We start from the raw sequence: 489,376 nt of genomic DNA on the forward strand, positions 1-489,376 counted from the left end.
TTTTCATGAATTATCTGGCAAATTCTTGTAGGTGATGTCCCAGTTTAGATTAGAGCTTGGTGTTTGAGATTAAGGGGGAGGGGGAAAAAAAAAAAAGGAAGAAGTTTCAGGTTTAATGAATGGACACATCACCTTTCTAGAGGAGTTTGGTCTAATTCCTTTGAGAAAATTCACAGGTGTTTCTCTGTTGCTTCCTAAAGCCTTAGCAGCTCCTGACTCTTTTCTAGCACTTAGAACTCTGTCTCCTTCCCCTGCTAAATCTAGTTTAAATCTGTTTTTAAATTCAGACACCTTGTTGCCCAGGATGTTCTTGCTCCACTTGGTCAGTTGGGCCCTGTCTCATAAAAGCTAAGACCTCGAGCATGGCACTAGCTTAGTCCATGTGAAGGGTCGGCATCTCTTTTCTGAAAATTGCCGAGTGGGGTATAATGACTTGATTCCAATGACGGGAGTAGAGGAAAATCTGTTGGATTAGTTATAGAGTATTACAAATGAAATTGAGTAAATGATTGTTATGGATGATTTAAAAAATCAGCAGAGCCTTTCTCGATGTTCATGATTAGTCTCCTCATGAGACTCTGAGCAGAGCCAGGTTTTTTTGTTTCTAAATTAGACAAGTTGACATGCTGAGAAAATGAGTTTCAATGTCTGCATCCTGCACTTCACAGAGTAAACAAAATCTCTTTAATTTCCTCTAGCTAATATGAAACTGAGTAAGTGTTTACTAAATTTAGTAAGCTCATCAGATTACTAAACTCCTCAGCAGCAAAAGAGTTAATGCAATCTGTTAGTCTTGGCTTTAAAGTCAGAAGTGAGTTAAAATGGACTGAGGAAGTTTAGAGCAGTTATTCTTTCATCCTATTTGCTTCCACACTTAGGAAAATCTCATTACAAAGGGCACATTCAATTCTGTTTTGAAAGTTTAACTTCACATGGATGGGAGTGAGCAGTGCTGTTTTGAACTTTTGTAAATTCAAGTTAGTGGATCCAGAAAAGGCAAATTGAGTTTGTAAACCAGCTTGTTACCTGCTTCTGTGCTTTATGAGCAAAATAGTGGTAAATGTTGGTTTCACAATACACAGGTTATTTGTTTGTCATTAATAGGTTTTAAAGATGTTTAAAATACTAACTGAAATTTAAACTGCTGCAATAAGTAGATGGAAAATTGAAAGTTGTTTGCTACCACTTATATGCAAAAGATTTTCATTTAATTATCCAAAATAATTTGGAAAATTTACTAAACTAATTTGGAGAGATTTATTCTCTGAAGGACGATAACGTATACTGTAATTCAATTTGGAATAGTTGCTAATAATTTTAGGATAGATGAAAATTAATATTCTAGAATGAATTGGTTTTCTCTGTTGTTGTTATTCAGAAATATTGAATTTATATTTTCCTTTCGAATTTGATAGTTGCTAAGGAAACTACTTGTACTATATCTGCGGATATGGAGTAGAACTTAGCTATAGAAAGAAAATAGGCAAATGTGTTCACAACTACCTTCTATTCAGAAAGAATCGTATATTTTAATCAGCAAGTGATCTTAATCCATCTTAATTTCTGTATTTTAACAAAACAGAAATTTACACTGCATACACCTTTCCAGGAGGATTTATGCATGGTTTGTGTTTTCAGGTAAGTAAACGTAACCTTGCAGTAAGAGTTCAATGCACAGTTAAATAAATGGAGAGTGTTTTGAGGTGTGGATAAGAAACCACATTGGGACATCCAGCTGATCCTGGATTTAAATATCGTCAAATGCTGTCATTTTTTCCTTTTTAATCTGCCCTGCCCAAGCAAAAGTGCAGAACACTGCTCAGTTGAATGTACTACCCTTTAGAAAGGAATTAAAACTAACGTTCTGAACACTCACAGCCATCAAAGACTATGGCACTTCACATGAAATTATCTCTGAGGGCATGCCCATGTGATGGCTTGGATTAGCGGCTTGCCTGATGGAAGAAGCCCATCTTTGGGAATCTATCCATGAAATGAAATGAGCTTTGGATTGCACACTTGAACAAGTGATGCAATTTACCCTAAAGATCGCTGAATTTAGATAGGCTGTATAGGTTATGTTTATATAGGCTTAGAGAGGTTATAGAAGAGAGAAAGAAAGAGTAGATGACTTAATCAGTCTGCAAATGACTTCCAAGGATCCACTGAATAAAGAAAGATAAAAAACTTATGATCACAGTCAGGAATTAGGAAATATTGTAATGAGGATATGGGTGATATTTATGAGCTCCCTGCTGTCTGATAGTAGATACCAGAGTGAATACAACAAATCTTTTATCTTTATTTGGTGCCAGCCTATTCTACCATGGCCCAGGATCCCATTTGAGCCCCTCTCTTGGGTCAGTCAGCCCCTGCCCCAGTGACACTTGTAGCAGGACTGGTTTCCAGCTCCCAAAGCCAGGGCCTGGCCATGAGCCCTGCTAAGCCAGGCCCACCCCACCAAAGCCTGGTCTTGGCCTGTTCCCATCCCCAGGGAGGTGCCCAGTGCCCAGGGCTATATCTGACCCCAGTTTCCCTCACCAGTCCTGATCCTGACCACCACCCACCTCCTGGCAGCCCAGCCTGGTCCCTTTGTCACCACAGGACTTGCCTGATAATCTGGGCTCCTGGATGGATCCAGGCCTACCACGTGTGGGTGCTCCCTGCCAGGAGGTGCTCCTGTTCCCAGGCATGGTTTGTATGCCTGAGCTGCTTCAGTCAATTTGCACTCTCCCAGCTGAAAACCCCTGAGATGAGAGCAAAAGGAAGATTTCCCTTAATTACAGTGCGAGCCTGAGTCTGACTGCTGACACAGGTGCAGACAGGGCAGCTCTGGGATGAAGCCTTGAGGGAGTGAGCAGCCAAGCTGACAATTAGCAGGTGGGTACATGCTGTGCCCATCAGGAGTCTTACCCTGCTTCTCCATAAAGTCATACAAGTTGTTTATCTAATGTTATGCCTACAAAGGAGTGTACAAAAAGTACAGAAGAGAAGGCTTGCTGTTATGAGGCATGCAGCTGGAGTTGTGTGGGCTCTAACAGACCAGTCTGAGGAGAGGGCCAAGTCAGATCGAGCGCACAGCCATGGGATGGTGGCCAGTTTCCTAACCTGACTTGAACACAGGTGCTTGAGCCTCTGGTGGAAAAGGGATCACAGATTTGTGTGTGAATTCAGGCCCTGAAACTGAGAATTGTGACAGGATCAATGAGAGGAACTGGTAGCAACCTGCAACATTTCAGAGCAGCCAGCACCCTGTGCTTAAGTAAAGGACAGGATTTTGATCCTGTCCCATTTTGATCCCTTCTGATCCCATTTAATTATCAATCCATCACCCATAGCTGCTCTCACTCTCTGGGTTGAATTTTCCTAAGTTTTTCACCCATTCTTGGTGTGCTGGTTTGACTGAAAATGAGGTAATTTTCTTCATGCAGTCAGAAACCTTTCGTTTTCATAGCTAGCATGCTCATTATTTTGACTTAGTTTGAGAACAAGCAGATAACACCCCAGCACAGAGCTAATGTTTTTAATTGCTCTGGTCTGAGAGCCAAGGACATTCTGAGGTCTCTGCCTTCTGCATCAAGAAAGGAGTATAGAGATGGGGCAGAGATTGACTGACATCCAGACTGATCAGTGAGAGTATTCCATTAACATAATGCTAATTATTTAAGGAGAAGTTGGGAGTTGGGATCTTCTGGTTTTGCTTCTTCCATTTTCTTGCTTGCTTGCTCTGGGGCACAGCCAGGGGAGTTCAGTTGGGACATTTAGCCTGGCCTTTTGTCATTTGGCAGAGGCTTCTGGGCTTTTCTGCCTTTTTTTCTCTCTTCTCTATCTTTGGGGTCAGCTGTTGGGACCGGGCTGTTTCCTAAGACTGACTGCTCAGCATGTTCATGAGGAATTCCCTTGAGTATCTTTTATTTCTATTTTATATATATATTTACTAGTAGTGTATTAGTATTTTGTTATTTTATTAAACTGTGTTTATCTCTGTCTAAGTTTCTCCCTTTTCTTTGAGTCTCTCCCTTGTTGGAGAGAGTGGGGAAGGGGGTGAAGGAGCAGTTATCGTGGTTATATTGCTAGCTCAGGTTAAACCACGACACTTGGTTAACATGTTTTTCTGAAAGGCTAGTTTTATAGAAGAGAGTCACCTCTGTTGTTAAACAACCATAACACTAGAGGTAAACGGTAGGTTACACAAGACTGCTTTACCAACCTCTGTGACACGTTGGGTATCTTGCTAAAGTATGATCAAGAGTTTCAGAAAGGGTATGCAAAGCCACATGTGGGCACAGAGTTTAAAGAAGGGTTGTTACTAGTTACTGCGAACAGCTTATTCTGAAATTTCAAGGAGTTGAAGGCAGCTTTTTCCTTTTGAAGAATAAAGTTGTGGCTGGAAAATGGTTATAGAGAATTGCTTCTGCAGAGCTAATGTAGCTGCTAAAGTGAATTTAATTAATTCAGATGGGCTGAAAGATATAATCTGGGAGATACTACCTGCAGCTGTGACTCACTTCCCATTAATTTTCTAGTAGTCCTGGCTTTCCTACCCATCTGGAAGCTATTATTTGGGATTATAGTTGGGGTTAAAGTCCTGGAGACTAGGAGCTGTGATTTTGATAGGAGTTTAAGTAGGCCAGGCATCTGAATAAGGAGTCATTAGAGGGTAATAAAACCACATTAGTCTCTCTTTCCAAGTTGTTCAAAGAACTTCTCCTATGGATGAGTCCAGTAACAGCTTAAATGTTTTGTTTACAGAGAATGCAGTCCATGTAGAAATTCTGTTCTAAAACCGTGAAGCTCAAAGAGGTAAATGGTATATCAAAGCTGATTCATATGAGCCATTTCTCAATACACAGAAGTCTGGAGAACTTTGCCTGTCTAGAAAGCTGGAGTTCAGATTGTGGCTGGTGTCAAAGATTTTCTTCCACAGAAAGTTAGGCTAATGGAATCTGTTTAGATAAGTTCAGTGATGACTGAAAAATGGTTTCCAGGAGAAGTTTCTTCTCAGTTTTCAGTGTCCTTGTTCACCTGAAATAGTAGGTATAGAGTTAGGGATGGATTGCAGAGCTATGTATTGAATTAAGATCATTAAGAAAAAAAAAAAAAAAAAGGCTAAAAGTATAAGAATGTTATCTTCACTTTTTAGATAACCATTAGTGTCTTGCTTACATGGAAAGCTATGAAAGCCCATCTGGAAGAATGAAGACTTTGGTGCAAAGAATCTAGAGTCTGTCTATCAACTGCTGAATTTCAGTTCATTGTCTGTAAGCAAATCAGAAACTGTTATCAGTGGTTTTTCCTCCATTGTTGGTACTGTGTTTCTAGCCTGAGTGAAATGCTGTTGCTAAGGTTAGGGTTTGGATTACAGGGATTACAGCTGCAGGAAGACAGCCTTGCTGGACTTCTCACTCATGCCTCAGTGGGCCCTCTGGGGTGCGTAAATGAGCACACACAGAAGCAGTTACTGTGTAGTAACTAACACCAATGCAGGAATACCTCTACATCAGTTAAACTCACAGTGTCTCCTATAGTTTCCTGTTAATGATAGTAGCCAACACAATGCTGTCTAAGAAAGAGAATAAAAACAGGGCAAGTTTTCCAGAACACCCTTTCAGCTCCAGAAATTCGTGATTCAGAGGTTTCCTGGGCCAGGAGCACTGCTTTTCATTTCAAATGTGCCGTGCAGTATACATGTTCTCAACTTGCCCTAACTAGCAGCCAAGATTCAACTGCTACTCTGGGGAATACTTGTGGTTTCTTCAGTGATAGTAATATTGGATACTGGGCCAAGTCAGTCTGAAAGAAAATGGGAAGTTAAAGGTGCTTTCCAAAGCTGAAATATAATGCTTCAAATGAATTGAATGTTATGATCCAGTGCTGTTGATAATTAGCTTATGAAACAAGAATTAAATACGCTGATACAACTATTCCTGGAAAAACACATAACCTTGCAGCAGAAAGATTGTTTGGCAGGTATCTCCATGGTACGTACTGAAGCAATAGAAGTCACCTTGAGAGCAGATGGAATACAATCAAAGAGTGATGGCAAATTTATGATCCTTATAAGAATGGGAGCCAAATAAAGTCAAATTGAATCATAAATATAGAGACTGTATTGGATCAGAACATGTAAAAGTAGACATTATCAGTAAAATCAATTCAGCTACATGACTAAGAGCAGAGAGCACTCTGAAATGCTGCAGGATGGGTTCTGGGCCAGTTTTGCTAATCTCCTTAAGCAATTAAGAGAGGAGGAGGGGAACTGAAACAGAACACAACAAAAGCTGTAGGCTTTCTGAGTTTGAAAAAGAGACTTTTCTATCTTTGGGAATTCCAGATAGGATATAGAATAGCAGTTAAACCTTCTGTCATAGCAGAATAACTTTGCATTCCCTGTGTAGCACTAAGTGCATATTTAACAGATTATGTGAGAGGCACTGTAGAGGTCTAGGCTCTTCCAATCATGCAGCTCTTAAAACATAATAACTATTTAGTTTTTTTTCTCAAGTGCTGTTGAAAGAAAACTGTAAAATAAATTTATTTATAAAATATTTATGTCTGAGATACGACATTGTAAAATGTTTAGTATAGATTGCACTAACAGTAAAACTATGTTACCTTCAGGTATGCTAGTCAAAATGCCGCCAATTTCTTTGTGCTATCTAGTTCCTTTAACTTTTACCTAAAACTAGAAACTTCAGACACAAGTGGCTTTTAATGGTAGCTTATTTTAGGCAGCGGGAAGTCTGCAAATAGTAGCAACTGGGAAGAAGAAAGTGAATCAGGAAGTAAGGCATTAGTACAGTGTTTCATCAATTTTACTTTACCTTTCAGCTTGAGAAATACGAAACGAAATTAATCCAGAAAATAAATTAAAGTACAGTAACTGCAGCAAGTAGGCTGAATTAAACTAATACATTTATCTTTTTTTTTTTTTTTTTCCCCTGCAAGTAAATCTCATGGTAGTGAAATTAAGAAAGGCGTTTAAATCAAATTCTATACTAGTATTTGTGCAGGTAAATGATCTCCAGAGGCGAGTTTGCTGATTTTTATCACCTGAGACTTAGGTGACAGGTACTTCTGTTAATTTCTAGAATCCATCTCTTATTGGTAGTGATGGGGTGCATGACATACAGTGTAAAACAGAAACAACTGGTGTGCGGTTTCAAAATTTTCTTTAAGGTTGTAGATAAAATGAAATAAAATAATTCTTCATCCAAATACAAAGGGTGATAAAATATACATCAGAAGCCTTTAAAACCTTCTCTTAAAATTAATGTTGGTACCACATGTGATATGATAGGTGTCTCACATGGAACTAAGAAGCAAAAAACTATATTTTGCATGATGAAGGGTGCATATGTATCTGAACATGTAGCTATTACTTATCCCAATAGATATTAGCTATACCGTAGTAAAAGCATTGAAGATTTTTCCAGGTATGTTTTCTTTAGACAAGGAGAAAAATTCTTTTCCCCCAAATATATTTCACATGGCTCTTCTGTTTTGGTCTGAAGTGTAGCACAGAAGAGCTACAGAACAAGGCAGAGATGCCTGGATTAACAACAGAGCTCTCAGATCTCAGACGCTGATCTTGAGTGCTGCATGACTGACTTCCTCACGCACAGGGCTTTATCTCATGGGTTCGCAGCTTGGTCTTGGACCTTGTCTTCTGTTCTGTTGTGGAAAGTGTCCAGGCATTGATAGGCTGCAGTTCACAGTGGCTTGATGGAACAGGAAACATGCAAAGGCAAATCTTGCCGTAGTCAGTACTACCGTGATGTGACAGGACACAGCATTATTTCATGTGCCGAAAAGATATCTCTAAATTTAACCCGTATCAGCAAAAGCTAGTATTGCTGGCATTGTTTCCATCCATTTTTAATGTGATTTTGGTTGTGCAATACAGATATTACTTTCTTGTTTAGTAGTAATGCAATCCTTTCAATAAATAATTAAACAGAAAAGTAATTTAACTTGATTATGTTATGAGTAGCAACCTAACCTGGCATTTGTCTCTGAGAAAAGTATAGGAAACAAGGCAGTTATTCCAAAACTCAAATAAGGAATGAATAATGTCAAAAAACGTCACAGGAGGAAATAATACATTTTCATCTAATATTTGAACTGCCATGTCAGTTGAGCTTTGTTTTGTGTTTTTCCTAAGCTGATCTGTAATTAATGGAGTTGTTTATATTTACTGCAATATTGTCAAGAAATTGCAGGTGAAAACAAGACACCATCCTTTTACTGAATTTAGTTATTGCATAGTAGGAGAGAAGACTGTACAAACAAGAGTCCTAATTCTGCAAGTGAATGTTTTGCTCTAAATGAGAAATCTGGAAAACTGACAGAACTTAACAGAGAAATGCTATCTTTGCAGAAACAGCATCAGGATCAGAGCTGAAGGGACAGCAAGCTGGAAACAAGCTGTAATGAGCTGGAAAGAAGGAACATGAAGGTAAAAGTTACAAGAAAACACACTACATTAGATTAATTATATATATACTGAGATACATTTAAGTCATTGCTCTCTTTATTTGAAAACTGTGAGCTCACAAAAGAAGACCCACAATGATTTCAGGGAAAGCAATGCACCAGCACGTAGCTGTGGCTCTGTTTTGCTACTGATTCAACGGGTTGAACCTCTCTGAAATCATGCATCTTCTTGAATCTTACAAATATATCAATATAAGTGATTGCTATAGTCATGGAAAGCCTCCAGCTATTAAATGGTCCAGGATTCTGTAAGTTAAGCTACAGGAACTGCATATAAATGAGCCCAAGGTGAAATTTGAGCCTTGGATTTCTACATTGCTTGTAAAGGTAGATCCAGCAAAGCAAAGAAAGTATCTGCAATCTTTTCATGAGGAAATGTATCTATGACTATTCTTGTAATGTCTAAGCAGTGTTAACTCTTCATTTTAAAATGGTTGGAGGAGAAGGCAACCTTTTAAACAATTGCATAGCAGGTAGAGCAGGACTGAATTCACTTTCCCCCTTGACTGAGAGAATTTAAAATAATATTTTTCCTGTGAGTGCTCTGATCATCATCAACTCAGCTCACCAACAGCTTAGGGGAATTCACAAGAAATCATAATGTATGGTCAAGCTATAAAACAACTAATGTAATGGAAAGCTCTCCACTCCTATCACTGAAGTCAAGGCATAGTACAGCAAGAAGCCAAGAAGCTATTACATGTTTGTCTACAAAAGGAGAGGCCAAGATTTCACTCCATGCTCTCAGAATTGCATACACATTTATATTAGCAGTCACGAGATTAGAGACTGGAAATGTTTGTAATTTATGATTGCCATTATTATTATGCAAGTGTAGAGCCAAGAACCATCTTCTGGGAAACAGGGGTATCATATACTTGAATTTCAGTCCAAGCATTTAAAACTAGGCATTTTTACCTTGTCACTCACCTAATAATCTTCAGTTGCATTTATTAGTTCATTTTGAAACAAGCAATAGTAATAAATAGAACACTAGTTTATTGGATAATAGCAGAATAAACAGAGGAAAAAGTAGATGTTTTTAATGTGGGTAATAGAATCCTGCCAAAGACTGAAGCTACCAATTTATCAAAAAAAAAAATCTGTTCACAGCACTTTCTAACATAATTTCAATTTAATAGTTCTTGTAATCTGCTTCAAATTTTGTCTGTTAATTGGTGCTCAAGTGCATGATTTTCTAGACACCGATAAGAACTTCAGCTTTCAGAATGGAACTCATTATTAGAGATAACAGACAATTTTTTTTATTTTTATTTTTTTTTTTTGCGGTAAAGAAATACATTAAAGGAGCACCAAAGCACTATTTTATCTAAAAAAAAAAAAAAAAAACCACACCAAAAACCCAAAAATTCCAAATTACACAAATTATATAAGAGGAGAATGAAAAATGGGAACTAAAATTACTGTGATCCTAACTTTAATTAGATTTTGCGAGATACTATTTCAACAGATTACATGCAGTTATTACTCAAGAAAAGTGACCAGAAATGTCATTTATGACTTCTACAGTATTAATTCAAATTCCCTAGAAAAAGAAAGTGGATAATTTTACTTTAATCCGTGTCTTCTGCTGCTTTAACAAAGCTGGTAATTGGCAGAAGGATCTTACACTTACAACATTAGTACTGTAATCTCCTCTAATAAAATTTAACAGCTGCTGTTATTCTTCTAGATTTTTGTTTTGTTTTTAACAGTTGAGGAAAAAAACATGATTTGTGTGAATGTTAATAATATCTGTAAGTGAAAATGTTTGTGTAGTTCGAAAGCACACAATACTCAGTTTGAATTTTCTCATATGAGCAGATCTGTTGCTTTAGTACAAACAAGTTTATTTTGACAGGAAGGAACTGTAACCTTTTCATACCATTTTTTTGTAGCAAAGGCTTACAACTGTAACCTGTAATCTGCAGCAAAGCTGGTAGCCGTGATAGGTGTAGTCATTCCCAGCTACAATGCAGTGTCACGGCAGTGGCCATGTCGTGTGTGATGTTTTTCCAAGCAACTGGGTTAAAAGTTTGCCATAAGTGCCTGTTTATTTTTTTTTTTTAATTTATTTTTTCCAGAAAAAAAGTTGTGATAAGTAAAGACTTATTCACATCTTCTTTCACTAAAAAATGAGGGTGAAAAGTTAAACTTGCACTGATTTAATATGGCTGAAAAAAAGCCATTATATGTACATTTTGTCACTCTTTAAGAAGGATTATAACTTCAAGAGCTAGTGCTTATGAGTTCTTTATATGAAAAAGAACAAGGAAATTACTTTGTACCCATATCCTATGTGTTGGTGTTTTTTTGTTCCAGTGTTAAGGATGGCTGGAGTCTTTGTCCATTTGCATAAAATAATTCTTCAGGAACAATATTACACGGACCTGATGATTTCTGAAAGTACTTAATTTTGAATTTTCTTTAGGAAGTTAGTACAGTTTCTTACCTTGGTGGACAAGATGTAATTAGTAGAGACCTTCTACTGATGCATTTTCTTTTTCTCCACAATACTCTTTCCACTTGTGCACAACTGGTAAACTATTACAAAATGATGAATATTCCAGAGTTTTAAGTTCAATATTTGCATTAAATGTAGGAAAACCTATAAGAGCATAAATGGTGTGAATCACTTCAAAAGTTATTGTTTATCACACATGCTGCTAAGAATTTTTCAAGTAAGTGTTTCTATATGTATAAAACATTGCTGGCTCAATTACTAAAGTTGCAGTTCCAAAGCAGACTTCGTGCCATAGTCACCAAAAGAGTTATTTAAAGCATCTACAAAATATGGTTAGGAAGGTAGCTGGAGCTGGGTAAAAGTGGGTTATATTTGCAGTTAAGTTCTTTGCTAACACTCCTAAGTTATTCATGGAGAAAATAATAACTTTTGACACTTTGGTAACTATGCATTATTTCATTACTGGTATCCAAAATCAGAAAAGTATTGCCTTTTCAGAGATTCAGACTGTTCTCCTAGTTATATATCAACTTGAATATTTACAAGTTGAGAAAAATATTACGTATTTTCCATCAACATTATGTGTCATAATGGACTTGTGTGAAGAAAGGCTAGAAAGTTGGCAGGTAATACCAATTCACCAACATTTGCATAAGCAGAGTACTGCATCTGCCAAAACCTCAAAATTGTTTTGTCTCTTGCATGGATGAAAACTGAGCCCCGCTGGTTTAGGAGGTGCTCATCTTTGCAGGGTGATTGAAAAACTTTGGTAGCAGCTGCTGCAAGCTGTGCTTTTATGTTGATAAACCCAGGGATTGTTTGTTTTATCATGAAGATTTCTTTCTGTACCTTAGGGCTCTGAAGCTTTTATTCTTTTCCGCATAACATTTGTAAATTAATGGATTTATTTTTTCAGCATGATTTAGTTTCTACTGAATTGATGAACTTGAATGTCCTCATCTTTTTTCATTTAGTCAAGTGAATTTTTTACATATCAAATGAACTATTTTGACTGCCCTACACTTGCATTTCCTGGCAGTGATGCTTTGTCAGCTACTTTAATTTAGTTGTTGCTTCCATTGTTTTCTGGGTTCTTCCTATGGTATACTTTTGCTTTTCATCATCTTTGATTCTCGATCTGTAGGTCATCCTCCCATCTCATCCACTAACCTGAATTTAGACAGAGCTGAAACTTATAAGTTACCCAACTGTATAACACTTAGTTGACTGGTTGTCCACAAATAAAAATTAATTAAAATTAATTTGAATAATTTAGGGATCAATTCACACAACAGTATAGACTAACTTTGCTATCATGTTAATTACAGAGAATCAAGGCTTTAAATTCTGTCTAACTGGAGAGGCACGTCTTAATTTTCTGTAGTTTCATCCTGATCAGGATGTAGGCTTGGATCTGTGACTTCAAGGCAATCGGAGCATTTGAAAGCAATATTAAAAATAAGTAACAATTGTTTATTCTCTCTTCTGGCACAGAAAAGGTCATAAGTGCCTATTCAAATGTGTATTACTTGTTGGCTGATGATTCCCTCCATATCTAGACTGAAATTAAAAAAAATACATTTGAGTTGAAGAATAGACACCTCTTTGGTCAGTATTAAATTGTAGGTGGGGGGTGAAGCCCTTGATTAGTCAGATACCAGAGTGTAATAGACAGGGAATGCTCCCAGCATGATTTTCAGGTTCTGCTCAGTGTTTCAGAGCACTTTGGGATCAGTTTGAAGTGGATGTGCCTGGCAGACATTGCTGTAGGTTGTCTTAAAAGCTAAACCAAAAGAAATGGTCTTTTTGCTCTTACTTTCTGTAGCTCTTCTACTAACTATTCAAACCAGTCAATTAGTCCATTGATTAACAGAGGATAGTATCAAAACTGTGCTTCTGCAATACACTGATGATTGTTTGTTAGCTCATTAACTAACTTTATTTTATGATCAGTTTTTGTCTGTGAGTAGAAAACCCATTATGCAAAACTACCTAATGGCACAACGACTTCAAGCATTTAAATGTGCATGCATTTATTTGGATTTATTTCATTATTTTCCTTTTTTACCATATTAGATCTCTTGTCATTATAATTAACTTGATTGTTGTATTTATCAATATCAAGTGATCAAATCCTTTCAACTCAGTTACACTGACAATATTGCTATATGGTTTCTAAATATCTACTGATTGCCTTCATGATAATTCACTATTTCATTCCATTTCAGGATATTTTTTGTGTCTACATGGGAGTTAGAGATATGCAGCCATATTAAGAATTCTTATTGTCAGTGACGTACGGCATCCATGTAAAAAAGTTCCCTTTGTCCTAGATGATGTGCCAGTCAGTCTGGTCTTTTAGATTCCATATTTCTCTGTAGATTATTTTATCAAAACTGTTGATATATGATAACATAGCATTAGTATATAACTAGTTTATACATACTTGCCATGTGTATATATATTATATCTATCAGTAATTTCTCTTTCCATATTGTGCTGTTTGTTTAGTGTAATATACAAAGACTGGCATAATACAATGAAAACGCTTAAATAATTTCATTCAGTTACTTGATCTTTTCCTCTTGTCTTTTTCTAATATCCAATTTCTTCCACTTCTGTTTGCTTAAAATGCTTGTCCAGGATGTCTCATTTTTTTCCCTATAATAATTGTCAAGACTTCCAGTATCATATGTATGCATATATGTATAGTGCATAGACGTATATTTGTATGTATATATAAAATATATTTACATATATAGATATATACAAAATACCACAGTCTTCCAAGAAGAACAAACCTGCACATGTCATGTGACATGCTGTAATCATGATATTACTTTTCTGTGGCAAAACAATACAAATATGTATTTCAAATTAAAGGAATTATTAAATTAAGTGTACATAGTTGTCTTCAGAGTTTCTTAACTCATTGCTCTTTGAATGCCTGCAAAAAGGACTACAACTAAACAGAAGACTAGACACTTGACCACTCTCCTGTCGGCTCCTTTCTCTATTATGAAATAACAAAATTGTTTTACTCTTTTTCTGTACACGACTGACTCAATTCAGCCACTTTGAAATATATATAAAGGCTCAGCAAGAGCTGGTGGATGCCTTTGAGTGATGATTTACTGAGTTGCTATGCTCTCTGGAATTTAAGTTGGGTCTTGTGAAAGGTGTCTACCTGAGTCTACTAACTTACATTCTAATTAGGAAGACTCTAGACCCTTACATTAATCATAAGTCAGAGTTATACAGCTTTCCAAAACCAAATTAAGGGGCAGTGTTTGAAATTTAAAAAAAAGAAAAGGAGAAAAGAAGAAAGACAAATTTTAGGGAAGCCCTACCTTCATGGGGAAACAACAAGCTAAAAAATTCTGTATGTAAAGCACATTCATTAAGAAAAAATATCCAGACTCTAAGCTACATGTGAAAAGGGAAAAAGACAGTTTAAGTTTATGGTATTAGAAGGTACTTATGATAAATAAAGTTTTAATGACAGTTTTTAGAGAGACTCTTGGTACTACAGTTGTAATACTAACAATCATTAGGAATGATGCAGTGTCTCATAATTCTTCATCTAGGTTTCAGTAAAAACACCACAGCAACTGGACTTTGACAGCTGGTCTAAAACACTACTAAAATAGAGTTTTGGTTAAATTATATTATACTATGTGCCTTCATCTTTTGCGTTTATGCTTTACAACATCACATTGTCTCTTAGCTTGACTTCATGATATGAAAGAAACTTGTTAGTATTGGCCAAGTCTTTCCCCCATTTCCAACCTATTGAAAAATCAACAAATAACTACTTGGTTGTAAGTTGCTACAGCTGTGACAACTAGAGCAATACCGAACTGAAAAGGGGGTTGTAAAAAGCTTGGTTGCTAATTTATTTTCTTAAGTTCATAACATTTTAAGGAAATAAATCCTCATGATGTAATAGAAGTGGTATAAAATAACCTAATCCAATCCCCTGTTTTTCTGTTTTGAGCTTCTTAGAGATGATAAAGATTGACGCTGTCAGTGACACCATTAAAATGTAAATTAACTGAAAATTAAAACACTGAGGCTGCAAAAATATTTATTGTCTGCAATCAGGGAACCCTTTGATTGCGTTCTAGTATCACAATCTTCATTCTTAAAAAATCCTGTAATACTTTTGATATTTATAGTAGAGGACAATTTGCTTTAACACTAAGGCCTTTGGTCATGAAATAAAATAAAACGAGTACTTTAAAACTGCCTACAGTATGGGTATAACATGATTTCTCTAGGGTGAAGATCACCAAACTTACAAGCAAAGTAGAATGTAAGTGTAGCTATGAAATAATATCTTAATTTTTCGCTGTGTTAGTGGATTTACTTTACCTGTTGGCATAGCCACAGAGCTGCAATGCAGAACAACACTATAATCCCATGAAGATGATGGAGTGGAACATCTCCTGTATGAGGAAAGGCTGAGGGAGCTGGGTCTCTTTAGCTTGGAGGATACTGAGCGGTGACCCCATTAATGTTTATAAATATGTAAAGGGTGAGTGTCATGAGGATGGAGCCAGGCTCTTCTTGGTGACAACCAATGATAAGATGAGGGGCAATGGGTGCAAACTGGAACATAGGAGCTTCCACTTAAATATGGGAAGAAACTTCTTCTTGGTGAGGGTGACAAAACACTGGAACAGGATGCCCAGGGAGGTTGTGGAGTCTCCTTCTCCCAGAGACATTCAAATCCCACCTGGATGTGTTCCTGTGTAGCCTCACCTAGGGGTTCCTGCTCCAGTGGGGGACTGGACTAGATGATCTTTTGAGGTCCCTTCCAATCCTTAACATTCTGTGATTCTGTGAACCCTTTTTCTATAGTGGTTTCCCTTTCCCCTTTGGATAAGAACTCTACTATTGTTTTAGAAACTGCTCCCCCTCAATGTTCCATCAAAAACTGAGATTTTAAACGTTTCTTTTCCTTGTGAAGCATGCTGTGGGCTCATCCTTCCAGCTGCCTGACACAGTCATCCAAATATGCATCCCGTCTTTCCCAGCCTGCCAGCAAAGGCACCATATGTGTTCTGGGCTTTTCACCCAAGTAGCAGAGCAGCCTAATCCTTTTGTGACTCAGCCAAAGGTGAAGTACATGGACTTCATCTCAGGTTTGCTTTTCTTTCAAAAACACACAGCACAGAAATGTTTCTTTTCTGTGTTCTTGCTTAAAGCCATGCAAAAAAAAATTGGCTGGTACAAGACTGACAAGAAGATTATAACCTTGAGCTGTCAAACAGTACCACCATTACACCTCCATGTGTTTTTTGTTAATCTGCCACATTAACTATTAGACTTCGACCCTTTACTGCACTGACAACAGTGAGATAAGTGAGACAGAATGGGAATAAATATCAGGGAGGGACTGAAGAGTTGGAACAATTTTTTTCTTAGGAGGTTCCAGACATAAAACTTGTTTTTCAGATGTGATTGACTGAAGTATATAACCAAAAAATAGTTGACATATAAAAATAAAAAAGAAGCACTTTCATAACAAGTACATCAGTCCACAACCAAGAAAGTTTGCAGTACAGTGAAGCACTACAATGTCTTGCTGAAAACAAGAGACAACACAATCTCTTTTTTCTGTTGTATTTTGTCCTTCTGATTAATAAACAATTCTTTCTTAGTAAACAAAAATAACAGGCTTCTTGAGTCCTGTAAACACAGTGTAGTTGATGCAAAGCTTCTGACAAACCACATTATTTTCTAAAATATGTCTAACTTTACATTAAGTAACTATTTCTCACAAACAGAATATGGTAGCATGGATTGTTTCCCACCAGTGGAGAAAATGAACTGGTGTTTTTTTTGTGTTTTGTTTTGGTTTTGGTTTGGTTTGGTTTTTTGGTGGTTTTTGGTTTTGGTTTGGTTTTTTGTTTTGTTTTGTTTTGTTTTGTTTTTTCTATTGGAGCAAAGAGTTAGAAACAGATGAAATCTGTTTTGCAGCAGAAAGTACAAAGTTCAGTTTATTATGTTGTTTTTTAAGTGTTGGATAGCTCTGAAGTTAGGTTTCTGAGTATGGAGTAGGTTTGGAGTATTTGAGGGATTCTGATGGAAGCATCCTTAAGTCATTGTAATACTTACATAAAAAGCTCACTACCATTTTCAGAAGTGAGAGGAAGCTGATTTAGGAATGTACACTGAAATAATATTAATAAGACCCTAAGATAAATTTTTGAAAATATATTTAGGTACTGCATTGTAGTTTCAAAAGCAGGCTGACATACAACACCTGTGTGTAGGAAGATCTCACTAGATATTCACTATATCAAAATAATTTCTTACACTTGGTGCAAATCTTTCTCTATCTTCTGATTCCTGTGAATGTGTACATCAGTGCACTTTTTGGAAACTTAAGTCACTGCAGAGGTCAGTCTACAGACTACAGTTCAGGCTAACCCAAATCTAGAATTTCCAGAAGCAAAGTCCAAACATGGATTAGAAAAGGTGAAAAGCAATTTAACTGTTCCTGTTAAAAGAGGTTTTGAAATAAGTTTTCCATGCAAATGCAAAGCACTGAACAAATTCATGATTTTATTATATTTGCTACAATTAAAATGATTTTCTTATTTTTAAGGCTTCAGCAAATTAAAGGCTGTAATAAGTTTGCCTTTAGTGCTACACCATGAGACTTGCTTTCCTTTCAGTTAATTCATTTTGCATTTTTTATTTTATAAAATCTAGTGATGAGTGCTCTTGCCTGAATATATATATAGGCATTTATACAGGTCCATTTACACATTAACAACATTTGCCTCTATGAACTCCACCACTTGCACACATAAAAATGAAATACACTGAAATATTATGTGCCCCTGCCTGCCTGTGGTATGAAAACTTAATTTCATATAATGATTAAACCAGACTTTGCTTTTATGTCTTAATCATAAATATAAAATAAATTAATGCAGTACTTTTCTCCTCTCTGTTCTCAACCTTGCTTTGTGACAGTGATAGGGAATCTTAAAAGTTTGGTAATATTTGCAGTGAAAGTGACAATATCTCTGCACCTGAAACACTAAATTGGACACTTTTCCAATGAACTATATTAGAGGAAACCTGAGAAGACAGATGAGCAGCCACAGAAAAGAGTGAGACTTGCTGAATGAACAGGGTTTCTACCAGCCAGGAAGGCTTTCTGAGTAGCATTCCCTTCCAAATACCAGTCCAGCTTTTTTCACATTTGATTTATGGATTCAATGAAAAAATAGTCAACATGGCCATTAACTAAATGGTCAAGCTCTATATGCCTATCACATACTTGATAATATATTAAAATACTCACTTGAAACTGTGTCCAGAGTTTCATTCTTCAGTATTTACTGTGCAAGGTCATCATCTTGCCCCTTTTCATTGAAACAAACAAACAAAAAACCCTCCCACTCCCCCCAAATAAGATGAGAAAAATTCTGTGTGAAAATGTTCATTTCTGCTTTTCTCAAGTAGTTTCAGTGCTTTTAATAAAGGGAAAATGATTCCTAATTTACAGAAAGACAAATCATGTAACGGCATTTGCATGAGCTCCTGTATTGTGAAATTACCCGAAAGAATTCAAAACAGGACACCTTGTCAAGGCATTCTTGTAATGTGTCAAAGAGACTAACTCTCATTTGAGGGAGATGCAGAAACAATGGAGCAATATCTCTCCAATGATCTCGTTCTAGACATAGATTTGTAGCAATCCTATTATACAGTTTTGATTAAAATGTTTCTTCTGAAGCAATACTGCTAAGGTAAACATAGTTTCCACATATTCTTTTCAATTGCTAGAACTGAACAACTTCAAGTGCTGAGTGGTACATACGTTAGTTATGTTAAAGCCTGGCTGGTCAACAGCTGTGCTCTGCCATAGCTGTGTGAAACCAGCCTTACTTTCAATTTACCCTGAGATTCCTTTCTAATGGAGAAGAGTAATTTGAATTCTGAGGTCATACAAAAGCTGTCAATTACCTACAGAAATCTCACTGCTGTCAGAGAAGAAAGGAGATTGAAATTCTTGAGAAATTATATTCTGTATAGTTAGATATTATGTTATAGAGGTTACTCTTTAATTTTTACCATATGCCTTACCTAAATAAATTCATCACTCCATTTGCAATGTTTCCCAGTAATTTGTGACAAACTTCTAGACAACTATTGCACAAGCCCAGCAGTTGAAAATTACTGAATTCTCACATATTTCATTAAAGGTAATCTATTTTCCCATGTTACATAAAGAATGCTTTCTGTTTTGGATAAGTATGCTCAGATCATAAAAAGCGTAGCCTGTGGAACACAAGAATTACTTTTAAATAGTCTACTACTACTGATCAAGGCACTTTTACAAAACCATAATAGGAGAAAAAAATAGGCAGTTGTGCTGTCTGTTCTCAAGCAAAACTTCTAGTCAGATGTGTAACTTGACTTGATTTAGGACTATAGATTTAGTAGCATCTTCTTTATAAATATGACAAAAATACACTGACTAATGTATAATACCCTATACTAATATGTTAGCAGAATAGAATATTTGGTTGGACATCTTAATTTCACTCCATTCTAAATACTACTGTGCAACTTTAAAGCATGTAATTGATGCGTTAAAGAAAATAGCTGATGTTCTTAAAGCAGTGGCATAATAGTAAATTATCTATTTAATGCAGAGCTGCAAATGAAGCTGGTGTATCTGCACTTGCACTTGAAATTTGCGTACATCTTGGCAGACAGAAGTTAGGTGGAAAGTTTCAGCTCATTCATGGAGAAGGAACTTCATTATTGCTGCCTTGTGTGTAAAGAAGTCTCTGCATTTATTCTGATTTTCCTTTATTGAACAGTATTTCATGCCATTACAGAGTCATCAGTCTGTGCTGTTTATCTCTGCTCTCCTGTGTATTGATATGGAGGAACACAGTCGATCTTATTGCAACAATTCAGAATTTTCACTCCTCCTCACCACTGGTACAATGTACCTTGCAGTGGAAATTTTCATTTATACCTTATGATCAATCTGGAAAATTATTTTTCTTCTCCTTTCTTCAAACATAGAATAAATGAATACCTAGTTATTATGCTTTTTTTTTTTTTTTTTTTACATTATCTTCTGGCTACTTCAAGTTAATAAGAAATGCCTTGAAATTTTCTGTATAGTGATAAGCAGCTGGATCCTATTTTCTATCAAAGATGTGTTTTCAGCATGACAAGTTGCTTTCATTCATTTTGTTCTTGCTTGGATTGGGCCAGAGTACTAAAAGCAAAAATGATGACTTCATTTTGGTTTATTTTTTTGCTCAATATTGAGTCAAAACTTACAGTCTTTAGGCAAGTCCATTCATCTACTTGAATCAGATGGACTTCTGCTTTCATATGAAGCAAATAATTGGTTCTTATTGGATGATTTGAATAACAAAACAGTGTTAAAAGGAATTTATTTTGAAGCAGCATAGCTGGCTTTGTCTTGGTGTCATTTTGGTACAGTACCCTCTGTATTGTACTTCAGAAGCCTAACAATCCTTTTTGTCTTATGTAGCTCTCTGGATATTAAAGAAATATCTAACAGGAACACTCCAGTAAGAATTTAGAGGTGTTTTTCTGCTTACACTCAAACTAGATTCATGTTATAGATCAGGAAACAGAGGAGGTAAGATTTGTCAGAGTTCATTAGGGAATTGGTAAATGAGCCCAGATTCAAACTATAGCACTATTAGATGATCCTTTACTAATTTAGGTGACTTAATTAGTAAGGTATGCAAATAATTAGTAAAGTATCTGTTTATTTCTGATACATTAACAAAAATGTTTTGATAGTGAGTAATCCAGATGAAAAGTAATATTCAGAGGGGAATAAACAAACAAACAATAATTTTGGCAATTTAGGTATTAGTGTTCTGGAGATGTAATTTTCTAATCCATTTAGGCCTGAAAATTACTTGTCATTCCAATACCTATTACTGATACATCTGACACAAATGAAGATTTTACTGCATCCTCTGTTATGCGTGGCTGTATATGGATTGTTAAACTTTTACACCTCTTCTAGAATTCAATTTCTTCAAAAATACCTGATAATGCACAATTATAATGATGTTCTCCATTTGAATCAGCATGTTGCAAGCAGTTACAGCAACACATTGCCTGTCACTGAAGCTGAGTTAAGATTATTGTCTATGCTTCTTTTTCTTATTGCTATGTAGAATGTTGAAAAGAGTATCTGAGCACTGAAATCAAAGTGTTGTTTTAGCTCCCTTTTCAGACAGTTCTACTCAAGCTAAAGTTAAAAAAAAAGCTGCATGCACAGTTTTATTTAAAAAACCCACAGATGTAGTTAGTCTTGGGACCTACAAGATTAGGAAGTATGATGATAACAAGTTTCACTGAATGTCTTTCATGCTATGAAAACAATAATATATCTATTTTAATTAGCTGTATTAACTGTTCGTGAATTTATTCTCACAGCAAGAAGCTGTTTAAAAGGAAGTTTCTCCTTTTGTATTGCATTTATGACTTATTTTGCAAATTCTTCTTATTTTTTTTACCTCAAAAGGTAATCAAAAGGTAATCATACCAAAAGGTTATGAGTATTTTTCTTTCTGGATAGTGGATTTATGTCCAAGGATTTAGCTCATGCTGTATGTTTCTGTGGCACAGAGGCATATCTCAAAGAAGCAAATGGTGAATCTGTTCTTAGTATCAAATAAGTTTTCAAAGAGTTCAGATTACTTTCTCTGAACTGACTAGAAAGTGTAGTATGGATCTCTGTCTCAGTAACTGATGGACACTATGAGGTCTTCCCTTCAGGAGACTACATCAAAACTTTCCTCTCAAGCAGTATTCTGACACTTGTGCTTTTATGTTTGATGATCTTGTTAAACAACAAATAACAAAATTCATGCTGTATCTTAAGATCTGTTGTCTGTCTCATACATTTTTGAAATGCTGGCAGCCTTTTGGAGATTGAATTATTTTGAGCTGGAGTTCCTTCTTATTTTTTTAAACTGTTTCTTAAGGTCATGAATCCAGCCAAGTGATGTTGGACAAGTTGCTCCAGAAGGTTATTTGTTGTCAATTCTGTTCAAGAGATATGTTATCACTGTATTTCTTAGTGATTAGTGAAATACAGCCACTATCTGCCACCTAAGGTACAGCTGAATTATGAAATGTTTGGCTAAAGCTGGACATTGGAAGAAGGCTAATTAGTAGATGAACATCATCAACTGTTTGGAAGCAGCTGAAGGACTAGGAGATGTTTCCTGAGAAAGAAAATACACACAACATTTGCTACTCAGGTAAAAAACTTGGATTTTATACTACATACTTTGCCACTGTTTGATATTCAGGGAATGGCATTAGCAGATACACTTTTCAACCATTGAATTTTTGGCATTGTCTAGTTTAGACTATTTTCTTCGTGATTTTCAGGTTTGGTGATTTTACTCTAATGAGAGTACTATGGCAGATGATGCTCCATGTTTCCTCTGTTTTAATAATGATATGAAAGTCTACTGAGTACAAGTGTCCCTGAATGTGAATAAAAAGACCCCCAGCCAAACAAGAAACAAACTTCCAGCATATTCATTCTGTTGTTCTTTACCATCAGTGGCAAAGTTATATAGCTATCAGCCAGCTAGCATAAAAAGCCCATTAATATCAAGGGTGTTACTTCTATGTGAAGACTGTGCATAGTTAATCATAAGAACTTTAGAATATTGTAGTACACAACAAAAGTTATAGAATAAAACATCAAGGACTCATGATAATGACTGGTTCCATCATATCACATTTTAAAAGTCCATATAGTCTTCTAATTATTTATGATAGAACATGGCTGTTTTGAATCATAAATCCTAACATAGGAATTAGCTACTTAAATTGTTGTCTAAGTTAAGTAGACATTTCTTCATATCCATGAATTCTTAGTTTTCCTCTGAGCATTATAATACCTGTTTTGTAATGGTTTTAGTAACTGGAATGCAAGACATGGTAGCCTGAGCTTTGTATGATACAGGATGGTGCCGTGTGATAGCCATAGTGCTAGCTGAGGTGGGCACCATAACAGAGTTTAACAGTTGTGCTTTGAAGTAGTCTTTTAATTTAAAAGGTGTGGTGCTACCTAGACAACATGAGCTTGCAGTCTTCTTCTGGTTAGCTGATCATCTTTATCAATATATCAGGATCCATGCAGCCAGGCAGCTTTTTTACCTTTGCCAGTCAGCCAGTGCCACTGAGAATGAAGGCTCAATAAATCCTGGCAGATGAAGCTGGGCTTGTGTGACTTAGTTTACCATAAACTTGCCAGATTTTCAAGGCTATTACACAGGTTGTTTTTGTTTAGTAAACTTGTTTCCTAGCTAAATTTATGCCCTACTTGCTCAGTTCTGTTGCCCGGTGTTTGTCCTGATCTTCCCATCTAATCTTTGACTTTGTGGAATCAATTTCTTTCCCATTTCCTGACCTTGCTTGCCCCGGCCATGGTAGCAACTTCCCATTTCCATTTCTGATGCCATTTTTTCTGACAGTTTGTACCCTAATAGCATTAAATATGTATGTATGCCATTTAAAAAGTAATTTATTCTGTAAACTGTCTTTCTGTTCCTCCTGTTAAAGCAGGATTTAGAAGATGAAGTGATCTAACAGATTTTGAAGAGTACAAACTTGGAATTTCATTTCTGATTCAACAGTTCAGTGACAACCTCTCTCCATAAAAAAAAAAATACAGTCAGTCATATACAGTAGGTAGCTTAGGTCAGGTCATCCCTAATGAGTGAATGGCAGTATTTTCTTTATATAGTTGTCACTCCTAAAACAGGCTTTGTCGAGTTGTATCCAGAATAAGCCCCGAAGTCTACTTTATGGAGAAATAATTGCTTTTGATAGAGATTGGTTGTTACTTTTGTGACAAAACTGAGGTACCTGATTCGACAAGGCAATGTGGTGACTAATCATGTGCCTTCAGGCTCATGTGAAAAGGAATAACATGTTAAGTTAACAATGTTAACTTTTATGCTAATAAACCAGTGAGTCATAGAATTGTAGAACATCAGATTGAGAGACCTCACTGATCATCTGGTCCAGCCTTCCTTCACAAAAGCACAGTCTAGACAATATGGCCCAGCACTCTGTCCAGCCTAATCTTAAGTGTCCAGTGATGGGGAATCTACCACTTCTCTTGCAAGATTATTCCAATGGCTGATTATTCTCATTGTGAAAAATTTCTCTCTTGTGTCCAGTCAGAATCTCTCCAGGAGTAATTTGTACTCATTACCCCTAGTCTTGTTCACATAACTCCTTGTAAAAAGGGAGTCCATCTTCTTTGTAGCCAAATGTTTTCACTGTACCCTGCAGTAGGATATACCTGCATGGCTCGAGTCTTGCTAAGGACCACTTGGTACAGAGTGAGAGAAGGTTATACATACTCCTTCTTGACCCTCACTTTCTGATTTATTTGCTGGTTCCTCTGATCATAAAGAATGTGAAAGCTGTGAAATGGTCTCCAAAGTGTTTTAACCTTAGTGGGAGGGAAGAGCAACAGAAGTGAGCTATCTTTGTGATCTGCCTCTATTGCTGACATACCTCAAAGCCAGACTAAGCTGAAAGTAAGGAATCCTTCCATGTTATGTTCCCTTTAAAGATGGGAAGAGTATGGTGTAGAAATGTTGGAAAGTTGTCAGTGGCTAAGGCTGTCCACTTTTATGCTACCTGTTCAAAGCAGTGAAGAATTAATTGTTATTGAATAATCCTTATTGGTCAATTATATTGTTCATATAACCTTTTTGATCCTTTAAATGTGCCTTCAGGAGTAGGAAAATTTCTGTAGTCCCTTCCTAGCTCTGGTTTCCTAAGTTTTCCTGTGGTTTCCTGACTTCCTGCCCCTTGCTCCCTTGTCTGTGTCATCTCTGGGGATTATTGTCACAGATTCTTTGCATTTCTTAAGATTATATGTGCCCTTATCTTAGTGGAACTAGCCTAGACTTACTCAATTAATGATTTACTGTACAACTCTGTCTCTGTAATAACTAAATAGGAATTGTATTGAAGAAAGGGGAGGAAAATAGAAGGGGTAAATGAATGAGCAAATAAGATCCACAAAAGCAAACTTATTGCTGTGCAGTTTCGCCCCGCAACACCAATATTCTTATGTAGAAAAATGGAGATGTACATATTCAGTGTGACTGCTGTAAAGACAGACCTCATATGAGGTGGTAATAATCTAAGATAATCAAGCCTTGGTATTTCCAAGAGCAAAGGATGCCCAAGAGTCAACAGTGGTAATTTGAGTATCAAGTTTGATTCTTATGACAAAAGAGCAGTGAAGCCAGAGTTGTGGGAGTTGATCTAAATCATATAACTGATAGAAAAAGGTGCCTATGAAGCTTCTTTCTAGTGACCATCAGAAATGAGAAGCAGTGAGGGAAGTCTAGCTTTACAGGATCTTCCAAGCTCACTTTTAGCAATAAATCCATTTTCTTCTGCTCCATCTATATCTGTGCCTTGTACATGCCGTTCAGTGAGCTCAACACTGTGTGATAAGTAAACTACAATGCCTTGCATATTAATTTGGACTGTGATCTAGTTCTCTTTTCTCTCTCTTTTGGAAATATAAACATTCATGGGTGCTAACAAATCGCATATCTCGAATTTCAAAAGCAGCAAGCAGTGTCACATTTAGTATTCTCATAAACTGTATCATACAGATAATTATATTCTTTCTTCTTACAGGCACATCTTTGAAACTCAGATCAATTTTATCTTTAATTTATTTAAAAATGAAGGTTTCTATCTTCTACAATCATTGAGAAGAGCATGAAGGTGTGAAAATGTGATTTCTGTGCACACTAATAATGTGCAACAGGAAACAAAAATGAGTTTCAGGTTTACAGTGTTTCAGACAATGCCATACTTTGTTGATGGGAAGGAGGAATTAACCTCATGGTTTTGGATCTTTAGAATGGTAATATAATGTTTAGTACTAAGCTCTTAATACACTGTATTAATTATTTGACATTCAGCATTAGTTTATTAATGAGCACATTGGAACAGGAACAGCATATTTGAAAAATTATTTTTTTATTCTTAAGATCCTAATACTCTTATGAGAGATGTAAAAATAGAATTCCTATAGAATCTTTGAAAGCCAGAAAGGGTAATTTGAATAAGAATTTGATGCAACAGGGTTATTAAACTGACGATAACCTGTAATATATAGATATAATGGAGGAATAAAGTGTTTAAAACTGGAAGACTAAGAAGTACAGCTTCGTAAGTACAATAATTTATACTTATTCACTACAGTGTCCTGTCATGATAACAACTTAAAGTCTGGAACAGGCAGAGCCACAATCTTAAGCCAAATTTCACTGTGCTGATACTTTTTTTTTTTTTTTTTTTTAAATTATGGAAACAAAATACATTTCTACTACCATCAGAGTGACTTGATCTGTAACAGTTAGAATTCTACAGTAAAGGAACTAAGTAATTAAGAGAGAGAATTCTGGCTTTTAGCCTAGTCTAGTGGATCAGATTGGGTGGATGGGAAAGCTTATGACAGCATTTAAGAGACCAAAGCCTACCTTGTGCATTTAATAATAAATAAAAATAAGTGACACTATTTTATACTCTACTTCAGTCATTAATTAATCAAGTTATATGCACATATGGGAGGCTGTTGAAAAAAATAAGCAAGCATGTTCTGCTTCAGCATGCAGATAACACAAAGCTTTATATCTGCAATTCCAGCTCCTGATGAAAGAAGATGACATTGTTCTCTTTCTGTGGGAGCTGTGGCACAAATAAATGCAATTTGGCTGAAAATCAAGATGACATTGGGTCAGCTAACTGCTGAAACAACTGGACAGTAGGGTAGATATCTTCCTGCATCTTTCATTGAGGATGTATATTTGCCCTTAGCTGACTTAGGTCATTGGCTGTAGGGCTGACCTTAGCAGCTTCTTGAACATTAAGCCACAAGTGCACCTTTTGTCTGGTGCTCAGAGACTAAGATTATTTCTTTTTGATGTAGAACTTCCATTTACCATATGATGAACTCAGTGTGAAGCAATTTCTTACATCTCTGCAGAAACTAAAGCTTGGTGGCCTGCTTCTTCACACCATCACCTTTTTCCTATAGGCATATTAAACAGATGTTTCTTCTGTGAAATACAATATTTCCAAGCTTCCAGTAATATCCAGTGGAATAATATAATTAGTAACAATGAAACTCCTAACCTGACCTTCCTGAATCTCTTCAATACTTTTATCTGTGATGACTGAAGACCCTAAACTTTGGCTGCAACTGGTGAACAGTAAAAGACTTGTAGGTTAGTTTTGATGTGGAAGGAAAGATGAGGTTATTTATTTTTGTCCTTAATCAAGTATTTTGGCTTTCAGAACAGACTGTGAAACTCCCTCCCACCGATGTAAAAAGACAGGCAACGAGAAGACATTTATACTGTGTTTATTCAAAAAAATTCTATTTGAATTTCATGATAGCTATATCCTTTTTTATAATTTCTTGCTTGTTTGCTGAGCTGTGAAACATCTATCAACAAGGATGTTCATTCAGTGAAAGAGTTAAAAATCTGGATTCATTTTAGTCCACAAATGGCATTGTACTAGACCTATTGCTCTTGTTGGAAGTGAAGCTTGTGTTTTTACCAATGGACATGGTAAGGTTTTGGCCCAAGAGACGACATCTCTGTCACTTAGATGTGGCAAGACAATATATGGAAACCTTGGAGTAAGAATTAAAAGTAGTTGATGCAGAAAATGTGAAACAGAATTGAAGCAAGAGAGCTGGTCTTCAAGGGCTTCAGAGAAGAGATTTCCATGACAACAGAATACTTAGGTATGCAAATTAAGAAACAAAGCATCTTAAAAAATAATCAGGAAATACACCTCTGTTTCACAGCGTAAAACCTGAACAATTTAGGAGCAATAGTTCTGTAGGAGAAATGAGGATGGGGAGCTGAGAACACAGGGCTATTGCTGGCCAGATTCCCTTTTCACTTAAATCAGTACTAATCTTTTAATCATGCAACCGTAAGGATATATATGGACAGAAGACACCTCAAGATTTATAGTAATGTTGTGCTGTGACTGGATCAAAAGCTCTAGACTGTCTTCAGCAGGTCATCTACATAGCAGCTAAAACAAACTCTTTACCAATGGAGATTCCATTAACGCCTTTATAAAACTGTTGTAATATCTAACTACCTTAGAAATTATTAATTTTCCCCCAAATTTTATCTACTTCTTTGCAACAACCTAGGTCCCTTTCTTCTGTGACACTCTCGTTGTTTGCCACAGAGAGCAGTTGATTACTGTCTTCCTTGTAGCAACCATTTAAATAGGAAAGACTGTTATCATGTCCTGTAAGTTTTCAGGATATTATATAAAGGGATTTATGTTTATTGTAGAGGCTTTTGTTATTATACATACTATGTTATGTAATCTCTGCAGTAAGTGTTGTAGCCCTTTTCCCGTGACCCATGCTGTATAATGAATTTGGTATTATGTTCAGGAGCTTTACTTGTTAAGGAAAAGAAAACTTATATATGATTTATGATCATAAAGTGCTCTGTTATCATAGACATCACATCACATAATTCTTAGACTTATCAAGCTCTGCCTTACAACATTTATTTTGCCTTTCCTCCCATTCATTTTGGAAGGGCATTCCAGTACTTGAATTCTTTAATGCTTAGCAACTTCTGTTTGATTTACAACCTATATTTATAGATTATAGATTATACCATTTGTTCTGGTGCCAGCATTGACCTTTAGCTGAAACAGATCTTTTTTCTCTCACTGTTTTTCACCTGTCTGATGTGTTTATATAGCAACCATATCCCCTCCTAGACTGTTTTCTATGAGGGTGAACAAGCTCTTTTAGTCTCCCCACACAGATGTATTTAAATACACTAACAAAAGAGGTCATTACTGTCTTTCCATATTTCCATAAATGAATCATTAGTGCCATAAATCTACTAATCTTATTCCCTGGGGGAAATATTGTAGGAACCAAAATGCTTTAAAGCATTCTGAAATTTGTTAGCTTTGTATTCTTAATGATTGCTTGATATTCTATGAACTGGCTTTTGAGTTACTAGGACTCCCTAGACTTCCGTTCTTAAAACCTCATCATCTGTCAACTCTGTGGATGTGGATTTAAAAATTGAAAACGCAAAGCACTACATTCAGTTACATCCTGTCGCTGGATGTACAGAGCACTACTGCTCTCTGATCTCCACTAGCTGAACATAAAAGACATTATCCTTTCTGCTGTTATTCAGGTTTTTTGTGAGAAATGATGTGTGAGGTAAATAGGAAAGAGAAAACGAAGTGGAGGGAAAGGACAGGAAGAAGTAGAGTGGGACAAGGGTTTATTGGAGCAGAGAGCAGAATTACCTGATGAGAATGGAGGACAAAAAGCAATGGGAAGCCAACATAAAGCTGAATGTAAAACTGTCAGAGAAAGTGTTGGGAAATCATGCTGCTATAAACTGGCTTAGTCTGGGCACTGTCCTACACCAGGGTCAGCTCATGGGGTTTTGTTGCTGGTTTTTGTTTATGTTCTTCTTTTTTCTGTCTCTTCTGAGCATAGTGCAGATCACTACAAGCAGGTATTTCAGATATCTTGAAGCTTATGATCTATTTGATATAAAAAACTATAGATTTTTCCCCCCAAGAACACAGGTTAGATATTTTATAATTAGCCAGTATTTTTCTTCATTCTAAGCCTGTCTACTGCACTATTTTTCAGCCATATGTCCTCTGAAGTTGGCTACATTTCAGCAGCAGGTAAATTTGCTCCCAATATACTTTTATTTTTAAAATGTTTTGTGCACTGTCAGGTTAAGGATGAGGTGCTTAACAACTTCAGTGCTGTTATTTTATATGAAGTTCATGCAAAAATGAAACCATATACTGATGCAGGTTTAACAATAAAGCAACCTCAGTGACAGTCTAATAATGACAACAAACAATTCAAGAGCAATTTAGATTAAGTAATACAGATTATGACAAGGAAGTCTCTAATCAGCAAATCAAAGTCGTGTTGAACATTATATGTGGGTTTTTTTAAATATAACCTTGCATTAGTTTGTAATGACTTTCTTCTAAAATATCTGCAGTGTGGCTATTAAAAACCATGAATCACAGTTAGAACAAGATATAAAACCAGAAAGGCCTCACAAATCAAAACTCACATGTCTAAATACTGCCACTCAACAACCAAGCCACTCCAGTCACTTGCAGCATCCTGAAGTGAAGGAAATGCTGGATTTTAGGATCTGAAGGAACTGCGCACTTACTTCCATTGACACTGAGTGAAGGGTGGGCCTCTGCTTTCTTGAGGTTTACTGTAAAAGCCCCAACTAAGAAGCTAATCCCTATCGTGGCTGATTTACATCTGGAGACAATATTTAAATTGGAAGGTTATTAAATAATTGTTTTCTCTTCTCTTTTTGGTTACCACAAATAAATTCTGACTTGTTTACTAGTTTATGGTAAATCAAATTGCTTCTGACCCCTAGAGAACTTATTACAAAACGTTAATTTAGAAAACAAATCGAGTTTCAAGGACAGTAGGCTCTTGCCCTTTCCTCTCACCTTTTTTGTAACAAGGTATAGCAATACTAATGGTCAATTTTTGCCAAGTTCCAGGGCTGGCCTTCATTGTTTCTCACTATTTCTGTGCAAGGATAAGGATACACAGTGCACAATATTCTTTTGAAAAAATGTCCAGGTTAAGGTTTAATAGGCATAAAAATCAGAGTTTCAAGATTACTCTTTCTGAAAGCACCAATACTCTCTAAAACTTCATGTGCTAACAGGAAATGCTGAATATTGAAGCTCCACTGTTTCAGGGACATGTAGCTTGTTAATAGTTTGAGACATCTTTGCCACAGCTACAATTGCATTTTGTACTTTGAATTCTCCCATAGCCAGCTTTTGGTAGGTTGGCCCCATCTGTCAGTCAAGCACCCACACACCTGGTTCCCACCATCCCCAGTGGGACAGGGGCAAAAATCAGAAGTACAAAAGAGTGGAAACTTGGGGGTCAAAATAAAGACAGGGAAATAACTCACATTACTGTTATGGGCAAAACAGACTTGGAGAGTTTAACTTAATTTGTTGACAATCAACATAAATACCTAATTACTGACTTGGGTACTGGGAAATAAAGAAGAAACATTTAAACGCCTAAGGAAAGCACATTTCCCTCCCCCTTTCCAGGCTCAAATTCCCTCCAGACACTTCCTTCCCCTCCTTTCTCACACTGCAGGTTACACTCAGTGAGGCGATGGGCAGTGTAGGAGGTTGGGGACAGTGTGTGGTGCTTTCTCTCTACTGCTCCTTGTTTCTCACTCTTTTTCTAGAGCTGCTTCTTCACTCTTGATTCCTCTGTGCTGGTATGGACTGATCCATGGATCACAGCCCTTTTATGGTGTACCTCCTCCAGCACAGGTCCTTCATGGGCCACAGTCCCTTTGGGAGCATACATGCTCTTCCATAGAGCACCCGCTCCCTTCCCCTTCCCTCCCCCCTGCAAAAATAAATGGCTTCTCTGAAGGCCTAGAAAGCAACATGGACATGCTGAATCATTTGGGCTTATATTTGTTCTATTCAGCTGCTTAACTATAAATTATTCAATTCTTTAGTGCAAATACAATTTGGGTGTCTGTTAGCCCTTTGCAGATATCCCAAGACCAGTGAGGAACAGAAAAGACTGAAAGGACTGAATTCTTCTGAGTCTGAGCCTTTTCTCATCCATAGAGACATGAAAAAAACAGGTTTTCTCTGACAGGAATATGCTACAACTAGAAATTATGATGAATATTTTTTATTCACCAAAGATGATTTGATTTTCTCTTTTGGAGGAAAATGCCTCCTTGATCATTAGTCTGTCTCCACAATTTAACACTTACTCTTGTATATTATATATTTTAAACAGCTGTGGAAATCTGAATTTGATTTGGACACAATGAATTATAATTATGTTAAATCTTTCCAATTAGTTTACATTTGAGGCTAATAGAAATATGCTGATTCAGATTCGAATTAAAGAAATCACATGGAAACTACATCAACTATTTCAAGAAGAAGAATTTAAAATTTTATCACAGAAGAAATCTTCAGCCAGACATGTAGCTTTTAAATATATGCTTAAGGTGTTATTAGCATTTCGCTCCAGAAAAATATTTGAAATAAATGAGGAAGAAAGGAAGGAGTTATATATTTTGAAAAATAGAAACTAGAATGAAACTCTATATTAACAGAGATATAATTATATGTTGAAATGTAATTATATAGAAGGGATGAAATCACAGTTGATGTCATTTTTTACTGAGTGTTATATAGAGCAGACACATGGGTTTGACATGCTAATTGGAGGAAACTGAATCAAGTTTGGTAAACAATAAAGAATTTGCCCTTTAAAGCAAATTTGGAAAAGCATCATATTATGATGTGTATTTTGTTTTACATAGAGTATCAAAATTACACATATTCAATCTTTATGTTTGTCAATTACCACCAATAATTGTCATAATCTATAGTCAGATAAAATTAAACCAGATGCTCAGTGGCTGAAAATCTGCGACAATTCTATTATTGCTATAGTTTTGATGAAGACTGTATTAACTGAGGATTTTTCCAGTGTTTTTTAAATAGGCTTTCATTTTATGTATTGCACCCCTAATTTCTAAGTAAATGGTAAATACTATGCTAACACTTAGGTCTCACTGGCAGTGGTGGTGAAAAGAAAAAGAGGTATCTACAAGGCAAGAGAAAACTAATAGTTTGAAACAGACAAGAAATTGAATAGTTCAAAGGGAAGTTTGGGAAAGACTATGACTTTTACCAAGACAAGTATTTAAATCCTGAGAGAACAAAAAAGAAAGTATATACAGAAAGAATTGATAAAATTATTTCAAGCAATGCCCATCAAAAGAACAGGAGATGGAGAACAGGTGGGTGGAAGCAGGAAAATAAAGAAGGTGAGCTTAAGAGAAACATGCAGATTTATGGAGACAGTTCCATTTATTTAGGTCAGTTTCTTTTTTCTTTTCCTCAGAAACAATTGATCATAGAGGTGACACATGCTACCTTATCTGTACAAACCTGGTAGATACTTCTGGAGCTTATGTTCTGCACTGCAAACCTGTAATTCTTTCTAAGACACAAGATGAATGTCTAGTTTAACTGGCAACTGCGAAGATATTTTTGATGTATTACTACCATTCTTGCCTTAGTTCACTCTGTTATGACCAGCTGCTCACATATATTTAGAATGTTTTTGTAACTCATGGAGTTCTGATACAACATTGGGGTAGAGCAAAGTGAGCAAGAGGAAGTGACAGCCATAAATCAGAACTGCCTCACTCTGAAAACTATATATATATGACAACAAGGACTCCTGTAAAATTGTGATAAATTGCAGTTATCTGTAGGGTTAGCTTCTTGGTAATAAATAAGCTCAAATCCTGATAATGAACCAAATCCTCTTCTGAATACTTCGAACTTCCCTGATGAGGAAGAGCCACATCCTTGCTAACTGAGGATTTACCTCACAGGAGAAAAATCTTTTGAGGGCATATAGCAAATATAGCACTCTGAATCCTCTCTTCACAGTCTTTCCAAGAATGCTTGGCAGCAGCTGCTCAACATTGAGTTGGTCTTGGCCAGTGCTATACTACACTGTAGTATCTCTGCCCATTCAAGTCTTCAATCATTCCATAATTTTGGAATGAAAACAGATGTAAGTTTGTGCCATGAGCTAGAATATGATAGAAGTCTTTTCCTAAAGCATTTCTTGGCAGTGTGGTGTAGGAATTACTCCTTTATCTTTCAGCTGAAAAGAATCTTTACAATAGCTGGTTCAAGAAATAATATGAAATTAAACATCAAACGTGATATATAAGAGTTTAGGTAGCTAAGACTGTAATCCTTATATGCCTTGAAAAAATACTATATTTTGTTGGGAATGTACACAAAGAAGAGAATAACTGGGATTTCTAAAACAAGTCATTATTCATATAAGAATAAAAGAAATAGTAAAGAAGCCTAAGAAGTTATCTGTGTAAAATCGAACTGGGAGAACTGTCATAATAGAAAAATTTTCTAATGATGTGTCACGGTAGGGCTTTATAAATTAGAGGAGTTATGAAAGTGTCTTCAGATGGCCTTTCCTTTTTTTCTTGAAATACAATAGCCAAATCACTCTTTATATCACAGGGTAGAATCTCGTTGGTTTCAGTGAAATGATATCAGTTTGCTACAGAGCTGTTTGAAGTGTCTGACTAAATAATTTGTTAGGTATTATTCCTGTGCTCTACACGTGGCTTCCTAGACTTTCGCATCCCATAGTACAATTTACCCTAATTTGAACAAATATAGTGTTTTGTAAAAAAAGAATGGGTTTGATAAACTGCGGGCTTATACTATGAGACCTAAACTGATGGCCTTGCTGGTGTTTGCAGTGCTGGTGAGCAACTCCAAAAAGTACCCGTGGGCTCTGGGCGTGCTTCCAGCCTGTCCTAACCTGCCAGAGCTGCTCCTGGAGAGCAGCTGACACGGGCGCTCCTCCACACAGGGGCTCAGAAGCACTTGGTGTCCCGAGCAGCCTGCTAACAGGTGATGCAGGAACCACCTGTGTGCACCCGCCGAGCAGAGTGAGCGGTACGGCCTGGCCGTTGCCAGGCTCTTGCTCTGGGCTTTCCCCACGGCAGCCCCCGCTCTCACCAACGGCTCCGCTCCCAAGTCGGCCCGGGGCGCGGGTGCCGGCTCAGCCCCGCGGAGCAGGCAGCCACGGGGGGAGCGGCCCGCAGCCGTACCGCTGCGAGGGCAGTCCGGCAGCGCAGGGAGCGGGGCTGACACCCCTCACCCCGTGCAGAAGGAGTCAAGGTGTCGCCCCCGCCAGCAGGCGCCCAGAGCTCCGCGCCGCGGCCCGCCCCGCGCCGCCGCGGGTGGCGGGGGAGGTGCCGCCACCGCCGAGGCGGGGCCCCGCTCCGCTCCGCCGCGCCGCGCCCGGCCCCGCGCCGCTCCGCTCGCTGCGGCCCCGCTCCGGCTCCCCTGGCCCCGGCGCGGTGGTGCTGCCGAGCTCCCCCGCCGCGGCTCCGGGCGCCTCCCGCCTCCCAGCATGAATGTGAGGAGGGTGGAGAGCATCTCGGCGCAGCTGGAGGAGGCCAGCTCCACAGGCGGTAGGACGCGAGCAACACGGGGGCGCGGGGTTTTGCTTCTGAGTTATTTTGGGGTCTTGCCCCTCACCTTTAAGCAGCAAGTCTTGTAACTTGGCGTGGGGCAGGGAGGGGGAGCTGCCTGCTTGCATGGGGTAAATGCATCTGTACTGTCTTGGAAAAATGTGTGTGTGTCTGTGGGGATAGTGAGCAAATGCTTAATGGGATGTCGGGCTAAGAAATGATGAGGGCTTTGCGCGGCCCGCCCTAGGATGCCTGCGGTGACCCAACTGGTACTTTTGCCTTCGCTGAAATGACCTGGGGCTAGGTATGAACCTCCCGGGTAAACCATGCATTTCCCCTCTAGTTATCTACTCTCAGGAGGTAATTTTGATCAGTCCCACTTACACCTCCTTTCTTTGGTCCTCTTTGTACCTTCCTGATGTCGAAGTACCAAATATTTCATGGAGACCAGCTTGTTCTGGTAAGGTAAAGGTTACCTGGTGCCTTTCTCTTTTCTGTGTTGCAAATTGCAGTCGCCCATGCGACTGACAGAGGTTACAAAATAACACACATTTTAGGGAGGAGAAAAAGCATTCTTTGCTGTCTTCCACTGTGACTGTGACTCCCGGAGTTTTCTCCTAGCATGGGTAGGGAACAGCATTATTCAGAATTGAAACTCCTTGAGTGGAATGCGTGTAACATGATGTTGCTGAGGAAGGTGCCCAGTTCAAGGTATATGGTTAAGCAGAGGATGATTGGACATTTGATGAAAAACTTTGTAAAACAGCCAATCAAGAGCAGGGAAAAATTGTTTTCTAAGAAAAGATGGAAAGCAATTTCATGTTTCCTGCTGTGTTGCTAGAATTTTTTATAAGCTATGTCACGCCAGTGTAGACTAGCAGCTTTGCCATCAAGTTGCTTGAAAGACACAGTGGAGTCTCACTCTTTGCTTGATTACTGATGCTTTAGAGTAGTCTTTTGTTTGCTAGAGGCTCTCAGCCATGTGTTGATTGTACTTGTTTTTTCTCTTTCCTTAATGCCCTAGGTTTTCTCATGTGTTAGGGCTTTGTAGTCCTTCAGATAGGATACTAGATTATTTGCTTTGGGGGTAGGGAACTTCTGTAATTTGGTATGTAATTAGTTTTGGGCTGTCCACCAAAGTGATGTTGTGATATTTCTCACTGCTTTTCAGATCCAACCCCCACAAGTTATGATTAAGATTTTTCCCTCCACATACCACTGTCAGCCTTACAGCTCTAGTCTGTTAGAGATCTGAAAGCCTGTTTTTCCATAACATGTACATTGTCAGTGACAAACCCTGGTAAGGCTCTTAGCTACACCTGTGCAGCTACCATGCAGGACTGTCCAGGCTAAACAAAACTAGGGTCATAATTTAGACACAGTGGATTTTCACAGCTGCTATTGAGGAATAATTCGGTTTATGGATCATTACTATAGGTGTTGAAGCATAAAGAGAGTTTGCAGCTTAATATTTTATCTTGTAGGTATAATTAGCAGTAACAGGAAAGTGTCTATATGAAAACTGGGGAAATATGATCTGAATCCATGTCATACAGATAATATGAAATATCAATATGATAGTTTTACAGAAAATGTTTTCAACTAAACCGTATAGTATATCTGTTTTCCATTTTGTTTTTCTTGACATGCATGCCTTGTAGCTTCTAGAAATTAATGTCAACTTTAATTCATTTCAAGCTTGTAATGGTGAGACATAGTAAAATACACTTTTGCACTATTTTAGAATAAAAAGCAAAATCTAACTGAAACGTGAGTTACTTTAGGAAAAAAAATTCCCAAAAATAAGTTCTTATGCCAGAAACATAAAATGGAAAGATAGAAATGACAGAGGTAAAAGAAAATACCTCATTTCCTTTGGAGAATGACATATGTTAGATCACCACTCAACTTATATCTTGACTGGTTTGATGTGATGCGAAGCTAACAAGTGTCCAGCTTCAATGCTCTGGGCTTCCTTGTTATATGAGACAGTACATATATATTCATCTTCTCAAAATTTTGGCCCTTTTTCATGTAAACATCCCTTTCCACTCCTCTCTAGCTGTATCTCATCAGGCTCTTAAGCTTTGAACTCATTTCCAGTGCCATCAGCATTTCTGAACATATCTGTCTGTTGGTTACTTAATGGGAAAGCATTCAGTAGATTTTTTCTTATTATTTCTCTTCAAATACAAACAATGCTTCAAACATTATTGTTTTTAACTGGTAATGCCTACAGTAGAGTTGTTATAGGGATTTGATAGTAGTGCTCAAGAGTCAGAAGATGAAACCAACAGAATTGTGACTGTTCATCCATTTCATTTTTCCAAGTGCAATAAAACCCAAGTAACACACAAGCATCCTAAATTATGAAGATTAGTATGGACAAAGGAAACATTTTTTATCTTTTAACAAGTAATGACTCCCTTCAGCTTCTCTTCCCCTTACCTTTACTCTATTGCAACTTGCAGGGCACCTTTTACATTCAAGTTAATGTCAGTTGGTGTGCCACTGAGAGTTGTTGAAGTAAGACAATGCTTGTTCCCCTAAATATTGAACCATTGTAAGAATGAACTGTTTCATCCCTCCACCTCAGGAAGCAGCCTTTATCAATGTCATATCCATGAGGAAGTTGTGTTAGTGTTAGCGAAAATTCATCTGCTACTGAGTAAAGGCAAGAGGGTCTTGGCAAAACCAAAAGAGCAGAGGGAAATTATCAGAGAAAGTTTGTGCAGGTAAGAATAAGTTTAACCACCAGGTGTGCTGTGGGTTCAGTATCTTGGACAAATTTAAGCTGTTGACTAACCCAATCTCCTTCTCTGACAAGGTGACCCACTTAGTGGATGAGGGAAGGGCTGTAGATGCTGTCTACCTAAATTTTAGTAAAGCTTTTGACACTGTTTCCCACAGCATTCTCCTGGAGAAACCGGCTGCTCATGGCTTGGATGGGGGTACTACTTGCTGGGTAAAAATTGGCTGGATGGCCAGTACAAGAGAGTTGTGGTGAATAGCGTGAAACCAGGTTGACAGCTGGTCACAGGTGGTGTTCCCCGGGGCTCAGTATTGGGGCCAGTTCTGTTTAATATCAATAACCTGGATGAGGGGATCAAGTGCACCTCAGTAAGTTTACAGATGACACCAAGTTGGGTGGGACTGTTGATGTGCTGGAAGGTAGGAAGGCTCTGCAGAGGGATCTGGACCAGCCGGATCACTGGGCTGAGGCCAGTGGTATGAGATTTAACAAGGCCAAGTGCCAGGTCCTGCACTTGGGTCACAACAACACCAGGCTCGGGGAAGTATGACTGGAAACCTGCGTGGAGGAAAAGGACCTGGGGGTGTTGACTGACAGCTGGCTGAATATGAGACCGCAGTGTGCCCAGGTGGCCAAAAAGGCCAACAGCACCCTGGCTTGTATCAGAAATAGTGTGGCCAGCAGGACCAGGGAGGTGATTGTCCCATTGTACTTGGCATTAGTGAGGTCCCACATCAAATCCTGTGTTTGGTTTTGGGCCCCTCACTGCAGAAGAGACATTAAGATACTGGAGAAAGTGCAGAGAAGGGCAATGAGCAAGTGAGAGATCTAGAGAACAAGTCTTAGGAGGAGTTGCTGAGGGAGCTGGGGCTGTTTAGCCTGGAGAAAAGGAGACTGAGGGGAGATGTTATTGCTGTCTGCAACTACCTGAAAGGAGGTTGTAGCATGTTGGTCTCTTCTCCCAAGTAAAAAGTGATGGGACAAGAGGAAATGGCCTCAAGTTGTGCCAAGGGAGGTTTAGATTGGATATCAGGAAAAATTCCTTCATGGAAAAGCTTGTCAGACATTGGAACAGGCTGCCCAGGGAAGTGGTTGAGTCACCATCACTGGAGGTGTTTAAAATATGCATAGATTAGGTTCTTAGGGACATGGTTTAGTGGTAGACTTGGCAGAGCTAGGTTAGACTTAATGATCTAAAGGTCTTTTCCAGTCTAAATAATTCTATGATTCTCTGAATACTCATGTGAATAAGAAACTATCACAGCAACTGGTTGCTTTGCTTTAGGGTATCCTGAATTCAGAATGGGGATTGTGCTGACTGGTACACCACCTTTCCTTATTCAAACAATAGAAATATTTACAAAAGCCATGGAGTCATTTATGACAAGTTTTGAAGAATTTTTTCTGACTAGAGAGGACAGTTGCAAATTCTGCATGTCAGGAAAGAGGCTGTCATTTCTACATCATGTGGAGAAGATGGACCAAATAGTACTAATAAGTATTTTTCCAGCTTTAAGTTCACTTAGAGTTTGATATCCTCTGCCATACTTCTGAGAGATCCTTGTGCAATAGTGTTCACTTTTGCTTTTAATGAATGGCTTGTTTGTGTTACTTGAGGCATTCTTAGAAGACAAAGGAAGCAGTCCTGGAAGGACAAGAAACTACATCTAGGAAAAGCTGAAAACAGGGATTTAGAAAGAGGTATGCTAAGAAAAAGTTATGTAAGTGAGTAAAAATGCTCTGGAAAACAATTTCAGGAAAAAAGAAGAGATGAGAGGAGAGAAATGAGGAAGCAGCTTCTTGCACACCTTGAGATACAACTGAAATTAAGCAGAAGTGTGTCCTATTGAAGGATGCTGGACTCTATTATGTATTTGTGGTATGTATTGGACCAATTACTTTATATCCCAGTTGGGACTCATCTGACATGATGAAAACCAGGCAGTGACCATCCAAGTAATTTCCACCGATACTCATATCAGTGTAAAAGCTTTAGTTTGTCTAAGAGCTCCATCCATAGGACTTGCTGTCATTAAAGAGTCGTCACTTTTCCTACTAATGATCTGTTGTCCCTAAATGCCCTTCATGTTGTCTTTGATATGAGACTTCTTCTGGCCATTTTATCTTGTGCACCTGTATCCCAGTGAATCCTCAGTTTCTGCCCTGGGCGTTCTGTAACACAGTCAGCTTGAAATGCTGCTTCCAAACACAACATATTTCTGTGAAAGTTGCAAATATACAAAGGAAAGAATAAATTAAATGGACTTGTGATCTAATAAAGGAGATATCTTTATAATGCTCATGCAAATAGATGCAAATATTTTAAGTGTAAATAAACATTTATTTAGGAGCAGAATGAAGGAAATAAGTGAAGTTTTGAGGGAACCTACTGACATGTAAACCTGTGTGTAAAATTTGGTCTCTGCCTCCATCTCCAATTCGTAAATTCAGTGGGCACGTGAAGCAGTAATTATATGCAAAATTCTAGTATAGAGAGTCACATTTTATATGAATGCTGAAAATACCTTGGCTTTCCATCAATATCAATTTTATATAAACATACATTTGCACAAAATACAGCTGCTTCATTATTCTGCATCAAAGTTACTACCCATGCTCAGAGTTGATACATAAATACAAGTTTCAAGTATATTTGGCTTAGACAAGTGACTCTTTCCAGGTGTTCTAGATGTTATGAAGTATATAGAGGCAGATACAGTATTTGTCAGTTAATGTAGCCATAAGAGAAGTAGCTAGTGTGTGTCCTGGGAAGCTTTTACCATGTATCAGATAAGCACTTAGGACTCATGCTTTAGGTTGGAGCTGAATATTTGATCCCTGCAGCATTCAGCTGTAATCTATCCCATCTCAGCCACTCAGTTTGCCATTGTGATTTATTCAGAATCTTTGGCATTTGAAAAAGAAAGTATCTAAAAATACAACTCCTGATTGCTTCACTATTTCATAGATATGTGCATTCTTGGCAGACTGTCCTACTGTCCTTCCCCCCTACAATTCTGCTTGTCCTCTCTTTCAAGTACCAAAATAGATGGTATTCAAAATCTTGCTTGCAAAACGAACACTGGCCATTTATTGTCTCTCATTAGCAGAGGCCATTACCCCTATTTGAGATAAGAGAGAAAACATTAGCACAAAGTTGTGGACTGGGCCACAAGCCAAACTGTTTTCTTTTCAGTACTTGTAGTCAATATGATCTGAACCAAGTAGGATTCTCTTATTTATTAGCACACCCTCTAATTAATAGGCTTGGGCCTATTCTGGGACGTGCAGGAGTGCAGATATGAACACCTCCTTTCTTTGGAGCACAGTGTGGCAGCACAGCTGGAGGTAGTTAACTGTGAGGTTAATGGGCTAGTTTGGACAATATGTCTCCATAATGTTTGTCCTGAACAGTGATGTGTGGTTGTGTCGAAAGTAAATGGACAAAAGGTTGACATAGGGCTTATTTTTTTTATAATAGTTGTCCCTTCAGAATCCTGTTTTCTCTGTCAAAATCTTTGCTTGCTATTGCTTTGATGGCTAACCAATATTTGGCCTAGATTTCCCACTGAGTATACCAGGTGGAATGTGGAAGAGAAGCGAAAACAAATGAAATGTATATTTTTGGAGTCTATAGAACTATGGAAAACATACAATCCTTTTTTTTTTTTTTTTTTTAAATTTCATTATATTCTTGTTATTTTGTGATTGTATTACAGGAGTCTTGGGGGAAAAAAAAATATCTTTTTTTTTGTTCCCCTTAAATTTTCCGTTCTCACACTGTACAGGAGAGATAATTTCTGTGTTATTGCCTTCATGCATGGAGCAGCAGAGGAGGTTGGGCTCTAGACATGCTGCTATGAATTTAGGAGGTCTGTAGGCAACTATAAACTAGCAGCAGTTTAAAATGTGTGGTTGGGTTGAAAGTATATTGAAGCCATTCACCTGTAAGAATAAAACCAAACACAGAATAAATGCTGTAGATCTGAACACATACTGTGATTTATTTCTGGCAGCCTAGAAGAGACTTAATTTGGTATTAAAAGGAACTTTCTGTCAGAGGTCTGAAAATAAATATAGTGTTGCTTTTTTATATTGTTTTTCATCTATAAAACAAATATCTCTAGAAGTAGAGTTTATAGTTTTGATCCTCTTTTGTATGTTTACAACTTATGCTGTAGCGACACAAACAGTTTTATGAAAAACGTAGATGCTTATGTGTTCACTGGTGAAACAAACTATAGGTAGAAGGCATGATAACAGGAATTTTAAACTAGAATGATCTTGCCCTGTTAAGAACGATGATTCACATTTAAATGTTTGGATTTTATTTTAGGAGAAAATATCTTTATTTCTAGGCCAGATATTTTCACTGTATAAAGCATAAACCCAGAAGCTTCCCTGAGCACAGTGAAATGTCTAGCACTACACAGCATGTTATATCAGTATGTCACAAAATGACCGAATGGTGACAGTATAGACATGGTTATACAAAATTAAAGGCTTTGAATGTCCTAAGACATAGACTGTAAGGTGGATGCTTTGTTTCATGCAGTCAGTAAGAAAGTGTGTGCTATTTTAATGATAGGAAAAAGACCAAATTTACTGATACATTGTCTTGTTCTCACAACTTTCAGTTACCTTTCCAGCAGAGAGAACTTTTGTGAATATTGCTGTAGTCATTAGGTTTCAGTATAATGAATCTTTTTCTTATTTTTGAACCAAAGTTTACTTCTGTTTGTAGTCCAGAAGAAACATTTAGGATTTATGAGAAAGATAAACAGTAGCCATAAAACATGACGATGGGTCTGATTCTTCACAGTGCAGGCCTTTTTTAACCCTTGCCCAAAGTGCAAACAACCAGAACAGCACTTTATCACAGTAACTAATTTGACTGTCATCACTCTTCCTATACACACCTTGATATCTATGGGAATAATTGGAATGAATAAGGATTTTGGCCCCAATATTTGTGAAAATCAGGAGAATGATAAATCTGGAACTGAAACATAGATCAACTTTACGCGATTCCATGTAAAGGAAAGAAACTGCTGTGCTGGAAATATTTAGCAGTAGTTAAAAGTTGTATAGCTCTAGTATATCTTGAAAAAAAGGTCAAATGACCAAAACCTTTTATTGGATCACTCATCTAGATGCTTTACAGTAAAATGAAAAGAACATCTAGACACCTCTTCTCCAGTCTCTTAACACCTGCATGACACAATAACTGGGGCGCTTCTCTAGTTTGTGCCACCTGGCTGGTGTTGTCGAAGTGCCGTCTCTGTCAGGGCGTTACAGCACTGTGCTGGCTGCTGCTGGTTTTCCCTGCTGTGTAAGGACTGCAGTGGGAAATGCTGAAGCTGCTCATGCTGGTAATTTGCTAGTTGAGGACTTCTTGGGTCAAATCCCGAACTTTTTTTTTTTTTTTTAGTAAGAAATTCTGCTTTCTGTACACTCACATGGATATTTCTGGTAAGCTGTACCAATTCATTTCCAAATCCTTGAACAGTTTTATTAAATAGAGGAGAAACAATATGATTCAGATGAAATCATTGAGTCACTGCAATCATGGAGTCTGCAATATTGACAAATATCTCTGTTTGTGTATACAAACCAATAAAATTAATAATAATAATAATAATAATAATAATAAATATTTATTTTCTTGGTTGTGTTCTAAACCAGTCTTTAAAAGGTAATGGTATATGTTCAGTTCTTTGCTTCTGTTACCACCATAGTTTTTTGTTTCGTGTTTTAATTTAAGATAACACTTTCTAAACAAAGACATTACATTGTATTCTACATCACAAGCATTTATCAATATTGTGTGGTTTAATAAATGGGAACATTTATGTAATTCTTACTTTAAAAAATAAACATAGTTATTTGACTTAGAAATAATACAGCTTATGTTATAACAAAAAGATCTTGAAAGACAACATTGTGCTGAACAAAAGTTAAACATAATATGATAGAAAGAATTAGCTTAATTGGAGAATGTCCTGAATGCATGCAGTTAGCTGGAACGTAGGAAAAATACAGGTGTGGTTGTGGTGTGTTGGGGTTTTTTTGTGTGTGTGTGTCATTTGTTTTCTGTCATTTTTTTTTTTTGTTTGTGTGTTTGGGTTTTTTTGGTGTTGTTTTTGGTTTTTTTTTTGTTTTTTTTTTTTATTTTTTTAATTTTAACATGTCTGATGCAATTTGAACTTATGATCTTCTGTCAGATATAAGCATTGTTGCAACTGACCAGGGAGATTTGAAATTTTATAGGATGGAGAGATGCCTGTGTACATGTTAACAGTCTATGATCACATTTTCAAATTAACTGAACTGATACTACTATATATTTTTTTTAATTATTATTATTATTTTTAATGAATGTTACTACTGGAAAGGATTGACCTTTTTTTGAGACACTCTGTTTCAAAGTGAGCCAAAACATGCTGTACCAGCCACTCAGGGGTGTTTTGCAGCAGCAAGTGGCCCATCCCATCTGGGTGCAGAGGGGGCCCAGGCAGAGCCCCTGCACACTCACAGGTGGCACTGGGGCTGGGAGGGATGCGCTGGGTACAGCAATGTGGTTTCCCAGTGGGAGTGGGCGTTGGGGATGAGAAGCAGGCTGTGGGACTGCAGTCCCTGCCTGGGCACTTGAAGGAAAGGAGGCAAAAAAGATCAAGAAGTGCTTTCTTGTGTGTGTGGTTTCAGTGGTATCTGAGCAAGCAGACTCTGGGATCTGCTCTTGTATTACATGTAGCTTGAGATAAATGAATTCTATTTACTTTAAAATAAGCAGGGGACAAATCTTTGAAGAATACTCTTTTGAAGCAATATAAAAGATGTATATCAAACAGATCCAGCCATAGAATCATGTTTTGCTTCATTGCGTGCTGGTAACAATGTGATAGGTGTTTTCTCCGATCGACATAGGTCTTAAGCTTTAGCAATGTAGCTGGTTTTAACCAGATGAAACCCAGATGTCCTTAATCATTCTGACTATTGACTGATATTCCAGTGCTCAGTAGGTGAATGGTACCCTATATATCTAATGATTCAGTCTTTCTATTAAATGTGTCTTTTTCCATGTTGATTTATGGACATCTGAGGTTATTTTGTTTTATTCTGAGATGCAACATTATAGAAAGTATCATATGTTGTAGAGCTCTCTGTAGAGAAAGATAAATCTAGACTGTTTCTCTGGAGCATTTTGTGCTGGCAGCATCCACCTGCTGGTGACTGAAACAAGTACACAATAAAGTTCATTGTTATTTTTAAGATGATGCTGTAACTGAATACATAAACACGCTGACTTGTGGGTGCTTCCCTGATTCCTGCACAACCAGGGTCTGCAGCCTACTAAATCTAAGATGCCTAAGAAAAAAATATAATAGAACAAAGTAGATATACCTGCAATTTGTGAGAGTGTGTATTATGATTAAGGTAGAAAAGATTGTCATGCTACTGTTTCAGTAACTAGGTCTACTTTAAATACCGTGTCTTTCTTCAGTCTTCCTGCTGGTGATGAGGTGGAGTTTTCCCATTTTGCTTTTTGGAATATGCCATATTGTGCAATCATTTTCCCAGCCCACTGTCCAGAATTGAGAAAACGAGAGAACTACCTCTGTGGCTAGGACCTGGGAACCCATTTCATGATTCGTTTCAAAATGTTTGCTTTCAGTCTGTCTCTGTAAGATTACGTTGTGGTTTGTTTGTTTGTTTTTTTTTTTTTGTTACCTGGAAAACAGGGGAAAGAGGAAGTCAAATAACAGAAGGGCTTGGGTAAATAGATGATAGGTTTTGCCCTTTCTGCCTTCCATTATATGGTGGTAAAGATCCTCTTTTCAGGAGATTGAAACCTCCAACTCTTCCAAGCAATGCCTCTCCACTTATCCCTCTACTTGCCACTTGGAAGGTGCATGTGCACTGCTAAGCAAAACAAGCACTTTCTCACCTTCTTGTGTAATCTTTTACCTTAGAATGATGTTGGTTTTTGGTTAAGCACTTCTTTCTAGGTTGGTTGATTGTCAGTCAGAGGAAAGTAGAATGCGTGATGTTTTCAGTGGAACTTGGAGGTCCCTAATGCATGTTTATGAAACTGAATTCCAATAGCCTGGCGGAAAAATAATGCATTGGCATTAAGGTGAGGAGGAAACAGACATGAGTGAGTGTATACAGTGACATAGCTCTTTACATGGCACATCTGCTGTCAAGTTTCCTCCTAGTACATTAAATCTTTATTAAACATGTGAGCTAGCAGGACTTAAAATTATTCAGATGCATACTTGAGTACCTTGCTTCATTACTTAGCTTGCTGGGCTGTACAGTATTTAGACGTTATCTTGACTTGCAAAAATCTTTGTTTCATTTGCGCTTTTTGTTTGCATGCAGCTAATTTTCTGATATTAAAGTAAAATAAAGCAATTCTATATTTTAATATAGATTTATAAAGATAATTTCTTGTTTCTAAAGTCTTTGAGTCATCCCAGACTTCTTGAAAATTAGTAACTTTTTTCCTTCCTGAAGATATGGGTGTTATTCAGCTAAACTCCCATGTTGTATTAAAACAAACAAACAAACAAAAAATCCCCAAATAACCCAAAACAGCTCTATGTGTCATATATTTTACTTTACCAGAGTATATTTCAAAATGCAAAAGCAAGAACATTTTGAACTGTCCAGAATGGAATGTAAAGCTATCCAAAATGTGCCAGTGAATTTCTGACATCCTCTTAAACAGTATATTACCAACAGTCAGTTTAATCAACAACACTTTAAATTACTACTACACTGACAGTCTGTTAGGACACTTTCAATTATTCAGAAGAAAGTAGGGTTTTTTTCTGGTGCATGTTTTTCCTTTCAAGAACCCAAAAGATTAATGATGTATTTTCACATGTGCTGCATCACAAAGAATACATACAGGAACACTGTCAATTAAAACACTAATTCCTCACTGAAAGCAAACAAGAACAAGTTGATGGCATTATCAAACTGCTATTTGGTGAGTGGCAACTTACAGCACTGACTTTGTAGATGGTCTGTTGTCCGTTTTGCAGGTGTAGTGTTAGGAGAAATGTATATTCAATAGTAAGCATACAGGTAATTAAATAAACTGATACCAGTTTCTTGCTGCAGTTAACACTAAAATGACCGTTTCTGTTCCAAGAAGAGTATTGATTAAAATCACCTTGCACTAAAGCAATTAATATAGATCTTGATCCATCAGTGCCTGTTTCATTATGATTAGAAACCCTGATCTTACAACAGTTGCAACACAGTGTAGTGTTTAAAACTGAGAATCATCCTGTTATGCTTAATAGATGTACTTGGTCATAAATGTCTGAACAGTTGACTTTAGTCATTTAGATTCTGAAACCTCTTACAGAGAAGGGAAGAAATAAAGCTTTTCTCTCTTCCTGTGGAGTTCATAATTTCAGAAACCAAAAAATATAGGCTGTGACTTTAGAGGACATCTGCCTACATTGACAATACATATTGTAAGGCTAACGTAATCTTGTAATGCTAATATAATGTGAAAGAATAGGAGAAGCAGGAAGAGATATCAATGTAGAGTCTCTTCCCCTGCTCAGAATACTAGAGAGTATTTCCAGTTCAAACCACCAAAACTGCAACTTTTTAAGAATCAGTTAATTATTTGCTTTCTGGGAAGCAAAAGTTCTTCAAGAAACACTGAGATTTTTGTGTAATATCATGATTTGAGAAACTTGTGCTTTAAGAACAAAACCCAACACCACTGAGAGAGTTGTGGATTTTCTGGCTGAGGGTAAAATAAATAGGCATATATTCAGTCAAGTTTCAAGGTTTATATTTGTTTCTGAATGTGAAGCAGACAGTGACTAACCAGACAGATCACATAGAGCTGTATGTTATCCATACAGCCTACTCAGGGCAGAAGGCTGACGCAAAATCCAGTTCAAAATCTCTATTACATCAGATTTCATTTGTTCTTTTCAGATAAAAGCAATAAAAACCATTGAATGACAGAGAAATAGTTTGGAAGAGAGGTTGAGGAGTCTTATTTATCCTGATGGCCCAAGGCAGGATCAAATATTTATATGGTAGTGCAGACAGCTTTTTGTCTAATGTACTTAAAATCCACGAGTACTGGGTGCTTCAGAACATCACTAGGTAATCTACTTCAGAATTTATCTTTTCTGGTACAAATATTTTCCTAGTTCTAAAGTAAATCTTCCTTTATTTAAAGCCTGGTACACAAAATGGATGAAATATATACCCAAGATTTCACAGTACTGACTAAGACCAAAATGTTATTTGGTATGTCTTAGAGACTTTAGTCTTGTTTATACTTTCAAGTGTGAATTGCTGCCCCTTTCACTGCAGCCTTCCACCTGTCTTCAGCCCGTGATTTAACATGTTCCACAGTGTCAAACTTCCCAGATACACAGGTGTTACCTAAATAGTTTTTCTCCATTCTATTTCTACAAGATAGATTATTTCTCTGGAACTCTACTTGATGTCTTCTCCTTCATGAATGATGACTAGTCTTTGAGCGTTGCTTTTTATCTTCTGACTTCCAAACCTGTTGGAAGCTTACTGACTACAGTGCTTGAAATTGGAAAATAAAAGTAGAATACAGATTTCATCTTAGCTTCAGGAATTTCTGCCTTGCACAAAGAAGAGATTCCAGCTTTCTCCTGTTGATGGTAATTCTTCCCATCCTACAAGAGTTCTGGAGAGTTATTGCTTCCACAGAGATGAGATCAGCAGCTCCCAGTTCCTGTTGGGTCTGAGGAGTAATCACTGAAGAGTAAGTGACGTCCTTGCAGTGCAGCACATCTTTCAACTTTGTGTGAAGCAGGTCTCAAGAATTTGGATTGGGTAGGAGTCATTGTCTTACAAGAAATAACAACCAACAACTTTACCTCATTTCTATGAGAAGCTTGATGAAAGACTGCAGAGATCCTCAAGGGCCCTCAGAACTTGTCTCTTTTGTGATCTGAACAGATGTTCCAAATAAATAAAATAAATAAGTACAGCTTCAACTTGCACAGCTTTCCAGCTATTGGATTTGGATCTTCAGAAAGGAAACTTTATCAGTGACCTTTTTATGAACTGTATCTTTTCTAAGGTTATTTTAGCTTTTGAACATTTGATATGTAGCATGAACATCTTAGTTCTCTCTTCCATAAATAAAAACTGAAGACAGTTACTTTAAACAATTTTTTAACATGAAAAGTCAATGTCACAAGCAATAGCGAAGCTTTTGAAGTTTCAGACACTTCTTATTCAGATTATTTTTATCAGTGCTGTACCATCTCACACTTGAAAAGATGTGCCTCTGCTTTATGAGTGTCTTTACCAAATGTTATTATAATGATAAAATAGGGTGTGCTCATTCCTCTCTCATTTTTCAAGGCTGATGTATCTAGGAGGCTTTAATCAAGAAAAATGTCATATATTTTTACTTTTGTACCAGCTTAAGCCTTTCTAATTGTGATCTTTGGTGTACATACTTCAAAAGTATTTAATTTGTGTCCACTGCCTGATTAAAACCATCATGAGAATGGCACTTAGATACAGTTGACCACAGAGGATTTATTATCTATCTTTTCCAAATTCATTTTTCTAATTTGGTATTTTGGGGATATGGTTCTTTAAGCTTATAGTTCCAGGGCAGATCTGTGATAGCTCATCTGTGGATGTTAATAAATTAAACTGTGTATTTAAATTCAGTTGTTAGATGTGATAAAGGTATTTTAACAAGGCCAGGCAGAGGCTTTTACCAGGCAGCACTCCAGAGGCACAGGGCTGGCACTCTGACTTTATACCATTCAACGTTCTTTGTGCTGGCCTTGCTGGGAAAATGTTACACTTTATTTTTATGTGTATATATAACGTCATTTTTTCTGTATACTTTGGTAACTTCACAGTGTTTTGATTGACAATTACTTTGCTAACATTCTTCATTACCTATGTATTTTATATATCATGTGTCTTTGCCTTCACAGCATTTTTTTCTCACTTTGAATTTTATTTTAAATGTTCTACAAGTGTATCAGCCTACCATTACCTTTTTCTTCTGAACAACTTTGTCAGACACTTGACCTTAGCTTGAAATACAGTGTGCAATGAATTCTATTTGTTGTGCCTGTTCCTGTATGACTTCTTATTAGTCTACTCATTAGTGTTTTATTAAGCTATTAAGCCAGTAATCATGTACCTTTGGCATTACTGTGAGGAGGAGAACTACATTTGTTCTTGGATGATAGGTTCACAACACTTTCTAATCAGAATTCTCACCATCTTAAAATAAAATTACTGGACACTTTTTGAAGTCCTAAAGAATAATTTGTAGGTGACATGGAAATTAAACTGAGAAGTTTTAGTATGAAGATCATAACTTTCTCAGTCTAGGCATTTGGGCTATGCCTAAATGACTTGCAGTGTGAAATGGGGTTATTGAGTAATAATGAATAAGAATTTTTACAGGGTTTTAATTCAGACTAGCTCAAGTCTAGTTTTTTTGACTGAATGCCTGCTAATAGTTGGAGTGCATGAAGTGAGCTTCTGGAGTGCCTCTTCTCACTTAGTTTCATTTAAAAGAATTTATTTTTTTTTGCATTCCAAGTGTATTCTGTGATGTGAACCAAAACATGGTAACTAGGGACTATTAGGTGACATCTTCTGAAAGCACATTCCCAAAGTGAACAGAAATACTAATATCACCACATGTCAGCACTGTGGGAGCTTTCCCATTCTGCAGGGGCCCAGAAATTTGGTGAGTTTGTTGAATTACAGTTTCATCTCTTTTGCAGAACTGAAATCTGAACCTTCCTAGCTCAGGGAATTTATAAAGGCATGCTTAGAGACCGCCCTGATATTTTAGGGATGTATGTTAAATATTAGACCTATATATTTAGGATTTACTATATTAATATCACCAAAATAGTGTCTTGTTAGAGCCAAATTATCTGTCAGAAATTTTCCTAACATCTCATCACCAACAGCATAATTGAGCAGAAGCTGTTCTTCACTATTTGATAGCTGCTATCACTTGCCTGATTGACAATTTGCAATTAATTCTCATTGTGTGTATTCAGGCTGCTTGTTTAGTTGTGACTGTGGAATGGCACATGTGCAGAGCATAGTACAGAACTCCCATCAGCTAAATGTCTTCTTGAATAGGAAAACATGTAACTATGTTCAAAAATAAACATCACAGGTTTAAAAAATAGAATACATTTGTGCTAGAATTTCAGTGCTAGACTTAGTAAATACATCATCTTAGATTGACTGTATTGCAGATTGCGTTCTGCAGCATGATGCAGACACACCCTGGTAACTTTTTGTAATTTTCATTTTTCAAGATGCAATTACTTATACAGAGAGAATATTCAAAGTCAGTAAAAACCCAGAGAGAAAATTAAGTCAATAGCACTGCCAAGAGAACAAATCTGTGTGAAGGTTGGCTAATTTTATAAATTACATTAGTTTGTTATGGCATTAGAATTGGAACTTTTAAAACAGTGTGCCAAAGCACAGCTTGCTGAATATTTCAAGAATGTTTTTAAATATGCCTAGAGTTTGATTATAGCAATTGGGTAGGGTTTTCCTTGCACATCATGGCTATGAAGTCTAATATTACCCCTACTTGGTATAGAAATGGCCGAAAGGCCAAATTAACTTAATTTTGTCGTGTTTTCAAGCTCAAAAACTACACCTTGCAATGTCTTCCTATCTTAAGGAACCAAATTTGTGTTCAGAGTGATCATACTTCTTTTAAATATTGCTAAATTTCTTCTAAATCCAATTATTTCAGAGACGACACAGCTACCAGATTTATTCTTAGCTCATGTAAGTGCCATCTCAGCCTACTATGAAAAATGTTTTAAAATCTTGAATACATGAAGACTTAATTCCTTGTCTCCGATATTCAGCTAACTTAAGGAAAAATACATAGGTTTGTTTTTCCCAGAAATGTATAAGCAGGAAGCTCTTCCATGATGGAAGCTAAAAATGGAAATTATTAATGGTAATTTCTTGAAGCATGAAAGCGACTGGAAGTTTCTACTCTGCACTGATGAGGCCACACCTGGTGGGAATACTGTGTCCAGTTCTGGGCTGCCCAGTACAAAGGAGACATGGACATAGTAGGAAGAGTCCAGCAAAGCTCCACAAAGATGATGGATGGACTGGAGCATCTCTTCTATGAGAGACATGGGACTGTTTGACCTGGAGATGAGAAGGCTCAGGGGGAATCTTATCAGTGTAGATCAATACCTGAATGGAAAGTGCTTGGATGGTGGAGCCAGGCTCTTTTCAGTGGTGCCCAGTTACAGGACCAGAGGCAACGGGCACAAACTGAAACACAGCAGTTTCCTTCTGAACATCAGGAAAAAGAAGCACTGGCACAGGTTGCCCAGGGAGGTTGTGTGATCTCCTTCCTTGAAGATATTCAAAAGCTACCTTAACATGGCCCTGCAACCTGCTGTAGTTGTCCCTGCTTGAACAGGGCATTTTGGACCAGATGACCTCTGGAGGTCCCTCCCACCTCAGCCTTTCTGTATTTCAAAGTTATTCTAGGTATGGTCCTCACTGAGGAAAAAACTGGATGAATATTTTTAAGCAAATGGCAAGGAAGCCTGTAGTTATGTATTAAATTGGAAGAGCGGTTCTGCAGTGTAAGATACACTATGTAACTGAGAGTTCATAGATTGGAAATGAATGGTTTTAAGCGTTCAGTGTTAAGTAATTCAGTTTGCAATTAAAGTAGCACACAGACATATCAAAAATGAGAGTTTTCTTTAATATGTACTCAAGATGTAGGCATTCAAGCATTACGTTTTATTGCCATGATCTATCTGGAACTAATTTTGAGAATAAATTCCTGTGTCAGCATAATTTCCTCATGTTACAGCTCTTGATAGTTTTGTACATAGAACCATTGTAGAATGGGATCTGTCCTTTTTACCATTTCTCTAGAACTCTTTATCTGTCCCACCTTGTTGGTCTCCTGTTTTTGTGAAGAGCACCAAGAGCCTTCAGTGACTTCAGTTCTAGGTGAGCATCAACAGCTGGAGATTTGAGCCACAGTGTGGAAATTGTAGGCATATACATGTATAGCATGCAAGAAAATTAAATTATTTTTCTTTCTTTTTTCACTGTGTCTGTATGTATGGTACTTACTTGTGGTGTCCATCTATAGTGTCTCTAAATGAGCTGAGTAGGTCAGGTGGGGTAAAATAAATGTATTTGTTCAAATTAGGTTTTACAGAAGTTTTCAAAACCTAAGACTGGGATGCATACTGAGCTGTCATCTTTTCCCAGGGAAAGCATAAACCAGATTAGGGGTTCTGGAGCTCTCTCAAATTTTTCACTTTAAGTGATTTTGAAAGTTTCTTAATGTTTTTTAGCCTGCAGCAGCATCTAGATATTACATAATGACCCACTTAAGAAATGCAGTCAGAGCAGATGATATAAGTTTGTGTATTAACTTGCATAGAGAAGATGTCTCTAGTCAAGTAAAAAAAATTTGTGGTTACTAGTTGAACAGAGGGAGCTGCACGGCTGAGATCAGGTCAATATTAGCCTATTTTTTAAAGAAATGTATTTGATGATTGTATCATAGTATAAGCCAGAACTATACTTTAGATGGATAGTAGTACATTTTTCCTCTTCATTTGAAAATATATGTAATTTTCACCTAACGTGAAGTTCAGTCTTTCTTAGGACCTTATTTAATGCCAGGTGAGAGTCTGATGTCAAGATTATGGTTTTGTTCCTTTTTTTTTGTTTGTTTGTACTTTTCAGAACTCTCTTTTCTTGTAAACAGAAATGGTATTGGATAGAGTCTTGTTCATTCTAAAACACAGTATCAACTTAACCTTGTTTGCAAGCATTTAATGCGTGACTAAAAACTAAGAATAAAAACCCCAACCCACAAAAAACCCAACCTCTTAAATATTTCCAAAGAGTTTAAATTTCAAATTTTTATCAGAAAATATTTTGTTTTGAAAGCACACGTAAGAAAATTATCCATCAGATTTCATAAACTCATGGGGTTTTAAAAAGAATTTAGTACTCTGAGATGGTCCTGATGGGCACATTGTCTCTCTAACAGGCAAGACAGACTTTAATGAATGTCTTCAGACCTGCCCGCCCTATGCTATAGACTTCAGTGTGATACTTGGTCAAAGTATCATTCTGTGCTGAAAAAAAACATTCTATTAGAATTAGTTACTTTAGTAGGGAGGAGATATACATTCAGTCACTTCAATTAGCAGTTTGCTTATTAAAAAAATCTCATTTTTCAAAGTGCAAATAAGAACAAGATCCTTAATTTTCAAAAATGAAAGTTAGGATTCCTGTATTATAAAACATGGCTACAGCTGTGCCTCAAATAAGCCATGGAATATTATAACAATTAAAACCACAAAAAAAGGGGATTCAGGAAATATTGCAACTACTATACTAAGCTTTTCAGTACATGCCACCTATCTATACGAGATCTGCTAATTGTATAGTACTTTTTTTGGCTAAAAATGATAAAGTAAATTGACCACCATAAGTTTCTGTTCATTTTTTGTATATACGAACTACACTCAGAATGCTTCAACCTTTTCACCAATTTCTTCCTTTGATCATGAGAACTGTATAACTATATTATGAATGTTCAGACTCCTTCACAATAGTAAAGGAAATTGGCATTTACTGGCCGAATCTCCCACAGACAACAGGCTCAGAAAAACAGCTTCTCTCCAGTCTAACAAGTCACATCTCATTGGAACACGCTGTATTTTCAACAGATACTTGAAGTCCCAAGAAGTGTATGGCCAATGATGGGGGAAATGCTGTTAGGATTTGCAGGGAGTAATACAGTTGCCTGGGACAGGTTCAATATTCAAATTCATGAAGTTGTAACTGCACAGAACAGTGTACCTGGAATCAGGGAGACCCAAGTTGAGTATAGTTATTTGTTTCTGGAAAACCCTACTGACTGACACATCTTAAAGTGGAGATGTGGAGTTGGAACTCCTTTGCCATTAACGCCTTTATTTGAAGATGTAGAGTCATCTGCAGAAGAGATAAGTTGTAAAATCTGACTGAATTTATGCTTCAAGATGATCAAGAATTAAAGATATTTGTGATCAGGAGAGAGTCTACACCCTTGTTTGGCTCCTTCAAGCTCCAAGATATGATCATCACTACTGAAGATGGAAATCCTTTCTCTAGACTACAAGAAAAAGAACATTCAGAAAAGTCTGGTTATATTAGTTTGCTGTCTTTTACCAAATTAATGTAGAGCCTGTTCAAGACCATGGTTACTGCATTCATTAAAGAAGATGACTTAATACTAGCTTGGGGCAGTCTAGGGATACATGAAACCTTAATTAAAGCTAGCTAAGTGTTGTATGTGGGCATCACCTTTAGCAACTGAAACCACTTAAAAGCAGTTATAAAGCTCTGGAAGTAGCGAGTCTGACAGTGATTTTGAACAGAGAAGTATTGAAGTAATTTATTCTTTTTATATTCTCTCTCCTGTCTTGCAACCAAGTTTAGGTTTGGAGGCTGGGGCATAATTTGCACTGAAAGTTGATAGCATGCTTTTTTATGTGTTGTGGGTTTGTTTTTTTTTTTTCCTAATGCCTTATTTATTAAAATTGAAGTTTTTTGGTAATGAGCCAGTAATTACTTTAATGTGGATGATAACAGGCTTGGATACTATCCTGTGATTAATTTGCAGTTCAGCTAGGAAGGGGTTCTGATAACTAGTAATACTGGAAGCACTTACATTTAAAATTGTTTTGACTGAAGAGCCACTTCTTGTGCTTTTATGTGATTATTTTATAATAGCTCTTCCATCTTTTGAGTTCTATAAACACTTGCTTAAAGGACATTTTCTATTTTAAACTTTTGAAGCAATGGAGAATTTTCATGTCCTTCCTTTTCTGTATACTTAAATATGCCTGATATGAAGATGCATTGCACCAGGCCTTACTAGATCTGTATTTAAAAGGCAAAATAGAAGAAGAAAAAATAAATGGTGGAGAAGAAAAAGAGTTTAGAGAGCCTGTCTAGCTTCCCATCTTTACTGCTGCTTTTTGACCATATGCACTTTCTTATGAGGTTACAATGACCAGATATCTATGTGACTTAGCCTTTAAAATGTTGATCCAGAAGTTTATTTGTGCAGTATATGTAAGTCCCTTTAAAAAGAAAGAAGAAACCAAGCAGAAGGAGTCTGATGCTGCTGTGTAATGCGGTATTTAAACCAAGTTGCTAGTTACCTGGCTGCCTCGACCATCCTTCTGCTCAGTTAGTACAAGATCTTTCTTTCTGTAGGCTAACAAAGTTTAGGATACCGTATAAGTGATAAACGCAGCTGTGCAGCATGTTAGATGGAATAATCCAGATGCATTGCTGTTCTATCCAAATCATAATTCAACCTTCAACAATACCAAACAAATATATTGATGCTAGGTCCTTGCCTTAAAATCCTCTTTTCATAGAGCTCTTATGAATTCCTATGAGTTCTGCACCACTGAGGACTTGCAAGCTTAGACTTAATAAAGCTGGATGCAATTCAGCAACCTCTAATGGGATAACTTAGCTAAGGTTGACTCACTTTCAGTGGCATTATGGCACTTTCTTTGATGATTAATTCCATTTTTAGATAAGTTTTTCTTCCTATTCTTAATGTCTAGTTTACTTAAACAGCAAAAAGAAAAGAAAGAAAAATCTGTAGGCATTGGTAGAGAGAGTAGTATTCTGAATCCTTTGCTTCCCTCTGGGGAAATCTTCAAGTATAATGACTCTTTTTTTGCTGACATCAAATTTCAAGGGTTCTGCAGAGAGTAGCACTTGTTCTAAAATAAAATTGTACTGTTCAAAGCACACTACAGGGTCCTAAATTCTCCTGTGAGTTTTGCCTCTATAAAAAGAAGATTGAGACTAAATTCAAAGATTATTAACTATTTTGTAAGATGAATTTCAAATGAAATAAAGATCATTCTGGCAAGAGCAACAGAAGAGTTTGTATGTTTTACTTTATGATAAAGATGTTCAGCAGTACCTCATACAAGTATAGAGGGTTTTGTCAAATGTGGGAAACAGAGAAATGTCCATTATTTGCCACAAATATTAAAGTTTTTTAGACTGGGTAAAGACCTAATACAAGGAAGAAATCAATTACCATTTTTAACTGATCAAATCACAGCTTTGTGACTAGTTTTGTTAACTCTAGTTGCATCTGGTTATTTTGAATGGAATGGCATAATCTTTCACTTGCTTTCTCATTTTGCCTTTTAGAAAACTCCTATGGTCATTTGAAAACCATTCATTCACAACATGTTTTTTTATCTGTATTGGTCCCAGTATTATGTTTATAGTCATGGCAAGTTCAGCCTTCTGTGTAAAGGAACTGAGGTTTGCTTAAATTTTTTTTGGAGATGATAGAAAATTACCAGAAATGTCAACCGCTGTTTCTACAACTACTGTAATTGCTTGGCCTGATTCTTTTGAAGACTCAGGAGAATATTAAATATGTATTTTACAGCAAGAAAAGACTATGCTGAAATTTCACAGAAGTAAGAAAATATCATAATTGACATAATTTTGTAATTAAACTGCAATATACTAGCTTGGCTCAAATACAAAAATCTGATATTTTCCCTCTGCTTTGGGTGCTTTTTGGACACAAAAAAGAAAAATTATTCTGCCCGTTCATACAGTTCACAGCTTAAGAGATCTGTAAACGTGTTAACCAAGCCTTGACAGTGTAGAGATTTTTTGAAGTGATCCTAAAATACTAATAAGAAATTCACTGTTCACAGAATTCATCTGAACTTTTTTCAGACAGGAGGACAGTTTCAAGTTTACACAAAATTTAGGGCTGAGAGCCTGTGAGGAGAAGCTAAAAGCTGCAGCCCAGGGGACCAAAAGCTTTAGCAGCTGTTCAGTCATACCTGCAGCCTTGTGTTATAATTCCAGGTGCTGTGGGCCCCTCAAGGCCCTGATGATTTGCAGGACAATGCCCTTTCCTGCCATCGTGCTGCTGCGTGCTGTCACCTGCTGCTTGCACTGCTCACCCATTCCCCAGCCTCACACCAAGGCTGGAGAGGAGACTATTGCAAAGCATCTGTACCGCAGCTTGGACCCTCCTCAGACATGCAAGAAAATTTTACTGTGCTCAGTTTCATATCACTGAGAGCATGGGTAATGATCCTAATCTTCTGATTTTTTAAAAAAGTTGATGACATCGTTATCATTAGTGCCTGCCTGTTCTGACTTCCATCAAGTGGATTCCTTGAAGAAGCAAAAATGCTGAATTCATGAGAAATTTCTTTTACAATATTTTTCCAGTAAAGTGATAGCTAGGTAATACTAGATGCCTTGCAAAGGCTGACATAACCCCTTTGTTTGATTTTTTTAAACTAATTTCTTTGTATTAAGTGGCTTTGGCAAGGATTCGAGCACTTCTGGGACATGTCCATCATTTAGAAAGGTGTGATAAACTTGATGCTGTCTTTTAGTAATGATTTTTGAAGAGCACCAGCATTTACTGCCTCGCCTTGCTTTCAGTAGAGGAAAACACCTTCTTGAGCACCTTATTGGAAATCTGTTAATGGAGACTTTAATGGATTTTTTGGCCTTGGAAATGTATTTAATACTTTTGCATATTTTTATCCTGCTTATTATTTAAAGTATCAGGGGAGTTTATGAATGAAATTCAGGATTTGTTAAAGATGGTAATATGTAGTTTTCACCTATAAAAAATCTGGTGTTTCATATTTTGTGGCTGTTAAATTTAGCAGAATGACTGACATCAGAAGACGCAATGGTACATTAATGCATTTGTTTCCAACTATATCTGTCTCTAGTTAACCCAGAAATTAAAACGGACCTACAAAATTGCTAGTAATTTTACTATCAAAATATTAAAAGACGTCAAAGCCTTTCTAACAATGCGGGGAATTTGCAAGCTATAAATGAGTATATAGTTACTGCAGAAATGTTTTGTTGTTTTGTTGTTTTTTTTTTCATTCTAAGAAATGTTGATGAAAAATGGGCAGCAAATTAGATTTGAAACCCTAGATATAATATCTTTAAATGGAGCAAGTATTCAAAACTGCTTGCCATTCATTTTTATAAATAGTTAAAATACTATAATAAAAATAGGCATTTCAAATATACAATTATTGGATATTTTTCCGATATTATTGGAAAAATATTGTTGAATACATAGATATTTGAAACCATACCTAGGATAAAGAAACGTGGGTTTACTTCCTGTGCAAGTAAAATCAAAACTCTGTGGAATTTACTACCATGGAAATGGCTGATTCATTCTGCAATGTATGTGGAATAAAATATACCTGTTCTTTCATATGCAAATATGGAAAAAAAAAAGATAAAAATATGGTTTAGATGAAGAACAAAAGCTACTTTTTTTCTTAGAAAAGATGGAAGAGAGTTCTAGTGATATGCCATACAAACAAAAGGAAAAAACTTCTAAACACTGAAAGGAAAGACATTAAGTTTCCAGAACTCCCTTAGAGACAAAGATCTCATTCTCAAAATGGTTTAAAGAAAGTGGGAGAAGTGCCGCAAGTGGCTTCTGAGGAACCAGAAAAGTCACTTCAGATCACAAATGAAGAGACTTCAGAGTCTCAGTTTGCTGCTTGATTCTTAGATTTGCCATTACCACCTGGCCATATCCATGTACTGGATTGTTTTAAAGCAATAAATTGCTATCTGTCTTCTACCTTCTTATTTTGAGGCTCTCTGCTGTGGTAATTTGAGTGCAAATGAAGCAAGAGAATTCAGTAGCCATCCAGCGCACAGTGTATGAATAGCTTTTAATAATGTGCACTGCTGGAGCTTACATAAATGATTTCTCTTTGAACTTTACTTTCTTCTTTTTATAAGTATTCTAATGCTCTGCAGCATTAAACCCACCTCTCTCCCTTTATCAGTTACTTAAAAGGAGAGTTTTTTATGTGCCAACATCAGGCGACTGGCACAAAGTTAACTGAGTGCTAATTACGGTTCGGAAATTTCCTGTGCTCATAACTGATTATACACACAGCCAAAAAAGTGTCTTCCTGCTTGGTTCTCATCTTTGTAGGTTTTCTAGGTACCTTAAGACGGCAGTTGCTCAAGCATTCAAGTATATAAAATCAATCAATTTTTCAATTAACCCATTTTATTGACATATGTTGAAGAGTAATGAAGAGAATGTTCACTCTACATTTCATTTTACCTAGGGTCACAATTAGAAAAGTACTTCTGCTAGACTGTTTTCTGTGGGGATTAAGTGTTTCCTAAATGCTAGAATCAAGGGGGCTTTCTGCATACAAATATTTTATTGAATCAAAGCTGTTACAACCTCTGAACAGTGAAGGTGTAGAAGGATTTCCAATGAAGACTCAGAAGAGAGGAACAGCTTTAAGATCCAGAGAATAGAGAAGATTCATTGGGATCTGATTCTGGGATGGTCTTACACTTGCCAGAAGGTCTTACACTGAAATGTTCTTTACATACTGTTATGAAATGTGCAAAACATATGATGTCTCAAAAGTTGTTGACATCATAAAGGTTTAAGCAGTTGCTTAAAACTGATTGTTTCCCTCCACACCCTGAACTGAGGAACACTTCAACTTCAGTAATAGTCAGCATATATTTTTAAATGGCTCAGATATTAAAAATACCTTGTGATATAATGAACTCAGTCCCATATAATTATTATCTAAAACTTTGCTATTAAATTCTCTATTTTCAAGTTCCAGCAATCAACTATTTCTGCTGCTGCAACGGATGAACTATCATGCTTATCTGCAGATGTTTCATTTCTACTTATAACTTTAAAATCCTGATTATGTTAGGATGAAACTTTATAGATCTTTGTGAAGAGGAGAAAACTTCAGCCTTCCTCATGATGCATGGAGAGGGAGAGACTTTTTCTTAATAGTTACAAGGAAGCTTTGCAATGCAATTAAGATGGAGAGTTGAGACTTGTCTAGAAAAATAATCTCCTTACTATTAAGGATACTTGAGTTTCCCAGTGAAAACAGGTCTAGCTTGGGTTGAATTACACTTTTTACAAGTGCAGAATTTTGCATGGTCTTTTTGATGTCCATGTATGTTCTCAGCTGCTTTAAGCACATATGAGACCCAGCTATTTAGCAGGGATCCAGCTACTCCTCTGCTTAAAAGTCTTCAACTATAACGCCCACTCGTACGAGGAAAGAACCAAGAGTTTACATTTATGACAGGCTGGAAAAGTCAATTAGTTTTGCCCAGACTACTCTTGTAGACTCTTCTCCAACTGCATAGGCAGCCTAGAACTGAAACTGGTTCATTTTCTTAACTTTGAGTACTTGAATAGACCAGGAAACAAAATCATCTTAGCGAGCAAGGCAAAAGTATGACAGCAATGAGAGTTATATATATGTAGATTTCCTCCCACACCAGTGACTTATAGTTCCTTACCTTTTCCCTGGAAGGTTGCACAGCTCTTAATGCATTCATTGTTGGAAGAAAAAAAGCCCAAACAAACCAGTGAATATTATTCTGATGGCAATTATTTTCATGTTTTTGAGCTGCCTAGGTGAGAGGTACTATTATTAATGAATAATTATTCTCTGCAAATTGCCCAAAACTTTTGATAAATATTACTTGCAACCAATTATTGTACCAGCATTTCTCGTCATTCAGTCTCTCACTCAAGTCCTCTAGTCTGTTGCATGAACTAGCCTCAAAATTATTTTTTTGTATTTATAAGGACTGTCAGAGTGACAAAGCTACAGCTTTGGATTTGACATTTTTTTGCCACAAGGCCTCTTTTGGCTGTGATAAAATTAGAAGGTAGAAGATTATTACTTTTTCCTTGTATTTTGGGGATTTTATTATAAAGTTGCTCTCTCTCACAATTTTTTATTTGCTCATCATTTTTACTATATGTGCAGAACCTGCATTTATTATATTCTTTTCAAAGGGTCTTGATTCCTTTTGCAAAGATAATGATTTGTCTTTCATACACTGAGCAGTGTGGATAATTAACTTGCAGTAAATAGGATCAAATTTTGAGGACTTGCTTATGAAAATCAATAGGAATCTAGGTGATTGTGTAACCTCTCTATTTTTGCAGCCTTATTTGCCCTGCTTCTTCCATCATTACTTTTTTCAGATGAGCATATAATTTTGCAGTTATCCCAGAAGCAGGATTTCAGAGTGTACTGTGCATTTCCCAAGATTCAGAGAAACAATATTATTCTTGAAACAAATACTAGCTAAGTCCAATTGTTAGTACATCTCATAACCTTAATTTCTTGTGGATTTTTACATAATGTTATGAACTAGTCTAGTGTTTATTTAGGGAGTTTTGTTTCCCTACTCCCCCAATTCTACTGATTACTGTCAACTGAATATTTGGCACGTTGATTTTTTTTAAATTTATTTTTCACTCTGTTTCTATCAAACAAAGCTCACAGGTATCTAATTCATCACTCTGTATATGCTTAGAACTTAGGAAGGTAATGACTCTGAACTCTGAAATTTGGCCATTACTGTTTATATATGTGATTTTTGCCTTGCAACAAATGGTAAAGGAATATCTTGTAAAAATACTGTCTACAGCTATCTTCTCTATAACTGTACTTTTGTTTTATCCATATTTACAGTTGTTTTTATTTCTCACACTTGAGAAGATGGGTATATGATACATGAAACCTAATCACTCAGTATTGTGACACTAAAGTGAATCTATTGTCTATTTGCAGAACTGCACAGATATGCATCTTTTGAACTGACATCAGAAGCATTTCTCATAGTTCAAGTTTATTTTCTCTTCAAGTATTTAATATTTGATTGACGAAAAATCACATTAGTGGTTTGACTGAAATACTGTTTTATGTGCTCTCAAAGGACTTCCTTCCAAAGCTTGAATCAAATTACTGGGGATGGTTTAAAGAACATATGAGCTGAGGGAAGAAACTAAAATCAATACAGCCTAAAATTTACTGTCTGATTTTTGAAGTTGCTGACTCCTGTGTATCATTTTAAGATTGTGATCCTATTAAACCTGGGACAAAGCAGTGCTCCTTTACTTGCTAGATTATGGCAAAAAATGTGTAAAGAAGCAGATATTAATGAGAGAAGGCACTGGTCTGGAACTTAAACTGTCTAGGTCACATTCCTGGCTCTGCTGCATGCTGCCTCAGGCAAATCACTTGGTTTTGCTGGGTTTCCGTTCCCCATCTGTCAAATGGAGACAATGGATGCATCCTTCTGCCTGGCCTTCATCTTGCCTGTTTCTATTGTTGTTTGGAGGAAAAATAAATGTTTTCAAAAATGTGTTTGTAAAGTACTTAATATAGTGAAGCTGTTAGATACTTCCATAACACAGTAAGGGATGACAGCCTCTAGGCAGGAGCATTTTTAATATGCTTTCTGAGAAATGGATTTGCAGTTCACTTCAGACCAGTCCTGAAATAGTGTAGAACTTTTTCCTAGACTTTTTGGCAGATTATAAATTTTATTGTTTGGTTTCCATATTGTGGTTGCCATAAAGAATTAGTACTGTCAATACATACCACCCTGAGGTATTATTGTTTGAGTTACCCCATCCTGCCTACTCTCTCCACTCACAAAGACCCTTATAATAGAGCATTATAAGTAGGTAGCATACATCAACTATTGATAGGTAATGGCTTTTTAATGGTTTCCATTGCCTTGCTAGTAATATAACTTCCACTTTTATGGCTCTTTTGCATTTCGTGATCCCACAGTGCCTATGAGTGCTAGGACTTGATAGAAATTGAATGGACATAGCAAAACACATTCACACTGCCTAACTGTAGGCACTTAATCAGGTTGAAAATGTAGCCAGAAGAGAGCAGTTCAGGACAGAGCATGCAGGAATTCTGCATCACCCTCTGATGAGGCATCTCTCTGCAGGACTGCAGATTGAATTGGAATTTACCCACTCAATTTAACGAGAGAAGTTGGGTGCCAAAAGTCAGATGGCTTCTGTGCTCTTTACTTCCCTCTAAAAGAGCATTTTTTGAATTTTTTATCTTATCCAGATGAGCAATTCTTTCCAGCATAAAATCTTCATTTGCTAGCACTATGAAGAACTGTGCAATTTATAAATTCCTACAGATGAGTTAGGTATGTAGTGATGTTTTTAGCTTCACAGTTTTTACATGGAAACACTTTGAAAATCTGACACAATTCTTTAATATGGAGTTGTTAACACAATAAGTACATTTTTTGTCTGTAATTACTATCTGTAAAAAAGTAATTTGTCATGGTGTAAAAACCTGTGTATACTCATATTTTAATATGTCACTTAAAATGGAAATGAGAACATGTAGTATTTTGACAGGCATTTAGCAAGGTTGGAGATTATTCAGTAGCACAAGTGTTCCCTCTTTTTAGATTAATTTGGCCATTTTGAATCAGGAGAAAATAGTATGAATTAGTATGGTAGGTGAAAATTAATGTGCTGTGTCCTTAAGATGAACTGAGTTACCATTTTTTTTCATCTTTGTACTAGAAGTTCCTACATCATAAAATCTTGCTTTCTTGGATGTATAATGGTTTTATTAAACGAACCTCCTGCAGTGCTACAGTATATTTTCTGTGACTTGTCAAATCAATATAAGAAGACAAAATTCAGTTGTCTAAATTAGAATTTGTTTGTGATAATGACCCAGCTGTTATAGGAAATGCTGTGGTATTTTACTACCCTAAGTTATCAGAGCATCAGAGAATACTTAGCTACACTAACATGGTACAGAATTAGGTCTGGGAGAAGTATCTGGATGTTAAATCACCTTCTCATCTTTCTGCAAAGTGTTACTTTCTCAAAATATGGGCTGAACTCATAGTATTTATCTTCTTAGAGGAATAGCAAGAACAGAAGAGTTTGAAGAGCTGTGGGACAACTGCTGTATTAATTACATGGGCTGATAGCATTTCCTCTTATGAATATTTTAATATGGGGAAATTAAAACAGGAATTTGATAATGCCACGTGTCCTGAATCTTTAGCTTTCATTCTCAGTATTTATGTTGCATCACAAATTGAATTTTCAAGTCAAAAAGTAAGGTGTGGTTGGGAGAATCCTAATTGCAGCAACATTTCTTCTCCTTTCCCTTTCCCTGTCAGTCTCCTCCCCGCTGTCCCTGTTTCAATTTCCCTCTCCTGTTATAGAATCACAGTTGAGGTTTTCTTTAAGTCTGATGAAATAATTTTTGTGTTATTGTTTAATACATACAGTTCTTGACATATCACTTCATTGTACTGCAGGATGTAGTACCATCAACATAGTCGGCGGGTTTCAGTGTGTGGTATCATTCTGCTGGTAATATCTGTCACAAACACACTTAGCAAGTACTGCTGTGGTGCACACCTCACAGTACCTATGTATTGTCCTGAATGTTTGTGTCTTTTTTCCATTAACAATGCACATACTTACTATTTTTTGTTGCTTGCTGATGTCACTCCAATGTGTCAATATTTCCAAGCTAGTCACTTAATTTAGTCTCTTAGTTTTTCCATCCCATGTAGAATAATAAAGGTTCTTAACCAACTGCTAGCTGTGTTTAGCTCACTGAAGTCTGCAGTTAAAATTTGCTCGATTATCATTGCAAAAGATAAAATAGAATTATTTTGCTTGACCATTATACAGTATATGATAGAAAGCTATACTAAAGTGTGAGAATCACAGTATTTCAGGTAGTAGACCCAAGTTACAGAGAACAAGGAACTGTCATAAATGAATGAAAATGAGCAGAAATCAGAATGAAAAAGAAAAAAAAAATCAGCATATCAAAAGCAAAGCATAGGGAAAAAAAAGTCAAATAAGTGGTATGAATGCCTGTTTCTCATTAATTGGACCTGCTTTTACAATATTAAATGCTAGGTATTGGAGACAGCTTTATTATAGACCATATATATTAATTGCCAGCATGTGGATACAACCTCATTTGATACAACATATTTAACTGAGAAATCACAGTCATTTTTCTTTTATTATACAAGAACTAGAAATATGTATATTTTTAAAAAATATTCATTTCCTTCTAACTCTATTCCCTGGTTTTACTCTTCTGGTTTAGTCTCCTTTAAAGCTAACACATCCAATTACAAGATGGGGACAATGACAAAGCTGAAAGCTTTTGAGTTTAGCAGCAAAGTCTGCCTATGTCAGGCACACATCAATTTACATGACACTGGAAGGTCAAAAATCTCATTATTATTCGCAGTGTTTATGACTGCCTTCCTAACCAATAACTTCAAGTGCTGAACTGTAGGTGCTGGAAAGCCATCTGATCTATGAGATGGTTTATTAATTTGAACCACTTTGTATTGCCTAAAGCTGTGAAAATAGGGATATACTAAAGAATATTAGTGTAATTATTTCATTAGGTATCCCTTCAGTTATTCAGGTGTTTTAATCACTTGGGCATTGAACATAGTGCTAAATGATGATCATCTGATAAAATACAGTTTTGTATGGAGCTTTGACACTCTGCTGAAGGACAACATGGGCAAATGCAGACAAATGGCTTAATCCTGAAAAACTGATTAATTTTGAATTAATTTGCTAGAACTTAGGTTGTGTTAGAAGCTTTGTTAGAACCTCTGAAAATTGCCAGAAAATCTGACAGAATTGCTACATAACTGTGTTCCATATTCATGTTTTTACGGTTAACTTTCCAATGTTTAATGACAATGAAGGTAACCTTAAAAATAACCTGTGAAATGAAGGGAGAACAACATAGTGCCCTTTCCTTCCATCTGCAAAATATAGTGGGTTGTTTTTAAATACAGAGGTGATCACAGTAATTTTCTAAACTGACCTTCTTCAGGGAGAGTTCTTTTTTTTCCAAGAGATTGGATTCTAATTTATGTTTCAAATATGATTATTGCTTTTACCAAAAACAAAGAGATCACCAGTAATTTTTAACTACTCTAAAATTTCAGCTTATTTTCCAGATTTGTCTAGTTTCAGTTTTCACCTTTTGCATCATATTTGGTCCATAATTTTCCATAATCAAATCTCTTTTCTGTTCACGAGTATCTTCACAGAGAGATGTAGTCTTCTTTTTACTTTGTAGTCATACTTTGAAACTACTCCATTTTTTCATTGCTTTGGAAGTGTGGACTCTAAATCAGAATGTTGTTCTGGTATAGTCTTAGTGTTTTTTTGTTTGAACAGGGTCTCTATTCTTTTTTCCTAGAAGTGTTGTTTTGCATTCTGCTGAACTGAAAAAAGTTACTGTGTTTATTTCATAATAATCAAATGTCCTCCTGATTACTTATTCCATCAGTCTCTGCATTTTTCTGTATAAGGAATTTGTAGTGTCCTTTAAATTGCTCATAAAATCATTGACAAGTCGGATCATTTGTAGATATGTTCTCTTTAATGAGTGACCCCTACCATTCATGTTTAGTAGGATCTTAAATATGAAAACATTTAACGAACAAAGACATGGCTGAAAGACAGACATGAAAGCTGATGGAGATGATCACACTAGTGACAACAGAAGCTGTAGCTAAGGTGGGATGTCAGACCTCTTTATGTAGCTTGATGTGGAAGAGGCATAAAAAGTAAGAATTTGCTGATATCTTTTCAGGCTCCTTGGGTTCGTAACAAAGTAATAGTTTGTTGTTCAGCTGTCAAAATGTGCAGTTACTAAATCTAAAGATCATCGAAGATGAACAGTCTCCAGATATGCTGCTTTTCATAAGCACTATAAAAATACATACAAGTTTACATTATTTTCCATGCATTGCTAGCACAATCTAGCTCCAGCCTCACTTTTTGAAAGAAAATGATTCTTTATGTGTGTATATGCCCAAACAGGAAACCGAGAAATGATTATTCTTATTCATTAACAGCGAGAAATAATGGATCTCATTTAATAAATATGGACAAAGATGAAACTTTTGTCTCTCAATTTCATCTTCCAAATGATGTAACCGGATTGCAAAAGTGTGAGAGCTACTAAATTACGGCTTTATGTTTCTTCCCTGAAGTGCTATTGTGCAGTAGCAGCAGAATATGGAGATTCCTGAGAGCTTACTATTATAGTTCACTAGGAAGTGACATCTTTGATTTTCTGGAAGGTAGCAGTGGAATAGTGATAACATCGCAGAGCGTTTACTGTTGATGTGAAGTGTTAGAATAAGGCACTCTGCTGATGGAATTTGTGTGGTTTCTGAGTACCTTATATCACTGGTTGCTTTGAGAATTTCACAGTAATGCTATAAATACCCTGTCACCGCTCTAGCTGGACACGCTTTTAGCATATGTTGACAGTACATAATCAAACATAGAACCACACCTTGAATATCTGCAAATTGCAAACTTTCATTCTTAAGTAGTGCTGGCCTAGTAAACCCCTTTAAAAAGCTGTTTTCCCCCACAAGTAATACTATAATCAGCTTTTCTCTTACATGATCTTATGTAAATCTATCACTAGATTAAGGCCCATGCTGATAAAGTTCTTTCTGTAATGAAAAGTTCTGGTTTAATATTTTAGGATAATTTTGCAGAAGAAAAGACTCCCAGGTGTTCTAGTTGTGTGAATTCTGGAAAATGTTGGCAACTGTAGATAGTCTATGCTGTATATATGGGTTACACTATACTCTAGAGGGAATTTTAGGTGGACAGAAGTATGAAAAAACAGTCTTATGCAAGTGTATAAGTGCAATTATATAAGTGCATAAGTATACACTTACATAAGTGTATAAGACAGTGTTTTTGTACTTTCAAGATAATTATTCTTATGTGTATTTTAATCTGAGATAGGAATTAATAAATTGATGAGAAGCTCCTAACTCCTATGGGACTCTTTTATCCACACTTTTAGTACTACACAAGGATGATTAGGCTATTACAGAAAATCAATAGCTAGACAATAGTATTAAATAGTTTCTGATATTCTTCATGATAATTACTGAGGAAAGCTGTGTCTTCTAATGATGAACCTTTAGCTGTTAATTGTTTGGTCACTCATTTTCTGTTATTTCAGTTCATTTTCGCTGAGAAACTGCAGCCACAAAAGACACTACAACTATCAATTTTACTAACTACCTATCCTATTAGTCTCTTCAATTAGGCCAAGAATTTAGAAGGATGAAAAAACATTCTCATTAGATGTAGCTGTTCCAGTGGAAGACTAAGGGTATTGCTCTCGTACAGTGCTTGTGCTTTCCCTGTTCTGTGACGAAACAGGAGATTTCTGTTCCCGTTCCTGTCAGGCATATTCACAACAAACACAAAACCTTTGTAAAGTAAGCATTTTAAATTGTATGGGTGGCCAAAGTGATTAGTGGTGGGGTCATTCAGCCTACTAGGCCCGAGTGATTAGTGGTGGGGTCATTCAGCCTACAGCTGATTCAGCTTGGACCTAAATTTCAAGTATCAATCAGCTCGCCCTCTGGCTATTTATGAACAACTTGAACTCTTAATATCCATGGCACATGCAACTATTTTTGACTACTGTGCACGTTGTCTAATTTAGTAAAGACTAAATACTGCTGAACAGCCCTAGAAACATAGAAGGCTATTCATCTCTGAAGAGACAATTTTAACTTTTTACCTGTTAACTAGTCCAATAGTTCTGGTAAAGTTAGTTGCATGAGGCAGCAAAACTCATGTCATTTATTAATTGAACTTACTAAAGAGTAATGTGATTAAATACCATATGTAAAATGCAGTAACTCCAAAGCTATGCAAAAAGGCTCCTCCTACTACCTTTTTAAATATAAACGACTTCTTTTGCTTGCCAGCCTTGTTTCTGCCTCCTGAATTCCTCCTAGCTGACAATGATATGAATTTCCACTTGCTATAGTTTTTAATCTCACTTCGGGACCATTAAGAAAGAAATCATAGATGCAAAAAGCTTAAATAGATGCAAATGATAATTTGTCAGTGTATGATAATCACCTGAGCCTGATCTTGCAAAATGCTGAGCATTGCATCCTTCTGTTTTCCACAGTATGAGATGGAATTACTCAGCATATCACAGAATCAAGCCTTGATGCATATATGTCTGTAATATAGTGCAGTTGATTATATTCTGAATTTATATTCTCTCAATCTCTGTTCAGTCTTTGAGGCTGTTTATATCTAGGAAAATGTAACTTATTTGAGAGCAGTTTCATAAGAGTAAAATTTTATAACAACATATGAAAGCCTGTATTAAAATTCAGAACTATCTACTACTTTTATTTCATTTCCTTCATAACTTTGTTCATTTTGCATGTGTATCCAAATAAGCACACAACTTTAAAGTCTGGCTGAAAATCTCTTCATTGTTTTTATCTCCTATTCCATTGTCCTTTAGATGTTTATCATTATTTTGCTGAGCATAAGACAATGAGCATGAAGTTTAATGAGACGATAATTTTCAATATGATTTTATTTAGTGCAGCATTATATGGCAGCCTAAAAATGCAAGTTTGTATCCAATCTGTATTGTTTTTTCCAAAATTTGGAAGATCATTTAAGAGTTTAGCTGATACTTCATCAGGGATCCAAGTGACAAATGTGTTCATGCTGATTGATGTGCACTGTTTCCAGGCAATATGGACATCCCTGGTAAATTGCATATATCTGTACTTTTGGGGGAAATGTATGAGTTATGTTCTATTGAAATATGAAATCATAAAACTGGTTCATAATCAATTCTATTTGAAACTAAAATGAAATGCGAGACCTGTTTTACTTCCTTTCCCAAAAGTGTTGTGCTGTAGCATTCCTCTATCTCCTCAAGCTCCTTCTTCAGTGACTGTATTATGGACAAAACACTTCTCATGGTCAAATCAGTTTTTAGAAGCTTCTGGTTTCAGCTATTCAATTAATTGCTAAGCTGCACCAAATTCCCTCCCCCCCGCTTTTTTTTGTACTTCTCTTTTTTTAACAATTTAAGGGACTGTATTTATCAACATGACATTATAGCATCTGAAATAATTCAGATTTTGTTCCTGTTCTTGAGTAAAAGACAGCAATGATGATTGCTTTGTAGCAGTTAGGAACCCATTTTGTAGATGGTTTAGGATAGCATTTTCTTGTTCTAAGCTGTTTTTTCCTGAAAATACCTTGGGTAACAAAGGCCATGCCTTAGAAATAATAATAGCAATATTAAATTGTTTATAAAAACAAGAAGGGATCATGGGAATGTTTTGTCATTTTGTTCAATTAGCTTCATTTGTTAGTGCTGCCACATCTGCAGCAGCCCCTTTGGTAAGCAGTGGTTTTGGGTAGGAGCTGGAGGTTTCTGTCCTGTCTTGTTACCAGTGCTGTGCTACCACTCAATGTTATTTACTGGTGGCTGAAGGATGTAACATCCATCGGATAGGAAAGGAACCTTCAGCTGTGCTAAAAAGGTGGTTCATTTCTCTTATATTTAATTTGTCTGTGAAAGCTTGGTGAGCTAGTTTAAAATGTGTTTGATTACTTAGATGTTCATAAATAAGTCACTGTCCCTGTGAGGTTTACTGGATATGTTCTTAGGTTCTATGGCATTATAAAAAATGAATTAAATAGATATGTGGGAACTGAACACCTTTTCTCTGTTCTGTACTGAGTGATATTTAAGTATGGAGAAAAAATGGATTACATCTCCTCGCCAAATTTATTCATGTTTCATTGTGGAATCTTCATGCCACAAAATGAGGATGGACAAATTTGTTCCATGGTTCTTTAGTTATAAATTATGTGTAAATGATAAAGATCAACAAATAAAATAAATTCCAGATAGCTTGTAGGGATATTTTGACAAGTATTGGGCTAATTAGGAGCCTGAGAAAAAGGAAAATGTAGCACTTTTGAAAGTGGCAGTCATCGTCTCAAATGGAGCTCTGATATTATGGATCCAATCCATATAAAAACTCAAGATCAGTTTAAAAATTAATACCTGTGCTGGTTTGACTGAAATGGAGTTAATGTTCTTCGTGACATTAGAAACTTTTCACCCTGGGGTAAATTTACTGTTTTCTCCAAGTATCTTTCCAGTGTTTGGGATTTGATATGAAAAGAACGTAAGAATACCTTTGTGTCTTGGCTGTTGCCAAGGACTTTCCAGCTGCTCAGCTGCAGTTGCAAGATGGTACCAGGGAGGAGCTGATCCAGGAGAGCTGACCCAAGCTGGCCAACAGGAGTATTCCATATCTTGAACATTATGCTCTATATGTCATCAGGGAAATGCTGGGGACTGCCCTCTTTCCTCGTCAGCTGCTATCCAGGAGGGTTCCCACTCCTATTCCTGCTTCTAATGCCCATTCTGATCTCTGTGTTTTCCTGGACTTGCTGTGCACACGGTGTCCACTCCCTGGCCTTCATTGCTGGGAGTCTGTATTCTAGTGGCTGAGTGTTGCTCTGCACTGCTCTTCTTTTATTATTGTTCTGTTAAATCTGTTTCTATTTCAACCCATGAGCCTTTTCTCCTTTTCCATTCCTTCCCCCAGGGAAGGAAGGGCAAGAGAGAGTGGCTCTTTAATGTTTTTGCTGCTGCCCAGAGCTAAATGCTAACAATACCTCTCACTGTTTTGAAGCCAAACACATGCACTTTTATTATACAGAACATTGTTTACAACTTTCTGATACCTATAGGTACAGAAGGTAATTAATACTGTTGCTGATAAATAAGATTACTTGTAAAAATAAATATTTAAACCAAGAGCACATACTTTGCAACAGTGAATTCTAGCTGGACTTTCTCTTCAGAATTTGTTGGCATGTCCATATGTTTACAGAACTGAATCAAATAATCTACATATTTTATTTTCCTCTAATTTATATTCATCTTCCTCAAAGTCACACACTTATGATACTACTTTTGATACAGATAACATGATTTTACACACTGTTTAGGACTGGCCTCACATTCTGTTAATTCTGAAGTACCAACTTGACCTATTAATATTTCTAACAAATTATACACAAAGCCATACCATAATTTGTATACAAAGCTACCATAATAATTCTCATCAGTCTTCATTCTAATATGTTTAAATTTGCAGACTTTTTAAATGTTTTTTTCTTATAAAAGCTTGATGATATGCAAATGTACAAACCCACATTGATTTCTTTGGAGACATGTAAGACTTCAGTATATTCATCCTGTGACTACGAGATAAAAAGTCTTTGTTTAGGAAGTCAAACCATCCAATAGACTCATTCATTATTCATGAGCTGCAGCCTTGACAACAATTCCAGGTATGCTGCCACCCTTTTTTAGTATCAGAACATGCCATCCTCACAGATAAAATGGATTGGCTTACTACAGGCCTGGCATGTTTGCCTTACACAAGCCATCTCTCTGACCTCCCTCTGCCAGTGTCCATCTCAGTGGCAGAGGACAGACCTCTTCAGTTTTGGAATACCCAGCCGAGGTAGTCTTCTCGGCTATCTGATACTACTGAAGAGTTTTAAAAAATATATTTTCTAAGGATCGTTGATGTAGTGCCTTTCACAGCAATGGCATGTGTTTCTTCAAATTTGCTAATGTAAAGCTACCTATGAAAAGAAACCTTTTGGAAACAGCTAAAAAATTCTTAGGACTTGTGTATTCTCCCCCCACCTCTTGTTAGTCCAATTTTCTCCTGTGATTTTTGGAAAAGCAAAGGTTACTCTGTACCTCTGAGAATAAAGTCTTTGACATACTGACAAGAAAGTTTCTTGGCAGCCATAAACCACTACTGTTTCTCTTTACTGAGAAATATTTATTACCACTAACATCTAACCACCTCTGTCGCTTTAACCAATTGGGGTAGAATATATATGCACCCCAGACAATTGCTATAGAGTAAGCAGGCTTGTTTTAATTACCATTAACATTAAAATCCTTTCTGCCCATATCAGAATCACTGTCATCCCTCTTATCACTATAATCTGACAGGAGGTGAACCCTTTCTCTCCCTTTGGTTCAGCTGCTTAATCATCCAGTGAGGCCTCATCCCAATATATCTGTAACCCCAAGAGTGCTCATTACAATGTGAAATTCCTCTGGCACGGTGAAGGAGCTCTCTGAAATTCCCACCCACAAATACTTGCTCTCGCTTGTGTTGCTCATTGTTCTTGCTGCAGTTAAATAATTGTTGAAGGTGTCAAACTCCGTTCCTGTCACCTGCCCTGCCCACAAGCACTGTGACATAATGTGTATGAACACAGATGTTCTCCTTCTAATCCAGGCAGCCTGAATACGACCTGGAATCAGTTATTAACCTGCACTGTCCCACCAAAGAGTCCAGAGCCAAATAAACCAAAAGAATTCCAGGGCAGTGTTGTCCCACTATTCCTATTTCTTTTTTTTTTTTTTTTTAATCCTCATTTACAATATAAAGATTCACTATGCATGAACAGGAAAGACTATAGATGTTTTATATATCAAGTAGGATGACCTTTTTGAGGTGATAAAAAGCAATGAGAGCAATTCTCCCTATACTTGTGGGGTATTTTCAAATTATTCCCACAGACTTTCTAGAGTGGCTGGCACTGCTTGAATCTTCACTATGTTTAAGTTAAATTAAGATTCACCAGTTAGTTTTCTCTTGGCAAAAGCAGAACCCAAAATTTTAATTTATATTAAAGTATACAGGAAGATTTTGATGCCTGGTATTATCCAATTGCCATTTTTTTGCCTATAAATACTCAAAAAAATGTTGAAAAGGTCTTAATAAAAAGATGTTAATGGAGCTCAAGTTAATGCAACAGCAAAACCTTAGAGAGCATTGTATAATTGAAGTAAATAAATAGTTGATATATTTTTGCTTCCAATCTTTTTCTGTTCCAGCTTTCAATTTACAGAAAGAAAATGAAATTTTCCTTTCCCCTCACAAATCCTTTCTTTCATCTGCCAAAACCGGTTATCATAAAATACTGTTAAAAACTGCTTCTGCTGAGAAAAACCAAACCAAACCAAACCAAACCAAACCAAACCAAACCAAACCAAACCAAACCAAACCAAACCCTGCTTTTTCTCTGGAGCATCTCATTGTAATATTCCTTAATAAGTCAGTAGTCACACACACATTCATCCAGGACCGGATTCTTGCCCTATTTTTCAGTATTAGTTACTTATAGCTGCAATTTCTAGCAGCCTTAAGTTTTCAGCAGACATCACTAGTTTATCCTGGCTTCATGTTTGACATTAGAAAATTTCTTTCTTCAAGAACCATGCAAAACTGTGTAGTTATCAGTGAAGGTTCTTGAAATAGCTGTGCTAATCAACTAATGCAACAAAATAGTTCTGGAAAGATTCTTAAAAAAAACCCATAGAAATGTCATGTCAGTTTTGATTGCTTCATCTGGAATATTCCTGAGCCATTTCTCACTCTATAGTGATACCTCTAGACTTTCCAACTGCTATTTCATTATCAAGTGAAAAATTATACTGTTTTCAATAAATTCACACAAAGTTCAGTTCCATCCCAAAATTCAAATTTGATCAAGCGATATTAAGAGACAGCTTGCATACATGCTGTTATTGCAGCCATGTTCATGTACACCTAGTTAAAAGATGTTCTCTTGTAGCTCCTATAAATATTCCTCAAAATGTCTAGAGCTGTGTGGCATCACACAGCACTTACATGATTCATCAGCTTGTGACTCTCCAGAGTTTTTAACTGACATGATTTAGATCACTCATAAAAGCAATTATTTAACCATCAATAGGAAATTAACAACTTTTTATACAGAAACCCAGCTTTATTTTTGGATGTAACTGATTACAGATGAAATCTGAGAATATGACATAATGGAAGCCTGCTTTCCTTAGGCAGTCCCCATCTGCATGCACTGTTACTGTTGCAGAAGAAAGTTGCCTTTCTTATCTTGAGCCACATTTTCAGGAGGAGTGTATGTCCCCAGTTACTTCTGTAGTAACATGTAAGGGCTCAGACCAGAGGCATTCCATGGTTTTTACAGATAATTTCTCCACATTTGTCTTGTTGTTGATACTCCCACTAGTAGAAAGGTCTGTTTTATTTTATTTATTGCCTGTTTCACTACTTGCTTCCAGTTGGAAGATCTCTCCATCCCCTGTGAGGGCGAATTATCATGGACTCCACACAATCCAATGTGAATTCAAGCAAAGCCAATTTGTTACAGAAACAAGCCTCCTTATATATGCAGTTATTTCCTGATCACACATCCACACTCCAACCATGCATTAATTGATTGGATATTGTCTATGTTCATGAACTGTCCATGCACCTGAGTCTCACTGCTGATACGTCTGTTTTCAGGTGGCCTTGACATTTCTTTGGGCCTGGCTAGTTCAACAACAAATCTTCATCTAATAGAAACCCATCCACACTTTAATTTCAAGAAAATCCCTCAAATCTCCCACATCCCCAGGTCCTGAGGTTGCTCAGTTTCCATAACTTCTTGATACCAGTCCCACATAGGAGCTCACTAAAAAACATGCATTAATGTCAGAAACTGGCTGTTGATTTGAACACATTGAAGGGTTCCGCCTTTCACTCATCACCCACAGTTAATGTACTCCCAGAGTGCTCTTTGGCTCCCTTTTTACATTTTGACTAAATTATTCAGTGATTTGATGTATTTTGGGAAAGGAAGGATGCTGTGCTGCCTGGATTGGAATCCTTTCCACACATGATACTTTTCTCATGTTACAATATTGCCAGTTTTCATCCAGTATTGCATGTAATTAATTTTCTACAGTCCTGGGGTTTGTAGGTATGGAATTCACTACTATCTGTTTCCTTTTCTCAAAGTCAGATCAAATGACTCATAGAAGAGAAAGCAGTAAATCAAGTGTATTGCTTCAGAATAGTGATGTCAATTACTTTTATAAATCACGTATTATGTATATATGAGGTATAGTATAATTTGCTTGGAAAAATTCAACGGTGCCTTGAACTTTACTAGTCTACAGCTTAAGTTTATTTTAAACTTACTATAAAATTCTAGTATAATTATTAGTACCATAAAGAACATCTGGTCCATGTATATTTCTGTTACAGAAGAGAACTGCTATGGAGTTGATTAAGGTTTGAAGTAAGGAAATAAATACAGTGTGATCTGAACTCCATAACATCTTCTGAACCATTTTTAGAAATAATAATTCCTTCGAGAGTTAAACCTCAAGTGAGCTGCTTCACATCATGGCAAATAAGATACAGTTTTCAGCTGCACATACACAAATCCTTAAGATTTCAGCAAGGGTTCTACCTCTCCATATGCTCTTGAGTAGTGTCATCAAATTTGTGCTTTCATATGTATCCCATCTCTTCAAAGCTCCTCCATATTCTTGTCACTCCTAAAGACCTTATTCAAATGGTAATGATAATATGGGGGCATATCCAGCGACTCTCTCCCATTGCATGTGTACATTTGCTCCATGTCTAGGCAGTATGCACTCCTATTTACTATCACATCATGGCATAATTTTCCCAGATCCTTGTCTCAGCTGCTGTGTCTGCTTCCCCATTCACACTGCCTTTGGATTGATGAATTTCTGAGATGAGGCAGCTCTGAACTGGCTCTCTAAGCAGTGTGATAGAGAATGTCGTGAGAGCTAGCATTTAAGCTGGAGGATCGAGGATTTTGTAGCTGAACTTTACATGGGCTGTCAGTTCCTCTGAAGGTTTATATCAAGAAAACCTGAACTTAAATTGCTTCAACAACACTCTCAAGTTTTGGCTGTTTGGAGTTATACTACATGATGCTATATTCTAGTGCTGCTGGGCATAGTCTTGATTTTCTCTTTGCGCTGAAAAGGAGTGATATAGATGTGTTCCATCAGAGAAGATGGATGGTTTTCTGTGGATACACTGCACAGACTCCAATCAGAAGCAAACCTCCAGTTTTCAGAGGGATGGACTCAAATTTCTAGAGTACATTAGTTTCTTTCGGAGACAGAATGTAGAAATAGTAGAGTGTGTTATCTTTTAAAAATAGCTATTATTTCTATTCAACAACTAACATTCATCCTTTGCTTGTAAAACTCAAAATTGTCTTCTAGGAGTCACCTGGAATTCCAGACTGAATCTTTAGGGGTGAAAATTTATTTCTTAGCACAGTAATGTAATTTTTTACACCAATGTAAAATTAATATTTATTCTCAGAATGGTACATTTGAAAGATATAAGAGAGCTTGAAGTATGCTTAAATGGGAAGAAGTTTCTCTGCTGAAGTTTCAGAATTTTCAGAAACTCTCTTACTAGATTGAAATTTAGCTCACTTTGGTAGCAGATTGTGATGGGAATACAGCCCTGACCAGAATGCTGTGTCACACCATGGGAGTCAGAGGACCTGATACCAGCAAGTACTCTTCCAACAGTGCTAGCCTGGTTCAGTTCTAAGTAATGATGAGCCAGAATTGTATCATTAGATATGAAACTGAATGGAAGTGCTCCCCTTTGGCTGCCTCAAAATCATTTGTTAAGGCCCAGGCTTCTCTGCCACTATGACCAGAATTCACTTCTGATTGATATTCTGTTTCCAGAGGTGGAATTAATGTGCTTAAAAAACTCCATCCTAGCCTGTGCTGATAGATCTCCGATGTCTCCAGTTGTTATAGGTAAGTATGTGGGTTTGTGTGTAAAAGTTTGCAGAAAGCAAGCTAAACCATAGTTTAAATGTACAAAGGAAATTTCATGTACATGAAAGTTGCAAATTTATGTAACTGGCATTGCGATTGATTCAGTTAGAAGGGAAGCTTACTGATTACAAAAAACCAAACCAAATCAAACCAAAACAAAAACAAACAAACAAACAAACAAACAAACAAAAAACCCAAAAAAAGGACAACAAAACATGGAGTTCTACCATCCTTTAAAAAATAAATTTCAGAAAAAGGAAACTTGTTCCTTGATCGTTTTGCATAATCAATGGAAAGTCCTGATGTGAATGCACACAGTGAGATCGTGTGTTACATCATGCTTTTTTTTCTTTGGGAAGCAATAAGTTTGCAATTGAAAAGCCAGTTTCATTTCTCAAACTCTGATGTGTACTGTGACTGATGCCAATTTTTTCTTTTTTTTTTTTCTCTTTGACTCTTTCGTACTTTCTGTCTTTGGAACTTAAATTGTGTAATGGAAAAGGAGGGGAGTGAAACAGGGGCCACTTTGGTGTCCTGCTCCTGGCTGGGTGCAGTTATTGTGTGTAATTAGAGTCGCTCCCCTGGTGCAGTCGATGGCTGGTTGTCAAAGGGCTGCCGCGGCTTGCAGTTTGGTTCTGTCCTCAGCAGCAGTCATCTCCGCGGCATCTCACACTGGAGCTTGCTGAAGAGCAGCTGGGGATGCTGTTTAGGACTCCTGCGTGACCTTGGCGTAGCATAAAAGTCGTGGAGTGCTGGGTAGGTGGCTTTTCTTGGGTGTGTGGCCCCAGAGTATGGCTTTGGTTAGGTCCTAGTCAGTGCTGGTTGCTGCTAGTGGCCCCCGGCTCCTTCAGAGTGGCAGTCTATCAAGAAAAATAACATTGTATAGAAATTTATTGGTCTGCCTGCGTGAATCTGAAGATAGCATAGGGAAATGGTCCCCAAGTGTACAACTGGCTTTAAGTGGCTCAGCTGCTTTTCTGCATTTGAGTGACAGTGGCATTAAGGCAGCACAGAAACCCAACTATTCATCTTTTCTGGGTAGAGCAGCTGTCTTTCAATAGCAGCTAGAGGAATGCAGCTCTCCTCTATGACACTGATGTAAGGCAGGCTAAGATAGGAAGGATAATAGGTTGATGCATAGAGGATTACATTATTTCCTTTACCTAAACAACTGACTAAGGTAAGAGGTAAATATTTATTTGCCATCTAAAGATGTTATATAATTTATATAATTTAAGTAAAATCAAAGTTTTTTTAGTAGTAGATAAAATCTGATTCCCATTTCTAATTTTTACAACTACATTAGTGTTCCAGATAAATAATTAAAACAAACAAAAAAAATAATATAATAATTCAATTTAACTTAATACTAAGAATCCAAGAGCTATGAATAATGGTTAATGAGATCCTAAAGCTTTTCCCTTTATCCTGAGTCCATCTCTTCCCTTCCCTCCCCATCTTCCTTACCCCCAGTCTACAAATTTAAGTTGTGTATATATCCTTTGGGAAAACTAAAGGTTAAGTTTTTGTTTAGGATGGAAGTATTAGCCCCTGAGAAGAAAACACATGAAGAGAATGAAGATTTGCAACAGTATCATCAGAAGCCTGCAAACTGCAAGAAATTGCTTAGGAATTGCTGCTTGATAAAGCGAATTTTTGCCTGGAAAAGTTTGAGCTCTAAAGGTACTTTTCCTATTGAAATTTTTAGTGTGGGAGAAATTGTTGTCTTTCAAAGAATTCTGAATTTTTTTATACAGTGGTATCACTGAATTTAGCATCAGCCAAGTTACAGGTACAAAAAGTCTCTGTTGTCTTTGGTCTATTGTGCAAAGAGATTAAAAATGGTACAGCTTTGATTGAAGGTGCTTTATCATAATGTGATATAAATAATTGTACTGCATGAGCATTAATTTAGCAGCACATCAAAATACATGGTCTGCATAAAAGGTCTGCAGAAAAAAATAATCCTTCGATCAGAAGATAAATTAATAAATATAAAATCCCAGTAATTCATTTTTTTAGTTTATCGAGGCCCAACCCAAAAATCTGTTTTGATGAGTAAAACCTCCTTTGATCACTGCCAAAGTATATTTACATAGAAATTACACGATCAATCCCTTTGTATTTGAGGAAATGGAGAAAGGTAACATCCTGTCACTTTTATATATAATGATGCTATGTACTGTATTTATTAATAAATACTGAAAAAAGTGCTTCTTTTTAAATTGGCAGTTGGCTGTGAAATATCTCACTCATTGAAAGTCTAACTCTTTTATGAATAATAAATTAAATGGCAACCATCCTGAAGTGATGGTTAATCTGCTTCACATTATTTTCCTCAGGAACACAGTTAAGGATTTTATTCAGCACTGATTCCTATTTTAACCATCATCTTTGTACTTTGCAACATCATGTGAAAAAACCAAACAAACCAAAAAGCACTGCCCCAAACAACCCTTTTGTGTTTTGGCAGCATTTTTCATCCCCTTGAATACATTTTATGACAGGAAAAAAGCAGGTCCTCAGTATATGGAATTCATGTTGAACAGAATGAAAAAAATGCATGACATTGTTTTGTCATGAAAAGCTAAGTCACTATATCCTGACTTATATTTTATTTACATGTTTACTTTAAGGGATATGCTGCAGTAGCTTAGTTTCAGCATTTACAAAGAATGGGCTGGTTAAAGACAACATACTTCTGGTTTTAAGCTGCTGTTATCCCTGTATTATGCAACTAAATATGTGTTTGATATGTCTTTTAATCTAAACATAATCATTTAGTTATTTGTGGTCACTCATTTTTAAAGCTTTAGGCTAATATTTCCAACAAATGTCTGACTTAATCACTACACATATTATGGCTTGCTAAATACATGTTTGATTTCTGATTACTGTATCTGTTTGTACCTATAATTCTCTACATTTTCTTTTTTTTTTTTTTTGCTATTGTTACTGGAGCTAATGAAGGGAAAATGAATTTGCTGTAACCTTTTCAATACACTCGTCCTTTGTTCATGGGAATTTTGGATTTTTTTTTTTTAAATTGGGTTATTTATCAGCAATCTCAGTAGGCCTTAGGAATTAGCTCTCTAGAAATGAGATGTGAATCTAATGCAACTTGCACTGAAGCTAATAAGTCTGATTCTTCAGTACACTTAAACTGGCCAATCATTTGCACCTCTGGAAAGGGTCTTAAAACAGTTGATGAGTAATGTCTTGGTAAAGTGAATTAGCAGATATATGAATCACTGTAAAACAAGGCTCAGTTAAGTTACTGTGGGTTACTCCAACCGAGAAAAAATCAGAATCTGACACATAGGTAACTCAACATGAAGCTATTAATTTTGCTTTATCCAGTACCAAACGATAGAAAGCATATTCCCATAGGAATGCCTTTACAAGAACCCCCAAATATTTATCAGAATCAAGAAGACTGATGTCCTGAGGTACTTTCTTCAGCACTGTTCTGTTATCTGAGGTGACCTCACTGGCTGAACAGGTTTCCTTGGACTTCTGTACTAGAGCCTACTGACATCTGTAACACTAGAGCCTACTGACATCTGTAACACATGTTGTATATGGCATATCCCGCTGAGCTCTAGATCTGCCGCTAGGTAAAGTTTCATACATGTAAACAAGTGGAGCGTTGGCCATGGAGATGCTCGTCCATTCTCTGGAGTCAGTCAGAGGTCTCCTGTAATTTAACCTTCCTCCTAGTACCCATGACAGTGCCGTGGGAGCTACAGAACACCTGACTACTGAGATACTTGGTCAATATCTACTGTTTTCCATTGTCAGGATGAAGGTGGGCTTGCAAATGATATTGTGGTGGCTCATTCCCCCTTAGGTATCTCTTTAGGCAAATCAGATTCCGCATTGGTTGTCTTAAACTACCTTACACTAGTAAAGTGATATAAAAATAGTCATTAGGCAGTTGAGGCTTGAAGTACAATGCTTAAAAAAAAAAACCAACCGAAACATTTTTTTTTCCATATTTTAGTTTGTTTGTATTGTCTTGAAACTGAATTTGTCAACATGTTTTAAATTTATAGAATTAATTATACTTTCAGAGGCAATTTACATTTATGAATTTAGAGCAGGCAAATAAATATTTGATTTACTGCAATGTTCAGATGATTTAACTCTATTTCAGAATGAATAATCTTCACTCGCATGATAAAATCTTAGGACGTCCTGACAGGGGGATATCTTCCTGCTCTTCCTACTTCAACATCTCTCATAGGAATGAGAATACTAAAACATAAATACTGGAAAGATAATTTCACTCAACACTTTATGCAGTATTTAAACAGCATGACTTTAATGCAGTAGTCCAAAGGAAGAATAATAAAATAATAAAGAATAATAATAAAATAAAATAAAATAAAAATTAAAAAAAGCTTATTGTCTTTTAAAGAAAAATAAGTAGCTGTCAACAGGAAACAATTCCACACTAAAGACACTATTTTAGTCAATGCTTAAGGCTCAGTAATTTGACTAATTCCCTCCCACAGTAGTTTTAGAGATAAGATCTCTAGTAACCAGAACTTGAGGAGCAGGTTCTGACTACTGCCCAGTTTACATCAGTGAGAGCTCCATACTGCAGGGAGCTCTGGGCCCACGGTTAAGGCATATGTTGAAATACTAGAGCATTTCACTTTCAAAAATGAGCAGCACTGAAGTATCTTCTCAATCGGCAACCTACTCTGTTAACCTAGGGCAGTTATGAGTCTTTCCCAATTACTCCATGCCACAAATATACATTCTGCTGCAGATTTTATAAAATGCAAGAGGACAACAAGTTGTCTGTCACAAACATAAGTTTTGGAGGAATTGTACTGTTGGCTTTGCATTACATACTGTTAAAAATAGCATAAATGATCAACTGTTTATTTATAAACTTTTAAATATTGTTTACATTTCCTCAAACCATGTATTTATGAGTTGATTTATAAATAATTCAGGAATAACTCCAAGCTGTCAATCAATAAGTGTACTTTTTCTCTTCAAATAATACATTTGACAAAATATTTAAGGAAAAATAATCCAAGTTATTTGAGAATCAGTTAAATGTTGTGCTCTCCCTAGAGTACTTTATATGCTCTTGAGCCTTGGATGACTTAGAAAATTCCTGCTGGAGATTGTCAGTACTGTTCTGTTTTTTTATAATCTGGACTTTTTGTGAATAAAAATTTGTCCCTGGTGGTCCAATTGCCTTTTCTTCTCCTATGCAAATATGTTGTGCAGTGCTTTGAAAGCCAGTCACATCTCAGATCGTAAAAAGAAATTTTCCTCCCAGTTGTTCAAAATTAACAAGAATCTTTATTAATATTGAACAGGAGTTGTTTGGACTGAAACATTCTTCCAGTGTGTCTGTCAGTGTTAATTCTCGTGTGCCTGCTTGTGCCCCTTTTTGATTGAGCAGTGAAATGATGGGGCAAAGACAATCTGAAGCCGAGACACTGATGACAGCTGGGTTACATACAGGGATTAAATTATATGTCTTTTCCAATATCAAAGCTCTCAACTGCCTTAATTAGAAACTTTCATGGCTACTAATTAGGAGACAAGAGTTGCTTCCTAACTTTATAGCTGAGGCAAAAGCATCCTCTTTTTGTTTGCTTATGTGTGGAGTGATTGTTACTGAAATCTACCTGGTCCTAGTCACCCTTCCATATAGGAAGAATATTAAATAAATGGCATAGATAAAAATGAGAGAAAAAAACCAATAAATAACAGATATCCAGTGTCAAGGATAGCATATACTCCCGAGGTAATTCCCTTGTTCCAAGAGCTGCTCTTCACAAACAGACATCTCTTAAAGGATTGTTGATGTGCTGTTCAGATCTTAACTTGTCCAGTAATTGAATTTGTATGGCCTGTCAGATATGTCATTTTTTATTTTGTGTTATGTTGAACTGCTGCAAGTGGTTTTCCTAGGATTTTTTTCCCCCCAGATGCTTTGAACGATATTGGTTTTCTGTTGAATTTACAAATTTACACCGTAAGAGAACTTCATAGACTTTCATATGAGCCCTAGGAAAAATTTGTCCTATGTGCCTATAGAGCTGAAGTTCATATGATTTTGCTATTTTGAGTCCAAAAGCCTCTGAGAGAAGAAAAAGGAGACACAGAGAGAGATGGAGGAAGAGAAGGAGAGGTGGGAGAAAGAAAAAGACCAAGGACCATGTCCCTTGTCAGATTATCTTTGCTCTGCTCTAAATGGTGAATATATAAATAATTAGACCATATGAAGTATTTCCTGAGTGCTCAATAAGCAAGTTTTGTGGTCTATTACTACATGTATTCATCACTGAAGAGATTAACATATCTGAGATTTTCTGCCATGAAAGCAAACATAGAAATCCATTTTCAAATGGAACATTTCATGGCTTTAAGCAATACAAAAATCCTTATTTTGTAAAAACTACAGGAAACATTTACTTGGGAATTCAAAATGTGCAATGTTTAGACCATTTTATTTTTTTGAAATATTTATCAAAATGTTTTACAGTTTGGTGACGTTGCTCTTGGTGCACATGTTAATCTTAAGATAGCTACCAAACATAGGAAAAGTTACAAGATTTGAACTTTATTCACTGTTTGTCTTTAAATAACTTTTTTTTAAAAAATAAGCATTTCTCAGTATTGCTTTATGTATTTATTTAACTACAATGAGCTATTAATTAGCACCGTTTTCTTATTCAGCTCTAAGAAGTTGAGGAGTTGAGAACTTATATTTAATATTTTTTCATTTGTTTTCCATAATAGCCTATTCCCCCATTATAAGGTCAGATCAAGGAGTTTGTATTAAGAGGCCTGGCAAAAGGGGAGCCTTCTACTTTATTCCTTTCTTGCCAAATGCTGACTCTGAAAGACAAGTCATGCCAATAGAATTAGAGGCTCTTGCTGGTGAATGTAATTTTCTTTTGAATTTGTAGCATGGAGTGATCTAATCTCTCTAAGACTCGCAATACTGTCTTCAGAGTAGCAGTAATAGTTAATGCCACAAATTAACAGGAAGGTGTATTATGCAGGAACGTTTGTTATATTTCAAGTCATTAACAGGGGAATTAGAAAAACATTGATTCTCACAACTTAGAATAATTCCAGAATGATTATTCCAGCATGATTTGTGTTTTGAAAAGGTCTTTTACTGCGTATTCGTGTACAGGCTTCCTAAATTGGGCAACGTGTGTAGCTAATGAAAATGTGAGGCTCTGACAAGTATGAATAAAATTTACGTAGAATAATTTTTGACTTGAGAAAGCTTAATAATCAGTCTCCTAAATTCTCTTAGGAAAAAAGCCCCAAACATACACCTTCTGAAGTTTTTAATACCTCTTCAAGTTTTAAAATTAATACTTAAAGGCCACAGACATGAAGAAAGCCTTTGCTACTTTGTATGTACATAGATGAAGGTTTTTACATTCCAAATGTAAAAATAAAATTGCACAGTTCTTGCAATAACTTCTGGTTTACAGTGTGGGGGGAATTCTTGCGTGTCTCTTCAGAGCCCTTGAAACAGTTAGTAGTGCCTGTAAAAGTATTATCCATACTGAGTTTTTAAAGATGCTTAATACAAACATAGCAAGTTGCAAAGTGCGGATTATGAAAGTCAATTCTCCTTAGACGGAATGTTATTGTGAGAAGAAGGATATTTCATGGGAATTAGATTTCCTCAGGGTTTGACACTCAAAGGATTAAATATGCTCTACAGTTAACCCCTGAGAAACATGGCCCAGAAAAAATGTGAATGCACCACTTTATGGAGTTTCTGCTTTATGCTTCCCTGGCTATATAGACTTAACAAAACAAAGTGTGTTTCTCTTTTTCTCTTGGAAGTTTGTTTCCTTTCTGTCACAATGGGTTTTCATGGCCTCCTGCAATTGCCATCTTTGTAATCTCGGCATTGCAGTTACCAGAAGGGACTTGATGCTGGAAGATGAAGCATTGACTCATGGCAGATTGCTGCCTAAAAACTCTGCATTTGCAGAAGAGCGTGTTCAACTCCCAAGTTTTCCTTGCCCTTTGCTTCTCTTTCTTTTCCTACTGACTGGTGTTAGCACCAAGCAGTTTGCATAAGCTTCCTAAGAGATAGTGCACCGTTTTAAACTAGCTCTAATTAAGAGCTTTGGACAGGCTCTTTTTTTAACCATTTAGTTTTTGATTAATCAGAGTGAATATGTGTTTTCTTTTCATATAAAAAGCATGAGGAACCTTTGCGCTGAATGGAACCTTTCCAGGGATGTCAGTCTGTATGCTGCATAATTAAATTTTATTTTTCCATAGAGATCATTAATCCTACTTACCAATGATCACCTTATTCTTCAATCAGTTTAAAGTGTTAGAAAAAAGCAATCCTAGCATCTTCTTGAATTTGGGTGAAGAATAAAAGGAATAGCTGATTAACTGCTCTTTAATCTGCTGGTTATATCAGAAATATAGTTATTTCTCCTTGTTTCTCTAGTAGAATTGGACTTGCTGCCTCAATATCATGCAGATATTCAAAAATCTTCTATTGCAATACAATATAGAAACTGCACACCCTGAACATGAAAGCAAACTATGAATTTTTGTCCTCTCCATTTGAAAACCTGATGTATAATTTTGTTTCCCCAAATTTTCCTTCATTGTTATACAAAGGTCAGTGTCCCATTTAAAGAGAAAGAAAAAAAAAAAAAAAGTTTGAGTTTGCTAATTTTTTTAAAATCTGTTGCTTAAAAATCAAGTTTGGAATATAATAAATGTAGAGCATGACTACTTCTGGGAAACTAGAATATATCCTTAATGAAATCAATATATACTTCTATGTCTCTGTATTCTCGGTAGCTTTGATTTCTACAGTGTCTGCCAACTGCTGCTTTTTTATTTCAAGACATTCTATCAATCAAAAACTGATAGGCTGAAGAAGTGTATTAGATTAAGTGGAAGGACTTTTATATTCATGGCATACTTAGAAAATGGAATCAATCTTTAAATATCTTGCCACTTTCCATCTGGGCATTATTCCAGCAATTTAAATGACTAAATATATTGAGAGTATTCTAGATTAAATGGTATCTGTGAATGTCTTTTTATAAATGGTATGGCCCATAAAGAAGTGAATTTGTTGTGTTTAATGATATCTGCATTTTGTTTACTGAAGTGTACTGCATATTAGGGCTGTATAACTATGTTTGTGAGCACCTGTCTCTGGATTTTTTTCTTTTTGGCATGATGAAGTATTACGACTGAATAAGTTTTCACAAAAGATCAAATTAAAAGGAAAACCAACATATCTTAAAAGTGGCAAGTTAGGGCAGAAGAAGGCAAGGAAAACCAGTAAGAAGCAAATAAACCAAAATCGTTAGAACAACAAAATTACATGTTGCTTTATTTGCCATTTTTTTCCATTTAATTTATTGGTGCTGTCACCTTTCTTGAATGCTTGTTTCCATTGGAGTCTGTAGTGTGGTCCTGGCAGTTCTGGCAGGCGGCAGTTCTGACAGGATAGATTTACCTTCCGTTCAGCCCAAAAGGGGTAAGTGGGAGGACCTGGTGTTCTTCATTGCTGCAATAATGCCATCCTGCTGGGACTGCCCTGCTGTTACTTCGAGTAACATTAACTTCTTGGCAAGGAGATGTGTTCTCAATTGTTCTTTAATTTTCTTATCCATCCTTTTTGTGTACAAGAGACTAAGAAAATTTTGTAAGGAGCTGGAGTTCTTCACCGAGCCATCTAAATGTTTAGTGGGCATAATGACTGTATTAGTCATATGTGGCAACACTGCAACTGAATTTTGCGAATCACTTAAACCAAATGCCAACAAACCTGTACTGTGCAGCAAAGCAGAAGGCATAATTGGTTTCACATATGTCACAGAAAATGGTGCTGGAAATATTGAACTACTTAAGCACTCTTTGTACTGTTCTCCATAACCATCCATCTTTGAAGCCAACCTGATTTCTCTGTTATAACAGGCTGGGAAAAGGAAAATTATAATAGATGGACAAATTGTTAAAGTTTAATACTTATAATACTAAAAATAATTTTCTAATATGTAATTTCATTTGTGATATCTTTGGCCCTGTGATTGCAAAAACAAGACACCTGGCTGAGTTGGGGTCATCATTCCCAACAGCAGAGAAAATATGTTTCTGACAATACAAAACTCAAAGTCTAGGGCAACAGAAATGTGAAGCTGGTTTCATTTCCTCGTTCTGGCCTGCGGAGATGCATACGTTAAGATTGTCTTGAATGTAACAGCCTGAGTGACTAACAGCAAGAATACACTGTATTTAAACCTCTGTCAATCCACATCATCAGATTCCTCTGAATATGACTAGCACCACTTCATCTGACTTCCTTGTTATAACTCACGTGTATATGTATTTAAAGCCATAAAAATAGTAGAGGTTTTGAGTGTAGCATCTGTCAGCTGAGCTGTTACAAATGTCTCCTTGTTTATCTTTGCACATATCCGTGTTTATCTTTGCATGTTTGTTTATCTTAGTTGGCTGAGAGGTAAATTTTTTTAACTTAAGACCCTTCAGTTGACAAGAGCTACCTTCCCAAGCTGTGATAGTTTGACTGCTTTAACTAAATGCCTTAGTTCAGATCACTTCTGATGCAACTGAGATGAAAAATGACCAATGAGCTAAAAACTTACATGGAGAAGGGGAAAAATCACAGTATGTCCTTACGATATCTTAAAATTGATCCTTGTATTTCTGAATTTCAGTATTCACTGCTGTGAGAAAAATGTCTGTAAACAGACATTATTCCATCTCCCTCTAGTTTTGAATTATACAGGGGTACAATAACACACTGCAGCTATCAGTTTCTTAGCTGTTGATTTTGCCCGAAACCAAAAAGCCTCTGCTTTTTAGTAAACAAAGTGGAAATTCTCAGGCGTTTAAAAGATTACAGAAATGCTGGTAAGGAAGACTACAGTGCAATTCCTTAGTTGTTAATGGAAAGATTCAGAAAGTAGTGAACATAACAGGAACAGAAAAGAGGTCCATATGGTTAAATTATACTGGAGAACTGGATTATTTTCTGCCACAGAGTTCCTATGCGATTTTAGAGAAGTCAGTTAATACAAACTAGGGATTTACACTGTGTATTTATTTTTTTCTGAGTGAATCCTTGGGGTTTGATTTGCAGAATATTGAGCACTTGAAGCATTACTAACTTGGCTTTGAAAATATATGAAAGGCTGTGTGTTAAGCATTGTGAAAAGGAGCTTCCATGAGATTCCTACCAAGTGCCCAAATTAGTCACTACCTTTGATCTCAGTCTCACTGTGCCTCTGTTCTGCAAACAGTAGGTAAAGTAATACCCTCTCATCTCACAGCGGTGTTGTGAATATAAATATAGTAATGTTTGTGAAGCATGTCAGTAGTGATGAATGTTACAGAAAATTATATTTTCAGCTCAGATTTTCAATAAGGTTTGGTAAGTAAATTATGGGCGCATAAAATGTGGAAAGAGTGAAGTTTTGAATTTGGTAAGTAAGTAATACTCGTGAAGTAAACTAATCAAAAGAAACTCCTGTTCAAACTATAGCACATATCTTTAAAATGTTACACTACAATGTATATGTAGAAAGGGGCTGAACTAATGCTATTAGTATTCGTGATCACAGTACATTTCTTTTGATCTACACTTTCTACGTAAATAACATATATAGCAAACTTTCTGAGTGTGAAGGATTTATAACATAAAACTCACGTCTTGGCTTGTAGTTTTGCTTAAAAGTCGGGGTGATGTGATTGATCAAAGGATCAATCTAACATGCAAAGTGTGAAAGGTGTGAGGGGTAGAGAAGGATGCAGACCTTCGGTTGTGTAATGTTAAACCTTGGCTTACTGAAATGAATGAGAATCTTGCCGTAGTTTCATCATAGCAGAAATTTCATCCAATTTTCTTTATAAAAATAAATTTATGGTGAATAAGATAAATCTTTTTTGCGGGAAAATAAAATATCACTCTTCTCTTGGCTTTGTAAAGTTACATTTTAATGTATGCCATATTTGTTTGAAGGGGAATTTCGAGGAAAAAGAGCTCCTTATTTTATTTTCACTAAAAATCGTAAGTGTCTCATTTTTAGTGAGGTTCTAATATCTAACTTGTTTAACTGATATCTCCTTTTAAACACTTTATTTACTTCATTTTATGTGAAACAAATTATGAAATCTCCAAATCTTAGGAAAAGAACAGGAAGCTTTTGAATTTTCATTACCAAAATCACAGAAATGATAATAATAAAAAAATATAATTCAGTTAAGCTACAATTGATTCTATACTAAAAACTAATCAGTATTCTATAATTGAAGAGATATTTTTAGACCAATGTACCAGCTGGTATCACAGATGGTACAGATGGCATAAGGCTTTTTAATGGGATAAAGATAATGTGTTAGCACAAAGAGAGTTGAGTATATGAACATGTGATGGTTCTTTCCCATTATAAACTGTCTAATTGTTGCAATTTTAATTGATACACAATTGATACATTTGTATTCCACAAATCTGCATAAATACTAAGATCAGTACTTTGCAGTTGGTGACATTAGTATAACCTTACTTTGTCCTGGAAAATCTCATTTGCTGTGGTAAGTGACATCTCATTAAACCTTGTAGTTTAAAATAAATAATTGTAAGGCAAGCTCGATATTATTTAAATGGTCTACCTGACATTTTTAAAGGGAATTAATAGATAAATGTATGGAATAAACTGAATCTGTCAGAAAGGTTTTATTCTTATTAACTGTCATCTTAGTGTAAATATAGAAAAAAAGTACGATAGTTTTGGTGATGAACCATCTTGATCGTAAGTGATCAGGAAATTGTTCTAATTATTTTATCTGAAGATCCAGTGTCATTGGATATTTCTTGACTGTAGTAGAGGGGCCCCACTGGATAACATCGGTTTACTGGACTTAATTTCTTTTCTTACATCTGATATCCTATAAAATAGTGTTTAATTCAAGAGATTCTTACGTGTACCCCGTTCAGAATTTTATTTTGTCACTTGTCTATTTTGCGCACATTGCACAAGACATAAGAACTAACTATGGTGTATTCTATAGGCCAGATAACTACAGTGGTGCTTTCAGCCAGGAAGCTGGCAAGACATTGCTGGATTAGGTTTTTTCCTGGTGTCTGAAATAAGCCTGTCTGCCACTGACAAAAGTTGCCAGTGGGCACTTTGCTGAATATCTAGCCAATTGCATCCGGATTCCATATTCTTCAGTATCCAAAAGTGCTATATTAATTAGAAATGGATTGTTGTATCTTTTCAGGTTAGACAAATCCTCCAAAAGTATCTAAGCTTTTGTTCGACACATCTATATTGCTGAGCATATTTAATAGAATTTTATACCCAAAGACTCATAACTCCATTATTTACAGCCATTTCCAGATCATACAGAAATGTGGCTAAAGATGTTGAGATTTGCTTAGTGATGGAAACCTTGTTCTAGATTTAATTTCACACAGATCCTGAGCCTGTTGATTGTTAGGGCACGTTAAAACAAAGTTAGCAAAAACTATTCTGTTGGGATAACAAGTTGCTGCATTCAGTCACCAATCCAAAAGGAAAACTGTATAGCTTAATGCCCCAAAGGAAAACTTGTGAAGGAAGACAACACCTCAGGACAGCGAAAACTCTGATGATTTCCTGATCCTGAGCTGCAACATTCCTCTGAATGGCCATGACTGAAGGCATATCAAAAATATTCATTTCTTACAAGTTCTTAAAAGTTGCAATGGAAAAGCAGGATTTTCTTGCTTTTTTTCCTCTGGAGTGATGTATTTTATTTTCATAGGATCATGGAATGGTTTGGGCTGGAAGGGACCTCAAAGATCATTTAGTTCCAACCCCTCAGCCATGGACAGGGACATCTTCCACTAGACCAGGTTACCCAAATCTCCATACAACCTGGTCTTGAACACTTCCAGGGATGGTACATCCACAACTTCTCTGGGCAGCCTTTTTCAGTCCCTCACTTCCTTGATGGTTAAGAATTTCTTCCTTATATGTAATCTAAATGTACCTTCTTTCAGTTGCAACCATTACCCCATGTCCTAATCACTACAAGCCCTTGTAAAACATCTCTCTCCAGCTTTCTTGTAGGACCCCTTTATGTACTGGAAGTTCTCCCTGGAGCCTCTTCCAGGCTGAACAACCCCAACTCTCTCAGTCTGTCCTCCTAGGAGAGGTGTTCCAGCCCTCTGATCATCATCCTGGCCTTCCTCTGGACCCTGTCCAACAGGTCCATTTCTTTCCTATACTGAGGGCTCCAGAGCTGCCTGCAGAACTCCAGGTGGGGTCTCATGACAGGGGAGCAGAGGGAAAAAATGACCTCTCTTGATCTGCTGGCTATGCTTTTTTTGATACAGCCCAGGTTACGGTTGTCTTTCTGGGCTGCAATTGTGCATTGCTGGCTCATGTTGAGCTTCTCATCAACCAAGACCCCCAAGTCCTTCTTCTCAGGGTTGCTCTCAATCTGTTCTTCACTCAGCTTATATTTGTGCTTGGGATTGTCCCAACTCATGTGCAGGACTTTGCACTTGGCCTTGTTGAACTTAATGAGGTTCATATGGGCTCACCTCTCAAGCCTGTCAAGGTCCCTTTGGCTTGCATCCCTCCAGCGACCACGCCACATAGCTTCGTGTTGTCTGCAAACTTGTTGAGGGTCCACTTAGTCACAAGTCCATGTAAATGACATAGGCGTTAAACAGCATAGGTCCAAATACCAACCCCTGATGTGTCCTGGACTGGACATAGAACTGATGGTTACCCTTGTTAATGCCATTGTTCTTTTATCATTGGATGTAAATGTACATAAAAACAGTATCTAAACTCTGTCCTGGATCCTGGCTCAGAGATATTTTAGTTTATGCACTGAAGTAAACCCTTGTACATTAGACAGAGGAGATTATGCCTACTTGGGAATGCCAAACCATCAGTTCTCTATCTAGAGGTTGACAGAATCCAATAAATGAGCTGATAAATCACCAGAAGCAAGAAGTATGTCCTATGGAAGGCAGTCGAGCATGTGAATTGTACAACAGGCATCCAGATTTCTTGTACACTTAGGCAATGTAAATGATGTTTACAAAAATTTTAGGATACCAACTCTTTATTGAAAACAACGTTCCAGTCAAATGCAGCTTGTGAGTCTATTCTGTTTCCTCTCATTTTTGAGAAATACTTTATTCATATTTGGACATATTCTGAAATGAAATACGATCAAAAACACTAAGTTCCAAGGATTGCTATTATTGTTCTGTGTATAGGGTGAGGGATAAAACTTACTTTCTTTTGTATTTCAGAAACGTGTTTATACCTCTTGGAAATAGCCTGTTAGGAAGTTACCTTTAAGAATGTATTGTGAAACAAAGTCTGGTTTTGCTACCTTGTCTTTTTTCACAATTAGTTTTTAATGACCTTGGCAAATACAGGTTTTAACAGGAATTACCCATTAAAACACCATTCTCTAATGGATTCCAGTGGGTTCACCCACACAGGATATATTTCTATAATAGCAGTGCTTCTGATTTTTTTTTTAGGAGCCAGATCCTGCTGACTCTGCTTTTTCTATAGTGACTGAAGTGCTTTGACATAGACCAAAACTGTACTGACACTTGTTTCAGTAAGAAACTTAAGCTGGAGTCTGAAGTTCTTGCTTTTTTTTTTTGGTGAATTAAAATCTGGTTCCCATGGTTTTTGTATTATTAAAAATGGGGTTATGTTTAATGTATTAGGAAATAAATCAACACTACCATTTGCAAATCAGGCAAGGAGGAATTTGGCATAAGAGTAAAGATAACATACAATTATTTTGTCCCTTTCTACTTTTTTTAGTCTGTTTTATTTCTCTGCTCAGGAGCTACAAGTTATGATCTCGTCTTTGAAGAGTTCAGAAGAGCCTTCAGTATCATAAAGCCCATTAATCCATTTTTGATCAGACCTTTGAAATGCCAGCTGCTTTATATTCCAGTCTTGTAAGTTTTTAATAGTAATGATAATAATGATCTTTAGCTTATTAAATTATTCAGAATAAGTTATAATAAACTTTCTGATTTTCTAAAACTGCTCTTATATAAATTATTTCAACTTGTGTGAATCTCCTTCACAATTATGAGAGGTATTACAATGCAGTGAGAGGTTGATTTTTAAACAGCAGTTAAATTCTTGTGGTTTTTTTTTCATATAAACATATATCTTGCTTCTTCTCCACACAACATCCATACTGACTGTTAAAAATGCTCTACAGTTGTACTTTCTCTAGCTGTCTGATTTTGATTGCATTATATACAGTTTACACCAGGACTGGAGATTCTGAAGATTTGGGAACTGCAGATAAAATTGATTCAAGTCTTTGTCCTCCGAGCCACTGGTCTACACAACATGCTTGCATACAGTTGCTGAAGGAGTCATCTTCTGCATGAGATCTCAAACTGAGTTGTTAACTTTTTGTTTACAGTAACAAACAGGGTACCATAGTCCTATTTCTAAGTGGAAGACATATATGAGATTTTTTTGGAGCAATTTCCAGGCTGAATTTCAAACTTCATTTTTGCTTCCTGCTTCCTCATAGCTTTTCGGTTTGATCATCTTCAACTTGAATTTAGCTAGAAATAAATTTGAAAACTTCCTGAATTTCAATGTAACAGGGACATATATGTGTGTTTCAGCTGCCCATACAACAACTTGAAGGTAACTGTAGAGTGTAGCATCTGTTGTTAGAGCAGAAGGTCTGATTGTTAGCTGCCTTCCACTGCATTATGCTCTCCTGGAGAGGTGCACGTGAAATGGTTTGTTCTTTTTGGTTAATGTCATTTATAGAAATTTCCTTAACATTTCTTGGAGAAATGCAGATACCTTTGTTCTTGCCTTGAAATTGCTGTGCATCAGATCTTGAGCTCAGGTTTTGTTGCCTTTCACTTTTTGTAGTAAGCTTCTGCAAATTGAGTAAAAAAACTGCCAAATGAGAAATAACACTTAAAACCCTATTTATGCCAGAAATAGATTAATTCACTAAGGAAAAGGCTGTGTGGAAATGGACCTTCTGCATTTCATAGAGATTGAATCCATCAGCTTTCTAAACACCCAACAATGCCATAAGGGATCTTCTAGGTGAGGGGGTTTTAAATTTTTTTTAGTTGTCTTAATTTCATCCTCACTGTTCTCAGGTTTCTGGTAACAAGCTGGCTATTTTTATTTTTCTTTAATTTAATAAATGCTGTCATTTTGGGCAGCTTCTAGTCTTTTTTTTTTTTTTTTTTTCCTCCCAAGTAAAAAAATTGTAATCAAAATACTATACTTATTTATAATTATTCTATATAAACCAGTCATTACTAGAGGAGAAAAATGACCACTTACATGGGTAAGGTAATGAGAAATTTCCTCAAATCATATTTTAGTATCATTATCATGTATTGTTCTAGTTAATGAAACGTCAAAAGCATGTAATAAAGCAGTCGTATTTGAATTAATTGCCTAAGTTAACAATATCAGATCAATATATTTTGGAAATGTTCAATGATTCCACCTCATTATTTTTCTATTGTATAATGCAAATATTCTTTCAAATATGCTATAACTTTTGCTCTGAGGACTGGTTTACAAAGCAGTAGTTGGTTTTAAACTACAAAAATATGTTGAAAAGTGACAACTTAGATTTCTGAAGCTGTAATAAGTAATTGTGTGTGGGTTTTGTTGGTTGGTTGTGTTTGTTTCTTTGTTTGGTTTTTATTTCTTTTTCTACAAGTATATGTTCTGATGTATGTAAGGTAAAATATTCACTGAATATTAGTTACCCTGAGATGTAATCTAAGGACAGAATTACTTTTTCACTCAATCAGCTTAGAAGCAACATCATTTTAGATGAATGTGGGTCAAACCACAAAGATATATGTATATATATTAATTATTTATCTGTGTGATTGTTATCATACAGACATTGCAGGAATCCAGGTGTTTTTCTGGACAGTGAAGTACCGTGTATGCAGAGATACCACAGCTGAGCTAACTCTGCAGTGGGAAATATTATGTAAGTGCTAGTGCAGGACCATCACTGGGTTAATTAGCCAACGAAGCAATGCTAACTATAGCAGGCATTCTGCCACATAGGCAGAGCCGTGCTGCTTCTGGGACACAGTTACTGCCTATACACAACGCTATTTTGGGGAGTTGTGAACTCTTCACCACTGATTCAGAGCTAGCTGCATGCATCTAGCTTCCCTCTGGAGCACAGAGGGAAGAAGGCTGCTTCGAACAACAGAAAAACTTAAAAGAGAGATAAATGTCATGGAGTTTCTTTCACTTATGGGCTCGGTCTCCTGGAGGGATACACAGAGTCAGGTTCATCAATGCCGAGATCTGCCTCAGTGGCAGGTCTGCCAGGCTGCCGCTTGCTCAGTGAGTGTGAGCAAGCCATTTTCTTTCCTGTTGTCTCTAAAAGAGGATAGCTCCCTACAGCTTTGGAAGGAAGACGCCACAACTGTCCAAGGAAATCTTCGTATTTTCTTGTAATTATCATTACTGAGACATTAGTAGCAATTTTGCTAGTGCCTATGAGTAAAGATCTGCAAACAGCAAGCTATTAGTTGTGATAGTTATTCCAAAACTACTGGAAAGGCACAGTTTGAGATTGAGAGAACTGCTTAATGCACCCCAAAGGGCAATGGTTTTGTTCAGATTTGAACTGCTTGGTACAAAAGATAGAGTTTAAAAAAGAGCTTTAAATAGAGTAACTTGGCTTTGTTACTTTACAGTGAGAAAAGTTGACTGAGGTCAACATAGAGCCACAAAATCTTTCAGCTGAACCAAATAATAATTTTTCGGTGAAAAAGTTCTGCATAACGTTTTGTTTCCAGCTATGTGAGTCAGTTTCTCTACTAGAGAAAAATGTTCTTAGAAGTTGTTTTGTGGCAGTTGTAATGAGTAGGTGGTAAGAGTAGCAAAACTATGGTTGTTAGGGTAAGTCACACTCAGAAGATATCATAAAAAAATATTTCTCTCTTGTAGTGAAGTCTATCATGATATTAATGCCTTCCTCAATCAATTAAATATATATTGCTTTTTTTCCCATACGTTTATTTACTGAGTTGTTGTTAATTTATCATCTTCTGAAAAGCCCTGACATGACTTCCAGCTGGTCAAAGACTTTAAGAAGAAATTAATGGATGCAAATTGTGATTAATAACTTATTTACTCTGCTTTTCTTTCTACAGCAGCACTGCCACAGCGCATATATTCAAAGTGCCATGAAATCAGCAAGTAGTAGTATACACAGTATATAGAGGTTATTCACTTGGAAAAAAAATCACTCTGCAAACTAAAAATGCAATAAGAAACATTCTAGTTGTGCCTTTTGGCCAACAACAGTTCCCCAGTAATGACAAAAGGTCCTGCCATCTCAAATTATACATGTTATTTGCATCAGGCTCCCTATCTGTCTTGAGTGATGTCAGTAAGTGGTGTCCTCTGTGTCCCCAATGTCATAATCTCCCACAGAAAATAACCTGTTTTTCTCTTACCAACAGCTCTAGGATGATAAATGGAGGTATTTATGGAAAACTTCTGCATGCCAGTTCTGAGCAAAGATGGACTGGTCACCTGTTTGGTAAAGGAGGGTCTTTTCAACTGTGAAATGCAATAAGAATTGGCCCCTCTGAAATATTCCACTTCAGGAATATCAACTTTTTCTCACTGTTTGAAGCTGAGTCACTGTGAGTTTACTGGACAAGGAAAGAATACACTGATGTTTAAGGAGGCAGTCTTATTTAACCGTTCTTTGTTATTCATAATAAGTTCCAGCTTGCATTGCTTATGAAGTGACTAATTAAAGAATCAATCAGATGTTCCACCAGGTTGTGCGCTTTCAGACCATTTCGTAGACTAATGTAATCTTACTCTGAGACATCAGATTCTTTATTATAAACATATTGTATACCTCGGCATTGTATTAGGGAGAATCTTCGGCTGTCTGGTTTCAGTAAAGGATAAAGACAAAAGTAGGCATGGATAATAAATGAAAGATGCGCTGTATTCTTTAAAGTAAAAGGAGACACCATTCCTGCTATCAAAAGGAAAAGTAGTCTAAATATCCCATATAATTCCAGTTTTATCATATGAAGGAGAAGAAAAAGAGGTTTTTTTCTTGTTTCTGGAAGCATCAGCAAGTATTCAGGTTAAGCCACGCTGGGTGGCGGGAGTGCTCAGACTGTGCTTAATTAATACAGCCATACAGCCTTTTTTTTTTTTCAATTGAGGGAAATGGGAAGAAACCACAATGGACAGGGGTGACTGCACTTCATTGGTTTCTTCTTCTATGCCATTTTGCAATCTCATTGGCATGAAAAGGATTTGGCTTCTGTGATTGATTTTAGTGATAATAAAATGAAAATAACTTTATTTTCTTAGAATCATTTTTAGTTGGGAGTCTTAAGACTTGAGTGGTTTGAACTTGGCTTGTTTAGCAGCTGAAATGGAAAGTAAATAATAAAATATTTGTCTTTTATTTCATAGCCTTGGATTTTTTATATGAATTACTGTGGAAAAATGACACAAGGAAAATGTCTACTAGAGAACTTCTCTACTTTAGAACTAAAGTTATATAATGCCTACAAAAATTCTGTCTTTAAATTGATACAATGAGACAGGTCAAGCAATGTTCAACGGCTTAGTATTCTTCAGTTTATCAATAATGATACCAAACATTCTGTTCTTCAGAATCAGAAGCTTTATTTTAATTCCTTTTATCTAGCTGGAGAAAGGTTAAAGGAACAGATTAAGGTATTAAGATTTGCAAGAATTACGAGATTCTCTAAAGCAATTCCAAAGATGAGCTTTATTTTTGGCTCAGCTGCATGATAGCACAAACCAACTTTTGTTCTGCTTTCAGCTGAGCTATTTATACTTTGTAGTTCACTGAGGACAGTGCCTGAGGTTATTATTATTTTCCCTCATGGTGTGGTTTTCTTTCTTCCCTTTTGGTTGTTTTTTTTTTTTTTTTGAAACAGCATTCAAGAATAGTGTACAAACATTTAAACATTTATTTTATTTTGTGCTTAGAATGTTTAAAATGCCCTCATTGCCTCCTCATTGCCACTAAGAAAATCTGTATCACACCAACTCAGAAAAGCAGGTGATATTTCTTGTAGCCTGAAGGAATGAGACTTGGTCCACATTTTTCTTTCGGAAACGAAGTGAAGGATGATGGCAGGTGGTAACAAAAAAGACAGCAACACAAACTTCCTCACTGAAACAGAATCCTGTAAAATGCAGCACAAATGAGTCCAGTGCAAATGGTTATCTGTGTGGAAAGCTTGCCTGGGAGTCCTGACATGATCAAGGAGCAATTCTACAGCTGAGGATTACTAAGAGGTACTAGAGATAGGAGCAGGTGCTGAATGGTGCAAACAGACATTGAACTCTCCTTCAGAGAGTTTAACTTTGCCACCAGTGAGATTTGTTTCATTAACTTCAGTGTTTTTTAGATCAATACAAGGCCAAGAGGAAAATCCATGAATTGAAAGGAAACAGATTAAGCACTGGAAAAAGACAGATTTGACTATTTGACTTGGTGCGTTGTTTTTTTTTTTTTAATACAAGCCTGACTTGTGAGTTGGATTTTCTTATTGTTGTTGTCTTTCGTTTTTATACAAGCCATAATTAATCCATGGAATTTCTTGCTTCAGGACAGAATTGGGGCCAAGGTGTTGGACTGCTGCTAGTTTAGAGTCCATGTCTATTCCACTTTTGAAGCCAGATGGAAAGTCTAAGAGGGTGTACCTGTTGTGGCACATCAGTACTGTACGATTCATGACCTGTATCATATCATAGAGGAGACACCAGCTCAGACCCTGGAGCTAGGTGGAGCAGACAGCAAAGTGTTAAGAACTATCAGATGATTTTATGGGTTACTTGAGAAAGAGCAGACTTTTAGGAGATGAAGTTGTTTAATAAAGGATTTGGGTTTTTTTTTTAATCTTTTTTTTCATGAGTTCATCATTCTCTTATGAGTTCTTTGGTGTTATGGTCTGATGCAGACTTGAGAACAGCATTGGATATTTTACAGTCAAGTGAGAAAGCCTGTCCCTTTTGGGGAATGGTCTATGCATTTTACTGCTTTGTAACTCTGATTTCCTGTTGATTTTTCATGTTGGCTTGCTTGTGGTATAAGTTTCTGTGTTTCAATTTGAAACATATTTAAGCCACGATGTTAGCTAATATACCTGTTATATCCTTCTTCCCCAGTTCCTTAACACAAATTATACTCAGCCAGTTCATTGCAGACTGTGTATGTGCTTTCAGCTACAAACTACAGGGTAGCAATGGGGTGTGAGTTAAAGAGAGATAAATTTTCTGGAAAAGATGTTATGTTAACAAATAACTTGCAGGCAGACACTGAGGCAAAAGTTGATGTAATACAAAGGAAATACTCACTGATTTTGTCCATTTTCTTTGTTTTCCCTATCATGTATCTTCTGTATTTTGTTTTGTCTTTACCCTTGCCATGCAAGTCCCCCACAACAATAAATTTGCTTATGAAGTTTTACCCAATAGTCTTAGCACTGCTCTTTCACCATCATAAAGCTCTGAGTGTCCTCACTAATGCAGCAAAGTATGATGATGCTGGAGGCAGAAATATTGATTTGTATTTTTTCATGGTTATGTTGTATTGCTTGTTTTCTTTAGTATATATACTATTATATTTGGAAATCTAATTAAAACCAACTCGTTTCAACTATTCAGATATAAACGTGGTAGAAAACAAAAGAACTTAACTTGGTTCTACCCATACAAAAAGCATAGTCATATTTCAGAGGTGTCATCTATCATGGATACAGTTGTAAATAATATCAAAATAGGAAAGCCATCCATTCTTTTTTATATTTTCAGTTTTTTACTGTCTCAGTAGCTGGACTGCATCCAGATGCAGCTCCTAATGAAGTTTATAAAATACCTGGAACTGAGCAAGTATGGTATACACTCATATAGGTGTAAATACTTAAAGAAATTATCTATTTTAGGGGCTACAAGGAGCACGTTGGAAGATGAGGCTGCAGCCTCACATCACAGAGGGTGTTGTAGGAAATGGGTACAAAATAACTGGCAGTGTATCAGGTGGAACATTTAACAGCAAAGGCAGCTTTACGCAAATGCAAAATGTTTATTGTAACCAACAGGTAGGAGGTGGTTTTTAAAACTGAATAGAAAAGTTCCGCAGGTAGCTGTCTTTGCAGTAAGAGTTAGATAATGCCTCCCATCTGCCCACAAACCAAGCAATGTGTGGCAGCTGCACGCAGCGAACAGAATGGGCACAGGTGTGCCCAATGTACCTGCTGGAGCACAAGTCTTGACACATAAGTGACTTCACCTGAACTTTGCTTAACTACCTGTGGGTACTGGGCCTCAGGATTAGGTTTTGTGGCTGAATGTCCATAGGGGAAAGTTGTGACTTGAAGGTTTATTCTGATAAAAGGTGCAATTATATGGGTATTTTTTAAAAGCAATGCATTTCAACTGCCTTAAGAATCTAGAGAAGAGTTTGAGGGGGAAAAAAAAACCCAAAACAACACCAAAGTGACAGGCTCACCTTTGAGGGCTTTAATAGACTTGTGGAAGCAGCCTTAGAAATAGTGCTGTGGAAAGAGGATTTGAAGATACAGCTGTCATGATTTTTTAGAAACATCTGCTACTGTAAGGCTACAGAGTGTACAACAGCTGTGTGACTCAGGTAGGAACAAGGTGCATGGCTGATTTCTGTAAAGGATCCAGGAGGAGGTTTTCAAAGCATCTGTGAGTGTTTTAATGGAGAAGAACAGAGTGAAAGGATGCAGCTAAAGCAGGTAAGTCTTTGCTACAGAAATTCATGCAGTTCAAGAGGTTAATTTTATTTTTTATTTATTTTTTTTTTTCGTGTACAGAGAGAGCACGTTTAAAGTTTATCTTGAACTGTGCCAGTTTACGCTTTTGTTAACGAACCAGAAGCTGATCCGTGTTGAGCTATCACCACCTAGTGGTAAAATAGAAATAATAAAAATAATAAGAGCATGGAGACTGAAGTTTTTGTTTGTTTTTTTTTTTTGTTAGCTATTGTGCTTTTGTAGACTGTTGTGCAAAAAGTAGGAGCAGTAGGACTGATTAACGTTATTAGAAATGAAAATTAATAAATGTGGTAGTCGTCCACTACTAGTTTCATTTTTTAATGGCTCTTTCTGTAATGTATGATACCTTGTGAAGAAGTAGTTGCTTTTAAAAATAATTTGTCTCTTAAAAATATTGCTTACTAATTTAATCAGCTAGGGCACCGGTTTTCTGTTCATGTCTGTGTGTTGATTGATTGTAAATGGAGCTTTGATGTTTAAAACAAGGTGAGATTTCTTGTATTATGTAATTAAAAGTTTTAAATTAAGCTAATTGCATTTTATACCTACTCTGTACTGACTTGTAGCTATTGGGTAGGTCTCACAAGTTACTGCACTAAGCCAAACCAACATATCTGAAAAATAAGCAAGGTAAAAACCCTTCCACTTCACAGCCCAGAAGTGGCCTTCTCCAGCACTGTCTTAGTGAACTGATCAAACCGAAAGTGTGGCACTGATTGACAATTTCTTTATGGTTATGTCCACCCTGTTTGTTCTCACTGTCCCTCAAATGGTGTGTGTGATGTCTTTTTGGAAAGGTTTCTGTTTCGTTGTGGTGCCTGCCCAAACATAAACAGCTTATCTTCCCTTTCTGTACACTGTGAATGTTTATGAAAAAAGTTAAGCTTTCTTTTGCTGTCTTAATTACTTGGACAACTGCTATGAAAGAACATGATCTCTGATCTATTTTTATAGGTTCTTTTGGAAAAATAGTAACAGTGCTAAAAGTCATGAGTTGCTTTAAACTTGCTTATGTTTTTAGAATATAACTGCTTTACAAACAAATTGTATCTGTTGTCTTGGTTTCAGTTTTGTTGGTATTTATTATGAAAATATGAAATTGCCTAGTAAGCAATGTTAGGAAGAACAGATTTTTGTCCAATTGCAGAGGCTGAGCACACAAAAATTATGTGCTGTACCCCAGATCAAATGACGACTTTATATCTTGAAGCAGAAATAGTTATCATCTTTCTGACAAAGGTGAACATAAAATAAAATTATGTTCCACTCATAAAAGCTGTTTTCTTTGACCACAAGTGGTTCTGTGTATTAGAAAGGTGTTTTGCTGCTTAGTTAGGCTGAACACTTTTTGGCTATGTTTTAAGGGAAGGTTTTCTCTCATAGCTCTCCTCTTCTAACTCTTTGTTCTGAATTTTAGACTTATCACTAGTGTGAATAAAATTCTGACTGCTTGGCTGGACACCTCTTAAAGTTTTCAATGTAAACCACCTGAGATTCCTTTTCTAAATAAAGATCTTGTTTGTTTTAATAAGGAATACAAATATCAAAGTGTTTCTTGAACTTTAAAATCACCGTTATTCTTCAGGTGATGTTTTTATCAAATCTAGTAGTGCTTTGGAACAGTAAAAAAAAAAAAAAAGAGGATAAAATAAAAGCTGTACCATGTTTGACATTATTTCTGCTGTACATCTGATAAGATTTTTCAACCAAAATCAAGTTGTACGCTGTTAGTTTAGACAAAATGTTGTAATGTGATTTAGCTTTATTTCTCCCCTTCATTTTTTTTCATTTTTTTTTCTAGTACCAATTACTAGTTCTGTGTCTGAAGAGACTGTAATGTTTTAAATGGTACATTGTTCTTTAATTTCTTAGTATTGAATTAATTATGATGTTCTCCATCTTTTAAGAGTTCTAGCTGCTGTCATGTTACAAAGTGGGAATGTGAAGAATTGGTAAAATGTGTTTCAGCATTTTACTATGCATATGGACTTTATGTGTCTCACCCTGGTAGGTGCTTTTTGTGATACCAGTTATGTATATCACGCTGCCTTCCACCTCTGAACTAGACTATTGTTTATGTACAAAGTCAGCAGGTAACAGGTGAAGGCAAGGCAAATTGGTGTCTGGCCTGGCATCATACAAAAAGCAGGAACAAGGGACTTATATTTTTCTTACTTCTGGAAAAGTTTTGACTATCGTTTGCATCCAGATAGTGGTAACGTTCCATTATAGTTTGAGCTTCTTCATACTACAGGTTAGTTTAACTTGCTCAACATTGCCATGTACTGACTGCACATTTGAATTCCTTTGTTCTCTTTTGTAATAGAAGAAATTATTACTGACAGCTGTAGTCCACCGTGTTTGCCACAACTTCATAGTCTCTTAATCTGTTTCCTCCTCCACTTTGTGATGCCCCTCAAGGCTTTGTGGAAGATACTGTAGTGTGTTTGTAAATCTGCCCTGGTAACTTTCAACAGAGAACAAAGTGAAGTAGCTTTACTGATATCTCCTGGGCTCAGTTTCCTTGCTGGCACTGACAGTGAAGAGGTACCTGATGGAATGGTAGAAGGATCTGTGAAGTACAAGTGCCTCTCTCCATCACACTGGAGTGCATTAATTTGCCCTTCACAAATGGCAAACTGTAAGAATTTAAGCAGGCTGTAATACAGCTGTAAACTGTACTGGCAGTACCCCAAGTTCTTGGTCAAAGTTGCACCCACCTCCATGCCATGCAACAGAAAACAGTCAGGGAGGTTTGGCCATTGAACAATATGGGTCCTAAAGGGAGAAAGAGCTTAACAGTCCTGTTTCTACTAGACTGCACATGTTGAATGAAAGGACTATGGTTTAACAGATGAGAATGAGTGACTAAAACAGGATCCCAGGATTAAATGATAATTATCAGAGTTTTTTTTTTTTTTAGTTAATAGATTTGTTTAGAGGAGCATACTTTCTTAAAATATTTGTGACCAAGTAAATGTTTGCTATGAAACAGAGCACAAATTTAGGTCAGCATACAATAAATGAAAGCCCTCTAGGTGGCACCCCCTGGCACTGTGTACCATCTGGTAAACTCAACTATTTGAAGTTGCTATAATTTAATCTGATGTCTTCAGTGAAAAATTGTCTGTAAGAGTAATTGTCTAGCCTACTGCTCTCATTTTTTGACACTCTGAGTGACTGTGTGAGTTTTTGCAGCGAATGTTGGCTATGTGGCCTGTCTACTCAAAGCTGTGTGAGAGGTGAGATGCAAGCTGCAGGAATTTTTGAGACTGCTAGAATGAATCCAACCTTTGCCCATAAAGCATAGTGTTCTCTCCCATGCTGTTTAATTCTAGTGTTGCTGAGCTGTTATGAGGGAGAGAAAAACCTACTCAACTCTACTAGCTTGCTTTCTAAAGAGAGAGAAGGTGGGTTTGTTTTTTAACATTGTGAGTGAAAAGCAGAGGGATTTTTAAGCCTTTTATATCATGAAAGAACTTCAGGCTTATTGACAGAACAGGGCTTGCTGGTGTCAATTTGAGATGTTTTGTCGTATCTGTTAAGCCCAAATTTAGTCTGATTTTTGTCCAGACAATGCCTTATTATTGAAAGATGCTCGGCACTTATGAGACAATACCCATGAAAAATGATTCCTGCAGTTTTGACTTTACTGATGATGCTGCCTCCGCTTTCCTCCACTGACCCCCAACTTTGGACAAGGTTTTTCTGAGGCCAGCAGGGTCTGAGAATGGTACTTGTATAACTGGTAGAAGGGTAGAATATCGTCTGAAAAAGTTAAACATTAAGAGCAAGAAAAAAGCATTTTCAGAGTCTTTCAGGAGAAAAAAAAAAAAAAAGGAAAAAAAGAAGTGAGTGGTGTTCTACACAGCTGACAATGTTCTGCATTGTTGACCATGCGTAAGGCTTATATTGGAGCTCTTGATGCTTTCAACACTCTGGAGTTTTGCCCCTCAAGAAGCTAATTATTTTAATACACCTCTGTTTGTCAGGTGTCACATTTTCCTGAAAAGAAAGCTGAGATTTCCTGCAGCTTAGATAGTGTTCTTAATGAAGCCATTGTTTGGTTGTCTTAGGCCAATGAATGTTTAAAGTGACACATTTATTTGAAAGACAAAATATTGTTGGGAAGAGGTCTGAGCCAGGAATGTGCATAGTCATCCCTTTTTAGGCTGTGTTTACCAGCTTCCTTCCAGAGTTGGAATAACTAACTAAATAACTTGAGAACATTTGGGAACTAACAGCGTGTGCCCTTACAGGTACATGGTTTTGATATACAACCCTCACATATCCAAAGCAAACAAAACTCCATTAAATATTGCAAAATATGTGTCTGCAGGAACAGGCTGTGTATGTGTGTGCAGAAGTGTTTAATACAAGTGTATTGATTAGAAGTCAACTGTTCATTTTCTGATAAGCAAAATGCAATAGTATAATGGGACTTTTGGCAATGTATGATACTGTACCTGCCTGTTGAGGATTGTGGAGAATAATTTATACTGAAATGTAAAACTCCAGCATAATCTGTCAGCCTGCATGGAATTCTTGATAGATTTACAGTTTTCACCTTGGATAGTAATGGAAAAAGAAAATATTAGTCAAAGGTTAAATACAGTAGCATAAGCTTTCAATTAAAAACAATGTTTAGTTGATAGTAAAGCATGTCTTTTTCTGTCGGATTTTTGGTATTGTTTAATGAAGGGAGGTGGGCAGTTCATAGTTATTGTTCCAGAAGGTATGAATATAGAATGGGACACTAGGGCTATCCCCCGCTGTTTCAGAATGATAGATTTCAATCCTTTTAGGAATCATAAATTTAAAAAAAAGTGGCAACAGCTGATCTAACCCAACAAATCTCTTTGCATCACTTTATATTATGATCAGTTGGAGATCTTAGGGCTTTTATTATTATTTTGCCCAGGTAAGAGTATTTAAGATGTCTCTGAAAGATTTCTACTAAAGAAATCTATATAGATTTCCTTGGCTATCCAAGGAACCAATGGTTATTTTTTCTAGAGTATCTTAAAACTATGAAAACTATATCTGACTAAGAGATAACTTTGAAATAGGATTTAATGTTGTAAAATTGCATTTAAATATTAACTTTGAAACAATTTTATGTCAGTCACATACCCCTGCAAGTGAAAATGTGCCTGAACTTCACAATGAAGAAGGCTACTGTGGATACAATCACACTGTTAACTTGCATGCTTGGAACTGGAGGAGGTCTGTATCACTACAGTTTTGTAGCTATTTGTAGCTCTTGAATGTTATTATCTGGCAGTAAATTAAAACTGCAAACTTAGGGATGCAATTTACATACCACTTCATTTGCTTGTAAATAACCATGTATTGCCTTAATCATTGTCACAGCAAGAAAAATGAAAATGCTCTTTGTATGCACCAGGATAGTCTTCTCAGGCAGCTTATGTTGCATTTCCTTGAATAAACAACAATACATATCTAGTAACTCTGAGATAATAGCAAAAAATGAAAGCTGCTGCATAGTGTTTCAGTTATTTTCATTTTGTTGCATTTCAGTGGTCATTGACATCTACATTCTTATGTTCTCTAGATTTGTATGGAGACTTTAATATTATTCTCTATGCCACACATACCATGCAAATGCTGCATTTTTATATTATCCTTCCTGTCTTTGTGAATGACTTAAAGAAAAATTTTTAAAAATAAAAATCTTTATTCAGACCACAGCTTAATCTTATAAGGATAATGATGACTTAATTCATGAAGCCGTCTTATACTATTCACTGTTAAGCAGTGATGAAGGATTGCATGGGATTGCAGTAGCTCCTTAAGCCCCAAATCACACTGAGTTATTTCTATATTAACTTTTTTGATCTGATTTTTTCCAATAAAGTTGACTTTGGTATCCAATACTGATTTTTCTTCTTATTTTACCTGTATTTTTGGAATAGTGATTTGTCTGGTGGTGTTTTTTGTTGATGTGTGTGTGTGTGCCTCTGTGTGTGCATGTTTTTTTCCCTAAACTTTCAGATGTCTTTTCATTACTGGCCTCTTGAAATTCAGCAGCATGAAGAATGGATCAGAGTCAAATCCAGGTGCTGCACATAAAGTGCTTTATTATTTTTGTGGTATTTCTTCCTGTCTTGCTGAAGACAATGAGGTACTAACCAAATAAGCCTGCCTTTTGCTTAAACTATTGTGCACTTAACTACACACAACAGCAGATATTTCTGAATAATAGCCTCAGACAAGAGATTATATCCCTCCTCATCTGCTCGGCTTTAAGTTATTTGTATTTGGCAGTTATGGCAGTTAGCTGTTATTCTGTTTTGTGGGGTTTGCTTCCCCCCCCCCCCCCCCCCCGCTTTTCTTTCTTGCTGCTGCCAAGGTTCCCCACCTTCTAGTAACTCTAGTAACTTCTGTTATTCTCCTACCATTCCAAAACAAAGGCTCATTTGTAGCAACTTCTAAGGCACTAAAATTATTTGTTTGGCATACGGCTGTTTTATGGTACAGCACAATCCAAACAGAGGCAAGTGATGGCTTCCAAGAAGGCATAAAAATATTAACCTAGCATTCTGTGCTCCTCTGAGTACCTGGTGCTGAGTTGTTTTCATGTGTTTGATAAAGCAGCCATCATTCTTCTAGAATGGAGAAATCCATCAACTGGAAGTGAGGAAGAAAAACTTCCTTCTGCATATTTTTATTACAATTTTCCTAAGTGTGTAACCAAATGAAGGATTCAGCCTTGCATCCCTTTCTGCAGACTGAATGTATTCACTGATTAGCAATTTAGAATATGTAGTGCAAATGAAACTATCCTACTATTGATTTATTGCATGTACACTTTGATAAACAATTCTGTAGCCTTGTCTTTTGCAGTCAATCTAAGTAGGGCTCAAAAAGCCTTGGAGGTAGGGTACAGCACATTTCAATTGAAGGAATTTGTCTTTTCACTTCTCCTCAATTTATCCTGAAGCTGTTTATCCTCCCAGCTATGTCCTACTTCAGAATCTCATTCACAAGAACCAAAGCAAGTTCCCAAAACTTCCTCCTCTTTCTCCTTGGCTCCCCTCCTGTCATGCTGACTGACCCTGGGCCCTCACTTTCTCCAAAACTGTCATCATGTCCTGCTTCTGGAGAATATTTTGGAAGATCTGGGGTGAGCTGCATATTTCACATGCTGACAGGACTCGATTAGGGAGTTGGATGCAAGGGAGGAATAGCTACATGGCAGGGGTGGTCCCAGGCAATCACAGCTTTGGTCCTCACTACTTACTCCACCAATAAGGCCAGTAACATTGAGCCCCACCCTCTTTGATCTCTGTATCATTATCTTTCATTTGGCCTAAATGACAATATCTTTGAGAAGGTCTTGAGCATTAATAAGTCCTGTGAACATCTGCAGATTTAAGATTTACTCACCGCTACATTTATCTTACAGTGGAGTCATAGTTCACTGCAGAACTATTACTTTGGAGGTTTTTAAAAATTATCTACTTGTGTAGTCAAGAGTCTGAGTAATGGTACCTCTATAGTTGTAACTATTTGGGTAATCTTGTTAATGTACATGATGGGCTTTTGCAGTAGAAACTGGCATGTCAAGTAGGAATGGTTTCAAAGGAGTCATTAATGCCTGAATGTGTTAATGAACCGTGAATAATGGAGTCCCTCCGTAGTCACTGACAGGTGTCATAATGGTCTTAGACTTAGGGAAAAATTGATGTAGCTCTTCTTTTGTTATATCCCAAAGTCATACCTCTTCCTTATGTAAAATTGCACAGCAAGACTAAAAAATGATGTGAAACCTGAAGTCATAGGTAAGATGCAATAAATGCACAAGAAGTTCATAGGTGTGTTGGAGCAAAACAAAAGCTTTCAAAAGACTGCAACCTAATACTGACTAAAACGTGGAAAGCTTGTGCAGTTGAGTTACATTAATTTTATTCTTTTCTTTTGTCATAGGGTTTATAAAGCAACAGTGCACACAAATAAAAGTAATTTGTTACTTTATTCTTTATGAGAATTTGGAGCAAAAATGTTAAGTAGAGAAAATGGAGTTGATAGCATCAAGCTTCTCATCTTGCCTTGAAAACATTAAAATATATAAAATACTAAAAATTTAGGGAATTCTTAATCAATATTTGAAAAGTAACAGCACATTTCCCTTTTCTGTGCACAGTATACCAAACATTATATTAGAGACCAATAATCCATCCACTCTGAGATCAGTACTGATCTCTCTTGTGCTCAGACAGAGTTTTGTGTTTAACAGTGAAAAGTGGAATAATGTGAATGGAAGAGAATGAATGACTCTCCTGAACAGCCTGGTAACTTCACAAGTAGAGCTTTTGTTTACATGAAAGAAATGTACAATGAAATTCACAGTATCACAGTATGTTTGGGATTGGAAGGGACCTCAAAAGATCATCTAGTCCAATCCCCCTACTGGAGCAGGAACACCTAGGTGAGGTTGCACAGGAACATGTCCAGGTGGGTCTTGAATGTCTCCAGAGAAGGAGACTCCACAACCCCCCTGGGCAGCCTGATCCAGTGCTCTGTCACCCTTACTGAGAAGAAGTTTTTTCTCAAATTATTTGTCAAAAGGAGGCAGAGAAATGATGTTTTAAGTCTACTTTCCATAGAACCATTGGTATGATTACCTGTTATAGAAGAGCTTCTTCATGTTCCCACAAACCTTTAATTCTTCTTATACATTCATTTATCAAAATTAAACATCACTAAAAGATGTAGGACAAGCTGGTAAAATGAATAGCAACAAATTACCAGAATCATAGGGTCACTTTTCATTTTCAGGTGCAAAGTTACCAAATTGCTTGGTACGGTGCATAACTTCTTATTTAAACTGACTCCAGTACCAGAGGGATGAGAGAAATTAAAAATGGTTTTTAACAACATTTTGGAAATTACAGGCTAATAAATATGATGTATAGAACAAGAAAAGTGGAAGTGATTAGACTAGTAGAAATGTATTGCAAAGAGGAAGAATAAATGTTACTTTTATAGAGAAATTACACACTAGGGTATCAATTAGGGTAAAATTTAGGATAGGCTTTCAGGTAAAATTGATATAATTGATTAAAATATGAGAAGGATTTGAAAAAATTTTGGATAACTTTTCTCACTAAATACTTGTAATGGGATAACAGGGAAGGTGCTTTTCTAGACTAGGAAGAGAATAAAGATAAGAACCAAAGGGACAAGAATTAATGGAAAGGGGTTTATACTTATTCCACATTCATAAATTATCTGGAGAGAAGGTGAAGGGTAAAATGACAAATTCATGTAAGTTCTCCAGTTTAATCAGCAGGTTTAAATCTGAAATTTGGTTGAGGTACTGGCAGATGATTGCATATCTTAATGACCAGCCAGTTTAAAAAAATAAAAGAAAAAATCAAATAAATATTAATAAATATAGACTATGCAAAGGGAGAATGTATCTATTCAGAATTAGACACTCAGTTCTGGAAGCATCCATGGCCTTCTGAACCTTGATGGAAAAGAAGCATGTAACAAATAATCCCTAATGATCTTCATAAATTCAGTGTCCACTCGTTTCAGAAAGGATGTGGTAAATTTGAAAGGATAAGAGGAAGGGCGAAGGGCATATTGATGATTCTTTTTTCTTTCTTTTATTTATATATATAAAAATATATATAAATATAAATTTTTTGTGGGTTTTTGTTGGTGTTTTTTGTTTGTTTGTTTTCTCACAATTGCTTCCATGTGAAGAGAATTTAAAAATATTTAGAATGCTGCTTGCAAAACAAGTGTCAGGATAATGGACACTTGCATCTAAATGGAGTAAGGAAAGCAAATAGAGAAGATTGTCCAGTCTTCCTCACAACAGATAAGTCAGGGAATGCCTGATGAAATTATTAAGTGCCAGACAGAAATAGATTTCCACATAATGCATAATTAAATAGGGGAGTTCATTTCTACTAACCACTTTATTAATAGCTTGAAAAGCCATTAGATAAGTTCAAGTAAGAAAAATGCATTAAATTATATTCAAAACAGTGTTTTGATAAAGCCTCTGTTTACCCTTAAGCCACAGATAGCTGGTGATGGAAGGGTACACAAGGAGAATAATTGCTGTTTATTTGCCCTGATCTTCTCTTTTGAAACCTTACATGGAAATCTTTGATCAAGTACATCAGTTCTATCATTAGTATTTTCATCATAGATGTGCTTGCTCTCTTTGGTGCATGAGCTTTTGTTTGCGCTCTCTCTGTTTACTTATTGATTCATCCAGGTTCAGGAAAGGGGTCCCAGTTGAAGGTCTCAAGCAATACACTTGAATAACCTGGAGTTCATTGGTCTCCTCCATGTTGCATACCTAGGTATGTTTGGAGATCTGCTCTCAGCTGGAGATTACAGCCCCAAAATATCATCATAGCGTGTAGCCTTCTGTAGATTTAGCTGCAGAGTTTAATGTTATGATCTTACAAGCACCTCCACAGATGGATGTCCATATTCATGAAGTCCCTGAAAGCCTGTCATATCAAGTGGCTGGCAACTATGGGGCTTCAAATTGCATACTTTAAATTTCTGCTGACATTGGCCTAAATTAGCACTTTCTGCTCTATTGCCAGCGATACACAGGAGTTGCCACATACTCCATAAACTCTTTACACTCCCTGCCCTGAGGTGTTTCTCAAGTTTGAGTTTTGTATCCTCCAGCTTTAACACTAGAGGGAATAAATAGGTTGAGTGACTTACTGGCTACTATCAGAAAGTTTAAAAATTCTTATTATTTTATGGAGCAATGAAATAAAGATGGGGGAGACTATAACTTGCTATAAAAGACTGGAATTCAAATATCTGACTTTAAACTCTTATAACACAGCCAAAAAACTCTCCAGTGGCTGCAGGTGCCAGGACAGCCTTGAGCTGAGCCCGGATCACTCAGCCCCTTCCACTCCCAGCTTTCTCTTTTTTGTATAACTTTCTTTTTCTATTAAAAAATTGCAAGTATTAATGTAGTTTTATCATAAGACTTCAGCAGTGTCAGATATAAGATCTGCAGATGGCCCTTATGTTCTCAAATGATAATAATCACAACATGACATATTGTGATTTTATTTATTTTTTTTTTATTAATGCGATGCCTGACTTGACTTTTCAGGCTCTACTGCAATCAAACAATGGAATATGAAATGCAATATGAAAAATGAAGTCTTTATTGCCACTCTTAAAACCAGTAGACTAGCTTATAACTGTTATTCATAATGACATTTTATTGCATGAAACTTGAAATTAATTTTAATTCCTTGATTTAGAAAGTAATTTAGGAAGACTGTTAAAAGAACATGTGTTTTATTATAGATGCATAAATACTAGCTAGCTTTTGACTGCCCTTGAGCAAATGCTTAGCTGACACCTGATTTTAGTTCCCTTGAAATCCATTAGAAAAGTTAGATTATTCCCCATCCCCAACTTCAGCCTGTCCATAAAATCAGCAATTAATACTTGTGGATAGTACTAAATGAGTCCAGTGCATCTCATCTTTTTCCTTTTTCTATTGTCTTTTTCTCTCTCTCTCTCTCTCTCTCTCTCTCTATCTCTCTCTCTCTCTCTCTCTCTCTCTCTCTCCAGAGTTCTTAAAATTTTTATGAGAATGTATGAAGCAAAGAGGCATTAGCTGTCTGTTTTTTCTTTTTTATTATTTTTTAAAGCTACTGTAAAGTGTAAATGCAGGGCTAGTAATTTCTCATAGTACAGTCCTCTGCTTGTTATGTTTTGCTGTGCTGCTCAGTAACTCCAGGATGGCACACCTAACCTCATGCTATTTCCAGAAAGGAACACTAATACTGACACACTAGATACCCAGGTGATTTAGTTACGGACAGCAGTTCTGCAGCAATGCTAGGAGAAAATAGAAGTAAATTATTCTCATGTTACTTATCTAACAGAAAAAAGGTTACATTAGAAGTGTTTCACAGGTACGTTGTGTGAAAACCTCCAGATTTCTATGATACAGGCTCATCTCAATATATAATGTAAATACATATAAATATATGATGTGAAAGTGTTCAAGTTTTATGAAAACAGACTAGTAAACATAATGTTCATTAATCCCATTTAAAAACTGTAATTAACATTAAATTATACATTTGCAGACTTCAGGATTTTACTCTTTGGAAAAACTGGATCTAACGGCGTCCAGCATAAGTTTGGCTGCTCAGAACTTTAGAATTTCTGGAGTCCCATTAGTTGGCCCTGGGAGAGCCTTTAATGGTTTTAATTACTTTTGTTCAGTGTTTGATCAAGATGACAAAACTTGTTGGTTTGGATGATAATTATTTTATTTTAGCAGCTTTTGGAAACCTGGATTTTTCAAGAACAGGTACTAGGAAAAGGAATTTTTAAAAAACAGCTATTAATGAATTAACTTTCTTGAGCCCAATAAATAGTATGTTTTGAGTAACTGCACATTGAAATGCTGTGCTTATTGGAAAAACACAGGAGCAGCTGATAGATACTGAGCAGCTTTGCTGGTTTCTAAAGGTTGTCATTTAAGCACAACTGAAAAAGTTCTCTTATGTCTTTTTGGTAACTGTAAGACCAGTGCATCGCCCTGCAGAAGCCATAAGATCCTCCTTCCTACCCCTGCATCCACCTTTGTTGTTGTGGTTTTGTTTGTTTGTTTGTGGTGTGGGTGTTTGTTTGTTTGTTTCATCTGTGTTTCCGAAGTGTAGTCAGATTAACACCCAAATAATTCCTGGCAACAGCAAGCAGAATGAGTGGGATTCTGACAGTGACCATTTGTGTTGTCCTCTGGTGTCTGCTAGCTTTAATCCCTTCCTTCCAGTAGGAATATAATTGAAGGCTGTTCTCCATAATCTTCTTCATGGGTATATCCATGAGGGATAAAATTCTTTGTGCTTTTTACAACAAAGCACGTGAAAGTTTTCCATCTTGTCACACTTCAATCTAGAATAGGTCAATAACCCAATTCCCATTAGGATTAAGAAGCTGAGGCAGGAAACAAATCTATGGAAGTAATACTCATTGCTTATGAAGTACTTTGTGATTTTTAAGGTACAGAAAAATAGAAAAGTTCATCTCCACTTTAATTGGTTATCTGTCGTTACCATAATTGGAGTATGGGAAGTGGCATTAGATGTACTGAACACGTTCATGCCAAAACAGCTGTATGAAAACTATGCAGTTTTATGAACCAGAAAAATATAAGTAAATGCTACTTGAAGGTGACATGATGAAATTAGACTACGCAGGTTGCTCATTTTATGTTAAATTGAATGATGCTGGGAAAGGTATTCCAAAATAAAATTGATATAAATCCCTCTCTATACCCCTTCCTTGCGAAATGCAGCACAGGAGAGAAGCTGTCAGATTTTATCGATTTCTGTGAGCTTTTGTATGGTTTAGTATTCAAACCACTCAGAAGTCTCATTATCTGTTAAATGTTCTCTAACCGCTGCCTGTCATAATACTGGAAATAGGAAGCAAGTGCTTGAAGGAGAACGGGAGGGACAGAAAAAAGCTGCTCAGCATCACTTAAACTTATTCTCAGCTCCTTTTGACCTCTGTGTAGAATTTTAATTTAGATCTTTATAAACTAGAAGTTTGTGTGGTAGATTGAGTTTAGTCTCAACTTTTGTTAGCTGAGTTGAATTAGGTAAAACAGAAGAAGATCCTACTAAGGTAAGACTATAGCTTTAAAGTGAACCCCTGAATTATGGTAAATTTAGGATTGTGCATATTTTTTATTGTTTTAAATTTCTAAAACCTCTCTAAATTAAAAACAAACTATGAATTCTTAATGATTAAAGTATACAGAAGCATATAGAAACGTCTTTTAATCTTTCTTTTAAGGTCCAATTTGTAACATTTTAGTTCACAGTATTGGCAATTCTGGAATTTAGCCAGTAAGCAGATACTGAAAACAGAGTGGTTACCTAGGGAGGTTGCTCTGCTCATCCTCTCCTGTTCCGTCTTTAACTTAGTTTTTGAATCTTTGCTTTTTCTCTCTTGCTTTTCCTTCACTGTTTTAGAAAGGACGGTAGAAGCAGAAAGGTGCAGAGGACAGAATTCTACCTGAGAACAAAAGAACTGAGAGGAAGAGTCAGACTAGAGCTTTGTGTACTTGCAAGTTTTTGCAAAAAATTTTTTTTATCATCTATACCTTACATAATTTAACCAAAACAGCAGATTCTTATATTAGCTAATGTATTGACACATATTTAACTTAAATGCAGGCTGTGCTTCCATACTCCGTATTTCTTATCTGGACTCTGTGCTAGCATAGCAGTTTACAGAGCTGTACTAGAATGAATATAATGGGAACTATTTTGCAATATACTGCGCTCCATTCTTCCCTGCTTATGTGTTCAGGGGCAAACTTTAGTTTTTTAGATGTCACATTGCAGTGCAAATGTGCTCAACTGCATATAAATGATGCACTGTAAGTTCTTGAATCAGAAAATTTCTCTCCTATAGATCATGCAGTACAGTTTCTCATGCTATAACGACATCATGACTTTGTTGCTGTGCATTGTGCCTCAATGTCAAATGCTAGATTTGAGAAAAAATACAATTATTATTCAGGTGCCAGCGTAACACTGTTCTTCCCAGTCTGCCAGCTTCTGCAGCATAAACACCAGCTGTTCCTCAGTGCTGTGGGTAACTGTCTGGGATACAAACAGGTTTGGTGTTTTGTTGTTTTATTTTTTTACCCAGGTGTACGTGGTCAAGGCAGCAGAGGCGTTGAGCAGAGTGCCACTGGTGAAAGCTTCCTGAAGTCTAGTTGCTGCAGTGGGGTGTAAGATAAGTGCGGGCACAGAGACATCTGTATCTCTTTTTGAGTCTGTGCACATCGCTGGCACAGCTCCCCAAGCCAATAACCTGCCCAGGCGGTGGGACCTCTTAAATGTCTCTGCACAGAGTTTTTCCTAAAGAGAAAAGAGCCCAAGCACTGAGCTGAATTTCAGAAGCATTTCTGTTTGCATTATAGGCTGTCCTCTAAGAAAAAGTGGTATGGCACATCAACTGTTTTCAGCTAAATAAATGCCATTCAATTAAGTGGTGTTTGCTGTTTGAAGTATTTTGCCAGCTTTTGCTGACCAGATCCAGAAGTTGAGCCCGTCTTCTAAAGGCCTTGGCTGTTCTCCCAGAGATCATTCAGAAATAATAATGCAGTTTAGTGAATTTTTTAGTGGTCATGGTGGCAAACTGGCACAGTATAGTTGAAATTGCTTCATTCATAACCAGTAATTAGAATCCTCTGAAACTGTGCCCTAATAAATGTAAAAGAATGTAGTGATGTCATTCCGTAACAGTATTTTAAAGCTTTCCATCAACCAGTGTTAAATATTTCCTTAAAGTAATCGTTCATGTATCTAAAAGGTATTTTTGAAACTTAGCTAACATCTTTGTTAAAATCTTTCCTTTATGTTTGTAAAGAGAAATGTAATGTCTTAAAACATAGTCCAGGTTGATAAATTATGCTTCATTTATTTTGGAAATAATTAACACTTACTAATACATTGCCCAAAGCTTATAATAATAAATTGTGGAAATAATCATAAAATATGACTGTCATCTGAGACTGGGTTCCATTGTCTCAACACAGAATGCATATTTCTCAGATAGTATCTTATTTAGTTTTGGTTTTGAAGTTATTAAAGATTTCCTTGCAGTTTCAAGAAAGAGTCTCAAACTCTGGCAAACTCCTAATCTAGTTTAATAATCCAACCATGAAATAACAAAAAAGGCTCATTACTGCTATTTAATAAAAAAGGGAAACTGATGTTATTTTCTGAAATTCTGATTGTAGAGTATCAAATTCTACTAAAACTTAAAAAAAAAAATAAGAACCAATTACACCTTGTCTGTGTTCAGGGTACCACTGAAAGAAAGTTGCATTATATTAGCAACGGGGAAATGTAATTGTATTGATATTACGTATCTATGTAAGTATTCTGTAAGATATACTGAGATGGAGGCGAGTCACAGCAGTTTCTCCAGCTTTGTCCTGTAGGGGACATTGTATATAGTATTATAAATATGTTTAATGTCCATCTGTTGTTTGTGAATTTCAGTGTCTATTCCTAATGGCATAGCTTGTAAATCTACAGCACCACGATTCCTAAATCTGTGCCAAACAACATTAAATTCGTTTATGGTGGTGCAGTTGCGTGACCTGTTTTATGGCTCCTTGCACAGAGGAAGAGTTATCCTTTCTTTAAACTCTGTAGAAGCCTTTTTACTACGTCTCTGAGCAGTGGAATGTAGCAGAGAGAAACTCAGTTCATTTGGATGCCACAGCTCCCTTGGATGTTTGCCCATCCCCAAATATGTAGTAGTACAAGTCTCTTCAGTATATGAAGTGCCCTTTTCTGCATACAAAACTTGTAACGAGCCAACTTTTTTGGGATGCTGAGGTACCCTTGGGATTAAACTGCCCGATAAACCTTGTCTGGAAGCAGATCTAGAGAAGCTATAGTAGTTGCAATTCAGATCTTGATGGTGGAGGTGTGCAGAAGGGTTGCATGTGATTTTGGGGGTGTGGAGTGTTGTGGGGTGAGCAAACGGGTAAAATCTAAGCTGCTTTGAGACGTGAGGAAACTGCGTATCTGCTATAAGGAAATTATTCAGTAAAGTCCTTGGGTTTCATCTTCTGAGCTGACTCCTGGGGTGTGATGTTAGTGAACTACCCTCATGCTGGGTGGCTGTCAGTGAAATATAATAGGCTGTTGACTCATTTCCCAAAGGAAGTGGTAACAACCAGGTTATTTGCAAGGCTTAAAATTAGACTTGACAAAACCCTTGGCAAGGTACTAAGAAATTATATTGCATTTGCAGGGAGATGAAAGTGTGCCAGCTTGTGCTGCCCAGTGTTTCTCTCACTGCAGAAGCGCTCAGTAAACACGGATTTACAGGTGTCCAAAGCAGCCATGTGGCAACAGTGAATCCTATCTCACTGCAGCTGTTAACTGAGCTGTGGGTTCTGTGGAGGAATTCACGCTAACTGTGCTATGGGTCTGCTTTGCTCAGCAGTGCAGAGTGCCCGCGGAAGCCGGAGCCCTGCACCCTGGCAGCTCTGGGTTGCTGGAGGATGATGGGTCCAATGGGAACCGCAGTGAATCCTGGTGTCCCCTGAGTGCTGGGGCGTGCTGGGCTGCTCATGAGAAACCTGTAGATGGCTTGGAAACACAGCCCTGGGAATGCACAGGAGTTTGCAGGGTGAGCTTCTAGCTGGTGAAACAAGCTGGTAGTTATAAAAATTTCCATCTAAAGATGAATAGTTTTGCACAAGATGGCTGAGTTTGAATGAACTGGCATTTTCTGACTGGAAAAAAGTTTCACAGTTAAAAAAAAAAAAAAGTGTTACTTATCTGCTAGAATCATACTTTAATTGAATCCTTTGGGACTTGAGCAAGCATGGAAGATAAATTTAAGTTGCAAGCAAAAAAGTTTCATTTTAATGAATATCCTAAATAATCAGAAGGATTTCACCTTGAATTCTGTCTTTAAAAGTCTTCCATATTAAGGGAGGTAGGGGTAGGAGGGGGAGGGGCTTATTGTGGTTGCATTTTGTTGCGTTTGTGGGTTTTTAAAATTTTTTAAAAAATTTTATTTTTTAAAAAGAATTTATTAGAGGATAATGAATGAGCATCAGCTGGAATATTACACCTATTCAGAACTATTCAGTGTTGCCAAAGAAGTAATGCAGCAAATTCTGGACAGGCAAGTGTGGTGGGTGGGTTTTCAGAATCTGGTTTGAAAGTGTGTTCTTTTTTGTTTGTTTGTTTTGTTTTGTTTTTTGCTTTTTTTTTTTTTTTAATTTGAAAGAGATTATGGCTCAGATAACACCTAGTTGAATGGAATTTGTGATATCTGTCACCATTGATTATCAGCTATCTTTTTAGCTTTCCCTATTTGCTTTCTGAAATGTACTGGTCTATTTGTATAGGAGTTGAGTATAGAACAGTTCTATACACAGGTAACTTCAGAGGTTTTCTTAATAAGTGACAACTTCCTCTGAAGTTCTACAGGAAATAATCTGATCAGTTACCTTACCAAAATGTCTTGCTTTTTAAAATATATTTAATCTTCTCATTTGTGTGTGTGTTCTTTTCTTTTGATTTGAGTTGGATTTTGTTTGTTTGTTTGTTTTCTTTTGGTTAGGATTAATCAAAACTAGCAGTCTTTTATGTTATTACACTAACATTAGATGAAACCAGCACAATATCATTGCAAAAGTAGTGAATCACCATTACCTTTAAAGCAAAAATTAGAACTCATGCACTACCTGAAATAAGGCTGATGTTTTAAAATGCAACTTCGTTTTTCTGTTCTGTTTCCCTTCCTATTACTTTAATAGCTAAAACCATCAACTGAGTTCCAAGAATATATTTAGCTAACTGATATAATCTAATTTTCTCATTGAGCATGCACTGGAATAAAAAAGCAAATCAATAGCACTCTTGGATATCTCCAAGATCATTTCAGTTCCTGCTCCCCTGTGCCAGCCTCCTTCTCCTTTTATAAGGCAATGAGCAAAGACAGTGAAGGTGGGCATGTAAAGGTCAGTATTCCACGCCATTTAAATATATGAGGAAATTATTGTTCTTAGGATGTTATTATCTCTGTGGTCTGGTTTGCTTGTGCAATATACTGCTAACAGATCCTTGGTCTAATGGGAAAATGCATCCCACTATTACAGCACTGATGTCTTGGCAGACTCTTTGCTCAGGTGCATCTCAGATTTGTGCAGCTTAGTCCTCAGATCAGACTGTAGGTTTTGTTTACTTCTCTGGCAGCTTCATGAGAAGCTGTTGTTTAAAGCTGACAGGCCACATGCACTTGCCTGTCTTCTGTTCCTGATTTGATTATTTTTGTATATATTCTACTATGATCTATGGGTTTATCCATGAATCTCTCATCTGGATCTCAGCTTCTTGAAAATTCTGCAGGTTTGTTCAGGTTTTCTGAAAGTGCGTTTCTAGGGTGTGACAGTATCGCTTTCTTCCAGCATAACTTTTGTTGGGATGTTTATAAAACAGACATGGTCCCCATTTTCTGCATGCAAGCAGAGTCGTGCTCCTGTCTCATTCTCTCCAGAGGCATAACCCTGATGACAACTGTTTCTGTCATTGATTGTCACTTTGCAAGATCTTCCCCAGGAGTGGTTTGTGTGCTGGTGTCATGTGAACTATTAAACCGTTAAGGTTTAACTGTAAGGTTAAACTTAAACTCTAAGGTGATGAGAAAAGCTGTGTTTTCAAGTAGGAGCTGAGGTTTGCAGAATGCTGGCACTGTCACCACTGCTCATACCTTGGACCAACAGACTTCTGACTTACTCAGACATCTGCCATGGATTTTATGGTCCAGAAGAGGTGCTTATGATAGGATCAGATCCAGGACATGATGCTGATATATGCTGAACTTGTCTGGAACCACAGTAACATGATGATAAGGCATGATTATGTGTAATCTTCCATGGAGTTTGGGTTTAATTTAAAGCATATTGTAACAAAGAAGAGGAAAAGCAGGAGAAGGAACAACGAGATCACCATATTGAACAGAATGAATCAGCATGTAAAGCAATGTTATGTTGCCTTTAGAAAATAGGGATAAATGTCTAGGGATGTATTCTTTTCAAAAAGGCACCAAAAAAAGAAGAAAAAAACCTGATGTTCTTCTGCCATCGTTATCCGCAGAATACTACACAGTAATTTTAACTACTAAAGATATAAGGTATTTACTACCAGAACAAATTTCATATGCATTATGTTATCAAAAGCAGAGATTGCTGAGCATGTAGGTGTATCAATTTACACAAAAGTGATGCTCAGTGATCTTTGTTTTCAATTTAAAATTATAAATGAAGTTATTAAGGTCAGAGTTTGTTATAATGAAAGAATAAATTCTTGTCTTGTATTAAAATGGAGAAAGATCTTATTTTCTTCTGAAAAGACTTATTTCCATTTTATAACGGAAGTAATTTAAATAGGTTTTGACTATCAATTGCCCTTCATGTTACTGATGTATGACATGAATAATTGCCTGTAAAAATCAAAACTAGTGGTCCTTCTGGAAGGTCCTAAGACATGTTACATGATGATTAATACTTAGAACATCCCTGAAAGACAAGATAGAATTTATACCTGTGTCACAGACAGATAAATTTTGGTAGGATATATGCTTGGGCTCACATAGTAAGGAAGTGGCCATGGAGATGCTAAGCTTTTTCTCCATCAACATGTTTGCTGTGTCCATCCTGGGTGAAATGGCAAAGCTACATTGTCAGTTCACTGACAACACACAAAACAACTAGCACCAGTATGACACAGCCGTCATTTTACAAATGTCACACTAACACACAACTCTTCAGTCCCTCATCCCCTGTGTTTTCCTCTGGCTGAACCAGTTCACCCTTTTAACCCAAACATGCAGACAGCTCCTGTCAAACTGAAACCTCCGTGTCCTTCAGTTTAGCAAAGGCATTGCAAGCACTGTGCTGTCAATATCTAAGCAATTCTTCACACATATATGCATTTTTTGATAAAATTGAAATTAACTTTTGAACAAGAAGTCTCCCCTAGGTTTTCTCTGCTAGCAGTAACATGAAAACAAATACAGATTCTTTATACCTCACTAAATTTACTCTTCAGAAGTTACTATTAAGTATAGTTCTTTTTAGGACTGATTTATCCATTTGTTACAGTTTCTCTTGACTCCTGAGGACCACTCAGAATTTCCTATTTGTGTTCTAATACTGAGAAATGCTGGGGCAGGGTTGGGGGGGAATATATATATGAATTAATGTCCTATTTCTGAGACAAGAACAAGCTTTGTTAAAATTATTTGGATTTTAGTTAATGCTTTTTCTCTGACATTTGCTTCTGTAAAGAAATAGCCTACCTCAGGTACCTTGAGTTTACATAACTACATAACTATTTATGCTTTAACCTTCTTTATTTATGATGCTTTTATAATATAAGCTTTTGCAGAAGAAAAACTGTACTTTAGACTTATTTTCTTTAGACTTATTTTACTGTGGAAGTGGTTTCAAGTCTTCCTGAAAACTAAATTTGACTTTCTTTAGATATTCAACTTATTTTCACCAATAAACTGTCAGAGTACATTACATCCTCATTGTCTCCTTATGAATATGGTCAGTTCCTCAGATTTAGGATTTTTTTTTTTTTCCTGTTCACTTAAGAATGTACTTGAATGTGAGTATATGAGGAACCCTCAATGGAAATAAAGGTCACAGGAGACTGATCTCTGAATTATTGTTTGCACTAATAATAAAACAGAAATTAGTAGGAAAATAGACAAGAGATGACATTCTGTGCAGCACTGAGTTTTCCATGTGCTGCCTGGGCAATTAGCTGATGTTGTTCCCTGTTATCACCTCATCAGCATCCAAAAGCCAACACATAATTTAGACTGGAGAGGATGTTTGATGCTCACCTCCTCCAACCACCTCCTCAACAGCCTCTCTCTGCTGCCTTCCTGGTGAGGGACAATTGCTGAGCTCAGCCTGCCCTGGTGATCCCTCTGGTGGCATAAAACTGCTGAGGTGATTTTGTAGTCTCAGCTTCTCTTTTGACAAGAATTGGCAGCAAAGAGGACAGGGATGGAGGGGGGAAAGAGGAAGTCCTGTGATGCCTTTGATTTATGGTCAACTTCTAGTCTTAGGCTCTTAGTCCAATAGAGGCATCTGCGTATAGAATATGTTGAACACTTGTAGCTTTTTTTTCAATCTGTCAGCAAGAAATTAAGTGAAGAATGGGATCTTGAAGATGAATTTAAACTGCTTGTGTACATATGCAGTGCATATCTTTGCTGTGGGAAGATATGCAATGCCTCAATAACCAGGCATAGTTATTAAAAATTATTTGTTATGAGTGTATATGTATGTGTGTATATGTAGAGAGCTATTTATAAAAATAAACATACAGTGGAGAACATCCATCATATAGTATTAGTGCAAGGTATAATATTCACCTTTCAAAAAAAAAATTACAGTATTTACTCTGGGAAACATTCTGGCAGATACTATAAGATGTATAGAAATGTATCTGTCTGTTTTTCATCAGCTACTGTAGTCGTCAGTGTGTACTTAATGGAATTATTTTTTTCAAGGGCAATAAAGGCTCACCTTTAAAAGTAGAATTGAAGTGACAAATTGCAGACAATTTGGGGTACTAGATCGCTAGGATTCCTTATCTAAATTGTTTGCATGTCAGATTTCCTTTGTAGCACTGAATAATTTGGATAAATGACCCTTCAATTGTTAATTTAATTTCCTTAACAACAGTTGGGTTATGGTATATAAAAAGTAATAAAAGCCTTTAGCAATGCCCTTTCCTGGAGCTTGTCACAGTCTGTACCTCTGATAGTGGGTGACACTTATTACTCAAGTCATACTTCCTTAAGAGCTGTGGGTTTGCTGAAGTTGTGTCTAAAATGATACTTTCTTCTTTAAGTGAATTGTACAGTGGTAAAATCAAACTGAATTTTTTTTTTTTTTTTAATAGTAGAAAATTTTACAGTCAACTCATTTTCCTGTTAGAAATTTAGTTTTCTATTTTTTTTAATGCTGAGAAATCAGTTAATATAACTGCCAGTAATTTAACTTTACTGACACAAGGCAAGTTGATGCTGGATTATTTGTGTGAGAACTACACAACTTCTTTAGCTATGCATATGTTGTCTGAAGCTCGTCATGGACCAAAATCACCTCTGGCAATACCAAGATTGTTGCTGATGGAAGAATTTATGGTTTGGCCTTTAAAATGCAAGTATTGTTTAATATGGAGACAAGTAAATGCAGATTAAATAGTAACTTATACCTAATTCATTTCTTTAATGAAATTACTTTCCCTGATACTTTCTGACTGGTGCAGCTAGAGGAATTCAAAATCTACCTTTTAAAATAGTCTGATTGTACCTGTATCTTGCAGAAAAAAAAAAAGCAAAACATTTGAAGAACAGATATCACCTAAAGAAGCCAAATCTTCCAATAAGTCATGCGTATTATTTTAACTCAGTGCTGTTGTTTACTAAAAGATTACTATTATTCAAGTAAAACCTTTTAAAACATCATACACACAAATTTTTAGAGGCATAAAACTTCATTTTGCTAAAACATTTTCATAAATACTTTTAACGTTAACTCTTTTCTCTTTGTAATTTGAGAAAATAGCAATACCCTGAGATTTAATTGTTTCTTTTTATTCTGCATCAATCTTCTGTATGTATCTTTTTTTTTTTTTTAGATTGGATTCTATCTGTAGTTCCCTCTTTCTCAAATACAGGAATGTTTCCGTGGTTTTACTAAGTGTTTTCTACCTTGGCTTTATTTGACTTTCTATAAAATGTCTCATGATGCAGCAGAGAGCATAATGCTTTTTAAAAATGATTAATAGGTCAAATACCTGTAATTATTGGTACAGATAATGGCATTATAGTGATTTGGAAATACTGATTTTTTTTTGGTTGTCTGGGATAGCAAAGGTCTTATGTTTGTACAGTACCATACACATTACCCTATTTTATCATACAAAAAATCTAAATTCACTCATGTGCTTATTTGCGTTCTCTTACTAAGCCAAATCTGTTTGGACTCTCCAAGAATATGAGTTCTTCAGACTGGGCAACTCTCCACATGCTTTTACGCTTGAAAAATACATAGTCCACTAGAATTCCTGCAGAAACTCTAATTAATTAATAAAAGTAATAGATATTTGCTTAAAGCTGCCAGAAATTGTTTATCTCTTTGCCATCTGTAATCTGAAATGTATTCTTTAACCTCCTCCAGTAATAAATAGGGTTAAATCCTCATTGTAGTTGGCACTAGTGGGACTTTCCACATAATTTTGACCATACTGGAAAATTGATTCCGGTATGAGTAAGCCACTCCATCTCCAATAAAAATACAATAAAATAAACGTATTAGATATATTAGTTTCCTCATGAATCTTTTTCTTCAGTGCCTGATTTCTGCTTTTTTTTTTTTTTTTTTCATTTCTGTGAGATTTATTAGGAGCCATTATACTTGCAAAGTACTTAGTGGATTTGATTGCTACAAAGAAAATAATTGTGCTAGATAAGAGAAATCAAGGCCTTCCTATTGCATGAAAGTAGCTAGGACACTTAGAGATTTATGTTTGCAAAAAGCTCCAAAAATGTTGTTTATCAAAATAAAAGTACAATACATTTTATAAAAACTAAGGACATTTCAGCAATTTATTGAATTCAAGCCTGAGCAAAGCAAAAGTAGTGAGAACTGACTTTGTTTCTTTGGGGCAGTGTAATTTTGATATTGTCTCTAAATAAAAGATAACATTATTGAGACTCATGATATTCACTGCTGTTTTAATTAGATTATGTCAAAGTCTATGTTAATGGTAAATAGTGTTGCCTTCTGAGCTGTAGTAAGGAGTGTTATGAGTAATCATTCACTAGAGGGTTTTGACAAAGGCTTTTACAATATATCATTTTTTTTTTTTTTTCAGTTTTAATTTGTTCTAATAGGGTAATTCTGTACTTGGGGAACAACTTGATTGTACCTGTGTCTGAATGTGTGAAGCTGTAACAATTTCCTTAGAAGTGCCATTGCTGGAAACTGTTCTTAGGATTGGCATTAAAATGTCAGTGCACCAACTGTTCGGAAAGCTGCTGAGTTTCATGATACAAATATTGCCATCATCCAAGTCAATTAAATAAGCCAAATATGCTGCTTTCATCCCAGTTGGCCTCTAAGCTACACCAGGAATAGCTAGACAAATGTGACTCCAATTTTTGTAGTTTGTGTATTTATCTCGTTACTCTCTAGGATACGTTTCACCAAACCTTTCTAAATGAGTCCATTGTATTCAACTCTTAAACATAAATATCTATGAGTGCACAGAAGCATTTGTTTGACTTCTCCCCACCCCTTTCCAAAAAAAAAAAAAAAAAAGCTGAGCATTTGAAATTTCCTTATTGTTTTCAAAGGAGATATGTGCATATATGGACAGATGGTGTTTTTAGGAGCCTGCTTTTTCTGCCCAAACTTCTAATGAGTGCAGTCTTGTACAAAAAATAGCTCTGGTTTTTTTCTGCAATTATTTTTTGGGAAAAGAAAAAAAAGTGCAGTATTGTATTGCCAACAGTAGCAAGATTGAGCTCTGGTTTTTAAATAAAAGTAGTTTTCCTATTCTTTCTTGAGAATACAACCTGCTCCTTTAGTACTCAATTGGCTGGGACCAATGGGTGCAGCAAACACCTTGGAGCTCCAGTACCAATCAATCAACAGTACTGGGATATTGATAAACTTTTGTAACAGGAATCAAAGTGAATGAAGTAGAACTTTTGGACGCTGTCATCAGGTGATCCATCTGGTTGCCAAGGTTGCCTGGGAGTCTGCATGCAACTGTGCAGTTCCCTCTAAATCAAAACTTCAGGTGCTGCCCTGACTTCTAGAGTAGTAACCCTTTACTGAAATTAGCATATTAAAGGACAGTTTCAGTATGGAGGTGTATGCTAGTGATATAATACATATGAACTAAAGTATTTATAAACCCTCTCAATCAGTTCTTAGGCTTTTGTGAAATCACTTAATACCGTTGCTTCACAAAATCATTAGTCACAGGTTTACATAGGACAGCACTGAATTTTAGCACAGCAAAACTGAGTGTTTTAGCTTTTTCGAAAACTCTTTTTAGTTGCCTTCTACTTAATGGATTTGAGAATTAATTTCCTCCCACTTAAATTGTAGTAATATGTTAAGATTTTTATGTGTTCTCTAGCTGTACTTCAGTATCAAACTTTGAAATGATGAACAGACAAGAGAATATAATTCATGCATTGATACCAGCTTTTTTTTTACACGCATGTTTTAAATATATTTTAGGTGTTTCTTTTTGTCTTGCTAGGAGTTAACCTATATGTAGTTGCAAATGCAAATCTTCACTCTCTTGTTTTTACTTGACTTCTCATTCCAGTGATTTTCTTTGAAGCAGCACTCATAAATATTCTTTAATAGTTGAAAATACCCTTGAAGAGCAAATGAATTCCTAAAGTGTTGTAAATGTCAAAGGAAGGATGGAGGTAAAAATTATCTCTGAATTTCATATTTCTACCAGAAAATTCCCCAGAGGGAAAGAAGCTTGCAAAGAGCACTGATAGTGTATAGATACCCACGCTGATGTTTCAGATCTGATTCATGTTGAGGTTTGTGGAAGGTTATATCTGATTTGAATTACTTAGATTCTCCTTGTACTAATGAATTTCTGAATAGCTATGGAGAAACTGAAACTCCATTTCCCTGTGAGCTTTCCTTTCCAGCCTTGGCTTGAGTGTCTAATCCCAAACTCAGTTTTGCATGAACATATTTTTTTGATAATTCTCTGTTCCAGAGAGGCCTACAGACATACCCTTCTGCTTCCTCCATCTGTATGTTAAAGGGATCTACACAGATGTTGTAGATACAGTAATATACAAAGGAAGTAATCTGTTAACCGTGCCCTTGTTCTTAAGTATAGGACGTTGTTCTAGCTACTCCACAAATTGTGTGTATTCTTCAGCGTTTCATACAAATTGATCAAAGCAGATTATCAAATTACCAACGTATTTTTGATCACTACCAAAAAAATCCTGTGCATGTGTCAAAGAGTAATAGACTGCATCAGGATTCTTGATAGCTGTGAATAAAATGTTCTGGAAAGGCTTTGAATAATTTTGCCTGGAGAGGGACAATGAAATGGTTAGATGGTAAGAAATGAAAATCAGTATCCTGGGGAGAGGTCAGAGAAGCTGAAGAAAGTCTGCACTGCTGAAGAAATGCTGGAATACTAGATTAAATTGGTGATAACTGGAAATCTGGCTGAGTAGATGGGGTGAATTCAAATGCCATATGCCTCTTACTATAAGTTTATTTTGTGCTATATTACAGAGGTAGAGAAATATCAAACTTAAGTGGAATGATGAGTAACAATTAAATGTGTGACTAAGAACATATGGAAATTGTAGAAGGGCTTTTCATAGCAGAATATGGTATTTTGTCAAATGTTTCTCAAGAACCTGTTGATACTGATTTTCACTTATGGTGACCAAAAGAAGAATACTTTGATAGGTTATTAGCATAAAGGTTTTTCACATCTCATAGCAGCTCTGGGAAACAGTAAAATCAAGGATACATAACAAGCCCCTGAGGCTTTAGTAAATGGGAATTTTCCCCTCAACTCTTAAATGTTTCACTTTGATTTGGAATTATCTGTATAGTTTAGTACTCAGAATGTCTCCTGAGACATAATTTCATTTTCTGGCTTTGTATACATCCCCTAAAATATGGGAATGTTTGTACTATGAGAGATGCAAATATAAAACCACCAGGCTAAATATTAAAGACATCTGTTGTTCTCAGTAGGAATGGGATCCTGAGGGAATAGGATGATCACCATGACAGATTCATTTAAAATAAATCTGAAATGGAATTCTAACTTAAAATGCTCAGGGAAAAAAAGTCTTGGACCTGCAGTTTTAAACCGATTGTTGCATAAATATTTATCTCTTGTCTTCTCTTTACATCAGCTATTTCTTGTAACATTGTGTTCAGAGACTTGGCAGAGGAGTCTGTGTCCAATATGCCTTCCCTTGTCATCTTCTGCCTACTCCTTGGTTTCCTCCCTCATGTTCATCACAGGTTGGAATGTAATTTCACAAAGTTTACACATTAGCATTCTTGTTTAGTTTTCAGGTTCTCCTTAATTCTGGAAAGACGTGCAAGATTTGCTAGACTACTGTATGTTTAAATAAAATTGCATTTATTGCCATTTAGAAAAATGAAACTACCGTAGAAATGCTTTGAACAGCATAAATGTCTTTCCTTCTCCATAAGGTAGACTGAATAAGATATAACACAATAAGATATAAGATAAAGCCATTCCTTTCAAAGCAGTCATCAGTCTTGTCTTATTTGATGGAATTCTTATTCTCCTTTGCACCCAGTTTTTAAATGCTGCAACTAGTATAGGTGAAGTGAGCATTTCTGTGTCTCTATGGCTGTCTCTCAAGACTTGGAATTTCTTTTCTGTATCAGTCACAGTCTTGTAATAACTTCAAAGATGTTTTATTGTATGTGGGCTTTGTTTGTTTGTTTCTTGTTGTTTTCCTTGCTTTGGCATTTGGAAAGGTAAAATTAAAAAATTTCACTAATTTTTGCACATCTGTTTTATGGTATTTCAATAAATGATGTTTACCCTGAACTTCAATTCTGTTATTTGAAGCTGACATAATCTCTTGCATAACATACCTGGGAAGTAATTCTGGAGTTGCTCATGATATATTGTCAATTAAAATACTCTGCTCCAGCAGTTTGCAACAGTACTGTCATGTAATGGGAAACACTACCTCCTCTCTTATAGAGCACTTCATGCTCTTAATGTGCATTTTTTTTTTTTACATAGAAACCCCCTTAAAAAGAAAAACGTTGGACCAGGAAGAAGAGCTGATGCAATTGTCTCATATAGCAAGATGCATGTCCATATCATGGATAAAGTACTCTGCTGCAGATCTTGGTGCTTTCATTTTCTATGTAACCTCATGTAGGTGTTCCTGCTCCGGCAGGGGGATTGAACTAGATGATTTTTTCGAGTTCCCTTCCAGTCCCTAACATTCTGTGATTTCTGGCCACAGGCTTTCAATCAAAACCTAAATGGGGAGAAGTGCAGAAGAGAACGGTCGTCTCCAAGTCTTTAGCACAATCAAGAGTAGAGATCCCAGAAAATCCTTTCCAGTTCTGTGTTTCTAATTCCACTTTTCTGGACTCAAATGCCAGGATTTTTTATCTCCAACTCAATGCTTAAGTCTCTGCTTGTATTTATAAATTGTTGGGATTTCGGTGGAAGTAATCTCAATAACAACTATGTTCTTCGTGTAATATGCTTAAAGATTGGGTACTTCTCTCTAGTTACAGCATGAGCAGAAGGTGGTTTTTGGTATGTGGTTTCTTGTTATTGTTGTTGGGTGGGTGTTTTTGTTGGGTTTTATTTGTTTATTGGTTTGGGTTTTTTTGTTTGTTTACACACAAGCTTCTGCCTGAGATGTTGACAAGTATTTCAGTTCTGTGCCTTGGAGCCAGTGGCCACACAAACAGTGGTTTGTAGTTGTGAGTCAAGACAAACAGCAAACAAACTGGGCTTCAGGTTGAGCTGATGCTGTTTTTAATGGCAATTAACACAGTAATGACTAATAATATGTAATCAGCAGTGGAAGTGCATTGTGATGGCAATGAGAACCTTTGCTAGAGAAAGCAGATATTTCTGGAGCTCTACCAAGTGTTTTTTCCAGCCATGCTTTTCTGGTTGCCACTTCTGTTCTCCGTAATCCTGAAGCTCTGCCATTTTGTCCTCAATTTTAGAAACCTATCATACAAATCACAACCCCCCCAAAAAACTTGTCAAGGTTTTTTTTTTTTTTAATTTTTATTCCATAACTCCCTTTTAACTGCAGCTCTACAGATACAGTAAAACTATTTTTTAGTATTACCTTTTGCTTCTCATAAACTTGCCCACCAAGTTATCAAAAAAAAAAAAAGAAGAAGGTTAATGTATTATGTTTTCCTTCAAAGTGACAGACGAAGACAATTATCAAAGAACCAGTAAAAGCAGTACTTGTATTGCATCTTTTTAAGGTTATTGTAATTTTAAAAGATGGGAAGCTGTTTAAACTCCAGAATGGAAGGAAAATCCAGCTATTCCATGCATAAAGGAAAAAAAAGAAAGAAACATTTTAGTTTTACAGACTTGATGGGCCTTTAAAATTGCAAGAGTTACAATAAAAATTTGTCTTGCCAGGGAAATTTTGGAAAGCAAAAATTTTATAGGCCAATTTTGGCAACTTTTATCTCAGATTCAGCAAAAAAGTTGGCTTTTTATGCAAAGGACACCAGCTGTTATTTTATTGAATTCTTAAAGCATTAACCTGATGTGCACTTTCTGATAGCTGAGGCAGCGTATGTGTATCCATATATTGCTAGCAAATTATTTCAAAATGTGTTTGTGTGGTGGTTTTGGTGGTGTGTGTTTTGTTTGTTTGTTTGTTTTTTACCAATCTCAGACATAAAGTCCCAGCCATTTTGAAAAAAATCACATTTTATGCAATGTGGATTATTCATGCAATCCTGGGGTTCACAGAGTGTTTGGTGTTAGAATTAGAGTTCCCAGACTGCATATGTTTACAAGAACTAATAATCATGGCTAGGCTTTGACTTTCTTCTCCAGCCTTAAATGCAGATCAGAGCAAGTTTTTCACATGTAGAATAAAATAAAATCTGTAGGAAAACACTGAGGGTTCAGTGTTGCTTTCCAAAGGGACCTTAATTTTTTTGTTGGAAGAATGTTGGAAGAATGTTGGAAGAATTGATTGTTTGTAATTATGTTTTCTGTAGCATTTTTGTTACAACTTTTATCATCTCTTTTAGGAGCAAAATATGTGAACTTTCACCACCAAAAGCTTTGTGCCATTTAAAATGGGTAAGATTGCTGATACCCTTCAAACCCAAGGGAAGAGACAGGAGGCGTTTTTGCACTTGGTTTAATCTTACAAAAGAGGACCATTAAACTTTGATCACCTTCTTTTTAAAAAAAGCACACTGGAAAAGGTAAAGCAATTGCTCTTGGCAAAACAGATTTTTTCAGTTTAAATATCAGATGGTAAAAATTATGTAATAAATTATCTAGTAAAGGACCGGATAAAGGTGCTTTCTCTTTTAACTTCTCTTTGGGCAAGTAAATGAAACCTGGACATGACACCAGAAGTAAACAAGCTCTGTGGTGCAAGGAATGGAAATGATTCTAGAAGTCCATGTTCTGGAAGAGAAACCAGGGCAGGAGGCTCAGGATGAGGCAAAGGGAAGGGCTCAGCCCAACAATTTATATTCAATAACTAAGGAGTGATGTAGAAACTGTGTGTTTCCCCCATTCAGGTACCTTAACTACTTCATACATAGGAATGTCTTGCATGAATCCAAGTAAAAGTTGGTTTACTTCTTGCACCCTTTGTATGTAGACAAGTATGTGACCAGTGTGAACTTCAAGTTCAGAGTGGGTACAGTTCTGGGAAGTTATGTTGACACTGCCCCTAGATGATGGAACTGGTTAGACCGTAAGGACATATCTCTGTAAAAAGCCACTGGAAGAAAAGCAACTGCAAAACTTCACGTGTGAGAGAAGGTGTTATACATATGTCAACTTTTAATGCAGGGTGACAATAAACTGTGGCAGATGCTCTCTGTTAATCCCCTCCCCCCCACTCCTCACTAAGGAAAGACGATAGGGAGGCAGAGAGAGAGAGAGAGAACTTGCAAGTTGGAAAAAAAGTTAAAAATGTTTTACTAATGCTACTAATAAAATAGAGAAAATACTACAAAATATACAAAACCAATCTTGAATTTCCAGGCAACTCAGCACTGGCTACACTGGCAGCTGCAGGGCAGACACCTGGAAGTCCTGGGCTGGACTCTGCAGGAAACTGGAACAGGATTCAGGGATGCAAGGTCTGTCACTAGGCTTCAGATCACAGGCATGGCAGGCAGGGTCCTCTTTAGATGCCAGCCATAGTCGAAGAGAATGAGACCCTCATGATCTCCCATTTTTATATGAGATGGAATACTTATTTGGTCAGTTTTAGTCACACGTTCTGTTCGCCCGTCTCACTTATGGGACGTGCATTTTTATCAGAGACCTTGCATATCACTGATATGTCTGTTTACAAAAATATGTAGCCAACTTCAGAAAAGTGCCGTTACTTAGAAGAACTTAGCTGAAAGGAAAATTCACTAAAAGAGAAACTGGTCTTGTTTTCAACAAAACCAGGATAGCATGAAATCTTGCTACAGACAAGAAAGACGACATGCCATATATCTATGCTTGTTCTATATGTTTACAGACCCAAAAGTTTATTTTTAGTTTATTTAAAATATGAATAGTATAAACAGAATAAAAACAATGTTCTTCCAGTTGCAATAATATTAATGATTCATGTTGATATGAGATCTCATAGTGCAACAGATTCATGACTAGAAACCTCCAGGAGTAATTCTGCTTGGGTATCATCTTTCCCTCATAGTATCATAATCTTCCCTGAGACTGTAGCATGTTTGAAATAAGGGTGTCCTCCTATTGGTACCATTCTACTTTTATAAATCATTTTCAAGGCAGATATCCACACAAACCGCTCTTGTGTGTTTTGGTGTGTTTTTCCCACTTTGTTTGTATTTTAAAAGATGGAATGTTCCTGGAGAAGCCAAAGCAATATATGATTTAGAAATATTAATATTAAAAAGGTCAGGAAATGCTATGGATGTTTTCAGATATATGTTTTACCTTTTGGAGAAAAGCAACTGGTTAAAACATCTATTACACATTTATCTTCATCTTCTATTTTTTCCTCTTTCATTGAGTGGAAAACGAAAGAAGTAACCTATTAAAACGTGACCAACCTGAATTATCTCTGAAGACTTCATATGACAGAGTCTGGCTAATGATAATACAACATAGAACATAGTTTAGGATAAAATATGATTCCTGAATCAAAAGGAACTTGAAGTTAAGGACAGTGAAATTACCTAGTTTAATCAAGAGACAAGAATGAATATGGTATTACATGCCATAAATTCTTTATTGACCACAACTAGTGAGGGCATCTTTGCAATTAAGATGCTTATGACTGACAAGATACTTGTGCATTGGAAATTTGTGGAAAAAAAAAAGACAAAAACACAAAACCTCTACAATCTGGTTCCTTGGACGTAAGATAACTCTAACAGAATTTATTTTATTTTATTTTATTTTTACTGAAGGGCTTATCTCTTCATTTTTAAACAGTTTCTGCAGTAGAGATAGCTGCCCTATTCTGATGGAGAAAAGTTTGAAGTCGTAACTTATATAATGTAAAACATGATTTCTACTTGGTGACTGAAGTTCTATATCCAGGCACACATAGCAGCTGGAATGAGATAAGAAATTTCTGTGGGGCTTACATAGAAGTAATATTCATATTCACCCCATATTGTATAAGACTTCAATAATTTACTATCATTCATCTAGTATTTAGGAGTTGTTTTCTTCTAGTATTATTTCTTCAACCCACAATGAGAGAAGTAGTGGTATTCCTCAGTATCTTTATGTTCTTGAGCATCAGTGCTGATTATATAATACATATGTATGTGTGTGTATCATATAAAAAAATATTGCTTTTTGTACTGACTTATAGAGAAGGGAGCCTTGCAGTTAACTTCCTGTTTCTAGGCTTCAGAATGGGAAATTTATTTATAGCTGGTTAATTGAATTTTTATTTGCTTACCTAGACCATATACAGGTTATTCTCACTATCACTGACTTGTAATTTTAAAATAGCTGAGTTCATACTAAAAGCTACTTCACTTCCTCAGGCTATAGAGTTGGAAAATGATTTGAATTTATGCTTAAGGCCTTTATTTGATCAGATCTTTTAGACTCTGTTGTCACTAAGAGATTGCAGTGATTTTGTATTCAATATCTGCAGTTTCCTGGGATCTCAAGCACATGATCCTAAGTACTTATCCTGCCATTGAGCGTTCCCACCTGGGAACCAAAAATTCTGTCTTTCATGAATGCCCATGAATCACATGTGAGATTGAGTTCCCTGGTTACTCCATTCCCCTGCTTTTAATCTCCAAGATTCTGTCTCCTTCCATCTCTGGTCTTTGGGGACTGATTTTAGAAGGACATATGAGGGAGGCTTGACTGAAGCCCCAAGTAGTTGTGGCCATACTTCTTGGAGAAGTGGTGGTATATATAGTTGCAAAAGTATATGTGGTAGAAGGTAGGCAGGCAAATGATGATACTGCACAGATATTGCACAAGGCCATAAAAATCTCCCAGCTCTATGCAGTATGTGACTTCAAGACGGTAATGTGGACTCAGATGTTTCCTTTACAGGGCCAACAATACTAAATGGCTGTGCAACTCCTGATTCATATCCTTGATCACTGTTTACTAGTGCAGAGTGGGTAGCTTCTTCAGGCTTTATTGTAGCATTAAACCGAGGTGAATTTCCAATTGACCAGAAAAGATCATAAAATAATTTTTTGAATGTGTTTTTAATTTGCCTGTAATGAAAATAAGTGTGCAGAGTAGAAAAATAGTTATTCAGTTTAGAGTAGTAGAGTTTTGAGAGTATATAAACCTTTCTTATTACCCATGAGCAAGGTTTAGCTCATGTTTGTCAGACTGTAGATATGATCAGATGAATTCTAAGTCTATTTAAAAGTATTTTCCTACCTGTCAGAGTTAAATTTTGCATACTTTGGGAGAACTAATCAGTTGTATTATGTGAGGAGGAGATCTGTGGCCAGTATTACAATCACAATGGTTCTGAAAAATCTGGACTAGGCAATTAACTGCTCGTGTTCCCCAAAGGGCTTTACTGAAGGTTCCCACAGGAGTGCTGACAGACTGTTTTTCTTCTCGGTATCTACAGGACCCTGGCAGGAGGGAAAAGACAGACATCATAGGCCTAGTATTGTGGTAATTTAACTTGCTCTCAACACTGGTACTTAATGTGAAATAATTATCATAATCAAATTTTAGAAGAAGGATGGATGTTTCAAAATCACTTCAACCAAGATGTAGGCTTTGAAGAACTGTTTGGGCTGTAGCATCTGTCTTCTGTCTTTCTCCTCCTTGATGTCGTAACTGCAGCATATTCACCCAAATGCATTTCAATTCATGCCAGATTAAGAATGTGAAAAATTAAGGATTTGCACCTTTAAATCCTAAATTTTAGTTTAATTAGGCCATAAAACTGCATCTGCAACCTCAACAGTGTCCGTAATTATTTTGGACTAGGAAAAAATGCCAGGGGAAACAAAATCCCTGAAAACTCTAGGGAAGCTCTTTGCTGAGAAGATGAAATTTAAGTTTTGACCATTTATGGGAAACCCTGGCAGTAAAAAGATGTCTGAATAAATTACTGAAGCTGTGAAATCAAACTTTTGTTAACCCATATGTAAATTTTACATAAATTTTTTTACTTACATGTGTTGCTACATATATATCTGTAGTGAAAGAATACTTCTCATGAGTATTTTTAGTTACTGGCCAAAGCTGTATGTGTGCATTCATTATGCTTATAGAATTCTCATAACTGATTTAGCGCAATGACTATTCCTTTGTCTGAAGAACATGGCATACTTAGTATGCATAAATAAAAGATATGTGGACCCAATTTCTGATATATTTTTCTTCTTTAGCAGGTTAATGTAGCTATTGGGGTCAAAATACAAGCTTTTCAATACTCTTATGGACATGATATGGATATGCTGTACTTACATTAAATCTGTTACAACTATGGAACCCATGGACCATTAAGGCTCTGGTTTCTACAGCAGGGAAGTTGATTCCTTCTGATTTTTTTTCAGTTCAGCTTTCTCTCCTCTTAAATACAGATGTATATAGGTACAGAATCTAGTACAACTATAATGTGTTATAATAACTCCAGATATTCTTTCCACAGACAAGAGAGATTTGGAATTAAAATTTGTCTTGTAGGCAAAACACACATTTCTTAAAAATGAGGTATGTGAAACTAAGGTAGGAGTCCAAAGCCACAAAAAAAATAATCTCACCTACTTGTTGACAGTAGTAGGTCTTAATCCTTTTTGATTTATTTGAGAATACTCAGCATTGGTTTAAGTTGGAAGATCTGATTGCATATACAAAATCAGGTTGTGTATAATAAGGAAGAAAATATCTTAGTGTTCTGCAGGAAGATTATTGATAACACCACCTATGCAGGTTTTATAGTTAGCTTTGCATACAGATATTCAAATTATATTGGACATTAAAAGGTAATACTATAGCTTCTGCAGTGAGAATTTTACAGTGCATGCACAGGACTTAATGTGCAACATGAAAACTGCATTATGTCATTTTATGTTTCAGCAGGTAAGTCCCAGTCTTGTTTATTCTCCAGCACAAACCTCAGGGTGGCTGTGGAAGGTCAGGCTGGAAGTTGCTGGTGTTTGACACTGCAACATTCTGGGGTGATGAATATTTAATTAGGCAAGTGAGGACTGTGTGGGAGTTTGAGGCGGCTGTAGCTCCTGGTTGACTGCAGTATCATCTTAAGAGTGTTGTGTGAAAATGAATCCTTGGGGTAAGCTTCAAGGACACTGAGTAGGTAAAAAAGGCATTCTGACAGAGCAGCTAGTTACAGGGAAGTTAGAAATAATAGAGACAAATGTTTTAAGTGTTTTTGTTACACTAGTCAAAGGTTTTATGTTCTGATGGGATAAGCCACCATGTTTTATGAAGCTGCATAAATGTAATCAAAAATTAAGACTGATCCTATGGAGTCTGGAACTGTAACAGCAATGAAAGCAATTTATTTTATGCAGGTATTAGCTATTAGAATGGAGCACATGTCTAATTTGTTGATATTATGCAGACAGCATGAGGTAGCAGTCATTTCTCTGTAGGCCTATTTTAAGCACAGCAATAGGGCTGTTTGATTTTGAGGATATTATTCTTAGCAGGCTTTCAGAAGAAGATAAAAACATAGAAAAAAGCATGAAGACACCATTAATTTTCAGTGGCATGGGCCAGGATAAAGATTTTCTATTATTTTGAGTTCCACATTAAGAAATATTATGCACAGTTTGGATAAGTAATGTTTGGGCTACTAGGAATTTTTAAATTGTGTTATGGAGGGTTTAAAAAAAAAAAAAAAAAGACTGTCTTCATAACCAGGGACCTTGGCAGTCCCCTCAGCATCTGTCCTGGGCTCTGTGGAAACTACTACTTCCACACAACTCAAAACAAGATAATGTCCAGATCCCATGTGGACATCCATTTTAATATGAAGTGGCTAAAACAGAAATAAGTTTTGTGTTCCTTGTTGTTGCTATAACATTCAGAACAGACAGCAATGAGCAATAACCATTTTACAGAAAGTTAATTTAGCTGGCATGTTACTACTAATCAGTTAGAAAGGGAATGTATATCTGCATCTCTGCATACACAGCTCACATTCTAGTATTTAACTGTTTCTGGTTTGTGTTAACAGCCAAGTCTAAATTTGGGCAAATGAGATGCTGGAGAATTTTTGTTGCTATTCAGTGACTGTAGTTGAAAGTGGTGGCTGATATTTTCATAGACAAGCTGAATAATTTGGAATTAGTTCTGCTGTTTCTCGTGACTTCAGTGATGAAGGACTCTAATCCTGCTGCATCTGCTTTAGAACAATGATGTCCAACTTTGGACACCTTGGTGCACAATACTGTAGACTTAAGAAGCAAACATCCAGAGAAGAGCAACTAAAATAAATACATTAGAGATTGTGGTTTAGGGGGACTCTTATGACAGACAAGGAACAACTGAAAGGAGATCAGATGATGGTCATCTACTTGTGGCAGTTGTTTATTATACTGATTGTAAACATCTTGCTGTTACCTTGTGTTCACCCATCTGTTTGTTTCTATCCATCTGTTGTTTCTTGCCATATGCTTAGGTTGTAAATTTTCTCTCTGTTCTTTGAAATAAGGAGGTTAGCAATCCTCTGATAAAAATGTTCTGTTGTGGAATTGTACATTTGCATTAAAAACAAAAGCCCTTGGAAGCCTTTGGTGGCAATAGCAAGGAAACCCTGTACACAGGTTTTTTAGTGCTCCTAGTTGACTTCCTGCAGTCACCCAATCGAGTTAATTTTGTTATTGTTATAAGATTTCAATTTGCTCTTAGTCAATAGCACAGACTAGTTCAGGAGCAGATTTTGCTCTTTGAAGTTGAAAGAATGTTCAAAGAACGCGTGCAAATGGGAGGTATACAAGGTAAATAATCTTCAAGAAGTTGATCAACTTGTGCTCTGTATATGTCACTTCAACTTGCACTGTTGCTTTTTTGTTACCAAACTAGCAAATTTATATCTGGTGTGAACTGTCATTCTTATTAGAAGGTTTCTTCTTCTCATCAAATATTCATGATTTTTTTTTTTCCCCTCTTGAAACCTGTGCTTTTTGCAAAGTGAGTCTTTGCCATTGTTACTTAATATGATTATAGCCAAATCTAATTGTTTCTTGAGTATTTTAAGACATGGTTTTTCTAATATAATCTGTCTTGAATGACTCTTTCTCAAAAAGAAACTATAATGCTAGCTAATTCAGCATTTGTTATCATTTTATGCCAGGCCATCACAATGTTCTCTTCTGAAACAGGCTGTGTGTCTGGGGTAAAGATTTTTTTTTTTTTTTTTTTTTTTTAAAAAAGATGAGAGTAGGTTGTCCAGAAACCTCTGCAATGTAAAAATCAGGTTGTTGCCTTACTTTGTTTTCATGTTGTTGTGAATTGATTTCTGTTTTGATTGCTTCGTTTTATAATGAAATACTCTTCCTACATAGGAACAAGAATAGAAATACTGCTTACATACCTGCTAATACTGACCAGTTCTGAACTACAAAATTTGTGTAGTTCTGTCTTCCATAGTATGGGAACTAGGACTACAGCCACAGCAGCGTATATTTGGCACTTAAAATGGGTGAATATTGTTGTCAACTTGTGTACCTGGGGCATACAGCAGTGATGGTGAGATCCTAATTGAAGTTCTAAAAGTGCATATGGAGTTTTATCTATGGATTGAATAGAACTGAATTTCATAAACTGATGATTTTGCACTTTTTCTTGCTGTGATGACAAAGATTTTTAAGGTCTTTCTTGTAGCATTGTTTAGAAATCCTCAGATGAAGTATTTTTATTATTGTCAATTAATTTGTCTTAACACCTATATAGTACACGTTGTACATTCAGGGAAATTTTTCCATTTTCCATTTAAAATGGACTGCTGTTGTCGACAGTTTTTAAAAAAATAAACAAAAAAGGCATGTGTTTTCTCCCCAGTAATTTCATGCCTTCCAAGTACTTCAAAACAAAATAATTTGTGCATTATATTGTTCTGTGAGCCTCTCAGCTACACCTGGGTAAAACAATTTGAAATTCCAGGAGTTTGCAAATAATGTTTAATTTTTCCTTCTATTTACTTTTCCTAATGTCTGAAAAGCCCTTTTGTATCACCTTGCAGTTTAACCTGAGCTAGCAATACAACCATGATAGCTGCTCACTCACTCCCCCCAGTCCCCCAAATAAGGGATCGATAAGAATCGAAAAGTAAGGGAGAAACTTGGATTGAGATAAAGATAGTTTAATAAAATAACAAATACTAATACACTACTAGTAAACATATATATTACATAGAAATAGAATATAAAATAAAAGGTGCTCAATATAATTCCTCCATCCACACTAAACAGCCAGTCCCAGGAAACAGCACCTGGTCCCAACAGAGAGAGAAAAGAGGAAAAAGGCAGAAAGGCCCAGAGACCTCTGCAAAATGGCAGGATGGCAAAAAGGCCAAACTAAACATCCTGAACAGAGCTCCCCTGGCTTCGACAAAAACAGCAAAGAAAAGAGAACACCAGAGAGTGACCAGAAGATCCTGACTGTCCTTAACTATGAAGCATTATGCTAGTGGGATGGAATATTCTTATTGATCAGTCTGGATGTCAGTCAAGCTCTGCCCCATCTCTGCCCCCATTCCTCAATGCCTCAAACCTGAGCAGAGCTCAGAACATCCTTGGCTCTCAGACCAGAGCAATTAAAAACATTAACTCTGTCCCAGAACGTTATTTCTTGTTCTCAAACTAAGCCCAAATAATTACTGTGTTAGCTATGAAAAATAAAGGTTTCTAACTGCATGAAGAAAATTAACTCATTTTCAGTCAAACCAGCACACACGTGTGGGTTTATTCCTTCTTCATCGTATTTAAATATAGTGGCTTTTAAACCTGGATTCTAGGTGCCTGATTCCAAGGTCAGAACTTACAGAAGTTGATCCAGACCCCTCTGTTAACAAGAACTTTCTTTTTCTCATTTTCTCTCTTTTTCTCTCTCTTTCTTTTTCTCTCGATATTCTCCAACTGTACTTCATATTGTTTCACTCTAATAGATTTATCAACAAAACCATGGTGGTTTTATTACAGTTTTACATTCTAATTTTCCTGTCCACTTTTCCCTGATCTGCTGTTTTCATCTGGGGTAAGCAACTTTAGTTCATAGATTAGGCAGCCTTTTCTGCTCAACAGAGAAATATTGGAAGCTAGATTTGGATCCAATTCTGTATGAATACTGCATTTTTTTTTGTTAAAAGCCTTTTAGTGAAAATGGTCAGAACATTTCATGAACTCTTTCTTGGATAGCGGTTACTGTCATCACTGTGTTGAAATGTAAAAGGTTTAGGAAAAAGTGTCAGAATGTATGCAGCTTTGTTGTAGGGAATGAGAAAAAACAACAAAACATGGTGTTGGTGATATGTGCTTCTCTAAGTCTTTAGAAAACTAATATTTCAGTTTGTCATTTGGAAGTAACACTAGCGAAATTGGTATAAAGCAATTAAAAATGTAAAAGGATTAAGAAGGTCAAGGACTCTCACTGAGAGTCATTTGCATTGTCCTCTTCTTTAGAGGTGAGAGGCATACTTCTGTTTCCAGTGTCTCTTCATGTCTACCAGCTATTTAAAGTATTTCCTTCTCAGAGACTGGGAGTTCAGAAACTTGTAACGCACGCTGTAATCTCTGATGCCTCAGAATTTGAGGATTCTGTTGTGGGTTTTTGTAAAACTCTTCTTGGCAAAGTTTTGCTGAAAAGACACACGAAGTAGTTACTGCTTAAGATTAGTGTCTGTAGGAAGTGGTGTAAATGTGAAATATTGAAATTTGCTCCATTCCTTTTCAGGCTAAACCCTTTGCCAGGCTGAAGTGGGGGCTTCTGTGAGCTATTTCATTTTGATTGCTTCCATTAATTGTAGCCTCCCTGGAAGCATAAGACAGCAGGCTTGTGATTCAGATAGGGGATGCAGAAACTGTGTCATTGAACTGCAACTTTGAGAACGCTTTGATGCATTGTGTCTGTAATGTATTTATCTCTGCTCAGTGTGTAATATAAAGAATAGCTTGAAGATGTGCATTTGTGTTTATTATGATTTTTTAAAGGCATTCACCAAAATGTTTTATGGTCGATGTTGTCATTGAAATTAGATCAGACAGTGATTTTCTTCTGTTAAGCTTCTCCTTAATGGGATCTTTGTCTTCTTTTAACTATATTAAGCATTACATGTTGCATCACCATCTAATGCAATAGAGTTGTTCTCTGTGTTTACGTAGCACAGGGAAGTAGTCCAAGGGAAATAAAAACATTATTTGGGTTCTTTGGTCATGGATAAAGACTTCAGATCAGTTTTATTAATAGAAAACACTTCTCACGCAAGATGGAAAAGAAGGAATTTATAAGGGAATGCATATAGCTTCCTATAGAGACTTCATTGGAGGATGCAAATCACAAAATGTTAACTGGTCCACAGCCAGCTTCTCACTGTCTCAGGTCAGTGGGCTGGGGAGCAGGGGGAGCTCTCTGCACAGAGGGGCCTTTTGATTCCTTCACAGAATCACAGAATGTTAGGGATTGGAAGGGACCTAAAGAGATCTCCTAGTCCAATCCCCCTGACAGTGCAGGAACACCTAGATGAGGTTACACAGGAATGTGTCCAGGTGGGTTTTGAATGTCTCCAGAGTAGGAGACTACACAGCCTCCCTGGGAAGCCTGTTTCAGTGTTCTGTCACCCTCACTGTGAAGACATTTCTTCTCATGATTAAGTGGAACCGCTTGTGTTCCAGTTTGTACCTATTACCCTTTGTCTTCCCATTGGTTGTCACCAAGAAGAGCCTGGATCCATCCTTGTGATACTCACCCTTTACATACTTATAAACATTAATGAGGTTACCCCTCAGTCTCCTCTTCTCCAAGCTAAAGAGACCCAGCTCCCTCAGCCTTTCCTCGTAAGAAGGAAAGCCATCTTTGTGGCTCTGCGCTGGACCCTCTCCAGCAGTTCCCTGTCCTTCTTGAACTGAGGGGCCTAGAACTGGACACAATATTCCAGATGGGGTCTCACCAGGGCAGAGTAGAGGGGAAGGAGAACCTCTCTCGACCTACTAACCACCCCCCTTGTAATACACTCCAGGATGCCATTGGCCTTCCTGGCCACAAGGGCACAGTGCTGGCTCATGGTCATCCTGCTGTCCACCAGGACCTCCAGGTCCCTTTCCCCTACTCTGTTCTCTAACAGGTTGCTCCCCAACTTACACTGGAACCCGCCGTTGTTCCTGCCCAGATGCAAGACTTTACACTTGCCCTTGTAATATTTCATTAAATTCTTGTCTCCAGGTGTGCAGTGCCCTGGGGTTTCTGTGACCTTCAGCAGGCTACAGGTCCTGCAGGGACGTGCCAAGTGAGTGCGGTGGGGGTTCCCCTCCAACTCACCACTGGATTTCATTCCTGAAGGTAAATCACGGGCGAGTCAGCCCTCTGCCCTGACCTTGAGCAGCGCGATGCCGTTCCCGGCATTGGGCTGCTTCCTCACCGATCAGGGCTTGATGTTGGGTGGGGTTTCCCTTCCACCAGCAAAATGGCAACGGAAGGTTGCCGGGCCGTGCCCTCGCTGCCTCCCGCCCGCTTGCGGGAGGACGGGGCTGGAGCCCCCGCGGGCGCTGCGGGGCGGGCTGTGCCTGCGCGGGGCGGGGGGCGGTGCGGCCCCGCCCGCCGGGTTGCGCGGCTGCGGAGTCGCCCGCGGAGCTGCGCGCGGGCTGCGCCTGCCGGCGGGTCCGGCCGCCGCGGGGGCGGCGGTGGCTGCGCCGTGTCCTGGCAGCGGCCGCGGGGATTCGTTCCGCCGACAGCGGAGGGGGAAACCGGGGGCAGTTCGCTTGGCCGCGAGGAGTTGTGAGGCTGTCAACTGCCCCAGAAGTTTGCTGGCAGGAACTGTTCCCTTCCTTGGCAAAGTCTTCAGGCTCTTCCCCGAGGGATTCCGTGTTGCTTAAGATGAGCGGCTGTAGGAAGCGGTGTAAGCGTGAAATACTGAAATTTGCCCAGTACCTGCTCAGGCTAATCACAGGTTCTCTTCACACAGGTAATGGCTTGTTTTCTTTGTAGTTGAATTGTGCGGCATGATAACACGAAAATTGCCCAGGCTTAATGTAATGAGGGCATTGTTTTATATTATAATCCCTTTCATCTTGTAGAGAATAATAAAAAAGGAAATCTGTGACCTCCTTTGTGGCTGAGCATAAGAAAACCAGAATATATAGTCTTTTGTTACGGTGTTCAGACAGTATAACGTTCTCTAAGCATTTGCACACCTGAATCCAAATCGGACTGTGAATGTACGTGCTTGCACCTGTCCACCAGTGTACATTTAAAGTAATGTAGAATATCCACGGTATGGTCATAAAGGATGAACTGAATTATTTTGACAAGTAGACTACATTCTTTTTTTTTTTTTCTCAGAGGGTTGTTTTTGTGTATCTTAAGAAGTAAAATAACTGCAGAATGTCAGTATGATATTATAGTATCTTGTTGCAAACTTTAAATAACACTTGTGCTTTTTGCCCTTAAAGAATTTGGAACTGTCAACTTTATTTAGGCAATTTTTTTCTGTAACTGTAGACAAATCGTACAGTACCAAATAAGGTTTCTAAGCTAGACTGAATGAACAGTATAGTTTTTTTCTTTAGCACTTTGGAAAATATACTTTTCTCACAGTTCAGCATTTTCCATGGTTGTTCCCAACAGCTGACAAATATGATAGCCTATGTGATGTTATTATGTATTTATAAAATATAATTGTGCTTCTTTCTAGACTTCAAATATTATTTTTCTTGGAAAAATCATCAATCAGATGTGCAAGCCCAGCATCAGCAGATAATAACCAATTATACTAATGTGATTATTGGTAACTAAAAGCCATTCGTCTTACTACAAGTGCTCTGAAAGTTTTGCTGATTTTTTTTTTTTTTATCCCCCTTTCAGTTTAGGCACTGATGTAAATATTTGAGAGCAAAGTTAACTCTTCAGTAATAATTTTAAGTATTGATGCATGCATTTTATCAGATTTGGGGTTATAAAGCTGTAAATACAATGACATAAACATTGGCAATGAGTACTTCACAGGACGCTTGTAACTTGTGGAAATCTGAAACAGTAACTTTGTGTGTCTGGTAACACAGAATTTCCCTGACTTTATTTTCTGTACTATTCCTAGTCTATCCTGGTTTCTCTTTTGGGAATTGTATCAATTCAGATTTCTATGAAAATGTTGGCTTCTTATTCCTGTGGGTTGCTATGGAAATTAAGTAATATATGATGCAAAGAGGAAACCTATGCTAGAAATGAACACCAATACTCCTTTTTCACAAAGTCATCCAAGCTTTTCCTTTCTTATCAAATGATGCACACTATGTTATTATTTAGACTGATGTTAGTACTCCAACTTTCTAGGCTCACAATTCAAAACCATTTTCAGGAATTATTGTGGATACTGAATCTTATGTTACTACTAAAATAAATTATTTCATTTATATTTAAGAAGCACATATTCAATGCTAAATTACTGGAAAGCCATGTAGAGTGCTATGAAATGTGTTTTCTTAAAGGAAACAATCAAGCAAAACCCCCCACTCTTGGTAACTCTTAAGAACGGATACACTTCCTTGGAAATTTTCAGTTTGTTTTTACTACAGGCAACAGTATCTTACAACTGTTATTAAGTTGATAGACCTCATTGAGTTCAAATAATGTAGCAGAAAAGATCAATATAATATGATAATAATTGAACTGCTAGGAAAGGTAGGGCTCCAGTGTTCAGGTCTTACATAGCCCAGTCTAGTCATTAACCTCAGCAGTTGAAATGCAAGCTACTATTCCCCCTGAAAAAACCTAATGCATAATTCATTATGTTTATAATTAGTTGATAATTAATGAATATGAATGAGTAAGGCTTGTTGAAAGTGTTAGAAAGTTATACTTCAATTTGTATATTAAATATATTACAGTTTCTATCTTGAGCATTCAGAAAATGCAGCATAGCTATCAGAAATAAAAAAAGTGTGCTTATTTAGCTTTTTACAAGCAGGCAATCTGCCTACTCAAGTGACCAATTATTTTAAAAATGTAGATGTTTACTAAGGTGCACAGTGGTGAACACAATTTAACTTCTTTGTTGATACAATTTGGCCCCTGGCTTCTCTTTCAGATGTTCTTTAGTCTTTAAATATTAAGTTGGAACCTCACGTTGTTGTAAGCACAAGCATTGAATCTAATCCATTCCTCCTTTCTGTATGGGTAGGCATGTTGAATACATACTTAACCTACATCAATATAGATTGGTACAAGCTCTGCTGCAGTTGGTGTGGTTACACAGATGAGAAATTGAGCAAGGAGGGAGACTGGGTTCACTGGCTGTGGGCCCAGCTAAGAATTCGCTGTTGACTGCTGGCTTTACTGCTCACATTTTGTAACCATTTACAGCAGTATAGATGTGTTCTGTGGTGAATCTCAATATTTAAAATAAAAACTATCAGATAGTTGTCTGTAATAATACATAAACATGTTAATGAAACAACTCACTTGCTTGAAGGTTATTGCTGCATAAATATTTACAATGGGTTTTAAGTGGTATTCTCTACCTGAATACATCCAGATCTTTTCCAGTTCTTTTTTACAACATGTTACTATGACTGACAGCAAAATGTAGTGAAAAGAAATGGTCTTTTAAACAAAGTTTTGTATTTTCCATAATTTCTGCTGTATATTAAGTTGATGTGTTTCCACATCTGAAACTAATTCCCCCAAATAATTGAAGACAACATTTGTCAAGTGTCATAGCAATTCCTACTCTATTGTTTGCTGCCTCTTGAGGCATGTTGGAAATGCCCATTCTTTGAAATATTGTCATAAAGAACTTGACTCTGCAACTGAGGAGAAGGTTTCAGTTTTCAGATCCAACATTAATTTGTATATTATAAATAATGAGATAAATCATTGAGAGATCAAGAAACAGATTGTAAATTATTTTGAGAAAACATAATTTCAGGGTAATGACTAGGAAGCTTTTTCTTACCTGTCACAACTGTCACAGTATGGGGATTGAAGAGATGATAGAAACCAAACACTCATTGACTTCAGTGGTAAGTTTTTACATGTATGTCCGTTTTAGGTGTGTTGATATTGCCTTTTATAAAGGAGGCTAGATTTTCCTGGACAGATTCAAATTCACAGTTAGCACATGCCTTTACAAAGAAAGGAAGAGGACAACAACTCTGGCTGTGGAATTGTATTCTCTCTCTCCAACAATCTGAATTAATCTTACTCTTCTAGGCTTATGTGCAATAAGGCTATCAATTGATTTTATTTGTTTATTTATTTTTTTTTTAATCTATAGGTTAGTGCCATTGGTGTAAAATAATATTGATCACAGGCTTGACATATTTCTTAGTTAGGAAGAATAAATCTATTATATGTGAATGTGGGATGTGCTTTTTGATGGCACTTTCTTTGGGACACCAGATTACCAGAAAGTAATCTTTAGTCTTTAATTTTGCCCGTTTGTGCAAAGAAGTGTTTTCTAGCCTACTGGCAAGACAAAGATACAATCTGAGCGTAGACCTCTTTTCCTTGATGATCTGGGAGGCACTAGCACAACCATCCAGGGGCTCACCGCACTACTTCTGGGACTGCTGTAGATCACCTGCCTATGAATCTGAGTCTGTTTGAGACAGCAGTTTATTATGAATGCTTTCTGAGGCTGCTTACTTTAGTGACACATGCATTTATTAGATGTCCCCCTCCCGAACTTTGGAAATATGGGGTATATAATCACGCATTGGTTAGGCTCTCAACTAGGGAAGGAGATGTGACTGCTTAGCCTGAAGTGGATCGAGATATTTCCTCCCTGTTTAAGAATGTCCACACTTTCAAAATCCTGTAGTATGGATAAGAGGCCTCTCCTTTTCTTAATCTGAGACGTGCAAACTTCACAGGACCAGACAGGGAGCCTAACTCTTTTCTGATGATTAGGGAATCCATCTGGGGGTAGGTAGACCTGAGGTTTAAACTTCACTCTGTGAAATCACTCAAAGAGGTCTGCAACTGTCCTAAGCAAGTGTCATTGTCACACCACTTCTTGATGTTCGTTTTCAGCAGAGAGAATGTAAGAATAGGTCCCAACAACATGGAGATTCCAAATGGTTTGTGTTGGCCATCATGGACAGATTGAAACACACTGAAGAAGGTGCCTCATATAATGACCTGGTTCAGGAAGAAAGGGAAATACTGAGACTGAATGCCCCTCTAGACAAGTTTTCTGCCTCCTTCCCTTTCCTACCCCTTTCTACAACTGTGTTGTGGATGCATTGATTGAATGATTCTTAAAAATCAGAGTGATATACTGGGATGTTTAGTCTGGGAGTGATGCTTCCTACAGAAGTTACCAGGAGATGGGATCTGGCTTCTAGGCTGTGAATGTAAAACAGCCTTACAAGGAATATATCAGGGTTGTCCCATCATCAACTTTTTCAGTTAAGCTGTGGAAAGTTTAAAAAACGAATTCTTAGAAACTTAGAGGTTAATTCAAATATTTTACAAGAATGTCATAGTCTAGTTAGTGATATTAGGTAAATATACCAGAATTAATTTTATTTACAGTTAAGAGCTTATGTGAAAGAGAATATTGAGACTAATTAGCTCTTCCTTCTTACAATTAATTATACTGTATTTTTCCTCTTTTCCTCTTCAGATTTAAAGCACAGAACTTAAAGCCACTTCATATTTAATCTGTGCATAATCATCTTAAATACGGCAAATTAAATTATTTCAACAATTGATTAAATCATTTTCCTAGTCTGAGGAAGAATTAGTAGAGATGAAAAAGCATTGTACTTCTAAGGCAAAAGAAAAAGTTTCTCCTGTAATAAAACTGATCCTGAAATGAATTTTGTACACCTTCCTCTATGTAGTTACTCTTCCTGAATAGCTGAAAATCTGGATGGTTTAAATAAGTGTAGGAAACAACTGTAACCGTCTCTCAGATGGTCTCTTCAGACCTTGAAGTTGAATAACAATGAGGGAAATATTCCTGAAATATTAACATTAATTTTACTACTTCTTTTTTCTAGTAGTGTGTTTTCCTCTATGTTGTTTTGGCTGGTTAATTTTTGTTTGTGGTAATTCACAAAAACTATTAAGTGAAGCCAAAGATCTGGAATTACTGTGAAATGGTTACTTAATGTGAATATTCATGAGATATTTTCCTTCTAATTTCCTCAGTGGAAGACAGAATATTCTTAAGAATTTGTAAAAGAAAGCTGTAAAAGTGCTTAAAAAAAGAAAAAAAGTTGGCAATATTAATGTAACAACATTTTAAACTGCAGAGCGGGTAGTCTCCATACATGCTGCCAATTCTAATACATGCTGCTTCATTAAGTAAGTTCAGAGGAACTTAAGAGAGTTTGGTGGACAAGCAGAGGAGGATAAAAAATCAGAGAGCTGCAGTGGTTCCAGTCCCCAGGCATCTGCCCATCTCTGACACAAGTTGCTGCAGAGGATCTCCGAGCTGCTCATTGTCAGACTCTGCCCTGCTCCGAGTCCCAGCTGGGCAAGCATAGGTGTGTGGCTGATGCCTCTGAGCTGCATACCCCTGCTGCGCTGAGGGTTGGCTGGGCAGTTCACACATTGATTAATGGGTCCCTTTTGGGACAGCAGTGTCGGCCAGTTAGGTTGGACAAGCAGTTTAAAAGCTCCAGCTCTGTAGTTCTAGTCTTTTGACTTTCTAAGCTTGAACATGAGAGATGCTTCACATCCTCAGCAGATCCACAAAACCCTTTAGCATCTCTCCAAAAATCTAAGACTTTAGAAATTGTGGTTCTAAAGAAAGGCTCTTTTTTTTTTTTTTTTCCTGATGCTTCCTGACACAGTTTTTAGTGAAAGTGATACGATGAACTGAAAAGAATTATCAAATGAAACTTTCTTGTGTTTTTCCCCTTAACAGAATTTATAGCAAGAGAACATTTTTCATCATCAACTTCTTCAGGTAAACTGTGCAAGACCATAAGTAAATTAAAATAAACTTCAAAAACAGAAATAGGAATATGTGAAGTATGTGGTTAATGGACTTTCTGATGGGATAAAGGTTTAATAGAAAAAGAAACAAAATCAAAAATAAAAGCAAGTGATTAAATTCTGGTTCAATTTTGATTTCATGTTTAATTATATTGATGTAACCTTCTGAAAGACCTATTATGATTTTTCCTTCACTTAGATTTATTAGCTTAACACATTGCAAAATAAATGAATGAGAAACCACTCATTAAGGCTACCTCTGAGTCACAGGAATATTTTTTATATTTTCTGAAAGTAAAGATTAAAGGAAATTATATAAGAACTGCAGCTATTCATGAGAAAGCATGAAAAGGAATAAATAATTTGCAGCTGCCTTTACAAAAGAAATAGAAGTGCAAGAACTACGTAGCTGCACTGTATCCAACTGAACAAAGTAAAGAAGTGGAAATAAGTCGTCACCTTTACGTAAGAAAAATGGTCTTTAAAGCAAGCTGTGTGATTAAATCTCTCCCAGCAAAGCTGTGGAACATGTGTTGAAGCATTTTGATTGAAATAAGGCCTACAAATGGTGATAGATGTCTGTGATCTGTTAACCCACAGAGAGGCTATACAATTAGGCAATAAAAAACAGAAGCTTTGTATTTTTTCAGTAGTCTCTGCCTTTTTAGTAAATTTTTGCCTTCCGGGTTACCAGCAGTGAATTCTTATGCACCAGAAGCACCAGAAACTGTTGGTTAGATGATGGCCACTGAGACCCATGAAAGTGAACTTGACATTTCCTAGAACAGTTCCATGAACCAACTGACTCCTGAAGTCAGCTAAGAAAAGTAAGTCTTCTGTCAGCAGTAGCTGTGCTGGGACATGTTACTATGAGTTTAAGGCACAGTGTGACACATCAGATGTGTTTTGGTAAAGAATGATGTTAGCATTCAGGAGCACACAACCAACTGAACAACCCCATTTTTGTCCTCTCAAAGTATTTATAAATTCTTGTTCAAAAGCAGCAGTGGACAGACAGCAGTGGACTTTTCTGTGTGGTTTGTTTGTTTGTTTGTTTCCTGGCACTTCCAACTGTTTTGAAGAGGGTGAAAGAAAAAAGCTTTTGCTTTGTCCTGTTTAAGTAGAGGAATATCTCTCATACAAGACTGTATTATATGAACTACCTAAAAATGCTTCTGTATTTCATTTCACTGATCACATAATTAAACAGTTTTCAGATGGTGATGCACTGATCTATGTCCACTATAATGAATTTTCATTTCTCAAATATTTTCTTGTAGCACAGAGGATTTTTTTTGAAGAAATAATACAGGGTAGACTCCTGAGAGAATTTACAGCACTGTTTACTTTGTATAAATCCATAAAAAAATTGTGCTGCTTAATTACCCTACAGTGTGTAATGAAGAAAGTGCAGTCAAGAAATTGTACTCTGATGAGTTCTCAGCACCATCTCCCTGATGACATTTTAAAATTTTCCTCAGCATTTGTAATGTAACTACAGAACTTCCAGCATCTTCTTCAGTTCTCTACTTTGACTTCATAGGATGAAATTCTGAAATATAGAGCCAAACTATAATAAAAGCACTTTGCTCATCATTAAACAGCTGACAGTGATGCTCATCTCTAACCAGAGGTTAAGTAGCAGTTACAGGTGACTGTTGGACAAAATCTATAAATAAAGAACAACTATTTGAAAGCTTTATTTAGGATGCTTTCTTATTATGGGGTTAATAGGGAACCTTAACCAGGGAAGATGAATTCCCATTTTTGAATTCCCCGGTTAATAATGATCCATTAGCTTCTACTGAAAATACATGTAAAGTAAAATGGGAATTAGAATAAATTAAAAGAAAACAATAATCCAAAATATCAAAATAATCCTAAATGACATGAGACAAAGAGAGTAGATGAGAAAGGTCTTCCTCTTTATGTAAACAGGATCTAAAATTAAAATATTTATAAAGGAACTTGTAGCTTGAAGCTGTCATGAAAAAGCTAAAATGTCAACATTCATGGGAAAATATGGGTTTCATATGCTTCCAAATGCAATTCTTCTGTTTGTCTTGCGAAATGTTTCTTCTTCTGATACCAAATCAGTATCATTCATCAACTTGAGAAGTCTTTTTCCTTATTTATTTATTAATGGAAAAGAATTCCAGATTTAAGGTCTGCATCTCTTTCTTTTGCCTGGGAAGTAGTTTGAATCTCTAGGGTCTTGGATATTTTTCCTGCACAGGGGTGCAATGTTCTCTCTCTCTATAGATAAATTATACAGGTTCTAATGTGCAAGGGTGAAATCTTTGTCATATCCTGCTTAAGGGGAGAAGGGCTGTTAATTTTAAAGTAACCCATCAAGATTTCATTTGAAGTTCTCCATTGTACTTTATGCTTCTTTTTTTTTTTTCTATTTCCTGATTAGCATTCATAAATTTTACCATTACACTCTTGGTATTAGTCTACCTCAGAGAGAAATCATTATTGTGGAAGGGTATGGTGGATGCAGGAATGTTACAAGATAGGATTTTGAGTAAGTTTCATGCTTCAGTTGACTTAACACACCTAAATGTAAAATGTCAGATATTGAGAGAAAAATACCTTAAAAAAAATCCCAAACTTATTTATTTAAGTTCTCTTGGCAATTACATTAGTTGAATTTTGCCTGAGTCATCATAATGTTGCTAGGATTTTTGGTTTATCGCACCTGACTTCTGAAAACACCTTTTTATGTTATCCTAAAGAAATAGGAACCCTTCTACAGGCTTTTTGTTTAGAAGTAAGCTGTAGTATAGACAGTACTTTGAGACAAAAGACCAAGATGTATTGAACTTAGCAGCAGTTAACTTGAAAGAAATTCTGGGAAATGCTTAGAATGCCATAACTTAGTGCACTTACGTTACATTCTGCTTCAAGCTGGAGCAAATTGGAAATATTTCTCTTTTTCACCCCCTAAAAAAAAATCAGTCCTGGTTATATACCTCTCACGCTGCAGCTGCAGACCTACTGTGAATTTTCAGATTTTAAGTAATGTAATTAATGAGGAAATGTATGGTAGTGAGCCACAGCTAATCACTCACAAATTATGAATTTTCCCCTCTTCAGAAAAGAGTCTAGATAGACTGCCTTTGCCTCCCCAATTTGCATACCTCTCTTTTCCTTTAAGCAATATCTGCAAAACTCAGTGTTGTGCAAAATGGTTCAACTTCAAAATTTATAATCCTGCATATGGCAGATTGACTGAACATCACAGAAGACTGAAGCGGTAGTGAAAAATCTGTGTGGGTAGAAGGCTATCTTGAAGTAGGGGATCTAAAGGCAATACCCTAATCTTTAAACATATTCTCCTGAATATGTTTAAATATTTCCCTCAAATGTTCCATATTTTTAACACATGGAGCCATCATATAATCCATTTCAAAAAGGTTGTGTTTTTTTTTTTTTTCCAGATCCTTCCAAAAGAGTCTTCTTTGAAGTCTTAAGCTTTCTTGTGCTATGTTAATGGGAAAAGGACAAAGTTATCATTCATACTATTCTTTTGAAAAGATTGTTCTAGTTTTTATTCTCTCATTCCAAATGTGAATCTTAATTATAATGAAAGACATGGTTCATCTTCTCTTACAAATAACAAATTGAAAAGCATCTCATAGCCATCCTTACTGATCTCCCTTTAGAAGTCCTGTGTTCTGTAACATTCTTGTAAGAGTCCAAACTACTGACATAATTTACAAGAAAAATATTAAAACTTCAGCTGTATGTAGGACACAGCACTTGACATTATGTTTAAAAATACTCTTAACTTTTAGAAAGTTACCAAATTATGCACACAACTATTAGGAAATGGCAGCATTAAGGCTATCTCAGCTTTATGTAATATATTGCAGTTCTTAACTGTGTGTATGCTTTTCCTTGAACCGTTGTACAGAGTTACTTGGGCTATCGAGGCAATAAGGAGTAGAGTGTACTTGGAGTAGAAAATTGGATACAAACTGTATTAAATACTACCTTAGAGTACACAGACTGTTTCTTAATGGTTGAGTTTTTGTTCATTTTATAGGGGCTCTCTATTGTAGGTAGATTTTACGTAATGATTCGCAAAGACGGTAAAATGGTAGATAAAATTCAATGTAGATTAATGTAAAATAGCACATGCTGAGCAAAATGAGCTTTATGTGTAAATGGATAGATGATGATACCAGTCATGAATGAAACCCTGGGGCTGATAAACCTGTGAAACTCCCTACTAAAGGGTGTTTTAAGTGCAAAAACTCTGTGAGTTCAGAAGGATAAGCTGGGCAAGTTCTTGAAAAACAAATCTGTTGGGAGTCACTAACTAGATTAACTGTAGTATACATAAAAAATAGTCTGAGATTAAAATATTAATAGTCTGTGGCTAGGAAAGCATTAGGGAAAAATATTTAATAAGCTTATCCTGCTTCTCCTCTGGGCACACACTAATAGCTGCTGCTGAATATGGGATATTTTGCTAGATGGATCCTTAGTCTGAACCAATACATCATTCTTATGTTTTATGTCAAAATAAACTTCTCTGCAATTAGGATAGTATCACTGCTTTAAAGGACTGTAGAATATCATTGTTTAACAGTTGTAACCCCTGCCTCTTCCTAAAAAGTGTTCTCAAACAAATCCTGAGCCCCTTCCTCCAATCATAGTTTTATTTGTGGCTGTTAAGTGAAAGATGCAAGTTAGGAATAAAAATGAGAAGCTCTGACAATCACACTGGCCCAAATATGACGATATATGCATATGCTTTTAGATGACTGCAGTAACAGTACATACTGTTTTAGTGAATGGCAGTCTCTTCAAATCTGGATAACCACATGTTCCTGTTTAACAAACAGTCTGCAATTGGTCATCACTTGCTTATGTGCAATAACACAGTCATATTGTTGTCACACACTGATATTCTCTTTCGCAGTATGCTATTGTGGCCTGTACTTGCTTTAAGGGGTTTTCATACTCCATGTATTTTGAACATTTATCATTTCTGTGTATAACCCAATTCATTTAAATTCTACTTGCCGACTTTTTGTGTCTCTCAGTTTTAGATATTGACTAAATAGAGTGACACACTTAGTGTGACACCTAACTCTTAATTTGCCTCTTGTCTCTTAGTAATGACAGCCTGTCAGGGAAGACAATGTGATTCACTTTAATTTACTGAAATAATTATTTTGAAGTAATTTAAAACCAAAACAAAACACCAAACAAAACAACTCTCTGGAACTGACCTCCTGAACTTTCCACTGCAAAGAGTGGTCCAAATGAGACCAGTTGGTTCTGTAAATATTGACTAATATGATACCTTTGGAATCTGTTTTTTGAGTCCTAATTTACCTCTTTATGTTTTTAGTTGAAGTTTGCAGCATGGTCCAAGTTCATGTATGCTTTAACCTTTATATGGGGATCACTCCACCAAAATACTGAAAAAAAAAAATTAAGTAAGACTTTATTTTTCTAAAGATCTTTTTAAAGCTACAGCAGGTGTTCTTAGGAACCCTGTGTTCCCATTATTACCCTTCAATATTTAACTTTAGCATGTCATTAATTCTGCATTTGAAGTTCTACTCCAAATAATATTGATACCATACAAATGAATTTTTGTCATTACTGTGTCTTCAGAATACATAATCTGAAAATAAGTATATACAGTATTATTGGGGGAGCTCAAATAGGCTCTTTAGGTTTTAAAACTTATAATAATTTGATGTACTCTCTTGAACTTTTTATAGAGTACCAATCTAGGCAATGTAATTAAATTCAAATATAAATTAATAGTGTCTGGGATAGGGGAAAAAAAAGTCTGTTTTCATTAACATCCATACTTCATTAATTTAGGAAATTGAATAAATCTGAAATGAGGTACTAAATTTTATGTCTGCATTTTATTGGCAGATTTATTATTCTTTAAATTCCTTTTATCAGGCATGTGATTAAAATTTAACAACCTTTAGCATTTGTGATGTACACGCCTTTCTGTGTACAGCCATGTCAAACTTCAGTTAACTTTACAAAGAATGACAGCTGATCATTTATATTTGATTTATGGTAATATTCGTGAAGGTCAGCAGAAGATAGTAGATTCCTTAGTCAACTCTGAAAATAGGAATTATGCTTTTATGTCATTCACTCCTCGAAAGTTCAGTGTAGATTCTTCAGTCTAGGGGCTATGTTTCATCATGTTAGTTGAAGAAGAATTGCTTAAAAATCCCAGGTCATATTTTCTCCTCAGCTGAGTCCCTTGGGACAAGGACACAATGTGAGGCGTGGGCTCTGGTTTCTGCAGCACTTGAGAGAGCAGAGTTGCTGGTCAAATGTGGTGGTGACACATGTACTCAGATGCATCCAGCTTGGAGTAAAAAAGTTCAAGTTAATTTTTAATCAAGCAGAGTACATATAGTAACTGCTAATGTTGATTATTTAGATTATCCTGTGTTAGTGACAAGTCATGATTTTTACATTTATAAAAATATATTACATATTTGAAATGTGTAAGTACATCCATTTTTAAACTAACTCCCTTTTAAACAATCTTTCTTTGTTCTCACGAGTTTAAAATGCACTCATATTCTGCCATCTCCCATGTCAGGTATGGTCAGTACTCTAACTGTCGAATTCACTAGCAGCAAGACTTCTGGAATCCATGATAGTAAAATATGCAGAACTTTCTGTAGAAAATACACATGAAATTGCTTAATTACTATAAATGTGAATTTAATTATTATATATATTTAGTATGTTACTCCAAAATTTCATATGTTTGTTTCCAGACAAATATATTAAACACAGTGACTGACTCTTCTTGAATTACTGTATGGCAGCTGAACATAGCTTTTGTAAACTTTTCCATTAGCAGTTTAGGAAAGGAATTACAACATAAGAGAAATCTACGGAATTGTCTTCATGTGCAGATTTAATTCAGATTAAGTAAAACTGCTAAATTTCAGAAGAATCAGAAATGAAGTGGCCTTATTTTAATGTAACATAATTCATTTCTCAAGGTAATTAAACCAAAGTCTATTTTCATTCTGAATGAGGGGGTCTCAGCAGAGACTGAATTAATTTCAACTATTCCACCTTACTGATTAATTAATATTTAACTTTTCTGAGTACCCTGCCTGCGCAGCTCCTCAGGATCCCTGGAAAGACAGCAAGGCGTTTTAGTGAGGACAAGAAGGTTTTTAATTTCTTCAATCAGCTAATAACTTTTTAAAATGCAAGCAAAGGAAGTTATATGCAAAGTAATGCCAAAGAGAAGAGAAAATACAAAATGAGGAAAAGCCTGCCTGAGGTAAAACACTTGCACATAGCCAGGAGAGTGAGAGTAAGGAAAGAAGATGAAGAGGAAAAAAAGAGTGTGAGTGACACCAGTATATGAAAAATGTACATATATGCACAGACACTGATACATGTATGTTATTGCGTACAGAATTCATCCTTGGTATAAAGCCATTGGCAAATTTGTAGCAATGCAGAGTTTGGACTAAGAGAAATTGTTGGGGCACAGCATGGTGTTATATCTTAACTCAGCACTCTGAAGCTGTAAGATTGAAGGCAAATTATCAAACTCATGATTTTTCTAAAATATAGTGCAGAAATATTTATTCCTTCACAAACACACTTTTTTGAGATCACAGAGTTACAGCAATAATTAAAATCCATGTGGGGGAAAATAGAGATGCTGGTGGTGGCTGACAGTCACCTCTCCCATTCAGTGGGATGCAACTGTTACCCTGACTGCTGGTTTTGGAAATTTTGTCATGAATCAGCCCCTCTCACCACACAGAGGTGAATCCAAGTGCTGCTACATACCCAGTGTCCACGTTCACAGTACTCTGAAACTTTAATGCTGAGTGACAGATGTGAAAGGAAACAGCAGGGCAATCCTGCTCCTGTGAAGACTTACCAGATGAAGTGCTTGAAGCTCCTCAAATAACCACTGTAGTCTATTGTGAGAAACTAATTGAATTGTATGTATTGCTTACAGGAAGTTCTGGACTGATCTATTAAATTACTTACCTGTTGTCTGTACAGTATCATACTGTGTCAGTAATTGAAATGTCAATCTGTTGAGACATTGTAGGAATAAGGCCAGTTCTTTCATGACTAGTTTGCTGAAATGTTTTTGTCAATCAAGTCATACCATATAGCAAAAGTTGTTCATTTTCATCAAGGAGAAAACTGCCCTTCAAAAAGTGATAGAATTCTCCTAAATACTCATCTTAACACTGTAAATTGACATTTTGCTATGTGCCCACCCCTCATTCTTTTTTTGAAGGCTATAAATAGTAATGTATCTCCCATCTTACCAGTTAGACTTCATCATTAAAGAGAGATAAAAAACGCTATGTAATAATAACAGAAAATAAGAGTGTCTAGTATTTTGAGTGCTTTTGTGTTGACCATTTACTTCGATATAAGAAGGACATTTATTTAAATACATGTATTTAAGCATGTGATTTTAGCTCTATTGCTACTGACAAAGGGAGCAAATTTCGGTTTGAGGAAATGTAGATTTTGTTTGTATTACAGTTTACCCATGGGATAAATAGGTACTGTCTTGCTGCATGAGTGCACAAACAAAAAAATAGGTTCATTTTAGACTTTTTTGAATTATACATCACTATTCTTTCCAAGCAATCCAAAATGTTAGATTATGTTCTGTACTATAAGTTTTTTACATTTAATTAACCTATATCAAATATCAGATCTGGAGTACCAAAGTAGTATTGCAAAGTGTTGCAACACAACTACATAAAAATATCACCAATGTGTATATGAGGCATTTCACACTTAAATAGATTGAGATTGAGGCACTGGGGCACTGTGTCTGCCTGTATATCTACCTAGAGGTGCCTTGGCCAACTGACAGGGTAAAGGGTAAGAGGCAGAAATGGTTGCACCACAGTGAATGAGAAACATGAAGTACAGATCACAGAATCACAGAATGTCAGGGATTGGAAGGGACCTCAGAAGATCACCTAGTCCAATCCCCCTGCCGGAGCAGGAACACCTAGATGAGGTTGCACAGGAATGTGTCCAGGCGGGTTTTGAATGTCTCCAGAGTAGGAGACTCCACAACCTCCCTGGGCAGCCTATTCCACTGTTCTGTCACCCTCACTGAGAAGTAGTTTCTTCTCAAATTTAAGTAGAGCCTCTTGTGTTCCAGTTTGATCCTATTACCCCTTGTCCGACCATTGCTTGTCACCGAGAAGAGCCTGGCTCCATCCTCGTGACACTCACCCTTTATATATTTGTAAACATTAATGAGGTCACCCCTTAGTCGCCTCTTCTCCAAACTAAAGAGACCCATGGATCTGGGAGCTGAGAGAGGGGATGTACAATGCTGGGGCTTCTGCAAGCTGGCCATAGGGGAGCTGAATTTCAAGGAAAAATCTTGCAAACACATATAATTTTGTCTAGAGGGAATAAGAGTCAGTAAGCAGGAGGCTAAGTAGTGCTCAACTTAGATTTTCTGAATTAGCTGAATTATCTCTGTCCACTTAAGCATCATTTATTTTGGCACTTCTAGTGGAATAGGTTTGAACTATAAAAATTGATACTATATACTAAGATTTCAGATTCTTTTTCTTCAAGTTCACTGTGGTTCCTTCAGGTAGTGCTGACATCTGTTTACTTACACTTAGGTGCTGTGCCTTTTGCTACTTTCTGCAAAGTCCTTTTTAGCCTAGAGAATCCAGGATGTCTTTTAGTACTTAAAAATGTACAAAATGCCTATTCTAATAGTTCTGTATGCTTGCTCTTCAATTCTTTAATACTTTGGTAATAACTCTTATTGTTTTGTTTGCTTTTTTTTTTTTTTTTTTAAGTGCTGCTAAGCTGAAGTTTTCTTAAAAGTATGAATTGTAAGTTTCCATTTTTCAGTCATTGTAGTCTGTAGTGAGTTCAGCCTCCTATGGTGTGAGGTAAAGTTGGTTTTCCTACCTGCCTCGTGCTAAGTTGGCTGTGTTATATCATCTGCCTGCTGTATTTCTTCACTTCATCCTCCCAGTCACTCCGTGTGGTACTCCTGCAGTTCTTGCACTAACCCTTCACTCAATATCATAAACAAATTTTGCCAGTTTCCTTATTCATACTGTTTTTCTGAACACTTATGAATGTGTTGAACATTAGGAGCTTCAGCATTGACTCCACAGGGACTCCTCCGTTGTAACCTTCCTCTGCTGTGATGTCTGACCAGTTACTTCTACTCTATTTCATGCCGTTGTCCTTTTTAAAATTTCAACCTATCTGTAAATCCTACTTAAGCCATCTTTTTGTTTTGCTGTTACCTTGTCAAGAGTTGCAACAGAGAGAGGAGAGTGAAACCAACACTTTAAATACTGGCTGTCTCCTTAAAGCACTGGATCCAAATCAAGAGGTCATACACATTCTGTAGGAAACAGATGGCACAAGACCTGCCTTGAGAGATTGATGTTCTCCTTACATCCAATCCGCTACATGCCACTCATTTGATTAAATGAATTTAAAGCTCTTGATATTTTTTTAACCTTTTCTCTTTGCTTTCTACTGGAATAACAAGGTATTAAAACACATTATCAAGGCAGAGCATATCTGTTTAAGTCACTGTGAATTTCTTGTGAACACAATATGAGAAAAATATGAATCTCTTGGTCCGATATGTTGGGAGACACAGTAATGTCTTGCAAAGATTCTTCCACAGATGGTACTGACAATCATAAAGATTTGTCACGCAAGAACAAGTCATAGTTGCCTAGCTAGAATGCAAGCCTATGATTTGAGATTTTTGTTCCACCACCAGTTCCCCGACAAGGACAAGTTATTTTAGCCCATGAATAAGTACATTGGAACTCTGGTCCTACATTCTGCTGAAGTCAAGAAAAACGTTGATAAGACTGCTGCTAGTGCATTGATCCTTTGCAGTCCTGGAGCAGAAGTCATTCTGGTCAAATTAAGTAGCTTGGTATCTGTCTTCTGATGTAGGATTAAAGACTTAGCATCGCAGCACTGGATTCCTGAAAAGTTCAATCAAGAAAATATGTCCAAGGCATACAAATACATAAGTGCAGTAGCACATGACTCGATACAAAGCAAAGTTGCCAGGACAACTCTGTTTCTGAAGTGAATGATAAGCTACTTTTATTATAATTCTATAGCAGCCACAGCCTTTCGTCATCCCTGCCAGAGGCTGGAATACCTCTTTTCAGAAGGTCACCTTCCACATAAACTGTTCTTTTTGCTACCCAGCATGGTAACCTTCTTTTCTCTCAGGCAGTCTGTTGCACAGTATCCTGTCTTCTAATGACACAAAAAAACACATTGAGGCTGCTAAAAATTCATCATGTGTGATTTGTTGTAGGTATTTTTTGTCCTCACTGCCTCCCCAGGCTGAGCACTGCTGGAAATTAAGCACTTTTAAATTACATGGCAAACTATGATAAATGTCCAGGCACATAACCGTACCAACTGCTAAAGTAAACTACTCATTTTCATTTCAGTGTGTTGTAAAAATGCAATCAAATATCCTGAATCTCAGATGGACATTTATAATATTTAATTTGTTTCATTCTGTACTATGAAAAAAAAAAAGGAATTGCACGTCCTAAAAGTGAGTTTTCTTTTTAAACTCACATTCAGATCATTGTTTTTAGAAGATAATTTTTAGTACAGTTTATATTTTTTTAATTTTATTTGGAACGATTCCATTATACAGTACAATAATTTGAAAAATAAATTGCAAGTTAAATAAGAAAGTGTGAAGAATTCTGCCCATTCCTCAAGACTTTAACTAGTCAACTGTGGAAATTATGGTAAACGAGGGGTTATGTTTTTGTTTGTTTGTGTGTGTTTGTTTGTTTGTTTTAATTTTACAGTGCTGCTGACAAAAGGGCATCTACCTCTAACACTAATGCCTGTGAATGCTCCTTTGGTTTTTCACTCAGTCACTAATGTCCTTCATGTTGCATTAACTGTTACACTGCAGACTGGGACTCCAGAAGGCAAAGGTGTTTGGCTGAAGTGCTTGGGCCATAACTCAAGATCTGTGTTTTGACATTTCCTTTTCTGTGGATATGCTGTACAAAACTGCAGTAGGAAAATAATTCAGGGGAGCATTTTTACCCAGAAAGGCCATATATTCCCTTTTTTTGTTTATTTCTTGCCATTCTTAGGAACATATGGTTATGGCCTTGGTTTCTGTTGTATTTTTTTTGTGTGTCAAGCTATGAAGTGGCATTAAGATGACAGGTTGCTCTTACTTTCAAGCGTCTAATTAGCAAGTACGAAGTGAGAGAAATGTTTCCAAAAAACAAAGAATAGGCCCCAAAATGGGTGTCAATTACTGATACACATGGCATGTAAGCTGTCAAAACTGGTGATCATTTTTCTGTGTGATATCTCCCACAATTGACAACAAGGATTTGCTCTTAGAAACTCAGTTTCATTATGTTATAGAAAAAAGTGATTCAGTGATAGAAAATGGTGTAACGTGACTTTCATTTATTTCTCAACTTACTGAATTAAAAGTTTATTTTCTTTTGCACTAATTTATTTTTTTAGGTAAATCTGTATTAGTAAAAAATGCAAGAACTTTAATAAAGCTAAAACTAAAAAGAAATGCAAACAATGTATTTCAGGGTATACTTTTAATATTGTATTAGAAATTTCTCTAGCATGTTATAGGCCATGAAATTCTTTCTGTAGTTACTGAGGGGAAACCTAGACCTGGGATTTCTTTAACGATCTAATCAATTTCTCAAATTCTTATTCCAATGTTTGTTAGATTTTCTTGTGTAATACTGCTCGAAGTCAATGGAAAGAGAAAAATTAGATGGTAAATACTCCCTTATTCAGATTTCCCTGTGCCCAAATTCCAATGGTTTTGTAGCTGGCTCTTTATTTTCTTGAGATATCTAATAAATATGTAATAATTATCTCAAGTATAAATTTTATTTCTGCAGGTCCAGTGTAGTACTATCCTTACCCTCAAAAGCTTATTTTCCTGACTAGACCTCCAGCATCTGTTTACTACTCAGTTAAGAGCAACCTCTTTTAAGAATGGACTTGAAGGACTCTGCTAAGGTACTGAGTCTCAAAGAGAGATACTAATCTACTTTCACCTCAGAAATATCTTTCCTTAAAGGGACTGTTTGGTTTCTACATTGTTTGTTTGGCTGAGTTTTTTGATGTTTAAATAGAAATGAAGGGTTCAGTCCTTCTCCACTCTGCCCTTTGCTTCAGGGTGGTTTAGCTTCAGCAGTGCTCTGTCGTATTCATTTGAGAGCTCTCTGTTACCTGAAAAGCTCTTCACACTTTTTACCCTTTTGTTCTCTAGCCTCTGCAATGCAAGCAGTTACTGGAGTCAGTAAAAGGTTTGCTTTGATTTTTAGCAGAATAATAGCTATTTTTGTGTCTTTCCAGTTTGTCATGAGTCATATGGTAAGCTTACACATTCCTTATCTGGCACCTGCAAACCTAGAGTTTAACCTCCTGACTCTTTGCTGCTTTTAACTTTCTTGTTGCTCCTATGGGCTTGTACAACTCTGACCACTTAAAATAATTATCTTGTTTGCCTTCAAGCTTAGTGTCCCAAGCAGTACTGCTCAATAGTCTGGGAGGAATGGCAATCAAGAAAACTTGTTAGAATCTTGCAGAATGATCCTTCTAAACAAAGTAATTTGGACATAACAGTGATGAAAGATGGTGTGTATGAAGTGTTAGCTAGGTCAAATTATGATGCTTTATTGTAGAGGATTGTTAAATTTGCTAATTTTTTTTACTTTTTTTTTGTCTGTTGCTGTTGTGTGATGGCTTACAGGCTTTTTGATTTAAGTCATGGTAAGCATGTATTTCTGCTTCAGGACCCATTTTCTGTATTTTCATATTCAGTACAAAGAACATTTTCATTTTGACAGCCTGACTGTGAACTAAGGACACTTATTCCTTGACAAAAGTTGACCAGTCGTCTACTGGTCTATTTTGTCCTGAATCACAGTCTGATCTGCCATCAGAATTTAAGTCCTCAAATTTATGAAATTAACTCTGGGGACTCTGTGGAGGCAGAGATAGACAAGTTGGTTCTTTATTTATGCTCTAGTTTAGTTCTTATACTATATGCTTTTCTTTGATGAAATCTTACAGCCCTCTCATGCTGAGCTAACTTGAAACTATAGGAGCCACTTTGTTCTGGGATCAGCTGTTGGCAATATGCTTCTTTGTTCCCACCACGTGTTTGTAGGAGGTAAAAAAAAAAGAAAAAGAGTTTCTGAACACTGTAGATTTCTTCCGTGTCTCTAGAAAAATTGCCGTTCATTCTTTCATTTATGAGAACTATTTTTGTTTGCTTCATCAGTTTCATTCCTGATGTTAAATGCTATTTGGAAATTTCTCCAAGCCAAGCAGCCTTACAATAGTCTCCTCCATTCTGCCTTTTTAGTAATACACACTGCGCAATTGGAAGCTCTGTAGAAGATGCTCCCAGGTGGTTATGTCAAATTTCTCAAAGATTGGTTGCCCTGCTTTTTTCTATCCCTTAATTTACAAGCCATGCTCATTTACCTTTCTGAAAAGCCTGATGTAAACAACTGGTGTTTTGTGAATGCTTTGAAAGTCAAAAGGCTTGAGCTTTTTGCCAGTTTTTAATTGAGGTCAATTACTCCACTGAGTTTTGGGTAAAGGAAGTCACTTTTCTGTCGATAAAAAGCAAGATGGAGAGAATGCATTAGGGCTTCTAGCAGCTTTTAAAGCAGAATGGTCGATAAAAGTGCTTTGGCAGCGACCGTTCTGTCATGTGAAGTGTGGAAGGAAACCTACATGAAAGGCGTGAAGGCAGAATAGAAGAAAAAAGTATATTGGGTGGGAAACAGCTCTGAAGGTTCTAAGTAAATCTGAGTAAAATGGAATAGAGAGTCTCATTCCTACTACCACCTGAAACAGGAGCTTCTTTTTGTGTCGTATCTCTGTTTGAAAATTTCAGAGAATAAATTCTGCCAACCCCTTGTTCTAGAAAACAAGTGCACTTCTGGCTTCACAGACTGGGTGTTTCTACAGACTCCTAGGAATAAAGAAACCCTATTACATTTAACAGCATCTCAGGGAATGTGTCAGGTTGTCTTCTGAATGTGATAAAATGTAAGAGTTTATATCTGCCTATGTCAAGAAATTGCTGTCTGTAGCTTGGTTCAGCAACATGAAAACTCTGGCTTTGCTGTCTTGATATCTCTTGGTGTCCTTGCTTTTGTGAGAACCCCAGTATTAATACAATAATTTTATTGGGAGAAACTTTTCCTACAAAACTAGCTAACTCTATGCAGAATCACGTTATATCAAGACAATGATTGTAATATACAATTGAAAGAGGGACTCAGCAATAGTAGTTTTACAATCATGTAAGACTGGGGGATTTAAGGGAAAAACATAAAACTAGGAACAAAATATTTCCAAGCAATTTTCTGTAGTAAGGCTGAGCAGTGTCAATCCACAGAAAAGGTGCTGAAGTTTCTGTGAGATGCTCATGGTTATTGATGTCTAATGATATTGTTATTTAATTAATTGTCTCAGTATTTAAATAACATTTTATTAATGAGATATTAATTTTTGCGTGGAATTTTAATGAATCTTAAATCCAAATGAACAATCTGAATCCAAATGAGAAGTCTACAATAAACTACAAAAACTACACAAGTTACTGGTTTTAAACAGAGCTTCTTGGATGAGGGAAATCCCTGGAAAAATTCAGAATAATTCTCAATTTTTAAAAAAAATTTTCACAATCTCTGCTTGATTAGAACCTTAAGTAGTTCTAATGCTACTTACTTTAACCCACTTTTACAGTTTTTAGAAAACAAACACCTTAATTTGTCAAGGTGTCTTCCACACTCCATGAAATCCACAGAGGACTTTATGGTTAATGAGGGCAATATTTGAAGCACTCAATTAATTGAGTAGATGATGTGGTCATTTCTATATTGTGAACTGTACATCTGTTTGCAAAATGCTAGCAATATGTCACTGTAAAAAGAACCTGAATTAGCATGTCCTTTCACTTTGAGGTTGCTGATGCTTTTTCTAACTTCTGGTTCACTTATATACTTTTTCCTCCTAAAATCTTTGTTTCCCTGATGCCATTTGGACCTATATGATTTACCTGGTTAACTTTCCAAACTAATGTATACATTAATCAACAGTGCTGCAAGGGAACTTAATTGCATCTGAAAGTGATGACATTGTTTCTGTTTGTACAGTATAGTTTAAGAATAACTCAAACTTTGACTATCACTGCTGTAAAGCCCGTGTTTGATACTACCACGTGGTATGGTTTAGAATGGATTGGCACGGGATTAATTTGTTCTGTCTGAGCTATCAAATCACAGCTGTGTAGAAACAAGCATAGGATAAAGATTTGAGACAGCTGGTGGTACTCAGTTCAAGTGTAACTTCATGTTTAGTTCATAGAGGAAAAATACAGTTCTCCTTTATTATTTTATTTCTTAGAACAGATAGTCACAGACTATCATCCTCCCTATTTTCTTAGGGATGTTGAACTACTTGGTAAGGCATATTATGGTATCTTTAAGAGGGACTCAAAATAGTTATGACAATTTTTTGATGGTAAGCTTACCTGTTTATTCCCTCATGTTTGGTTTTTGGTGTGGTGTGGTTGTGGCTTTTGTTTGTGGCTTTTTTGGTGGTTTGTTTGTTTGTTTTTTGCTTTTTCCATAAACTATTTCTAGTGACTTTTCCTTATTAGTTACTTGAGATCTAAAGAAAGACAGCACAAGTGTTGCAGGAAAATGTCTGGAAGAATTTAGCTACTAGCCAGAAAATACATATTTTTATATATTTTAAAAGAATAAAAGGCTTTATTTGAGAAATACACTTTTGATTATCCTAGACAATAATTTTCAGTTTAAGCTTGACTTACAAAAGGCATCACAAATTATTTCAACCACAACCTGCAAATACAAGACTAATAAAAGTAAGTTATAATATGTCATAAGGTGAAACTTGTAAGTGTGACAAAGGTGATGAATGGGACCTCATAAAGTATGAAGGAAAAATATTAAAAGGGTCCTGAAGCTCAAGGCTTGTAAGTTACTTTTAAAGTGAAAGAATAAGAATTTTATGCCAAGGAGAACAGATGGTTCTTCATGTTGATGTGAGAAAAGTCGGAGAACTGTGAAAGAAGAATCTGTGGCTTGTTTTGGAGAGACAGATTTTCAGAAGCATGGGAAACAATGAGGCTAATAAGGTCTGATATCAAAAAGCACAAGCAAGGGGATGATTGAGTATCATTCCTGGGAGAATCTCTAAATATAATGGGCTTGTTGCAATATTTTTTAAGCAGAAAGAAAATTCCATGGCAGAAATTGTTCTAGTTATGAATGAACAGATATCCAATGAATTTTCCTTAGGCTGCACTGAAGGAACATCCAGGAGAACAAAGATTTATTAAAATTATGGAAAACAGAAAATTCTGTTCCTTGCCCAAAGTTATATAAATGGATCTTATCTGAAGAAAAGTGCCATTCAAGAATGAAGTCAGATAGTACACAAGAAGGCTTGCTGTATTGAATGGGGAAGCAAGAACTAAGCACTAATAAATTTGTGAAGCCAATTGTAACCCTGTGGTTGAATGGTAACTTTGTAGGCTAGAATAGCTGGTAAGTAGGGCTTTAGACTGAAAGATGACCAAACTCCTTCACTGTATTTTTTTGAAAGACTGCCTTGCTCAGTGCAACAGATGATTTATTGTGAGCCCCATCACATTGTGAACGGATCTTTGAGAACATAAAAAACACACAGGAACAGATTCTCAGGCATGTTGCTTTGTTACTGGTACTTCCACTACCATGTTTTCAGGTTTCTGTTCAGGTCCTGGCTGATCATTGAGTGTTAATTAACAAGTGAAATAATTTGTTGTCATTACTCCTGAGAGAATTATTTACTTCCATTTTCATAAGAAAAAAAAATTCTCTCTATATCCTTCTCTTATTAAATGTTCTGTTTTAGGACAGATATAGCATTTAAAATTTTCTAATAAACTGAGCATCCTAATACTTCCTAGTCGAGATAGGTAAACAGTTAATGCCATGACTCTGTGAACAGGAAAACCTTAGTAAATGCTAGGAAAATTTGAAAGCAATAGCCAGGTTTCCTGGAGCAGATCTCAGGTTTATAAGGGGTAAAATATTATTTTACCTCTCTGTCTCAATTCCGGGTTGGTTTAAAAATAAAGTTTGGTTTTAAAGTCAAGAATTTCTGAACATCTACTTCTTTTCCAGCATTCATAATATTTGAATACTCTAGGGCACTCTTCATATACTGCTGTTTCTTTTTTCTCCTTCAGCAGAGGGTACAGTTTTGATGGATGTGAATTCATGCAGTAACTTTCTGGAGGGGATTTTAGGGCACAGGTGCTTGGCTCTGTCTGCAGCCAGGAATTTGGGTGAGTTCTGCAGGAGGCTGTAGATAAGAGCAGGTTCAGAGACCTAGCCTGCACAGAGATGCTTGCTGGTATTAGTTGGTCTCTTCAGCACTGAGTTCAGTTGGATTAAAAACCTCTGCTCTACAGATGCTGGGTACAGAAGCTTCTTCTAGGGGAAGACTGTTACTTTACTTGCAGAATTTTCCTTCCCCTAATCACTACCCGTGGTTGCTCTGATGAGGGACATGACGAAGATAGTTTGGTCTTTCTAATTGCAGTTCTATAAAGATAGTCTTTAATTTTCACCCTCATCTGACTTTTTTTCTTAATTAATCTTTAATGGAAAATTAAGCTTACTACTTATGTGTCTACGTTATTCTCTGCTGAGTTTTTATTTTAAAATATATACCATAAAGCACAGTGAATGAATGTCTCAGTAATACGGGCTAATACTGATTTTGCTCATTTAAATTTTCCTCTATAGTCTCATTCGTACTATGCAAAATAGGGTAGGGGGACCATATATCATGAAGATAAACCTGTCAAAGTGACTCAGATATCCTTTTAGGAAAAAAAAAAATACTGCTATTAAAGTAATGGATATGCAAAGCCCTGTAAAGTGGTTTTACAGAAATTATTATAATTCAGTCAGGCTTAGTTTGTCTGTATTTATACTATCTCTACGTAGCTGGAGCTTGTATGTAGAATATTTTGTAATGAAGCTCAAATATTTTTCTTTCTTTTTTTTTTTTTTTTTTCTTTCCCTGTAAGGATTCTAGTTTTATTTGTTTTAGCTGGTGAAATGGTGTAATGTTAGAGAGTAGCAGCTCAGCCTTCCATTTCCTTGGACCTTGTATTTGCCCTCTATTGGTATATGGCACAGTACAGCCAAATAACTGTTTTTACTTGTTTAGCCTTAAAGAAGTTAAATAATAGAGCGTTAAAATCAGGCAGTAAGCATGTTTGTATTTCTATTGTCCAGGAATTTTCTTTGAGGTGAATTATATAAAGTGTTTTTCTTCCCTTGAACTCTACTATTTGTTTCAAATGTACATCTGTTAGGTATAGTAATGTAACAGAGGCTGTATATTCTGACCTTCTGTTTTTCTCTTCCCTGCAGTTATGGTTGCTGTTTGGCATAAGAAAACTGGAAACAACTTTGCATTTTTATATGTAATTTTTCTGTAGGCAAGTTTATTTTTCTCTGCTTGAGAAGGGAGAGTGATCAACTTGCAGCATGTTGACGGCAGATTTCACAGTTTGTGGCTGGAGTTATATGATTCAGAACTGTTGTTCCAGAAAATTGTCATGACAGGCTTTTTGCTGTCATAGCATGTAAGACCAAAATACATGTACAAATGAGTATGCACACACATGCTAATACAAATCTCAGAACAACATATATTAACAATTTGTGTCTATAAAAGACCAACTATGATTTATTTTTTCTTATTCTTATAGAAAAACCAAAACAATTTTCAGCAGATTTTTCTTGATCTCTGAAAACTGAAAAGTACTGAAAAATACTGCCCTTTGCTTTCATTTTGATTTTTATTTTTCTTCTTGAATCCATTATGGTTTCAACTACTAACTGCTGACAACATCATTCTTATAAATGCGTTCCCTTCCACCTTAGGTCTGCTGAGACTGGAGGAAGAGTTCCAGAAAAGCATACCTCACAAAAATAATAATTTCCATTTACCTAAGAAACTTTTAGATGGGGTTTGTTTCTCTGATTTTTTATTTTTTTTGTTTTAAGCACTGCAGCTCTTTGTCCCTTCTAGACTTTTCTCAGAAAAAACATCAGGAACTATCCTTCTCATTTTGCCCTCTAGGAACTGCAATATTTTTGCCTTTCTGATGTTTAGTTTGATAGCAGATGAAGACCTACAGAATTCATCTCCTCCTTGGAGTTTTTGAGCTAAAATTACTGTGTTCCTTGGAGCAGAAAATATTCACAATTTCTTCTTTTTACGTCACCAACTTTTGACACTACTTTTTCTGAGTCCTGTTTTGGCAGCCAATTTGTCCATGGTGAATACTCTCATAAACCGTAAGATGTCTATTAATTACTTAGCAGTCAGTTTTCTGGAAGCACGTTATTCTTCTCTGAGTTAATATAAATACTTCTGTCTTATTTATCCTTTAGTAGTAGTATTTCTGAATCTCAGTCGTGCTACAATAGGGAATGTGTATGTGTATAGACATACAGACAGATACAACATTTTATAATTTAAACATTTTACATCTGTACAATTTGCTGGTAAGATAATCAAGCACAGATGCTATCACAGAAAATATCCTGTGAAATGGCTTCTTGAGTTCTTTTCTCACATTTAACAGCTGGTTTGGCAGCAATACTAATTTCTCTCAGAATGATCTGTTAAGAGGAAGAGAAACAATGTGCAATACCCAAGTTAGGATAAGAATCACTTCACAGGCATTAAAATGACAGCATCTGCTGCACAAATGATTGCAAAAGAAGAAAACTGCAGAACCCCCTTGAGCCAATTTTGATTGGGAAATGTAGATTAGTTTTGCATGAATGGACTTATTTTTCAAACTAGAAAGATATTTTTTGTTTATGGAAGTTGCAAGTGTCACTTAGGATTTTCCAAGTCAAGCAAATCTAAGATAGTAACATTAATGATTACATTTTTGAATCCTCTGATAATTTCAGTCACCTCTTCAGAGCATTTAACATTTCATAGACTTTGTGATGCATGCTTCTGAGTAATATTAAAGACTATATCTACAGGAATGAGGCAATTGCACTCTGTTCACTGTGGTCAAGTTTTTACCTTCAATGAGAGAGCTGATTTCCACAAGTGGGTTGCTTTGCATCTGTTTTTTCATTATAAGTATAGTATTTTATTTCCCCCAAGATATCAGAACTGTGTCATGCTTAATCACTTCACTGATCCTGTGTAACTTACATAAGGGGCCACATTTACACCTGCTATGTAGGAGACTGGAGATGTCTAAGAGTTTTTATGATATGTTCATATGTCCTGTTGACACTTGAAAATATTCAGTAAAATAGGCTGCTTGTTTACTTTAGGCTGTTTCATTCCAAGTAGAAATTTGAGTAGTCTTTGTACAGGAAGTTTTGATGCTGTAGCAGATACAAACTGGTATTCAACACCTGCAGACCTCTGCTGAGGCAGTCGAAAGAACAATTCGGCTTTCTGGGAAAGAATTGGAGTTTGTTTGCAGCTGTGATGCCTTTGTGAGATGGGGAAGGTCCAGTGGCCTCCCTTTGCCTCTCTGGGGCTGAAATGCTGTCACAGCTTTGTCCTGGTGTTACAAGCACAGAGGATACTCTCTCTCCTCTGCTCTCCACTTGACTTTAAGCTTTGCTATTAGTTTTCCTTTTTATTCTTAAGTGAAACAGCAGTCATTTATCATCTTGACATGGAGACATTTTTCTTCCTTGTCCATCTAGTGATCAGCATTGCCTAAACCGGCAAGTGTCCTTTCTGCTGCAGTTAGTCATTTCAGGCTTGACACCTACTGCATTTGCTGTACCCTGTCAAAATCTGGTAGGACTCAGGACAACCTTTCAGGAGGAATGAGAAAGGAAACTGAAGTTCTCTTGCTTTCTTCTGTTGCCAGCATCTCTTAAGGATCTTTAGAATACCCTTCCATCTTCACATACAGCTAGTCCACACGCACTTCCCAGTGTCAGAATTATATGTTATAGGTGAGATATCCGAACTGATTTTCCAGAAATGGGACATGAGGGTCAGAGAAAGAAGAAATGGATGGAGACCTTTCAAAAAGGGTAAAGACAGGGGTGGAAAAAGAGGGGTAAAGCAACAGCAGCAAAATGAAACAGCATCAGGTGCTGAAACCAACAAGAACAAAAATATACAAGAAAAAAATCTAGAAAGAAATACAAGTGGAGAAAGCAAACAGTGTAGAAAAGGGAATTCAGTCTGATTTTTCAGATGAAGTTGCCCAGAAATCCACACTTTTAGAGATGTGGCCTTTCATACTGAAGAATGGCCTTTTTCATTTGAACTGTTGTATCTGTTTTAATAAGTAGTGCAGGTGAACAGATTAGTTATTATTTGGTCATTTGGCTGGGCTCATGAATTTAAATTTTCACCTTTTTTGACATTTAAATACAGGTTTATCTTAGCTAAAGTTCCTAGACAGTCACAGTAGCCTCCTCTATCTAGTACTGCAGGGTGTGCTTTCTGCATCCCTCCTGATAACTTTCTGCACATACTGGAGTTAAGAGTCAAAAGCATTTTTGAAGCTAAAAGGAATGCTGAAACCAGAAAAACCTGGAAAAACTTTTATCTTCAAACCTCTATTGCAAATATGGCCCTTTACTTTTAAGAGGATAATAATATGTCTCCTTGGGTTTTCAAGCTAATGTGTTATATAATCTTTCTTGAGAGACCTTATAATCCATGGGAGACAACTGCCTGTTGAGATTAATAATTTTTATTTATTTATTTATTTATTTATTTATTTATTTATTTATTTATGTATTTATTTTTAAAGCATAAAAATATGAGGCTTTTTCTTTTAAGCCTTAGATTTAGATGTGGGAAGCATTGGAAAAGCTCTTGGTTTTGTTTTGTTTGGGTTTTTTTGCTCCTGCAATGTTGAAAAAGACATTTGCAATTATGATAATGTGCTCTGGATGGGCTTTTTTTGGGTGAGAGTTGAAATGCTAGATTACATACACTTATACCTGCTTGATTAGAGATAAAAATAATTTATCCTACTGATAAACTGCTTCATCACACAGCAGTGCCTGCTAGTGCACATTTTCAAGATATTATAGATTCAGAAGTCCATGAATCTCACTTTAGGATCACCTTCACTCTCTGACATGCACCTTGTGAATGTAGGCATATAGAAAACAGTATTCCTATATTCACCACAAAGAAATTCCTCTTGTTAATTTTTTCGCTTCACAGGAAAGTCTTAGTCACATTCAGAATTGTGCTAGTAGAATCATCTGCAAACAAGATTCAGAATCAATTTATCTGATACCATTTAGTTTTTGTTTTCTATAGTTGTCCTGTGCTCTCATTTTGAATGCATGTTGTTCATCCCCTTCACTATGGTAAACCAAGCTTATCTTACGCATATAGAAGAGATGTCAGTGTCTATACTGCCTTGCTTTCAAGGAAGTGATGCTTTTGGCCAATGGAAATCAAGCAGGAGGCATCTCATCTTTTATATGTGGTGAAAAAAAATCTTTTTTCAGATTGAGAGGTGAGGTATGTCTAAGAAAGGGTAGAGAATGCCCTTGAAGGATATGTTTTCACAATACTGTGTTAACTGCTTAGAATAAGATACTTTAAGTGCATTGCGGTCCTAGGAGTGCTCCCACAGTAAATCTACAGATTGCCAAAGTGACTTTGGTTTAGATGTTAATACATTTGGTCAGATGGCATTTTTTAATAAGTTACATAGTTGATGGTTTGCAGGTACCAAAACACGAAGTATGGATGTGGATTTAGGATATTTCACACTAGTTTCTTCAGGAAGAGTAACGGGAACAGTGCATTTCATAGGACCATTCTGAATTTATTTTCTCTTGAGATTTGTGCTAGAAGAGGAATTTACGTGGCTAGTGAGTGTTTGAGTTCTTCAAATTCTTTCTTTGTGGAAACATTGGATTTTTTTCCTTGTGGGATTTAGCTCTTGGGCAGCACAATAAAATAATATATTTTTGTTACGGAGGGAAAATTTAGGCTTTTATCTGCAACTTTCCAAGCATAGTTGAATTGAATGTAATATTACACCCTTTGTCCATCTGAGACTTTGTACTTGAAATCCTGTTTTGACTGTATGATTCTGTGAATACAGTCATGTATTCAATTCTCTGTGCTTAATCTGATGGCTGTATTTTAGCAACTTTCTGGTTATCACTGTTTGCCTCACATAAGAAATAACTATCACAATTAAAGCAGAATAGCTTAAATGGACTGATGGCAGAAAATATTGAAACTAGTGAGTGATGACTTCAGAATGATTTTTAACCTGGAGTACAGCTTTGAGGACATATTTCAATTTGGTACTTTGAGATCAGTAATAACTTTACAAGGCAAATGATGCTAAATAGGAACTACAGTATTACAACCTTGCCACTTGAAATTGTTTATGAAGATGTTTATATGTCAATCTAGCAGTATTCTGGAAATAATTCATTGCTGTCATAGCAAGTGAAGGGTGCAGGTTTTGGTGCTATAGTCAGTGGAATTGTCTGATTTTCCTGAAGGAGAAGGCAGGAGTGAAATGTGGAGAGACTGTAAATGGCTTATTAAAAGAGCAAAATGAGCAGTCACTTACGGGAGGCAAAGAGAGTAAGAGGGATTCAGTGTTTTAATTGCTCAAACTCCCTATTCTCAATGATGGCATCTTAATGTTACATGCTGCCTTTCCAGTTGCATATCTTTGGTTCCCGCGGGGTGTGTTTCACAGGAGACAGGCAGTTTTGTTTGTACTACTGGTGGTATTTCGGAATCATGGCTGAGTGTGGTTGGGAAGTTAGGACCTTCACTACTTCGTAGGTGTTGGATTTTAGCTTCCACTAGGGTATTTTTTTATTTTCTTCCCCTTAGTGTCCTTTATGTGCAGTACCCTTGTAACATACCTTGTCTCCCCTCAATTTTTGTTTCTAAATCTAGATTAATAATGGCTTGAAAGTTATCATAAAGAGAAAATGTTGTTGTCTGTGGGAAAGGCATAATTTTCTTAAAGGCAAAGGAAAAAGGAACTAAACATATTGAAGTGACTCAAATTTTGCAATTAATCACGTGTTGTAAGAAATTATGAATTACAATATTTGTAATATAGTCTTGCAATGAGACCTGGTTTGAGCTTTTTATCATGACAGAGCAGTTTTTATCAGCTTTTCTAAGCCAGCTGCTATCATAACAGCTAGCCACCCCAAATGTAGATGCAAGTGAATAGCTCCCCCAGGGGCACATTTGTTCTAACAAAACAGACGGCAGTAAGCTGAAGGGTAATGTCCTTCAGGGATATCAAGCATCTTGCATGCAGAGAAGGACCATCCTCTGAAGAGCAAAAGCGTCATGAATATAATTCTACTTTAGTTTGTGTTTACACACCAGCCAGCTCTTCAGTTTTCCAGTGTTTCAGTTTTCATCATATTTATTTTCCAACCTGCCAACTGTTCATTTTTGACTTACAAAATCAATTTAGACAAACTGGATTAGAAAATAGCAGTTACTGAAGAGAAGGAATAAAACTTAAGGTCTGAAATTTAAATCAATAGTAAAGACAAGAACCCATGTATCTTTTTACCGAGAGAAAATGTGTGTGTGTGAATGTTGGGCGGTAGTTCTCTAGACACAGTGAATCCTCCCTCATTTTTCTCCTTTAGGAGCCAGCACCACTTTTATTGAAGTAGATGTATAGAAAGGCAATTTCTGTAGTAAAAAACCTCTGTCATTCATTTTCACTAAGTGTAATGCTGTTCGCATTGTAGCTCTTTCCTCATTCAATTTTCTTGCAGATCTTTCGGATTTGTGCAGCAGTGTGTATAACATAACAGTAGTGCTGTTTTTGTTTTGTAAAAAGAACTTCAAAGTTTTGCTTTATAAAAATCACTTAAAAGTATTAATTAATCTTTTTCCACTCAGAAAAATATTTTGGTTTACTTCTAAAATGGACTGTTTCTCAAATATCATTTAGAAAGTTTTAAAGGATGCATGCAAAGAAGCAGATGGTAATCACTAAACTGAAGTAGATTAAATGGTAAAACCAGGCTCCAAGTAGCCTTTGAAATTACTTATGCTCTTCTATGTGTTCACTTCACTACACAGTGACCTCCAACACTTTCCTATTTTTTAAAAAGAACTTAAGCAGGGTTTTAAGATAATGCTGTTTTATTTGCACTTTAAGACATCTTAAACCAAACCAAGATTTCACAGAATGTTCGAGTTGGAAGGGACATCGAAAGATCATCTAGTCCAATCCCCCTGCTGGAGGAGGAACACTTAGATGAGGTTACACAGGAATGTGTCCAGGTGGGTTTTGAATGTCTCCAGAGTAGGAGACTCCACACCCGCCATGGGGAGCCTGTTCCAGTGTTCTGCCACCCTCACTGTGAAGAAGTTCCTTCTCATATTTAAGTGGAACCTCCTATGTTCCAGTTTATACCCATTGCCCCTTGTATTATCATTGGTTGTCACCAAGAAGAGCCTGGCTCCATCCTCGTGACACTCAGCCTTTACATAGTTATAAGCATTAACGAGGTCACCCCTCAGTCTCCTCCAAGCTAAAGAGACTCAGCTCCCTCAGCCTTTCCTCATAGAGGAGATTTGCAAGACACAGGCTAATATTGGATCTCATCTACAATGCAAAGAAGAAACAGGTGTTAGCAATTACAGTATGACCATGTTCTTACACCATTTTTCTGACAAGCAGGTATTTATAGTTTCGATATGCCCTTAGTTTTCACACACAAGATAACATTTTATGCAGCTCCGCTGGATACAGTGAAATTAGGTCAGGCTCCAAAAGTTTGTATGAAAGTTTAGCAGTTTGGACAACATTGCAGACTCTAAAAGGGAGTGAGAGTGCCAGAATAATTTCATTTACGTGAATGCAATAAAATAGATTAGGATCTCCTGTTTACACTGAGACTTCAGAGGTGCTCCAAATTGGTTGGTACTGGAAGATCTCATTTAAGTGACTTTATCAGCTGGTACTAAAGATCAGTAGAAATAATTGAATTCCCTACATAACTAGCATTTACGTTTACAGCAAAAACATGAAATTCCTTGAGGAAAAATCAGTACATACAAGGCAGGTGCAATGCCATACAAATCCATGATATGCTACAGCTTTGAGGCCATGGATTTGAAAACTGGAATGAATAATGACATTATTTCAATCACATGTAGTCTGAGGAACTGGATTAATCATGTCACAGCTTTTTAATTCTTGATTGCTTATATGGATGCAGTGCCAAAGGAAGAGGGATTTTATTGAATTTTTTTTTCTATTCATTAGGAATTGAACTGATACCACAAACAAAATGAGAGTGGCCTATCAGCTATCTAAAATTTCAACAACTTTATATTACTATTAAACTGACATGGTTTTGTCTAGTAATGATTACTGGAAATTGATATACTATGAGTGATACAGAAATAAAGGGATTGTTCTAAGGAAAAAATGAATTCAGTCAGGGGAGATCATGTCTAACAAAGCTTCTCTGATACTTTGAAGGTATAACTGATAGGACAAAGAGAAAGTCAATGTATGGCACTTGCTTTGATTTTTGAAAGACTCTGAGAAACTTTTACTTTCCACTTAAAAGGTGAAATAAAGCCTTTGGAATATCAGACAGGGTGTTGTTAAGCATAATCCTAAAAATGCATCCTTTTATGCTGAAATGCCGTGGCTTGCCAGGCTTGTGACTGAGTTACCACAAAGATTATTTGTATGACCTGTTGCTTAAACTAAACTACTCCTCCTCAATCTGGCACTGGTGGGATACCAACAAAAATGTCACATTGCTTATTTTATTGGATCTGTAGTCAATGAATTGCAGCTGTTTGGTGTCTATTCCCATTGGGCCTGTTGCTTTTAGTAGCGAGTCTCTTGAGTTTGTTTGACATGAGAAATCATCCATCTTTCACATGTCCTTGCTCACATTATCCTACCTAAAGGTATTTTTGCTCCCCTAGATATACAAATATTAATATAGACAGAAGTGTTCAGTGTCATTCCACCATTATATGCAACAAAGAGTGGTAGGTACAACCTCAGGCACTCTGTTGACAGTGGACTTTAACCATTAGTGGTAATATCCACTAATGTTCTTGCAGCTTTTCCATTTGCGGCTGTTTTAGAAGGTATTGATGGTATCTTCCACAGCTTTGTAATGCAATCGCTGAAATGATTCTGAGGTGGCTCCCAGCATTTAGACATTTCTGCCAGGTGAAGGACACTTGCCTCCAAGTGGCCACAATTTGGTTCATGGACATGGCCCAAGCAGAATGTGTAGGCACTGTGACACAATGAAATAAAAAGACTGCTTTTTAAAGGCTTTCCCTTTATTATAATACTTTCCTGCTACTGTATTAGTATTAACATATTAAACATTACCAAGAAATGTCCCAGGCACTTAATCTGTACCGATATCGTGGTCCCTGGGAAGCTTCTGGCATGTACTAACTCGTTCTCGCCCCAGCAATTCCCAGACATCGTTCAGGAGTTGAAACTTTTAAAATGTCATGCCCAAATGGCATTTTATACATAGCTATACTATCTTGGGGGATAAGAGAGTTTTCTGACTGAACCTTGAGTTGTTCCTTGCCAGCTTGTCAGTACTCAGGGACATTCTCAGGCACATTACAGTTATTAGCATAAAAACACATTTTTCTGGCTCTTATGGCATCATAGAGAGGGAAAAGAAACTAAGAGGGGAGAACTAATATATTCCGTTGGTGAGGTTGCTACCATAAAGAATTACTTAAGAGTGACCCAACTCTGCATTTGGAAGTAAATTAATCAACACAATGTTTTCATATACAGAGGGTGTTGTATTGTGCTCTTGTCTGTGCTGTGATCTGCCTGCATGCTGCTCGTGCATTGGGTGATGTGACTAACATCTGTCAACTGTTGTTTGTTCTTCCATCCTCTCCCCAGTGAGAGTGTGCAGTGAAGTATAATATATATTGTGAAAAACCTACTGAAACAAATCTATATGCCTACTCCAGAAAAAGCCTACTTTTTTTTTTTTGCTTAGGCCAGCAGATTTCAAATTATCATAGTAGTACAGAACTGAACAGTTAAAAATTTGCCCTCACAACTCTTCTCGTTCTCCATGTGGCTTTTTGTTTAGTATATTTATGTTTGTAAATGTTAAAATGCAGATGAAACACCAGAAAGAAAAGCCTCTTTTCTCCCTCTTTGGGGCTTTCATGAAGGGAAGCAATCTTGAGTGTTTATGTAGTATATATAAAGCTATATGAATAGCTATTATTAAGGAATAAAGAGGTTCCCTTTTGAAAAGAGCCAGTAATAGATGAGGTAGGATGAATCAATCACTACATGTAAAATTTTATTAAGTCCTATTCACTAACCACTAAATATATCTCTTTAAAATTTTAATGGCAAATTTCACTTTATAATATAAACTTCTGTCTATAGACTTCTGTCACATTGTGAAAAAAAGTTGTCATTGTTAATTACATGTTGGTTAAATGAGACAGCTTAAACTAAGTCTGATCCTTAGTTTCCAATTTAATACATCAAGAAAAAATATCCTAACAACTTAGAATGATGCCAAGGTAGCCAGCCTGCAGGATTTTATCTATTTTTCACATTCTTATCATGTAAACATTTTTCTGGTTATTGCATCTCAGTTGTTAGGTAGGTTCTTTATCAGTAGGCACAGCATAATAGTCTAAGGAAAAGTTTCACAATAAGTAAATACGTTTTATTCTTAATAAGCAGTGCTGGTATTTTCTTCATGATCTTGATGTTTGCATGCGTGCCTGGAAATCTTACCACATGAAAATACCCTGCAGATGCAACGTGATGTTCCTACCTACCCTGCTACTACACACTTTCTACCCTCTGGTACCATTTCATTCGCTGCACAGCACGTGCTGGGACTGAAGTATTTGTAAAAGTGCTGCAGAACCCCACGTACAGACACACACAAGTTTGGTTAAGCCCACAGTGAGCTATTTAAGCTGACAGTAAAGTACAGGCAGACAACACAGTTACAAATGAGCATAGCAGAACAGCTGCGCTTAACTTGCGCTATGGTTGTGGTAAACAAGGTTGTATGTTGCCTTTGTTGATATGACTTGCTGCTTCTCTCAAGACAAGGTGTAATTCTACTTCAGACATCAGGTGAACTTTCATTCCTCTGTTAGAGGAGTACTGGAGCCTTTGTAGGTCCTCTTCAGTTTCAGCTGTTCTAGCCTTGCTTTGTTTTTCACCCTGAAACCCCACTGTCTGCTCTGTAGTGGAAGACAGTTTGGCCTTTCTTAATTAGAAGACTGTTTTACTTTCACATTAATGTAAAAGTCATCTTATTTCACTAAGAGTGATTTCCTGCACTGGTTTCCTGCCCTAGTCTTTATCCAGGGAAATGCAAGAACCAGAAGTAGTATTTCACAGAAGATGCACAAAATTTCTATTCAAAGCATGTGGTATTTATTATTGTTTAATGCCAGCATGTACATTTACAGATGACCAAGATCCCATTTGAATGGGCAGTACAATTCAGACTAAATTCCCACATAGGAAAAATAGGTTTCCCTGTTGTTAGTTAACATCTGGACATAATTTTGAAAGGGTGTTTGAAGGTTTAAGGACAGTTCCTTGGGTAACTACAGTGTTTTGGAGCCAGCTGAGGAGAAGAGAAAACGGATACACTATTAGGTGCCACCTGTATGCTTCTGTACAACACTCCCTTAGGGTAGCTGTTGAGGTCTCTCCACCCAAGTCTGGCAAAACTTCTTCTTCATCAGTCAAAGGATATTGAAGCGCTCAGTTCAGCAAACCTTTGATGTTTTATGCTCTACTGTTGGACAGTTGATGTCTCTGTTCCCAGGTGTGCAGAGAAGATTTCATAGGAAGATCTGGGTACGTTTACACCTCAAGGCACCAGACCATTGCACAAGTGACTCCATAGGAAGGAATTAGATATTGTGGACAGATGGCTGCAAATTCCTTAAGGAGAGGGTTTTGGATTCTGTTATGAATGTGCAAGTTATAGTTCTGTGTTGCTAAAATCACTTCTGTTATTCTAATTTTCTACATTCCGATACTTACTGTTTCTTTAGTTTAAGGTGTGCTTCGCTAGTTGAGTTTGCTGAGGAAAATAAGTAGTGTCAGTAGGAAGATAATTAAGGTATTTATCAGTCTTTATTAAGGTGTTTTCAGCTGTGATACTGTGAGGACAAGAGCTATAGTTATATTTCTCTCTTGTGAATCTTGAGAGGCCACAAGTCCTATAGAAGAGTTTTTACATCATTGCAGTGAAATACACTGAGAATGTATGTAATCATACATTCTGAAAATTTGAGAGAACTATGTTGATTTAGAAAATAGATTCTGATGTGAAGTTTCCACAAAAGTAAATATTCCTGCTTTATCTAAAGGCTTCAGTTTTCACCTGGCTTGGAAAAAGATATTTATAAAATTTGATTCATTCCATAGGTTTGTATTATATGTCTGCAGGTATGGTGACAGAGTGTAATGTGCTAGATAAAAAATAAATTGAAAATGTATTGTAGACATAGTACATAAATTCAGCTTGGGAGAATGTCAGCTTCAGTTGTTGAACTAAAAACCTAGTTCAGTGAATTGAATCGTCCTCCAGGATGACTGGCACCCTTTTAAAAGGTGGTTTGTCAGATTCAGTTTTTATAAAATACCAAAATTGAGACACTGATATTTTGCAGTTCACTTTTCTGTTCATTTTATGTTGATGTTCTCAATAGCAAAAAGAGTAAGTCTAGTGTAGAATGAATAAGTAAAGCAATGTTCACTGACACTTTTGTACTGAAGTAATGAGGGTCTCCTGCCCACATCTATCAAAATGCTGCATAAGGATTAGAGGATAAGTATAGCCTTTCCAGAAAGTCTTTATTCCATAGTTGTCTGTCTACATGGTCCTGTTTCTATTAATCTTATTCCATATGGATGATGATTTTTTTTTTTTCTTTCCCTGTCGAGTAAGTCAGTCATGGTCCATTAGATACTGAGGGAAGGCACAGGGGTCTTTGGTCAAAAATGCTGTTCCATCTTAAATGCTTAAATATACCTTTTTTTTCAGTTGTTGGACTCCAGACATAAACTGGTAATCAAACGAGTTCCAGAAACTTAACAAACTTAAGAAAAAGAAAATAATCTTAATACTGACATTTTAAAGTTTTTAAGATGTTGATAACCTTAATACTGAAATTTTAAAATTTTTGAGATGTTGAGGAACACCAATGAGTTGCCAGCTTGGCAGGAATAAATGCATCCAAACATCAGATGTTTGTTGTGAAGAAACAAGGCTCTTGTACCCACAGGTGAGAACCTGTGCCACACTAACAGGTGGCTGGTGCAGACACCTTCTTTTGTCACCTAATCACCAAAGCTGTTTTGTTCCTTATAGGTAACAGTGCTTATAGTCCACAGAGGACAAATTTTCTCTTCAGTCTCTTTTTTATCCATAGTTAGCTAAACCAATCTGGAGATTTACAAAGTGTGACTCAGGCTGGTAAAATAAAAGTAATTTTGTCAGCGCGTTTTAAAGTCCTTGCTGTAATTTCTATTAGAAGATTATTTTGTGTTATGATTTCTTGGATTATTTTCATTATGAACAAGATTTCAGACTAAAAAAGGGCAAACTTTCTCACCTAACTTCTTTTCTGAAAAGTATTGACCAAGTGCTTTTAGAAAAGGTGATCTGAATGCACAAAGATGTTCTTGCAGTTACTTCATTGTACAGGATTTAGCAGCTCAGACTCTAAATAGAAGTTTAAATGGTAAAATAAATTAATTTCTCAGTCTTTTGTGACATAGCTCCAGGTTATGTTTTTCTTTATCTGTCATGATAGAGACACTTTCAGACAGATACATAAATGAGGGCAATGAGTTGGTGCTTCAAAAAGCCAAGTAGTCTTTATTCCTTCCTTGCTTGCTTTATGCCTTATTACTTCAGCAGGCTTGTGTTTAAATTATCTTTCTAATGATTGGGTTTCTGTCTTTGGAAAATTGCTTTTCATCATATACTTTGCTTTTCTAATATACATATTCATCTTTAATTTATTTCTTATAGGCTTTAATGAACCAGATTTGCACATACAAAATACATCTGTCTACTATCTAACATTGTTGTATGAGGATTTTAGACCTACTGGATTGGTAATTTGTTTTCATTGCTTTAAAAGAAAGGTTTCTTTATACTTTTTAACAGGTTTTGATATCTTAAGGAGCTGTCTCTTTAATTAAGAAACTTGAGAATAACTTTTTCTGGTTCAAATTCTATCTTCTATTGCTTTCTGAAAAGTTGATCTAGAAAGTCATGAATATGGTAATTTCTCTTTCTGAGCCAACTCTTTTTTGTGCTATTTTTGTTCCACAATAGTTAGATGTATAGTTCTAAGTCAGCAGGCACAGTGTGAGCGTAAAATGGAGAAATGGCTTTCTTATTAAAAAGTTAGCTGTAAAATGAAAATCATTAAATGATAATAAAACAATAATCTTGTTTCTAAGTTTTGCAATGTTAATCCAAGCATCTCATTCTAGTGTGAAATGGTGCTTCTTAATAAAGAATAATTTTTAAGCAGAGTTAATCTTCTAATGGAGGGTAGCTGTCACTTAAATTTTGTGGATCAATAATTTTAAAGAAAAAAAGAGTTGTCAGAGAAAAATGTTAAGTAGAAAAGGGGGACTTGCACTCAGTGGAAGGTCAGAACAGGATTTCAGAAATACTGATTTGTAGTCCTGTGTTTTTTAGACATTCTTGCTTTTTAAAATGGGGAAAAAGAAAATATATTTAGCCAAGAAGAGAATATATTAACAATATCAGCTAAACCTTCAGAATAAATATCATGATGTGGCAATAAAGATAAGGATAAAATATATTAAAGAAGAAAACAGTGTTAAAATAATGAAAAAAAAACCAGTTTATTGTGTCAGACTAAGTATTCCATGAAATTCATACCCTGACTGGTAATAGAAAGTGTAGAAGAAATTGAGTGTAAATTTAACATGATTCTTCCTTGGCACAGCTTTTTAGGTGTCAGCAAACAAATGTTTCAGAACTTCTTAAGCTGCAGATTTTCTCTAATTTACATAAGTAATCACAGTGAATATTCCATTCATTGTCTAACTTTTTAAACACTTTTCATATTAATGAATTTTTTTTTTACCAGAGCAGACTTTTGACCTCACAACATTTTGTGGTTATAAATTACACAGTTAGATGTATGGTAGGTCAGAAAAGGTCTCCCTTTGTTTTAAGTTTGCTACTTGATATTTTCACTGAATGTACTATGGTTTTGATCAGTGCCTCCACAGATCTCTTTTTTACAGGATGAACTGTTGTTTCACAGCAATCACTCAGTATACCTGACTGTTCTTCTTGTCCTTCCCTCTGGAAGCTGCTTGTTGCTCTATAGTTGAAGACTGGAAAATCAACACTGTGCACAGTATTCAAGAGTTGAGTGCAGTGTATAAAGGCACAAGGATGCTCTTATGTTTTCTTGTCCTTTCCTAACTATTCCTCCTGTTTTATTATGTTTGCTTTTTTACCACTGTCAATTACTGTGATGATACTTTCTGATAACTGACTCCTGAATCTCTTCTGAATGGATGTAAGTAGATCACTGTCAATATCCATTCCTGTTTGTACTCAGTTTGTTAATAATGGACTTAAGTGCTTTAATTTTGTTGGTTTATCATTTTAGCCTGCATATTCCTGTGTGAACTGCTGGACAAAAAACAACTGAATTACAGGGTTCCCATCTTTAGATTCTTATTCCTTAAATATTTTCTTGCAATATTATTTTTATCATTTTGTAGTTCAGACGCTTGTGAGAGCTGTTTAGTGGTGATAACTCTTAAAACCTCACAGTAGGTTTATGAGTAACAAGAAGTTGATCTCAACTTTTTAAGGTTAAAAGCCATGGAAGACTTGGTCTGATTCTCACTGGAGAGGAGAAGTATCAAAAAAAAAAAGATTCAGCTATGATCAGGTAGAGGGTGCACATAGTACAGGTGAAAACCTAAACCCAGGAGGTACCAGGTTATGGTACATAGCTGTTGCCTCTGAGAAAGTTTAAATTAAGATTCATAGTGTACCAATAATTTGCAAATTATTTCAGTGGGATTTGGTAAGCAATACGTAATGATACAATTTGGATATTATGACAGATATCATTCTACTGTGTTTAATGAGCTTCTCCTAATACATCCAGCGAACACTGGGGAATGCTTTTTGAGAATGAGCTCTCTGAGGCAGAGACAAAGCAACTTGCTCTAGCTATGTTGGCACAGTCGGGCCACAATGTAAACGAGAAGTGTTAAAGAAAGACATTCTTTACTGGCAGTAGATAAAGAAAATATTGATAATCACACCACAATTTGTTATTCAATACTATGAAGTGTATAAACTATTTGAAAAGCAAGCAAGAGCAAACTATTTGTAAGCTATACAAGATATTTTCAGTATCTGACAAAGAGAGTTATTCACTGTCTTTCAGACTGTCATTTTACCCACTCTGCAAGGATGTCTATCTGTATCTTAGGTGTTTTCTCTTTTTATTTACATTACTTTCTTGAAAATGAGGTGGCCAGCTTCTCTGGGGGGCTGTGTTAAATTTATTTATTTGCTGGGCTTCACAGTCTCCACTGTGACTTACTAGTCAAATAAACATTTCATTTCAGCAGTTCTAAGAAGATGAGAGGATTTTTTATTTCTGTTGCCTGCTTGGTCACTGGTAGAAAATGCCTCCAGACATAGTAAGGCCCTCTCCCCATTTTTTTCTGTTTTCATGCCAAGCTATAGAATGTTAACAGATATATCAATATTATGTATAGTAGTGTGAACTATTTATAATGTAACTTCACCCTAAAGCAGGCTATAGTTGGTTCCAAACTTTTCCTGTCAAGTGTTTTTAAATTTGTTAGGCAATATAGCTTTATGCAGCTGCTTTATCTGCAATGAGAATTATTATACTCTTTGAGGAGTTCATGGGGGTTTATGGGCATATAAATAAAATTCCAGTTCAGCATATAAATGATAATACAGAGCATAAAAATCTCTTATAGATCAAACTGAAATTCATTTAGCTCTATATCTTAGCTTTGTCAAAGGTCAAGGTGTTTAGAGAAGGTGAAAAATAAGAAAAGCATACATTGAGATATCCTAGGAATGCTCTCTGATTCCCAGTGTTTTACAATTCAAGTACTTCCCGAACAGTTGGTAATGTCATTGTATTTAGTAGTTCTTGACATATTTTTCATCCATGAATTTTTAAAGCTGTTTTTGATGAATCTCTTTATTTAGAATCTGCAGCAGTCTGTGGAAAAGTCCTTTGTATCTTAACTTTTCAGTGTGTGAAGATATTTTTTTCCCACCTGTTAGTTTCATTGATTGTCCTCTAGTTTTTGAGCTGAAAGAGCTACTGAGGAACTATTCTTTATTTTCATATTTTGTCACAATTGTACAGAAGTCCATTCCTTATCTTTGTTCATGCGCCTTGCCCTTCTCTGTCCCTTCTGTATTTCTGCTGTAAATTGAAGCTGAATCAGTTATTTTCCTTGTTTTGGTTTGGTTTTTAATTTATTTCAGGATATGTGAAACTCAGGACCATCCTTTAAAAAAATTGTTTTCTAGCTGATTTTATATCTCTCAAACTCATTTCCCAAACTTACTTTGCATGTAAAAGAGCAATGGCTGTTTGAATTTGAAACCGTACCTCTGTATTTTAAAATAAACATTCTTATTTTTTGTATAGTACAGGTATCTTTTACAAGGACAAGGTGTGCTGAGAGCAGATCTTATTCAGAAAGATTTCCCCTTTTCTCAGTCAATATTAAGGGTGAAGAATAAGTCCTGTTTGTAACTTGATCTGTTTTACAGTGATTAGTTGGCTCTTCAGTGATGTTACTGAATGCTTTATCCATATAAGCTGAATGATCTATTTATTTTGAATGCACTTAAACTTTTTAACCTTTTCACTGACTGTTCAGAGACATGTTGAGGGATGGCACAGAAGTATACATTTTCATTACACTTAAGTGTCCTCTGACACAAAGACATTGAGATTTATCATCCTTTGTGGGCTAAACTGTAAAGTTTTATGTAGCTTTTGGCTGCCATAGACATTATTTACAGATTTTCTGAGGTCATAAACATAAGACTACAGGCACAGATTTTTAATCTTTTTTAAAACTGAACATTTTAACTTTTCTATTAAACTAAAATGGTATTTGTTTCTTTTTCCTTTCTTCCTTCCTGTGGGCTCACATAGACACATAGGTCTATGGCTTTTTGGAGTTTAATGAAGTGCTGTGCCTTGTTCTTTTAAAGCATTGGTCATGGATATACCAGGTGAGCATTTCCAGAATAGACTTCTAAGGTTATATAGATCCACCACGTCATTTACAGCTGCATCTCCAGTCTTCATTGCTGTCATAAAAGGGGTTTGGGTTATAAAGAATATATTTTTTAAAGTATATTTTTAGTTTGGTCAGCGACTGAATCAAATGGAGGAAAAGTAAAAATTACTTAGACTTTTCAAGGAATGAATATGTGTGTTCAAATAGCCAGATTCTCTTTTATACATTCAGTAAAAACTCTGGCTTCAGTTCACAAGCCTTTTAGAGAATGTGGAGCTGCTGTCAGACTCTTTTTTCCCAACAGTGACAGAACCATATCCCAGAATGAGGGATATGCATTCACTATTTTTATCTGCAAAAGAGGTTTGACTCTAAATGACACGCATCAGTTTCTTAACTTTTATGTTAACAGGAGGCGGAAAGAAATTGCCTCAGAATGGCATGGGGTTTAAGTAACTTCTTCAAGAATGGAGATCTACTTCTTCTATCCCTGAGTATTTTGCTCAGTCTTACTGACTGGGAAAGCAAATTCTTCATTCACCAGCCCATATAAAACTATCTGAACAAAAATTTATTGGAGAATATGAGAACACTACAGCTAGGAGTCGATTTTTGAGATTTTGTGTTCTTGAAGTATGCAAATGATACTTTAAGCAAAATGGTATTCTGTTTTACCTCATTTTAACAATGTTCATATAGCTTTCAATACACTGTACCTTTCCTTCTTTACAAAGTAATTTATGTCATGAAGGTTTTCATGGAAAATATCTTGTTGCTAAACATGAAACTCTTTCATATAGATAAAATAATTTTTAACAATAATGTAATAGACAAATCAAAACTTTCCTTCCCATGTGTGTTAAGTGACAAATAGGAAACAGGTTCTGGGATAATTTCGTGCAGATGTTTTTCTGAGGCCATGGCTTTAAATGTATAGGTTAACGAACTTGGCTAAAATTATGTTTCTTGCCCTAATGAAGGATGAAGAACTCAGCAAGAGAATAAAAGGTCTTCCATGTTCCTTTAAAAAATCTTGGTTTGCCCTCTAGGTGTGGTTTGTTTGTGTTTTTGTTTGTTTGTTTTGTTTCTGTTTGTTGTTTTTTTTTTAAATAGGAAAGTGGTAGTCATTCAAAGAACATCTTTTTAAAAGACCACTACAGTATATCCGTCAAAGAACTTCAAACAAAATCTTTTTGTAGAATTTCTTTTGCAAATCATTATGGCTTCCCTGGTAGTACTAGCTGCTTGCAGATAGAGCCTCCTTAGTGCTTTGGTCTTCCTATGAATTGTCTTTCTTTACTCCAAATTTAATCAATGAGAATATGAAAATCAAACTTAAAGACTAATTACAGAATTTAAAGTAGAATCACAGCTGAAAAATGCAGAAACAGAATGGGACAAAGGCAGAAAAGATATACAACTGTACTGTCAAATTTGTAAAAGAGATATTTTGAACTTAAAGAAAAACATATTGCTACTATTTCATTGTGCCTTTCCCTGCTTCCATCCACTTTTGAGGGCCATATTCCATATTGAAGAACAATTTTAACTAATAATTCAGAGTCATTTTTTATTCTTATTCAGCCATAAATGTAAGAATTTAGTATCAAAATCTATGAAATGTGTTTAGTGAAGTATGCCATAGAACACACAACTTAAAAAATACAGTTATAATTGAAAAAATTCATTATTCCTTTTGAAGATAGGTTAAACATGATTCCAAATGTAAATTTTTAACACCCATAAATGACTGTCCCATGTAACAGCTACTCAGGGAACCACAAGAAAAGAAGAAATTTTTTAGTCAATCTGAAAGAGTACACAGGATTCAATTCAAAATGTTACTGTCAAAGAGCTACTCTTCAACTCTTTAGGTCACTATAATGTAATTAGATTCAATATTCTGACAAGAACAGCAGAATTCATTATATCGCTGCCTAACTTAAAAAGATGATCTATGTTAAAATGAGAAGTTCATCTAAAAGAAATTGAAAGGACCATTCACAAGGGTAAAGTACATTCAGATATAATGGGAGTAATATCAAATTAGAGGCTCAGTAAAAATCCACACAACCATATCAAAACAGGTTTTAGTTGGGAAATAAAAGGTGTCATTAAATAGAAGGGTCAAAGAAATAACTAACTAGGAAGATGATTTTCAGAAGGTCCAAGAAAGGAAACTAGAAAAATCTGCACACTATGCTCAAATAAATAAATAAATAACATACATACATACATACATAAAACATTCTAATAAAAACTTGAAAAATAATGTGCTAAGGGCATAAAAAGCTATTAAAAAGCTGTTTGCTATGTATAAGCAACAGAAAGCCTTACAGAGAGTCTACAGAACCTATAGATAATCACAGTTATGTATGAGTAAGTGGAAAGACTAAATGAATCCATGTTTCCATGTTCACATGGCACACAGGGAAAGAGCTTAAGGTATCTCCCCATACTTACTGCAGGCTGTATGTTAGAAGATATGTTTCAAGTTACAGGGCAAGGAGAAGAATAAACTGTTAATAGGCATGGGAATGATAACAGTTTCTAAAACAGGTCTATAGGTATATGACTAAGTCGAATGTACAGAGCTTTTCTAAGAGGAAATCACGCCTCATAAATTATTTTTTTTCTGACATAAAAAAGAAAATAAATCAATATTGTCAATGACAGCCTTGAACACTGTTTTATTGCGTATGTAGCCTCAACAGAGAGAGCTGTTTCGTGAGGGGAGGCTTTGTTTATTTGCTTGCTTGTTTGTTTTAAATGAAGTTATATCAGCAGGAAATTTTTTACTTATAATAGTATATAAAAGTAGAAAAGTTTGTATCAATATTTTTTAGGTCTCCTTAGGTAGTATCACCTAGCATGGGAATACAGAGGCTGAAAAGAAGATCTGCAGGCTAGTCTTCTCTAGAAGAATGGTAAAACCATCTTAATGCCTCCTGAAATAAGAAATTGTTTGATTCTTTATATTACCCGCAATATTCAAAGAACTGAAATGGCAACACTTGGCAAAGGTGCTCAAATTAACTGAATTGGAGACATCAAAGCAAATCACAGCTTGAAGCATGACTAGTAGGAGAAATTGTTAGAAGAGGGAGGGGTTCAGTACAGCAGTAACACAGATGGTGGGCAGAGGGAACTAGTTCATACAAAGTTAAATGAATTCATCAAATGATCTTTACAGCACTTTGCTACCCAATGTGACTTAAACATTGATTAATGTATTCTACAAAAGCAGAAAAGAATTCACATAGCAATTGACTCTTCAAAGGAAGAGTCTGTGGAATATGTACTATTGCTGTAATTATACTTAAGGATGTCTCTGTTACCCTGTTTATCTACCTTTTCATGGATTTCTTTGCACCTTTAATAAAAAAATACTGGTTTTTAACCATCTGATTCATAATTTCAAATGGTGAAAAATAGCTCATATTACTGGAAAAACTAAAGTAGATCCCAGGCTTTATACCTAAGGATGATAACCACGTTTTTGTTGCAGTGATCTCCTTCTCCTTGCAGGGGAAGTTCTTAGGGATGGGCAAAAGGCCAACAATGAAGAATTGCTAAAGAGTGTTGAATGAATGGATGTTAGAATGCCAGTATTCATACATGTAAAGTAATGTACGTGTTAAAAACAATCCTCCCATTACATCTGCAATGGTGTGCTGTGTTCTCGGTTTTATTGCTCAAGAGCAAGATCTATGAATTATAATAGGTTGTGCTCTGAAAATATCACTTCAGTGCTGAGTCGCTATCAAAAAAGCAAATATGACATTAAGAATTATTAGGAAAGGAAAAGAGAACAAAAGCAAATATCATTATTTCACTGTATAAATGTATTGCCTTTATCTTGAATCCTGTATGCTGTTCTGGTGTCTCAAAAAGGAGAAAACAAAGCTAGAAAGGGTATAGAGAAAGGTAGCATGGATGATCAAAGGTATGGAAGGGGTTTAGTACAAGGATATGTCTCAGTAAATCAGGCCTCTTCAGCCTTGAAAAAAATGACAAATGAGGAGGAAGGTGGGAGATGAGATAGGAGGTTATAAAAGTGATTTCCATGAAGGGACATAAAGTGGTTCATTTCTTCTCATAATTAAAGTATGAGGAGTGAAATTGTCTTGTGGCAGATTCAGAACGTGCCAGATATGTAGCTATCACAGTGCATATAGTCTCCTTGTAGATGATATCAATTTTGGCCAAAGCATAGAATGATTCAAAAAAGCAATTTTATAAATGCATGGAAGAGAAATTGACCAAGGCAACTAAGCAAGAAATTCACCTATGGCTTAGAAAACGCTGGCTGAAAACTTCAAGGGTATCTTGAAGGAGGTGTCACTTTGCGTTTGCTCTTCTTTTACAGTCTTCCCCATGCACCTACTGGCTTCTACGGGAGACAGGATACTAAGCTGTTCTTGTATTTGTCCTGCCTCAGTACAAAAAGTTCTTATGTTATGGTCCTATTCTGGCTCTAAAGTCATGTGAGTGGAGGATGAATACCCTCTTTAGAAACTTTGGACCTAAACCAGAATACAGTTCCTATAGTCCATACAAAGAATTTAATTTTCTTTTCCACTATAAAATATGTTTGTGCTGAATGCTCCAGCTTGAAACTGTTTTAGAGAACAGGAAATTCTCTATGGCTGCTGTCACTGATCATGTCTTTGATTGTGTTTTTTTAAGTCGTGCAGGTTCCAAATCCCTACAACTTCTCTAGAATTTTTTCTTGGCTTTTACAAAGGGACTGCAAATAGCTTGTGTCTGTGTTTTGTGCAGTATTAAGAGTGCTTATATTGATCATGGCATATGAAGATGCACGATTGCCTAATGTTTAGAAATGTTTTCACCTTGACTTGTTTCTTCTGCATTTTAGAGCCATAAGTGTTTAAAATGTAGATGGAAGAATATAGACAGAATGTCTGAGACAGAGTCTATAAATAGGGACTAGTTGGTTTTCCTTTAGTCATGCACGGTAAGCTGTGATACTTCAACCATATATGTGTAAAGGTTACGGTAAATTCAGTCCTTTGGCAAATGAAGGCTCATTGCCTCTGAACAGACCTACTGTGGGAGAAACTTCACAAGTGGAACTTGTCTTGCTTGACTTCTTTGCATTGACCTGGGAATTTGCTAGATGTTTTCTGCGCTGCTCTGTCTGGAGGTTGTTTGAGGCAGTACAAGAAAGAGGCTATTTTTATTTAGTGTTATTTTTATTTTTGTGAACATGAAAAATACGAAAAAAATAGAATCAGCAGTTTACCTGAGATGGCTTCTCCTATACGAGTCTAGAAAAACATATGGGACAATAATTAATTTATTAAATTTCATCTTGATTTCCTTCACCAGTTAAAAAGATGGTTGTTGAATTGATAAACATTTGTGATGTTCGTCTTTTAGCTATGATTACTGGGGAACTTATAGTAGGACTGAGAGTGATTTCCCACCTTGTAGTTTGTATCAGTGAATATAGTGTAGGAAACAAGTTCATCTCTAGCACACTTGTGATTGGGTTTATTAAGATGGGAGAAGGACACAGATATTTTTGTGTTTCAGGTTCTTTGTCCTGTAGTAAGGCTTCTTCCCCCTTCTGCCCTCTGACAGGTGAAGACAAGTGCTTTTTGCAGTGTTATGGGAAGGTTAGCAAACTGGTACAAGTCCAACAAGATTGTTTAAGGGGCTGGATTATGTGATCTGATATGGCATCCTGGGGTGTGTTAGAAGCGGGGTGGTAAGTAGGTCGTGGTTCTCCTCCTCCTCTACTCTGCCCTGGTGAGACCACACCTGGAATATTGTGTCCAGTTCTGGGCCCCTCAGTTCAAGAAGTACAAGGAACTGCTGGAAAGAGTCCAGCGCAGAGCAACAAAGATGATTAAGGGCATGGAGCACCTCCCTTATGAGGAAAGGCTGAGGGAGCTGGGTCTCTTTAGCTTGGAGAAGAGGAGACTGAGGGGTGACCTTATTAATGTTTACAAATATATAAAGGGTGAGTGCCACGAGGATGGAGCCAGGCGCTTCTCGGTGGCAAACAATGATAGGACAAGGGGTAATGAGTTCAAACTGGAACACAAGAGGTTCCACTTAAATTTGAGAAGGAACTTCTTCTCAGTGATGGTAACTGAACACTGGAACAGGCTGCACAGGGCAGGCTGTGGAGTCTTCTTCTCTGGAGACATTCAAAACCTGCCTGGACACATCCCTGTGTAACCTCATCTGGCTGTTCCTGCTCCAGCAGGGGGATTGGACTAGATGATGTTTTGAGGTCCCTTCCAATCCCTAACATTCTGTGATTCCTGTGGACTTATTCTCTGTTGAAGAATATTGACCCTGTTTATCTCTCTTGGCACATAAATGCCAGAAATATATGTTTTACTTTTGTATTTTGTGAACCGTCGTGTTTTGGGTACTCCACCAGGCCACTTATGCTCTAACTTTTTTTTGGTAGTATTTTGACAAACAAGCATATTTTGGATATTTTTATTTTGTGTGGATTTTTTTATTATTATTATTTTTAGGATTACAGTTTGCAATAAAAGGGGTTTATTCTCAAAATTATATGGGCACTGGCAAAAGGTTTTGTCTAATAGTTTATTGCAAGATCTTTCCAGGAATCAAAACTAGACTGATTGATCTGCCATTCCATCAGTCTTCCCTTTTCTCCTCCTTAAGAGACAGATGCTATATTTGCCCTTCTCCAGTCCTCTGGGACCTCCCATGTCTTTCAGAAGCTCATAAAGATAATTGTTAATGATTCAAAAATCACTGTCTAGTTTCTCTAAGGTGAATTTAATAAGGCCCAGCCAATTTGACCACATCTATATTATTTAAATATTCTTTAATATATTCTTTGCATATTTTGGATTGCAAACCAGTTTTTTCTTTAAGTGATCTTGAATGTCTTGTAAAGATTTACCAATTTGTGAAGGCTGGAATAAAGGTATCAGATATCTAGGTTTCACCTTTCCCTCCTTTATTTTCTCTTCTTTCCTGTTACTATTGACCTGCTTGATTTCTTTTTTTTTCTTTTTTTTTTCCCTTTACTGGGTATTTTTAGATTCTTATTTTTCTTCCTTTTGTGTCTTGCAATTTGAAGCTTACACTTCAGATTTTTCTCTTGTATATCATTTTCCTCTATAATATAATTTTCCTTTATATTCTTCCTTTATTATATGACCTTGCTTTCCTTTTTTGTATGAGTACATTTGACAGCTGGTCACTGAAGATTTTCAAGTGCAATGGCCTATTCCTTCCTTTCTTTGTGACAATTTGTGGATTTAATCTAATCTTCCTACACAAACTGCCAGCATACCTGCAGATGTTTTTCTTCAAGTCATCTTTCAAAAAAACCTTTGACCAGTTTCCAGAGTTTGCTGAAATCTCTTGTTTCTAATGGTGGTGTTGTGGTGGAAGGGTACTTCTGTTTGTTTGTTTGTTTTCTATAGCTGTCATACGTAATTTTTCTTAACAAACCAGTTTGTAACTGCTTTCCCCAGAAGACCTGTCTTCATATTGTTAATCTATTCTTCCCTGTTAGATAGCACCAAACCTAAAATAACCACTCCTATGGTAGCTTCTTCACCATGAAATGACAATTTGCCTCTGGTGGAGCATCCTGACAAGTTAAGTCTTAGTTTTCTCACATGACACTTAAGTATTCAAAGTCTCACACCTCTTTTAGGTGCTTTTGAAGTTTCTCATTTACAAAAACCAACATCCTCCCCCCAAAGAAAAAAATGTAGTCCTTACTTTATTGTCTCACTTTAGCATGTATGCTCTTTTCCTTTTTTTTTTTTTTTGCAAAACTATTTATTTTTATCATTTTCTCTACTTTATAGCATTTACATGTGTTCTTGAAACTATGTGCAAAATTTGCACCTTCCTTGAGAGAGTTTGCTAAACAAGTGTCTTGTTCCACAGCAATATTCCAGTCCTGTGATTCAGCTCACAAAGCTCTGCCATGCTGGTTATGTCTTCACTTGTGAATCAATGTCTCATTCTCTTTGCTTTATTTCTGCTGTGGTTGTAGCCCATATAGGTCCCTCTCATGCTCACTAGGTTGTCATGCCGCTCCTCCTGCATGCCTGAGGAAATTTTGTCAGTGTGTTTTAGGACTTCGACAAATTCAGTTAAATACTTTCAGTCTTCAATAAGATTTTGCAGCCATCAGGACATACCTGTACTACTATCACCTCATTAATGTGGGCATCTAACTTAACTAAATTAGGATCTTTGTTCTGCTATTCTTATTAGTGACAGTGCCAGCTTAGCTGTTACTTGGCAATACCATGCAAGGTTAACTTTTTGCAAAGTAACTTTTTCTTTTGAACAGAATATCTTAATAATATTTGTGTGCATTTAGCTCTTGCCCAACAGCTCGGGCACACTCCTGATTGCAGCCTCTAGTTGTGCTTTTGAACTTTCCTGCTCAAAGTCATTTTTGTGTAGCCTTGTACCTTCTTGTCCATCAAAAACTTGCAGTTTCCTGCAAATTTTCCAAGTCTGAAAGCTGCGTAGAACCTAAACAGTAATCTGAAGAAACAGTCTCCCAAAGGGAATGTCAAATGTACACAAACATGTTCTTTGTCTAAAGGAAGCTGCCATAACTCGCTTTGTACATCAGTCACAGTTCTTCAGCTGTCTTGCCAACAAAGTTTCCCCTTGTAGGGGAAGAAATTTCTCAGTTCTTTTCTCCTTGTTTAAAACTTTTAGGCCTCTACATGACTGAATGGTCAGCTAACTGGTTAGCTTGTTATTTTTTTCTGTTCTTTGTTCCTTTTCTCTTTCGTGTCTTGCATGTTTAAACACCCTGACGTTCTCAGAGTTATTTTGTCATTTCCTTAAGGCGGCAGCAATGTTTCTAGTAGTGTCAACTGTGAAATGATTTGGTGCCTTCACTTCAGCTCTGTACAGTATTTATAGACTCCTTCCAAAGCTGTAAGGCATCTACAAGTGTTTCCTCAGCTGTTTCATCCTTTCCTCATGAGCACATACTTTAGGTAAGACTAAAAATCTAGTATGATACTAATACCATGAACTTCTATTGCATATTGATAAAAATATGTCCTATAGTCAATGAGAGTAAGCTCTGCATTTCAAATAGTTGATTTTTTTTAATTTAGTTTTACTCTTTTTTTTTTTCTTATTTTTCCTTTTTTTTTTTTTTTTTTTTTAAAATGATACTGTCCTTGACTCTTCCAATGCCCTGACTTGTGTCCTCACATCCAATTTATAATTGGCAACTGCCCATATATTTTTGGGCTTCTGATCCATTCATTATCCACTATAAGATTGTCTTTGCCTCTTGAAACACATCTAGGTTTGATAAATGAGACTTTTCACTCTGTTAATGAACAAAAAAATATTAAATGAACAACAAAAAAATTTGGATTAATAAAACCTCTACTTGGCAAGTGAAAAATGTGAAAAAGAGAAAAAGAGCAGCTGCAATCCTGCATGTAAGGGCAGAGGAATCAGAACTTCTTCTCCATCTCATAGCAGAAAAGAAACCCTGTAGAGAATGGAGTAATGTGGCCAGAGCCCTCTGCCAGACAAACTGTTTTATGGTATATGGCAAGATCAAATAATAAATTATTTAGATATAAAATCACAAAAAGACCAACATGTTGCAGTCATGGACACGTCACAGAAGCTTATTAAGCCCATTAAACAGAATATTATTTCAAAATAGAGAAAATACACATTTAAGAACAATTCCAAATTCTACATCAGAGTTTTTTGAGAAGTATGTGGCCATTTGCAGTGCAATAATTACATTTAAAATACGTTCACCAAAATAAATTATTCTTATTTGGGGAAGAACATTTATCCTCTCAGTAAAAATTGTCAGAAAATTTTTGTCTGATATTAACTGTCAAAACATTTTGTAAAGTTGTTGGAATTATGAAATTCAGGCTTTTTTGTCTTATGCTTTCCTGTTATATGAATTTAGAAGTAATTCACGGTAATTAATGTAGATTAGTTTTAAAATTCATAATCAGAAGAGAAACCTCATTTTTAGCTTAAGTTTTAGAGGTGACTAAGTGTTCTAGAATACTAAAAATCCGTGTTAAGGAAAAAAAAATAAAAAAGGCAATATTTGCAAATACTAATTTATCTAATTTTTGCTAGATTTTATCTTCCTGTTTGGTAGAAAAAGCAATTCATTTCTATCAAGCTGCCAAGGATGTTTAGTCTTTTGGTGGTGCAACACAGTGATGAGATTCATCAGACTGTCAGATCTGTGAACCCTAGCTGCATTCAAAGAGTGTTCAATAATTCAAAAAGGAAGTTTCCTGTATCTTTGCAGCAAAAGATGAAGTGACTGATTAGTCCTTCCTATTAAAGAAGTATTCAATATGTGAAAGATTGAGTTTGAAATACCCAGTATCTGAACATTGGATAATTGGAGAAAAGCAACAAATATTTTTACTGTAATTTCTTCTACCACTTATAATATAGAATTATATTTTGAACTAAATAATTTATTTCGTAAATATTTTACATTTGAAACGTCTCACATCCTCCCTTATAATACAGAGAGAATGAGAATGAATTTCTGAAAATATATATATAATTGGTTCCAAATTATAGGATTTTAGAAGATTTTATGTATGTATCAGTTACTCTTCCCAGTACATTAAGCAGCACATTTCAGCTTCAGCTGCTTTTTGACAACAGAAATTTATGGTTCTTAGCACCTTCCTGTATTCTGCTGTCAATTGTACAGACGTGTTTTCCCATAACAAAACCAGTCACAGAGCATAATTTGTGAGATATGAATAGTTTCAGACAGACTCAGCAGCCTACTATAAATAAAGCACTTTTTTGACAGCGCTGTGATCAGCACCAGACAGCAATGATGTAAAGCAATGGAGTGCTATGCACTTCTTGCCTCAATCAAAGGCAGCATGACTGGGTCTGCGTTTTCACGAGCCTGTGTCAGAAGGTCTTCTGCTCAGAGTGTCGGAAGAAGTTGGTAAGAAGAAAGTGAATGTAGGTTACCTATGAATTTCTGCAGAAAAAAACCAAAACAAAACATGATTTTCCAAGGAGAAAATTTTAGTTATTTTCACAAATATGCAGTAGTATTCATGAAGGAATACAGGTCTCTGGGAGCTAAACCCTCTTAAACTAGAATAAAAATGGAATAGATAAATATGCCACCTTTGATGAAACACTTCTACTATTGAAGATGCAAATACTTTATAAATATACATCCCCTTTGGTATTCTGTCTTAACACAGAATGGAAGAAGCATGCCTGTTACGCTTGAAAGGAGACAGATGGGTTGTCTGTGTCAGGTTTGCTCAGCATTGGAGCAGACAGTGACACGGTACAGGGACGGATGAGTCACTCCGGTGACCTGCAGATCCCTCTCATCTGCCCTTTTTCCTTGGGGGAGCCTTTCTTCGCGTGGCTAGAAGCACATCTGCCATGGGATCAAACCAGAGACACTTCCATCATGAGACAGGGGGGCTGGAGAGGTGCCAGTGGGTGTTTGTGTCACAGTCCATGTTAGGATGAATACCTGTTTTATAATAAAACCCTGGAAGTCAGTAACTGTTACATGACATAGAGAAATTGTAGCATCTACCCTGTGTAGTTCATCCTGGCCAGGTTAGTGCTTCCCTGCCAAGGGATAAGCATCACTTTACCTCAGCTGGAGATCACATTGCAGCCCCAAATTATCTTCTGCCAAAACTGGATGTTTTTTCCGAACATCAGAGGTACTGTGAATCCTTCAAAAGCCTTGGCACGCCTGTAGCCCTCTGCTTAATTTCTTCTGTACTTGATTTGCTCTTTGAGTGTTAAGGCATTATACTAATGCTTGACATATTCGTTCTTCAGTTTTCTAGTATACTAATAGCACCCTTTTACCCCTCCAAATTTGCAAAACCCATACATATTTCCTGGCTTCAATGAACTTAATTGTTCTGTGACTTAAAACTGAACATACACCTTTATTTCACGAAGTGTTCACTGCTGATTTGCTGTTACAGAAACAAAGACAGGGCTCATTAAATTTCATTAAAAGATAAGATAGCATAAAATTGGTAAACATAGTAATTTCCCATTTGTGTGTTCTTATCCCTTTGATAAATGTGAAGAGGTTTAAACATCCATAAGAAGGTGGAATTTTTAACCGTGTAGGAAAAAGATGCTGCCATGAATAAACTGGTGCATTTGAAGGTCACGTCCTAGTTTTCTACACAGTAACATCTCTGTAGCTACAGATGTACATAAATATTTTGTTATTCAGGAGTAATGACATTAATTTTTCTGCATAAGTCTAAGTACATTTTTGGCCCTACATTTCTAAAAATGCCTTCTAATTTTGAATTACTTATTTTTCAAAAATTACTTAGCCAGTTTTTAACTTTTCAGTGAATAACATCTGATAAAAATACATGAAAGTGGTCAACTAATGCTCAGATTTTCCTTGTCAGACCTATTTTCCTGAAGTGGTAGATAGCAGAAGCACTCAGAGCAGGGAGCTAAAAATGTTGAATATTATGAATACCTCTGCCAGGTCAGTCTTGACTCCTTTATTTTCTTCAGGACCCTGTACTTCTTTTGAATTTGTAAGATGCTTCTTCAGAGCAACTGTCTTAATATGACTATGGCTGGGAGAGGTGAAGGTTAGGCTCCAGAAATACCTTTCTGCACATCTGTCTAGATGCTTATTGTTTTTTGTATTTTTGCTGCAGTGCATTTGGAGTAAATGAACATAAAATATGCTAAAACAGGATGCTTCGGTCATGGAGAATTAGAAAGAAAATATTTTATTTTTTTAAAAAGTTTCATTACTTACTGCTCCCTCAGTTGTGGTTAAGTACAGCTGATGTTTGACTCATGCAGGTTTAGTTTTCATATAACTTAGAGATCCTGATGCCTAATCTGTTTTTTAACTCTGATACATTGTATTGACAGGGCAAGTCACCATTTCTTCCATGAGCTAAATGTATAAAGACATGTTCATCCATGCCTGTGAAACATTTGAACATGGTGGTGATGAGAACTGTGGGAAAGGCCACATGGAATGATGGTTTTGAGTCCCTTATATACCTTGAGGATGAATGGGAAAAAAGGCAGGGACAACTAACTAAATAGGGTTAAAAGAACATGATCTCATTTCTTTTGTGAAGATGATCTAACTATACACTTAAAGACAAATAAGTAGAGACACTGCCTATGAGACCAAAATTATGGCTTCATAGTATTTCTAAACTTATGTAAAAAAAAAATTGCAATGTTGAATTATATTGACTACATACATGAATGTATAATAATGTAAATTCATAGACTAATAGGGCAATATTACCTAATGAACTCTAGCTTTGTGTTGAAAAATGGCTGTAATACTCTCAAAACATTTTGACTTTTTATCTCTGTGCCATTCCTTAGCTTATTTTCAATGTTGTGAAACTAGTTACACAATTATAATAGCTCTATAAAGCATAGCTGTGTAGTTTTATTGAATACTTATTTGTGGAGGCACCATCAGCCAATAAAATTGTATTCTCTGTTTGTGTGCAAACACACACACAAGTGTTACATATGTCTATATACACAATAGAATTTCTCACTTCGTTAAGCTGTCTCTTCCCCTTTGTGGAATATTTGTTCCTCTCTAGAGGAATTATAGTCTTTCCCAAGACCTGGTATTCTATTAATTGCTTTTGTCTGAAGCATACTTTAATTCTTTCTCAAGCAAGCTAAACCCATGTTTCATGAAGTGACTTTTTTTTGTTTTGTTTTGTTTTTTCATTGTTGTTGTTTGTTTGTTGGTTTGTTGGTTGGTTTTGCATGATCTTCCCTATCCTGAAGCTAAGTAATTCCCAAGCTTTGAGAGGATGGGAAGAAAGGTAAAAATGTAGGCCTCCCATAAGCTCTAAACCCTGATTCTGATATTTGTGTGGTTTAAAATATATTCTTAATGATTTTGAAGTGAAGATAATCCACCAAGTAGTCAGGAATAGCGCTGTGGTGACACCAGTGTGGTAAGGAAGGACTCACCAGAGGATGTGGCTGGTTGTGATGGACAGGTTCACTAATACTCATCTTAAATGTATTAGGAACAACTTGGTTAAAGACAATGCAGGGATATTTTATGAACTGATGATGACTGCATTATAGTGTAAAAATAGCTGCTTCATTTTTAACCAGTTGCAGCAGGATTGAGCTCCATGAGGTAAATTAGCTCACTTTCCTAGTGTGCTTGCAATGCTTTGGGTACCTTCTGTGTTTTATTTGAATGCTAGCTTCAGGTTGCCTTGCTGAAGAGTGAACACCAAAAGCAGTAGCAAGAAGAGATACTGTTACATCATTTTAATCCAAACAGAAGTCCGATTTTGACTCAAGCCTATCCTAACTTGTCATTAAGTTCAAGCAGTTTCTGTTTCAGTTCCCATACATGATAATTAGCCAAGTGACTGAGCTAGTTAATCCTGCTGAAACAGTGAATTCGGTTGTTTGTTTGTTTTTGTTGTTGTTTTTTCTTTCTTTGGCTATCTTTCACAGTTCTCTATTGCACAGAGAACTTTTGTGTTGTGATAACAATTTTCCTCTTAAAAATACTCTTTTCTATACTTTAAGGAGCACTCGTATTACCTCCAGGGGTTCATAAAAGTTTACAGTCTCCTTTAATTCAGCAAAATGAAGCAGTATTTAGTAGACTTGTGAAGTAGTGAGACAATTCAAATTCTGTTGGTAAACTATATGCAACTATCTAGCAGTTATATTTGCATGTTTGTATGCATGGATGTTGAACAGTGCAAGTTTAAGTGTGTGATTCTATACATGCATCATTACAACTCCTCTTCAGTAAGCAGGAGGAGCTATCAGTGGTATCCTTGTAAAATATTGTCTATATATTCTTCCTCATTCCTATTAAATTCAGACATTTAATAGAGTAGAGCATTTAACTCATAGTAAACCTAAAAAGTGTTGACTAAAAATGTCTATTGCAAATTGTGCCAAAAGTCTATGAACTTCTGACATTTAATAATGAGCCTTTAAACAGAGGTAATACTCTGTTCTAAAATCAGCAGGTCATGTCATAGTGGCAGGCAGCACACAGGCACCTACCATGCTCTGTTCCTTTAACTGCTTTAATTAAACAATTCTGAAATTAATTTGAAATATTTTATAATATATTGAAGTTAAGAGCTGATTGTGGATGACCTTGTAGAAGTAGTTTCATAGTAAATGGACTTAAAGTCATCCACAGCAAAACATGGATAAATCTGTTTTATACTGATAAAACAACCTTGTTCCATTATCAAAGATAAAGGAGGGTGGTAAGGCAGGAAGTGAGTATTGATTTACCAAACATAATGGTAACAATGGAATAATTTCTAAAAGATTTATGTTGTGGGACATTCCCTGTTTACATGCATTGCTGAGATTAAAGGTTGAAGGAAATTGCTATTTTTCTAATTAAAAAAATGTTCCCCAATTTTCAAGACTGTTTAGAGTGTGGCCACATATTTATTTCCTCCCACAGTTTTAAATATTAGAATTTAATAGCTTCTTCTGTTTGATACACACCATTAGACTCTTTTCCAGAAGTGATTTATCACTGCATATTTAAATCATGAGTCAGCAAGTCCCAGATGAGAAATGAACCTCTCTAATGTCACACACTGTATCCATTTTATCTTGTCTGAATTTCTGTAAATCCAAATTTAGCATAATAAGCTGTAGATTCACACTTAGGAAGACCAAGTGATTCATATGAAAGTACATACGTGTGTGTTCATATTGAGCACAGATATTTTAGGAGAGAACCTCCAGTAATTTCATTATTCAGTTACACTGTTGACATAGGTTTAGCCAGATGCGTAAATAATCCATATCCTAGATGTCACATAGGATAATCTACATCTAAAATAGTACTTCTAATTAACTGATTATAATGCAGACACTACTATTTTTAAAATCATATTCACATTAGACATTATTTCCTAAAATGTAATCATTTTTCTGTTGTCTGTTGCAGAAAATAAATCAATCATACTGCTTAGCTTTGCTTAGTTGGTATAGCCATAATTAAATACTTGGTTATTTTCATCACTATACAAAGTCTTTTATTTGACAGATTGCTTTAAAACATACTGAAATTATTAACTAATTTTCCTGGAAAAAATAATTATTATCTTTTCCAAAATAGCAAAAATTTTATCTTAAGCCTTTAAGAAACTGAGATCTCTATGTCTAAGAAAGAATTTAATGCTTTGACTTCAAGTACAAAAGTAAAATAGTGTTGTGAGAAGGTAAAAAGTCAACTGATGACCAACACAGACATGTATTCAAAGTTAGACAGCCTTAACCTGATTAGAAGAAAACTGGTACCTAGTAAGTATGGGTGGAAAGTGAAAGGAATGAAAAGTGCTCAGTTCCTTAATTTGTTTCAAATGAGATGGAAGACTGGGCTGGAACATTGCTGAATTTGGGAGGGATTTAGCCATAGATCACAGAAATGTGGTCATGATTTTTTCTTTTTTAAGTAGTGATTCTGAATCTGGATGATTGCAGAGTGGGACTGTAAATGTCTTTGTCTCATGTAATTCTCCAGGAATTAGATTTCATTGCATTTGCCTTCTCTCTTGCTCATTTGCACACACAGAGACACACAAGGCATTTGGAACTAAAAAACCAACATAATTTGCCTGTGAATGCTCTGTGCCGTTTCTATATCTGAGTCATTTGCTGAACTGCAGGACATTTACTGCCTGTCTGTGTGTTCCTAAGTTCTTCCTGTCAGGCATTACAGAAGATGGTTTCTTACACATTTTTGCCTGTGGGTCTGCAGTGTGGTTGTATAACACAGCAAAACATCATTCAAAATTTTTGTGAACCGTTCTGTGTTTCAAGACTTTTATTATGGAAAAAAGGACCATTAAAAAGAACTGGTAAAGTAAGAGAAAGGATCCTGCAGTGATTTGGAATTCCAGAGCAGACAATTAAGTCTTCCAAACAGAGTCCAGTTTGCTTGGGAGAAGCAGTCTATGGGCTCTGACCTTATCTATTCCTAATTTTCAACTGACTTAGCAAGATGTTCTTGAGACAAGTCAGATATTCCTCTTAAAAGGCTTTGCTGCCACACTGTGGAAAAAAAAAGTTTATTCCATTCAAACTACTGTTATAAATAACACACAAACTCAGTTCCTATCTCTCCCAAGAATCCACAAAAGGACAGCCAAAGAACTGTAAAACTAAAAATACAATGTTGGGAAAGCTAACAGTGTAGGTTCAGTCAGATGAAACAGTGGCAATAGTATGAAGAACATTATTTAAATAGAAGACTGATAGAAATCCATTTGATTCCTCATATTTATAAATGACAGGTCCAGAAAAACAGTTATATAGAAGAATAGGTATCCAAAGGCATGGTCTCTGCAGATATTAAGAAGAAATTGGAAATAGGTTAAAAAAAAAAAGAGTAGAACCAGAAGTTTTCAGATATGAGTCTTCTGAATTTGTATGTCCATTTTATTCAATCTAGATTGATTTCTGCTTTTTTTTTTTTTTTAAACTGGAATTTTCACAAAACTCCCTGGTGTCCATGTCTGAAGAATATATTTAATTATCTCTTTACTGAAATAAACTTAAGAAAAATTTGTTATACTGAAAAGTTATTCACTGTATCACTAAACATAAAATCTACTTACTGTCTACTGTAATATTAAGTGATAATGTCAAGGACAGAGGAAAAGTTCATGAAAAAACTTTTTAAATGCAGATTTTGAAAGAGAAAACAAGGGCACAGAACAGGGGAAACATTTGGAATGGTAATTTTTATATATCAATATGATTGCTCATTAAAAATCAAAAAGCAAAATTAAATGAGTGTTGCTAGTTTAGCTACCAAAGGGATTCAGCTCCTCTGTAGTTAAAAAAGGTAAAAATAACATTAATCTTGGTTTATTGTGAGCATGTTTCAGACAGTAGAATGCAGTAAGTGTACTTTTCACATACTTCCCTCAAAGTTAGATTTTTTTTTTGAAAGAAGTTTACAACAGAAAGTATTTGTCAGTTAGTCATCTAATGTTTTCATGAAATTTTCTGGTTCTGTATCTCATGACTAGTTCTTATGGTAGTCATAGTTGTAAGGTGTAGAAAACCAGATTGTCCTACCCGCAAAGACATGAGTAATATTAGTTTTGGAAATCAGACAAGTTAGACACCTAGAAATCCGGTGGAATTTTTTGGGAAAATATAATCTTCTTCCATTATTCAAATCTTCTTTCTAATACCATGGAAGGTAAAATTTATCAGTTGCTCAATTATTAGCAAACGTTTCTGCAGTAAATCATAAAAAAACAATTATGTGATTGGAGAAATTGTAACCTTGTAGTTAGAATTATGTTATGTTATATTATATTGTATTGTATTATATTATATTTTATTGTATTGTATTATAATCATCCTAGCAACTCATTCCAGAAATAGTCACATACATGCTGTGATGTGGGGGTACAATGTGATTTCCAAGCCTGTAAGAAGCATTTTAGGGAATCAATCTGGAATTAATCTCCAGTATGAAAACAATGACAATGTTCTTCTTCACCAAACTTCTCCAGGTTACACTTTCTATATTGAAAAATGCCAAAATTTCTCAAAACAATGAAAGGAATGATAGGAGTCCTGAATCAACATGTTTTCCTCTTTACCAAATAAATAAATAACAACCATATTAAAACTGAACTTTTCAGCATTTTCAGGTCTTAGAATCAGAATCATCAAACATTCAAGGTTGGAAGTGACATCTGCAGGTAATCTTCTCCTGCTCAAATCAGAATGAAGTAACTTTCACAGTCTCTCTGGGCACAGTGTTCCAATGCTTAACCTCTCTTATGGTGAACTTCGGTTTAAAACTATATGTCTAAGGAATTTCCATTGCCTAATTAGAACTTTCCTTGCCATAGCTTGTTCTTTGCCTCCTGTCCTTTCACTATGTGTATCCAAGAAAAATTTGGCTCAGTGTTCTCTTTGAGCACCCCTAGGTGGTAAGAGGCTGCTCGTAGATCACTAACAAGGGGGACCCCTCATATTCTTTTCTCCAGGCTGAAAAATTCCAGTTTTCTCAGCAGCTCCTCAATGTCATAGAATCCAGCCTTTTGACAATTTCACTGGTCTTGGGTGGACTTGTTCCATTTGCCAGTGTCTTTCTGGTACTTCAGAGCCCCAAACTGGAGACAGTCCTCTATGTGAGGCTTCACAGGTGCCAAAAAATGAGGGAAAGAAGCACTTACCTGCCGTTTACTCTCTCTCTGATGCAGCCTATGGTGTGGGTGTCTTTCATTGCTGTGAGAGCACAACGTTGGCTTGTGGTTGGCTTGATGCCCACCAGGGCCTTGAGTCCTTTCCTGCAAAGCTGCTTTCTGCAGCCACTTGGCTCTTGACCAGTGCTCAGGGTTTCCAACCACCTTGTAGTCTTTTGGTTCTTAGGATGTTGTTGGAGCAAGGAGAAACCTTGCCAAGGTCATGGTAAATGAGATAATTAAGCCAGTCATTTCATCTTAGAGGGCAATCTAGTTGGTCAGGAAAGGTTGGTAAATTGTGGTAAATCTCTGCTGGGTGTTCCTAATGAATGCCTTTGATATTTGGCCAGGACAAAAGGAGCTTCCCCTCTGAGGCGACAGAGAAGATAAAATGCTCTTAAGCTTTCACATGTAGCTTCACATAACTGTCTGATGAAGTCCTGGTATATAGTAAACAAATGTACTCCCTAAGTAGTGGAAAAAAAGAACGATGTTCTGTAAGTAAGCTGTTGTTCATTGCTGGAGGAATGAACATCACAAGATTGAGATGGTCCCTGTTCCTGTGCTTGTGTGAGAACATGTTCTGGTACTCTTCTAACAAGGAGTACTCCCTTGGTACCTTTCCCTTGCAGTTGTTCAGTTTGCTGCACATAATGTATCTTATTCCACTAGGGTTTGATCTTAGCTTCAGGGCCTCCTCAGGTGCTTTGGAATCTGGGATTGCGTCCTTTCACAGAAGAGAACACTGAGAGATTGTGTAGAAACACCTCCTCACACATTTTCTTGCTGTCCTTTAAACACTCCAGTAATCTAATTCACTTTTCACTCTTGTTTTCTGTGTTATCTTTTTCAAATTTTAAAAAATACATGCCCAACATGTGGGGGGCTTTTTGTTCATTTGATTGTTTTTTTCTTTGTGGATTAACTTTTGATAATTTTCAATTTAAGATAACAGTATGTAATAAAAAAGCTCCTCCTAAATTATGGATGTCTGAGCATTAATTTTTTATTTGGAAGTGCATTGCATGTATGTATAATATACATATACTCTCCATGCTAGCATCTAGAATCAACTATTTTAATGTTTGTCCAGTTTTGTGAGAAGCGAAGATGAGCTACTTAGTTTCTTCACAGCAATCCCACTCAGAGGCCTCATTGGTGCATTATGCAATATTCAGTTACAGAGTCTCCTGAGACCCTCTAATTAACATTGGACAGATAAGAAATAAAAGAAGCACAGCAAAAGCTTTGTCCTTCAATTCAAACATGTTAATGAAGTTTGTCTGAAAATTATTTAAAAAGCAGGATTAGTTTTCATTTCTAAGCCATCAGTACAGTTTCTGAACAGTAGTAAGGATCTGTGAAAAGGCAAAGGAGTGTGTATGAAAATTCAACAGTGGACAAAAAAAAAATTTCCAAGGAATTTGTACTAAACAGAACTTCATCCTAAAATTGTATCAGAAAAAATATAGTTTATTTATTAGAACCAACTTTCCCACTCATGCAAATTTGAGATGTACTTCTTCACATGTATTTGCATGTTTTTTAAAACATATTCTTTCCCTTCTAGTGCTTTACCCATCAGCTTCATCTTTCTTTGTGTTTGCACACATTTGTACTAGGTAGTGTGATAAGAAAATTTGTTGGTCAGAAGGTAAAGATCATCATAGACATTATGCTGATCACCTATGTTAGCACGCATGTGATCCTAGAGCATGTGGTTGAGTTTTAGCTTAAAGCAGCATAGCTGATGTTTTTAAGAGCAATAATCATGCTTTTTACAGCAGCACCTAGGAACTAAGATTCAGGTTTTGCAGGTGCTCTCTACATATAGGTAAACCAACAAAAAAGCTGTCAGTATAAATGGGAAAAGCAGATGAGAAAAACAGTCACTTGGTTGGCATGAGATGTCACTCTTTTGCTTTGTTTTCAGAGCTCTTGAGGTGATATTTTTGTCCAGTCTCCTGCTCATGGAAATTAAAATTCCAAACTGACAGTGTTTCTGTGTAAAAGAGGTGAAAATAATCTTAAACTCTGATGATTCTGAGGGCAGCCAAAAAAGAAAATTGTGCATAATTTTATTCTCAAGGAAGGAAAATACCCTTTGATTAAAATGAATAACATTTATGAAGCATTAGGATTTAACTGACTGGTAATATTGCTACTGTTATTACAATTCACTCTGAAACATATTTGCAGAACATGGAATATGTTCCGGGAACTGCTTGAGAGAGTCCAGTGCAGAGCCACAAATATGATGGCGTGGAGCATCTCCCATATGAGGAAAGGCTGAGGGAGCTGGAGCTCTTCAGCTTGGAGGAGACTGAGGGGTGGCCTCATTAATATTTATAAATATGTAAAGGGTGAGTGTCAAGAGGATGGAGCCAGGCTCTTCTTGGTGATAACCAATGATAGAACAAGGGGCAATGGGTATAAACTGAAACACAAGAGGTTCCACTTAAATATAAGAAGAAACTTCTTCAGTGAGGGTGACAGAACACTGGAACAGGCTGCCCAGGGAGGTTGTTTAGTCTCCTTCTCTGGAGACATTTCACCTGGACACATTCCTGTGTAACCTCATCTAGGTGTTCCTGCTCTGGCACAGGGATTGGACTAGATGATCTGTTGAGGTCCCTTCTAATCCTTAACATTCTGTGATTATAGCTATGAACTTGATTATTTCTTCTTTTTCTATCCTTTTTCTTTTCATGTGACTTATTTCTGCACTTTACAAGTTATTAGTAAGATGGCAAGGAATAATTTTATCTGAATAGTAAACATTAGCTATAACTACTTCCTAAAATATCTACAGTACAACATTTTTATTTTATAACTATTTTAAAAGTGAAAAAAAAAAACAACAAAACATATCCAGGGAATAAAATCCTAGAAAACCTAAAGTAGACATAGGGTGAGTTCAAGTCAGTCTGATTCTGTAAAGTTCATAGTTATGTAGAACATGTAAAAGTACTGTTGATTTTGAATCCCCCTCCAAAAGTACTTAACTACTGCTTATGAGCTGTTTTTTTGTTTGTTTGCTTTAGAGAAAAACAACTTAAAACATACAAATAGCTAAGAAAAACTTAGAAAAATTATTTTGGAGTGTGTTGGGTGGCTAACAGCAGTTGGAAATTGTGAAAAAACAGAGTCTCTGCAACATCAGCTTACATTCAGAATAATATATTTTCCATCCCTTGGCTGGATTTTCTTTGGGAAAGACAAAACAGAAACAGAACAGCTAAGTTAGTTGGCCATTTTTTCCCTAACCAACCTACAATTGGAAAGCTCAAGTATTCTTTTGAGAAAAATGTTGTAAGATTTCCAACCAGCTGGTTTATTCAAACCTTTCAACATTGACATATTTCTGTATGTTCTCCTGTGGACTTCTGCGAAATTATTCAGGCAGATAATATGACATGGTAGTGTATCTTGACTTGCTGTTTTGTATACTGTTTTCAAGTCCTGTCTTAGGATGAATCTGGAATGCTCATTTGATTTAAATATGCAGTAAGATTAATTTAAGTTGCTATGGACTTGCCCAAGAGTGGATCCTGGGCAGTAAATAACTCCACTGCACAACACAGCTGGCTTTCTCAGGTCCTGGTTAGGATTTTTTTTTTGAAGGAATAGGGAAGCTTCTGTTTCTGAATGAACAGAATTTATGTTTCAGAATGAAACATAAATTATTTCAGCCAAAAAACCCACAATCTATTCAAGCAACAAAAACATGTCAGAAATAAATTCTTGAGTAATATGCCAGTGAGCTCTGCAGAAAAAAAGAGAATATTTTTCTTCCACTCCCCATCACAGTTTTTTTTTCCTTTAATTTTTCTTTTCATTAGCTGTAGTGTTATTTTTACTCCTTCTTGAATGCAGATGTTCTTTTGCTGTGCAGTAATTATCAGAGTGTGTCAGTGGTTGCTGATGCATTTATGCATCTGCACAAATTTCCCTAAAGAATTTGCTATATTGGGAAAACAGCTGTTTCTCCATGTCTGTATTTGCATTTCATATAATTACAATGCATGACCAGCCTCACACTAAAGTTTCTTTAGCAGAAGAAGGAGTTATAGAAAGTCTAGTTGTACACCAGTTCAGGGGAGCAAGCATGTTGAACTTGCACTCTGTCTCTTAATCAAGAGCTTTAAAATCACTGGAAGCAAAGTAAAAGTGCAGCTTCAAAGTTGTAGAGTGTAATTAATTTAATTTTAAAAATAGCTGGATTTCTGTGATGCTCTAAGGCTGTTAGAAATCATCAAGCACTTCCCTCCTCTGGTCTATGATTTGAGGGTGAAAATATTTTTCTACAGAGTAATTATAACCATTACATGCATTATAGAGCAATACTATTAAAGATTAAATCCAGAAATGCTTAGATCTTGCTTTACATTACTGTATTTGAAAAAAAGTTCCCCAGGAGAAAATTTTCTGACTTCTTCTTAATTCTTCTGTTGTCATTCTTTCACCCACCTGAAAAAAACCAAACCAAACCAAAACAAATATGCTCCACTAGCAGTAGTTACAGCAAATTCAGCTAGTTTAAGTATTTGTTTCTGCTACAGCAATGGAACGTGTGGATTTTACATCTGTCAACTCCTTTCAGTAAATATTTTATTATTTCTAATTTCTAATAGAAATTATGGAGCTCAGTTAGTTTTCCTGGGAGTTATGAGTGCTCAGTCCCACTGAGGTTTTAGGCAAAGGAATCTGACAGTTGTTGGACTTTCTTTTTAAGAAGCATCAAAGGACAAGGATTTGATGATCATATCTGGGTAAAATATAAGTCTCCGTGGGCCCATATGACATGACATATTTTTTTTCCTATAAACTTTGAACAAGAAGGAACTGATTCTACATTTATCTGTCCAGTACTACATCACAAACTAGTTCTGTTTACTTAATTTTACCACGTGTTACACTCTACCTAGGCTACTATAATATAAACAACTTTTTCTATTTATATCTTGAGAGCACTTGAAGAGGTATGCAAGTATAATAAATACTCTAACAGTGCAAGAGCAGTGGAAAGGTCAACTAACACAAATGCTGTGCATGATATATTGTGTCATATTCAAGTTCTCCCAGTACAATGTATTTCTGATTTCTGACTATGCATATTGAGATATAAAATCTTAAGAGTCAAGCATATTAAAACCTAGATTGTAACGATATGTATGCTCATGAGAAGGCAGGTGACAACAAGCATTACCTTCTTTGTTTTTATTTTCACAATCCTAGCTCATTTTCCGTATACTGTGCAACAGGGGATCCCTAATGCAATAAATCCACATGTAGAAACAGAGATGTGGGTCAGAAGGTAAAGGCAGGTATTAAGCTGATTACTTTTTCTTATTTTGAAAATAGGGGAGATGTAGTAGAGGTCTCAACCTGTTTCCATTTCATACATGGAAGCATGTAAGCATTGCCTGCAAGTTTCAAGATCCTTTTATTATATATATATACATATGTATACATATGTGATTTCTATATCAAGTTAAACTTTGAAATTGTCTGTGACATAAAATGAACCTTATTAAGCATTATTTTAAATGAAATTATTATTTTAGTTTTATTGTGTTTTTTTTTTTTTTTTTTAATATAGGAAAACTAAATATCTAGAGAGGAAACTGAAGTGTCAGCTACTTAAAGAGAAAAATACTCCACTGTCTTAAGTAAATTATTCACAGTAATTTTCCTTCTATCAGTCAAGCTCCAGCATAGTGAAAGTTGATTCCATGATGCAGTTTAGATTTTGCTTGTAGTTTTAGGAAGCTTTGATTATGGATTTAAGGTTTCTAACTGAGCAAAAGGATTTCTTCAGTTTTGACTTCACCATTTATAAAGTCATAACTAAGAGAAAATAACAGCAAAACTGATTTCAGCAAGGACACTCTAGCACGATATTACAGACACAGTCACAGCTGCCAGGGTTTGGTTGCAGGCAATCAGAAGTCCTTGTCACATTCTGTGCCTGATGATCAGCAGTTTAGGTTGAATTAATCATAATACCAGCAGCAGTAAATGTCACTGTAATATCATAGAAAAATGGCAAAAACTTTCTTTAAAAACAAAACAGAAAAAAACAAGCCAAACCAACCAAAGTAACAACAAAACACCAAATAAAAACCAAAAAAACCCCACAACCAACCAACCAAACAAAAAGATAAAGTAAAGAGGAAAGGAAAATCTTAAAATGAAGTCATTCAAGAGAGTGTTTTCCAGGCCAGACACTGAAATGTTCCCAAGTGTATCTCACAGATACATATGCAAATATGTATGTCCATGTGCATATACATATGCAGCCAAAAGGGATGATTCAGGAAGAAGAACTCTAGAGAGTGTGAGGAGATTATATAGGACATTTGTTATTTTTCTGATTTATAGAAAATCAGCAGCTATCACAGAATAAGGAAATAAATGCTGTGTGTAACAGGAAAGATTCTATTGTGCCTTAGGACTTTTCTCCTAAAGATGCAGCTTTCCCAAGGGCATTTATTTTTTAAACAGTAAATAATCTCTAACACCTTAGTTTTCAAAAGATGTGCAACCACAGCTGCATTTGATAGTGTCCTGTCTATTGAAGAGGGTGTTCAAATGCCTGTAGTGCCTTCTAGTGATAGCTGAGAGCTGGTATCGTCTTCCCCCTGCTCTCAGAGTCTTTATAAAAATAGAAAGACTTGAAAGATTTCTTTCTTTTTTGGTGCTTTTAGCCCAGTATTGTTTCTTCTAACAGTTGTTTTCACAATTAAAATCTTTGCTACTCTACAGCTAAGTGGTTCAAAATCTACTGAAGCATTTGGGGCATATCTTACTTAAGAGATGAAAAGGTGGTGATGTGATAAATTAGGTTACAGTATCATACACTCCTGAAAAATTTAGGTTAAATGAAAGACAGTCAGAATGTTCTCTTTTCTTGTCTAAGCAATATTCCTACCGTTTAAACCTTGGTGTTTCAGGAATAATCACTAATGACTTGTTAGCAGAAAGCTGTCACAGTGACATAAATCATATAAAAATGAATAGGAATATGTTATGTTTCTTAATAGTAATTAAATACAGTCACCTTTGGCTTGAATTATTGAAGTACAGGAGAACATGTTCACTAAATAGTGGTATGGCCACTGAAGGCATTAATCCTAAAATAACTGACATTCAGTTCTCTGTAAATGCCACATCTTGTAAATGTAAGTCTGAAAGGAGGGAAATGGTAAGAGAGGAAATTTTCCTGCTTTATAATACATAACAATAAAACTTCATGTTAAAATAGACTTTTCATGTTATTACAATATTAAATATAACTTCCAAATGATTTTGGATGTTATACTTTTAAGCCTTTAATGACACCTAAGCTCAGCTGCTGTCAGACTGGGTCTCTGACAGCAATATCAGCCCTCCTGTGCTACTCAGCACTACTGGGTTAGTCTTGATCAGACTTGGGTTCATGATCATATTATGTCAGTTTACCCAAAAGGTCAATCTGAAGTTAGACTGGTTCAGTTTTCTCTGTCACCTTTGCATGCTACATGGGAGGGCAAACAACATAAGTTGTAATGGAACCCTAGGGTGATGGTGGAATGTGATCCAACATTACAGCTGTTGGTGTAAGGTAAACCTGCCAACGTTTTTTTTCTTCTTCTTCTTTTTTTTTTTTTTTTTTTTTTAAATAAATTATCAAGAAGAAAATCCTGATAATTGTGAAAACATTGTTAACCTTATACCATGTTTTGCATCAGGCTTATTGTCTTAAAATACATTCTTACTCAAGTCAATGAAAACCCGTTGAAACATCTATGAGGAAAGAACGTAGATCACTGAAGAAAAAGATAAGCATAAGGATCTCTTTTCCCCTAGAAAACAAAAAGAAGATGGAAAAGATTTCTGGATAATGCTGCTTCTGCTCAACACTCATTATCTTTAAAATAACTCCTTGTTGTCCCCAAAACAGGGTTCTTTACCCAGTGTGCATACAAATGAGCCAAATTTAGCACACAGAGATGAGATATTGTTTATTACAGAGTTGCGCAAGTCTGGATGCTCGAATAAAGCCTGCACGCCAGCAACAAAAGTAATAGGCATTATATACAAAATTCTATCATTATATTCACACCCTAAAGAGGCAATTGGTTACACATTTGCATATTGTATTACATAATCCTTTCTACATAATCCTCAAGGACACTTTATCCAACAGTCTTGAGATATGTGTTAAAGAAAGACTCAATTAATTGTGCAGGTTTCAAAAGGTCTAATGCTGCAAGGTCAGTAGTGTCTGTAGTTCATGATTAGGTGCTCTGCATGTCACTCTTTGTTAGACTGACCTAAAACGAAAAGGATTTACGTATTAGCAATTGCAGACAGGATTCATTCTTGTAAATGATGACAACATCCCGATACTTCAGAATTGTAAAATTTTCCCTGTACTCCTCCATCTTAAAGGCTCTCATACAATGTTCCCAGCCTTATAACCAAAGCTTTCTGCTTTCTTCCAGAGAAACACTTTATGCTGCATCTTCACTGTATTTGTTGCACATGTGTCAATTCCTACTCCTCTCACATGCAATTGAAAAATTTCAGTTCTATGAGGATGTTACACATGGAATAAGTGCTGCAGATATGGCCTTCAGTAGGGACACTGCCACACTGCTCATTTGTCATTATTATTATTTCTGTTAGCCAGACAGCTGAATAGAAATTTGTACACCTAAACATACCTGCAGAAATGAATGAGGCTACATATGTGGGAAGGCAGTATTTTATGAGCTCTGTAATTACAGAGAAGTCAGTAGAAGTTTTGCCACTTGCTTTAATAAAGCTCTGTTATATTTTTTAACAACCAGAATGTCCTAAGTAGTAAAGGACCTTAGTTCTAGGGACCATTGTTCCCAAAATATTAAACTCAGTGCCTGACCAAAGAGGGGAAATAAGTATTTTATTTTTTTTGACCGGAAGCAGTAAATTTACCATCAAATTTTATACTGAGAAAGAATCTAAGCCTTATGCGTTGTTACAGTGATTCCTGATTCACAATAGATTTAAATGCACTTCTTAGCTAGCTTCATCATCAATAATAGGAAGAATAACAATCAGTTGTTTAATTTTATCCTGATTTCCAGTATTCAATGAGTAAAGCCTCTGAATAAAATGATGACATTTTGAAATGATGACATGGTGACATGACTTTCATCGCAATCTCTGTATCTTGTCAGATGTCTTTTGGCATACAATGCATACCCCAAATAGGAATAATTATTTTTAATTTCATCATAATCTAAAATCTGCCTTCATTTCCTCACAGTTATTAAAAATCTATGCTGGTTCATTAGATGATAACTATTATCTAAGTTTTTGATCTGTCAATAGATTAAATAGATTTTTATCTCCATAACTCTGCCATACTTTTCAGGTCAGCGAATAGCTTAGATTAGTCAAAGTGTCCCTGAGCCACTTTAGCCTTCATTTTTCACTCCAATTTTATCCTAATTTAAATTGTTTCCATCAGTGTCCACAACTTCTGAATTTTGAAAAAAGAAAATATATAACGTCGGTATCATTAAACAAAGCTGTAATAAATTGCCTTACTAAGTGCTGAAGTGGAGAAATGCAAAACCTGAAAAATAACAAGTACCATTAATATCTAAGTCTGAGGTTTTAAAATAAAAAGTATAGGTTGGTTTTGGACTGATAGAAAGGTAGCTATAACGAAAAAACAAAATCTCTTAAATTTTAGTTTTGGAATCTCGAAACTGTAATCAGTATTGAAGTATTACACTAATATGATGGATTCATTTAAACAGGAAGAGTTCACTTCTATGATAAAACCATTGAGAGCATCATAGGATGAAAGGTAACCAAGCTGTCTGTGGAGAACTCTGTACTCAGTTAAGTTATGGAGCAGTGATGTTGGGTGATTTAAAATATCTGGTGGGATCAGCTTTGAACTGATGAACTGTGAGCTGTGGTAAGAGAACACTGCTAATGGCTTCAGCACCTTTAATGAGAAGAAGCCTTTGCCTTAAATCTGTGAGTGGGTGGCCAGGAGCAATTGAGATGTTCCTCATTCCTCTAGTTTGATAAAAGGAAATGAGCCACAGTGAGAAAGTGCAGATCTATGTCCCGGAAACCTAACCAACTGCTGTGGTCCAAGCAGAGGCCCTGGGAAAATCCACACAAATGGGTGTCCAAAACACAGGGACTGAAAACTGGAATTTGTAGAGGATAGGTGGGAAAGGCAGAAGTTGACCTAAACATTAAAAGGTTGTGTTCTAGAAGTGTTCTAGTTTTCACTGAAAATATTTACCTGGTGTTGGCGGGCATCTTGAAAATGGTATGAAGCATTGAGGTCACAGCTTAAACCATAGGATGAGACCTAGATAAGTCATGATCTTTGTGTATTATGTATGGTAGTCCCTGAGCCTTTCTGGAGACTGGCAGTGTGGAAATAGGAAAATCACAGCCTGATGTGAACTGGAGGCAAACATTAATCAGTGGGAAAGGATTCACTTTCTTCTTCATCCAGAACATGACATGCCTAAGCTGAGCTAATGAAAAAGCAAATTCTTCAATACAAATGACAAATGAAAAGACTGAGAACTGCATTTTGTCTTTTCATAGCTGTTAAAATAGCCTCACACAAACTTTCTGACAGCAGCTCAGACATTGTACTCACACCAGTGAGTCAGATGAGATTAAAATTAAATAACAAATGAGAATGTGAAACAGTGTAGCACAGCCTTTCAACATGACAGAAGTGCAGCATTTGAAGAAATAAAAGGCTTGTGTGGTCCAGGGAATAATATTATCTGCTGGCAGTCAGCTGTACCATGCAGTGTAGTTTGTGCTTTTGGTAATGAGTTTCCTTGGTGATTCCTTGGCAGGTGATCCATGGAGGGAAATGTGGAAGAATAGCATACTGGGTCCTGAAACAAGGGGTTGTCCTCCAGTAATAAACACTGCTTCAGGATTGAAATAATGGTATAGAAAACTGGCAGACATAAAAGACTTTCGCAGCTCTAAAAACACTGAAATATGCTAAAATTAGGAACAAGATTTCTTGTGAGCTTTCAAACCATATGGAGCATCAATATGTTTTCCATCATCTGCTTGTCGGTTTAAAGATAGTAAATTCATAAAGCACAATAACCCCGCAGAATTAACAGGAACTATGTGCAAATGAGAGATGTCCTGGAATACTTAGCGCAACGACAAAGGGAATTTTTAACAGGATTCATGGTTTAAATTGTAAAAAATAGAACAAGAGGTAGATAATTTTGAACTTTGCAGTTGTCATGTTCTGATTATACTTTGTATGATGGTGCTTACCATATCTGGTCAAGCTTTTAAGTGACATCCAGTTAACATTGTTTCATATTGAAATGAAGAATCTGGTATTATTATGCTGCATGTGTTTAATTAGATGCACACATGCATTGTGTGGGGCCTGTCTTAGACTTGATAATATTTGAAAATATATCATTTATTTCCGACCTGGTGGAGGGTGGATTCTGCAGAGGTGTTACATGTCCACCTGATTAATGAAAATTCATGATTGTGTGGGAGAAAGAAACTTTTTACTGGTTCTTCAGAAGCAAAGCCACAAGAGGATCAACTAGGAGCATCCAGACATCTGCAAGGTGCAACTCAAGCAAAAGTGTCATATTTGTTAATATTTTCTAAGTATCTAGACCTGTATTTGTCTTGATTGGTACACATTTATTTACATTCCAGCTGAACATAGTTAAGTTCCTTTAACTGTGAATTTTTACATAGCTGAGTCAACAGCTGGTACAGAGTCAAGTCATTGACTTTATTCTAATACCAATTGCTTTGTAACAGACATACAAGAATTAACAACATGTAAATCACACAGGTAGTCAGTGAAATAATTTTCAGCGCTCAGTCTCTGTTAGAAAATTCTAAGCATTTCACTAGAGATGTCAGATTAATTAACTTAGCTATCCATTATTTTTATTTGTAACTGTATTCCCTTTATATTCCTTTTATATATTTAACATTTAATATTTGCTTCTTCACAGAAAATCTCCTTTAGAAAACAGCAGGCTTAGAAGTAGTAGCCTTGTTACTCACCTTTATGGCAGAGAAAACTCTTCCCTACAATTTTCATGTCTTTCTTTTATTTGTTTTTCTTTTTTGTCTTTGTTTTACCCAGTTGTAGTTGGTTTTATTGCATCCACAAAAGACAGCAAAGTTTCTTGCAGGTCTTTTGCACGGCCTTTTTTTTTGTCTGAATCAGTCATCTGTTCTGCTTCATAATGGAACCACAGCAGCCACTGTTGATGCATAGCAGATGGGAGGGAAAAAGTGCCCAGCAGCCCAGGCTGCTTTTGAGCTGAAAGGGTGAAATCCAGACAACTAAGGGAAGTTCAGATTAGGCTTTTCAATTTCTCCAACAGCAGCAGGCACACAGCTTTTCTGCACTTTTACTCTGTTGCACTACCACATGCAGAGTGATGATTGTGTAGTACACATGGTGGTCTAGATCAGACAATGAACTCTTCTGAAAAATAAGGAAGGGGAAAAAAGGTTGGTTTTTAGCTGGACCATTCCTGAGCTACCCAGCCGCATGAGCTGTTGTGCGAGCACAGTGTACAAGAAGAATGAAAGGCTGAGAAGAGTTCCAGGAGAGGAATGTAGGGAACCAAAAGATGTCTACACCAGTAGAGCTTTAGGTGTAAAAAGGTTGTGCTTCAGTCCTTTATGATAGGCCAAATTTGCGTGGGGGTGGCAGCTGTGTTTAGATTACAGTGGGGACAACCACCTAGGCTGATAAATTAAGGGATTAATTTTACTCTACAGTAGATTATAAGCATAAAGCCTCCTTCCATCCAGCTGATGTCACTAGTGTATTGAATATTTATTTGGCAGTAGCTGTATAAAATGTGACTAAGAGAACTCTTTGAAATATTAATGCAGTACACAGCTAGTGTTGTCACAAATGATGCCATGGTCTGCAAATACAGAGTGGGCCATGAAAACTAGGACCACTCCTTTTAGATGCGTTTTCACCTATCAGCTTTGAGTCGGAAAAAGTATTATTAGGGAATCTGAACTGCATTTTAATATATTTGAAGAAAGTGGCTCACATCCTAGGCTGCCATTGGAAATTAAGATCTTAACTTTCTAAATGAACAGTGTGAAATTAATTAAGATATGCATGCTCATTCATGAGAAGAAGCCCAGGGGCTCTTGGCATTTACACTTAAATTGCACATCCCATGTGTGGGATGTACCACATGGCTATGTTTTCTACACCAAACTATGTGTTATGCTGCACTTCTAAGCTCTAAAGGATACTGTGAACTAGTGAGCACTCAAGTGTTCAATAGAAGCAACAAAATGCAGTCAGTACTCAGCATGACCCAAATACTGAAGAATCATGCTTGTGCTCATGGTCACGTATTTAGCAAAGTTATTACAGGCTTTGATATTGCATTGATATAAGCTTCTAAAGCAAAGTGCCTAAGCTTAGAAGATAACCTGGAAAGTCTGTCTACACTTGTTACTGCATGGAGCTTCAAAGTCAAGAAGAGTAGCGGAAGGTGTCCCACAGACTGGAGGGAGAGTGGGCCTTGTCCCATGGAGGGACTATTCAACAGGCTCAAGTGCTTTGGGAAACACCTTGACTTCCAGCCTGGGCTCTCCCCTCACTTTTCTTAGAAAAGCAGTTTGTATTTTAGGCTGGATGAGTTCACAGCTTGGTTGACCACAACTCCCAAACAGTTGTGCTCATGTAAATGAGATGTGGTGGTGGGCAGATGTAAGTGGGTGGTTGAGATATTGGAGGTGTTGCCTAGATGGCGTTTGTGGAAGCACAGCCATGTCACCTAGCTACATTGTCTTCATGGAGAAAAGCACAGCAATATTCATACCTAACATTTCAGGTGCCTATTTAGAGAAGAGAACAAAGCAGTGTGGCAAGGTGCCAATCAGTGTCAGCATCTCAGCATCTTGTCAGCTGGAGAGTGTGGTCTGAGCAGCATGAACACAGCTATGGGTGCTTTGGCAGCTGTAGGTAGTGAAGGGTGCTGATCTGTCTGCAAATCTGTATGGAAATATCATGCATGTGTTTGGTTTGTAGACCCTTGCTCATGGCTACAAAGTAGTTAAAGAAATATGTTGAAAACCATTGCGTCCCTGAATGCATCACTTTGTCCCCTTGCTGAGCTCTCACATTCCCAGGAAGCACTGTTTTACTTTTCTGTCATTTATTTATTTATATAAGCATAGGTAGATACATATATATATGATATATCAGCTGCATTACATTACACTGCTTGCCAGATGACAGAACATAAGAAAAGACTTGCTTGGTGAAAAATCATATAAAAAGGAGACAGTGTTTTGAGCTAATGATTTAATAGTCCTTTGATGATGACGAAAGTTATTATTCACAGAAGGAAGTGTTTCAGAGTGAAGTTTGCGGAAATTAAAGCACTAGGTAGTACAGCCATCTGATTTAATTTATAATCTTTTCATCATGGTGAATATTATATTTCCAATTCAGTAGCATTAATCTCATGTGCTATGATGCTGGCTAATGATTTCTCAGATATTCCATATTCACCAAAGCTTTTGTCTTTACATCTGCTCTATAGATGAATTTGCATTTTAATTAAAGTGTTTAAATGAGTGATATTAAAGCCTGGAAAAGAGTACATAATTTCCACATCCTCTCTAATGTGATTTTAAAACCCTGGATTTAATCCACTGTATAGCATTAAAAATATAATCAATTTACATATATTATTTTACACTTTATTTAATACGTGCTCTATTTTAATTAAGAACTTTAAATTTATTTACTTTAAATTAACACGATGTAAACTGCATTATTACAGCATAGCTACTACCTTCAGAGAAATGTATAACTTCCTGAATCGTTATGATTTTGCTCTCTTACAGTGTCATAAAAAATATTACAACTAAAGCTTTGATTAAGTATGAGCATCAGAAATTACAATGAGTAATAAAAAATAGAAAATGATAAATACATGGCATCTCTTGCTTCAAGAGATTTTGTTCCATCTCTTTCTTAATATTTTGGCTGAACAGCGGAAGCATAAAATCATAAAAACCCACTGATTAGATAGTAGAATAGTAGAAACAGACAGTCAACTACCATTTGGACTTAATGAGTAACATATATTTTCAAGGTCTTTGGTTGCCCTAAAGAAGTGCTCTTAAGACTGCCACTTTCATTATCTCTCATTCAAGAAAACTCTACGATCTCCAGAAATTTTCCTAGAGGACCAGCAAGACAGCCACATCATACCCAGTTTCTTAATATTTCTGTATTAAAAACTTGAATTCCACACAATTTCTCCTTGAAAGACTTTTCCTTTTTTTTTCTATTAGCGTGACAGATCCCTTATGTTCCAGTGAAGAATTCTGTCTACAAAGATAAGGAATAAAAATCACTGTCTTATTAATCCTTAAAATAATGGAGGAAAACAGTAGCATTTAAGGCAACTCACCTGTGAAATTCTACATTTGTATTCTCTCTAGGAAATAGGCTTTCCTCCACAGCTGATGCTCCCTGGACATGTGCTTTAGCTTCTCTTCCCAGAGCAGATTCTAAGTGTCTCTTATCTTGATCCAGATTGAAGTCTGTTTACTCCATGGTAATAGACTTACTGACATCTGTCAATAAGGCCCATCTTTTCACATCTCTTTGATTCCATAAACACAATTATTTCCTTTGTTTCTCTAACCTTTCAATATGTCGCTGTTTAACTTTTCAAAAGACACATTCTGTCATGCAAAGTGGATTTCTTTTGGTTGATACACAATGCTTACTTGATTCAAAGTCATTCGAGCAAGGCAAGTCAGTAGAATTCAGAATTATCCTAGGGACTTACTGCATAGTTACCTGGCATCCTATACTACCCATGCTACCAAAGAGAAAGTTAGTGTCAACAAAACTGCACTGATAACATTAAGTTTTTGCATGATCTGTAGAATATGTTTTTGAAATTGAATTTTGAAATCTTCTCAGACTGGGTATGATCACGTACTGTTGCATCAGCCTTTTGGATGCACAGATATGAATTGAATAAAACACTTCCTTCAGAAATACCTAGTATTCTAAAAGAATTCTGGGCAATATTTTTTCTTATTTAAGAGTCTTTCATAGCTTTACTATGCGTTCTTGTATTGCTTTTTAATGTTAGCTTTAAACTGCATAGTATGTATTTACTTAATAAAGAAATAATAAATAAATAAATAATTTTCTTAATAAAAACAAAAATGTTCAGGTGCAAAAATACAGTTGTAATTTTGTGTTGGGAATTCCTTACACCATGATATAATATCTGTGAAAAAGGATAGGATAAAGCTAAACTTGCTTTGTATTGGGAAAAATTTGTTATATATTTTGGGGAAACATGTATCCGACCTGCCATTGTGTTGCATATCCCATGAATTAACCTGGAATATTTCAAGAAGTTGTGGGTTACATGTTGGTGCATCAATTGCTGTTTTCTCAGTCTAAGCCTCAAAAGGAGATATTAGAAGCCTGGGTTGCTCCACGATCTAGACCAGGAGTGTCGAACTCATTTTCACTGGGGTCCACATCAGTCTCTCAGTTGCCTTCAAAGGGGCAAATGTCATTTTAGGACTGTATATATGTAACTACTCCTGATGTGGTCTCCGGCAAAAATGAGTTTGACACCCCAATCTAGACTGTGTTACTCTGCTATTCAGAGCCTGCTTTTTCTGTTTCTCTGCCTGTAGGGAGAAAGATAGGTTGCTAGCATAACTTAAGAATAAATAATTATATCTCCACTGTTTCACTCCCTGGTAATTTCCTCAAGGGTAACTTCCTGAATAGTCAGAGTACCAGAGATAAGGCCGTTGGACAATTGCATTGTGATGACTTACTTGCTGTCCCTTTTTAAGGCAATATTTGGGTCTGTTAGTTTAAGGCTTCAGGTTACAACGAATTAGTAATAATGTCTATTTAATATAGAAAACAATGGATATGAATCAATTGACTGTTTTTTTCAATTTTAGGATAAAACAGCTTTTACACTTTTTGCCAGTATTTAGGATGTTCTTTTCCTCTGTGCTGTCAGTAAATACAGGTTTTCATGGCACTAAAAAATGGCAAATCAGTGGTTCCATGATTTTCATATCTCCTGAGAAAGATTTTAAAAGTTATTTTAATCTTTTTTACTGCAAGAAGACATATTAAGAAAGAAATATATGGAAGAAATTTAGGAAAAAGAGGTCAAAAATTAAAATTGACACAATCTTGGTACATATATGTAAAGGGTATTAAAAAAAATAGGCCCACAAAAACTGTCTTTTAATCCATATAATTAATTTTCTCATTTTCTATCTCTGTTGTACTTCAGTTAATATTAGAAAGATTATAATACTGATATATAATATAATAGTGATTTACAGTATGATTTGAAAAGCTGAGAAACTTCTGTTGGGTATATTTTTAAAAAATAATCATAATATATTTATGTTACTGAAAGAAGTTAGAGTCAAATCAGAAACTATTTTAAACACCTTGTTGCTGAATATAAGAAACTTTTTTTCATCCAGCTGTGCTATTCTAGCAATGTGCTTTAGAGGGCAGCAAAGAAGCTCCTAGAAGTAAAAATGCTTTTATTAGGAAAGAAATATAAACTAATAACCAATTTCGGTGGAAAGATTGAAATTATAAAGTGACTGAGAAATAACTATTATGAAGCTAAGATGTAGAACATTCCAGAAAATGTACTTTTCTACAGCCAGAGTCATCTTCCTGATGCATATTTATATTACCACTAATAGGATTATTGGAATACAGTCAAATAATACTGTTTGCCTTATAGTCATGCTGAATGAAAAATAATACAGCTTGCAGTAGGACCAGAGACTTGTTGAATAAAATGTGTAAGCAATACTGTGAAGAGAGACCCGACCCCTGAGGCCTCCAGTTCCGGGAAGTCCGCTGGGCTCCTTTGGACACGGTGCTCTCTGCTCTTTGACAGGGTGCCTCTTGCATCCTAAATTGGGGTCTGATTGCACGAGCAGGTGAGGAGTGCTCTGCCAGAGTCCCATCATTAGCCTGACAAGTTGGGTCCTGTGGTAAAAGAACTTCAAGCTGCTAGCTGGAAATGGATTTTAGCGCTGTCTCTTCCTGAATCACTGCTTGATCTACTCAGTTATTGTGCAAAACAAACCTGCCTCCTTTTCTTCTCTCCACATCCTCTTTTTGGAAAGTCGAGTGAGAGTGGAGTACTTTGCTGGATGCTGTCCCCAGCTACAAGTGCATGAGACTTTCCCCAAACTGCAGCTGAGCCCACTGGGTCCCCTGCAGTTCCAAATGGGGAATCTAGCAGACTGGCTTGGGCAATCAAATTGCCTTTTGGAAACCTGAGTATCACCTACCTGAACTGGGATTTTGACACTTTGAGTTCAGCCTAAACAGTGTGCCCTGAGTCATGAAAGTATTTGAGGCCAAGCAGGATTTGAACACAAGTCTCTCCAAGAGAGGCAGTGCTTAAATCATTAGACCATGTTTTTCCCTGTGAAAATTATATCTAGGAAAGCTTGTTTGTCTCGTATCTATGCCCTGTCCAGAATGTACATTAATGAAATGTTATGATTACCAAGATTGACATGTTAGTATATTTTAAAACAAGTGAAGGTACTCTAAGGTATTGTTTTACCATTAGGAAAGAACCTTTAGAACTCCTGTAAAATGCTGCACCATAGGAGAGGAACCAGTCAGACTTGAGTTGGCTCAGCAAAGTGCTCCCTCTGCTTTGGATCTCCTTCTGTGCCAACCATAGCAACACTCCCTTGTTTCAGCATCTTATTGGAGTGGCTCAAAACTATACCTTTCTTAAACCAGTAAGTGTATTCTTAAACTCACCAAGTAGATTCAGCTTACTATAATTCATTAGACCGAGAGACACTTGTGGCAAATCATCACTTTAAATATTGTTTTTACTCTTTTAAACTATTTTTAAAGTTTTGAAACTATTTGCAAATTGATGCAACACTTTAATGTTTGAGGACAATTCATCTGTGCTGTCGCTTCTGATGCTGATCTTATACCATGAACTGTACATAATTGCTTTTGAACATATCAACTGAAAAATCCTCTTTGTTGTTGGTTGTGTTTTTGTGGTGGTGGTGTTTTTTTAATTAATATAAAAAAATAAAGTTATTTATAACTCCAGAGTTATCAAGAAAATGATGAATGAGGCTATACAGGTTACATTAAAATTCAGAAATATATTTTTTGTATTTTTTTCAGTTAAATTACCAAGCAAAATAAATTGTCTGACATTAATTTGAATCCATTTTTTATTTTTCTTCTGTAATAGTACTGTTTGTCATATGAAAATGTATTGTAATATCCCTAAAGAACTCATTTTAAAATGTGCTATAATATTCCTAAATAAGTAATATGTCAAGGGAACAATGTCTGAGTGTTCAATCAATGTAATTAAATAGCATTCTGCTCCTTGCATTGTTCCAGCTAGAGCATATCTGCTGATGAGAGCCAGACCACAGCAGGATGCTGAAGGAACAAAGTTGAAACAGCTGGAGCAAGGCTGCTAGAGCTGCAATATATGCTCTTACCTAAACCTATGTGAGAATAGTGTTCATACATATGGTACCTAAAACCTTGTTTACAGACCCACCACCTACTCCCCAGAGCTGCTGGCAGGCAGTCTGGCAGCTCTATGCACTCATGCCAGCTGGGGAGACTTTGTGCTGTGGAATCAGTGCCTTACAGGAGATCATGAGTCCTCTGCAAACAAAGCTCATCCCATTGCATAAAAGCAGAAAAGAAGCAGAGAGAAAACCTGAAAATGCTACAGGGTGTTCTTGTAGGTGTGGGCCTGGGTCTGTATTGAAGGTAGCACGGAGGAGGGTGTAGTGCTCAGAGCATCTTTGATCATTGTAAGCATGGCAGCAGCTTTTAAAGCTGGTCACAAACAGCAATGTGTAACAAAAGACCTCTACTGTTGTGAAGCCTCAGAACACATCACAGGACTTATTTTATAGAGTTAACAAAGCTGTGGGTGGCTGGAAGTATGAGGACCCACTTTACATTTGTTGGAGCTCACTTGATGGGGTTCTGGGTCATGGCTGCTGCTCTGAGGTCTCCTGTCTGACCTCACTGTAATACCTACATGGAGTGCAGGTCACTGAAGGTATTAGTTTGAAGGGGTATTATTTTTCATTGCAGTGTTGGATCTAGTTACAAAATCACTTTGATAAACAGAATAAATTACATCACATAATACTTAGTAATCTAGATGACCTTTAGGTAGATAATGCATGTTGTTTAATGCTGCAATATCTGAATAGTAAATACCTTTCATAATATTGTAGCTTACAAAGTCACCAGAGTAAAACACGTATGCTACAAAATATTGTTTTTCTAGTACTAATACTGTTATTTCTGTTCTTCTAAATGTTACTTAAAAGCTTGGTTTGTTGGATTAGGTTTTTCTCTAAAACTGCATGTAGTCAAGATCATTTTATTGTGATTAAGTTGAACATTTTTTTCAAAAAACCTGAAACAGTAATCTTGCCCACATAAGCAGTCTTGTTTGTTCGTTACAATTTGAAGGGTATAAATATCCTACAGTTATGAGCCTAGGAAAGTATTAGTCAAATAAATAAAAAGTAGGCTATTGTTCAGATATCAGGTGTGTTAATAGAAGGTAATTATGTTGACTGAAAATAACTAAAAGCTCTATCCAGCAGACGTGCACATTTTTTCCATCACTCTCAGTAACAAATGACATTTAATACAATGGAAAATTACTAGACAGGTCTGAAATAACTAAACAATTACTGAAGGCTTTGTTTAAAATTCTTGAAGAGAATGTCACAAAGAAAATTATTACCATTATTTCAACAATGAATATAATGCAGCAGTTTCACATGAAAAATAAGCTCACGTTTAACTATCAATTAGCAGCTTTTGATACTCTGGAATTGTTTCAGCATTAATGTACTGACTCTCCTATCTGTCTAAATATACCTGAAGAAAAAATGGGAAGAACCTCAAATTCTAAACTACTGCATGTTGAATGAGAGTATTGCAGGGAAACTTCCTTCTTGTTCAGTAGTCAACCTATTGGGCTCCTAATTTATATGGCCTGAAAATCCAGCTTATAGGCAGGTGTGTTGTTTCTTCCTGTATGTGAGCTACCAGAAATATTGCCATTCGTGCAATAATTTAGGAATTAAAAAAGGAAATGGTACACTATGTGACTGTCGTTTTTGGGGGGTTTTTTGGGGGGTTTTTTTTGGATAGAAGTCAGAGTTTGAGTTCAAATGTAGTTTTAAAAAAGGGGCAGGGAGGCTTTATTCTGCCTGTTTGTATCAAATGTATTTTGTACTGAATGCCATCAGGTGCAACTGAAGGTCTGCATTCATTGCTGAAGGGATCTTAAAATATGTACACTTGGCATGCAGAAGATGTAACTTTCAAAACCTCTGGTCCTTCCTCCTGTTTCTGATTTACTGCTAGGATATAACAGAAAGGTTAAAACCTCCTGCAAGGTACACACATTCCCAGCTTACCAAAGGGATTCCAACCACACCAAAAAATCAGCTATAAAGTAGATGTAACTGAGGATAGGTATGGTTTCTGGGCCACTGAGCACATCTTCTAATTTAGGGAGCTAATAGGCAGAGGGGTGGTGGGCACTGGCACCCATGTCAGTGGCACACCACTGTGCAGGGTAAGGTTTCTCCTTTCTTTTGGGTGAAATCGCCTGGCAGATAGCCTCAGCAAGGAACCTGCAATTTTAGCTGGCAGGAGAAAGACTGCCAAAACTCTCAGCTAAATGAAAATGCCTATTGTGTGTTTGACTACATCATCCCCTATGCTCACTAAGGTAGGAATCGCACATTATTATGATAGTGCCTCTCAAAATAACGTGCATTCAACCTAAACTTTTAAAGAGATGATTCCCACTTTCAGCTACCACTGGTATATCCAATTTGCTTGAAAACCCTACTGTGATTTAGTGCACACCTCTGTATGCTCCAGGCTATTCAGTCGCTGCCTTAGTTGTTAGAAGAGGTAACTATGAAAGGTGGTAAAGCTAGTGTGAAAATAACAAACTTAAAAATTACAGAGTAGAGATATATTTGTGATGCACTGTCACCAGCAACTCATTACATGCTCCCTATCAAAATTTGACTTGCCTTCTGATTTTTTATCTCAAGTCAACTATATCTTCAGGATTGAAAATAAAAGCAATTCTAACTTGAACAGCAAATACCTGAAATGGCCACAGCTTTATTGTGAGGGAGGAATGTCCTCTTGATGCATATGTCAAAAAGTTAACTAACAGTAAGACCTAGATCCATAAAAGTGTTATCAAATAGGCATATCTGCGTTTAACAATGTACATGAGACAATTATCAGTAGAGTGTTGTAAATGGAGTTCAAAGCTTTTGTGTTGCATGTGATTTGGTAGAGATAAGAAAGTCAGAGAGTTAGCCCTGTACACTCCACCTTTAGTGTCACAGATTATGGTAATAAAACCTCCTCATTTAAACTTTCCAACCAAAGAGGCAAGTCTTTGGATCTTTTCACAAGAGAGAAGATCCCAACAGAAGGGAAAGCAGTGGAAGGAGGTTGCAGGTCTATCGCACTTTAAAAATGTTTCCCATCATCACCTCAGATAACCATTTCCATTAATACATATATTTATACTTCTGCTGTCTGAGAAAAGAAAAAATATCCAAGGGATATTCTTACTAACAAGGAGAAAAGAGTTTCCTGTGCTTTGCAGGAGCATGACTATGGGAATGTTCCTTAAACCATTATTATATTATTCACTATTCTGTTACCACATGAAGGAACTGTGAAATCATATTGGCATTAAACTTTAAAAAAAGTTTTAAATAAAGCTTTAAATTAAAAAAAACCCAACATTCTGCAAGTCATGTATAATACAACAAGCTGGTTTAATCCTCTTTATTGACCTTTTGAAATTGATATGTTTGAGCTTGGCACGGTCTTGCTTTGTACCTCTTTCTTTGGCTCTTCATTGAATAAAACATTCCTGGGATCTAGAAAAACAAAACAAAACAAAACAAAAACCAAACCTCTAAGAAGTTTATTTGCAAACTATTATAGATTAAACATGGGCAGTTTGCCTGATCCTATTCTCTCAGTTTGCTTTTTTTTTTCAAACTAACACAGATCTCTTTAAACCCTTTTCAGTGTTTAAATGATGGTTAAACATGTAGGAGACAAAATTGCCACTTGTTTCTTTTTCCCACTGTATCATGCTGTGCTATAAGTGTATTTAATCTGGACAGAACCAAAGAGGTAAAGTCTAATTTAATAGCTATCAATCAAAGGTAGGAATCCTAAAAGAAAGACTGCAGTTCATGCTCAAATAAAAAAGAGAAAAGAAAAGGCAGCATGGGTAAGATTGCAAATCTTCAGATTTCCAATCAAAATTTATTCATGGGCAATTTAACAACTGATGCTTTCTTCAATTTAAATACCTTGTCTCTCTTTCTTGTCTTTATCTTTTTCATTCAACTATTTCCAGGCTTACTATCTTTACCCATCATTTTGCTATAACAAGCAAGTCAGCCTTTCCTGACCTCTCACAAAGGGCAAGTCTGCAATGTTTGTCTCTCTTGGAAGAGAACAGGATTTTAACGAAGTCTTTTCACCTCTTCTGACCCACTTAAAGTTAATTTTTCTTGGATTTGGATGCCCAGAGATATGTACTGGTTTTTGTATGATAACCATGGCATTTATACTTTCTTCTTGCCTGGGAATTGCTCTCCTTACATATTCTGTAATCACGTATTTCTAATATTTATTCTTCCACTTTTTTTTTGCAGAAGTGTTATTTTATGGGTTTTCTCTAATGAGAAATGCACTACTAAACCCTTTAACTTCAGAAATATCATTGGAAACAAATTTAGAATGTTCTGAGAATTCTTGTATGGTATTAACTGATCATCACGGAAAATTTCAAAAAACCTCATAGCTCTATCAATTTTACTGTCCTCAGCTAAAAATCCTATGCAATTAAAATAAAAAAATATTTTTCCCCAAGGAAATAACATGCAATTTGTACACTTTTCTTACTATATTGCTCATGGTGTTTACCATCATTGCACTCCGAATATTTGGGTTTAGTAGTTAATTTAAAATGCTGACTTGTATTACTTGTGTGAATATGCTGAATCTTGCAGATGTTATAGATCACATAGGTTGGGAATGGCTCAGAGGAGATTTATTCTTGCATGGCTGTCAACCTTAAGATTTAACTGGCAAGCAAAAAATATCTGAATGCATCTCACCTGCATTGCTAATTCATTAATAAATGTAGGCTTCAGTAAAAACTTGGGTGCTAAGCACTTATGAGGTAATCAGGAATCATTAATCCAGAAAAAAAGTTAAAAAATCTAGAGCAGCTTCTGACATTAATTAATTTAAACAAGCCAAAAAAGAAAAGTAAGTTATCAGGTCTGCAAGAGAACAGCCGTATCAACTATCTGTGGTATTACTTGAACATTTTCTACCCTCTAGTGGAAAGTTTCTCTTGCAGAGTAGGATTTAATGGACTGCTCTTTATAAAATATAGCAAACTGAGTAAGAAGTTTATTTCTACTATTACATGTAAATTGGGAAGATTACTATGTCATTATTTCTCCCATTCCAGTTTTTATTGGTCCCTGATGGATAGTTACAGGTTTCTTACATTGTTCTTCATCTGAATTTCCTGGTTTAAAACAGTACCGGTTATTGTAGAAGAAAAGTGAAACAGCCTTTGACTGAGAAGAGCACTTCAGAGAAAAGAAAATCATGGCTGAAATTGTGAGAGATCCTGAAAGAAAAAGGATGAAGTTAGCTGAAATACACATGGCAGAGAGAAGAGGTTAAAAGTAGTATTATAATTCTCTGGTTGCCAATAGACTTTTGCTCTTTGTTCTGTACAGTATTGGTCAGAGTAACATAGTAAAACTAAAATTATCTCTAACTAGGAGGAATCCAAACCAAAGCACCAGGTCAATATTGAAGAAGAAAAGCACATATCCATCTTCTCATAATGTAATTGCCCACACTAGATTTTGTAATTAATGTTTATTGCACCATCAAGCTTTTAGCTTCTCAAAGGTTCCTAGAATTTCTATGTGGCCTGGGAGCAGGGAACGCAGAGTGCCAATAATGGGAGGAAGAACCAAGAGGAAACAGAAGCAGAAATGACTGAGGGCTGAATAAGAAAACTGATTTGATGCAGGGATAGCTTCATTATCATGACTTTTCTCAAAAGAGTTTTGATTCCTACTCCCAAAACAGCAGGAACAGACTTTTTTCTCATTTAAACTGATTTCAGTGTTGAGGAGAACTAAGGCTGTGCCATCTTTTGAACTTCGCTTGCTGTATGCAAAGAAGACAGTTTTATAATTAAATTTTTTGAAAAGGAGAGCCATATTAGACATAGGACACACTTTCTCTACTCCATTTGTTTCTATAGGAATTGTTAAATAAGTAATGGAAGAGAACAGAGTATCAGCCTTTCTTACCCAGCACAGCACAAGCCACAGATGAGAAGAAACAGGATGCTGAACTGAAGGACTCTTTCCTTCCTTCAATTCACAGTAATAGAGAGCAGCAGGAGTGGCAGCCCTATATAATTTTTTCTGTCAGACACAGGGGTAACTACATCTAAGGAGAAAGTGGAAAGGAAACAGGGCATTTGATTCCTAATTTCCTTCAACTCTTTGATCTAAGAGTGAGGAAAGGATCAGCTTTTCACTCAGGTCCCTGCAGTTTCAACTGCTGGTGCTAACAAGCAAACAGAGAGTGCTGGGAGCGCTGGCAGCGGGGGTAATTGCACGTTGTCGTGCCAAAGTGGAGTGAGTGAGCAGAAATACTTGAGAGGGAGGCGATTTCTTCTGGGTTGTAATCGTCCTCCATGTGAATTCTGGTATTTCAGCTGATCCAGAGATAACTCTGTTTTGCAAGTCTATGAGTTAGCCAAAACTTCCTTTGATTTAAAGTCAGATTGGTTTTTGCTTTCTGGAAGCATACTCAGTGAGAGCTGGTATTGCTCAGAACCACTACACATGTGCTGGATGCCACTGCTGGTCACTGTTGTCAAATATATGGTGGAGCTCTCATTTACATTTTGGGTTTTTTTACCAGCCAGAGTCAGTGCAAGGAAACAGTAGTGATGTATTGACTTAAACTCCTCTCTTCAGTTCTTTGCTCGAGAGTTTAACAGCTGTGTAGTGTCTGGCCTTCAGAAGCAAGAGAACATTTCTGGGTTTTCCAGATGCTAAGTTTCTTATGCTCTTTCTGTATTAAAGATGCTTTTTTTTATTTAAAAAAAAATTTCTTTTCTTAGCTATGGGCAGGTAAACTAAGAACTGAAGTGATAACAGCTTTTATTTCTGTACTTTTCTGTGAGAACCTACAGTACAAATCTCCACTTATGTCAAAGTTACAACCCTGTGGCATCACCCTAGGAGTATTTGTCACTGAGCATCCACAAAACATGGCTCTTTTTATCTCTGACCTCCAAAAAAATCCCAAATTATGGTATATTGCCTTCCAAGGACTTCTCACTGAATCTGCAGCTAGGATGATCATAAAATGGAACAACTGAATTTGAAACTTGAAACTGTCACTCATATTTTGCCTTGGAATCAAACTCCATATTTTTCTCCATAGTGAAACAGTATGAAATTAAGTCATTTTCACTTAGGAAAAGAAATAATTTCTTGTTTCATATTTGGTTATTGGCACATCTCAGTGTTTAACCTACTCTAAATATTTTTACAAAAAAACCAAACGAAACTAAACCAAAACCAACCAACCCAACAAAAACCACCCCCATAATCTTTCTAATCACAAATAACCGAACAACAACAAAAGCAAGAACCATTAATACATTTATGCTGTTACTGTTTTTTACCTACCTACTTAAATATGAAGCACAGGTCAAATTTGTTTGACAGAGAATGTTTTGAAGAGGTAGGAAGAAATCAGAGTAGCCTTAAGCTTTGGTATTGAGATTGTCCAAGATAAAACAAACAGTGCCCTTGAAGGCTTCCTGTCTTATTGTCACATCGCTGACACATGTTTTACTCAGATTTCTAATTTACCTTAGAACTTACCTTAAGAGCCTTATTGTCTTTTTCACTTCCATGTAGCTATAAGAGAAGAAACAATTTATGATTATCACACTACCACTTTGCTGCAAAAAACCTGCCATCAAGTTCTCTCCTTGATGAGAATAAAGATGAGTGCCAGCAGTAGAGAGGTTAAGGAGTCTGGTCAAAGCACAGCCTAAAAAATCTGAGAAATGGATACTCCCACCTTCTCTCCTGAGTAGAAAACAACAGCAATTAACATATGCACTTTTGTTTGTTTTTACTGTATGCAGGTCAGAATCAGAACTGGAGTGATTTCCAGTACCTCGCTACATTCCTGGAACAAGTGGTGACAGTGCTGTTCACTAAATTCAGGGTTAAGTTCTGAGTGAGAATACATCCATCCTCTCACAGATCTCATCCCTTATAGAAAATCTGGTAATAATTTCTCAGTCCCCAGTAACCTTGTCATCTCACTTGTATTGTATACAAGAATGCAGAGCTGTAGTTTTGACAAGTCCTTGAAAAGTGGGACCACTGCTTTTCAGAAGCTCATGCAAATAAATTTTATCAGAATATTTAAATGTTGACTGTACTTCTCTGCTAGTTTTCAGGGCTCAACATAACACACGTCCCAAAGCATGGAACTCAAAATAGTTGCAACACATTAATTAGTACTGAGCAGTGCTAACTGAAGTTAATAACTTTTTATTACTTCTTTGTATGTAGTTTTTCAGCCTTTGGCTAATTTAAAAACATCTCACAAATGTTCAATCAGAGAAGATTTTGTTGTTGTGGAAAGAGAAAACAGCTTTTCTGGCAAGAAGTCTGAAAAACAGACTTTTCTAATGATCTCCCATTCTCTTCCAACAATATGACTTAGATTGAAGTCTGCATAACAATTAGTTACTTTTTGAAAATGGCAACTAATAATTCAGTTGCAGGGAGAACCTTCAGCTTGTATATTATTGCAACAAATTTTATTCATTTTCATACATATACATATTTCAGCAACATACCTAATTTAAAAGTCAGAGTTTGTGTAAGAAATGAACAGCAAGCAAAAGTCCCGTGCTGTGACTGATTGCATTAGTTATAGTATTCTGTCAAGTGTAATCAGGATTATTTGTCTTTCTGACATTACCACAATGATATGAGATACATTATGCTAATATACCTATCCTGGTTTATAAGGTGTTATTAGTCCTTTGTTTCTTTTGGTCTCTTAATTAGTGACTGTTGTTTGAAGTTATTCATCTTTGCTCACATTTATGCAAATATTCCAAATTATTAATGATAGCGTCAATAGGGTCATGTTTCTCCATTTTTTTCAAGAAAATGTTTTTTTAAAGCCTCATTTTGCTACTCATTCACATGGAGCAGAAATGCGTTCTGTTAATAAATGTAACTGTTTTGAGGAGTAAAGAGTTGCTGTCTGTGAATTTAAATTATACATATGTGCTGTGACAATAATATATAAATGAAGCTTCCATCAATTGTACATCAGTATTTTCAGTGAATAGTATGGAGTGGAACACAAACGGAGCAGCGCTGACAGAATGGCCAGCATACAGCTAAGCTTCTATTTGCATTGAATGAAAAAGCAGCATCTGAGAAAACAGTAGAAAAAAGTTGTTTAAATCTATGAAATATCTGTTATCTAAGGACTGACTTGTAATTTCCCTTCAGTTGTGTCTGTGTTCACCGGTGACCCATGAAGGACTGGAAATCAGTCAGAAGTCCCCTTCCCTCTCCTCCTGGTGAAGGAGGTACCTGAGTGGGGGACAGGAGGGAGCAGATAGGGGTGACTCTTCCCTGATGTGCACACAGCAGGACAGTTCTCTTGTGCTCCTCCTTCCTCCTTTTTTTCACTTGTTTCCCTTTATAGCTTTGGTAGTGACAGTGAGAACACCTGACTAAAATTCCTAAAATTTGTGAAGGAAGATGTCTCGTGATAAATGCATCCACTCAGTGTAGTTCAAAACACACTGTTATGAGGAGTTACAGGGGTCCATTTTTTCTGCATCATGCTGTGACATTTCCCAGGAAACAACCCTTTTATGCCTATCTGGGTTCTGCACTTTTCCCTATAGAGATGACCCTCTGATGTATAAAACTTTTGTTTATGAATATGGTAAAAGCACCTCTGTCCTGTTTGAACTTACTAATAAGCAGGATACTTATTTTACTGTGCAGTTGTGTCAGCTTAATACTAAGGGCCTGAATGGCTCTGCAAGACTGAAAATACATATTTTTTAATGAGCTTTGAAAATTAATTCTTACTGGTTCCAAAAGAGTATGCAAAATAATAGAGAGAAAAGTAATTTGACATAATTCTGGTCATTTGTGAACTAACGGAATATTGCATTTGAACACACAGTTAACTTTGTAACAAAGCTGGGGTTTTTAAAATATTTGACTAGTTTTTGAAAGGTATTCCCTGGTTTTGTTTGATGGGGGTTTTTTTGGGTTTTTTTTGGTTTTTTTTTGTGGAATTGATTATTTTTTTCATTTGTTTTTAAATACTCATTGAGAAGTTTATGCATTCTTTTCATTACTAAGTATATGCAATGTCTCTTGCTTAAGACAGCTGCAAGTGAGCCATTTGTGTAAAATGTCTTTAGCATGTCTAATACCAGTTCTTCCTAGTAGCATGGAAACATGAATCTTTTTATAAATGTTAAAATGATCCCTGTTCATAGCTGAGGAAGAATTCTTTTGTAGAAGAACAGGTGAGTGATATTCACGAAGAAACACTTCTGAAGTTTTCTTTGGCACTTCAGGCAAAATCAGTACTGCAGTTTCATGTATCTTTTTATAAGAAATAATCTGTAATTTAAAAAGTATGTAATGCCTAGATTATCTATATTTTTATTGTTTTCAGTCAAAGAGTATATAGAAAAGGAAATCTTAAAAGCAAGTCTTTTTCTGCTTTTGAAGCGAACATAATGCATTAAAATAGGAATTTACCTGTTTGTTTGAAAAAGCTCTCTGTTGTCACATGAACAGGCAGATTAGCAAATGAAACAGAGGAGCTGAATCCTGGAGGAAATGAAGGTTCTGATTTTTCAGAGTATATTTTGTCTGTCAGGGAAGCCAACTGAAAACTGCAGTTTTCTGTCCTGAGTGTAATAAGAAGTGCATCAGTATACATATACAAAAATATTTGAACACTAAAAGCAAATTGACCTTATTTAGAAAAAAAAACTTTTAACCATGAAATTTCAGTAATTTCAGGAATGGTTAGTTTTAGGAATCTACAGTCTCTTCTCCAAAAATCAGTCCATATTTTAAGTTATTTAAAGTTAATGGGAATAAACAGTAGTTCAAAATTGGTTGCTGATCATTATCTGTAAACTGTAAAATATTGAGTTAACTCTGTGTGCTTAGAAATGGTGGAGCTGTGTGTCTCCAGGATATACTATGAAATAATATAGAAAGCTGAGTTTCTGTGTAAGAGTTGGCTTGAAAATCTAGGGCATATTTTATAAGTCTAGCAAGTGATGATGGAGCAATCAAACTAAGTGCGGAGTATTCAGAGTGAGAAGAAAACTGATCAAGCAAATATCAAGCAAATAGAGAGAAGCAGAATTATGAAGAATGCTGACACTGAGATCCTGCTTTCCTTAAGGTGTTATCATCGGTAGGCACTGAGGGCACTTTAGGTGGAAAGTTTTGTGTTGAGTGGCTGTTCAGTGGAATGATATGACTTCTGTTGGTGTAGATATGAACTTTACTTTCATGTTTCACCTTCCACAAAGTGTCTCTCCCCTATTTATCTATATACATTTTGCCTTTTTTGTTTTTGTTGTTGTAGTACAGACACTGCAACGAATTGCTGGTACAACATAAGCAATTTCTGTTTATTGCTTGACTATATTCATTGAGCATCCTGTATGAATAAAGCTGTCTCCCAGATAAATGCATTATTAATGATTCTGTTTTTGCAGTGATCATATATCAGTATTTAAACATATTTAGCATTCCTTCCCTTTTATAGCACAAAAGAGGAACTACTCCAGAATAGATAAGGCAATACCTAAATGTTTCTCACCTGAGGGAGACTCTGCAGATATATCAGCCCTTTAAAACAATTCCTTTAATAGCTGCAACCACATCTGGTCATATTTGGCATAGATTTTGTTTGCCTTTAGTTAGGAATAGGTTACCACTAAGAAAAGCAAAGGGCAGTTTGACCGAAACCTCTAATCTGCTTTTACTGAAGGTCAGTACCTTTATCATGTTGTTTTGCTTCAAAGCTCCAGCTTGCATTTCAGATGGAAACAGCCTTTTCTATGACTAGTGTTAGCCCTCTGTGAACATGTATCATTTATCATTTCATTGGAAGCAGCTGAGGATACTCTAAAAATAGATGTGTGAAATGATGGACAGTTCATGATTTGTTGGCATGGAATCAAGATGTGACAGAGGGGACCAGGCGAGCCAATTGGATCCTCACTGCCAAGGTTACCATGGAAGCTTTAACTCTTTACACTCCCTTCATCTCTGATGCTCACATAACTTGTGCAGTATACTTTAATTGTTATGGATGAAGTGTATTTCATAGTGTAAAATCTACCTGCTCACATTAACTGAAGCTGTCAGACATGATTTAGGTAGCTCTGTATATTCTGTAAATTCTCATAGGAGAATGGAGGTACTTCTGCCAAGGTCTTTGAGGCAGAAAAGCAGTAGACATGCAAAGTTGAAATGTAAATAACTGCTCATTTGTGTAAGTGTAAATATATTTACATAGTGAGAATTTAAAGAAAAGATCCCCAGTGAGGAAGGAAAAAGGAAGGAAAAATTAAAGACAGAGAAAATAAGGAAAAGTGAAATCTCTTACTCAAATCTCTTCAGCTGGTTTCTTTGAGGTCTACAAGCATTCCATTTCTCACCCACCCTTCAATTCAACCCATCCTCATAGTACCCTTGTAACTCTGATTTTTTTTCTTATTTTCTGTAATTTCAATATTTTTTCTCCCTCAGCTACCTACAATATTTAATTTAGATACTTTCTGTTTAATGCAAACATCCCACAGCTTCTTTCACAAACCACTCCTCAGTTTCTTCCACATATGAACATAGTGTTCTATTTTTTCATCTTCACAGAGAGTGTGTGGAGGAAATAATGGCTTTTAAGACTCCCTTAAAATATTGCACTTTCCCACCTGTTGATATCCTGGGTGGATGTAAAATCATACCTGAACCTTTCCTGATTAACTTCCTATTTTCTTAACCAAGTAAGAGAGAAATCTAACAAGGCTGTAGTGAGCCTGCCCTCTTTCCAGTTCTTTTATTCCATTAGCCTCAGAGTAAAGATAAAAACCATTTTGCATATCAGCAGGTAGGTAAATGGCAGTATTTAGAGTGTCCCATTTCTGGGACAAACAATTTTCCTTCTTTTCTCAGTACTGAAGCCTGAAAGGAATATTCCTTTTCTCTTTTCTTCCGTTGACTGCAACTCGAATAAGAGAGGTGAAACTTTAAATTAGTTTCCATTTGACTTCTCTGGCAGTACACAGATAAATCCATCACATTCTGTCTCCCTGCCTTAGATTTTTCTTGTGCCATATTTTAGCATCTTGCTCTATTATACACAGACATCAGAGGTTTTCAAATAAATGATTGGAGTGGGAAAAGCAAATCTATTTAATTTTTCACTAGCTTCAGTCTCAGAAATATCCACTACACTTTGATTTGAACCTACAAAATAAATACACATTTTGTCTGAATAGTTTACATTTGTAGTGGTTATAACCGCTCCTCATGGCAAGCAGTGCCACAATTTTAACTGAGATATGACAACCAGATCCAGCCAGAAAGGTCTTCTGTTTCTCCGAGTCAAATGTATTGTCGCAAGATTTATTTTGACTTAGGAATGTGTCTTTACCTGAATACAGGCTCACATATATGGGATTTGTTTGGAGCTTCCAGACTTTACAGAGTGCCATGGGTAGTCTGAAAGTTTTAGTATGGATGGAAAAAGAGGGATGCAGAAATTTGTTGAAATCTCCTCAACATCAGGCAGTTCATTTAAAGATGTAGCTCCAGTGTAGTTGACATCTGGGTATATGGCCACCAGACATGCTCAGGTCTATTTTTTGGCAGATGATCCTCACTAGGCCCCACATGATTGTGCTGTGGGCAGTTCTGTGCAACAGTCCAAGGGGTTCTTGCTGTGGAGATCACCACAGCTCTGCAGATCAAAAGCAGTACAGACCTGTCATGTAGGACATGTGCTGGATCACTGGTCTCACTGTATATGTAGCAATGAGCCAGTTTTAGGGAACTGCAAAATCCAGAGGTTTTGTTATTAGCTGTATACATTTTATAGGCTTATACTGTGCATTTGCCATAAGGTGATCTAATAGCATGTGTGATTCAAATAAAAACTTACCATAGCTATAGACTATGCACATGAATTCAAAAGCCTCTTGTTTCTAAATGCTTCCAGGCTTTCCTTTCTCACATTCAACATCAGTAGAGAGCTATGAACTAAGTCTGGATTCTGCTGTTGCTATGAAGTCATAAATTGTGTTATTACAATGTCCATTTTTCACTCCTAGGATATAAAAATCTAAAGTTTGTCAACTCCAATGCTGAACTAATGCAGTGCAAAATAAGAAATGTTTAATAACAATCAGACATTGGATTCAGCTCCTTCATTCTGAAGATGTCTTCCTCTTGTTCCTCACAATGCTTGGGTCAAGATTTGGTATCACTTTGGGAAGAGGTTGGAACTAAGAGAGTGCTGAGTTCTTGCATTTGTGATTGGTTTTAGATGCAGGATTACCAGAAATCTCTATGTCAGGTAGCATCCTATGCCATTTCAGCCAGAACATTTTTCACACGTCTGATTTTAAAGAGTCTGTGGGTTTCAACAGTTGATTAAACTGTTATCGTTGATACTCTAAATGAATAAACTCTTTGTCTTTAAGATGACAAATTTCAATGAATTTTGGAGACTCTTTAATCTTAACCCCATAGTCAGGCCTTATTCTATAAAGTAAAAGTCTGCTTTTGCTTTTTCCAAATCAGTTTTTTTTTTTTTTTTTTCACAGCAAGGGCTGTACTCTACCTTGTCTTTTTCAGCCTTTCACAGACTAACATACTTAAAGCAATTACAGAAATTGCAACCACAAAATCACAGTGTTGTAGATACTTCAAGCTTTATTGTAGCAGACAGACTGAATACCATGATGGACAACAGGACATGCAGGTTATACTTTTGGCTCTATAACTGTGTTACGAAAAGCAGCTCATTACCTCTTATTTAGTTTCTTTTTCTAAAACTGAGCAACAAATATTCCTGCAAAACACTTTTGAGAAATCCTTTGTGATTTTGGGGAAGGTGTCAAGTACCATATACTATTTTTTTTATAATATGAGAGGAGTACATATGTACAAAAATGAAGAAGTTTACAGAATATACTAAGAATACACTGGTAACATTGGATTCATAGTAGAAATTGAATTTTGCTTTGCATAGAATCCAACTCATAGACAAGAATATTTACTGAGTAAAGTGCTATTTGTCAGTATTCCTCTCAAGGTAAAATACCAGATCTCATTATCTGCTTCAATAAACCATAGTAACAATGAGGTTTATTACTTTTCACAGTGTTATTATCGCTGTTATCCTGATCACGTGAAGTGAGATTAACCATATTCACAGGATTTTGATAAGGATGCAATAGGATGTACAAATAAGGTCTTTTGTTAGATTGAAAATAAAGGAACAAAGAAAAGAAACATAATTGAAGAGCTGTGACTCATTTCTGTTAAAAACTGAGGTGCATGCCTATTCATGTACCTGCTATTTTTAAAAATGTAGTGGCACTCTAAGGTACTTCGTCAGGCTGTGTTAAAGCAAGCAGAAACATAGACCTGAATTTTGTTTCTGATTATCCTTTATTTTATCCTTTATTTGGTATTACCTGCCACATTTAAAAATAGCCCACCCCAGATAAGGCACTGGATTTCAATCAAAGCTGGGGTTTTTTGAGAGGGGGTTGTGAGGAATGGCGTGAATTGTGATTTTATTTTTAAATAACTGACTTATACTTTAGTAAGATAAACTTTTTATTTGACTACAGTTATCCAAAATACAAGGTGCCTGTTTTCAGAGTTACTAAAGGCTTGTGTTCTTTTCTCATCTGTTTCTGCAGAAAAAAAAGAGCTATAGCAAGCAGGCTTCCCATTAGGGTTTGTGCTGCCCCATGCAGATGCTAGCAGTGGGAATGGTCCTCTTCCTCCCATCATCACCCAAGCTGGGCCAAAGTCTCCAAATTAAAGATGACAGTACCTGCCAATATGAGCAGAAAATTCTGACAAGCAACATTTTACTTGCATTTGATGCAAGTGTGAATGATTATATTGGTCGCAAGGCAGTGCATTCTGGTCATTCTGCCCAAGGAACTCCCATCATCCACAGCTGGGGATGCAGCATCCAGTGCTGCCTATGGGAGGAGAGGAGTCCCCTCCCTGCAGGACATGGTCCTGCCAGTTTACTGGTGTGGTGACAGGCCAAAGTTGTGGTGCCAGCTTGCACACAATTCTGTTCTCCTTGATGTGCGTAGTGACAGCACCCTGGATGGGAGAGAAGGCTTGAAGTCATAGCTGTTGCCTGCATAAATTAAGACATAAGTTAATAATTATTTAGTAACTAGACATATCTTAATAACCATCTGTCCCTTGTGTAAGTTAATAACTAGTTGCACAGGAACATGCAGTAGTTGTAACAAGACTAATCAGTCCCTCGCTTTCAGGCTCCAGCGGTACAAGAGTGCTCCGCAGAGAAAAGTTCCTTGTGACCATATGCTCTCCAGAAACACAGCCAACAAGCTGCAAGGCCAGGATACAGCTGGAGAGAAAAAGTACAGAATACCTCATTCTGTCTTTCCCTTTCATTTTCAGTTAGTAAAGTCAAACATAAATTATGAGGTTAAAACTGTAAGTTTCAACTTCAAAAAGAGAGAAGACTTGCTCTGCAGTTTTCAGCTGACCCTGGCCACCTTCTTTCTCATGCTGGCATGCGCATATTATATACTAAAGACAAGCATGCCAGCATGCCATTTAGGACTACAGTAATAAATAAATGTCATGTATCATTTTAAACCAGTAAAACTTTGCACCCATTTTGTGCTTTTGGAAAGGACTGTATATTACAAAGCTGTAGCATATTAAGTCCAGCACCATTGGGACAACTAGTTTATGTAGGTCTTGTTGCTCACAGATTGTGTTACAGATTGCATAGGGCTTTTGTTTGTTTGTTTGTTTTCAGCTGAGCTCCTTCAACTGGGGAAACAGACACATCTCACATATTATTCCCCTGATTTCTGTGAAATCTCATGCTATTCTTTCTCTATACTCAAAGGACAATTTTGTCTACACTAAAACAGGCAAAAGTGTGTCCAGATGATTCTTAGCCAAATTTCTTTGGGTATCGTTCTTCTTCTCTAACAAGACATGGCCTAACTTGAGCCATACCATTTTATTTTCTGAAAACAGATGCACTGGAAATCCATCTGCCTTTTTGGATGTTGTAACAGATGCTATTCTGCTTTCCAGCATCTCTTTGAATTCTGCTCATGGATGACCCATACTTCATTTGTACTTGATTTTCATTTAATTTATCCTGAACCTTGTAATAAAGCTCTCTAATGCTCAGTAAATTACAGGTAATTGAAATCCAGTCACATAAACTGTTAACATGCAATGAGACAATTATTTAGGGCTCATCTATGCCAAGAGGTCAACACATTCAAGAGAATAAAAATTTATATGCTGAATAAAATGCATTTATATGTTGAGTACAATGTAAAAAGCAAAGTAGTCAGTAGTCAGTTTTAATGGGAGTTATGTTTTCCACAACTGTGAAATAATTTAGAATTTATTTTGGATGATTCTGAAATTTCTACATTTGTAGGTTAAGAAAATGAATTTCCTTTTTTTTTTTTTTATTTTATTTCTTTTTTTTTTTTCCTCTTTTTTGAAAAACTTAAAAATAGCCAGAATATTTTGGATATTCAGTTTTCTGATTTTAAAAAAAATGCACTGGAGCATCATAAGCAAGATGTGTATGAAAAGACATACGAAAATTAAGTGGCTGCTTGAAAGAATTCTAGTAGTTTCAGTTTAATTTATTTTAGACCAGATCTGCTTCTATGAGGGAGACAGATTTACAGAGATGTATGAATAAGACAAGAAAAATTGACTCAAATATCAGCAAAAGAGATTGAGGGAAATGCTGGGTTGGGGTCATCTACTGGACAGTGATAATGTACTGGAGTTCTTGGAGGGGTCAGGTGGGCTCTGATTCTTTCTATGTTTTTTAAATGTCCGTCAGCAAGTGATTGGAATAGGTGGATTCCTGAGAGCCCTTAAAACTCTACAGCTTTATAATTCTGAGTCTGCAGAATTATTTGAAAAATGTTTTTAGTTGATGCTTCTCTCTGAACAATTTTTTGCCAGCTATATTGTAAGTCTCCTTTCCCAAAGGTATATTGTTGTTTTGTTATTGTTGTCTTGTGTAGACCATAGTTTCTAAGGGTTCATTCAACTTCAGTTAAACTATTTTTGAAATCTGAAGTGAAAAGTCCATATGTATTTAATTCTCACCAAAACTAGGTGCATCTCTGATGGTGATCACTAAAATATTGCTCTGATTTTAGGTATTGATTATACTAAATTTTTAACTTTACACTTCTGCTGCTTTTGCAACAATATAAAGTAGTGATTTGGGAACAGGACATATTTCAAGGCCTTATGCACAGAACAAATTTCACCAATATAAGTCGTCAGAATGAAGAATTACTCCCTGCAAATTGTGCAGTTTTTCAAAATGTCTCTGAATTTATTTTGGATCAGAAAATTATCCCCATATGGAAGGAAAAAAACAAACCAACCAACCAACCAACAAAAAGACAAAAGAAACCCAAACAAACAAAAATAAACCAAAACCAACAAACAAAATGCAAAAACACACACACAAATAACAACAACAACAACAATAGAAAGTCAGTCTGCTAACCATCCCTGCCTGCAGAGCTACTTTGATTATAGAAATATCTCAAAAGATCTCATACCTAGTTAAGTATTAGGTTGTAACATGCCAAATGTTTGGGGTTTCTTACTGTCCACTTGATTTTATTTTATTTTTTTAAATGAGGAGCTGTGAAATGCCTAATATCGATGACTTTTCCAAGCCACTGTTACTAAGCAACTACTAAGCACACTATGTAACATCTCATTGAGAAGAAGAAACAGCACTATTCTGATATCACAAACTTAATATTGTTAGAGCTGGGACGTGAATATTTAGCTTAGGAGCATATTATTGTACTCCCAGACTCCACAGACTTTTGTACCTATGATTCACAGCTTAGCAGTTATAGGGCCTGTAGCATAGTTTTAAACATCATTTGGGGTACTCTCTGAATATTGCATCAAAAAGTCCTTTGGGATTTTCACTAATTTATCAGAACAAGGCATTCCATTATTTTTACAGAGGCTAGCAGTTTGATTAAATCCTATTATTAAGCAGAAAAACTACATCCTCGGCTTTCTTTTGTATCATTTTATCCTGTGTTTCCTAGAGTCTTATATAACTAACATGTTGTACGACCACCTCACGAGGATACAATGTAAATGGATCTGTGAAAAAACATGGGATGGAAGTTCAGTTCTTCCTGTAGTCAAAATCAGCATACTAATATCTGCATGTACAGAGTTTTTTTGAAAATATGGAAAACTTCCTATGTAGAAATTACAAAACTATCAAAAAGATAATGGTGGAAAGCCACAGAAAATAAGCTGTTTGTTAGGGTGTCACTGGTAATGTGTTGAAGATGGTACATGCAGCTGTAGTTGAGCATAGACGGTAGAATAGAATCCTAATATTGAAAGGGTAGAACATCACATGCAGTTCATACCAAAATGTTAATAACTGGAGAGTGAATGTATGTTTCTGTATTGTGATAGATTGAAAAAGAATGCTTTGTCTCACTGTACCAGTGTTTCTGATGCATCTGTTGCTTGGTAGTGTAGAAAAAGATTACACTGATATTTCACTTTGACAGTGAGATACAAGATAGGAAGAGATGGTTCATGTGTGACATGGATAAAGAACTGGTCTGGGATCACTGTCACTTGACACACAACTGATTTGTCAAATACAGTGATCTGTGGCTCAACTGCAAGGTAGTCTCTACTGCAATAAATGTTCAAAATAGAACCTGGAAAAAGCAGAGGCAAACTTCTTGTAATTTGATGTTCGTATTTCAAGTGATTAGTGCCAGGGACAAAGGAGAACAATGAGAACTTTGTACAAAAGAGGAAGCTACGGAATGACACATGCTGTTAGCGATTGACAATGTCAGTGGGACATAGAGCAAAGACACAAAACAGCCAGAGAAGATGAAGAAAAATTATACTGAAGTGAAAACTGCTGCAAACAATGAGATTAAAATACTGCTTTCAAAAATAAAGCCACACAGAACTCTGCCAGGATGGGAATAGTTGAGCCCACAGGACATGGCAGGCAGATTGCAAGACAGAAATCAAAACCGACAGCTTTACGTTTGTAGTGTTTCTAGAGGTATAACCATGGGAAAAATCCTGAGCCTGGTTCTGCTGCTGGGAGGTGGAAGACATGCAATGAGATGCTGTGGGGATCTGATGTAGGGTTTGGATGATTGCATACCCTGGCTCAGCTCTGCAGGATCCTTTCACTGAGGAAGCAGTGGAGCCTACATTGCAGAGAAAGTGGATACTGGGAAACAGAAGCGAACTCATCTTGGCATCTTCCTTGTATGCAGCAACACTGAAAAGAAGTGGTGGATTCTGCTCCAGCCATCAGTACTGCTGCATCACATTGTTGTGGAAGAGCTCACAACTGGCAATGACTTCTGCTGCTCTGGGCTCCCTCTCCCAGACCCTGCTGTTTGCTTTGAACATGGAGCTCAGGTTTTCCGATGTAAAACACTGCAAATACATCAGAAGGATATTTCTCAGAGGGAAAAAAAGCCAAAGAAGGGCTGCAGTTATGAAGGATTAATTTTGTGTTTGAAGCATATTGATATTGCTGAAGACCAATGTAAGATGTGAATCACTGTTACCTCCAGCCACTCTCAGGTACATAGATGTGTATATATTTAATTTCACAGTTCTTCTGTCCTCTGATTAGGCTATGTTCATGTCTGAACCTAAATTACATTCTGAAGTTAATTTCTAGGTAGCAGACTTAGGATGCCATTTGAACCCTACATAGGTCCCAGCTTGGGGAAAAGAAAATGTTTCAGAATCTCTTTTCCTTCTTCCATACTGCTCTTTCTCTAGTTCTGTTCAGTGTTAGACTTTACTGTTTTTGTAAGTGATGTTGAAATATTGGTCTGGAGCTCTTTAAATGACTTTCTTTTTAACCTATTTAGTACAATTTCAGTGTTGGTACTTTTCCGGGGAGCACAGCCACAATCTACTTGCTTCAAATACATTTTTAAGTCCTTCCATGTGAAAGGAAGCATTCAATTATTTTGTTGTTTATTTTACTCTGCAGCATATTTAACACCTAACAGCCTGTGGAAATTAATCCTTCTCTGTCTTGTAAACCGACAGACAGCTGGTTGAAAAGAGTTTTACTGGGCCACCACGCACTTAGTGCATCCTCGGATGCCTGTCCTTACAGTGCTCAGCCTTGCTACTTGAGTAGGCCCTTTTGTGTTTCCAACAGACAACAAGAAAATACGGGCTCTCTTATACACTGTAATAGCATCGGCCCTAATAATGGTAGTAAAAAATCTCATGGAAAAAGCTTATCTTTGTTTCATGACAGTCTGTACTTTAAACATGGCAGACTGGGACCATTCAGAGCCCTAAAGTGACCATACCAGATCTGCCCATGCCTGTTGTCTTCTTTTATTAGTCTTCCTTTTAATTCCCATAAGTCTGGTTTAGTGTTTTCATTCTTTGTTGTTTTTTTTTTTTAATTCCTGAAAAACAGACCCATTTTCACAGTCATCTACCCCTTGTCTCTACTTTCTCATGTGAATTGCACAAAAGAGAGGTATGATTGCCACCAGTCTAGTTTATCTGCAATGAAGTAGTGAATTTGCACAGATACTAGTATAATTTTTGTTTTGTGAGAGAATACAGGGATTGAACATCAATCAAAAAACTGATGAGGTTTTCAGATAAAGAAATAGGAAACATGAAATAAAGAAATACCTAACTGTAGTGAGGCTTTTCAGGCATCCCACGTGTTTTATGTTTATTTCAACAAGTGAGGTTCATTAAATGTCATATTTCATATTGTTTTACATTTCTGAACTCCCTGGAACATTTGGAGCTCTCTTCATCATATATTGCTAGTGAATATAAAAGCAAAGCAAATATTATCTGGCCTCTCATGGAAATTCTTATAAGATATTAAAATGAAAGAGCAACACTCTTTTGACACTTTTAAAGATTAATATGTAAATAAATTTCAGTGTCTTGTTTGTTCTTTGTGTCTCCACTGTGTCTGTCATTTCCGTGCCATTTTGGAAGGTTACCAGCTCACACAGAAAGATGTTCTCCTTCCAGACCCAAGTGTGGAAGGTATAATTCAAGACCTAACCTTTCCAGTGCAGCAAATCTGAATTTAAATAAAAGCAGCTTTTAAAAAGCATAGAGTGATGCAGACTAAAGAAAAAATAGAATTACTAATCTGTTGAAAAAGAAGTCATATTTTTGGTGTGCAAATGACCACTTTATAGAGAAAAATATTGACCAGATAAATACCAAAGAGTGTAATAGAGGATAGAAGTGGTAATGCAGGCATATTGTGCAAATGAAAGAGAGGGAGAATGTAGAAAACAAGAATTTCCTGACTATTAATTTAAGAGTAGTTCTGCTGAGTTTAGCAATGTTGAAAGTCTCCAAGTCTTGATGCTAAATGCACATAAATGTTCTGTTCATTTAAATAGCAAATGTCACTACTTTATGTCTCTCTGGACTGTTGCACTAATTGTCTTCAAACCTATGCTGTAAAGACCATATATACAACTGAACTAGTTAGGACTGCCTGCTGAGACTGCTAATCCAAGTGTTTGTTTCTGCAGAGTTGTTCATCAAAAAGGGCCGTCTATCCTTGTCAGCTGGTTTAAAACAACTATTAACAATTATTGAGTTACAATGAGATAAACATTACTATTGAATATACTGTTGACCTAAATTATTTGTAAGATTTTTTATTTTTTTTTTACCATGAGAAAAATGGTACAATCCCCTTTGATTCTTCAGGCATCCTAATGCATCCTTCAGTGAGCTTCTGTAATAAGATGGCTTCATATCACGCTCCTAACAAAACTGCTAGCAAAAATAAAGCTCTGATGTTTGAACCTACATCAAGCTTTGCTTAGGCACACAGCTTTGTTTGTATCAGGTTAACACGTGGTAGAGGTCTGCATGAAAAAAATTAAGAGACAATGTCAAGTTGTTAGGAAGAAACTTGCTGGCCTCCTTCATAGTTCTCCAAGTATGTTAATTGGGCAGATTCTGAGACTGAGTTTACCTGTCAGCTTACTTTATTTCCTTTATATAAGTTGGTATACCCAGTCTTAAAAAAGACATCGAACTTGCCACTCCTTTGTTCTATTAATATCATTCGACTTAACAAAAACTTCTGGGCAAAGTTAATGTGTATCCTTTGGACTAGAACCATACACTAACAGCATGCTGATGCTTAAGTCAGACTATAAGGTTCAGGAGACACTGGTTTTAGATTCCCTAGCTTTTTAGTTTAGTTTAGTTTTTTGGGTTGTTTTGTTTTGTTTTGTTTGTTTGTTTTGTGGGTGGGTGGGTTTTTTTGTTTGTTTGTTTGTTTATTTTGTGGTTGTTTGGGTTTTTTAAGCAGAACTATGAAAGATGCTGTCTTACTTCAGTCTCTCAAGCTGTTTTCCACAGGAATATGAGCTAGGCTTTCCTGTGGCTTTTTACTGTTGATTGGCATAACAGTCTCTTGTTGTCTGGACTGAGCTACTAATGAACCAACAAGGGATTAGGAGGAAAAGTCTGGCAAAGATCCACATGCTGCATTGGCTGAACTGGAGGAACTCTTATGTCAGTCTATTATTTTGAGGCTGTAGATAAAGTTAACTTAATACAATATTCACAGCTGAAGTCTGTAGAAAGCTTGACGGTTTTCCAATAATATGCAGAAAAAAAGGGAGCAAAAAGCAGATTGTATTTCTAATTATTAATGCTATTTCTAATTATTAATTATGTGTCTTCTCTCTTTGCTTTCTGGATGAAAATTTTACCATGTTGTGTCATAAAATTCTCACTCTGTCCATAGCTATGTGTTCAAAAATGTCAACATCCACATGCTATGTATCATGGAAACTTTGTAGCACAGGGAGAACAAACATAGTGATATTTCAGAATATTAAGATGCTGTATTAGTGCCAGCAACATTTATTATGAATAAATTTTAACATGAATTAGTAAAGCTGACATTATTTTTGGAATGGGTTAACAGCTCAGTATTCTCTAAAATTCAACAGTGACTAAGTATGGCAGTAGTATGTTAGGACTGGCCTTAAAGATGATAGCAAATATTTTGTATATGATGAAGTGAATTCATTAGAAATGTAAAGTGAGGGCTGAGATAGTTGGAGTGGTAAGCCAGAATGGTGATCTTTGCAGCAGTATCCCAAGGGCATAAAAAGAGGAGCCAGACAGTGCTTGACAAGGACAGAAAAGAGAAGGTCACAATAGTTAAGAAGCAAAGCCAGTGAAGTCTAAAATAAAACTTTAGTTGTCAGACAGAGAAAAAACATTGAATCTTAGAGCTGTTTGAAAGCATAAAGGGAGAAATAAATAAGTGGTGGATACCCAGGTTAAAGGGCCACAGGACTGACATAGCTAAGAAAGTTTCAGTGAAACTACTTGTGTCCCAAGCGTTAGCTCATGCACTTACACTTTGGCAGAATAACACAGTCCCTTGAGCAATTCTGGCTGAATGGAGCTGTGGGTCATGTTGTACTAAGTTGTACTAATGGGCTTGATGAGGCATAGTCAGAGAAGCTGCTGGAGACCTGGTACTACCTGTGTCATCCTACAGTTGTGTGAGGCACTGAACAAGAAATATTTGAGGCCATGTGTCATTCAGAGCAAATTAAAGCAAAATATCGTAGTACACCATCCCTTGACACACTATGACTATCTCAAAATCTGAAAAGAAGCTTGCTTCATTAGTTCTTCATTGCTTCTTCATGCATAGGAATTTTACCAAAGACAGTTAATAACTCTCTTGAAATTCTTTGTGACAGGATTTTCTCTTTTGTTTGGAAAATGATTGATATGTTCCCTCAAGTGCAAATGCTTCAAAAATCATTAAGGAGAAAAATAATTGCTAATAAATAGGTAGCACAAACAAATGAGTTGAGCTTCATCTGTGGAATTACAACAGCCAAGTATTTTTCAGCTTCTGTTTCGACAGAGTTTTAAAACATAGTTGTCTGACATTTTTAAGACATTGAACATTTGTAAGTTTGGTTTTTCTAGTGTTTTTTGTTTGTTTTTCTTTCTTTTTAATGAAGTTTAAGGACCTCCAGTAAAGATGGAGTTATTTATCTGAATGGTGTTTTTCCATGTGATAAGAAAATCTCTGTCTTCTAGTGACATATAGTTCAAGGTCACAGTTAATAGGACATCTGCATCATTTTTCAGAAATATACACTACCAGATTCAGGAAGTCATATTTTCACTGTACGGAAGGGGGTAAACTTGAAATATGATTCCATTTTAAGGGCTTCAGAATACCTACATACTATTCAGAAGACTATTTAGAATAACTGACACACTGACAGATTTTGTGCTGCTTCTGACATTTATAGCAACCCAAGACTTCTGAAGAGTGCTGTTATGATATTATCCAGATCTTGAGGTATACTTTTACTGGGACTACACCTCAGCTGGCTGATGAGGATGTTTTATATCAGAGTATTTGAAAAGTGTGCCTATGAATATTGTAGTACGTAACTTTTTTTTATTTTTAATCAGTCCTGTAAAAGCACAGGATTTATGCATTTTCATCTAAATATATGCCGAATGTGAAGAGCCAGAACTACTTCTTCATGACTATATCTTGCCCCTCTTCCATGACCAGAGACAGTTTGGGTGAGATACAACCTCCATGCTAGCCCATAAAATTATTGCTGCCTGCTGAGATGCTTAATCTGAGAAAGTTCCTATGGCAGTAAAGCCACATTGGCTCAGTGCCTAGAGGAAAGTTGCAAGGTGTGGGCATCATAAGATTTAACTTTTTGAAGGGCTGAAGGCATCATAGCATTTTGTATCTTTTATTTAGATTCATTAAATATTTACTAATAAAGAGAGTTAAATTAAAACTAAAAGACAAACGTTTGTATCCTTGTGCTGGCTTTGTACAGAGATTTGATGAGCTAGAAGATTTAATAGGTTTTATACTTTAAAAAAGTAATAATACTTTTACGTTTTATTTTATTCTCTTAATTTCTGATGATAGTAGTACATTTAAGAGATAGAAAAAGGGAGACTAAAGTGTAACAGCAGTTAGCTGCGGAGATAATAAAGTATTCGCACTTATAATATATTATGATTTTCTGGCCCATTTTCTCCTTTAGAAAGAAAGATTGTTTTATCCCCTTTTAATATTAAAAATATAAATTTATTTTAAATAGCTACACAGAATAAATATTTTAATGATTTTATTGAATGTTTGAATATTTCTTCAAAGCTGTTCTTATTAAAGATAGGAGAAAAGTATTATTTATCTTTGTAATAAGTTGCAGGGACATCACTTCTATAAGCAATCATCACATTGCTCTAGCTGTACAGCATGATTTTTATCCTCTTCATATGCATGCTTAAAAATATTACTTAGGTTGTTCTCAGTCAAAATCAAGAAATTGTAGCTTCTATTACAGGTTCTGTTCTCAGACTTTATGTGTGGTATGGGACTCCCACTGGTGCTGGTCCATTTCAGCTTTCTCTTACTCTGTGTCAACGTTCTCTTTTGTGCCCAGTTCTGCCTGTTAGCTCTACCCCCATGCCAATGACAGCCTCCCCCAAAATCTGGCAGTGCAGCCATGCATGTGTGCATCCCAGTTTGCTTTAGTCAAAGTCATTAAGGTCAGCTTGCAGCACTAATCTGAACTTTTTAAAGAAATCCAACTGTGTTTGACTTAAACAGGCCAGGCTCCCATGAACTATTTCATTAAGTGATAAGGAATATCAGCAAAGAAGAATCATCCTCATGGAAGCCATGATGAAAACCTGAGAGTGGCTTAATGACATCCAGATGAATATAAGCACATGAGAAAGGAAATGTAAGAAAGAAATCTAACTGTTGCACAGACTCCATCAGTAGACCCACTCATCACTTTTCAGTCTAATTTGATTTGGTCTTTTTTTAACATTAATATTTAATGATAAATAGCATAAAGCAATAGCAGTGAGATTAATGGTATCAACAATCTTTGTCATAGTAATGCAAATGGAGCTCCATCACAGGATGAAAAGTGACGATTTAGATACTTCCATAGCTTGAAATTCAATTTAATATATTTACTCTCTGTTGTACCTTGGAAGAAGAGTCACAATGAGCCATAGGTGCAGTAGACCTACACCTCTGGGAAAAACTCTTTACTTTGCCCATTTTTGAGGAGGCGGATGTCAGACAGCAAATCTCCAAGTGCATACTTGTTTAGTCACTGCCAGCCATGGGGATCTAGGTTTGCGGGGTCAATGGCAGCCACCTTCTCTGCAGCACCACCACCATAAACTCTGCTTTCCACTTTTCTGCTCTTGGCCCTGACTAAGTGTGACTGTCACAACAGTAGTAAACATTGGGTCTTTTGAAAAAGTGTTTGCATTTTAACGTTTTCAGCAGACCAATATTAATTGAAAGCTACTAATGAAAATGAAAATGTCAGTTCAGGTGGCAATGTCGCATGTATCCAAACACAACTTGTATCAACCTTTTGGGGACAAGCATACAGATTACAGAAGTTATATTGCTGCTGCTGCTGCTGCTAAATTAGCTCATTTTAGTCCCACAGTGAAGGAGAGCTGGACCTATTGTCCTTAAAGCCATTGATAAAATGACTTAGAGGTGAAAGATTTTTAGCCTTGTTTGGAACAAAGATTAAATGAAAGAAGAATGTAAGGAGGAAGTTTGCAGCAAACAAAGGCAGATACCCAAGGGAGCACAGCCTGCAGAAATAAAACTAATACAGTATTTAGAATGAAGTGTTGAACCTTAGGTTTTCTGACAGAAAAAGTCTAAGCAGCTTCAGGGAGTCCAATCCCAAGCAACAAAGCACAGAATAGTGACACGTGAACATTATGCAGTGTGGATTTATCTATCCACTGTAGAAAAAAAGGTACCCATATTATATCTGTTAGCCTCCTTGGTCCCACTTCATTCCGCTGTTTTCAGTAATGAAAACATCCAGCATAATGCAAGTATACCTAGGGACTTGGAAGTTGCTGCCAGTTTTCACATGACACAATGATTTTCTTTGAATCTTGTCCAAGGAAAGAAAGAAAGAAAACTGAGCCCTTGACAGTAATTGATTCCAACTGTGTGGAGGACAGTAGTCTACCAGACAGAATTAAATTTGTTGCAATTGTTCCCTTGCTCATTTTTGCTGCAATAGAAGTGCTGTTTTTCTAATGTAAATTCCTTCTTAGATGCTAAATTATTAAGGGATTTAAAAGTAAATCCTTATCTAGGAATAGTGTTGCGCACTGTGTGTGGTGATGTCAGTACTGCCAACTGTTGGAGGGAGACCAGTGGCTGTTACTGCTGTAAGATACCAGTTCAGTCCTGGGGTTATTATTCATGTGTTTCACCACTAATATTTTCCATGGAAGATACTTCAGCAAATATTACTGAAGTGAGAAACCATCAGAAATAATGACCTCACTTTTCCTTCTGCTCAATCTGTTCTTTTCAATTTTTGTTTTCTAAATAAGCACACATAATAAGCCTTAAAGTATTTGACACAGGTTTTTGTTTAATTTTTTAAAAAAAATTCTTAAGGTACTGCTATGTATAAAATGTTATGTACTACTTGCCACAGGCAACAGTCTGTGTCTGAGTACTGAGGCAGTTGTTTACCTGGAAAAACTAACTGAGAAGTTGGCAAGTCACACCCTGTCACACCCTCATCTCCAGCGCAGTTCGAGAAAGGGGTGAGCCTCGCTCCGGCTGTGAACGCATCTTCCTCATGGCAGCGATTTCATCCAAACCCTCCTCCAGCCGCTCGCTAGCATCTCCCCCTGTGTCGCTGTCAGGCCTGTGCGGTCCCTCCGTGCCCAATGCGCGTCCCGGTCCCCGCGTTTCCCCGGCAACGGGCTCCCGCACCGACGCTGCCTCCCGCCGCGCGGCCCGGGGAGCGGCGGCGGCGGCTGCTGCCCCGATGCGCCGCGCCCGACATCGCGCTTTGTCCCGGCGGACCCCGGGGGCCCTGGGGAGCTCGGCCGGCCCCCGCCTCCTGCCTGGCTGTGCCGGAGCCGGGAGATCCCGGCAGGCCGGGGCTGATCCGCCTGCCGCTCCCGGCCTCTGCTCGGGGAGGCAGGATGTGTTCCCTGCCGCTCCCCTCCCGCTCGCCCCCTCACAGGAGCCTTCTGCGCCTAGTTTAATGGCTTTGCAAAGAAAGCCGGGCAGAAGAGCACTTTTCTCGGTGGTGGTGGTCAGACCATGACCTAACTCACCATGAACTTGGAAGGGCTTGAAATGATAGCAGTTTTGATCATGATTGTGCTTTTTGTTAAAGTGTTGGAACAGTTTGGGCTGATTGAAGCAGGTTTAGAAGGTAAGGGTGTGCTTTTCAGTGGCTTGCCATTTTTCTGTTCTGGTTTGTTTTCTTGCGGTAGGGCAAGGGGCAGCTGTAAACTGGATGTAAGACGCTACCTGAGACACTTTGGGAACAATGTGCACATCAGTGGCCATGTGTTGTTGATGATTTTCTTTTGCAGGAGGAGTCCTGAATACTGCGAGTATAAACTTAGATGTTAAACAGGGATAAATGCCTTAAAATCTGACTCTCTTTTCCTGTTTTACATCTGCAAATTTAAAGTAGTGGAGGTCAAAGCATATTTCAGGATGTTGACATGCAAATACAGATATATTGCCTTAAAATTGTCTGTAATCTATTCAAAATTGTTTTGTAATCTATTCGTGTTAACATTATCTGTACTGGGATTGTTATAATACCAAGATATATATTCTACAGTATTTAAAAACCTGTTGAATATTTGATTTACTGTTAATATTTCAATATGTACTCGAGGAAGAAGAACTAAAATACTCAGATTCAAAATAAACAACTTTAACATTCACTCAGGGCAATGAAGTGCAAGTTTCATTGCTTGATGTTTTGTTTATCCTAGATCACCTCCTTTCTTTCTAGCAGTGTTGTTTGTGTTTAAAACAGCACAAATGAAAAATAAGAAGCTTACTTTATTCTAAGTGTACATTTTATTGGTAAAAACTAGTGGAATACTGTTTATTTTAACGTTGTTTCTAAAAGTGCTGTTATTCTTATCATATGAGGAGTTCATCTAAAAAAAACACTGATTGCAGTATGGTTGATAATGTGATGATATTCATTGCATCCCAGGGTTTTATTAGGTTCCAGACTGAAATGGTCGGTTTCTCAAATATTGAAGAAATATTGTGTTCTCAAATCTTCATGTAAGCTAACATTTGAGTCCAGTGTACATACTTATGCCTAGGAAAAGGGGAACTTTGTTGACTGAGAGATTGTGATTTCATGTGTTAACGAGTGAGAATATAAGCAAAATTTGCTCCTATGAAAAGGTCTAAAGTAATCCTGTTTAAGTAACCCTTTCAAGAAACAGTCTTCTCTTCAGGTGATTTTAAACAAGGAAAATTACTTCCCTGTTTCTCTGTGTTGCTGGTTTGTGTTAACTTGCTTGTATTGATTACAGAATCTGAAAACCCTGCAGAGAGTCACAAAAATGTGTTACTGAGCACATTTTTATAAACAATTTATATATTCATTAAGTGCATTATATTGAATTTAAATGACAAGACAGAGATTACCTTCAAATGTGTGAGATGGGTTTGGTTTTGATTTGTGTTTAGCTATAAATAGAAATGTAAATCAACTCCAGAAATGTTATGATAAAAGTTATCTCCAGCATTAGAGACTGCAGATATTTGGAAACAAAAGCCATATTTACTTTTTAGGTTGGTCGACAGTTTTGTGTGTGCTCTGTGGAATCTGATTGCCACATCCGGTTGGGTGCCCTGGCAAAATTTAGCACTTGATTATTGTCTGTTCTTGTGTTTATGGCTGGGGAAGCTGATAATGGAAAGACAGTTAGAAATATAGTGAAGCTGCCAGTAAGTGATAGTAAGACTTCTGTAAGAAAGAAGTTTCTCATGCAGCTGACTGTTTTGTCTGCCTTACTGGTCAAAACACTGGCAGTCTGCATGTTCATGGATGCTTAAAGTTTCTTCTTACCTGGTGCAGGGCAGGTTTCCAACGTGCCAGCAGAATGTGAAACCACTGGTGTTCAACTCCTGTGGCATGTTACATGAGAATAGAGTAATAGATATAAACAATTATGTATAAAAATGAGGCTTAGCTAAGTTGCACAGAGTTATGAATTTGTTTTCTCATTGTTCAAGAACAGTGTAGGTTTATTCCCCATTTGTTTCTTAAACTTGAGAATTAAAGACCTGAATTGACTACAATAGAAAAAAAAAATGTACACTTTTACTAGGGAAGTGAAAAATTTGTCATGATTTTCATAAGTATCAAGACTATTCGCTTCCACCCATGAATGAAAAGTACATGCATCATAAAATTGTGCAAATGTTAGAGAAGTTTTTAAGTAGAATGTTTAGAGAAAATGAATTTTACAAGTGTACTCAGACTATCCATGTGCCTTTCCAGAAATTGGTGAGGAAATTGGTTGCATTTTTCTGAAAATGTTGTTTGTTCTGAGGACACTTGAGGTTGTCTGGTTTTGATAGGTTACATCCCTTCTTTTTCTTTACATTTTCTCAAAGGTTAATATGTCCTAATGAAATCTCTTTGCATGTTTCGTACAAATGAATAGTTTACAGCCTATAAAACACATCCTACACCTATGTGGAAATCATCTACAGAGTCAGTAATAATCTGGAACACATTGCACCCAACCCAGGATGCAAATCTGAACTCTCTAAATTATACTGAAGCTTTGATAGAGATCTAAGTTTCAGAATTAATCCCTATAATGATAACAAAAGCTTTAAGCTAACTTATCTTGCTTCCTACACTGTGTTGTCACGATTCTGAGTTTTGTGAACCACTTCCACATTGGTTTGTAAGAATCAAGTGTAATTTATATAAACCAACAGCAAAATCTCATTTTCCTACTTTCAGTTTCATAGTAACTACCAGAAGTATAAGTAATATTCTACTTTCTTCAGATGCTTCAATAAAAATTTTGTCTGTAATAATAATAGTATGCAATTATTTTCATTATTTAGGAAAATATTAAAATATTTTCAGAATAAAAAATATATATACTTGCTTTTACTTATCTTCTGATGTACTGCACTCAAATATCAGTATGCTTTCTGTGGTTTTGCCCAGTTGCCTTCAACTGCTGAGTGATCCTGTTGTTGTTGTAGAAGTATTTTCAAAGAGATGTTTTGAATATTGTATGACAGCTCTTAAAGCGATAAGTAGCAGAACAGATCTATTCACTCTCATGGGTTGTAGATTGCACAAGACTTTGTCTTTAGGTTAAGTATTTAACTCTTCATAAATTAGGTTATGTCCTCCTTAATAAACTTTACTGATTTTTTTTAATTGTAATGTATTAGTTGTAAGGAGTAATGTATAGATAAGTCATTAACATATACCTAGATTAAAATTTCATATTTCATATTTCATATTTCATCTTGTTAGGTGAGTTTTTCCAGAAATCATTCACAATTAAAATGAGATACAAGAACTAAGCAAGTTGAATATATAGTGTTTAACATCTTAAAATTATGCAGTGTTCAGCCTATCAGTTTATATGATTGCAATATACTTCTAGTACTTTTCTGAAAAGATTGTGATCTTCATATGTAAGGATCGTATGAACTTGATCAAGATGTGGAAGTGGTTTTGTGTGTGAATATCTTCCTTGTATGTCAGTTATTTTGGGTAAATTGTTGGAGACGGAGTGGTTGAAGCTTCTTGAGATCAGCCCTTTCCTAAGTTAGAATGCTTTTGTCCTACTGTATCTTGGGAAACATGGGCTGATTTTCAAAAGCTAAATCACTTATTAATGGCATAAACAGCAAAATGAAATACTCTTCATCAGCATAAGCGTTGAAACCTACACTATTATGGATAAGGTTCAGAGAAGAAATGTGAAGGGTACGAGTGATAAAAAATATTTACATAGGGCTACCCCACTGTATTTGTTAGGAAATACTCTTACAGCAGTTTCTACCTCTAACAAGAAAAAAAAAAGGCATAGGAGTAATCATCTACATTACTGTAAAACATGGATTCTGTGTTTCTATATTATTGATATCTGTCTAATCTCTTTGTTCAGAAGCCTCCTGAGTGGCAGTAATAGAACTTTACAGCTAAAATTGTAATAATTTAGTTAAATTGCTGAAACACTTGATTCCTTTAAAACGTCAAAGCAGCTTCTAATTCCATTTTAGTAATTCTGGCTATTGACATCTTCTCATTCATCAGCTGGAAAACAGAGCAAAACCACGGACACAGAGAGAGTTGTTTGTGATATTTGCAACTGTTTTTGACAAGGACAGGATATTACTGGAAATGCGGTGCAAGTTACTTGTGGTTGCACTGAAATTAGCAGCCACTGAAGCTGTTTTGTCATCCAGGCTATGATTTGCTGGGAATTTCAAAATTTCCGCAATGATGTCTTTCTTCACAGCGTTGTTCATAGATGGAAATGGAGGAATATTAATTTCAGGTGATTCATAATCACTTGCACTTTTTACTAGAAATAGCTTGTAATAAACATAGGGGCTTTTCTGCCATTTTTGTTTTCTTAAGATGTCAAAGAAGAGTTATGTGCAGAATTATGAAGTATGGAAGCAATCGTGAACCAAGATGTGACATGATTAGCCAGAGCTGACAGTGTGCAAAAGAAAAATAGATGATAGAAATTTTAATATCTGCAATTTCAGGCATTCCTTAGAAGTAATTTGTTAAATTAAGTCTTCATATATAACAAGATAAATTGAATTAAAACAGCTGTTGAAACCACTACTCAGACTTGGGCGAGTGAGCAGCAGATAGAAATCTTTAACACATGACTCTGATGAAATTTTCCTTGATTAAATATTACTGTTTAAACAGCACTAGCAGGTCATTTATAGACAGTGATGTGTGTTGTAGCTGATTTGGAGTTATGCACACGTGTGCACCTGACCAGGCCAGCCCTGCATGGCTGGTCAGCAAACCACTAATGGGCAGGATGAATAAGAGGAAAGCTCTTCCCCTTCTGTTTTTTTTTTCATAGTAGAAGGCTCAAGTTCCATATACGGTTTTATGAAATGGAAATAGTCAGGTAAGAAAAGAAACTTGCTAGCCAAGGGAATTTATAATAGGTATCTTCAGCCCTTAGTTGCCTGCTTTAAGCAGTCTGACCACAGAACCACAGAATCACAGAATGTTGCCTTCAGGTCATCTTCTGAAGGTTGGTCCATTGTTACTGAAACACCATCTAGTGTTCCCAGGTTGTTGTCTGCTGAAGAGCTTCTTTTCTCAAGACTAATCATCACTTCTGATGATATGCTTGTCTAGTGCTTTACATCCAAGGTAGGTAAACACTGTAACTGCAAAAGAAGAGATGTCAAAGAAATAAATGGATAAATAGCACTACACTCTGAGTTATCAATAGAACACAATACTTCTTGGGAACTTACTAGTTTATAATTAACCTTTTTTTTAAAAAAAAAAAAAAAAACAAACCCAGAAAATTATTTACCATTGCAGTTTGGTTATTAGTTATCTCGTATAGAATGGGACTTTGAATTAAGTGGAAATTGTTTGTCTCATCTACTGTAAAATGGAGGAATAGTAGAACCTTATTTCTCAGTTTTACTCTTTTGTAATTTTAGATGATAACCTAGAGAATTTTATTAGAATCATCTGTTTATGAGAAAGAGATGAGATACTGGTCTGGTTTATCTCCCTCAAGGAGACAGATATTTACTCCCCCTACTTCCTACTGCTACTCTGATTTATATTTTCAAATATCTGTTTTATATATTTACTTTGAATAAGTAAATGCTACATTCCCACCATCAAAGGGCTACCATAAACAAAGGAAAATTATGTACCACACAGTATTTGCCTATCACTGTAAATGCCTTTACTTCTGCATATTTTCCAGGAGGCTGAATTACCTTTTAATGAAAATCTATAAATGACCTCTAGTTCTATTTATTGACTCCCTCTTTTTTTTTTTTTTGTTTTTACTTTTTAAACTATGGTAGTTATCAGTATTTGTGGGTGGTATAAGTCAAAACATGCACAATTTCCACCAATTTTTGAGAACATTTACTACTTTTCAGTACTTAAGGGTGAAATAGCAAAAAATAAATCTGTTTTTTTTTTTTTTTTTAATTATCAAAACCCAATAAAACTTGATGTTATGGATTTTTTTAAGCAAGATATTTAGACCTAATTAGTTTCATAGTTTACTGAGTACAAGAGTAAACACTTTCTAAGAACACAGTTTTGTCAATGATTAGGGGAAAGATGTCATAGTGAACCTGGTAGGCAGATGAAAATAACATGAGTAGTGAAATTAGATGTACCCATTCTGTTTAGAAATATGTTAGTGCTAATAATACTTCCTGCAGTTTTTGTTCTGTAGGATTCAAAATGCTTTACAATAGTAAATACAATTATCTCCTGATGTATGCAAATATATCAAGAAAATGAAGGCAGAGATTAGTAAATTTCATAAGTTGATACATGAAGTAAGAAGGAGTTGTCAGATCATGTGCTTTAAAGTCCTATATCCCACAGGGCAATAACTTTCATCTGTTGGCTTTTTTGATGAACCTCATAGCATGTTTTGACTAAACTGTGAAATGTGTTTGATGAGAGACTAAGTGAGCACAAGTGTTTATTTTGGTTTGGGATCTGTCTGTCAAGGCCAGTGATATTCTCAAATTGTGAGAGCTACAGGCTTTCTGAACTCAGGTGGGGAGAATTCAAAACTTTAATATGTTCTGAAGATGAAAAAGGAAGGAGAAGTAATGAGTTCACTTTTTTTTTTCCTTTTTGTTATTTTTTAAAAACAGTGTCTAATACTAATTCTAGTGGATTTTTTTCCCCTTATCTTCACCTACTGAATCATGTTGTTTGTTTCTCTGCATCACTCCCAGATTTACCCTCCCTTTTAAGCAGGCAGTGTATGTTTTCTGGCCATTAGCTCTATGTTAGTCATTTTGTATATATCTCAGAAATCAGGAAGATAATGTTCAATTGCTATATTATCTCTATGATGCTGTCCTTGTTAATATGCTTTCTTTTGCTCCTAATGCATTTTAGAAATAACCCAACCCAAATATAAACTCTAAAAGTTTATTCAGTAATGGATTTTCTCCTTTGTCTTTAGTTACCTATGTTAGATTTCTATGCATCATTATTCCTTCAGATGGTTATTTCCTTTTTTCCATGTGTTCACTATTACTCTCACATTTATTACTAACGTAGCTACCATACCACAGAAGGAAAACAAGTTTTTAACCAAAGCTGTTTTATTTATTGCAGTACAGCAACATTTTGGCCATCTAATGCACCTTCCTATAGATTTCCTAATTTTTATTATGTTATTCTGTCTGATTTTACCATCAGTCACCTTCACTCAAAATATTCTTCAGCTTCAGAAAGTGAGGCTTTTTGACACACTAAGGATGTATGGATTTAGATGTATTAGATACATGTGCTTTGAATTCAGACTGCATTCATTCTGCTCACATACAATGCAAAGAGATGCTTGGCTTTGGCCCTTAGGCTCTTACGTTAAATTCAACTCCAGTTTTGACCTCACGTCTTTCTAGTTAAAGGATATTTAAAATACAACTTACATAATATTTAGCTCAATGTCTCTTTTATTAGAAAATAGTAACTCCAAATTTTAGGAACCTAATTTCATATGTTTTCAGGCTGGTGTCTCTCTAACATCAGAGACTACCTGTGTCATTATGTTCGGTAGTTTATAGGATCCCTTTGAAAATCCCTAGTGTTTTTGGTATGTCCTTGCATTATCATCATTATGAGCTTTGCATTATGATTAATTCAGTCTGTTAGTTGCTTTGGCTAATCCCTGACCAATATGCTATCTTCTGTGTTCCACTGTAGGACTCCAGGATACAATTCAGGTAAACCCATGTGGATTAACATCACAATAATCACATTAAAATGGCTTATTTCCACTTATTTTACCTTCTCATTCTCTTGCTTATGGAGTAAGAAAATTCAGTTGAATTTTCCTGGCTTTTTTCAGTTGTCTGATTAGGTCAGTTAAATTTGCTAAGTTATTTTGTTTCTTTGTGTTCTTACATGAAAGGTGAAAGATTAAGTGGCATCACCGTAAGTTTGCTAGACAACCTTACTATTTTGTATTACAGTTCATATCTTCACATTACCCTGTGTCCCCTTTCTGAATATTCTGCCCAAACTTCTTCATATATGATTACAATTTATTGTATATCTTCTTAAGATTATAAAGATCTTGTGGTTTAGCTGTTTTTTAATAGGAGAGTTCTTCCTTTAGTTATCTGACCTATTTCTCTGGTAACTGTCAATGAATTGCTCAGCACCTGGTAGAAAATTCAGTCCAGACAGACCGAATTCTGCCTAAAGCTAATGAGGCAGATGATTTAATCTGATGTAAAAAATCTCAATTTTCGATTTCTGCAGTTATTTCCCCCCCTGGTATCTCTAGAAGTAATTTCTGGTTGTCGTTGTCCAATCTTTATTTCTGATAACCATTATTGTTACTTTCAGATAACACTACAGAAGCATTAATATATACACTTCTCTAGGCACATTTTCGTTTTTGGATCAATAGTCCCAAAATTACCCTTCTAACTGACAGATAAAACTGGAATCACCCAAAGCAGGCCACAGCAGCTGTCTTCTCATTGTTGATGATGTGAGATAATGAAAGAAAAAGACATTAAATCAGGTGAATATCAATTTATTAATCAGTTATTTATTTCCCAGTAGTTATATGAAAGTCATTGTAGGAAATATTGTGTACTTTTACATAGAAGTAGTATGATCGTAAGTTTGACACTTATTATTAATGACAAATTCTAATACCAAAAACTCCAACAAAATAAACTTGTACACCTGAAGCAGAAAAGAGAAAGGGTTATTAGAGAAGTGAATTGTTCAGGACATTGAGGAAGATATCTTCACTGCATGACAATGCAGAACACTCAACAAGTGTTATAGGTTCATCAGAACAGGCTCTTGTACTGCAGGCTCTACCCCTATATCAGGAGGTTTTCATAAGGAGGTATCTCCATAGACTTGGTTCATCTTCTCTTTGCCTTTACTTTGAGTAAATCTTGTTTGGTTTCACCTTTTATGACAAACTGTACTTTATTTATTTATTTATTTATATATTTATTCATTTATTTATTTATACAAATAGCTTTTTTTAAATATCCCTGTTGGAGGGAAGCAGGATTGAATTACCTCAAATCCAGCTAACGTTGTTGTTTGGGTTACCTTATTACCTTTTTTTGTCAGGCTGACAACCGTTTGTGTTCAGTGATGGCTTGCTTTTGCGAAGACAGTCATGCCATCACATATATAGCTAATAAGCTATGTGATTTTGTCTTGAAATTCTTGCTGGGATTGACCCAATATATCGTTATGAGTTCCTGTGCATGCATGTGATGAAAAGGGAGAGAAGTAGTTCTGGAGAAAGGAGAAAGTCCTAATGACCCACAACCCAAAACTGTAAGATATATCATTTTCATGGTGGGGATGGGGAAAAGAAAGAGTCATTTGCAGTATGTGTAAGAGAAGCATCACACCTCACAGTTGCATGAATGCTTACTGAGACACATATAAAAAGAGATGCGTTTTGATTGCCTTATTTTATCCATACTCACTGTCACTCTGGCTAATCATAAATGAATAATTGAATAATTGAATTGAAATGAATAATCTTCTTGTAGAAACTACTCTCTAGCTGTGTCCTCAAGAATGACATTTTTCTAACTAAACCATCCAATTTACTTAAGTAGTTGTAAGCAATACCTATACTTTTGAATACTTCATCTCATGGGTTAACATTGTGCCTATATTACAGTACTGTCAAAACCCTATTACGAAGATTAGCATTTTCTGAGTCTACTAATCCGCTAAAAGGACACATATTAAAATATCCTTATTGCCTACATTACAAATATTACAAACCTAATATAATACATTTTGAGGTTAATTGCTACCATTATCTCCATTTAGAAAACCTTATGCCCCATCTTGTATCAAAGGTAAACTGGAGTAATTTTATCCATAACTTACTTTATCATCTTGACTGATAAGGCAAGACAGCATGTCACATCAGTGAGGCCCAGAAGTGAACTGTTCTCCCCTCCCACCCTGATTTTCTAAAGGTCTTTTCAGAAGATCAGACAGTCATCTTGCAGCTCACATGTTATTTGATGCTTATCAGACCCATTTTCTTGGCAAATACCTGGTCAAGGATTTCAAATGCAGTGAACAAGCCATTTATAGGTTGATATGATCCTGTGGAAGCAGAAGCTCATACTCAATCAACATTTTTTCTGACTCTGCCTCTACCAAGTGATGGGGTAGCTATAAGTCACCAGGAAAGACAATTGCTACTGGTGATAAAAATCATCTATAAACAGCCACCTCTTGGCTGTCTCTGAGAAGCTTTCAGGAACAGCAGAAAGACACAGCCTACCTAAGTTTCTCTGATGGTGGCAGCCCATACTTATCTGCTGCACTTAAAAAGCAGACAGTTTTCTCTTGTAGTGTGTTTTTAAGCGAACCTGATAATGCTCATGTGCAGTAACTATTCCCTTGAAGGATGAGACCGTATTCTGCCACTATTGTCTAAGTAAAGTCTTAGACTAATTTTTCTTTTCTTTTTTTTTTTTTTCATTAGAATGACCTTTTTTTTCACACTAAGTGAAATTTTATTTAGCCTTAGGATATACAGGTTAAATATTTCAAATATATTAACATACCATCTGAGTTACCTCCTTTGAAGTATGAGATTTAAATTCATATTTGCAAGATGGGAAAAGTACCTATACTCTCAAATAAATGTTTGGCACTGAACACCTAGCAAGATCGCAAGGAGAAGAGGTGCATTGCAGGTCTGCCTTGCTTCATTTTTAACTTGCAGCTGGTGATAAAAGGAATTTTACGTGCTTTAAGTTTTCTAAATTTTTTTATGTATTTGAACAAAAAATAGTTTAACATGTTCATTATGTATGTTTTATATAACAGTAATCTAGATTGTCTTCATTAACTTTGAGTTTAAGTCTTCTAAAACTAATTTTACAAGTAAAAGTCCTTCTCTTACACAAATGTGATAATGTAAATGCCACACTTGAAAACAATTTGGGATTTGAAGATAAATTAGAGCTCTTTCTTGCTTGTCATCACAAAGCTCAGAGTTCACATTCTGGCCAACTTTAAGGCTGGATAAGTAATCTGAGTTGAATGAGGTTACCAGAACATAAGCAATTGTTTTCAGAAGTAAAGAGGTATAACTGAAGGCAGAATATGGTACTGAAAGTGTTGTTTAGCAAGTTGACAATTGCGTTATAAAGAAATGTAGTTCATTTGCACACAATCGAAAGTGCTTTCATAGATCAGCAATAATAAAAATGTCATTAAGACAGAAAGGAATTCTCAGTCAGCTCAGATGCTGACCCATTCCATGAGAAGACATCAACTTTGAATTATCATTGTGAAAATCACAATAATATGCTAAAAGTCATCTTTTAACTGTTACTTATTTTTCTCTTTGCTTCCTTACCATTCTTTTACACGACTATTTTAAGAAGCAGTCACTTTCTGGTTAGAATTTTTTGACAGAGCTAATAATTAATAGACCTAAAACATTCTTATTTAAAAAGTAATCTCACTGTAAAAACCCAAGTTAAAGATTCATCATGACATCCTTTGACAAGCTAGCCCAGCATTTAATTACTTTCAATGCCAGGAAAATCCTGTATCTGCATTTGGCTTTTGTTGCTGCTTAGCTCAAGAGCTACCTATGTATAATAATACCTTTGCCTATTCTTTGCTAGATTTGAAATATTATGTAGCACCAGAAATCTTTCATCTTTGTAGATCAATTTTTAATCTTTGTTTAGGAACTTCACCTATTCCACTTAGAAACTAAGTAAAACTTACTTAGCACTTGTACCAATTGCTTTCCAGATTCAAAATAAGTTTTGTGATTCTTTACTGAACCTTTTTCAGTTTTTAATAAACTTCTTAGAGGATTGCTACTCAAACTGGACACAGGATTCAAAACTGGTTTCAGACAGGTCAGAGGTTAAAAGATAATATCCTTGCCTTGCCATGCTTGAAAATGTACCAATAATGCATCTGAGTAATAATTAGGTCATCTTATACTTCCATGTAAAATAGAGGTATTCACATTTGTGACTCTACATGGAACTAAAGACAAGGGTGAATTCCTGCCTTTTTCATTAGGGGAGCTCATTAGAAATTTCTGGTAATTTTATTTTTTTCCTTTGAAATAACCATATTAAAGGTGTGACCTTTTGTTTTGAAGCCTGATAATGGATTAGTACAAGTGTACCACCTCCTGTGGTTTTGTTCATCTTAAATTAGCCTACAATAAAAAGTGAAATAACATGTTGAATTAGAAGTGCTGCTTCAGAACTGTTCCATTTGTTAATGGGTTATCAAACTAACTTTTAGAAAAAGTTATCTGCAATTATTTATCTTTATGAATATAGGAGAGTATAAAGATGTATTTTTATCCTCTTTGGAAGATCCTCATTCCTCACATTTTTGCCTTTTCTGGTCCCTCTTAAAGGTTTAATACTCTGGGAATTTTTCTTCTGATTATAAACCTGCATCATCACTACTCAATTTATAGGGAGATATTTTTGCAGTCAGAAAAAATGATAAAATGTAATTTTTCATGTAGAGATTTTTATTTTTCTAAAGTTCTGTAGTTAACATTTATTGCAGTGGTGAAGTAACAAATTCAATATTGATATATTTTCTGTATTCACTAACATTTTTAGACATCACTCTGTGTTATGCAGATGTAGAGAATCAGGAAGCATAGAAGTATAGTTCCAAGTACCATGTTCAACACCTTTTGCTGTCAGTAACACAACTCTGTTAAAAGTAGATTTCTTTTTACTTGGGGAGGGAGTTTTTTTCTATTATAATTGAAGAACAGTAATGAAACTGTAGCTTTCTGTTATCATAGGATTAAATGTTTTCCATTGTTTAAAATATGATGGTCTCAGTAACCAAGTGCATGGTTATTTGGATCTAGTTGAAGCTGATTACGGTCTTGACCTCAGCCTGTTTCTTGGAAGTGAGCTGCAATTGACGAGTAATTCAAGACCTCGGGTTCTGCCCTTGTCAAGCAGATACAAGGTGAAAAACATGCCCAGTCATCCATCAGATAGCTTGTCAGTATAAGGTCTTTTCTAAAATAATCTCTGAAGGGAATGATTACCTCTCTCTGAGTGAACCACAGATTCAGCCTAACCTGCTTTGGACTCTTGGATATTTTTTGACAGTGGACATAGCTGTGAGTAGCTGTTCTACTGAATGGTGAAATTTAACATGTGGTGAATCAATCCAGTTTGCAACTGTGTTTTGTAGAGGCATAATCTTAAGGATAGATCACTGCTAGTGTGTCCTGGTGCTCATGGAAGAAACACATTTCTTTTCTAGCCCTGTGACATCTTGCTTTAAGAGTAAGGGAAGTGTGTGCACTACTGCCACGCAAATAGAAGTGCATACTTCGGCATTCCTTCATACGGTAACCTGCCACGAGGTAAATCCTCATTATACTCACAAACTTCTTTAGCATCTATAGAAATGCTGGGACTTTCCTGTCTCAAGAGAAGCTATGAGACTGTTCCCTTATAATTGAAAAAGGCCTTCTTCATGAAAATTGTGCCATCAGACATCACTTAACATTGGTAAGGCAAAGCTCCATTCAGTCTTACCTTCCGTTCTTGTCCATTTCACTTTTAACACTCAAGAATAAAAACCTTTCTGTTTTTTTGTTTTGTGGGTTTTTTTTTTAGGGAGGAGGGGTTGTTTATTTTTTTACCACACCTTCATTAAATCTTGAACACCCCTAATGACGCCAGAGCCACCCTACATCCGCCTGTATTTTTAATTAGAATTTCAGAATGAAAATGCATTTGAAGTTGCACTCAGGAGTCACATCCTCTGAATTTTACTTTTTGTGCCACTGTACATACACTACTGTCAAGAGCACAGAAGAGGGATGTGTTGATACTATCCAGTAAACAAACACACAAGTTTGGCTTTTTTGTCTTTTTTTTTTTTTTCCTCCATTTTTCTATTAAAGATCAATTTATTTGGGAAACTGAAGGTATCTGTGAAATAGAAAGATTGCTTTCACCTTTTGGCAAGTGACTTTCATGTGTTGGTACCCAAGGATGGCGATAATGTCAGATTCTAGGAAAATGAACATCTGTGCCCTTGGGTGTGATTATTATTTCTTTGTCTTCTCCACCACTTATCTTCTCTCCAGGGATGCTTCCACAAGCAGGAAGTAGTTAATATTCCTGTCCTAGGAACCAAATTGTCTCTCACTTCTGGACAAAGGACATTTGCAGCAGACGCTTTCAGATGCCAAATAAGGTTGACTTTGGTCCTATATAGGATCAACCTTGGACTTACATTGGATCAATATTTTTATTTTGAAATTCAAGTTTGAGATTGTAGTGCTGACTGTTACAAGTCCATTGCTTGAGGAAGTAATTGAGTTTAATATATGAACTTCTTTCCTCACATACTATATGTTGTAATATAGTGAAGTTTAGGAAATATCTTCAGCTTATGATGTGCCTTATCATTTGAGTCTTCTATGTCTCCAAGCACCTTCACCAGTGTCCTGGTAGTATGACTCAGATGGAAAAGTGTTAAGTTTCCTTGTGAAGGTCAAAAACAACTCAAGGTAACAGGAGATCTCTATGCTATTATCTCTACAATATTACTAGTAAGATTGCTTCATTACTACTACTGGTAAGATTGCTTCATGAACTTTCATACAGATGGATCTCACCTGTCTTGGAACAATTTTGAAATGCTGAAAGATTTTAAAATATCTAGAGATATCAAGGTCAAAATGGCTTACCTAGTTTTATGGGGTTCTACTGCAGTGTGTTCTAAGGTTATGCTCTATACCATATTTTATATGCACTGCATGTAGTTGTGGCTCCAGCTTTATTTTGTCACAAAAATTCTGTGAGTCTGTGTATAACTGCTCCTCTTGTCTATTACTTAATTTATACACTGTCAGAATGTCAGCACTTGGAATTATTTGAGGGGCATTTTGCTTTCAAGTTCAATAATTTACTTCTAATTCAACACTTTTTTTTTGGACTAAGAAACTTAGTCTGGCAGGCCCTTCAGAAATACCACCTACATTTTGCAGGACTTCAGCATATGTAAACTTCATATTTTGTCAGATAGCACCAACAATATGGAAGTATGAGATTCCTTATTTAGGTCTAGGAATTGACCAGTATTGAGAATACTGGATATATTATATGCACATTTACCTTCCAGGAGCCTTAAGTGTGTTCCTAGACAGTCTAACTCCAGTCAAAGAAGGAGGTCATGAATGGAAGTTCATTCAGAATGATGAACTGATTCACTTTTTGAGTCTGTGACCAGTTTGTTTGCTTGAGAGCAGGCCGAAAGTGTCAGTTATTTAGCCTGAGAATTGGGTTGACCCAAGGATCCCAGCTGAATGCTTTTTTGATTAAGATTCCCAGTGTATGTCTTCCTTTCAGCCATACTTTCAGTGATGATCCTCAGAAAAAAAATACAATCACCAAGTGCTAGCCTGGTTTTTACTTACAGGAATCTGCTCTAAATTTTTTTCCTAGTGTGCATTGCAAGTGATGTATAATTCATAAAAAAAGGGATTGCTTTATTAAGGAATCTCTTTCACATTAGAACCTAACCTGTAATTATCCATTAAAGACATTGAAATACAATTGCCGGACTGCATGTATCAAGCCTCCTCTGTTACCCAACAGTCACTTTTTTTTTTTTTAATTGCTAATTTTCTTCTGCTTTCTTGTAGCACAACCATTATATTTCTTGTTCTTATTGTCTCATTTTGGTCTGTTTTCTACCCTATAACACATGCAAATTTCCAGCAGTTTTGTGTAACTGAAAATTAGATTTTTTTCTGTTCTATACAGCTTTATGAAGATCCAGCAAGCCTGCAGATTACCAGGTTGTAATCTCTCTTATTTTCATGATCCAGGTTACCCTTCCAAAAGTGATTTCTAAAGTGCAGCACGATTTTGGTTCTAAATAAAATGTTAATTAGTATCTTCAGATAAAAATGTCTATTTTTGCCTTATTATATGTAATTAAAGGAAACACAACATTTTTTCTTCTTTCTTAAGTGTGTCCATTTTAGACTGGAAGAAAAAATCTCTGTGTTCTTAGCTGCAGTAATAGCAGCATTCTGAAATTGGATGTACCTTCAATATTAGCTCTTCTCAACCTGGAAATACTTTGCCTATTTAGGGAGGATAGGATGGAGAGAGAAAAGTAAGAAACTGGGAGGCAGAGAAGCAGATACTTCACTATCTTGAATTTTCTGTGACTAAATGCATATTTTCTGAAATAAAAAGCAAAGCTTGGCAAAATCCTCTGGTAAATTTAGTATGATATTCAGTATATGCTGTGATTATTTTCCCACTGTGCTTTAATAGAGACTCCAAGTTTAAAACAAAAAGTGATATATACAGTCTGAGATTTAATCCGAAAGGAGAAAAGCTTGTGATTTAACATGACAGCATGATATACTGGAGTGGCAAAATGCATACTAAGGAAAGTCATACTTTGGTAAACACAGGTGTTAGTGCCTGTGTTGTTAAAAAAGAAGAAAGCTAGAAAGAACAGACTTGATCATATAAAATACAAAATTGCATATAAAACTCCCACAATTTGAATGCATAGATGTTAATTCTTTACATAAGAGGTTACTTTTCTCAGCACAAGCAAAATTTCTAGATGTTGTAGATAATATTTTCCTTTGCTTCTTTATCTTATACATTCAATAGTAAGTTATAGAATAGCATATATTTCAATGCAAATAAAAGAACAATTTCTACTTACAACCCTAGAGAATTCCTTCAGAGAAAGTATTTTTTAAAAAGCTTTTCAATATTTGCTTGAGAAAAAAAAAAAGGTGTTCCAAACATTATAGACATTTAACAGTTATTTCATAGGAGGTACATATTACTGACTGTTAAAGCTGTTCAGCAAAGTACTTGTCAAATTGAGATCTTCATACATCACTGACTCCTAATATGTTTAAAGTATGTATTTACTACTGTAGTGTCTGTATTTACTAAATGAAATATATTTAATTAAAAGACAGAGTAAAGCATGATTATAGTTCATGTCAGTTTGACATTTTGTGATTTATCACTGAAATAGTGCAGGTTACTGTTTTGGAGCTAGTCTGAAACAGAAACCATTCTATTAAGTCTAGAAAAAATACTTAGTCCCAGGGGCTGCTGAGTCATATAAAGAAAACCACGTGTCATTAATTGCCATTATACAGTTCTCTGTGGATCTTCTATGTGGGATATTGAATGCAACACGTATTCCAGAAATAATTCAGAAACTGCAGTTTAAGGCTTAACTCAATGTATCTTTCATGTGGGTTTGGATAAAGCTGGAGGAAATTGTTCCTGAAAATTGGAAACATGCAAAGAAATTGGAGACACTTCTTTCAGTTGAGGGAAGTTGCTGATGTGGAAAAGAAGGTCACACTCACGTAGAGAGAAAAGAGGGAAAGAAAACAGGGACTACAGAAACATAATGCTCATTGTGACCTTTTCAATTTAAAAGTTATAGATTTTAGAAAGAAGTCAGCAAGAGTTAATAATACCTTGCTGACAGGCAATCTGCTTTGAAATTTTCAGTTCGTTTAGGAGGGACCTCTCTAGGAACATGTACATAGATCAGGAGTCTCAAGCTAATTTTCACTGGGAACCACATCAGCCTCATGGTTGCCTTCAAAGGGCCAATTGTAATTTTAGGACTGTATAAATGTAGATTAAGAAATGAGAAATGAAATCCAGCTGGTCAAAGGTCAATACTTGATAATTTTATTATTAATAAAATCTGGATCTTGTTGTCCAAATATGGGATCTGCAATAAGGTGCAGTAGGAGAATGCATAATTGTTTTTTGTTAGCTTCTGGTCTTTTTTTTTTTAAGATTTAAGTGTGGAATTGGACATTTTAACTTGGTGGTGAAGTCAATTTTATGTAATATTGTATAGTGAGGGTGATACAAAGCAAAGAAAATGCAGTGAGATATTGAAGGAAAAAGGTATGCTGTTCAGTTTCCTGCACAGGTTTGTAATTATGCCTTTAAAACAGAATCCTAACAATAAATGGTTTAGAATTCAGTTTATTAAAAAATGGATGCTTTGCTTTCCCTTTTTTTCTGTCCTTATTGAAGAGTGTGTGAAATCATGCATGTATGAGCAAAAGAAATAGAATTTCTTGAAAGATTCAGAAAAGAACCAGTAAGTTTTTGTCTCTCTTTAAGGTTAGCAGTGAATTAGGTGCATTCCACATAACTTACTTAGGTTTATTTTGGTGTGTTTTTTCCATGCACCAATTTGTGACGCACAATTTGCCACTAAAGTTTTTTACACTAGCCCCTCTCATTTGAATGGTGAACTCACTTCTGCAAAGTGAGACAAATACAATATCTAATGCATATGTATGCATTATTTATAAACCACAGCATTTGGTTTGTAGCATCTAGAATCTAATGACAGGAGTGAACATTCAGGTCTGCACATACAGCTTTGGATGTGAATTTTAATCAAGCATTTGTGCCGAATGTTGATTATCTCTTAATCAGCTCAAATAAACCTGAACCTGAGTATCACATGGCACATAGAAAGGGCTATTTTTAGATTCAGAGACAGTCAATGTTAAGGTAGAATTAAAATTCCAGAGATGAGCAGCTAGAAAGCTGAACTGGAAAGATATTTTTCCCTATACAGGATTGAGTTTTTGCTGTTTATAGAGAGCATTGTTTTGGAGTCAGTAACAAACAGCTAGGTTTTAATTCTTCTATTATTTTATTTTTACTCATAACAAAATCTATGCAGTGTGTAGTGTAAGACTGGGGAAAATGTAGCCAAATATATAATACTGTGTCAGACTGTGATGGACAAAGTGATTATTTTGTAAATCTGACACAAATTGGATGAATGAGTAAGATTTTCTTTTGCTCCTTTGTAAACTAAATGTAGATCTCACCCAATTTCCCTCAAAACTGACAGGCTTATACACTTGTATTTCTCTTTTGTGATAATTATGAAAGTGATAATTATTGCTGCATTGTACAGTGATTTTCACTAATGAAATTCAAACTGTAAAACTGAAAAAGCTTTATCTTGTACCAATATATCTGAAATGCAATCTAAACTTACCTAAGTCGAACAGCAATTGAGAGCTGTGGAAGAAAAAATATTCTCTGGGAGATTAAAATGAAATAATGTTTCCTACTGCTCTTTAGCATCAACTAAATTAAATAGCAGTCATCAGAAATAAAGAGAAAACTCTTCTGATTTTCAGAAATCAGAATCTTAACTCACTAGTAGTTCTCATTTAATCTACTCCTTAGAGTCAGACTACATCTTTGACCATGAGACTTCTTCTCCTGACCCATTTTCTCTGAAAGAACTGTGGGATTACTAAATTTATTCTAAATGATAGGAATACTGTGGACAGTGTAATGATTTTGCACTAGAAATATGCTCTATATCTCTTTTACTTGTGTTTGGTCAACATTAAGAATTTTAGTTAGCTTCCAAATGAAAAGAAAGGAGAAAGCAAAACAAAACAAATAAAAAATCCTGAGCTGTAAACAGTTTCAGTACCAGTCTAAGTAATATTGCCAAATAGGCACAACATATACAATCTGTCATCTGTAAGGCTATTGCATTTGGTGACCAGCAATTCTTTGTTAACCATCTGTTCAAATCTTTTTCACGTCATGTGGTTATACTGATTTCATAGATAATTTTTAAAATGTTAACAAAATGTGACCGACCTAAGGTGTAATAGAATAAATGAATAGATGAATCCATATAGTTCTAGCCTAGGAACATTTTACAGCTGTGTCCTTGACCTATAACATCTTTGGCAGTTGTTAATTAGGGAGATGTATTAGCCAGAGAGTCTCTTTACAGAAAAACCATGGAACTGAAATGATCAGTCTCTGCAGCTGTGTACCTAATATCTTTTTAGTGCATCTGGCCCAAAGTCTAAAGAAATATGTAAGCTATATCTGCATCACTGTGGAGAGTTTCTTTCTGTGCACAATATCTTATAAAGCATCATGTTATTCAAATTTCATCTGTGCCAAACTTTCGCAAAGCTGAAGAAATTTTGCTTCTGTTAGGGCTTTCTCTACCTAGTCGTTGTAATGATGGTGTTCAGGGATTTGATCTGCTCTTTGAAATGTGGCTATAACTCTAAGCTCTAAATTTAAGCTAATGTAGTTGAACTTTAAACTATTTTAATTCTGGTAAGTATATTAATAAATAAAGTTGCCTTCCCAGCTGTTGATCTAACACATGCACTGAGACTAGTGGTCAGCTTTGCAGCATGTGTTTCCAAGGGCAACAGCTGAAGAAGCTTGTGTGGTTAAAAGACAAAACCAAGCAAAGTGCAAAACCCTTTATGAATATCTGACTGCTGCCTTAAAACAGATATTTGAAAAGTGCTTCATGACTGTCAGGGAGAAGAAGAAAAAATATCTATGGTCATGACTTACATTTTACCTTTGATTTTGAAATAAAAGGTTTTTGGCTCTGGGTTTCAATATAGCATTGTACCAATATTTAAAAACAACAACAAAACCAAACAAACCAAACCAAACCAACCAACCAAACAAGCAAAAAACTATCACAGCAGTTAACATTTATACAGTGTGTCCCTTACAGGAACTAAAGCTGATGTGACATTTAAAAACTAAACTTAATTTCAGGTAATCTGGAGATTTTATTACTGAAGTGGATTAACAGCCATTAAATTGGAGAACCAGATATACCAGTGCTCACCTAACTCTTCCAGAGCCGGTGAAAAGTCACACACATAACAAGTGTGTGACTCACTTTGTCTAAAGACTCAGTCAGAAAAAAGAAAATCACATGGAGGAGTATCAATGTACTATATTTACATAAATAAAGATGATATAACTTCGTTAGGACAGATTGGCTGAATGCAGCCAGGTTTTCTCCTGTTATTTAAACACCGTGTCAGGTGTCATCTTCTCATGTGTGTGTTCTGAAGCAAGAAATCATACACTGAATGCCTGAGTTTCTACTGCTTCATCTGATTTGTTTCCACAGCTTGCTTTCCCCAAAGGCAGTAGTATGGGAATCCATCCCTGAATGTATCTGTATTCTGGGACACAACTGAAAACAGAACAATGTGTTTTGTGTCTTTCTTTCTCACCTCATTCTTGGAATTTTATCTGTGACATCTCTATGGAGATGCCTTTTCTCAATTTACTATAAGGAAGTTATTATTTTTGCTCTTTTTAAAAGAAGTTTACTTGACTTACTCGTTTTCAGATATTATCAATTTTTTCTGCTTTACTCTCCTGAAGTCATCTCTTTGCTCCATAACATCTACTCATATTGCAGGTACCTGCTTTACTTTTCTCATCTCTTCTTCTATTCATTCCATTACTTTCCTACTCACTACTTCTTTTATTTGATTTTCCAAATTTCAAAATTACCTATGTGTTTGCAAGATCAAGTATTTTGACACCAAGGATTCTCTTTAATTCAAAGAGGTAAATATTCAAACTTTCAAATCCTTCCTCTTATATATAACTGGATACCACATTGGCCTTATTTATTATGTTTACATTATATATATCCAGTTGTAGCCTTCAGAATGAGTAGTCTTACAGCAGGAATTTTTTAGTTCCATACAGTCTCTCCACTCACTGTAGTTTACCTGTATTACTTGGGATTACAGTTGTCCAGATTGCCTTACAGTTGGCATACATAAGCTTTTGCTTAAAGAATGTTAGATGTTGTAAACAGTTCATCTTAGTGGAAAAGATAGAAAAATAAAATTAGCTCTCTAGTTGGCTGCCCTCCATTACATGAAATATTGTTAATCGAAATTGTTTGTGACTGGGTGTCTTTTCAATAAAGATTCTAAATCAAGGCTATTTCTCCATTTATTCTGACATTGACCTGTCCTTTGTGTTATTTTTTGTTTCCTGGACTTTAGTTACAAGTCAACATTAATTTGTCCTTTATACTGTTAAAGAATTCATTTGATTCTGTGGAGTTCAGATAAAACATCCCATTCATCTACTGACAACACATGTACTCTTATGATGTGTTGAGCTGAAGTGTATGTAGACACCAGTGAATATCTGGGTAGTTTGAGACCTCTCTACATTGTACTGACCTCACAATATTAAAATGTGGCATCATAATGTCCAACCCTAGCAGCATATACTAATTGCAAAGTCTTATGAGATTTTATGGTATTCTGGAACTATTGTTTTGCATTTCAAACTCCAAGAAGATATTTTTGAGCATTGATTAATTCCCTTTTCACACACCTGTGTGATTTTTAGTGCTTTAAAACCAAAAAGGGAAGTGCTATTTTAATAGATTGATTTGTAACTTGTTTGTGAAACATGAGTAGAAGAGGCCTGGCATTAGATTTTAATATTCTTGCTAAAATAATTCACAGTGACTGATGGAATTTCTCATGGATGAGGAAGCCAGAGATTTTTAAATTATATCAGATAGTTACTCTGTCTTATTCTGCCTTCACAGAGCTGCTGTTGTACTTACAATTTGATGCATTTCTTTGAACCAAGTGACCTGGACTGAATTTTGTAAACAGCATCCTGGATTGATTCAGCTTCCTCTTCAGACCCTTCCCAGTCATTTTATTGCTAGTAACTAGTTCTTTAAGTTCCATCATGTTTTTCATGTTTTTCAATATTACATGGATTGATGAGTTCAAAGTGTGTCTCTCCTCTCTTAGTAGTCATATGACCTGAAAGAGTACCTCATGAAGAGATAAGTAGAAAACTGTTAGCAAAGTTAAGCTGCAGTGTCTGTATTTTTTTCTAAGCATTTCCAGAAAGAATTTTACATGCATGTTCTGTATCATGCGCATTTTTATAGAGCCCTGAGCCTACTGTGAGTGCTCTGCCAAGCTGACACAAGCCCATGCAGTGACTGCATGCAGGACTGTGAGGTATCCAACAGGCAAGTCAGAGACACTTTTCCTGCTCCAGCTGGTTTGCCAGACTTTCCAAGTATAGTATGTACGTAAATATGTACGTAGATAACACTTCTGGCCAAAGCAAAAAGACAACATCCCAAATATATGCAGCTCTAGTAAAAGAAAACAAATAGCAATCAGAAGAACAAGTTCAAGATGTTTTATGTTTTAGGGCAATGTGAAAAACTTCCAGAAATGTCTTCCATCAAGAATAGGTAAAGGTAACTTTATGCTCCTGGAATGGATTTATTGCCAGTCACTAAAGGCTTTTCCTTTTGTCCCTACTCAAAGAAAAAGGTCTTTGGCTTGGCAGTTTGTTTTTCACATTGAAGTACAGTCCAGTCTCTTGTGCAATTTTTATGCCACGACTCAGAATACAATAATAAATATTTAGTCATATTTACTACGAGTTTCAGATAAAATAAATTTAGGACTGTCCCTAATGAAGCCCAAGGATGCCAAACTGGCATGATCTGTTCAACAAAATGTAAAAATTATTGACTTTGACATCTTCTCTGAAATAATAGAATTGCAGCATTATTTCAGACCTCTGAGATAATTACACACATGATCCATTTACGCTGCTGCACCTTCTCTTGGTCCTTAAGATGTCAGGGCCCACTTCAGATGCCAAATGAACTATCCAAAGGCTTTAGTTAGATGTGCTCTAGAGTTAACAGGTGTTATTATATTTTCCTCTTCTCATTATGAATGAGCACATTGTGACAGCTTGTTCTTTCAGATTTTTTTTTTATTTATTGACTGTTTCTTGTTTTCATCAGATCTTTTACTTGCCCCTACTAGACCTTGGCTTCTTCTCTTTTTTTATATATGCACACTCTGGCTGAAGACAGTGTGAATAATAAAAACATGCCTTGAAAGTAATCATATTGCTTTGAGTATTGCAGGAGCTGGCCACATGTGAAATGCTTCAGGAGCAAACTTTCTGACCCACGGCTTTAGAGTAGAAGCTCTCTCCCATATGAGTTAAAAGCTTCTGAAACTGAAAATTTGCATATCAATTTTTTTACATGGAAGGTACAATTGTCATTCAACTGAACCCACTATATCATAGAAAAAACTTTTGAATTTTTATGTAACCTTTTGTCCTACAAAAATGGAGCTTTAGCTACGCTGACATTTTGTAAAATCAGAGAATCATAGGAAAATTTCAGTTGGAAGTAGGCTCTCAATATCACTTTGTCCAATCTGCTGCTCAAAACTGGGTCAACTTCTTAAAGAGGGTAGGTCAGGGCCTTTTTCACTCCAGCTATGAGTATCTCCAAAGGCCTCTGGACAGCCAGTCTCAAAGTCTGACCAATCTCGTGCAAACTTTCCTTCCATGTGATCAGAATTCCCCTGTTGCACCTTGTTTGTTGTTCCGTGTCCTTTCTTTTCATGCCTCCAAGAGGAGTCTTCCTCAACCTTCTCACCAGCCACTCACTAGGCAAAGGAAGGCATCAGGTACAGTCTCCTTTACTTTCTCTGCTTCAGGCTGCAAAAAAAAGCAATGCTCTCAGCTTCTCCTTGGCTCCACTTTGGAGACATCCCGACCAGTTCCATGGACTGGTGCACATCCAGTTTGCATTCAGTTGTCCCTAGCTTCTGTCAGGACTATCCATCTTCTGCCATGAGCTGTACTTCACTGTGACACTGGCACCAAGGACCAGAGAGGCCATACCATACCATAGCAGATTGTTAATTTGTGAACTTCTATTTTTATGGCAATATGAAAGACATTGAGAGGCTGAGGTAGGGGAATGAGTAACAATGGTTACAGCTGAAGATCCTGTTCTCCTGTTCATTGAAATGGAGGTGCTTTTACCTCTTACAGCACTGGAGAAGGAGAGCAGGCTAAAAGAGACAAGCAGTGTTATTTTTCTGTCTCTCAAACAAGTGAGGCATTGTGATCTGCTGATTTGTCTGTGTATTGACAGTCACTGCAGCCTCATGGAAGCTCAGAATGAATCTAAGAACAGGTTCCTTGTGTGTAAGGTCTCAAACAATGAACTCTGGCTTAGAAAAAGTGTTTTCTTTAAAACTGAAAAATTTACATGAGAAGAAAACTTACATGCTTAAGTAAACCCTGAAATGGCAAAGAAATACAGGGAAAGCTTTTGTTGCTGTTAAGTCAAAATAAAAAGTAGCTGTAGAAAACCAAGCAGCTGAAGAAAGAGGACTCAGATTTGAAAGAGGAGAGGGACAAAACCTGTAGGACAGGGCACTGTCCCTAGAAAGAAAAAACATTTTTGAAGTAGGGAGTGGAAAAAGATTTTATGGTAAGGTAGTTTGTTCCACTATTTTATTTCACATTACAAGCACAGCAAAAAAAACCCTTGAAAGACTTTACACCATGATTTACCTCTTATAAAACTTATGTTCTTATTTTAGAAAGTTAAGTAATGATTAAAAAACATAAAATCCTTTCTACTTGGCTCAAGTAATCTATTTTGGGCATTGACTCTTACAGATACTGGGGGACAGGATAAGTTCTTAGCCTTGGATATACTAGAAATAGTTTCTGAACAAAATTAGTAAAGGAAATATGAAGCAGGACTCCTATAATGAGTGGAAGTGTCTGAACCAAAGAAAAATGGCTTAAAACCATTTCAGCCTGATGTACTGTTTGGTCATAATTCACAATACTGACCTTGTATTTCTTCCACCTCCCTATTTACCAACTGACAACTCAATGGAATTTGGAAACTGGAATTTGGCCTTTGACAGTGATTCTTTTAAAAATTCTGCATGCAGATCTTGATCTAGTTGAAGACTGACTGCTCATTGCAGGGGTGTTGGACAAGATGAGCTTTCAAGGTCCCTTCCAACTCAAACCATTCTATGATTCTGTGATTCAATAATCTTGATTAGCATAGCTTCAAGGTTGTGTTACCGGTGTCAACAGTGAAACTTTTGCCTTCATCTTCTAGTTTATGTTTAATTTGCAGTGTATGTAGAGCTGTTGCATTTGCTTTCCCTTTATCCAAATTGTTTCTGTAGGGTCCTTTCACAATTGTGAAGTTGTGGCTTTTCCGGCACTGAGATGTATATTGTGAGTTCTCAGCATCATTTTCACTTTTTAGTTCAGTTCTTCTCCTGACTGTTTAGGAGCATTATTGCCTTCAGCTTTGTGAGGGTGTGACATTTCAGTGCAGGAAAGATAAATATTACTAGCTTTGCTTTTGTCTTGCTCCCATGTGACACTTGAGAAGTCATGATAGCTTATACCATATGAGAACTTTTCCTGTGCTTGTATATCTTACAGGAGGCTAATTCAAAGCATCCAGAGTGTTTGCCTTCCAAGCTGCCAGTAACTTTGATGTAGGTGATGCTTCTCCCGTTCTTCTTGCTGACATCTAAATTCATCCATAGGAAGCAAAAGCCAGGAAGTTTTCAGTTATATGGATCATCTCATGAGGTTTCACTATTACCACAAAGATCAATTTTATATTTAGAAATTTGTAAAGAAGTTGTCAATTTACTTTATGGACATTAATTATTCTTTGCAACACTCCAGTGAAATGGAAGCAGAATTATCAACCTTGATCTGAATACAGAAAACACAGAGAAATAAAAAAAAATTGAATCATTTCCAAAATGAAGATATTTAGAAATCAGACTTCTTATTTTATAAGCAGTCTTGTTCATCAATAAATTTTGATTTAGTTTAATGGAAGAAGAAGCGATACTTAAATTGGTTTATAATGTGAAGATCTATGAATTCCAACGTATTAAAAAATCTAGCATACTTTTGTGTGTAGACACACTCAAGCTTGTTCACTTAGATCTGCACTGCAGAAAGGGGACAGTTCCCCCAAATAATGGAATTTTGTGAAGGGTTTGTTAAAGCCAATATTGAAATGGTAAACCTGCAGTGCATAGTCAGTTCCTCTTTAAAACATTGGCCTTAAATATTATGTTTTAAACACACTTGTATTTGTGGGACCTCTTCTATATCAAAAAGGCCTGTTAGTTGTTCCACCACAGCTTTGCTGAAGTACAGCTGCAATGAGTTGTGCCAGTCGAGCATCTGACTCTCACAAAACTTAAGAGGATTTTGATTTTAAAAGGAAGTGTTTTAGCAACTAATGCTTTTTGGCAAAATTACGCTGATCTCACTTGCACTCCATTTTTTATAGAGGTATTATAATTCATGTAAAAACTGAAACTGCAGCAGGTATTGTCACAGTTGATATTAGCATCACTGCATACTGAGTTGCTTATTAGAGTTGTGTGATTCTTTACACCCACCAAAGCTCTTATCTATACAATAACATAGGTGAAAGTATGCAAAAATTGATATTTTAGAGAGCTATGTTACGATACCAGTCAAATCATTCTGGTAGCTAGAGAACTGTGCAGTGGTAATTACCTTAGCCTACAAAGAGAATAACCGACAATGAATGATTACACCTGTCAAAATGTAATCAGCTACAGGAATTGTAGGCTTCTGTGACTTGTTTAGTAGCCTTTATCCAGCTGCATATAAATATTACTTAGAGAAAACACCATTCAAGTCATGCTGCTGACAAGGTCATTAGATACTTCATCTTATATTGTTTTGGAATTTCAGAGTAATCTTTCTTGGCTTATGATTCTAGCTGAGATAAAGTTAAAAAATAGAAGACCTTTGAAACTATCTAATAGCAAGCAGTTGGCAAATGGATTTTTAAAGAATTGGGATTGTAAAAGTGTATCATTCTAGAAAAACAAACAAACAAACAAACAAACCCTAAATCTGCTATTTATCAAGCTAAAGATCCATGACAGTGATAGCCATAGCAAATTTTTTAAGGTGAACAGAGACATACAAGTTTTTCACTAGCATCCTTCTTTTGCAGACTTCTGTTGACAATTTTTGAAAATTCAACATGTTCATCTGTATCTGCAAAATATCAGAATTTCCTTAAAAGCTAGTTTAAGACAAGTGTGGCCCTAGTTGTGATTGTACTACTAAATATGATGAAACAGAACAAGTCATATTATCCATAGAGAATAAAGGGAATGGCAGGAAAATAGACATAATATTTATTTCGGGTTTAGAGGCCATCAGGAAAAATTGAAAGCAGGCTGAGGAGCAACACAGGGTTTCAAACAAGTGAAATATTGCTGAAAAGTGGAAAAAGAGAAACTGTTGTCCATCCTACCAGGGTAGAATGGAGTAGAAAATGTAATAGATTTAAGTTAGATATTAGAAGCAACATTTTAGCAAAAGGACAAAGTCTTAGAAAAACACAACAGGAAGGAACATCAAGAGATCCTTTAATCCATACTGTTTGCCATAAAGAGTCGACTGTTCTTACAAAGCCAGGTAGAACTGACGTCTCAGTTAGACAAGCCCTTAAAATTAAGCTGAAGAACAAGTAACTGATCAATGTTCTCCTGTATCAGCACACTGTGTCATAAATTTCTCTTTATAATAAGCCTTTCCACTTGTTTTGTAAAGTTTCCTCTAGAGCAGTTTTGGTTTTGAGTGTACTAAATGACAAAGAAAGGAATGCATGCAGGGATTACCCACGTTGTCAATCTTTAAGGATTGAACGACTGTATGTTATGTTACGTTCATAAACCATTATTCTCTTATATGCCAATATTTAACTTTTTTCTGTCTATGGAAGGATTACTGGTGAGAAAAGCCCAACATTGTCTTTCCAGATACTTATTTTTTCATTCCCAGATCTTCTATAGAGCATTTCAAATGAAGCTGAATTTAGTGAAAAAAACAGCCATATAATTACATTTTTAATTTGCACAGAATTAGTGTGGGTGGAAAAGAATATAAGTGTCTCCCTTGCTAAAAGCCATTAAGCTTCTGATTTTAAAAGGCTTACCTACACCTCATAAGAAAAAGTCTACTGCCTTATGTTTTATTTTTAGATTCTACTACATGGACCTGACTAATGTTACCAAACAAAATAATGAGAAAATATCTTTGAATGATAAAAATTGTTAATGTAGTTAAATACTAAATACATCTTTAATAAAGACTGTAACAGAAATTATTTGGTTTATCTCTCCTGGAGGTGACAGGTTTTTATGTTGTACTAGAATGATATGTGCGCTTCCAGATTGCACCCATTCTTTCTGGGGAATGTCTTTCTGGTATTCAGCCCTGCTGCTGAACAGCAGAATAATAAATATGTTAAGTATTCATACAGGTAATCCGAATGAGGTAGCACTTTTGTAACAGTCTGAAGAAATAGTTCATGGCAAGAAAACACTACACAGTTCACCACTGATTACAGAAATACAATTCAGTTAAAGCTGACCTTGAAGTCAATGGCCATGGATAAGTGCAGATTTTCCTTAGTAATTAAAAAGCTTGAATAGTAATTTCTCTAGAATGTTACTCTTTGTATCCTTTTAGGCACTCCCATGATTTTGTAGCCTAGCTTTTCTGTAGTGTATTTCCTTCCTGAAGATGACTTGAATTTGAAGGGACTGAATGACAATAAATTCTTACCCTTTTTCATATGACTTCCGAGTTTTGATGGAGAGCAAAATGTTAGTGAAATTTCTGGGTTTGTGTTTACAGTTTACATTTTATGAGATGATGACTTAAAGGAACGTCAAGACACATTTTTGAATTAATCTTATTAATTTCTGTGCAATTAGAGCAGTAAAATGTTTATTCCTTAGGCTACATATTAATTCATATCACTTTTCATTAGAGTGAAGGCTGTGTAACCATGACAATTTTGTCACATTGTATTTTTAATACTTCAGGAAAAATAAAAAGGTGAACTAGCAAGTGTTTGGCCTGTTTTCTCTAGATAGCCATGTGTTCAGAGTCAGAGGTTTTAGAATTTTCTTAGATCTGTGGTTCTTCTAGTTAAAAGGAAACTTTCAAGACCTGGCAGAACGTGGTTTTATTGTAGAATAATTAATTTATGGCACTGCAAATCCTGCAATATAGACAACATTTACAGATAGCATAGAAACAGACATATAAACTGTAAGTATGCTTTTTATTGGTCTTGGCAGAGCTGTCCCTTGGAGCTTTAACAAAATAAATGAGTTACTGTTTGCCTTCTGGCAGGAAGGAAGCTGAAACATAAGAAAATGTTCATATTGCCCTAAGCTAAACATATGGAGCCAAGTAATATTAAAGAAAATAATATACCTTACAATACATAGTTTGGTAGGTGCTACTTTTGAAAATATTTTATATTTAGTTATGATACTACATGTTTTCTACTCACCTTCACAGTTAGTTTAAGAACAATTAAATACTACAACAGAGATTAGAATGAAAATGAGCCCTTTGCCTAGCTTGAGGGAGAGAACTGCTGCTCTCTATAATTGTTCCACAGCCGAGCAAGTGGATCTGATCCTGCTCTTGCTTTGCTCAGGTGAATGCAATACAAGGGATTTTCATAAAACCAGCATAATTGTTTCCACTTACAGGGCTGCTTCCCATCTCCTGGGTCTAAGGAAAGAAGGTTGACTGAGCACATGAGACCTGGACTGTCCTGCAGCCTGGATCCCATCCCAGGCATGAGGGAGGCTGGGAACCAGGACAGGTACAGCTGTGCAGGCACTGAGGTTCAGATTTGTTTGTCCCAAAAGTTGAAGAAGCTCCAAGCAGGAAGAATAAGCTCTGAATCTCCAATGTTTGGCTAGTAAATGCCTCTCAAAATGGACAGGATTATGATGCTAACAGCAATAAAAGACAGAAAGGCTTGCTAACGGAGCTTGTTATTTGCAATCCTTAATTTTAGAACTGTTTGAATAAAAATGCATTAAATACTTGCAATTGCCCATGTGAAAGTACTTGTTATTGCTAGCCTAACTTTAAATGGGCACCTGTGTCTAACTAGAAATCTTGTCATCTTCAGTACAGAAGCCAAGAACTGGGTGGAAATGAAAGCTGAACACTTTTATTGTTGCTCTGTGTATACCACTGTCTGAGGAAACAGCTTGATTTTTATCCATTCTGTCAAATAAACTCAGGACTGTGTTCTTGAGGTAACACTCTTAGTATTTCTCATAAATCATATTTGTTTTAATAGCCCTTTTTTTTACAGTTCCCAGGCTCAGGAAAACTATTACTTGGGGGAAAAAAATGAAAATTAAAAAAAAAATAAAATAAAATAAAAAAAAAAAAAATAAAAAAAAAAAGGAGGTGCTCAAACCAAAATATGCTCAATCCAAAAGGATAAATATTCACACCTAGTTATTTAAAAGCAGGCCTGTTTACAAATGGATGTGACATCAGGTTTTCTCTTGATTTGAAATCACCTGAAGCACTGGAGAATGGTGTGGAAGTGATTATCTGTGCTTTAATACGCTTTTATTTTAAGCAGAATTTTGAGAGCCTGACATACTGCAGAAGTCAATACTTTTCAAAAAAATGCTCAGTTTACAACAGTATGTACTAAAATGAATGCTAAGAAAATAAAGGACTGGATTAAGTGTGTTTTTGGTGTTGTATTGCTATAAAATCAGATTAAAAGGGTTAAAACAAATGCTCTTGGGGAAGAGTATCTCATTGTTTACGCCTTTTAGACTTGAAGACTTGGCAAACCTGCTGTGTAACTATGCCTGTTGCCTGGAAAATAGCTTTTGCCTTTTAATTAGTCTAACATGGGCTCTGATTTATTGAGCAAGAGAAGGATAAGGCAGCTTTAGCTCTTCCATTATCACCAGCTGGGGCCTGCATCACATAATGTGTGAATACACAGCTTCATCCCATCACATCCAAGCTGCAACAATCCCCAACCTTTTCCAGTAGTACCATAACTTTCTAGAAGTTATTTATGCCAGATGGCTCCTTAATGCTTTGGGTTTTTTTTTGTTTATTTTGTTGGTGATGTTTTTGCCTTGATGTTACACAAAGAGGCTAAAATCAAGGAAGCAAACTGAGATGCACGTAATACTAGTAAGAAACAATATGAATAATCTCCTTATTATCTGTGCTATGCTAAGAAGTCTCAGAGAACAGATAAAGGAAAAATACTTCACTTGCTTCACTGATTCTTAAAAAGCCCACTATGAAAACATCATTAAGAAATGAATTAATAAGTAGTCAGTTTGATGGCAAATTTATTTAAGCATCTTTTTGAGTATTGGAATAAATGCATATAATTTCAGACCACTGTAGTTACTTACCTTACTATAATAAATCTCTACATGACTTTTGCAGTAATATATTTTGATGGCTTTTCAGTTTATTATACATACAGCTCTAGCAAAATATTCTCATTAACTTCAGCTTTTGGACACTGGAACCAATACTCCTTTTGTTGGTGAAACTTTTAGTACATCAAGGTAACCCACTGACTGTCATGCACTTATCCAACAGCTCTTACATTTCTATAAGCTTTTTGTTTCTTGGGCATTTTCTGTTAAAAGGAAAACAGTTTCCTGTCCCCTTCTAGGAGTCAGATACTCACTTTCCTCCCTTTCATTCTTCAGGGCTTCTTTGGTTATTTGTTCATTAGCAGTAGAGTGAATATCTGCTGTTATAGACCACTGTCTAAGATTTTTTTCTTAATGGAAGATATGATGTGTAATTTGCCTTCTTGGCCTAAATAATGTAGTGGGAGAAAGAGTCACTGTTTCCAAATTGTTTTTCTTAGCTGCAGTGGTGGAAGTTAAGCAAAGGATATTAAGCAAAGAAGCCAGCTGATTTGTCTTCAAAGGTAAACTAGTGAAAACCTCTCACTTGTAGCTCAAGGTGTTTCCTAGTTAATTTTTTTAGAATTGTTAAATCCAGCTGCTGTTGAAAGATGAGAGATGTCAGAGAAAACTTACTGTCTGCATTGTAGTGAGGGCAGAGGTGTAGAGCTAATTTGAAACATGGTATCTATACACTCTTGATAAGACCTGGTAAAGAAAATTTGCTGTAGAGTTCTAGGGTGTTAGAGCACTTCCAGGCTTTTCTAAACCAGGCCTGCAGCAGTCACACAGTTCTGTGTGCTATCTTGCAGATAAGAAACTGGAAACAAATGCAAACATGAATAAAATGACTTTTTTTTTTTTTTTTCTTCGCAGTGTCTGCACTTAAAGTAAGCTTTACCCTGTGGGATCTTATTTTGAGTGACATGATGCTTTTTTTCTGTCAACCTATTATAAACCTTACATTATGTGTTATGAGCTTTTCTATGTTCTCCTCTTTGGTTTCTTTAAGCAGAACACTTGACATTTAACTTAGTAAATTGTTAAGCTGCTAAGTTAGTCAAGAAAGCAAGTCCTGCCAATAATAGCAGTGTGCAGTAAAAGGGTTCAGGACTTTCAGGCTGTGTCTAGACCACAGTGATGGGCTCAACAGTGAGGTCAAGTGATAGAGAATGCCTCATGTTCATCTATCTAAGGTTATAAGAGCTAATTCACATCTATAATATCTGTCATAGTCACAGGATTGCCATGTATGCAAGCTATTTGATTACTTTTTGCACCTTACCTGCTTTCCTCCAGGGAAACTGCATTCCTGCTCAAGGGTCAAAAGCACTGGTGAGATCAGTGTACGTGTAAGTTTGTGGTCATTTGGTCAGGTGGCGATCTACACAGAACTCTTGGCTTCTGGCAGTGGTTACCCTCATGACTGGTGAAGAGTATACATTTGATAAACTGAACAGAAGTTCGCAGACTCACACTGTGCTCTGATGAGCCCTTCAAAACCTCAGATAAGCCTTACTTCACTAGTGGGTGCTGGGGGATAGGAAATGCCAGGGTGTCCCCTGTACGCAGCATTACAGTGAGTGTGTTACCCTGGGCAAGTGCTCGACTCCTAGAATGGGCTGAGGAAAGCCCGTCCTCAGTCAGTGAGACTTTGCTTTCCCCTTGAACAAAGTACTCAGTGTGAAGGAGCAGGCAGGATCTTGAAGATGTCTAGGATCTCTGCTGGAGCCTCAGCTCCTCACTCTTTCCCTCAGGTCCCCAGAAGGTTTTTTATAAGTATTTATAATATTTGTAGGAACTGAATTTCCATCGTGAAGTTTGTGCTGTTAACTGAAAGACACCCTGAGCACATATGATAGCTGACACTTAACAACATGACAGCAAGCTTTCCCTCTTCTTTTTCTCAATTTCCTTTAGTTACATTTCTCTAGTCTCAGTGCACTTTCATTCTCTCCACACAGAAATTTGAAATGGTTACCATATCTCTTAGTACGATGGAGCTAATCTGTCATGACAAAAATCATTACAGAAAATGATAATGGGAAAAAGCACTCATTTGAGTTCTTTCATTATGTCTCCTGGGGTTCTCATTTAAAACCACTGAGTCTAACCCAGAGCACACTGCAATTCATGTCTCCTCGCATTTCATGCTGAGCTCAGACTTCAATGACGCAATCTGGTTTATCCGCTTGAGCTGAAAGGTAAAATGGTAAATGTCATGAGGAGTAAAGATTGATTATCACATGTTAATTAGTTGGAAGTTAAATTAACTTTATACATACATAGACGATGAGAGGTAGCTGAATTAACCTCTCTCTGTTTTCAGCAGTGAAGTTACAGAAAGGGATACCATCTCTTTGGACATAGGTCCCAGATTATTTCTATCTTTAGAGACTTCACTAGAAAGTCTTGATTTCTACACTGTTCGCTGGTGAACAGGTAAAAAGCATATTGTAAGACTGTAATTTTTTAGTATACCATAGTCTACCACTTCTGCTACATCTAGATGCCTGCTCTTGTGTTGTTGCTCTGAATGAGCACATAAAGAAATCAACAGTCAAAAAAATCTTTGGAGAGGAGGTGCAGTTGCTTCATCCAAGGTGCTGCAGAGATGGTGAAGCAGACTTGAGGCAGACTTGCCACTGCTGTGTTTGAGAACTGAGTAAAGAGATGCATTCAGAAAGAATGCAGTAGAAGACAGAGATTCTCTGAATTTCATGTAAATGCCTAAATCAGTTGCTCAGGCTGAACCTGGTATCTCCATGGAAATCCTTACTTTATTTAGACAGTGGGAGAAAGGTGAAGCAAGTGATTGTGATGCCAATCACAATATCTCAATTGCCCACTACAAAACCACCAAAAATATGACTTTATAAGAAGCTGTGCTTAAAGAAAGGAGGTAAAGGGCTTGAGTGAAAAATAAGCTTTACATGTTCACTTAGTTTAGAATTATCTTATTCTTTCTCAGCTAATGTGAAAAAGGTTTTAAGATATGTAACATGGGCCAAGAGAAAATTATCTGAAATTTTACAGGCCATCTGAAAAAATGTTCTTGCTTAGTAGAGATGGGTAACTTGCAATGACAACATAAAAATGAAAATTAAGGAAAAAATGAAATAAAATATATTTTTTATTTGTTCTAATAATTACATTTTTTTAGCTGTTGATGTTTTTGGAACAAATAAGGTTAGATATTATGCAAAGATATTTGTACAAAAAAGCAAAGAGATTTCTTTCTGTAGCAATAGAGTTTTAGCAAACAGTCACACAAATCACAAAATGTTTTTCTACATCTTCTTTATGCTGTCACCTCAGGTAAGACTCTCTAAGCCGTTTGGAATTTATTATTTAGCTGGCAATTTCTTTTAATGTTCTATATGCAAAGCCAATTCAATTTTTGTAATCCCAGACTATGACTAAATGTGTCCATGTACAAGTGCTAAGATATTTCATTGATAAAAACAGGAGTTTGCAATCAGAAAAAAAAAAAAAATCATCTTTCTGTACCTTGCTAAACGAATTGTTTGATTAACTGAACAAACTGAGTTGTGTTTCTTGCTAGGTACAGATATTACTTTATTTGATATGATTTGTCGAAAGAGTCATACTTTTTTATATACTGATTTTCAGTAATTTTCATCTCATAGTTGAGCAAATTTTAAAATTAGCTTAATTTACCATAAAATACTTCTTTATGAAAAGAGAAAATTATTTTCACACTATGGTAATTTGATGTTGTTTATTTTTGAGCTGCTTTTGAAACCTCAATTCATACTGAGCAATAGTTACCCAGTGGGACCACTTAATTAAGCACTACTCAGCTCAGAGCTGCAAAAGTGAGATTTCTATTTATATCAGAATTCAAATAGAAATTAAGCAGTCCAGTAAGATCTTAAAGATGGTTGAAACTGGAAATGGTAGGAAACTTAGTTTTGTATGTTCTTTATGATGAAATTCCTTGCCTCTTTAGCTGAGGCAAAGAATCAAAGCAAATCTTGACAAGATAATGCTGATCAGATATTTGCTTGTGTGCTAGGTACATGCTGGGTAATTTATTTTATTAAATGGGCATGATCTTCAAGAGTAACAAGTAAATGCTGGTTGGGGAAAACGGATGTCCACACATTAGCCATCCTTCCAGCTCAGGGGGTACTTTTGCCAGGTAATTCATGCTAATAAAAGTCTGAATGCTAACATTAGGAATATTATAAATTATATCTATTGAAGTTTGTACCAGTTGTCTTAGTACTAATATACAGATTCAAGTAGATCCTTCAAGGTGAAGTTAGGAAACATGAATAGAACCAAAATTTGCTTTTGCTACTTAACGGTTGTATCTAAAAGTACCTCTTTTGCAGATAGCCTGTACAATTCGAAGTTTTGTTCAGACTCTGACTAATAATTGTTGTAGTTTCCTTTGTCTGTCTGTCTTCCTTAATAACTCTGTAGCTGATCTAGTCTGGACACAATGACTTAATATTTCAGAAAATGTTAATATTTCAACCTTGTGCAAGTCTTCATTCCTCAAAGTGGTATCATGGAACAGCAGAAACCACGTTGCTTTACATTTTAACTACTTGTAATGTTTTCTTTACTCTATTTACATTTGACTTTTGCAGCACAAACCCTCTACTTCAATGCATTCATTGAAATTCTTGCTTTGCCTTCCATTAAGTGCAAATGTCTTGTTTCTCAGTCAGGCTTCTCCACAACTGCACTATGCACTTCACTTTTCTCCTCTCATTCTAACTTTACTCTTTCTGTGCCATATAATTTATCTATCAAGAATCAATCTGACAGCTGTCCTCGTGTTTTTCACACTCCTGCACAACTCTGACTCACGACTTTAAGTTCTGTATTTTTGGACTTTAACAGTTCTGAGTTTAGAACTGGACCGCACTATATTACAGAATTAGAAGAAAATTTTAGAGTTCTACTTAGTGACCTGAAGGAAAAAAAAATCAATACTCTGAAATACAAACCAGGTATACTAGAAATTCTGACACTTGAAACCACATAGGATCAAAAAATAAAATTGGTAACAATTGTTTTAATAATAAAACAATGAAGTAAAATCTTTTCGATGTCAGTGTAGTTTCAGACAGCAGCGTCTGCTAACAAATTACAGTTAAAAAAATAGGATCTATATTGTTATAATACACACCAATATTGTTACATTGCTCACTGTGATGAATACCATAAACTGGTTTATGGTTGTGAAATGGCCTTCAGTTCTAACATTACACTGTCCCATTATGTGTGGTAAACCTCATAGCATTACATTTTCATCATTGTTGATTTCTGAGGAATTTTAGGCTCTGCTTTGCTTGTGATTTTGAACTTTGCAAAAGTGACCTTAGATATGTACTTCTATGAATTGGAACACCATGGCCTGCGAAGGTGGAGTTTTCTTTCTGTAATTCCAGTATTTATTGAAAATTTTGATGGTGTCAGGAATACAGACTTACGACTGAAAACAAATCATTGTGATGACTGAGACGGTTATTTAAATACCACAAAAGATCTAGCTATTAATGGGATATTTACTGTGCTTCCTACAAAATTTTCTGAATTTCTGCTATAAGACTTTAAATCAAGGAATAATCCATTTGACCAGCAGAGAGCAGCAATGACATACTTTATAAGGACCTAACTGTGAGTCCGCCCCTACAAAATCCTATTGCAGTTCTAAACTGGCATGGGGGATGAATAATATTGTGTACAATTATCATGAACATGCATTTATGGGAAAAAATGCTTTAAAATGAAATCAACAATGGGCAAAATATGCCCCATTTTTGTTGCATTCATTTATAGAACCTTTTAATTTAAAATACATTCTGTTTAATTTCTTATTTGTCTATATGAAAGTTACAATTTTATTACTTACCCTGAACTATTTTTAAGTCATCCTTTTTCTTAGTAGATGGTTGTGTTCATATTAATCTGAAAATTTGCTTTGGAGTTTCTCTAATTTGTTGGACAATCTGTGTATTTTAATTCTTACAGTAGAATTTTAGGCCCATAAATGTCAACAGGGATTTTTTCCACTGACTCACATGAAGTCAGGATTTCACCATTCTTGTGAAATATATATTAATAGTTCATTATAAAGATATTAATCACATAGTGTTAAAAAATTCTAGCATTTTTTTTTCTGATCTCTGATCACAAGGATACTTGTGCAATTTTACAGGCTTTGCATAGGAAGGAGGAGAAACTCAGTTTTTCCTCTTATAGAGTATCCTAACAATGCCATTAGTGATTTGTATTGTCTCATCTGGTTCTGTGTCTCTCACATACTTGGTTGTGATCAGATCCACCCATACTGCACCACACCAAGGCCCCTATGGATGAGGGAGTTCAGGCAGCTTCATGCTTACAAATTTCAAAGAAGCTTGGGTGGCAGCTAGCATTTATCTCGTTACACCAAATCACTTGTGTGTTACTGTGAGGGGAATGAAGAAAGATTTTAAGGCCTTGGGACAGATGGTGAAAGAGTCTGGAGCTCAAGTGATTTTTCTCTTCTATATCTCCTTCCATTTTCGAGAGACGATGTGAGATGGAATAGAAAAAATCAGTCCATAAATGATTGGCTTCAAGACTGGTGCTACAGGCAGGGCTTTGGATTCTTTGATAATGACTGGTTTTGTAAGGCACCAGTCTGGACAGTGATACGTGGGAAAGGTTTATCTTGCAGGGGCAAAAGGATGCTGGGACAGGAATTAGCAGGGGTCATTTGGAGAGTTTTAAATTAGATTCGAAGGGGGATGGGGTTGTAACTGGGCTTGCATCAATGGGGCAGCACTCTAGAATTGATGAGGACCAGGAGGCCTCCCATATCCTGGGGTGAAACTGGTGTGTTCAGTCAGCCACTAGTGCAGGATTCTGCATGTAAATGTTTTTATACACACACTCAGTGTGGTATAAATAGCAATACAGATGAGGGGTCGATTAAAAATGAAAACGCATATTTTCACCTTATTTCTCAGTTTTCTTGTTTCTCAGGCATTGTTTGAACACATAGGGCTGTTGCCTGTTTCATTTCGATTTCTGCTTTGCCAGGATGTCCAAGCACTGGGGTTGACTGCTCGCACCTCGGCCTTGGACAGGTTCCGTATGCAGACCTTGTTACCCTGCACATTCTCCACCTGATCACTGTTTTGTGGAGACCACACTAGTGTCTGCTTCATGCTGCTTTGAAAATCCACCCCTACGTTTCAGATGGACCAATTTTGTTGATTATTATTCTGACCAAATAAGTCTATTGAGAAGATGATAGGCAGAGAGAAATCAATGGGTGTAAGCAGAGGTTGCTGTAGCACTTTATGGAGTGGCTTAATCATTATTGGTGAAATAAGAAATTGTGTGGGACCTAAAATGAACCTTCTCACCATCTGGTGCCAAATCCTGACTAGCCCTGACACCCTCATCTTTTACTTGTTTGTTTGCTTATTCACCCAGGTTGACACTTTTGAGGTTTAGCCAGAAATAAAAATATCAAGTTACAGTAAGAAGGTGTGTGCTTGCTCTCTGTTTGCAGGTACTCTGAAGCAACTGAAGAATCTCATATTTCTATAGTGAGATTTTCATGCCTTTTTTTTTTCCCTAAACTATAAGGCCCTTGTCATCTGAAAACCTATCTGAGATTGATTAAAAAAATATGTGGCGTCCAAATCTAAGTTCTGACAGATGAAGTCTGGGGTCAAGGATCAATATGCCATCTTGTAGTTTCTCTGTTTTATATAAAGTGACACAATGTCAATATAACATCAATATGGTGCATTACAAACACATATTTTTCCATGGTATTAAAAGGAAGAGAACTGTGAGGATAGCCATGATATTATATTCTACTTGCTGAAACAAGTTGCTTATTATAATACATATCTTTATTACACCTTTTATTACATGCAATTCTTGGCTGTAACTAATGGTGGATTTATGCTTCTTATTCATTATTTATTTGTTAGTGAATATAGCTATAATATTGTAAGTAAACTGTTTGGAATTTTTATACTCTTAATGGGATTGCCCACAAATAAGTACTGTTCTTTGTAGTTTACATTTTGCATGTATCTGATGAACAATATATAAAAGAATAATATAATTATTTTCCTTTTGAATAGCTTATAACTTGCTCTTTCTAATGCTCATTCTTTTTCTTAACCTGCTTTCGCAACCTAGCTTTGACTTCTGTTTTTACTTCATGTTTTAGTTCTTACATGCAGCTCTTTGTAAAGCAAGAGAATGAGCAAACCATCATGATTTGCTTTAATATTTAGCCTATCAAATCTTGCACTTGAAGGTCAAATTTAAGCAGAGGCAAATCTATGCTTCTTTAATAAACTTTAATTCTACAAATAAAATGTGATTGAAGCTAAATTGTAGTAGGATTTCATTTTAGAATTTCTTTCTTCTTCATCTGGTAAATATTGGTTGAAGGGAGGATAATGAGAATCTGAAGTTACTTGTTCCCCTGAGTACAGGAATCATTTTCATATGGCTTTGTTAGAATGTTACAAGAAGATATCTGGTAAAAATAATAAAACTATGAGCTTACAGCAGGAAAATAAAAAGTCAGTGAAGAGTAACAGAAATTATTAGCAATGTGGGGGAGATTTCAGTGTAAAGCAAGACAAGAAGAAACCCATGGTTTGCTCTGATTAAATTTCAACAGGGGAAACGTTACCAGATTTAAATTTCAATTCAAGAATTTATTACTTTCTAAAAGAACTGAATGAGAATTTTAAGTTTAATTAAAAAGGATCAGATGCAGTTTTGTGGCCTGTATTGTATGTTAAAACAAACCACAGAATTATAATCAATAGTTTTGATTATAAACCTCTGAAAATGATAAAAACATTAAAACAGTAATGCTTTTTAAAGCAAATTCTGTCTTACAAATAGGATATGGGAAGAAGTACGAGGAAGTACAGAGAAGGCTTTTAAAAGCTTTTAAACTGCTCTAATTATTTTGGAATATGTTATCCAAGAGGGAATAAGCTGAAATAAAGTTTGCTAAGCTGTATCATAAATAAGTTAAGAAAAAAATATTCTTGGCCCAACTATTTATTGCTGAAAGTCAAAGACATCAGTGGGAGTCTATCTTGAATATTTCTGGGGAAAAAAATGCTGAAAGTAATTTTAAAAAAATTTAAGAATAACAACATTAAAATAAACTTCCATAGAATAAAAGAAATATTTTTTTTTGCTTTATTACTCTTATAATTTAATGACTCTTATTATATTGGTTAAAATTTACAGGAAAAAAATGTGTTACCCTGAAAAAAGTATTTTCCTTTGTGCTGAATGAAGCAAACAACGTGGAGAGCAAACAGGTGTATTAATGGACAAATCAGGGGCACCTCCTTCCCATTTAACTAAGATTTCTTCTGAGCTGCACCTGGGCTGTGGGTTATAGCTCATGTGGTGTTTTTAGTGGTAGTGGCCCTTGCTATAGGGAAAAAAGGTGGCTTCAACAAGGCAGTATAGTATTCAGAAGCAGAAAATTTGTTGAAACTGGAAAGAGTCCTTCAGTATCAGAGGTGAGTGAAGCTGGTGGATTTGTCAAGCTGTAGATGATGAGGTGGCTGGACTAGAGCCTGACTGAGTGGCACAGGTAGTAGTTGTATGGAAAATGGGTAAAATAGGCTTCAGTTTCCACTGACAGAGGAAGGAAAGGATGGAACTCCAGATTTTTCAAATCTAGTTGCTTAGCTAATATGTATTAGGTGAGAGTGGGGTGTACTAAAGACAATAAGTGACCTCTCTGTTACCTTCTAAAAGAGATTTAGGCTGTAGCTATTATTGGTATGGGATCCCTCTAGTGCCTTGAGTCCTGAGGAAAGGCAGGATTGAAATATTTTTCTCTTTAGTGCTTGGTATTGGACTATTCATGTAAACTTCAAGTCAGCTTAGTGGACCTATCTAAATGTTCACTGTGATTCTCAGGCTTTGTGTGAGGTGTCTTGCTCAAAAACAACTGAATTTACATCAGAGATTTACAAACCTTCACCTGGTCTCAAAGTGCAATAGATGCTTAACACAAGAGTAACATGGGTTTGGGAACTCTGGCTTTAAAATAACTCTTCTCAGAAGCTTAATCTAGAGGAAAAAGTTGTGTTGTTGTGGCAGAGAAACTGCTCGGTGAAAAGGAAGCAAAGCTAGCAATTAAGAAGCAGGGCTGTATAGGGTATTGATGATGGAGCTGTGGGAATGAGAAATAATTTATGGTGCTGCAGCTGTGTATGTGTGAGCTACAAATACTCCAACAATTTGTGTCTTTACCTGTCATTTGCAGGGAAGCTATTCTACTGTTTACTAGTTTTGAAGGTGAAAAACGTAAGCTTCTTTAATGGTATATGCAAACAAACATGTTTCTTCGATGTATTAGTGTCAAAAAACTTGTTTATGTGCTCAGGCTGCTCTCATTAAATTTAAATCTGCTTTTAAAGGATTTAATTAGAGCAAGCCTTCTGCAGGCATTTTAATATCTGTTTAAATTGGCTATATTGCTTTGTTTAGTACATAAATTTATACTTAAGCTCTAAACAGATTATGTCTTTTTCAGCTGTCATTTTCAACTGGGATGTTATCTGCAAGACTGTATATTCTTGCTGTGTTGTAATTATGTAGTAAGAAGTAGATTAAGTAAAGATGTTGTTTCAGAAGCGTTTTTAATACATTTCATGGTATTAATAATTCCATAAGAGTTACACATGACTGGTCAGCTGGGACAGGTCATTATATGCTGGATTTTAACAATTTATCATGTGCTGGTATTTACATGATTTATGTTAAATGTATTTCAATCCTGTGTGCAGAACTGGATTTACACAATTAAGTTCTTAGAGATCTTAACTATTCATTACATGTAAGGTAGAAAACTTGTTTTGCTAGAAGAGTTATCAGATTAAAGGTCTCAAATAAAGTATTTATTTTTCCATCTTCTTGCTAAGAAGATGTGCAAGGTTAACTGTCAAGGGTGTACTAAGGAATTGGCAGGGGTTCTGAGATGGAGAATATCTGACAGAAAGAGGGAGCCTCAGGATTCCAAATTTTGGCTCTTTAATTATATATGAAGAAGTTTTGCTAGTGAAAAAGTATAGTTTGTGAAGAACAAAGGAAAGACTTCAAGCTCAGATTTGAAAAACAGTAGGCTATTTGCGATGAGAATACTAGGGAACTTGCTAACACATCATATGCTATGCTACTTATTCTATGTGAGGTTTTAGAATCTCACAAAAATGTCTGAACTAGTGATAAGGTGCATCTAGCTGTCTGAAAACCTACAGAACTGTAGCACATTAATGGCAAAAAGAATGGTAGTGTGTTATGGAATATGCTAAATCGTGTAGGACCTGACATCTTGGGCTGGGGTTTTATTTTGTACTAGTTCATTGTGTATTTTGAGCAAGTTGTGCTCTTCTTTTCTGTAATAAAGCCTAAAAAGTAATTACTTTCCTCTTTGACTGGAAAATCACTTTAAGATTAGACATGCTGCTTTTTTTTTTAAAGAATTGTTTGCATTTTAGATACACAGAGAATAATACATTGCAACCCAAACAATTAATCTTATCCGTGAAAGGATGATCAGCAGTCTTGCATTCAAGCTCAAATGGAATCAGATTCATTACAGTTCATTTGCCATTCTTAGTCATTTAGCTGTGCTATTTCATATTATTGTGGGGGTTTTTGTTGTTTTCCCAGAACTATTCACTATTTATTTATTTATTTACTAAATGTTAAACTATTTAAAAACTAACAAACATCAGAAGTTCAAAATTTTCATTGTGCACATCAGTGGAGGGTGTTGTGGTTCTGTAATCCTGAGTTTAGAATTACAACTCTTCTTTCATTGTCTTTCGCAATTAATTTATCTGTTAATCACTCAGAAAGGGAATAAAAAACCCTCAGTACTCAGTGAAGTAAATATTGTGCAACATCCCAAGTTAATGTTAATTTTGGAGCTACATAGCGCCCTTAGAAAAAATCAGACAGCAGTATTGCTACATAAGGTTTAGAAAAATACAGATGTTATGTCAGAAGTTGGACAGGTACATGCCCACTGGTAAACTCTTCTATGAGGGCAGTGGTGCACTTTCTTCTGGGCTCCTTGCCTTCCTCTGGCTCAGCTGGTATCAGAGCCTCAGCTATGCATTTCTTCTGAATAAATCCACTTAATCTTCATGTACAGCCACAGAAGGCTAGGAATAATCTTGCTCTTTAGATTTGACTTTTTTTGGTCAAGTACACACATATCCATCATTCATTAAAAATTAACATCTACAGAAGCAATATAGTGTTTTGAACTTAGACTGTGGAAATAGAAGATGAGTAGAAATAAGTAGCTGTCACAAGTGCAGAGATTCTAAAACTTTATTTTTATTTCACCTTTTAATGAATAACTACGGACCAGCTTGGGGTGAAATGAGTCCTGCAAAGCTGGGTTTGACTTCTATAAAATAATACAAAACCTATAAAAATATGCAAACTTTTGTTAGACTTAGGAGTCCATTACTTCCATGATTTCTTTTTTGTCCTATATTTAACCTAATGACTTTTGCTGTATACATTCATCAGTCCCTAGTCCAAAGCCTGTGGCTATGGTGGAAGAGCGGACTTGTTTTGTGACTCTTCATTCTCTCCCAGGATGAGAAGTGTGTGTATCTGGAGAAAACAGACTGCTGCTTACCATCTGTCATTGAAACTGTTGGTCTGTTTTAAATTGGGGTTCGTAGGTGAAACTTGCTTTCAGCATAACCATAGGAAAAAAAATATATATATATATGCATCTCTAATATTGTTATTATGAAGAAATATATGTAAAGTTCACAGTTTTTTGAGTGCTTTTTATCAGTCAAATTTCACTGGAAGTCTACTTTGCCACTGAAATGGACAAGAGGAGAATAGGAGTCCCTGTGAAGAGCAGCATGACAAAGACTAAATAAAAATGGCTATGGCTCATTGATTCAAAGAGAGTGAAGAAATAATATATATATTGGAAAATACATTTCTCTCCAATATATTGGAGATAAAGCATGGGTTGCTGTGTCAGACTAGAAGAATCCAGACTTTCTCTCTTGCTACTCAGCTAGGAATGCAATTTTTTTAATGTAGAGAACAATATATAAATACATTCTTCTCTCCTTTTCTTAATATATATTTTTCTGTATGAAAAAGCTCAGGTTCCCCCTCCCATTCTTCCAGCTTCCTTGCTGTAACTCTTGGTTATAATCACACTTTGGCCTTAGAACATTAGAAGTGTGTGGCTGGAGTAGGTGTCAAGAAAGGCAGGTTAATAAGCTAACAGTTACTTTTTATTTTCATTTATTTTGGTGGTAATTCTTACATATATTTGCAAGCAACTGAAGGAAGAATGTTTCACTATAGCATACTTTTATTTATAAGTTTTATTGCAGTTGTTTTCAGGGGATTATTTAGGTATTCTCAGTGACTGTATTGACTTGTTTCACTGTGTATGTCAAAACTCCTCTATCTGTCACATACTTATCTAAGCCTTCTGATTTGAACAGTGTATTATAGAAAAGTGTTGTTTTTCCCTGCCCTCCCTTCCCTTTGTGTTGATGGTTAAATAAGTTTACAGTGCAATCAGGCAGGTACCACAGCTATTAAAATAAGAGAGCAGGGAGGGTCACACAGAGAGGAGGAGGAGTGGCATAACCCTTTTTGCAGCAGTGAACCACTTAATCAGCTTTCTTGCTACAGAAACTCTAATTAGCATCTTGAATTTAGTTGTCAAATTTGTCATGATAACTAAGCTAGGCAATCTTAATACAATCATATAGATCACCAGTGTATTTTCATTCTATTTTATTTTTGAATTGGGACATCTATTCCTGGGTATAAAGAGAGGGGCTTTTGTATTTTGAAAATTCCTTAACCCTTCAGAATACTTTATTTATTTTTTCAAAATATAATACCAAGGGAGAAGATCAGGTTAGAAAGATGAAGTCATAAATCAAGTTGAAACTGGCTATTTTCCCGCTGTTCTACTCTGTAAGAAGTTTGGAGATAGATTGTCAAAAATATGGAAATATAGTGCGAAGCACAAGGAAGTAGTTAAAAAGGTTAGACTGAGATTATAAATGTTACCTAACTGTGAGCATTATCTGTGTTCCACAAGTGAATGCTAGTTTTCTCAGGTAAATAGAATATACCTTTTTTTTTCTTCTTGAAATTAGACTTGCAAGTATCTCTGAAATTACGTTATTAATTATTATATACTAGTAAAATGAAAAAAAAAGAAACCTCTGTATTATTGATATTACAAAATACATGTTTCTTACTGCTCTATTATTAAGGATAGTATGAGTAAAATCTTTGTTGGCTCCTATAATGTATGATACATGATGTGGTGTTATAAAAGTGCTTGCACTATCAAGAGTTCCCATACAGCAATAAATGAGATGGCACCTCATTTTAGTAGACTTAGCACAGGTAATAAATTTGTAGAGACAGAATATTTCAAAGAAATTATTTTACAGCAAATAAATATGAAAAAATATTTTACAGCAAATAAACATGAAAAATATAACCTCTCTAAATTGTCCGTCAGCAGTTCAGGATTTACCTGGATTATGCAAGCTATTTCTTCTTGTGAATTTTTTTTATCAAGCTATTTGAAAGGAGTCTATACGTTGAAAGTAGCTACATTGGCTTTTTGATGTGCGTTATTGCTATATTCAGCAGAAGAATGAATAGATAGAATTTCTGTCAATAATTCTCAAATTTCTGGTTTCATATAATCTCTCAGTGTTATGCTCACTTATTTCTTGGGGCAACCCATTATGAGGTTAGTAAAGGAAATATCATAATTTTTCCATCTGAGTTTTTCTTTAACATCTACCACCCTTTTGTGAACATGTAATTGCTATAAATAGACTATTAAATATATATTTCAGTCCTGGTTGTAGCTTTTCTTTGATTTGGGTAAACAGGTGATGTTACAGGGGTTAATGTCAAAGAGTCCTCTTGCGTTGAATCAAGCCTTTGTTACTGGCCTTGGCAATATTTAAGAAAGGTGTGAAAGAAAAAAATCTTGTTATTGGCACTTCTCAAGTATTCCAGTCCCAAACGATGTGTATCTTGGGGACTTCTAAAGTCAGAAGATATCACCTCTCTTCATTTAACATGTCTGGGGGGATTTTTCTTTTTTTTTCCCTCCTGTTCTTCATCTTGTAACTTTTTAATATGTACAACTGTATCTCGGCAAGGAGTTCCACAACATAACTAACTAATGCAGGTAGTAGTACAGCTTCCTGCTTTTGTTCAGCTCTTTACCAGATTAACACACAAAACTTCATAACTGCTGTCACAGGCTTTGCTGCTTATCATGCATACTGAAAATATAAGTGGTGTATATCTGAAATATATGTAGAAACATTTAAAATTAAAATTGTAGATATTTTACATGACAAAGCTCTACATGAAACTTGTTGGCATTGTGGTTTTTAATTTTATTTATTTATTTTTATGAATATTGCTGCAAGTGAATCTTAAGTTTCCAATTGAACCTGCTTTCCAATGCAAAGGATGCTCATTTGGAAAATATCTAGAGGTACTGCAAACTTGTGCTAATAAGTACTTTTTAGCAAAATGTTTCCTTTACAACCACAGGAATACAAATCCACTGCCCATTTATGTTGAAAACTCTTCTATAAATGGGTTTTGGATCTGAAGAGTATTGTAATCAACATAATGATATCTAAATTTTAGACACATGTTGCTCCTTTGAAGGATTTTTGAACAATCTGTTAACAACATTGAAAACTAAGCTTGCTTACTAGGGGGTTACACACTACCGAAGATATTCCTTTAAAACTGTATTTAGAAGCCTTTGTTTTGACAGTTCTGATTTTTTTAAACAAGATTTTAAGGAAAAGCTAATAGTTTCAAATACTGCCTTTTGAGTCTCCAAATATTTTCCCTATCTTGGATATTTTTTAGATCAGAAATAAATGCATCTGTGGTGTTCTGAGAAAATGTCTACAATGGATTTTGTTGTTTGTCTTACAAAGTCAGAAGCATTACAGAATGTGCAAGCACACAATAGCTAGAACAACCATACATACCACAACTTTTCTTGAAAAATTAAGTAAAAAAAGTCCAGGAGTTGATTTCCTATACATTTCTTATTTTACTGAGTATTCTAACTCCTGCTTTGAAGATGATCTGCAAAGCATCTTCAGAGCTACCCTTTAGGAAGGAAGACAGGCTCAGCTTTTGTGTTGTGACAACATAATGTTTGACTGATTGGGAAACAAGTCTGATGTGACCTCTACTGTATTATTCTGCTTTTATAATCCTTCTATTGTTTACTTTTATTTTCTACAAGTTTTTTTAATCTGCATATGTTTCTCACCATGACTGATTTTTATGGGGTATGTGTGGTAAAGTTTGAGGCAGGTGTTTGACCTGCACATCTGTGCTGCCAGAAGTCATTACCATGGAATCTGTTATGCTGCAAAAAATGTTCTTGTGCTGTTTCACTTGGGAAGTGAACTGTGACTGGGATTGCCTGCTCTGGCAGAACCGAAGCTCTGCAGCTGCCCTGCTGCGGCTGGATTAGCAGCGCTTTGTCTGTGCTGCCCATCATACAGCTGCATCAGCAAAACTGTTCTGGTAGGTCAAGTACAACATCTAAATTGTGAGCTCTCTGGACCACAAATTGTGCTCGACTTCCTCTTTGTGACTAAACATACACTTTTTTCCCTCAATAATCCCTGTAAATCTTTGAGTTACCAACTACTGCCATTAATGTTCATGAGACAAAGGAAGGGCTATTTGAGTCCCTTACCACTTAGGTCAGGATTACTGTTCTGAGATGGAATACCATCTGGGATTTTAGATTAAAGGAAAATGCTTCACTTTTCTGATACTGAATTAACATTAAGTAATTTATTCTGCTGTTGACCTCAAGATATTTTTTTAGAATGTTTTATTAAAGTGGGACGTGAAAGAATAATTTGTTAATGTGCTGATTAAGTAATTCCCCAATCTGACTTTTACTATTCAATTCTTATTAATTTATAATTTTTATAGTAGCTTTTAAAAATGTTTATATCTGCTCACTTATTAATTTTCATAATATTCATTAAAACAAAAATGATTTATTATTGCTGATTTTAAAAAGGTCAAAGATTTAAAACAATACATTCAAGAAAATTTGAACTTACTACAAAGGCTTCGTGCCTGGAGATCTTAACAAGGTGAAAGCTCTCAAAACCTCGCTTTAGGCTCTTTCCAGTTCTAAATAGAACGTTTTAACTGATATTAAGGACATACTAACATCAGACATATTTCTAGTCATTAGTTCTGTAATGTTATATGTGAAAATGTTGGAACTGATAAATAATTCTTCTCAGTTATTTAAAAAGTTGATCATATTCTGATTGATCTGAAATAGCAGAGACTCCTTAAGGCTGTGATTTTTAGTTTGTCTCTTTTCTGTCCCTGTCACACTGTTTTATTGACTCATGAACTATTCAAGAGATTAGTGAGGCATAATTTTGTGCGTCACATAAATATCCTGGTTTGACCTTATTCAGAGATTATGTCTTCCTACCTCTACACATCGCAGTCCATAAAATTTTCCTTGCAAGCCTTGCATGCTTTATCTTTAGGATTATTGACTCTACAGTAAGAACTCCTCAAGGTACAAGATTTCTCTTTTTTTTTTTCTTTTTTTTAAGTTTACCAATGGTGGGGGTTTTTGTTTGTGGTTTTGGTGTGGGGTTTTTTGTGTGTGTGTTGTGGTGTTCTTTGTCTGGTGGGTTTTTTTTTTGGTGTTGGGTTTTGGGTGTTTTTTGGTAGATAGGTAAAAACCCAATCATTCTGAAAATGTTTGAATATGTAGTCATAACACTTTCTACTCTGCAATGACTTTCCTACACTGTAGTTTCCATCAAATTCTAGTTTTTTCTTCCTGGTGATAAGCTTCATTAACTAATGCAAACATATGTGTGAGCATCTTATGAGTCAGTGTCAAGCTCATGCAATATTGATGGTTTTCTAAGCTTCTTGGAATGATGCAATCAGAATAAACCCTTAGATAAATTATTTTAAGAGTATTTTTTCAAAAGCTGTCTGAATCATTATTTATATTAATAATGACACAAGAAATAAAATCAACTTGTTTATCACAATTCATTGTTCCCAATATTGCTGTTGTTACAGATTGATGTGTTTAATTATTGGAACTTGCTGCTGAGTGGGAAGCATCACCTTCCAACTTGTTTGGCTTTCTCCTTTGCCATCCATTCTTTGTCATCCGTTCTTATGTACTATGCTAGGATGAATATCTGTATTATGGGATGTCATAGGCTGTAGGTATGGTGGCAGCAGTTGTGCAACATGAATACACAGTGCTTCCAAATACAGTTTACCCTGGAAAATGAAGAATGTATTAGAAAAAAAAAAAAAAGGGGGGGGGGGGGGGGGGTGTTTGTATGACACTCAGATTCAACCATGAATAATGAAATATCTTTTTCTGATTCTTCTTTTCTCTGTGTGAAGTGATAGTCTCTACTTAAAAATAGATGTGATTCTGCTAGTCTGTGCTCTCAAGTTTTGATTAACCATATGAACCCTTAAGGAAAATATTTTTTCTTTCTAGTTCCAGTTTTCTTTCTAGTTCTAGTTTTCTTTCTAGTTATAAAACAAAGGGAAAGGGAAGGAATAGACAAGGAAAGGAAAAGCAAACAAACCAAAAAAACTCCAAACAAAAAGCAAAAAAAACCAGACAACCACCTGGATATGACTAACCAGTCTAGGTAAAAATACAAGCATAAAATCAATACTATCAGATTTGAAAATGAATTTAGAATTCTTTATATTTATTCAGTCTATTCTTCTATGTTATTTTGCTGTTTTCCTCTCTGCTGTGCAATTTTTCTGCTTTTGTCTGTTTCTCTTTAAATGCTCCCCCTACATCGGCATGTCCTAGTCTCTATTCTCTTAATACTTCCCATTTCTGAATACTTAAACTCCCAAATAATGTATGCACTCTTTGTCCAATATATGTGTTTTTAGCTGTGATCATACCTGAAATATATTTTACCCTCCGTTTTCCTCAAAGTTTCCCAGTGGCCCTTTCCTTAGTCTATTTTTTCAATTATTTGACTGAAGTTCACTTCCAAGACTGTTTTCTTTCTCGGGGAAGAAGTTTCAATTTCTGCCTTCTGTATGCCATCATCTACTTAAAATCTAACTAATTGCTTTGTCATCAGTCCAAAGAGTACTTACAGCACCCCAGTCAGCTGGAGGAGCAGTAGATATTGCTAAGTGATGTATGGTTATTTACTGTTGAATAGTCATTCTTCTGTCACTGTATTTGAAAAAAAAAATCAGAAGAAATATGAGACTAACATCTGTACAGACAAGGACTGACATATAGCACAAGAAAAAAAAAAACACACAGGTTTCCCTTTTCTTTAAATGCTATCTCATTTTTAAAAGATGTTCTAATTATTAATCAGAGTTGAATTTTGTGGTGGTTTGGTTTGGGTGTGTGTTTGTGTGTGGTGGTCTTTTGGGTTTGGTTGTTTTTTTTCTTCCACTTTATCAGAAAAGAACTCTGATATATCCATTCTGCCTCTCTATTTATTATTCCATTTCTGGAATCTGAGTCAAAACATTCATATCTTCCTCCAGTGTTAGTTCTCAAGTAACTACTGTTTAGAAATGTGAAGAAGTTTCCCTTTGCCCTTCACAACTCAGTGAGCTGTAAACACTGAAGTAATTGAGCCACCCACATCCTAGTCTGCAGGTGATATGAGTGATGTATTTTTATTAGCAGTTAATTAAATTGCAAATGTTATGCTAAACTGTGAAATTACTGGCAAAAGTTGAATAACTGGAGTAAATTACACCCTTGTTTAAAAGCAATAAATTAAAAGACTGAGTAATCTGGAGAAAATATATTATTTAACTCTCTTGAAGCAATTAACCTATGCCCGGTTGCTTAAAAAAAAATTATCCCTCATCAAACATAGTAAAATTTGAGACTGTTGCAACATTAATTTCACACTTTCATAGTTTAGGTTAATGACTTCCGACTATAACAATGATGATTAAATGGATCTTATTCATTCTGTGGTATTAAAGAGAAAATACATACTTGCAACCATTGCAAATGACTGAAATTAAATTTTATATTCTTGCATTAAGATTTGGGGAGGGGTGTAATATCTTCAGTTTATGAAAAAATTGTTTCTATTTCAGTTTGGAGAGTGCTGAATGATTTTACTTATTCCCATTTGCTTATTTGGATGAGTTCCTCAAAGAGTCTAATTATGCAAAAGCCATTTGATATGATTTTGTTTAGAACTAAATATTTCCAGTTAAAATTTATAGCTATCAATAGAAGATGCTGGCTACTGCAGAGAATACTACAGCCAACTAGAAAGAGAGAGTATTCTGATGGGAAATAGGGAAGCAGGAAGTTTCAAACATCCTTTTTTAATTTGAAGAATGTAACAGAAAAAAGTGGAAAATTTACAAATTTTCTGGTTGCGAAATAAGGAGTTAAAGACTGGGAGGGTAACTGAGTTTCCATCCAGAGTTCTTCTTCTTTTCCGAGATTAGAAACAAAAACAACAGTGCAAAAAATATCCACTTGTAAGCAGAGTAGGGGGGAATAAAACAGCCTCTGCAGTTATGTTCATTCAGCTTTTCTAAGCTGAAAGCCTAGACTCAGCTGGCTTCTGTATATATTGTTTCCCAAATGTTCAGTTAATCATCTGAGATTTGTTTGTTTAGGTTTTTTTGAGGATAAATATAATTTTAAAATATAGTATTTTCTTTGTGGTTTTAGCTTTGCACTATAGTTCTTTTTAAGTATAAAAAAGGTGTGTGTATTGCACAAAACCATTTCTAAATGGCACTGAAAGTGAGGGAATCGCAATTTCATTTTTGTAACTGTATATTTTAAGTTGTTTTAATATGTTCAGTTTTTAATTTCATACTCAGCTCTCTGGATAACTGGAGTGGGGTTGTTTGTTTGGTTGGGTTTTTTTAAGTTGTTTAAGTCTTCTGAGTATTCATGGGCCCAAATAACTTTTAAGTCATTAATGAGAAATTTTGCACATATGCAAGCGAAAGCCTAACAACAGCAAAAAAGTGCTTTGTGTTTCCTCATTTGAAGCTTGAGTCCATTTTACAGAAGTCTGATCAAGACCTGAATGCTAAGCACTTCTGAAAACTGTCTCCTTAATGCTGTCTATATGTGAAGAAGAAAAAAATTGTAGAACTCCAAGTAACTTATAGAAATGCAGTTTCAAATCACGATAGTGTGTACATGTCTACTATATGGTAGAATTTGGGCAGATGGGAAGTGTCTCTTTTTCTAAGTTAAAGCACTGTAATTATTTTGTGCTTTCATGTGCTAACCATGAGATTTCTGGATATGCTTAAAATTAGCTCTAAAAATACCAGATTGCACTGTTGATATACCCAACAGTTACAGTTTTTAAACAAATAGCAGTATGTGAAAGAAGCACAATCTGTGTTGGCAGAAACAAGGTTAATTTCTTACTACAGCTTAGTCATTTGAATTAAGAAATATGCAGCCCTCTATTCTTTAATTTCATAGCCTCTTACAAAAGATTTCAATGAGGTTGCTAATGATAATCTTTCCTACTAGGTGTTTCTTTTTGTGAAATTACAGCTACATTATATGGTATTTAGTCAGTTGTCCAACTTAACTGAAATTGCATGGAAAAATATAACAAGATCAGTAGTAACTCTAATCCAACAAAAGACCTGGGCACATACCTGTTAGTCTGTGCAAAACTCAACTTAAAAACAAATCTTATGTGTGAGCTCTACATGCCTTCTTAGATAAGAAGAGCAGATACATGTGGATAAGCACACGTTTTCCACTTTATTTTTTAATTAACACACAGAATGTTAACAGACCACATTTTTATATCCATAGTGCTATCCATTAGATGTATTGGACTATCAGCTGGAAAATGGGAGACAGTTCAAATGAAGGCCTGGCATGTTTATTATTTCAGGTTATAGATACAACCATACAAACAACATACTGCTCAGCTGTACTGTGTATGCCATGAAGTTACCTGCATTTCACAGATGTTGGCATTTCTGCAATTCCATTCCTGATTTGAGAGAATTAAAAGTTGTATGATCTAGCTCAGAGGAAAATTTTAAACTCAAGGGCTGCCAGTAAAGTGGTAGATCTGTGCAGCTCATATTGGAGACTCAGTAAACAAGAAAAAGAAAGATCAACAAAGACATAGTTCTAGTCTAGTGAATGTGCCACAAAATGGAAGGGAAGGTCCTTGCTGCTTACATATTCCAGATTACCTGTTTCTAAGAAATTCTCCTTAATAAGATTGAACTGAAACCTGTTCATTTTCTAAAAAGTTGAAGAGCAGAAGCAAACAGCCTAAGCTTCTTTTCTCAGATCTTGCTAGAGCAGGTCAGCTATGATACAAAGGAACAGTGATATATATTCTGATACAAAAACCCTGTTGAGGACAAAGGAGAGATAGTCAGTTCAACAGACCCTAGCCTGGGTTTGGAATGAGGTGCCAATTAAGTCTCCAAACTCATTAATTCTCATTTGATCAATGTCTTTTTTTTTTTTTTTTAATGGATGATTATTTGTAAATTAATTACTACACTCAATTCAGCTAGCTTCACAAAGACTTTTGAAAAGCCATTGAAGAGTAATATTAATAATCGTTAAGCTACGTTGCCTTATAATAATGAAGGCAGTGGCAACCCAAAACATACTTTCTGCTTTCTGAATAAATTTCTTTAAAAATATTTGTCATGCTTTGTGAACAGTTGTTACAGTACCTACTGCTAACTGTAGCTATTAGTTGCTTCTTGGATTAGTCTGGTAGTCTGCAAGTGTGTGTAAACTCCTGAAAGTATTGTTCATTAGAAGAACATTCAGTATTTAAAGGGGTCTATAAGAAAGATGGGGAGAGACTGTTTTAGCAGGGACTGTAGTGATAGGGAGAAGTGGTTTCCAACTCAAGGAGGAGAGATTCAGGCTGGACATGAGGAAGAAATGTTTTACAATGAATGTGATAAAATACTGGAACAGGTTGCCTAGAGAGGTGGTTCATGCCACATCCCTGGAAACATTCAAGGCCAGGCTGGACGGGGCTCTGAGCAACCTGATCTGGTTGAAGATGTCCCTCCTCATTGCCGGGGGGTGGACTATATGACCTTTGATGGTGCCTTTCAACCCAAACTTTTCTATGACTCTCTAAGTTCTTAGCTTACATTTTAACTGCTACCACAGTATTAAAAAAGCTCATCTCACTGTACATACAGAATCTTTCTAGAAATGGTAATAATTCTGAATACCACATGTATACCTGATTTGATTGTGGTGTTTGTTCATATTCAAGATGAATCAAGCTAGAACATATTGTGACACAACCACTATGCATTTTGAAATAAAATTTGCACCTAAAATTCAGACCCTTATATAATATTTTCTTAAATAGTTAGCTAACACCTTTTCTGTTAGCTTATTCCCATTTTCGAAGTTACTTTAAGACTCCAAGTCTAATAGTACTCAAGCTTTTAAAGGAATTATGGCTTATGAGTTAATAAAAATTTTTTTATTGCAACCCAAAGCTAGTGCTAGAAAGGTTTCTATGCATTCAAACAGAGAGACAACTCTGAAAATTATGAAATCAATTTTAACTGCTGTGTGATAAAATGGGTGTTGGGTTACAACCAACAATTCCTATGCTTATAACAGTTTCTTGATGTTAAACGCACTTGGTATTTCTAAATCAGCTTTCCCAAAACTCAGTAACAGGACATGAAGAAAACAAAGGAGTAAAGCAAGACTCGGAAAGCATATTGGATGAAGATTCATAGTAGCTATGCTATTACGATTGCTTGTGAACAAAAAGGGGAGTTCTTCTTGAAGGGGATGCAACATTGTGGATAGCAAATGCTGTTCAACTTTAGAGAAAGGGTTCTAAGTCATCTAGGATAGTTTGATAGGGTAAATCATGTTGCAAGCCTTGGATCTTTTAGTCTTGGGGTAGAACAGACTGGTGAAAAACCTTGGGCAAATAAATTATATTCTCTCAGCAAATACCTCTCCAACATTTGCAGTAAAGAGTAAAAAGAAATGAGAAGCTATTAAGATCAGTCTGGATTTGGATTTCAAAAACTTTCAGCTCAAAGGGATACAATTTTAGACTGTACTGCTGTATTCAAATAAAGTGACAACCACATTTATACTGTAGATGAAAATCCTAATAATTAATTTCTCTGAGTGCAGAATCTTGAAATATGTACTCTATTCTTTTAAAGTATTTCTTAAGGATTTTATATTTAGTGATATCTCCTTTCAAGACTCTCCTTCTTAGCTTTTGTTACTTCAGTATGCTGTTTTCCATAAGCAAGTCATACTTGCTATTTAATTTGCTACAACAGGAACAGTTATAGAACAACAGCCACAAATGACAACTGTTCTTCTAATGATGATTTTTAAAATGTGGTGTTTGTCCTACATAGTTTCACAAAACAGAAAACTCAAAAAGAAGTAGGGTTTGTTTAAATACTTCATCTAGAAGTGCTTACCTTCAGACTTGTGACTATACAGGGAAGGGATATCCTAGATTATCTTTAAAGATTACCATAAATACCACATTGAAATTTTAGTAACTATAATGTATAAATTTCTCTCTGTGGAAACACGTTCTTCTCCTAATACTGTCATCATTTTTAACATGCCTTTTATCGACTGTAATAAGGCTCTTAGGAACGCATCATCGGACACAGTCAATAAGCTCTGTTTGAAGGTTTGCTATTACGCATTGACAGAATGCTAATGTATTTAGCAAGGCTCTATGTCTAAATGCCACACATAGGCTGTATGTTTCTCTTGCCTGGAAAATGTAGAACTTGCATTGGGCCAGATGGTAAGTTGGCAACCTGGTGCATCCACATAGAGGACCTGAGGGCATAATTCATACAATTGCTGTTTTATGCGGGAGACAAAACTGCTGGGAGTAGGTGATGTATCTATAAAAAAAAAATAAAAGGCAGCTGTGTCCAGTCATGCCTCAGAGCAAACTTCCTTGTGCTAAGAAGAAGGGAGACAGAGTTCAGAAAACTGTATTGCATTTCATTCCCTGAAGAGCTCTTTGAATGGGATAACTGTGTGTTGTACCTTACATCTAAGCTGCTTGAAAAAAAAGTTGTTTTGCTGATGTCACTAGTAAGTGACAGAAACGGAAATGCGTAAACCTACAATACCAAGCAAAGGTGATTATCCTCTGCTTTGGTTAACCAACATTTAAAGATAGTAATTTACTACAAATGTGGTTAGTTGCTTGACCTGCTGTTTTACTGCTGTGACATAAAACATTCACAGAACAAAACCTGTAATTCAAATATCTGCATCCATTTAAAAATAAATTAAAAAAAATAAAAACAACAACAACAAAACAAATTTCAAAAAAAAACTTTAGATCTCAGTGACATAAATTACTACAGAAAAAATTTTAACGCTGGCTTACTATGTGGCTTGCCTTTTTGTTTTTGCCAGGAACAAATTTTTTTCCATCGATGAAATATTGTGTATTACAGATTTGATGTTATTCTAAAACATAGTTCAATAAGATCTGTTGAGGATTACTGAGGTTCCATCTGTTCTTGTCATGAATAGGAAATACATCAGATGATAGTGAGCAGATGTATCCCGCCTATTACAGCCATGCTCAAAAACACTGAAATATTGGATTGAAAAGGCAAAAATGTTTTAGTTCTATACAGCTTTCTCCTGTATTTGCCAGACTCTATGTATGTGTCTGACAGTCAGGCACCTCAAAATCATTATTCTTTTTACTAATACTAATACTCTCCAAAATGTGTTGTGTTGTGTTGTTTTGTTTTCCTGAAATCAGCATTATTCACAGCCCAGGACAGACGGCAATTTCACATCTAATCCACAATGACATATGATACTTTAGCAACTTAGTGCCTATGAATTTATGCTCGCACTTTCTTTTTCTCTAGCCTAGTAAATTTTGAAGGGTGTTGTGTACCTCAGAGTTTTCACTTTATTTTTTTTTTTAAGTGCAGAAAGGAAGACAAACACCAACCAGGTATCCTAAAAATTCCTGTTTCAGTGTGGCGGGTGTTCTAAACAATATCCCTACTTTGCCTTGAGTACAGGAGGGATTTGAATGCAGGTTTCCCCTCTGAGGTGAGTATCTTCAGCTGCAGCAGTAGAGACAGAAAAGAGATAGAGTCCACCCTGATTTCAAAAATGTAACACCACGATCTCTATGAGAATGTATCATTTTGCAAAAACTGAAAAGCACCATTAGGCACTTTAACGGAGTATTATATTTATTATTTTTGTTTGGTTTTATACTTAGTACTAAAACTGAGGTAAATTTGACTGAGTTGTACGGTGGCATGGCTAGTGTAGCTGTGGTGGGGACAGCCATGCAGCTATGAGCACTGGCACATGGAGTGTGACTGCTCTTCTCCCTGCCATCCCGAGACAAGGAGGCCTCGGTGCATAATGTGCACCCAGGTATGTGGGCTTGTACACATTGCTGCAGCTCCTCTTCCACTCCGGGGCCATGCCATCCCCATGCCTGGTCCTCGCAGAGGCTGTCACAGTAGCAAGTCTTAAAGCAAGTGGCTGAGGTGAAGGATGAGGAACACTTTGAAAGTTTGGTGGTCCTACTGAATTTGTAAGACTGAAGGACATTAAGTCCTGCCCTGTTATATCTGTGAGCATGACTGTTGGGTGATTTGTCTGCTTTGTTCAAGAATCGGAGCCCGTGACAGCTTGTTTAGGTTTATAACACTCTGCTCATCAGGTTAGATGTTGAGAGGTTAATTCAAAGTGGCAGAGGTATAATGAGTATACTTGGACAACCAGGGAGATGGAGAACCTCTTACGGGAGGAAGCTGAAAGAAGCTGACTCATTTAGCACAGCAAATCAGAAAGCAGGAGTGAGAGAGATCAAGAGGCAGAAATGGGTGTATCTAAGGTAAATTATTAGGTTGGCAAGAGGAATAGGTTAAACCCTGTATGAGTCTGCTTATGATGGAAACTGATGAAGCTCTGAGACAATTTTCCAATAGGAGCAGGAAGAGAAAAAGACAAATTCCAGAGTTTTAAGGAAGAGTTTCATCAGTTCATTAAAAGGATTGTTCTATTTGTCGTGATAATGAAAAATGCTTACTTTTAGTGCTGTATTTCTGTAAAAGTTAAAGTCAATCTTTTTTGTAACTAGCTTTGAATCTTTTGACACCGGGAGATTTAACAGTATAAAAGTGGTATTTATCTCCCTGAGCAATCCTCCCCAGTGGAAAATCCAGGACCCGTATTCTGATGTTCTCTTCATTTTCTTTTGAGCATCACTTCTCTCTTAGAATAAATGCTTTGCCAAATACTTTGAAATTTTCCATCTCTTTTTATACCTCCCCTATGTTAGACGTGCTCTTTTCTCTGGTTTTCCAAAGTGAAGAGGATATACAGTAATCATGAAATATTTTATTTGTGATAAAGTTGATCTTTAGTGGTTTGCTGCCTATGTACAAATGTGATAATTAATGGAATTTGAAAGACCTCCTGGCTCACACAACTCTACTTCTTTGTGCATGTCATATTGTTAATTTGGGAAAAAAGTTCATCTAACAATAATGAAAAGACAGAGTTACACCACAGGAAAAGTTGGCAGCCATCATTCTAATGGTACCACATGCTATTTCCTTGAGGCCATGGGAGGGAATTTAAAAAGTGTGGTGAAGATATTTGTGCAATGAAAATCTGTAGCTAGATGGTATTCAATACCTTCACTGCTGCTCCAGCACCCCACGTGCCGTAGTGTGGTGACACACAGGCTGCTATTATGGCTCTGTAAACTTGGTTTCTCTGAATGCTGATACAATAAAGCAATGATGCTTTAAAAGAGGTATTCAATGTAATTTTTAATATTAATAAACTTCACGCTCAGTAGGATTTAATTAATTTTGACTGTCTTTTAATTTGACTGTCATTTAAAAAAACCTGAAGTTCAGGACATATTTGTTTGCCAGAAAACTAGAAGTCTGGTAGCCTGCAAACCTTAAGTTCAATTTTATATAAGACTAGCTATTAACAAATTTCAGTCTGTAGGCACATCCATTGGGTCCATCATCCATGTACCTGAAGTTGAGAAGATCTCTGCATTTTTACATTCATTTTCTGATGTCTAGAGTATTAAAGGGAAGCATGATTAGCTGTGTCTACTTAGTGTTATTTTAGCTCTAGAAATGAAGGAAAACTGAGAAGAGTGAAGTGTTATGCAGTCAACTCGTTTGTAAAATAATGGTCCTTTCTCCTTGATCATTATGAATCTGTCCTTTAGAGCAAACTGTGGTGGCCAAGAAAGTAAAAGTTTGGCAGCTACAGAAAGACTGAGTTTTTGTTGTTCTGGCCCTAGTTTCAGGGAGTCTGGATCTTACAGGAGATGGTAGTTACTGGTTGGGTCATCTTGTAAGATCAAATAAACTGTTATTTGGATAGAGAAATTTATCAGTACGTTGTCACTTGATGCTCTCACCAGTTTTCAATTCACTGGGACTTTTTACAAAACTACACAAAACCATCCCATTTCAAACTCCATACCTTAAGTGCTTTTTGTGGTGTGGGATTTTTTGTATCTGGGTGGATATATTTGTCTTGTGGGTTGTGTTTTGTTTTTTTTTTCCTTCTCTATGTAGTGTCTTTTTCTTGTCCTTTTTATACATAAGATCTAACCTAAGAAAAAGTGTATTTTACAATGTTTGATCATGAACTACTTCGAATTTTACATCTGAATGAAGAATACACAATTTTAGACATTCATGGGCTTGTAAATACCAAATAGCTTGGAGTCTAATTCTGCAGACTTCTAATCTGTTCCTCATCTGACAAAACGCTTAAGCTTTAGCTAAAATAACTTGGTAAAGAAATTGAAAACTCTTTGTGTGTTGAAAAACTAAGATTGTACTTGAATTCATTTTTCATTATACCCTGGAGTTTGAGTCAGGTGGGACCAGCTTCTCCTAAATTATGTATTTCTTACTATTTATTTACTGTGCAGTTAATTCAGCACTTGAGATAAACGACAAGGCTGCAGCAATCAGCTGTAGCCTTTTTCTAAGCTTGTAAATGATAAAAGTTTTCTGGCACTAAGGGAAGGCTCACTTTATTGTAGTAGAGCTAGGAATAGAATTTTAGAAATAATAAACAACTGCTATAGGTAATATTCTGTGCATCTGAAAGTGTACTCAAGTACATTTTGAAACAGTGATTGCAAAATACTACTGTTATACCATTTGGATAATCTTTTGAGTAAAAAAAAATTCTATATTTAGTAGCAAGATAAGAAGACAAGCACGGAATGCATTTGATACTGCTGTTTAAAACTCTTCAACCATTGCAAGGGGATATGAGTTTTTATATATGTTTTTGTCTTCAATTCTGCAATTTTATTCTTAGCTCAAAATTTGGACCAATTGTATTAAGGTGTTGTAATGTTTAAATATAAAATGGCTTTGGTTTTGTTGTTTGGGATTTTTTGTAGTTGTTTGTTTGTGGGTGTTTGGTTTTTGTGTGGGTTTTTTTTTTTTTTTTAGCATTAATTGCAGTCTTGAATATCGTATCTTGCAGACTGAAGGGAAAAAAGACAGAGTGCAAGCATCCCATTATATGAGTAATGCTCACATGTAAATGGCCTTTTCGGATGTATAGATTTTATCCTTTTATGATCCTATTTATAGCCTCTAAAGCTATGACCAGCTGAACCCCTTAGAAAAGCAAATAATGGTTTTGAATTGGAGTCTGTAGTCTGTTTGCCTCAGTCGTACGTGTTCATCAGAAAATATGAGAATGAGGAAAATACTGAGACACAATCTTTTCTTGGGTAACACAGTGAAAATTAATGAATCTACATATATCAATAAAGGATTTGATTTTAATTTGTTCAGTTAATCAGCCTTATAGAATGTATCAATTTTTCTTATTTGTTTGACATTAGCAGTGGTCTAAGAATTAGAAGTGCAGAACACCACATCCAAGATGTTCAGAGTATTTTTTTTTTTTCCCCCCTAGTGGATGATTTTAGCAGAAACCTTTGTGCTGACTAAAAATTGACTTGGCTATTGCTCTGAATGCGCATGCTTTTGGAGGAACATAATACAAAGTAAATTATCATGCACTGTATTCTTTTTGCTTAGCAATAGCAAAAAAAAGTGCTTCTGCATCACTGATTAGAAATGTGCATATGTGCTCCCACATCCTGCATTTAATAGATAAGCAATAGTGTAAGCAGGCTATATACAAATAATGGGCAAATTAATTGGAAAAATATGCTACTGGTCCAAAACTGTAGGTCTTCAACTTACTGTTCTTGACATTCTGAGAAGAGTTAATAAATTAAAAGCCAGAGCAGGCAGAAAAAAGTGCTATTGGAGAAAAGCAGATTCTTGTGCTTTAAAAATGGGTAGGCATAGAGTACTTGAGAGAAAATAACTGTGGAAAAAATAGACTCACTTTATTTACTTTTATTAAGCTAGAGAGGTGACAAAGAAGGGTCTGTGAGGTACTAACGGAACCTCTGAAGGTAGTGAATGAGAGAGTTTCCATTCTTCCTTTTTTTCCTCACTGTTCAAAACAGGTTAGAACAACAAAATTACATTTGGGTAATGTGCCTCTAGCATGTGAAAATATATATTTTGCTACAGTTTTCATTTTCTAACATTGATTTAATTAATTTTTATCAACTATTGATGATTTGAGGGAGTGACTATTAGTGTCATCTTTATATGCATTGAAAATAACTTGTTTGTGTAATTTATTTTAACATTTTGTAATATATATAAATAGCTAGCACCCTTTGTAGTGTTTCAAAATATGTGTCTTGTCTCACAAATATATGCATTTGATTCCAGTCTGTTTTGACCAGGACTGTTTTTATTATTTGGGGTTTTCAGTCACATGCTTAATTTACTCAGCAGCAAATTGCTTTATCTTGCTGCTTTCTGGAATGAAAATTAACTGCATGTCTATCTTGAGCCTCTACAAGTACTTCAAATATAATCAAGCATTTGCTCCTGCTACTCTGTTATAAACCTGCAATCTAGATGATCTCTAAAGGCCATTGAAAGACATGTCAATGGTAGAGCTCTAATAAAAACAGGGTGGTGATTGTGAATTTTTTTTTTTTATTTTTCTTTGAAAATTAGAAGTTCTCTTTAACAAAAACTGCATCTTGGACTATGACATATCCTCTTAGGTGGACAACTGTTGTGGTTTAACCTGAGTTAGCAATGCAACCACAATAGCTGCTCACTCGCCCCCTTCTCCTCGCCCCCTCCTCCAATAAGGGGGAGAATCAGAAGGGAAGGGAGAAACTTGGATTGAGATAAATACAGTTTAATGAAATAACTAAATAGTAATATGCTGCTAGTAAATATATATATCAAATAGAAATATATTATAAAATAAGATACTCGATACAATTCCTCACAAAATTCATCCACAATGAGCAGCCAGTCCCAGGAAAAAGCACCTGGTCCTGAACAGCTGATCCCATAGAGAGAAAAAAGAGGAAAAAGTCAGAAAATCCCAGAGGTCTCTGCAAAATGACAGAAGGCAGAACAAAATGTCCTGAACTAATGCCTGAGAGCAAGAGTGAGAAATGCCTGAGAGAGGGACCGGAAAATCCCAACTCTCCTTAAATCTGAAGCATGATGCAAATGCATGGAATACTCTCATTGATCAGTCTGGATGTCTGTCAAGCTCTGCCCCATCCATGCCCCCATTCCTCACTGCTTCACACCTGTGGACAGAGCACTCCAAGTGTCCTCCACTCTCAGACTAGAGCAATTTAAAACATTAGCTCTGTGCTGGGGTGCTATCTCTTGTTCTCAAACTAAGTCCAAATAATGGCCATGCTAGCTATGAAAAAGCAAGGTTTCTGTCTGCAAAAAGAAAATTATTTTTAATTTAAACCAGCACAACTCCAAAAATTCAGATTAGGAATGGGTCTTAGAAACTTTAGAAGGTCACACTTTGTGCTGAAGTATTCTGTCAAATTTTTTCAATAAACCCTTGATCCTGCCACTCTTCAGTTCAGGCAGCAATACACCTCTGTTGTACCCTCTAAGCTGCACTTGAAGATCTAGTAATGCAGCCAGGCATAGGATTCAGCCTGCAGCTCCATATTTGTGGGTTTTTTCTGTCTATGGGTGTAAAGGTATCTGAAAGTGTGAATGCATGAAGTATTATATCAAGGAAATTACATTTTGGAATGGTGGAGAATGAAGTGGATAAAAAAAAAAAAATCACTGTTTCGATAGCTAGGCTTAGTGGAGAGTGGGTCATACTCCACCTAGAATCTGGTAATGAGTGATGTACCACGAGAATCTGTTCTGATACCTGTCCAGTTTCATGGCTTTATCAATAACCTGCAAAGTTCAGAGAAGTGCACTGTCAACAGTTTTGCAGGTGATGCCAAAATTGGGTGAACCACTATTCAGAAAGACATAGGTTGGAGGAATGGGCCAGCAGGAACCTTGTGAAATGCAATAAGGACAAATGTCAGATCCTGCATTTGGGAAGGAATACAGAGTGGGGAGCAGCTCTGCTGGAAAGCATCTGGGGGGCCTGGCAGACAGCAAGCTGAATGTGCTGCCTGGTGTGCTGCTGTCTTGAGCAAGGCTGGGCTAGGAGTATCCCAGGCTGTAGTAACATGGAGGATCACAGCCAGTAGATTGAGGAAAGTGATTATTAACCTCATTATACTGCATCTAGAGTGCCGCATCCAGATTTGGGTCCTCTAATAGCACTGATAAACAGAAGCAAGTTCAGTGTGGGCCCTTAAACCGGTGCGAGGCTAGAGCATGTGCCCACTGAGGAGAGGCTGAGGGAGCTGAGCTTCTTCAGACTGGAGAAAAGACAGCTTCAAGGGGACCTAACAGCAGCACCCCAACACCTAAAAGGACATCACAGAGAAGACAGCCAGCCTCTTCACAGGACTCCATAGGAGGAGGATGAGAGATAATGGTTACAAATTGAAAAAAGAGAGGTTCTGATTTGTAAAAAGACAGTCCAGGTGGCTGCCCAGAGAGATGCAGCTTCCATCCTTGGAGGTTTTCCACAATGCAAGTGCATCAATCGCTGAGCACCCTGGCCTGATCTCATGGCTGGTCCAGCTTTGAGCAGGAGTTTGGATTAGGCCCTTTGTGAGGTCCCTTCCAACCTTAACTACGTGGTGGTTTTTATCAAAAGGATCAGGTCCCATGGGGGCTGAGCAGGACAGGGTGCTGATACAAAGAGTCACTGTCAACCATCCAGGTGTCATCAGAGAAGGTGATATAATGAGTTAGGTCTGGGACATCAATCCAGAATGTCCAGTAATGAACAGAGGGGAGACAGCCACCGATATGTTCAAGGATCACCAAGGAAACAGAGCCAAAAAGTGAGTACAGCCATGACATAGCTCAGGCAAGGTGCCCAGGCCTGAACTGAACTTGGAGCCCATGGGCAGAGGAAGTAGGTAGGAGATTTCAGGTGAAGCTGTTCAAGGCTATCAAAGCCTAATACTGCACTCAGGGCCCTGGCTATGTGCTATTAGTATTGCCCTAATCTGTTCATGTGCTTGGGCTGTTTAATTTTGTTGAAGTGGGAATCCTTAGGTGTGCTGTGCTGGATGTGCAGAGCTCTGCAGGATGCTGGTTTCACACCCATACCTCAGCAAAGGGCTTTGGTGGTTGACAGAAGTGGCTTCAGGTTGGGGGTGTTCCCCTGTTCTGTTGGACCTCTTGTGGCTGCGCCTTTGAAGGGTTGAAGGCTCAACAAGAAATGCATGGTAACAGAGGTTAGGTTCCAAGGTCAAAGCACAGACTGCAGGTTTAGAAAGTTTTTGGACACTAGTCATAATTCATAGTGACAGGAAAAAAATATTTTTAATAAAATATATTATTTGTGTACACTTTGTCTTTTTAACTTACTGTGCGTGTTTTGGTGCAGAAAACTGATCATTTCCCTGTGATTATTATTTACTTCTTTGTTTAGAAGGACTTCTTTTAGTTTACAATCCAGTGGAGGGATCAGTAGCTTGGTATGTAGCAAACATAGACATTGCCTTGAAGAAATTTAGGCATGATGTGCTCCATTAAGGTAACTCAAGCTAAGGCAACTTTATGAGTATTGAACAGAGGAATACAATATACTTTCACTAAACAGATTTTACATTTTTCACATTAGATGGCTTGGCTTTTCAACAAGAAAAGTCGCTGTCCTTGCCCTTAATCTTGATGAAAGAAAACGTTTAGAAATAAATGCTACTAATGTGAAAAACTTGTAATACAAGTATAGGTATAATGGAGGCTCTTGATATGTGTTTGATTTACTAGTTACATCTGCTTACTGGTAAATGTAACAGTTACAAACTGGAGCAGAAAATTGTCAATTGATTTCATTGAATAAAAAAGTACAGTTTGCATGTCTATGTGGAAAGAAATTTTGTGTTTGTTCAAGATACTCAATGATTAAGAAGTCAGGTATATCAGAATGAAGAGTTTGGATTACTAAGACAATCTAATTCTTAAGAGTGGAAACTTACTCTTGGGTAATACCAAATAATTTAATAACTGAACTGTTAGAGGAAATGTTTGCAAATCTTCTTGTCATCTTCATCACAAAAGATGTAATTTTACCAGGTCTTTTCTAAGATACAATTACTCATACCTTAATGTAACAAAAGGAAAACCGAGCATGTATGAATTATACATTCTTAAACTAGAAATGACAACTTCTAAAACAAGCTAGAGTTAAAATTTTAATTATTCACTGGAGATAGATGCTGTAGCAATTTTCAATTACTTTGGGAAAGAAAAAACATTCACAACAAATTGCATTTGAGACTGCTAACAACTATTAAGTAATCACCAGATACATGTAGTAAATTAAGTATTTTTGTACCATTAGTAGTTATTATCTTATTTCTGCTCAGGCATCTTCTCTTGAATGACAGATTTGTTCAATTTTTGTTTGTGGTGTATGTGGTGGTTTTTTTGTTGTTGTTGTGTTTTGTTTTGTGTTTGATTTTGTTTTGGTGTTGGTTGGTTGGTTTGGCTTTTTGTTGGTGTTTGGTTTTTTGTTTTGTTTTGGTTTTATGATACTTCTTTATTTATTTTTCTTTCCACCCTTGTGTCGAGAATGTATATGGAAATTATTTTGGTAGCAGTTTCACTAACTACCATTTTCTTTGAGTGCGCCTTGGTTCTTGCAATGCAGATCAGGTAGAATTTACAAATAAAAAATAAATTGTGTCAGTTGTTCTGCTACTCCATAGTCTCGGTAGGTTTCCACTTGATCATGTCTGATGTTTTCATTGGGTGACTAAGTCACTCTTTTAAATTTTTCCAGGGAGATTTGTGATTGCACCCACTCTAGTTTCTACTTCTGGGTCTTAATAGTGTGTTTCCTAACCTTTTCCTTCCTCACATGCCATTTTTAAGAAAAATCTCTGTTTTTTTCTCTAATGAAACTTTTCACTTTTTATGTGAATTGTCAAAGCTCTTTATTTTTCTCAGCATTTTTGTCAATTATTTTTCCCTGAGAAGCATGGTTGGCTGTATGATTTCAGCTCTCCATTTGTGTATTAGATGTGATTTGGTGGTATGTAACCCCTCATTAACTGAACTAGTAAACAGAAATAGTGGCAGAAAGGACTGAAGCAAAAGAAATCTGAGTAACCTTAGCAGAGATTGAAAAGCATATTTAATCTTAGCAGGTGAAAAGCCTCTTGCAAAGTTTCTATCTTTTTTAAAACCTGAAAGCAGACCTTCTTTAAGCTGTGATTCTGTCACCTGCTGAAAACAAAAATCTGTGCTCTGTTTTTACTTAATCACAGAGAATTAGCATTAATTTTTCCATATACCACTAAAAGTACAAATGACTGTCATCTGCCTCACAGAGGTAAATGGGGCTACCTTTCAGGCTTGGGAATGTGAGCCCTTGCATCTGAAATGAACAGATTCAATAGAGCTTCTAAAATCTAGCATTTAGTCAGAGCTAGAGAACTTCCTGCTACCTTACAAGCAAAATTATTCAGGACTACTTTGAAGACACTCTTCTGGTAAAAGATGATGTTGTGGGGTTTTTTTTTTTCCTACTGCATTAAAACTATGTGAAAAAAAGTAATCTTGTAATAGGTTTGATTCAATATGTGTATGAAGAATGCATCAAATTATAGGTGAGTTTGAAGGAGCTTATTCAAAAGATAATTTGTAATTAATATTGCAAATAGCATCTGGAATATGAAATTTAAAATAATCCAATTTCTATGCAAAATGTTACTGTTTTAAGTTTTTACTACAGTAATTGTCCTTTTATATCAGTGAGATGATGGCATTATTAATTTCTATTATAATATTTGTAAAATTGTGGATGTTAAAGGACTCTCATCAACTTCTATTTTGGTGGGAACACTGGTGTTGGAATGTCAAGGGAGCATTTCAATGCCAAATCAGCAATATGTTTTATCAAGTTAAATAGCAGTCCTTTGAAAAGTATTTATGGAATGCTATTTGTTTATTCTTCTAAGCTTCTCAATCGTGTTGTGTTTGTGGTTTGTTTGTTGGTTTTTGTTTTTGTTTTTTTATGCAGCATTATGTAATCTAGGGCATATAGCTTTCCTTATATGAACACGAACAGTATATCACCACTAACTCTCTTGAGTTTTCTTTTGACTGTAGTATACTTATTTAGCTGTGGTTTTCACATACAAGATCTATGACCATGCGCATCCACTTGTTTCCCCATATGTGTGTTGGGTTTTTGTGTAATTTTAAGGCACTGTCCTAGTCACGTTAGCTGTATGGTGCATCTAGGTATTATTCACTGTTACGTTTTATAAGTAGTTTACAGTATTCTATAAATGATCCATATAAAAACTCTGAAAATCTATAGCACCAGTTTTTCAGTGTTTTTATGAAAACGCTTTCTTACACATGAAGGTTTACAAAAACAATTTTGATAAGCGTTGTGGTATAATAGCATAATGATTATTTGTGGTAGCTTGTAGTAATAAAAAAAAAAAATCATGTTCCAGTCTCCTTGAAAATATTTTCTCAAATATATCCTCAGAACTGCATTGAACACCTTTGCCTTTGTGATGTTTAATCAAAACCACTGTTGTTTCAATAAATGTCCTTGTCTGCAGTTTAAGATGGAAAGAATATGTGCGTTACTTGAGTTCATTTTAAATGTTCTTGGAAAATATTACATCAGTGTTTATTTTTCTGAGGAAATAGGCAACGGTAATAGTCAATACTTTTATTGAGATATGTTAAGAATGAGTCCAAGTCTAGATTAGGTATAATAGGTAAATTCAAAATAAACTCTTTTGAAAGATTAACTAAAAAAAAAATGTCATCAGTTCTAGGCTGCCTACCTCCTTGGCAGTATAAATACTACATTCATCCTGGTTCACATGAAATGTATTGATACAAGTTGTGTTAGGTTGGGTGAAGGGGTACAGATATAGAACCAGGATATTCTGCTAGGCCTGTGACTTGTGACTTTGTCTTGGGTGACTCACTTGATGATGCCTTATCTGATCCTCTGTGAGTGGCAGTCAACATGGCTTCACCAAGGGGAACTCAGCCTTCACCAACCTCATAGCCTTTTATGAGGATGTAAAAAGGTGGAGAGATGATGGTAAAGCAGTGGATGTGGTCTACCATGACTTCAGTAAACCATTTGACACAATTTCCCACAGCATCCTCGCTGATAAACTCAGGAAGTGTGGTCTGCACAATCAGGTAGTGAGGTGGACGGTGAACTGGCTGAAGGAAAGAAGACAGAGAGTCGTGGTCAATGGGGCAGAGTCTAGTGGGAGGCCTGTATCTAGTGGAGTGCATCAAGGGTCAGTACTGGGACTAGTACTATTCAATATATTCATCAATGACTTGCATGAGGGAATAGAGTGTACTATCAGAAACTTTGCTGATGACACCAAACTGGGAGGAGTGGCTGACACGCCAGAAGGCTGTGCTGTCATCCAGCAAGACCTGGACAGGATGGACAGTTGGGCGGGGAAAAATTTAATGAAATATAACAAGGGCACGTGTAGAGTCTTATATCTGGGCAGGAACAACCCCAGGTTCCAGTATAAATTGGGGAATGACCTGTTAGAGAGCAGCATAGGGGAAAGGGACATGGGGTCCTGGTGGACAGCAGGATGACCATGAGCCAGCACTGGGCCCTTGTGGCCAGGAAGGCCAATGGCATCCTGGGGTGTATTAGAGGGGGTGTGGTTAGTAGGTCGAGAGAAGATTTCCTTCCCCTCTACTCTGCCCTGGTGAGACCACATCTGGAATATTGTATCCAGTTCTGGGCCCCTCAGTTCCAGAAGGACAGGGAACTGCTGGAGAGAGTCCAGTGCAAGGCAACCAAGATGATGAAGGGAGTGGAGTATCTCCCTTATGAGGAAAGGCTGAGGGAGCTGGGTCTCTTTAGCTTGGAGAAGAGAAGACTGAGGGATGACCTCATTAATGTTTATAAATATGTAAATAGTGAGTGTCATGAGGATGGAGCCAGGCTCTTCTCAGTGACAACCAATGGTAGGACAAGGGACAATGGGTACAAACTGGAACATAGGAGGTTCCACTTGAATATAAGAAGAAACCTCTTCTCAGTGAGGGTGACAGAACAGTGGAACAGGCTGCCCAGGGGGGTTGTGGAGTCTCTTTCTCTGAAGACATTCGAAACCCACCTGGACACATTCCTGTGTAACCTCATCTAGGTGTTTCTGCTCCAGCTTGTGGATTGGACTAGATGATCTTTTGAGGTCCCTTCCAATCCCTGACATTCTGTGATAGTGCTTATGCTGCACTTATAAATGAACACAGACAAAACAGAAGATTTATGACCTATTTAGTGAATGGTGGCATATGAGTTCATAATCCTTGATGAAGTGTTGGATTTCAGAGTAGTTGATGTTATATATATCTCCACATTAGATTGCTCACTAATTTGAGTAATCCCCATCTTAGCTTAATGTATATGTTTAAAAAGCCTTTAAATAATGACATTATATAGTGCTATGTTACTGCATTTATTAATGTAATACATTAAGTTTTAGCGGATTTTTTTTCACTCTTGCTCTTTAGGCTCTGATAGCTGTTTTAAAATATATCATAGAGGCTTGAACAAGAGAAGTAATGGAAAAACAGATTTGGTTTGATATTCTGATTAATTTCCTTTGTGCATAGTCTGTATTGTCAAATGAACATTATAATCTATGGGAGTGGAACTTTAGCTCGACAAACTCCTTTATAGAAAAGTATATTCTTTTGGGTTAGTTCATTCTTGCTGCTGTTGGAAAATGTAGGTGGATAAATACCAGTTTCTCTCTATTTTGAAAGCTTGACTTAAATAAAAAATTAATCTTGTGGTGCATTGTGATGTGTGAATAATTAGGAATAAGAACAAAAGGTATTAGTTGTTTAAATGATTCCCATTTTAAAAGGGACTTTAGCTGAGTTTTCACTGAAAACCAGAAGACTGACATGAATATGTCTCTTTTACTGAAAGAAGGAAGTCTTGAGTAGTCAACCAAATACTTCTTGCTTTCTTTCAATGAACTGGATCCTGCAAACCCTTCATTATTGTGGAAATCCAGTAAGTCACCAGGAACAGAAAAATAAATTTGTGGTTAAAGCCCAAGAATGGAAAGTAAATCTGGACTCTACTTACGGGTTTTTTGTTGTTTATTTTTGTGAAATGTGTATTTTCATAATTTTCAGTGAGACTGACTACTGTGATACCCAGTAAAAGGAAAACTCTATTGATTTATTTTTTCCAAAGATCTGTATCTGCAGAATACTGTCTCACTGTGACCCCTGCATCTTTACTGTTCAAGAGATTTATTTAAAAAGCTGACAGGAAACAGTTCATGCAGAACTTTTTCAATATGAATTTTACTCAGGACTGTTGTAGCTACAATCCATTGTGTTTGAAACATTATATACAAGCTTGCTAGAAAAAATCCTGAAATAATTTAGGAGAACTAGATATTTAGTCCTATGGATATTATGACTACATCACTGCCAACATTTCCATTAATTACACTGTAATGTATTGGATGTTTACAGTTGAGTGTGGGAAAACAAGGTGCACTCTCTGTCAGCCTAGTAATAATTAAAACGTTAAAATATTAGTGTTTGCTTTGTCTATTAATAGACAAAGGTACTAAGAAGAAAGCTTTGTTATTGTGGGCTGCATCAACATTTCTGAAACAAATTCTGAGATCGGGTCAATATCCACTGCCTTTTTTTTTTTTTTGGTGTCTTCGTCAATGATAAGTGTGAAAGACTGAAGAGGATAAAGTGGCTTCTCTGAGATCCTAAGTGAGATTGGTGGGAAAAGATGATAATCAGAATAATTCAAACTTCTTTCTTATTGATATCCAACTAGATCTCAGAGTTGCTTTTTTCTTTAAAGCATCATAACTTCAATACCCAGATCAGCAAACTAAAGCCAAAAATTAATACCTTGCTCAAAGATAGCCAGAAATCTTGGAGCAAATGTGGAAAAGAGTCTGAGTCTTTGAGCACATTTTAAGTACTCCTCTTATTAAGGAACCAAAGCCTACATTTTCTTCATTAATTTTCTTTACTAAGGGCATGCATTTTTAAAAACTAAAAATTAAGTATTGAATTGTAGTGCATGGGGCTACATATGGCTGGTGACCGGTCATCTTTGGTGTTCCTCAGAGCTCAATCCTAGGGCCAGTTCTGCTCAGTACATCCATCAGTGACCTCGATGCAAGAGTTGAATGCATTATCAAATTTGATACCAAACTGGGAGGGGCTGTTGACACTCTTGAGGGATAAGAGACCCTGCAAGAAAGATCTAGATAGATGGGAGCATTGGGCAGTGATCTGTGGCATGAAATCTAACAAGTCTAAGTGCTGTATTCTGCACCTAGAAAGGAGTAACACCAGGCACAAGTATAGATTGGGAGAGGAGTGGCTGGAGAGCAGCCCTGCAGAAAGGGATCTGGAGTGCTGGTGGGCAGCAGCTCCATGGGTGCCAGCAGCATGTGCTCTGGCAGCCACGGGGGCAAACTGCATCCCGGGTGGGCACCAACCACAGCATAGCCAACTGAACAAAGGTGGTTACTGTCCCACTGTATTCAGCATTGGTGAGGCCTCATCTTGAGTGCTGTGTGCTGTTCTGAGCCCCACAATTGAAGAAGGATGTGAAGGTCCTCAGATGGATCCAGAGAGGGACAACAAATCTGGTGACAGGGCTGGAAAGAATGTCCTGTGAGTAGTTACTGAGGACTTCAAGTTTTTGTTTAGTGTGGACAAAAAGAGACTGAGGGGAGAACTCATTGACCTCTACAGCCTCCTGAGGAGGGGAAGTGGAGAAGGGAGGTGCTGATCTCTTCTCCATCGTCTCCAGTGATGGGACATCGGGGAATGGTTCAAAGCTGCATCAGGGGAGGTTCAAACTGGATATTAAGAAGCATTTCTTTACCGAGAGGGTGGTCCAACACTGGAACAGGTTTCCTGGAGAGGTGGTTGATTCCCCAAACCTGTCAGTGTTTAAGAAACATTTAATTTTTGTCAGCCCTGAAATGGTCAGGCAGTTGGACTAGATTACTCTTGTAGGTCCCTTCCAACTGAAAAATTCTATTCTGTGTATTTTGCATAAGGGATAAACTGTAGGAAAATTATCAAATTCTGTACTACATTTTGGAATCTGTAACATCAGCATAAAGTTTGATTAGGTCCATATTGCTAATACGCTCTTTAAATCAGTTTTCGCTATCACTAGATATACTTTTTAGTTCCATGTTTTTGTGAAATGATCATTGAAGAGAAAAGTGAATTTGGTATGACCAAGCATTGTTTCTTTGTCTGAAGTTTTACAGCACTATACTTAACAGCAATATCCTCTATGAAGACCAAGATACTTCTGGGACCTTACAGTTGATTAGAGTGGCTCAAAGCAGCTATCCACGTTTTAAGTCATGGAAGCAATTCTTTAACTTTTGGTCCTGTCTGGACAGCTCTTACCCAGTGCATGGCTTCTTCCTGTCAGAAAGTTCTTAGAACTGACTCTTTCTGATTATTTTGCTAATATGCTAGAGCTAATTGGATCCTGATTGCCTTTTTTTTTTTTTTTTTTAATTACAGTAAATCTTTTTAGTACCTGGTTTGTCACTGAGGTGCATTGATGAGACAATCTAGGTTTTTGACAGGGATTTGTGAGTCTCCTGGTAAGTCATAAAGATCAAGAGAGATTTGTTGTCATCATTAACACCTTGTCATGCTAAAGGTTAGATGTTTCTTTCACATCAGTTATAAGACCCTGTTGCCAGGAGGCAACCACTAAAGCTGCCTCCTTTCTTTTCACACAATATTGAGTTGGTTGTGACAGCAACTAGCACATCATTTGCAGTTTCTTAAAGTTGCTTCCACTCTAGTTATAACTTGATACACTATGCTCTTCCTTTAAGTCAAATTAGTTTGTATAGGTAATGAAACTCAAATGTACTAATCCATTCATATTTATTTACAACTTTCATTGTCACTGACCATAACTTTTTTTTTTTGACTTATTGAATTTGGAGTAAACAATGTAATAATTTTGGATACTCCTTTTTCCTCCATGGAACTCTTGGATGGCTTCTGCCTCACCAGCCTGTGTGACGAAGTGCTATTTGCAAGATATGACACTGCCTGCAGCCATCTCCTGGCGAGTTTTCTTTTCCAGCCATCCACGAGCATAATACTGGCATGCAATTAAATACATCTCATCAACAGGATGACCATGAGCCAGCACTGTGCCCTTGTGGCCAGGAAGGCCAATGGCATCCTGGGGTGTATTACAAGGGGCATGGTTAGTAGGTTGAGAGAGGTTCTCCTCCCCCTCTGCTCTGCCCTGGTGAGACCACACCTGGAATATTGTGTCCAGTTCTGGGCCCCTCAGTTCAAGAAGGACAGGGAACTGCTGGAGAGGGTCCAGCGTAGGGCAATGAAGATGATTAAGGGAGTGGAGCACCTCCCTTATGAAGAAAGGCTGAGGGAGCTGTGTCTCTTTAGTTTGGAGGAGACTGAGGGGTGACCTTATTAATGCTTATAAATATATAAAGGGTGAGTGCCATGAGGATGGAGCCAGGCTCTTCTCGGTGGCAAACAATGATAGGACTAGGGGTAATGGGATCAAACTGGAACACAAGAGGTTCCACTTAAATTTGAGAAGAAACTTCTTCTCAGTGAGGGTGACAGACACTGGAACAGGCTGCCCAGGGGGGTTGTGGAGTCTCCTTCTCTGGAGACATTCAAAACCCGCCTGGACATGTTCCTGTGCGACCTCACCTTGGTGTTCCTGCTCCAGCAGGGGGATTGGACTAGATGATCTTTTGAGGTCCCTTCCAATCTCAAACATACTGTGATACTGTGAAGATAACATTGAGAGAATTCAACTGGATTGCACGAGAATCTTGACAGCAGAAGTATTTTCTTTAAACATAAAAATGAATTATTTTTTTCAAATTAGTATTACTGTTTCAAAAGATTACACACGGATCATAACTCCTATGTATTGACCAAAGAAGCACTATCAGAAAACATTGTAAGTAGAAAACATTGTAGTATTCTAAGTAGGATATTAACAAGTGATCCACACTGTAACAGCTAAAAGATCATTCAAGAGACAACTGACATCACTTATGCAGTCATTTGAATCATTAATACCATGTTGGAAGGTACTCATTTAGGTGGTTTCAGGTTTGTCCAAATCTGGATACATAAATCAGATTACAAATTAATAGTATTTGAACGAATTAGACACCAGACTTTAATTAATAATCAAAAGCTAATTCACATAGCCCATGTAAACATACAATAAAAAATTGGGGGGGGGGGGGGTGTTTGGTTTTTAGTTGTGTTGATGTGCACAATCTTTAACTGCAGCAGGTGAAAACGTGACTTCAGTTGAAACAATAGCAAAGTTATAATTGATGTCTCTGTGGCCAGGGATTCAGTCATTTTGAAGATTTTCTTTGAGATATTCAGCAAAATGAACTAAGGAAACAAATCCTCTCAGAGCTGGATTGATCACACTTCTTCCACTTTAAGTTAAAATAAATTTTTGGTGTTTTCTATCTTGTCTCATTTAATGAAATTTTTATCTTCCTAAACATATCTTAGTGCCCTCTTCAGTTCTAAGGAAATTGAGCAACTGAGTCATGAGGTGCTCATAATGAGAACACTGGAACAGCCTTTGAGCAAAAAGCCATGTTTGAAAACTTTGTTCTAAGGAACAGCATGTCAAACATACCATACCTGCTTTCAAATCAGCTCTACTAACAGTAATTCTGCTTCTCTGCCTCTGTTTCCCAGCATGAAACTTAGCACAAAAAGGATAACCCACACAGACAAGGTGTGTCTGAGATGGAAACAGAAAAGATTCAGGAACACACATATGCCAGCTTTCTGTGAGGTATCAATCAACCCTCTTGTAACAAAGGAATTTAATGATAAAATGCAGCTAAACAGCTGCAAAAAGTTAACAAGCATAGTTTATTAATCCATGTGATTTTTCCTCTTGATAAAATTTGTGACCTATTCTCAGGGATGTTTTCATTCATTGGTGCAATTGTTTTTGATACAGAACATCCAATGGGAATTTACTGAACTAATGCATTATTAAAATATGTTCATCTTTCTTAAACTGATTTTCTACTGCATAAGACAGTGAAAGAAAGCTATTTCAAAGTATAGTATTTAATATGAAAATCACCAATATCATGCGGCAGCAGGAAAGTCTATAATTGTGTATGTAATGAGATGCTGCTGCTAAAACAGCTGGGGTTACTGCACTCTAGTGCATGTGAATCAATAATGTTTAAATGTGCACTGTAATTATAATAGTAATAAGAATCTAGTGAAATTGAAAAGAATATTTGAGGCTTTGCAGAGTTCCAAGTCAGTTCAGTGGTCAAGGCAGGATTTTTCTCCACAACACTGATCAAGTTTCTATTCTGGACTCATTCAGTTAAATGCCTCATAAAATGTAAGGCAGTTTGGCAATATGCTGCCTGAAACGCATAGAAGGGGTGGAAAAAAGCCCTAAAACCGTTACAGCAAGTAATCTTTCCCACTATATTGATCATGCTGGATATTGTGCTTAAATAACAGCACTAGAAAATAAGAAATAATAGTCTAATAAAACATGCCAGAATGCACACTTAATGTGCTTGGAGATTGAAGCTTAATGACTCAAAATTCCAGCTGATTAGACAATTCTCTTGAATGTGCTTTTGTTTATATCAGCAGCTGTGCCCAGACCTCTGCAAGAATGCTGTTGGTTGGAAGTCAGGGCCTTTCATTGGGATAAATTTGAATCCAACTTTAATTGAATCGGTAAAAGGCAGAGACCATATCATTATTAACAAATAATGCAATCAGAAACAGCTTGGTAAATTTAAGCATTTTTTTTCTCCCACCGGGAGGGCAAGTAAGAAATTTGTGTCCCACCAAATAGGCAACTGATCACAGAATCACAGAATGGCTGGGATTGGAAAGGACTTCTGGAGATCATCTAGCCCAACCCACCCACTAAAGCAGGTTCACCTAGAGCAGATCACACAGGAATGTGTCCAGGTGGGTCTTGAATGTCTCCAGAGAAGGAGACTCCACAACCTCTCTGGGCAGCCTGTTCCAGTGCTCTGGCACCCTCAGAGTAAAGAAGTTTCTCCTCATATTTAGATGGAACCTCCTATGCTTAGCACTTCTGAGAAGTAGTTCTTCCATTTGTGATTCAAAACACTAATCCCCTTTAGGAGGGTGATCTGTAATGGAAGAGAAGAGGTAGTGGTAACTTTTTTCGCACAGCAGCCTAATTCTGTAGCCTTGAAAAAAGACTACTTGCCAGAATTATGAAGTCCTATATTTCTGCCATTTTTAGTGCTTGCTACACGTATTCCATTCAAGATTACTCCAATGAACTGGACAAGGCCAATCTGAAACACAGGCACGAGAACTCAAACTTTAGGTAAGTGTAGGAAGTCTATTCACCACCACACTTGAAACAGTTAACTACCACCATGATGGTATTTTGGCAAAGACGGGATTTAGCTTTCTGAAGATAGCACAAGGGCTCCTCCTCTCACTTCTGAACCATGCAGCATTTGAACAAGAACTTAGCACAGATTTCAGTTGTGTGTGAAGTCTCTATAAGTAGAAAATATCACTTCAAGTGTATAGGTATTTGCATACTTGTGTCATCCCCAGTGTACTGGTGATTGAGTATGGCCAAGTAAAAAAAAGTACAAAGAAAGGAAAGGTGTCGTATTTGAAACTGATTTTACAACATTTATCTCTCTGTATTTGACATCTTGGAATGCTTATAGCACCATAAAATTCATAAAACAAATAAATTATCCTGTGTACGAGGAGGCTGTGTAATTTTTATTTTGTATACCATTTACAGCCATTACAACCTGTCAATGTGGGAGTATTCTTCAATATTGAAAAAAAAATAGTAGTTGACGTGTTTTATTTTTTTGTTCGGTGGGTTTTTTTGGTTTGTTTTTTTCTGTGTTTTGTTTGTTTGTTTGTTTTTTCTTTATGAATCAAGTAAACCTGCTCTTGAACTTCAGAAGAATGAAACTCTCTTCTGAAACATTTAGCAATGCCCTTAATTCTACGTCCTTCTATAACATCAGTGCCACACATTACTTACACAAGCAGTGAATACAGAAATGTAATTTCATCTGTAACTTTATGTATATGTTAAAGTTTCACTGTCTTCTGTACATCTTGATGACATGCTGCTTCAGTGCTATCCTGGCTAAAGATGATGTACTGAAGCAGAGTTAGTCATGTTATTTCAATAGACTAATGAATATTAAATACTCTAAAACCAATATGTGAGTATTTACGTTCTTGTAGTGTTTAAAATACACAGTAATTCCATCTGTCAAGTATAAGTAAACCAATGGGGACAAAGATTATGTAGAGGACATATTAATCAGTATTCGTATAACTTGCCCTTGCAGTTCTAATCTTAAGACACAGCAATATCATACAATGGACTGTCAGAAGTACAGAAATCCATGGTCATTTAGTCACATAATATATATAAATAATATAATATAATATAAATATAAACATAATATTAAAAAAAATCCTAAAACCAAACTAAACACCCAGAGACATTTCCTAGCATGAGAAGCAAAGGAAATTCTGTTGCACAGCTTGTTTTGGGGTTGGTTTTGTTTTGATTGGTTGGTTGGTTTGTTTTTTTGTGTGGTATGGGTTGGTTTTTGGTTTGGTTTGTTTTTTTACTTTTTTGAAGTAACTGCAAATTCGCTTATATAGCTAGTACAATTTAACATTTTTTTGAGGAAAGTGTGGAAAGGGGTAGGCATCAGGATCCTCTACCTACCTGGTGTACCATGAGTACATTCTAATAAATTATTTCAGTATTTACCTTAAGGCAGAGAAAGCATAAGTGAGTTTCAGTGCATGAGACTGAATCATGGTGCCTTTTAGTGTTCTTGATCCTACTTTTAAAAACCTAGCAAAGACATTAAAATCTTATAGATCCCACTCTTAGTATCAATAGAAATCTGTTACTTTTAATTTAAAATTATAAGTAGAAAGTGCAGTGTATTGCCAAAAGAGATTATATGCATATATATATATATATATCTATCTCTTCATATGTTTTCTTAATATATATCAAGCTATGTTTCATACCCACTTTGAAAAAACAAAAACAACCTTTGAGAGAATAGGTTGAATACAATATTAGTACCTATTTCAAAAAACTAGGTAGGGTTATAGCACTATTAGACTTGGTCATTTTTATGAATAGTAAATGGCACATGAGTCTGGATTTCAGTTATTCAAATGACTTTTGACCCCAGACTTCACTTGGTACCATTCTCTACATTCAGGAGTGCTACAAACATTTTCTCTCTGTGAATACTCTATTGTTTATTACCTTTGTTCAATTGGTATACTTCAATTGTTATACTGAATGAGAAATAGTTAACACATATTCCATTTATGTTATTTAAAGAAAAGTTTGCAACGCCCAAATAATGTCAGAAGCCATATAATCACTCCTGCTGCTGTATATTCCCATTTCCTTCCTCTGAGCTCATTTTTAATTTTCTCTTTTATTTTTGCATTTTCTAACTACCTGTCTTCAGTCATTTGTTACTGACTGCCTGGTTCACTCTCCCCATATAGTAGAAATACAATTGCAAACCCGAAGCTAGTATTTTGTAATTTGTGTTTAATGCTTGAAACAGCATAATCTCAAAGGATCTGTTGGATGGATCATTATATTTTGTATGCAAGAATAAAAGAGAGAAAAAGAAATACTGTTTCTTTTTCGTATCAGTTATCTTAGTGATTATTAACAGAAATACCATTCTTAGCACTAATATTCAGCACAACAGCTTCCTACATACAAAAGTAGCTTTCCTTATTAGCAAGTGGCAGTACCAACCAGAACTAATTTGCAGTTTGAGTACTTATCTAGCAGGATATATGAAGTGCTATAATACAATGATACAACTGCACTGCGGCTGCCTTGGTAGAGATTAACATATACCGAATAGAATGTAAAACCACACTTGAGTTTTACTTATTTTGCTTTATTAATTTGAAATGAACTAGACTAGGATAAACCTTCTTAGATTTTCATAACTTCACTAAAGATGTTCCAGCTTCCAAGCAAAGAGAAAACCTTACTTTCTTCTGTTTCATATAGGAATATTTTCATTTGAAGATTTTTCGGGCCCTGTATTGCTGTCTCCTGTGTACAGAGCTCTAAGCACAAAACAAAGCAGTGTCAGATAAAATATGGCTGAGAAACTAACAGGTTTTTGTCTTTTTTGGCAAATTGATTCTTTGTTGCACAGACACCTTAAGAAAAAAGCAGACTTGATGTGATAGGAGGGGCGATACTTGTTCTCACTGATACGTTCTGGAGTCAGAGTTCATTCAGAAGAAAAAAAGACATTACCGGGGGAGGCATGTGATGGATGGAGATAATATTCTTTATAAAGGTGAATCCTGAATTTTACCAAGGGCTCCTTTGCCCCTACTGACAAAGGAGCAGTTCCTATTGGAACATGATATCTAGTAATTCCAGAAGGGTGAGCACCACCAACCTTTTTAAAAATAGATGAAGGATCACCACATATGATTAAGTCACATGGTCTTCCTTGATATGAGTTAATCTTCTATAGATTTTTACAGCTTAAGTACTTGAATGTGGTTTTCTACTGTTTCTTCTGTTTTCCATTCCTTCAGTCCAGTTTTGTAAAGCATGGCCAGTTTCTTTGGTAAGCAGCTGAAATGAACCACAGAATTGAACAAAGGACAAGCAGAACTGTTGACATCAGTAGTGGTATCTGGTGGGGCTGTGTCCACAAATGTACAGAATTGGAAACCAAAGTGTTTTTATCTGCTAGCAGGAAAAGGCTTTAATTAGGGAGATCATGATCTGCTAGCAAATAAAAAATGCAGTAGTGGTGGCAGGACGAAGCAGCTGATCAGCAGGCACAATGAAGATATCTCTTTCATGAAATTTAGAAGCAGATTAGTACTTGCTGCTATACATTATAAATTGGTTTGCAACTTGGAGGGAAAAAAATAAAGAGATTTAACAGATGTAGACAGTTGTTCTTTCACAGAATGCTGGAGGCACAGCTAGAACAATTACAGCTGTGTGAGAAAGACTACTCTTAGTTCCCAACAAAAATGAAAACAACAGATAAAAGATGGCAGATGTATGAAAGTGGCATAATATTTTATGGACCTAAGTTCCCAAGACATGTCCTTGCAATAAAAATATAAATCTTCTTTGGTGTTTATTCTGCATTGGCTAGCATTTCAAAAATGAAAAATGTATTAACTTCTGTATTTATGGTGTATACAAAGAGATTGCCAGTGATGCACAAGTATTTTGTGTTCATCTTACAAGCATAATTATTGGTTAATAAGGCTTAGATCTCTTTTCTCAAACATCCATGGCATATTTACCTGAATATTAAAGGTTATGTTGAAATAGAAATTATTTTCCTTGACTCTTCTGTTAAATTTATCAGTAGTTCATGTGCATGAACTTTTCTGCTGTAGAAGATTTTGTTTTGTTTTATTTTGTTTTAATTACAGATATGACTGCAGTGTAGCCTTGGAGGGGAGCAAGAGCAGCAGTCTCCATGTAAATGCAACTCCTGAGAGAAAGAGTGTGATTTCTTCCATCTCTTTCTTTAACAGCTTCAGTTGCAGCTCTTCAAGAAGCTTTCGCTTCTTGAGCTGCCCTTGAGCACAGGCCGTTAAACTCCTGGGGTAGGGGAGGCACTCTCGCATGTGCATTCTTGAATCAGAAGTACCGCAGTAAGGACCCGATATTTTCTTCCACAAATATTCAGGTGTCCACCTTGAGATATGTTTTTCTTTTTCCTAGCTTTTCGTACTGGTTTGTCTCTGAACTGTTTGAATGTTTGCCATGATATTGCGATGCAATCAGTTTGTTTTACAAGTTTTTAAAAAGTGTGTTAGCATCGGTGGATGCGTGGGTTTTTTTGGTTTTTTTATGCATGCTTTTCCTGAACATTTAAAAGTAGGCTTTAGATATCAGGTATGTATTTACCTACTGTCAGTCTACATCTTTAATATTTAATCCCACTGCTGAAATAAAGCATTGCTTATAAATATCCTAGAGGATTTTGGTTTGAAGTATAGGAGCAGAGAAAGAAACATAAAAGGTCTACAAAGACTATCTGGTTCATCCCTGACTACAGGGAGTAAAAAAATATGATTCTTTAATAGTTTGGATTTTTTTATATCTCAAGTCTAACAGCCTGTTAATATGTTTCTTTTTGTTGTTTTTCTTAAGCAAAACAATATTTACACAATCTTTCATCATCCTCAAGATGATGTTTTCAAACCTTGAAGTACTGAATTGTAATATTAGATTACTGTGTTATGGTTTAAGGGTGTTAGTAATTTTGCCCAATGGTAAAAGGGTGTTTTTCATAAATACAGAATTTTCATATTTTTAAGACTTTATCTTCTAACAGAAATGGCCAGCTTTACCAGTGGGCTATATAGGATAGGGATTGATATATGTTGGTATATGCAGTATCTGAGTTTTCTGAATTATATATCTTGCTATGTTTACATATAGTAGCAGTGTCTCTTTAAAGATTGTGGAAATTCAAACACTTGCACAGAATTGTAATTTGAATTGTATACAGCAATAAAAGAATAAACAACAAAAAAACCCTCTACATTTGAGCCAAGAAATTCCCCAGACAAAGTTTCCTTTAAAAAAAACTCACACAATAAACTTGAAAAGCTCTTCCTAGTACTAGTAGTTCTCTTACTGGTGTTTTTGTGTCCTTTTGTTCATCAGGTCATGACTGTGGCTGAAAAATGATTTTCAACATTTGGTTTACTGCTAGGCAGTTGATAGCTCAGGGTACAAAATGAAAATAATGGTAAGGTGAAAGCTAAATTCTCACTCAATGTGTGAGTCACTTCTGAAATGAAAGGCGTGTACTGTACTGAATTACCAGGGTCACTGACCACCGATTGCTTCATAGAGCAACATGCAGCTATGCCTGGGACCATGTGTCTACCTTCAACCTCTTTATTTTTTGCAAAATAGCTCTTGATGCTTTTCAAAATGCTGCAGATACCTATAAAACACTTCTCAATTGTCCCCTGTAGGGAGTGGCGGTGCCTGCTTTTTCTTCTTTTGCTTCAGGAAACCTGTATTGCCCAGATCATTGGACCAATCATTAAGGCTGTAGATAGAGCTGCAGATTGGGGTCTGGCATCTGGTCCTTGGTGCTGTGAGGCTGTCCATGATCCTTTTCCTATTCCCACAAATGGGCTAAAATTTCCCCATCTGTGAAATACGGTATGAGAACTTTTTCTTAGCCTTACTGCTTGTGAGCACAAGGACATACTCTGCAAAATACTGATTTAACTGCCAGGAAGTTTGGAAATGCAAAAGTGAACTGAACACCATTCTTCCACATCTAGAATATATTCATTTTGTTTTCACTGGAGACTGACAGTTCCAGAGAGGCTGAAGTTTTAGGGACTATTCCTTAACTTTTGTGTCTTGCTTTTTTGAAACCTGCCTTTTGCTGATATGTGTTCCTGAAGAGTGTAATACCACCTTAGTTTTGTATCAGCCCATCCTTTTATTCCTAACCTTTTTCAGAAACATCCTGTGTAAGTAGTACCTTGGAAAAAAGATATCTTGACTTATTTTCTAAGAAATCAATTTTTAAAGAAAATTCTTGATAGATACCTATTTTTAAAGCTTAGTGATCCATAGAGAATATCTTTCCAGTAAATCTACTATGTTACTGGGATTTGGGATTGGGATAAATTGTATTTTGCTCAAACTGTTTAACAATTTTTGTGTGTTTGTTTTGTTTTGTTTTCTCCATCTACACTAAAAAACTTTATTGTTCTTAACTTGTTAATAGCACTGAGAAGCCTCGTTGGAGATCAGAAATTCCTTCTCTCTGCTAAATGGGAATATCAGTTCAACAAATAAGACAGCAAGGATTGCTTAACCTTTAGTGCAGTTGCGTCCCCTTTCCCCCAAACAATTAAAAAGTAAAAGAAAACAACCTGGCAATGGAGAAGCGAGACAGCCACTGCATTCTATTAGCTTGTGACTCAGAGTAGATATCATATGCATTGCTTTTGGTATGCTAGACAGTGTAATTCACTAAGAAAAAATGTACTAGACTCAAATTCAGCAAAAAATTTACCGGCTGGCTGAACACCATGTAATATAAACTTAACTTCTTTTACAGCCAGGATCCAAGTCAGAAAATTTAAGGAATACCTCTCAGAGGTCCTAGGTCTATAAACATGTATGTATACTTATGTTAAGAAGCATAAATCAAGATTAATCATGGCACATGTTAAAAATGCAAAGTTGAACTGAAGTTTGTTATTTTGCTACTGCATGTGAGCATACAGGCTGTATATTTCATTGAATCCCACACAGTAAGGAATGTTCTTGCTGCTTGGCTGCTACTTTTCTTTGCATACATCTCATAAGACAGCAAGTTTTGACTTTGTCTTGCAGTATCTTTGTGCTGGCTATGTCAGTTAAACCTGCCCAGGATTTGCTCTGTTGCTTGCTTGCTCTTTCACCATTAGAGTCTGGCTTTTGACCTTCTTGTGAGTCTGCACTGGATTGCTACTCTTAGACTACAACCATGAGATCAGTACTCAAAAGTGAAACGAGAACTGTCCGCAAAGTATCTTGAGGAAAAAGGCTCCACCTTTTTTTTTTTTTTGGTGATGTTTGTCAAATCACTTTTTGTCAAATTACTTTCAATGTAATAATCTGTGAAAACTTGTATGGTATCAGAGGAGCTCCAAAGTAATTGCAGAAGGGACAATGTACCTGGGACAGAGCAACAAACTGTCAGACCTGCTCAGGCAGCCTTGGAACAACCTGATTATTCTACAGTGTACCACTGTGACAGATAGCATTTTATACTGTTTTAATTCAGCAGCTATTTAGGATTCATTGAGATAGATCACAAGTTTAATATATGATTTCTAATAACATCCAAAAAGTGATTAATGAAGTGATTTAAAGCAATTCAGTGGAGTTTGTTCAAATCAAAACAGTTCAGATTCAAAAATGGTAAGGATCACACTATACTTACATACACATAGACATGCACACAAATATATGGATAAAAACACATATAAATCTATAAAATACACAGACAAACACACAGTAATCCATGGATATTTGAAAATATGTGGTGGTATACCTATGGCCAAAATTTCTCTCCTGACATTAGCAGTTTTTTTCCCCAAGATGTCTGGCTTGCTTGGGTATTGAGGTGGCACAGGAAATTGCAGCCACACAGTTTCTTCAGTGGAAGATGGTATTTGTTACTGTCACTATTAGCAAAAAAAGCATCTCTGAGAATGTTTTAAGATAAACATTACCAAAACAAGCATCAGTTGCAGTGAGGGAATGTGCTGAAGTCTTGGTACACTCCTGGGGTACCTCAGCTAAAATACAAGTTCCTGAAAAATATGGGCACCTAACGTTGCGGGGAAAGAGGTGCTGAAGTTTATATGTTTTTGTGTAACAAACAAGACAAAATGTTATTAAATATTTAATATTATTTTTGTAAGAGAAGGATGTTAATGAAGTGCTAAAGCTATGGCTGGCTGTCTCATCATACAGTCTTGTTCATGACTAATTGTATTCTACCTAAAAGCTAGTAACTAATTTTTTTCCATATAACTGTTTTGACTAATTAAAGTGAGTTCAGAAAAGAGCAGCATGATTGGAAAGCTGGGGAAATTGCTTCTGAGAAGATTAGAGAAATTAAAATTCATAGCCTGGTGCACAGATGATTATTGGGGGAAATGATTCTTGAAGTATTAATGGCAGAAAAAATAAGTCTTTAAAATGGTTTAACAATCCAGGCAGCTCCAAATCATGTTGGTTTAAGAGGAGGAAGACATGCAGGTGTCTCATTTGGGTATGGCCATGTACACATGTCAAGAAGTATGTGAAAACAACTTCTCATGACCCATAAACCCACTGTGCATAAGGGAATATCTGCTTTTCTAAGCTATAAGCATAGATAGTATCAAGGCTGTGGTAAACCCTGCAAAGCTACTGAGGAAAAGATTTGGTCCCTGTAGGAACATGACACAAACAAAAGTTGTGTCTGAACTTTTGTTGAAGGTTCAAGATAGTGTGCTTTTGTATTTTGTTGCTTCCCTTATTTCAGCATCTACAATAATCTTATGATGCTGCAGTAAGTTGGAAATTAAAATGCTTCTTCAGAGAAAACATGTAACCTTCCTTCTACTTACTTAAGTGATAAGGCATTGTAAGTTCTTTGCTCCCTTCAGGGTTCAGTTTTATATTACTGCTGCTTTCCAGAGTGTTAGAACAGCAAAATTGCTAGAGAAGGAAATTTTTCACTGTGTTACATTGATCCTCAAATATCACTGCATGTTCCTACCTTGGGATACGACTGTAAGCCAACAAAAAAACTTTATTAGGAACTGAGCCTATGCTATTTCTCCCAACGCCTTCCCTGTAACTTTTTTTTTCCTTTCTCACTTTTGTGGAGGAATGGGAGTCTAGATTACAAGACCTTTAGATTTCCTGAACCATCAGTACTCTGCCTAACTTAAACTTTTGGTGGGGGAATTAGAAGGTCTCTGATTCAGTGTGGGGTTTATATGCATTTATATCCCTTTATCTTTGTTCCTTTTCTTTTGTTGCTACTCCTGCAAATTTCAGGCTCTACACTGGGGGAAGGAAGTCATCAGTGTCCAGAATCAAGAAGAAATCTGGCCCTAAAAGGCTTATTTTCAAGTGTACTTGAAAATACACAGTCTCCCACAGCATTCTTACAGCTAAACTGAGGGAGTGTGATCTGGATGATTGGGTAGTGAGGTGGACTGTGAACTGGCTGAAGGAAAGAAGACATAGAGTCGTGGTCAATGGAGCAGAGTCTAGTGGGAGGCCTGTATCTAGTGGAGTGCCTCAGGGGTCAGTACTGGGGCCAGTATTATTCAATATATTCATCAGTGATTTGGATGAGGGAATAGAGTGTACTATCAGCATGTTTGCTGATGACACCAAGCTAGGAGGAGTGACTGACATGCCAGAAGGCTGTGCTGCCATCCAGCAAGACCTGGGCAGGATGGACAGTTGGGTGGGGAAAAATTAATGAAATATAACAAGGGAAAGCGTAGAGTCTTGCACCTGGGTAGGTAAAACCCCAGGTTCCAGTATAAGTTGGGAAATGACCTATTAGAGAGCAGCATAGGGAAAAGGGACCTGGGGGTCCTGGTGGACAGCAGGATGACCATGAGCCAGCACTGTGCCCTTGTGGCCAGGAAGGCCAATGGCATCCTGGGATGTATTAGAAGGGTGGTGGTTAGTAGGTCCAGAGAGGTTCTCCTCCCCCTCTACTCTGCCCTGGTGAGACCACATCTGGAATATTGTGTCCAGTTCTGGACCCCTCAGTTCAAGAAGGACAGGGAACTGCTGGAGAGAGTCTAGCGCAGAGCCACAGAGATGATGGAGTGGAGCGTGTCTCTTATGAGGAAAGGCTGAGGGAGCCGGGTCTCTTTAGTTTGGAGAAGAGGAGACTGTGGGGTAACCTTATTAATGTTTACAGATATATAAAGGGTGAGTGTCACGAGGATGGAGCCAGGCTCTTCTTGGTGGCAACCAATGGTAGGACAAGGGGCAATGGGTACAAAATGGAACACAAGAGGTTCCGCTATAATTTGAGAAGAAACTTCTCAGTAAGGGTAAGAGAGCACTGGAACAGGCTGCCCAGGGAGGGTTGTGGAGTCTCCTACTCTGGAGACATTTAAAACCCGCCTGGACACATTCCTGTGTAGCCTCATCTAAGTGTTCCTGCTCTGACAGGGGGATTGGACTAGATGATCTTTTGAGGTCCCTTCCAACCCCTAACATTCTGTGATTCTGTGATTAGATTTAACCCTGAAATTATTGCCCATAAAAATTAATCAAATTTTATAATATTAAAGACTAGATCACCTGAAAAAGGTTTTGCTCAGGAAAGTAAGTTCTAAAATATTATTTGAAGGGATGTAAATGGTTGAGGGGGGAGGGACCTCTGGAGGTCATCTGGTCCCATACCCCCCTACTCAAGGAGGGACACCTAGAAGCAGTTGCCTAGCACCATGTCCAGACGGCTTTTGAGTATCTCCAAGGATTCCGCTACACAACCTGTCTGGGCAACCTGTGCTACTGTTTAGTCACTCCATGGTAAAAAAAAAAAAAAAAAAAAAAAAAAAAGAGTTTCCTTATGTTCAGAGACAACCTCCTGTGTTTCAGTTTGTTCCTGTTGCCTCTGGTCTTGTTGTTGCTGGGCACCACTGAAAAGAGCCTGGCTCTGTCTTCTCTGTCTTCTCCCTTCAAGTACTGATATACATTTATGAGGTCCCCATGAGCCTTCTCTTCTTTAAGCTGAACAGTCCCAACTATCTCAACCTTTCCTCACAGGAGAGATGCTCCAGTCCCTTAGACATCTTTGTAGCCTTTTACTGGACTCATTCCAGTGCATCCATGTCTCCCTTTTATTGTGAACTTGCTACAGTAATCCAGCTGTGGCCTCGTCTGATGAGGTGTATTTTTTTTGTCAGTGATAAAAAAATAAACAATGACATGCTTCAGAATCTGTAAATAAATCAAACAATAATATATAAGGAAATTTTATGGACTGATTCTGAATATGACATATTTCTGAATGGTAACTACATGTTGCAGATCTGTAGTCCAGTCTGTGCATTTATTAGAGTTCATGTCTTGTTACATACACCTAAGACAAGATTGTCATTAGAGGGGTTTTTAGTAATGCTTCTTGAATGTGCTGCAGCCCTGTAATATAGATTAATTTATTGTAGCTCATCTTTATACTACAGATACACTCATCTTTTAACAAGTACATCAAATATGTCAGCCCCTTCAGAGTTCATTTGTAATACTTCCTGTTGCTATGGAAAAATACAGTGCTTCACCTTTCTAAAAGCCAGGGAGAGAAATAGAACAATTATTGTACATGGGTTATTTTGTATCAGAGAAGACTGGTGCATCATAAGAGAAGAGCTGCAAAGTAGCAATGTTCCTATGATCATGTTTAATAATATGTTTGGCTTTTTTTCTTTAGCTTAGTTGCTAATCATTCATTGAACTATAGGAAGCCAGACACACAAGTTTTGAAGCAGAGATGTAGGACAGGATAGGTTGAGGATTTTGAATTGATAGGTGTTGGTTTGGAGGTTGCTATGGTGAATATTTCTGTTGGTTACTAAATGTTAGCTTTTTTATCTAGCAGACATGGTTTCTTTGTTTGATGTGTCAATCACCACAGCAGAAAACACCTGTCCTTATCTTTATGTACTCACCTGAGGTCATCTCATTGCATAGTCCATAAAAACATAGCTTCCTAGATGTATGGGCAAGTGTAAACGGATATATTCATGACTTCGCTAACAGAAAATTATTGAATATGGAGCTGTTGGTTCTGCTACTCTGTCTCATAATTTCTACCAGCTCGATCTGTAGGCCTCTAGTAGTTCCTTCTTTGCATAAATAAAATGGTTGATAATGGTGTCCTCTTGTTTCAATGTATAATCACAAAAATAGTAGCAAAAGAAGAAAATCATCAGGTCAAAAACTACTCTTACTGTGTTCTTTCCAAATATGAACAGACTGAAGAAAAGGAAGGTTGTGCAGGCAAAAAATTTTGTTTTCTTATAAACAGAAAAAGCATGCCTTCAAGTTGTACAATGTCCACAGAAACAATCATTTCATTTTAAAGCTAATCTACAACAAACATTTTGGGGGCAAGTTTACTTTCCACAGAATCACAGAATGGTTGGGGTTGGAAGGGCCTCTGAAGATCATCTAGTCCAACTCACCTGCTAAAGCAGGTTCACCTAGAGCAGATCACACAGGAATGTGTCCAGGCAGGTTTTGAAAGTCTCCAGAGAAGGAGATTTCACAGCCTCTCTGGGAAGCCTGTTCCAGTGCTCTGGCACCCTCAAAGTAAAGAAGTTTTTTCTCATATTGAGATGTAACCTTCAATCGGTGCCTGTTGCCCCTCATCCTATTATTGGACACCACTGAAAGGAGTCAGGTCTCATCCTCTTGACACCCACGCTTCAGGTATTTGTAAACATTTATGAGATCCCCTCTCAGCCTTCTCTTCTCCAAGATGAACAGGCCCAGCTTTTACTGATGATTCTCTGCTGGTTAGGTTAACCTAGTCCAAGCTTTATGATAACACAGCTGTATCATAGCTAAGAAAGTAGTTGGGGTTGACTGACCCCTAGTAGTTTCATTAGGCTGCTCTTTTTGGTAGAAGTGGCAATTCCTGCTGCTGCATGATTGAGGATGATTTAATATAAAAATGGGTCTCTAGGCTGACAACAGTCACATAATTTAAAGATAATTCTGTTTTTCAAACAAGCCAGCAGGCTTTGCAGTAAAATAAACCAGAATTTGATTACTTACTATTACTAAATGGAATTTAACCTTGTTTTGGAGAGAGCCTCTGTGTAATGCTTTGCTGAAGCTTAATAAATAAAAATGCTACTGTTACTCCCATGGCTATGCCATTTAATTTACAATTCACTTGCATACTAGCTATTTTAAGTATAATCGTATAGCGTGCTCTATCAATTAATTCTACAGAAAAATGAAGCCACCTGTAGCTCTCATGTCATGGGAAGAGCTGGTAGCGGTTGTCTTATGGGATTCTTTTCAACTCTTGTTTTCAGAACAGTAATAGCAGAAGTCCTTTGATTTAGATCAAAAGCAAGAACAAAAGCTTCTTAGGAGCAAGTGAGAGTCAGAAGCTGAAAATGCCGAGGTGAAAGAAGTAATAAAATCGCATAACATAGCCTGGAACCCGACTACTAAAATGAGGAAATCAACTTTATGTGGCTATAGCTGTGATATTATTTTAGTGTAACTTATTTCTGAGCCCAAACCTTTAAAAGCTTGGATACCATACTTTCTCCTTTGTTTTGAAAACCAGTGAATCTTATCTTGCCTATACATTTGTTGAATTTTTTTCTCAGCCTATATTCACTTACAGTCATTAAAGATCTAGGTCGCTTAGTGTAAATGTTAAAGATTATGTATGAAGCCTTGGTAATTACACTTCACCTAACTTTTCTAACTAGTGGGAGTTTTCTTGTTGGATAAGTAATCTGCTAGTGCAGTATTGTGCTCTTCAGTAGCTGCAGCACTGATGGGACAAACGAAGTGATTCCATATATTAGGTGCATTTTTCTGAGCATTTTATGAAAATTATAGTATGTTCTGTGGTTAGCTGTAGCAGCCTACGCAGGACATGTGGCATTTAAAAAATATGAATTCTTTTCCCTGAGAATAATTCTTGAAAGGATATGCATAAATAATTGCTTCTCCTTGTTTCTCAAAATGCTTTCTAGTGGACATAGTTTTCTTCTGCACATCTAAGATAGAAAGTTTTCTGTGTAAAAAATATGTAGCTTATTGTCTGTGAACAGATTTCTTACTGGCTAACTAGTAGGAGGATTAAGTTCATTATCTAACAGATAATTTTCCTAATGAGCTCAGATCTGGCATGAACAAAAAGCTGAAGATTAGCAGTTCATCTGACTTGTATGTAGGTGCCCTTTCTGTGTTTATTTGACAATTTCTTTCTCTTCTTGCTGAGTGACGTTTCCCTCTGGAGAAAGAGAGTATAGAAAGAAGGGCAGCTAATTAATACTTCCAAATTTTGTTTCTAACTCATCAGCAGTTTCCCTTTTCATCTACTTTGGGGGAAAATATTAAATAGAGTCTAATGAACTATTACTGTCAGCCAATTAAGACTTTTTTTTCCCCTCCTGTAAACTAGTTACAACACTGGGCAGATTTCATCACTCAGGAAAGCAGTATAATTCAAGTCAATTAACAAATAATAATAATACATCTTCTCCTTGAAAATGGTTCAGTTTTTATTAGCCCCATTCTACACTAGACAACAGCAAATTCATAGTGTCTGCACAGTAGAGAATAAAAATAATTTTAAGTGTTAAAAGATTTCTTTCAGAAATCCTGAGAAGACTGATACTGTTTACAAACAGATGTTAAAATATAGTGGAAAGATATAAAACACTTCAATGTATTTGGGATCAGGTAGGCATTCAGATTTCTCTAATGTATGAATGTCTGAAGAAATTGAAAAGAGGGAGAGTGTTTAAAGTACAGCTGAGTTCTGTAAAATAGAGTAATTTTTTTTTTCATGAAAAATAAAGCAATTGAGAAAAACCATACATTTCATTTTACTGTGCTAATTACAGTGACAGGTTATACTTAAACTGAGAGTTTGCTGGAATTAAACTAGTTTACCAATGTGTATAAAAGAAGTATGACAATACCAGATAATTTTGAAAGAATTATGTAATTGTGTAAAATTATAGGGAAATTTTATACTCTAATGGCCTAATCACAGAATTATTATTTAGCTGTTTTGGGGATTTCAAAATGGTTTATTCCTTAATTGTTCAGTTCATAGCATCCTACATGTTACTCTCAAGCATTTGCTACTTTTTGTGATGTGTTAAATTAGCTGGAATATTTTTTCTTTGAAATGGCAGATCTTCTCTGCTTTTTAGGCAACTTTGAAATTAATAAAATTCAAATTCCCATATTTAGGCTTTATAAATAATATTTCTGAGTATTTTTTCTTCTTCCAAGAAGAAGGGGAAGATTTGAGATACTCTACAAATATATAGCAATCAGATCTAAAATTTACTTAGTACATAATACACTGTCGTATTTAAGGTGTCTTTTAAATATTAATTGTATTCCATACATAAATCCATTTACAGTGGCTGGAGTAGCCAGGAGTTACTTGGAATTGTTTGTGGAAAAATGTAAAGACTTCAAAATGGGACTGTTCTTGCAGACTGCGCTAATTTTAGCAGATCTACACTCTCCGGTTCAGAACTCATTTAGGATCTGTGCTTCAAGAGATAAGGTATATCTCCTACAACACTTCAACACTGGTTTCTCTTGTCTGTTTACTAAGGAGAGAAAAACTTGTACTTCTTTTTATGCTTGCACAGCTAATGGAGCGGAGCAGGTCCACAGCCATGAGCTCCTTCACTCCATCCTTTGAAGAACCCTGGGCCTTGCCATGCATCTGCAACCACAATAGCCTTATGCTGCAGCATATACTCCCCTTACTTTGTGGAGGAGCAGATCAGCCTAATACTGTATTTTGGTGGGCATGTTTATTGCTAATTCAGGAGTGCTCTGTATTGGAGTTTGCTCCTAATATGGTTATGCTTTTCCATAATTAATGGTTCGGTAAACCCACAGGATGATAGCAGCTGAGTTTCCACCGAACAATAAAGGTTCTGCTTCAGATCTTTGTGAAAAGGAATTGTCAAACAGTGGAAGACACAGTGCAACACATCTAAAATGGGATAGCTTCTTAACAATGGCACTTCTTTTTTCCCCGGTGCAACCTCTTGAAGAATCACAAGAAAGTTTTTGCAAACTTAAATATGTTACTAAATCACTGCTAGAATGCATTTCAATGTCAGAAATGAAAGCAGGAATTAGGGAAACACAGCAAGCCAGAGCAATGCTTGGATATTATAAGGTGTCAGCCCCTGGTTTCAGTGCTTCATGAAAGGATGGTGTTTTCTTTTTGATGAAAAATTCCTGTTCTTAGAAGAGGTTTTAAAATTTGCTTGTAGTGCCAATGCAGGGACCCCATAAGGATATGTCACAGAAATATTTATTTTGAAATAATTGAACAAAATACAAAGTAGAGAGAGAAATTACGCTTGGCTAGATTTAGGAAGGGATCAAAATACAAAGAGATACCCTGTATATAACTGAATTTTACCATCTCCTTGTTCAAGATTGATTTAATTTTCAAATGCTTTGAGGCATAGAATTATTTTGATTGAACCACTTCCAGAAGAATTCATCTCTGCAAGTGACACTGTTGTTTTAATCTGTTGTGTGGTGTATTAAATGAAACATTTCATACATCACTTCATTTTCCTTTCCACATCCTTTCTTATCCTTAGTTACCTTTACTTTTCAGACCTGAGATGTGGAGATTCACAAAGTCTGTGTGTGGTTCCCCTAACTTAGAGAACTATTATAACATGAGAAACAACAGAAAACGTCTGCTGTTTTTGTTTTTGTTTTTTTATAAGGATGTAATCTTTGAATTCAGTAATCAGTCACATGAATTTGTCTGGATGTCCTTGGGTTAATATTTTTTATTTAAAAATTCATTTGTAACTCATCTTCTGTGCAGGTAGAATTGGCCCCTAAAACTCATTCAACTCATAAACTCTGGCCCTTTCATTTTTCAGAGGGGCTTCAGGTCTCTCTTCTTGTGTGAAAACAGAAAACAAAACACTGGTTATGGCTGGATCACTTTCTTGCTGGGTGGCTTTCTGCAGGTGGGTTGACACATTCAGTGGTGGAGTAGAAGGAGCTCGGCTCCCAGAAGTGGACAACTCAAGAACACAAGGTGGCCTGGACCTATTGCATGGAAGGAGATTGTAGACTGACAGCTTCTTCCAGTTTAATAGTTTCCCTGATACTGTTTATTGACAATACGTAAGGCCTTTTTCACTGCTAGAATAAGATTGTACTGTTTCTGTCATGCCTGTAAAACAATATTGGTCGAAGTTGCTATCCTGGAATCACATTAAGCCTTGAAATATTGTGAATGTGTGTTGATGCTTCATCATTTGAGAAAAATAAAAAAAAATAAGAAATTAGAAAAATAAATAGAAATAAACTCAAGGAGAAAATAGAAGCCAGAGATGAGAATGAGTTTAGATGAATATGTCAGAGCCTTAGAAGAAGAAAGATGGTATGGAATAAGTAGAAATGAAAAAGAGGAAACAAAATGTCCCTTTCCTTTTAAAAGGAATAGAACTTAACATGAAAATATATTGAATAATTATTTTACTATGTGAGACAAAGGTAATGATGCATTTGGAAGGTGTAAATGTGGTATTTGGTTTTATTTGAGTTTATGTGCTTTCCTTTTAGACACCACTTTAGCTCTGGAGGTGGTTATGACAAGGAACTAACATTCAGGTTGAGAGCACATCTGAATACTACAAAACTCATGACATTCTAGTATTAAATACCCAGAAGAGCAAAATCAAATAATATTGTTGCTTATGAGTTGCCTAGATATAACCTAAAATTAACTTAAATACATACGTGATTTTTCAAACAAAGTAAACTATGCAGATTCTAGAGTCTGGAAAAATCAGTGACTGTTTACTTATTGTAGTTCAATTCAGACAGCCTTCGAAGAAAAAACAAAAAAAAGCTTGCAGTAAGTTAGAGGCTACATTTTTCTTTCTCCACTTAGTAGTCCATAAACAATAGATTGTTAATGTTACAATTTGCTATTATGCTGATTATAAATTATAATAGTTTTCTGAACAAAAGTTTCTGAGCTTCTCAAAAGTTAGTAAAGATTGCTTCTAATGAAAGAGTTAAGTAACCTAAATGATGTTAGATATCAACTACTCATACTATGAGATTATTTCTAGTGTCAGGTCTTATGTGTTTCTTTAGTAATAAGGGTGTCTAAAATTATTTTTTCTGAGACTTGACTTCATTTTGTACTAGTGCCTTGTACACCAGTGGACAGGATTTAGTTAGGATGGACTCAAGAATAACTGTTTAGGCTTAACCTTATAATATTTATGTATATGCTGCATAAATATTTTCAGAGCCTGTTCTCTTGGTAATCACATTAATAAACACAGGACAAGTGGTTTTATACAGACTATCTAATAAATCAGCTGAGATCATAGGCCTCTTTCTTCCCAGTTGCACAGGTTGGGCAAGATCTTCCCAGGAGCTGTGGAAAATACCTAATCCCATTCATATGTTTCAGAGTTTGGGGTCCAGCACCTCTAAGCGGACATCCTTAGACAGAAAAGCACTTTTTTTTTCCCTCAGTCAGCAAACAATACATTCTTCTTGGTTACAGAATGGGGTTTTCGACAGTGCATGTCTCCTTGACAGCACTATGTTTTGCTAGCTGGAGGCACTGATCGTGCTGATGTGTATTTCTTTAATTTCCATTCTCATTTCCACTGAAGAGTCTAGTTAGATTCTGGTGATGCTTAAGAAGAGGAAGGGACCATGTTTCTCTGAACATTATTCTTTCTAATGCAGAGGGCAGTAGTTTTCTGACATGCAGCATTTAGCACACGTGAAAACAGATGTCTGCCTTTAGCAAACTGTCATTTGTCAAACTTAACAGAAATTGTGCTAAGAGAAGCTGGGGAAGGGCTGTGAAGCTGGCAGAGAATCGCAAAGCCTGGGGCTGGAAGCGCTGGAGTGTGGAGTGCTGAGAGCAGCTGCTCCCGAGTGCAAGTTTCCAGGGAGTGTTTCTCTTGGCACTGACACAGCCAAGTCTCCAGCTCCGACACAGATGTTCCTCCAGCAGCTCTGAAGTAACGCTGCTCACCGCATACAATGTCACACCCAGGGGTCCCTGGTCCACCTCAGGCTTCTAAGAGGACTCGCTACTGATGAAATCAAGTGCTTAGAGAAGCATGAGATGCAGGGCTTTAGCTAATATTTTGTCTCAGCTAGAGTGGCTGGTGAATTGTCACAGCTCAGGACAGCGCTGCTTTATACCACTGCAACTTACTTCAAAGCAAACTCTTGGTAAAATCCTTTCGTTTCCCTCTGATTGCGAACCGGTGTGACGACTGGAATGATCTGCCTGTTGGAAGAATGTTGACTCTCGAGTGGGAGTCGGAGGGACTGCAAACAGTGGGTATTGTTGTGATTATATTTGCATCTCTGAAGCTGCTTCATTTGCTTGGACTGATTGATTTTTCAGAAGGTAAAGTGCTCACTTGCAGTTTGTGCTGTTTGTAGCTGTGGTGTCTGATCTGCTAAAATACACTTAGAAAGCATCGGGTATAAAAGCTGTGAAATGAAAAGGCTTGAAAAGTGAAGATGACAGACTAAAAATAGTGGTTTGCTTCTGCTGGTTTTACTTTGTTATTGTAAAACAGAAGTATACACTAGCATAAGATTTGTATTTTACAATGAATTGCCATGTGTCTGGATGTTTATTAGAAAGACTGAAAACAGTGAACATAACACCTGTCAGTTGCCTTTGCAAGCTGTTCACTGCTACTAAAACTTGATAGATTAAGTGGATCTCAGTGCAGTTCACATTTATAACATGCTTTGCTCTTCTAATTTATGATGCAATTAGAGCTTTGTTCTGTTTCAGTATCTTTGTTTTAAAAATCCATTTCACAGATAAATGCGAACACTTACTACAGAATAAGCTGTAGGATCAAGTCTGCTCGATACCCTTCAGAAAAAGGCATAGATGCCAACATTAAATGTGGGCATTTTAAATATATATAATGAATATGTGTTTTAAAATTCCTGTTCATCTGCTCAGATTCCTGTCTGCTCTCTATGGGTCATATCATTTCATCTACTCTCAAAGAAAAGCTTCACATTAATTTAATATTATTTTTATTTCTTTATAAAGCAAGGGTTTTTTCACATTCTATAGAAATGGGCTATTTCAGTTTAGTTATTAATGAGATCTTTTGTTGTCAATTTTTAACAAATGTCTTGTGTGGTCTGCTGTAGTAAACAAAAGCTATTCACTCACTGAAGCACTTGCTCAAAAATACTTACTTTTGTCAGTGTGTTTGTACACGTGAACCCAAACCAATCCTTTTTGCTGTGTAACTGCTTTCTGTTGAAATCACACAGCCAAGGAGAGCACTCCAGTTTTCTGAAACATTAACTTTTCATCATGGAATAGGATCCTTGATGAATGTAGATTCACATTATCACCTCATAAAATTGTTCAGTATGCTGATAAAATGTGAAATCTCGAACATGGCACTTTTATAGTTACTGAACTATTGAAATAAATCATCCTCAAAACTGTATCTGGTGAGAATGTATAATATTTGCTGTGTTACTATACAATGCATTGGCTATGGAACTGTAACATTACTTTCTGAATTCTAAACAAATGAGTGATTTCTCTCATAACAGTGGTAATTTGTTTGTTTGGTTTTTTTTATACTCTGGATGTGTAGCATTTTAAATATCTAAAAAATCCTCTTACTAGATATGCGTTAGCTTCAAGTTTATAACACATGGTAACAGGAAAAAAGATTAAACTGCAATATTGTTTTTTCTAGCAGATGTACAGTTACATCCCTTTCTTGATTTCTCGCAGAATGATATTGCCATTAAGTCTGTGGGAAAATTAAAACTGTATTAAATCACTGAAAAATATCCCCCTGGAAGGAATTGTACTGATTTTGAGATAAATAATATGTTCAAGATAATACTTAAATTGAAGTATAACTTTTTGTTTTAATGCACCCATTTGTGCCATGGCATTTCCTCATGTGATAATAAAACAATTTCACTCAAACATACCTAACAACAAAAATTGATCTCTAAGAGTAAGAAGATTAAACATTATCAAGTACAGTGGATATATTTATAACATCCACACTGTAAACAGCTCCGGTGACTCTGGGGATTTCCATTTCCCTAAGGCTGATCTGTGCTATTTAACTCTTCCATGTTTGGGCACCGTCATCACCATTAAACAAGAATTCTGCCCCAAATGGTTAAGGAATATTTCATAGTGTGTTTAGAACTAATGGTTTGTTGTTCTACTGCTGAATGCAAGGACAGGTTTCCTGTTGATATATCAGGAGATCCACGTTTGAATGGCCAGTACTGATTTTGAAACCAAAATAAGCAATGAGCCCTCACCATCTACCCTATGGTGTCAGAGAATGAGCCATATGCTGAAACAAATCTGTTTCCATAGTTAGGCTTTCTGATGTCTTAACATCCTTGCCTTAGTATTCCCACTATACTGATTTATTTTGAAAAGATCACTGAAAGGTAGAGCAGCATGCTTGTCTGGATGTTTGCTGATAAAGGACAGAGAAGACAGCTAAATTATAAGTCCTTAGTCGCAAACTTGTCACAACTCCAGTGATTTTAGTGAGGTCGTGATGATGCACCGTGGCAGTTTCTCCCAGAAGAGTAACTTGTCTAAGCCCAAACCAAGAATCGGAGCAGAAATGGGAGCAGAACTAAAGTGATCTACAAAATCACCATCGACTGAGTAATCAGAGTGTTTCCATCCTTCTAGTTCACTTTTCCTCTCTGTCCACAGAAGTGTAGAGGAAGCTTCAGCTCCACTACTCCTTCATCTGTTTGTACTGTGAAACTGCAACAGCTTGTTTATTTTTATAGTCATTTATAATGGCATATAAAATACGCTATGTCATGGCACCCTCCATTGCAGGCACTCAGTATTATCTTTAAAAAGAGTTAAAATGATACTATACTTGCACAAAAATTTCTTCTTTAATACAGAGACTGGAAGTGTTCTACCCAATACAGCTGCTTCTCCATACAGGCATCTCTCCTGAAAAAATGGACTTTCAATAGAGCAAGCAAAATTGTTGGTCCCTCCTTTACATAGCCAACAAATTATGGTGAAGAAGAGCTTGACTCCCCCTCACTCCTCCATGACAAGGAGGAGAATCCAGGCAATCTGCTTAGTTTTATTACAGTGTTCAACATTTTGCAGGATAGGGAACTTGATTTGATCCTGTGTCCCAGGCTAGGGACTATTATTCAGCTTCGTCCATTCTCCACATTCCAATAAGCAGGAAAGAGAGACCAGAATGAGGAGAAAGCTCGCTTCACTGGAGCCAGTGGGCTATTTCAGTTATAAAGGCAGGACTAAATCAATACCACTTTTACTAGTAAGGAGTGAAACTCTCGTTTTCTTTTTCTTCCATTACTTTGAAAGTGGTTTGACACCGATCAATATCTTGCCTTCAGCTTCCTTGTCTGCAACTTTTGCTGCTGGACAGCTTCCTTCCAAAGCTGTTGTTTTGTTACTTAGCTGGAAAGGGAGGAGAGGAGGGCAATCAGAACTGAAGCAGTAAAGTACCAGGAACAGGCTTAGAGGGCATTCGTCCACCAGAAACTTGGAGGGGAGAGATGGCAAAATGAAGGATTCATTTTGCATTCATGTGTCCAGAATATTTGTCAAGTGGTAGCTATATGGAGAGATTATGTAAATATTTGTTAGCAAATTTATAAATATCAGGACAACGCATAAATCAAAGTCTTTGGAAGGACAAACTTTGTGCCTCTTCCTCCATCATGCATTGGTTATATTTTGAAGAGTAACATCTCATACAGAAATGTTTTTCTTTTCCTTGTGAATATAATAAACCAATGTTGCAATCCAATCTAATCTCTAACAGTTTCTGGAGCCTGTTGTTATCTTTCAAGCACTTATGCAGATAAAAAATTCATGTCTGATGTATGAATGTCCCACAAATTCAAAACGTTTTTGCTAGTAGGACTCACTGGTCTTTACATATCTTCCAGCTTCATAAGCTATCCAGATTAGGTAGGAATTTGATCCTTAGTTTCTTTTGGTGTGATGCAAGACAAAGAGCAGTTCACAATTATCAATAAACATACTTGGCTGCAAAATCAGCTTTGAGAATCATTTGTTGCTTTGGCTAGAATTTGGAAACTGGGGAAGGTGAGTATTTTCTTTAAATAGAGGTAGTTTTCAGTCTTAGGATATTTCTGTTCTGTGCAGGTACAGAAGGACCTTTTTTTTTTTTATCTTTCTTATCTAATCTGGATGGACAGAAGATGCTTTCAGTCCAGAAGTCATGTTAGTACATTTGTTCAATCTGTTCTGTCACAGTAACATGCTAAAATGTGGCCTCTTTTATACTTCCTACACTTAAAAGTACAGAGGGGATAAGGTTAGGTCTGTCTGCAACCATCTGTGTTAACATGTTGTTAGTTACCCTTACAGCTTAGCAAAACCAGTAAGGTTTAAAATAGTCTAGAGTGTAGTATGATTGTCACTCTTAGAAAATTAATGATATGGGGAAAGACATTGCTGAGAAATTCTGTTGCTTCATATTTTTCTAAGAAAAATAACCCCCAAAAGCAGGAGAATATTCTCCTTGTGTACATGTGGCTGAGAAGAATTACCCTAATTTGAATGTCCCATCCACACAGTTGTAGCTGTGCTATAATTCTGGCTTCCAACAGACCCTCCTGTGGTGCAACAATACCTCCTGTGGTGCTCCCTCTCCTGTATCACCTCTCTCAGCCAAATGGGATGCCATGTAGCATAACTCCGTAATAAACAGAAAGGCAAGGAATATACCACATAGCAGTATATGTCCCCTTGCCTTTTCTCAGCAGCAACACCTGATTAGGGTCTGCTATCAGTGAGCTGTTTGGTTTTCACATGGTGAAATGTGAGGTAAATACTTTATTCTGAGTAAGTATCTATCACCTGCCACAAAAAATTTTATTCATGGATACTGATGCTGTCGTGCCAATTCATGGCATCAAGGTACATAATAGTGGTAGGTTTCTTGTGATCATCAGTGAATCTGTCACACCAGAAATAAGAACTAACAATTCCTTCAGCATCAAAAATATTAGCACCTGTGCACTTGGATTACTTGCTGAATATGGCTAGATGAAAGGTGTTAAGGTTCAAACATCACCTTTGCAGAAGTATAATTCCTCCCCTCAGAGGTGAACAAATTGGATTACCTTTTTTCTTTAGGTGTTTCTCCAGTCCTCTTTCTACATCTTGACAGCCTGTATTCAAGGCCATTGTAGGAAGATGAGTCTATAGAAGTATCTATTTATTTCACAGGAGAGAGTAATTACTTCAGACCAAATGCAAATCTGCTTTAAGGTGCTGCTTTAAATCCAATCTTGATCCAAATTGATATAAAAATGGAGGTCTAAATTTCAATATGCTCACTTAGAAGGACATGTCGTCTTGCACTTGTGTGTTTCTGCATGTTTATGTTGGGTACAAGACAGGCTGAAACTTGAAACCATCTGTTACATCTAGCTCAGGGTTGTTGACGATATTCTATTTACTCTTCACTTGCCCTGTAAAAGTAGTCTCTTCCAGGCTTGGGAGCACGATTTTGGGATGCATCATCTTGACTAACCTTCTTATGTACTACAAGTATAATCTTAAAATAGGTATGCTGAAACTGAAAATTTTGTTTTGTTTTGCTTTTACTTTAGTGGCTTTCCTACCTGGGCCATATGATAAGATACAGAAATGACAAACAAGGGTAATGTGCTTGATAAAGAAGAGCAAAAATCATACTTTCATGTCAGAATCAGCAAAATCTTGCATCAGGCTAAACACTTGCTTTTACCAAACTAGGAATTGAGTGGGATAATTTACTTAAGAGTTTAAGGAAGGCCTTGTTGTTTTATGGAGATCTTCTCATCAATTGCTTCCAATTGACTTCTCCAGTGTATCTTAACATCCAGATCACCTGAATCACTGGGGAATAGACCATTTTAGATTTTGCCAGTCTGAATTCAAAGTTTAGGTACTGGCTGTGTGAAAGGTGGAGAGTTAATATTTAAGAGATTTTAAAATACTGGTAGAAACCAGGAAGACCTCTGTAATGAATACGTCTGTGCTGTCTCTTCCCATGAGAGTTCACAGAAGGATCAGGCATTATGAATTTTTTGGACTGCTTAGATAAAATATTACTTTTTATTATGCACTTGCCCACTTGCACTAAAACTTTACCCTCTGTCTCAGGGTCACATGGTGAATTTGCATGATAATTTGGGGAGGGTTCCTTTGGCCACATTGCTCTGTGAGAACTCTTCCCCTCAATCATTGCATCACCTGCTTGGACTTCTATTTTCCTAGTCTTTTTTTTTTTTTTTTAGAAAATGTTCTTAGTGCCAGTCATTTAGCCTGAGGGATTGACTATTTGCAAGCAGGTAGGGCAGCTTCTCCTTGTATTCATTTTGCAAAGTTATATTTACTTTTGAGCATCACTTGGAAGTTTCTTCAGTAGATACTGAGTATCCATCTTAAGTAGATCATTAATCCAAAGCTATCTGGGTTTTTAACCACTTTCGTCTCATCTCCTTATTAGATCAGATGGCCCTTTCTCAGGACCATTTTACTGTCATTGTTCAAGTACGTTATTAATACCTGCATTGAGTAAGAACATATTTGAGAAGCAACTGGAATAAAATATATTTGAATCAGCCCTCAGAGAAGAAAAACAGAGTACTAGGTTTTATGAGGAGGTACCATGTGTACGAGCTATGACCAACTCTGCATCTGACTACTACAGAATACTAAAATAAAGGTATTCTTTATGAACAAAAGAAATCAGAAGATGAAGGAAAGATCGCACAGAAAACAGTCAGTATTCAATCATAACAACCATTGCTGGCCAAAATTACATATCTTTTGAAAGGGAAGGAGATGATTGCTCACAGAATATAGAGACAAATACCCAAAATAAGTAGGTAATGTATATTTGATATTTGTAATAAAGTCTGCATCTAATGAGTGTGAATCCCAGAGCATGGATAACAGGAGCTTCTTATAGGATGCCCTGTTTAGGCACTTTTCCTCTGCACTCTGCCACAGCTTCAGGCTCAAGCTGCTTTTAAAATGTAGCTCCACATAAAATAATTTATTTTAAGATGATGAAGATTCAGTATGACAAAATACACTTCTGAAAAATAACTACATTTGATCAGCTGAGTATAGGTGAGGAGAGAAAAGCATTGCCTAATCATTAATGTACTTTAGGGCTGAGAATCTAGAAGGTTTTGCTGTTAAAATTTGATATTTGCAAAGATACAAATAATCATTGCCTAAAGTGACATTACAGAACAAGATTAAATATGCACAATGATAGAATGAGTGAATGAAAAAAAAAAATCCATAGTAGTGCACTGAGTAGAAATAATGTAATCATCTTTGGTCTCTTGACTTCCTAATTTTTTGTTCCATATTTGATGCAGTTTTGACCAGAATTCTTTGACCTTTCAGATAATAATGAGACATGGGAGACATTCAGTGACTTTTTTAGGGATTTATGTATCTGATTCCATGCAGACCTATATGAAACATAAAGATTTTCAAAGCAGTTGAATCTGTTCCATGTAATTTGAAAATAATAACAATTCAAAGACATTATGCTATCATTCCATTGTGTAGTATGCATTTTAGCTCATAATAAAAATTATTCTGTAATTACCTTTGGAAAAAATTGCCAAGGCAGCCATAAAGCTGGTTTTGCATTCTCATCTGTACACTTAATGCTGTATAACTGCTTCATGTTACTACAGCAGTATAAAGAAGCACAAATCAGACTGTTCTGTTTATAGAAATGTAATACGTCCTTCCAAAGTCTGTAGTCTAAGAACTTTTAGAAATAGACTAACAGTAGGTTCAGTGCATGTGTGTATGTGTGTTTGTACATTTGTTGAAGAGAGGTAAATAACCTAATCTGTGCCAAATTTTGACACTAATTAATTTAGTGGGTATTGTATCCCAAGGGGACAAGTGTGTAAGGGAAGGTCTGACATAGGTGCAATTAGGTCACTTTTAATGTGGTTTTGTTTGTTTGTTTGGTTTGTTAGTTGTTTTGTTGCTGTTTTTTTAAAACACTGTCATTACTGATCAATTCACTATTTATCTGTAAAATATGTTACTGCTGAATAATCTATATTTCCATATTAAAATGGCAAACTATTCTGTAGATTGAGTATTTTATACTCACTTGTAAATAGATGAATGGATTCCATATATGCATTTGCCCGATTTTTTGATATGTATATAGGTGAACAGACCTTGAATATTTCTGATAGACATCTACATATATTTTGGATACATTTTCACCCTTCCACTAATCACTTAAGAAAGAATGAGTTGTGTCATATCAACCAAATCATTGTTCAGACAACAGGGCTTTTGAAATGTAGAGGGAGGGATATTGACTGAAGTTCACTGAAATTGAGTCAAACCAACAGTTCAGTGACAGTTTCATTATGCTCCCAAAGGTGGTTTGTTCCTTGCACATAGGACTGCTGGGTTTGGATTGAGGGAGTGAAATTAAAGGAGAGAAGAGGTGGTTGAGAAGTAAAGGAGGGAGAAAAGCAGTCTAGTTTGCTTAGTGATCTATCACTAAACAAGTAAGTTGTGAGATAAGGAGGGCTTCAAAAATTAGGAAAGTAAATAGGCTCATGAGTGAATAGGCTCATTCATTGAATTAGATTTTTACATGGCATGTGTCAATCATATTACATTTGAGTATGTACTTGTGTGTAGGGGGCATTATATGCATTCTATGCTCAGAGTGTCCCTGTGATATAATGGGAAATGCCCTACTAAGTGTGATTCTTCAGATATCCACAGTGACAGAAGCACTGGTTTCAGCCTAGCTATATCTGAAAAATACAGCCGTAAGGTTTAACCTATGTACTAGCAGTTTGATCTATATCCTTCTTTTACTGTAAAATCTTTAGAATCCTTCATTTCTCAATAAAAGATGGAGTTCTAGATTCTACACATCATCATTAAACCTGAGCTAAGGTAAACTGGGTAGGTCAGTATTTGTCTTGCAAAGTTATATTTATGAAGTAATAATCTGAATTCTTCCCTCTGAGATTGCAACAAAAGAATATTCCACTTAATGCCAAATCTCACTCTTATTAAAAGATGTCACTTTCAACAATTGGTAAAGCAGTGGTATTGTTTACATTGAAATACTTACTGCTAGTTATATTTTACAAGAATATGTGTGATTATTATCCTTAGACTGTTGGGTAATCTGCATTCAGCCTCTTCCTATATTTCTTCTGCAGATTGTTTATAAAGGTGCTTCGTTATTTCTCTGTCAGATGGGTACCTATTATCAGCAACTTCAATTACATAATTAAAAGAATCACAAGTAAGAAAGCTGGGCTGGCATTCAGGAACTCTCATTATTATGATTCCTTCTGTTTGTGACCTTAGGAAATCTTCTAGAAAATGGTGAAAATTGTACTAGTCAACTCACCAGCTGTGGGAGTAAATAGATTAAAAGTTGCATCAGATGCTAACGTAGTGAGGCTATGTGAGTACTGAGAGACACAAATTGATAAATCTCTTTTAATTTCACTGTCAAAACTAGGAGCCCAATGTTGAAACTTGATAATGTGAATGATAGTTAGTAATACCTTCAACCTGTTGAGACTTTTTAAACAATAAAGGCACTCTGAATCCAGCCAGAAATCTGTTGATATCAGTCAATACCCAAGACTTTTTCTATTAATAGTACAGACTTACTTTTTGAGAAAGCAAGAGTGTCATCTCAGATTCCAATAAAAGGCTATTGTAAAAAAAATACAGTAAGATTTTTACTGTAGCATAGTATCTCATTATGTAATCCTATACTCTTTCTTCAGTTATAAATGCTCCATATTACCTATTTTTTTCAATATAAACCCTGCTGTTTCTTCTTTGTTTATTATGAGCAATATAATTTAACTGAACTTGTAGATATACATGTATAAAGAGGAATACACTCCTTTATGAGACATATAGCACATAGCACACATATATATGTATGCAATTAAATATATATGGAAAATCATTTTAGATTTACATTTCTAGTGGACTAAATGCAAGTAGATGAATTTCACAGTATTTCACAGCAGTATTTCACAGACTTCCACTTAAAAAAAATATATATTTGCTGATCTGCATATCCTTTTAAATATTTCAAAATACTGGCCCTTTTTCTCAGCCTCTTACTCCTGTGAACAGTGTTTTAATATGAGATATTTGTAGTATGAATGCGCTTTCAATTTCAGCACAAGATGCTATTTTGTTATTAAAATATGGAGATTTTCTATGGCATTCTTCTTTCCAAAGCGTAAGAAATTGAATGCATTTTAATATAAGCTTTTAAAGTAAATTATAAGTAATAAATTGAAGTGTTTTTTAATAGTTTAACATTACAGATAGGCTCTTCTTTGTTATATTTCAATAATTATGCTCTGCAAATGAATGTTTCTCTGTTATATTTCAATAATATGTAATGTGATTTACACTGCTCAAAAAGTATCCTATTCTTTCTCCCTCTGGGAAATTTTTCATCCTTATTATGGAAATCACTAAATGGACCCCAATCAATTAACTCACAATAATTATTTTGGGATTGGATTCAGCCCCTAATCCTCAGGTATATCAGAAAACTGTAACTTTTCTACTTGCTTTTCTCAGATGAACAAGTCTAATGATTTGTTCTACATACAGAAGTTATACTTTATAACAGAGATAATATGTGTCCATCACTTTATTCTCTTAGCAGAATACTGTGCACAAAATAGTCCGTTCGGACTGTAGCAATTAACACAAAAGTATAGACCGTTTTTATAAAAAACCCCTCAAAATAATCCCAATAAATGGACGCTTCACTGTGTACCCATGTATTACCATAAATTGGTACTTCTAGATTTTTCCTAATAGAGATGAAATTGCTGAAAATAATGTTATGAATAGCTTTTATTCAGATATTTTATCTGTGCTGGGTTAAAGATGTATCTGGTTGACAAACGCTTGAATAGAAGCATCTGAAAAGTCATAATTCATTAAAATCCTTAGTTAGAAAATCTTTACTTTTATGAAACTAAACTGTGAACTTCTGTGTTATTTATATAACAAGAGACAGTAGTCACATCCATGCTATCGGTTATTATTTAAAATAAGAGAATTTCTGCCCAAAGGCTTTATAGTTCAAGGACTGTTTGTATGGCTTCAGCAGCAGTCAGAGAGAAGGCTGGTGACTCAGGGAGCAACAATCTCATTTCTTTCCCTCTGCTGCTGAGAAGGAACAAGTAGTAGCAGGTCAATATTTATGGCAACTTGCCTTTTCTTCACTCTGCATGGCATCATACTCAGAGACATCTGATGGGAAGGAGAGAGAGGAGATTAAATGTGATGCTTACATGAATAGAAAGCAGGACGTAGCAGATCAGAGGTGGTAAATGACATAACATTTGCATGCAACAACATGCAAAGGCAAGTGATTTTGTGTGTACCACATAGGTCACAGCCCAGCCAGACACAGAGGCATTGCAATGCAAGCACATTTTGAATGCAGTTTTTAAGGAAGGCTTAGAACTATCATGGCCTGATTCATTAGGAGAGTTAAACACCTAAGGAACTGCCAGGAAGTGATCACAGTAGGGTTTGTTAAGGACCTGATGATGTTAGCAGGCTTTGAAGAGTAGATAAGATTGAAGAACAATTACAACAGACTTCACAGGCTCAGGGCAAGCAAGCTATAGCTTTTATTCATTTTTGGTATTCAACTAAATGTATGTATATGTATCTGTGCATGTGTGTATGTGGCCATGCAGACAAAAACTGGAAAGAATTTGGGTGGCAGAACACCACCAAAAAAAAATTAAGCTGTTTAAGATTTTCTGTTGTTGCCATTTTCCCAGAAAAGTATAGTTATTTAATGTATTGGATGATAAGTGAACATTTAAAAACAATTACTTTCAAATAAAGGAGCCTATAGTTGGCAATGTGGGATATAAGTAAGGATTGTGGCAGAATTCAGAAGCAGCTTTTCTGAAAATCAGGCCACCTCAATTCAAATTCCTAGATCAATACCTTTGTGACCCAGTTTAGACAGCTACATTTGAAAATGCAATTTAAGCACTGGTGTTTCTTTGCATGTTATTTATCCTCAACAGAAAATCTTTTTCTTTTTTGATTTTTTGATTTAGGATTTTTAAGTTGTGTGATCAATCTCTTCAGTGAGCATGCCCCGGTACTTAATTTATCCAGGTTTTGGTGGTTTGGTGTGAGTGTAGCAGGCTCAGATGTCCCGGAAACTGCCTGGAAACTACTTTAAACTACTTCATACTGAGAAAACAGTTTTTATATAATTATTTTTTGAATAATTCCCCTCATTTTTATTTCAATAAAAACTAGTCTTACCCTGTAGGCAGTAAGAAGCATTATTTAACAGCAAGTGATTCACAGTGTATTATTACTATACTACACAGCTGCACATTTCTGAGAAAAAATGAACTTAATAGTAGTTTTATTACTTTAATCCTGTTCTAATTGAATTCATACATTACAGCATTGCCTCTGCTTTAGAGTGTATTTGAGGATGGTTAAAAGAGTCTAATTTTAAAAATTAATGGAAAAAAATTGTCTCTACCTGGATATTTTTAAAGATAAATTATATCAGTCGCATTTTATTTTCTTTGCCGTTGTGATCTTGTTGCAAAATATTTCTCTGAGTTGAAACCTCAGCTCCTAAAAAATTATATAGAAGATTTTTGCTACAAGTCTTTCTGGCTGATTATGAAAAGAAGGAAGAAAGAATAAGATACAATAATAAGTTAGAATGGAAGTTTTGTTTATTTTTATTTAGCAGTTATGGAGCAAAACAGAAAAAGCAAATTTTTCACAGAACTAAAACTCAGTAATTCATGGAGGTGGTAGGAATGTGAATTGACAGAATATGGTAAAGTTTCACCTGACAATGTTTTCTGATTATTTTATTCAATATCTATTTTAATATATGATAAATATTTCACATATAAATAATGTTTTTAATTCCCGAAAACTGCAAGAACAGCAGAAGACAAAAAGGGGGAAATTAACAGAATTCATTTCAAATGTTTAGATTCCTATCCCAAACATATTCCTTCAATATAAATTTATCCTTTAGTCCTCCTAAGTGGTTAGTGCTTTTCAAGATCAGACTATGGAAGATTTAAAAGCAGACAGAAGTACCAAACTCTCTTTAAGCTGGATTCCAGAAAAACTCAACGGTGGTCGGTTTCTAATGGAGAACACTTATGTGAGAATTCACATCTTCTGAAATTTTCCACTGTATCTGTCTGCTGAAATTTAATAATGGGGTGGAAAGCTCTTTAAAAGTAATTAAACTAATCTTGTACAGAAGTTAAGCCACAAAGAACTGTTTAAGTCCTTGGTGAGAATCGTAAGTTGGATGCCTGTAGTGCCTGAATTTCTGATTTTTCATACAGGTGTATATGTGTATGATTCCTGTTGCACATTTTTTTTTTCCAATTAATAAACTTCCTGCTTCTGAAACATTGCTTTATGATGACAACAGAGAGCAGCCTAATTTGTATGTATAGTAATTTCATTACAATTAAAATGAGTTCCTGACTGGTACACTTTGGGGAAATTATTAATCTTCCTTGAATTACCATATCTTAAAATGTGTAAATGTCTATCAGATATATGAAATGAATCACATAGCATGGTATTTTTAACAAATTAAGGGGGCATATTCTGTGAGTAATGAATAATGCAAGTGTACTGCATATTTACTTTCTGTAATACTATGATTATGTTTTTGCAGTAGATGTTGGGATTTTCTAAGAAACTATTTCTGCAGATTTTTTAATTTAGTTGTAAATTTCTCCTACCCTCTTTGGTCCCCCCAATGCTAGTATGTGATCGTAGCTTCAGCTAGCAATCAGCTGCTTCAGCTTGTTTTGTGGAGGATCAACAGACACTAAATGCTCAATAACTATATTCCGTTTAATATCTGTCAGTTCTTCATATGTTTGACAACAATCAGGTGTTTTGTCATTCAACAGCAGGATACAAGATCGAAAGTATCTCCTAAAGTGCTATTTTAAGTATAAATTGAAAACTTAGCTATTTTTCTTCAATCACTGCAGCTGTCATCCTGTGGTTCTCAGACATGCCATGATTGTCAGTTGCAAACAAGAGGAAGATGGGAACAACCTCTGAGTAGCTTAGTGACACCTTATTTCTTGCCCTCTATGCAAAGCAACACTTTAAAGGCCAAGTTGTAATACTAAAGTGAGAGTTAAAATTAATTTTTAAAAACATGCATTTCTTGATGTCATGGCAGCAGATGTTTTAATTTAATAACTATCTAGAAATAGTATTTTTGATGCTACTTTTTGTTTCCTTATCCTCATAATAGTGTGAGGACATTAAAAAATAAATAACAAAAATGAATTCAAATGTTTGTGATTTACAGCTGTTCCTGGAAGGGACAGATTTGTAGGAAAGGCTGGGCTGGGATTAATTGTCCTTCAAAATTTTTATGGCTATATGATAAGGTACTAGATTATGAAGGTGTCGTATGCAGTGGAAGTGTAATAGGCTTAAAGGAGGAAAGCAGGACTCAGTAAGTGCATGTATGTCAAAGACATCACATGACAGTCCCATAGTTTATGACCATGCTTCAATGATTTATTTAAAACGTAAAAGATGAGTCAAGATGATCTTAAGATTGCTTATAGGACACTTTAATGGGGATTTATTTTGTTGTACATTGTAATAAAGAATAACAAAAACTTCATGGAGCAGAAATGATCTAAGTATTGTAAATGTTAGCCACCAAGAGAGTATTTGTCCACAAATTCCTGAAACACCACTAGGGACTCTAATTAAAAAGTATCACAGAAAAAAGAGAAAAGAAATTATGACTAATTTTTTAACTCCAGAACTAAGCTGATTTAATTAATTGAAGAATAAAGGTCATTGTCTCTCAATGCTAGCTGAAAAGGAACAACTTCTGTCAATATTTATTGGATTAGACTTTTCTGTTTTCTCTAAGCACTGAGTACTGTGGAGTGCTGCTGCCTTACCTGCCTTTAGCTATTCTCTGGCTGGATCTACAATGCATCATTGCACCCATTCAAAGCTTTATCTTACCACCCATTGGACTAATACTGGATTGATATGACAAATAGCCAACCAGGCCACTGACCAGTGAGCTGGGGATACAATAGTGCCACTGATGTGAATGAGATATGTTGCTCTTGAGACAGATAACTTCTTTACTCCCCTTTTCCTGTATGTATTTAAAATATATGCAATACCATGTAACACTTCAGCACCAAAGCAAATTTCAGACAGCACAGACTGTTAGGAATAATATTTTCAGTGTAATCAAAATTAACTTTAGGTTCAAAAACCTATCTCTTATTATTCCTTCTGCAAAATTATTTTAAATTAGGTAAATACACACTGAGGCATTTTACCTGTTACATTCAAATAAAGGCAGTGAACCATATGCTGGTTATTTTTCTGAATACCTATTTCATTTAAAAGCTATTTTAAACAAGAAAACACAGTTGTGATAATTCACAGTATACATTCATTATGTATAGCTACTTGGGGCCTGTCCTGCATTTTTCTGCCAATTCCCATTTCCCTGTGAAGAACCCTTGATGATAATTTTCATTGTTAAAGTCACCAGGAGTTTAGAATACATAAGAAATGCAGAATGAGTCCTTCTCATTGTTATCAGCAAAACAATAATCTTCAGATAATATGAATAAATTACTCTTTTTCAGAGTATAAAGGTCATCTTCTACCTGTCTTGTTTTTTTTTACGAAGTGAAGTTGTCTGCTTGCTACTGTTAGTTTAATAAGACCTATTAATAATGAATAAAAATTAACTGTCAAAGATTTTTAGTCTCCTTTTCAGATGATGCACAGATTTATCAATTCACAAAATTGCATTCTGAAAAAATGAGACATTTATTGCCATAAAATATTAATTGACTTTTGGTTTTGATTTTGTTTTTCCTTTTTGTGTGTTTTGTTTGTACTAGCACAGATATAGTAATTGAAAGACATCTTTGTTTTAAGCAAACTGCTTTGTCACAGTGGCCAACAATTATAGAAGCTTTGAAGAAATCTACTTTTCTGGTCAATTAATTTGTAGTAAAGTCACCTTTTGGCTTCTTCTGCAACCTTTAATCTTTCCTTGGTTACAGGCTAGCAGAGAAAAATAGCTCAGCAAGGGTAATTGATTTTGTTAGGCTCTCCCAGTTGGAACATGGCAGCTGCCACCCAGACTTGCAGCTGTGCAGAGTATGGGCCACTGAGCGCAGCATCCAAAAGCAACACTGGTAAAACCACCGCTGTCAGATGTCAGTTTCCCTTGACAGGCACAGATTGGACAACATCCTGAGCCTAAATCACCATAGCGAAAATTTGCAGAGAGCAAATTATCTCTAGAGCTTTCACAGCACCCAGTGTCAGGGTTTCAGAGCTGGGGCACCTGGGCAAGGGCACAGCTCTGCCTGGGCCTCCGCAGGACCCTCTTCCACAAGACAGAAGTGGCATCTCCATTCCTGGGGAGGAATGGCCTGGAAAAACCCCTCATATGTGGCCTGGAAGCAGACAGCCAGTCTGGCAAATAATTGAATCTTACTCCCTGCCTCTCTGTGGGAGACATTACTCATTTTTCCATCAGACTTTGTTACAAATTTGGACTGTTTCAACTGACTTGCCTACCATTATCCAGTTAGCTCTTTTAATCATTTTTCCTTTCCCATGTCAGTCATCTCCAATAAAGCAGACAGAATTTGTATTTTTACAATTCCTTCTCCACCATTTTCCTAGAATGCAGCTTAATTAACGTTAGCGTTTCACACTCACCTTCATGTTTTTAAAAATCAGGCCTAAAGGTGGAATGTGGGTGTCAAGTGCTACTGAATGCAGCATTGCAAGGCAGTACAAACCAGCTCCAATTTCAGACTACTAGAGAGCTAAACCTTAATATGGTCTGTAATATGTGTAGAGGCAAAAATATTGCTAGGAACATCTGGTAAATACTCTTCAAGAATCAGTTTTTTTGAACTCTTATGCTTTCAGAAGCGTAAATTCTCGCTGTGCTCATTCCTCTACAGTAGTCCCCTCAAAATGGGTATTTGTAATACTTGACTAATTTTTTGTATCAATTAGTTGGTTATTGCATGTAGCAAAAATATATTCTGTGAAGCTTAATAGATAAAGTGAAGCACTTCTCCTTCTCTTCAGCAGCATCAATAATTTTTGAAACAATTTGCTTATTGTTTCTGCGCATGACAGTGCATTTTCTATCAGGCTATTTGGAGAAGGCTCCAAAAATTCCTGCACAATGTAACTCTATTGGTTTGTGTTCCCTGGATTTACTGACTATAACTCTTGATCTGTGCATTCAGTCTGTAGCAGTTCAAATATTAAACAAAAATGACTCTGCTGTTTTATTTACTGCTAAATGCGTAACTATCTTTATGGCTTTGCTCTACCAAACTAAGTGAGGAGTTTAACTGGTGTTAGTTACTTAATACAGCTAAACCTCCACAGAAACTGCTTGTCCCTGGACCAGTGGAATTCTTCCAGCCAAACAAATGATTGTTTAGGATGCTATGTTTTCTCCTGATATTCTCAGGTTTTTTTCCATAACCAAAATTTTTGCTTTCTCACCAGAGATACAGATAAACTTACACTCATAAAACCTGGCTTAATATATAATGATTCAAATACATGAATCTTTGGTATAATCATGATGCAATGTCAATTTTCACAGGATTTCTTTACAATTTACAAACCAAAACTGTTCTGGAGCTGGAATCTAATCTAGATTGCATTTAAAAAGAAAAAATAAATATTTCTAAGCTTTTCTGCAGGATTTCTATTTAATGTTTTCCAATCCAGATTCTTTTCACTGTTGTTTAGGTTTTTCAGTGTTTTCCTGCTGTCTTCTAACTTCAGATTCTCAAACTACTGCTTCAGACAGTCCAGCTCTTGTCCTCAGAGCATTTAATTTGCGAAGACCTTTCCTTCATGTTGCCTAGATTTTATTCTCTCCTCTCAGTTACGTTTACCTGTGTGCCTACTGCTGGTAAAATCATGTCCATGTTTGGCTTCCTTGCATTCCAAACCTTTGAACTAAAGGAATTTAACAATAAAATTGTAACAATTTCTGCTGTGTTTTGTGAACCACCATTTTAAAGATTTACAATTGTGGCCAATTTTAGTAGATTTTAAAGGGTAGTCCAAAGGTCCGTTCAAGTAATGGGTAGCTACCTGGTAAATTTCAAATCCCAATTTCAAAGCTGGCATAGCTTGACAAAGGTCTTCAGGGACATTTTAAGTCAGGGAAACAAGCTGTATTTTCCTAGAAATGGGAGTAGCAGCAATGCTTCTCCACAGTGTATGAGAAATTATGGGAAATCTTAGTTCAGATGCCTTCCAATTTGTAAAATTAGAGTCATAACCAAAAACAGGATATCAGAATGGCAATGATAACAACTGCTAGCTTTGTCATATGTGAACATGCAAGTTAACTGGTCTGGTTTTATGTGTCAGACAACAACTAACTTGTGTACCTAGGGGAATTATTAAAAAAAAAAAAAAAGAAGAATTATTTCTCTTCTCATCCTTCTCCTATCCTTCCTATGGAAAAGACCTCATGTAGTACTTGAACTGTCATCTACTGTTTGTCACAGCACTATTTCCAAACCTCCCAATGTACTACAGCCCAAAGGAAACGTCTCAAAAATATGATTAAGTATGCTGCATTGAAAGCACATAAAAATGCGGGTTTATTGAGCTGTTACACTTTTCATTGATTCAATACTTAGGAAACTGCACAATCAACTACTGTAAAATCATGTTGGACTTTTTGCTCATTTGCAAAAGGAATAATTGAAGTTGCTGTACCAAGCACAAATATCTAATGTCATTTAAGTACTGATGGAAATGCTGGTAATGAGACAGATGTAACTAAATTTTCTAATTTATTTACAAGTTTTTCTCATTGAAAAAATTATTCAAGAAAATTTACAATATTGTGATGGTTACATGTGTTGCAACATTGACCATCTCAATAAATAACAGAGATAATTGAATATATTATACGAACTATTTCATACAAACGCTTATAACACAGATTGACTAATTGGAAAGTCATATATTTTACAAGTTCCTCTTTGAGAAAAGCTAAACAAAATAAATTGATTTAGCAAGAAGCAAACTTTTTCCTGTGAATCAATTCCTTTTTCTTTTACGATAAATGGTGAAAATGCTGTACAAAGTGCTAAGAGGAAAAGCTAGATTTACTATTCTTCCAAAGCAGTCTGCAGCTATAGTTTTCAAGCTTGGATTTTACTATAGATACAGCTGCCAAGGTAGAAGTTATCTTGACTGTCAAGCTTTCAGTTCTTTTCCAAAAAGAAGATTTTATCAGCAGTATTTGTCAGTGAGCCAGAAAAATCTCATCTGTTTGAGGGAGAAATCAGTTACTCTGACTCAGAGTCAACTAAATTTTGGAATTTGCCTGAAGCCGGAGGTCCAGACCTAATTTAGTGATAGCTTTTTATCAAGATTATGAGGCCATAATGATTTTTTGTATTTGGATCCATTATGGTAAACAAGTAGATGTCTACCGCTGTCCAGTTTTTCAATTACAATAAATTCTAACTTTTCTACATATGAGGTTCCTGCTTACAGTGAAAAAATTGGTACCTTAGTTATTTCAAAATGTATTTCCACACATTACAAGAATCAGTCTAAATAAGAGTTATCACTATGACTAAGGTTTATGTTAACCTTTGTGAACCTGAGCTGTAAATGTCTGTTATGTGTGCAGTGACTGGTATTCAAGATTAAGAAAGTGTTAGAGAGTAATGTAGACAGATATATTGTCTTGTTTTCCAACTGCATTCTTCCTGTCTACGTAAAAATATGTTGGTCAAGGGAAAAGACTGGATATCAGATTGACATTTTCATTTGAGACCTTAGTAAACCAAACAAGAAGATACATGTGATTTTCTGATCAGTGTTTATAAAAATATTGTGCTTGAGCTTTTACTACTAAATGAGATTGTAGTATTGTCTGACCTCAAAACTGGTAATGTAGACTTTCCCGTGGTGCAAGCCTTGGTAATAACATGCCTCAAATGTCACTGAGACCCTATGTAGGGGCTTGAAACATTTCAGCTGACCTTTATCTTTAAGAGATTGCTTACAAAGAATTTGGTGCTGCAGAGTGCTAACTGCATTTCTTCTCTCCAGGAAAATATAGAAATGCATCAGTTAAAAGGCAATTATTTCCATTGAAGTCTGTGCACTTAAAAGCAGTTGAATGAACTGTGCTCAAACTTAGATAAAACTTCAAGTCAGAATAGCATCAGAGTAATTAGCACTTGTCAGAGTCAAATATATGGTTATCCATTAGACCTAATTTGTCGTGTTGTCTTGGGTTTATCTTGAAAACTATCAGTGATAAAGATGATAGGTACATAGTCAACACTAGTGAAAATCAAGAGTTCAGAGTCTGCGTGTCATTAGCATGTTGTGTCACTGTATTATGGAATAAAAAATTAAAGAAGATGGCAAGAAGCATTGATTATAAAAAAACCTTATATTTAAACTAGGTCTGATGTTGCTTCCAATGTACCCAGAAATGCACATTAGTCATCATTATAAAGAAACTTTTGCCAGCAATTACCGCAGAGTGATACATGGATACTGCAGTCGTTTCATGGACGCACAAAAGCCTTTGTTCTGCAAACCATACATTCTGTTCCTGATTTGAAAAAAGCATAAATCCTGCAGACCTGTGAGCACATGGCTGTGCTAGAGATGAGGTAGCGGCTGGATTGTTTTGGAAATTTATGGTCTCCAACAGACCATGTTAAAAATGTTCTATATTGATATACAGAGTCAGAGTTGCTCTGACACAATAAAAATCTATTTAGGCTATGGTATTAGTGTGGATTAATATTGTGCTGTAGCTGGTACAGAAATGGTGTCTATCTCATGTATGATTCCTCTTTTTAGAGAACGTAATAAAATATTCAGGCACTCTACAAATGTAGTCTGTGAGGCTACAAAGAAGAGGAAGAAATGCTTCCAGAATAGCTCCTGGGTGTTTTGTGAGCCACTCTGATAGTGTCAGTGCTTAGAAAGAGGAAAAGGCATGAGAGATTACCAGGTGTTTCTGAAGCACTGTTGTGTCATGAGCTCTAAAGATTTTCTTCTACTGTACCTTTTTCTGCTTCTAAACTTTCTTTTTCAGTGCAACCAGTTCTTATGTGTGGAAGGTTCATAGAAATCCCTCACTGCAAAAGTTACTTGCAGCATTTGGTTGCACTAAAAGGCTTAACAACTATGATCATAGTTTCATAAATACAGGAATAAATAAAGTAATGTTTACAAATATATATATATTCCAGTTTAATGAAAGTTCACTGAATATAATAGGTATTTTTTATTCTACCCTATCAAAAGTATCACTCTGGTATTTGTGGTATTGTTGCTAACACTTTTCACAACCTCAGAACTTCAAGCCAATGTCATGTCAGTCTATGCCAAAGAGACTCTCCATCTAGATTAGGCTTTACTCCATGTTGTGCTCTTGGTAGAATAAAAATCTATTTTCCTACAACTTGATTAAACACAGTTCCATCTGGTGGGACTGGCAAAGGTCATGTGCACACTGCTTCTTAGTTCTCAGCAGCTGAGGATGAATGTTAGAATTCAATGCTGATAACCCCATAGTTGGCAGAACCTTTAACAGCTCTGGCATTTTTGACAATAGATTCTTCAAAGACTTGAATTTGCCTCACCTTTTTTTTTTTTTCCTTCATTTGTTTAATTGCATCAGAATTGCTATAGTCAGCTTGAAGGATTAGCTTTCCAACAATTTGTCCTTTAATCATTCAGTTTTTAATCACCCACTTTTTTACTTTTATCTTGTTTTACTCATCTTATGAACTACTTCCTGTAACCTTAATTTTACAAATAACAGATAAAGACCCCTTCATTTCATTATTAATGTGTAATAATCCAACTTGGAATTTTATGAGGCAGGAGTATGTGAATGAAAGTTTTTTTTAAGCCTGAATTGTAAATAAAAAGCAAAAGAACACCCAAGAAAAATATAAACTTGCTATAATTAGTCATCCTCTGTGGCTCTCTATTTTTGTATCCCTATTTTAGTATTTGCTTATCTTAAAAAGATGTCTAAGAAAATATAAATATGGAAATGACGAGATCTTTTCTTAGATTTAGAAATTCTGAAAATTCCTTTAAAACTGAAAGGGGTTCACTTTCCCACAAAGGGCCTTGTGTTCTGGATAGACAAATAACCCATCTGCAGTTGTAGTGGAACCCCCCAATGCTCAGCTCGAAGTGCCAGACTAGCTGGCAATTTACATGGGCTTGACTTTTTTACAGGAATTTTCTTCTCTGAACAACTGTAACTCCCTTAGATTCCATCCCAAACTTATTACAGACAATCTAGTCTATCTAGTGTTTATTCCTAAACATTGTTTTTTTTCTTCTTAACTTTGCCATGCTAAAATTGTATTTAATTGCTCTGGCATTTTGATTACGTATTCCAAAACCTATTATTAAAATTGTAACAGCTCTTATCATATGTTTCCTGTCCTTTACACAGGTCCTCTTCCACATGGCAGTATGCACTTTAAAGAACATAAAAATGTGCTTTGATATCAGTATTTAGTACATTACCTTGGCTTTTTGCAGTACTCTTTGTTCAGCTGCCTATCAAAGATAACACAGTAATATATTCTTACAAAATTTCAGATTGTTCACCATAAAGTTTTGAAGTTCACGTCTATTTTTCAGACTTGTTAAATCTTCATTTCAGTGAGTATCAATTGTATCTCTTGTTCTGTTTCAAGGTAAAATAACTGACAATGTAAAGTATTTTCAATACTTTGTCTGGTTCTCTGGAAAACACAGTTTCTTTAGCAGTCTCTTACAGAATATTTTGTTAATATTTATTAAGTTCAGGACTTCCTGAGTCTAGCATATGTAAAGATGTAATAATATGGAATTTATGATCTCTGCTTACATAGGTTGTATCACTTTTCCTGTTGGGCTGATTTTATTATGTATTCATACATTTATATAGAAATTTAAACAGTCCTTTGTACTAGTACATTGGCATAAAGCTTCTCTTCTCTTCTTGTTCTGTAACATGAGATGAACAACCTGCTCTGTCTCTAAACCTCTAGGAGTTAAAATTATTATGAGTGAAAGTTATTGGTAAAACCTTGTATGTTCCCATATCTGGCAGACAAATTCCTTCCCTCTTCTGCCACAAACTTCAACTTTCTGTTTCCATCTAAAAATATTTTCCCAAGGCTCTTCCTTTTGGTCATCTCTTTTCAACTTGAAGGTGTCTGATGTATTCTTGACATCCCTCAATCCACTGGAACCTGTGGTCCCTGTTGCTGGTCCTTCCTTGATCTCTAGTAGCTGTGGTCACTGAGAAACTTTCAGCAGCTGCATTTTAATTTCTTCACAAATTTCTGATCTCTTGCTTTAAATTATCTCAGTCATTTCCCTTTATTTATGTGAGCAATTTCATTGCTGTTCTATCTTGGTCTAATACCAATTGTCATTTCCAATTTCCCTTCTTCAACTCATGCCAACCTTTTTTTCTACTATCGGATCAGCAACATTCAAGTTTTTTACTGACTTAAAATTATGAGGGCATTTATTTATTTTCTGCTAGTGTAGGCGTAAAGATATATAGAGTTCGCATAAATTCTGATACCCTTTTAACTTGCTGAGGATTTACACCAGATTCTGGGCATGGTAAGAACAAAACAGGAGGCAGATTTCTACTGCCAGTTCTATACTCTCCTCCCAAGAAGAAAATTGCAAATATTGTTTCCCCTTACTTCTTTACTAAGAGGTGTGTGCAATTGTGAGTGCCATTTGCAACTTTATAATGCATATACCAAGTTAGCTGCATTCCTCAGTTAAATCTAGTTGTAGTGTTTTTCTTTGCTTGTATTTTTTCTTCTTCTGTCTTTCATTCTGGCTTTATTAGTAATTCTATTGACTGGTAGGTGCCTACTGACTTGATTTTCCAATGTATTCATCTCTGCAATCCTTGCTATAAAAATATAGGCACAGAAGACAAATGGAGTGTGGTTTATTATTCTTACTTATATGTATTATAAGACACAAGAAGCTATGATTTACCAAGATCTCTTCCAAAGTCCATGACAATGTCAGGAATTTAGCCTTTATTTCCCAGTGCTTGTGATACCAGTTCCTACTAGTCGAAGAAGCAATCAGGAATATTCTGTATTAATGTCTATTATGCTTATCTGCACACCAGCAGGAAGGAGATTTTTCTTTGTCTGTTTTATGTGTTTCTGTGACTTATGTCCTGATGACAGAGCAGAGCAGATTTTCTGTAGTTTGTATCTTGCTCCATTTACATCTGACTAGTAATGAGCAGAGTTACTCTGAGTGTATGGTTTATTGGAAGAGAAGCTTTTCAGTCAATGCCTGAAACACACTGAATCTCTGAAACATCAAAGTAGATGATACAGTAAAAACTGGGAGACAACCTATATGAAGCTGGAATAGGAAGTAATGACAATGTGAAGACAGGTTGGGAAGTTGAGCTGTGTTATTATGCAGTATCTTATGCATGTTGTGCGAAGCTGAGATTATGGATCTAGGACTAATGTGTAATATGTTACTGTGAATCACTGGTTCTTTGGTAAATGTCCACGTGCATGTTTTACTACATTATATGTTCAAGGTATGTTCAAGGAAATATGAGATGGTAAGGTTTTGAACAGAAAGTCTCCTCTAATGAGAACAGATAGGATCACACCTGTCTTTGGTAGACAGGCATATTCTGTATTAGCACTAATGCAAGAAATAGGGTAGGATGCTGAACTCCAAAAAATGTGAGAACTGACCTGTAACTCTTTAGGACTTATTTTACTAGAGTTTATTCATTGCTAACAAAACCACTAAGCTAAATTGTTTGTATTAATTTCAGAAAAATAAACACAGTGTTAATTAAACATAATGTAGGATGAGTGTAAGGAACACAGTCTTTATTATATTTTCAACAGGTTTATGCAATCTGCTTTTTCTTAACAGATATTTGAGGTATTTTTCTTAGCTAAAAGTGAAAACAGTTTAGATGAACAATTTGACAATTATAACAGGAGACCTGCAGCCTCGAAGTCCAATTTATGTCTAAAGATATAGCCAAGGAGTTTTTTTTAAACTGTCAGTTTAACTAACAAGCAATCAAAAACCTAAAAGCTGAAAATAATATACACATTTTTGACTGAAATATGGCTGCAGTGTACATACAACTGTGAAGAGCAGTCAGTGAAAAAAGGTATGCAAAATTATTAAATATAAATAAGAGTAGTCACCAAAAAAGCTAAAATCCTTTGTTGTTCGCTATTTATTTTTTCTGGTATTTCCTCAGAGCTCTATATATACAGAAAGATATTCAAGTAGTATCACTTCATGTGTGTGCTTTGATCAATAAAGCTCATAATTAAGCATCTTTAAAATCAGTAGATTGTTTGGCCAAACCCTGTTTTTTGTCCAAACCATAACCCATACCTGCAATTCAGTGACGTTCACTGAACAGTGCTAAAGGAATTGAAGATGTTGCAAGGTGCTAACAGGACAATAAACCCCAAGGGACTAAGACTGAAGCAGGACTTCAGTCCTGCTCATTTTCACAGAGGCTTCCTTCCCAAGACTCTTCTGGAGCCACCTACATTGCATCAGAGACATGGCAAAGCTGTGCCCCAGTTTTTCTCCCAAACCTCTGCAATTTACCAATATTCATAGTTAAAATTACTTTAAAATGAAGGTACTTGTTCTAGGTCACAATAATTACTGTGGTGATTTAGGGAATATGGCTATGTATAATTTCTGAACTCATGTTGAGAATATGAACTCTATTTGTATCTGTGTCAGGCTGAAAAAATCCATTTTCTCTGCATTTTCTACCTGCATTTTGGAAAAGGAGCTTACGAAGGTCTATCAGGCTTTGATTATCTTTATTTGCTGAAAGCATTTTTGAACAATTTTGAGTGTTGCCACAGGTGTTCTTTGATCATCTGAGAATGGTATTAGACATCATCTGATGAACATCCATGGAAGTTATAAAAGACAGTTTCAGATCTGGTGTTTTGTAGCTAAGGATAGTAGACAGTAGATGAGAGAGAATTTGTTAAGGAGTAAGACTTCTTGTCCAACAGGCAAGGAAGTACCCTGCACTACTTTGATACAAGTAGGAAGGAAACATTCATTTTTAAAGAGATGGGATAATTTTTTACCTGTTTTTTTTTTTTTTTTTCCTGTTCTTTTGTTTTGTTTTGTTTTGTTTTGTGGGGGGTTTTTTTGTTGTTTTTTCTTGGTTGTTGTTGTTGGATACTTAAGGTCAGGACAAAGTATATTGGAGCTTTTTATGAGTTCCTCAAGGATGTAAATTGTAAATCATCAAAGCATCAGTCAAACTGGTCTCTAGAAAATGTTTTTTTTAAGAACTGAAGCATTTGGAAGAGATTGTGTTAGTCATAGCACCTAGGAAGCTGGGGGATGTTATATCCTGAGACAGCATCTGGAGACCAAAAAGATTTAACACTTAGCATACTTGAACTCTGGAAACTCAAAATTGTCATCTTTGGTAAGTAAGCCCAAAACACCACCCTAAGGACTGTTCAACAAAGGGAGTGTTACCAAAGCTGTGATGATTGGCAGCTATAAAAATCAACTAAACTTAAACAGGAACATGAAATATTCTTTTAAATCAGCTGATATTTCAGAATGTGTTTACAGCATTAGCAGTTTCTAAAGGAATTTATTGTTCACAACATGATATCCTGGAATGCTAGGAGAAAACAAGTGCCTTCAAGCTACCCTAACAAATTCTCAAGCAGTTACTCTAAGATTTAGTACTAGCCAGAGGCTTTTATTCTCCGACAAGCATAATCTTGATAGAAGGTGCACTGGAAATCAATGAAGGAATTTAGGACACTTTCAGGAAGAATAATTGCTGTTTTCTTTCCAGAGAGATAACTTTAGGAAGGAGTTACAAAATCTTGACTCATGGTACTCATCATTGCATAGTTTAATATAGAAACAGTGATTTTCTTCTATAACTTCCAGATTGAATATCCTGGATTCCCTTAGCCATGTTTCCTTTTACTTTCTGTAAGAATTAAAAAGAGGTTTTTAGAAGCTCTGTTTTGCTGCAGTGCTACAGCAGGTTTTTATGTTGAAGGTGTGTTCAAAACAGAGCATACTATAGCTTGCACACCTAATGCAGCTTGCATTCTGATTTTCTAGGCTATGTGTTGGCTCTTCAGGCCCAGCATATCAAATTTCATGGTTCCTCCCAAATCAGCAGGATGAGATATATGTGTACTTTTCTCTTTCTTACAAGTCAAATGGAGTATAGGAAGGGAAGATGACTTCAAATAACATCACTTTCATATTATTTCAGGCTGATTTTTAGTCATTGTTTCCCCTTGCTTTATTTCTCTAATCTTCCAGATACCTCTGGAAAACACAAGTTCTCAATCTAAACTGCTAATTTGGTGTAGTTTGTCTGTCAGTGCAGCAAGTGTCTAAAGAAAAGCAGTTGGTGAACACCAGTTACTTTCGTAAAGTAAATTAGTGATGAGTAGTTGAAAATGTGATGGAAAAGCTCATGGGTGGGCATAAAGACAGGGAGATCACTTACCAGTTACCATTATAGGAAAAACAGACAGAGAAAAGTAGTTTAATTCATTGGCAATTAAACATAGAGTTGGATATTGAGAAACACAAAGTAACTTTGCTCCTTTGTTCCTGACTCTTCTACCTCCTCTTCCATGCCAAGGAGCACAGGGAGATGGAGTATAGGGAGCTGCAGTAAAGTCCATGACAGCTCCTTTCTGTTGTTCCTTCCTCCTCACACTTTCCCTTTGCTTCACTGTGAGTCCTTCCCATCATCTGCTATTCCACCTTGGTCTATCCACAGGCTGCAATTTCCTTCAGGAAATATCCTCCTGCTCTGGTCTGGGGTTCTTGGTGCTGCACAGGTGGCCTTGCAGTCCCCCAAAGCTACTGAAAACTTGCCCCTCAAACTGAATACATATATAAATTTTTTTATTTCTACATTTTTGTCACTGAATCCCGTAGACTCAAAGGTAACAGTCATTTCCTGCCATTTAATCAAGCATTTAACTTGAAGCTAGATGGATTCTTGACCCTACTAGTGCAGTTGAGGGATTCCAGGTTCAAGGTATCTGAAAATCTTATGTTTGTTTCCAGTTTATGAGTATTTACAGTCATTTCATACCCATTTGTGCCAATATTATTCTTTATATTAAATAGCATTATTCCAGTTCTCAAGTTTGTGTTTTGGGTATATTTGCAGGCAAGAGCTATATCCTGTCTTAGCATTGCATTCACTAAGGTATGAAGCTACAGGTCATCCTGGGAATTTTTGTCTTCATCTACTCCAACTTCAGTTCATCTTTGACAAATGTGACCAAGCAGAACTTTCATGGTATCACTGAGGGTGTTTTCATTATGCCAAATTTTCAGTGTTTTCTGACAGTAATGGAAAAAACTTTATTTGAAGCATTTGAGCATCTTCTGTCATGGCTACATGCTAGTTATTGTGCCAAAATCTTTTATGAAAGTGTTGTTATTTTGGTATTAATATTTGTTATGAGTTTATTTTACCTTGTACCAATACCAGTATTTGGTACTGATGTGAATATCTGTGAAGGAGAGAAATCGGACTGTTAAAAGAGGTGAAACAATTACTGTAGCAAAAATTTGTGATGGGGAAATAAGTAGAAAAATAAATGTAACCAAACATCTGTGATAGACAGGGCTATCTATTATATTGTGATAATTTCTGGGTAAGAAGGAAGTTGCAGAAACCTAAACAGTTGAGTAAGCTGGGTGTTGAATAAGTGCAATATCTGTAAGTGTACTGTAAAGGTGTTTTGTTTTTTTGTTTTGGGGTTTTTTGTTTGTTGTTTTGTTGAGGCAGGGCTGGGGGGGTTCAGTTTTGGTTGGCTGGTTTTGGTTTGGGGCAGGTTTTTGTTTTGTTTTTTTTACTGGTTAAATGTCTTAGTTACTGATAATAATAACAAATTAAGCAAGGCACCACATACTCCCTCACATATTGAGTTGTTCTTTTCTTTAGTGACCTTTGTGGGCTTCAGTAAAACTGATCTTTCCTGCCTGACAAGAAGTGAACTTTAAGAACAAAGAAAGAGAGGGTTCCTTCACCTGAATGTCTCAGAAACATTCTGTTATGTTGTTATTGTTATAAACTTGTCTGTAAACTACCAAGATGACAGCCACAGAGTTTCAGTCACATGTACTGTTTCATCTTTTTGTATCCCCAGATTTGTTCCACTTTCTTTTTTGTGTCTCCATGGCAACAGCCATTAATGAAGCTGCCACAGGTGTTTTTATGCCAGAGCTTCTTAGGTCTGTTAGTTGAGCTTTTTCATTGACACTTAAGTTATTCCTTTTTTCCAGTCTGCTGGAAAAACAACATGCAATTGATTTGATATTTGAAGCAAATATATGGGCTACCACTGAAATCTCAATGCACCTAACTATGGCTGAACAGTGTGTCTATAAGCTATTTAAAGCTATGAGAATTCATGGACTGGATATAGTATGAAATTCATTAAATACACAAGTTTTTTTCCATTCAGTTAAGTTTTCCCTTAAAATTGAAATTTATGATATTTATTGTTTAATTCTCAAAATTATAAAATGAGGATGACAATTTATGTAACATTTGCCTGAAAATCACTTAAACCCTGTGCATTTTCAGCTTTGTTTGTTCGTAAGTGTAGTAATTTGGTTTGCATGCAAAAAGCAGGGGCTTAGAGGTGAATGGTTTTAGTGCTTTTCAATTCTGAATGTCTTGTCTTCTTCAGGTGTCCATTTTGTGTAATGCACCAGAAGTGATTTTTGATAGCAAAGTTTTAATGCACATCATACAGCTCCCACAGAGGTTGTTTTGCAATATTTTGTTTTGTTTTGCTTTGTTTCCGCATATTTGCTGCCCAGATGATTTATGGTTTCTTAGATCACAAGGGCCACATCGTGGGTGAAATTGCTTTTTTTCTGAAGAACTATTATTCCTTCTAAAGGAACAGAGAGTTGATGTAATTATCTCAGAGCTCTGAAAAGACTGAAGTTGCAGAGACATGTTGATTCAAGAAATTTATCACTTTGGGACTCCGACACTCACTAGGAATAGCTTATTAACAGGAATAGTTACCATCTCACTGTGAAAATGTTCATCTTCCATTAATTCTCAAATGCTGTAGGGAACAGTCTCTTCTGAAGAATAAGGTGAAGAATAAAAGCCATCTTAGTGTAGAATAGATACCACTAGAATATGAATAAAAGCATACATTTCACACCTAATACAGCCTGTAACTTTGCCTTTAGTACTAAATGGTCATTTATGCCTTTAAAAGGATCATTAAGGTGCAATTTCACAATATCCTACATCTTATCTAACTGTGAACTTGATACACCAAAGCGAGGATCCCATCAGGATGTTCAACCATGACTACATACCTTGCCACACATTTTTCTGCCTTCCTTATGTTGAAAGTGGGGATTGTGTGAGTTCTGATGACTCCAGTTCACTGATCTAGTTAAACACTAACACAGCAAAATAATCAGTCTCAGTCATGATAGTTAAATGAATATGAAAGTCAGTACAAAAGAAGCAGCGTAGAGAGCAGAAGAGCTTCTTCAGAGAGTATATAATCAGAAACAATTCGAGTTGGCTTGGGAATGAGAAAATGTATTGAACAAGCACATTTTCTGGTTCTCAGGAAAAGCACGGGCATCCCCAACGGTATTTTTCTAACTCTAAGTGGTGAGAGAAGGGAGCAAACTTGTTTTGCAAATGTTTTAGATTGTGGTTCTCCTATTTTATTATTTTACTATAACAGTTTGCCTCTCAGCTCTGTCAGGAGAATGAAGTACAGACTGTCTTACAAGGTAAAGAACCCCCAGCCTCAGTTCAGGTATAAAGAGAGCAGAAATAAACACATCTTCACAACACAGCAACCACTTTCAGTAATTGTCAGGGGTTCCCAAGATCAGTAGGCCCTTGGAAAGGTCGGCAGCGCAGTGAGGTTCAGCAGCATGGGAAGGGAAGAGATGTGACTGGCTGCGTGTTGTGCCATGCACGATTCTCCTGGGGGTCCCTTCAGCCCACCTCCTGTGTCTTGACGCATCCAACACACCTGTACCACTGGGCTTGCCCTGGCAGCAAGAACAGAGCTTTACAACCCCTCCCCCCAGTGTCTAATACTGTGTTTTGTGGTACAACACAGAGGAATTTTACCCCAGTAAATCAGAATTTCCTTGGATTTCTTACTACTTTTCTTACTCTCACAGACACGTGCCATTACCCCATCTCAGACAATTGCTCTTCTCTCCTTAGTGACCCCAAATTTGAGACAAATTGTATTAGAGCACAACTCCTACTGCCTTTAATGTGATTCTGATTTCTTCACATTTTCTTTACATATGAAGCTGCATTTTATTTCTTAAATCAAACAAAAGTAAGAAAAAAACATGAAATACTAAAAACTAAACTGAACAAATAAGTGAGCATCACTTGGAAAGCTGCACCATAAAAATGCTACAATCAAATTTTAAAGCATTTTTTAGTTTTCACTATGTTTGCTTTTGTTGGTCAATTTATAATTTACCAGATAACCTATTTTCTTCAGGAAATGAAAAGCATACAACAAATATGTTGTCAAAAATGAAAACAAATAATTTTCTTTGTTAGAAAATACCTTAGATTTTTTGACAGTTTAATATCATCTTCTAGAAAGTAATTTTCCCCATTATATTTCTACTCATCTGCATTAATTTTAAAAGCTGACTGCAACTCTGTCAATTGTACATTAATGGACACTAGGAATCAAAATTTTCAAGGTCTTAAAATCTTTTATATTGTCAGGGGAGTACAAGCTATTTATTTCCATGAGTAAGAAATTTCTCATTTGAACTCTGTCCCTGCTAATCAACATTGGTCGATGCTATACTTCATTTCAGTAGCCAATGCCTTCCACAGGATACCAATTAAGATTCCTGGAAAGTCATATTCAGGAAGAAATTATATAGACATTGTTGGGTTTCAGTTCATCAGGCTTTTGTGTGAGGATGAGAATCCATACAGAGACATGAAATTCTCGACTATAGTCCAGAATCCTAGAAAAGAACAATAAAATGGTAAGAATCTCCTCTAAAGTTAGCCTTCTGTTAAACCGTTCCTCTTGTTTTATAATTCACATAACTTTTTACAGTGCCACTGAAGACTAGAACAAATGCTGTTTTCTGTAAATAGCCACCAATGTAAGCCTGTATGTCACACAAGATATACAAGTCTGGCTTTTCCCAGGGTTAAAAAAAGAAGGTTTGAATAGAGCTGTATTGATTGAAAGCACATCTAATGGTGATCCCCATTGTATTACATTTGTGCTATACAGTAAGATAGACTGAGAAGAAAACCATTTTCTCTTTCCATGTCAGCTTGAGATGGAAGAATACAATCAATATTTGCTTTTCACTTTGATGGGATGCTTTTATGAGATTGTGTTTCAAGCAAAAAGAAAATTTGGGTATAGGAAAGAGTGTGACTTATCTGGCCATTTTAATTTCATTTATCTATAATAAGTATAATAATAAATTAAATAAATTAAATATAATAAATGGATTTAGAAATAATCTTGGCCGTAAAAGTGCATAAGGGAACAGATATGAAAATACCATTTGTCTGTGACGGGATAAGCTTTGCTAAGATTTTTTTTCCCTGACATCCTTCCCATGCTCAAATTCTTAAATTTGACACCATAGTAAAATTTCCTTTTTGTGACCTCTGTACCACTCAACTCCATGTCCCCATCTGAAGCCACTAGTGCTTCAGGCATTTGAGAAGGAATCAGCTCCACTCACAATGTTGACATGAATATTAATAAAGCTGAACTATAGAAGGAGACTTCAAAAGCTCTAAGGACACAGCAATCAGGTCTGGAGTTTTGCTGAAATCATTGCAGATACTATATGAAGCCCCATCTTTAACCTGTTGGTAGCGCCCTGACTTAAATGCACAGAAGGCTGAATGCAATGAGAAGTATTGTATTCTACCATCACAAAGTCTGGTTTTCTCCTTGTCCTGTGCTTAAGAATCTTGATAAACTTATTCCTTTTGAACATCTCAAACATATTTTTGTATATCAGTTACTAATGATAGTGATTGTTTTCCAAGTACAAAGAATATTAAGCATATTATGTCAATGATTTAATGGGAGGTAAAGTACTTATATTTCAGAGAACTCAGAAATACCAGCACAAATACCCTGCCAGGAGCTCTATTATTAGCCAGTTCCAAGTAGCTCTTTGCTCAGACCTCAAATCATCAGTTTGAGAAGTTTAAGTCTCTTCTACGTATAAAAAAAATAATGCAGGGTTCTGAAAACCCTTCTCTGGCTAACAACATGGTAGCTGTCCAGCTTTCAAAGACTCTTACTGAAATCTTCAGTCAATAATTCTTTACTAATACAATTTGCATTTCATACCTAACCAGTCTTAAAAAGCGTTTCGTAACTTTTACTGTAGTAATGTTTTCAAAGAGCTGCAAAAACCCTCTGAAACAGAACAAAACCAGAATTGCGTATTTTCTTCTGTTCTCTGAAAGCAGCATATTGTTATGCCAGCTTCTAAACAAGCAATAGTGGTACCAAAAATTTGTTTAATTACCTTCTTGATGCAATTAACTTGCTGTGTAACTTGGCTTATCTTTCAGAACTTAGCATAATTGACTTGGTTTGCATGCTTTTTTACATAAACTTTTCATATGTCTTAGGTTTTCTTGTGTGCTTTTAATCATTTAGGGCTCAGATTTCAGTACCTGGCTTTGAGTTGCAAGAGATGTATAAAAAGACATGAAAAAATAATATCTCTGCCTACTCTACACACAAAATTGCTGGTGTGTGCTTCCACTGTATGGCACCAAACAAATCGGATAACTGGGTAATTTTAGAATTTGATTGACAGCTGTTTTCATTCAGCTTACAGTGCTATTAAATTGCTAATAATATAGTATGGTGACAGCAGTAGGTTATGCCGTGGGAGCACTACAAATTAGATAAAGAAGATCTTTCATTAAAGTCAGAGAACTCAGAAGAGCAAGCTTGCTGTGTGTTGCTGGTACTGCCCTAAAATATATTGTTTGACTAGTATCTGTATTGATTTGAGTCCAAGCATCTATACTTGGAAAAGATCACTATCATCTTATCAGATCAAGCTGTTACAAGTAATATTAGTGAGCAGTCAGCACAAAAGGGTTGTGATGCATGATAACACCAGCCTCGTTCACAGGAAATTAGATTTTCTAAGTGCTGAAGAGAAAACATTACAGAACTCAAACACCAGTAAGTAGCTGCTTTCTCCATTCTTTACACTGGAGGACTAATATTCCTACAAGCCAGAAGGAATGTTGTTTTAATAGTTGAAACTATGAACTTCATCTTGCATACAGATTTTTTTTGTTTCATTAGACTTAAAGGCACTTCTGATTCCTAAGTGGTTGTTCTTCATAGAGGCACAGAAATACGTGTTGAAGAAAACAGTATGCAGACTTTTAAAATGTATCTACCAAAATGCCTCTCTTTTGTCTTTATGAGAAAGAAAACTAGAAAGACTTTGATTTGAAGGCAGCTGTTAGTGGCAGGATCTTTAAGCAAGCATTGATCAGATTAGGTTCAGGTAATAAAGTTTCTGATGTAGGTGAAGGTTAATGTGATTAATTAGTTCTGTGTTTCTAAAATTAGAAATCTTGGCGTCTTTTTTACATCTATGTTATATACCATTATATTCCTTTCTGCACTTGATAAGACATTCTTGATACATGTTTGCTAATGACTAACTAGAATACTAAATAGTCAGAACCACTCATTATCCAAGTATCTGGAGGGGAAGAACTTGGAAGGAGCCAATCATCAGTGACTTGTGTACATGTTTTGCTGGGAGCTCACTCACAGCACTATAACAGCCTCTTCAGAACCAGGGTTACTGGTGTGATTTGTTTGTTTTTATCAAAGGCTACGCTAATGTATCATATACTCAAGTAGATGCACAGTCTCTGCCTCAAAGATTTAACAATCCAAAGTCACATTTGACCCAACTGAAGATCCTTGATAGGTTGTAGTTAGAGAAGGAGATGTATAATTTATGAGGGGTCATTTTTCTTCTTAGGGCATTGTCATTTTTCAAAGAATCATAAAAACAAACCTGATAAGGTTGTCGGGTGGTCATTTAGTCTGTTTCCTAACTCTAAGCCTTGAGCCATTTCTGACAAATGTTTTGAAAAAAATAAAGCAATGATGCACGCATAACATGCCTCTGAAATTTGACCGATTATATTAGGATGATTTTTTTTAAAAAATCACTCTAAATCTTTTCTAAAACTTAATCTTATTACTTACTGTTACCCAACAGACATTAGCAGATTCTTTTCCTTTTTGTGACAACCTCGCGCAGAGTGAGCAGTATTGTTTCCCTTCAGTCATATTCTCCTTAAGCCAAAAAACTCTGCTTTTTTAAACTGTTTCTGCTAGAGTCCTTTTTATTCCAGATATTTCTGTTCTGTAATACAGATCTAGTTGTGTATTATAATTGAGTTTTAGCAACCAAATCCAAACCAACATAGACTTAGTGACTTTGTTGTAACTACAATGGTTTATATCTGCCCAGTGTCTGCCTCTCATGTTTTTTATGTATCTTCTAATTGTTATGAATAATTCTGCTCATTTGTGTTACACAGACAATGATATGCAATACTGATACCCAAGCAATGTTAATCTATTAAGTCAGTGAAGAGACCTCAGTCTCTATGAACATCTATGTGTAATAGAATGTGATAGTCAATCAGACTAAAGGTCACTTCCATGTGTTCTTCCATATAGTTTCTGTCTACATAATTCAATGTTAGGAGCGACTTCAAATCCACCTGTTCTTAGAGAGTATATTGCTTGCTGGAAAATGATACAATTTCATCTGCCATCAGTATTATAAATTTATGATTACCAATGAATCATTGTTCCTCAATATTATACATTTTAATCAAATATTCCCTGGGGCACATTTTCATTTCAGATCATTAATGTGATGCTTATTGAAGAACAGTAAGAAATGTAATGGAAAACACCCAATAGCCATCTGAAAGGCAAAAAATTTTATAGAGGGTTCAAAGTCAATTAGAGTCCCATTTAGACATTTTAATGAAATAATTTAGGCTAATTGGATAATCTGTCTGTGAAAAGAAGCTATGATTTAGGTAGTCATGGAAGATCTTCCAAAGGCACATGCACCTCTCAAATTTAAGCAGTCCAGTTAACTTTTTTTTTTCTGTGTTTTTGCACAGTGATACCGTACAAAACAGCTGCAGGCAGTTCTGAAAATTGGATTTCAGCTTTCATAAGGAGGAGGTTAGATTGGAAATTACATCGCAACACAGTGTATATTCCAAGTAGCCAGTAATAAAGGAGGAGGAGAAGGAGGACAGCTTTCCAAATATCTCAACAAACCTGCCCCTGGATTTGGGATCTGGAAAGAAAGAACAGCTCTAGCAGCTGTTCTACACTGATGCTTGTATTTCTTTCATTAGAACTGACAGAATTTCTTATCTTATTGTTTTTTAGCATTTAAAATACAGTAAAGAAGATTTGAATAAGACCAAAATCTCTAGCAGTGAATTTCATTGTCTTTCTGTAGAAATATGGACATATAAAGAATAAAACTCAGTTGACTGGGAACAGCTTAGAGAATAAAACTATCTGGCCCAAGTTTCCAGAACTTCAAGGCTTTGCTTTTTTAATACCTATAATACTCACTACCTCATTAAACTAACAGTCCTTAAAGTCTTTTTTTGCTTGGATTTTTTAATATTAATTTATGACGTTAAATAAATCATGCTTTTGTTATTGCAATTGAACACATTGTAAACTTGTGACAATGCAGCTCTTTCTACTAGTAATTGTAGCAGGGAGTCACAGTAGATAATATTTCTGTCTTGTGTAAGACTGAATTTATAAAATTTAAGGATTTGTTTTCTTCTTGAAGTAGAAAAGATTATCACATTCTCTGTGTCCTTGACATAATTTTCCATAAGTTTCTCATGAAAGATCCAGCTAATAATACACATAGCTTTTAACCTGTAAAACCATGTGGTTTTTTTCCTTCAAACCACTTCCATGAAGGTACAAGACTGCTGCTCGTTTATTTTCTGTCTCTCTTAGGCCCAGTTCTGTCCAAATCTGAACTTTTCAAACAGATTTATCCTGGAGTATCCTAGGACAGTCCAGCTGTTTTTATTGAGTAGAATCACAAGAACCTGGAGAAGAACACTAGGTTGTGTTTGTGAAGAATGTGAATATGCTCTGACAGACCCTAATGCTAAAGATAAACTCTGAACTCTTTGATTTATCTTTTTTCATATTGGAAGTAACTGCTGAATTCTTTTATTTGGTTTCCTACTGCTGCTGCTGCTGGCTTTATGCTTCTGGAATTACTGCTTTTCTGTGAGACATCGCAGAGATAGGAGCTGAGTGTGCTACTTACAGAAGATTATCTTAAGAAGCTCAGGCTTGTACTGTAACAAGTCTCAAATGTGTCACCCAGGAGGTGTAATCCTGATCTCTAGGCTAAAGTTAGCCAGAATTTTCTCTCACACATTATTGTTTTGCAATAATAACTGACATTGCTTTGAAATGCAATATTGATTGTTTGAAACATCTCTTAAAGAAGCCCTTTCAGAATGGAGAGGAGCCCTTTTAAATACACATTTTCCAGTGAAAGCAATTTTAACTAAGCAGTTGTTAGAATTTGACTTGTTCATTTGGAATGACCACTGTAATATAATAGATATACTGTAATATAGTATATATACTGCAATGAGTTCATAAGGCAGAAAGAGAAAGTTTATGCAAATCTGGACAAGCTCACAGTCTGGACAGTATTAATTAGTAATTTGAGGGGAGAAATAAGCATGTTTCTTTTGCTATTGTTGTGAATTCACCTAGTGGGTATTATATGCTAAAGATAGTTTAGGAGGTTTTGATAAAAGCAGTGCAACGTCTTGTTTAGTAGCATCATTGTCTGAGGGGATGAGATGAAAATGTCAAATGCCAAATGACATATGTAAATCCCACAGATTTGCATAAAGAATGTTTAACGACAATAATAAATAAAATTTGGACAAAATCTGTGATGATTAATTCCCCAGGTGAATATTCTTAATAACATTTTGAAGAATATAATAAAAATCAGATGTAGGAAAATAACATTTCAACTTAGAAATTCCACAGGAATAAAGGTCTTACTGGAAAATATACTTTTTTCTTTTCTTTGATATGTCTTCCCTGCAATCATGAATAAAAGATAAAATTATTTTCAAATAATGCTTGGCTTAGAACTGAAGAGCAATTAGAGATAGATTTTTCTGTATATAAATGTAAACACTTCTTTATTTTGGTGCATGTATTTGCTATCAAATGAGATGTATTTATTTTAATTTTATCAGATAGTTATCCTGCCTGACAAAATAAACTGTAACAACCCTGACATCAGTAGGACCTTTAAGGCTTAATCACTTCCGGCTACAGCTTTGCCAGCAGGAGAAATTATTATCTTCTGCGTTCTCACAGCCATTTGTCACTCTGGAGAGATTATTGTCCTCCTAAATCTATTACTTCAGTCTCAAAAATAAACGACATTAGTGTTTAACAGTTTCAATAGTATTTTGCTAATGTGTCTATGGAGATATATATATGTTGAGTAATAAGATTTTCTATCTGAATTAACTGCCATGACAGTTGTGTCACTGGTTACTCAAGGAAAGAAGGAAAAATGGTAGATGTTAATTTGAGGTATATTGCACCTTGAGAAATAACGAGGTTTGATCTCAAGAACTCATTAAGCTATACCATAATAAAGTGCTGTAGTAAATTGGTTATTGATTCTGAAACATTGACTGATGGGTAATCAGGCTGCTTTCTCAATGCTCTTTATCCTGTTCCCTCCTTCCTTTTTTTTTTTTTTTTGAGTTATTTAGCAACTATGTGAAGTTGTCCAATACTAGTCCTATAGTTGGCAAAAGCATTACTACTTTTAGCTGAAAGGATTAAAGAGTGTAAAAAGCTTCTTAAAATCAGTAACTAGAAGTGACACTTAAAACAAACAAAAAAAAAACCCAAACAACACTTGTTTAATCACTCAAGTAAAAGTAATACCAGATGCCTACAGATGTTTTATAAAAAAGCTTAACTGGCTAATAGTGTTCTAGCTATCATTTATTATTTATTCCAAACCATTGCCAAAAAGATCACCAAAAGGTGTTTTATTAGGTATCTTTTTATTTTTCTCAGCCAGTCCAAGCTCTTTTAAGAGGACAAGGTGTCTCTAAGAAAATTCTTACAGACAGCCCACTTCCTGAACCTCAGTAATTTCCTGACGTTTCAGAACTCTGATTTCCTTTACAGGCAATTGGAGACAGAACGATACAAGCTGCCTGTGTCGTTGTCTAGTGGAGTTCAGCCACTCAAATGGGTTTGACTGTACAGAGTGACAATTTCCCCAAATGCGTTTTCCCAACCCTAAGTGATCTGGAAAAAAAAAAAAATGAAAAAAAGACAGTGCTACTCTATTTTTTGAAGCTGGCTAATAAGCCTCCCTGTGACACAGGGTAGCAAAACAGGCATTTTCTGGGACGTTTCTGCTCTACTCACAGGATCAGGTTTTCATGCAAACATTCCTGGTGTAACACCTTGTGTTTGGAATACCAGCATCAATTTAAAAATTACACATATATATATATATATATATATATATATATATATAAAGTTATTCCTATTTTGTTGCAAATACTAATTTAACTATTTCAATATCTTTACTCCATGGTTAGTATTACTACATTTGTTGTTTTTTGTTATTTCTGAGGGCGCCAGAACCAGTAGAGAGATTTTACTTCTTGATAAGATAACGTGCATGTAAGTCACAAAAGTGGTCATTAGAAGTTTCTATTAGAAATAATATAGGAAACAATTATTGTTCCTTTTTAAAAAATCTAATTTCTGTCTCTGTCCCCAGTGTCTTAGTACTGCAGGTCACCAGCAATACTTTGTTCACTACCTCCTAGTAGACTTTTGAAAATTTTTGAATGATGCATTCTTTAGAAAGTACCAGCCTTTTAATGCTAGTTTTAATACTTTTTTTTTTTTTTCCATTTCAAAAGAAATACTTAGGGTTCTTTTCTTTAAAAGTAAACCAAGCCAGCCAGATAGAAAAGCTGTTCTGTCACAACCTGTTACAAAAAGATACGGAAACTTCTGCAAAAATGCTGTAGTTGGGAAGTTACTGTCTCAATCAGGAGCGTTGTTCCATATTAGGGCAAGGAATTCTAATTAATTTTGGATTTTTCTTTTCAGTTTGTACTGTCCATGAATAGAATTAGATTCACTAGATGTGTGTGAGCTTTTTAGAAGGAATTAAAATTGGAACTTGCCCTTGCCACAGCTTCTTTCAGTATATACTATGTCACCAAACAAACAAACAAAAACTATCAGTCATCCGTAAAAGAAAATTACAAGAAGATTTGCTTGCTTTTAGGCCTGCTAAAACACAGGACCTAGTAGGACAATTTATTATAGTATGGCAAAAGTGTGGTTAGTCACGATCCCTGGGGAATCTCTCTGAACTGAACAGATTTGCCCTGGCAAGAACTCCCAAATCAATAACCTTTGCTCTGGTGGGTCTTTTTGCAAATACATTTTTTATTAGTGGTAGGACCTTTGGGGCAGAGTATTTCTCTACTGGAAACTTGCTTCTTGTTGTGTCGTGTGTGCTAGCATTATAGTACTCAGTGATCTTCTTACCTGCTCTGTGTCTCCCTCATTTATTCACTCATAAATTGACATTCCTCTGGGTGCTCCTTGTAACAGAAGCTAGTATGAGTTATCGCAGATGGTTACTTCAGTCTGGTTTAGCTGAAAATTTTGAACACTAGATGCAAAAACATTTAGTAATAGGGAACGAAAAATACATAGGAATGTTATGTATAACAAATAAGTTACAACTGATTTATACCAGGATCTCTCAAATTCAAAAGTCAGATGTGTTTCTTTTGATTGACACCAAGTAAGCGGAAAAAAAAATGAGAGACAGGATCCTCTCCAACAAATTATGACTTGTTTGGAAAAAACTGAGTAAAAGCACAAGGATTAGGACTGTGAGAGCTAAGGTCCCAGCACATTCTTCCTTCACAGTTGAAAGCTCTGTCAGGTTCAGTGTAAGAGTTTGCTCCACATAGCTCATGCAGAGCACTGCAAATGCTCTTTGACTGAAATTAAAATCAGGTACTTCCTCCTATTCAGTAGCTGCCACTAGTCTTTATTTTTCAAGTAATTATTTTTATTTTAAAAAAGTATTTTCTTATTTATGAACATTCTGTATGAGATTATTGCCTCAGGATCAGAATCAGCTTGGATTCATTGCAGTAGGTATTATGCCTTAGTCTACCAACACATAGTGGGACCTAAGTGACCAGTACATAGATGAGCCACTGATAAAAGCAGAAATTAAAGACAAATAAAATACAAAGCAAAGCATGCTTTAAATACCTTTATTTGTGCCATTCACAGCTTTCCACATTTCTGTGTAAAAATTCAGTCTAGTTGTAGCTTGATGCACACATAGAAGTGTTTAAAGAGATGGCTAAAAACCAACATGGTCAGTTCTCATTTCCTTTTGCATGCTGTAATGGGTACAAAGAATGAAAGCCTGAGCTGGAAATCTAGAGAACTGGGTGATGAAAAGCTGATATCACCACTAGAACAAAGGAAGACATCAACGTTATATTAAGGTAACTAGTCTAAATTAATAATACATAGTTAAATTGTGGAGAGCTTCCAGAAGGCGAAAAGGGAATATTACTGCTTGAGGAGGGACTTGGAGAGAGGGAAGTTTGAGAGATATATATCCAGGCTACAGAGCAGAAAGCAATATGTTGATGTCAAGGCAAGAATATTACCTTAGTAGAAGATTTTGAACAGACTGCAGGAAATAATCACTAAAACTAGAAATGTAATAAACACACAAGTGAGAACTGTGATCTGAAGGTTATAAGGAGAAATGCAAGCTGCAGGCAAAAGAGAAGAAACTGAGCTCTAGCAACTGAAAAGCCCTGCAACCACAGAAAACTACATGTTTTAATAATTACAAAATCAGAAGGATGTATCGAACACCCCCACCTATTGCAGCAGTTTATTTCTTTTAACTTGCAGCCTGAATTGCCACAGAGAAGACTTTTAATCAGCGTCAGCATGCTGCAGTCAGTGCTTGTGTGTGTGCCTGTGTGTGCAAGTGTTCGTTCAGAGAGAAAAGCATCTTTAAAAGGCTATCAAAAAATTAAAGTTTAAACTCTTATTCAGTAATTGACCTTTCTTTTATGTTTCAGTGCTACTCTTTAGGTCCTTTGCAATGGTTAGCAAAGGATCAGAATGGAAAACCAGTGATCAGTGGAAACTTTTTTTCCTATTGTAGAGGTTTCAAAGTTTCTTTATAAGCTAGATTTCATATCTCCTTGTTCAAGCAACTAATTTTGTTAGGATTTTTGGCTGATGAAAACAAAATAACTTTGCTCCAATTGTCCTCATAATGCTTTGTGAGTTAATAAGCCTTTAAAATGTTGTAATTTATAGGAAAAAAACAACAGAAATAGATTTTTGGACTTTTTTTGCCTGCCTATTGCATGTGTCGGATAAGCCTCATTGTTATGACAGTGTATAATGATCTGAGATTTTTAGGCAGTTTTTAGTGAATAATTTCATGGATCTGCTATACATTATATCCTTCATCTGAAATAGAATAAACACCATTCAAAACACTCATGAACAAAGCTGACAATAAACGCAATTTCTAATCTCGGAAAGTATCTTGGAATATCAACTTATTTCTCTGGCAAGAATTAGCAAGAAAACAGTTTTTTGTCTTCTTTCAATACTTAATAACACACTGCACTTTGCCACCAGCTCTGTAGAAAATGAGATCATGGTTCAGCACTATATGCACCTTTGCAGCAACATAGGCCTAAGAAGTTCCCACTTTCCCAGGTTAACCATTCATTCTCATCCTGTCCAAATACATCACTGTCCCAGGCATGTAGACAAAATTATTTGCAGTGATGTGCTATCAGCTGCATCAGGAAATAGAACCAGGTTTGCAAAGGAAAGGGCTGTTCTTGAGCCGTGTGATGCTCTCATGGGAACTGCTGTCAGGGAAGAGAGGCCTAGTCAGGGATGCTCAGCTCAGGGAGTTGAGGTCTGCCATTGAATCACAGACTTAGTTTTATTAAAAGGAAGAAATTTTGCATCTTTGCACTTTGTAAGTTATTTAAACCTTCTTTCAGAATGTTGCAAGTGCATCCTAATATTTTACATATTTGAAAATATGTGACTCCTGAATTTTAATAAGCCTTTAAACTGTACATGAAATTATCAGTTAAGTTCTTATATTCACCACTGCTAAGAAGAATTGGTTGCTTCAAAGTGACTTCCTTAATTATGACTTTTAGAGCACTAGTGAAATATTGACAGTATTTGAACAGTGCCATCCAGATCATTAATTCTTGAACCTGTCTGAGATAATTGTAGTCTCAGAAAGCAACTGTAGTCAAGATGGACTTGAAGATCGAGTAGACGCTCTGCATTTTGGTACAAGGTCAGGTTTGTGTAACAAATTACACATCGGTCCTTATGAAGGATGGGATTTACAAGAATGTATTTGTTACTTCTACCAGCCTAATCACAAATCCATTACACTATTTTTAATTAACTTCTTGCATGCTAAGACTGACGTATATTGTGTGCTTAGAAGAGGGTTTCAAGCTGAAACTGTACACACAGTTGTAAAAGCTACAAGAGTAATTGAGTCATTCTTAAGGAAACCAGAACACTTGAACTAAAACACTGATCTTACTACTCTGTTAGTAGGAGTACTGCACTGCATCTGACTGCATTAATTAATTTATAACCACTCAACTCTGTACTAAGGAAATGTAAATGTAAGCATCGTGTTAGACTTGGTTTTAGAGCTAGTTGATCAACAGGAAAGACTGATACTCTTTTCTATTTCTTCTTTATAGTATCTTTAATGAAACATTTAATGAATGACACTGGTTTTGGTTTCTTTATGTATCTTTGCAAAAAGGGAAAAGTGTATTCTTCATTACCTTGTTTGTGCCCCTTTTCTGTCTTGTTCAAAAATGTGATCATAAATGAAAAGTTGAGCAGTTTACCTCAAGACTGGCAGCTTAGCAGCTGAAAACTATTAGTCTTTTAGACAGGTTTGGTGCCTTCTGTACAAAGGTGGTATAATGTCATTGTCACCCCAAATCAAAATGAGCTTTACACAATCCATCAAAATTTGCAGAAAAATGTTAGCAATTCAAGTATGGGATATAAAACCTAAACTCCAGATAAATCCTACTGCACTCTGTGGAAAATTTTATGTTGACTTTGACAGTGGACTTGGAAGTGACCTACTGCTGAACGATCTAGGTTAGAGCTGATTCACTTGGGGCTAGTTCAGCAGAATTGAAAAGTATGCACTGGTTTCATTTCATCATTTTGTGAAAGTTCTCTGAGCTCTCAGTGAGATGTGTCTCCTAAGAGCTAAATTCATATAAAGCATTTGAAAAACACATTACAGTGACTGCCTAGAGCACTGCAGGTTAATTATTTCCACTCAGAGTAATTAGATAATAGTGTGAACACTATGAAAGTATACTCCACAAATTATTCATTAGAAGTATCTCTTTCTGGTCTTCTCTAACTCTCCTAATGAGTAGCAAAAGACTTTTCCCTATAAAGTACAGACATGCTTGTTAAGGGATGTTATAATACAATCCACACAAATGATTTGGGGACGACACAGACACTTGCCCGCCAGAAGCCAGTACCAGGCACACGGGGTGTGACCTGTGATCCAGCTCCAGCTGACAGCACTAAGCCCCTCACTCACACTGAAGCCTCAGTAGCTGATTTTCAGGACACACACCATTCCCAGCTCAGTGTCTGGGGCTGAGACCCCCACCCGCTCCAGGGGTGGTACAGAGACCTCACTGGTTCCAGCAGCTGATGCCACAGGTCAAAGGTGGCCACAGGCCCCGTCTGACTGCAGCTGCTGACCCTTTGGCAAATATAAACATACTTGAGTCCAGCATCATACACGTTCACATACACCTCACACACAGTTTAGATAAGAAGTGAAATATGGAGGCATATGATATTTGAAAGGTCTCTCAACATTTTAAATATCTCCCTATTTACTTTTTTCATTCTATTTCTTAACTTCTCTTCAACATTTACTTTTTCTCTTTCCCTTCTCTGCAGAACCCTTCTTTTTCATTCTAGCTTATCTTGCATCACCCATTTGATTTCTTTCCATCATGTCACTCACTTTTGATAGGCTTGTCTTTTTGTCTTCTGTTGCTTCCTCTAGTCTTTCTACAACAGTGTTTTTCTCTCTGCTTTCACATTCCACAGCACAGGCACTGCATATCACTGTTTTTTCCGTCCCCTCATTAGAACTGATCCTTCATTTTGACTGAAACATCAATTATTTTTCCTCCATTACAAAACTCAGCGAATCTCCACTGAACTGGATAAACTCAGTTTGTTATTGTTATTTAATTAGAATTAGTAATTCAACCTCTGTAATGGGTTTTCTTTACAGGTTCATGCTGCCATGCCTGTCATGCTGAGTCTACAAGCCCCATAAGCGAGGGAGTTCTGGGAGGGTCTCTCACCCCCCATCACTGGTGCCAGCCCTTCAGGGTCTTCACTGACCAGGGACACTACCATTGAGATGTCCAAACAAGTCTGTCCACTCTTAGGGCCCATTTCATTGCTACTGAAATATCCATCTTGCTTAGGCTGTGATAAACTACATTTATTCTTCAGTCTTTGTATCCATAAGCCATCTGCAAGATCTCAGGTTCCTCAGCATCACTTGCATTCATCTTCCAGTCTGTTTCAGTTGCATCAAATTGCTTGTGACTAGACACAGCCAGGGCGACTTTCCTGAGTGTCTTTCCAGAACATGAAATAAAGCCTTCTTGAGCCACATAAAGATTTTCTTTGGCCCGGAGTTTATATTTGCTGCTTGTTTCTTTGAGATAAGCTGTCATTCCATTAAAGTTACACAAACATGTTTGAATCAAAGCTCAATCAAAAAGAAAAGCAATAGTTCTTTCGTGTCTTTTGATTCCTGCATGCATACTGGGTTTTAAGTCTGTTAGAAAATGTTACATACAAAAGCTGTTACCTGTCAAGTTCTGTAGTTCAACATTCTTTGTTCAATTCTAAAATCCCTTTGAGCAATATTGAATTAGGAATTTCATTGAGAATAACATACAACTATTTTATTGCTCAGGACAGTAAAAGAGCCTGACTTAAAGCTATTGTACTGGACAGATTTCTTAACTTTTTTTTTTCTTTCTTTTTTGTTTTTAATTTCTCTACACCATCTGGTGTGCTCTTCTTCAAGTAATATTTTCCTTTCAACAGGTTTGTCCTCTAACTTAAAAACCTCTTCCTCCTACTCTGTCTCTTTCCTAGAGCCTCACAAGATTACTAATTTTCTGTTGACATAATTTATTGTGTGGTTATTTGTATATATTAGAGTTAGCTAAAAACTTCTTTACTTTTCTCATAAACAACAGAAGGGGAAAAATTAAGGAAGCTGCACAGTTCAGAGTAGCAATCAAACAAATCTGGTTCATTGTGAATTCTCTCATATGCTCACATGGCCCACTTCCAGTGACATTTTCCTAAAGAAAGCAAGTAATCTGGTGTAAATATGTTTTCTGTCATAGGGAACCAGCTTAATTTTACATATGCTCTGAAGGAGTGCATATGAAAGTGCATTAAGTGGTATTAAATGAACAAAGTGGTATTGAAAAACTCATACATTTTCAAGCTTCGTGCAGAAAGAACTCTGCAATTTTCAGTGTTTATGCTCCTGGAGATGTTTATAACAGTTTTAGATAATGTTTGCATGAAACATTTGCACAGAAACTCTTCATAACATGAGCAGTTTTTCTGTTTGAAAGTCTGCATGTGTATCATGGGAAGACATAGTCTGAATAATAAAGGTGTATTTGGAAAATTTCATGAAGATGGTAAGGACAAAAGCATGGCCATTTCTCTGGATTATATTTTTATACTTTGACACTATTCTATTTCTTCTCTGCTGTGATATTAGTTTTTTCCTTTCTTCTTTCATCCTTTTCCATTTGCCAGTCCCACAAGTGCCCAGCTGCAGTTATTATTTTTTACAAGATCGTTTATTCTTTGTACTTCATTTTCAATCCATGTTCAAGTGCTATTGGCCTTCAGACTTCCCAACTGACTCTGACCTCTAGTTTATTGGCAGAGAAGTGTGGCTACCAGCACCTAATCTGTGTCTACCATTGGGAGGCTGATTCAAAACAGTATGTACAAGGGAATTGAAAGTGAAAGAAAGCAACCTTACTCTTGACAGACTGTTTCAAGGTAGTTCCTAAAATGCTGCCACCTACTTTTCAGCTCAGTACTTTTGTGTCTTGTCCTTGTTGCAGATCTGATGTGGTTTATAGGACTTTAGTTGTGCATGAAGCTGGTAGGTATATTTTGCAATTAATAACAGAAAGGGATAATAGAGTAAAAATCATGAAAAATACACATGTGCAGACAAATAAGATTGGCAAGAATGTTTTCCTGGCTCAGTAAAAAATGCTGATGATCTGTCAAGTAAACTACTGACAACTCACACAGTTCCTCAGCAGGTGTTTCCAAATAACTGAGGCTAAGACTTATAAATATTTATGATGTTGTACATCATTTTATTCAATTCCCAGAGTCACTACACAGAAGGAGCACATACTCTGATTTGGCTCTCTTCCACAAGTCCTGAATTGTGAATATGAAATCTCCACTTCAGTTTGTCTCCCTTGTCTTTCCATCTGTGCTGAACCATTAACAGTTTAGTGGGGCTGCCAGCCGTTAAGGCCTTGGGAGAAATTCCATCATACAGCTGAAACTGAGCATAAATTGTTATGTCAGGAAAATACTTTTTGCCTTTTTTTTTTTTTTTAATTTCAGAATCTTTGTTACTTCCTACCAAAATTTTGGATTTAGAAAAATGACCTGTGCAGCTTGGCTTTCAGGTCTTATACTAACACTCTTCCAAAAAAATCATTTTCAGAACTAACACGACACAGGCATTTTTCCCATTTTCATGGGAAGACTTAAAGTCCTGTAGGTGAACAAAATCCGAATTCCAGCAGAACTGGAAGTTTAGCTGCATTGGATGGGGCCAGTGGATTGTAAATACTGCTGAGTAAAAACTGGAGTGACACTTAAACAGTGGGAGCTCACCTGCTGTCATTGCCAAATAAATGGAGACATTGAGAAAAAAAGCAAAAAAAAACAAACCAAAACAAACAACGCAAACAAATACACACACACAAAAAGAAACATGGAGGGAAAAAAGAGTAGCTTTAAAAGTGACATTTTTCTTTTACTGACAGTGAAGGAAGAATTTGTTGTGAGAATTACTTCTGGTTTTTTAATTTATATTAAATAGGATAATTGCCTGCCCCAAAATCTAGTTTAAGTACTCAGATGACTGTGCCTTCATTGTTGACATTTATCACCCAAATCCCATCACTAAAAGGCAGCAGTGAGGTGGAAGGCAAGGCAGGAGAGTGCTTCTTTGAACACCAGGCATTTGATGCAGGCAGGAAAGGTCGGCAAGCCTTTGGGGGCCAGGGCAGCCACAGCACAGTCCATCTTGTGCACTTAGTGGGGATGCAAGACAGACTATCTGATTTATCTGCTACAGCAGCAAAAAGTAGCCTACCGGCCCTTGCTTTCATGCTGACTACAAAGAACCTGCAAATAGAACAATCACACTTGGAAAGATATTTTGCCTCTGAAAAATCCTGTAAAGATTCCTTGGCTTTGATAGTCTTTCATGGGGTAGTCTCACCTGTCTCTGTAACAATAGGGCAATAGGTAATATCTACTGTCTTTCTAAAGCAGGGATCGTATGTCTGAAATGAATATGTAAAGAGTTAAGTCTAGGTGTAGATGTATATGATTAAGAATAGATGGTCATTTATAAATCACTTATAACTTACAATTTATAAATAATATTTTTATAACCTAATGCATCCTTTTTCATTATCTTGAAGTCTTTTATGATCATATTAATTTGTTATTTAATAAGAAAAAATTTTACTTCTTCATTGTGAATTTTTTTGTAACCAGCAGTGTCAGATCTACATCAGGCCCTCAACATTGTGGTATTGGAGAGACTAGGTTACGTGCATAACAGCTATCCAGATACTTTTGGACAAATACGATTTTTAAAAGTAGCAATTCAGAAAACAATTGTACTGACCATGTGTATGCATGATGCTCTCCATATTAAACTTTTATTAATAAAATTGTAGAGTTGCAGTTCTCTTGTTTAAATATCTGTAAATCAGAGGTTTAAGACAGTGGTCCATTTTTCAGTTACAACTACAGATATAGATCATGCTAAATAGCAGTCACTCCTAAAGGATGTCTAGTATGCCAAATATTTATGTAGAACATATATCGGTAGCTAGATATGAGAATATGTAAGACATGCTCCAGTTCCAGAGCATCTTGTACAGTGTGAGCACCTCTTGGGACAATTGCTCACAACCCCAGGTGTCATACAGAGATGAGTTCTAGGACACTCCCGCAGTGAATTTTGGGGAAAAGTGTGTCTCTCAGTTTAATTTTGATTGTAGAGGAACGAATTATCAAACCCAAGAGCAAGGAGCAACAGGTAACTAACCTGAATTTGAAGGACCTTCATACTACGGCCCAGGGGAGTTTGTAACTGACTTGATTAGGGAAAACAGCTATTATAGGTCTAGTCATCCAATTATTTAACCAAAAAAACATAAATTAAGAAGCATTTGGGAAATTCAACTTCTTCTGTATATCTCTTGGCAGGGTAAGTATTAGTGTTATTTTATTCTAGAAGTTTAAGGAAGCAGCATCAGTCCATCATTACCAGTGTGTCCGTGCTTAATGGCTATTCATCTTTTTCTGAACAACCATTTTGAAAACTGATAATATGACAAGAATCTCTTCCCATAAAATAAATAAATAAATTTTATTCAAGCTTACATTAATTAGCTTCTTAATGGCCACAGCTTTTTCTCACCATTTGGAACTGTTCAAATAGCTACAGAATTAACAGAAATTATTACAATATTTTATCTTAATTAACATTTTTAGTGTTTCAACATGTATTAAACACTGACTCATCACAGGCGCAGTGTGCAACATTTTCTATGTATTAACTACTCCTTTACTCATTAAAAATCACATTGAAAACTCTAGTATTGATCAGGAAGTCATGACAGTGGACTGTAACAGCTGCAGAGTAAACTGACTGCAGTCACTGGGAGTGAAAAGCTTCCATGTTATTTCCTCCTACTGTGAGAAAATGAACTAATTCCTTCACTTCTGCCCTGATCTTAGTGTCATCGTTTTAAATTAGCTGCCGTGTGAGTACAAAACTTATATTGTCCTCCTAAGTTACTCCTCTGATACTACTTTCTTGCATGTATTTCATTTTAGTTTTGATCTTGATCATACCACTGCGAAGCCTATATGCTTTGCATAGAATTCCATGAGATTTTGTATGAGCATAAATGTAATAAAATTGTTTGCTTTCTCCATACTTTAAGCTTCAAACTCTTTAGGTTTTTAAAAGCACTGTATACATCTACAGTAATTACCTAGGTTGCGGACCTATATAATTATGTAGGCAATACATGGACAGTAAACTTTTGCAAATCCTGGCAGCCCTTGCGAGAGCAGCTGACGTGAAGTGGGCGTTACCACGGCGAGGGCAGGTGATTTAAAAGCCCTTGTAACTTGACACCAGGAAGGCCAATGGCATCTTGGGGTGTATTAGGAGGGCGGTGGTTAGTAGGTCAAGAGAGCTTCTCCTTTCCCTCTATTCTGCCCTGGTGAGACCACATCTGGAATATTGTGTCCAGTTCTGGGCCCCCCAGTTCCAGAAGAACAGGGAACTGCTGGAGAGGGTCCAGCGCAGGGCAACAAAGATGATGAAGGGAGTGGAGCATCTCCCTTATGAGGAAAGGCTGAGGGAGCTGGGGCTCTTTAGCTTGGAGGAGACTGAGGGGTGACCTCATTAATGTTTATAAGTATGTAAAGGGTGAGTGTCACGAGGATGGATCCAGGCTCTTCTCGGTGACAACTAATGGTAGGACAATGGGTAATGGGTTCAAACTGGAACACAAGAGATTCCACTTAAATTTGAGAAGAAACTTCTCAGTAAGGGTAACAGAGCACTGGAACAGGCTGCCCAGGGGGGTTGTGGAGTCTCCTACTCTGGAGACATTCAAATCCCGCCTGGACACCTTCCTGTGTAACCTCATCTGGGTGTTCCTGGTCTGGCAGGGGAATTGGACTAGGTGATCCTTTGAGGTCCCATCCAATCCCTGACATTCTGTGATTCTGTGAAATCTTAAATTAACAAGCTAGAAGTAGATATTTCTAGATCGTGTCTATGAAGAAGAATTCCTAATTTTAAAAATATATATTTTTTATTTAGATATCTACAGTGCAGGTACAGTGTCATACTGCAGACTCTCTTAGCTGATACCACAAGGTATCTGTTTAAAGGCTCAGTTTTTGTACTCAAACTAAAAATATGGAGTTTGAAATACCCATCAGATCACAGATTGTCTTTTATTTAATGCATTTAGCTGCACAGTGTTTCTGAGTTGAGCTCGTGGTTAAGTTCTACAGATAATAAGTGTATTCATTCTTATTATTTGTACTAAAAGGTTTTGACATTTCCAGAGATGGTCATTTGGGGCCATCTGACCTTGTGCTGAAACTAGATTGTTTTGTCCGTTCACCAGAGCTGCTGTTCTCACATAGACAGAATTTGCATGGTAATTGGTTGATTTTTTTAAGGCTGTGGTTTAGTCTTTCCTGATTTTCCCTATTTCTTTAATTATTTTTCCTTTAATGTTTTTCTCATACACAAACTGAGAATTTTTTTTTTTCTATAATTTGCAAGTTTTAGTATCTTTAAAGTCTTCTCACTTTCTCCTTCTCTTCCGAAATACAAGTACATACTTTCTCAAGATGGCTTACAAGCTCCATTCAGTGTTACAGGTGGGAGGTTCTAACTCTGGTTTGGTGATAGAGAGGAAACTATTCAATGTCACATCACGAAAACTGGTATTCAGCACAAGTGCGGTAGCGGGGATAACCCAGGATTATCCTGGTGACTGTGCCACTAGCACAGGAACTGTCAGTCATGTTTTTTATTTATTGCTCCATCTGTTTTGCATTCTTGCTATTGTAGTAAGAGCCATCACAGAGCAGCATTTATGTTTGAATGTCTGCAGTCAAGATGAAAAGTGCAGGTGTTGCACAAAGCAAACCAAGCTCTACCTTTCACAGGAAAATCATCCACACAACTCTTTTACAGATGTCTGTCATTTACAGGAAATATCTATTCAGGAAATGCTCATATCATCCATTTTGTATAAAATGGTTAGTTAGACCTCATAGGCAGTTACACTGACAGTTTCCTTCACAGTAAATATGGGTAATGCTGTTCACCTGCTTTATAGCACATCAGCTATTCAGCCATGTCAGAATCTAAAGATGAAAATATAAAGAATACTTGGTTTTATATGTATGTAGAATGTCAAATATTAAAGTACAGATAGACTGGCTACACATCCGTGTTGGTATTTTAATATTCAGAAAAGGCAAAAGTACCAGCTTGGTTATTTCTGAATGAATTATATGGGAAAACTCAGCCATGGAACTAGAAGACTGCCAGAAAGGACAACAAAAGATATCTTTGAGATTTTATTTGGTTTTGTTTTCCATATTAAACTTTAAAGTCAAGTAGACTTACACATCTTCAAAATATTTTAGCGTTAAATTTTTTTTTTGCAAACACTCTTGTGTTGTTTCAAATACATAATTTGATACTTCTCTGTTAGATGTGTTGAAGTGTGTTGTAAGAACTTAAGTGGGTTGTAAGAACTTTTTAAGAGGTGCAGACATGCAAAAACATCTCCTTTATTGATAAGATACAAAGACAAAACAATTTTGTTGTCCTCTTCAAAAATTCTGGTTGCCCTTTGCAATTCAGGATGGCTGCCATCTGTTTGGCTTTTTCCCATCGGGATTCTGCTATAATTATGAACTCTGCAGCATGTACAAACATTATTCTCGAGCCTTTGTTAACAGTCCTGTCATGTATATTTTAGGTTTCCTCTACGCTCAGAACAGTACCAAACGCAGCATTAAAGAGCGACTTATGAAGCTCTTGCCCTGCTCGGCTGCCAAAACGACATCTCCTGTTACTCAAAGCAAGTTTTATTTTTAATTTGATTTTTTTTTTTTTTTTTTTAGGTTTGCATGCAGCAAAAGTTATATTTTCATTAACTGCTCATTTGAGAGACAAAATATCTGCTGAAGTAACCATGTGCTCTTTTGAGGTTTAAAAGGAATTGATGAACAGATTTGTGGGCTGGTAACAGATTTGTCTGCAGAGCAGGATGGCAAGATACTAACGCCAGGGTCTGCCGCATAGGAGCTGCTGGGCTGGCACTTACGCTCCACAAGCTAGCTGAGAAGTTATTCACTCATTAAATTAAATACCTGCTCCCAGTGTATTTGAAAGTGCCATCTTTTTGTGTACATGCGTGCATGTGTCTGTGTATGCTTGTTGTCCAATAGGCAGTACTGGTCTGGGAGGAAAGGCTTGGCTCTGCAGGTTTTGTCTATGTAGCATCACACTATTTAGGGAATGAGACCTTACAGATGTGTCTGAAAGAAAAATAAAAAGGAGGTTGAAAACAAAATATATGAATGTAGAGATAAAGGAGAAGCACACTGACACTACCTTTAATGTGTTGGTATGCTGTGAGGAAATAAAATCTTTCCAGGGTAGCTAACAGATAAAAAATAGGGGGAGGGAAGGAAGGAGGGATGGAGATCGGTACATAGATGCATACATATATATATATATATATATATATATAAAAATATATATATACACACCTAGATAGAGATAAATTATAGTAATAACACTAATGTCTTCCTATATAAATTGGCTGCTATAACTGATTTTGAAATATCCCTGTGGACCCAATTCAGTCTAGATTAATTTGGCTTAATTCTAGTCACTAATCTGAACACCTAAAATTACAAGTTTAGTGGTCCCTGTGCTTCCTGTATACTCTTCTCATAAAGCATATCAATCAATCTACAGTAAAAAATACCTCCAAGAGTAGTTCCTTCTGTCCAGTGATTGTGGGGAACCTGAGGCAACTTGACTACAAACACAGGTCCCTATTAAGTGCCTAGACTTCAGTGGTATGGATCTAGGCTTTCTTTTTGCCACTTCACCGTTTTTCATATTTTCCTCTATAAAGAAGTCTGTGGTACTTGGTTTCCTTTCTAACTATTTGACATCTCAAAGATTAAAAGTACTAAAAATGTGGATGTGCAGTTTCTTTTCATGGTGGCTTCAGCTGATGTGTTTTACTTGAAAACAGGGTAACTTAAAAAGGTCAGTTACTGTCATTGACACCTGCTAGTAATTCTTTGTGTAGAAGTTGCTTTCAGCTACATAGTCTGAGCAATATAGCCTTAGACTACAAAAGGTATCATGGAATCACAGAAAGGCTTGGGTTGGAACAGACCTTTAAAGATCATTTAGTCCAATCCTCCTGCCATGGGCAGGGACATATTTCATTAGATCAGATTGCTTTGTCCAGCTTGACCTTGCATATTTCCAGGAATGTGGCATAGAACAGAAAAAGGAAATAGAGTAGAAGGAATAAAACGTTTGGTCTGTTTGTTTGAAGCTGCTTGGAGAGATGCATTCAGCATTTTTATCTGTGCTCTCATCAATAACAAAATGCTATATTAAGTAAGAATATTATACTAAATGAAAATATTACATTAAATAAGAATATCATTGTAGACATACATTTTTATTATCCCATTTTGACATAATGTGCTATTTGATTTCTACTAGCATGAAAGAAGCGACATTGTAGTGTACTGGGAACAAAGCCAGCAATACCTGCAATAACAACCATATAATGTGAATTCCTTAAAAATGTTTAGGGTAATATTCTTAAAAGGAGTAATTTGTTGAAGTATACATACCCTGAATTTGCACTTCTGCACTTCTATCAATATGTGCAGAAAAATGTTACTTGAAAAAAGTCTTATTTCAGTATTGCCATTCAACAACGTATCTCAAAGAATGCTTTTTCTTATTTGTGCGCTTTAGCTTAGTAAGCCTAAACTTAAATCCATCCTTCCTTAGCTAAATTTTTAAATGAATGTGCTAGAGATAGGACTAGATTCAAGAACAGTTCTGGAAAATAAAAGCTTGTGTGCATGCAGTTATTGAATAGAGAAGGGAGCTATAATTTGGGGTTTGTGCAGGCAAATACTTGTGCACAATTTTTACAGGCATGAACTCAGCCCTAACTTTGGAGATGCTTCTCCAGTTGCCATTACTAGAAGAGTATGTCTCCTTTTTTGCATTTCTTTTACTATTTTGTTATTGAATGAACAATGAAAGGTTCAAAGCATAGCTCCTGTGGAAAATATATCAAAAACTGTTTTTAATATTTAGATGGAAAACTACTCCTTAATGAATCAGTAAGAATATTTTGTTTAATGTATATATGAGTGAATATGCACTTGTTTCTATTTTTCAGTTGACAAATGTTAGCATTTCATAAAAAGAAACAAACGCTTAATTTTCTTAGGCTGAAGAAATTAGAGAACTGAAATAGCTAATTTTTTGTTAATGATTAGAAATTAATATATTTTCACACAGTTTTGAAAGTATAGATCTTCTTTCCGGCCTCAATAATGGCAACCATAACTGTGAAGAAAAAATTAAAAACCTTCAAGTGACTCATGAATGCGGTAGTATAGTTGACACTGTGGAAGTTTATGTTGATCTTATTTTTTGATTATTTATATCTATAGAAGACTACACAAACAGAGTGTGAGAAGGCTGTTTTACTGAAACTTTTCATTAACAGAAGGACATCACCTCACTGCAGTCTTCTACATTCTTACTGAATCATTGAAACGCAATAAAAATGTTTATTACTAAGGATATACCAAACATTGTGCTCAGCATTGCATTGTCTGGCCTTTATCTCTAGCCTCACATTTATTATGTGTATTCATTTAACTTCTAGAAGAGCTTGTAGATGTCTCTCTAGGTAGCCAGATGTCTCACAAATGGGTGCTTAGAGACGTCTTTCCCAGTTTAGTCCCTTTCTGTCTAAACAATAGTCTGTTTAAATCTCATAACTCTTGGTGTATAAAACACAAATAACTTTTCAACAATATCTGTTCTCAGGTTGGCTCTTTTGTCAATTTGGTATCAGCACCTTGCGTTGACTTGCAGTTGACAAAAAAATCATTGAGCTGCATATGCACAATATGACATTGTTATAGGGACTTAAGTGACTATTACAAAGAATATAAAAATTAACTCTCTTAAAAAACTTTGCTTTTAAAACCTTGCAATATAAGCCCTGAATGTTTTACGCAGAATTAAAATGGGGCTCAAGAACTTTGATACAGCTTTCCCAGATTAGGAAGATAGCTTCTTAAATCCAAACCAGCTTTATTCCAGTTTCATCTATAAGAGCAAGCTTCTCAAACTCTCCCTTTGCACCTCAGAACGTCAGAAACTCTCGTTGAAGAAGAGAACTGAAATGTTCTTATAAACTTGTGAGTTCAGATACTGGCCCTTTAAAACTAATACCAAACTTCGTAAGGTAAACGTAGAGTTGTGTCAATTGGGTTTTTTGTCAATACCATTTAGATTGGAAATTTTCACAAAGATGGTAGTTGTCTATGAGTCACTTGAGATAACCTATGAAGAAAAATAAATGAGAAACATGTTATAGCTTATCCACAAGTCAACACAAAATGGACGATAAAAGATAAGACTGTAGGTGATGCTGAGATCACTTTCCCAAGATGAGTGCCAACAGCAACACCTCATTGACAGGAGAAAAGACAAGGCCCTGCAACTTTCTGAAGATTTATCCAAATAGTTTGTATATTTTGATTATATCCATTTAAAGGCTGTTCATTTTTTTGTTTAGCTGAACTATATCTTCTGATGCCAGATTTCTCCCAAGCAGCTGAAACTTATTATTACTGTATTGTAGCAGAACAAAAATACGTGATGATGTAAGCATAATATGGTTTTAATGGAGTATTCTAATATTTTATGCTTATGAAAACTGAACTGAATAAAACTTTATTTTAAGAATGCAGATTCCCATACTCTGATGGAACAAAATGTATGTCTTCAGAACTGTAGAAGTGACAGTTATCTGTGTTTGTTTTCTCTCAGGTTACTTCCTGTAGTTGGTAAAAAACAGAATAAGGCAGTGATTTGATTAAATTAGTCTGGAGTGCTACATAAGCTATGTTTAATACTGGGAGTACTTAAAAACAGATGCACACGTACATATTTTTATCAGGTATATGGCTGGCACGCCATATAAAAATACATACTGTAAGGTTTTTTTTAGCTATTTCATTTAACTTTCACATTTAAAACTCTGCCTGGAAAAAAAATGCATGGCTCTCTTGCAAGCTGTAAGGCTTGAATGTGTATATCCAGATATTCACCTAATGGTGAGGTCACTAAAATACTCATGTTCCCCGTTTTGGGTCCTCACCATGAATAATCATGTTGCCCTGAAGGGTTTGTTGCACAGTACTCAAAGTAAGGTGTACTGTTGAATACACAACAGCAATCTCACACACTTTCCAACGCACAACTTAACAGTCAAAGGAAAACACTGAGAATCCCAGTCTGATACAGTCAATTCACATCAGTTAATGTACCAAGGGAAAATTTCCAGTATTCAGGAGTCACTAAAGTTTCATAAAATTATTTTCTTTGCTCAGGGAGTCATAGAAACAGAAAAGTTATTCTGAATGTGTCATGCATGCCCTTGCAGAATGTTCACTTTCCAGTTTATTGCTATTTGTACTGAAGTGATAGTATTCAGACTACTGGATCATCACTGCTGTTCCACGTTCTGTGCAGCCACTGGAGCATACAAATACCCTTTCCCTAAGGTTAAAAATGAATATGCCATTTGTCTTTAAAGCTGCAAAAGATATTCTTTAAAAGAAAGTCATTTAACGTTCTTTTTTTTTTTTTCTGTAAGGGTTAGGTACTTCTAAATCCTATATTTCTTGTTGAGCTTTACTCTCTGTCTGTTGTGTTCTGCAGACACTGTAGAAGATGAAATGGAAATGGCCACAGTACGACATAGACCTGAAGCTCTTGAACTACTGGAAGCACAGAGTAAATTCACAAAGAAGGAGCTTCAGATCTTATACAGAGGGTTCAAGAATGTAAGCACTTTTTAAATTTACTATCCATTTACAGGGTAGGCCACCGCAATCTCAGGAGTATAAGAATGACTGGCAATGAAGCTCATGGGATTCAGTAGCTAATGCTGTGTGCCTGGTTGTGTGAGGATACAATCACTGTATAAAAATCGGGCTGTTTAACAGCCAAAAGATGCAGACAAATTAAAAAGCATCCAGAAGATAATGATTATAACTTAGTTTAGTAGGACTTTTTTCAAGAACAGACTGAAAATTGTGTTGGAGTTGTTTGTTGGAAGATGAAATAATGGGAGAGAATTTAAATCCTGAAGAATTTGATCAGTGACAAGAAAGATTTTGATTTTTGTGTTCACAATAGTTGTCACTAGAAGTAATTGATATAAATTGCACTAGAGGACTTTTTTGTTATGTGGACAGTATTAGATGACTTCTTTGGTGCTTCCTAGTCCCTCCAGTATATTAATTTGTCAGATCCCTTTACTGGGAGTCATTATTAATGATTTCTTTTGCTAATATACATGTTCTATTAGCCATTTAGTTAGAGGGGATCTCACTGAGGACCCCAGTGCATGAGTAGAGCAGAGAAATAAGATACAAAAAGATTTCACTAAGTATTATGAAATTCTGGCTCTATGCCAAAAGTAAGAGCTGTCCCTGATCTTATTAATACTATACAAAGGAAAAAAGAAATTAAAAGCTGCTTTCTTAAAAAAAAATAGCCTTTTTTGGTTTTTTGGTCTCTGTTGTATTCTATTATCTTTTATGTGATTAATACTTCTATAGGATACTGTCTACCATTAACATTGGATAGAAAATACTTGATATTAAAAAAATTGAATAAATAGCAATTGAAGTAATGAGTGTGTAATGTTAATTCATGTATTTGGTTGTGAGTACCACAACTGTGCAAGTATTAAGTCTCCTGCTGAGCTGGAGGTAAAGATAAATTTAATTACATTTATCACCTTTAGATTTCATTTCTCTTTCAACCTTACAAAAAGGCCGCCTTCTTGCCTTTGGCATCTACCAGTCATGTGAAATTGTATAACAAAGTATAATGCTAAAAGCACAATGAAGCTCAACTATGGAATCAGAGGGAATATTTTCAATAGCTTGTACAAGAAAAATATAAATCTAACAGAATTCTTAGATATCAAGCTATGCAAACGGATGTTCTAAAACTACATTTTTATCTAAAGCCTATGATGCAAGTAAAATACAGTCACTTAATGTGTCTTGTCCATATATCATCCTCAGTTACAGAAGGTATATAATGTTAGCATGTTACTGATTAACAGTGATTGCTCTTAAAAGCTTTTCATTTCCTCAGGGTACAAGAGAACATTCCCTTGCTAATGACAGTATTCCCTAGGTATTGCAGATCGTGAACTAATGTCTCTAATTATCTAAGGCAAAAAGGTACAAAGTATAGTGGATAAAATAACCCTTCTGTCTGTTTCTCTATGAATTATTATTAGAGTCTCAAATTAAACACCTTGATAATTCGCTGCATAAAATAAGGTATGGAGAAAGAGAATAGGTTATACGAAAGTATTTTAATTTATTCCTGTTTAACCAGTTTTTTTAAAAGAGGAATTCCAGCTCTTCATATGCTTTTGTGTTCTAAAATGTAAGTTCTGCTTACATCAAAGGAGTGTCAATGGTAATACATCTTTATTCAGGTGTTTCATTTCCTTATCGTTACCTGATAATTGAAGACATGCATGTACTTCAACTATTTTTTGTGTTTAATATAATTGCAAAATTTTCAATTGCATTCTGAAATGCTGCATAGCATGACTACAGCTGATGACTGTCATAAAAGTAAATCAATTTAAAGTAGTAGTCTTTAGACCAAGAATTAGACTTCAGAAATGAAGGATTTCAGTTTAGTTGGCATTTGTTTTATTTCTCATATTTATTAGTTCTTACTGCAAAATGCTCTACAGCTCTATGAGCAGCTTGCCTATGTGGATTAGTTCATTTTCTTGTCACATAACTAGTTTTTTACCAAATATAATTTGAGCAGCTCTGGTGGATACCGATACAGGATGGCATTAAAGTGCTGCCCATGCACTGTGCTTAGATGGTCTCCCCCTGACAGCGTTCGGTCATCCTCTTCTCTCTGCCGCAGGCCACCTCCCTTCTCACTCTCCTCCTTTCTGATCCTGACAATATCTCCACCCCTGTGTGCTTCATGCACCAATATATACTGAAAGTTGTAACTGCATTTTATATTTTACATACTTTAACCAAAGTTCCTTTCATAAACCGTAATAATTATTTTTGAACCTACTGGGGTATTTTGACATCTACAGAATCCTGTGGGAAATTAGCTTCATATCTAATTATGCCTTCTGTGAAAAATAATTCATTTCTGTGTCATATCTGCTGCCTTTCGTTTTCATAAGGTGTCTATAGTATTTCTGCTACGAGAAAATGAGTAACCATTATCATTACATCTCCAAGACATTCCCTGTTTTACACACTTCTTACACATTTCCCTCTTAGTCCTTGCTTTTCCTGATTGAAAATTTTTTATCTATATAATGTCAGTCCAGCCTGCTGATTTCCCTCAATCCTGTCTAGTTCTAGGATGTCTGTTCTGACATGGGTATGACCAGAAGTTCTCACAGGTTGAGTCCAGTTATTCATTGTTTGTGACTTCAAATTACTTACATATAGTTCTGACTGACTTTAGATGAGAAAGCAGCGAGTACTCCTCTATTTCTGTAGTGCTGGTGATTACAAAATTTGGTTTACTATATGTTTTTTACTTATAGAAAAATAAAATGGTAAACCTTTAAAGATACTTTCATCAATTTTATTTTCCACCATAGGCAAATTGCATGCCAAATCCAGCAAAAAGTAATTCAAGCAGAAGAAGTTAGGGTCTCAGCAACTCTGTGTACATGTGCACACCTGAAAGCTTCAGAAGGTCTCAGATCACACTGTAGTATAGCTGATGCTTTAGGAAGCAAGAAGTAGAGGATAACTGCAGGAAAGGCCTAAAGGTTGTTGAAATGCCTACCTTGGCAATGGCTGTTTTGGTAACAGCCAAGGTCGATGTTTAAAATACAAGAGAAGATACTCTAAAGGAGGTGGGATAAGCAGCTTCAGATGACCTAACAACTATTACAAGGAAAGGCACCAAGGGAGAGTTTATGCTTATATTTGGTCATTTAGCCATTTTAAATCTTCTATACTATCCTTCAAAAATGAGTTTAACACAAGTCCTAAGCCGTCTCCAGGCTCAAAAGGTTGTCCCCTGCACTCTGGTTTCACAGTGCTTCTGCACTCTTGTTGATGCATTGTTGCTCAGCTGCCATCACAGTGGGAACTTTCCATTTTGTATTTGGCTTCCTGTCATCCCATTTCTTGTAAATTGAAATTGTGATTGCTGCAGTCATTAACCTTTCAAACCAATGGCTCTGTGGCAGGCCTAGTACAAGTGGTACTTCACAATAAATTGCACAGACTATCAAGCACACACTCAACATGTGGTCTGTCTTTCTCTTTTGTCCATTGATAGATCTCTGAGAGTTTTTTTAAATGTCCCTGAGCTATAGCACATTTTACATTTAAAAAATACTTAGATAATGCTTTTACTGCACAAAAGATGCTCCTGTACTAAGCTTAAATGTTAATGATCTTTTAATTTTGGTTGATTATTCTCATCAAGAATTCTATCCAACTCTGTTGTGAAACTGCTAGGCTTTCCTGGAAAAGTGAAAGGGTTTTTGATGAACATTGATCTTACCCAGCTGTGTATCAGAGAAAGTGTAAATTTAAGTCATGCATGCATAAAAATGTCCCTGGATACATATTGTAGCTTTAAATTGGGAGCTCTATACTCGTGACATTTATTGGGAAAACAACATTTCTATGATACCTTTCTTCCCTATTGCTGTTAGCAAATGAGGCAAACAATGACAGTAAGATAATAACTCTGATAATGTTGCAGCTCAAAGATAGGTTCTCCTATCATACAACCCATCCATGTAAGAAAATGTTCTTTTTCATCACTCAAAATAGGCTAATTTATAGAAAGAATTTTCCATTTCAGTTATGGTTTGGTGGAAGCATTGTATTACTGTATGTTGCATTTATGAGTATTACAGGAAGTTAATGAAAGCTTGTTTAATAGGTTATTTGATGATTGTCTACAGCATCTGAGTTTTCCATGATGAAATACAACTATTTTCATTGTCCTCTTCTGGAAAATTCCTTCCCTTTTGTTTGTTCTTCTGTTAGTATCTTACAGGAAAAAAAAATTAAAAAAAAAAAGTGAGGAGAAAGTACATGATAATGTTTACAGTCATTATATATTTCCTTCAAGAGTTAGTCAAGGAACTTGAAACTTTTCAAATATGAGACTAAAAATAATTTGGAGGTACACTTTGACAGATATAGCATAGAGTTGTCAGTTGTCACAAACTTACAGACCATAATGCTTTCAGTGGAGATACTCGTTTCAATTAGTTTCACAGTTGCTGGCAGAGATTGAGATCTTCTCTTTGAAAGTTAATAATGAACTCAGCCCCTACACATCTATTCATCTCATGACTTACTGGTGTTCATGGAGATACTTCACGTTGTGTTCACTAGGGAAAAACTGTCATCTAGCATGGCTTCATAATAGTGACTGCTTACTTCTGAATTAAGTCTTAAAAATGTAGATGTCGCTGATTAAGCAGCACAGAAAAAAGAGCGTAAGTTTAAGCACCCAGTATCAATAATAGTGCAGAGCACCAAATACCTCTGAAGTTCTTCTTTACTCTAAAGATGTCAGTACTGTATTTTGGTGGAATTGTATTGCTCTGTGTGTGTGTCAGTCCCTCCTGTTTGAAACTGGCAGTACCCTGTGCTGTGCTCTCAGCGGGGCTGACAGTGCAACGTGCCATCAGTCATGCCAGGCTGGCATTTGATGCACAGTGGATGCTTTCTGCTCTGCCAGCCAGCTGCTCAGTGTAACTCATCTGCTGGTGGAGATATTTGCTGCCACAGAGTTTTCATGTGCATCCGTATGTGATAACTGAGGAATATAAATGTTTATGTACTACAATACATGAGCAGCAAAATATATTCTTTGGCTGCAGCTCACTGCAGTTATTTTTTTTGTGTGCATCTGGACTAAGCATTAGACAGCTTCATACTGGAGTTATGTGAAATTGTTGGATTTTGGTTTCTGGGTAATCACTTACGTTAGAGAAGTAAAATTTGGTGCAGTGCACCATTGAGGATGCTGTGATATTAAATTTAGTGAGGAGACAGCTCTTTTTCTCTTTTCTCCTATTTGTCCCCTTTTCTTCACGAGGAGAGATGAATATAACTGCTATAAACACTGCACAATATAGCACAGCGTTTATCATAAAATGTTTTAGTGGGCCAATTCATCAGTTGAGAAAAGAGTGTTCAAAAAAATCCCTCTACTTGGATTTCTTGCTACTGGTTTTCTTACTTTTAAAGAGATTTTATATAAAAGATTGTAATTCCATACTAAATCCTCTACTAAGTTATCTCCCTGTTACACTGCAATTCAAGGACACAAAGTAGACATCCATATTTTCAGGTGTGCAGCCTAAGCCTGCAAAACCAGAGCAGAGGGAATAAACACATCATCTGGTTATACTTCTGGATGGTGCAGTTGGACCATTTGGGTCCTGATTACTTCAAAACTTTATAGACAAAATCTTGTTTGTGCTGGACTCAGGGATCTGTTCTGGATCCTAGGAATTTCTGAGTAATTTTAGATCTTTATATTCTTTTCTTGGTTAAACTCCTAATCAATTTAAGCAAAATGAGTAATTGTAGGTTTTGTCAGAAAGCAGTGAAATCATCAAAAGTCCTTTATTGATTTCAACAGTATTAATTTCTGACTAGAAATGTCTTTAGATCTATGCTACCTCTGTGCTAAAAATAAACAGTGGTAAATCTTCTAATAAAACAGCAATCACTGATGTAGCATCAAGGTCAAGTCTTTCAGTCTCATGGAAGTTTATTATAAGTCTTGGGCCAAACAGCATTTACCTTTGAGTGACAGTCTGAAATGCAGTATCTAACAGAGCCCACATTCTATAGATCAGCTGGACATTTGCACAGTTGCTCTTCACTCCAATTATGTGAATGATTCTCATGTTAACTTTCAAGTAAGAGAATTTTTTCAACCCAGTCAATTCCATTGTGAAATATACTTAAAGGACCTTAGATACGGTGAGTGTAACAGAAGAAATAGGAGCCAATAACTCAGAAGACAGCATGATTCAGTAAACACAGCATGAAACTAGAAGTCTAAAGACTCGAGTCGTTTGGCTCTCTGGATGGCTTATTAACTGCCACACACCTTTAAAAGCCCTAACTATCACACTAAAAAGCCGCCTGAGTTGCAAGAGAGCATTATGCCATTGCTTCGCTGCCTGCATGGGCTCCACATTGACAACTGCTTAATTTAATGTCTCTGGTCTGACAGCCAAAACCTTTTAGAGTGTCCCTGGCTATCTGAGAGATTGCTTCTCAGCTTCTGATCAAAGCCTCCTCAAACACGCCCTGGGAACAAAGTGGGGAGCACCAGTAGGGGGGCTGGTGGCTGTGGGAAACTGAACTTTCCCAGGATCTGGAGATAGCAAAGTTCGTTCTTACAGGAAACAATATTGAATGCTGAATTCCTCAGTGTTAAGAGTGAAATGGGTGTTCTGTGGGCAGAATTTGTGTGAGACAGTCTTCCTCTCTGTGACCAAGCTCCATATGTGTCAAGTGGAAATGACACTAACCTCATGCCTGAAAGAACACTGATCTAGGAAGCACTCCGTGTGATATTTCTAACAACTATTTACTTGTTCCATTTATACATCTCTGACCAGAGACTGAAGCCCATCCCTTTTCTGTTAATGTAACTGTCTCAAAACTAAATAGTCCATTAACAGGCTAGAAGCTTATACACAGGGATCAATTCTTTTTTTCTGTTTCTTATCTCGAAGTAGTATAGTTCTCCAGATTTGAATCTCATATCTTCCCTAATACTTGATCAAATAACCACACCAAATCTCATTTCCAAAAAAATCTGCTGCACTTCCAGTAGTGTTGAAAATAAATAAATCAAGTCATAGAGCATCTGCTTCACTGAACAAGAGATGTAGCACCATCCCCTGTAATGGAGCCCAAGTTATAACAGCCTTATTTTCTTATTCTGTTCTCAGAAGCTGCAGCTATGGAACAAAGACAAATTTTATGTGCCATAAACTTAGCAGATTTTGCAAGAAGTTTTTATTCCCAGCAATTTCAGCCTTAATGAATCTCCATAAGGAATGATACAACCATGAGAAATTAAATCTCTTTCTTAGGCCTACCCTGTATGATAGATAACTCTTTTTTAGATGTATCTAGTTATCTTTTCCCATTCTTGTTATCTAAGTAGGAAATATCTTCTGCTTCTTTTTTGTTTCTCTATACTGTTCATGTTTTCACAAAAATATGCTAGCAAATATCAATCATCATTTATTTTGGTTTGTCTCAGTGTTCTGTTCCAATTACTTGATTTATGCTGCAAATTTTAGATATACTGCCAAAAGCAATGTATCAAGTACCCACATATGAGACCAGGAGAGCTTCAGAACAGTCCAAAGGATATTTATGTAGTTTATTTAGATTTTTTGCTGTGCTAAAAAAAGTTATCAGTTCATATTCCTGAGTAAACTTCAAATTCCATTCAGATGCTTTTCTCATGTATTTTTACTGAACTATAGAAACAATATGTCTTTGTAAGTAGCAATGGAACTTCCTGTCTTATGGAACTGTCCATTCCTCCTTCTCACAGGTATTTAGGTTAATGGCCTAAAGTATTGCCACGAAGTACACTCTGGCCCTTCCATGATCACCATGAACAGTAGAGCTCTAGTGATCAAGTATCTTCTCTATATTCTAGATCCATGATCTGGGGACACTTTTGGGCAACAGAATAAAGGAGGTGTCAGTGTGGTGTGCTGACAGGCTGGACAAGAGTAGATGTGACAGTGAGGTTTTGGTACCTAGAGAGAGGAGCCTGTGACAGACACTGAATGCCAGGGAGCCGCCAGGATGAGTCACAGGGCCCTCAACTGTGTGAACAGGGAAGAGGCATTTCTTACTATGGACCACATCTCCTTCACACTCACAGCAGCTTCATACACGTCATTGCCTCGATTGCTTCTGATAAATATTTATGCAGGTATGAACTTTTGTTCTTGTGTTTCCAAAGCTGGGGCCCTTCCGAGAGAAAGTGTTGTGAGTAGGAGAGAAAGAAAAAGCCTGTGTTCAAGGATGAATGTATTATTATGTAAAATATAAATAATGAGCACAATATTTGATTTCCAGTTTCTAACCTGCTCCCCACAGAATTTTATGCTCTTTGGCATTTCTTTGAGCTAACAGAATTCTGCAGGAGCTGAAATTCCTTGGTGCTTTTCATTGTACTTGGCAATAACTAAATATTTATCTGTCTGCCTTTACCATTGCATGTCTTTGAAAGAAACCAAGAACTGCCACTCTGAAGAATACTGGAGTAACTTGAGTTAAGACACACTTTTAGGCTGAAATTTTGATTTGCTGTCAATACTTAGTATCAACATCCGTCTTTCTGACAAACACAAAAAAAATCAGATCAGCATTTTAGTTCGAATATAGTTCTTTTTTTCACCCCTGACACACTGAGGTTGCTTCATAAATACCTTGTGCTTTCTCATTTTAGGCTTTCTCATTTTCACTTATGGCTATAAAATATTAGTAATCATGATCATCAAATCATAGAATCATTTCAGTTGGAAGAGATCCTGAAGACCATCAAGTCCAACCATAACCTAAGTCTAGCACTAAACCGTGTCCCTAAGAACCTCATATATACATCGTTTAAACACCTCCGGGGATGGTGACTCAACCACTTCTCTGGGCAGCCTGTTCCAATGCCTGACAACCCTTTTCATGAAGAATTTTTTTCCCAGTATTCAATCTGAACCTTCCCTGGTGCAACTTGAGGCCATTTCCTCTCATTCTGTCACTTGCTACATGGGAGAAGAGACCAACACCCCCCATGCTACAACCTTCTTTCAGGTAGTTGTAGACAGCGATAAGGTCTCCTCTCAGCCTCCTTTTCTCCAGGCTTAACAGTCCCAGTTCTCTCAGCCACTCCTCATAAAACTTGTTCTCTAGACCCCTCACCTGCTCATTGCCCTTCTCTGAACTCTGAACAAGGTGCAAGCCTGCTAACGTTTGGCAGAGTGTTGTTAGTACAGTTGCTTCCTCAGTGAATCTTACACTCTTTAAGGATACAAGGAGCTTTTAGAGAAAACAAAAGCAACAACTGAGCTTCTAAATTCTAACTCCCTCATGTAAGAAAAAAAAAATAAAGGCCTCCACGGTTTTAAAGTATGGAATTGACTTACACTCAAATATTTCTGTTAAGGACTGCTCATGTCCTTCATTCTGCTCAAGTAAGGCCAGGGACTCATCCATACAGTTTGGTGTCTCAGGCTTTGGGGTAAGCTTTTAAGTTCGAATCTTTAGTCATGTTGTTTACTGTTGACTTCCTGCCAGTGCTAATAATAGGAAACTAAAAATTACACTAGTTAGCGGGCATTGCAAAACAAAGAAATGTGCTGATTAAAAGTGTTGCTGGCGTCTCGCCCACTGCATCGTGGAAGCAGCCAAAGTGTTGATTGTTATTTACTGTGTGAAGCCACACACACTGGATGTGAGCCAGTTCCTTTATTTCTGCTTGTTTTCCTCTGAAACTGCCATAGGGGTGTCAAGAGGCTTTTGTTCATTAGAGCATCTTCCAGTGGGAGGCTCAAAATCTTGTACATCCTCACTGTGCTGTTGGGAAGCATTACCATAGTTCTTCTATAGATGGCTAAATAGAAGCAAGAAGTTTTGTGTTTTACCTGATGAGACAAGGTTTGAGAGGAGTTTTTAGATGTATTTTAACCAATGGATGTCAATGGAGATTGATGCTTTGTAATCCACTGACTCCCACGATGTTCCTAGAAATGTAGACAGTTGCCACTGAGCTATAGAATGAGTCTACAGCTTATGTGACAGAAATGATAATGCAGCAACCCAAAGCGTTGCCGCTGTGAGCCTTTAATTGAAATAATTCTACTATAATTTAGATCAGGGAGCAAAGATCAAAAAGAAGGATGTCCCTCTAGACCCAGTAATTAGCGCACTCTGTTTTGAGACGCCTCCTACATTGTAGGTCCTCCTTGAAAAACTGCTTATGCTTTACACCTGTAACCATAAATAGGCAAAGACATAGGAAGGCTTTAGAGTGGGGATGAAAGACTAAGCATAAATAAAGTATTTCTTCATCTCCATTGCTAGCTCTAACGGCTCATAAATATATTTAAGTGTACAAGGCTAATGTGTTATTTAATGTTCTGAACTACGGGGCTTAATTCTGCAATAATTGAAAACAATAGCAAGCTATTTGGGGAAGAAATTTTGGCCCTCTTGAAGTCATCAGATAAGTTTGATCTGAGATATATAATACCTTTCGTTAACATATTTCATCATTCATCACTGGTTACAGCATCTCTCTATTTGATTGTATAGAAGTTATTTTTTTAAATGTAAGCCAAGAACTGTTTCAATAAAGAAAAGAGGTTCTCAAAGCTTTTTTTTCTGTAGCCCATTCCTGAGAAAACTAAGATGAGAAACCAAGTCAGAAAAAAAAAAAAAGAAAAAACAACTAATTCAGTTTCAATAGACAGGAGGTTAAATTAATAGCTGTCCCTTTCCTGATAACACAAAAAGTAGAAGTGATAATTGAAATTAAAAACATCAGCAGTTTTCAGTGTAATTGAATACAGTTTATTCATTAAAGAAAATGAGTGAAAATCCATCAAGCTAAAAATAGATCATTATAAACATATTCATATTTATAACATATATTGTTGCACATAGTAGGCATAATATTCCACAGATGAAAAGAATATTAATACTGTCCTTAAAATTAATTTTTCATAAGATTAATTTCAATCAGTGTAATAAATAAAAATAATAATAATAAAAACCACCTTGTATTTTGAGCTTTTAACATTTCTACTCTGAGTATCTTCATGTGTCTTACACATATTAATGTACAGGGACTCTCAGTCCTCCTACAAAGTAAGAAAGGCCTCACTAATATATTAATTAATCTTCATTTTACTCCAGGAAGCTTTTTAAGAATTATATTAAATAATATAAATTATATTAAATTCTTTCAGCTATAACTGTGTTTTAAGTACACTTTGTCCTATCATGTGTATGTGTTCTACTTTAAATAGACATAGTGTAATTATGGAGCATGAATTATGCTCAAATAGGGAAAAAAACCCCTAATTTAGTCCATTTCTGGTTTCTCTGGTGTACCCAGATCCACATTAACTTGAAAGTTCTTTGTTTATCAGTACAGTATTAATAATATATTTATTAAAATAGGTACAGAATATAATTTCAAAATGTTAGGAATGTTAACAAATATTTCAATTTTTTAAGGGAATATGAAAATTGATTTGAGTAAAAAATTCATGTTTCTGAGTTGTCTGAGAAATTATCTTCTGTCTCTGAGAAAATTACCTGATATTCTATTAATGTGTAAGTGGCATGAAGAAGGTGGCAGCTCTGTTTGTTGGCTGGATCAGCTGGTAATCTGGCTACTAAACCAGTGTAACAGGTTGTAAAACTGGAGGGCAATCCCCTGTCTAACAGAAAGAAAGAAATGCCACTTGCTTATTTATATTGTGGTTTATGTCTTCTATCTGAGATGTTGTGAAGCCTCACTTAAATGGTTTCATCTGCAGAGATCACCCTCACAATAAACACTTGGCCTTTGAGCCTGTTTGGTTGCCACTATGTATGAACAGGCATCCAACACACACACATCTTTAAAACTTTATTTTACCCATCTCTTCCAGTGCAGCCTGCCTCTGCTCACCTCCCCATCTCTGCACATTTCTTGGTAATGAGCAACAGCTCCTTTAACAGCTTTTCAAAAGAAAGGCAGGTAAGGCCTGGACTTGTTCCATTATATCACAGGCCTGGCCAGACCCCAAAATGTTAGGTTTAAAGACAGAATAAAACCAATTGTCAGCCTTCGTGAGTAGTTTGAGACACTGTCTTGCCAATCATCCTCCCAGTCCTTTGGCAAACTGGCTTTTATGGTAGGTGAATAGCAAAGATCAAGAGGAACACTGCAGTGGGGGAATAATATAATTGCCTCATCAAAAGGGCCAAAGTAAGTATCTCTTCTATAGGCATTGCAATTATCTCATACATTCATTGATTTCCTAAAAACTTCCTCAAAGCTCCCATTTGATGTGTCGGGGTGTTGAATGAAAAATCTATACAAAGGAAATTAAATGTTTCTGTCATTCATCTAGTTTCAAAAAGAGGTGTTAAATAGCAGGAGCTGACAATACAGCACTCCAGAAGATACTAGTTCAAAGAAGCTGTTCAGAAAAATGACTGTAATAGATTAAAAAGATATGTTCTTTTTTTTCTTTTAATTCACAGGAGAAATAACCCCTTTAAATTTTACCAACAACTAATGGAAAATATTTTGCTTATTGTTGGACTTCTGTGAATTCATTGTCCTCTTGGGGGGAATCTAACTATGGCAGGAAAACAGCTGCTCTTCTCTCCCTACATCATCCTCTGTTATTTCTTCTTCTAAAGTATTTAGAACAAAGGAAAAGAAAGAAGAAAAGAGCATAAATATGTCTGGGATTATTTATAATCTGTGTTAATGAGAAAAGAAAAATATCTTTTGAACTATCTGGCAATTCCCAGGTTAGTTTTCCCAGTCTTAATTTCTAGTCCTTTGTTCAGCCACATTTCAAGTATTTCAAGAGAGAGGGTTTCTGTGAATTATTGTTTTTGAGGTTGCTTCACAGGCTAGTGCACAGCATCTCTTTTAAGCATATCTTTCGAGATGTTTTTCAGACTGCATATGGTTTTCCTTTAATGACATCAAAACCTTCTTTCCCCCAGAAACCTAATTTTGTTCCTATCATCTGCTTTGAAGTCCTGCTAAAATAATTTCACTTTTACTAGCTGCTGCAGGTTTTTTTTCTTTTTTTTCCTGCTCTTGGTGTTTCTCCTATGTTGTCCAATAAATGTGATCTGAACTCCAGCAGTGACACCAAGCCACTTTTTCACAAAATCACTGCTGATATGTCTTCTGCTTTTTCACTGGGAAAAAAAAAATAAAAAAATAGACTATCAAAAGAGAACCCTGCGTTCTAAGAGCACTTTCAGAACACTAAGTTAATGACACTAGCACTCGCTTCAAAATATATACGCAATGAAATCTATTCCTGATGAATATATCAAGGACAAGCAGATGTATATTTACTGCAGAGAAATGAGTTACAAAATTACAAATTTGTTTGTTTGTTTAAATTACAATAAATTACAAACATTTAGTCTCAGTATGCAGCTCTAAGGTGGGTCAAAACTTGATCCTAGCCCTATTGAGGTTTGGTTAATACATCTTTAATGTTAAAGGTATTCCTAATTAAAATCAATACAATACTGATTAATTAATGCATTGAATTGTATAAATGCATTCAACAAAATATCACTCATCTTGATGTCCTGACACTGGGGTTGAGGCTCTCCTGGGACAGCCCTGGGAGGGACCAGGACAGTGTGTCCTTCCTCTCTGTCCTTAATTTGGGTTCCCACTTACCTTTGTGCCTCTGTGCTTCCCTGAGCTTGTGGAGCTGGACCTTTGGTGGGCCAATGCCTCCTGGGATGTCCTGAGACCAGCCACAACAAGACGTCATTTGGGTTCCCCAACCTGCCATTGTCACTTTGTGGTCCTCTGTGGGTGCCCAGACAAACTTTTATCACATAACTTAACAAAATCCAGCATTCTACCAGGAGCAGCATGCTTATAATTTATAATCAGTTTTATTAAATATAAATAAAATATAAACATTTAGTCTAGAAGTGTATTAACTTGTGTTTTTGTTTTCTATTCTGTTTGAAGTATATTTAGTGGTCTGCAGACACAACTAAATTATTTATAGTGTGTCAGCTGGATATAGGTTAAATTTCAAAGCTGTAAAGGCATAATAAAGCTGTAAAAAGCCAATTCCTGCATTGACCCTAGAGGACTAAGACACAGCAGCCATTTAATTCTCTTCTTCCTAGCTATCGTTTTGCATGTGCAGACCAACATCAGGACGTTATCCACTACCATTAATTTATTTGCAATTAAATAAAACACCTAGTCAAAATAAAACTTACTTCCATCAATGGTATACATCAGGGGTGTCAAACTCATTTTCACCAGGGGCCACATCGGCCTTGCAGATGCCTTCAAAGGGCTGAATGTAATTTTAGGACTGTATAAAATTCAGCCCTTTGAAGACAACTGCGAGGCTGATGTGGCCCCCGGTGAAAATGAGTTTGACACCCCTGGCATCCATGCTTACTTGTATCATCTTTGAATGGTTTTCTTTAATGTCCAAATAAGTAATTTTTCAGTATTGCTTCTGCTTGACAAATTAAGTTTACCCCTTTCCCATGGCCCACAAGCAGTGCAGTTGCTGAGAGAGCACTGGGAGAATTTACCGTATCAATGTAACCTGATGCTACTGCTTACACTCCCTCATGCTGGCAATCCCGAATTGCACCTGCTATTTTTCCAAGGAAGGGTTCTCTCTCTGCATTCTTTCTCTGGCTTATGCTACAGAAACAGCACAAGGCACCATCTGACACAAAGTGAGAATGCAGAATATCAGGAAAGTTATTCTTTTATGGTTTTCACAGACTATACCTGTTCTTAAAAGTGAGCTGGGATTTTGGTTCTTTCTGACTGGAAATTTGCATCTATTTGATGTCTTTTTGGTTTGATCTTGGACTATTATGTCTGACAAATGGGGTAATATTTGGTGATAGCCTGATTAAAGGTTATCTGTGTTTCAAGGCAAAGTGAGATCATGCTAGATATGTTTCACCAAAGTCCTTACCTCTTCCATCCTTGGAGGGACTGTTCGTAGCTTAGTTTCTTATGTGTGTCACTTGACACATATTTTATTTTGGAGTAGGATCAAGAGAGGAGTATTTGTAAACTATGTATCACTGGTCTTGTTTCAGATCATTTATATAGTGCTTAAATACTTCAGTAAATGAGTTTTCAGATCACTTAGGTTCCCTTGTTAAATTTTCTATAAGCCTAGAAAAAACACTGTACATCTCAAGTATAAACTTTGCTGATAGAACACATTACTGTATCCACACTAAAAAAAAAAAAAATCCTTCTATATGATAAAACATTGACAAATATTTTGCTGATAATTTTGCTGAGAAGTGTTACTACATAGCCACTGATGTCTTGCCGTGGAAGGCCAATATAGGCTGAATACATATCAATGTGTCCTGATTAAACACTATTTTATTTTTCTGAATAAAAGTAGATGTTTAGTCCAAAAGTACTAATTGTATCTCTTAGTGGGAAAAATTAATTTAGTTTTGCAACCCATGAAAGTCACATAATTATTTGACTCAGTTTTCTACAAACAAGAGTCATAAGAAGGCCTGTGTTTCAACCACATACATCAGAACAAACATGAGATATAGCAAGTTCATATCAACCTTAGGTATGCAGCTTTGGAAGTGGGGAGTGCATAAAATTAAAAGTTAATTTTTATAAACCTTAAAAACATTAAAGACCAAAAAAATACAAGCTTCAGTACCTACTGTATGAAGCCTCTGACCCACACCCTTCTGTCCTGGTCAGTATGTCCTTGTTCACAATGGCAAATTATCAAGGTCTGCTTATCAAACAAAGCCTCTCATCTCATCCCTTAGAAAAGCTTTGCCACATACACAGACAGCTTTCCCAGGCTATTCAGCAGCCCAAATTTTCAGTGAAATTAAGGAGTCTCTCAAGCATCACCACACTTCAGGGTACCAAGAAGAGGGAAAAAGTTTTTCCTGATGTCTCATGTGAGGCCACAAACCTCAGACTGTGGGCAGTGAACTTTGTTGACTGCCCCTGCTAAGTTTGGTTCCTTTATCTCTGTAGCTGCCCTTCAGATGGGCTGCTGTTAGCTCATCCCTTGGTGATGGTCTAGACTATCTCTCAGCTCCCTCAGTCTCTCCTCATTGGCCATGTGCTCTCATCCTTAGTAGTCTTCATGGCTTTCTGCTGAACTTTCTTCAGTTCCTCCATGTCACTAGGAGGGTCCCAAGACTGTCCTGAGCAGAGAGCAAGAATAACCCCCTGAGTCTGCTGGCCTTAGCCCAGTAGGTAGTTTGTTTTATTTGCTGTAAGAATTCTTTTTTGGCTCATACTCAGCTTCACATCAACTGAAACCCTATGTCCTTGTTGGCAGCACTGCCATTCAGCTGGTCAATTCACAACTGGTGCTGGCGCAAGGGGTGGGTTCTTCCCAGACACAGAAAGTTGCAAATTTTGTTGAGATTCATGAGGTGTCTGTTGGCCCAGATTTCATTATTAATCTAGCCTGGATTGTGTTACTAGATCAAGGCCATTTGTTAAATTATTATCTTGTTTTGATCAAAGCCCTTTTATACTCAAACGAAAAATTAGGAACTTGACTACATGTGAAAAGCCACTGTGGGTTTATGTTGTGGGATTTCTAGTAGAATTAGCTTTAAAGTATGTGCATGCTATTTCAGAATTACACGTGTTCTTCCATGAAGTTTTGTGCTTATGCAAAATAAAAATTTTCAGTACATTCAAAAAAAAAAAGAAAATAATATCAATTAGAGACAATTAAGTCAATGCACGAGAACATATATCTAAACGAAGCAGAATGAAAACTGACATCAGATAAAGCATGGGATAGATAACCTGTCAAGCAAAAGCCTGTAATTAAAATATATTTAAAATTGCCAAAGCTCCTAATACAGCTTAATCAATCATGCAAAATTGTTTGTTATGCAGAAAAAAAGTCTTTGAGTTTGTTTCTCCTTCATCCTCTTTCCTACATTTCATTATTTCTCTCTTTTTTGTGTCTTTTGGGGTTGGCTACTTGTCTAAAAAGGATGTTGATTAGGTAGTAAAGAAGAATCCAGCTATTGCAGTATTCTTAGAAATACCAAAAAAAAGACAGCTTAGACAGCATGAAGCTTGTAAATAATTTATGGGTTTTGGAGTGGTTCATAAGACCATGTGCTGGAGGTGTAATTTCTCAGCAGTAAAATCACAAACGAGATCATCAAAAGGCAGAATCAAATTTATTATTCTCTGTCAGTTCTTGCTATCGGTTTATATTATTTTCTCTTTAAAGGAAGGAGTACTAGACTCAGGAAAAACAGTTCAAAATGAACTTTTCCTCCTTTTTATTCTCCAGAAGGAAAATATAATACATCATTAATGCAATTTTAAAAGCCTGTCAAACAGAAAATTTCTGTAACAAAATAAATTATGTACAGCTGGAGGAAAAAAAGTGTATAGGAAATGGTTTAAATAAGCCTCACATTTTTCTTTCAAACTATTTAATTATTTTCCTCTCTTTTATAAGAGTTTAATGAAAAGTTGGAAAGATTTTTTAATTATAGTTGCTACAATGGCAGAAGTCAGCAATAACTTGACATAAAGCCATGGGGCATACTTAACAATTACAATATTAAATCTCTTTCTCTGAACTAGAGAAATCTCATGATAATCAAAATAAAGGCATAACTCTTTATGAGTAAAGAAAAGGGTGGTCTTGGAGGTAAATTATGCTGGCTGCATATATATTTTGACTAAAATTATTTAAGAACAGAGGTGTTCACCATCTTGTAAAGTCTCAGAGGAAATTTCCATGCTAAGGAAAGAAAAGTTCAAACTGATATTTCTGACAAGAGTAATTGGTCAGTATCACAGGATTTCTAATGAATATCATTAAAGTACCATTACTACAGACCTCCAAGGATGGAAAAGGTAAGGTGTTATGGGCAATGCTGCAGTAAAGAGCAGAGGAAAAAAATACAGGGAGTAAACCTAGAAAAACTCAAGAGTTCATTCCTGGCTCTACTAATAGGTAATTCTGTAAAAGTAGGTTGCCTTTCTGAACAATGTTTCTTTCAAACAGTATGGTGAAACACTAACGCTAATTGCCTACTGCCATAACGAGGTATGTAGATCTCTAAAAACAGGCTGCTAACTTATTTTGAACTAAAAAATAATAAATTAGACATATTTTTCCAGAGTACATTTAATTCTCCTCTAACATCACAACACTCAAATGCAGTCAGGAAATGGGAGCCTTATTTTCCACAGCTTTAGGCTAAGGATTGACACTGTTGCAGACACTGGTATTTCCTGTAAAATGAGAGAGAACTCTTTGCAAAATGAGGATGTTTTAAATGTCCTATTCATCCAAAGAAAAATTGCTTTACATCTTCATAAGCCATAGAGTTAGATGAACTTAAATGCACATTTTGTCATTCATTATTTATCGAGCTTCACAGGAGGGGAAAAAAAGAAAAAAAGGGCAAGATCTGAATTTTACAGATTCAAATACATAGGTTTTCTTTTTGTTAACTCAAAATGTGCCTTGCTTTTTGCCTGAAAATAAATGAAATGTAGAACAGAAAGAAGCCTTGCCTTCTTCTTCTAAATTCTGAAATACTGCATTGTCCTTTTACACTCCCACCCATCTCAGGGAGTAGGCTGTGTTATTCTTCCTTGGGCAGATGTGGGAATCATGTAGAATATATACCAATGTATGTTTGGTAGAGGAGCTTATGAAATACCTTACATTTTCTGCATTAAATAACCATAATGTTATATCAGTGAGTACCTGAACACTCCACTGATGTTTTCTTTATTGTACTCCAAATACAAATAAAAATATTGCTCTTTCACATGCACTTATACAACTCTAGAAGGCTTCACATAAAAGGACAAGCAGCGTAGTAAACCTGCTAGGGACCACAGAGACACTAGACACTGATTACCACTGATTACAGTATTTTTAGGAAGCTAGTAATGCAGAGAGAGATGTTTTAGAATGCTGTCACACCCAAATACATGATAGTCAGGGAGATTCCACCTCAACTAACAGATTGCTCCTTACCTGACAAAGGGTAGAGAAGCTAGATTCATTTCACTGTTCCTCCTGTTCCCCAAAGGCTTTGGTTTGAAAGGCAGTGCGACCCAGCAGTCAGTATACATCTGGTGTTACAAAAACCTGTTCTCTAATTCTGCCTCTGTTGGTGACAGCCTCTGTGACCAGGAACAAATAATTTTGTTCTTCTGTCTCTGTGGTCGCTCTTTCTCCTGATCAAACAGAATTGTTTCTTACTATGTGTTTGCACATGCTTAGTTATGGTGAAGTGCTGATTTTGGCTGAGGGTAAGTGACATAAATCAAAATAGTCCTAGATCTACAGATCTGACCTGTTTTTCAGGTGGTGCATTCATCTCCCAATTAGCAAGATTACATTATTTGTTTCTCAGCGGAAGCTGTCAGAACTATGAATATCTCAGTGTTCCTTATTCAGTCTAATAGAAATATTATTTGCTTTCACAGCAAAAGCTGTTATTGTACTGGTAAAAGATGTTACACTGTTCTTTATCTTCATTTATAGCTATTTCTTTTCCCCAGTTTAAGACCAGGAGCACATAAGTTTGAGCTATCAGTCCAAATAGCACAGTAATAGACAAAAATAAATGTATGACCCTTAACACTTAATTTGTCTTTTCTTACCTTTGTTTCTAGAAATACTTTCCTCTTAAAGAGCTTTCCAGATTTTTTTCACCCTCTGTGTTAAAGAGGAATTAAGGCAAAAAGAAATTAAGTGCATTGCCCAAAGCCACCTGCTCAGTGTGGTAAATGCAAGACTAGAAGTTGGCTGTCTGGTCTTTGATGTTTACAGTAAACAATACAGTGTTCCTTCTGCTTTTCCTGCATCTTTCCATAAGTCATTGTTGTGAACTTACTGCTCTAATCCTCCTTTTACTTCTTCTTCCCTACCTTTCATTTTCCGTCTTATCACTCTGCTCTGGCACTTTCTGCTTATTCTTTCTTATGTATTTCAGCTTATGAGAAAGATGTAAAGAGGGAGAAGGATCTTCAAGGTTTGAATAAGATCTTCCGCGGCAGAGTCTTTTGAATTCGTTGAATATAACTCTTCTGGTAGAATATGACTGCATGTTCTATCAGTAATACCCAACTGCAAATGCAGTTCAGATTCCTGCTTGTTTTCCACACTCTACAGATGCTACTTGCAGCTATGGGAGCGGCCACACATGGCCCACAGTGGCACCAGTAGCTCCCTGCACTGCAGCAGAGCGGTTGCTGCTCATGTCTGTCAATCAGGTCTCAAGGCTGAAGTTGAGATATATGGCACAGAAGAAATTTTTGTCTCATGGGAACATGAAGATACATCAAAGTGAATGAATATTTGATGCATTAATATTAGCTTGAAAGTGCAAAATCAGGCATGTTAAACTCTGAAAGTCACGCACATGTTCTTTACAGTCTCATGAACATATGGTTTAACTGGGCCAGAGTGGATGGTATTCATTTCTTTCATTTTTTTTCAGGAATGCCCCAGTGGTGTTGTCAATGAGGAAACCTTCAAAGAGATTTACTCTCAGTTCTTTCCACAGGGAGGTAAGTACTTGGCAGATGTAATTAGTAGTACAGTGAACAGAGAGCTATGTTTGTAAGTCCCTAAGTCTGACAAAAGAGCCTTTTGTTCAAATTAACAAGATTGTCGTCTCAAGCTCTGTCTGAACTCATGGGGTACTTCTCTGATATATATTTCTAAATTGAATGCAATGATATCCACAAGAAGTCAGTCTTCTCTGATGAAGTTACTGCCTGTGTTTGGGTACTTTGGAAAACCAGGTTTCTCTGAGTAGGCTATTTCTTTTTAAACTTCCTATACAGTCTTCTCCACTCTCTTTTATTCCAAAAAATCTTTCACAGTAGGAATGAAAATTGTAGGAGGCACTACAGGTAAACTCTAATATCGGTGGCAGAGCCCCTCTTGATTTCTATGGGGTTTCTCAACTTAAATGAGGGCTTTTTTCTTTCCTGAACTCAATTTCAATTAATTAATTTCCAGGGGTTCCATTAATTTATTTATCTTCATTATCTTATAGTGAAATGAAGGTAAAACAAAGATGTATGACAGTTTTTTGCCTTGAACCTTCAATTTTCTTTTAATTTGAATTGTTTTCCTCTCTTTTCTTCTGCTTGCTTTTACCAGTCAATCCTCCCTCTTCATATTATCCTACAGCTCTTCAATCCTGCCTCTTCATCTCTCATAGCTCTTGAGATTTTCATGTTTCCCTGAGACTGCTGATAGCTCTCTCTTTTCACTTGTATTTAATAAAAACAAAACCAACACATTTAATTGGTAGGAACAAAACATCTCCCAATTAGTTTTCTTTTGAATAAAGACCTAGAAGGTAAATAGCGGCATTCAGTGTGGATTACCATCACCGAAATCCTTAACAAGTAGGCATAGTCAATGGGGAAGAACAAAAGGCTAAAAGAGTTGGCCTGCCGAATGGTGATTTCTATATCTAGGCTTTTAAACCAAGCTAACAATTACAGTTTCAGATATTGTATTTTTTAATTACCCTGGCTAATGAAAATAATTCTCTGCATGTGATTTACTACACCTTTACTACACTTAAAATAATAATTTAAAAAATTATGATATTTCCTATTGTTACACTCCAAATTGTTTATGGGCAAAGAGAAAGCACATCTTTTCTAAAAGTAAGGCTAAAATGTATTATGAAAATAAATGTAAAGCCTAATCTTTATTAGTCCTGACCTAACTGTTACAGAAAGGAAAGAATAGTAGTGTAGTTAAAACTGAAATATATTCAGGTCTTAGTTTCTACCCCTTTTTCTGGTGCTAATGCTCATCCTTCTGCTGCTCCTCTGGGCCTGTAGGGCCGTGGCATCGTGTGGGGGAGCACGTGGAGACCGCAGTGGACTGTCGGCCTCTGGAGTCCTTCCATGGGAGGAATAGGGTGTTCATGTTGGTGGTTTCTTCTCCCTTACTCCAGAAGGAGCAGAACAAGGACAAGGGGGCCACAAGAGTAACGAAGCAGATGGCATTGGATTTCAGTAAAAAAAAATGTGTTTAAAAAAACAGGAGTATCTTTGTAAAAAGCTTTCCATGCCCAAAAGGCACCCCAGTAGCTTCTTTTTAATAGAAATCCACTGCCATACAGAATAACCCCCCTGCATTCATGCAATGGGTTGCCTGATATATAACTTGAGATTTGTTCTTCAGCTGAGCAGGTTGTAGATAAGAAACCACACAGTGAATAATTATTACAATCCTTCTCAGGAACAGAACAGATTATGTTCATGGTTTGATAACGGGTACTCTCGGAGGTATAATGACAACCATTTTTTGTCTCTAATGTTTAAAATGCTTTAATAGAGTATTTCAAATGAATTCTGATTTAATATCTGTTCTTGTCCCAACCTGTCAAAATATCAATTTAACCTACTAGTTATGATATCAGATCCCTGAAAAGAAACCTTATTTTACTTAAAAAGTTAAGCTTTTGTCTAACATGATTAACGTTCAAGATTTAGGGAGGTGGGGGCAGGGGAGAATTGCATTAAGTAGCTCTAATTAAAAAACTAGTGTACCTCATCCTGCTGTGTTTTGGAAGGAAAAATTTAGGGTCAGAATTGCCTGAACAAACAACTCTGAAAAGGACTTTTGATTTTTTTTTTCACAAGGGGTTACTAGCAAGAAAAGATTCTTCAGGTAGAGAATATTTTTTCCTGTCGTCATACGAAAGTGTAGTATATTGTATCATGTATGGGCAACAAACAATAAAAAAGTTTTGTGTTAACCTTTGTCTGTTCTTTAGAGCTTCAGAAAATATCCAGGAATATTTCACATATTTTTAAGACATGAAAGCCAAGAGAATGGGAAGCTATTTAAAATTCAGTTTACAGTAATTATACCTCTATAATGTTTTGTTGTTGTTGTTTTTCCCTGAAGATGGTTTGCATAGTATTTTCTGTTGCACAACAGAAGTCTCAGTAGATTATAGAAAATAGGTTTATTAAAATCCTAACTATAAACTGAAGTCAACAAATTAACGTTTTTCAGTTAAAGTGGGAATTTATCTGCTAGGGCATGCTTAAGCAATTATGACTGGATACAAGGATGAATGAACATCTCAATAGGGTTTTGTTCTGTTTTGGTTTTGTTTGTGGTTTTTTGTGGTTGTTTTTTGGTTTGTTTTATTTTTTTAATTCTCAGAAAATGTATTAACAGACACAGGGTTTAAATGTTGCGGAGTTCTTTCTTGTTACAGTTATTTCACATCATATGAAATTAACTTATTGAAGTAAGACCAGAGACTTTATTTATTAATATCAGGTCTGAATCTATGAAGTACAAAGTTTTCAGTTTTAATATATTTTCTCCTTTGGTGTCAAGGTGGCATTTCAGGTGAATGACCCAAGACTATCACTCAGTTTAATTCAAAACAATATTTTGGGCTATGACAAATAACAATTTTCAGGATTAATTTGAAAGGTAAAATGATTTAGTGCGAAGAAATCAGAAAAAGGCACCTCAGGACTGATGGTGTTTTTCCACGACAGGGAGGGGTTTGTCCTGCAAGATGGACACAGATTTCATTATACTTTTCACTTTACTAAAAGTTTGTTAATTAACCTAAAATTAATGTAAATACATGAAGTAGAAAGAGCAAACAAATGAGTATTAAAAATAAACAATACCTAATCCTACATTAATTTGCATGGTTCTGAGAGAGGGAAAAGACACTGAGGAAAGCTGACTTCCCATAACCCCGTCAGTTTGTAGCTCATATCAACAGGGCAGTCTCTGGAGTTCTCTCTTTGCAATATATTACTCCTGTAGCAGGTTGTGCCTCTTGGAAGGCATTCAGAGGAAATGGAAAAATGGATCTTTACAACAAATTAGAGTCTTGACATTTATATTCATGTTGTCTTGTGTTTCTGAAATGAGTCAATATGCATTGGTTAGTAGGTTTGAAAAGCAGACAAATAATTAGTGAAGGGATCGCTTGTTCAAAGTCATCTTTCAGAGCCTTGTTGACAACTTTCGTTAGTCACAGCCAGTTTTTCCAAGGTTTAAAGGACCTATCCCTCAGATGATGTTCATGGGAATTAAGCAGCAAATCAGTTTTGGTGGGCGAGCACAGCAGCAGCTTTCTGACAAGTTTGGCTTCAACCTGGGTAACCGACCTGTCTTCAGAGTGAAAACCATACGCCAGAGGCACAGATGGTACTATCTGCTTCACTCATTTAAAGGGAACAAATGAACACACTTTTCTTTTTAACATATGAAATAGATCCCCTGTCACGGTCATTTAACTGATAAAGTAGTGTTCCCATGAACACGGGTTGTTTCAGAGTACAATAACATGACTTCTTTGCTATTCATTCACGTATCAGTGATTAGCAGAAATAGGAATGAAAATGAATGAAGATACTCTAGATCAGAATTTTAGATTTTCTGTTCCTAACAGTGTAGCTACCCACATACTTACACTTATAATTTATACCTCCTCCCCTGCCAATAAATAAATAAACAAACTGAATTGAAAATTTTGTCTTGATATCGACATAAGTCTTGTTCTCAAAGTTTTCCATGGAATGAAATTAAATTAAATAAGATGTGATTACTATGGATTAATTTTACTGTTTTAACTTGTAGATTCCACAACTTATGCACATTTTCTGTTTAATGCATTTGACACTGATCACAATGGATCTGTAAGTTTTGAGGTAAGTAATACTCTTACTTCTTTCTCTGCTATTGAATATTTTGCCATTCCTTTTAATTAAGTCCAGTTTGGTGGCTTTTATTATATGGTTCACCTTATGAAAAATCAAGCTTATGTGACTAAAGTTTCAAGTTTTTGCAGTGTATTAACACAAGTCATTATTATTATTTTACAATTGTATATCCCTAAATGGTAACTCAGACTGTGCTCCTACGTAATATTTTTATAAATCTATTCATTTAAATTTACACGCAAGTTACATAAAATAATGCTTATCTTATTCCCTGCCTCTGCAAGGTGAGGACTCTGAGCTACAACTAATGTTATGGAGATGACTCAGCCAAAACAGGATTGCTCACACACTCATTAGTTTCCAGGAGAAGGCTCTACAAAAAATGTCATTAAAGCAAATGTATTTAAAAGCACAAGAGTTTGAAATTCATTTTTCCTCCATTTAACTGTCCAATCCGACTTCAAAATTCTGCCTTTCCTTGCTAAGGCTGATGTCATCAACATAATGACATGGTAAAAAGGGCAACTTATTGTAATAGTTTAGATGAAAAAAGGTGTACAAAATACTGCAAAGGAGCCATTATTTTAAGCTATACAAATAAAGACAATAATCCTCTCCTTTCATGTGCAAAACGATATGTTTACTTTGTAATGTTTTGCTTTGTTTTGTTTTCTCTATAAATGACAAATTATATTCTTAGAACTTGAGACTGGATTGGGAGAAATATATCTACTTTAAATTTGTTTAAATGTCTGACACGTTTTTATGATTTACTTGAGTGAATGATGATGTGAGGTCTGACAGAAACTTTTTTGAAAGCATTTTCATTGCTTTATTATTGACGTAATATGGAAGGAGATGCCTCGCCAAGCAGGTACACTGTGATCAGAAATCTATACTTAACTGGGACTAGAACCAGATCATTTTGTAGGGGATTATTTGCATTAATTAAAAAACAAAACAAAACAAAACAACACCCAACAACAAACATGAGCCCATCTGCTTTTTTCTGGCCAGCTGAAATCAATTGGCTCTTTGTGAAACTAAAAGCAGGAATGGAGGTTTTATTCACATCTTCTGCACATAAGCTAATTCTACAAGGAATCCTTCTGGTCAAATCAGTAACAGCAGAGGCAATGAGAGAAAATATTTTTAGCAGCAGTATTTGAGAAGTATTTCTGCTGTTATCAGTAAGAATAATGAGAACAAAAGAAGCCTTACACTCTTTCCTGGACAATTGTTGACATTTGTATCTCAGACAGAAAGCCTTAAAAAATGCAGTAGATATAAAGCTCTTTTTAAAGGATTTTAATCTCAAAATGCAGGTCTGTGTACAAAAGAAAAAAAAAAAAAAAAAGACTTTGGAATAAATCAGGAAAATAAAATAAGGGTTTTTTTGCCATTGCCAAAATAGATGTTTACAGTTTACTTTTGTTCCATATGGACTCAGAGAGCTATCCAGACTTGGATATTATTTGCCCTAATGGTGAAGCCAGAATAACCCTACTGCTGTCAAAAGACTCTTGCTCCTGTGTCCTTGTCTCATGTAGCAAGATTACAATTATAAACTGTCTGATAACCATTCTAAAAGCATCCTCCTTATGTTAAAAATGTTTAGTATTTTTTTTTTTAATCATGTGGAAGTGCTGTAAAATGTGAAAGTAGATATTGTGAAATGTGAAAAATACAATCATGCTATCTCTTCCTGCTTCTTTTTATCCTATATGCAACTGTACCGTATGCTTTCTCTAACAATCCTTACTCTAGTTTTCTGATTTCCATTAGAAAAAAAATATAGCACAAAAGGTAGAGAAAAAAGGAGTGATTTAACAATTTTGAGAATAAATAATCAGTCACTCCAATTTACTTTTTATATCAAAGTGTAAATACAATTTAAAATAATTACCTATGATTAAAAACACTCTTTGGCTCTCTTCTATGCAAAATGCATATGAAAATCTGAAATGGTACCGAAAGAATGTAGGCATTTTTTGTGTTGCACTCTCTTTTTTCTAATGAAGCAGTGGTAGCTGGAGTTGTGGGTAAGAAGAAAGAGAGAATTTGTTCTAGCTTTTTGCTCTTTTTTCTTCAAATTTTAAACCATCAACAATGAAGCATTGGACTTTATCACAAGTTAAACGCACACTTTCATTGGATGAGATTGCTTTGTGAGATTACTGTGTCCTTAGAGTTTTGTCATCCCTAAATCTGGGTACTCTCTGATAAGAGTCAGGCTCTCCAACTGAAGCATTATATAGATCATAAAAACCAAACTCATGAAACTGGCTGCTTTAACCTATCTCTCTGTATCTCATGATTGTATCAATTTTGGGACTAACTTATTTCATTATTTATGCCAAGTACTTCTGCTTTAGCATGAGGGACAGAGTTTCAGAAAACCTAGTGACCCAGGTATTGAAGGGCTCCTCTAGCCTATTAGTGAACTGAAGATCTTTTTATCCATCAGACACAGACGGATGTCAAAGCAAGGTTTTCACTTGCTGCATGAATATTGTAACTGAGCCAAAATGAAGGTCTGGGCTTCAAGGTTATTAACACAGAAAAAATGAGGCTAGTTAACTTCAGACATATAGTCAAAGGTAAATCACATTGCACTCACACGCAAATGTCCAAATCAGTACCCTTAGTTTGTTGTAGATGCAGATTAAGGCTATTCTAAATGTGATCTTGAGCAAAGTCACTCAGTAATCCCACTAATTCTCAATGCCTTTAAAATACAAAGCTGTGCCCATATGCAATGGAATTGTTCAAAGATTTTTGTCATTTTTTATTAAAAAAACCCACAACACCACAACTTTTGTTTGTTTGTCTAAAAATTATTAATAATTCTTAGCAAAGTTGTTGGTAATTTTCTGGTTTATTCCTCAATTGTTACCTCAGATTTTTGCATTAATTAACAAATTAACAAGCATGTTAACCCCATTCCATAGAAGAATCCAGATCTTAAGATCAAAAACAACTTTGGTATGTCACTAATATTAACAGTGATAAACAGTCATTGCCTCCAAGGCAGTAACGTGAGGGTGGCAGTGTAATGAATGTATCCAAGTATGATTCTCTGTGTTCAACACAAAAAGCCTTGTTCATGTTATGTAGGAAATAAACTGATTTTTCCCAGGACTGTGGCTTGTAAACATTTTAATACCCCCTGGTGTAAAGTAACTACAAAGAAATCTATTTAATAGAATCATAGAATGATTTGGTTTGGAAGGGACCTTAAAAGATCATCTAGTTCTAGCCTCCTAGCCATGAGCAGGGACACCTTCCGCTAGGCCAGGTTGCTCAAAGCCCCATCCAGCCTGGCCTTGAACACTTCCAGGGATGGGGCATCCACAGCTTCTCTGGGCAGCCTGTTCCAGGGCCTCACCACCTTCATGGTGAAGAATTTCTTCCTTATATCTAATCTAAATCTACCCTTTTTCAATTTAAAGCCATTACCTCTTGTCCTCTCACTATTATGCCTTTGTAAAAGGTCGGTTTCCAGCTTTCAATTTTCCCTATTTCCTCTTAACAGCAGCACCTCCTCAGTGATATTTGTTTTACGTGTGCCAGGGCTCCAACACTTCTGTCATTAACACTCATCACCTAATTGCTTTCCAAAATCCTCACGGCTAAAACCAAAAATGGATTTAGGTGCCTGCCTATATACTTCTGGCCTTGAATGAGACATAAAGGAATGCATGATCAGGCGGTATAATTTTAAGCTTTTCTGTGGATTTGAGTCAGGACAGTATGAAGCTTACTCATTAATTTATTAAGGAACTAGTTCTCCCCAAATATTTACTGAAGGATAAAGCAATCAGAAAGTCATCAACAACTTTGTTAAAAGGTAATTAACCACTGCTGTAAAAACAAAACAAAACAAAACAAAATAAAACAATTAAACCCAGATCACAACCACAGGATCTAAACAGATGTAGTGCAGAAGTGAAATGTGAGCAGGTTTTGATACTGAGCACCCAGAGGCTTCAAAACAGATGCAAGAATCCTTCATTTTGCAACCCTTCAGTGAGACATCCCCCTTTCTTGCAGGAACATAGTTAGGCACAGGAGAGTTTGGCATTTAATGGAGGTCTCCAGTCTTTACAGGTATTAGCATGCTCAGCAGGAAGCTAGCAAGGTAGAAATAGAAGCTGTGAAAAGGAGTAAAGGCAAGTACCCAAGCACAGATTTCTGCGCTTCTAACTTCATTATCATAGGCTGAAGAGGGACCTGATCTAGAGCTGTGTCTCAGTCCAGACCTCCTCCAGACCTGTAGGCTCCTTTGTGACCCTAGATCAGATGCACATCTCCTCTCTAGCTGCTCAGCTGAGTGGGACTGTCCCTCTCAGTGGACAGTGTTGGCACCCTTAGGGGTTGTAGTTGTCCAGTCATTACTGTGAATCTTATTTCAAAAAGGAATAGGGTCTAAAAGTAGAATTACTCCTTCCACAAAAATCAGATGTCTAAATCAGGAAGGAAAACACATCTGGGTACTCTAGTACTGTAATGGAGATGTGGGTTCATGCTCCGTGCTAAATGGTGTGTCTGGTTCATGCGTCACTGCATCGGTGGTAACAAGCATATAGGCAGACACTCTGAGCTTAGCTGCTACCTTCAGCAATGTTGCTTTCCTGCGTCATTCTGCACTGGTTTAGTAATTTAACAGCTTGCATAGCTATACTGCTCTGACACACACATCATCTTCCACCATGCAGAGAATTTTTCTCTTTGAGGATCTAGCTCAAATTATCCTGTGGATTTAGCCTATATCCATTGAATCAGATTTTCTGTTTCTATATGATTTTATTGCTATATTTTTCAATTGCATGAAGTATGTAGCTAAGATATCCCATCCTAACTGGTCCTTATTCAGCTTATTACAACTTCCACTTATGGTAAGTGCTTTCTGTTGTTTCCGAGGTGGACTCCTGCACAATACTCAGACAAAGGCAATGCACTTGAACTTAACTAGGTACAATTCCCACACATGTTAATGTAAAATGGATGGGGGTGACCCGCTCTTGCAAAGTTTATAGCACACACCTGGAAGGTTTTTGATATGTCTCAGATTTTATAAGGCCATTCAGTTCTGTGCAAACCAGGTTTTTTATGCATGTTTTTTTTTAAATGATGATACAAGGGCAGCCTTGCAAATGGCGATATAAATGATGCCAGGAAGCCACCTATTATAACATATGGGTGGTGCATCACAGAAAGGAAGAAAAGAGAAATAATCAGGAAAAGAAAAATAGATATGGTTTAGAATCATATAATAGAATCATAGAATCAGAATAATAAAATCATATTAATAGAATCATTTTGGTTTGAAGAGACCCTTAAAATCATGGAGTCCAATCATATCCTAATTCTGTTTAGGTAGAATAAATACAACAATATTGCTGGTGCCAAATTAAAAATAAAATCAGAGTTCTGAAATATAATACACTAAGAAAATATAGTTATTGGAGACCTTCATAAAGGACTTCAGGAAAAGCTACATCAAGAATGGAAAACAGTGCAGAAAATATTTGAAGACATGGCACTGAATTAAAAAGGTTAATTGCTAATGCTATAATGTGATCAAATCTGTTCTAACTTCTTTAACATTTTAATACTTAATAGTACACTGATATAGAGCTGTTTGGAGATTTAACCCTGTGACCCTCAATTAGTCATTGAGATGCAGACAAGACAAGTTGAGCAAAAGTCTTTCAAGATTCATGTACCCATTTACCCCAAAGGGCATGTATACCAATAACACAGACATTTACAGTAGACTAAGAGAACCCAGAGCACACCACTTGAATTGTTAAAAAGACTGGAGCTGTCAGAAGAGCTGTCTGTGGATCCTAGACCATGACATCTGGGTATTCTTCACTGTATTGGATATACTTATTTGACTGTGTGCTACACCAGACATTTGTAATTTATGTCTATGAGGTCTTTTCCATTGTTCCTGTTTTAAGGGAATGCAGAAACTTTGCTGGTGTGGATAAGAATTTTTTCAGCTTTTATTGTCTCTGCTTTAATGTTACTTTAAGACTTCCTGTATGTCTTTGTCAATGACAAAGAAATGCACTTTTAGATAGAAGCTCTTGCCATATTCTGCTCAGTCTATTATAGGAACAGTTTCACAGATTTATGGCTTTACAAGCTTATCAAATAAAACAAAGTGGAGGAGATGCTTAGGAGAAAAAAAAAAAAGCTATTGTTAAAAAAAAGTTAACATGCTAAGAAATACAGAATACAGGTGATAACACATCCCAGCTGGTATTTGCTCCAATTTGCAAGATGCTTACCAAATGTAAGTGAGGTTTGTGCTGTCAAAACAGTATTAATGATGAAACAAAATTCTATAACCAAATAATACTTATAAATAATCTCGAAAGTCTTCTGATTTATTTCTGTGGAATAGCTCTATAGCAATAGAGTATTAGTGGGTCACAAAAGCATTAGTGTGGCACATAAACACATAATAAGTATTATTCCCTACCATATTTCCAATAAAAGGTTTAAGTATTGAAGTATACTGTATCATACATGAAGTTTCAAATGTTGACTGCAGCAGACTGATCTGAGAGGTCTGGGAACTACTTCCAACAAGATATAGATTTAAAAATAATGTAATGTTTCTTAGTAAATGGTTCTCTCCTATACTTAGATTAATCTAACTTCCACTTAAGCTTTTTTTTTTGACAATTAAACCATGGGAATTGCTCTTCCCTGATATCAAGTTCAACAGGAGCTGCTTATGTGAGCCATTTCAGAGGATAAATCCACTAAACAGAAAATTATGGCTTATTTTATAGAAAATGACTTAATTTACGTATTAATTATGAGTGTAGCAAATAGTGCATAGATTGTTAATTATTTTAAAAAAAACAGCAATCCTTAACACTGACTGTGAAGCAAAAACATAGAAACAACACATCTTTCCAGACTTCTGTGCTTCTGACAAATGCCTTATTCTGGATATCTGAGTGTGTGTGAAAACTGCTCAATTCCAAACTGACCAGGACTTTTTTTCTATTCAGGATTTTGTTATGGGTCTCTCCATTTTACTCCGAGGGACAGTACAGGAGAAACTGAGCTGGGCTTTCAATTTGTATGATATAAATAAGGATGGATACATAACTAAAGAGGTAAATAACATCTGCTTTTTACACTAATCACTGAAACTAAAGGTTGCCTATGTAAGTCCTGCTGTCAAAAAAAGAATGGCTTTATTGTCAAATTAGTATTGTTATCAAACAAATATCTATTATGAAATTGTAAAAGGTCAGAATTCTTCAGATACAGAAATGTTTGTCTTCAATTTATGTCTATGATTTGCACATACAGTCACTAGTAGTTTGGTAGGATACTTGGACAAAACAAGAATTAAATATGAGGGCCATAATTGTTACTCATTATAGAATCTACTTCTAAAAATTTTTACTTGAAAGAGATTCCTATGCCTTTTATTCTGCAAGGATTCAAACACATATTCATATTACAGTGGGACCAAATGAGTGTTTTCATTAAAATATGTTTTTTCAGAACTGGGTCTTTATGTAAATATATATTATACTTAATTTTACACTTTTAGAAAAACAATTAATGATTATTATAAAAGGGTGATATATAGCATAATTTCTTAGCATACTGTCAGATAACTTTTTTTAATAATTATTCACAAGCCACTCTCCTAACAAAATTCAAAGCTGTTGATATAAAACAAGGACTCTTTACATATGTGCAGATGTGTGCGTGGGTATTTCTGTTTTCTCTGGGGAAAACTCAGTTGTAAGAAGCTGATGTGTTTTGACCATTCACTTGCTGTTACAGAATTTATTTTCTTGTTTAGTTCTATTCACAAGACCTCAGGAGATTTTTCTCACAATCCATGACCTTGCACACATTCTAAATTATTTAAAATCAAAATCATACATCTGCATCTATTTAACAAGTTTATCTATGACAGCTGAACTAACATGCTAGAATTTCTAGGAACATAGCAGTTCCTTCTTGAAGCCGTTCAGTCATAAACTAAGAGGCACAATCTCAGTATTTTATCCTAAAATGTAATTCCTAAAAATCAAAATGTAATTCCTAAAAATCATTTCTGTGTTCTGTGTCAAAGCAGTGTCTATTAATAAAACATACCTTATATTACACAAACATTTTTTTTTCTCTTCAGGAAATGCTTGATATCATGAAAGCAATATATGATATGATGGGGAAATGTACCTATCCTGTTCTCAAGGAAGATGCACCTAGACAACATGTGGAAACATTTTTCCAGGTGGGTTGGGTAACAAAGGAACCAAAAAGATTGCTCTGTTAGCAGGTATGGAAAGATTTTCATTGTTGTAACAGTTTTGCATGTCCTACCAATTTTTTAACCCTTTTTCTTTTCTGTGGTTCTGTCCCAAGTTTCTCAGATCCACTCATTACACCTCGCTTTTTCAATAATAAGGTCCTAAAGCTTATTCTAGTATATCACTTACTACGTCTTTACAGCATTTTGGCCTGGTTGTTCCCAGGCCGACAGATAACTGAAAGGAATAACAAAAAGGACTTGCTTTACGCAGGATTTCAGGAGGATAAACATGCATTCTTATTCTTTCTGAACAGAAAATGGACAAAAACAAAGATGGAGTAGTTACCATAGATGAATTCATTGAGAGCTGCCAGAAGGTAAGTACCCAGTGATAAGTCCTGAACCTGCATCTGTTGACTGATGCTATCATAGTCCTGCACAGATTTCTGGAGTGACCGTGATGGTACTCCTAATACCGGAGACAGTATTTCTTCAAGGTAGAGTATGTATGTACACTACTACACAAAACCACGATACAATGTAAATAAATTTGTGACCTGACTCTATGGAAGAGATGTTATATTCAAGCTGTCATTGATTATTAGATGACTGTGCCTGCATCCCTTCTTTAACAGTGGGGATTCTTTGTACTTGATAGCAAAAAAGTTTCTTCACATTCAGCTAAATATTTATTCCTATCTTTTGTCCATGCTGATGAACACATTCCTATTACAACTGTGACATATAGTCACAGTAGTAATAATAATATTGCTTGAGAATTTATCATCTATACAAGTGTTTCTCAAACAGTAAGTCATGACCTGCTGGAGGCCTTAAAAAGGGAGAGTGCAAGGAGCTTGCTGAGTGTTGGATGGCAAGAGTTAGCAGCAGGCAAGTTTTCTCAAGGCAAGAGAGTGGGAGTTGATTGTGATTATTAGTTGCAAGTGTTTACACTACCAAGGTGGCTGTTGATTTCCTTCAACTGCTGAAAGCAGCTCATTGCCTCTAGAGCCACGAAGGAGAATAAACTGCAGCAGGAATTACAGCCTGTTTTCAATCCTCTGTCCTTCAGAACTCGGCTTGCTCTCAGATCAGGAGGTGATACAAGGAAAGATCAGTTGCATTTTCAAAAATTTAAGCAAGTACTGTTAATTTTTCTGTTAAAGAATGCAAAAAAAAGAATCATGATATAGCACAAAATAATGATGCTGAGTCTTTGGTGTGATATGAGGTTGTTACGTACTGCAAAGTGTCACATTAGACCTAGTGATAGGATACACTTGATTACAGTATGCAAATTGATGTGGCAAATAAACCCAAGGCTATTTGTTACAGTGAGAAATATAAGGAATCATAGTAGTGTTCTACTGATACCTCATCTAGGCTGACTCTGATTTAATATGAGCTGAAGCAGACCAGCAATCTAGCCTGTGTGCATTGCTTCTTATCTCCTGTATCAAGAAGAGAGTAGCAGATGAGATGGGGGAGAACAGGACAAGAAAGACAAATGCAGTTAGTCAGTGATTGTTTTTTAAGTATTTAGAATAGGGAAAGCTGAACAGGAGATAGCAAAGGTGCTCTAGAATTGGTCTATTTTTATATGTATCTGTAGTTATTCCTTGGGGATAACTTTTCTAACTGTGGCTCTTCTGTATATCCTTAGCAATGTGTATTACATAGTGTCTTATCTGTCGGCAATGCTCTATTGCATTGACCATGGTTCTAACTTGTCAGGTAACGATAGAAAGGGATATCTTCTGCAGGAGTAACCCATTCCATACACGATGTTGATGGTCTGGGCGAGCATGAAAACAACAAAGGAGCCATCTCAAACTTCAGTAAGAAAAACTTCATGGCTTGTGCTTCATATGGACTAACATGTCCTAACATCCTGAGCTAGGAATCATTCAACAAATCCTTTACGAAAAATTGTTTCGAAAAATGCACTGAAAAAGAGGCAAATGAGAAAGATATATTTGCCAAAGAATTTTAATGCAAGTATCTGAGGTTTGTTTTCTTTTTTTTTAAAGACAGAAAATAGCTACTAAAAGTCACCATGTTTCAAATATTATGAGAAGCCTTTATGTTTTTGTGAAGACTCTTCCCATTTGACTGACTAAAGGAGGGGCTTTGGAAATCTTATGTATAGAAACAGCAAACCTCAGAAATATGGGGCTGATAATAGAAAACTACTAGTCTCATTAGTGATAATACATATATTACAAAATTGGTAGGAAGTGTCAAAATACTTTCTAAATTAAGAGCATGTTGCTTGCTTTGCACATTTTCTGAGCTTAGTTGCCGATGTATATAGAGAAACATTTGTAAATAATTAAATGATAAATTATTCCAGTTAAACCAAATTTTAACCTTACATTAATCAGTGATCATGAATAGTATATTGATGTTTCAAAACAATGCAGTGGGAAAAAGTTGATCTGAATTTAATACAGTAATTTAATATAGTAAATATCTTATACAAACTTTTAAAGTATTAATCTACATATTTTTTGAAAATACATATCATTGCTTTTATAGATTAATCAGCACAAAATTGTGCACAGATTGCTTCTTACAGCAACATCACTTGAGATGAAATACAGAATCGAAGATGAAAAACCCCACTGTGCATGGTTTGTAACATAAATTGAGCAAATTACTCAGACTTGTCATTTTCTACAAAGCAAATCACCCACTAGACTGAACAGTGAATAATTTAACTGGAAATTGATACTGAACATGTTATTGGAACATTAAAGTACAGAAGGCCTACATACCTATCAGTAGCAGAGAATATAATGAGATAACCTTTCTAAAAAGAGGGTTATTTATGCACCTCTTTCACAAAACTTCCTACGATATTCTATCAAATTCAGCCTTTTTATGCACTAGAATTAAAGATGGCTAGATTATCTCTAAAGAAAGTACTAAAGGGTATGCTTTCACATTTGAAAAGATCACTACAGTGGGGATCAGCAAACGCCGAGCGTGTAATATACTCGTCTATTGTATCCTGCAACCAACTGTTGATCCAAAAGTGCCATCAAGTATGTGCTACTACATGTAAACTCTTTCTTCTATATACTGAAAAGTAAATGTTACCAGAAAAAATTCCTGACCACTGTGCTGAAAGTTATTTACTGATAAAAAGTGAAGTACAGAATGGTGCATCAGTAAGCATTATGCAGGACTTGGAAGCTGAAGGTTTTATTAGCTAATGCAAAGCACTCAGGAAGCAGAAGTAGCACTAGAAAGCAGCTACATCTTTCAGTGCGAACACACTGAAAAACTGAGCTGAGGAGTCAGTGTTATCTGTGGAACTGACTTGACTTTGGTTCATGCGAAGATGCACACTTAGATCTATTGTATTTTGAGGTCATCTCTAGCTATGCAATAGAATGCCCTAGAACTGCAAAATGGCTTCTTTGTGAGATAGACAGGACTAGCAATTTCATGTAGGGACTCAAACTTCAGATACAACAATTATTCCTTGAGCACTTATTGTATATATGTATTTTGTTATACTGGATATAAACTTAAAACCTCTGAGATACTGCAGACTTTATTAACATGCTGTTGCATTCTGGACAATTTTCATTTAATTAAAATATTTAAAGTGTAGATCTATTAACAACTTTTTTCTGCTAACAGTTTCTCCAAACAAGCTGAAAAATAATGTTGTCATTAACTAAAATAGTTAGTTCTACCCAATTTCACTATAGGTATTTGTCAACACATTTGTAATGAAGTATGATTTTGGGGTTTTTGTTGTCTCTTTTACAGGATGAGAATATAATGCGATCCATGCAGCTCTTCGAAAATGTGATTTAATGAAGACATTAGGCCTACAACTAATGGACAAATATGAGCTATTCTGCAACATTAAAAGATGGATTTCCCACTTTATCATAAATAAAATTACTCAGCTTTACACTGAGACATGTATTATGCAAATAGATTTTTTTATTATAAACTTTTCCCAAAAAAAAATCTTTCTAAAATGCACAACTTAGCACTTCAACAGTGGCTGCTTAGTTAATAAAATTGTTCTGAAAAGTCAGATTTTTACTCCAAACCAAATCAAAACAACACTTGACATTATGCAGCTTTATTATCATTCCAACCTCTAGATAAAACAGATACCATCACAAGAAGATTAAATAAATACTCTTAGTTTTGCTACTCATTTCTACTGGATTAATCTCCAGATGTTTGACTGTATTTCTTAAATCTTAGCTTCTAATTTATACAGAGGCATTACCATGTATTTTGTTTTCACATTTGTCTGGTGTAATCCCAATTTTTTGAGTAACACTTTGAGTTAAAGTGCTATAATCTATGTACAATGCACATCTTGTTGCAATTGCCTTCCACCTTTGACTTGCTTTTCTCTTAAATAAATAAAAAATCCAAAGCTAACAAAATAGATAACTTGAGAGGAAGAACTGTTATAGAAAAAATAAGCAATTGCTTATTGGTAGATTTACACCCTACCGAATACAAGTAAGCTTCTATCACACTTACCTAGTAAATCTGCATTTAGTTCATCATGACGTGTATCAGGAGTCCTACATACTGTATTTCTAATTTTTCTTGGACGTGTCTGCAAAGTCCTCTGCATAAAATTAAGGATCTTCTGACTTTAGATTTTTCATAAAGAAACCTTAACTGGATCCTAATACTGTTTTCATGAGTATGTGTCTTTCTGCCTTTAATGAAGAAAAAGGCATGAATTCCTTTTGAAGCTTCCATTCCACTTGGTGCTCAGAATGAATATCACTATGTAGTAGCATCTACTAATACTGACTGCTAGACCAGCTAACATTTGTTTCAGCTTTTTGTAATATCTTTAATTATGAGATGGAATCAGGAAAAAATTGGAAACTTCAGCTATATAATATTGTCTATATGTGACAACTGTACCGTGTTTTTTTTTAAAGAGTTATTTCATTAAGATTGGAGCTACCTTAATTCTAAACCTAGAAAGATTTTTCTAAAAATGTACGTACCTACAATCGAATACTGTCCCCGTTCATGTATTTTTTAATATATATTGTCCACAGAGTTTATGCCAATACTTCAAACTAGGTGAAAAGCTATCAGAGATGGGCCAATCTTCATTTTGACATCGCTGCAGAAAGGGGATTAACGAAGTAGAAAGAATGTTGCAAGTATTCTTTTGCAAAAATAAATCAGGTATCTATTCTGGTGTAGAGATGGGATGTTAGAGGCATGTTGAAGGCTGCTCTGCTATCACCAGTGTAGGATAAGAGTAGTACAATACATGTACACCTGAAATCTGCTGTAGCGTGTTTGTGTAAACTAAATGTGCACATTTTGTAACAAAAAATAATAAAGTAAACATGAAGAAAAACAAGATGCATGATTGGGGTTTTTTGAGTTGTTAAACAAATACTTGTATTTCTTCAGATAAAAAAGAAACATTGCTGGCAAAAATGTTTAAAGAAAAGCTTAAATACCTAGATCTTGACTCAGCACAGTTCTGATCTCTGAAGTGATCTTAGAAGACTCCTGAAATAAATTTAATTTAGCTAAGCAGTGGTAATTTTCCAAAAATTCTGAAATAGTTTTCACATGACATACTTTTTAACAGCCTATGCAACAGCATCTTCTGATGACAAAAAAAAACACCAAAACCACAAACCAGCAACCAACCAAACAAAAAAATACCCCACAAACACCCTTCCAAGAGCTTTAAAATCGAGAGTTAAATTTTCCACAGCAGAAAAAGTTCTACAGCAAATTTTGTTACTTCAGTCAGCTCTCCCTACAGAATAACTCAAATATCCATAACAACATGAACCCCGAACAGTATTTATTACAAAATCTGTTAGGAATTATTTTGCAATTGAGTTAAAGTGCTTTCATGTACAAACACTGCATCCTACCAGGCTTGACTTCCAGGTAAGCTGGCTTCTGTGATCTTTTTATTGTCTTCAACTCGTATTTTTTTCATAGCTTCCACTTTCAGAATTTTATTAGGTTGTCTAGAGCTGACTTTATAAACTAATCCCATACATACACATGGCATCACAGAACTCTATGTAAAGGGAGCACGGAGTAAATACTTTGGAGTAAATACTCCAAAGTTGCCTCCTATTCACATTCAGCAGGCCCAAAAGCAACTGGAAGTAATTAGTTGAGCAAAACCTAGGCTGTGGTTCCATGGAGCAACCTGATGCATCTGCAATGTGATCTCCAGAGCCTCTCCAGCTTCTCAAAACAACGTGCTGAGAATGCACTGAGCAAGTTCAGTTTTGCACCGTATGCTAGCTGGTCAGTACATTCAGCTTCACACCTTTAAAAGCTGACTTCTTGAGAGTCTAGATGCATTCTCGTGGTTCTACATCTAACCCAGGAAGTCCTGGCGAACCCAAATTACATCTGGCTATGCCTATGCAACAAATGAAGTTATGTGCTTCAAAAACAGGTATACATGTGTAATTTAACACGAAGTTAGTTACTATTTAGGTAATTAATTACAGCCAAAAACATACTAAGCACTGCAGATCAATTAAAGGAAATGGTAATTTACAACAAAGTAAGAATCAATATTTACTGTGTTTTTGAAATAATAGCCAGTTAGTCAATGTCACTGTAAGCACAATGCATACGCAAACAGCAGCCAATACAGAGTTATGTTAAACAATCTTCCATAATTCCATATTCACAAACTGATAGGGCTTTTCCCACTCTCCCTCATACTTAGGAATTGTGATTATTTTAAGAGAATATATCATACTCCAAATAGGTGTTAGAGGTGTTCACAGGCAGTTTCTTTCCAAACTTCATCTTACAGTACAAATCACTATAGATTTCTTCTTCAAGAGGAGACAGGACAATAGGTTGGAATTTTAGATTTTATGATAGCCACAGCTGCCTGTTGACAAAAAATAAAGCAAACGTGAATAAAATAAGGAGCACTAGCACTATATATATGACAGTATTCATATAGTCTCTATAAATTGTATGACTCACAGCTTTTAGTTATCTTTGTCATTCTTAAACAGTAGAGCACTAAAACTTAATATTAGCTGAGAAATTTACTGTCAAAAGGCTTGAAAATAATTAACTGAAAAAATGGAGAATTGTGATAACTAATGAGTAAACATTCAAGAGAAATGTAACCTCATACCTAAATCTGGGCATAAATATAGACATTAAATAATTAGGATTTTTAAATAGAGGAGTGATATTCTGGGTGGGACCCTCCTATAAAAGTTAGAATTATACACATTATAACTCATTTAGAATAGAAATCTGATTAATTCATTAGTTGGATTATACAATATTGCTTGTAATTACAATTTAGGAGTTTGGTACCATTTTTCTGCCTTTTATTTTATTACAGTATTTTGAAAAGACACACAGACCTATTTGCAAAACCGATAAGAATACAAGAAATCAGGAGACGAAGAGAAGAATTAGAGGGTAATGATTCACTGGATTAGTTATATTACCTAGGCCTAAATTTTCAGAATATCAAGATGAGATGTAATTTTCCTTTTCTTGTCTCATTACATATAAATAAAAAACTTGCATGCTTATTTAGTTGTCATGATATTTTTCAAGTCTGTAGTACAAATGCTGCTACTTCCCTTAAATGAATATAAGTGCCAAAAAAAGAAAAAAAATGGTGGCATCCACTGATTGCATGGGTGCCTAACTGATGAAGGCACACAAGCTCAGAATGGGTAGACTTGCATTTATGGTCCCTAGTCTTTAGGTTATTCCTACAGTTTCCCAGTGAACATCTAATAGAATACATGCAAGTGTCCATAGGGTGAAGAAAGAAAATATTTTCTCTTCTAGATTAATATCCAATCAATACTCTCTTTTTTTTCTCTTTTCTGTATAATATACAACAGTAAACAGCAACAGAACGTTCAGCAGAACAATACTCTGCCACCTATTACTTAGAGCATTTTTTTTTAGTTACAGCAATTGCAGATCTAACTTCTGGGTTAACCAGGTTGCTCTGGAATGTTGGTACCTGGTTTCTTCAGTAAGTGATCTAAGCACTCAACTATTAGTGGAAATGGGAAAGCAACACCAAAAAAGATCTTTTAGCAAGATTAAATCCTGTTGATAAAAGTATTTAGGCTCAGAAAAAAGGAATGTGAAGCCTGTATCCCAGGCATATTGATGCAAGACAAATATTCAGCCTAAGTCAGCTGGGTCAGGTGCTGTTCCTCCAGAAGAGGCCAGAAGCTCTTTACCAGTTGACATTTGGTGAATTCCTGGATCACTCTTCATGGGCATCTATCGTATGATATTGTCCATAAAGGACAATAAAAATGTTCTAAACAAATATCATGGGTAGGGATCTACATGGATGCACACTTGATCCCAAAGAAATTTATCCTGAGTGGGGCTTTGTGTGCTGTATGTGCTGTCCAGCCATGCAGCTTCTTATGCAGCTATGGACCCCCCTGGAATATTTTATTAAGACATACTCCTGTATTCCTTGCTCAGAGATTAAAACAACAGAGAATACAATGAAAAGTGGGCGATAAAAAAATGGGAGACAACAGAACTTAACTTAACTTAACTGGCAGAATATGGTTCACCCAGAGTAGATTTAATGTCATTTCTGTTATCACTCACATCAAACAGACTAACCCCAATATTTTACTATGGACTGGAACACAACTCTGCTGATTGACAGAGTGTGAAAGCCTGTGTTTTATGCAATATAAATAGTTGTGACGTGAAAATAAGCAGTTTTCAGAATGGGGTTCATAATCTGAAAGGCTGAGATGGAAGTTGTTTTGGCAAAGTTGCATTCAAATGTGCAGATTATAGAATAATCATCTGGACAACTCACCTTTCCACCATATTGCTCCAGCTTTTGTAAAGCAATAGTAGTTTTTTCTCTAAATTTCTTGTCCATTAATCTCCTCGAAAGCTATTGGAAAAGTAAAATAAAAAGGTTTGTTGCACAATATAGTACAATATATGCAAAGAAGCCAATATAGTTCTATTTTATTACTTTATTTTATCTTGCTTTGTAAAATTAAAGCTGAAAAGAAACATCACTTTATAGCTTATAACTGATGTCAAAGTACGGACCTCAGTGAAGGCAAAGGCAATAAAATGTTAATCAATGAGAAGATGTAATTTCAAAGAAGACTCAACTGTTAGCCAAAAAAATACTTTTTTTTCCATTTAGCAAACAAATTTTAAAGATGTTTCAAACTTTTTAAAAAAAGTAATTCTTAAAGTGCTGTCCACATGAAAAACTAACACATTGTTCATGTACACTGAAAGAGATTTATTAAAGTGGAAACACTTTAAAAATAACTACTGCAATTTCTCTCTTCTGCACTGGGTATCTAAACGGTCCTGTTATTTTGCTGTAAAAGTGCACTTTGGGAGCAGGCTAAATGAAACATGAAAAGCCTGTCTGACAGAAGAAGGACATCTACAGAACGACTCAGTATAAAAATACTTTCCACACTCCCACTCTCTTTCATGAAAACCTCCTTGTGCAGAATTCCCATCTGAAAGAAGTGGGAATATTTGCTTATCTTATTGAAAGTTTCACAGATCTTTTTTTAAATATTCACACTTAAAATGCAAAACTCATTTTACGACAAACAAAAACTTCTCAACACCTAGCACCTATTTCACCTTAAGCTTGAAGCTGGATCTTTTTCAAATAGTAGAGATAACACTTCCATTTTTCTCGAATTGACATTAAACAGCAGGTTTTGGACCTTGCCAGAACTTCATAAGTCACCGTATTATTAAAGAATGATGGACACAGAGGAATATATGAAGTAATGCTTTTCATGGAAGTGCTGTGTCCTCCACTGTATCTGTGCAGATATTATAGTAAACATCTCACCAACAAATAGAGATGTGTTGGTTTTTTTTTTAATATCAGCATTAAAAACTTACATTTGTGAGTAGATGCTTAAGATGATCATTAAGAGGCGGGCCAACAACAGCACTAAGTTGAACTAAAGCATCCAATCCCCTTCCAAATACTTCATCATCTGAATGGGCCTTCAGAGCATGAAAAGGAAAACTGTCAGTAATATTCAGAGGCACAAGTTCTTCAAAACTGCAATCTCTACATTATGACTGTATATAGTATTTTCAAAAATTCAAACTACTGTGCAGCTGCTAATTGTTCTAGTGTTACAAGTTCCGAAGTACAATATGACTGAATATTAGTATCTAGAGGTAACATTTAAAAACAGAAGTACATTTTTAAAGTAGAAAACAAAGGTATCCACAAAATGTCAGTGAAACTCTTACATTCCTTCTGAAACAAGGAAACTAATATTTTTTTATTGATGAAATTAAAATATAGGCAGGCAAAATAAACAGTTTGCTACAACAACAATTGTAATGCTTCACAGCATATTAGGAAGAACCCTTCAATTGTGGGTATGTTGAAACTGGGAGACAACATTTTACAAATGTAATGAATTCAGAGTAATTTCTATGTAATTCATAACAATTAATTGTCTTTGTTGGAGAAACACAGGAGCCAATGACTTTTTGGCTCAATTAATTTAGTCCCCTGCCAACTACAGCTTTGTCACCTGCCAGCAATTATCAAGCTCTTTACTTCTACAGTGCTTTGTCATCTTTATTGCTCCCATGGAAGGGTTCCACTAAACCTGAGTTCTTTAACACTTTAGTTATCTCACTCCTCCTTTAGCAGTGAAATTGATTAATGACAATTTATTTTATTCTTGGAGTAATACTGACATTTATTTTAAACAGTTATTTTTCCACCCTGACATCTGGTCCCTGAACATGTTGGCTTTTTTTTTTAAAACTAGAAGTCCTCAACTCCTTGTGTAGTAGAAGGTTTAACAAGACTTTATACCAAAACAATGCAACAATAAAAATCATCAGTAGAGTAACAGCAATTGGAAGAAAAGACACGAATAATTCTTCTAATTTTGTCTTCCAAATTAAACCAAAGATACTGATAACACACAATTCTGATCTTGTATTAAACCTCTGATCTGATATCACAAAGAGTTTTCAAACTTTCAGCCATCTCTATAAAACCAGAACTGAGACACAGTTAGATTAAAGGACAGCAAGTAGCTGAACCAGAAACGGGCTCTAAAAGATATGAAAAAGATCCAAAAGATACTACTTTTGAGGTCTATACTTTATCTTATTTTCTGAAGGAGTAGAAAAATTAAAAATATTTTTTAAATTAAGAATATTACTTCAAATATTTTAACTGTATTCTTCCCTCTTCCTCATTGGCATATGCTGGGGTTTTTTTGTAGTATGTTTTGAATTTTTAAATCAAACATTTAAGCATTTATTCTTGCATCTCCATTTTACTTAATCTTTTTTTTTTCATGTTATTATGTGCATATATATAAAATGCCCCCAATACATATATTTATTTCTGCTTATATTCAGATCTTTAACAGAACATTTCCACAGATTTGCGCATAGCTACTTTCATACAGCTCAAAAGCCAATACAATAGATTTATCACATTAATATCTTCCTTGTAGTCCTCACCAGCACAAGAAAAAAGGAAAAAACTCAAACCCATGAAAATACCTGCATGAAGAGTAAGACATACCAATGCAGCTTTTAATGCTGGAACTAGACGAGGCAACAAGGGAACTGCTTTTTCAGTAGCACCTTCAACCATAAGTAATTCTTTAAAACCCTCTTTTGAAACAAAAGTATAGGGATGTTTTGTCTCTTTTAGACCCTGTTTCAAATATAAAACATGTTTGCTTAATAGTTGGACTTCTTTTAAACAAAAACACATTTAAAAATTTCCACAGAGCAGCAAGATAATGTTTAGATTTTGTTACATCAGTTCAAAACATAAAATACACTAACTCCACCATGTGGAGCCATTGAGTACAACTCTTCTCACAGAATATTCTTATTTTTCTTTTGGAACATTGAATATTAAAACTTAAATTATAAATACTGTCAATTCAATCAATATTTGTTCTTAATTTCCCTTAATCTAACTACCCAAGGTAATTTTTCAACAAGACCATGAACAATAATAGGCTGTATTTGTAAATGTTCTTCATACCCTAAAGAAAAAACAAATGGGGAACTATGTAAGGAAAGACACCCTCCACCACACACACCCTCCTGCAACACCAAAAACATGTAGATGGTACAAATATGCACTTCTAGTGAAGACCTGACAGGTAGAACTCAAAGATTTAAAAGCCGTATGGCTGAAGTGTTTCTTCTTTCCATAATAGAAGCTCTAAATTACTTTGGGAATTGAGAGCTTTGTTTAATCCAAAAAAAAAAAAAGGACTGGAGTATTTAACTCAACAGTTTGCTATCTGGGTATCTATCTTGTATTTGGCCAGTATCTTGAAGATTAATGTAACAAGGTGTATGGATGATGGCAGAGCGGTGGATGTGGTCTACCTTGACTTCAGTAAAGCCTTTGACACAATCTCCCACAGCATCCTCACAGCTAAATTGAGGAGGTGTGGTCTAGACAATAGAGTAGTGAGGTGGGTTGCAAACTGGCTTAAGGAGAGAAGCCAGAGAGTGGTAGTCAATGGTGCAGAGTCTAGTTGGAGGTCAGTATCTAGTGGAGTGCCTCAGGGGTCAGTACTGGGGCCAATATTATTCAATATATTCATTAACGATTTGGACGAGGGAATAGAGTGTACTATCAGCAATTTTGCTGATGACACTAAGCTGGGAGGAGTGGCTGACACGCCAGAAGGCTGTGCTGCCATCCAGCGGGACCTGGACAAGCTGGAGAGTTGGGCAGGGAATAACCTGATGAAATTTAACAAGGGAAAGTGTAGAGTCTTGCACCTGTATCCCAGGTTCCAGTATAGGTTGGGAAATTACATATTAGAGAGCAGTGTAGGGGAAAGGAACCTGGGGATCCTGGTGGACAATAGGATGACCATGAGCCAGCACTGTGCCCTTGTGGCCAGGAAGGCCAATGGCATCCTGCAGTGTATTAGAAGGGGGGTGGTTAGTAGGTCGAGAGAGGTCCTCCTTCCCCTCTACCCCGCCCTGGTGAGACCCCATCTCGAATATTGTGTCCAGTTCTGGGCCCCTCAGTTCCAGAAGGACAGGGAACTGCTGGAGAGGGTCCAGTGTAGGGCAACAAAGATGATTAAGGGAGTGGAGCACCTCCCTTATGAAGAAAGGTTGAGGAAGCCAGGTCTCTTTAGTTTGGAGAAGAGGAGACTGAGGGGTGACCTTATTAATGTTTATAAATATATAGAGGGTGAGTGCCATGAGGATGGAGCCAGGCTCTTCTCGGTGGCAAACAATGATAGGACAAGGGGTAATGGGATCAAGCTGGAACACAAGAGGTTCCACTTAAATCTGAGAAAAAACTTCTTCTCAGTAAGGGTGACAGACACTGGAACAGGCTGCCCAGGGAGGTTGTGGAGTCTCCTTCACTGGAGACATTCAAAACCCGCCTGGACATGTTCCTGTGCGACCTCACCTAGGCGTTCCTGCTCCAGCAGGGGGATTGGACTAGATGATGTTTTGAGGTCCCTTCCAATCCCAAACATACTGTGATACTGTGATTAAGTTGCTCTCCCTAGCTCTCTCAAAATGCTCTGATTAAAGAACTACAAATAGCAATATGTTCTAGACCATCTTCATCCATACAAGATCCTCATAAATACGGGGGGTTTTTTTCATACTTCCCTAGTAGGTGAGTCTACTAGGGCAAGCTTAGCTTGCTACAAAATGCCCTTTGCAAACAGGAAATCCTGTATGCTTAACTTTGCAAGAAAACAGAGTTTACCTCTGCCAGTGTTACAAGAAGAGGATCAAAGGGAACAGTTTCAGGAAGGCATTCCCATTGCAGTCTGTGCTTTACTGAGCCATGCACTAACCTATATAAAGAATACATTTTTAACAAATTAATATATAATAGTATATAATTAATTTCCAACAGTATTCACTTGAAATATGCCACTAATTGGTTTACAATATCAATATGATGTTATATACACAATTTCAATACATAATGTTCTCCTCAGTGAAACCCGTAATGGTAATTAACAGGGCAAATATTATGATTCCCAGATATGGCAGTTTTCAAAATTCTGCTCCCAATCACATAGAAATCAGAAATTAAAAGATATAATGAAGATAGATGCCTCTCATACTGACACAGAAGATGCTCCTTTTGCAACGTTACTTATTTTGATAAATATCAAGAAACGTTTTCCTCAAATAACAATTGGGAATGGAAATCGGTTGAAACGGAAAAAAAAATCATATTGGAATTCAGCAGTTATTCCTAAAATACAGATAAAGGCTATGTATCAATGACTATTTTATAGATGTATATACATGTATTAACAATTACTTCCATTTTTGTTAAGCAATTCTGCATCCACTTGAAAAAACACTAAAGTGCTTGTTTTCTAGACAAATACAAAACAGAGAAAAGTAACTTAAAATACCAGTAACTATTACTTACAACTAGTTTTGTTAATATCTGATATTATTGACAACTACAGAATTGGAATATTCAAGACAATGTTGTCATACTTATTACTTCAGACACAAAAAGACTGCAAGATGTCTAATTACTAAAATGGCACTTATTTCATTATCATTGTTAGTAGGAAAGTAAACATCATTACATGAAAAAATCAACTTATTTCATGGAAGAGGCTTAACAAACCAAATCTGCAAACACCTAGCTATTCTTTAAAAATGCAACTTAACTATTAACACTACCTAAAAAAAGAGCCAAAAGAAGACTACTACCCAACTAGTAGATGAGGGAAAGCCTGTGGATGTTGTGTACTTAGACTTCAGTAAGGCCTTTGACACCGTATCCCACAGCATTCTCCTGGAGAAGCTGGCAGCTCATGGCCTGGCTGGGTGTACTCTGTGATGGATAAAGAACTGGCTGGAGGGCTGGGCCCAAAGAGTTGTAGTGAATGGAGCCGGTCACAAGTGGTGTTCCCCAGGGCTCAGTATTGGGGCCAGTTCTGTTTAATCTCTTTAATGATGATCTAGATGAGGGGATCAAGTGCACCCTTAGTAAGTTTGCAGATGAGACCAAATTGGGTGGGAGTGTTGATCTGCTGGAGGGTAGGATGGCCATACAGAGGGATCTGGACAGGCTGGATCACTGGGCTGAGGCCAGTTGTAGGAGGTTTAACAAGGCCAAGTGCCGGGTCCTGCACTCGGGTAATATCAACCCCAGGCAGTGCTACAGGCTCGGGGAAGAGTGGCTGCAAAGCTGCCTGGCAGAGAGGGATCTGGGGGTGTTGATTGACAGCTGGCTGAATATGAGCCAGCAGTGTGCCCAGGTGACCACAAAGGACGACAGTATCCTGACTTGTATCAGGTATAGTGTGGCCAGCAGGACTAGAGAAGTCATTGTGCCACTGTACATAGCACTGGTGTGGCCCCACCTGGAATCCTGTGTCGAATTTTGGGCTCCTCATAATAAGAAGGACATTGAAATACTAGAGAGATTGCAGAGGAGATGATGAAGCTGGTGAGGGGCCTGGAGCACAAGTCTGATGAGGAGCAGCTGAGGGAGCTGGGGCTGTTTATCCTGGAGAACAGGAGGCTGAGGGGAGACCTTATCGCTGTCTGCAACTACCTGAAAGGAAGTTGTAGCATGGAGCGTGTTTGTCTCTTCTCCCAAGTGGCAAGTGATAGGACAAGAGGAAATGGCCTCAAGTTGCACCAGGGGAGGTTTAGATTGGATATTAGGAAAAAATTCTTAATGAAAAGGGATGTCAGGCATTGGAACAGGCTGTCCGGGGAAGGGGTGGAGTCACCATTGCTGGAGGTGTTTAAAAGGTGTATAGATGAGGTTCTTAGGGACATGGTTTAGTGCCAGAGTTAGGTTAGGTTTTAGTTGGATTCGATGATCCTGAGGGTCTCTTCTCATCTAAATGATTCTATGATAAGACAATTTCAAAGACATGGAAAACTGCTTTCTACTTTGAAAAGAGTAAAGTATCAGAAATCTTTTCAGAAATGAATGGAATCAAACAGCCTAAATAAAAGAATAAACATGAATAAACGTATTTGAATCTCTATAATACTACCTAACCATCATATATTTAGTAAAAAATAAACAAAACAAACACACCTGCATGGAATGCCACCTTTAGCGTATATGGCAGCAAATGCAGAAGGTGGTCGAGAATGAGCACCAAACTGTGAAGAAAAAAGAATACATTATTTACTCATAAAAGTAACGTTTGATAAAAACTTTAAAGATTTTTAAATTGTGGTTTACCAAAAAGGAACTTAGTCATACAATTCTAAAGCTAATTAAAAACAAAACAAAACAAAACAAACAAAAAAAAACCAAAACAAACAAACAAACAAAAAAACCCAAACCTGCAGCTATGGGGTGGAAAATGTATATTGGGTACATTTATCAGAAAACTGTTTTTAAGAATTGTCTGGCTACGAAGTTGAAAAAATGAGTAAATAATGTAGAATTAGTGCTCTCCTGATGGAGTACCCTTATTTATCTTTTTTCTCTTGAAAATCTTAACACTGAAATCTTACAGATTCTCTTCTTAACAGATTAAAGACCTCTCACTTTCCTGATGCTCTTATTGTTGTTATACTACTAACATGCAGAAGGCAGATTTACTCTAATTTCATCTTGATCCGAGTATAGGCAAAATTAAAGGGCGACAAGATGTGAGAGAAACACCAAATGTTGGACAAAATGGTATGAGGGCACTGGGAATCAATAGGAAGGTTCATGCTGGATGAGAATCTAGGGAAGACTCACTGGAGAAGGAAACCAGAAGCTTCACAGAAGGAAAGACTGCACAAAGTTGTTTTTTGTCATATACATGCTTCTTATGCATATGAACTATGATATTATTTCTTAGCATGGTCATTCAATGTGACTTCCCAGATTAAACCTCTTATCACAAAGCATATAGTAGGTAATGCCATGAAATCTTAATTTTTATCTCCTGAGTATTTGAACCTACATTAACATTGCTAAAATTGTGTGCTTGATTTGACAAATTCTTGGCTTAAGTCATTGTACTATTTGCAAAAAAGTTTCAAGAAAAAAAATGCCCATACAAAAGCATTCAGACTCTGTTTATGGCAAACAAGTACGTCACCGAAGTACTCCTGGATTTAGTTTGTTTTCCAAAAAGTCTGTGACATTACCAATTGTTTGGCTGATATGGCCCAGTGGTGAGCTTTAACTCACCCACTCAAAGCTGGTTCTCCAGGTCCAGGACTTCGATGAAATAAACAACTCCTTTCACCAATCTTCTGAGAGCCCAAATCCTTCCCAAAGTGTTACATACTTAGAGTACCCCGGTGTTTCAAGTCATACTCACTAGCAATTAATTTGCTAGATTTTGTGAGGTCTAGGTGATCTTTGAGATGCTACCTGATTCTTGGTTTCATTGCATAATTGAGATCAGTTCCTCTAAAGCACCAGGTGCCAAAATATGTAACTATACCAAAAAAAAGCCACAACCCTTTTTAACTTTTAGCTCTAAATCTCTTTTTAGGGCAAAAGTACATGGAAAACAAAAAAGTTACGGTCCAAGCCACTACTGTACCAAAGCTCCTGTTTTAGAAAAGTAATAAACATGTTATGTCTCAGGCATTTGAGCTTATAAATTATGGAACATACGATTAATAAAAAAAGTTTAGTTTGAATTTATCAAACAGGACCAGAAGAAACATGTCCTGCATGCATTTCATAAAGTCAGCAGAGTTCTTCCAACGTGAGATCTGTTTTAAACAAACAGAAAACCTACCCCTCATACATACCGGATTAATAGTTTTAGGATTCAGCTTGTCGCTAGGCTTTGGTTGTGGTTTAATTGCAGGTTTTGGAGAACATGGCAGAGGAGATGTCTTGCTTTTCTGTACTGCAGTCTTTGGTTTTATTTGGATGTCTGATGACATTCTTGGAACATTACTTCCTAGAATAGAAAAAGATTAAAAATATAATATAGTTTTGATTCCTACATGACAGAATATCAAGTGTTAGAATCCCCAGGTACAAAGACTGACATGAACAATCCATCAAGAATATATATCTTATCTATCTTAAGCAGTGCACAGCATAATTTTGAGAGTCTCATCACTCTCTCTTTCAAATGCACACATCTTCTAATCCTGAACTGCTCCTGTTTATTTCTGTACTTTGAGACCCGCAGCAAAAGTGAAATCAGCTACAGGCTGCCTTTAGGGTAGCCTACAGAAATCCAAGCAGCATCACAGTGCTCAGCAGAACAGCCCAGAGTGAAATAGGCTGGTTGGGTACAGCTATAGCAGAAGACAGTAACTATTTGAGGAAAGGCCAGGATGAAGGAATGAAGAGCAAGTAGATTCAGGACACAAAAAGTAAAACAGAATCAATAAGAAAACAGAAATGTAAAGCAGTAAATAAAGAACATATAAAACAAAATTCAATTCCAGTAAGAAGAAAGTATTTTGTTAAAAAGAATGCAAAAATAAATTTCTGTGTACATCCTTAAATAAAGATTTAGGTACACATATCTTCTAAATGTTAATATACCAGCTACACAGCTTTTCATGAGGAGGTCTCAGGCTTCAGAGCAAGATGAAAGGTCTTGTGCAGTCAAGAGCTGGGAGAGTCACATGCATTTGTAGAGAGATCAGAGAGCAGAACTACAGTTAGGAATCAAACAAGTGACATACAAGACTTGACACAAAAATGAACCAGCCTACTGGCAGATGGCAGACTTCAAGCGAAGGACATAAATTTTCAAGTAGAAATAGAAAAATCACCTTTAGAAGACGTCTTTCAAAGGAGGAAAAGTGTGGCCTAGAGTTTGGTTTCTGGAAGTCAGCTAGGAACGGCAGGATGAAAGTAAGCAGGCCTTTAAAGGTGAGGTTGTTCCCTAACCCTGGCAAGTGTCAGCCCTCCCGCAGTGTCCCTAGGGCTGTGTAAGAAAGAGATAAGGGGCATCAAGAGGCACAAACAGCAAAGCTCCGGCAAGTCGCCACGGACCCACACTCACAAACACCATGGGACATCAGGAGACCCAGCGAGACGACGAGGCGGGACGCGCACGCGTCTCTTTAAGGTGGCCCTGGGGGTAACCCCTCTTCGCACGGGCCTCTCGGGAGCGGCAGCGCGCAGTGCCCCGGCGCTCGCTGCGAGGCTGTGCCGCTGCCCGGCCACGCCTGGCGGGGCCCGACCTGACCCAGCGCTACCGCCCGGCCCCACCGACACGCCCTGGCCTGCCAGGCGAGCCCTGCGCCTGGCGACGCTTCCTGCCGGTTGCCAGGGAAACTACGGGCCGCCGAGAGACCAAACTTCCTCGGCTGTCCGAGCCTGGGGTGTGTTGACGAGCGCATGCGCGGCGGGGGGCGAGCGGGGGCGCGGGTTCCTCAGGGGCGCCTCCGCCGTGAAACGAGTGTCCCGGGGGCCGGGGCTGCGGCGGTTCGTCCGTCTGTGCTGGAAGCTGCGGTGGCGGGGCTGCCGGCCCGCTGGGCTGCTGCGGAGTGTCGGGGAGCTGAGACATCGTCTTCAGCCGGTCGGAGCTTCAGAGCTTGCTGAAGAAAGACCGAAAATTAGATTTAAAAGTTTTTTCAAACAACTTTATATGTTTGTGATTAGAGTGGGGATGGTAAATTTTCAGGTGACATTGCCCCTCGTTCTTAGTCACTTTCTTAAAAACTTCCCAAGGAAAACAGGATTTGGAAAATATTCTGCTTTTATTTTTATGTGATAAAAATTTGGCTTTTAAGGACAGGGTCACATTCCCATTGGTGATCATATTTGTTCCAAATACAATCATAGAAAGTTGATTTTTAGTGGGTTTTGGTTGGTTGGATTGTGTTTGTTTGTGTTGTTTTGTTATTGTTATGGTTTGGTTTGATTTTCTGATGAAATCTCTGCCACAAATATAGTATTTATTCATACATCATCACATCTGTATGTGGTAAATGACCTTTTGGGTAAAAGGGTTCTTTTTTTTTTTCCTTTGTGGTCCCTATTAATCACCAGAGTGCTTTCTCACTTTAAGAAATGTGTTTATTCTTTCATGCACTTAACAATAAATCAAGCAAGATGTTTTCTTGGTTCGCCTAAATTGTATGGGATGTGATCTTTCCACCATCGCAATCTTTCTCACTTTGTAATTTATAACAAGGAGCTGAATGGGAGTTTAGAAGTGGGTAAGAGAGGCTATTCTGATGATTTTCCTCAAAAAATCAGGAAAATGCACTGGCAATGTTGACGGTTGTCAACTATCTGAAAATTGCCATTTGCATTAGATTTTGGTCAATGCTGGTATTTCCTAATCAGTTTTATCCAACATAAATGGTTTGTATCTGCCAATAATGAGAAGTCGAGAGGACATTTGCAGAGTTAAAATAGGGCTGCATAATTAAATGCCTTTGAAATACATTAGCATAAGAGACCTTTTGGAAATACAGAAGGAAAAAATTATAAAAATGATGCTGGAGAAGGGAAGATTTCTATTTTATTTCTAAGTGTTTTAACTAAGCCCAACAGACTTTCATAAAATTATTACTGTTCCACAAGACTGAAGGCAATAGAGGAAAGGACATCTTTTATCCATAAATTTTACAAGCTGGTAAATGTTCTCAGAAAAACGCAATATTTGTAAAGCAGACCGTGCAAGTCATTGAAAATCACAGTGCAAAATGCAAACCAGCATGCTCAACTCCATAATGAGAAAAAATAACTACTTTTCTGAGCACGGTTTATTTTTAGTTCAATATTTTAGTATCATTTTATACCTATAGCTGCTATAGTTGCTTTGTGAGTACAGAACAGACTACAGCTACATTCAAGCGTGGCAGAAGGTAGTAGTACAATTCCTAAGTCAGTAGGAGGTATGAACTGCTGCATTGCTTGAAGCAAAATACCACTGATCAGCTCTGTGGAGTCAGCAGCTCCCACCGAGCTCCTGGAGAAATGGCTGGGTAGTGAAAGGACAGGTAAGATTCCAGTCTCTGTGCAAGAGCAGGGCTTAGTTCAGAGTTCAGTCAGTTTTCTGAAAAATGCAAAAGAAAAGAATTACGGTACAGTGGTGTGCGTGGCACGGCAGGGAGTCTTGCTGTGCTTTGAACGTTGAAAACATGGACTATGCTGCTCGCCTTGCAGTGAGATATGGTGTGTGAAATCAGGGTCTGAGAGACACCTGCTGAATTGTGGCTGTGGATAGACGGGCATCACTCCGTCTCTTGAACTGAGACAAATCACACTACATTTGGCTCTCAGGGAATTGCCTTCATGCAAGGATCTGCCCAGGGGTGCTGCCCTGGCTTTGGTGCAACACCAGCACATCCCTTCCCATGCTGGGGCACCCCGCACAGGCATCAACGTGTGCCTGCAGAGGTACACTCGCCACCTACATTCTTAGAACTGAGTAGGAAATAACTACACCCTTAGGGATATATTTTTCTAACTTGCATGTTAAGAGTTGGGAAAAGAGAAGTCCTAAGGTTAAACACACATCCAGTCCCTACTGATTCCTACAGCAAAATCTTAAAGTGGTTTTTATTACACTTTGCCTATGAATTTGCAGCTCCCCTGCTCCTTGAGTAGCTTCCTCATTATTACCTGGCCTTGGATTTTCTAAGGTCTTGCTGAAAATTAACACAGGGAATGTGGGTCAAAATACTTGTAATGAAGTTTGTTTAAAATAAAACACTTTTCCTACTGTGCCCCACTATTTTTGGTACTTGTGATAGGAATTAGTCTGTGACGTTTTAAAGCTATTTGGTGGATGGACAGTTCAGAGGGAAGAATACTGTAAGGTCTATACGATATATAAATCAACAAAACATGACAAATTTTAACATTTTTCTCCATTGTGATGATACCACTTTGTAGTCTTAAATATGGTGTCATGACAGACAATTATTACTGTACACTTGTATAGCATTAGCTCCAGTTATTAGGAGTTTTTCCTTTATGTATTTTTTTAGTTTGTTTAATTTAACTGTCATAAACCTTTCTTAGTGCTTGAAAATAAGTAAAAGACAAAAATATTAATAATTTGCAGGGAGTTTTTATCAGTAAATGAAATGCAATCACTTATATGTATGTGAGTGTGTTCTTGTGAGCATATAGAAATATGAAAATGAAAGCTGACTCTGAACTGATCACTTTTCCATAATAATAATACTCAACCAATTTAAATAGAACCAGTGATTAATTAATTATCTCTCACTGCTGATAAAAGCAATATGCAAGTTGACTTTTTCCATTAGTCACAGTTAAATAGTTAATTACTGAGAGGGAAGAGAATTCACCAAAGCAAAATGGATTCTGAGGCTTACGAAATTAAAACAGAGGCTTATTGGAATATGGCTAATTAAAAAAAAAACACCAAAGAAAACAGTCACATGTTAGATCTTTTTGTCTGAGCATATTTATGCCTTTGTTAAGCTAATTCATTTGGTATTGTTTAGGTTTGGCACTTGGCCAACGCCACTTGAGAAATGGTAGAGGGAGCATTTCATCACAAGTACAGACTTTTGAATGTGGAAGGGAGTTAGCACTTGAATTTTTGTCATAATTTCATTAATTTACATTGTCAACATTTTCCTCTCTGTTTGTAGCATTTTTTTTTTTAGACAATAGGTGTTTTATGCTGGTTTGTTTACTATATTTTGCTTAATACAAGAAAGAGATTACCAACAGCCTTAAACATGGATTCACGTTTCTTCAACTTAACATGTTTGGTAATTCTTTTTATGTCTCCAATAACATTGAAAAGTTAGAAATTCTAGCTGGTCTCTCCAAAAGTTCACATTTAAAACTGAAGTCTCTATGAGTGTTTTCCTTAGTCTTCAAATATCATTCCCCAGAGCTTTTATCCTGATTTAAACACTTTACATGCTTTATAAATAGTACTCTATAAAAAAGAAATTATTCTACAGGGTTTAGCAGTAAATGTGAGCCACTGAACAAACTGTAGACACCTAATTGTAGTTTTAAAGTTCCCCTGCGAAGATATAGGTGCTCCAGGCACTTTCATCGATAAATGATGTATCAGATGATTAGTTCAATGCCTGTCAGAAGTTGATGGACCTGTGAATATTCCCTTATATCCTCAGTGAAAATTGATGTGAAACAGTTGAACAATTCCAGATAACAGTCCATAGACACTACTAGATTGCTTAATTTTTTCTGTAAAACACCAGAAATGACTTGATTGCCTATTATTAAGTGCTAAATTGCTGTAAGAGCTTTGGATTGGCAGATCAAAGTTCTTTGTAAAACTCAGAGACAAACTTTCAAGAAGCAGACTGACCCCCAGGAATACTTTCAGGTTTTTGTTGCAGAGTAACAAAAATGCATATAGGAATGACACACATATTTAGGAACTGAATGAGGCTCTTAGGGGGTATCATGGAGTACACAGGTCTCTACCACTTGTGTGCAGATATGGTGCTTGGGTATGATTCTTGAACTAAGGTGCAACACTGAGCTAAATCAAGTAGTTTCACGGACAACTGCAGCTAAATTCCACACTAGTTTTTTTAATTATTCTGAAGGTTATCCTGCTGATTTGAAATAATTAGGATTGCTCCACATTTCATCACTTACTGAAGTGTTTAGAGCAATGGTCTAATGGTTTTATACTTGTGTTCCTCTTGTACTCATGGCTGTACAAAACCAATGTTCCTATCCCCTGTAGTTAGCCAGTACAATCAGGAGTCAGAACAGACCACTTATACACCTCTATCAATGAACTGAACCACCTCAAAAGTGCAATTTGAATTGAGATATGTCAGGATTTCTTTTTTACTGTTTCTTCTAGATTTTCATATTGCCGTCAATAATGGCAGCTGTTGTTTATTCTGGTGATGCCAATTGCTCAGGAAAGACAATTCATTCCATTGCCATTGTTCAGATGGTGGCACAGTCACAGCTACTTCTGTAAAAATTACTTTGCTTCTTTATGGAGAGAGATCCATTCTCACTAGTAGAGTCAAAAAAGTAAGAGTTAGGAAGCTATATTTCTTTGAGTAACTGGACCTAAATCTGAGTTTTATGACACTTTATTTCTTGCCTCCTTGCTGTTTGCTGGAATCTTCGTTCCTAATTTGTTTCAGGAGTCCTTACCCCAGCATGTTGATAGTTAAACACCTAAGAACAAGATTCACAGGAAGTACCAAAGTTGAGCAGTCAGTGGCCAGCACTAGCTCATGGAAAATGTTAAAGAGAAAGTTGTGGTTTTAGAGAAAAGTAGGAGCCAAACACTTGGAAAAAGAAAAGAGGGAGCTGGATATATATCTGTGAATTCTTTTCTGGAAGTCACAGTGCTCAAAGTGTTCAAAGGTAACAAAAGGGTTTGGAAGCAGTGCTAGAAGCCTCACTGAGTTACAGAAAACTCAGGTTCAAAAATCTGCTCCTGCCTGATTTGGAGTATGGGCTTGAACCCAGCCTCTCCTGCTTCTCAAACCGCCAAACATAGGATGGTATATTCAAGTGTTATTCTCAGCTGCTTTAGGATATCTCAATTATAATCCTAATTGCCCCAGAGTACCAACTTTTATTAATTATTATTTACTCCACACAACAGGTGTGGGTACCTGTAAGTAGAAACATAGTGAGAGAATGTATCTGTGAGCACAGCAATCCTAAAAGATGATGTGGTACCCAATGTCACAGAAAGTAGTTACAGAACTAGAAACTACATGTTCTGTATGTAAACCAGAATCTGCCTTTAAAATAGGACAGGATAGTCAAAGATGACAATTTTATCATGGCTTTGCAGGCACTGAGAAATGTTCACTCTTTATTTATATTGCAGATTGTTTTATATAATACCATGAGTGCCACAATATGCAAATAAAAAAGGAGAAGTAGGGTGGCCTTTCTGTTCTCTCTGCAGAGAATGCCATTTTTCTCTTCCTGATGATTTTCCTGAAGTTGGAATTTGCTTAAAAACAGTTTTTGTGGGATAATGTTCTTCAAATGCAAGACAGACATTCACGAACTGCACTCACCAAATGCTTTTTCTCTAATTATTTGAAAATGAAAACTCACTACTAAATTTCTAAGGCAGAATAAATATAATTTAAATTCTCCTGAGGGAAATAATTACGCCAAAGTCGAAAACTTGCAGCTGATTATTCGTGTGTTACTATGAGAGCTGACTTGACATGTTTTCCCTATCCGGGTTGCACAGGGTTAAAAAAACCCAACCCAGGTGAGACACAGGCTGCAGTTTTGTATGTTCCCACTTGGTGGCAATCATTCACTGCTTTGCCTTCCCATTGCTCCGCTTTCTCTGCATTCTGCCTCTCGGTTTGGGGAAAGAAACAGGGGGAAAAAAAATCAAAGTTTTCTGTTATTTCAAATATCAAAGGTGGCAAAATAGGAGAATTTGTTAAGTGGAAATCGAAGTATTTCATAGTTCAGTTGTCAGAGAAATTGTGTTCTTTGTTAGGAAACCTTTTACCAATTTTATCCCCCTGTAGGGCACACATCAATAGAGGTATATAACGCATTGATTAAGAGCAAGTTTACTGGACTTTGTAGCCTCAATAGAGGTATATAACGCATTGATTAAGAGCAAGTTTACTGTACTTTGTAGCCCTGCCCAGAATGAGGGAAATGATAATACAAAAAAGTTCTCCATGAATTCATAAGGAATCATGAGAGGTTGTTGTTGTTGTTGTTGTCGTTTGCTTTTGTTTTGCTTTATTTTTTAAACAACAGAAATAAGTCTGTGTGCTTAGGACTTCTTAGTCTGCAGAAAACATGCTGAGGCAGAGGTCTTGTTGTTCTCGCTAACCAAACATATGTCTGCAGAGGCTTTGTCTTTCATAACATTAACAGATCTTTCAGCTTTTTCCTGGGTCCCTGAGGTTCCCTTTGCTGGATCAGACGTAGGGTAGAGCTGCAGTAAGAGCATCAGGCTGCGCTCTGAGGCACACATAGTGTGGATGCATTGCTTCACAAAAGCATTTAATATCTTCCACACACCAAGCACAGCTGGCACTTGAGATAACAACTCCAGGGATGATAGGAACAATTTCTTTGTTTATGACATAGAGAAGGTTTGAAAGACAGACTTAAGGTCCATAGGACTCAATTCAAGCTGCTGGCTGAGAACTAGTAAAGCCTAGGAGTGTTGGTTGTAGTGATGGTGATGAGAATGGGAGCTGTGCTAAGTCTTGACTAAATGCTACAGACAGAATGAAAAGTGATGGTAGTAGTAATAGTTTTCTCTGAATCTTTTATCTTTTCAGAAAGTGGTGTAGCAACAGCCCAGATTCCCTCTGTCTCTGCCCACACAGGAGCAGCAAATGGGGGAGTAAAGCCAAACAAAATAGAAATGAAAAAACCAAAAAAACAAAAAAAAGAAGATCTTTCCAGGAAAGGTGGTAGGACGCGGGGGAGGAGAAGGAGCAGTGCACTGGGGCTCCAAGTGAAAACAGTGAAAATGGATGAGAAAGGATCACGGAATCACAGAATGTTAGAGATTGGAAGGGACCTTGAAAGATCACCTAGTCCAGTCCCTCACTGGAGCAGGAACACCTAGATGAGGTTACACAGAAATGTGTCCAGGTGGGTTTCGAATGTCTCCAGAGAAGGAGACTCCACAACCTCTATGGGCAGCCTGCTCCAGGCTCTGGCACCCTCACTGGGAAGAAGTTTCTTCTCGTATTTAAGTGGAACCTCCTGTGTTCCAGTTTGTACCCACTGCCCCTTGTCCTATCATTGGTTGTCACCAAGAAGAGCCTGGATCCATCCTTGTGACAGTCACCCTTTACATACTTATAAACATTAATGAGGTCACCCCTCAGACTCCTCTTCTCCAAGCTAAAGAGACCCAGCTCCCTCAGCCTTTCCTCATAAGGGAGATGCTTCACTCCATTCATCATCTTTGTTGCCCTGTGCTGGACCCTCTCCAGCAGTTCCCTGTCCTTCTGGAACTGAGGGGCCCAGAACTGGACACAAAATTCCAGATGTGTTCTCACCAGGGCAGAGTAGAGGGGAAGGAGAACCTTTCTCGACCTACTAACCACCCCCCTTCTAATACACTGCAGGATGCCATTGGCCTTCCTGGCCACAAGGGCACAGTGCTGGCTCATGGTCATTCTGCTGTCCACCAGGACCCCCAGGTCCCTTTCCCATACACTGCTCTCTAATAGGTCATTCCCCAACTTATACTGGAATCTGGGGTTGTTCCTGCCCAGATGCAGGACTCTACACTTTCCCTTGTTAAATTTCATCAGGTTATTCCCCACCCAACTCTCCAGCTTGTCCAGGTCCCGCTGGATGGCAGCACAGCCTTCTGGCCTGTCAGCCACTCCTCCCAGCTTGGTGCCATCAGCAAACTTGCTGACAGTGCACTCTATTCCCTCATCCAAGTCATTGATTAATATATTGAATAGTACTAGTCCCAGTACTGACCCCTGAGGCACTCCACTAGATACAGGCCTCCCACTAAACTCTGCCCCACTGACCACAACTCTGGCTTCTTTCCTTCAGCCAGTTCACAGTCCACCTAGTGTGGATGTATGGATGGATGTAGAAGAGAGGGGGAGGAATTAAGAATTAGGATTTTGGAGAGGAACCACAAGCAGAGCACAGCAAAGGCTTCAAATTTATGACATTTAGACTTCCTCTATTCGTGGATTATAGCTCCTGTAATTCAGTCATCAATTTGGTTTCCCACAGTTCTACATTCTGATATGAGAAGGGACCTGGAAAGAGAAACTAGAGGATGGAAAGATTTGAAGCAACTATTAGCGCATAATGAATAGGAGTGGAAGGAGTGGATGGAGTGAAGCTTCTGCTATATTCCTCATCATAGCACACTTTTATATCCTTTGTTTGAAATAGTACAATAAAGCATGTGTATTTTTGAGGAAGGAAAAGGGCAGAATGCGGAAAGTAAGGGTGGGGGATGAGTACCTCACTTCACTGCCCAGCTGCAGGCCGCACTGCTGTCACTCGATGCCACTGTATGTCATCCCACACATTCAGGGTGGCTGGCGTATCTTGTGAGCTGATATAAGTGCTGCAACGTGTAGGAGCAGATTTTGGCAACAGTGGGAGCTGCAAGGCTTAGGAAGTAGAGCATGTCTCTCGAGAGTTGGTGGAAAAGACTAGAGTTGTTGTCAGAAAGGCTGGGAATGCAAGAGCCTGGAAACTTGGTAGCCTCTGTAGGATAAACACTAATAGTTATACAGTATGGGATGCAAAAGAGAAAACTTGCTGAAAGCTTGCCAGGTGCAGGTATTTACCATGAGGCAAAGTACAGACAAGTGGCCAATATAACATCTGCTACCAGCTTCGAGTTTTGAAAAGTAATTCGGTTCACAGGAGAACTGTGTATTTAAAAATACTATGAGCCATCTCACAAAAAAAAATAAAAATAAAAATAAAAATAAAAATATATATATATACATTAATAGTATTGAAAATTCTAACAGGAGGAATTTTGTTGAATTAAACATTGGGTCAGATTAGAGATTAATATGTCATGGTGTCCTGTCATTGAGTGTCCCATCTGAGACAGGCAAAGAGCGTGCCTAGGGAAGACTATGCAAACCAGGGCAACTGTACATAACATTTCCCATGAGTATTCTCCCAGCTTTCAGCCATTTGACATTCAAGAACATCCTGAGCCAGGGATGACTGCTGCATATTCAGTACTCTTCAAGGGATTTCTCTCATGTGGATTTCTCCTGTTGAACCCCAGGAGACTATTAGTATTCACAGTAGCCTGTGACAAGGAGTCTCATGGCTCACCCTCACCTTTTTATGTTGGCTGTGAATTTGCTACCTGCTAGCTTTACTTCCTATCAAATCGTTCTTCTGCTCAGACTCTTTCAAGGTTGTAGCAAGAGCAGGACAAGTTTATGTCATCCCACAGTTATTTTTTGGACTGGATAATGAAAAATATGCTGTCAGTTTTCAGAATCTCAATACAATATCTCTGTTCCTAAACTCCCAAACTTTTTAACTTTTCTAGACATTCTGTAAAATTACAATTTGTTTAAATTATGGCAGTTTTCCTAATCAGTAATGTAAAGTTTGTAGGCCAGAGTGTGCTTTGTAACTATCAGATAGCTCAGATTATATACAGAAATTTTACTGCACACAGGAGACCCTAAAGTGTTTTCTCCTGTTATCCTTCTAATTTTGCTCTTTCTTTTTGATTATTTATTTTGCTACCCTAGAAATAGATATGATTTTTGACAGGCCACTCCAGATTGTTCCCTGTTCCAGCCTCACCTCTCATATTCATATATTGACCAGTGTTTGTGTAAATTTTCATCCACAAAACTAAAAAACACACTATTTTCATTTGCAAGCCTAATCTAATAAGCAGTGTCCCACTGAAAATACTGGTAAAATATATTATTGAGAGCAATGAGGTCTCAGTCCTGCAGAAATTTTCCATTCTGTGCATCCATCCATTTAATTTAGCATATATATACCATGAATGCAGTTCTAAAATGATCCCATAAGTCATAGTGTAGAATTTAGTCTTGCAAACTGGTACAGTGTTCTGAAGATGACTTCAGCAAATAATTAATTGTGTTATTATTCATGTGGAAAGTGAAGCAATCAATGGGGGATGAATAGTAGTAAATACACTGTTGTCCTTGCACAGTCACAAAAGGACTGTATCTGTTAAGACAGATATCGTATGCACTCCCCAGGTAGTGAAGAAAAGCAGTGAGTGGCAGGGAAGGTTAGGTCACCAGTTGGGGTTTTTTTTGTTTGGTTGATTTTGTTTATTTTGACAAGTTACACTATTGTTTGAATAAGTATTTTTAAGCTTTGTGATTTTTGCTGAGTATTAATTATCCATCAAGGGCAAAGAATGCTGCATGAGTGGTTTTTCATCGTTTACATACTTCTTTGACTCTGAATAAGTAATAATTATATTATTTACACCACCCTTCTGCACCAAAGTGCAAATTTGCAATCAATTAGTTTTATGATATGGCTTTGAATAATGACAGAAGTAGGTAGAAATCAATTAATAGTTTGTTCTTAAATTGAAGAGGCAATGACTGTTTAAACTTACCTTTTGTTTTACCGGTCTTTTACTTACAGCAACATTTCGCTTCTCAGCCGTGAATATTCTGTTTCTTAGTATTCTCAGACACTGGACCTTGTCAAAAGGAAAACCAAAATGTTAGTCCACTGCTTTACCAAGCTCAAGGTATTTACTGGTGAGACAAAACTCTTTAGCTGAATCTGATAGTTAGACCCAAACATATCTAGGTATTTTAATTTCAATAGGTGTGCTTTTAAAAATCTGCTTATATTATTATTTCCTTCAGTTTTACAGGCACAGATACACTTTTCTGGAATGCTGTTACCTGAACAATCTCTAGACCACTAAACAGAGCAAATCCTGGGAGCTGGGTCTTGAGCATCGGCTGTTCCAGGGAGCCTGTGCTCGTTCACCTGGAGCCTGAGAAACTGGGTATAGAGCAGGTACAAATGCTTCCAGAGCCAACATGGGTCCAAAAGCACTGTGTGCCTACCCCTCACAGAGCAGGGACTCTGGTGTTAATAAGCCTATAGGCTCATGCCAGCAGCTACTCCACTCTGCACCCCTGGACCTGAAATGATGAGTAAAAGGACAACAAGAAAGATGTGTGGTGCCACACAGTCAGCAAGAAACCATAAGAGTTCATTAGCTCTCATCAAGGCCTTACTGGGCTTATTAACTCCAGCTCAGCATCACATGAGAAGTCCTCTCTGCAATCTGAAAGCTCAATAGTTATTTTAATAAGAGAAAATTCTTATTTTTGCAAGACCCTGAGATATTTCAGACTTAAAATCACTATGCAGTGATGAGGGTTACCCAAATTAGTTCCAGCTGAGCAGACAGGTCTGCACAGCATAACCTAGCTCCTTTCAGAGAGCTTTGCACTAATCCCTGCAGTGGTATATCTGTATTTATGTGATTCTGCTCCAGCACAATTCACCCTATCTCTCAGCTGTGTTTAGTTTTTGAAGTCTGTGAGAATCTGCATGATGCCCTGGCTACTTCACCAGGTCCTAATTCATAAACAAACAAAAAGTGATATACGAAGATACCATGATTGGTAACTAAATTGTGAGATGTTCACCCAGCTGAAGAAGCCTGAGGTTCAACTGCACATACACATGCGTTTTGACTATATATGTGGCTACAGGTTCATTATGAGAAATAAAAGTACTGAGAAGCAGAGGTGACAATCAAAGCCTCAATGACAATCTGTTGATAACAACACATTGGAAACACATCAGATCAGCCAAAGATTTAGAAAAACAAAGTACCGGTTCCAGTGGGTCCTTTTGAAATATTTTTAAGCACTGAAGCAGAACTGTTTGGAGAATGGAAATGAGATTTAGAAAAGAATTGTGAAAAGTGCTCAGACTGCAAGTATGACTATAAAATTTTACAAGCGAACAAAAGTGTTCATGGTTAGAACAAAACAAAAAGAGAACTTCAGATTATAAAAGACAAGTTTCAAGACAGTCTTAACCACAGACAGTCGGATATACCTCTCAACTACAAAGTATTTTACAATCATAAGTCTGAACTTGATCAGGCTGAAAAATGGCATATGACAATTTGTACTGAAGTAATTGTTTCTGCACAGTAGAATACAATAAAACTGATTCTGCCAGGACCAGTTCAGTGCTTTTATGTGCCCTCAAGGCACCATTTATACTCCACTAATGGGAATTTGTGCATTGAAAATTATTATATCCTTAAATCACAACAATTCCCTGACTTTTGTACTTGTGAGACCATAAAATGACTAATTCAAGGCTCCTCCCCAGAAAGTCTAACAGTATTTTTTCCCCCCATCTCAAAGATGTGCTGCTGTGTTGGGATGTTTTTTTAGGACCTTTGTGAAGGAAAGGGCTTTGAAGTATTAAAAGATCTTTTATCAAAACAAAAGAGGAGTCTTTGACGAGTTACTCTTTCCCTCCATTGTAGACGTAGTGGTCCATTCCAGATCAGTCAACTTCTCCATCAGCTTACAAAGAAATTTCAAATAGGGCGAATCCCAGATTCTGCCAAAACTCCATTTGTTTGTTTATTTTTTCTTAATTTGACTTGCCAAGGGTTTGTGTTTGACTTGTTGCCATGAATAAAACTATTCCTCTTTCAACAATGGGCTCTCCGGGAATGGTGTGGGAAAGCTAATCCTATTACACAGCTCAGAAGTTCCCACTCAGTGGAGACTGGGGCGAGGCAGCTTATCAGGCACTTAGCAGAGCTGTCAGCTGGTCAGCTCAAGTGGGATGTTCTTTGTGGAGCAAAGCAAACCAGCAGGAGCAGTAGTAGGGTTTTGTTTATTTGTTTTAAGTAAATAGAACAACGGGGAACTTTTACATCCTTGACCTGAAAGTCATGTTCATGTAAATAGAACACATTAATGGTAAAGCATACTACAGCATCATTAACGCACTGGTCAGATGTGTTAATTTATAAGCAACATATGAGAATAGACTTCCCAGGCTGCTGTGTGTTGTGACATTTTCTGTGACCGTCTATCTCTGTGATAGCTCAGAATATTCAAGCCATTTGTAAGCTGCCTCCAACAGAATAGCTTTCCTTCAAGGGAAGTTGTTTTCAGACTCAGTGATGCCTTCATATTTTTGATAGCTCAGAATATTCAAGCCATTTGCAAGCTGCCTCCAGCAGAATAGCTTTCCTTCAAGGGAAGTTGTTTTCAGACTCAGTGATGCCTTCATATTTTTGCTCTAAGTCTTGGGCATCTTGTGATATCTCTCGTCACATCGTCAGGGGCTCCTGATGATATTGGAGGGGAGATAAATACCTAGAGAAAGAGTTTTCTTTGCTAAGGTAGAAACAGTGGCAGGACTCCTGAGGAAGGTGCGTTGCTTCACAGTAACGAGGTGAGAATTAGCAGGCAAGGGGCAAGAGCATCTATATAAGCTTTAGAAAATACTTGGAAAAATGTGTAAGAGTACCTTGGTTTTGATGAGAACAGGAAAAATTTATTCTTTTTTTCCTTTAAACATAATTCTGCATTTGACTTGTGAAGCCATTGCTGTACAAAGGGGAGGCTGCTTCTGACTTGTAAGCACCTGGAATACCGTTTCCCAGAGCCCAAGTGCTGGAGACTGAGTCATTGGTAGAATCAAGTGCCAGTCTGAGTCCAACTGCCAGCTCATTAGTGTTGGTGCCTTAACTGATTGTCCTAGTTGTGCAATTAAAGCAAAATATTATCCAGTGTCGGTACAAAACACCACACTGGATCAAGACTCTGAAAAATTTGAATTCAGGTCACAGTGCAGCTTGTGGGAATCTTCTTGTGTGCAGTTCTTGCTTTCCTTTGCCTAATATTCCCAGTATTTCTCTTTTAGCTCTGTATTAGTATGATGATCATATTCAGAAGACATAAACCAAACTATGCTCATGAGAGTCTTGAATGGCCTAATGATGACAGCCTAACCAGAAAGTATTGGCGTTTTAATGTGTCATGTAGAGAATGGCCTTATTAAATTCTTCTTTAAGAGTGAATGCATAAACATGTGTTTTATTTTTTTCTTTCCTTTATTGCAAGCAGTTATATTACTTTGTAGTAGCTCCCATTTCCTAATATACTTCTCAAGATGAACCAATCTTGTAAACTACAAGATGTCATCAGTTCCCAATGCCAATGAAGATGGCTGAGGGAACTCAGTGATTCCACAGACCAAGGATTGTCCAAGGAACTGTCCTTCAGCTATAATTTGACGTTTGTTTGCTTTCATAGGTTTTTAACCAATGGTATGGGATTCTGTGATTCATTCTGAGTTTCAGTGCTGTTTTGTTTCGTTTTTCCCCTCTTCAGGGCAAGTATAGGGAACAGTCAATTTTGTGTACTCAATATTTAGATTTTGTAGTATAAAAGGCTAACAAAATGCAACTTGTCTTAGAGCACTGGGGTGTGCCATCTATTACTTACTAAAGGAAATCAGGATGCTGAACTAGATAAATATGATCTGTGTTTTAGTTTTGCATTTTTTTTAAATTGCCTGTTACTTCATTGCCCAAGGTCAGTCTTGTCAGACAAGTGGACCAACAGTTCTCTAGAGTAACATAAAACCATTAAGTTGCTCTTTGATCTTGCACCTTCTTTAGAACCTTTTAATCAATTAACCATGAAGCTACTCAGCTTGTCTTATTTCCTGCACATAAAACTACTTTGGTCGAGCTGACACATTACTACATTATAGATCAAAGATTGAAGGAAACTTCACATCCAACCAGGATAATTATGTGAAATTTTTCTGAATCCGTTATATAAATTTTCATGCCTCATTTGGAGGAAAATAGCATTTTGATCTAGATTGAATTAAAGGATTCATGTGTCTCTTAAAGGGTGGCTAAATGGGTTTGTGCATGATTGACCTTACACAAGGTGTGGATAGATTTCACAGCTAGGCTGCTGAGCCTCAACTGTCCATCTGTCCTTTGAGAGTACCCACTGTTGATAATAATAGGAAACATGACCTGTTGGAACATAAACACTGATCTCTTGTTTAGGATGTGTTTAAATAAGAAAAAGAAATTGAATGTATTGTGATGGGATACAGATTGAAATTCTTTTAGCCCAGAAATTAGATTTTGATAATGGAAAGAGTTTTGGTTTCAGGCTTATAAGGCCACACTTCTTTGATCTTATTTCTACACACAAAATGCTTTTTTTATCAAGAATCAGAGATATTATGTTCTTAAAGATCTGTGATTGTTGATACTATTGTTTTATAGTTATATGTGAATTAAAGTGTTTCAAAATATATATTCCATTCCTTCCGGCTGAATACTGGAATACACAGCTTCAATCAGCTCCTCATTTGAGCTGACACAAAGTGTCACCTACACCAGTCCAACGGAGCAAAGCATCTGCTCACTCAGATTTTGCTTAAGGCATATTTTGCACATCTGTTTCTTGTGGGATTGGTTTGTTCTCCTTCTGTGTGCTGTTGCTGTATGTGAAGGTGGCCTGGCCCAGACAAGAGTGTCACTTGGTGCACATGCATCGGCAGCAGGTAGAAATACCAAGAACCAGCATGATTTCTGAAGAAAAACCTGGCCCTAAAAATTTCTTTAAACCAGGAAAGAAGTATTTTTGAAAGAATCCATTTTGTGAAATGATCGTGTAGGATATTCTTCACAGACATCCCCTTATTCTCTGAAGGCATATCTTGCATCTAGACTTGCTATACTTAAAAGAAGATAGGAAATAGGAACTCTTAGAGCTGCTATAACTTACAGTATTTTCATGCTAAGTTTAAGCCACACTCTTTTTGCAAATCTGTATTGATTTTTCTGAATGTTACACTTCCTCTAGCTAAACAGCTCCCCGCTGATGTTTGTCATCTTCCTTTTAAGCTGAATTAAAAGAGAATGAACAAGTCTGTGCATGGCATGAATAAATTGCTCTTTGATAGATATGCTTCTTGGGTTCTGAACAAAGAAGAGCACATTCAGCTCTTGGTACTAAGGAAGAAATATTTTCCCTAATCTCCCTCTACACAAATTCCTCATTTAGGTCTAAATGGAAATTTCCCAGAAAAGGAAAGGTTATTTGTGGAACTTACTTTTACATTTACCACTGCCATGTCTTTTTTCGTGCTGGATTTGGGATTCAGTGGGGTGCTTTCCTTTTGGGATTTGAAAAGACAGAAAAATCCAAAAGGAGTCAGTAGGCTGTTACACTTGATTTTGAGCCCAAAGCGGGCCAAACTTTAGATTCTGGTTTTTGTTTTCTTCCTAGCTCAAGCTATAAATCATCCCAGATTCATCAAACTGTTTGCAAATCTAATCCAAGCTGGACCAAGTTACAGGCTGGACCAAGATGTAGGTTTATAGTAATGCCTGAAAACAGGAAAGACTTAAGATCAGAAAGGAAAAACTATCTGGTTTCATTACATGTGGCTTCAAGTTTCATTACAAAAGGTTTTACATGGCTTTGATCCCCTAATTTGGCTAAAAACAAACAAAAAAAAAGAAGTGATCTCCATGTGCACACAGCTATTTCAGTGCATGCCTGTGACTAAAATAGATGTGCTATACCCCAGTGAAATACAGTGTGTTCCACACAGACATGCTGCATTTAAATGCATAGAGTGCAAAGTCAAGATAGATTAGGTCAAACTTCCTCACCACCAGCTACCTTGAATTCTTAATCATACCTGCTGTTGTTCAGAGCTGCTCAGGGGAACCAAAAAGTATAAATAAGTAGTTCACATCCTGAAAAATAGAACAAAATTAAGTATGCACTTTCTACCCTTATATATGTGTGTATATATGCACAAGCACACACAAAAGAAAATATTTTACAGGAAAAATCTGTTTTCCATAATGTTTTCTTATGGAGCCACAAGTGAGTCTTTATAAGTGAGTATTAAAGAAATGAAGCAGTTTTACTACAATAGTACTCCTTCTTTTTTTTTTTGTTAAAGACCTCCTGTCTTTCATTTTTGATCGCTGTTGCTGAAGAGGAATTGCCAATTCTCTTTGCTCCTCTGGAGTCTGGAGAGCAGCACTGAAAAGAAAGCTCCGTTCCCACAAATCCTTGGCACCACTGGCATGGGCAAGAGGGGCAGAACTGAGAGAGAGGGGCACAGAGGTTTTTCTGAAGTAACACAAGCAACGTCTCCTTTAGCCAACATGCTGGAGGATGGGTTGCAGTTCCAAATCCAGGTTTTGGAGACTGAAACCATTAACTCCTTTTTCTAGCAGATAGAAGTTGGTAGTGGCTGCAAGCCAGCTAAGTTGGGTTTACAGCTGCTTTACGTCACGGAAACAGCATGAAGCAGCTTGAGCCTACAGTGAACCTGGCCCTAGATGTCTTCAATCTGTAATATTTTCTTCTCTGTGGGCTAACACCATTATTTTTCTGCATTTAACAAGCCTGTTCCTTGCCACATGAAACTCAAACAGACTGTGGTCACTTTTGCTAAAAGAAGTTATTCCCAAATGGTTCTTTCCTGTCAGCATCGAGTAACAGTAGGATGAGTTCTGTGGCTGGTCACTACTTTCTGGGCTATAACTGTCCTTTCTACACAATTTTGAAAATATATGGCTGAATTTGTTGCTGATGAGCAGTTGCAGCAGATAATTGCCTTGTGAGTTCACTGCCCAGCATTTTGATATAGCCAAAGTCGATTCTTTCATATCATTATTTCCCAGGCACTCGTACCCTACATATTTGATTCTTTACTCTTTGTTCTCTTAATTAAAACAAAACCAAAACCAAACAAACCACAAATAAACAACAAACTGGGGCAGCTTGTTTGTTTGTTTCTAGCATTTGAATGTGATTGCTCAGCAGATTTTCAGTTAGAGCTAGGTCTCTTTACCCTTCCTTTCAATTAACCTGAAGCTACACAAACTTTTCAAAATGGAGACCTCATTCTCCACATCACACAGAAAGCCGGGATTTTACTACTTAAACATTTTGTCAGCCACCATTCCTGCTGATTTGTACAAGCACTTTGCTGTAACAGTTAAATAAATATTTTTACAAATGCTTAAATATTAATTAGCTGTGGAGTGTTCTTTCTTTCCCTCCCCAGCATGTTGTTTCGCCCCCACCAAATGCCTCCAGTTATCTTAGAGAATGCACCTGTGAGAAGGTGATTGCTGTGACTTACTGCCAAGGGAAGGAAGAAGTGTCTCTCTTCTCTGGAAGGGCAGTGGGCCAGGCAGGCACAGTCGGGTCCGGAGCCGGGTGGCTGGGAGAGGGAAGGACGCAAGTGGTGCCTGGAGCTGGAGAGAAGCAGTGAATGCCAAAGGCTGGTCTGTGGCTTGTGGCAGTGGATGATGAGCACTGTTGTGATCAAGTGGGAGTTAACAAGCCTTTTAGTTCTCTTTTTTAAAGTTGATTTGCAAAGTCTATACTTATTTTTTTAAGTTTTTTTTTTTGTGTGTGTGTTTTTGTTTGTTTGTTTGTGTGGGTGGTTGTTTTGGTTTTGATTTGCAGGATAACAGTGAACCTTTTTCTGCAGTGGAGTCTATGCAGTACCACAAGGTCTCATTGTGAATATTCAGACACAGAAACATGGCCAAACCTTCCTTTCCACAAAAGGTGTACTAGAATTAGGTAACTGTAACTTCTCTAGCCCTAGACATGCTGCATTCTTTCTTTCTAGGGGTATACTCGGAGGCTGCTTAATAGCTTTGTTGACTGATCATGTAACAGTTTATTCAGTAAAATAGAAGGCAACAACTAATGAATAATTACTTCTGATTTTTCTGAGAGTGTGTAAATTATTTTTGTAGTAGATCTATCTGTTTTCTGTGGTCGATTTTATTTACTGTTGACTGTTTATTTATGTTTCCCCTAGAGAATAATCCTAAAACTGCTTAAAAATGGGTGAACTGATAGGGTAGGAGATCCAATTCAAAAAGAAAAAAGAGAACAGGCAAACTTCAAACTCTTTAAACTTTCTATTTCAAAACAGCAAGCAACTTCTAAAGCACAGGTCAGCTGGTATTGCTCTTATTGCTGTTACCCTAGCAGAAACACAGAAATGTGATTAAATAAATAAAGCTAATCAGAAGCAAAAAAAAAAAGTTTGCAGTAATAACAGCTCAAGTTAACGTATTCTCAGAGGACTTTGAAAGAAAACACACTTCTAAAGATGTGCTCTGAGAGATTTTAGGCACAGCTGCAGGGAAGAAAAAAAAAGGTATCCTTCCCTCTCTTTAGAAGGATTAAATCTGTCCTGGAAATTAACCAAAGTGGACAAATGGGCCATCATATGGAAACAAGAGACTGAAGCCCAGAATGTGAAAAACTACGAGAAAGAAGAAAAATGTCCTGGAAAAAAGGCTACTGGATCTTTTTAAGGAACTTTAATGACAAAGTAAGCAACCCAGGCACATTAATTCTATCTTTGCTTGTCTCTTGTGATATGGAAAGTATCTTAAAAGCAATTGAAAAAACCAAAAGGTCTAGCAGACAAAACCAGATAACAATTTCCTTGGTCTGAGTCTATAAATCCATAAAATATGTGAGTTTATATCAATCTATGGATGTGAGACTGTTCCACGGAAGATAATGTAACATTTTCCAAATTATAAAGGACACAAAAATGTCTGATCTCTGTATCTGGATGTGTAACCTGCCTCTTCTTGTTTAAGTCAGGTCTTCTGATTCCTCTACAAATGTTAACAAATATCTAAAAAAGGAACAGAAAACAACTCTTAATCTCCTGTATGTAGTATAAGGCAGCAATTGAGAGTCCTGAGGCTTGGCGTTTACAACTAAAGGAGTTTACCTCTGAACTGGAATGAAATGAAAGAATGGAGCTGCAAAGACCAGAAAACATTCCTAAGATCAACATTTTGAAATTAAGCTGTGGATCTGGGAGGCAGCTTTAAAGTCTTTTCCCATGGCTGAGCAAAATTCCTGCAGCATGGGTGTCATGCTGTAGAGCTGGAGCATATTTGCTGGGACTGGGGATAGCCAGAAGTCTTGCTGTTCAGCGAGATGACTGTTTTTTCTCAGCTTGACAAATGACATGCAGCACTGACAGAATACTTCTCTTTTGCTGGCCATCACCCCTACGGACACTGGCCAGAACAGCAGCAGCAGGAACATACCCTCCAACTCTGATTTAATCACATGGAGCCCAGGAGACTAGTGAATAGAGCTGTTAACTCTCTGTTTGGTTTGCTTTTCCCATCTGTGTTTTATTAAACTGAGGGCAAGATTTATTCACTTTTTTAACATCAGGATCTCTTGGTGTCCAAGATGATGGTTGATGTTAAGGTATACATACACAGTTTAACCTGGCAAAGGGCCAGAGAGGCCTATGATTTCCAGCTTAGACAATTTATTTGCAAAAGGACACAAAATCCCTCTGCTCTCAGACATTTCTGAAAGGATGAGCACAACCACTTCCCACTCTCTCAGGAACACAGTACATAAAGAACGCAGTAAAACAGTAGGCTATCCAGGATGAGCCAGGCTCTCCAGGCATGCAGGCAAACGCTTTGGTTTTACTTTACTCCTGACAGCCCCTACATAGTCACAACTACCAACGATTTTCTTATTTCCACTCCAGGAATCTTAAATAGATTGGAGATACCAGCATAGTGTATAAATATTTCTTCTAAAAGCTAAGAATCCTGAGTGGCTCGGCTGGGGAATTGCACTTTATGGGAACTGAAATTATGTGCCAGGCTCTCCACAGTCAGGTGGGACAGCTGAAGCACAGACACTTGCATGCCTAATGAGCTGCCGTGAGAATAACACTTGCTTACAAAGGAGGAGAAAAGGAACCAAAGATGGCATTTCGAATTGCTTTGAAAAGACAAACTTTTCCTCAAACAAGAGGGTTAACTCAAGATAGAAAGATTAATTGTGCATTTCTCAGAACTGTAAAAGAGGTTTCTTCTAAATATGTAAGTTTCAAGCATAGTAGATAAAACTCCCAAAATACAGAGCTTCAATGCAAACATCCTCCAACATTCTTGGCATGTTTCCAAAACTTCAGGGCATTTTCTTCTTGACAGCAAGCTCCTTTCCAAAACGTACCACTCACCCCCTCATTTCTTAGTCACCATTCATCTCACCAAAACTAACATGGCGACATCCACTTTCTCTATTGCCTTGCTACTGTCCTTGCAAGGACACTGTACATCACCAGGTCTGCCATTTTTTTTGTCACCTACGTAACCTCTCCATGACAGTATTTTCCTAGACAAATGCCTTCATAACATCATATGAATATCATATTGGCACCTACACAAAGCATCATGCTATTATGATAATTCTTGTAATACTAAGCCTCATGATATCCCCATACGGCAATAAAAATATTCTGAATAAAAGGCAAAATTGTTATTAGAGTAGAATGTAGACAATAAACTGTATCTCTCAAAGCTTTTTCAAAGCCCACCATTGGTTTGCTTAGAACAGTGTTTCTAATCAGTCACATATCCATCTTCCCCAGAAACTTTTAATACAGGCTGCAGAATCTCATTCCATGTGTGATAGTTCCTGTTCTGAATTGACTTTCAATGTCAAAAAAAAACCCCAAAACAATGACTTTTGTTACTGTTTCATTCAAGAACAGTCTTTTTTCCACACTGTTTCACATTTTTATAATCTGTGTGATGACAGTAGGAGCAGCACACGAGCCAGTACAAATTAAGTAGTATTCATGTGCTTTCTCTTTTATAGCTTTTAAGAATACTGGCAGAAAATGATGGAATCTGCAAGTTTCAGCTTTCTTGGTTTCTAATGAAAAAAGAATTTGCATTGTATGCAGCATTAACTCCAAGTGAACTTGGTTACTGTACTGAGTTGTATCCTTCAGACCCAATGTTGTTTATACATTTCATTCAATACATTAAAAGCAGACTGTATGAGAGGAATTCCTATAGCAGGCAGCAGGCCCTACAAGAGAAAACTACTATAATCCCTGAGCACTATGTTAAAAGCTGCATAACTTATGTTTTTGAATTAAAACCTATGTGTCCAGAGTGTTCTGCACTGAACTAAATTCGCCACTGTGTCAGCTATGCCTAAAGCTACAGTTCCCTCAGATCCCCATTTCCCTTTAGGAGAAGACAGCTACAAGGCAGTCTATTATAGCAATAGGTACAAGAAACTTGATTTAGGCATGAAAAAGGTGTCGGAGTGACGCAAACCACTGAGAAGATTCTTTCTCATCATGCACAGCGGCACACCATGCTTAAGGGCTTTTTTTTCCGCGGTGAGAATACAAGGCTGCTCAGGTTACTAAGGTGAGCTGAGTCACTGTTTGATGTCGGTGCCTTATATTCCACCAGAGGGGTAGGTTGTGGTGCTTTTTCTCCTTTTTTTTTTATTCTCTAAATTCTGAAGTTTTTGTTTGGTTCTGCATAGAAACCACAAAAAGACCCTGTCTTGATGGCCTCAGGATCACTAGTAGCTGATAGCATTGCTTGAATATCAGTGCAAAGTTCCTCTTTCTCTGTCAATATGAAAACAGAAAGCAGTTCAACTCCAGGTACTTGGTATAGGGATTTTGATCATATACAGAAAAATAATACTATTTATCGAAGAATACTATACAAGCACTGTTGTGCAAAAATGGCTGCTTTTCCCTCAAAGCTACTCCTGTTTACTGAAGATTATTCAGAAGTCATAGAAACTGCAAAGACAGCCTCATGATAACGGCTGTTTCATTGGATATTTAGACAAAATCTAAAGTACACTAACTAAAATAACACAAAAGTATCTGTAAAAATTATATTATGGAAGAGAAACCTGGTTAAGTATCATCCCATACAATTGCTTGAGTTTAAAATACTTAGTCCAAGATTAGTGAAAATGAAGCCCTCTGAAAAATCCAATTACTTGCTAAAATAACTGTCAAATTGCCATTTCTATAAACATTAAAATATTTGACTAGACTCAATTTGCCTTTTCATGCAGTGTACTTTATTTTTAAGTCTTTTGTTAATTTTGGTATGAGTTCAGCTGTGTTCGTAATGAAACGACATTTCAGATGTCACTGCCTATAGGTGTAATAATCCCAAATTAATTCCTTCTTCAGATTTTCAGCAATGAATACACTACATCTAGGGTTGGGTTTTATTCTGTTGTTTTTTTTTTTTTTACCAAATATTCTTTGCAACTACAGATGTTTAATTAAAGGCTGTTAGACAATTTAAACTTCTCAGAATAATACAAATAAAAGCTGTTAATGAAGTAAATATCTGTTTAATTTACAAACATCAGTAGCATTACTGATATCAGTCCAAATAAGACAAAGCACACTGCATTACACATGTACATCTAACTTTTTTGTAAAAAAAATAATAAAATAAAATTGAAAAACATCTGCATTTTTACAGGGTACCCTGGGTTTTACTGAAAGAACACAACCCACTATTGATTACCAATTCTACATTATAATTTAGCAGCAACATGTTAACATGGGGAACATTAGGGCAGTAAAGTAGTTTTATTATTTGGGGAAAGTCACAGTTCTTGATAGCACAGCCTTTTTTTCTTTTTTATAAAAAAGGTAAAGAGCTCCATGGGAATATTAATTTATAAAGATCTACCTTCTAATGTAATTTACTACACGCCATCTTATTTTCTGTAAATACTGTATATAGGGAAAATTAACTTCTCTACAATTGCCACCTAGCGTAAAGACATTTTCTGTCATACATTACGGGTTCTTGGAAGGTGTCCTGAATATCTGCTGTATGTGAAAACTGCAGATTGTCATCACTTTCAGATTCAGTGACACCAAGTGGTCAGATTCTAAGGAAAAGAAAAAGGGGAAAGGGAGGAATAAACAGACTGAAAACATTTACCCCAAGACGACATGCTATGTTAGTTCTATTGCAAAAAGTCCTGATTTTTAAGTCCTTTAAAAAAAAATTACAAAAATACTGGGACAAATATAAATTAATATATATTAAAGCATTGAAAAACAGTAAAAGGGATGGTCTAAAAGGGTTAAGTACAATGTACTTTGATACAATAAATATTT

General features: G+C 36.3%; 2 protein-coding genes across 10 annotated transcripts; one reads left to right on the forward strand and one right to left on the reverse strand.

Annotated features, from left to right (window-relative positions):
• Positions 1-35,111: 35,111 nt before the first annotated feature.
• On the forward strand, positions 35,112-449,739 carry KCNIP4 (potassium voltage-gated channel interacting protein 4; the record flags this gene model as incomplete). Of its 9 annotated transcripts, none has more annotated exons than XM_080344082.1 (9): positions 35,112-35,172; positions 407,680-407,785; positions 412,723-412,843; positions 433,367-433,436; positions 437,521-437,591; positions 444,641-444,748; positions 445,786-445,890; positions 446,223-446,285; positions 449,692-449,739. In XM_080344082.1, the coding sequence occupies 9 exons, from the start codon at positions 35,112-35,114 to the stop codon at positions 449,737-449,739; spliced, it is 753 nt and encodes a 250-aa protein (XP_080200208.1). The 9 variants fall into 9 exon arrangements, with proteins under 9 accessions (XP_080200208.1, XP_080200207.1, XP_080200212.1 ...); XM_080344081.1 differs by having other exon boundaries at positions 407,680-407,781; positions 412,719-412,843; XM_080344080.1 differs by lacking the exon at positions 35,112-35,172 and adding an exon at positions 257,036-257,135 and having other exon boundaries at positions 407,680-407,781; positions 412,719-412,843.
• A 3,013-nt stretch (positions 449,740-452,752) lies between these two features.
• PACRGL (parkin coregulated like) lies at positions 452,753-463,824 on the reverse strand (the record flags this gene model as incomplete). Its single annotated transcript, XM_080343951.1, has 7 exons — positions 452,753-452,809; positions 454,757-454,837; positions 455,833-455,940; positions 457,502-457,636; positions 459,689-459,779; positions 462,014-462,081; positions 463,687-463,824. The coding sequence occupies 7 exons, from the start codon at positions 463,822-463,824 to the stop codon at positions 452,753-452,755; spliced, it is 678 nt and encodes a 225-aa protein (XP_080200077.1).
• Between the last annotated feature and the right edge of the window lie 25,552 nt (positions 463,825-489,376).

The sequence above is a fragment of the Nesoenas mayeri genome, assembly GCF_963082525.1.
Source record: "Nesoenas mayeri genome assembly, chromosome: 4".
Taxonomy (NCBI): domain Eukaryota; kingdom Metazoa; phylum Chordata; class Aves; order Columbiformes; family Columbidae; genus Nesoenas; species Nesoenas mayeri.